The sequence below is a fragment of the Grampus griseus genome (assembly GCF_964374135.1).
Source record: "Grampus griseus genome assembly, chromosome: 10".
NCBI lineage: Eukaryota > Metazoa > Chordata > Mammalia > Artiodactyla > Delphinidae > Grampus > Grampus griseus.
In genome coordinates this window covers 36,650,539-37,193,775 of record NC_139004.1, presented here as the reverse complement: position 1 = coordinate 37,193,775, position 543,237 = coordinate 36,650,539, and the positions used below count along the sequence as shown (strand labels likewise).

The following is a 543,237-nucleotide window of genomic DNA, read 5'->3' as shown; positions in this document are numbered from 1 at the left end:
TATACAATGGAATATTACTCAGCCATAAAAAGGAAATAGTGCCATTTGAAGCAACATGGATGGACCTAGAGATTATCATACCAAGTGAAGTAAGTCAGACAGAGAAAGACAAATATCATATGATATCACTTATACATGGAATCTTAAAAAATGATACAAATGAACTTATTTACAAAACAGAAATAGACTCACAGATATAGAAAACAAATTTATGGTTACCAAAGAGGAAAGAGAAGGAATAAATTAGGAGCTTGGGATTAACAGATACACACTACTATATATAAAATATATAAACAGCAAGGATCTACTGTGTAGCACAGGGAACTATATTCAATATCTTGTAATAACCTATAATGGAAAAGAATCTGAAAAAGAATATATATGTATTTCTTTTATATATATATATATGTAAAACTTTGCTATACACCTGAAACTAACACATTGTTAATCAGCTATACTTCGATAAAAAAAATTTTTTTAATTCAGTGTTTATAACTGAACCAAATGAGGCAGAATAATTACTCTGTCTTCTTTGCCACTTTTTGTTTTCTCTGGAGTTAAAAATTACTTCAATTTTTTCCCTTGCACAGTTTTATTTTAAAGTATCTATCACTGGCTTATCTGCAAGCTCTCTGCCAAACTGGAAATCTCGTATCAGATTATGGTCAAACAGCTCCATTTTTTTCTCTAGGGTCATCCTTCCTAGAGCCCTCTGTATTAATCAGGCTTCTCCAGAGAAACAGAAGCAATAGGGTAAAGAGAGAAAGAGACTGTTTTAAGGATTGTGGGGGCTGGCAAATTCTAAATCTGTAGGGCAGGCTGGAAACTCAGGCAAGAGGTGATGTTGTAATCTTAAGTCTGAAATCCACAGGGTAGCCCAGTAGGCTGGAAACTCAGGCAGGATTTCTATGTCATCATCTTGATGCAAAATTCCTTCTTCCTTTGGAAACCTCAGCCTTTGCCCATAAGGCTTTCAACTGACTGAATGAGACCCACCCACATTATGGAGGGTAATCTGCTTAACTTAACAGTCAAGTAATTATAAATGTTAATAATATTTAAAATATACATTCACGGCAACATCTAGACTAGTGTTTGACCAAACTGGGCATCATAACCTAGACAAATTGACACATAAAATTAACCATCACACCCTCCATTATGGTAAGTAATCTGTCTCCCATCTTGTTCATTTTTTTCTCTTTGGTGTTTCCTTCCCACTTAATTTCATGGCCTTCTCTTTTTAAATTTCAACCATAGCAACAGTTAATATTTCCCAGGTAAATTAAGACAACCCATCAAAGAACTGGTGCTAAGGTAGAAGGAGTGGGCGGGAGAGTCAGTGGGTACCTCCTCCACCCCCATCCAGCTGCCTTCTCATCTCCATGTCTTTCTCACTGACCCAGGAGAGCACGAGGGGACAGCATATACTATGGGGTAACTGCCAATAATGAAGGCTGGTCAGGAGAAAAGGAATTTATTTGCAGCTGCAATTCTTCAGGGAAGCATTAGTATAATCAGCTGGCCCTGCAATAGCCACCTGACTGGTCATTTTTAATGCTTAGGCCACAAACCTGAAAACTCAAAGAAAGTGCTAAATGTAAAAGCAGCTTTTCATATTGTTGCTTGATTTCAGACTTACAGACATGCCAACACATAGTACAATGATAGTTTTGATCATATGATTTTGCCTGCTTAGAGTCTTTCTTTAAACTAAATGCTTAATGATGAGGCCAAAATAATTGAGAAGTCTTAAGAAATACAGATTTTAAATTAATTTTTTCCAAGTGACTCTGTGTGTGTGTGTGTGTGTGTGTGTGTCATGATGAGTCAATGTTTCTTTGGGAATTGAGGGTGGAAAATCTCAAAAACAAATGCAGGATGTGAAGTGGGGCAGGTCCAGCACCCAAATAATGCATAAACTTTTCCTACCTGCCTGTTTGGGAGTGAAAACATTAGGAGGGAGGGAATTAAACCAACCTTTTGCAGCAAGGAGAGAAAGAGAACTATAATTTCTGAACAAGAAGAGTGACAGAAACAAATTTCCCAAAGCAAAAATAAATCTGACCTCACTGTGCTTAGACGGGAAATTTCCTGTAAAACAAGGGAGTTTCTGAGGCTCCCACTGTTGAAAGGTTTTTTTTCAATTGGTGGGGTGGAGAGCTGCATGAATCACAAGACTCTCAGCCTCCCTTAGGAATGCGTTCAATCTTCCCATGTTTGCAGAAGCCCCAGAACTGTCCTAATTGCCAAATGATAGCTGATCTCATGTATTCCCTAAAAACAGAGGTATGCGAATCCCACTTGTTCTAAGTAAAGGTAATAGGACACACTAAAGTGTTCCATGTGCATAAGTTTGGAAAACGCTAGGTTAAGTAAAATTAAGTGTTTCTTTTTTCACTTTTTTTTTTTTTTTTTTGGCTGCGCCACACGACTTGCAGGATCTCAGTTCCCCAACCAGGGAGTGAACCCAGCCACGGCAGTGAAAAAGGCCAAGACCTAACACGTGGACCGCCAGGGAATTCCCTATTTGAGTTTCTTTACTGCAGGATTTCTTAGGTCCATAAATACCATTGTGATTCTCCATTGGGAACGTTTATTGTACAGGATACCCCAAATTCATCTGAGATGTTTCATGGAGCACTAATTAACACTTCCCTAAACTAGTGCTCTGAGGAACACAGATCTAGTCATCATCATCAGCGTGTGTGTGTGTGTGTGTGTGTGTGTGTGTGTGTGTGTGTGTGTGTGTGTGTGTGTGTGTGTGTGTGTGTGTGTGGTCGTAGGAGACAAGGGCCAAGATCACTTGATGGTTCTTGTTGTAACTTCAGGTCAAAGGAGCAAAAGGTGACCCAACAGTCCATAGCCATTTCCTGGCCTTGAAAAATGATCTCATAAATTCCCCTTTAGTTCTAAACTGCTAACAACTGTTTCAGACTCCAGTCATATCAGAGAACCTAGAGATCACTTCGTCTAATCCTTCCATTTTACAGATGTGAAAATCGGCCTAAGGAGAGGAATTAAGTTGCCCGGAGTCACAGGTGAATTAAATTGCAAAGTTCGGTTAGAACCAGCTTACCTGTCTTCCTGTCCATTGATCTTTGTCCTGCTCTGTGGTGCCTCTTCATATGACTGAATCCACAAACTAGCAAGGGGCTGTTACTGCATGATTTTGACAAATCTGTCTATAATCAAAAACAAGATCTAAGGCCAGCTAATGGCCCATGTTATCTCAAACAAATCTCAGTATGACAAAATAACTCCGACTGTCATGGGCATTTGAAGCAGCAGGATTTGACCTGTGGTTTCAACACCAGATTCTTAATTTATTTCTGAGCCCATAGCCTCATAATGTCTTCCTTGAAAACTGAATTGTAAGTCATGTAGATGTCAATGGTCCATCTCTCTTTTAAATAGGTTTTATTGTTCAAAAAAACAGTTCAAGGATTGTAAAAGGTTCAAAGTGAAAAATCTCATTCCTACCCGTCTCCCACCCTCCCATTTCTCACCTTCCCTCTCCATATAGTTAGCCATTGGTATTAGTGTTTTGTGTATCCTTTCTTCGTATCTTCATGCAGATATGGATAGAGAGACTATTTTTTCTCCCTTATTTACACAAAGTGGCATTATCTCTTCGTTAGGCACAACTCTTCCCCTTTAGCCTTAGTCTCCTCATTTAGAAAAAAGAGGATTGGGGCTTCCCTGGTGGCACAGTGGTCAAGAATCCGCCTGCCAATGCAGGGGACATGGGTCGGAACCCTGGTCCGGGAAGATCCTACATGCCTCGGCGCACTAAGCCCGTGTGCCACAACTACTGAGCCTGTGCTCTAGAGCCTGTGAGCCACAAGTACTGAGCCCATGTGCCACAATTACTGAAGCCCATGCACCTAGAGCCCGTGATCTACAACAAGAAAAGCCACCACAATGAGAAGCCCACACACTTGACAATGTTTGGCCTTTTGGAAAGTCACACTTGCATGGCTGGTTTTGTTGGTGACCTCAAATTTAGAGCACTCGGGGTGTGGCTTGCAGACTCTGGTATTTCATGCTTTAAGAAAATCCAATACACAAATGTCAACATTTCCAAAGCAAATTAGGGAATGACTTTGTATTACAAACGAACCTGGCATAATGATTCACCAAAGGCATCTTTTATGTATTTACATATATTTATTAAATAAATAATACTTGGTACAACATTCAGAAGAGTGTGCAATGCAAACTCTCTGCCTTGATCCCAGGACACTGAGCTCTCCTCCCCATGGGCGACCTTTGCCACCAGTGTCTTGTTTTCTTCCGTATTCTTTGTATATGCAGACATATCCGTATAGGTCCTTTTCTGAGAAGAGCACTCCAAATGCACGGCTTTGCACCTTGTACTTTTCACTGAAAAAGATATCTCGGAAATCAGGACAAGTAGAACTGCCTCATTCTTTTTTTAAGGGTTGTATAATTTTCAGTGATGGATATACCAAAATAAATTAATCTAAAAGGGGTCGCTAGGGAATTCCCTGGCGGTCCAGTGGTTAGGACTTGGCACTTTCATTGCCAGGGCCCGGGTTCAATCCCTGGTGGAGGGACTAAGATCCTGTAATAATAATATAATAATAATAATGATGATGATGATGAAAGGGGTCATTCTTTTTTAACAGTGAACTCCATTCGTCCATTCATAACCTGATTTAATCCCTAAAGTCCTGTTTTCAGTTGCACTCTGTTATAGGCACGAGATTCTCTCAGGGTGCTTCCATTTCTGTGCAAACAGAGCAGGCATCAGTGCCTACGGACGAACTTGTGCCAAACAGAAGCTCACAGTTTTCACCTCCTAAATCTTTTTTTTTTTCCAACAAAAGGTCTCACATATTTTTTTCTGAGCCAACCTACTAGTGCAGAAACATAGAAACAAAGAGAAAAATCATTTTCCCAATAAAACACATCCAGCTATCCAGATAGTGATGTTTTCAGAGTGATATGGTAAGAAGCAAGTGACTTGATACAGAAAAAATATGCGTGCCATCTCATGTGCGATTCCTTATAGAGCCAGCTTGATTCTTCTCCAACGTCTCCTCTTGGAGTTGTATCTGATTTTATTACCAGTTTTCATCCGAATCCACTGGGGAATGGGACGATTCTGCTTTTGTTTCTTAGCAAGGAATTGCTTGATCCTGAAAGTCTTGTGAGAAGACATGGTGAAGAGCAGAGTCCTCACCTCCTAAATCTTAAAGTTGAATTTCAGACTGCTTCAAGATCCTCAAAGCTTAATCTCTCTTTTTTTTTTTTTTTTTTTGGCCATGCCACGTGGCTTGCAGGATCTTAGTTTCCTGACCAGGAATTGAACCCAGGCCCCACTGCAGTGGAAGCGCAGAGTCCTAACCACTGAACTGCCAGGGAACTCCCCTCAAAGCTTAATCTTCCTAATTTTTAGAATAAGTTTTTCCCTCTCCTAATTTTTACAATAAGCTCCTTTCTCTCTCTCTCCACCTGCTCCTCATTACTGAAGCTGAACAAACTAATGTAGCATTTTTATTTAAGCACCGAGCTTTTGACACCTGCCTCATTCTCTGAGGCTCTGGTGACCACTAGCAGCTTTTAGCCCGGGCAGTCCCCAGCTCTGCCCTCATAACAAGAAAACTTCTCTACAGTCATACTCACTCAGTTAATATATGACTGATTGGTTGGTTGAATGACAGAATCAGGCACTATATACTCAATAAATAGTAGTATTATGATTATATCCTCTATCTGTTTTTTTTTTTTTTGTGCCCCAACTCAAAGAAAGAAGACATGACATCCATGAATATTTTATAATCCTAATCCTAGTTGACCTCTTATTTCACTTCAAATACTCACTTCTCTTAGTTCTGTGACATGACATTCTCCTGCTTTTCTTCCTACCTTCTGAGTTTCCTTTGCTGATTCTTCTTCCTCTACTGGGCCTTTCCCCCAAGTTGGGCTCTTTGTCCTCTTATTTCTCGCTGAGGCATGTCAATGACTCCTGGGACTCCAGAGACAAACACTGTGTTCTGATGAACCCCAGATGGATGTTATCAGCCCATATCCCTCTCTGAGCTCCAGACCCATGAATCCAACTGCCTCCCTGTCATCTCTTCCTGAACTGACTGAGATGAAGCCTCTGCCACCTAGAGGAATGAGAGCTCAAAACAGAAATAAAGGTACTGGGATGTAAGGTTTTGCTGGCACGTCGGGAATCTGTACCGACTCTACTAGCTGTTTCAGATCTCTTCTATGTTTTTCAATTCTTTGATTTTACTAACCCTTCCCATCCACTGACCCACCCCAATTAGCAGATCCTATCTCCTCCCGCTTCACAGAGGCCATTAGACAGCTCCCTCACCTCTGCCACCAAATCTACGATTTCTCCAGCCTTTTCTCCTCCTATTTAGGCCAGTTTCCTACCTGAGCTTTGGCTCGTGTCACTTCCTAGTTCCCCAGGGGTCTTTTGCTAATGAGAGTCCCCCCTCTCCATCCTCTCTTCTTTACCTGCTCTCTACTTGCTGCTTCCTATCAATGTTTACACATGTTCAAAGGTTCCCCAACCTTTTAAAAGCCTCTTCCTTTGACTCCCTATCCAGCTCCTACTACTGCCCTTTACCATTCCCTTCACAGCCAAATTTCATGAAAATTTGTCTGTTTATTTCTACCATCTTTATTTCTACACCCCCCACATCTCAGCCTCCTGCAATTTTTTTTTCTCCCCACAACCTGCTGAAACTATTCTTGACAAAGTCTACACAATGTCTTCCGTATTCTTTAATCCAACGGTCCTCATGTTGCTTTGACTTTTCTGCAGCATCTGCTGCTATTGAGCAGTCCCTTCTCCTTTCCTTGCTCTTTGCCTCACGACACTGTTTCATAAGTGGTTCTGGGTAGCTCACTGGGTAATTGCCAGCCCAGGGACTGTATTTTCTTTCTACCTTCACAAACACCTAGTTACCTCTATCTCACCCTTCGGGTCTCAGCTCAGGGTGCCCTTCCCTCTCTGCACAGACCAGTCCACACGGCTTCCTGTGCTTTGCCTGACTAGCCATTATCACAGATTACAATTAGATGTGTAGGGTCACTCTACACCCCTAGATTTTCCTTTGAGTCATATCTAATTTCCAGGGACTCTGGTGGTGACAGGACATGGGGGAGAGTGGCTTTCTGCTCCTGAATATCACCTGTTATGCTGGCCAAGCTGAAATGTACCGAGAGGTCACAGTCCTCATGAATGCTAGTTTAAAGGGATCTGAATGCTTCCCTTCATCCTCCTCACATATTTAAATTTTTTTCCCTATGTTTTTCCAGACTTTGTCCAAAGTGATCATTAGGAATGATTAAAGCAGCAGTCTCTGAGGGTGGCCTGATAGTGGTCACACAGCCTCTTTGTATGAAATTTTCCCTAGCAACCATCGAAGACACAAAAACAGTTATCAGGGCACTCCTATCATCCTGGTTCCTAACTCCACCCCAGAAGGCCTGGTCCAGTTACGGGGGCACAGCACCGGGCCTTGTGTGGAATGTACAAGCTCCCCAGCCACACTCTTCCTCAAGTCTGGGAACATTGATCTCATCTAGAGGTCCAGTAGACTCTTGCAGACCTTCAGTGTTGTCTCTGTACATGAGTCCTTTCTGCTTCCCAAAGCCAGAAAAAGACTCCTCTTTCAGATGGGTCCACCCTTCCCTGAGTTGAGACAACAAAAATTTAGTTCACCGAATGGGGGTGAAGGCCATGGAGAAAAGAAAATCCTGTGGACAAAAGCCACCAGTTAATATTCCAAAGTACCCTCCTGACATAGTACTGTGGATCACAATAGAGGGAAATAGGGGTTTGGAGGCAATAGATGAATCCAGAAGTACCTGATGCCCTTAGTAGATAAATAGATATGGCAGAAGGAAAGAAATCGTTTTGCCAGTGAGTAGAAAAAGAAGGGCTGTTTCATCTTCAGCTTTACACAGAGGAATTTCTGGGGAAAAATGGGAAGAGTCTGTGATTGCTGAATTACAAAGGGTATGAGTCATTTGTAAATATTAAGAAAAATAAAACATGTGCTTATGCCTAAATGTAGCTAGCAAGAAACTTAATAATCACCCACGTATCTCCCCTTAATTATCGAATTAATCTAATTACTTCCTACCATCTTTTGACCCTTCTCTTCCCACACATTCCCACTTATTATTTTTTACCTAAATGACACAACAGTCACCCGAAACAAAAAACCCACAGATAACCAAGAGAAGCCACACGTTTGAGAAAGACTCCTGTTATATTTTCATGTCACTCTATATTAACATACCTCCTTTTTTTAGAATCTCAAACTCTGAGAGGAGAATATAAGATGTAACTGGAAGGCAAAGTGACCTCATGCGTTTCTGCAAATACTGTTGGTTCTCCAAGGGGCAGGAAGCCAACTCCAGAGGCCTCTTGCTTTTTGATAATCCCTCAGGACACAGCAGAAAAACAAGCATAAAATGTCTGAATACAGGTGACTAAAACTTGACTCTACCAGGATGGAGTTTGTCCAGCTGCCTCCTCTCTCAACGCCAAAATGCACCTTGAATGCCCCTTTTTGGTTTATTGAGAAAGATCTTAAACAGTTCAATATTTTTTCTTCTTATTGACATCCACACAGTGGAAATCTGGCCTTTGGGGGCCCCTGCAGCTGACTTTCTCCCATGATACGCTCTCTATATCTGCCTTTGTTTTTGAATACTCTGCTTTCTTATTCTCACTTATACTTCTCTTTGGAGAGAGGGCTTTGGAGAAACCAAAATAATTGGACTCCAGGGAGAGCTGAGTTACAGAGCTGAGGTGTAAATGCACTGACAAAATACTTTTTCTCCATATCGTGTTTTTATTTCAAAACCTTGCTTAAAAACTGTTTTCTAATTGAAGTATTCTATTTTTTAATTATTATTATTGCATTAACAATTACTTATTGAGTACCTAATTAGTGAACATTGTACTAGGCTCTTCAGCTAGGTCCTTTCAGCTGATCGTCTGGCATCCATGAGAAATAGGAACTGCTACACCTATTTCAGAGATTAGAAAACCGAGTGTCAGAAAGAAAGGGCTAGGGACTTTCCTGGTGGCGCAGTGATTAAGAATCTGCCTGTCAGTTCAGGGGACACAGGTTCGAGCCCTGGTCCGGGAAGATCCCACATGCTGCAGAGCAACTAAGCCCACGCGCCACAACTACTGAACCTGTGCTCTAGAGCCTGCGAGCCACAACTACTGAAGCCCGCGCACCTAGAGCCCATGCTCCGCTACACGAGAAGCCACCACACCACAATGAAGAGTAGCCCCCGTTTACCGCAACTAGAGAAAGTCCGCGCACAGCAATGAAGACCCAATGCAGCCAAAAAATAAATAAATTTTTTAAAATTTTGTAAAAAAGAAAAGAAATAAAGGGCTAATAAAGGGCAGACAGAGGCAAATAAGCAGAAAGCTAAGGAAGCTTAAGCCACAGGGCCCTCTCTTACATGGGTCCCTTTCAAGGCGCGGCACTTAATTCTGAATACATGAGCTCTATTCTTCTCCTTAGGAAGAGATTTCAAAATTGCATAAAGCTTCAGTTCCCACAAAGACTGGATCTGTCCCTGGTGTGGAGCCAGTATGTGAACTCAGAATTATCTGACTTGGAAGTCTACGCTCTTCACAGAGAACTATTGTTGATTATGAAATATGAGTCAGAAAATATAACTTCTGCTCCCTAAATCTGCCGTAACCTTGAACACTCCAATAATCTTAATAGAGCACTCTGTTCAAATACCACTTGAATCACTCCTTTGGAGAATCAGAAACATCTATCAGCAGATACTCACTTACCACCATGTGGCAGGTGGGATAAGAGAGGCCTTGTAAGAGAGTAGTTCAAAGGACTGTCTTTGAAGCTGGCTCCCTGGGTTAGAATCCTGGTTCTCCCACTTTATCCCTACCTGTGTGTGCTTAGGCAAGTTATTTAACCTCTCTGTGCCAGAATTTCCTCTTCTGAAAAATGGGTACAATAACAGTTTCTACCTCATAGGAGTTTGTGTGTGTGTCTGTACATATATTAAACAAGTTAAAAGGGTTTTTCAAACTGCAGGTCAAGACTCATCAGTTGGTCATGAAATCAACTTAATGGGTTAACTGCATTTTTTTAAGAAAATGAAATAGAATCAGAATACAATCTAACAGAAGATATCAGAATGCATTGCACACAGTCAGGGTAGGTAATGATTTTTTGAAATCTTTGGCTTCCATCGTGTATGTATGAGTGTGCTGCATTGCTTTGTAAAATGTATTTCTTATGGTGAGTCACCACCCAAAAGGTTTGAAAACCTGAGTGAATACAAGCAAAGCAATTAGAAGTATACGAGGCGGGCTTCCCTGGTGATGCAGTGGTTGAGAATCCGCCTGCCAATGCAGGGGACACTGGTTCAAGCCCTGGTCCGGGAAGATCCCACATGCTGCGGAGCAGCTAAGCCCATGCGCCACAACTGCTGAGCCTGTGCTCTAGAGCCCGTGAGCCACAGCCACTGAGCCCGTGTGCTGCAACTACTGAAGCCCACATACCTAGAGCCTGTGCTCCGCAACAAGAGAAGCCACCACAACGAGAAGCCCACAGCACAACGAAGAGTAGCCCCTGCTCGCTGCAATTAGAGAAAGCCCGCACACAGCAACGAAGACCCAACACAGCCAAAAAAATAAATTAATTAAAAACAAAAAAAGAAGTATACAAGGCTTCAAGGCCTGGGAATAATTCTCTATGCCTCTCAGTTCTGTCATCTGGATCTGAAGCGCCATCCTCTGAGCCATCCTTCCTTTTTCCTGAAAGGTGCACATGTTTACAGCTAAGTAGTTTTATAAGCCTGCTTCCTGTCTGGAGAATTTTGGGGGTACAACTTCTTTCATTTTATCTTCTTTTTGTCCCTTTCAGTTCAAGCTGTCAATGTTTCTGCTAGTATAAAATTCTCAAGAGTCTTGTGGGCCTCCTGTGCATGTCATGGGAATTCACTCCAGTAGACAAGAGGCTCTTCCTCTTACCTTTCCTGGATAATTTCATCTCTATTTTTTTCTTTTGTTGAGATGGCTGATGGGATGGCTGAAAGGCTCTCTTCAAAGAGCCTTTTTGGTCTACTACAAAGCTGCTGTGAACATTCATGTATAAGTCTTTGTATGGACGTATGCTTTCACTTCTCTTAGGTAACTATCCTGGAGTGAAATGGCTGAGTCATATGGTGGGTATATGTTTAATTTTTTTTTAAATTAATTATTTTTTGGCTGCGTTGGGTCTTCCTTGCTGTGTGCGGGCTTTCTCTAGGTGAGGCAAGCAGGGGCCACTCTTCCTTGTGGTGTGTGGGCCTCTCATCGTGGTGGCTTCTCTTGTTGCGGAGCATGGGCTATAGAGAGCACGGGCTTCAGTAGTTGCGGTGTGTGGGCTCAGTAGTTGTGGTTTGCAGGCTCGGTAGTTGTGGTGCACGGGCTTAGTTGCTCTGCAGCATGTGGGATCTTCCCCAACCAGGGCTCGAACCCCTGTCCCCTGCATTGGCAGGCCAATTCTTAACCACTGCGCCACCAGGGAAGTCCCTGTTTAACTTTTAAAGAAATCTCTAAACTGTTTTCCAAAGAGGTTGTACATTTTACGTTCCCACCAGCATTCCAATTACTTCATATCCTCACCAACATTTAGTATGGACAGGCTTTTTAATTTTAACCATTCTAATGGGGGGATTACCTAATGATTTTAACAGCAGTTCACAATATTTGCTTGAACCAAATTCATTAGAGCTTGCAAAATGCTGATTTATTATTTCTGCATTGATTAGCTGGCATTCTTTAGTAAAACAGAACTTTCTCTCATAAACTGAGATTATGTAGTTACCCTAAATATAGTGCCCATTAGAAAGGAGGTTAAATGTTTAATTCCTTCACTTTAATTGCCAGTTTTCAAAACAAAGAGTTATTTTAATCCTTACATACCTTTTTTTTTTATATACCTTTTTGATTCAAGTAGGTCATTCTTGTTTTCCTATTTTGCAATATGAAAGATATGACTATGAGACTCAAAAGAGCTTAAGGAAATTGCTTAAGGTCTCAATCTCAGCCAACAATCAAAAATCCTGATAAGAGTTTGCTTCTAAAATAAAAGTCTTGGTTGCCAAGGTACTTTGAAGACTTGTCACAGTATGCCTGTACTGGGCGCCTGCTTCCTAGTAACGTGCTCAGATTTACTGAGAAACATCTCATCTCCCCGCCATTAACTCCTTCCCTGACAGCAGGGTCATTACCCTGAGTGTCTCACAGGCTGTTGTGCTGCCCTTCCCAGCACCTGCTGGGGTGAGGCGGAAGCTGAACACTGTGGCGCAACAGGCCTGGAATACTTTCCTTTGCCAGGAAAGACCCTTCACTGACTTCTGTCTGAGCAGGCTGCTTTTCTTTCAGAAATTAGAATTAATTAGGGCTGACCTCCTGGGCTCTTTTCCGAGCAAGGATGGGGCAGAAAGTAGCAAGTGGCAGAAAAGCCAGGAACCTGAAAGTGGGTTTAGATGGTGGAGTCAGTGAGGGACACAGAAGTTAAGGGGTAGATGGAGTGATTGACGTTCAGCTGGAAGGCTCTGGAACAGAGGTAGCAGTTGCTAAAATGTTCAAATACATCTGTGTTCTTCCATAAATAGCTGCTGCTCTGTGAACTCCCCACCCATACCCCAGTGCCTGTCTTCTTCCCACCTTGGCACCCAGTCTCTTCTCTCATAACCCTCCCATGACTGTTTTGATTAGCTAGGGTCCAGGCTGAACTATCGTTAAATATTTTGAATAACTGCCCTGGGTGTGGACACAAAATGGATTGGAATTCTCACTGGTGTGACCTGGCACCTATACTCTAACTTGAACATGTACATGGTGTTGTCGACCACTGTTGAGACAGCCTAGATGCTGCCTACCCTTGGGGTCATGCACTTGTGGGTACTGGGTTGTGAGGTCACATGTATTTCTTACTCTTGGGATCAAAAGTTTGAAAAACCCAAACTAGGGCATACCAGGCAAAGGAGGCTGAATGCAGAGGTACACAGCTTGTTTCTGGAAAGGAAAGACAAGATGACTAGGCAGTAGGCCAGGCCGGAATGAAGGCTGTGCGACTCACGGTCAATCAAGAGTGGCCGGGAAGCAGTGAGAGTCAGATGTGGGGCACAGGATGGGAAGATAGTGAATTGGAGGTCTGAAGTACATTAGGGATAAAAGAAGGAAGCATGTGTATTGGATGTATGGTTCAGGCATGAAGGAATAATCACCCCACCAAAGATAAAGCAAAGAACTTAAGTCCTGAAAGTAGAGGAGGTTCCTCATGGACAGACACATACAGGGAGCCAGGAAGAGACCAGGAAGGAATTCTAAGGGCTCCCTGCATTAGTAGGCAGTGGAGAAAGAAGCACTCTGAAGGGCACTGAGAAGGAGGAGCCAGAGAGCTGGGAACTTGCAAAACTGGGAGGAGACAGAAATGCAAGAGTAAGGGCTTAACAGGCTGAAATATAATAGGTCAAGTAAAATAAAGGCCTCCAGATCCCTGGGGTGCCTCAGAAGTAGAATGGGCCTATGGTTAGTATCCTGACTGCAGGGGCAAGCCTTGCTTGGTAATTCTGAACTCTAGGACCTTGGGCAAGTGACTTAAATTCTTGTGACTCAGTTTTTTAATCTATAAAATGGAGATAATAATAGGAATTCCCTGGAAGTCCAGTGGTTAGGACTCGATGCTTTCACTGCCTTGGGCCGGATTCAATCCCTGGTCAGGGAACTGAGATCCCTCAAGCCATGCGGTGCGGCCAAGAAAAAAAAAAGAAAACATAAAACAGATAAAATAAGAACATCTACCTCAGAGAGTTTCAAAAATTAGATGAGAGAGAGAGAGAGAGAGACTCTCTGAACCGGGTTTAAAATGTTATTCATGCAACATATAAGCATATGCTAAATTATGATAACTATGGCACCAGCTACCTAAAATTTTTTATACTTTCTGGGCTTGAGTTTCCTTGCATTGGTGTATAAACTCTAGAAACACAAGAAAGAGGAAAGAAAGAAAGACAGCCATGAAGGAGCTGAATAAAGACAAATCTCTTTCTAATCACAGAATTAAGCACATATTAAATGGGGAATTCCCTGGCGGTCCAGTGGTTAGGACTCGGCGCTTCCATTGCTGTGGCCCAAGTTCAATCCCTGGTCAGGGAACTAAGATCCCACAAGCTGTGCAGTGTGGCAAAAAAAAAAAAAAAAAAGCACACATTAGAAATTGTGACATTGGTACCTCCACTCTGCCCTCTTCAGTTGCTTTTTGTGGTTGTTTTTGAGACTAAACTTGCTTCCCTGTATTTGTGACTTTCAGAGCACAAGCCAGGGTCACTAAAATAAAGATTTCTCACCCACTAGCTGCACAAGCAATACTTTTATTCTGGCCTGGATCCTTTTCCCGACTTCTTTGTGGGCCCGAGAACCAAATAAGGTAATACACTGAGGAAGGCATGGAAGTTCAGGCGCCACCGAGGGGGGAAGAGGGTGGAGCTGAAATCAGAAAAGGAGGCTCAGGAACTGAGCTGACTCAGGAGGCCGGTCGCAGCGAGGAAGGACCACTGTTCACGTGACACTTTGTTCCTTAGGGTTCCCGGAGGAACGTGGGGAGCTGAAAAAACACACACACACCCAGAGACATCAAAGGCAGTCTTTCCAAATGGCTAAAATTTCTGAGCATTACTGTTTTCCACTCAAGTTATCACCAGGCTTCAGAGCCAGACTTGGGGTTTGAATCCCATCTCCATCCCTTACAAGCTGTGTGACCTCGGGCAACTTACTAAACCTCTCTGTATCCAGTTTCCACTTACTTTAAATGCTATAATAGGGCTTCCCTGGTGGCGCAGTGGTTAAGCATCCACCTGCCAATGCAGGGGACACAGGTTCGATCCCTGGTCTGGGAAGATCCCACATGCCACGGAGCAACTAAGCCCGTGCGCCACAACTACTGAGCCTGTGCTCTAGAGCCCATGAGCCATAATTACCGAGGCAGCGTGCAGCAACTACCGAAGCCTGCATGCATAGAGCCCATGCTCAGCTACAGGAGAAGCCACCGCAATGGTAAAGCCCACCTGCCGCAACAAAGAGTAGCCCCCGCTCGCTGCAACCAGAGAAAGCCCACGTGCAGCAATGAAGACCCAATGTAGGCAAAAATAAATAAATAAAATTTTAAAATTTCTAATAAATAAATGGTACAATAGGGAAGTTCCCTGGCGGTCCAGTGGTTAAGACTCAACGCTTCCACTGCAGGGCGTGCGGGTTTGATCCCTGGTCAGGGCACAACCCTTATGCCACACGGTGCGGCCAAAAAAAAAAAATCTAAATGCTACAATTACATTTTATAAATCCGGTAAATTCCAGAGAAAACTACAGAGTGAAAATTATTGCGTGTGCTGTCGGGGGAGCTACTGCTGCATGTGGAGAAAGGTATTTGGTGGGGGAGCGGGCAGTGCCAGGGGAATAGAATTACTCACATGCTCTCAGCTAACTCACAAACTTCAGTTGTCATGTGACATATCCCCAGACTAGGAGAAATTAGATAATCAACTGATGAGTATTGGAAAGTAATTATGGACCAATTTAAAATGAAAGTTTTAAACCCAAGTTATTTTGGCTCTTCAGTAAAAAGAACTTTCATTAATTTTCATTAAATGTAATTATAAAATATTAGACCATACAGAGAAACAAATAGCCAAAAAAAGAGAAATCTTCATCTTACCACCTAGAGGTAAATGCTATTATTCTGGTATATAAGCTTTCCTACTATTTCTCTGAGTCTATATGTGTGTGTGTGTGTGTGTGTGTGTGTGTGTGTATGTGTGTGTGTGCGCGCACGCACGTGTGTGTGTGTGTATGTATATAGGGCATATGCACACACGTATAATACTTACATATTTGAAAAATAAATCATACCTGCATTGTTCTGTAACCTGCGTGGGTTTCTGTGGGGGTTATTTGGTGGTGGTTGTGCGGGGAGAGTGTTAAGAATAGTTGTGAATCCTCTTAAAGTCCACTATGTGGCCACCAGCCTTCTCAGTTTCCTTACACACATAATTCCTCTTTGCTGATTCAGTGTTTCCCAATCTTTTTGATTCTGTAACACACTTTAAGAGGACTAAACTTTCCCAGGACACAGCATGGTGAATGAAAGGAAGTATAACCTGAATAGAGCCATAAACTATAACCTGAAATGAACAGGTTATAGTTCATAAATGAACACATTATAACCTCATTTGCTGGCCCTGCCCCTTAAAGTTTAAAACAAAAACAAACAATGAAAGCTCATGAAGCAAGCTACAGAATTTTATCTGGAGAATAAAGCTTTATCTGGGTGTATTTGTAATTTAAATTCTGAAATATGTGGCAAGCAATCAGCAGCAATCTAGACATCCTAGGGAATGTACATCAACTATACTTCAATAAAAATAATAAAAATAAAATAAAGTAAGGGACTTCCCTGGTGGCACAGTGGTTAAGACTCCGCGCTCCCAATGCAGGGGGACCGGGTTCGATCCCTGGTCAGGGAACTAGAGCCACATGCATGCCACAACTAAGAGTTCGCATGCCACAATTAAGGAGCTGGTGAGCCGCAACTAAGGAGCCTGCAAGCTGCAACTAAGGAGTCCCCATGCTGCAACTAAGACCCAATGCAACCAAATAATAAATAAATATTTTTTTAAAAATGAAAAACAAAATAAAATAAAGTAAAAGACATGCTAGGGAAGGCTGAAAAGAGACCAGGAGCAGGGGGTGCAATTCTGGGGTTCCCTACCTTCCAACCTCCCTTTGCTCTAAGATCAATGCTGGAAAGATTATGGCAGAGCCTCTGGGCAAGTGTGGGGAGGGCTGGGAATGAGAGCTTTACACTCATTTTTGATGAACATTTATCATCTTTTATGTGTCAGGCTGGCTTCAGGCTTGTGACAGGAAGGGATCTTGTGGCTGAGAAGAGGTTTAGGAAGAAGCTGGGAGCCAGCCTGTCTCTTCCAAGTTACATGAATATAAATGTTCTGTAAATGTTCTATAAAATGCTACACTATTTTGATATCATCAACAGCATAATTATTCTTTTTCTTTCTCGTCTTGCTCTCCTCTTGTGGATTCTCTCCTTTTCTTTTCCTTTTCTTTTTTTGACCTTTTTTAAAGTTTTTTTGATGTGGACCACTTTTTAAAAACTAAATTTATTTATTATTTATTTTTGGCTGCATTGGGTCTTGCTGCGTGCAGGCTTTCTCTAGTCGAGGCGAGCGGGGACTACTCTTCATTGTGGTGCACCATCTTCTCATTGCAGTGGCTTCTTTTGTTGCGGAGCATGGGCTCTAGGCATGTGGGCTTCAGTAGTTGCAGCACGTAGGATCAGTAGTTGGGGCTTGCGTGCTCTAGGGCGCAGGATCAGTAGTTGTGGCGCACAGGGCCTAGTTGCTCCGTGGCATGTGGAATCCTCCGGGACCAGGGCTCGAACCCGTGTCTCCTGCATTGGCAGGCAGACTCTCAACCACTGCACCACCAGGGAAACCCCACCTGCACTTTTGAACACAGAGCTACAAATGTAGGAGTTCCCACAATCCCCGTAGGTTTGATATTCACCAGAATGACTCACAGAACTCAAGAAACCACTATACCTGCTGTTCCATTTTTATCATAAAGGATACAGATCAGGAACAGCCAAATAGACAGATGCACTGGGCAAGGTATGGGAGGGTCCCCGACACAGTACTTCTGTGCCTTCTCCTCGTAGAATCAGGGTGCATCACCCCTCCAGCATATCAATGTTTTCACCAACCAGGAAGCTCCACTGAGCTTCAGTCCATGGTGTTTAATGCGAGTGTCATTGCATAGGCTAGATTGATTAAATCAATGGCTCCATGATTGAATTCAATCTCCAGCTCCTCTCCTCTCTCCAGAGATTGGGCTGGCTCAAAGCCCCAACCCTCTAATCATGTGGTTGCTCAGGAAATTCCAAGGGTTTTAGAAGCTCAGTGCCAGGAACCTGGGACAAAGACCAGACAAATTATTTTTCACACAACAGTTGCCTTTTCACTTTCTTAAAGAGCACTCTCTTAATGCTCTTTATTGCACAAACATTTTTAATTTTGATAAAGTTCAACTTTATTTTTTCTTTTGTTGCTTGTGCTTTTGGTGCCATATCTAGGAATCCATTGTCAAATCCAAGGTCATGAAGATTTGCGCCTATGTTTCACTGTAAGAGTTTTATGGTTTTAGATCTAATACTTCGGTGGTTGATGCATTTGCAGTTAATTTTTGTATATGGTATGAGGTAGGGGTTCAACTTCACTTTGTTTTTCATGTGGATATCAGTTGTCACAACACCATTTGTTTTGAAGAGACTATTCTTTCCCCATTGAAAAGTCTTGGCCTGTGGCCCTTGTCAAAAATCAATTGATTATAGATGTATGAGTTTATTTCTGGACTCTCAATTCTATTCCAATCGTCTATATGTCTATCGTTATGCTAGTACCACAATGTATTGATTACTATAACTTTGTAGTAAGTTTTGAAATTGGGAAGTGTGAGTCCTCCAAATTTTTTCTTATTTCTCAATATTAATTTTGGCTTTTCCACTTCTGCATAAAGTCTCTTGGAATTTTGGTAGGGATTGCACTGAATCTGTAGATTGCTTTGTGTACTACTGCATATCTTAACGATATTAAGTCTTCTAATCCATGAATAGGGGATATCTTTCTTGTTACAATTTTAAGTCTGCTATGATACACCTTTGAAGTATTTCAGAGAATTAACTGTACTGAATGTACAAATGTTGCTTGATACATTTAAAGGAATGAAATCAGTCAAGTGTGTAAATAAAGTTAATTGTTTAGGGAAATTCTGCTTAACTTCTGATTCTATTAAAGATTTATCTAAGGACAGTGGGAATTATTATTTTTAGAAATTTATTTTTAATTTATTTATTACTTTTGGCTGTGTTGGGTCTTCGTTGCTGTGCTGCGGGCTTTCTCTAGTTGCGGCAAGTGGGGGGCTACTCTTCGTTGTGGTTCCCAGGCATCTTATTGCGGTGGCTTCTCTTGCAGAGCACGGGTTCTAGGCACGCGGGCTTCAGTAGTTGTGGCGCACGGGCTTAGTTGCTTGCTCCACGGCTTGTGGGATCTTCCCGGACCCAGGCTCGAACCCATGTCCCCTGCATTGGCAGGCGGATTCTTAACCACTGCGCCACCAGGGAAGCCCGGAATTATTGATCTTATTTAAAAATTAGGTTCTTAGAAAATAAAATAACAATGATTGGAAATTTACCTTAACCTTACAGAAAGAATTGGATTTCAGAATTTGAAACTTTGATAAATTTAATATTAATCAAAACACTAGAATCAATCATTATTCCTTTCCAGGCACAAGAACACTACTCAGAAAATAAAAAGTCCAGGGAGGGAATTCCCTGGTGGTCCAGTGATTAGGACTCCGTGCTTCCAGTGCAGGGTGCACTGGTTTGATCCCTGGCTGGAGAACTAAGATCCCGCAAACTGCTCAGCACAGCTAAAAAAGAAAAGAAAAGAAAAGAAAAGAAAGGAAAAGAAAAGAAAAGAAATCACACATAAGAACATCTCTTACTCATAAGTATACCTCCTAAAGATTCCTAACCACCGTTAGATATTCCCCCAATATCCCACCTCTCAGAAGTGATGAATGTTAACTTTTGGAGGGGGGGAAAATCTCCTGAGTGCACATACTTCTAACATACCATTATAGCAGCTCTCTGAGCCTTCCAGAGAGAAATATAATAAGTATCCAATTAATGTTTATTGACTGAATGAAAGTGATTGATTCAGCTTTGCTTCACTGAAAGCACTTAGTAGGCACTTTGTAAACACTTGTTGATATACGAATAAATAGACGTATAAAATGGACATTTTACATATTAATGAAATTTCAAAATTATTCCTCACTTTGTGCTTCAACCACACTGGCGTATTTTTTTTTTAATTCCTCTAACTTACTACAGGAACTTTACATATTCTGTACCCTCTTCCAGGAACATTCTCTCACTGCTCTCACAAACTTTGCCAGATATCTCCGGCTTCTGCTAAATCATCACTTCCTCCAGGAAGCCTTCTTTGGTTTACCTAATCAGGCCAATCTTTCCTATGACATGTTCTTAAGACACCATTTCCCTTTTCAGACCATTTTCTACATAAATAATTTCACAACCACTTGTGAGATTCTTTTTTCTAATTCCCCTCTATGTTGGAACTTAGCCCCATGATGGTAGCCTGAGACTCTGTTTTGGCTTACTACTTTTTCCTCCAAATCCATCTCAGTGTTTGGACAACAGAAGGCACCTAACAAATACTTCTTGACTGAATGAATGATTGTTAAATATGTGATATGATCTAAAAAACTGTTTCAGGGAATAATATAAAAATACCTAAAAGGTGGCACCTCAAAGGATCAAGGCAATTAGGGTTAAAAAAAAAAACTTTAAGGGCTTCCCTGGTGGCACAGAGGTTAAGAATCCACTTGCCAATGCAGGGGACACAGGTTCCAGCCCTGGTCTGGGAAGATCCCACATGCTGCAGAGCAACTAAGCCCGTAAGCCACAACTACTGAGCCTGTGCTCTAGAGCCCGCAAGCCACAACTGCTGAAGCCTATGCGCCTAGAGCCTGTGCTCCACAACAAGAGAAGCCATTGCAATGAGAAGCCCGCGCACTGCAACGAAGAGTAGTCCCTGCTCGCTGCAACTAGAGAAAGCCCGCATGCAGCAACGAAGACCCAACACAGCCAAAAATAAAATAAATTTTAAAAAATAAATAAATTAAAAACAAAAACAAAAACTTTAAACTATGTGATTTGCAGAAACACTATTTTCACATAGTTGTCCCGGATATTGAATTAAAACGAGTTTTTAAATGATTATTTGTTGGAATTGTGTGAGGTTATTTTCCATTTGTCCCTGTAGATCAACACTGTCCAACAGATATGTGAGCCACACATGTAATTTTAAGTGCTCTAGTAGCCACAGTCAAAAAGTATAAAGAGGGCTTCCCTGGTGGTGCAGTGGTTGAGAGTCCGCATGCCGATCGATGCAGAGGACACAGGTTCGTGCCCCGGTCCGGGAAGATCCCACATGCTGCGGAGTGGCTAGGCCCGTGAGCCATGGCCGCTGAGCCTGCGCGTCCGGAGCCTGTGCTCCGCAATGGGAGAGGACACAACAGTGAGAGGCCCGCCTACCGCAAAAAAAAAAAAAAAATTCATCTGTTTCTTTATATATCTTTTTTTTTTTTCAGCTGCACCGCTTGGCTTGTGGGATTTTATTTCCCCAACCAGGGATTGAACCCAGGCCCTTGGCAGTGACAGCGCAGAGTCCTAACAGATGAATTTAACTGTAATAATATAGTTTATTTAACCCAGTACATAAAAAATAATTTCGACATGTAATCAATATAAACATTACATTCTTTTTTAATACCAAATGTTTGAAATCCAGCATGTATTTTACATTTACAATACATCTCAATTTGGACTCAAATAACCACATGAGCCTAGTGGTGGTTGTATTGGACAATACAACCCTAGATCAATTCCCAGTCTTTGCCTTCCTCTGTGCCCTGGGAGGCTGACTTGGGCTTGCATCACCCAGCTCTCTTGCCCTCAGTTTTCCAGATAGCTTTGGGCAATAGAAGGCACCATCAAAAGATGGGACTATAGGAAGAGAAAGTAGTCCAGTTATTTCATCTCTGGTCACCCCCAACCCCTGCCCGAACTGGGCTGCCACGTTTCCTCTACCTAAGGCCATTATGGCCTCTCTTCATAGCTACAGCATTTGTCTGGTTCTGGTAACCCTGCTCCCTTCCATGACCCATTCAGCCTAAGAGCTGCCTCTGGGAGTTCCTCCCTCCTCTGTGGGTTTCCTTAACCCTGTCCATAATTCTATAAATAATTACCTCTTCAGTTAACCGTTTGTTGAGTATGTCATCTGCTTCCTACGAGGACACTGACTGAACCAAGTAGTTAAAAAACTATAGGTCTACACTTTTATTAGATTTTCCTTCATGGATACTGGAAGTCAATCACAATACTGAATGTTTTAATTCTTATACATAGATGTCAATGCCTGGCCATCAGTAATTCTTTTTTCTTAAAAAAAAAAAGCACTCAGGACTTCCCTGGCAGTCCAGTGGTTAAGACACTACGCTTCCAATGCAGGGGGCCCGGGTTTGATCCCCGGTTAGGGAACTAAGATCCCACATGCTACATGCTATACAGTGTGTCCAAAAAAAAAAAAAAGAAAAAAGAAAAAAATACAAATCTCGGGGCTTCCCTGGTGGGGCAGTGGTTGAGAGTCCGCCTGCCGAAGCAGGGGACACGGGTTCATGCCCCGGTCCGAGAAGATCCCACATGCCGCAGAGCGGCTAGGCCCGTGAGCCATGGCTGCTAAGCCTGCGCGTCTGGAGCCTGTGCTCCGCGACGGGAGAGGCCACAACAGTGAAAGGCCCACGTATTGCAAAAAAAAAAAAAACAAATCTGGGAATTCCTTGGCAGTCCAGTGGTTAGGACTTTGCACTTTCACTGCTGAGGTCAGGGGTTCCATCCCTGATCACGTGAACTAGGATCCCGCAAGCTGCACGGCAAAGCCAAAAATTAAAAAAGCACTTAACCTACTGTATAGCACAGGGAACTATACTCAATATTATGTTTTTTTTTAATTTTTTATTTATTTATTTATTCATTTACTTATTTTCGGCTGCATTGGGTCTTCCTTGCTGCGCGGGCTGTCTCTAGTTGTGGCGAGCAGGGGCTACTCTTAACTGCGGTGCGTGGGCTTCTCATTGCGGTGGCTTCTCTTGTTGCAGAGCACGGGCTCTAGGCGTGTGGGCTTCAGTAGTTGAGGCATGTGGGCTCAGTAGTTATGGCACACGGGCTTAGCTGCTCCATGGCATGTGGGATCTTCCTGGACCAGGGCTGGAACCTGTGTCTCCTGCATGGGCAGGCAGATTCTTAACCACTGCACCACCAGGGAAGTCCTAGATTTTTTTGTTTTTGGCCATACCGCACACCATGTGGGATCTTAGTTTCCCAACCAGGGATGGAACCCACACCCCCTGCAGTGGAAGGGAGGAGTTTTTTTTTTTTTTTTTAATTTATTTATTGTTTTGGCTGCATTGGGTCTTCGTTGTTGTGCATGAGCTTTCTCTAGTTGCAGTGAGGGGGGGCTATTCTTCATTGCAGTGCGCGGGCTTCTCATTGTGGTGGCTTCTCTTGTTGCAGAGCATGAGCTCTAGGTGCATGGGCTTCAGTAGTTGCGGCATGCAGGCTCAGTAGTTGTGGCTCACGGGCTTAGTTGCTCCGCGGTATGTGGCATCTTCCTGCACCAGGGATCGAACCCATGTCCCCTGCATTGGCAGGTGGATTCTCAACCACTGCGCCAGCAGGGAAGCCCTGGAAGGGAGGAGTCTTAACCACTGGATTGCCAGGGAAGTCCTAGAATTTTTAATTTTATTTTTTGGCCGCGCCACACAGCTTGCCGGAGATCCCTGACCAGGGATTGAACCCAGGCCATGGCTGTGAAAGTGCCAAGTCCTAACCACTGGACCACCAGGGAATTCCTTATATTCAATATTTTTAAATAAACTATAAAGAAAAAGAATCTGGGGGGACTTCCCTGGTGGTCCAGTAGTTAAGTATCCACCTTCCAATGAAGGGGACTTGGGTTTGACCCCTGGTCAGGGAAATAAGATCCCATATGCTGCAGGGCAACTAAGCCCGCGTGACACAGCTACTGAGCTCGCGTGCCTCAACTAGAGAGCCCACGTGCAGCAAACTACAGAGCCCACGCTCTCTGGAGCCCCTGCACCACAATTATAGAGCCCACTTGCCCTGGAGCCCGCGTGCCAGAACTAGAGAGAGAAAACCCGCAAGCCACAACTAAGACCAACGCAGACAAGGAAAAAAAAGAATCTGGAAAAGAATATATGTATACCTACATACATATATATATATATATATATATATATAACCGAATCACTGTACGGTACACCTGAAAGTAACACCACACTGTAAATCAACTATACTTCAATTTTTTTTTTAATTAAGAAGAAGCACTTAGGGGCTTCCCCAGTGGCACAGTGGTTAAGAATCCGCCTGCCATTGCAGGGGACACAGGTTCGATCCCTGGTCCAAGAAGATCCCACATGCCGTGGAGCAACTAAGCCCGTGCACCACAACTACTGAGCCTGCGCTCTAGAGCCCGCGAGCCACAACTACTGAGCCCATGCACCACAACTACTGAAGCCTGGATGCCTAGAGCCCATACTCCGTAACAAGAGAAGCCACTGCAATGAGAAGCCCACGCACCACAATGAAGAGTAGCCCCCGCTCACCACAACTAGGAAAGCCCGCACACAGCAACAAAGACCCAACGCAGCCAAAAATAACTAAATAAAATAAATAAATTTTTTAAAAAAAGAAAAAAAGAAAAAGCACTTAACAAATTGGTAACAGGTGAATTTTAGAAATGGACAGTAACTTAGAGCCATGGTTCTTGACTTGAGGTAGTGAGATGTCAGAGTAATTTCTGTATTTGGAATCCTTCTGTTCATAAGTGACAGGAAAAAAAACCAACTCAAAGTGGCTTAGGCAAATCAGAGGAAGAGGTAGGGGACATGTATGTTCAAACAACTGGGAATCTCAAAAGTGGAATTGGGTCAGGGCTTCTTAAACAAGAGTTTTAGAGCTCGTTATTCCCCATCTGTCAGCTCTCCCTCTCTTTAGGTTGGGTCCACTGCAGGCTGCTTCCTCCCTACTAGAAGGAGGATGGCTGGCAGGTTCAGGACCCCACTAGTCGGAGGAAAGGAACACACCTCTCTCTGCCTGGCCTAGCAGCAGTGCTGGCAAGATAGCTACTGGTTCATGGAATTAATACTGTACATCAATAATTACTGCTGCTCTTATAAATTTATATGGACATTTTTGGCAGTGTACAACTTACAGAGTCTTAAATTGGCAGGGTTTCTGTAAAAAAGATAATAGATTATGGCTATAATGCAGCTAATACAGAACCTGATGATAAAAAGTTAGCCCCAGGAAGTTATCCTTAGAGTTCAAATTTGCAATCACTTTAACCAGAAGCCCTAGCACAATTTTATGGCTTGTAAAAAATATGGAAAATAAAAATTGTTAAAATCTTACATTCTACACTTAGATTGTGGCTATTTAAAATTCTAAAATTACTGAAATTTCTAAAGTTACAAGTCCCATTAGCTGACAGGTCTGATTGGATTAGTCATCCATTCCTGAACTAATGGGGGTGGGGCGGGCCACTAAGAACCAGGATGATTTAACTAGGGATGCTCATGTCTCTATCCCTAAAAAAGTGGGGTGTAGGACCCAACCACACCTAAATCAATAACGTGGTCTACTGTGAGAATGGTAGTTCCTCAGAGAAAATCAAAGGATGTTTGTTTACTACCACATATGATCCCCATTCTTTGTCTAAGAAATTCTGCTATGTCCCGTTGAAGCTTCCTATGGTTCTAGGGTCTAGACAAGAGTGGTTGATGGTCGAATAAATTTAAAGGAACATTAAAATATTCCATAATTTAAATGGATAGTTACTTGGCTGCAGTTACTAGAAGATAGAAAGTGTGTGTGGATGGCCAGAGGAGGTTCAAAACGTATTTGAGAATACAGTTGGAGGGATTAAGAGTGCTCCATTGAGGACTGCCCTGGTGGCACAGTGGTTAAGAAACCGCCTGCCAATGCAGGGTTCGATCCCTGGTCTGGGAAGATCCCACATGCCACAGAGCAACTAAGCCTGTGCACCACGACTACTGAGCCTGCGCCCTAGAGCCCAAGAGCCACAACTACTGAGCCCGTGTGCCACAACTACTGAGCCCACACACTGCAACTACTGAAGCCCACGCACCTGGAGCCCGTGCTCTGCAACAAGAGAAGCCACCACAATGCGAAGCCCGCGCACAGCAACAAAGAGTAGCCCCTGCTCGCTGCAACTAGAGAAAGCCCGCGTACAGCAACAAAGATGCGACACAGCCAAAAATAAAATATAATGAGTTAAAAAAAAAGAGTGCTCCATTGAAAGATGCATGCTAGACTAGCATTATATGCACAAACAACAACAAAAACAGGAAAAATGGTGGAAAAGAATGGGATACTTTGGGATACTAAAGAATGAGATGTGAAAAGAACACAGAATTTTTTTGAGCAAATATTGTGCCAGCTTATTTACATAATTTCTTTTAATTAATTAAATAATTAAACACATAAGTTTTGATCACCTGCTGTGTGTCAGGCTTGTTTCCAGGCCCTGGGGATGCAGGTGTGACCGCAACAGACCAAAGTTGAAGTTCCTGTGAGGGTAGACAGCACATAACAACCCTGCATTGATGTAATTATCCCGTTTTACAAAGAAGAAAGTAATCTTGAGAGAGGGTAAGGGACTCTTCTCCAGACACTTTAGCAGTAAGTAACAGCAGTACTGTGGTCCAAATCTAGGACTGTCTGACTTCAAAAAGGCTTCGCTTTGATAGAAGGAAATAAAAAGAGGAGAAAAACTTACAGAGCAGGAGGGGAGCAAATCAAAGCAAATATAAGTGAGCCAGAAGAGAAAAACAATTACAGAAGGAAAGAAAAGTAAGAAGAGAAACAGAAAGGTTTTGCTAGAATCCCTCACCTGGGAAACACCCCAGGGTAAGGCCAGCTCAGAGCCTGGCTCAACAACTGCAGTTCCCATTCCCCCTCTTTCCTTGGGAGTATGAAATCCCCATTTTACAGGTGTGAAAACTAAGGCTCAGAGGCATTAAATCTTTGTATTTTTCCCCCACTATGGATAAATCGTTTACAGGCACAATAAGAGAATATCTGGGAGAAACAAAGCAAGTAAATAATTGGTATATCTTTCAGCTAATGGTGGAAAAATACAAGTTATCGTTTCTCTTGAGAGCAGATTTAAATAAGTTTTACCAATAAGTCAGACTTCACAGAAAGAGGGTAGGGAACACCAGCAAAACTGAACTCACTGTTCCGGCGAAGGAGATTTTGGTGATTTTTCTGACACCATCGCGGTATTTCTCTCCCGACAGTTAAATCTTGTGGCTCGGTTTTTTTTAGGTGAAGTGGGAAACAGAGGAAGGTGTGAGTGACCCATGGACCCCACCCCTGCCCCGGTGCGGGGTTGGGGGGCTGAATTTAAATTCAATCTTCTTCAGGAACTTCCTTGTACTTCTACCTGCTAAAGGTGACAGTTTCCGCATGGCCTGACCGGTCTCATTTGCGTTTGCGTTTCTATTAAACATTTCAGGAGTCCAGGATGATGCCCCATCGTCTCCGCCAAATCCTGCAGTTTGGGTGAGGGGTGGGAAACCAGCCAGAGTTCGGCGGACTTTCCAGGTTTGGGCTTTTCCCTAAGTGTGGGACCCCGGTGGGCACAATCTGGTGACAGCTCGCTCACAAACAGCTCCTTGACCTTGGGAGCAATTTCGAAGCACGTTTGTAAACGTGACGATCTTAGTTCCAGCCTCACCGCTCACGAGGATGAAGTAATCAGTGAATTCATCTAATACTTTAAACTTATTAGGAGCAAAACGCTCTATCAGTGTTTGGGAGTGACGGCGGAGGTGTTATTAAACTCCAGCCTATTTGGATGTGAGGGACAGGGGACTGAGAATAACTCAGAGGTCAGCAGCTGGGGAATTACACCCGAGGGAAGCTCCGGGCCTGAGACAACCTGAGCCCGACGCTGCTACCCTCCACAGACAAGGCGGTACAACCAGAGCGCGCTCCCAGCAACGCTGTTCTCGCTGAGTTTGTAGCCATTACGTCACAGCCTCCTCCGCCCCTCATTGGGCGAGCCCGTCCAGTCATGTGACTACAGCATGGCCTATAAATAAGGGCGAGGAGACGGCGGTGGTCCGCCATTTCGTGGACGACGGGTGTGGGAGAGCATCTGTCGGTGCCAGGCGCGAGGGGACCAGGAAGACCCAGCTGGGGGTGTGTGGATTTGAGCCTACGCGTTTCTAACCCGAGGTCTCGGTAAGTGACCAGCGACTAAAGGAATGAGGTGGGAAATGGGCCTTAACGGGACCGAAGTGGGGCCAGGCCCAATGGCGGCGCCAGATTGAGACAAAGAGACGCTGCCGCCATTTTGTGACGTTCAGCACGGGGCGGTGGCGGGGGCCCCCGGCCCCTCGGAGGATATATCCAGGTCTCAAAGTGGAGGTGTTTTTAACTCTTCACTGGGGGCGTGAACCGGAAAGTGAGATTGCCCGAGAGTTGAGGCGAAGGAGGACTCGGTAGTCCGTCGTACTCCGGGCCACGGCTTTTCAATTTATGGCGCCTTTTTTTTTTTTAGGCCCCGCGTTTTCTTAGGTAGCTGCTCATGATTTTTTTCCTCAAGTCAGTAATCAAGATTGGGCCTTTCGATCCATCCCTAGTAAATGATTTCTGTACTCATCTTCATTTTTATGTTCTTTTAACTTGTTATAGTCTGAACCCAATCACTTTTATTTTTTTAAACCGCTCTTCCTTGAGCTGTTTTGTTGTTGTAGCTCTTTGCATTAATACGTAGGCCTGTAACTGGTCACGGTAAAGTTTTTGGAAAAAGGAAAAGAACCCATTTCCCGGCAATGGTTTGGTCTCATAACTCTCCTGGGTGCAGGGTGGGGTCACACAAATAGGATGTGTCTGGACTGGCTTGTTTAATTGGATAAGCCCAGAGAGAGAAGAAAGTGGCTCTTGAGCTGAGTTCTTGGACTGGCTGCTCTTTTATGCAGTTGATACTGGCCTATAAGTTGATTAGATTCATTGCTGAGACGACTTCGTAAGTACTTAAGATTTATCAAAGACCCCTAAGTGCCTAAATTCTTGTATAACAACTTTTTTCCCCTGAGGTGAATTAACGTAAGATTCATTTTAAAGTGCACAATTCAGAGGTTATTAAGTACATTCGCAATGTTATGCAGCTACCATCTCTCTAGTTCTAACCCGTTTTATACCCCCTAAGGTGACCCGTACACATAAGCAGCCACTTCCCTTTTGCCCTGTCCCCTTTTCCTCCACCAGCCCCTGGTAGCTACTGATCTACTTCTGGATTTACTCATTTTGGATATTACACATGTACAGAATCGTAATATGTGCACTTGTGTGTCTGGTATCTGTAACTTAGCATGCTTTCAAGTTTCATCCACGTTTGTAGCATTTATGGGTACTTCATTCCTGAATAGTACTCCATTGTATGGATAATATATTTTGCTTATCCACTTACCTGTTGCTGGACATTTGGGTTAACACTTTTTGGGTGTTGAGAATAGAATGAGGTACATCTTTTAATAACAAGTTTGTCTTGCTGCTTGAGGAATGAAGCTGGTTAACTTCTGGCCTGTGAAGGCACATTAGTATCACGTTTCTAGTGGTTTGTCTTCAGCGAGTTGTATTTGCTTTTGAGTAGGCTGTCCTACTTTTCTAGGTGTTTTCTGTTTAGTTTTTTAAGATTAATTTGAAATAGGTAAAGTCCTTAACTCAGTTTCCACTTTGTGGTAAATGCTCCTCCAGTGTGTTGTTTCCCCTCACTCTTCAAGGAGGCTTTTTTTTTTCTTAGGCAATCTGTGCTGGCTTCCATGCAGTTATCGGTAACTGTTTAAAGGGTAGTGCTTTTAGTGTTGGGGGGTTTTAGTATTTTTGAATTCTTTCTTAAGGATCTGTTTTTCACTGTGTGGATTATGATATTTTGGGGGGTTTTTTTGTTTTTTTACAGAAATGCATCGTGATTCCTGTCCGTTGGACTGTAAAGTTTATGTAGGTAATCTTGGAAACAATGGTAACAAGACTGAATTGGAACGAGCTTTTGGCTATTATGGACCACTCCGAAGTGTGTGGGTTGCTAGAAACCCTCCTGGCTTCGCTTTTGTTGAATTTGAAGATCCTCGAGATGCAGCCGATGCTGTCCGAGAGCTAGATGGGAGGTAATTTATTGATTAATTTATACTGATGATAAATAATGTTGATCGTGTTTTAATATTTAAAATCTCTAGGATACGTGGCTTGTAGATGGCTTCTTGGCTATCTGAAATTGATGTTACTGGAGATTTACATAAACCTTTTCTGACAATCAAAGGAGTGAACAGTTTTAGTGTAGATACCTAGGAAAAGTTTCTTTTTATTAAGTTGGCCATTGAAGAAAATAATTTTAACGGTCAGTTCTTGGTGGGTGGATAGCTGCATATGGTTGAAACATTTTAATCTAAATGCACCACAAAGCATCAACTGTGTTGTCACCTTTGAATTGTTTCTAAAATAATTGTGGAATCAGACATTTCTCTTATGGCCACAAACTGATTGTAGGTGGATGATGGTTACGTGGGTTTATTGTACTATTATCTTTTACATGTTGGAAATAATTTTGTTTAGGAACTGTGGCTCATACAGCTATTTCCCTTTGCATTTACAATGGTCTATTAGCTGGCTGATAAGCAACACCTGAGTCTTAACAGTGAACAGGTGTTGCCCTTCTGCTTCCTGGCATTTGAAAACCGTTGGATTTCATGAAAACAAGGAAAATAATCCTTAAGATCCAAAAATTAAAGGGTCTGAGAGTTGGCTGTAAAGCTGTAAAAAAGGTCATTATTCTAAGCAGGTTACAGAAACATTTTTCCAGGGCCCCACCTCTTGCCAGTCACTGTCCACATATGGTGAATTATCTAAACATAATGGTTGTGGACCAGTGAAAAGGTGGGAAATAACTGCCCTTTTTTTTTTCCTCCTGTTCTCAGTAGTCTTATGTGTCAAGTATTGTGTGTGATGATTGAGGGGAGAGGGAGATGTAAAATGGCGAGAATGCTTCTGTCTTAACTTACTGCTACTTACCTGGCGGGGGGCGGGGGGGTTGGGGAGGAGAGGAGACCAACGGATACACAGTAAGATTGGTAAACAGTTGTTGCAGCCTCAAAGGAAGAAGTCGAAACAGAATGTACAGATGAACTAGTTCTGGGAGGATGAATCCAGGCGTTTTCACACTTAAATTGCACCTGTTAACATTGAGTCCAGTGATCAGACTAACGGCAATAAAATGTAAGGAAGTTGGTTTCCTTTACAAGAAAAAATAAGGGAACTAAAACTTGCTTTGGTATTAAGGATTGTATTTTTTGCAAAGAAGTTAGTTATAGGAGTGGGGGTTTTTTTCCCTTGCTTTAATCTCCTAGAAGGACAGTTGGGCTGCTTTAAATTTAACGTTTCTTCTCCTCCTAGAACACTATGTGGCTGCCGAGTAAGAGTGGAACTGTCGAATGGTGAAAAGAGAAGTCGAAATCGTGGCCCACCTCCTTCTTGGGGTCGTCGCCCTCGAGATGATTATCGGAGGAGGAGTCCTCCACCTCGCCGCAGGTACTTAGAGAGAGCGTGTTTAGAGGTATTGGTGTAATGGAGTAGCTAATAGGAGCAGGTATTTCTCTTAAAGTTTGTTGGTGGGTTTTAAATTTTGAGGAATCAGGTTTTTATGAAACATTTGCTGGGTGTAGTTTGGGATATGTGAGTTGTGCTGAGTGTTGGCTTGTCTTTAGGTCATTGTTCATGTTGGTAGTCAGTAACTTCTATCTTGGATCTATCTTCTAGTTCATCTTCTAGTTGCATCTTTCCAAGTCTTCCCTTATACTTCAATTTAGGCCTTTTTCCATTTCTTGACTCCATAATGACAAACATTACATTCAACTCTAGCTCTTCACAAAAATGTGTTTTCTATTAGCACGATTGTAATATTTATCAAGCAGGCAGCTGTTTTAATGTTACAACTGGTAAAGTAGAAATCATTCTGAAACTAACTTAAGTCACTGACCAATAAAGGGGGCTAAAGTAATCCCAGTCATCTGTTCTTCAAACCCAAATAGGAGAGAATGCAGTTTTTTTTATAATTGAAAATGGCATCATTCTTGGACCAGGCAGTATTGTCTGGATGCTAACTCCACATCTCCTCAAACCTCCAAATAGTTTCTGTAGGACTGAATTTACCTCTTACAGGTGAGTGAAGTCCTAGGAGATAGGAGTTCAAAATCTTGCCCCTTTTGCTGTTTTGAAAAACAAAACACACTGTTGCCCATCATAATAAAGAGTATTTGTTAGCTAATAGATGGTTGTACTGATGGCTTGTTTTTCATTTTTTTTTTGTGCTTTTTGGTCCATCTATTAATAAAAATGAACCCCGTTACAGAGTCACCATCATGTCTCTTCTCACCACCCTCTGAGTCTGCATTAGCCAGTCAACTAGCCCTTTCAGCGTCATGTGACCAGCGCGCCCCATTCAGCTTGGCTGGTGTCGTTTCACATGACCCAGGCATGGCCAGTCGTCAGGTTGCACCGCCCTTTGGTTCCCGAGCATGCTGTTTTCTCTCAGCCTTCTCTCCAACCTTAACCAAATCGGCAGCAGCCACCTCGACCGCCCACACATTCCTGGCCAATCAGCTCAGCTGTTTATTTACCAAATGTCTTCACAACAACTACAGCAGCAGCCTTCGGCTAACAAAAAAGCAGGAAAAATCCACAACACCCCCTTCGCCAACCAACTAAATCCAACGCAACATCTGGCAAAACCTTTTCAGCAAATTCTTCCTGGCCGTCAGTCCGGCAGCCTCACCTCACCATTTCTAGCTTGTTGAAACCCAAAAACTAGTAAGTTTTTCCTGCTTATACAGTTTACTGCTGGTTAAAATAAGGAGTAAGCGGCTTAAAGTAATTCTTTTTTTCTGGATCAAAGGCTGGCTGTGCATAATTGAATGGTAACGTACATATATATATTGCTTGAATAAAACTTTTAAGGGTGATAGGGAACTCATAATGTAACTAGACCTTCAAGTGAAACTTATTTGCATGTGTGAGATGCCAAACTAAAAATTTTAATAACTCTAACAGATTTAGCTTTCCTTTCTAGCAAAAATTTGTTGAATCCTATCACCTTTAAATGGTTTTACTAACAGTTTTCAAAATTTTTAAATTATGGGGGTGAAGTGGGCCAAGCTAAGGTAATTTTGATAAGCCTAAACACACTCTTAAATGTGATGATCACAAATGCAGTTCTAATGTAGCACTTAATGGCATCAGTATTTACACCTAGCGCGTTTTCACAAAATTACACTATCCACCTGGTACCTAAGTCTTGTCATGGACTTGCAGGTTTGCATGGGTTCCAAATACTGGTTTATGGTACTGTTTTTGGAACTACTTGTGGGACTACATTTTGGTGTGGTGTTTGGGTAGTGAAGTTAGTTTGACATGAAGTTTTGCATTGGACAGATCTGCTGTGAAGCATTCTTTGTTAAAGTGAATCCATGGTTGGAATACCTGCTTTTCACTTGAGCTTTTGGTTCCTTAATCCTTCTGTGCCTTTTTTTTCTTTTCTTTTTTTAAAAAAAAATTTTTTTTTATTTTTTGGACGATGGGTGCCAGTTCTTCGGCACATTCACTGGGCCCAACAGTGAGATTGAAAAGTTGGGAAATGCCTCACGCCATAAATGCTAATTGACAATTGGCCTAATTTCCCTGTTTTCTGCTTTTAGATCTCCAAGACGGAGAAGCTTCTCCCGCAGCCGGAGCAGGTGAATAACCTTTTTTGGGGGCCACATTCTCAGAAGTGGGAGTGTCTGTGCTATTCCTAAGCTGTTTCCCAAATGACTTGGTTAATGGTGATAGACCTTGACTTCAGTAATGAATCAACTGGCATAGCTTTTAGCTTTCAGAAACTTCTCTTATAAGTATTTGTTGTGTATAATCCTGAATGGCACTGTTTTTCTTTTCCCTCTGACTTCAGGTCCCTTTCTAGAGATAGGAGAAGAGAGAGATCACTGTCCCGGGAGAGAAATCACAAGCCGTCCCGATCTTTCTCTAGGTCTCGTAGGTAAGATCTTTAATGACCTGAGCCATTTAAGACCTTGCATACATAACGTATTAAAAGTAGAAATAGGTCTTCTTTTAAGCCACTTGGATAAAAATTTTACAACTTTTTCCCATAAAAATCTTTTGATGTTTTGTCAGCGTGTAACGGAGTTACAGGTGTAACTTCTGTTTTTCTGTTTATCAGCCGATCTAGGTCAAATGAAAGGAAATAGAAGACCAGTTTGCAAGAGGAGTGGTGTACAGGAAATAACTTCATTTGACAGGAGTATGTACAGAAAATTCAAGTTTTGTTTGAGACTTCATAAGCTTGGTGCATTTTTAAAATGTTTTAGCTGTTCACATTTGTTTGTCTCTTGGAACAGTGACACATAAAGATGTAATTCTCTATGGTTTGAAATGGATCATATGAGGCATGTAATATCAAGAATTGTTACTTTACAATGTTCCCTTAAGCAAAATTGAATTTGCTTTGAATTTTTAGTCTTGCACAGACTGATAATAAACCTCTAACTCCTGCCCAGCTAAAGTGTGATGTTTAATATTACGGAAACAAAACTGGCAAAAATTGAAAAGACTCTGTAGCTGGGATATGGTATGCAGCTGTAGTTAAGCGGTCTTTAAAAGCTGCTGTGAACACAAGCCAGCAGGTAAAAATTAAAGCTGCACCTTTAAACTAGATTAGAGGTTTAAAAATTCCACTAGTCTTCACACCGGACAAGAGGTTGTCCAGTGGGTTTAGAATCTAAGAAGTTTCAAGAAAGTTAGTTTACCTTCTGTGATTGCTGTATATGGATACCTAGCTCTTTGTAATATTATTTGGAAATTTGAGACTATTCAAGATACCTATGTCCTGCCAGTTTAAGGGTACATTGTAGAGCTGAACTTTGAGTTACTGTGCAAGATTTTTTTTTTCATGCTGTCATTTGTAATATGTTTTGTGAGAATCCTTGGGATTAAAGTTTTGGTTACAAATTGTTGTTTAACCTGAAAGCCTGTTTTTCCTTGCAAAACTAAAATCTGAGCTTGGTACCAATCAAGTCCAGGTATAACATTCCTATTGGAAGCCATACTTACATTTTCTTGTAAAGTGCTTTTGAAAATAAAATATTAACATAATTGTGTAATAGTTGAACCCACTATTACCATATTTCTTGTCCCATAGAAGGCAGTTGGTTACACAAATCTTATTCTGTAAGAAACACAATTTGAGGCTTTTGAAGTGAAGGAAATTTTTGGTTGTCCACCTAAGCGATGATACATTTTTAGGAGTAGAAACCAGTTCAAAGTCCTTGATATTCAGTGACCAACATTTTAAAATATATCCACCTGATACATTATAATCCAAAGTTGCTGGTTTAAAAAAAAAAAATTAGCATGAATACGTTCCACAAAGCTTTTAAAAATTGCTTCCATTTTATATAATTTGAGGTGTTGCATGGGGATTCTAAATTGATCCATCATGATGTGAAATTCACTATATGGTTCAAATGTAACAGTGCAGAATTGAATATGGAGGCATGCATAACCTTCCTCTTAGAAATCTAGAGGAGTTGTAATTTCAAATTTTTGTGCAATTAGATTAAATCATAATGCAACAGTCTTTTGGCTTAGTTTCCTTAAATGTGCTGTTTAAAGATAGTTTTGGATTATGCTGTACTGACATTAATATGAAAGATAAGTCATTATATTAATCTATAAGGATGTTTTATAAGATGCAGATCCTAAACAAATTATTTCCAGTGGTCCTTCTTCACCCTTCATGCACATATCAAGGGAGGGAGAGTCCTGGGTGTCAGAGGGGGAGAATTGGTGTCAGTGGAGTTAAGTATGAGCCTCGTTACAGAAGATACTTTTAAGACTGGCTATTGATTTACTGGGAGCTCAGGCTTTGGGCCTTTGTCTTCTGGCATTTCATAGCTTAAAACCTTTGTTGGGGTCAAGCAAGGCAAGATAGCTAAGAATTCATGGAAGTAATTCGGTACATCAATATTACACTGCTCTTATAAATCTACATGGGCATTTTTGGCAGTATACAACTTGCAGAGTCTTAAATTGGAAGGGTTTCTGTAAAAAGGATAGTGGATTGTAGCTATAAAGTGGCTAATACAGACCTGATATTAAAATTAACCTCTAGGATTTATCCTTAGGGTCCAAATTTGCAATCACTTTAACCAGAAACCCTAGCACAATTTTATGGCTTGTTTAAAAATATGGAAGATAGAAATCGTTAAAACCTTACATTCTGGCTATTAAAACGTTCTCTACTGTAATTTCTGAAATTAACAAGTCCCGTTGGCCAGTTTTGTCTTGCATTCTCAGTTGAATATGATACTGAAAGTAGTCACAGAAAGTTTGACTTGTGGTGTAATGATTACAGGTGTTCACTAGAGGTCACTATTAATACTTGGTGATAATTTAAGGAACATATCTAAGGATTATAGTTGGTTTTTATGCTTTCAAGAATAGTTAATATTCTGTGGTTCTCAGTTCATTGTGGGTTATTTCTGACCTCCATGTCTTAAGCAGAAAGGTAAAGACAAAGATAAATTAGCCAGAGAAATTTTATTTTTATGAGATGTAGATACCTTTTATCTACTGTTTCTATGGCTTTTTACAGTTCCTTAAAAGATCATGTGATCAGTAGATGGCATCACCACCTTTTAAGACTCACCCATGTCTGGATGGAAAGTCCTGGTTGCTTTTATTGTAGAGTTATAGTTTATATTCTTACAGTGCTTCTTTATCAGGAATGGACTTTTCCAGGCCTACTGACTCATTTTTCCATCCCTGGTTATATAGGAACCACTGGTTTAGTACTTTGTATTAGTGTGCTTTTATTTTCAGAATCCCCAACATGATTTAGTTGTCAGACCTGGTTGGTGGTAATGTCTTCCAGTTGTATATTTTTGTACTAGACCTGTTGCCTTCTGGTTTTCCTTTTTTTTTTTTTTTTGAGAATATGGAAGATTTTTATAATTAAAGTAGCTGAAGAAAAACTGGGTTGGAGTATATTTTTATCAAAACATTCTGATAGTGTTGAATTCAATTTTATATGTCCACACAAGTTCTCTTCATCTTACTTTATTAAATTCGTTGGATACTTCAAACAAATTCAGCTGTATACAGCACACTTTAGAGAAGATAGAAAATTTGAAAGAGATATTGAAAATTTGTCTTGATAAACCTGGTATAACTGCTTAATTTTGTTGTACAAATTTTTACTTATTGGAATTGCAGAAATTCATAATATGGTATTCTCATCATTTTGTATCCCAGTTCTTCCTCTAACTACCTGGATGGAAGATGTGACAACAGCCAAAATGTTTCCCAGACTAATACATGAAATACATGTGTAGAACATTACTTCTCATCCTTAGTTTTTCCTTGGTTCTTCTCTGACATACATAAAACATTGTATTATATGATTATTTTACTAAAGTCTTAGAATCTGGCCACTTAGTGCCTTAGCTGTTAGTACATGTATGTACTTGGTCTTGAAGTGAAAATCTCTGGAAACATTGATACTTAGCTTCCTTGATAGTCTCATTTGGAGAGATCCTGAGATGGAGAATATTTCCTTTATTTCCAGAGCAAAATTACACCTTCCAGAAAAGTAGTCTGTAGGTGACTTTTCCCCTCTTTTTGAAGTCCTATTCACTTGTGAATTGGCATTTTTTCTTCAGTACATAACTCATTCAGATTTCATTTGGGGGCAACTTAGCATTCTTTAGAGGTCATTTTTTTTTTTTTGTGGTACGCAGGCCTCTCACTGTTGTGGCCTCTCCCGTTGCGGAGCACAGGCTCCGGACGCGCAGGCTCAGCGGCCATGGCTCACGGGCCCAGCCGCTCCGCGGCATGTGGGATCTTCCCGTACTGGGGCACGAACCCGTGTCCCCTGCATCGGCAGGCGGACTCTCAACCACTGCGCCACCAGGGAAGCCCTAGAGGTCATTTTTTTGTTAAGTCCCAAAACCTCAAATCAGAGCCAAGAGGGAAAGTTGCTGAAAAACTGCTTAATGAATGCTGCCTTGGAGGGAGGTGGAGGTGGCTGTTTGTATTGAACATTTGGAAAGAGGAATGGAAATGCTCAGTATATCATCATCAGTATATCAAGTTTTGAGAGCTGAAAGTTATTTTTGAGAGAATAACTCCCGCAGGAAACAATTTCTAAATCCTTTTAAACTTAGGCAGCTAGTACTTTTAACCCAATCCAGCTGGCTCTCTGCCACCAGAATTTTTTATAATGAGAATTTATTTTTAGTTTAGATAAAATCCATGTTAAGCTTCAATAAGAGTGCTTTGCAAATAAATACAAATTGGAATGTTGATTTGTTATTTAATCCTTTTCGTGTCACACCTTCCCCACATGGTAGTCTATGACACAGGCATTTAATGGGGAATGGGGTACAGTGATAGGGCATAATACCAGCTCAGTATCTCAAAACCGGTAATATTTGACTTGTGTTCAATATTAGGATGTTGAGACCTTGAACTAAATGTAAGTTCACCCCTGTTTTAGATTAGGATAAGTTAAGAGGTGTTGGTTGTAGGGCTTTTAAATACCCTAAGAGAAAGGCTCTTGGATCTTGAGGTGGCAAATAATCTTGAGAGTGCTTTGTAAAGCCCCTTACCTAGAAGTGGAAAACGAGTGAATTGAGTCAGATGGTAAGGGCTGTGTACTAAAGGCAGAGCTCGCAGTTAAAGGCTATGTGAAGAATGAAGTGAAGAAGTGAGTGTGAGTACCTTAATCATAAAGTAGAAGAGGGCAGGAGTACGTAACTGCTTGGCGGTAAAAGTGAAAGGATTCTAAAACCATGAATTTACACCAATTCCAGTTTAATGATTTTTTGACTTTCCTTCAGCCCTATTGCCATTACAAGCAGTGTGGGATAATTTGTCCAGCTTTAGTACTGGCAGGAAGGCCAAGAAGTTGGGATTGTTACTGCCCTAATGAAAAGGCTGGCTCATGTGTCCCAGCTGTCTGGGGTTTAATGGGGACAGGAAATTCACTGAACTGGCAATCCTGGTTGGTTTTCAGTTGGCAATGTATAGCAGTCCGTTTGAAATGAAAGTGGCTTCCAGAAGTGAGGTTGGAAGTAGAAGTTGCCCACTTTGTAAACAGAGTAGGTGAACACTGATAGTTCGGAGAGGGCTAAGAAAGTAACTTCCTTTTCAGGTGCTGGAAGCTCGGGTGAAAACTGGTGGAGTAGTCAGGAAGTTTAAAAACAATTTTTTTTGCCCCATCTCTGCCCCACCATGCCTACTCACTCTGGCCAGCTATATCCTCCAGGAAAGGAAGTTTTGTTTTTGAGTGCAGCTCTGCCAAACACTATCCTTTTTCTTACGTAATGCTTAATCACTTGGGAGGTGAGTATCCCTGTTAAACAGAGGGCAGAAAAGCTCCTCATACATAATTCCTCATCCTACCAAGCAAGTACGAACACTCTTGGACTTATTGACGATTCGAGGTGATTTTTTTTGACTACGGTGGTGAAAAAGCAATAGGCTTAAACTATGAATTTTGATCTCCTTGGCTAGTGATGTTTGGCAGTATACTTTTTTTTTTTTTTTGGCGGTACGGACGCGCAGGCACAGCGGCCGAGGCTCAAGGGCCCAGCCGCTCCGTGGCATGTGGGATCCTCCCTGACCGGGGCACGAACCCGCGTCCCCTGCATCGGCAGGCGGACTCAGCCACTGCGCCACCAGGGAAGCCCCGGCAGTATACTCTTGGTGCAGGGGCAGCAAGCCAAGCAGTGGCTCCCAGTCAGCTATGTGATCACGAGAATAAACGACAAATACACTTAAAAAGCATTCTGGACTCATACACCCAATTTTGTTTTTCGCTTTCTGTATTCAGTGAGTTACATGAGAGATTCAGTACTTTATGTTAGATGATTTTGCCCAACTGTAGGCTAATGTAAGTGTTCTGAACACGTTTAAGGTAGGCTAGATTAAACTGTGATGTTGGTAGGTTAGATGTGTTAATTAAATGGGGTTTTGACTTGTATTTTCAATTTATGACTGGTTTATCAAGATGTAACCCCATCATAAGTTGAGGAAGATCTGTAGTGTATTCAGCACTGAGACCATACTTGGCTCCACAGCCCTTGTTTTCTGCTCACTGCATTTTTATTTTACAACCCAATCATAAGATGCCACTTAGTGACTGTCATGTTTATGGTAAAAGTAAATTGTACAGACACTGGAGAAGACTTACCTCCTTTCTAGAGGTAACTTGTTAAATTTGTTTTCTAGAAAGTTAGGCATACTGTAATGAGCAAGTATTTATACAGCTAAAATGCTAATCTTAGCTTTATCCTTATTACACATTTGAAGCATGCACATCTGAGGTTTATGTACATGTCATCTGGGCAAGTACCACAACTGTTAGGCAGTCAAGGTATTTCTTGCCAAAGGCCTACCTGGCTTAATTTAATGACTAATGCTTAATTTAATGACTAAAATGTCACTGTCAAGGATGACAAAGCTGTGCTAATGTGGATGGGTTGACATTGATTCCGTCTGTCCATGTTCACTATTAACCTTGTGTCATGGGCATGCTTCAAAGCTATGACTAGTTGCTATGGCAACTCCGGTCTCCTGGTCTTGACATCACCCTTATAGGAATGTGGGAACATTGGTGAGTATTGCATTTTATATGAGGACCGGTAAACATCAAACTTACATTTGGGGCCTTTTAATTTTTTCAACTTTATAGAGAAAAGTGCACACTTTTTTTTCTTTTTTTTTTTTTTTTTAATGGAGTCTTAGAACACCCCAGAATTCCATGGCCAGACAAGGCTGTTGCAGAGATGAACACACCTTCTCTGGTTTCAAAAGTGGGTGGTTGAAGTTAATGCAGCATTTCTTAGTTGCTGGAGGAAGAAAATACTGGTTAAGCAGGTACATTCAAGTGATCAATTAGATTTTGACAGTGGACCTGGTGATTAAAGCTATTGAATTGCCTTCAGCAGCTGCAGCCTATTGACCTGGAAGAACACTCCATTCCTTTCCTCAAATGATTTGGATTCTCATAGAGGTGAATGGAAAGAAGGGTTTTTTTAAGTGCATCATCCAAGATTGGTTCCTGAACCAGGGCCAACTTTTTGGACTTGACAGCAGGTGACAAGAAGAAAATAATTTAAAAGGGTGTATCAGTAATAAGGTGAATGTACTCATCCTAGTATAGAGAAGGCTGGACAAGTTGTCCAAGGTCACAGCCCAGGAGTGATTGAGCTGTAATGGTGTAACCCAAGTTGCAAGACCACTTAACTGGAAGTGGCCTTAGAGTCCATAGTCCCAGTTCTATGTTTAGAGATGAGAAGGTGGATTTGCCCAAGGTCACGCAGGGGCACCATGGCAGAGCTGGAACAAGGATTGCCCCAACAGCTAATGAAGTGCTAGTTCAGGGAGGAGTATAATGTTAAGGCCTTCAGGCTTTGAAGCCAGTAGCCAGGGTTTGAATCCTGGCTTCCTCACTTATAGCTCAATGACCAGCTGCATAATTTTTGACACTTCCATTTTTCTCATCCATAAAATGGGTAATAATAGAAAATAATTACCTCCTGAAAATATCTTGAGAACACAGTGATGTGATGCATATATGGCACTCAACACAGAGTGACACTGCTCAGTAAGCATTAGCTGTTATGTGGCAGGCTAACACTGGTATGCAGTAAGCACTCAAGGAATGGCTTTTAAGCAAAACTGACCCATTTTGGTGCTGGGCAAGCAAGAGCGCCCCCAGTGCATTCTTGCATTCCCCAGTGCATACGAAGAGTGTTTCCACTGACCCTGGTCCTTACCCACTTTTGAGTCCACTGTCCAGTTTGAGTTGAAGGGGCATGGATTTGAGGGGTCCAAGGTCAAGAGGGACATTTGTGGTAAAAGGGGTCTGGGCAGATTTCAAGAAAGGGGTTTCTGAAGTCACAGGGATAGGCAGGTGGGAAGGATAAGATGAAGGATTAAAACCGCTAGATGGCTCTTTAAAAATGGGTTTTCACATTAGCCCAGCCTGTATTCAAATTTCCATCTTCTGGCTGTGTGTCTGGGACAAGTCACATCTTAATTTCTTATTTGTAAAGTTGGGGATAACAAAAACACCTCAGAGGGCATTAAACTGGTCACTCTTTGTTTATGTCTGGTATTTTCCACTCTTTGCTGGAATCACATGGGGGAACTTTTGAAAACTTACACCTGGGCCCAGCCTCCAGAGGTTATGATTTAGTTTGTCTGGGCTGGGAGCTTGGTATCTGAATGCTTTAAAAGTTCCCCAGGTGATTCTAAGGAGCAGTCAGGATTAAGACCTGTTTCTGATCCCACAGTAGTCCTGTGGGTCTGTCTCCTCCCTATGCCAGTTCTCCCAGGCCTCCCCGTATATGGAGCAAGGCACATCCCTGTTCTTTCCCTGCTGGGAAAGGCAGCTCTGGTTCTGTTCTGTATAGAGGCTGTGAAGCCGGATTGAAAACTCCTAGCATTCCCTGGGTGCTTGCCTTGGTGTCACCTAGCCGCTGGATGAGATTGCTTTCACCAGAAAATGCTTTGTTCCTTATTTATCAAGCTGGTTGCTGGTGCTGGGGTTATCCCTTGAGCAAGGTGTGGGAGAGAAAATGTAGACCAGAAAGGGAGCTGAAATTGAATTACCGTGCGCTGAGCACACGTACGGTGCTTTTTCTCATCAACTCTGTGATGTTGGGGTTCTCTCTCATTTACTCAAGAAGCTCAGACAGGGAGAGTGGTCTCAACCATATCAGACTGGGGCCCCCTTTCTGTAAAAAAAAAATTTTGAAATGATCCTTCACTAATCTGAAGTGAAACCCATTTTCTACACTATTTAAAAACAAACAAGATGAAGCCTTTAATATAAAAAAGGAAAGCAGTTTATAAAATATTATGTATTTCTGTATGTTAGGCATGACTGCTAGAAGACATAAGAAGTCAGATGCTTGAACCCACTTGAAGCTATTCCATACTTGCCCTATAAGAAAATTAAGAGTGAAGGCACATATAGACATCAGAATAAAAACTACAGTCAGGGGGGCTTCCCTGGTGGCGCAGTGGTTGAGAGTCCGCCTGCCGATGCAGGGGACACGGGTTCGTGCCCCGGTCCGGGAGGATCCTGCATGCCGCGGAGCGGCTGGGCCCATGAGCCATGGACGCTGAGCCTGCGCTGGGCCCATAAGCCATGGACACTGAGCCTGCGCGTCCGGAGCCTGTGCTCCGCAGTGGGAGAGGCCACAACAGTGAGAGACCTGCGTACCGCAAAAAAAAAACAAACCACAGTCAGGAAGTAATGATAGATCAGACTTATTTGAATGATAGGAGAGAGGGAGAAATAAGCTTAACTGAAGTAGGGATAACATGCCAAGACAAATAGACTGCTGAATTGGAGAAATGAGAAAGTACAGTATTCTCACAAATGAGCTGGGCCTTAAAACTATAATGTCAAAAAATAAACTCACAACAGGACTTTCCTGGTGGTCCAGTGGTTAAGACTCCACACTTCTTTTCCGGTCAGCAGCCTGAGGTGACCTCTAAAAATGGTTCGCTATTCACTTGACCCAGAAAACCCCACAAAATCATGCAAGTCGAGAGGTTCAAATCTTCGTGTTCACTTTAAGAACACTCGTGAAACAGCCCAGGCCATTGAGGGTATGCATATCCGAAAAGCCACCAAGTATCTGAAGGATGTTACCTTAAAGAAGCAATGTGTGCCATTCCGTTGTTACAATGGTGGAGCTGGTAGGTGTGCCCAGGCCAAACAGTGGGGCTGGACGCAGGGTTGGTGGCCCAAAAAGAGTGCTTAATTTTTACTGCACATGCTCAAAAATGCAGAGAGTAATGCTGAACTGTAGAGCTTAGATGTAGATTCTCTGGTCATTGAGCATATCCAGGTGAACAAAGCCCCCAAGATGCGGCGCAGGACTTACAGAGCTCATGGTCGGATCAACCCATACATGAGCTCTCCCTGCCACATTGAGATGATCCTTACTGAAAAATAACAGATTGTTCCTAAATCAGAAGAGGAGGTTGCCCCGAAGAAAAAGATATCCCAGAAGAAATTGAAGAAACAAAAACTTATGGCCTGGGAATAAATGCTGCAAAAAATAAATGCAAATAAAAGTAAAAAAAAAAAAAAAAAAGACTCCACACTTCCACTGAAGGGTGCACGGTTGGATCCCTGGTCGGGGGAACTAAGATCCCTCATGCTGCAAGGCCAAAAAACCAAAACAAACAAAAAAACCAAACCTCACAACATGGGGCAGGGGGAGGGGAGTAAATTAAAAAGTACCTATCCCATGGGGTTGTTATGAAGGTTTAAGTGAATTAATACATGAAATGTGCTTAAAACAGTTCCTGGCACTTAACACAGTTTAAGTATTAAATAGTATATATCCTTTGATAGAAGGGGAATGACAATTAGAAAAAAATTTAGTGCAAATGCACAGGGTAAAGTACTCAATTACTTCTAGACAGTGGCTTTATTCCATTTAATCATTCTTTCTTTAATGGCTTTATGCAGGTGCTTTTAATATTTTCTACCTGTAGTTGGTTCAGACCCGTGGGCATGGGTAATTCTTTGTGTACCAGACATCGAGTACCTCTGTCCCCTTCCCCTAAAGTCAGTTAGCTCCCTGGCCAGTGTGACCACCATAAAAAAAAAAAAATCAGTTCCCCAGGCACCCACTAGGAGGCAGTACTGCCCTGTTGAGAATACTAAGCCAAATTCTTTGCCTGAGGTCACATACCTGTTTAGTAGAATTGCATCTCCACTGACTCCAAAGTCTTTTTTTCCACTATGATAGTAACAATAAAGATAGTAATAAAGACAATAGTGATAATAATTAGCATTCCTTGAACTCATGCCAGCATTTTACTAAATGTTTTACATATATATACCACCAGCTCACTTAAAACTCACCATTTGAGGGCAGTTTCTCATTTTGCAGATGAAGAAACCAAGGCTTAGGTCCAAGACCCATGTTAAGTGTTCTGCGTAGAAGAGGTTGCACTTGAGCTAAGTGTTGAAGAATGGGATTGGCATAGAAAGCTGGTTATATAAAGAAAAAAACCACATGCATAAAAGCAAAGGCATGAAACTTCAAGATTTTACATGGACTGACAACTTTAAGACCCCATGAATTTATTCAGGGTTTAGAATTGGAGATTGGTAGAAAGTCAGAGCTAGAGGGGAACTTAGAGTTCATCAGGGATTGGTGATTTTCAAACTTGAAAACTAGCCAAATCTTTTTGGAATGAAATCTTATATATAATAACTATAAAATATATAAAACAATTTAAATGATATTGTTATAAAAAGTATAAGTTCTAGTAGATAATATTCACTTATAAAGATAGGAAAAATAATGTTGTTTTGATGAATGCGGTATTAGATTGACCTCAGAACCCAGTTTTTCCTGTTTTGGTTGTACAGAGAAGTGAATATAATAGGTAACATTTTAAAACACCTCATTTTGCAATCCCATAAGTGACAGGATAGGAAGGTCTACCCCAAAACCACCTAGAAACACAGATTCACTTCAGTATATTAATAGCCATATGGTTGAACGGGTTTAATGTTTAAAAAAATACTTTGAAAAATCATTAGATACACATGTATATATTTTAAACAAACAAATGTCTGTGAGACTCCTGTAGCACCATGTGAGAATTCCTTATGCTGCCCTCGTCTTTACTCTGCAGACAAAGAGCCTGAGGTGAAGGGACAGGGGAGTGAGTTGCTCAGACTCATGGGGCCCAGCTAGGGCCATCTCTGGGCACTCAGCCTCCTGAGTCCCAGCCCAGTGCTCCTTCTGAGAGACCAGTCGACATCTGGTGTGGCAGCATGCCACAGCCTGGCTGTACAACCCCTCACCTGAGAGGGCCCTTGGCTGCTTGCCCATCTCCCTGGCAGATAAAGCCTCAGACAGAGGGCAAACAGTACCTGGCTCCAGGAGTCAGTGCAGGTCTGATTCATGCAGTGGTTTGTGCCTGTGCCAGCCGTGAAGGCTGTCTCCTGATCCTCTGCTCATTTTCATCACTTCCCTCACTGTGGCCAGACTGGGACTCTTGAGCAACAGGCAGACACCTGTGAGCTTGGGAATGGTGTTGGCTCTTTTAAGGAGGGTTTTCCAGGCCACAATGGGACTTGTCTGTCCCATCCCCCTGGGCAGCTCAGAGCATTGCCCCATCAACGTCAGTTTCAGTATCAGGGTGGGGCGGCATGATGGGGTGGGGTGCTGTGTTACCAGGGCGCAGACACATTGGCAGCAGATGGTGCCTCTGGAGCATGGGAGAACAGGTGGGCTACCTACCACCAGGATTTCAAAAATACCATTTATCAGCATTTGCCTTTTGAAAGATGCAATTTGCTTACAAATGGCAAGACATTTAAAAATTTAATTTGCTCTTTTTTTCAGAGAAGCATATTAAGTCATTATTAGGAGATTTTTTCTTTTTTTTTGTGGTACGCGGGCCTCTCACTGTTGTGGCCTCTCCCATTGCGGACCACAGGCTCCGCTCGCGCAGGCTCAGCGGCCATGGCTCACGGGCTCAGCCGCTCTGCGGCATGTGGGATCTTCCCAGACCGGGGCACGAACCCACGTCCCCTGCATCGGCAGGTGGACTCTCAACCACTGCGTCACCAGGGAAGCCCTAGGAGGTATTTTTAATCACAGTATATTAGCATTTTTGTTTACAGAATGCATTCTGTTGCTACTGAAGAGAATACCATGAGCAAGCAATGTTTTTATACAGAAACAAATGTTTTAAAAGGAGGTTCAGACACTGAAACCTTTGGCTAGACACAGGCTGTTATTTAATAATAAATTAACCTGACCTTGACTCAGAACAGGTGCCCCAGAAGCAGGTTCGTAGAGTATCGCTCTGCTGGGAAAGGCTCTTCTTCGAGGCTCTATGGTCACGTTGCAGGAGAGGGAGAAGGTTCTGCTTTCTTCCAGAGTTGAAGGGATGACCTTGATCAAATCGTTGTGCATTTGTATACCCGCTCCTGGCACGTCACCGTGGCCTCTCGTGACAGTGAAGCCTTTGACTTCTCTGGGAACTCAGTACCCACAGCTAAGAAGTGGGAGCTACACTGCTTCCCTTCCAGGCTTGTTGGGACAAAACCTGAGGTAACGCGTGTAAAGCTTCAACAACTCTGCCTGGCACAAAGGAAGTCCCAAAAGTTGCCAAGCTCAGCGTTTTTCACATGAGCTCTACTCCATCCCCTTTAATTACTCATTTTTAATTCAAAGGTAATCCATGATGTGGTAGAAAAAAGAGAGAATACATAAACAAAAAAGGAAGAAAGGGACCCAATAGTTTCTGGTTTTCCTAAGTTTTTTTCTATCCTGTTTTCTTTATTCTGTGTGCTCGGAATGGGAAGTGTCCTCATTTGTGTTTAGGGAGTGTTAGAGAGGTGATATCATGGCCCCACTTTGCAAATGAGGAAACTGAACCCAGAAAGAAGAAGTGCCTTTCCCAAGGTCACGAAGACAGTAGGAAGGTTAAGTCAGGTTTGAAACCCACAGCCTGTGAGTCCGAGCCCAGCACTCGTTTCAGGACCAGGAGGGGCCTCAGAGGTGCCGTGCACTGAGGTGTCCACAGGTGAGTCTCAGACACCTGCTCCTGAACCCCCATGTGTGCAGGGAACCTGTGCCCATGATATCGTATTTCCCTCATGATGACTTGAGGTACTCAAAACCATTCCCCACTGAAGATAAATTCCTATTTTGCAGCCTGCCCAGTCCTGGGAGTGGGCAGGCTGTGAGTAAACAACTCACCTAAGTAGGTTTTTTATTATTATTATTAATTTATTTACTTATTTTGGCTGCGTTGGGTCTTTGTTGCTGCGCATGGGCTTTCACTGGTTGTGGTGAGCGGGGGCTACTCTTCGTTGTGGTGCTCCAGCTTCTTGTTGCGGTGGCTTCTCTTGTTGTGGAGCATGGGCTCTAGGCACACGGGCCTCAGTAGTTGCAGCATGTGGGCTCAGTAGTTGTGGCTCGTGGGCTCTAGAGTGCAGGCTCAGTAGTTGTGGCGCACGGGATTAGTTGCTCCGCGGCATGTGGGATCTTCCCGGACCAGGGCTTGAACCCGTGTCCCCTGTGTTGGCAGTCTTAACCACTGCGCCACCAGGGAAGCCCTAAGTAGGGTTTTTAGGTGCCTCAGTTTTGCTTTCCCAGGGATACTGGGTTGGCACTGTCCTTAGTCTTGCAAGCACGTAAGTACTGTCCTTCTGGGCTTTTCCCTCACTTTATTTTTAAGATTTATTTTTGGGACTTCCTGGTCCGGGAAGATCCCACATGCCGCGGAACAACTAAGCCCGTGTGCCACAACTACTGAGCCTGCACTCTAGAGCCCACGAGCCACAACTACTGAAGCCCGTGTGCCTAGAGCCCGTGCTCTGCAACAAGAGAAGCCACCGCAATGAGAAGCCTGTGCACCACAACGAAGAGTAACCCCTGCTCGATGCAACCTAAGAAAGCCCGCGTGCAGCAATGGAGACCCGATGCAGCGAAAAATAAATATATATATATTTTAAATTTTTTATTTATTTTTGGCTGCATCAGGTCTTAGTTGCGGCATGAGGAATCTTCGTTGCAGCCTGCAAGCTTCTCTCCAGTTGTGGCCCACAGGCTTCTCTCTAGTCGTGGTGTGTGGGTTTTCTCTTAGTTGTGGTGTGCAGGTTCCAGGGCACGTGGGCTCTGTAGTTGTGGCGCTCGGGTTCCAGAGCACGTGGGCTCTGTAATTTGCAGCCCGTAGGCTCCCTAGTTGAGGTGTGCAAGCTCAGTAGTTGTGGCGTGCAGGCATAGTTGCCTGTGGCACATGGGATCTTAGTTCCCTGAAAATGGCCCACAGTGTCCTTCCAGCTGAATTCTGACTCAGCCTCATCCACTGCTTCAGGCAGAGGCACCCCTTGATCAGATACAAGTTTGCTACACTGGGACCAAATGGCCTGCAAGGTCTTTTCCAGCACTCACTAGGACTTGCCAAGACCAGAAAAAGAATAAGGTTTTCTATAAGGATGGCAGGTCCAGACAGTCTATTTCCTGGAGGGGAAAGGAAAAATGTTAAATGCATACAGCGGCTGACAATTCATCCAAGGCGGCATCAGACTTTTTAACAGCCTTTTTGTTCTACAGCGGTCAGGCAAGTGTTAATATTTGACTAAGATTTGAATAGTCTCTGAAAACTTAGTCTTCAAACAACTCTGTTAATAGTTACTATTCCCATTGCACAGATGTGGAAACTGAAGCTTAGAGAAGGTAAATAACTTACCTCAGAGTGAGGAAATGCCACAGCCAGGACTAGAACCCAAGGCCTGACTCCTTAGGCCCAAGCTCTTCCAGCACATCTCAGCTGTGTGTATGTGCTATTAGCAGGGCTGGCATTGGGATTCACATTGATTCAGAGTCTGCATGGATACCCACGAAACCCCTGGAGGAAGCAAGTTCTTTCTCAGAGAAGGCCAGTGGGTGTAAAGGAGAAGGATGCCAATGAGAAATGAACACTGCCAGGGCCAGAAGTTGTCTGTGCAATGGCCACTGGGTCACCTTTCGTCATTCAGAGCAGGATCAAGAAGGTTTTGCATAACATTTCCAGGTTGCACAATGGGGCTCGAAGTCCTATGGCTGTCTCTGGTGGGAAGAGCACAGCATTCAGAGTCTGGAGACCTGGATTTGGCTTCTGTTGGCTTCCAGCAATACTGTATTACAAGCCTGTGCACATTACTTGGCTCCTTGGGCCTTGGTCTTGTCATCTGTAAAACAGGAACATGGGGCTATTATAGGATTTAAATGGAAAAAAACCCAACAATCTTTAATGAAAGCTTCGTAGGTGCCCAGCACTGTTCACCGGCATTAACTTATTTAGTCTTCACAGCAACCCTCAGAGACTAGGTGTTATTACTGTCTTCAGGTTAAAAAGAGGCACAGTTAAGTAACTTGCCCAGTATTACACAGCAGCAAGTGGGGAAGCTGGAATTGGAAACTAGACAGTCCATTAGATGAATAAATGAATTCTAGGGCTGGTGAATCCTAGACAACACCTTTCTGAGTGTCAAAGACTATTCAAGGTAGATGGGCCCTTAGAAGGGCCTTAGTTTAAGGACTGTTTAGCAGATAAGGAATCCATGGGTCAGAGGGTGAAAAACCTGCAGGATGTCTTGGTAAGTCTGTGGCAGAACTGAGGTGAGGATCCAGGCCTCTGGGCAGCCTTGCCTAGTCGGGGCACCCATGGTCCACAATCCTGAGGTTATGTTCTAGGAAACACAACTCAGTGAAAAAGTGCAGTCACTTCCATAATCACTAATGCAGAGAGACTCAGTGAACACTTAAGGCACTTCCACTCTCGGACACATTGTATCCATTAACCCTTTCCCAAACACTTTAAATAACACTGTTAGGAAAATGGTAATGAAAGAATAAGGCACTAGGCAATGCTGTGTGATAACACATACCTACAAAACCCTGCACTTAGAATACATACAAATAAAAGGATATACTAGAATGGCTGCCTACGCAGCAGGGGATTGGGAGTGACCTACACAGTAAAGGGGAATACATAAAACAAGAGGGGACAAGCCAGGATTAGTGATGACTGTGAGCCATCATCTGGGGAGTAGGATTGACTCATCCCACTGCACTGGAGGGCCAAAAATAAAACTGAGTAAAATAAGACACGAGATGAAATCACTTTGCCTGAAACATATTGGCTCTGGGCTCAAGGAGGAAAAGCGGGCACACATCCTGGGCTGCCTCACCAAAGGCAGAGGCCTGGAAGTGTCCCTGAGTGGAGTGAGTCAGGTCAAGGGGAGAGCCAGTTACACGTATGTCTGTGAGCTCAAGCCTACCACACACTGGTCCAAGTGGCACACCCACCCATCTCCCATGCCAACGGACTGTGCCTGGGAAGATCAGGTGAAGGAAGAGGGCATCTTCATTTACTCAGCTTGCCCACTGTAGATGGGACAGTTGGATGCAGACCTCCCCTAACAGCCCACCTGGCGACTGGAACCTCCCAGGGAAGCGGGTATCCCCTGAGCATAGAGCCCACAGTTCTGGGCTCGGGTCACAAGGTGGCAGCATGGTGAAGAAAGCTGGTTCTCAACTCCATACAGAGGATATCCAGGTTTGCCTGTGAGCACAGGAAGAGGGGGGACCATGGTCCTTAAAGAGCGAGAGTGGCTCATTTATTAAACATGAAATGAGGCAGAAGCCTGTAACTCCAGTGGCTGGGAAAGGGCATTAAGGAGAGGCAGGCATGATTTTCTAGAAAGTAGTCCTCACCCATGAACCACCACAGTGGTGAGTGACTCTGTCTGTATGTGTGTCTATAGGTGAACGTGTATGATTGAGTATGTCTGGTGTGTGTGTGTGACTAGTGTAATGCTGAGTGTGTGACTGTACATTGAGTGTGAGTGTGTGACTATGAGTCTGGGGGTGGGGGAAGAGGGAAGCAGCAGGCTCAGGTGTTGCCAGAGAGGCTAGGAGGAAACTATAAAACTGGCGATGCCCTCTTTATCAGGAAGCACTTCTGGGTCAATAAGGGCAGAGCACAAAGTTCACACAGATAGTAGTGACTGGAAGGCAGGAAGCATGGCAATGGTATTGGAGAGGCAGTGGTGGTGCTCTCTTGGGATGGGAAGGGCACATACTAAACTTCGCTTAGTTCTAGACTCAGACAATGGACTCTGGGCCCAGGTTCCAACCAGCCTGGCCATTTTCAAATGGTGCAGGTGGAACAGTTAACCTTCCTGGGCTTCAGGTTCACCACCTGTAAAATGGCAGAAATAATTGGGCCTGCCTTCCTGGCTGTGTGTGAGGATTAAAAGAGAGCTGTGTATGTAATGTATGAGAAGAAGGCCTAATGTGTGATGAGTGTGTGCCTGCTGGTTGTGGAGAAAACATGAAATTATGCTATTCAAGGAGGCCCATGGACAGCCTGGTCCATAAATGCCACTAGTAAGGTCAATCTCCTGTTCTCCGCCCACCCTCGGCCTTCTGAAAAGGATCTTCCTGATGGTGCTGTGGTCCTTCAGGAAGTGGCAGTGCCCTGTCTCTGGGGAAGGGGGGAGTTTGCAGGGGACAAGCTTGCCTGGAAGAGGCTGTTAGGCCTACAACCTTCTAGATCCAACTCCAGCTGACACCGCACACTCCAGGCAGTTTAGAATATTGACTCACGCAAACTCGCGCTCAAGTTTTGCCCTTGTTTTTCCTTTTTATTAAGGACTGGGTGGAGAGCATTTGGTGTCACCAGGGATTACTTTGAAACTACCGCCTCACATTGGGAGCTGGCTTGAGTCAACTGGTCACCACGGAATTTCTTTTTTTAGTGCACAGACAGCCAAGTTACAGGCAGCTGTTGCCCCGTGCAGGGCGGAAAGTGGCCTACTGACGTAGAGCTGCCTGGCTCGTATTTCTTGGGCAAACAGATGCCGTGTCTCTCAACTCACCAATTAGGAAGCCCAGAAACTGGTTTAGAGACCACGTGTCTAGTTATGTCTAGTTATTCAGGTGGCTTCACTTGGGAAGCACTCTGAATGTCAAAGCCACAAGATAAAGGACATATATAGTAGCTGGGGGTCTCCACTTCTTAGGGGCCACCCCAGGAGGTGGTGAACATTAAGTGCCAAGTCAGCAAGGAAACTCTGTTTTGGAGCCAAAGCGTTAAAAAACACCAGCCACAAACCACTGAGGCTTTACTGAGTGCTTGTTTTGTGCAGGTTCTGAGTCCGGGGAAGGCCTCTGAGGGGAGGGGAAGCTGGAGCTGGAAATTCAAAGTAGTAGGAGGAATTACACTGGATGGGGTAAGGCCCTTCAAGAAGCAGGAATGGCATGAGCAAAGGCATTGAGGTACAAATGTATAAAGTGTGTTACAGGGAAGAGTTAGGTTAGAACAGAGAATTTACAACAATAAATTAACACACATTCATTAAGCGTCTACTATGTGCTAGACACTGTTCGAGTCACCCGGATGAAGTTGGTGACAAAACAAAAATCCCTCCTCTATGGACAGCGTAGTGAATAGCAACAATATAAATAATAATAGCTCACATTTATTGAGAGCTTACTACATACCTAGCACTGTCTTAAGTACTTTATTTACTCATTTAATCCTTAAAACATCCACATAACGTAGGTATGGTTATTATCTCTAGTCCACAGATGAGGAAGTGTTGGCACTGAGTGGTGGAGGCAGAATTCAAACTCAGAGCCCATGCTCTCACTGAGACATTCCACTACTCCACTAACCTCAGTGAGAAAGGGTGAGAGGTCAGGTTGCCAGGTAACATGGTCTGGTCTGGATGGTGTGAATGGTGGGCAGGGAGAGTAGGGATCTGGGGGCATTGTGTGCAGTCAACTGGAGAGGCATGTGGCTGTAAGGACTTGGGGGTTCAGGGGGCAGTGAATCCCTCTGGCCTCACTGAGTAGGGGGAAAGGAGTGAAGACAGAGAAGAATCAGTAGATAAGGTCTGGGACATTCCTTAGGTCATAGTTTGTCTGGAATTAATGAACTTGGTAGAAATTATTCTGTCCTCAGCAAAGAGGACTGACTACAAGTTTACTGTGGATTATTCTTTGTATTATCATTAACTGCAAATCATGAGGGGTGAGGGGGCCTTTCTGGTGGGTCAAGTCCTGAGCCCAAAACAAAGGGGCTCTAAGGGTCTCCCAGACTTGGCCAGAAGATGTGATGATGTACGCAATGTCCAGTCTTGGTCCTTCTCTCCAAACTCCATCAGCTAATCCTCAAACCCAGTGTTCAGGTTAAGTCGCAGACCCACTCCCATTCTCCCCCATCCCCTGTCCCCTCATCTCCACCCCTGCCCTGCAGGTCCCTTCACATTTCTTCATCAGAAATCCCAATGCCAGCCCCTCTTGGTGGCCAGCCTGCAGGTCTCTGTGCATGGCTGGAGCCCTGCTTTTGTGTGGGTGATACCACTGCTTTTGCCTCCCTGCCTGCCAACCACTGCCATGCCTGCTCCAGACTTGCAGAAGCACAAGCCAGATCCCTGTTTCAACCTTTTCCAGTTTTCAGCCATGTTTCCTGAATGGATATAAAATTTCACTCCGGTTTAGGTAAGAGCAGCCAACTTTATTTTGGCTGCCACCACTCAGCTGCTGCCAGTGCAGCCTCCTAGAGTCCCCCTCCCTGCACCTGCACGCACGCCCTCTTGGCTACACGGTTTTGCCAAGCCTTCTCCTTGCTGGGTTCTGTCTCAGGGAAAGTCCTGTCCCCTGGACTCCCAGAAGAGCCTGGATCCTCAGGCACAATGCCCCCACTGTGTGTCCCTAAGCCCTCCCCTCCCCCTCCCTCCCTCCCTCTGCTCTGACTCTTCATACACAACTCCAACTTCATGCATATATCCCCTCTGGGGCAGGGTGGGGTCCAGGGGTCAGGTACTCTTGTGAGTTGGCAACAATGTTAACAACAAATTTCAAGATTGCCCTTTAAGAATATCCTCAGCCAGGCATAGACCTTGACAGCTGGGGATTCCCGCCTGGGAATTTTTCCAGTATTCTGCCAGCTGTTTCTTCTCTTTCTGTGGTTTTATTATTTTTCTTTCTGTTCCAACTCCTCCTTTCGCTTTCAGTATGGTAGCTCAGGCCAAATGGCGGTAGAGGGTGGGGACCTGGCAATGGCTGAGGTAGGAGCTGCGGCCATGGTCAGCTGTGCCAAAGGAGGGGAAGGGTTGGGATGAAGGAGGAAACGGGAGTGGAACACAGGAAGTGAGACCAGCAGCAGGGTGGCCTCTTGTTTTTCTGGTGATCTTCATGTCATTCAGCTCTGGGCATAGGGCCTTGTCTCCTCCTGGCCCCTGTCAAAAATGCACATTTGCTACTTGGGACAGTGACACATTAACCCAGTAACACCAATTCACTTGTCAGATGTGCTAGCTGTTGCCTAACAGAGCAGAGACCAAGGAGAAGGGCACATGGAAGAGATAAGTTGTGAAGAAGAGTGTAGGAAGGGTTGGGTGCATGGAGCACATGTTTGGGGAGGTACCATGGCACCTCTGAGCAGGCAGGAGGTGCCAGACACCCCAGGGATTTGGGTAAAAGTGATGAACTCCTACCTAGGAGAACTTTTTTCACTACATAATTAGGCTCCAAGAGGGTGGGTAGGGTGAGTAGAGACCCTTGGTGAGATCATTTCCCTAATGTGATGTTAGTATCACAGCATTTGCTTGTGTTATGGGGCCTCCACAGTGGGTCCCCTGGAAAACTTCCTGATGGGACAGCCACAGGCCTCCAGCTTCAGATAAGGATTAAACTCAGCTGTGTGTAACAGAAAAGCAAAATAAGTGGCTTAAACCAGAGAGTGCTTTATTTTTCCCTCATGTACAAGAATTGTGGAAACAGTCCTGAGCATTTTAAAAGCAAGACTTAAAGGACTAGAGACATCCAGATATCCCTCACCTTCCTGACTCTACTTCAGAGATATTCCCAAGCAGACAGCTCATTCTGTTTAGAGCTTGATAAATGTGTCCTGCATGGGCTTCCTTCTCTCCCTGTCTCATGGCCCTATGTGCTTCCTGGGCTCACCTCCCAAATTCTTATCTGGGGGTCTACATCTGAGGGACCCCCAACCAAGGTACTAATATTAGTGAGCACTTACTGCATTTGAGGTATTGTCTCATTTTTTCCTCAACCCTGTCTGGTGGGTTGCCTCCATTAAGTCCCATTCTAGGAATGAAGCTATAACTTGCTCAAGGTCACCCACCATTAGAGCCAAGACTCAAAAAACTGTTAATTTTGTGATATCTCCTTGGAATGGATTCCTAGACCTGAATTCCCAAGTCAGATAATGCACATTTTCAGGCTTTTGATCTGTTCTGCCAAACGGCCCCTGAGTAAAGTCAAGCCTACTGCCCCGCCCTACCAGCAGTGTGGGGGATGACTTGCTTCTCATGTCCTCACTGTCAAGGGCTCCTAGCTCTTTTCAACTCAGCCCCTTGAGGCCATTCCTCCAAAATATGTATTTTTTTAAATGCAGAAAGCATTAATATTAACTAACCTGTTAGCCTTGTACTAGCAGACATACAATATGTACCTGCGAGTTGAACTGAAGAGATGGAACCAAGTGGACAAGCTCCTACCCTGAGCAGAACAGTTTTCCTGGGAGGGCAGCTTTTGCCCATCTCCCCTCCATGGAGCCAGGTGGGCGGAGGTGCCTAGGTGGGCAGATGGGAAAGGGAGAGAAAGGATCAAGAAGGAAGGGCACCTGATGGCCACTGTGTGGTAAGGCCTGGGGAGGGAATCTTTGCACAACTTTGCTCTCTTCCACCACATTCCTTTTCTTTGCAGAAATACTGCTGAGCTGGGGGGTGGCAGCAAACAGCCCCCTAACTCTTCCCCTTAGATGTTTGAATAAACTGAGGGTAGCAGGAAAGCATGTAGAGATTCACTGGAATTCCTCTCTCACCAGCATGTGAAGCTGCTGTTTCAGATGTCCTTGGTGAGCAGGGAACCCTACCAATGGCTCCAGGATGGGGCTGTGCCTGCCTGACCCCTTTCTAATAAAACTCTACTAGGCTTTATAGTATCCAAAACACTTTCACATCAAGGAACTCCTCTGATCCTTCTTCAACTTGTAAAGCGGGCTGAGCCAGAGTATCATTATCCCCATTTTACAGATGGGTAAAGTTGAGGCTCTAATTAAAATGATGGTTCAATGTCACATGCTATATTATAAATCAAGATTTCTGTAGCCTTGCTGGGAGTTCTCTGGAGGTTCAGTGGTTAGGACTTAGCACTTTCACTGCTGTGGGCCCAGGTTCAATCCCTGCTTGGGGAAGCAAGAACCTGCAAGCCACATGATGCAGTACCCCCCGCCCCCCCCAAAAAAAAGATTTCTGTAGCCTTGCCTACTAATTATCATAAGCACATACTCTGTGGGGCCCTTTGTCCAAGTTATGTCTTTTAGTCCTCACAAAACCCTCTTAGGTGGATAGTCAACTGCATCTGGCAGAGCTGATATTTGAACCTGGGCCTTCAGACTTCATAAGTAAGGGGTTCTCAAAATGTGGTCCCCAGACCAGGAGCATCAGCCAGGAACTTAGAAGAAATGCACATTCTTGGGTCCTGCCCCAGAACTACTGAATTGGAAAACTGGGATGAGGCTTGGCAGTCTATGGTTTAACATGCCCTCCAAGTAATTCTGATGCATGCTCAAATTTGAGAATTGCTGTCCTAATACATTCTTTTAACTCAGTGGATTTTAATCCTGACTGCACCATGGAATCACTTGAGCGCTTTAATAAATACCAATGCTGGGCCAGACCAGAATCTCTGACCAGCCCTGAGGTGGGGCTCAGGCATCAGTATTTTTAGAAACTCGTCATGTGTATTTCACTGCCTTTGACATGCACCAGGGAGGTAAGCCCTGGAATGCTCCACAGTTTACCAGAAGGTTCTAAAGTAGAAGAACAGGGCAGCCTATACCAGGGAATCCTGGAAGGACTGAAGGAAGACTTGGTGTCCAGGAATGAGAGACTCTGGGGGCTTAGCCTCTCCTTGAGATGCATCCATGCGGGCCCAGGAAGCCTGCAGCCCTGGTAGGGCCCAGAGCACCCTGTTTGTCTTGGCATTTTCCCAAGCAGGCAGTTCTGTGTGGAGCTGCAGCTCTTTTGTTTGTGTGGTTTAGCTGTTGGCCCAGTTTTTCCAGGGCTGATTAGATATCCCTGCAAGCAGCACATCCCTCTCTAGTCCACAGGATTGCTGAAAAGGGGCTGAAGCAGCTGTTTCCCATTAGAGTTCAGGCAAAGAAAGGGTGTGGGGTGCTGGCTCTTGCTTCTACCTGTATCACTTTGGGCCTCAGGTTCGAGTATCTGATAAGTAGCAGTCAGGGTCCAGCCAGGAGCCAGAAACCACACCAGTCACTTCAACAGAGAGAATCTAATATAAAGAATTATTAAGTACTTGAAGAATTGAAAAGACAAAGAGAGAATATCAAAGTATCAGTGGGTCACAACCACAGGAAGCAGTAGGGCTTCCCTAGGGCTGGAGAAACAAAGGGAAAAGGCTGCAGTCGTTAAAACTTAGAAGCTTGGAGGACGGCTGGCCTTGCAGCTGAAATCCAGAGCTTTGGAGAAGGGGTGCCAGCTGGTGGTGCTGGTGTCCCTGAGGGGAAACCATTAGGTTGGTTCTGTGAATACTGGGAAAAAATGCAAACTGGAATCAGCTGAAATGAACTGCGGCCATCTGGGGGGAAAAAGCATTGCTAGGTAGGGGAATGTTGGGGCAGCTGGATTTCCAATTGTCTAACTTCTCTCCACCCTTGGAGACCCTCCATACTCACCTCAGGCTCACTCCCTCCCATCTCTCAGTTTTCTTCTTTTTAGGACCAATCCCAAACGTTGCTGGTTCAATCAATAAGCCTTTACTGAACACCTGTTATGCCCCAGGCCCCAGGGTCTGGGTGGCAGATACAGTAACAGCACCCACATTCACTGGAGTACACTTACCTGCCTGACCCTGCTCTAAGCATCTCACACACATTAACTCGTGTACTATTACCCTCATTTTACAGATGGGGAAACCAAGGCACAGAGACATTTAGTAACTTGCCTGAGGTTATTTAGCTAGTAAGCGGCAGAGCCTGAATATGAACCCAATCAGTGTGGCTCCACAACACACATTCTTCACCAAGTCACCTCATTACCTCAAGTCCTAGAGAGACAGACATATAAACAGTTAATTGCAGCACAAGGTAGAGAATGTCATGTGGTGATGGCCTCACAGAGGTGGTAAACTCATTTCATCCGTCCATTCAATAAATCTTTAGACAGGGGTGCAATGGAGCAGGAACAGACATTCTACCTACTCTTGGGAAGCCTAAAATGGAGACACAGAGGTTAATCAAATTTTAACACCCGAAAAAGTTAGGTCCAATAAACAGGATCCCTTTGCTATGAAAACTGTAATCACAGAGATTTGTCATAAACGTAGAAAATGAGAGAAAGCTGACTCCTGGAGGAAGTAATGGTTGGGCTGGGGCAGATGAGTGGGAGTTAATCAAATGAAGAAAACAAAAGAGTTCCAGGCAGAGGGAACAGTATGTGCAAAGGCTCTGGGGTTGGTAGGAAGTGGTAAGCATGAGAACTGGAAGTCCTGCCCCTGATCTTTGGCCAGCTGACCTTGGCCAGCCCTCTCAGGCATGTAGCCCACCTGTTTGGAGCCCTATGGCTAACTCTTCCTGGATCATACTGCAGGCTGGCCATCCTCTGCTAGTGTAGATCCCAGCCTCCCTCAGCTCCAAGTGATAGGGCTGGCCTCAGGGGCCTCCTAAGGGAGGACTAAAAAAGCCCCAAAGCTGGAAGCTGGTATAGTGACTGATAGGAACAGTCTTGTCAGATAGGGAGTGGGGCAAGTCCCCAGTGAGTCTTTGGAGAACTAGTGGAGGAGTACACCATATAAATGACCTTTGTAAAAAGAAGGCTCAGAGCAGCTGGAGGCACAAAAGGGCGATGATCACCAGAGCCTCGACTGGGAGTCTTAGAGCACTCAACTCATACCAATTAACTCCTACTCCTTGACCCAGTGAGAAGGCAATGATTAAGCCTATTTTACAGGGCAGGGAAAGGCAAAGCTGTAAAGGAAAGTTGCTGTTTGGGGTGGCTTCTAGGCTTGACCCTTTTGGGAGGCAGCTGGGCCTTTAGAGAATGAGATTCTAAGGAACTATGTGGAGATTTTGTGACGATTCAGAGAGCCTCTGGGATAAGTGGGTAAGACCCTAGCTTCCTAATGGGTCAGGAAAGGAGGAGAGACAGACTAGAGGGAAGAAAGGGAACTTCCTCTTCCCAGGTTTCTCAGTGTCTCCTCTCTGCCTTGTTTACAGAAAACAAAGTGCCTTTGGCTGTCTCTGGATGGGTTCCCTTGAAGCAATTAGAGCAACCATAGTCAATGCTTCAAGGAGGGCACCCTCCGTCCCCATTCTGCCACTGACACAGCAAGGGTGAAGGACCAACCGGGGGCCCCATGCTGGAATCTGTTGGGATCTGCATGCCTGAGGTCCCCAGCTCTCCAACCCCACCCTAGGCAGCTCTGAAAGCTACCCAAAGCCTTCCAAGTTTCCAGGGGCCCAACCTTAATCAAGCACTGAGGGCTGTGTCATCCTCATCACTAGGAACATCTGATGAGGAGGAACACTGAATGGGCCTCTCTGATTCCCAATGGGAAAACAAGCCCCTCCCTTCCTGACCCTCCCGCCCCCCTCCCCACGCCTGCCTGAGGTATGCCTTTTATCAGAACCACCCAACAAGAGGCACTAAACAAAGTGTGAATTCTCTGAAGCTCCCTTCAGGGGCAAGGGTGAGGGTGTGTGCACAAATCCCTGTTGTATCCTGTTGGGTTGGGGGGCCCTGCAGGATGCCACCACCCATCTGCCATGTTGCCTAGGCCCTGGGACTACTGGAAGACAGGGGAACCATCTGATGGGATGACATGGGCCAAGACCCAAGGTCGTGGGTAGAGATTCAGTGGCTGATAGAGGGGCAGCCCCCACTGATTTATGGGGGTCCAAAGACTCTTTATCTTAATACCCCTTGCATGCCACCTTTCCTACCAGCCTGCTGCACTGCTTGGGTGGCAGAGGGGGGTTCTTTTTCCCTCCTCTACTTTGTTCCCACCAGCCTCACACCAGGTCTGGGGGGTGTACTGGAACCAGCTCATACAGGCTTGCAAGAGCCAATTGCTAAATATTCAGGAATTTTGTGAGCTGGTTGTTAAACAGAGCCATCATTAAAAATTAAACTATATGAATCAGTGTCTCTCAGCCTTTTGTTCATTACTGCCTCCTAAGGAAACTTTTTAGACATTTTCCCCCTAATCTCCTACCACCCTCCCTGTGAAATTTTAATATCACAGATATATTGTATGTCTGTTTATGCACTGGATGTATATTTGTGCTTTATATTTACACAAGAAGAGTAAGACTTTTTCATCCCCTGCCAAGAACCAATTTTCACCTCTGTTGTAAATGCATGATATAAACACATAATTAAATAAATTATATTAAAAACAAAAGTAATATATATTCAAAATTCATCCCTTCCTAGTAAGGTGTTATGGAAAAACCCGAATGAACTTTCTGGCCAACCCAATACTACAATTGACTCTTTTGAAATTATTGATGTATCTCTTTTTCCCCTGGAGAGCTGGTTGTTCAACATTTACCAGTCCAACACTGGGCAAATATTTTAGAAAAATAACAGACACTTTGAGATGTGGTCAAAGAAAGAGAGGCTTGTCTATAGCAAAAACCTCACTTGAAGATGTATGAGAGAACATGGAGAATTCTAGTGGATGCAGGGAGAAGAGGAAAGAGGAGTCTGGAGAGAGAAAAGACCCTCTGGTGCTGACTCCAAATTGGCTGAAGGGTGTTTCTCATGAAAAGTTTAAAAAGGGGGGGCTTCCCTGGTGGCACAGTGGTTGAGAGTCCGCCTGCCGATGCAGGGGACACGGGTTCGTGCCCCAGTCTGGCAAGATCCCACATGTCGCGGAGCGGCTGGGCCCGTGAGCGATGGCCCGCTGAGCCTACGCTCCGCAACGGGAGAGGCCACAACAGTGAGAGGCCCGCGTACCGCAAAAAAAAAAAAGGGGGTAAAAAGTGTGTATGTTGTGGGGAGCAGGTGTATGTATGTGTGTGTGTATATATAATCTACATCCTCATGCTCTAAGAGTGTTTGTGATTAGCAATTGCTTGCTTTTTCCTGAGGTGTAGTGTACACCTTTACACACCACCATTGGGGTCAAGAGGCATAAAACTGAGACGCCCCCATACCCACTGTCCCTTTCCTTCCCAGGGTCTCATGTCTAGAGTAAACATCTGAATCTCTATTCTGAACGGCATACTGGGCCCTACGCAGAGCACAGAGAAGCTGACAATGTTGTTTGGCCTTGAGTAGAGGGAGGAGACAAGACTTTCACACACAGATACACAATGTGGAAGCACTGAATCACTCTTTCCTTTCCCGGCCCCAGTTTCCTCACCAATGAAATGGGAAGGGTGGACTGAATTCTCAGGAGGACCTTCCAGTTCTCACTGTCCTTGTCTGTAAAGCTATCTTCTCTTCCATCCACCCGGACAAAGCTATGAGGTCCTGCCTAAGCACTGCCTCCTCCCTCTCCTCTGCCCTCACTCATCTCCCATCTGCCTGCAGGATGGCCTTTTAAAACTCAGCCCAGCTCCATCGTCTCCCATGAAATCCAAAAGTCTACAATATGTGAGAGGGTGGAACATGAACTCAAATGCTGTGCCATTACTTGTCAACTGGAGGACTACAAGCCATTACCAAACTCTCCCAACACCAGCTTCCTTGTGTTCAAAACAAGAATAAGGCCCACAGGGCCCAGCCTGGGGTAAAGATGCATGAGCTAGTGCTCTGCACATAGATTCTTGTTATGGACTCAACTGTTCCCTCCCAAATTCATATGTTGAAGCCCTATCCCCCAGTACCTTAGAATCCAATCTATCTGGTGTCCTCATAGGAAGAGATTAGGATACATAGACACCAGGGGTGTGTGTGTACAGAGAGAGGACCATGTGAAGAGGCAGCAAGAAGACAGCCATCTGCAAGCCAAGGACAGAGGTCTCAGGAGAAATCAAGCCTTCTGTCACCTTAATCTTAGAATTCCAGCCCCCAGAAGTGTGATGAAGTAAATTTGTTCAGGCCACCCTGTCTGTGGTATTTTGTTACAGCAGCCCTAATATAGTCCTTAAGAGGCACCGATTCTTTCTGCCTTTAATTTGTGTCAGCTTTGTCTTATGTGTGGGAAGTCTTGTTCCTCTGCTTATAAATGACTGAAGGGTGAGATCCAGGTGCGTGTACCTTTTCCTGTGTCCCCAAAGGGCACAGTTCAATGCCAGGCACAAAGTGTACACAGTCGGACCTCCTTCCTCACTGTCTGCTTCCCACCTGCGGACAAGGGTGGGGGGGACCCAGCTGCCATCCATAAAGGTGCTTTTCAAACTGCAGCTCATGGAGTCAATTTAGTGAGTCACATGAGCACTTTTCAAAAATAATGACACAGAATAGCAGAGAACAGAAAATGCTAGAGTGCACCTCAGGCAGAAAGGGGAAGCGTTATTTTATGAAACTTCCATTTGTTTTTACATATTTGTAAATAAACAAAAAATAATTACCAACTATTCTAAGTGCTGTGAATTATGTCTGGTTACTGCATTGTGGTATTAAATGCATTTCTTAATATGAGTTACAATCCCCCAAATCTGAAAAAACACGCCCGCTACCAGTATTGTTCAGTTTCTCTTTGAGTGAGTTCATCATTGAAAAGCCAATGAGCTGTTCAGGGGAGGCCTGGGGTGGTGTAGGGGCAAGGACCTGAATGGGAGGAGTCACTTTGTCTAGGCCAGTAGCCATGGAGCCCTGCCCTTGGGTACTTTCCTCTCTGTGTCCTAGAAAAAGTAACATAACTTCACTGGGCCTCAGTTTCCCCATCTGTAAAAGGGGACTTATAAAACCTCTCATAGGGATGCTGTGAGGATTACCAGGAGCCAAGGAACCTGAAGATACTCACTCACTGATGTAAGAGATAGTTTTTTTTTTTTATTTCATCATTTTGTTATTTCATCATTTCATTCAGCTCTGTCTACTCTAATAGGTAAATTGTTTCTTTCCTCTTCCACAGCAGGAGAAGGGAATGCACTTGCCCCTCACCCCTCAGGAATCCCTGGTTGGGGGTGGGCCAGGGTTGAAAGGGTATCCAGAAAGGTATTTCAGAGGCTAAATCCCAAAGTGAGACCCCCCTAAGGATTTTATGCAGAGAAAATCAAGTTCTGGTATATTCTCAAATCAGCTTCCCAAGAGCAGTCAATGTCCCAAGAGTCCAGGAGAAGGAGTAGCCTCTCACCCTTTATCCAGGAATGAGAGAGGATCTGGGCCTGTTACCACCCCTCTGCTCTGGCTGGGTTCCCAGGAATATTGCCTGCAAGCCCTGAGTCACTGCTAGAAGCCATCCTGGGCCCCTGGGAATGCAGGGTTGGGACAGCTTTTCCCAAGATGGTCCCCTGAACCTGGTGGTCCAGCACCCCCTCCCTTATCCAGATTGCTTCTCTCCATGACACATCTATCTTATCTGGGCCGAGGCTTTTCTGAAACCCATGTTGGCAAACCTGCTTCCAAGGAGGGAACTTAGACATGAGTGGAATATCTGGAATTCCTAGAGGGTTTATAACCCAGCAACTGGAACAGGTGTAGGTAGCTGACCCCTACCCCTACCCTGGCTCTTACCCTGCCTCCAGCTCCTGCATTTGTCTCCCCTCTCTGGCCCCAGAGCCACATCTAGGTCACCATCCTGACCTCCATCCCCTGGTTCAGAGCAGAGAGCACTGGATACAGAGTTGAAGCTCTGTTTCTAGACCTAGCGCTGCTTCTGAGTGGCCTCAGGTAGTCCACCTCACCTCTCTGGGTCTCAGCTCCCTCACCTGTAAAACAAATGGGCTGGTGGGGGATGGGCTGGTATTTAACTTTCTGTAAGAGTCAAATCTTTAACTGTTCTTTCTAAAATTCTAGGAAATGAACTAGAGGAGCTAAAACCATGCTTGTTTGCTCCCCAAAGAGAGAATCGGGCACTTGTGTTCCTGGGGATGTAGTCGGAGTTTCCAAGCCATCAGACCAGTTTCTGGGGTTTGGAATCTGGTTGATGGGGCAGGGGTGGGCAGCCTTTCTGCAGCCTGCACCAGCAGGGTGCAGAACCTGGACTGTCCAGGGTGTACCAAAGTCTGGGACAGGGTTGGGGGAGTGGCCTTTCCCCCACAACAGCTGCACTCTGCACCTAACTTCTCCTTGGCAGTCTTCACTAGCCATTCTCCCTTTTCTTCCTTTGTCTCAACTCAGAGACCCTCTGCCTTATTATTTTTAATGTGGTATTATCTTTTTTATTTTTTTTGCGGTACGTGGGCATCTCACTGTTGCGGCCTCTCCCATTGCGGAGCACAGGCTCCGGACGCGCAGGCTCAGCGGCCATGGCTCACGGGCCCAGCTGCTCCGTGGCATATGGGATCTTGCCGGACCGGGGCACGAATCCGTGTCCCCTGCATTGGCAGGCGGGCTCTCAACCACTGCGCCACCAGGGAAGCCCTAATGTGGTATTATCTTTAATTAAGTACAAAGACTTTTCCAATCATGTCACCTAGAGATCATTTTATCCACTGCTCTGTTGGCCGCCAGTCTCTTGTCTCTCTCCTCAGCAATGGTAAGGAGGATACCTTTTCCATGGGGAAGACAGATCCATGATTTGTTGCCTTTGCCAGTAATGAAAATGTTGGAGAGCCGGGTGGCAAAGCTGTTGCCATTATCATCTTTCACATGAACTACATCAAAAGAACGAGGAATGTCCCTTCTAGTTGGTGACCAATTCTTCCCACATTAGCACCTCCAGTCACCATGAACAGGTTACCAGCGTCAAAGTTGATGAAATCATTAATCTTGCCAGTCTCCAAATCAATTTGAATTGTGTCATTCACCTTGATGAGGGAATCAGGGTAGCAGATGGTGCGAACATCATGGGTCACCAGATAAGTGACTCCTTTTGTCCCCACAAAGATCTTTCTCATTTTGCACAACTTATACTTGGCCTCCTCAGGTATAATATGATGAACAGCAAAGCGACCCTTGGTGTCATAGATGAGACAAAAATTCTCTCCAGTCTTGTCAATGCTCATGACTTCTATAAAACCAGCAGGGTAGGTTATAATCAGTGTGCACCTGGCCATCAATCTTAATGAAACGCTGCATGCAGATCTTCTTTACTTCATCTCCTGTTAGGGCATACTTAAGTCTGTTCCTTAGGAAAATGATTAGGGGGAGATATTCCCTCAGCTTGTGGGGACCAATAGATGGACAAGGAGCAAACACACCAACCAGTCAGTTTATCCAGCATCCAATGCTTTGGAACTGCTACGCGCTTCAGGTGCTTCTTGGGACCATAAGCCATGACTGCACTAGGCATGAAAAGAGCCGCTTTGCCTTATTTTGAAGATACCCATTGTCCAGGGCTTATCAGAGGGACCCCCAAACTTCACCCACTCAAATCTGCCCCCAGATCATTCCTAAGTGTCACCCCCGACCTTGCCCAACTGTTCTTTATGAGTCAGGAAGCCAACAAACAGCCTCTCTGGGCTAGAGTTTCACTTTGGTGAAATTAATCCTCAAAAAAGAGGCCCTCAACTGCTGTTCTCCTCTGTGAAGCCTGCCCTGACCAATAGCCTCACTCCAGAACCTTTTCCCCTTTCCTCCACACCAGACATTCAATTATTTAATCATTTATCTACTCAATGTATACTGAATGCCAGCTACCTACCCTGTGCTCTGCTGGGTGCTGGGATAAGGAAAGCAAAAACAGACCCAGCTCCTCCTCCTCGGGAGTTTAGGGCCTGGTGGGCAGAGCCCTGGTGGGCTCTTCTTACATATCCCTTCCTCCTTGCTCCCCTCCCAGCCCCCACTAGCTCCCAAGACCAGCTTCCAAGGACAGCACTTTGTCTTATGCATATTTGTTTCTCAACACACAGCACATGTCTGTTATCCAGTAGGCCTTCAATATATTACAGATTACATATGAGTGGCCAAAAACGGAAATTGGTTTATGGCTGAGGCTGGTTCTAACTCTGTTATAGGGTTAACAAAAGATGGAGAAAGTAATTAAGGCTAGACACTGGGTTAAATCATATGCTGCTGCTGCTAGCCAACAGAATGCAATTTGGCCGTATCTATCAATTATAAATGCATTCACTTTTTGACCCAGCAATTCCACTTCTAGAAGTTTATTCCACAGATGGATGCTCACACATGAAAAATGATATACGTACAATGTTAGTCACTGTAGTATTGTTTGCAACAGATTGGAAATAACTTGAATATTCATCGATGGGGTCTAATATTTTTTTAAAAAATTAATTTATTTATTTATGGCTGCATTGGGTCTTCGTTGCTGCTTGTGGGCTTTCTCTAGTTGCGGTGTGCGGGCTTCTCATTGCAGTGGCTTCTCTTGTTGCGGAGCATAGGCTCTAGAGCACAGGCTCAGTAGCTGTGGCGCACGGGCTTAGCTGTTCTGAGGCATGTGGGATCTTCTCAGACCAGGGCTCAAACCCATGTCCCCTGCACAGGGGGATTCTTAACCACTGCGGCACCAGGGAAGTCCCCTAATTTTTTTTTTTTTTAAATTGAGGTATAGTTGATGTATAATATTATATAAGTTTCCAGTGTACAACACAGTGGCTCACAATTTTTAAAGGTTATATTCCACCTATAGTTATTATAAAATATTGGCTATATTCCCTGTGTTTTACTATATATCCTTGTACAATAGCTTATTTATATTATAGATAGTAGTTTGTACCCATACCCATACCCCTACCTTGCCTCTCCACCATGGGGCCTAGTTTAATACATTATGCTACACTACGTAAAGCAGAATCCTGTGTGGTGTTAAAAAAAAAAAAAAAAGGGAGGGAGACGCAAGAGGGAAGAGATATGGGGATATATGTATACGTGTGACTGATTCACTTTGTTATGGGGCAGAAACTAATACACCATTGTAGAGCAATTATACTCCAATGAAAATGTTAAAAAAAAAAAAAAAGAATGAGGAAGCTCTGTTTGAATATAAATAGGAAGTCTTCTGAGATATACTCTTGAGTTTAAAAAGGTGAGAATAGTTCATTATTCTTTGTGTAAAAAATGAAAAGATAGGGAAGAATATAATTAAGTATAATGTATTTGTTTAGATATGCATAGAAGGGTGCTTCAGGAGGAGGGTCCACAAGGAACAGGTAACAGTGGGTACTGCGGAAGGAAAAACTGGCAAATGAGAAACAGGTGGGAAAAAACCTTTCCATAGTATCCTTCGAATTTTTTGAATATTGTACTATGTAAATGTGTTACCTATTAAAAGTTACAATAGGGCTTCCCTGGTGGCGCAGTGGTTGACAGTCCGCCTGCTGATGCAGGGTATACGGGTTCGTGCCCCGGTCCAGGAAGATCCCACATGCCGCGGAGCGGCTAGGCCCGTGAGCCATGGCCACTGAGCCTGTACGTCCGGAGGCTGTGCTCCTCAACGGGAGAGGCCACAACAGTGAGAGGCCCGCGTACCGCAAAAAATAAATAAATAAAAATTAAAATTAAAATAAGGGACTTCCCTGGCGGTCCAGCTGTTAAGACTCCGCGCTTCCAATGCAGGGGGTGGGGGTTTGATCCCTGGAGCTAAGATCCCATATGCCAAGGGGTGCAGCCAAAAATAAAATAAATAAATAAAAAGTAAACATTAACAAATAAATAAATAAAATAAAAATAAAGTTAATGATAAAGACTATGAGGCAACATGGGGAAATACTAATAAGGTAGGTGGGAAAAAAGAAAAAAAAACTGTATTCAGTAGGATTACAGCTATGTAAAAAAATGCATGTTAAAATTTCCATCTGTGGAAGGAACATTCTAAGTAATTTTTATTTCCTTCTGTTTCTGAAATTTTTTTCTATAAATTTCTGTAATAAACATATATTGCTTTTATTAGAGAAAACTTGTAACAGAAAATACATATATACTAACAGAATGGAACATTCTGTATAACCGCAATTATGAAAAAAGGTATTGAAAAAGACTGGAAGAAAATACGCAAAATGTTCACAGGGTTGTCTCTGGGTGCGAGATATTAGGTAATGTTTAAAATATTACAATATTTTGTATTACATTTGTGGTGGATTGAAGGAAGGAAGGTAGAAAGGAAGGAAATCTAATGGAAGGTAATTCTTCAAAATAACAGTAAGATTATGCGTCATTTTTGTTGCGTTGTTCAGTTTTTCAAACCTTCCTTTATTTGGTTTTGTTATTTTTACAGGAATAACACCCTCACTGCTGCAGAGTGGGATTCCACTCCCCAAAATCCTGCTCATTTGTACTAAAGAGCTAGAGTTCCTAGTTGCTTGTTATTCATTCCAAGTAATAAGGCCCAAGGGGTTGCTCTGGATAGTGGGAGATTGCTACTGGTGACACAGTAGTTACTGGGGAGAAAAAGCAAAGCATCAGAGAACCCTTAGGCCCTTAAAATGTCTCAGTTGGCAAACATTTATGAAGCCCTGACTGCTAGGTTTGGTGCTGGGAGAGTATAGCTTTCTAGGTGAGTATGTTTCATGCACAGATGTAAGGAGAGTCCTTAAGGAGGTCTGAACAGAAGCCTGGCAAGATCAGGCCTTGTAGGCAGTGACCAACTTTGCCACTGGACAAAATTAGGCCTGTCCAAGGGTTGAACCCTCACTGGTCCTCACCTGCCTTGCCATAGTGAGCATGTGTCCACTCATAATCTTCTTGGAGGAAGGACACTGTTAGTGATTACAAGGCAAATTGCCCAAGAAAGGTTTTGGTCATTCAAACTCAGAGACCTGGTTTCTGATTCTGGTTCTGCTATTAACCAGCTATGGGACCTTGGACAAGTAATCCTACCTTTATGAGCCTCATCTCTTCATCTGTAAAATGGGGAGAATCATAATAATTATGAATAGTACCTGCCCTGACTACCTCCCACAGTTTCTGTGAGGATCAGGTGACAGACACAGTGTATATAAAAAGCACTTTAAAAGTATAAAGGATTTCAGCTGATGAATGGATAAAAAAAACGTAGTACATCGATACAATGGAATACTATTTAATCTTTAAAAGGAAAGAAGTACTGATACATGACAACATGGATAAACCTTGAAAACATTTTGCTAACTGAAAGAAGCCAGAGGCCACATATTGTACGATTCCACTTCCATGAAATATCCAGAATAGGCAAATCCATAAAGACAGAAAGCAGATTAATGGTTGCCAGTGGCTGGGGGGGAGGGATAAATGGAGAGTGACCAACGGGTACAGGGTTTCCTTTTGAGGTGAGGAAATGTTCAGGAACTAGATAGTGGCAATGGTTGCAAAACATTGTGAGTGTACTAAATGCCAATGAGGTGCATACTTTAAATGGTTAAAATGATAAATTTTATATGTATTTTACCACAATTTTTTAAAACTTAAAAACAGTATAAATGATGATTCAAATCTGAGTTTATTATGATTATTATTTCCACAATTAATAATCAAAAGCATTAGATGTTTAGAATTTCAGGGTTCTTCATCTATACTAGGGCAGTGTGAGAAGTGACTAGAAAAAGGAAAAAAGAAAAAGAAGGAAATCCCTTACAGAAAGTGGGCAGAGTCCCAGGGATATGAACCCTTGGCCCAGGAGAAGTGTGACCATTGGAGAAACCCAGAATGCCAAGGCCAGGGAAGCACGCTCTCAAAACCATCTGGGTGGGCTTATCCTTTAATTTGGTGGCTATGTGGTTCCTTTGGGAAGATTTAATCTCCAGCCTCTTGCCCCCAAACCGTTTCCCAGCCAGCCTAGAAGAGTGTTCTCTGGTTCTTGCCCTGAAGGCAAAGGGCAGCTTCCTGGACCCAAAGGGGCCCTAACCAGGCTTAGCTCCTGAATGACCCTAGACCCATAAGGTTTCAGAGCTGGAGAGACTCCTGGATGAAGAATTCTTGATAACAATGGTGTGACTTTTTTTTTTTTTTTTTAAACAGCCAGAAGGAAATCTTGGCAAGATTAGTAGACTTCCCCATGCTGTTGACACCACAGAAAGTGACCACATAAGGGCACTGATGATGCTGGGCATCCATGATATCCTGGAGCATGTCTACAAGGCACTGTGGCTGTAGAATCTGCACCAGGGACTCTTAGAGAGCTTGCTTTACAGTGGAAGTCACCGTGCTGAATGCCCCCATCACCTTACCTTCCAGCTTGTTGGCCACAGATTCAGAGTTGCACTGCAATGTCTGCTGCCATGTTCTTAGCGATGAGATGGTCATGCATCTTGTCCAGCAGAGATTCCATGTCTTCACGACTCAAGCTCTTCTAACCCTCAAGGCCCTTCAGCATCCCAAACATGCCACCCAGAGTCCCCTTGGTAGCACTAGGTTTGGTGGAGTTTTGAGCAGCCCCTTCGTCATCTGAGCTGCTGCAGTCTAGATCCTGAAGCTGCCTCCCAGACCCAGTCCCTCGAATCAAGCTGATGTCCTCGGGCGCGGCCTCTCAAGGGCTCCATTGGTGGTGAGAGTGCAATAGTCCAGGACTTCCCTGTTAGCAGTGCCACCCAGTGCCCACATCCGGGGCACTTTTTTGCCCTTCTCCTTGGGAGCATCTGACTTACTGGACTTTCCAGACTTCTCCATACCCCTCCCATGCTTCTGAATGAACTCTTCTCACTTCCTGCGGATCAGTTCCTCTTTGGAAAGTTCTATCCCATTCTCAGGCCCCACTGGGAGACCTGACTGTTCTGCAGGGACTGCTTTGCTGGTAGCCAAAGGGCCATCAGAACCTTCCTTCTTGGCCCCCTTTCTTTTTGTTTTTTGCTGTTGTTTTTTCCCAAGGCTTTTCAGCCTGTGTCTCTTTTTTCTTTTTGTGAATTTTATTTTATTTACTTTTTTATACAGCAGGTTCTTATTAGTTATCCATTTTATACATGTTAGTGTATATATGTCAATCCTAATCTCCTAATTCATCACAACAATGGTGTGACATTTTGATGACAGGACACTCAGATGTACAAAGAAGACATTATTTTTTTCTCCCATTTCCTGAGACTGATTTAATCTGTCTCATGAATCCACACCTCAGGGAGTGGGAACTGAGAAGGGAGGGGACAACTTGCCAATTAGGCATCTTGGTCTGCTTCCATTTCAACTGCATCTAACAGATAAATATTCAGTCACCTCATTAAAAGGACCATTTCTCCCTTCCCTCCCCCTATGTACCTTAGGGAAGGGTCAGTTCTCAGTCTCGCAACCTACTGCCCCCCCCATCCCTCTCCTTCTCCTTCTCACAATGCACCAGGGCTTGAGGGGCGGGCATACCCTCTCTGCCAGGATTTCCTAAACTTCCCGGACAAGAGTAGCTGGGCACTGGCTTAAAATGTTCCTTCAGAGGCTCCCATCCTGGACAGTCTCATCAAGTAATTTGGGGTGTGACCCAGGAATCTGAGTTTAGTTCTCTCCCGGGAAGTTAGAGAAATACTGCTCTGTGCCATATACTGAGTTCTCTGTAGCCTGGCTTACAGTAACCTCCTTAATGGTCAAGTCCTCCAAGCTCACTTAAGGGAGTGGGAGCTTAAAACATTTATAAAATCATTTCTTTCTCCCCATAGCCTGTCTTTCAAGATTATTGCCTTACAAGGAGGCCCCCATCACCACCAACAAAGGGAAACTTGTTAACTGAAGGACAGCAATGCCTTTGTTGTACAAATTTGTATCTGCTCCTCTTCTGATGTTCCAGAAACCTGTTGATTCTGGCCTGGGGAGCCCCAGGGGTCAATATGATTAACGGAGCTGTGCTTTCAAAAATATATTTTAAAATCCCCATTCACTAATAACAATATCTAACATTCATCAAAAACTTACTATGTACAAGGCGTTGTGTTGCATGCATTCACGTATTATCTTCTTCAGTCTTCAGAGCAACCTTACACTGTAACTGTACCCACTTTACAGATAAAGAAACTGAGGTGCATAGGGGTTAAACAACTTTCCCAGGGTCACACCACTAATATTGGAAAAGACAGGATTTGAACTGATGTTTGGGTAATTTTAAGGGTTCTTTTAATCACAAAGATACTCCTTCCCTACTTGAGTCTGAGGCCTCTTGGAAACTGTCTGGTCCAGCCTTCCTATTTTATAGGTGTGGAGATCCAGGATGTGAGAGGGAAAATGACTTGCCCAAGGACACAGAGCTAGTCAGCAGCAAGGCTGGGAATGGACCCCAGGCCTGGAACTCCTGATCCAGTGCTCCACCCCTCAGCCTCTGTGCCTCGGTGCTGGCATTCGACATGCAACACACGACATTTAGTAACCGCTGCTGTACAGACTGCTGAACTGCCTGAGGACAGTGAGAGTCTTCACGGGACCGAGATCTGCCTGATGGCTTCATAATTTCACTAGGTTCTTAAAATGAGAGGGGGCCCATCCAAGAGCTTCAATGCTGTTACACTGTAAATTTCTATTCACTGATTTCTAACATGCACATTTCTTGTTATGTCTCCAAACCATCTACAGTCTCTCTGTTCTGCAGATTTTTAGGAATCTGGTGATTTTTAGAAAAAGGTATAGCTGGTGGCCCCATCAGGGCAGACCTGGACCCATAAAGGCTTGTTTCGCCTTTGCAAGGTGCAAAGCCCTGAGGCAGGGAACTCCTTTGAGGCTGTGAGTAACTGGGGTGAGAAACCTTTTGACCTCTAGCCACAGGATCTTTGTCCCAGCACATTTCACAACTTGGAAAGGGAGCTCTGACTCCCAGTGGAGGAAGCAAGGGAGTTCATGTTTAGTGAGTGGCTGCAATGAGGCCTGTGTTAAGTATTTAATTCCCACCTTCACCCTGCAATATTATCCTCATTTTACAGAAGAAGAAATCAAAGTTCAGAGAGGGTAATTTGCCTGAGGTCTCACAGCTTTTAGATCAGTTGACCTAGAATTTGAACTCAGAGTCTGCTGGACTCTGGAGACTCTGTAGGACACCATGGAGCCATCAAGGGTGAAATGCCACCTGCAAGTGTTACCAAGGCCTGTAGGTCTCACCACCTGCTGCCAGACATGGTTCTTGTTCATTCTCCCTCATTCTTGATGCTTCCCTGGGCTGCCACTTCCTGATTATGTGCTACTCTTATCTGGTCATGCTTGTGCCCATCTCAGCTTTCATTTTCTGTCCAGGAGTTAACAGCCTTAATGAGAAGGTGTTCTAGAGGTCAATCACTACATGCACACCCACACTCTTTCTGGGGTACTCCTTACCTCAAAATTGCACCTGTCTGCCCTGGGATGGACACCTGACCAAGGTCAGTTCAGGTGTAATTAGCCCAGATGCTTGTGCTTTGTGGGGTCTTATTTAGCAAAGAGGAGCTGTTTTAATCAGATGTTTTTTCAAGAAATGGAAACTGGGTACTGAATCAGTAGTAGCACTTGAATTATAAAGATTGAGATTAGAAAGGGGACTAGGAAGTGGGAAAAGATGTGACGACCCACTTCTGAAATGATGAATAACTAAGACTATGTAGTGAGAAAAGAATATAGTATATGTGCAGAGAGTGGCAGAAAAGCTGCAAATACATAGATTATATATATTTGTATATATATATTATATATCTATATTTGTATATATAGTATATATTTGTATATATAATATATATTATGTAGACATATATTTAACACATCCAAAAATAGCTGCAGTTCCCATGAGGCCATGCTGTGTAGCAGTTCCTGTTCTTGGATTCCCATAATCCTGTGTCCTTTCATTAAACCCCCCTTTCCTGAGGTAAAATGAATGGGTTTCTTCCCTTCCTTGAAACCAAAGAAGTTTTGTCTAGAGCAGGAGGAAACTTGAAATAATTTATAAGGTTTGAACTTCCTTACAATTGAAAAAGGACACCTTTGGGTTAAGAGGTCTCAGAGGGCTCCAACCAACAAGTCACACAGAACAACTTTTAAGCAGTGAGTAAAAAGTAGTCACGTAGTTTTCCAGTTATCTATTGCTATGAATGATACCACCCAAACTTAGAGGCTTAAAACAACCATCACTCTTTTGCTCATTAAATCCATAACTTGGGCAGGCTCAACAGGGACAGCTTGGAAAGCTTGTTTCTGCTCCACCTGGCCTCAGCCAGGGTGGCTCAAAGGCTTGAGCCGGACTCACCTGAAGGCTCACTCACTTATGCACTCACTCATCCACAAGGTAGATTAGTGCTGGCTGCTGAATGGGGCCTCAGCTGGGGCTCTGTCAGACACCTACCCAGGGCCTCTCCATGTGGTTTCTCCCCTTCCTTGTGGCATAGTGATTAGGTTCCAAGAATAAGCATTCCCAGAGGTGGAAGCTGTATCATCTTTTATGACCTTGGAAGTCACATAACATCATGGACACACTCAGATTCAAGAGAAGAAAGCATACATGATGCCAACATGACACTGTATGGAGAACATGCTGGAAGGGGTATATTGTGGTGCCCATTTTCAGAAAATATAATCTGTCACATATAGCTAATGAGCTATAGACATTAGGAGGATGGAGAAAACCCCTGACCTATGTTCAGACAAATGCACATTAAATCACTAACAGATTAAGAGCTTCAGTAAAATTGCTGCTGCAGTGAGACAGAATTATAAAAAGCAGAGAGAAATATAAAGTACAGCATGTGGGAACATTTAACGCAGGTGCAAACAGCCTAGTAGACCTCAGTAACCCCTGGGAGTCTCACTATCTAAAAGCACACTAATGTTGAACCTGAACTATCTGTTAAGAAGGGAGGGATGGGGTGATACACTTTGGAACAACTTACATCAGAAATCATTAAAATAATGTTTTGGTTTTTTTTTTTTTTTAATGTTTTGGTTTTTAAATGGATAACTTCAAAACAGATTAACTTTCTTTTGTGATGACAGATAAATATCACTATAGTATCCTATAATTATTTTATGTTTTACTTTTCAATAAGAAAGAGCAACCTACCTTATAGTTCTCTTGGAGATATTCCATTATCTCCTAGCCTCTAATGCTGTGCCAGATAAGTCTGCTGTTACTCTTAGCTCCTTTGTAGGTCATCTGTTTTACTTCCCTGATTGCATTTAGGATGGGATAGTTTTTCTTTGTCTTTTGTGTACTGTATTTGCTCTTACACATATGTCTGCCTGTGGAATTAAAGAAAAATTCTGCTCAGAGTTCAATATTATTCTTCAATCTGATGATACATGTTGCATAATAAAGATTTTGGTCTTTTTCCTAGGTTCTGGGGAGGGAGCTTCTGAACCCTTCCTGATTTTCCTGAGTGATAGGGGTGTCTATGTTAACCATGGTGGTAGGGCCCTCAGACCACACCTGAGTTTATGTTAATGAGTGACTCAGGATTGGGGCTGGTCACAACAGAAAGACCAATAATGTGATTAGAGGGTTGGGGATTTGAGCCATGTGATATCAGCTCAACTTCCTCCTGGAAGAGAAGGTGGGCTGGAGATTGAGTTCAGTCAATCATGCATATATAATGAAATCCCAATAAAAACTCTGGACACTCGAAGCTTGGGTGAGCCTCCTGGTTGGTGAATGTATTGGTGTCCTGGGAAGATGATACATCCAGATTCCACAGAGAAGGGGCAGGGAAGGTCCATGTTTGGTATCCTCCCAGACCTCATCCTATATGTCTCTTTATTTGGCTGACTCTGAGTTGTATCCTTTATAATAAAACCATAATCATAAAGTATAGCACTTTCCTAAGTTCTATAAATAATCCTAGCAAATTATGGAACCTGAGGGGGTCATGGGAACCCTGAATTTGCAGCCGATTGGTCAGAAGTGAGCATGGCCTGGGGACCCTTGAGCTTGCAGCTGGTGTAGGTAGAGTAGGGCAGTCTTACTGGGGACTGTGCCCTTAACCTGTGGAGGCTGCACTAACTCTGGGTTACTGCCAGAACTGCACAGCAGTATTGCACACATCTTTCTTCACTCTGGAAAGATTTCAGTGTTAGACACATGTACTCAGCAAATACTACACTGGGTTACTGAAAAACCTGTAATGACTCCCCATTACCTGTTGTTCCAAGAGGAGCAAACTGGGGTTCCTCTTCCTGACATCAAAGACATGCCATTAACTATAGGAGAAATAATGTCATACCTTTGATATAGAAATAAAACAGTAAAAAATAGAGGCAGTGTGGTAGATGGCATTACTGTTCCTTTAGTGTACACTACTGGTGCTCGGTCCAAATTTTCTCAGATCTCTTTTCAGGTTCTGTTCCCTTTCCTGATTTCTGGGTGATTTTGTTTCCAAGAGCCATGCACCTGTGATTCTTTTTGAAGGGTTGGTCCAGGGCTGCTGGAACTGCTTCACCCACATTCAGAAAGCCAGAAGTATCCTTAGAACAGTCCTTAACTGATGACTGACAGCTGTGGAAATATGAAAGCCCAGCTCCCTTGCCTTGAGTTGGGATGAACTCTGAGGTATAATTTGTACCCAGAACCCCCTCTGGATAAGGCTCAGACCAGGACTTGGCCTGAAATTATACCCTTACTTAGCTTTGTCTCCTTTCCTGTCCTGCTCCTCCATTCCTTTTCCAGATTCTCCCAGAACACTTCCTTAATAGATCACTTAACCCACAACTCCTTGACTCAGGGTCTGCTTCTGGGAACATAACCTAAAACAGTTCCCTGTTATTCACTACCCAGCAGGTTGCCATGTGACTTGCAGTGCCTGGGGAGAGGCGGAATCTATTTCTCAGCCCTCCTTGAGTCAAGCTTGGCCACGTGATGTGCTTTGACCAATGGAATGTGATGAGAAGTATGTCACACATTACTTGAATCTTAAGAATCATCACATGGTACTAGAATTGTTTTTTTCTCTGGGGGAAAGGCCAAGATAGGAGCTGCTCCTTCAGCCTGGGTTCCAGAATAAGATGTGTGAAGCAGAACCATATTTGACGCATAGCTAACATGTAATGTGAGCAAGAATAAACCTTTGTTATTGTAAGACACTGAAATTTGTGGGTTATTACTGCAGTATAACCTAACGTATGTAATACAGGCAGTGTAGTTAAGAGCATGTGTCCTTGAGTTAAAGCCAAACTGAGGTCAAAGCCAAACTCTACCACTTACTATCTGTATAACCTTGGCCAACTTATTCAGCCTCTCCAAGCCTCAGTTCCTCCATTTGCAAAATGGAGATAGCAATGACATCTACCTCATAAGGTTGTTGTGGGGATTAAATGAGTTAACACATATAAAGTACTTCAAACAGTACTGATAAATGCTTGACTAATATTAACTAAAGTGAACTACAACTATGAACCATGATAACACATCCCCCAGTTTTCAGTGTTTTCTCCCACAACCACTGAGCTTGTTGGTTGCCTCCCCAGCATCCATTCCACTCTTCCCTCAGTCTCGATTTCTGTTTGGGGATCTATGTGGCTCTGAACTGATTTCACTGTGACTTCACTTGGCCTAAGATAAATCAAACAACTAATAGTGTCCTGGTAAACTGGATCCCAGGAGGGCAAGGAGGGAAGCCAATTTTCATGGTGTAAATTCTCCCTCCATGGCCAATTTCAAGCTACCAATGGTTTAACAACTGACTTGCAAAAATTCTGGAATATTTAAGTCACGTGGAGAGCCAGTACAAGCCGGCTCCAGCACACCATATGCCACCCCTCTAGCCATAATACATAAGCGCAAGCTCCTCCAATCAGTGAGAATCTCAGGACATCTGCAACTCTAATCAAACATAAACAATTCCCCTGAATTTTGCAAAATATAAAAGAGCTTTCCAAAGTGTATTAGGTTGAACATATGAAATCGCCAACACTAGTTTTGATCTACATAGAAGGCGATTTCATATGATTCAGCCTAAGGGATCAAATACAGAGGAAAATATGGCAGAAGAAAGAAAGAGGAAGGAATGAAGCAAGATGGAAGAAGGAAGGAGAGGAGGAGGAGTTAGATGCCACCAGAAGCAAATCTGAAGAACGACCATATGGAGCTTAAAAAGAGATGGTAATCCTTCACTCCACGACGGGTATCAAATATAATTTTGGACAACCAGCTTCTTCATTATTCGATTACACACCCTCTGGGAAGTATCATTACACCATACAAGCTTATCTAACATCTTCATTCTTTCAACCTTGTTTTCATAGCACTGAACCGTGATTCCCTCCCTTTCCATCAAGGGCGAGAAACTCAGAAAGGTCTGAGGAGAGATTTTTGGCAAGCACCTTTCGACAGGTTTTGGGGGAAACTCGGTCACGCTATTTGGGGAATTCCATTTCCCGTGGCCTTTTCCCTCGTCATAAATTACTGCAGCAAGCTGGGGAGTTAGGGGCCCCAGCCGGGCGGACTCCTACACCTCTCGGAACCTGAGGTAACTCACCTGTGTGTGGGGGATTAGAAGGCCCCTCAGGGGCTGGCCGTGAGGATTAAACGATAAAATACACTTGCGAGGCACGGCACTCGACAGGAGCCATTAAGTAGGACAATTTAAACACCGAGCGGCTCTTACAGAGCGCAGCAAGGGAGGAAAAAGACGCCGCCACCGCACACGCCTCTGCCTCAGCCGCTTCCCGGCGGCCTCCGCGGTGGGCGTGGCCCCGCTTCCCAGAAGGGCCCGCAGGCGGGTCACGGGACAAGAGATCCGGCGCCAGCGCATTGAGGCGGCGGCGCCCTAGGCCCTGCCCCATAGCGGAGGAGTCCACAGTGCCTGTGCTCTCCAGCCACCTCCTACAGCCCATCCCATAGGAGCAGCATCTACACGTGGACACCGCACAGCCGGCATGCATACACTAGCCCACACCTCCGCACACGACCACACCCTCTGCTTTGGGCCCACACAGGGCACACACCTCCCCAGCGGAGCAGAGCCCACGCGGCACGGTGCTGGGAGCGTATGCAGAACACAACGCAGTGCATCTGCACACAGACGGCACGTCTCAACCTCCACACGGAGTGCAGAACTCCCAACATACACCCAGCCTTCGCTCTGCTTACCAAAGACATGCGTGCATCCCATGACACACCAAAAACATAGGACACACAACACACAGCGTACCACTTCACATGCTCAGACTACAAACACCATGTATTTTGAGTTGTACACACCACCACATGGAGGTCGACTTCACACACACACACCACAACGCACTGGCCCCCTTCACCCACATGACATGCATACATTACACACTACACCAGACACAAAATATACACTTAAACCCCTGCTGTAAAGAACACGCATTCATCGCCCACATGCTTATATTACCCATACCACACTAAATATGGCATGCTGAAGAAGCCCTGCGCATCCTACAGACACATGCATATATCACATCATTACACACTCAGCAACATATTCCCAACACAAAAAACCCCAATGTATCAACAGACCCATGCTACACCCACTGTGCACAAACATGAATAATCACACGTACCCACACCTCAGCACGCTGGACATGTGTATATGCCACACCAGACAAAAATCACACCCACACCTGACCCACTGAACCCCCAGGGACACCTGTGGTGCCCAGCCATCTCTGTGTACTTGAGACTTGTCTGATTTTAACACTGAAAGTCCTAAGTCCCAGGAAACGCTTCCATTTGGGGGAATCCAGAATGGTAGTCACCCCACACACTGTTCAAATGAATCAGGCCAGGACCCTCAGTTAATACCAGTGATAAAAGCAAGCTGCTCTGGGGGCAAAGAGATAGGGGGCCGGAGTGGCCCAGAGCTAAGGAGACCCTCAGGAGTGGCTCCCATCCACATCCACCACCACCCTTTGTCTATAGAAAGAGTGCAGCTAGGGAGGAAATGCCCTAAAAAACAAAGTTACTATCAGCACCTTCCAAAAAAAGGAAAGAGGCAGAGTCCTAACCACACCTAACTTTGGGGTTTTACCCTTGGCAAAGCACTTTTACTGAACTTACCTCATTAGATCCTTACAAAAACCTGTGAGGTAGGTAGTGTAGGTGCTATTATGACAATGATGCTGGAAAGCACAGGCACCTGCTTGAGGTCACACAGTACAGGTCAGGCAGAGCAAGTTTGGAAGAAGTCCCATCTCCCTGTTCACCCCACCCAGGCTTCCCCCGTCCTCCCTCCCCCCATCCTGGCTGATGCACAGCGGCTAGAATCAAGAAGCCACCTGTCTTGAGCCACTGCCTTCAAAAGTCTTTCATTCCCTCCCATTAGGGCAAGGTGCCCTGGCTGCCCCACCCTCAGGGTGGATTAGGCCTCTGCCTCCCTGCTGGGGTTTAAAGTACGTCAAAAGAGATCCTTGCATCAAAATAGCTCTCATAGGCCCTGTCTGGTAGCTTGAAATCACACCAGGAGAGACCCCTTTTAGGTAAAGGCATTGTACCTTGATGGCCCTTGTTCAAAATGCATCTGTATCCCTGGGAGAGACTTCCACGCTACAGCCTCAGCACCTTAGCTGGCGTTGTCTCCTCTGTCACAAAGTGCATTGCAACAGACATTGCCTAATGCCGGCTTGCGGATGGAACTGGATTGTCTCTAGCAAGTCCTGTGGGAATGGGGCGCAGGATGACAAAAGTTTGATCGTGGCTGAGGGAGGGTGTGAGAAGGGTGCAGAGTGACCTGGAGAGGAGAAAACAGGACAACAGACGTACGGGATGTTGAAAAGGATGGGGACACACCCTTGGCAGGAGTGCAGGAGGAGACCCTGAGTCTAAGAAGGAAGGCAAAGGGAATGCCATGAGCTTTCTAGAGATGACAGGAAGTAGAAGAGGGCCGAGTGTATAGGGTGGGCATATATGGGGGTGGAGAGATTGGTGGGAGAGGGCTGTTTATGAGGAGGCCCCTGGGGAGGGGACTGTTTGTGGGGGACATTCTGGTTCATTGCTGGTGGCACCCTGAGCAGGTCACTTGAGCATTCACAAATTATTCCTCTGTGGAAGTTGCAGAAGAAAATGTAAAGATGTGGGAAAATGTTTGTGATGTATTAATAAGTGAGAAAAAAGGAGGTTACAAGACAGGACATACAGTGGGATCCCTATTTTGTAACACTGGCTGGAAAGACACCAAAATGTTAGCTCTAGTTATCTCTGCTGTAGGGAGAATGACTTGCATTTCTTCTTGGAGCCTTTCTGTATTTTCCAGATTTTCTACAATAAACTTGAAATGTGATTTTTGTGCGTTATCAGGAAGGGTTATTTTAGAGAAATGTTCATTGACTATTTATTGAGTTCTTATTAAATTCTGCAGTGCTGGCACCACACGTGATGCAGAGAAAATTAAGCCACGGCCATTGCTTTCAGATTACCCTTAAATCCAGTCATGGCACAGGGGTACAGTTCAGTGCACAAGAATGTGGCCACTGAAACCAGGCTGCCTGGGTTCAAGTCCCCCTTTTGCAGCCTCCTAGCTGTGTGACCTAGGCAAGTGGCTTGACCTTTCTGTGTTTTGGTTGCCTCATCTGTAAAATGGGGATAATAATAGCACCTGTAAGGATCAGTTGAGCTGATACATGTGACCACTTAGAGGAGCAGCTGGCACAGGGTAATCACGACCTAAGTGTTAGCTGTTATTGTTATTAGTGGTTAAAAGATTTACCTCTGGAGCCAGCTTGCCTGGGTTCAAATCCTTGTTCTGTCCCTGTCTGGCTTGGGCAAATGATTTAATCTCTATCTCTACTTCAGTTTCCTAATTTTTTTTTTTTTTTTTTTTTTGCAGTACACGGGCCTGTCACTGTTGTGGCTTCTCCCGTTGCGGAGCACAGGCTCTGGACGCGCAGGCTCAGCGGCCATGGCTCACGGGCCCAGCCGCTCCGCGGCATGTGGGATCTTCCCGGACCGGGGCACGAGCCCGTGTCCCCTACATCAGCAGGCGGACTCTCAACCACTGCGCCACCAGGGAAGCCCCCAGTTTCCTAATCTTTAAAATGGGGATGAAAGTAATGGTGTCTCATTCATAGAGCTGTTATGAAAACTCACCAAGTGACTATGGACAAAGTACTTAGAACAGTACCTGGCACATAGGAAGCGCTCAATAAGTGTGAGCCTCCTTAATACTAATTATTACTATTATTACCATTATTATTAATACTGGGGGAGGCAGGGATTAGAGCACCATCAACCAGAGCACCCTCTGTACAGCCAGTGGGGTGGGGGTGGGGCCCCAGCACGCATGAGACAGGCTGATCCGGGCCCTGCAAGATGGTTCCATCCACTCTCTCTTGCCTCTCCTGTGTTGTCCTCTAGCCCAGGTTATTCTGGTCCTTTAAGTTTTAAAACTGTAGGCCAGGTACCACTCCTTGCACATACACTACCACCTCCCTGATCCTTGTTTAGCTACACACAGCGTGGATTTATGGTGAGCTAATGAAGGCAGGCTTCCAGGACTTTCATTTGCGTGGGAAGTGCTCTGGCAATACTATATTTATAATTGTGTCTTCTTTTTCTTATAGAGGACTTCTATCATCACATAAACTTAAGCGCCACCTGGATCCTCCCTTGGTTTTAGGAAGGGGGTTCCTAACTCAGACTTCCAAGTCCCCATCTGCTGAAATCTAACCCCTTTCTTTAACTGGGCCTGGTCACAGAGACCTATCTGGGTAGGACTTTCACCTATGTGAGCCTGTTCTCCTTTGTTATTGGTGCATAGTATTTTGTGTCTCCTTTTGCAGGCATAGCCTCTACCCATCACCATTTGGACTGGTAAGATCATGAATGAATGAATGAAAAAACGAAAAAGTGAGTGAGTGAATGAATATACTCTGGTTCTGTTTTGTTCTCAAGGAAAACCAGCAGAAAAATGGCTTAGTTCTGGGGTGGAGCAAAGCCCTTGGCAGACAGGACAAACTGGAAGGCCTTTTTTTTTTTTTTTTTTTTTTTTTTGCGGTACGTGGGCCTCCCACTGCCGTGGCCTCCCCGTTGCGGAGCACAGGCTCCGGACGCGCAGGCTCAGTGGCCATGGCTCACCGGCCCAGCCGCTCCGCAGCATGTGGGATCTTCCCGGACCGGGACACGAACCCGCGTCCCCTGCATCGGCAGGCGGACTCTCAACCACTGCGCCACCAGGGAAGCCCAAGACATTTCTTCATACTCTTCATGATTGTTTTGTGTACCCCAGCTTTACCTCTGTGACTGTTAGCTCTGGGAAGGTGGGGACTTGCATGTCGCATCCCTGACAAACACTCACAGCTGAAGAGTTGGGATGTTAAACAGGTGTGAAGGTTTTGTGTCAACTTGGTGCCCAGTTGTTTGGTCAAACACCAGTCTAGATGTTGCTGTGAAGGTATTTTTTAGATGTGATTAACATTTACATCAATAGACACTGAGTAAAGCTGATTAACATAATTTGGTTCGATTACCATAATGTGATTGAGCCTCATCCAATCAGTTGAAGGCCTAAGAAAAGACTGAGGTCCATCTTCTCACTCCTACCACCACCAGGAAGAAGGATTCTGCCACTAGACTGCCTTCAGACTCAAGACTGCAACATCAGTTCCTGTTGAAATTGCCATTCAGCCAGTCTGCCTTACAGATTATGGACTTGCCAGCCTGCACAACCAAGTGAGCCAATTCCTTACAATAAATTTCTGTCCCTCTCTCTCTACATATATACATATGTATATTAGAGAGAGAGGAAGAGAGAGAGAGAGAGAGAGAGAGAGAGAGAGATGTGTTATATTTCTCTGGAGAACCCTAATACAGTAGGTCTGAATGTAAGTTGTTTTCTTCCTTGGTAAACCATGCTTAATGTGAATGACTTTGCATGATCTAAGTGGTTGGACAGGTGCAGGAGGTCTGGGAGACCTCATCAGGTCTTCTTGTCTCTCCCTCAACTTCTGAGCAGGCTTGGACTTAAACTTGCAGTCACAAATAAGCATTAGGAATGAAGATCTGACTCCTCCTCTGCTAACTCCCCCCACCCCCGATAGTGTGAATACCTTACACTCCAGACTTAGGGTGACCCATCATTCTGTTTGCCTGCAGTTGAGAGGTTACTTGGATGTGGAACTTAAAATGTTAACACTCAGGGCTTCCCTGGTGGCGCAGTGGTTGAGAGTCCGCCTGCTGATGCAGGCGACACAGGTTCGTGACCCGGTCCGGGAGGATCCCACATGCTGCGGAGTGGCTGGGCCCATGAGCCATGGCCGCTGAACCTACGCGTCTGGAGCCTGTGCTCCACAATGGGAGAGGCCACAGCAGTGAGAGGCCCGCGTACGGCAAAAAAAAAAAAAAAAAAGTTAAAACTCAGACCAAGGGTCATCCTATACAGAGCCTTGATGGAGGGAAGATGTTGCAAAATACATGGTACATGCACCTCATTACTTGTCTAAAATTTGAAAAGTTCTGCATTCTGAAACCCATTTGTCCCCACATGTTTTGGATGAAGGACTGTGGATCTGGCTGATCATAGACTATCTCTGGAAGGAGGCACAAGCAACCAGCCACCAGCCTCTGGGAAGGAAATGGAAGGCGGGAGGGCAGGGATAGGAGGGAGTTTTCACTGCATATCATTTTGTATCTTTTGACTGTGTTATCTCCTCCAAAAATAAATACAGGAAATTATGGGAAAACAAAACTCTCTCTACTTTTGACTAAACTACAAATAGAATTTTTTAAAATTTTGAAAAAATAAATTACCTTGCTGCTGTTATTGATGCTATCAAAGCAATATTTGTATTCCTGATTCTGCTGATTCCAGTGTATCCTGTTCTCAGAGCCGCTTGTCTGTTGAGCCCTGATTTGGGAGTCAAGAGACTTGTTTTTCATTTTCTGAGCTGAGTGCTGGGTAGGTCTTTCCTGGAGCAGCAGGTGGACCCTTGCTCTTGCTTCAGCAGCATGCTCCACAGCCCCAGGCCAGTTTTTCCCTGGTTGGTAGTTGTTATTATTATTTTGAAACACCAAGAACAATCATGCAAAGCAAGTAGAAACAGGCTGGGTCAGCTGAAAATGCCCACATGCTCCCGCCTTGGGTCTCCCGTGATATAATTAGCTGGTTTTATCCAGCGGTGAGTGGGAGGCTTGCACCGGGCAAGGCCAGAGGATGATGCAACCAAAGGCAAGCCCGGGCAAGGCCGAGCCTGAGCTGTGCTGGCCAAAGATGCTGATGTGTTACACTGGGGCGGGTGGGGTGGGGGGGTGGAGGTGGGGGGCGTTGGAATAGGAGGGGTGGTTCAGAGCTGCAGGGGTGCGGGTGACCCAACTGCCCAGAAGGTAAAGCTGGCCTGCGCACTAAGCCTGGAGCTCCCACCCCACCTGCCCCTTCTCCCTTCCCCCATTCCCATTTAGTGACAGAATCTATTCTTGGTTCTCTCATTCTCAACCAGAAGGAACGGTCTGCTGAGAACTTCTAGAGGTAAGAAAGGGGGCCCTGTGCATGGACAGACTAAATCAGGGTTCCCAAAGCCGTGAGGCTGGAGGGTGGGGAGGTTTCAGTTATTGGGGAGATTTTTCAAAATACCTGTATACTTGTGTAGCTGGTTGACTCTCACACAATTTTAATTCAGTAGGTCCAGATGGGGCCAGAAATTGGAATAGGTTTTTAATTGTGTTAATTATTATTTTAAATGGAGTTAACTATTAAAATATATTACAAGGAATAAGCCTACCTTGCACCCAGAGTTGTACATAGCACAACTCCAGGGGGCGCTGTCCACACAGACTCAGATGGTGCTAATGGTGCCCACGGAGGTAGGTGACACAGGGGACCTGCTTCCCTTCCCAGAGGCAACCACTGTCATTGTTTCTTGTGTCTTCTTCTAGAAAGAGTCTGTGTATTTGTAGGACCTGAACATTTTTCAAAAGGGGGTTCCCTTTCTCCCATTCCCTGTGTTGAGAATTCCTGAGCTGGAGGGAAAATGGTCTAAAGGATGGAGTTCAGGCATCTGCAAAGTGATAAGGGAGGACTGGGCCTTCCCTGAAGTCTCACCACAGCAGGCTCCCTCCCCCACACCAGGTTCAGGCTGGGTCCCACACAGCCCACCAAGAACCTGTCAGGGTCTCTATACCTGCATTTCAGACAATAAAAGGCTTTTTCTTAGTAATCCTCCTAGGCCCCCAGGAGGTTTTCAGATGGATTTGCTGAGTAGGGGATTTTCCTGCATTTCAGTCCAGTGACTTCTCAGCAGACTTTGATGTTGACTAGTCAAAACAAAACAAACCTATGTACCAGAAGGGGGAAATTGGGTCCTGCTGTGTGACTTTAGACAAGTCACACTGTCTCTTTGTGTCCTGGTTTCCTCCTCTGGGAACTGGGGAGCATCATGTCTACCTCGTTTTTTTTCCAACCTCTCAGCAAAGGTTGTAAGATCATGGATATGAAAGTACCCGTTTTATAGATGAAGATATTGAGGTCCAATGTCATGCAGCTCGGAGGTCATGCACTGTTCTTCTCGTGGCCAGGTCCGGAAACTCGGCAGGAAAAAAACTCTCTTGTGGGAAGAGGGGGAAGAGGAAAGGGTTCTCATCTGCCTCGCTCCTCTGCTGTGGCAGAGATGGCTAGCAGCTTATCACACATTTGTGCCCCCATCGGGGACTACACAGACCCTTGATCTAAGTGGGACCGCATGACAAGTTCTTACCAATGGAATGTGGGTGGGAAATGATGCGTGTTACTTCTGAACCAGGTGTGAAGAAATGCATATACCTTCTTGATGTTCTTTCTCTTTCCTCCAGCTGGAAGCAGAGATCCTGATGCCTTAGGGCATGGTGGAGCCACAGGATGGAAAGGGCCTGAGTCCCTGAATTATCACATGGAGATCAGCTACTTGCCAACCAGAACGCCTTAATTGTATTCATATGTGAGTGAGAAAGAAACTTCTATTGGGCTGTCACTGTAATTTGAGAGTTTATTTATTACAATGGCTAGTGTCATTCTAACACACACTCCCACTTTTCTTCCTAAGTCCAGCACTGAGCTGCTCGCATGTACCCAAAAGGAGACGTCGGTAATCATTCCTCACAGCAGGTGCAGGGTTGTTAAAAACCACTGAGGGTGGGGAGAGGGAGGCATAATCTCCCTTTAGCTCTGAACTTCGGGCCACCAGCATTTGGGGATTGGGTTTGCAGCTGTTGCATTCCACAGTGGCTCTGGTGGCATCTTGACTATGTGTGACACTCAGTGCCATCCTAGGGGAGCAAAGATAAGGACAAGCAGCTGATAGGAGGGGGAACAGAGAGGGTGGGGCCACAGCCAGAGCCCTGGCTCTGCCCTGACTCTCTCTGCCTGTGTCATCTCAGCCAAAGCCAGCACCTCTTGGGGCCTCCATTCCACCATCTGTAACATGAGTCTAAAACACCCATCCAGGATGGAGAGGAGTCAGATAATGGATCTGAAATCCTGAAATGACTTTCTAAGACTCCACACTGCTGTGCAATCAGAGGATCCAAACCCAAGACCCTCAGAACTTTGATGGGCCTTTTTCTTGGGAGGGGCTTAAAAATAATTTGTTAGGAAAGAAAGAAGTGAAAGAATGCATAATTCCTACTTTTGGGGAATCATTCAGAAGGCTGTTCTGAGCTAAAGATCCTGGGAGAGGGATGCCTTGGGCGCTTTGAAGGCTGGCTCAGAGGACTGAACTCAGTGTCTGTGGGCAGTTCCTCTTGTCACCAAATGTCTACCCACAGGTGTCCAGTATATCTGAAATTCCACCATTAGTGCTTCATTCCTTTGGATTCCTTTTTATTCTTCCACAAAAATGCAAGCAATGATAATCCCAAACATGTGTGCAGTGCTTTAGACTTTTCCCAGTAATCCTGAAAGACACAGACAGGTCCAAACGCCAAGTGCAGGTGCTTCACCAATCATTTTTCTTCTGACAGGAAGATTGTGGGGCAATTCTACTACTAGGTGTATGTCCAAGAGAAACTCTTGCATGTGTGACCCAAAGACATGGATAAGAATAATTAGGACTTCCCTGGCAGTCCAGTGGTTAAGACTTCCCCTTCCAATGCAGGGGGTGTGGGTTCGATCCCTGGTTGGGGAGCTGGGATCCCACATGCCTTGTGGCCAAAAACCCAAAACATAAAACAGAAGCAGTGTAGTAACAAATTCAATAAATACTTTTAAAAAAATGGTCCAAAAGCAGAAACTAACACACCATTGTAAAGCAATTATACTCCAATAAAGATGTTAAAAAAAAATGGTCCACATCAAAAAAATCTTTAAAAAAAATAATTATAGCAGCCCTATGCATAATAATAGAAAACTGGAAATAACCAAAGTGCCCATTTACAGGAGAAGGGAATCACTGGATGTTAAATAACAGTGAAAATGATTGAGCCCTGTTTTAATTATCTATTGCTGCATAACAGGCCATGTTAAAACATAGTGGTGGGACTTCCCTGGCGGTCCAGTGGTTAAGACTTCGCCTTCCAGTGCAGGGGGTGCGGTTCAATGCCTGGTCAGGAAGCTGGGATCCCACATGTCTTGCGGCCAAAAGACCAAAAAACGTAAAACAGAAGCAATATCGTAACAAAATTCAATAAAGACTTAAAAAAATCATAGTGGCAACCACAATCATTTATTTGCTCACAATTCTACAATTTAGGCAGGGGCTCATTGGGGATGGCTTGTCTCTACTCCATGTGGCTTCAACTGGGGAGGATTAACTGAGGGTGAAATATCAACTTTTAAAATGGTCCTCTCATGTGGTTGGCATGTTGATGCTGGCGGTCAGCTAGGAGATCACTTGGAGCTATTGTGCATGGGGGAGTAGCCTTGGTTATCTTGCATGTGGCCTCCACATGACTTCTCTCAGCATGGTGGTCTCAGAGTAATCAAAATTCTCACGTGGTGTCTCAAGTTCCTCAAGAATGCAAAAGCAGAAGTTGCTAGACCTTATTAAGGGTTAGACCTAGAACAGGCACAGAATTACCCATTCTATTGGCTAAAAGAGTCATAAGCCAGACAGATTCGAGGGGAGGCAACGTCAAGAGAGTGCAAATGCCCAGAGCTGTACTTCATTGGGTGCCACAGACTTGCACAAACCACAATCACCGATAGCCATGTGGATAAATCTTAGGCAGGTTATGCTGCAGGAACAAAGAAGCTTCGCATTTCACTGACTTCATATAACAAAAGATTATTTCTTTCTCGCATACAAGTTGGTGGGGTGCTTGGCTCCACACAGCCACTCGGGAAATTAGGCTGAGGGAGGATCTGCCATAGTGAGGTGGCACCATCTGGGACATGAGACCTCACTTTTGCCACAGCCAGGGAGGACAGAAAGGCTGGAGAATTTCACTTGACCTCAGTTCCAAGGAGGAAAATGTCACTTATGTTCACATTTCATTGGCTAGAACCAGTCACGTTACCCAGTCTAAACTACAAGGAGGGGCTGGGAAATGTAGGCGAGCACGTAGAAAAATGGAAGAGCATTACTGTCTTGGTCACATGTGATAAAACTACTGAAAACAAAAGAAAGTTCAACATAAAATAGTGTACACTGCAAGATAGTGTTTATTTTGGGGTAGGGGAGGAAGGGTCAGCATAGGAGAGGAAATCACAGGAAGGTATCAATGATTTGTAATGTTCTAATTCTTGGGTTGAGCAGTGAGTGTTAATTATATTATTTTTTAATGAATACATGAGTAAACAGATGAATGAATAAATAAAAGAGAGGGCTGAGAAGCAGAGGCACTGAAGCCTAACCTCAGAGTGCAGGCCAAAAATGGCTCTTCCATAAATATTCACTGAGATTAGGCTGAGGCTGCTAGGCCTTGAAGGTACAAAGATGAATAAAATATGGGCTCATCCTCTCTAGGTTCCCATCTCAGAGGATGCAGTAGGCACATGAACCAGGCAAGCCAGTAAAGCACAGTGGAGTGTATTGCTTACCAGGGGCTCTGGGAGCCAGAGGAAGCCCTGAGAAAGCCTTGCCCCAAGGGGTCATATAGGTCGGGTCATGAAGGATCAGTAGGAGTTCAATGGGTGGAGAAAGGAGTGGAGGTGGGGCATATTGGTCAGGAATACTCATTCCAAGAAGAAGGAACAATATGTGCAAAGGCACAGGGAGCCCTTCACTCCTCAGGTGGCCTGTGTTCACAACATTCCCTCACCACCTTCTAGTCCCTAAATGATATGATCAACACATTCACACTGTGCTGTGCCACCCAGAACCCTCTGCAGGATTCAGGCACTCATTTGCCGTGCTGATTTCTATGTGCCAGGCACTATGCTAAGCATTTTGCCTATATGATCTTATTTAATGAAGAACAGAACTTAATACTATAGAAATGAATTTCTAATGGTGAAATTTCAGGCTTAGACAAGGTGAAATTGCTAGCTCAGGGAAGCTGGAAGTATTTGGCACAAATTCTGTCACAAATTCTTCTACCTCACTGTATGGTCAATTCTGATCTTTGTACTGGCTGGGTAAAACCCCCAGAAGGTCGGGGGGTGGAGTTGGGGGAGCTCCCAATCTCATTCTTCCTTTAAAAAAAAGCAAGCGGGACTTCTGCTCAATAATATAATAATGTCTCTGTTCTGCCACTTCTCTGGGGGTCTCACTTCTTGGAAGCCTGTGTGGAAGTGAATTCCACTGAAAGCTGACAGCCCCTGTTAGGGACTCCGCAGGCCTTTTCTGAGAAAACAGTGACATTGTTCCCAGCACTTCCCCCTGCTTTCTGGGCAGCTCCTGTGGCCACCATTGAGCCTTCCTCACATCCTCCTTCTTCAGGCTAGGGCTTCTACCTTTCCTTTCCGTCATCACATCCCTCCTGGATGGGGGCTGACCTGGATCCTCCGGCCTCTCAGGCTGAGTCTCCCTACATCCTTAAGCTGCCTGCTTCCTTGGGAGCAGGCCCGGGCAGCAGGCTGTGGTCCTGACTAGCATTCAGGCCCTCAGGAACATGTCCTAACATGTTGAGCCCTGGCATAGAAGAAGCTGGTGGCTGTTTTGTCCTTGGGGCTTCCTGCTTTCAGAGAAGAGGGGGGTGGTAGGAGACAGGAGACCCCCAGAGACCCTAGGGAGACCATGGTCTGAGTTCCTCTGAACAGAATATGTGATTTGCAGCAGATCCCTTGGGACTGGCCTGGGACCGTGTGTGTGTGTGTGTGTGTGTGTGTGTGTGTGTGTGTGTGTGTGTGTGTGTGTGTGTGTGTGTGTGTGTGTGTGTTTTGGGAGTTAGATCTTGCATGTGGCTTCTAACAACCTGCTTCTTTGCTTCTTCAGGGCAGAAGTCCTCCTTTAAGAGCATACCTGGCTACACATTCAAGTGTATGGTTGGAAACTTTTTTTTTTAAGTGCTGAACAGTACTAGACACTCAGTAGGTGCTTAATAAATATTTGTTGAATTCTGTTGTGGTGGTGGTGGTGAGCTAGAAGTTATAAAAAAAAATTCACTTCCCAACAAAAACAACAAAAAGAATTATTTCATTGTGAAGCTCAGGACCACAAAACTTTAAATAATTCAATACAAGCCTTCATTAAATTTTTTTCCCAAAGTAAACAGACAGACAATGTCAAGTCTATCTGAAATGTCTGAAAGCCAAGGGGATTCAAGGCAGTTGGAGGATATGCCCGTCTTCTGCTGGACATTTGACAACCCAGCCTTTGGGTGGTGTGGGTACGGGTGTGTTGGAGGTGGGGAGGGTGGAACTGGGGAGGGTGGAACTGGGGGAGAAGGGGGCTGGTCCTGGGATCTTGGCCTTTTTGAGGTCCTTCTGAAGTCCTGGCCTGATTCCAAAATTAGGTAGGCAAGGGGGTCTGGTAATGTGCCCTCCTACCCCTACCCAGGCTCTTGTCCCAGCAGTAGAGGAGAAGGAGGTCTGTCTTTCCTGAGGTCAGCTGCATTAGAGGAAATAGACTGGGCATGTCTGGGCAGAGATTTCCAGACACTGAACAGCCCTAGATGTCAGTAGTTGTAGCTGTTCCAAGCCTGGATTCTATTTCTTAGTAGATTTCTGTTCAGATTAACACTCTGTTCTCTGCAATTTTTTAAAAGGAGAAACTGCAAATGTTTTAGGTGAAGGAGGAAGCAAAGGTGGGGTGCAAGTGGGGCTAGGGGTGTGGAACAGCGGGGCACCTCACTTGCTTTTGTATCTGTCAGAAGCACCAGTGGACGTTTCCAGAATTGTCTTTCATCAGTATACTGCCTCAGTATACTGCCTCGAAATGAGGGGTGCAGGGCATTTCCCTCATTCTAGAGCCACTGAAACAGAGAGGGCAACAAGCAGAGGGCTCTGGATGAGAGACAAAAGGCCTATGTTCCAGCCATCGCCATTTATTTGCTGTGTTATGAGTCAGGCCACTGAACTCTGAGCCTCGGTTTCCCAGCAGCGTATGTGGGCTGTGTGGGGACTACCCAGGAGCTAACTCACCCACCAAATCTTTCTCCCCTTCCTAGCCATCAAATCTGCTGCAATCACAGAGCTTTCTTCTGCTGAGGTGAGAGGGAGGTGGGTGTAGGGAGTGAGGACGAGGGGGTGGGAAAGTTAGTTCAGTGTCCCATTTCCCCTGGAGACCAGGTTGGCCCTTTCTTAGCAGCGTGCCCAGTCCTCTCTTCCCTGGAGCATTTGACAAATAACTTCTCATCCCTTTAGTTCTGTGGGCCTCGGTTTCCTTATCTGTGAAATAAAGGGAATTGAATCCTTTCTGGCCTCCAAGAATGCTTCATTGGGGTCTCTGGGTGCCTCAGGTAATGGGCAGAGGTGCTGTAGTGAGGAATCCATGGGAATAGAGGTGGTGTAGTGGGGCTTTTCTGGGAATTGCAAAGTGAGGTGTGTTTTTTTTAAATCATTTAAGGATTTTTATTTATTAATGACACTCCTCATGGTCTATTCAACTGCTTTGGGTAAACCCTTGCCCAGAGTCAGTTGGTGGTGGGCCAGAGAGGGGGCTCCTCGGTCCTGTACTTACAATGTCGTCCCCTCCGGAGGAGCGGCAACTCACTCCCCAACTGAAAAAAACAGATTTGGAGCGCAGTTCGTGGGGAAATGTGTCAAGTGTACAAACCCAGGCGCGGGTAGTGGGGAGAGGGAAGCGCCCTCCTGCAGCACGCGAGGTTGGCCGCAGAGGTTTCCAGAGCGCTGTTGCGAGCGCACGGGAGCCGCAGTTGTCCCCCCAGAGGCCGGTCCCCGGCGCGCTGTGGGCGGAGCGGCCGGTCCCGCCTCCAGCCCTTTTATAAGGGGAACGCAGGCGGCGCCAGCTTAGGTGTGAGCAGCTGCCCGAGTCAGTAGCTGGGCGACGAGGAGCTGGGCGCGGATTCACTGAGACACCGAGACCCTCAGAGGAGGTGAGAGAGCCAGGTCAGGCAAGAGGGAATCCCGGGCTGCGGCTCTGAGCTGAGCCGAGCGTGTCCGCGTGTGTGTCCGCGCACCTCCGTGGGTGTATGTCCGCAGCAGCGCGTGTGTACTGTGTTCACAGGTGAATGGCGTGCGTGGGTCCGTGCTTGGGGCTCGGTTTTGCGCACACTCGAGTCTATATGTGCGCGTGGGACAGGGGCCGGGATGTGTCGGAGATTCCGGGCGGGGAGAGGGAGCACTAATTTCAGAGATGCCCGCCACGCTCCCTCCGCTTGAAGCTCAGCTGGGGCGAGGGACGGCGTGGACCGGGCGGAGGGTGAGCTCGGGGCCCCAGGCTTGGTGCGCTTGCGGCGTGAGGATGAAGCCCTGTCCGCGGAGGGGTCCGGGAGGGGTGGGGAAAGCCGAGCCGAGCAGGTTCATCTGGGATCCGCTCCCGGGCGGCTCTCGGATCCAATCGGTGCCATCCCGGCCCAGAACCGAGGTCTGGGTCCCCAACGCTGCCGTGTCCGCCAATAGGCTGGGCGCTGAGGTCAGCGCGGGCTGTGTCTCCGGCCCTTGGGAACGTGTCGGGACACGTCCCTTAAGGGCTAGCGAGGAGGTGACTCACGGTGACAAGAAGACCCCAGGGAACGGGGCCGGGTGAGGTCAGATCCCCGCCAGGGCTGGGAGACGGCGGCTCCTCCAGAAGTCCCCTTCCCTGCCTCTCCACGGTCTCTGTCCCCCCATCAGCACAGTGACCTATTTGGCTGGCACAGAGTGTTCCCAGGGAAGCCGGGACACCAGGAGGTCCAGGACCGGGTGTCCGGTCCCCGCCCCGCGGCGCGCCCTCGAGGACCCGGAGCCGCGGCCCGGCGCTGAGTGGGCTTGCGCCAGCCAGTCAGTTAGGGAAGCACAGAAACCGGACCTACGTCTCTCCCACCGCTGCCGGGAGAACCCCGGCCCAGCCTGCCCTTGGGTCGGACGGACGGATTCAGGGGCGGGGGCCGAGCCCTGCTCTGCGGGGCGGCGGGGCACACAGCCCCCGCCAAGGGAGGAAGGGGGTGAGGGGTCGTGTCTTTGAGGGATGGGGCTTCGGGGTGCGACGCCGCTCCGGACCTCCGTCGCCTGCATTCGGGGGCTCCGGGCGCCCCCAACCTAGTCCAGAATTCCCTCTCCGAGGGCGACACGGTTGAGCAGGAGGGCGAGTCGCCCTTCGGGCGCCGCCGCCCAGCGCGGACCACGGTGCGTCCGCCTTGTCTGCCTTGTCAGGGGCCCCCGGGGGACACGCGCCCTCCCCGTGGGGACGAGAATCTTGGAACTGGTTTGGTACTTTAGGGCGCCCAGGCAGCTCCCTCCTTCCTTCCCTTCCTCCACGTTGCGTTTCGGGGAGGACTTAAGAGCGGTTTTGTTTTCGTTGCTCCCGTCTATTTTTATTTTCCAGGGATCTGACTCATCCCCTGCTTTGGGCGTGGAGATAAGGTGGAGGGACCAGATCTCGGCGCGCCTGTGCTTGCGGTGTGTGTGTGTGTGTGTGTGTGCGCGCGCGCGTGTGTGTCACAAGAGACGGCGCGAGAGCGCGCGGTTTCCCAACAGTGGCGGGGGTTTTGGAAGCCTAGCTGGCTCAGCGTGACGTGTTCGCGGCTCCCGCTCCCCCTCCCGCTCCCCTTCCTCACCCTGGGGTGACGTGCAGCCGGAGTGGAAGCGAAGTTTTGGCGGGCTGGGAGCTCTTTGCAGGAAACTGACTCATCACTACTCCCTGCCGCTGTCCCAGGCTCTGCCCACGCACCTCCCATCCCGCGCGTGATTTCCTGTAGACCAGCGCCCCCTTCTGGCCCCAGCGCTAATAGCAAACACGCCTTCCCGCGGAAGGAGGCTTCACCCGCCTTTGCTTCCCGCCGCTATTCCAGTGCTGATCTGAGGTCGCTTCCCCGCCTCTTAAAAAGAGTACCCTATTGGTTCAGCAGTGTTTACTGAGAGCTAACCATTTATTTGAGTATGAAAATATGGTTGAAGTCGAAGGCAGGAAGGCCAACAAAGGAAGCTATTCTCAGTTACTTGTTTGTAAAACAAGGGTTTTTGTTTGTTTTCTCAGGTGGGAGTTATAATAATGGGCATGAGAGAAGATTTTGGTGGGGAGCCTATGAGAGCCGTAAGGGAAGGGGTAGCAGAAGTAGAGAGGGTCCCTGCCTGGATTCTGGTCCCATCTTCAGCTCCTAGAAGCTAGGGAATATCCAGCTCCCTGATAAAGCCCTAGGTGGGCTTCTCCTCCATGTACCAATGAAGAACTGAGCTCCATAGTGTCTATTCAGGACATTCTGTGTGTCCCCTCTTGGCTGGTACCCCAAACATGCCCATCTGGAGAGCTGTCAAACATTTGAATTTAATTGGTCTGGGGAAGGAGGGGCCTGTCAGTCCACATTTTGAAAAAGCTCAAGTGGCTCTCTGGTTAAGAAACCTCAAAATTAGAGAGGGAGTAGGGTTCAACACCAGAGCACAGAACCCAGGGCATTCAGGCCTGGGTTCAAATCCTGGCTGTGCCACTTGTGAGCTGTGTGACCTTGGGAAAGTTACTTAACTTCTCTGCACCTTGGTTACCTCTTCGGTAAAAGAGCTAATGTACTCACTTTTTCAGAAAATTAATATTTGTAAACTTCTTAGAACAGGCCTTGGCACATAAAATATAAAAATAAATCTCAATCCTTCCCTGAAGAGAGTGAGCAAAGGTTATTTGTGGGCTTTGCCCACTGCACTATGTTACCCCTCTCTATGTGGCAGTGGCCCTTGATCCTTTTAACTGTGTAGTTTTGGGGCAAGTCTCATAACTCCTGCCCTTTTAACTTGATCTGAGGTCACCTAGTGCCTCCCCTCCCCTATCAGCTAAGACATTGCGTTGAGGGCTCCACTCACTGTGAGAGGTGGAGTGTGGAGGGGTAGGTGTGGTGTGGGTTCAGGGCTTCCTGTCCCAGGAGGTCACGCAGCAGAGCTTTCACCCTCAGAGCCTGAAAAGCAGGACTTGTCCCCAGAAAACCCAGTCCCTGTCAAGGTCGTGCAGGAGCTCATCCTGGAGTCAGGCCGGAGCAGGGCAGGTAGGTGCCAGCACTCCCTCACGGGCAAACTCATCCTTAGTTTTCCCTCTCCTGACGTGGGAGGAGAGGAACCAGGTAGACGGGTGCCTTTAATTTTCTTTGCCTGAAAAATGGGTTCTTTGGATGCAGGCAAAATGGGGCAGGGGCTTCCATGTTGTCTAGACTTCAGGTCACCTCATGTGCCTGGCAGGATGTGGCTCAGCCTGGGAGAAGTCATCTCCCTGCCCTGCCCTGCCTACTTGCTCCTCACCCCCAGGCTGCCTGCATGATGACATCCTTGGGAAAGGCCCTCAGCGCACAACACCTGTCAGCTGCTGTCTGAAGGAGGCAGTGGCCCAGGTGGAGTGATGGGGAGGAGCTCAGGCAGAACTAAAGGCAGAGAGAAATAATAATAATATTTTCCAAGCACTTCTATATACTAGGTACTGCTCTAAGCACATTATCTACATTAACTCAGTTAATCCTCACATCTGTCCTCTGAGACATTCACTATTGCTGTCTCCATTTTATAGATGAGGAAAATAGAGCCCAGAGAAGTGAAGCCACTTGTCCAGGTTCACCCAGCAGAGCCTGGATTCCAACCCAGGTGGCCTGGTTCCAGAGCCCTCACTTTTAACCACCAAGATACAGCCTCCCAACTCTGTTCCATCTGCCTTGCCTGGAGGGACCCACGGATCAACTGCTTGAGCATGCTTCTACAGCCCTGCTTTAGACTTGCATGCAGTCCCATTTTACAGATGAGGAAATTGAGGCCGAAAGACGTTAAGTGACTTTTTTAAAGTTGAGATAGTAAGTGGCGGAGCTAGGACTAGAACCCAGGTGTTTTTATTTTTATTTATTCATTTTTTTAGAAGATGTTGGGGGTAGGAGTTTATTAATTAATTTATTTATCTTTGCTGTGTTGGGTCTTCGTTTCTGTGCGAGGGCTTTCTCTAGTTGTGGCAAGCGAGGCCACTCTTCGCGGTGCGCGGGCCTCTCACTATCGCGGCCTCTCCCGTTGCGGAGCACAGGCTCCAGACGCGCAGGCTCAGTAGTTGTGGCTCACAGGCTTAGTTGCTCCGCAGCATGTGGGATCCTCTCAGACCAGGGCTCAAACCTGTGTCCCCTGCATTAGCAGGCAGATTCTCAACCACTGCGCCACCAGGGAAGCCCTAGAACCCAGGTGTTTTTTACCCCAAAGTCCAGGGTGGTTTTAAGTAGCTGAGCAGGATTACTCCACATGAGCATCTAGATGGAGGGTTTCAGGAGGCTCGAGGAGCTGTCCATTTACTTGGGAATTGACCTCCTGGCCAGGTCTGGGGTTAGGAAACTGCTGGACTCTGGCAATTCACACAGACTTGGGGCATTCACACCCATGAGGGACACCTCAGGGGGGAAAACAAATTCATTTTACCTGATTATACCTGGTGGTAAACAGGACCCTGATCCCTGCTATTGCAATAAACCTGCCTTTGTTGACATACATAAACTTGCCCTTCAGCTGCCTGCTTCCCCAGTGACCTTGGGGTGCCAGGCTGGCTGAGCTCTGCCCCAGCCCTGTGTGTGTTGCTGGGGTGTTGGGAGAGCCTGTGGGAGGGAAGTGGGGGGAAATTAGCTGGAAGGAACCAGAGTGATCGTCTCACCTCATGTTCTAGTAGGAAGACCTCGCCTGAGGTTACAGAGTGAAGCACGGCCAGGTAAGGGAGGGTCTGATTTCTCCAGTGACCAGGGTCTTACTTGTGTTCCAGCTGCAGGCACCATGTCAGAGCCATCCAGGGATGCCCATCAGATCCCACGTGGCAGCAAGGCGTGCCGCCGCCTCTTTGGCCCGGTGGACAGTGAGCAGCTGCGCCGGGACTGCGACGCCCTGATGGCCAGCTGCGTGCAGGAGGCCCGAGATCGATGGAACTTCGACTTTGTCACCGAGACCCCTCTGGAGGGTGACTTCGCCTGGGAGCGTGTGAGGGGCCTTGGCCTGCCCAAGCTCTACCTGCCTGCAGGGCCCCGGGGGACCCGGGACGACCTGGGAGGGGGCAAGTGGCCGAGCACCTCATCTGCCCTGCTGCAGGGGACATCTCAGGAGGACCATGTGGACCTGTCACTGTCCTGCACGCTCGTGCCTCGCTCCCCAGAGCGGCCTGAGGGGTCCCCGGGAGGGCCGGGCACCTCCCAGGGACGAAAACGGCGACAGACCAGCATGACAGGTGAGGACAAGTGCAGAGAAGGATACTGCAAGGGATCAAGACTCCCAGAATTCATGGTGCAAGGGCTGAACTATCTGGCCCAGCTTCCTCATACCTCAGAGTGGGAAACAGGCCCAGAGAGGGGAAGTAACTTGCCTGAGGTCACACAGCTAGCCTGCTGCCAAGAACAACCAGCTAACATTTATTTGGAACATTGATTATATGCCAAGCCCTTTGCTAAGTTTCTAGATTTCTTTCAGTCCTTATAGCAATCCTATACCATAAGACATTATTGCCATCCTTCTGTAGGCAAAGAAACAAGGCCCAGAGAGGTAGAATGATTTGCCTAAGGTCCCGCAATGAATTTGCAGTGGAGAGAAAGCTAATGAGAATTTCCCGGCTGTCCTATTCAAACTTAACTCCCCTTCCCCAACACACATACACACCTCCAGCCCCCCTTCCCTGCCTATTTTTCTCTTTTTGGCACTTTTTAAACTATCAACAGCTACTTCCTTATCTTGATATTGTCCATCTCCCCAACTAGGATATTATCTCCACAAGAAAGGAATCTGTAGCTCTGTTCATTGCTGAATCCTCAGCACCTAGGATGGTATCTGACACATAGCAGGTGCTTGAGGAAAACTGAATGAATGATACTGACATTTGAACGCTAAGTATGCCAGGCCTTCGACCAAAGTCTTTTTTTTTTTTAATTTTTTACTTTAAAATTTTATTATTATTACTGTTATTATTATTATTATTTTTTGGCTTCACCATGCACGGCTTGCAGGATCTTAGTTCACTGACCAAGGATTGGACCTGGGCCCTTGGCAGTGAAAGTGTGGAATCCTAACCACTGGACCGCCAGGGAATTCCCCATCAACCAAAGTCTTTTAGAGAGCATTTCATTTAATCCTCAGAGCACCATACCCGTGTTATCCTCATTTTATAGGTGAGGAAAATGAGGCTTGGAGAGATGCAGCCAAGAATCCCACAGCTAATTTGCAGCTGGGTCAGAACTAATACTGATAATGATAATAATAATAATAGCTAACTTTATACAGCCCAGGCATTGTGCAGAACATTTTTCATGGATTATCTAATGCAATCCCCAGAGCAGTGCTCTCCGATAGAACTCTGTAAAGATGCAAATGTCCAGTGCCGCTGGCCACACATGGCCGCCAAATACTTGACATCTGGCTAGTGTGACCGAGGAATTGAATTTTGCATTTTGTTTAACGTTAGTTAATTTAAATAACCACATAGGATTAGTGGCTACTGTATAGGGCAGCTTGCCTTACAGCCGGCCCATGGGCGTAGGTCCTATTATTAATCACATCTGTGAAGTACGGTGGGATGCTCTGGAAATGCTCCTCTGGGAGATGGGCCAGAAGTTGCCACAGTTCTTCCCTGGACTTGGCAGTGTGTCCCTCTGGCCCTGGGGAGGGGTCCCTGGCCCCTCTGCAGTTTGCCTTGGATGGGTGGTTCTGCTGGGCCCTCTTCCTCCTGGCCTGGCTGACTTCTGTTCTCTCTCCTCAGATTTCTATCACTCTAAACGCCGGCTGATCAGCTCCAAGAGGAAGCCCTAACCCAGCCGCTGGAAGCTAGGTCATCCTGGAAACAAGGGGGCCACTGTAGGCCTCTTCTACATCTTTTGCCTGATTCCTTCAGTTTGTGTGTCTTAATTATTATTTGTGTTTTAATTTAAACTCCTCCTCATGTATATACCCTGCTTGCCCCCACCCTCCTCAGACCCCCAGCCTCTGGCATTAGAATTATTTAAAAAAAAATTAGGTAGCAGAAAACTAGGCTTATTAGAGTGCTAGGTATTTTTATTATGTGAACTCTTATTTAAGCCCTCCTCATCCTTTGCTGTCCATTTCCTCTCTCCCTGAGGTACGGTGAGGCTGGCACGACCCTCACCCGCTGGGTGGTACTCTCTGGAGGTACCTGGCTCCCTCCCCTCACCGTCTGATGGGTATTACAAAATTCTACCCCTTTCCCGCATTCTCAGACCTGAATTCCTTATAATTTGAGAAGTGAACAGATAGCACTTTGAAGGGGACCCAACAGAGTGGGGAGCATCATCGAAACTTTGAGGTCCCCTCACTCCCCTCGAAGGTTGGGCAGGGTGACCTTGAAGTGGGCACAGCCTGGAACAGGCCTGGGGATTTGATACCCTCGTGGCCCTTGATAACCCCCTCGGTCCCGTGAAGGTGTGGGGAAGGTCGGGTCCCGTAGCAGACCACCCCACCTCCCCTCCACCCGTGGGGGAGCCGGCCTCAGTGTTTGGCTTCGCCTTCCCCTGCACTTTTCTAGGGGCCCCAGAGGCCCCTCTTTCCCAGCTGGGCTCTCAGTCCCTCTCTGCTCCTCTCCCTTCCTCCATGTCCTTTCCCTTTTGTACCTTCTCAGCCCTGGGTGGCAACTCCGGGGTGCCTGTCCCCCCAACTCAGTGGACTGGAAGGGGAAGGGGCACGCTAGAAGTAGGGTTCCTCAGTTCTACCTCAGGCAGCTCAAGCAGTGACCACCCCCTCCTCTTAGCTCTTGGGGTGGTGGTCCTGGATGGTCAGACAGGCCTCCTTGAATGGGGATCTCTCTGTGTGAGGGGTATGTGGGTGAGAAGCAGGAGGGAGATTGTGACACCAGCCCCTGGAACTCATCCAAGGACGTTTTCCATTTGCCCCACCCCTCCCCCATTTCATTGCACTTTGAATAGCAACTGAACAAGGAGTTAGGTGTTTTATGATGGCGGGAGTAGAGGCTATGGATAGGGCACACTAAGTGGGTGGATATGGGCCCGGGAGCTGTGAGTTGTTGTCTTTCCTGGCACTGAACCACTTGGTGGCTCTGACCCCAGACACCTTCCAGCTCCTGTAACATCCTGGCCTGGACTGTTTTCTCCTGGCTCCCATATGTCCTGGTTCTTCTGTCTCCACCTAGACTGTAAACCTCTCAAGGGCAGAGAATAAGTCCTGTACTGCCCTGTGTCCTTCAAAGCCCCTCCCACAGTGCTGGATATACAGTAGGTGCTCAATAAATATTTCTGGTGACTTCACTTGTAATATTACTGTTGTCGTCAATATACCTTGTTATTTATAAGAACAAGTAGGTGGAGGTTTTTTGGATTTTTTTTTTTTTTTTTTTTTTTTTTTTTTGCTGTACGCAGGCCTCTCACTGCTGTGGCCTCTCCCGTCACGGAGCACAGGCTCCGGATGCGCAGGCTCAGCGGCCATGGCTCACGGGCCCAGCCACTCTGCGGCATGTGGGATCTTCCCGGACCGGGGCACGAACCCGTGTCCCCTGCATCAGCAGGCGGACTCTCAACCACTGCGCCACCAGGGAAGCCCTGGATTGTTTTTATAATTTAAAAAATTAAGCACTTAAATTTTAAAAATGCAGAAAGCTTAGCAAATAGAAAGACCAAGACTACAGAACAAAAAGCAGACAACAATAACAAAACAAAATAATAAATCATCACACCTCTGTAGAGTGCCACTGTCAACATTTTGGTTTCTTGTGTGTGTGGTTTTTTTAGTAAAGAATATATTGTTACTCATCAGGGAAATGCAAATTAAAACCACAATAAGATACACACCTACCAGAATGACTAAGATGAAAAAGACTGACAATGCCAAACGTTGGCAAGGATTTGGAGCAACTGGAACTCTTATACCTTCTGATGGAACTATAAACTATTTTAACTACTTTGGAAAACTCTTTGGCAATATCTCCTGAAGATGCCTTCCCTCATGCCTGCCCCGTGACCAGGAATTCTATTCTTAGGTTTGTTCTCAAGAGAAATGAGTACACATTTCTGCCAAAAGACATGTTCATAGCAGCATTATTCATAACAGAGCCAAACCAGAAACAACCTAAATGTCCATAACATAAGAAAAGATACATAAGTTGTGGTATCTGTATATAGTGGAATACTATATGACATTAAAAAGAACAAAGTACTCTTACTGCATCTTCTGATTACCTATTCATAGTTAACAACCCTAAGACTTAGTAGCTTAAAACAATAATGATCTGTTCGCTCTGGATTGTGCAATTTGGTCAAGAACTACTTTTCAAATGCTGACTAATTCTCTGCTGTACAGGGCGTGGCTTTGCTCCAGAATCCTAGGGGTCTGAGATGAGGCTCTGCCTTTGGGGCTTTTGGAGAATTTACACTGTTTACTTATCGCCCATGGATATTTCTAGTATCGTGGGATATGCTGGGCCATACATCCCAAGCGCTTGCCCCATATCAAGGACCTATTGCAGAGCCTCTTTTGCTCTGGACTCCACTTAAACAAGTCATAGAGTATATGGGCTGGATCAGTATTTAGTATACTGCCTCCCAAATCCTTATTGGCCACCAGCGCTATGCCTCTTTTTAGTGGTAGGATGTCCACAGTATAATAACTTGTCCTTTACTATAGAGGGAGTGTCTCAGCATGCCCCAACTCATTTGACCATTTAAAACTTAACTAATGGGGCTTCCCTGGTGGCGCAGTTGTTAAGAAACTGTCTGCCAATGCAAGGGACACAGGTTCGAGCCCTGGCCCGGGAAGATCCCACATGCCGTGGAGCAACTAAGCCTGTGTGCCACAACTACTGAAGCCTGTGTGCCTAGAGTCTGCACTCCACAACAAGAGAAGCCACCGCAATGAGAAGGCTGTGCACCGCAACAGAGTAGCCCCCGCTCACCGCAACTAGAGAAAGCCCGTGCACAGCAACAAAGACCCAGCACAGCCAAAACAAACAAATTTATTTTAAAAAAAAACTAACATGATAGGTTTCTGAATATTTGTGTGGAATGTGGTCATGACCCACTTTTTTTTTTTTTTGGTTTTGTTGGGCTTTGTCTTCGTTGCTGCCCATGGGCTTTCTCTAGTTGTGGTGAGTGGGGTCTACTCTTTGTTGCGGTGCATGGGCTTCTCATCGTGGTGGCTTCTCTTGTTGCGGAGCACGGGCTCTAGGTGTGCAGACTTCAGTAGTTGTGGTGCGCAGGCTTCAGTAGTTGTGGCTCGTGGGCTCTAGAGCGCAGGCTTAGTAGTTGTGGCACATGGGCTTAGTTGCTCTGCGGCATGTGGGATCTTCCCGGACCAGGGCTCGAACCTGTGTCCCCTGCGTTAGCAGGCGGATTCTTAACCACTGTGCCACCAGGGAAGTCCTCATGACACACTTTTGATCTGCTTTTCTGATATGGATTGGAAAGAATGCATTGGCCGTATTATTAGCTTCTTACAGTCAGAGGCCGCGGAGACTATTCTAGTAAAGATACCATATCTGATATAATGGCTGCCATTAGGGCTGCCTCATGGATAATCATCAATCACCATGTTACATTTGATTTCTGTAAGAGCAAGATGGGGGGTAGATTGGGAAACACTCTGTGTCCTTTACGTTTTTGAAGGTAGGACTAACCTTTGTAATTCCACCAGGGCTGTGGTCTTGCTTCTGATTTACTATCTTGACCAGTGGGATAACTTAAGAGACTGCTACTCAGTCCTTTCCCTAATGGCTCTTATTCCACAGATTAGGGAACCAATGTGAGGGTTCTGTTAGCTGCTAAGTACATCCACACCAATTTGCATTCAGGGGCTAGGAAATAGCCACAGACTCATTGGACCCATCGGACTCCGAGAGGGAGCCACGCTGCATGGCTGTGGGATCTTAGTTCCCCAACCAGGAATTGAACCCGAGCCCTCGGCAGTGAGAGCACAGAGCTCTAACCACTGGACTGCCAGGGAATTCCCCAGGATGTTTCATCGTGAATCAAGAGAGAGGCCTCAATAAACATTCTCTCTAGCCATCTTGTATTCCTCATCTCCCTCAGCCCCAGTCCCATACCCCTGAGATCTCTTCCATGTGTTTCCCTGTTCCTACCAATACATACCAGCCACACCTGTAGCTTTTTGCTAAGTTGTTTCCTCCAGTAGCAGGGACTGTACTTTCCTGCTTGGGCAACGCTGAGACCTGACCCAATTATTGGTCTAAGAGAAGTGGCTGGCGAACCCCTACTCTGTGGACCAACTGACCATTTTGGTATAAAGTTTGACTTCAGTATAGACACACCCATTTGCTTGTTGCCTATGGCTGTTTTTGCACTTTAAGTAGTACAAAAGCAGAAATGAGTAGTTGCGACAGAGACCACTTGGCCCACAAACCTAAAATATTTACTCTCTTGTCCTTAAGGTGTTTTGCTGACTCTTGTCTAGAGGCAGAGAGGGGAGGTGGGGTGAATCTTCATGTGACGGGAGAGTGTTCTCCTCTAGAGAGGGAGGGGGCATTCTGCAGGCCTGGAGGGCTCAGGGGAAGCTGGGAGTATAAGGTTCATCCGTACAAACATCTCCATTCCAGGACCAGCTGTGGCTGTGCATCCGGTCTCTCTTGTAGCTCCACCACCTTTATACTAGATCCTGGCGCTGATTATCAGCACAGACTGCTCTTGGGCCACAGGAGATGAGGGCCATTTAGAATGCTCTGATGGGGGTCTCCTGTCCCACACAGCGTGCCCTGAGTTGAGTCTGTGATTCTCCTTCTTCAAGACTTCTAGGGCAGTCAACAGAAGTCAGCCAACCTTGCAATCCTCATAATTACCATGGCCCCATATCTTTCTGTACCTCTCCCCGGTCTGCCTCCCACAGCTGGGTCTCTGTCACCATGAGGCTGCAGCCTATGTGGGGTTGGGGGTTATCACCGCCCCACTCACTGCTGGCATCGGGCCTCCGTTGTCATCTCACTGGTGAGGGATCCATTTTCAGAAGCCCTCCTGCCATTTCTGCTACCAACTTAGACTTTTTTCCCTCAAAAGCAACCTGAGACAAGGACGTATGTGTAGGTGGTTTACTTGGGAGTAAAGTGGGAGAGCGGAAGCTGGAAGCACAAGTGGGAGAGCGGAGAGTGCGGGACAGGAAAGGAGAAAACCACTGGAGGTGCTGGTGAGCAAGTTCTGCTGTGTCCACCTGGGAGCTCTGAGGAGACCGTGTGGAATGCGCCCTAGGATTGTCCCTGGGGGTACTTGCCTGGGTATCTCTCAGGTACTTAAGCACTGACGCCAGCCATGGCTGACTGAGGGCAGCCTCCAGGAGCAAGTTCAGGTTGCTCCCTGGGTGGATCTAGTTCCTGTGATGCCAGAGAAAATGAGAAGGATGGAAGCGTTTGAGGTGAGAAGCTATATCCCTGTCAGAAACTATTAACCACAACTTCCAGTGAACACAGACATGGGCCTGGGGATGCAGGTGGGGCATCAGCAGTGGCTGCTATAACTACGCTTCAGCCAGCCTAGGGCCCAGGTGAGCAAGCTGGCAAAAATCACTGTAGCTTTACCCCCTCCCACCCAGCTTACAGAAACACGAGCACCCTGAGTGTTGGTCTTTGCCTCTTGTATTCACTGCTGTATCCCAACACCTAGAAAGTTCCCAGCATATCATAGGTGCTCAATAAATATTTTTTGAATGATTCACTGCAGCTTGAATTTCCATCTTGACCTGAGCATTTGTCTCCCAAACTCCACCCCAGCCCCAATCCTCAACCCTATCCGCCCCCCCGCCCCGATCCCAGCTCTCACTTCACTGCCCCTCATCACTCAACAGCCAGTCTGGCGTGTGAACAAGGCCACCTGAAAATTGCTAGGATGGAGAAGTTGGAGGTTCTCTCAGTCTCCTATTAACAAGCACAAAAGTAACAACAGCTGGGCTTCCCTGGTGGCGCAGTTGGTTGAGAGTCCGCCTGCCGATGTAGGGGACACGGGTTCGTGCCCCGGTCTGGGAAGATCCCACATGCCGCAGAGCGGCTGGGCCCGTGAGCCATGGCCGCTGAGCCTGCGCGTCTGGAGCCTGTTGCTCCGCAACAGGAGAGGCCACAACAGTGAGAGGCCCGTGTACCGCAAAATAAAAAAATAAATAAAAAAAACAAACAAACCATCAAAAACAAAACAAAACAAAACAAAAAAAACCCCACAAAGTAACAACAGCTGACATTGATTATCATCTGCCTAACACGGTTCCAAATGCTTTATATGGGTTTATATAGCACTGAATCCTTACAATACACAACCAAGGTGGGCACTATTATGGCCTCTGTTTTACAGATAAGAAATTGAGGCAACAAACCTTTATGTCACTTGCCTGAGGTCACACCCCTATGAAGTGGTGGGGCACCAGGATATTCACGCTGATGACCCAGGTCATATTGCCTGCTCAGTAACCCAGAAAGGGGAAGTGCCTCGCCCAGGGCCACTGCTGCCATGACAACTCTTCAGAGGAGGCTTTAGGGCACCTGTCTTCTTCTGTGTCCCTCCTCAGTCTTTGATGTAACTTAGGTTTTCTCAGTCTTAGGTAAAGCTGTATCCCAACAGTAAATGCTGGAGAGGGTGTGGAGAAAGGGAAGTCCTCTTGCTCTGTTGGTGGGAATGTAAATTGATACAGCCACTATGGAGAACAGTATGGAGGTTCCTTAAAAAACTAGAAATAGAACTACCATATGACCCAGCAATCCCACTACTGTGCATATACCCTGAGAAAACCATAATTCAAAAAGAAACATGTACCACAATGTTCATTGCAGTACTATTTACAATAGCCAGGTCATGGAAGCAACCTAAGTGTCCATCGACAGATGAATGGATAAAGAAGATGTGGTACATATACACAATGGAATAAAAAGCCATAAAAAGGAATGAAACTGGGTCATTTATAGAGACGTGGATGGACCTAGAGTCTGTCATACAGAGTGAAGTAAGTCAGAAAGAGAAAAACAAATATCGTATATTAAGGCATATATGTGGAATCTAGAAAAATGATACAGATGAACCTAACTGCAGGGCAAGAATGGAGACACAGACATAGAGAATGGACTTGTGGCCATGGTGGGGAGGGGGAAGGGGGTGAGATGAATTGGGAGATTGGGATTGACATATATACACTACCATGTGTGAAATAGATAGCTAGTGGGAACATGTTGTATAGCACAGGGAGCTCAGCTCGGTGCTCTGTGGTGACCTAGATGGGTGGGATGGGGGTGGGGAGGGAGGTCCAAGAGGGAGGAGATATATGTATACATATAGATGTTTCACTTCTTTGTATAGAAGAAACTAACACAACATTGTAAAGCAACTATGCCCCAATTAAAAAAACAACAACAGTATCTTTTGAAGGTTATTCCATATCAGTCTACCCGGATCTTTCTCATTTTCCATCATATGCACATATCAGAACTTATTTAACTAGTTTCCTGTTGGTGGAAATTTAGGTTGTTTCCAATCCTCTGCTACGACAGACAATGCTGTAATGAATATCCTTTTAAATCGTCATTTTGTACATCACCCGTAGGACAAATGACTAGAACTGAAATTGCTGAGTAAAAAGCTTTTTGCATTTTAAATGTTGATAGGTATTATCACATTACTTTTCATGAAAGGTGTACTGCTTTATGTTCTTACAAAAAATCTGTGAAAATGTTTTTCTACATCCTTTACAACATGGTACGTTATTTTTTTGTTTGTTTGTTTTGTTTTGTTTTACCAACTGGATAACTTAAAATGCTATCTCATTGTAGTTTTTTTTAAAATTTATTTTATTATGAGTGAAGGTAAACATTTTTTCATGTGTCTAAAAGCCATATTTTTTCCCATGCATTGTCTATTCATATATGATAACAATTTCTCTAATGCATTATTGGTTTTACATTGATCTGCAAGAGCTCATGATAAAAAAGGAAATTAGCTTACTTTCTGTGCTATTTTTTCTTAGTTTGTTTGCCTTTTTATTTGTCAATGGTAATTTTTTTTGTTCTTGCCATTCATTTGTTTTCTTTTTTTCTTTAAAAATTTCTATCTGGTGGATTGCCTCAGTCTTTTATTTTATGGCTTCTAATGCTTTTTGATATGGCTGGAAAGGCCTTAAATGCTCCAAGAGTATTTTTTAAATTATCCAATAATTTCTTTTGGCATTTGTTCAAACATACACAAAAGTAGAGAGAAGAATAGAAGGAGCCAGAGTTACCCTCATCAACTTCAACAGCAGTCAGAATAGGGCAGGGCCAGTCTCATTTCACCTACGTCCCACACATTCCCCCATCCCTTGACTATTTTGAAGCAAATTTCAAACAACATATAATTGTACGATTTTTTTTAATGCTGAAACTTTTGATCTGGAATTATTTTAGAGTTAGAGCTCCAACTTTGTTTTCTGCAGATACCTAACCCATTCTTCCCACAGTTTACTGAATAAACCATTGTTTCTCCATTGATTTGGGTTTTTTTAAGTTTATTTTTTAAACATATTTATTTATTTGTTTTTTGTTTCTTTGTTTATATTTATTTTGGCTGCACTGGGTCTCAGCGGCAGTGCGCGGGATCTTTGTTGTGGCATGCGGGATCTTTAGTTGTGGCACGCGAACTCTTAGTTGCGGCATGCATGCAGGATCTAGTTCCCCAATCAGGGATTGAACCCGGGCCCCCTGCATTGGGAGCACGGAGTTTCACCCACTGGACCACCAGGGAAGTCCCTCTCCACTGATTTGAAGTCCCTCTCCACTGATTTGAAATGCCACCATTATCATACAATAAATTCCCATATATAGTGAGTCTGTTCCTTTCTATTCTTATTTATTTATTTATGGCTGTGTTGGGTCTTCATTGCTGCTCGCGGGCTTTCCCTAGTTGCAGTGAGTGGGGGCTACTCTTTGTTGTGGTGCGCAGGCTTCGCATTGTGGTGGCTTCTCTTGTTGTGGAGCACAGGCTCTAGGCTCACGGGCTTCAGTAGTTGTGGCATGTGGGCTCAGTAGTTGTGGCTCATGGGCTCTAGAGCACAGACTCAGTAGTTGTGGTGCATGGGCTTAGTTGCTCCGTGGCATATGGGATCTTCCCGGACCAGGGCTTGAACCCGTGTCCCCTGAATTGGCAGGTGGATTTTTAACCACTGCGCCACCAGGGAAGTCCCCCTTTCTATTCTTTATTTTGTCCCATCAGTCCATCCATTTATATTTTTGCTCCAGTACCATGCAGTTCTGATGGATGTAGCTCTACAATATATTTTGGTGTTAGGTTAGACATTCCCTAAAAGATGCTTTGGGTGTGGGCCTCCCCTGGATTTTGAAGACGTGGTCTGGGAATGAGGATCTGAGGTAAGCCATGGTGTATACACTCAGTTTTAGCCATAACTGTGCCCTTCAACACTTTTGCTGGGATAAGGTGAGGCATCACTCTGGCAACCAGAGACTCGGGTCCAAGTTCTGTCTTTGCCACTGAGAACTGGATGACCTTACCCTGAAGAGCTTCTGTGGCTCCCCATCAGCTCCAGCTTTCTCCAGTTCTAAGATTGTAGGGCTAGGGCTCCTTGGGAGTACCAGGCAAGATGGTGAAAGTGAAACCAGTGGTCACTTTGACAGGAAGTCCCATAGATTAACACAGGAGATTGGCTCCTCGGGGAACGGAAAGAGTGATTAAGCAAGACTCAAGACTGTTAACAGTTCCAGAGCTCGTGGGCTCCTGGAGGCAGTTGTTGCCTCATTACCGGGTCCAGGAGGCACGGGGCTGCATGCACGATTGGGAACCTCTGAGAGGTGGGAGCTACCCTGGAGTTGCAATGCTTCTTTTCTTTGGTGGGGTGAGGATTGGGGAGGGAGCTGTGGTCCCCACCCAGCTCCTGGAACGAGGTGCAAAGGGCTAAGCCCTTTTCTCATGAATTTGGACCTCTCTGCATCTAGCAGAAGGCACTTGGGCAGGAGACTTGAATAGATTACCTACCCTTAAATGGCCATGTGACCCTGGGCAAGTCACCTGGCTTCTCAGATCCTCGGTTTCCCTATCAGGTTAGTGGGGGGAAGGGAGAGGATAAATATACTAGGAGGTCTCTGAGACCCACTGACATGGACAATTTGGGTTCTGTGACTATCATTATTACTTATAGTTATTGTAGTAGTTGGAGTGAAGAGCTTACCCAGTTCCTCAGCCCTTTGGAGAGAGAATGATGGACCTGGGAGAGGCCCTAAGGCAATCACAGATGCTGTGATTCTGTCCCTGTCCCCTACAGCATCCTTCTTACAAGACTCTCCCCTTCCTGAGGGAAAGCCTGTGGTGCCTGCTTGCTGAACCGAATCCTACAGTGGGGAGCTGATTTCTGGGATGCCTGGGAGCAGGATTCATTTGCCCTCAAGTCTGGCCTCAAACTTTATACGATTTCTTGGGCGAGGAAGTGGGGAGAGGTAGTAGTGCTGGGGGTGCGTGTATGTATGTGTGCTCCTGGCCAGGATGAGGTTTCCCACTGTTACAAGGATGAGGTAATGATGATCAATAAGGGGAATGTGGGGACTTCCCTGGCGGTCCAGTGATTAGGACTCTGCGCTTCTGCTGCTGGGAGTCTGGGTTCGATCCCTGGCTGGGAAACTAAGATCCCACAAGACACAGCACTTGGCCAAAAAAATAATAATAATAAGGGGAATATGGCAGAGGAGAGGCCTCTGAAGGAGGGCTGCCCCTGCGGGCTGACTCTGAGGGTGTTGTTCTGAGTGACTCTGAGAGGGCAGGGACCTTCGTAGACGCCAGCAGCCGTGAGGGGTGTCCTGTCTGACTGTGAGAGTTGACCGTGAGGGCGGTGTTTGTGTGTGTGTGTGTGTGTGTGTGTGTGTGTGTGCGCGCGCACATATATGTGCGCACACACATGTACACACGTGAGGACTGACTGAAGGACGTCCCCATTGTCTCTGAGTGGCCATACCTGGCCATGATGGGGGCATAGACTGTTTTTAGGCGCACGTTGCAAAGCCGTGAGGGGGCAGTCCACTGTCCCTGACTGATGGTGACAGGTATGTTGAGACAGAACTGGCGGTAGGTCACCTGCTGCCTTTCTGCCCTAAGCCTCCTGACAGGCAAGGAGGGGGCCACCAAGTACCCTCTAGGGAGAGAAGGATTGACAGACTCAGAGGGCTGATGCTGAGGCCTTTGGCGTAGTGGGGACTGGTGAGGTGTCCAGGAAGTGCTGCTTTCTTACAAAGTGCCAGGGGACTGATGGAAATAGGGTGCAGCTCGACTAGGAACTCCCGGACAGTGATGTCAAGAGCATCCCATGTCCTGCGATGTGGTCGCAGGGAATCTATTTCTGGATTCTAACTCCCTTCACTTGTGGGAGCCTGACAGACTCAGTGATGTGACACCCACATCACAGTAGACTCTTCCCCCAGCACTTCAGTTCTAGAAGCTTCCGCACTGGGAATCTTATCTTGCTGCCTCATGTGTGTGTTATCTCATGTGTGTGTTATCTCTGTCAACAGAAGTACACGTGGAACTTGAGTTCCCAAGTCTCATGACCCGAGCAAAGCCTGCCCATTCTGCCCTGTTCCAAAGCCCTGTCCCATCATGGCTGCTCTGTCAGGTGTCTGTGATCCACAGAGGGGCCTCCTGTCCGCCGAGGAGGTACCTCTCCAAGGAGTGGTCTTGGAGCAAGTCTGTCCCATGACAAACCAGGAGAGTGGATCTGGTGCCAGATTTGCTTCTGACATCACGGCTTGGGCAGGTCTCTGCCTTTCGGAGCCTACCTCCCTGAGTTTCCTCGTCTGCTGAGTGGGGATAAATCGTATCTGTACAGCACCCAACTTTTATGAGACGCAGATGGAATTTCATCCTCATCCATGTTGTCACCACAATTGTCACGGCTAACTTTACCCAGTGGTTGCTGTTTTCGGGGCATAGCTGTGAGCGCTTTACATGGATTATATATTCAACAGATATTTGCTAAGCGCCAGCTGTATGCAAGGCACTGTTCTAGGCATTTGGGATAGAGCAGTGAATGAAAGAGTAAATTCCTTCCTCCCATGAGGCTTCTGTTTCAGTAAGAGGAGACGCAAATTTTACCAAATAAATGAATAAAAATACTCTATTCTGGGAAGGGGAGAAGCGCTAAGAGAAAATAAGGCCAGGGAACTTCCCTGGTGGTCCAGTGGTTAAGAATTTGTGTTTCCACTGCAGGGGGCATGGGTTCAATCCTTGGTCGGGGAACTAAGATCCCCAATCAAAAATAAATAAGTAAATTAATTTAAAATAAAAAGAAAGTAAGTAAAGCCAGAAGGGAGGTGGGCTCTGCTGGGAATGGGAAGGGGTGTTTCCACTTCAATTGTCTCCTCTCATCTTCACAACAACCCTGTGTGGTAGATATTAGTCTCATGTTCCAGTGAGGAGACTAAGGCACAGGGATGTTATGTGACTTGCCCAAGGTCACACAGCCAGTGAGCGGCAGGGCTCAGGAGGCAGAGTCTGTCTGACTCTAAAGCAATGGGACTAGAAGTCACTGCCTCTCTTGGCCACTTTTTCCACATTTATGGGTCAAGAGGGTGGGTTGGACTCTCTTCTGGTACTGACACTCAGTGAGTGTTTCTTTGATTACAATACACAAGGCCCAAGGCCGAGCCCACTGGAGGGTCGTGGGATCATGGACGGAGGGAACTCCCCTCTTAGGGGGATGGTGAGTGAGGATGGATATTGACCTCTGGGTGTGGACAGATGCACCCCAAGGAGGGGTGTGTATCTCATCATTGTTTCCAGGGGCAACATTAAGGGTGATGGGGGAGTGGGAGATACTAGCAGAAGGACAGTTAGATTTGTGGAGGAAATTCTCTATTCTAACCCCTGGAATCTCATTCTTGGCTTCCCCCCCACCGGTGTTTTGTTTTTGTTTTTTTGGCCAAACCATGGCTTGCGGGATTTCAGTTCCCCGACAAGGGATTGAACCTGGGCCCCGGCAGTGAGAGCATGAAGTCCTAACTACTGGACCACCAGGGGATTCCTATCTCCCCTGCCTTTTATTAAGAAATCTTTCAAATCTACAAAGGAGTTGAGCAAATAGTTCAATGAATGCTATTGGACAGATGGCTAACAATTTGCCCCATTTACTCTCCCCCTCCCACCCACACTTACGTCCTGTTCATTTGCTTATGTATTTACTTAGAACCATTTGAAAGTGAAATGCAGACGTTATACACTTCAGCATGGATCCCGTAAAGACAAAGAGGTTCTTCCACATGATCACAACACTTGTACCACACCTAAGAAATTCCACATTGCTCAGTGAATATCATCTAATATGAAGTCCATATTCAAATTTCCCCATTTGCCCCCAACATGTCCCTTATTCCTACTGTGTTTTTTTTTTTTTTTTAATTAATTTATTTATTTATTTTTGGCTGCATTGGATCTTCGTTGCTGTGCACGGGCTTTCTCTAGTTGCGGCGAGTGGGGGCTACTCTTTCGTTCCGGTGTGCAGGCTTCTCATTGTGGTGGCTTCTCTTGTTGCAGAGCATGGGCTCTAGGCGTGCGGGCTTTAGTAGTTGTGGCATGTGGGCTCAGTAGTTGTGCCTCACGGGCTCTAGAGCACGGGCTCAGTAGTTGTGGCGCACGGGCTCAGTTGCTCCGCAGCATGTGGGATCTTCCCGGACCACGGCTCAAACCCATGTCCCCTGCATTGGCAGGTGGATTCCCAACCACTGCGCCATCTGGGAAGCCCCCTACTGTTTTGTTTTTTGAAGGGAAATCCAATTAACGATTGCATAATATATTCAGGTGCCATTTATCTTTATTCTCTTGAATATAGAACAGTCCCCCTGCTTTATTTTTTCTTTTACGACACTAATCTTTTTTTGAGTGTACTCAGTTATCTAGTAGAACAACCCGCATTCTGAAGGACAGTGTGTGTCAGCGGAGGAAACAGTGAGTAACTGAGGGTCCAACACTTGCCCAGAGCAAGGCTGGGTATCATGAGGCGATCCAGGGTTAAAACTGGTCTCTCCTGCCCTGGAACTCACTGCTAAATTATGTCACCTCCCCCAGGAAGGCCTCCCTGATAGGCACTGGCGAGTTGTTCCTTTCGCAGTGCTCTCACAGCACTTGGCATACAGGTCTACTGCCCCTTCCACACTGTGCTGTAATTAATTTTGTGTCTTCTTCTGCATGAGGTTATGTGAGTGCCTCTAGGGGAGACCAGGAGTTAGTCCACCCCTATAACTACAGGGCCAGGGGCTCCACTTGGGTATGTAGGTTGTGTCCTGTACAAGGGTGCCTGACCAAGGGGGTGAGTGGGGACTGGAATCCAGCCCACAGTCCACTTGCCAACCCATGGGCCCTGGCACTGGGCTGCATCTGCCCAGAGGAAGGGGCACTTTTCCTAATTTGCCTAATGGAGCCTCACACGTCACAGCAGGCTCGTTTTCCACTGTGCTGGCATTCGGTCGGTGCTCAGTGAACAGCTGTTGCTTAAATGCATGCTAGATCTTGGGAAGGGTTTGGGCAGAAGAGATGTTCTGGTAACTGTTCTTTGGGGGAAAAAACCCCTGACTTGTAGCATTTGCTGATTCCCATGGTGTAAATACTCCCACAGCGGGTGATTGCAGGCCGCTGATTGGGAAGAGAGGTACCCAGTTGGCTCTTGCAAAGCTCTAATGTGTGCCTCCAGCACACCACTGTGGTTTTACATCTATAATCTTAAAGCTGCATCTGAAGCAGACTTTGAAGGCCCCGAGAGAGAGACAGAAAGAGATATGGAGAGAAACAGGTAGAGAGAAAAAGCAGAAAGGGAAGAGAAAGAGGCAATAACTGATAAGGAGTCAGAGACTCTACTTCACTTTTAAAGTTTGGGGCCTCCCCAAGGGTGAGGAATTGCTTCATTGAGTTTCTATGCAACCTGTGTGAAGGAACTTGCCCAAGGGGAGGCTAGACCAGTGGCTCCAGACCCCTGCAATGAGCCCATTATCCCTGAGGCAGAGTCCATGATCCCTCCACTCAGCCTGTCTGTGACCTTTGACCCCAACAGGAAAAGTCCAGGGTGGGTGTAGTGCTCTTGCTTCATCAGTCCCTTCACACATGCTGTTCGCTGTTTCTAAATCTTACCCGCTTCCTTTAGAGCTTGGCTCAAGTCTCAGCACCTGCAGGAAGCTGCCTATGTGCACATCAAACCCTTCCCACCCTATACAGGTTTACGTGCCCCAGACTTATTCTCACCTCCCCCTCGCCACCCCCCACTAGGACCAGACTCTACTCCTTCCAGACTCCAGCCTCCTTCTCTCTTACCTTGAGGTCTCACCTGGACGAATCCTTATCCATCAAAATCCTTATCAATGGACTGACCTTGAGTGACAGATGAAAGTAGCCCAATTAATGAATTTGACAACCCTTACTTGAGCACCTACTATGTGCTAGGGAGCTGGGAGCAGTGTGGACCGAGGCACAGAATAATATTCCTATAGGGGGAGCCCAGAACATCATGGGGTCACAGATAAAGGGGCATGAACCCTGCTTGAAGCATGGAGGAGCTTCAAGGAGGAGGTTAGACTCTAAGGTGAAGGGGGAAGAGGTATCAGCTAGGCAAGGGGATGAGAGAATCAGGGAGGTTTGGAGCAAAGGGAGCAAGCGTGGGAGGGAATCTGGCATTCCAGGAATGGCGAGTGGTTCAGAAAGGATGACATGGACCATGATGGGATGCAGAGGTGAGGGGGTGAAGGATGCGCATGTCTTGAAAGGCCATAAAAGCCATGTGGGGGAGCTACGGATTCCCTGGTGCATATGTGGAAGGAGTAGAGAAACGTTGTTAAGGAGGAAAAAGAGGTTGGAGGCCAGGTGAGGCTGAGAGAGGGAGGAAGGGAGGATGGAGAGAGCCCCTGCTGGAAGCTGTGATGTGAGGAGATAAGCTGGTAGAGCAGCAAGTTGCTTCTTTCTGGTCTTTCAGACAGTGAGATCCTGGACCATCCTGTGTAACCACCCCCAAGTAAGGCAATAGAACCTATGATGGCCGGAGAAGACTTTTTTTTTTTTGGCTGCGTTGGGTCTTCGTTGCTGCCGTGGGCTTTCTCTAGTTGCCGCAAGCGGGGGCTACTCTTCGTTGCAGTGCGCGGGCTTCTCACTGCGCTGGCTTCTCTTGTTGCGGAGCACGGGCTCTAGACGCGCAGGCTTTAGTAGCTGCAGCATGTGGGCTCAGTAGTTACGGCATGCAGGACCTAGAGCGCGCAGGCTTCAGTAGTTGTGGTGTGTGGGCTCGGTAGTTGTGGTTCGTGGGCTCTAGACTGGAGGCTCAGTAGCTGTGGCACACTGGCTTAGTTGCTCCACGGCACCTGGGATCTTCCAGGACCAGGGATCAAACCTATGTCCCTTGCATTGGCAGGTGGATTCTTAACCACTACGCCACCAGGGAAGTCCCAGAGAAGACTTTTGACAGTTGAACAGAGAATTGAAGGAGATGAGGGCATGTGGATACCTCAAGGAAGAGCATTCCAGGCGAGAGAACAGAAAGGGCAAAGGCCCTGAGCGGGATGTGTGGGAGGCCGTCAGCTGGGGGTGGGTGATGAGTCAGAGAGGCCAGCGCAGGTCAGATCAGGCAGGGCTTCATCAGCCACCGTGGATTTTCTCCAGGGGTGATGGGGAGTCATGGGAGAGTTTCGAGCAGGGAGTGACTGTGTTCAGCAGCCCAGTGTCCCCTCACCTCTCTGTCCCCAGGCCAAAGCACCATGGAGAGTGGACAGAGAGTGCCCCGAAAGAGCCGGAAGCTAGGCTCCAGCCGCCGGCGGCAGATGCGAGAGCCAGCTGATGGCCAGGATGCCTCTGTGGCCCCCGAGCCAGAGTCCTGGTCCTCCCAGTCAGCTGCAGAACTGCAGGGCTTCTTCCAGGACTGTGGTGCCAAGGAGAGGGGCTTTGTCACTCGAGAGGATCTGGCGGTGAGTCCAAGGCCCCATCCCCCTGAATCCCTTTTCCACAGCCTTCTGAGACTCCCCATCCCAGGAAAGCAGAGCTTGCCTGCTGTTTTCGCTTTCTCTCATCTCAAATTTGCTCTTAGGAAAGGCTAGGAATTTGTTCATACTAATGTGTAAATGATTGATAAGGCCTTTTGTGTTACCCTCTTCCAGAAATATTTGCATATTAACAAAGGAAAGGTTTTAGGCCAAAGAAGTAACTTGAGAATGGTATAAATTATTTTTATTTTTTTTAATTTTTTTACATCTTTATTGGAGTATAATTGCTTTACAATGGTGTGTTAGTTTCTGCTTTATAACAAAGTGAATCAGTTATACATATACATATGTTCCCATATCTCTTCCCTCTTGCGTCTCCCTCCCTCCCACCCTCCCTATCCCACCCCTCCAGGTGGTCACAAAGCACCGAGCTGATCTCCCTGTGCTATGCGGCTGCTTCCCACTAGCTATCTACCTTACGTTTGGTAGTGTATATATGTCCATGCCCCTCTCTCGCTTTGTCACAGCTTACCCTTCCCCCTCCCCATATCCTCAAGTCCATTCTCTAGTAGGTCTGTGTCTTTATTCCTGTCTTACCCCTAGGTTCTTCATGACATTTTTTTTTTTTCTTAAATTGCAAATGGTATAATTTTAGGCCCACTGAGCAGGGAAGTTTATCTTGGGGAGCAGTCAGGGCCCTGGAAATCAAACAATGTCAATGACTGCAAACTTCAATGCAACAGAAGACCAGCCAAGGTTGTACATGCCAAGAAGTAATCTTAGGCTGTGAGCTAGACCAAGATTGGCTGGATTTTTTTTTTTTTTTTTTGGTTTCTCTTCATTTTCTACAAAGGGTCCTATGTGGGCTGCCGGAGTCTCACTGGACCTGTTGTCTCCTCCTGATACTGCTCTATGCTCAAGACTTTGTTCTTCCCCCATCAAAACTGACCCTTCTTATATTCCACCCTCAGGCCCACAAAAAAATAAAAATGGCTGATGTTAACATATAATTTTCAAAATGGTTAAAAAAAAAAAGACTTTTGAGTAAATATAAAATCAATACTTATCAAAGATCTATCTAATTCATTATTATTATCAATCAGTGAGGGAACCAGTAAGATGTTAGGACAGGTTCAAGGACCATTTGAGAAGCTGGAATATTTATAGGCAATTTGACAGAAGAGTGTTAGGATAAGTTTGCTGAGTTCAGTTTTAAAAATGGCTAATGTCCAACAGGCCATAAATCTTTGGGGTTATCTGTACTACTAGGCAAAAATTATTTTCACCTCTCCTGGACAAAATCTACAAGTTAACAAGTAACTTCGATAAGTCTGGGACTTTTAATGAAAGGTAAACAATGAGATGAACTAAGTGCATTCCTCTCGTCTAGACAACACTTGGGTAGTCTTTACCCCCATATGGTATTGAAAGGATGTGCTGTCTACCTTTTTGCCTTATTTCCAAGTTTCAGATAATTTCCTGTGATCATAAATAATCTCCAAAGTTTTTTATTTTTGACATAAAACAGTCTGATCCCAGTTGATTTGGCTCGATCATTTCCTTAGATGCAGTGAGGGAGCAAATAAAGCATGTGGACCTCCTGGACTGGGCTCTGCAAATCTAGAGTTTTGAAGTATTGAGCCATTTTAGCTTCTGTCCAGAAGTTTTCATATGGAATCTTAAGTTGGACTTTTAAAACCTCTGTTATTCGCTCTTCTACCTAGAGTGACCATCTGTCCCAGTTTGCCTGGGCTGGAGGGGTACCTGGGATGTGGGACTTTCAGTGTTGAAACTGGGAAAGTCTTGGGCAAACTGGAACAAGTTGGCCTCCCTACTAATATAGAAACCAAGCATAAAACTTTCTCTAGCATCTTTCACCTGCAGCACCTATAAATGTGAGGGACTTCCTCCCTTCTTGAGGTTCCCAATTTTTCTAAGGTCCCTCTCCTGCCCAGAAGTAACCTTCCTTATCACCTGTTCCCAGGCCAGCTTCCTGAGAGAGCTTTGCAGGCATTGCTTCGACAAGTGCACCTTACAGTGGACTTGTCACAATTGATTAAATGAGAATCATCTTTTAATACAACATCCAGTTACACAACTGATCTATTCAACTATATCCCAGTAAAAAGGAGGACAGATTCTTATTGAAACTGTGTAAATAACTATATTGCCAGAGAAAGGAAAGAGATTCAGGAAAAGTATTGAAGTATTGGTTTCTGAATCAGGAGGGGGTCAGTGAGATTCAGATACCATTTAAAATGTTAAATTTCAGTTTATGAAAGCATAATTTCCTAAACTGAAGGTTAGAGACAGCTCAAGAAGACAGAGAGAAGATTTCCTCAGACATCCATAAAAATAAAACAATAAAAAAATAATATCAACTATATTCCCAGCAAATAACCACAACTCGATTTCCTTTAACGATTCATTCAGTTCCATGTAATTAATTCTTCATCTACTGGATCTTGAGTGAGCTGGCTGCTTCTGGACTGAAAAGAGTCCTAGAAATTGTGATCCACTGGCTCGGTCTGAAGGTCGGCTAATGCCAGCTTGGAATCCTGTACCCAAGTAAAGCATCAATAGTTCGTAGAACCTGGTACAGTCCTTTTCCACAAGACTTTGAGTGTGTGCTTTGTGGAAGACACAAACTACCCTGCAGCTTGTAACCAAGCCTTCAGGCAAGGGTAGGAAAGCAGAAATGTGTTTAGTAATGAGACTGAAAGCCTGTAGTTATTACAGTAACTAATAATATCAGAATGGAAGAGAGTAAAATGCTCTATTGGGATATGGTATATAACTATTTCATAAGAGTTTGATTAGTGTTTCCCCTGAAGATAAGAACATATTTTGCATAGTAAAGACATTGAGAAATCTCTAGGGCCTTCCCCTAAAGCATGCAGTTTCTGAAATATTTATATTAAGAGTGTTTTACCTATGTAAACTTAGCCTAGGAAAGGCTGAATATCTTTTCTGATCTGACAGTTCTTCCCACGATGCTCTTATAATAGTGTTGAGGTACTTAATAAATAAAAAGAAAGGTATCCTGACATTTTAATTTTATTTTTTTCTAAACTTAGGATCTGATGTTGGGAAGGCAAAACCAAAAGAGCCATCACAGAAGATAGGGCACTAGATTAAGATAGAATCATGGGATCCTGGGCTTCCCTGGTGGCGCAGTGGTTGAGAGTCCGCCTGCCGATGCAGGGGACACGGGTTCATGCCCCGGTCCGGGGAGATCCCACATGCCGCGGAGCGGCTGGGCCCGTGAGCCATGGCTGCTGAGCCTGCGCGTCAGGAGAGGCCACAACAGTGAGAGGCCCGCAGAATCATGGGATTCTGGGAAATAGTACTTGGTTTCCTATTTAATCAAAGTGACAATAAAATAAAACATTTTGAAATAAACATAGAAGGCAACACTATTGCAAGGATATTTAGCTCTTTTATAGGCGAAGTGGCTCTGCTTTTTGTTTTAAAGAAAATTAGAACACAATAAAGCCAAAATAAAGCAGAGAAAATTATTCTGCTGAGACATGGAATCAGTTTTCCGGGCAACTTACACAGAAGATTAATAGTCACCCCTTTTTATCCCTTGCCTAGAGCTCTAAGACCAATTTATCATTTTAATAGAGATGGAGCCAAATTCTAGTTTTGCATTAATATAACATGTGGCAGTAAAACTTTCACAAGATTGATTGATTTTTTTTAAACAAATTTATTTATTTGGCCGTGTTGGGTCTTCGCTGCTGCGCACAGGCTTTCTCTAGTTGTGGCGAGCAGAGTCTACTCTTCGTTGCGGTACGCGGACTTCTCATTGCGGTGGCTTCTCTTGTGGAGCACGGGCTCTAGGCACCCGGGCTTCTGTAGTTGTGGCACACGGGCTCAGTTGTTGTGGCTCGTGGGCTCTAGAGCACAGGCTCAGTAGTTGTGGCGCATGGGCTTAGTTGCTCCGTGGCATGTGGGATCTTCCAGACCAGGGCTCGAACCCATGTCTCCTGCATTGGCAGGTGGATTCTTAACCACTGCACCACCAGGGAAGTCCTAAACCAATTTAATTTAATTTGTCAAAGATTCACCTTAATTATCTGAATCTGGCTCCTTAAAAGTTTTCTGAGTTAGCAATTTCTTGTAAGAGGGATTTTTTTTTAAGTCCAGCACATTTAAAGCATTAGAAGTTCAGTTTCTTTTTTTTTTTTTTTCTGTGACTTTGGGGGCCATTAGATTTATATAAACACTTATTTGTCTCTACAAACCAATCCACACAGAACCCCTGTGAGAGATGTAGTACTCTAAGTCATTAATACCCAGATACAGAAAAATATTCACACTCACAATGAGAGTTAAGGGCCGTTCTGAATTACAGACATGTAGACACACAGACAGGGCTTCTTTTCTCCAACCCTAGCCACAGGTCAAAAGTAAACACAGAAACAAAAACTCTCCAGTTCAGATTTCAAAGAGCTGTTCTCCTCCCCAGCGGGCTCAAAATTCTTAACCGATTTGAGGTCACACCTAGAAAAACAAACACACCACCACCAACAACAAAGGATTAGCAAACCAGATTTTCCGTTGTCTCTCAACCAACAGACACTAGGTCTCCTTCATGTATCCCATGGAGATCTCCAAATGGTCAGTCCATAAAACGGAATTCCCCATCATGGCTACCACCAAAACCAGAAGCAGAAAATCAGTAAAAACAAAAATGTAAAAACTAGAGAAACAGAGTCAGCAAACTTAAAGTTCTGTCACACTTGAGATTCCCTTCAAGAGCCAATGAAAAAAGTTCCTGGGTTCCCAGAGTCCATCTGGGGCTCTTTTTCCAGCAATGCAGTTTACTGAGTTCTGACAGCTGAGTCCACGGGGGCATCTCCATGAACCTCCAAAACTGTCAAAGTAGAATTTCCAAAAAGGTAAAATCATGACCCTTGGACAAAAATAAAATGAGTCTATACCAGAGGTTTTATTTAACTCATTTATTAATGAGAAATGTTATGAATGGTTGAAAGAGCATTTTAAAAGCTGGACAATTTAACAAAGAAATGTTAGAATCGGATTGCTGAGATAGATTTTTTTAAAGTTGGTTAATGTACAACAGGCCATAAATCTTTGGGGTTATCTGTTCTGTCAGACAAAAGTTATTTACATCTCTCCTGGACAAAATCTACAAGTTAACGTGTGACTTCATTTAGTCTGGGACCCCTAATCAGTACCATGTGTTGAATTAAGTACATTCACAGAATCTAGAAGATGCTTGGGTGGCCTTGGTCCCCCTGTAGAATACTGAAAGGATGTGCTGTCCACTTTTTGTACTTATTTTCAAGTTTTAGATAATTTTCTGTTCGGTATTCATTGCATTTTATTTATAGAAATGAAAACAGAGCCAAAAAATGTCCAAGAATAGGGGAAAAGTTAAGTACTTTTGGAACACCCATTCAAGAGTATGAAGGAGCAATTTCAATGAGAGTTACGGATATGAAGAAATTATGGATAAGAAAAAGGTTCAGCATTATATACATCATAATATGATTGCAGCTATGTAAAATATATGCATCTGGGAAAGGTGGGATGGAATTATTTTCATATGAGGAAAGGAGGACACCTTTATTTCTTGCTTCTTCCACCCTGTTGTCTGGAATAGAGATTTTTGAGTTCCGGAGGCTTCTTGCACCTTCATGTAGAGGGTGGAACTGAGGGACAGTTAAGCCTCGAGCTTGAAGTCTGAGGCCCTGCAGACATAGTGGAGCTGCCACAGCAGCCCTGGCCCGAATACTTCAGATTACTTATCTCAGCTTTTATTATTTAAGCCTCAGCTATTTGAGTTTTTCTGTTATCGTTTGTTAGTTTGTTTTTGCTGAATGCATCTGAGCCTAATCCTAACCCATATGTAATAAAAAATAATCTAGGATTCATTCTGTATTTAACATGAACAAGCAATTCTGAGTTTTTCTTTAAAAAATCAATTTATTCATTTATTTATTTTATTCTTGGCTGCATTGGGTCTTCTTGCTGTGTGTGGGCTTTCTCTAGTTGCAGTGAGCGGGGGCTACTCTTCATTGCGGTGCGTGGGCTTCTCATTGCGGTGGCTTCTCTTGTGGAGCACGGGCTCTAGGCGCATGGGCTTCAGTAGTTGTGGTACGCGGGCTCAGTAGTTGTGGCTCATGGGCTCTAGAGTGCAGGCTCAGTAGTTGTGGCTCACGGGCTTAGTTGTTCCGCGGCATGTGGGATCCTCCTGGACCAGGGCTCAAACCCGTGTCCCTTGCATTGGCAGGCGGATTCCCAACCACTGTACCACCAGGGAAGTCCTCCAAGTTCTAATTAAAATTTTAAACTAGATATTAATATTTTAATGCAGAACATAGTCTGTTATACTGCATCACTGAATAGTTTTAGATAATTTTTTTTTTTTGTGGTACGTGGGCCTCTTACTGTTGTGGCCTCTCCCGTTGCGGAGCACAGGCTCCGGACGCACAGGCTCAGCGGCCATGGCTTACGGGCCCAGCCGCTCCGCGGCATGTGGGATCTTCCCAGACAAGGGCACGAACCTGTGTCCCCTGCATCGGCGGGCAGACTCTCAACCACTGCGCCACCAGGGAAGCCCAGTTTTAGATAATTTTTGAAGACTGATAAACACATTCTGGGGAGATTTGGCTACTGTCCTTTGTTAGAGTCCTAAAGGGATGAGACTCAGAACAGGTAGGTTTTGATGTTGGATGGAGGAAGGGAAAAGATGTGGATGAAGTTCAAGGCACTGCTGAGAGGGCGGCCTTGGATAGGGTCCAAGAGCCTCAAGGGTCTGCCTTGAGGTCAGGTTGGCGGTGGGACTCCAAAACTGGGGAGAGGGGAGGTGGAGATGGCTACAGACAAACACCCTCTTCTTTTCTGAGGGTGGCCCAGAGCCCTCCCCAGTGGGAACAGTGCCCAACTTACCTCTTCCTTGCAGGTGGCCAAGTTCAGCTTCCTGGACAGCAAGGAGGAGCCAGGGATGATCTTTGACTGGGTGGATGTGGAGCGGAAGGGACGCCTCTCCCTTGAAGAATTCAGCTCTGGGCTCAGTATGTCTGTCCTGGGAGGGCCTCTGGGGAGTGTGCCCAGCATGAGGCGAGGCTGGGCAGACAGGAAAGACCCCAGGACTCCCTACCAATCACAGGACCTTCATAACATGCCCAAGGGCAGTTCTGGGCATGGATGATGATACAGATTTCTGTGGAGATGAGAACACTTAGCCTGAGTGGGAAGGCAGTTGGTTGGACGCAGAGCTGAGCCTGAAGACTCTAGCCCAGGAGACTTGACTTCCTTTCCACCAGAGAGAGCAGTTTATTAGCTGGCAGCTCCCCTGAGCATCCCCCTCCTCCAGAGAGGCCTCCAGGCTTGCTTTCTGATACCTCCCTTGTCATCTCCCCAGTAAATTTTTCCCTTGAACAAGAGGTTAAGCACCACCTGTTCTTGAGACCACAGGCCTTGTTTCTGCCTGAAGAAGGTCATATTCTAGCTTTGGTTAAAGGAAATCAAGGCCCCAGGGAGCAGCAGAGGGTGATGTTTAGTGGGTGGGGGCTTCCCTGGCCCTTCCTTAGCCCTCACTGGCCAAGGTTACTCCAACACCAGCTTCTCAAGACATGCCCAGAAAGACCTAATGACACCAAAGCCGGAGATGGACAATATTCCTGCTGAGCTTGATGGGGGAAGACCTTCTGGCCCAGGGAATGGAAGGAGTGGTGTCCTTGCAGAGACCCTGAAAAGCACTGTTCAGCTTTTAAAGTCTGCAAAGCCATCTGGAGTTCTCAGGTCTGCTGAGTGTCCAAGAGTTTGGGGGACAACAGGAAGGGAGGCCAGGAATCTGCATTTATAGGTTGGGGCCGCCCCAGGAGGTGGTTGCTCCAGTTCTGGTGATTGAGAAACCAGGAGTAGGGAAGGGAAATGAGGGTCTGGAATCGGGAGTGGGGCAGAGGGAACGTTTTGTCCATGTAGCCCCAAGAGGCCATCTTCACATCTGTGTCCATTGTGCCCACTATACTGGGGACTTCCCAAGGTCTATGGAACAAAATTCAACCCCCTTCCCAGGGCCTACAGGCCAGCACCATCCAGACCCTTCCAATCTCTTGGGCTCACTCAATACCACTCGCCTCCTCCAGCATGCCAATCTGGCTCTTACCTCAGGGCATTTGCATGTGCTGCTCTCTCAGCCTGGAATATGCTTCCCTAGAAATCCACATTGCTTGTTCCTTCTTGTTAGTCACATCTCAGTTCCAGTGTCACTTCCTCAGGACACTCCTGACCACCCCCTCTAAAGTAGACTCTATCTAGTCTCTCAGTGGAAATTACCCTGTTCATTCCTTTAGCTCACTTGGCACATCTACTTAAAAAAAAAAAAAGTGTCCTTTTCAGCATTCATGGACTGTCAGCTCCACCAGGGCAGGGATTTTGGCCAATTTTGTCCCTAGCACATAGTAGATGCTCAATAAATATCCCTTGACTGCGTGAAAAGACTGTGTTGGCCACCGTGGAGCTGCTGTGTGACTTCCAGCAAGTCTTTTGGCCTCTCTGGACCTCAGATGTTCATCTGTAAAAGGGACACAGTGTCTACCTTGAGTAGACTCCAAAGGTTGATGTGAGGAATGTATGACACTGGCCCTGTAAAATGTGACTGACACAGATATAATGATTTCCCCAACGACTGGAGCAAGGCAAGGTGGGAGGTCAAGGGACTGAGCCGAGCCCCACTCTGCTCCCTTCTGCACCCCTCTGTCTCACAGAGAGCATCTTTGGCTCTAGCCCGAGCACCCACAAGCTCCACAGAAGGAGGCCACAGTCCTTCAAGCGAGGATCTGTAGCCACCAGCTTCCCAGTGCAGGAGGAGGCCGACGCTGAGGAGAAGGAGGCGTTCTTTGCCTTCATGGAGCAACTGGAAGCCAGCCACTCACTTCCCGAGTAAGGCCAGCATGGTTGTGGGTGCAGGGAGAGCTACTGCTGGTCAGTGGGGGTGAGGACTCTCCAGGACACAAGGTCGAGTGGGAGCCACCAGGTAGAGCTGGGCAGAAATCCTGGTTTAGCCACTTGTTAGCTGTGCGACTGCGGGCAAGTAGCCTAACCTCCGACCTCTGTTTCCCCGGCCACAGAGTGAGCATAAGAGCTGCTGTGGGATTAAAGCCACGTGTGGAGAAAGCCTACCCACTAGGAGTCCATCCCACTCAACCTCTCCCTCCCTGTCCTGACCTACATGGTCACTCCTCAGAAGGATTAGCGAGTTGAAGGGTCAGCTCCCTAAGGGGACTCAATTCTTAAAAATACAAAGCTCCCCGAGGGTGCCAAAAAGAGGGTCCTCCAGGGGTATGATGGGGGATGCTTTTCAGGCATGGTGATGCTTTGAGTTGGGCAGGACTGGAGACAGGAGAGCTTGGAGACTGCCTCAGGCTCTGGGCTTTTGGCGTTCACTCATGCTTAGAGAAGGGGCTCCTGCCTAGAAATGCCCCTCTCACACCCCCCAGGTCCCACTGGGTCTGTTAGAACCAGCAAGGGAATCACCCTCGCCTGTCTGCCCAGGTTCTCCCAGGTTCTCCCGCCCCGCAGGGCTCTGTGAGGACAAGCTCTCAGAGGGTGGGGCAGCTGTTGTGCGGCAGGCAGGGTGGGATTGGGGTGCAGCCTGGCGGGACAGGTGTGGTGGGGAGTGATTTACCCACTTGGCAGCTTTGCCCTGGGCTCAGCCCTCAGGCATCTGTCTTCATGACTTAGTTAAATCCATGTGAAAGCAGCATTTACTGAGTGCCAACTGGGTGCCAGACCCCAAGCCGGTGCTTTCACTGGGTGTGTCTCATTCTCCAGTGGCCGTTTTACAAATAAGTTCAGAGAGGGCATGGGACTTGCTAAAGGTCACACAGCTAGAGTGGGAGAGGAGAGAAGACAGATGGAAGCCCTGGGCCATCGGACTCTCAAGTTCCCCCACCCCACAATTAATCACCAAACCATAGAGAGACAAAGTGTTGTGGGGATTCACGAAGGGAAAGGGCACAACTGGGAAAGGTTCCTGGGGGAGGTGGCATTTGAGCTTCACCTTGTAGGGTGTAAATAGATTTTCGTGGCCCAGGTGCCCAAGTCTCTTGGAGTGTTGCCATTAAAACCGAGGAGTGGGGCTCCCCCTGCCTCCTGGTCCCGCCCCGTGTCTAATCTCTGGCTATCCTCCCCTCCCAGGCAGGCGGAAATCTGGCAGCTATGGAAGAAGCTGCAGCAGGAGGAGCCCCAGCTGGCAGGCAACCTGGAGGGCTTTCTGGCCAAGATGAACAGTCGCCTGCAGGAAGCACGGACTGACAAGGAGGTTCTGGAACTGACCCTGAGGAAGTGAGTTGGGGCCGGGGTGCCTTGCCCGGTGTTGGCACACAGTGGGTGCTCTTTACATCTTAGTTGAATCTTAGTTGAATTCTCAGTTCCAAAGAATGGAGGCCAGGCGTCCACTGCAGGGCTTGGGAGCCAGACGGGCAGAGCTGACCTGGAAGAAGGGGTGACAGAGGGGACCTACTGGGGAGGACAGAGTTAGGCCTTCAGCCAAAGAGGGAATGGTCAGTGTGTCTTGGTGCAGGGCCACTACGGCACCTAACCCCAGGTCACCACTCACATAGATTACAATGCATGTGGTGATCCTGGGGTTGGTATGGGCACAGCCTTGCCAGGGGGTCTGAGTTATGGGGGTAGGAGGACAGCAACAGCGGGAAGTGGGGACAGAGGGATGGGGCTTTGGGGACTATGAGACAGGGCCACAGGAACCAACATCTTGATGATGGTTATGGGAGTCGGCATGACGGGATCAGATGATCAATATCAAGGGCATATATGTCAGGAGCTGTTACTGGGATGACTGTTCTCAGGGCGACGGGGGTCAGTGACCGCTGGCAGAGTGAGGTGGACAGTAGCATAGACTGCAAACCCAGGCCCAGACCACCTCTGCCAGCAGCAGGGTCCCAGGGTGCTGATGGGCTGCCTGGTCCCACCCCCCACCCCTTCCAGGCAGGACTCTGACCACCATCGCGAGGTCCAGCAGCTCTATGAGGAGATGGAGCAGCAAATCCGGCAGGAGAAGCAGCAGCTGCAGGCTGAGGTAGGCTCTCCGCGACAGCCAACCTCTCCCCCGGCCCTGAACTCCCCTGCTGGCCAAGCAGCGGGCCGGCCACTGGCCAGTGTGGGGCAGCAGGAGGCTGCTGGGAGGAGATCTTCTCACATCCCTGAGCTCGTATTCCTCAGAGAGGTGGGGTGGGGAGTGTTGAGCCTGGGCCCCCTGCTCACCTCTGCCAGGTCTCGCGTGTCTCCCGGAGCCACTCCTGCTCTCTGGGTTTCTGTCTCCTATTGCCTGAGCCAGGGCAGCTGTCCTAGACCCCTCCTTGTTGAGACATCCTGGACCCTGCACCCTAGGCCTGGGTGGAGGTGAAGTGTGGGGAGAGCCAGCCCAGCCCAGCTGGGTCTTAGATTCGGCAATACAGGGGCTGAGACCTTTCTGCTCCCCAGAGCGACGCCCGGGGCCTGGCCCTCAGCTCCCAGATGCAGGAGGTTCTGGAGGCCAAGGAACGCGCGGTGCAGCGCCTGACTGAGGGCCAGAAGGAGGTGAGTGACGGGTTTCCCCGGGAGCCCAATTTCTGATGATTCACAGACCCTGACACCCATCTCCTGAGGGTTCCCTGGGCTCATTGGGCTCCTGCATCAGAGCTGGCCCCTAGGAAAGCGATGTCTCTGGCCTTTTTCTGAGATGAGGCTGGGTACTGCAGTGGAAGTACTGGGACATGAGTCAGAAGGTCCAGGTTCAAATTCCTGCTGTTCCAATTAAAAACCATGCAAATCCGAGGAAATAATTTTGCTTGCCCTGGCCTTAGTTTCTCCATCTGTAAAATGGGAATAGCCACATCTACTGCATCTCCCCAGCTAGTTGTGTCAAATGAGGTAATAAATGGGAAAGCATTTTGAAACAGGAAAGCACTGGGCAAATACAAAGTCTCAGCATTGGAGAAGCTTGGTGATAGGGTGGTATTCAACTTCCATCTCCATTGTCAGCTGAGTGACCTTGGGCAGGTTTTTAACCTCTCTGACCCCTGGTTTCCTTATCAGAGAAATGGAGATCAGAACTTTTGCCTTAGAAGGCTGCTGTGATGATGAGAGATACTGTATTTGAGGGCCTAAGACGGTGCCTGGCTGGTAGTAGGTGCTTTACATATCACAGTTGTTACTGTCGCTGAACCTGACCTAGCTTCCTGGTCAGAATACCTGCTACCCCAACACCTCAGGTCTCATAACCTATAGTCACTTCCAGTTGGCATTGTGCTAAGCCTTTGGGTGTGAGACCCTGCCCCATTGTCTCCTCCCTCCTCAACTTTCAGACCACTGACCTTAGTAAAATCACCATCTGTTGTAACCAGGACAACCTGCATTCTTTCAGCACTGGACCAGGTTCCCAGTCTTCCCCACTGTTGCCTTGGCTGGTCCTGCTACCTGGTCTCACCCTCCTGACATGGGTTGATTTCCCAGGTGCCTCTGCAGTAGCTGCTCCTTGGAAACTGAGGCGGGCCCCTTCTGCCAAGGGAAGAGGTTAGACTTTCCACATGGGACCATTTTGTCCTGTCCCCTGTGGATGTGAAGCCTCTCCCCCCAAGGCTATTCATTCCTTCACCCAACAACTATTTATGGTGCAACCACTATGTGCCAGGCACTGTTCTAGGTTCTGAGGAACATAATAGACACAAATAACTCCTGTCCGTAGAGTTATTGTCTAGTCAGAGAGAGAGATGATAAACTAAATAAGCAAGTAAAATCTATAACATATTAGATAGTGAAAGTGCTAAGGAGAATAAAGTAAAGCAGGGCAGGGGGACAGAAGGGTTTTGATAGGGGAGTCAAGGAAGGCCTCATTAAGATGATGACTTGGAGGAAAGACCTGAAGGAGGTGAGGAGTGGACCATGTGGTATCTGGGGGAAGAGCAGTCCAGGCAGAGGGAATAGCAAGTGCAAAGGCCCTGAGGTGGGTATGATGTGCTGTGAATGTTCAAGGACCAGCAAAGAGACCTGTGGGCTGGAACAGACTGAGGGAGCAGGTGGGGGAGGAGGTGGTAGTGGGAGAGAAGGTCAGAGATGTAACAGAGGTGGGGTTGGGGGGGGAGACTGTGCAAGGCCTTGGAGGCTATCGTGAGGCCTTTACCTTCCATACGGCATGGTCAAGAAGCTCTCCATCTCCCAGTCTTGTGACCTGCTGTTGGATCAGGAGCTACCTGCAGACCAGATGCGCTCAGAGAGGAGCAGCCACTGCAGAACGCTGAGCGGAGGAGGGTGTGATCCCATGTATGCTTCAGGCCCTTGCGGTGCTGGCAGTGTGTGTTTCTTACACACTTCCCTCTCTCTTCCCCATCCCCCAAATTCCAATGTCTCTCCCGGGTGGGAGGTAATGGAGCTAATTAGGCCAGTGAGGGGGTAACAGCCGCCCCCCGCCCCAATCCTATGTTTTAAGCTGGGTGTCCAGGAGCCTGGAGTCTGTGCCCCACGGTGGCCTTGGGAGGCTGTTTGTTCCCCTGAAGGGCACCTGGGCTTCCCTCCTCCTCACCCTCCACCTCCTGCAGCTGGAGGCCCAGCTCTACTGCCTCAGCAGCACACACCAGGAGGCCAGCTCGGAGAACCAGCAGCTTCGGGAGGCCCAGCGTGACCTGGCTGGGAGGCTGGAAGAGGTGCGGGGGCAGCTGCAGGTGACCAGGGAGCACCTGAACGCCACCAAGGGCCGTGTGTCCTGGCAGATGGAGGAGGAACCGAGGCAAGTAGCTGCCACCCCTGGGCTGGGCTGGAGACCAGGGGCTTCCTGGAAGAGGGGAGGGCGGCTCTGAGTTCTCTGAGGCTCTGCTCAGTGCCCAGAGCACACAGACTCCCTCCTTAAACCTCACAACAGCCCTGCCAGGCTAGGATTATCATGCCCATTTCTCAGACGAGGAGACAGACGGGGGAAAGTCATGTGCCCAGACACACATGACATATGAATCACACAGCTGGGATTCACACACACACACACACACACACACACACACACACACACACACACACACAGAGATGCACACACACACAGGCTAGTGCAGTGCTGGATCCTTGGTGGATACAGCACCCACTCTACTCGTTACAGGTCAGAGGAGTGGGATGGGCCAGAAGAGTAGGGAAGGCTTCCTGGAGGAGGTGAGGCTCCATATAGGCCTGGAAGGATGAGCAGGATTGGAGGTGGGGAAGGGTAGGGAGTGTGTGCCAGGACAGAAGCACTGCCAAAGGGAAGACTGGGAGGAAGGACTAGCGGTGAGGTGCGCGCCTAGTGGTGATGGATGCCGACAGTGTAGGTGTGACCTCTACGCGCCCCTCCCCTGACCTTAGCTTCCCGCACCCTTTCTAGTGTCCCCAGAGCAGGTGAGGAGAAGGCCTCAGTCTCCTCTGAGGAGGCTCCCCTGCCTGGACTGACTGGGGACAGCGATGACTGGGACCAGCTCCTCAGCAGCTTCAGCAGCACCCGCCTCAGTGCCCTGCAGCTCCCCAGGAGCCCACCCCCAGCTCCGAGAGCCTCCTCAGGCCCCCGGACACCCCAAGCGGTCAGGCAGATCTCCATCCCGGAGCCGCGTGCTTCTCTCTTTGGTCAGGAGCCACCTTCAGATCCAGATGGGTCTCCAGGAAGCCCCCCTGGGGTGCCTTCCGGGACTGAGGAAGAGAAAGGAGTGAACCCAGAGGGGCAGGACATCAGCCCAGAGCAGACTGGAGAGCCCCCCAGCCTGGAACCTAAGGAGGAGTCAGGGCCTAGCCCTGGGGTCCACTTCCGCTGGGGGCTTCCAGGGGCTCCAGCTGGGGAGTCAGGGGGCCTGGTGGCAGCTGTGCTCAAAGTGTTCATTCCTTTGGAGGATGGGGCCCCTCCTCATGTGACCTCTCCCCCTCCCCAGGCCCCAGCTGGGCCCAGTGAACAGTTCCAGGCCTCGTACCCAGATGACGAGGGCTCCGGGCCTGGGCCTGTCCCAGCCAAGCCACCCAGGCAGAGAGAGGCCCTCCATCAGGACCCACATGCCGCTGGATCTGAGCCAGGGCTGGGGTCCTCAGGAGCTGGAGACCTCACAGCAGGGCTGGATGAGCCCTCCCAGGGCCTGGAGCCTGTGGGTCAGGTTCTCACTGAGAGATTGGAGCAGGGCAAGCTGAGCCCAGATGCACAGGGGGGCTGTCCTGGGGGACTACAGGAAGCTCACAGCCAGGTCCTTGGGCCTGAAGGGCTGCCTGCCCTACCCCACCAGAGTCCGGAAGAGGAGCCCAGGGCTGACGAAAGGAAAGCAGGGGACCAGGGAGGGCAGGATTTCAGGTCAGAGCTGTCCGTTGAGGCTCATGACCTGAAAACTGGGCACCCGGAACTCCCCCAGCACGATTCCCCACCTGCTCCTCTCCCACCTGACAGAGCACAGGCTCAGGCTGAGGCACAAGCCCCAGCTCCTGAAAAACCATCACCTTCAAGGGGCTCTCCCCACACAGGGGCTCAGCCTGGGGATGCAGCAGGGCCCCAGGAGCCCACACAAACCCTCCCCACCAGGGCTGAGCTGGAAGCCCAGCCCAGGCCCCAACCTACAACCGCTCACGCAGTAGAAGAACCAGGGCCCCTTCAATCCAGGGAGCCAAGGGCAGAGAACAGTCCTGAAGATCCAGGAATGGACTCCAGAGGCATTGGGCTGACCCCATCCCCAGGGGACTGCACGGCCAGTGAGCCTTTGGCCAATCCTGATTACGCCTTCCACATCATCTTCCTGGGAGACTCGAATGTGGGCAAAACATCCTTCCTGCACCTGCTGCACCAGAACACCTTCGCCACTGGGCTGACAGCTACTGTGGGTAAGGGCCACCTGGGGAGGGCGGCAGAGGAGGGAGGGGAGACCTGGGGGACCAGGCTGAAGAGCTGGAGCAGGCCCAGAGCAAGCCATCCCTGAGGAAGCTGTAGGTTCTGCCCTCACCACAGGCCCTGCATTAGACATTATTTTATATGGGCATAATCTGGCTATTTTACTAATCATCTCTAATTACAGGTAATTGGCTTTTTCTGCATTGATCTGATTAGCTAATAATTGCCACATCAACAAAGCACCCTGCAATTTAGCTGCCAGCACTGGCTGATGGTGAAAATAAGCAGGTCTCCCGCCACGTGGCCCCTGGGCAGGCCACCGCAGGGTCCCTGCTGCTTGAATTTGCTCAGGACCAACCCTAGGCCAGTCAGCCAGACTGTGGCAGGAAGTGGCCTTTGGCAAGTTGAATATTTTACGCAGAATGTATTTGTAGAGTGGGGTAAGTTAGGAACACAGGTCCCTGAGCTCAAAACCCGGCTCTGCCACTTACTAGTGGTATGAACTTGAGCAAATTATTTAACCCCTCTGAGCATAATGGGGGCAACAGTAGTGCTGACCTCATAGAGGGGCTGTGAGAATTAGTTCAGTTAATACATACCAAGTTCTCGGAATAATATCTGGCATGTATTAAGTGCTCAATATTAGTTATTTTTATGGTTATTATTATAAGTAAATTTTTGATAATGTCTAATTCAGTGGCTTTTGCAAATGAAATGTCCCATAGCACAAAGCCTCCTCTCTCTAAAAATATTGGGATATGTGGCCACTTGAACATTGCATAGAGCCACAGAAAAGAGCTGTGGGAACAGCCAGCTTAGGAGCAAAGTCGGAATGGTCCACGTCTTTGTGTCCCACCAGCGTGTGTGCTGATGGGGATCAGTGCTAGACCAGTGGATAAAGTTCTCAAACTTTATGTAAGAGATGCCCTCCAGGACAAGTTCTTGAAATTTTCTCTGCCAATTAAAAATGCAGACTTGTCAGGAAAAGGGGACCCATAGGAGGCCTGGTCTGATGTTGAACAGGGTCACAGGGTCTGCAAGGCCACCATCCTTAATCTCACCTAAGCTACGGGTTACTGACCACCTACAATGCACCAGGCATACACGCCTTATTCCTTACATCAGCCCTCCCTGTGATTGAGCCTCTCCCATTATTATGTGGTAAGAAGTTTCCACAAAATTCAGTAGAGAAAAATACAGATTGCATAACTGTAAAAAGACAAGGCAACTTTGCATGCACTGCTAGCCAGCTGGGAGGACCTGAGATCCAGGTGTGTGATCCAAATCTGTCCCACTGCTAGCTGTGGGTTGGTGCCCTTGGTGGCTGTCATCCATCTGGTTTAACTATCATTGGGGATGATTCCAGCTTCCTCAGCCATAAACATTTCCCCACTCAGCATCACCCTGCTCCATTCCCACCCCCCTTTCTCACCTGCCTCCATTTGAGAACAGGGCTGGTGGAGGACCAGAGCCAGAGCCAGAGCCCATCAAATTATAGCTGATTGTGCATTTTTTTGAGGCTTCTCTGTATCTGCCCCCATTTTACAGATGAGGAGGACAAAGAATTGAAGACCCAGTTAAATTTCTTGCCCTACCTGGGCCCCAAAGTTCATACCCAGGGCCACCTGCCTTCAAAGCACACGCCCCCACTCCAGAAGTTTTACCCTCTTATGGGTTCAGCCTTGCCCTCTCCCTGGGGTTGTTCATGTAAAACAGCAGATTCCTTGGGAAGCTGAAAACATTATATTTCTAACAGTTTTTGTGGTTAAGTTGTAACATGTTTCGGGGAGGGTGCGGGGATACATGGGTGGATTGAGGAGGGTGATGGGCAGGGAGGTGGAAAGTGGGAGTAAAGTTACTAAATGCAAGGGTTTAGTTAGGGTTAGGGTTGCTCAATAGATCACACAGTGGGTATTTAAGCAGAGGCTGGATATCATCACGGGGGGTGGGATTGGATAACCTCAGAAGCTCCTGCAGACCCTGGGCTTCCTTAGACCTGGAGGAAAGGGGGCAGTAAGGAGAAATGGAGGGACTTCCCTGGCAGTTAAGGGACGCTGCGCTTCCATTGCAGGGGACACGGGTTCGATCCCTAGTCGGGAACTAAGATCCTGCATCCCGTATGCAACGTGGTGCGGCCAAAAAAAAGAGAAGTGGATGCTACAGACAGACTTTTGCTTCAGCATTTTGCTGAGGTCAGGGCTCCCATCTGCCACTTCTCCCAGTTTCCTGTGGAGAGCATGGGTGTGGGGGATGGTCTGTGGCTTCAGTCACCACCAGGGACAGCAGCAGTTGCTTCTGGGGGCTGCATGAGAGACCTAGACCTTGAGGAAGGTCTTACCAGCTCAGGGATAATATGAGGAGATGCCCCTTTCCGGAGCTGGTCTGGGCCCTGCAGTGGGCTCAGCATGGACAAAGCAGCCCCTCTCTATCAGCCCCACCCGGCCTGGTGTCCCTGGGAAGTGGAGGTTGGCTGGAAGGTGCTCCCCAAAGATTCCAAACCTCCCTGGGACTTCACTGTTACTACCATATTTCCAGGCACAGGAGGTGTCTAGAACCATGACACAGGGAAGGGTGGGTCTGTGAAATTTGAGGAGCTGGGGCTCAGGGAGATGAGAATTCATAGTGATAATAAAAATTACCACCTCCTAAGCACCCCCTAGAAATTAGGCTGAACCTTGGACATAAGTCATTTAATCCTCCCAACCACCCAGTGATGTGGGTCTTTTTAAATTGCCACCTTGCAGATGAGGAAGGAAGGCTCAGAGAGGTGAAGTGACTTGCCTGAGGTCACACAGCCAGTATAGCAGCAGAAGGTGGACAACTCACGGCCCAACTGGTCATCCTTGAAGCCAACATTCCTTCCACCCTCCCAGGCTGCTGTCTGGGTAAAGGGGGAAGATACATGCAATAATTAGGAATGAAACAAGAAGTATTATAAAAAATAAATTAACAAAACTGATTTTCCTGAGTAGCCTGAGGAATAAACACTGCCGTGCAGTTGAGAAGACAGATTTTTTTTGTAGAGGTAAAAACAATGCAAGGTGCCTCACGCTGGCCAACTCTCAGGGCGGGAGTGCAGTGGGAGCTGCGTGGTCAGGGAAGGCTTCATAGAGGATGTGGGCCCTCAAGTATGGATGGGATTTGGAGAGCAAAAGGGAACCCCAGCAGCTGGAGGTTCCCATCCCACCCTGGCTGGTACTGGGGACAGGTATGTATTCAGGCAGGCCTCAGCTGCAAGTCTGGGATGGTAACTTGAAGTCAAGTAAGCTTGACTCTCCTCTGTGTGTCCTAGGAGTGGATTTTCGGGTCATAAACCTGCTGGTGGACAACAAGCGCTTTGTGCTGCAGCTCTGGGACACAGCTGGCCAGGAGAGGTAACGAGCACTGTCGACATTAGTGGCTGAGTCTGGGCTGCAGAGGAGTGGAGTGCAACCCCGACCCTGAGGAGTCCAATATGGGCTAAGAGGCAACCAAGTGCAAATGCAGCTTCTACCCCTGATGATTCAGGAGGTCAGGGATGGAGAGATGAGTCCAGATCCCATGCAGGAGACAGGACAGCAGACCCAGAGTTCCCCTCAGCATGGCAGGGCACCTGTGATGGCCATCCCAACAGAGGACAGCCACCCAATCGCTTGTCCTTCTGAAAACGCTGGCTTTTCACTTTCTGGTTAAGCCGTAGTGATCAAAACTGAAAAGGCACATCTTCTGTGACCCAGAAGTTCTACTTCTAGAAATTCATTCTATTGATAAACTCATACATGACTATAATATCAAAGGGACCAAGACTGTTCATAGCAACACTGTATATATTATGAAACATTGGAAACAAACTAAACACCATCAGTAATGGACCAGTTAAATATATTAGAGTCTCTCCACACAATAGAATATTATGAACACAAAAAAGATGGAGGACCCTCTTTATGTACCAATAGGGAAATATCTTCAAGACATTTTATTATGTGGATAAAACAAAGTACAGAATACTGAATATTAATAGGTACAGTGTTTTACACTGTATTTGTTTAAACAGTATGTATATGGGTATATGTGTGTGTGTGTACATATACATTTATGTATCAATATATATATATAATACCTCTGGGAAACTATTTAAGAAATGGGTAAAATAAACTTCTTGCTATCAAAAAAAAAAAAAATGGGGAACTCTGGCTGCCTCTGGGGGTGGCTGCAGGATGAGGGTGGGGTTGGCTGAGAGAGACTTTTCACGGGGTGCCCTTTGGTACCTTCTGAAATTTGAGCCACGAGGACTGTTACCTATTAACAATAAGCACACTGTAAGAAGGAAAATACATGCACGTTCTCTTTGGGAAGCAATTAGAAGCAGATGGAGTGGCTGAGGCCTAGAGAGGTCAGGGCTTGGGGTCAGGCCGCCTGGCATGGCCTGATGCGGACTCTCTGGGTAGGTACCACAGCATGACGCGGCAGCTGCTCCGCAAGGCTGATGGAGTGGTGCTCATGTATGACGTCACCTCCCAGGAGAGCTTTGCCCATGTGCGCTACTGGCTGGACTGTCTCCAGGTGAGTTGATGGCTGCTGGGGTTGGCCCCAGTGTGTGAAGTCAAGAGGGAAGCTGTATCCTTTCCACTCCCTCTTTTCTCCCAGGATTACAAATGACACAGCAAACATATGGGTGACATAATCTACTGAGGGTATGTGGCTGGATGGGCTGGGAACACAGTAGTACAAAGAAACTACAACCACATAGTACGGCCTCCAAAACAAACTCTTTCCTTTATCCTATGACCATTTTTTCCTATATACAGAAGCTCTGTGATGTCTTCTTAACACCTGGGGATAATGCAAGTCTAGTGCCACTCTAGGTAATCATTCCTCTGTTCACACATCTCTAGTTCTTTCCCCCACGTACTTACTTGCTGTATGTATACATGCTGAAATTCTGCAGTATGTGCTAGCACAGAAGAGGGGTATGAAGAAAGACATGTTGTCTTCTCTCTAGAAGTTTCTAGTCTAGTTGAAGAGATGCAAGAGAAGCAGGATAAGGTGATACATGAGGGGAGCTGGGTTCTGGGTTCTGGTAAGACCTGGGTTTGTATCCCAACTATCCCATCCCAACTCTGTGACCTTGGAGAAGTGACTTAAACTCTCTGAACTTCAATTTCCCAACTTTTCTCATAGAGCAGTTGTGAGGATTAACTGATATAACTGCTTTCAGCACAGCACCTGGTATACAGTAAACTCTCAGTAAACAGAAGCTATTATTATTATTATTATCCATGAAACAATTAGGAGATGAGCCAAGGCAGCCTGCATAGTCAAATGCTGGGCTGCTCAATACAGGCAGGAAAGAGGAGCATGGACAGGAGCAATCTAGGAAGGCTTCCTGGGGGAGGTGACTTTGAGGTTGGCCTTGGAAAGTGGGTGACATGTTTGCAGGCAGAGAGGTTCACTGCAGATGGAAGGGAAAGTGTCAGAGGTGGGAAGAGTGTGGAGTGGGTGTGATATGGAAAGGTGGGCATGTGTGGAGGGAAGTGGCACACAGTCAGCTTCCTGGAGAGTATGGCCAAATCTACCCAGGGCCTGGCACACAGCAGGCACTCAACATGTGTTGCTGAGGGAAGATGTTCTGTGCACAGGATGCAGTGTCTGACAGCGTGGTCATCCTTCTCTTGGGAAACAAGACAGACTGTGAGGAGGATCGGCAAGTGTCCACCGACGCTGGGCAGCAACTGGCCCAGGTGAGTACCTGGGCATCAGCCCCTCCCCCAGCCTGGGTTGGGCAGACCCCTCCCTGGAGGGTAATGAATAGGTCACCCTGGCTGATACCACAGAGAAGGATCCATTCCTGCCCTTGCTCCATCAAAGACCAACAGCCTCCCACACACCCGGGGCCTAAGACCCAAACACGAGAAGGTAACAGTGGGCATGACGTTGAACCTCGCTGTTGAATTAGCAAATCCCCATAGTGTCCCTACCTACCTAAAAATATCTTCAGAGTCAAAATCTTTTTAAGCTTCACTTAAAATTCCCAATCAAATCTTAATTTTATCTGTGGTCTCCAATTAACATAACATTCCTTCTAATTTATTCTATCTTAAGACCCAAATTCTTCCCTGGGAAGATTGCATCAAAAGCCCTGTCACCAGACAGCGGACAGTGGATACTATTTATTTATGAATAGAACTGAACTACATTCCAGAAAATCTGGAGAATAATAAAGGTGGAACAAAGACTCTCGCTCCCTGCCCTACCTCTGACACCACCCCTCTTGGCATTTCCATATCGTATTTCCTTCCTGTTTCTTCTCTCATTTCTCCTGATCATGAGGTCATCATTGTGACTCCTGGTTGGTGGGAAATTTTTCCTCTTAAAAGTAGTAGCTAAAAAAAAAAAAAAAAAAAAAAGTAGTAGCTCATCTCCTTGACACAGTAATTCCTCCTCTAGCAATTTATCCTAAGGAAAGAGTCAGAAATAATAATTCTTAAGAGAATGACATACTGGATACCCGTGTATTATGTATAATTGAACATTTGTATGAGGATATTCTTTACAGTGTTATTTATAAGAGCAAACCTTTGGTGGTTATTTGTGGAGCTTCATGTGAGAGGCTAGCATTTGCCATTAAGAATCCTGTTCTAAAAAATATTTAAGGGTGTGGAGGAAATGCTTACAATATAACGTGAAGTCAGAAAAGCAGCTGCATCTCTGGGTATAGGTTAGGTTGAATCAGTCAAATCTGATATTTGACTGTTTGGTGTCTATCAAAACAGCACTTTCATATGTTTAACCTAAAGTATAACGACGTTTAGCCCACCCCCTCACCCCCCAATAAAAGGGTTATATAAAACACAATGGAAATATATACTCAAACACTAACAGGAGTGTTTTATATTTTGTATTTCTACTTTTTTAAGCTATATTTTCAAATATTTCCCCCAATTAAATATTTTTAAAATTAAAAATACATAGAACTAATGACTTAAAAATGTCCCCAAGGACACTTCTCCAAGTTGGGACACAGACTTCCCACCATCACTTTGAATGCTGTGGAGTTTTCTAGGTGGCATCGTTGATACCTTGTCCAGCCAGGGTGGAGAGACAGTGGGCAGAGGGGCAAGGCTGGGGGCCATGGGCCACAAGGAGACGGAGATGGGCTGCCTCACCGGTTGGGGTTGCCTGGGGGTGTACTGGGTGGGACTCTGTCTGATGATCAGGTCTTTGGTGGTGGGCACTGCCACCTAGACTCTCAGTGGTCTCCCCCATGGCACCTGTACCCCTATCTGTCTGGCTGCAGGAACTGGGGGTCTCCTTTGGAGAGTGCAGTGCTGCCCTGGGTCACAACATCCTGGAGCCTGTGGTGAACCTGGCCCGGTGAGTGCCGCCCTGCTGCTTCCCACCCAGAATCTTCTGGACAGCCTTCAGCTGACTCATGTGGGAGGGGAAGGCCCATTCTGAGGAAGCACCTGTGAAAGCACAGGGCTCAGGAGTCTGGGGAAGGAGAGAGAACATTGCACGGAGTCTCCTCACTCCAATTCTACCAGTCCTGTTAGCTGCATCACCTCTGGGAAATCTCCCGTCCCCTCTCTGAGCCTTGGTGCAGTGGCCGAGGGGCCGGGTTTGATCCCTGGTTGGGGAACTAAAATCCCACAAGCCAAGCGGTGCGGCAAAAAAATAGTAATAATAATGCAGTGCATTTAGAGTAAAATCAAAATGCCTCTCAGTGGCCTGTATTGGCTCCAGTGCCATCTCCCTGCCTGCGCCCCCCCCCCATAAGCTTCAGCCGCTCAGAGGGACCCTCCCTGACCACACCCCCTCCCACCGCTATGATTACCTTCTCTGTGTCCTTCAAAGCCCTTCTTGAAAAAAAAACAAAAAAGCCCCTCTTGACAAACTGTAGCTACACATGCATTTGTCTGTTTTCTTTTTGCTGCCTGCCTTCCCTACCAGGCTGTAGCTCCAGGAGGGCAGGGTCATGTCTGTTTTGTTCAGCCCCTCCTCCTGGGGCCTGGCACATACTAGGTGTTCAATAAATGAATGAAGTGAGTGAGGGGGGAGGGGTATTAGACCAGATGATCTCTGGGCCCCTTCTCTGACAAAGCAGCTAGAGTGAGCTTGCTAAACTTCAATCCTGATCACGCCAGATCCCTCCGACAGGAAACTGCTCAGTGGCTTCCCTTTGCTTTAGGATAAAAGCCCAAGTTCCTGAATGTGGCTTCCTGGCCGGCAGAGCCCTGAATCCCTGCTGCCTCCAAGGCTTCTTTCTGGCCATTTAGTCCTTAGGCTCTGTGATTTAGGACAGAGCCAGGCACACAGTAAATATATTGTGAATAAATGAATGAACGAAGGGGCTTTGCTTCCCCAACCCCCAAGCTCTCGCTCGACGCTGAGCTTTTGCCCTCTGCCTAGAACACACCCTTCCCTCTTTTCTGCTAGTGAACCCTTGTCCACTGCTCAGTCTCAGCTCCATCTCTGCCTCCTTGTTCCCTAAATCCCTCCAGGACCTGGTGTGAAGTCCCTCTGTGTGCCTCCCCATTCCTGGGTCCTGATCGCCCCTTCCCCTCTCTGTCTCTCTCACTACTCAAGGCAAGGACATGATGGCTTCATTGTCATAATCAGAGTCCCTTGCGCCTGGCACACAGTAGGCTACAGAGAATGCCAGAAAAGAGACAGGAGGCCGAAGTCTCCGTGGCCCCATTTTTCTGGTGCCATGTGGAACGCAGGACAGGGGCACAGCAGCTGGGAGAGAGGAAGCTCGGGGGGGCAGCCCCGCAGCTGCACCCCTGGGCCCCTCCCTGCTGCCCCTGGGAGGTGAGAGAGAGGACTGATGCCCAGGCATCTTCACGCAGGTCACTCAAGATGCAAGAAGACCGCCTGAAGGGCTCACTGGTGGAGGTGGCCCCCGAGAGGCCACCCAAGAGAGCTGGCTGCTGCTCCTGAGCACCTGGCCTGGCCAGGGTAGGCGGGCCACCTCCCTGGGTTTCCTGTTCCTTGGGTCCTGTCCCACCTGCCTGGACACAGCAATGACAGAGACAGCCAGCTTGGAAGTTCAGGAAAATCCTCCTCGGGTCAGGATTTGGATCCCAGGGGAGTGGCTGCACTAATGCTGCCCTTTGTACTCCAAAGGACTTTTCTGAGTAATAAGACTGGTAGTGGGGGGAGGGGGGGAGGTTAAAACTCTTTAAAGAAAGAAGAGTCTAGAAAAGTGACTTAAGGAAAATACACCACAATATTGGCAAAACATCTCTGGGTGGTAAAATTACAAGGTAAATGTGTGAGGGTGTTTTCCTTCTTATATGTATTTGTATTTTCAGATCTTCTATAATGATTGGGTATTGCTTGTGTAGTCAGAAATAAGAGCAAATGTGGAAGCGTGGGAGAGAAACTTTTCAAAGAACTTGCTTTGGTGCTGATTACAAATTGATATGGCCTGTTAATCGCAAAGTACACTGTTTATTAAAGCAGCCCCACTGTTCCGTGCGTGGCAAAGCCGGTGAACCTTGTCACACTCACTGTATCTGTTTGCAAGCATGGGGTTCTTTCAAGCAGAAGCCGATTCCTGGGGAAGAGCGATGTTCTGATGGCCCCTGATATGCTCCATCCCCCCTGTCTCCCTGAGCCCCAACCCCACACTCTTTCCCCAAGATGTGCCTCTAAGGGGCCACATTTGGGGATCCCACTCCTGTCCCCATGCCATGGTGCCCCTGGTGCAGCCCTCTGCCTTGAGGTGTCAATCTCCGGATATACTTGAGGAGCAGCTGGGGTGTGGCTGGTGGAGCCTGGGGAGCCGCAGGGGAAACTGGATTCAGATTATTCAAGGGTCCCTCTTTGGAGCGTTTGTGAGAGTTCCCAGAATTGCACAACATTTGCCTCCTGAAAGGTGGCTGCACATTACAGCCCGGAGCTGGGAATTTCAGTGCCCTTAGGGAGAGTGCTTTGAGAGTCTCAGACAGCCTCTTGGTGTTGGACTATCTCCTGTCATCTGTGTTTGCTGTAAATGTCGATTGTGTCATCTTACCATTAACCAAAATAATGCTCACCAGGTACTGCGGTCCAGTGTGGGCAGGGTGCTGAGTTTGGTACTTTGTAATCATTCAGGTACTGGTGACTTCCTCAGCTGAATCAGAGGAAACCTCAGTTGCATAGACACAAGCAAATACAGTTCCGGAGGCAGAGGGTAAGAGAGAGAGAATGAAGGAGAAAGAGGAGGGAATGAGATAGAGGAAAGAGACCTCCAATCAATTTAATCAGAGTCTCCACTCTTGGCCCCTATCCCTCTGCTCACTTCTAAAAGACTGAGCTCTCTGTCACTAAAGGCTTACAAGCCAAAGCCAGGTAACACTTGGCAAAGAGGTGAGGTGGGGAAGATTCAGGTATCAGAAGCCACCAGAGGGTTAGATTAGATGCCCTTAATGGATCCCATTCAATCTCTAGACTAGTAAAGGCAGAATGATTCCTGTGATCCAGCCATTTCTCTTACTGGTCCCGCTCACTGATTCTTTCTTAGCTCCAATGTCTTCTCCCTTCCTGGATCCTGTCAGCCCACAAGCCTCCTTCTGTTCTGAGCAGGTTCTAGGCTGTAGTAGGCTCAGAGAAAGACAGAGACAGACAGAGAGACAGGGAGAGGTGAGCTGGAGTAAATGATGCCTGGCCCTGGCTGAGAGTCGGGGGGGGGCAGGTCCTACTGTTGCTAATGGCTCTGTCTCAGGGGTCTGGGGATCTGGCAGGCACCAGCATCTCTGTCCTATGGGCCAGTGAGTTAATGAGGCAGGTAGGCAGGGTGTGATTCCTGGGGGAGCCAGTAGAGTGGATAGAGCCCTTATTCTTTGGGGGATCCAGTATAGAAATGGCCTCTCTGCCTGCCCCTCCCATCTCAGCTCTGATCCCACCTCAGGCAGCTAGCTCAAGTTCCTTGGAGGTGGGGTGCTAGAAGGGACTGCACACCTGCCCAGAGGCCTCTCCTGGCTTTCTCTGGCTGGATCCAGCTTCTGTGCAGAGTACAGCTGCGGAGGGGGCGCTAGACTTTCCTGGTGTCAAAGGGCTCCAAGTCACTAAGCAGGGCCCGGGAACCTCAGAGCAGCACAAGGCAGGTGAGGAGAGCAGCAGGAGGGACTCAAGGTAGACTTCAGAGTGAACTTCCAGGCAAGTGCTGAGTTCTTAGGGCATGTCAGCCAAGGGGGCTCTGGTCATAACTTAGCTTGAGGCTGATTAAGAAATGGAGGGTGGGACTAGGTTGATGGGTCTCAGGGTGTGGAATAAGAAGGGGAGGGCAGGGGGATAAGATGGAGCCTGGGCAGGGGTGTCAGAGAAGAGAGCTTTTTGGAACTGAGGCTGGGCAGGATCAGAACAATAGCCATCATATGCCAAGCACCTACTATGTGCCAGGCACTGTTCTGAGCACTTAGCTTGTATTACCTCGTTTAATCCTCACATCACCCCTTTAAGATGGGGCCTGTTATTATCCCCATTTTACAGATAAGGAAAGTTAGGCATAGAAGATTGAGTAGATTGCCCACAGTTACATAGCTAAGCAAGTGGTTGAGCAAGGTTTTAACCCCAGGCTCCAGTGCCCCATAAGCTTAACCCTGAAGTTATAGAGCTTCTTATAGGAAGGCATGGATGCTTAGACAGAGCAGGGGCAAGGTCCTTCGAGCCTTCTCCTTTTCCTTATCCCTTTCCCTCCCCTCCTCTCCAATCATATTTCATATTATCAGCAGGCAAGCCTGGGCCATGTAGAAGAAATAAAAAAGCAATGACAAATGCCTAGAGAGTGGCTCAGGAACACTGTCCTTCCCCTGCAGCCCCTGGAACCAGAGTCTGAGATCTGCGGCTTTGGTGGCAGAATTTATAGAGACCCCCTCTGGTCTCTTCTCAGCTGTTTTCAGGCAAGTGGCTGTCGTTGGGCCCCGGAGACCAAGCAAGTCCTCCAGGCAGGGTTCTGCAGGAGGGACCTAGGGGACCCCCAGCCCTGGCTCTGAGCCAACTACCAGAGGGGTTTTCCAGCCTCCACCCCTGGTGTAGGAGAAAAGGGGATGACGACATCAGCCCCTGAGCCAACTCTGGGATGCCTTGACCCCATCTCCCAGCCTGAGTTCTCTCATTTGGGGGCTCCCCATGTCCTCAGCATGTGGGATGGAGTAGGGGTGAGGAGGAAGATCTGACAGCTGGGGTGCAGCACTTCCCCCCGCCCCCCACCAGGTAACCCGCATAGCATGACCGTAGAGGCAGTGGTTCCCTCTGATATGCTCCATCGCCCCGTCTCCCTGAGCCCCAACCCCACTCTCTTTCCAAACCAAGATGTGCCTCTAAGGCGCCACATTTGGGGATCCCACTCCTGTCCCCATGCCATGGTGCCCCTGGTGCAGCCCTCTGCCTTGAGGTGTCAATCTCCGGATACACTTGAGGAGCAGCTGGGGTGTGGCTGGTGGAGCCTGGGGAGCCGCAGGGGAAACTGGATTCAGATTATTCAGGTTCCCAAGCTGTTCTTTCAAAACTGTCAAAGCCCAAACCAATCAAATCGGGTCTTTGGGGGTGTGACCCATGTATTAGTATTTTTGAAACTCCTCAACTGATCCCAATGTGTAGACATGCTTGGGAACCACTGCTTGGGGCTTTATACCTTCTCAAAGCACTTGCACATTCATTTTCCCACTTGAACTTCAAATTAAAACTTGCTCATTTTTGTAAAGCAATTATACTCAATAAAGATATAAAAAAAAACTTGCTCATTTCACAGGCAGGGCAAGGTTTTGTTAAAAAAATATATATATATATACACACAATAAATAAATATATATACTAAATATATATGCTAAATATGTAAATAATGTTTATCAGATTCAATTTGTACTCCCTGCAGAAATTTTAGAAACACAGAAATTAAAAAGAAGAAAATGAAAATTACCTGAATCTCATCCTTTAGTGACAGTTACTGTTGACACCTGTTTTGTTTCCTTTATTTCCTCGTTTCCTTAAAGTTGAGGAAACTGAGGTAGAGAAACATGAGGTAACTTTCCCGAGATCATGGAGCTCCCAAGGAGCAGGGTCAGGATTTGAACCCAGGGAATTGATGGGTTGTTGTGAGGTCTAAAGGGGCTGGTGCATGCCAAGGGCACCCACTGTGTGCAGGGGTCTGTGAAAGGAGGGGGCTCAACAGGGAAAGAGGGAGGCAGCCCTCGGGCAGGTTTCTATCCTGTCCTTGTGTGTCCAGAGCAGGAGCATGGAGGCCAACACCACGTCCACCGCCGGGCTCACAGCTACACCTGAGCGACTGCTCCGACTCCTCTTTGCCGGGGTCTGTGGCCTCGTCCCCAGGTGGGGCTGCTGGCGGTGGGCCGGGGTCTGGGCGCCCCCCACCCACTCCTCACCTTGACCAACAGCCTCACGGCGAGCATCACGCTGTCTGACCTGCTCTTCCTGGCCGGCGTGGTGCCTGTGCTCCTGCTGAGCTTCCTGTGGCAGGACTGGTGGCTGGGACCCACCATCTGCACCATCAGCCAGGCTGCCAACACCACCACCATGTTCTGCACCTTCTATGGCATGGTGGCCATGGCTCTTCTGTGCCACGTGGCAGTGGCCTGGCCTGACGCGGCCCTCCCGTCTGGCCTGGGTGTCCGCCTGCTGCTCTGTGGGGCCACGTGGGTCCTGGGGCTCACTGCATCGCTACCCAACTGGCTGCTCCAGCGAGTGGTCGTGGAGGAGGAGGCCCAGGCCTGCCTCTTGCTCCTGAACCCTGCTCAGACCTCCTGCTACTTCACCCTGCTGGGAGCTCTGGCCTTCCTGCCTTGCATGATGGGGCTGGGCTCCTCTTTCAGCCACCTGGGCTGGCTCCTGTGGAGACATACCCGTAGCCCCGGGGGTAGAACATCTGGGAGCACCGGGAGAACACAGGGCTCATCCTTGTGGTGCCGGTGGTCTTCATGCAGATGTGGGGACCCTGCTCTGTGCTAGGCTATGTGGCAGCTGTGGGTGACCTGCCTGCCATGCTGGTGGCTTTTGTGGCATCCAGCCTCTCCACCATCCTGGCCTACTCCAACTGTGCTGTCAGCCCCATCCTCTGCTTCTACCTCTCTTGCCCCTTCCAGGCAAGGCTCAGGGACCTCTTCTGCAGGCCAATGGCAGCCAGGCATCCCAGGGATGTGGGAGGGGCTGGTGTGGCGATAGAGAGAATCCAGCCTGGACATAACAGGGCCCCAGGAAGCCTATGGGGTCTGGCGGGGGTCTGAGAGGTTAGGCTGATGGGAGAGCTGAGATTCAAGAGAGGTGGGGAGACCCCTATGACATAGATCCCATCCCCTCCATTTTACCAGTTGGGAGACTAAGATCCAGAGAGAGCAGGCGTAGCCCAGCAAAGGTGACACAGCAATTAAATGGCAACTAGGTCGCTGATCCCATTCCACCTTGGGGCTCAGACAGATAACTATAGGCTCCATTACTTTCTAGTAGTATGACTTGAACAAGTCCCTTGACCTCTCTATGCCTCAGTTTTCTCATCTGGAAAATAGGATCATGATAGTACCTTCTTGATGGTGTTGTTATGAAGGTAAACTTTCTTAATACATATAAAGTGCTTAGAAGAATGCTTGGTACTTAGTAAGTACATATGAGTGTTGGTCATTACTATTATTATAATCTTATTTTTATTAATTCAGGGGCATTTGAAGTGAGAGTGGTAAAGGGACTTCTAAAGGCAGAAAAGTGGGTAGAGGAATGATCTGGGGGCTGATCATTCCTGGGGTCCTCAGTCCTGGGGTAAGGCCTGGGGATTGAATGGGCTGCCTGGGTAGAGGCTCACAGCCCAGGGGGACCCTTCAGTTGCCTCTCCCTTCTCTGCCTGTCCTCCCCCAGCTCTGTCCCACACACACCTCTCAGCCCAATAAAGGAATATCATAAAGTAAAGTCAAAATGGAGCCGTGAGTCTGGGCCTGTGAATTTCCAAACGCCCTCCTTTCTTCTCTGTGGTTTCTCTTCCTGATGTGGCAGGGGCAGGGGCCCCTTTTGAGGCCCCTTCCTTCTCTCCAGAGGCAACTGGAGGTCTTCACCTCTCCTACCCCATCCCCTCTGAGAAGTTCCCCAACTCCATGACCTCCTCTGGCCTCCTGGGAAAAAGCCTCAGGCTTTTGTGTTGGCCTGGGAACCAGGGAGACTGTCTCTACTGAAATTCCCAAGACAACATGTTCTGCTTGGTGATAGTGTTACAGCCAAACACACACACACACACCCTGACCCCATGGTCAAAACGCTTAGAAAACACTGGGATGAACCAAGTCAAAATAGTCTCTTTGCCACAGGACTAATCAAAGCCTCTAATACCCTGAAGGCCATGGGGACTCTCTGAGAGGGGCTCAGAGTGGGCAGTTTCCCAAAACCCATGCCAGGGAACCAGTGTTCCGTGGAACACACCTTGGGAAAGAACCCAGCTACCGTGTTGAGCACAGTAAAGACACTCTCGGTGCACCAGTGGCAGCAGCTCTGAGCCTCGACTGCCCTGCCAGGCGGCCTTCTCCTCCCGATGCTTTCCCACGGGAGCCCAAGGTGAGGTAAAAACGGGCTGCTGGTTATGGGAACTTTCTTCTTCTCGAGCTATGACTCCAGCCGGTACCCACTCAAAGTGGATCGGAATGCAAGTCAGAGGGGCATCTAATTATAAGGACCGTGGTGAATCAGCTCTAATTTACCATAAAATCATCTAAGAAGCAAGCAAGTCCCAAACTTTGGTATAATTAACACCAATTTCTTGTGATGTGCTGGTCGGGAAAGGCTGCCTGGAGGGCTCATCTGAGAGCAAACTCACCCAGAGAAGGGAGAAATCCCCTTTCCCTGTGATCCTGGTCCCTCATGGTCACAGGGACTTATATGTGAAGAGGGACAAGGAGGAAAGTGGTGTTTACTGTGCATCTAGTGCAGCAGGCCCTGGGAATGTCACACGCTTCATGCGTGCACATCTACGTGTCACTCTGACCACACAACGATCCCGCAAGGGAGGAGTGACAGTCCCATCACACAGAGGAGCAGTAAGTCATCCTGGGCACATGACCTGTGTGGCATTTAGGCTGCCCCAAGAGCCCCGCTTTGGTGGCCACAGATCCTGGTCCCTCTCATTGGTTTGGTGTTGATACCCCAGGGTGGTAGGATCTCCTTGCTTATTGCTCCAGAGCAGGGGTTAGGCCCATGAGGGTGCAACTGTGTGTGAGACAGTGTCTCCAACCTGAGCAGGGCCTGGCACTAATGCTCAGTAAATACTTGTTGAGAGATGAGTGATCAGATGCAGTAAAGTCACCCACGGAATAATCTGATCATGTTACTCACCTCTCTCACCTCCTCAGTGGCTCCCTGATTCACTCAGAGTAATGCTGAAGGCCTTTCTGTGGCCTGCAAGGCCCTGCACATTCCAGATTCTTTACCCCCAACCCCATCTCCTGCATTCTCCCCTCCTTAATGCAGCTTCAACCACACTGGCCTCCTTAATGTTCTTCAAACACACCTCAGGGCCTTTGCACTTGCTGCTCCTTCTCCTTGGAGCCCTTGTGCCTCAGATATCAGCATGCCTCCCTCTCTCATTTTCTCGGGGCTCATCTAACTGTCATCTCCTCAGAAAGGCCCTCCTTCCCTGACCACCTCATCTAAAATATCATCCTGTCATTCTCTATCCTCTTATTCTCTTATTTTTCTTTGTGACTCTTATCACCACCAGAAATTACATTATTTACCTATTATGTGCTTACTGTGTTTCCCCTGTCCTATTTGTGTGTCTGTTGTAAGTTCCATGTGGAGACAGGGCCTATGTTTTGTTCATTGCTGCATCCTCAGTGCCTAGCATAGACCCTGGCACACAGTAGTTGCTCAGTACATTTTTTTGAACAAAAGGATGGAAGAAAGAGAGAGGAGAACCTGAACTCTGTCACACAGCAACATCTGTGCTATTTTTCACAGGAGAAAGGAAAACAAGGAACTTTAGTAAAAGAACCAAATTTACTTCAGTTTAAGGCAAATTCCACACAGAGACTGTCTTAGAGACAGGCACAGGACCAGACAGCATAGAAACACCACCATCATGCATGACAGGAAGGGAAGCAGCGTCTGGCAACAGACGGGGTAGGGCCTGGTCTCCACCCAGGAACGGGAGGTTCAGTGGGCTGAGGAGCCCCATGCGGCAGGAGGGACTGGCATGCATGACCATGTGGGTAAAGGCTGGGCAGCTGGGTGGGCCCAGGGATGAGATCATCTTTCTCACCTTTCCCACAGCAGGGGCAAGGGCTCAGGCTCAGACGCCAGAGCCCAAGGCTGAAGGACGAGGGTGGATTTAGGGTGATGGGATGGAACAGGGTGACCCTAAAACCAAGACGGCCTTAAGGGGTTGCACTGGTGAGGAGTGGGATGGGGGAAGCTGGGCGTGGGATGAATGTGGACTCTCAGGGTATCAGAGCTAAAGGTAAACCCAGGGTCATCTGGTCAACCCTCTTGCCTTACAGATGTGGAAACTGAGACCCAGAAAGTAGAAAGGACTTGTTCAGGTTCCCACAGCCGGCAATGGCTGGAGGCAGAACTTGAACCCAGGACTCCCATCCCCTATCCCCATAGGATAGAGGGGCAGTGTGGGAGTGCTGGAGCTGGGCTGCTTCTTGCCCAGGCCTCCAGGTGGGCAGCAGAAGATGGTGCCCCAAGGACCCTGGGCAGTCTCCGGGGAGAAAGGGGGATTCCTGGAGCCAGGAGCCAACTGTGGAGGTACCTACGGGCTCAGACCAGGGAGAGGCCTGTGGATCTGTGTTCTAGAACCAGAGTCATACTGGGCTTGAGAGGCACCAGAAACGACTCTGTGCCTGAAAAGTCTCCATTCCTTGCCCACCATGTGGCCTCCATCTACTATCACAGCATCCCCTTCATGGGTCTGTAGGACTCCCAATTCATGCAAGGGTCCCAACGAGGGGTCACATGTTTAGGCACTCCTGCAAACCCAGCAGCCTCACAGGGTTCACCGGAAATGGGACAGGATAGATACTGGGTGGGGGTCAGGGGCCAGGTATAGGAGTAGACACCACAGGAGGAGGGGAGGGAGAAGGGGGCCTGGAGGTGGGAGGCTTAGCCCAGGCTTCAGGGTGATATAGGAGCAGACGGGACTACCCAGGTAATAGCTCAGGTGGGCTGAGCGGGACCCCAGTCGTCCTGATTAACATCTTCCTGGCTGGTCCAGAACCAGGTGTCAATGAAAGGAGAGAAGAGCAGGGGCCCAGATCCCCACCTCCACCACCCGTACCCCCAAACTCTAGGGGCTTGGGCAGTATGGGAAGGAGTCTCCAGAAGCCCCACCCCCTGTGGGCCTCCCAGGCACACGTGTTCCAAAGGCTGGGCAGGATGGTCTGTAGCTGGGTCTGGGTACCCCGCCTCCCTTTCTACTGGCCTAAGCCCCAGCCATCTGAGCAGACAAGGCTCAGATGTGCGTGTGCAGGGGGGAAGCAGGGGGCGTGCGGGTGGGGGACTGCGGGGGCGAGCGCTCTGGGGCCGCGGGCAGGGTGCGAGGGCGGATGCCCTGCGCCTTCATGTAGGACACCAGCTGGTCAGGAATCTCAGCCAGCACATCGCGGGCCAGGCGCGCCATGCTCAGCACGTGGTTGCCCGTGCGGTCCACATAGTCCCTGAAGGGCACAAACTGTCCAGTAGGGGAGGCAGGGTCAGGCGAGGTCTCCCTCTGGACACCAGTCCCCCAAATCTCCAGGTCTGGGATCCTGTCCCACTTCTCCCCAGCCTCTGCCCACTTCACTCAAGCCCTCCCCGTCATGGTGAATTCTCTGAGGGACTGTATCATAGTCCCTGTTCTGTCATTCACTCAACAAATAACTTACTGCACACCTATTCATGCCAGGAAACAATACACCACTGAACAAGATCCCTTCATCTCTGCAGTCTTGGCACCAAGCAGAGGCATTTAGCAGGCACTCAGGAAATGCTGAAGGAATCCCCTGGCTTCTGGAAAATGGGCCCTGCGGGTCTCCTCCCACCTCTCCTGCAGGGTGCTCTCTGTCTCTGCTTCTGCTCTTCCCTTTCTGGGCCAACACCTACAGTCGGGCCCCTCTGGCTTTGTCCCAGGAGGTGTCTGCCCCCCTTCCCAGTGCCTCAGGCTCACTCCTGCCTCCAGGCCTTTGTATACACAGGTCCCACCTCCCAGACTGCCCTTGCTCCAGTTTCTAGCTCCCTGTCTTTGGTCTCCACACCTGGAATGGCCCCTCCCCCTTAATTTTTTTAATGGGGGAGGGGGTGGTATGGAGAATGTTGGGTTTTTTATTCTGAATCTCCTAAGCACTAGGGACTCCGTGTGCAAGAGATTCACAAGGGATGTGCTTACTGACGTGCATTCTGAGGCTTGACTGGACTGGGATTCCCTGAGGACAAAGACCTGTCTGCTCGTTACATTTGCCATCCTACATGGAGACGTTGGTATTGATTCAATCAACCAAGCAACATTCGTTCTTGGAAAGGGCTGCAGCAACACTAAAGACACCTCCCCTCGCTTCATGGGGTTTGCCATCTCACTTAGGAAGGCAGCCCAGCAGAAAATAACAGAAGGCACAAGTAATCAGGCCTCTGTGCTCTACAGGAGACCCTGGAGGCCTGGGGCTTAGGGAGGGCATGGCAGAGCATTCCAGTCAGGGCAACACAGTGTTAGGGGTGAGTCTCAGACGTGGTAGAGGTGGGTCCAGCCCTAAGACTGACTCCTGTTTCCTTCTGTGTGGCCAAGCCATTCTAGGGCTCCCAGTGCCTCCTTCCAGGGCCCCTTTCCAGAGAAGCCCCTAGAAGGGGGAGTTAGGTCAGCCTGCCTAGAGGGGCTCTTGCATTTTCTGTGGGGCAGGCAGGGTCTGGGCTTCACCTGGACAATGTCCCGCTCGGCCAGCTTTCCCCGGGAGGAGATCCGCACGTCATCACCATCCAGCTCCACCATGGCTGTGGGGGGGGAGGGGCAAAGGCATGGGGTGGGGGGACTAATTGGTGGGCACCTGGGCCTGGCAGGACAGAGACCGCCAGCCCAGACCCCCACGTTAGAGATGAGAAAACTGAGGCCAGGAGATAGGAGGAGCCCAATCACACGAGTCTCTGACTTCTAGCCCATGGTGCCACTCCCCCACCCTCCACAGGCTCCCAGGGTGGAGCAGGGAGGAGTGACTTGGGGCCTCCTCCCCACAGCCTTGGTGTGTGGGTGTGCGGTACACACCTTGACACACCCCTCCCTGTGCAAACAAACGCACACTCACACCCTGCCTGCTCATCCAGATAGCTGCACACACCCCAGTGTGAGCTCTCACTCTTTTGGGAGGGGACATTTCCAAGGGCCTGAAGCCTCTGGGGGGAACATCTAGGGGGGTGGGGACTCACCATCAAACTCTGCCTGGCCCACGCCGATGATGATGATAGACATGGGGAGTTTGGCAGCCTGGGAGACAACATGGGAGGTAGGCGGGGTGGTACCCAGCCGAGGCGCCAGTTACAAGAAACGGGAGATCACAGGTAAGGACAGGAAGGGGTGAGTCAAAAGAAGAAAGGCAGGAGGACAGGGAGGAAATGGAAGAGAGAAGGATGGAGACACACAGAGAAACACAGAAAAGGGGGAGGAGGAAGGAGAGAGGATAGCCAAGGATACAGGGACACCAGAGAGGAAGAGGGGGTGGAGAGGGCAGGAGGGAGAGGGAGAAATGGGTCATAGGTTTGCTTCTGCAAGACACTCCTGTCCCCTCTTCTGCCTCTGGACCTCCGTCATGTGGGACAGCTTTTACGTGGGCCCAGAGGGAGGGCCAGCTGTGGCTGGGGCCCCTATATAGGGAGACGACCCGGTAGGGAGAGCCATGTTCCTGGGCCTCCCGCTCCTTGGACCTCCCTCCTCTTCTACCTGGCCAAGCCAGGCTGGGGTTTGGGGCAGCAGCCCTAGAGATGGGTTAATGAGGGCACCATGGGAGTCTGGATGGAGTGGACCATCCAGTGTGATGTGAAGAGGTAGGTAGAGAGCTCGCCAGCCAGATCCTTTATCAGCCGGAACACCCTCTACCGCCAAAACCCTACTGCTGGCCCTCTAGGCTCTACAGTAAGAAGCCAGGAGTGGTTCCAAAGAGGGCAGGGAGAGGAGAAGTCATGCCCCAAGGGTTTCCCTAAAGGAGGAGGGGAGGTGCACCCCCAGGTTTCCCCATGCTCCATCCCCATCCCTGCTCACATTGACGATAGCCTCCTTGGTCTGTGCCATGTCTGAAATGACCCCATCCGTGATGATGAGCAGCACCGAGTACTGGGAGCCGTCCTGCACCTCGGCCGCATTCCTGGGGCAGGGTGGGGTCAGAGGTCTGTCTGGTGGGACGCTGGGCGTGTCATCCCCCCAACACAAGGACCCTTAACACTAGTGGGGACAGCTCTTCGGTGGGAGGGGGTCTCTTTAGGGTCAGGCCTCCCTGAAAAGCAAATCAGTGGGAAGGGACACTCCCTCCCGCCTTCCCAGGAGGACAGTGGTAGGAGGAAGCACCTTGCAAGCTGTGGGGATGGTCCAGTGACCGCCACACTCACCTGGCCACATGGGTGACCACGGGGGCGAAGTTGGTGGGGCCGTAGAGCTGCACCGTGCGCAGGCTGTGGTGGTAGGCCTCCAGGATGCCATCGATGCCACAGCATGAGGGGTTCTCCTGGTTGCCGTTCTGGGGGCACAGAGGGCAAGGAGGCTGAGCCCAGGAAGGAAGGAGGGATGGGAAGGAGGAAAGCTGGGTGGTCTGTGGGGGCAGAGCCAGGGTTGGGGAGGTCAGCAGGCCTGGGCTCTCCTAGACTCTTCTCTGGTGGGGCTTCGGAGGCTCGGGGCAGGGGAGGGAGCACTCAGGGCCCACCGTGAAGGGCAGCACATGCTCTAGGTGAGCAGGGTCCAGACCTGCTCCTTGCCCTACTCCCTGTACCTGCTCAGACAGCATCCCCCTGACCCCCAGAGCCCTGGATGCCTAGGGAACCTCGGGCAAACCCACTACCCCCTAAAATGACTGCAGAGTCTGAGCTGCTCTGGAAGGGCCAGCAGCTGCTCCATCCTCCTGTGTCCTGTGCCCAGCACAGTGCCTGGCACCCTACGGGCATGGGAGGGACATTTGCTGTGAGTGATCCAGCAACCGACTGAGTGTCCCCAGCTCATGGGAAGGAGGGAAAGGAGGTGGCCTGAGGAGCCATCTCTACAGGGCCCCCATTTCAGACCAACCCAGGGAACTCCTGGAACTACCCACAGTTGTCCATACCCAACCCACAACCTTTTAGCCTCATTTCTGGGGCCTTGCGGAATAGTTCAGCCACATCCCCACTCCACCTCCACCTGGGTCTTGTTAGGAAAAGGAGGGCAGAGCCCACTGTGGACGGCTTCAGACTTGGAGGGGACGTGCTCGTGACTGAGGTGGGGAGTGGGTTTCTGGAAGCTCTGACACAAGCTCCCCTACATCCAGCAGGCAGCCTACCTCTGCAAAGACTGCACCTCAAGTCCCTAGGCGGGCAGGATGGGAATGCCCCCCACCCCAGGCCCGTCACCACACCCCCAGCCTGGTCAGCCCTCAGCCCTTTCTCCCAGGACCTCCTACCAGCGGGAACTCATGGGATACCCTGCCGTCAGGGGGTAGTTTGGCCCCAAAGCCAAGGGCGGGGAACATCTTGTCGCTGTCGTAGTGCTGGATGATCTCCCCGACGGCGGTCAGTGCAAGTGCGTAGGCGTTCAGCTGGTAGGGACTCATATAGTGCAGAGACGTGGACTGCGAGGGGTTCCCTGCAAGACAGGCCATGGGGACATTTGCCGGCCTGGACACTCCAAGTCACCAGGCTCAGAATGCGGTGTCCAAGGGAACCCTTTTCTTTCTCTCTTACCACACATTCAATCCTTTAGCAAATCATGGCTGCTAAACCCTCAGAATACATCCAGAATCCCACCTATACTTCTCCCCTCCTCCATGATACCACCCTCTTGCTCATAGGACTACAGCAGCCCAATCTCCGTCTTTCCACCCTTGTGTCCATACTCAGCATACCAGCCAGAGTGAGTCTACGTCAAAACTCAGGCAGCTAATCACACCTCTTCTCTGCTCAAAATGCCCCAGTGCTCCCGTCTCACCAGGAATTAAATCTGAAGTCCTTACAAGGGCCCACAAAACCCCACTTGATCTGGCCTGCGGTTACCCCTCTCCTCATCTTCTACCATCCTGTCACTCACTCAGTTCTGGTCTCTCACCATTCCCACCTCAGGGCCTCGGCAAAGGCTGTTTCTTCTGCTCTGGGACGCTTTTCCACAGATGTGCACATGGCTTGCTCCCTCACCTCTTGAGGTCTGCTGTGGTCTTCCCCGAGCAGCCTATTGAAAGTTACAGCCTCCTCCATACTCCCTATCCCTCTTCCTGACTTGTTTTTCTCCACAGCCCTTGTCACCACTAATATTGTCCATATTTTAGTTACTCGTTTATTAACAAGAGGCAGTACAGCACAGACAGTCAAGTATTAATCCTTTCTGCCTCCTACCAGCTGTGTGATCCTGCATAAGTTTCTTAACCACTCAGCCTCAGTCTCCTCATCTGTAGAATGGGGGTAATAACAGTCCCCACCTCACAGAACTGTTGTGAGGATTAAACAGATGTTATTATAACTCTCCTCACTGTTATGAATACTACGGCCCCTCCCAGCTCTGACATCCCACCACTCTGTGATGGGAGGGCCCGCAGCCATGAGGGGGGGTGTTTCTGACACACCTGTGGAATACGAGACCTGGGCATCTTCTGATTGGCACAAAAATGAGCATTGAGCACTGCTAATGGGGGTCCAGAGTCCAAGGAAGGTTGTGATGTTTCTAACAGTGTAAAGTTTGGCATTGATTGCTCCCGGCCACTTGGTCACAGCCCGACACTGGAGAATGTCAGAGGAGGAAGGAAGCCCGAGCAAGGGTGAGGATCGGAGCTCCTGGGCATTCCTGCCTCCCTGAGGACCACAAGGCTCAGTCTTGCCTCTGGCTCTCCCCTCCAGCTTGTGGGGTGAACTGCACAGGGGCTGTGCAATCTGATCCTGTGAGGAAATACCTCTGCTCCAGGGCTCTCCATGGGCCCAGAGAAGCTGTCCTATTGCCCTAAGGAGAGTGGGTATCCTCAAGGGCAAGGCTGTGGCTCAGGGTATGTAGGCCCAGAGGCCAGATTTGTTAGTGACCATGATCCAATCTGGGGGTACCTTCGCCACCTTGGCTGCATCTTTGGTCCTCTAGGCCTAAGTTCCTCCTCTGCGGTGAGGATGAGGCCAGAGGGTATGGGAGATCTGCTCCCAGCTAGGGCCAACTACCACAGCCCTGAAAAGCCCTCCCCTTTCCAGGCCCCCAGCCCTCATTCAGCTCCTCTGCCCATGCCCCCACTCACCATTGGAGGCTGTGAAATCGATGGCCACCGTGAAGTTGATCTGGGTCCTAGAAGAGGAAGAACAGCAGGAGAGTAACCTGGACAAAGGCAGGCCTGTACTGGACAGGGAGCGAGAAACCTGGCTTCCACCCCAGCCCCACTGCTTGTCAGGTATGTAGCCTTGGTGAAGTCACTCATCTCCAGTTCTGGAAAACCGGGATAGTATCATCAGCTACACCCTCCCCCAAAGGGCTGCTGTCAGCATCAAAAGAGTTAGGCAGTGTGACAGCTCTCTGAAGATGATTATGTTCTGCTGGGCACATGGCTGTGATTTCTTATTTCCTCTCCAAACCCTGCCCCTGAGTCCACCTGAGGCCAGTGAAGTAGGGTTTCCCTGTGTTCCTGGTGCAAATTTGGAGTCAGATTCAGGGTTAAAACTTATTTGGCAAAAAAGAAAGACAAAAAGGCATTGTGCATCTCCTGAGGGAAGAACAAATGAAACTGTCTTGCCAAAAAACTGAACTGGAATCTAACTGAGCTTCCAGAACTATCTACTCGTTGTTTACAGGAAACGCAGGGGATAGAGGAATATGTTAAATGACACCATGGGGGATGCGGCCAGTAAAAGCCAGTCTGTGGGTCTGTGGGAAATTCTGTAGGAGCGCTACTGGAAGAGCACCCACGGACCAGCAGAATCAGGATCACCTGGGAATCTGTGAGGAGTCTCAGGCCCCCCGTGGACCTACTGAATCCAAATCCCTTGGTGCGGTGCAGGAATCTCTTTTAGCAAATCCTTCAGGTGCTTGGGGGAATCACAAGATGAAAAGATAATTAGGAATTCCCTGGCAGTCCAGTGATTAGGACTGGGCACTTTTACTGCCGTGGCAACTAATCCCGTGCGCCACAACTACTGAGCCTGTGCTCTAGAGCCCGTGAGCCACAACTACTGAAGCCCACACGCCTAGAGCCGTGCTCTGCAGCAAAGGGAAGCCACCACAATGAGAAGCCTGCGCACTGCAACAAAGAGTAGCCCCACTCGCCGCAACTAGAGAAAGGCCGCACGCAGCAGCGGAGACCCAATGCAGCCAAAAATAAATAAATAAATTTATTTTTTTTAAAAAAAAGATGAGGCAGGGCTCACCTCACCTGCATTTAGAAGATGGTCCCTATCAGAAAGCACAGCACTCTTTCCACTTCATCACAGCTGAGCTGCTGCTCAGGGACCCTTCAATCTCCAGGAAACGTGAAGGACATGGTTAGCAGGAGACCCCACCCAGGGTCTGCTGGCCAGAGACAGTCCTCCCCACACTCTTTCCCCCTCGTCCACTGCCTGGGGACAGAGCATTCAGTAGACTCCAAGCTCTGAGGGAGAAGGAGCCACAAGACGACAAGAGGTGGTTCTGGACTGCAGGACTACAGCTGAGGGACATTGTTGGCCTGGCTCTTCCAAATAAAGGGTGAGGGGAGAGTCAGGCTTTTTTTTTACTCCTTAAGTAAAAACCCTGCTCTGGGTTCTGAAACAGTTCAGAGAAGGAAGGGACTGGATAGCAGCTACTTTTGTGGAAAAGGTACTCCTTGCAGGCTGCTCAGCAACTAGCTCCATCTCGGACTCTGACGTGGGGGCAGAGGAACCCACAGCCTTCCTCCTGGTCCAGGGTGGCGGGGGAGGGAGGCCAGGCAGGAGAGAATCCCTAGACAGAGGCCTCCAGCAGCTGCCTGCCTGGACACACACATCGGCCTCTCACTCAGGTGAGTGTGAAGACAGCAGAGGACGAAAGCCAGGGCTTGCCTCTGTGAGCTCCTTCTCAATGAGACAGCACCCAGCCCTTCAACTCATCCATCTCTATCACACCTCACCTGGGAGCTGCGAGGTGGGCTCATTACTATGGAAGAAATGTGGCATGTGGTGACGGAAAGAACCCTGCTACCGACTAAGTGCTGGGGCCTCGGACACGTCATGTAAAATGGAGATGATCATCTTCACCCAGCCCACTGTGTTCTGTAAATTGGGGGCACTATGCAAATGAGAAGGATAAACAGGATGAGGATTGTTTGAAAATTACCATGGAATATAAGGGGTGGTTGCTTAATAGATGGAGAGCAGATAGAGCAGTTTTGATGGGGGAAGGGAGCCAGGGCAGGGCCTGGAGAAGGCATGGAGGAGGGGCAGGAAAGCCTGTGGGTGACTGCAGGAAGGTCATGTGCTCAGGGGGTAGGAGGAGAGCTCGAGACCTGGGCGCTGCAGGCTCAAGGCAGCAGGGAACCTTGTCATGAGAAAGTAAGTGTGGCTTCCCAGGGCCTGACTTTTCCCTCTGCCCCAGAGAACCAGGCGGCCAAGAGCCCGCTTGGCTGGGATAAGCCTTTGGCAACCGCCCTGCCTGTCTCCTTTCCAGACAGGTGTAATCACTCACCTGGCTGCACCTGTGGGCTCGGCTACCCACACCCGGCCCTGGCACCTGTCCTGGCAGGGAGCGTGCTGGGTAGGACCTCACCTTGGAGTCAGGCTCTCTTTCCATGAGCTGTTGGCTGGAGCCACCAGGCTTCTCTGCCTGCCTGGATGCCGACCTTTCTGGTTCTTTCTGCTCCTTAAACTTGTGTTTGACCATCCCTGGCTCATTTCCCAGTTCCTCCTGCCCTTTGTAGGTCTCTAATGACACTGGGAAGGTTAATCACTGCCCACCCCCCACCAGAGAGACCATCGGTATCAGAAGCTCAGAGCAGGAAGGAACCTTAGAATTCACTTAATTCCAACTCTCTGTGCAGAGGAGACTGATGCCCAGGGAGGGAGAGTGATGTGCCCAAAGTAACCCAGCAAATTCAAGGCAAAGAGGGGCCTAGGGCCTGGGCCTCCTGCCTCCTAGACCGGGGCTCTTTCCACCTCCCTAAGCCCATTTCTCTTTGTCATGGAGTCCCTACCACCTGCAGGTCCCATCTCGGTACAGGGACCTCACGGGACCCAGGCTGGCCTCCGCGGCTCAGTAGTGCCCTCTGCAGCCACTCAGGATCAGGGGCATGCAGGGCTCTGCGTGAGTTGTCTGAGGGTCTGCTCAGAGCCCACGATCGCGGTCTTCGGCCATGGCCTTGAAGAGGCCAGGTGGGGCCAGAGCTGCTCATGTCGATGTGCGGGGCCCCTTCCCTCTCCCTGAGGCCGAAGAAACCAGGCTGCATCTCTTCTCACCCTCCTTTGATGTAGTCAAGAAATGTGCACTCTGACTCCACAGCAAAAGAAAGCAGTGTGACCTTGAAAACAAAAAGACGCTTGGTCAGCGGGGAGCACTAGGCAGAGGGAGAGCATTGCTGACAGCTATGGAGCACCCAGCACGCGCCAGCATTTGCCTGCTTCATTGCAAACAGTGCCCACAACAACTCTGTGAGGTACTATTATTATCTCCATTCTACAAGCAAGGAAACTGAGGCTCAAAGAAGCGATGCGGTGTGTCCAAGGACACTACCAGGACATGGCCGAGTGAGATGGGAACCCAGGTCCGTCTGGAGCCAGACCCTGTGCTCTTGACCTTGATGCCAACTGCATCTTTGGAAGGGCCCTGTCTCTGTCACTGGAGTACAGGGGCTCAAGCCAAGGAATCGAGTTTCCCCTGAGTGGACACGGGTGTGGAGTGTGGAGGGAGGGGGGGGTCTTCCTGACATAGGACTAAGATCTGTCAATGCTGACAAGCTCCATGCTTCCATGTTCCGCTAACTGTTAATCCTGAAATGTGTCTCTTTGGTCTGCAATTGTTTTAAATCTTACTTGTCCCACCTCATCCCTCCAGCATCTTGATCTCTACCCTCTCAGACACAAGACCCTCTTGCTAAACAGCCTGTCCTTTCCCTGGAGGTAACTGAGCATCTGGGGCCCCCTCTCCCAAGCAGAGGTCTCTTGATCTATGCCCCTGGCAGTTCTCTGGCAACAGCTTTCCAAAGACAGGTAGTTACCTGGCAGCTCTTTATGAAAATGATTTAGGATGGTGGAAACAAGTGAAAAGGTTGGCAGCTAAAATCAATTCAATGAGGGAAGATTGGGGCAGGGAACCTTTTACCTGTGTCAGACAACTCCACTCTAGGATTTGGGGTGGCCCCTCCTGGTACAGATTCAGTCATCTTTATCAACTCAGTGGGAGGCCAGGTAGTGCCTCTGCTTGACAAAGGGGACCAGCCATTAGCCCGAATAATGGGAGGGTCTGTGAGTACTGAGCTGGGCCTTGGAGACCCCCACTCGCTGTGGTTACAGTGTTAGGCACCTGGATGGACAAAGCCTCCTTTCTCTAGGAATGGACTATGACAGTGGCCTCTACTCTGACTGTGGTCACTAGACTCCCTGGGAAGCTTTTAAAACATCTTGCAGCTGGAGTGAGGACCCCAAACCAATAATATGAGGATTTCTGGGATAGGGCTCCAGCCCTGGATTTTTTTTTTTTTTTTTTTTTTTAGCTCCTCACATGAGTCTAACCTGCAGCCAGAGTTGAACCCTGCTCCAGGCACTGGGACGAAGTAATTGCCTAACTTGCCTGGCCATATGGATTGACCCAGGGACTTGGTACTCAAAGTACAGTCCCCGAACAACAGTATCAGAATCACCTTGATGCTGAGTAGAAACGCAGATTCTTGGCATTTTAACAAGATCCCCAGGAGACTCTGCACATAGTAAGTAAGGTATGAGAAGCACAAAATACAGATTTCTGGGGTCCAGCCTGGCTTTCCTAAAATAGAACCCCAGGGAACTGGCCTGGGCATCTGTATTTTAACAAGCATCCTGGACCCTGAGTGATTTTTTTATGGTAAAGATTAGGAAATACTGGAGCAAGGGAAAGTCAGGAGACCTCAGCCCAGTCCTGCTCTGTCGCTAACTCACTGTGTGACCTGAGACAAATCACATCTCCTCTCTGGGCCTCAGTCTCTTTATCTCTAAAGTAAGAAAGCTGGATGAGATCAGTGGTTTTCAACCTTTTTTTTTTCAGCTGTACATCTAATATTTCTTAGCTGGGGAACGTGTTGCCTCTCCTAGGGGCATTTGGGAATGTGAGGGAGAGTTTTGGGGTCTCACAATGACTGGGGCTCTATTGCTAGCTATGGCCTGAGGCCAGGGGTGCTAAGCATCCCACCATGTATGGGGAAGTCCTGTGAGACAAAGAATTATTCTTCCCCAAATACTGATAGCATCCCCACTGAGAAACACTGCAGCTTCAGACAAAAGAACTATCACTCCAAGCCTGCGTGTGAAACAATTACAATCAGAGAAGCAGTGGTCAGCCCCCTCTGAAGGAGCAGAGTACTTTGCAGTTTACAGTCCTGCATCTCCCATGTGTCTGCCACAGCCACCCTGTGCATTAAGCAGGGGAGGGATGATGTATTAGCCCCATTTTACAGATGGAGAAAATAAGGTTCCTTGGAGGAACGCTGGAGTTCCCTGTCTGTGACCTCTTCTAGTCTGGAGTTGCAGTTGGCCTGACTCAAATGGCTACATCTGGCTGTATTAGGAGATGGGGCTGTGGCCCTCTAGAGTGGGAGGGACACGAAGGGTACAGACTTGGGTGCGTTTGCACTGCAAAGACATTGGTTTGTTCTATAAATGCACTGGTGGACTCCACCCCAGGGCCTTTGCACATGCTGATCCCTACAGCTAGAATTCTTTTTCCTCAATATCCTCAATACTTGCTCCTTCACCTTCTTTAAATCTCTGCTCAAATGTAACCTTCTCAGAGAAGCTTTCCTTGACTACTCTAAATAAAATAGTAGTTTCATCTCTTGCATTCCCTATCCATTTACCTCACCCTACTTCCTCCCACAGCAATCACAACCACCTGACACACACAGGTATTTGTGTGTATATTCGTGTTGTCTCCCCCCCACTAGACAATAAGCACCAGGAGGGCAGGGATTTGGGTCTTTCTTGTTCCCAGCTGTATCCCTCGTGTCTGGAAAGGCACCTGGCACATGGTAGCACACAGTAAATATTTGTTGAAGAAAGGCACGAATGTCCTGAAGATCAGCCCCCAGAAGCCACTGGGCCGGTATAATCCCAGCATGGTCATGGTTAAGCAGGGGTACAGCCCACAACAGCTGCAAGCTCTGAATTTAATTGTTGTGCTCACTGCCATGTCTACCACCTTCTAGCTCTGTGACCTTGGTTGAGTCACTTCCCTGCCTGCAGCCTTGGTTTCCGCTTTCATGATGAGGTGATGATAATGTCTGCCTCTTAAGGAAACAACCTGTGAAAAGCACCTAAATGGGGAATTTCCCAGAGGGCCCAATAAATGCGACTCTTTTTCCTCTTCCTTCCACAGGAAGTCCCCATGGTAGTTTCTCTCTGGGATTTCTCATTCTGTATCACAGGGCCTGATGTGTCTCTTACACATCTACCTCGTGTTGCTCCATCGGCCCCATCCCTCCCCACCCCTAACCCTCCAGGTCTCGTTCCCACACCCCGCAGGAGCACACACAGACACACATGACTCCTGCCACCAGACCTAGCTCGGGATGTCTACACCCATGGCAGAAAGGGGGTGGCTACTCACTGTGCCAGAATTCACATATTTCTTTTTCTTCATTTTCTTTTTCGGGTTTACCACCTGCAGAAAAAAACGGTGACCAGGTAAGAAGGAGCGTTTCCAAGCAGTCAGGGCTGGGCGTGGCCCTGAAGGCAGGAGAGAGGGAGGAGTCGTGGGTGACTAGGTAGACACAGAAGGAAGAACGAACTGGATTTCGGTCACAGGTGGGAAGTGCAGGTGGGAGGCTAGCAGGCTGTGCAGGTGGAAACTGAGAGCCTGGGGAGAGAAGCCCAGAACAACCTTGGAGCCACCACAGGCATGAAAGTCACCCAGATGACATGGTGCTCACTGACATTCACGGGACGACAGCTTGCTAGGCAGCCCGTCGAAATGAGGGCACACTGCAGCCCCAAGACTACACTGCGCCTCAGTTTCCCAACCTGTTCTATGAGGGTGTGGAACTTTTAGAATTTACCGGATCTCGAACTTTTACCCCAAAGTAGCCCTCCCAGTGGAGGAGAATGAACACGGACTCCTGGGGGCCTGGGCATCGCCGAAAAATCTGGCCACAAGCACATTTCTTTGAAGTCTGCTCTGTTATCTTTAAATCTGCCTGTATGCCACATTTCCACTCTCTAATTATAACTGTTTTAATATTAAAGCACTGTTTTGTTCTCAGATCTTCTGTGAAGTGGGCACTGAGAAAGCATCCTGTTTGTTCTGAGGTTTCATGCATAACCTGGCACACAGCCCCTCCCCCATCCCACCCCCACCCCACCCCACCAGCCTCTCCAGCCCTAACCGGCTGCACCCCCTAGGGGCCAGCCTAGCAACCTCCCAACTCCTGAGCTGGAGTTCTAAGCCTCCTCCTCTCCCTCTCCTCACATCCCCAGGGTCTCCAGGGCAGGTGTGGGGTCTGCCCTCCTGTGCAAGGGGCACTGAGGGGCTCCCAGGACCAGCAGCTGTGCTGGCTCTGGATACAGTGGTAAGACATTGCCCCCATTCCTGAGGACATCGTGGTCTTTGAGGGGGCAGGAAGTATGATAAACAGGTAATAGGTATGGGAGTGGGGTGGGGGGTAGAGCAGGAGCACCAAGGAGAGGCATCTACTTCAGACCCTGGGGTAGAGTGGGTGTGCAGGTGGGGGCTTCCTGAGGCAAGAACAGCAAAGGGAACCCCAAGGGAGGCACAAGCACAAATGAAGCCACGGAGACTGAGACAGCATGGAGGTTCAGAGAGCCTCAGATGGCATGATGGGGCTGAGAGTGGGGATGGGTAGAGGGGAGCGGACAGCGCTAGACCGTAGGGGCTCCTAGAGCTGTGATGTATACGGCTGCTTACACACGCCCTCCCCCGCCCCCCCAGTTGCACATAGACTGCGGGTCACTGGGGCATGGCACCCGTGTGAAGGAGCTTGGACTCCCCTTGTAGGTAAAGATCCCTTTAGGATCTCAGCTGGTGTGGAGTCTCCCCCCTCCCCTGTGCGAACCAGGCAGAGGCAGTGGGTGACATGCACAGTCGGGGGTTAAGCAGGGCAGCAATGTGGTCAATTACAATTTTGGAGGAATATTTGGTTACTGACTGGAGGACGGAAGGAGGTGGAAAGGCCATTATGGGGCTGTCACAAAGTCCCTACACAGGGGAGACGGTGACAGTGGGGGTAGACGGGAATGAAGGGGACAAATGTCAGGATATTTAGGTAGCAGGAGGAGTAGGATTCAGTCATGGACTGGGTGTGGGATGAGGGGCAGGAGGTGTCAAGGATGCCTCCCCAGGTGCCATGGCCGCTGTGATGACAACACAGGAGGAGGAGCTGGCTGGCCAGGGGGAGAGGAGGGCTGCAGGGACTTTAGCCAGTGCATTCAGTTTGGGAAGGCTGAGTCTAAGGAGTGGCCAGAAGACAGCTGGGCATATGCGTTGGACACCCAGGCTGATGCTGGGGCCTGAGATGAGGATCTTTCCTGGCAGAAGCCTGTTCTCTCTTCAGGCACTTCTGACTCTAGAAGGGCCTTCCTGAGCCCAAACCGGCCTCCCAGGGATGCCCTCCATGGTGCAAGGCCTGCCCCAGGGCTGCCAGAGTTAATTCCTTTTCTACCTGATGGCGTTTCAGATGTGTAAAGACAGCACTTCTTTTTGCCAGCGCTGCAGTTTCTCTCATTGATTGCAAGGGGGCAGGGACCAATGACTGAGAAAACAAGTCACTGAAGCCTGAGAGATCGTGGCCTCATCTGAGCCTGTCAAGCATCCTTAGAATCAAACTCCAGGAGACCTGACCCCTTCCCTTCACTTCCCTAAAAATGTCCTTAAAAGAGTCCAGGGCTTCCCTGGTGGCACAGTGGTTGAGAGTCTGCCTGCCGATGCAGGGGACACGGGTTCGTGCCCCGGTCCGGGAGGATCCCACATGCCTCGGAGCGGCTGGGCCCGTGAGCCATGGCCGCTGGGCCTGCGCGTCCAGAGCCTGTGCTCTGCAACGGGAGGGGCCGCGGCGGTTAGAGGCCCGCGTACCGCTAAAAAAAAAAAAAAAGAGTCCAAAGACGGAGCGTGCTTCTCTCTGCCTGGGTGAGGGGACAGAGACGGCTCCGTCCTTTGTCCTTACAAAAAGCAAAGCAATTAACTATGAGGATCATGGCTCTTTCAAAGAAATCCATCACGTTCCATTCTCACAAATAGCCTTGTTCAATTGAATTCAGTGTGAATGTATAATAAGCACCTACTGTGTGCCCAGGAGGGCCCAGGCCAATGTGACCAGGGCAACAGGAAGGGCTGTCACTTTGTCTGCCCTTGGGGAGCTTCAGTCTAGTTGGAACACAAGACCTGCCCACTCGGAACAGAGATACAGGTTGAGGGAGTAGATGCATACAGGGATTAGGGTTCAGAGATGGGAGTCAAAGCCAGCTCTAGCTGAGTGATGTAAGGATAGACCCAGTTTGTAGGATGGTTGTGAAATGTAAATCTCCTGGCACCCAAGCGCTCAACAGATGAAACTAGGAGATAGCACTGACGTAATGCTCACTAGTGGCCAGACATTGTTCTAGTAACTTATTTAATTCTCAGTGTGCATGGCACAGAGTGGGGCAAGAACTCAGCCAGGGTCGCAGGGCTAATACATGGTGGAGTCAGGATATGAACCCTGGGCTGTAAATTAGGGTTATAAGTATCTGCAGTTCAGTAGGTCTGGCATGAACTATGCTGTCCATGAAGTTCATAAGTGGGAGAAAATAGGCCACCAGAGGAGTAGGACCTGAGCTAGATGTGGAAGGTGGGAGGGTATCCTGAGAGGGAGCACACACACAGGCAAAGGCTCAGCAGTAGAAAGTGTCCTTGGAGGGCAGATGATATTATCTCCAGAGAGACCGGGTGTCTTGTCCAAGGTTCTCTGGTCTAGATGGAGGTATCCTGATTCCTGTTCCTCTCTTTCCTTCCAGAAAAGAGAAGATATTCTGCAGGCCCTGAGACTGCTCTGATTAAAGGCAGAAGGCTACTTGAACTCAGGACCTCAGGTCTTGGGCCTAGAACCTTCTGACACTGTTCCCCACCCTCTGCCCACCTGCACTTCTATTCCCCCTCCTTGTTGGAAGAGCTCTCTCAGGGGGGGCACTATAACTCAATGATTTGGAGTCAGATAAGCTTAGGTTGTTTGCCTCTTGAGTCTGCCACTTACTGGGCTTTGGTCAAGTCCCCTCACTTCTCTGCGATTCAGTCTCCTTAACTGTGAAATGGGACAATAACACCCACCTCACAGGAGAACAAGCAAAAACCCCAGCCACGGGCTTCCCTGGTGACGCAGTGGTTGAGAGTCCACCTGCCGATGCAGGGGACACGGGTTCGTGCCCCAGTCCGGGAAGATCCCACATGCCATGGAGCGGCTGGACCCGTGAGCCATGGCCGCTGAGCCTGCGCGTCCGGAGCCTGTGCTCCGCAACGGGAGAGGCCACAACAGTGAGAGGCCCGCGTACCGCAAAAAAACAAACAAACAAAAAAACCCAGCCATGGCTCACTGTTAGTCCTCAGCAACTGGGAGCTACATATAGTCAGAGCAAACCCCAGCCTTCAGGTGTCTGCCTCACCTCATAGATGTTGAATTGGCTCTGCCCGCGGGCCAGCTCCCGGTAACTTGTGGTGAACTCCCCAATGAAGTCATGGCTGCAAGGGAAAGTTGCTGCTGAACGGCGAGGCCCAGGCTGTGCGCTGCCTCTGCTCATCCCCCCGCCTCTCATGTCCCTTCCCCTGGCTCTCAGTTCTGCCCGGGGCCTCTGCTCCAGGGGTACACACCAGCAGAGAGGGTGGGCCCCTGGGAAGAGTCCAGTGTCACCCATGGAGCAAGAAACCCAACAGACACCCAGCAAAGAGCAGGGTCCTGGAGAATAGGACCCACTTCTAATACTTGGATTCTTATTTGAACGAACGAGCAATAGTATGTATTTTGGGGACAACTGGGGAAATTTGAACATGAAATGAATATTAGATGGTATTCAAGAATTATTGTTCAATGTGTCAGGTGCAATAATGACATTTGTAGTTATTTAGAAAAATGCCCTTATTTTTTAGACATTCTCAATGAGATATTTAGAGGTAAAAATGCCATGAACTGTAACTTAAACTACATCAAAACATAGATAAGGCAACTATGGCAACATGTAACACTTGTTAGATTCAGGTGATAGGCTTAAAGTGTTCATTAAACTCTTCTCTCTACTTTTCTGTGTACTTGACATTTTTCCAATAACATTTTTTGAAAAGACAATTAGCTTTAGGTCCGTCCAGGCAGCTTGAGGTGTTTTCTGCAGTGTTTACACCTTCTGCATCTCTGCCCCACAAGCATGTGTTGACAGTAAGTGCAGCAAAACCTTGTACAAAGCAGAACTCGCATATGCCCTGCGGTTGGCTGCCTTTCGCCACCACTCTCCCTGATAGAGGGCAGTGGTTAGCATGCTGGCCAGGAATGCCTGCTGGAGTGTGGTGCCCAGGAGGTACCCCTGGGGCCTTGCCCCACCTTGAGTCCACACTGTCTTTTGTCTACATATTTACAGCTCTCAGCATTCAGACTATGAGCTCCTTGATGGTGGGACCCAATGGCGTCTGGTAGCTGTCTCCAGCTTCCCTGGTAAAGGAAAGGTATGGGGAACTCCAGGGTAAGGTGATGAGGTGAATCGTGGGTGGAAGCCTGAAGCTGACTTGCCTGTGATGTGGTTAAAGCGAAGAGAGGAGGGGACAGAGTGAGCTGGCAGAGTAGTGTTGGCACTAGAGTTTCTCTACAGGAAGGTGTTGGGCAGGTGAGCTCCTTGGAAGGAGCTCCGGCCTAACTTAGAGCTGTACTTGCACAGCCCTTCACGGCATCCCCCATCCATGTCACAGACTTGATAGGCACCAGTGGAGATCAGAGGGCTTAAAGCCCCTCTATGACCCCCCTGGTAGCACCACAGGATGGAGGGCTCACAAAAGTCAGGAAGTATGACATACTTGGATTTGGTTGGATTTGGTTCAACAGACAAGCAGGAGCCGGTGAGGGTTCTACTAAAGTTGTGAGAGGCCTGTTCTGTTCCTCGTCTATGAATTCCCAGTGATACTGGCTCCTTGGGGGCACTTAGATACACAGAAGAGGAAGCCCCTGGCCTCCCCAAGGTTAGGCTCAGCCCTACTCAGGCTCTGCCTTACCGCTCCGGGGTCCATTCATATGCTCGCCTTTCCCATATCCCACTCCGTCAGCCCTGCTCCCCACAAACAACTCCTCTGAGGAGTCAAGGGCCTCCTGCTAGATTTCAGGGAGTCTCTGAGAGCCAAGCTCATCTTCTGCACTTCAGTCACCGCACGATGCTTAGCCTCACACAGAGAACGTGGTCATGAATGCTCAGGAGGTCACTAATATCTGCCTGTACCTTAGAACACGCACATTTCAGAAAATCCTACGTTCTTCCAAATGTGGGGAGATTTTAGACACTGGCTGGCCGCTAGGCAGCTGTTTGAGGAAAAGAGGCCTCTTACACCCCTTGCACCATGTCCTGCAGGACACAGGCCCTCTGGTGCCTCAGTGGAGCTGGGCACGGAAGAGCCACCGAGGCAGTGGTCCCTCCACAGGAAACCCAGGCCCCTCACCCCCCAAGCTGCCATGGGTGGGGACCTGGGCATAGCTCTCTCCATGAGAGGGCAAGATCCACCTTCCTCCCAGGGGCTGTCCCCCTCCTTGCTCACCTTCTGTCCTTCTGCCAGCTTACCTGCCATCTCGATCCCAGTCGTATACCTCCACCTTGATGGTCCTGTAAGGCAAAGGGCCCATGGTGGGATGGACTTGACCCAGCACCTGCGTAGCCTGAGAATGGGGCCACCTGCGTGGCCTTCTCACGCTCCTGGGCCAAAGGGGGATGGACGAACACCCACCTGGCTCTGAGGGCCCTCGGTGAAGAGGCAGCAGCCCAGGAGACAAAGGAACTATCTTGAAGCCTTTAAAGGTCTTAGGGACAGAGGCAGCTCCAAAGCTGCACTGGGACTTCCCTGAATTTCAGGGAAGATGTAGAAAGGCAGCCTCAGACTTCAGTTCACCCCACCTTCTCTTGGCCACCCCAGATGGGGCACAGATCCCAGCATGAAGCCATACTGCAGTTTATCAGGGGTGGGGCCGTTAGAGTGTGAGTGTGGTGCTCCGTAGATCCAAGGCCTAAGCAGGGTGGGCTCTCCTGGTGGGACCCTGGGGTTCAAGGAGTCTGAGTGGTGGGGAGCTACCCCGCATGTCAGGGATGGACCCAGGGGTCCTGACTCAGGATGGCCTGCTGAGCTTTTCCATGCCAGACTGGCTCCTGAGTGAGGGTGTAATTATCTTCACATTTTAGCCTGTCTGCTTTAATTAGTTTGTTTTGACTCCTGAGCTTGGGGCTGGGCTTTGGGAGCCCATTTTATTTTTAGCCTGTTTCTATGGCAACAGGCTAGCAGACCAGAGGCAGAGGAGGGAGGTGGAGGTTGCAGGTTAACCCTTGGTACCAGCAGTCCTCCAGGGATGCCCAGGGATGGGGCAGATGCCCGGGTCCCTCTGCAGGGTCAGGGTCTGGAGAGGTGGAAGAGGCATGGGGGAGCTGGGTCTCCAGCCTTCAGTTCTAAATGGGGCACACAGAGGCGGCTGCCCAGGCCCGTGTTCTATGAATATCTCATCATTTGGCCCATGGCCGCGGCCCATCTCCTCAAGTCTGCAGGGAGCCGGCCTTGGAGTTCCAGAACCCCCAGAAGGAGGCGCTGTCTCCCTTCAGATGAGCCTCCATGGGGCATGGGGGTGGGATGCGGATTCTCCCGCATCAGGGTAGAAACTGTTCAGGAAATGAAGGGATGCCCAGTACGTTGTGCAGCAACTGGATTTTTGTTACCAAAATGTAAAATGGGGCAGGCATAGAAGCCCACCATTTAGAGGAATCCTTTAAATTTTTGTGAAAAACAAAAAACTATGTCTCTCTGAGGAGAATTATTATGGAAAGAAAAATAAAATCTAGGCCTCTGAAGGTAGGCTGGTGATCTGGAAAGAGTAGAAAGTGTCTGGGGTGTGGACTTGGATGCTGGGCCCTTTGCACTGGGACCTGGAGATGTCGCTTAACCTCTCTGAGCCACAAAATCATTTTAAAGTAGGGATAATAACGGCCCTACAGAATAGCTGTGGAGACAAATTGGTAAAACTGCCTGGCATGCGTTGGATCTCTATAAACATGCCTCCTGGGCTTCCCTGGTGATGCAGTGGCTGGAAATCCGTCTGCCAGTGCAGGGGACACGGGTTCGATCCCTGGTCCGGGAAGATCCCACATGCTGCGGAGCAACTAAGCCCGTGCGCCACAACTGCTGAGCCTGCTCTCTAGAGCCCGCGAGCCACAACTATTGAAGCTCACGTGCCTCGAGCCCGTGCTTTGCAACAAGAGAAGCCACCGCAATGACAAGCCCGCGCACCGCAAGGGAGACACAACACAGCCCAAAAGAAATTAAAACAAAAAAAAGCCTCCTCTCCACTTTAGCATTTGGGCCACACCTGGGATAGTTTTGTTTGTTTGTTTTTTTACAATAAATTTATTTATTTTATTATATTTATTTATTGTTTCTGGCTGCATTGGGTCTTCATTGCTGTGCGCGTGCTTTTCTCTGGTTGTGGCGAGCGGGGGCTACTCTTCGTTGCGGTTCGTGGGCTTCTCATTGCAGTGGCTTCTCTTGTTGCGGAGCACGGGCTCTAGGCACGTGGGCTTCAGTAGTTGTGGCACGTGGGCTCAGTAGTTGTGGCACGTGGGCACACCACAACAACGGACCACCAACACCAGTCCCTCAGGTGACTAGATCAGTGACAGCCAACGTGCTCAGAGGCTATAGGAGGACCCCAGTCATAGCCACGGCCTTGGATACCCAAAAAAATCACTGGGGAGAATTTTTTTTTAATCTCACTGCCAGAAGGCGTGATTTAATTGGTTTGGATAGGGCTCAGGCACAGGTAGTTTTTAAAAGTCCCCTGGCTGATTCTAATGTGCTTCCAGAGCCACTAACCTCTCTAGATGAAATTAACTGGTTTTCAAACTTGGTTACACATCGGATCCCCCAGGGAGCTTTAGCAATCCTGATGCTGATGCCTCACCCCAGAGATTCAGAATCAATTGTTCTGGGGGTGCAGCCTGTGCAGGGGAATTGTTAAAAGCTCCTCAGGGGGGCTTCCCTGGTGGCGCAGTCGTTGAGAATCTGCCTGCCAATGCAGGGGACACGGGTTCGAGCCCTGATCTGGGAAGATCCCACATGCCGCAGAGTAACTGGGCCCGTGAGCCACAACTACTGAGCCTGCGCGTCTGGAGCCTGTGCTCCGCAACAAGAGAGGCTGCGACAGTGAGAGGCCCGCGCACCGCGATGAAGAGAGGCCCCCGCTCACCGCAACTAGAGAAAGCCCTCGCGCAGAAATGAAGACCCAACACAGCCTAAATAAATAAAAAAAAAAAAAAAAAAAGCTCCTCAGGGGATTTGAACTTGCAGCTGAGGTTGAGACCACTGAGTATGAGATTCCTGTGCCAACTCACCCCAGTAGCAATCACAGCCAAGGCTCCAGGGATGGCTGCAGGGAGTCAGATTAGCTCGGAGACCGAAATCTCCAGAACTGGGGAAGAAGGAGGTGCCCAGAGGCAGGGGAAGGCAGAAGCAAAAGCCAGACACAGCTGGTCAGTAGCAGCACCAGGCCTCTTGGCAGGGAGCCAGTGTCCTGTGGGTCTCTGAACGCATGGGGCAGGAGTGACAGAGCAGGGTGTGTGAGCCCCAGCAGGCCAGCAAGGATGGGGAACGCTGGCAAAGACTCCAGGCTTGCCCCCCAGCACACCAAGCAGCTCTGTCCATAGCCTCCTCTGAACCGAGCTGTAGGTCTGCTCCTAATGAGCCTCTCCCTCTCCCAGGCAGGGAAAACAGGAAAAGGTATGTTTCCCTGATGCTTACAAGTCCCGAGGGCCGACAGGCCTTGAGGGGTTCACCCTAAACTAACTGAGTCAGTCCATTACTTTGAGAAGCTGCTGGGAGGAAGAAGAGCATCGAGCCTCACAGGCCCAGGCAGTGAGGCTTGATGGCAGAGGTGCTGTGCAACCCCAGCTGTACTGCACTGACTGTGGCTCCTGTGTCTGAGTTCAGCTTGTGCATGTGTGAACCAGGGATAAGACACTCCTAACTGAAGCCATAGTATTGGGCCCAGCCCCTCCCGGTGCTCAGCGTGTGGTGGGGTTCAAAGGAGAAGCAACTGGTTCAATCCAGGGGGCCGAAGTTTGGGTGATGTGACAGCCCCCCAGCTCCTGGGAACCCTCTCCCTTCTCCAGGTGAAGACCCAGTACGCTTAACACCCTTTTAAAACCTACTTATTCACCATGAAGGTGTGAGTGAGTGATAGCAGCCCGACCCAGAGGAATTTGGTTTAACAGGGACAAATCCTCAAGTCGCAGAATATTCAAGGACAGAGCAGGGGGACTTCAGGGAAGGCAGGAGAAGTGCTTTCATCACCCTTCACCTCACTTCACCCCACTGGAGGGCTAGATTAATTCTGACCCTGAGTCCACTTCCTCTGACTCAGGTTCTGCTCAGCTGGGTCACTTGGGTTTGGTCTTGTGTGGACTGGAAACACAGCAAAGGCAGGGGGACCCCAAACCAGGGGAACCCCAAATTAGAGGGCCAGCCCAGAAGTGACTTCTGGAGAAGGGACATGCACCTTCTCCTTGCCCTGGCAAATGACATAATCTGTGGTGCTCCGTTTCCCCATCTGTGAAATGGGCATGTCATTAGTACCCATCTTCTAGGGTTATTGTGAAATTTAAACTCACAAAATAAGATACTGTATTTAAACCAATTAGGACACAATTTGGCCCGTGTCCTAAAGACTCAGTAAAGCTTAATGAGATTAACTCGTTTCCACCCCCATCATTCCAAGAAAATGGCCCTTTCTCAGCAGATCCCTGGTTCTCACCCCCTGGCCCTCTTTTTCACAATAGTAAGTTGATATTTCTGTTTGAACTCTCTTCTCTCAGCTCCCTGACTATGGCTGCCCTCCCCTTGGTCCCTTCTTATCTCTCTGACATCCCCCTACTCCTGACCTCTGCCAGCCCCCCTCCTGGGGACTCCCAGACCTCTGTTCTCCTCTCCCCTGGGAAGAACACCACTGTACCTGTCCCATAGCCACACAGTCTGGCTCCCTGTCACACTTCCCATTTCCACTAGTGGTACCATCGTCTCTCATCCTCCAAACTCCAAACCCTAATAATCTCTACGTCTCTTTCACTCCCATATCCAGGCAGCTGTCAAGGCCTTTTGAGTCTTCCTTATACCTCCTATCTCGAAGCAGACCTGCTCAAGCCCCTGAGCAAACTCTCCTAGAGCTGTCCTCCAAGTGTCCCACCCCACTCACCCCACGCCTTGACCATTCATCAGCAGAGCGCTGGAGTTTAAGAACACAGATCCTAGAGCCAGCCTGCTTGGGTCCAGATTCTGATGCTACTGGCAGTAAGACCCTGGGTGAGTTACTTAACCTCTCTGGGCCTCAGTTTCCTTACCTACGAGATGTGGATAGTATTTGTACCTTTTCCAGAAGAGGTACTAATTGTTGGGAGGATTAAATTAGTTCACATACATCAATTACCTCAGAAGTGCCACAGGAGCCTTTGCTGTTATTATTATGACCCATGTCTCCCACCTTGGCCTGGGAGCAACCTCAGAAGGAAACTTGGGTCTGAGAGCTCATTGTGTCCACAGCACCCAACACGGTGTCTGGTGCCCGGCTGGCCTGGAAGACAGGGCTGCTGGATTAAACCCAATGTGTACTGTGAGACTTCAAGAGGTGCCTCGTAAGTAGAGGAAAGCGGCCTTGTTTTCCTGAACAAGGCCCACCCTGTCCTGCCCTACGGGGGCCTCCCAAATGCCTGCACCTCCTGAGTGGCTGTTGTGTATGTGGGTGACCCTAGGGCTCAGCAGGGGGCAGGTCTACTCGCCTACCAGGCCAGTGTGACACACCTGACACCTCCATTAGCACCACTGTCAGTCACATCACAGTTAATCTGTCCCTGGCTTTGGAGGAGGGCCCAAGCTGCCCAGCCATCCTGGAGGGAAACCAGTCCAGGGCTCAGCCTGGGAGGGGGATGGGAGCCCACCTGGGCTTTCCGCAAAGCCTGCACCTTCCCCCCACACCCGCACCTCCTCCGATGGCTGACCGGAGAGCCCAGGCCTCTGAGCTGGGCTGACCTCCTTACAAGGCTGGATTCTGAGGCCCTAGGAGGCCTTCCCTGGGATGCAGGTTGTGGGGGGTCAGCTGGACAAACCCCGAAACCTCTAGGCAGTGCGGTCGGAAATCCCAATTCCTTCCACCCCTATGAGAATGGAGCTGCCATGTTCTCCCATCCCCCAACCTTGAATTTCCGCTCCCTTCCTCTCTATCCCAACCATTTTTCCTACATCCCTTGTCCCCAGGAACTGACGCTGCCCCCGCAACCTTCCACCCTGCCCTGAGCCTCCTTTAGACCCTGTTGCTTCAACCCCTCCCATTCCCCACCACTCCAGAAGCCCCAGGACCTGGCTAGACACGGAACGGGGGTTTGTTTGGCTGAAATGCCTATTTTTGTTTCCAGTCTCATTTTGCACAACTATTTAACTGTCTAAAATATATGTGTGCACATCTGAGCTCCCTGTAAACCCCCTGAAGACAGAAATGCGGCTACATTCCCTTGAATGCCACACAGCTGGAGGCGCAGTGCTGAGCACATCGTAGGTGCTCAATGACCACCTATGGAACAGACTGTGGCTTTTCTGTCCCAGCCGAGGCAGGAAAAGAAGCCACTTCATCTCCTGGATCAGCAGCCTAATAGGGAGAGAGACAGGGGTGCCTGGAGGCCATCCATCTGCTCATTCCTGTCCCCTCACCCCACCGCACATACCCTGTCAGTAGCCACTGTGAACAGAGTGCCAGGGAGCCCATGCCAATGCCACCAGCCAGGATGCCCTGAGGTATCTGTTCTGACACCCTAGGGCTCCTGTCAGAGTGGCCAGCAGAGGCCCAGCTTCCTCAGGGCTGCCTGGACAGCCCTGCCCGAGAAGCCCCTGCCAGCTCGCCCACCTGCTATAGCAACCACCAGGAAACCAGGCTGGGTTCTTGTGACTTAACACAGACCAATACCGTGTTACAGCTCCCATCCTACGTGTCCCCTCTCCCCCCTGCACTTGCCACAATTTGTAATTATATGTTTCTTTGTGCAATTATTGGATTAATGTCTGCCTCCCCCGCTAGCATATAAACTCCAAGAGGTTGGGTGAAGGGTGAAGACTGTGTGTTTTGTTTCCTCCTGACTTCCCAGCATCTAGTGCAGTGCCTGTCACATGGTAGGGCATCAATAAACGTTTGTGGATGAAATGCTGAATGGTATTTTATGTATACCAGAGCCTTACATGTAGGTTGTGAGCTTCAAAGCAGCCCTACAAGGTAGGTGGATGTTTAGGTACCCAGTTTACAGATAAGGAAACTGAGGCTCAGACAGGTCAAAGTTTGCCCAGGTTGAGAGTGCTTTTTTCGTCACAGGGTCAGGATTGGAAACTAGGTATCTGTATCTATACTCAACAATCTACACTCAAACAATGATGAGGTGTATTATGAGTAGGCTTTGTAGCGTCAAAAAATTCCATGAGCTGTTTGCACTGCATCCCTCACCTCCATTTATGGCAACTCATCTGGCAGCGCATATCCTGGGATCCTGACTCCCCAGAGTCTCTCAGCCAGGAGTTGGAGCTGCTGGGGACGAAGTCACCTCTACATGCATCTAGAGCCGCCATCTGGCCCCCACCTGCCCCTCACTGGGCACAGTGAAAAGACCAGCTACTGAGCTCCGGGCAGGGCGCCCAACACACACCAGGGCTTCTCTGAAATCCTTGGTACCTCCCATCCCCCCAACCTGGGAGGGCTTCCACCAATGGGAAAGTCAGACTGGGAGGAAAAAAGGCGGGGTGTGGTGAGGGAAGGGCAGGGAGCCAGAGGGATCCCCAGTTCCACCCTGTGCAGGGCCACCAGCACGCAGCTCCAGGAGGCTCTGCTCGCTTGTACTGATGGGATGGCCCTCATCAACGTGACCGTGCCCCCCGCACCTGTGCTTGGGGACAGGGGACATTTTCTCATCTCACCGATCATAGTCCCCGTTGCAGAGGGCTCTCACAGGAATGGAGAAAGTTTGCCAGACTGGGTTTAGGGTGTTCTTCATGACCTCAGTCTTGTGGCAGATGGTGAACCTGGCAAAGAAGAGAGGGAAGTCTGTCAGTCCTGACTCCAAGGGAGGCAGAATTCAGATCACCAGAGGGGCTGGCTTGTTAATCTCTGCAGTTGCCAGACAGTAGAAACAATGGCTTCGTGAGGTGATGAGCTGCCTGTCACTAGCAGCATCCAGGTAGAAGCTAGACAGCCATTCCTTTTTTTTTTATCTTTGTATAAACTTCAGTTTATTTTATTTTTTTAACATTTTTATTGGAGTATAATTGCTTTACAATGGTGTGTTAGTTTCTGTTGTATAACAAAGTGAATCAGCTATATATATACATATATCCCCATATCTCCTCCCTCTTGCATCTCCCTCCCACCCTCCCTATCCCACCCCTCTAGGTGGTCACAAAGCACTGAGCTGATCTCCCTGTGCTACACAGCTGCTTCCCACTAGCTATCTATTTTACATTTGGTAGTGTATATATGTCCATGCCACTCTCTCACTTCTTCCCAGCTTACCCTTCCCCCTCCCTGTGTCCTCAAGTCCATTCTCTACATCTGTGTCTTTATTCCTAGACAGCCATTTCTTGATAACACTACAAAAAGGATTCCTGCACCAGGTAAGAGTGTCAGGAGATGTGGCTCTGGCCCCTGTTCTCTGCGTGACCTTGAGCAAGACTGTCCCCCTCTCGGCCTCTATTTCCTCGCCTGTAAACCCAGGGAGTTGGCCACTATTAGACTTCCTTCATCTGAGATCCATGGAAGGATCTGGAGATGGGCTTTAGGGGTCTGTGAACCCTTGAAATCGTCAGTGGAACTGGGTGCCTGAGTTTCATGTGCTTGCTGTTCCCCTGTCTGAAGGACTCTCTCCCAAATTTCCATGTTAACGGCTCACCTCCTTACTTCCTTCAGGTTTCACTCAACTGTCATCTCTTTGACATGAGCACCTGCCCTGAGAACCATTATCTAAAATTTATACCCCCTGGTCCCCTGACTCTGAGATATCCTAGTCCCTTTCCATACTGCTTTTTCCATCCCATCTGTCACCATTTGACATTTGACATGGTCTGTCTTTCTCCTTATTTCTTTCATAGTCTGTCACTAAAATGTAAGCTCCATAAGGGCAAGGGTTTGTCTTCCTTGTTCACTGGTATATCTCTAGTGCCCAGAATAGCACCTGGCACTTAGTAAGGTGTTCATGTAATATTTTTTTCAGAATGAACTAATGAATAAATGTATTTCTCAGAGGAGAGTTTCCATAGCTCTCACTGGCATTTCAAGCCAGTGAAATTAAAGCCCCTGGCTTAGATGATCTCTAAGACCCTTTCAGCTCTTGTAGTCTGAATCCATGAGCTTACTTTGCAAACTGAAAGTGCAGAATTGGCTTAATCCCAGCTGGGCCCCGATCCAGCGCCCCTGCCCACTCCCCATGCCGTGCCTGACTGGCCCCGCCGTGGAAGCCTGCCCTGCCACGTGGAGGGGCAGCGAGAAGCCAGAGAGGAGCTCAGGGCAGGGGCTGTCCCCATGAGATTTCCCAGCATCCACCCTAGCTACCTCCTGGCTTGGAAAGGTCACCCAGGAAGGTGCCTGGGCACCGCCCATACCCACACAGCCTGTGCCATTTCTTCTCTGGCAATTTTCAAGTCAAAATGTCATTCCTGTCACCATGGCTCAGCGTTTCTCTTCTGTGCTCCTTCTCGCCCACCCACTGGAGTGTGAGGTACATGTGGGAGACCTCCCCACACACTCCAGAGCTGGTGATGGGGACAGGAATGGGGAAAGGAGGGGCCACAGCTGCCCATGGCTGGGGCAGTAGGTCGGGCAGGAAGAGGAGCCTGGACTGGGGGAGGAGGCAGGAGCAGCAACTGGTGGTGAAGGGAGGAAGGTTCGCACCCTGCAGGAGCCCTAACCTCCCACCTGCAACAGTCGCACAGACCTGCTGTGGACCCTCCCCGTCTCCCCACCTCTTTGGAACCACTGCCTTCTCTAGCTCCTCTCGCTTGCCAGCCAAACTGCCTGACCAAGTCTTCTAAGCTATTAGCCTCATTTCCTCCCTAGGTCTTTCTTCCTGAGCCCTGTATGGTCTGTTTTCTGCTTCAGACTCTTGCCTGAAACCACTTTCTTTAAACTCCCCCAAGCCCCCCGCCTTTTCCACCACTAAATCCACAGGCCCCTCGATCCCCTGATGTACTTGCCATGGGGGACAAGGCCCTAGTGTGGAAATGGTCCCTGCAGTCATCTCCCAGCTCAACTCAATTCATTTCAACACACACTCGGGACGTGGCCGTGGGGTGAGGGTGTGAACCAACGGGGTCAGACAGATGTGGGCTCCGGTCCCAGGACCACTACCTCCAGCTGTGCAGCCCTGGGCACGTGACTGAGCTTCCCAAAGAACCGTAACTAACGCTGCCAGATCCTGTTCTAATAACCCGAATTAACTCATTTAATCCTCACGGCTTCCCTGGGAGGGAGGTGTTATGATTCTCCCCATCACACACACCAAGAAACTGAAACGCAGAGGGTAGGGCCCCACTGTCCAGAATGGTAGCCACTAGCCTCACGTGGCTATTTACATTTAAATTAACTAAAATGAAATGAAAAATTCAGTTCCTCTGTCGCACTAGCCCCTTTCAAGGGCTCAGCAGCTATACGTGGCTGATGGCGACCATAAGGGACAGTGAGATACAGAACATCTCCACCATCACATAAAGTTCCATTCGGTTAGACACGTGCCTAAAATTACAGAGTTAATGATTGGCAGCGACTGGCCGAGCCCGGCTCTCCATCACCACATTCTTGCTCCCAGACCAGTGATTCTGATTGAAGAAGACAAGGTATATGCAGTGCCAGGAGCACGGGTGCTCCGTGGATGCTTCCTGCCCTTTTCCCTCCTGGCGTGGCAGGCCTGACATTTCACTCCCTGTGGTCCCTCTGGATCGGTTTCTCCAGCTGCCCTTGGTGTCCCCTCACCCCAGACAGAGCCAGCCCATGCTTCAAGTGAAACTCACCCCCAAATAAACCCCCATCGCCTGCCCCATCTGACCAGCTCCTTTGCCATTTTCAACAGTCTGGGTTCCCCGCAGCTCGTCTGCCAGGGAGGGGGCGGTGGGCGGTCCCCACCCAAGTTCCGCAGAGCCAGGTCTTGCCCTGCCCTTTTGCCCATGTCCTCCCCTCCCTGCCTCCTCCCCTGCATTTCCACAGCTCGCCTGGCGCAGCACCTCCCACCTGTTCACCGCGTCAGTCACGAGTCTCTCCCTCTCCCCCGCCCCCTCCCCACCCAACCTACACACCGCTCTGCTAGAATAATCATTGGCAAACACTCTGCAACATGTCCATCTCCTGTTCCACAACCCAAATCCCTCCCTCCTGCTGGCCAGTCAGCCCTCGCCGCTGAGACAAGCCCTGGGGCGGCCCCTGCCCTCCTTTCTGGAGGGGACTTGCATGGACATTTCCATGGGCACCCAGAACATTACTCAGACCTTTTCCTCCCTCCCTCAAATCAAGTCAAAGTCAACAAGAATTATTTAAAGAAATCCTGCTAAGAGTCCTACGGTGAGACAAAGGATCCTTTTGTTATGCAAATTATCGTACCTAATTTCCCTTGTTTTGTACGCTCGTTTAAAGATCAGTTTTCCCTTCGACTGAAACATACCTCCTCCCTGCTGCTGCCCTGCCCCTCAACACACACACACACACACACACACACACACACACGCACGCACGCACGCGCACACGCACACACACGCACACACCCAGAATTTCAGATTCTAGGGGACTTAGCGAGGCCTCCCTGCCCTCTGTTCAGGGCACACTTGCTTTGCACACACTGTTTCTCTAGTATGTTATTCTTCCCTGCTCCTCCCCCCACCCCCAAACCCCAAACCCCGTGGACCCATTTTTTTCCTCTCCTTCAAAACCTTCTTCCTAGTTCCCTTCTCCAGCAGCGTTTCTCTAATTAACCTCCCTGGCCCCATCGCTTCCTCATTCTGCAGAATCCCAGCTAAGCAGCTGCAGCCTTCCAGAGCTGTGGTGCTTAGAGACCATGGAGACCACCTAATCTAACCAGATCATTTTACTGATGAGAAAACAGGCCCAGAGAGGGGGCATACTTGTCTAGGGTCACAGAGCGGGTTGGAAAAGAGGACTTACGTCCCAAGACCCTCAACCTAGAATCTGTCCCTCTGTGTACATCACTGACCTCTTACATTGCCCAACGAGTTGTCTTTCCATCATATTGTGGGTGGCTTCCAGATTAGGGAGAGGAGAGAAGGAAATGGAGGCTTCAAAGATGGGAGGGATTTTGAATGAAGTCTGGGGCCAAGGGGGGAAGGGGGTCCAGATTTGCCATGCTGAGTAGGAAGTAGTGGGGGGAATATGTGTAGTGGGGTGTTAGGAAGGCTGTGCGTGAGCGAGGACAAGGCTTAGAGATGTAGACTGATGCATGTGGAAGAAGGAATAGACTATCAGAGGGGCCCCTCATTCCTGCCCTAGCCCTGTTTTTGCCCGCTCCCTCCATCTCTGACATGCCCAGCGCCAGCCATTTAGTAATGACCCTCAGAATGGCACTGTGGGCTTGCAGTCTGCCCCTTATCCCCCACCAGCCCCATCTGCGTGGCCAGGGTACTACCTTGGAGCCCCTGACTTCCACCCAGAGCCCCTGCCCTCTCTAGAGCAGGGGCCTCAGGGCAGCAGCAGGAGGAGATGGCCCAAGCCACCCCCGCCCGGCAAGTCACCACAGTCCATCCCTCCCCCCAAAGCCCATGCCCCCAGAAGTGGGGGTGAAGCGTTGCCGGAGAACTCACGTTCCATCCTCGTTGCTTCTGTAGAACACCAAGAAGGGGTCAGACTTCCCAAAGAAATCTTTCTTGTCCAGCTTGTTGGCACAGAACTGCATTGTGGCGACATCCTGGTGGGAAGGAGGGAGAAGAGGGGTGTGAGGCACAGAAGCCTGGAGGGGGGCCCCGTCCCTACGGGGACACAGCCCCAGGGCCTGGGGATTCTGGGCCCCAAGCCAGTTAGAAAGGACAGCAGCTCCTGCCCTGCACCACGTGCCAGGCCCTGAGCTAACACTTAGGAGGGTCTCATTTCATCTTCAAACAACCCCACCCGGCAGGTCTGGTGGAGCAGCCGGGCAGTGAGGCAGGTGGATTCTGGAGCCGGCTGCCCCAGTTTGAATCCTGGCTCTACCACTTTGTAGCTGTGTGACCAGGCAAGGGAGGTAACCTCTCAGAGCCTCAGTTTCCCCTCTGTAACATGGGGCTGACTGCAGTACACACTTCAAAGGGCTGTGGTGAGGGCTGAATGAGATCAAGTGTGCGAAGTCTGGAGCAGAGTGCAGGCACGTCACCCACTCGGTCAAGGTTCATGCACAAGGTATCATCGCTATTGTACTGAGTGGCTCAGAGAGAGGTGCAATGACTAACTCAAGCCACTCTGAGCTTGGTCACCTAACCCCAAGCCCTAACCCCAAGCCCTCGCTGGCCACATCGCCTCACTCCCTTACATGACTGTATGGTTCCTCGAGGACATTCAAGTTTACGTATCACTTTCACATGCACTGACTCACAAGAGGCTCATCTAACCCTGAGGTAGCTATAGCTGGACCATGACCCCCCCATTTTACAGCTGAGGAGCCTAAAGCTCAGAGCAGGGAGCAACCCCTACAAGTTTATCAAACAGAGCCCTGGGTTTCTGACTCCCCTGACTAGTTCACAGCTTTGGCTGACCCAGACCTAACACTCAACCCAAGAGCATAAGGAAGGTACCAGGCCTAGTGAGAATCGGTTGACCTCTCCTCTCACACGGCTCCTAGCCGCTCAGCTCGCTGCAGCCAGCAGGGCACTGGGCAGAGATGCCCCCGTGTCCTCCTCTTTGCCCATCCCCGTGTGGTCTCTTCAACCTGAAAGCTCTGCATCCCGACAAGTCAGCTGCCAACCGGCCAGAGCTCAAGGCTCTGTCAATAGTCCCTGGGGCCTGGCCTGGCCCTTGAGGGAAGCGAGGCAGGAAGCAAGCCACCCAGCTCTCTCACGCTGCCCGCTTCCTCTCAGTGGCGAAGAGGGTCTCTGGAGATCAGTGTCCTACAGCCCAGTGAGGACCAAAATGCTGGCAGGGATGAAGATGCAACCTCTCACAGCTTGAAGGACATGGTCAAAGGTTGGGGCAGTGGGTACAATATAATGGTTAAGAATATGGTCTCTGGAGCCAGGCTGCCTGCTTCCGTTCCATCCCCTCACTAGCTGTGTGATCTAGGGCAAATTACTCACCCTCTCTGTGCTCAGTTTCCTCATCTGTAAAATGGGGTACAGGCAAGGCCCACCTCATAGGCTTGTGAGAATGAAATGAGTTAATTGAGTACAGCGCTGAGAACAGTATATTGCACACACTAAGTACTGTGTGTGTACAAGTTATGATGATTTGGATATTTCTCCCCTCCCCCCGCCCACTGTGTGTGGTCTCTGTCCCTGCCCCACTCCCACCTCTACCACCTCATATGCCTTCCCTCAAGGACATCTGACAACAGCAAACAGAGCATCCCTCCATTCACTTGCTCATTCATTCATTCAACAAACATGTATTAGATACCATCTGTGTGGGCCTGTCACTGAACTCAGTGCTTTACAGCCTTATCATATTTAGCCCTCAGAATAATCCTTTGTTGCTTTTTACAAATGAGGACGCTGGGGGTTGGGGGAGCTAGGTAACCTGCCCAACATCACCAGCTGGCAACCGGTGGAACAGAAATTCAACATGTATGAACTCAACATGATTTCAAAGTCATGCCTCTTCCAGCACAGAGCACACTATAGTTCACAAGACCCGCTTCCCTGTATCTTTAGAGTCGCTGATTTCTTCTGACTCGGGTCAGGGCTGGATTCGGGTTGGCCTGGGCTGAGAGGGTCTCCTGAAGGGAGGCCCTGAGGGGCAGTGCTGGGGCACAGTGGCCAGCACACGGAGGCACCCAGGTAATGATGGCTTTTATCATGTCCCTCAGCATCGCCCACCTGAGAGGGACAAGGAGGCCGGATTGGGGGCTTCCAAGGCCTAGAAGCCCCAGGAATCTGAGAGCCTCCTGAGGAATCTAGGACTTCAGACCTGGAATAGAGAATGGCTGACTTACCGAGCACTTACTCGATGCCAGGTGCTGTGTTAAGCCTTCTCTTTACACATATTATTTTACTGAATCCTCATTATAACAGTATGAAGTAACTCCTCTAGTCTCCCAGTTTACAGATGAGGAAACTGAGGCTTTTAGAGGTCGTCCAAGATCACACAGTGGTGGTAACAAAGGCAGTTAGACTTCAGGGCTTTCCCTCACACCCTCCCAGAAAGATATCTAGCCTTCTAAGTCCATCCCCAGCAGTCACTATCTTTCCCCAGGAGAAAGTTCCAATCCCATCCCATGCTGGATGGAGGGAGCACTTTAAACGCCTCCCTGGGGAGTTCCATCCCAAGGCCTAGAAAGAGGAGGAAGCCTAGGACCTGGTAGGCTCCTCCTGGCACTGGCTATATAATTTGTGGGACCCAGTAAAAAGGGAAAATGTGAGGTCCTTTGTTCAAAGAGTATTAAGAGATTTCAAGACTGTAACAGCAGAACATTAAACCAAGAGCAGGTCCTGTGTGACTGAACAGATCACATGCCCATAAAGTGGGCCCTGGCTCCTCCCCATGGATGGAACCATCAGCGGCATCAGAAAACAGACCAGACTTTGCTGAGTAGGAGCCCCAGCAAGGAATGCAAAGCTCTGAGTTCTAGTTTGTCCCAGCAGTCCTTCAAGCCCTCTGAGCCTGTCTTCTCATCTATAAAGTGACGCACTGGACAGGATGATCACCACTGTCCTTTTCAACTGGGCGGTTTAGGTTTTGGCGCTGATGCCACAGGGAGCGTACTGGGAAAGGGGCGGCATCTAGGGAAGGCTGGTGCTCAGGGGACAGTCTGGGGATCCAGGATCCCTCCAGCATAGCTTGGTGGTTATCACAGTGACCTCTCCCACATCTGGAGGTCACCTGTGTGACACCTTCACCTGAATGGATACAGGCAAGCTGCACATGACACCTATACTGGTTGACTATGAAATACACACATATATTTGAAACAACCAAAACAGATGCCACAAAATCCAGAGGCAAAGCTCTTATTTTTCCTTCCTAGAAGGACCCCTGCGGGCCCTGCAAGGTCAGGGAGGGGAGCAGGAATATCAGAAAAATATTAATGCAGAACTTAATAGACCCTAACTTCCAGGACTATTTAGTGCTCCACTGGGAGGGCCATGGTCCCAGCACAGCACCTGACAGAGAGAACAGTACAAAGGAGCCACAGACACCTGGTTGGAACCCCAGCTCTGCCATCTCCTAGCTGAGCAGCCTGGGGCAAGCAATTTAACCTAAGTCTTGGTATTCTCCTCTGGAAAAATGGAGTAATAATGCCCCCTGTGAGACTGTTGGGAAGACCAAGGGAGATGATATATGTTAAGTACCAGTCCACAGTGCCCAGCATAGAACAGTTAAAAGAATAGAAGCCAACACTCGCCAAGTGCCATCTACTCCCGGGCTGACCCATATGGAATTGCCAATGTTCAACTCGTGTTTATCTACGATAACTACAATCGTTATTCCCATTTTAAAGCTGAGGAGACTGAGGCACAGAGAAGTTAATACCCTTTCCTGAAGCTACAAAGCTTAGTAAGAGGAGAAGCTTGGATTGAAACAAGACAGTCTGGCTCCGAAGATTAATAACTGAGATTCCAAATGATGACCCCGAGTCATCAAGATAAGTTTAGTTATGTTTTGTAGCCTCAGTTTGAGAAGTCAGGAAGTGTGAAATCCATTTTAGAAAAGTCTCCTCTATGCAAGCTAGCTAAAAAAAAAAAAGACTGACTCTGAAATTCATCTAACTGGAAACATCCACCAGTGAGCCACATCTCATTCCCCCACCCACCCCCATGGCAAATATGTGTGAGGCATTGCTGGGAGCTTATTTTGTTCTTCAACATGATCTGCCTTCCCTATCGCCACCCAGACCCAGAGACATTCGCCAAAAGCCCATTATGATAAACTGTATGGGGCCATTGTCAAATCCGTGGGCATAAGACAGAACTTCAGAGAGCTTTCTAGGCTATAACCAAGGCAAGGTTCCTCCCTAATGGGTGTGTGGCCCATGGGGAGCCTGTGAGACAAGGAGCATGGAGCTGCTTGGGGACTTGCTTTTGAAGGTGCTTCTGGGTTATGTCAATAGTCCTATTTACTATGCTTCAACTGTTCCCCTTAAATAAGGGTTAATGAATGAATCAACACTTGATATACATGTGACCCCAGGAAGAGGCTAGGGAAGCGGCAATAAAATGCACTGGGCCAGCAGGATCAGGGAGCAGCAAATTCTGGCTGAGGGTCAGAGGTCCTGCTGTTTGACATTCTCAGCCTGGCAGTGGGGCTCTCTGAACACATGATATGCCTGTCCCAAACCAGAAGCATCTCTGGAATCAACTGCAGAGATGATAAAACAGCTCCCGCAATATATAATTTTCTGCAATTTCTGCCTTTTCACCCTATCTTTTAAAAAAACATATTAAGTTCTTCTAAAACAGCAGGATTGCCTCAATTTGCATCTTTCCGCATGTTAATCAGGCTGCTTGGGAGACCACAGCAAACAGCCTTTCTCTCTGGGATGGTGGCCTGGCCCAACTCTAGCATGTTAGGCCTCCCTGACCCAGGAGGTCAGCAAGTGGGCTGAAGGCTGGGAGAGGGTAGCAACACGCCGGGGGTGGGGGGTGGAGAATGGAAGGCTGCTCTGGCTTGGGTCTTGCTGGCAGCCCCCAGGATCAGAGCAAGGATAAGGCAAGTGCAAAATTTAAGGGACTCCAAAAATCTCAATAATGAAAGATTTTAATGAGATTTTTTTTTAAAAGATTTTTTTGATGTGGACCATTTTTAAAGTCTTTATTGAATGTTACAATATTGCTTCTGTTTTATGTTTTGGTGTTTTGGCTGCGAGCCATGTGGGATCTTAGCTCCCCCACCAGGGATCAAACTCGCACCCCCTGCATTAGAAGGTGAAGTCTCAAACACTGGTCTGCCAGGGAAGTCCCTAATGCGATATTTTAAAAAATCAAAATCAATGCAAAAATCCATGATACATAAAATATCAAAAATCTGAATAAAGCCATTTTACAGATGAAGAAACTGAGGCACAGAGAGGTCAAGTAACCTGCCCAGGGTCACAGAGCTCGTAAGCAATGGCATTTGGTCTGGATCCAGAGCCCAAGTTCTAACCACTTTGCCCTACTGCTCACATGCTATACCCTAAGAAGCACTTTTAAATAGATGGTGGAACCATGGTGACATTTACTGTCTTCTCTTTAATATTTGCTGCATTTTCCAAATTTCCTGGAATTAGTACATTGCCTTTTTTAGTCTGAAAAAAGAAGACATTGATTAAAAAGAAAAAACCTATATGGGAAAAGGATCCGAAAAAAGAATGGATATATATATATGTATCACTGAATCACTTTGTTGTACACCTGAAACTAAAACAATATTGTAAATCAACTATACTCCAATATAAAATAAAAATTAAATTAAAAAATAAAGAATCATTAGCCACAACTCTGAAATTTAGCATTCCCGTAGGGAGAAACACAACTCAGAGCTGGGGGTGATTCCGTGACCAGTGACCTTCAGAAGGGCTTCTGCATTCATAGAGGGGCCCAGAGCCCCCGCCTGCCTGGGGTGTAGGCATTCAGGGATAGAAGCAAAGACTCCATAAGCTAGAGTTTATTCTAATGCAGATGGTGAGTATTAAAGTTGGTCTAGGAGGCTAGGCCTGTCGCTACACATTGACGGGAATAACCACCTTGAGGTCAAGCTGGTTTTTCTCTCCTGTCTTAATGACTGACTTCTCAAGCAATCCAATCAGTTGTGTAACTGTTGATTTGGTCATTCAGAGGCTGAATACTCCAGATTGACCGTTTTTCCTCCTGCTCATTGAGCCTGTGTGTCTGGCATACTAACCAAAATCCATCAACTAAAGTTCAAAGAAAAATGGAACAATTCAGCTATGAGGATGTTCACTGCAGTAATAATTATACTGTTTCCTTTAAGAGAATAGCTTTAATAAATTATGGCCCATCCATAAACAGAAATGTGATATACAGCTATTAAAAATGTCTTCCAAGAATATCTAGTGACATGGGAAAATAAATCTCGTTACCATATTCTACTAATTATAAGAAAAAACTATATATTTGTACGCCCAGAAAAAAAGCCTTGGAGGAAACGCATCAAAATGGCAACAGTGATTATCTCTTGTTGATGTTTCTATTCTTTGTATTTTCCAACTGTCTGTTAGAAACATGTTATTTTTCTAGCATCAGGAAAAGTGTTTTTGTTTTGTTTTCTTTCATTCTGTTTTTTTTTAACCAGAAAGATAATTTCTAAGACCAAAACATTACAAATTAACTTTTTTAAAAGGTGATGTCTGAATCCTGATCATTTATCATGAAGGACACTTACACCTGTGCTGGCCACACACACATTTTTCCCAAACATCAACCTGCATATTCTGACACTCGGAAAACCTTCACCACTACCCCCCACTTCACCTTACCTCTTTCTTCCTACCTTTCTCCCTCCGTCCCAGGACTCTTCCTGAGCCTCCCATATAGAGACACTGGGCTCTCTCTAAAGTTTGTCTTTAGAACAATGAGAGTTCTGACTTTAACAGGATTCAAAGCTAAGCTCCCCGGCCACAAGGTCCCACACAACCTGGCCTCCACACTCACCCACACCCTTGCCTCTCTGATGTCACTCATCACTCTTTTCCTGCCCCTGGGCCTTTGCAAGAGCTAACCTCTTTGCCTGGATCCATCTCCCCCCAGGTAGCTGCAAGGGCTCACTGCCTCACCTGTATGTATTTTGGAATAGTGTATAGTATATCCATGAATTTTCCTTCAAGATACTAAAGAGTGCTATAAAATATTTGTTATAAAAAAGAGGCAGGGGGGCTTCCCTGGTGGTACAGTGGTTAAGAATCCTCCTGCCAATGCAGGGGACACGGGTTCGTGCCCTGGTCCGGGAAGATCCCACGTGCCGCGGAGCGGCTAGGCCCGTGAGCCACAACTACTGAGCCTGCGCGTCTTGAGCCTGTGCTCCGCAACGGGAGAGGCCGTGACAGTGAGAGGCCCGCGCACCGCGATGAAGAGTGGCCGCCGCTCGCCGCAACTGGAGAAAGCCCTTGCACAGAAACGAAGACCCAATACAGCCAAAAATAAATAAATAAATAAATGTATTTTAAAAAAAAAAGAGGCAGGGTTGAGGACCACTGCTGTGCTGTGATTGCTGGTTGGCAATTTCTGTCTCTCTCTCTCATACTAAATTGGAAACTCTGGGAGGGCACGAACTGAGCCAAAGCATATCTGATGAAATGAAATGAATGAATACACGAGCAGGCTGGTGATACCTAAAAGGGGTGGGGGAGGGGCAGCTGCAGTGTGAAGCTTTGACTCCCTTGGCTTGTGAGAGGTGAGCCACACTTTTGCCAGTGTGTACAGGGACCTGACTGGGAGGCAGTGAGAATGTGCATCCGGCCAGGACCTCCTGGCTCCAGAGCAAGGCTGGTCTGGGTGGCTGGCAGCCCTAAGGGTAGCTAAGGGTCTGGGGAGGGGAAGGCAAGGAGCTATCTGCTCCCTGCACCCGCAACACCCCACTGCCTCTCTCCAGAAGCCCAGCCACTCACCATGCCTGCTAAAGGCTACTGGCCTGACAAAGACCACAAAGCCCACAGCTGTTCCATGTACCATGAAGACTCGGGACTTCCCTGGGTGAGGGAAAGACTCCCTGAACCAAGGCTTGGGCTAGAATCCTGCAGTCTTAGGCAGGTCACTTCAACCTCTCTGCATCTGTGCACTGGGTTACTCACACCTACCCAGCCCTGAGCCCCATGGTGACAATCAAATAGACTGTTAACATGAGAGTCTTGGTCAACTGTGAGGACTATGCAAATATTGCTCAGTATTACACGGAAAAATCATTGTTTTACTGATGAGCATAATGAACTCTTGGGTCATTCAGAGCCCCTTCAGGAGATTAACTCGTCGTTGTCAATATCAAGTATCACTGAATAATATTTTGGATCAAATTCGGATTGTTGGCACTTTCTTGGTATTTAAATTCCAGATGAGAAGGGCTTTTCTATAACCCATCAAAGCATGCTGGTGACCCGCTGGAGTCTACTCTAATCTTTTGCTGGTCCCTGCCCGCCCACACCATCCCCATGGATGAAGGGAGGGTTTGTCTGCTTTGGCAGAATATATCCATTTGAGCAGGAAGCCCTGCTCTGGTGAAAAACCATCTCTCAGACTCCACCCTCTTCCTTTGATCCTCCTACTGAATGCTGGAATGACAGAAGCAAAGCCGTTCAGATGTAATTATTTTAATTCAGCCAGATGCTGGGAATTAGTCTCTTTTCCTTGCAAGTATTCTAGGGAAAGACAGAACTCAGCCAAAGATGCCCCAAAAGAAAAGGAGCTGACAATATCAAGAGGAAGGGAGGGAGCCCCCCCCCAACCCCCACTTGCTCTGAAACAGCTTAAATCAAAGAAACTGCTGTCATCCCTGGATGAAGGCGGGGAAGGGAGGAGTGGGGAAGGAGGAGGAGGAGGCAGAGCCTAAGGGGTATTAAACCCAGACTGTTTACCAATCCCGGAAAAGTAGACCAATAACAGCACCAAGCATTGTCCAGAGCTTTAGAATTTCCAAAGCAATTTCACTTGCATTACTTTATTTAATTATAAACTAGGGAGGAAGTCACCAACTGAGTTATAAGCATGGGGGCAAACTGAATCTAGGCTTCAGGGAATTCAGATTCAACCTTTCCCAGACACCCACTAGGAGCCCAGCCCCTGCTAGGCACAGTCCCTTCACAATCTCCTTTAATCCTCACTGCCACCCTATCCGCCCCAGCATACATGTGGGGAAACTGAGGCTCAGGAAGCTTGAACAGAAGCTCTAGTCTACGCATCAGCTGCATTCTCTCCCTTGTTGGGACTCTAACAGCGTTGAGGTCGCCAGCATATATAGGCATAGGAGTTTTCATCATCACCTGCTTCCTATTCATTCAGTCACAGATTCACAAAAGAACCCCTGTGATCACCTACTGCACGCCACGCCCTCTCCTGGGTGTATACGAGGGGGAGGTTTAGTCCTGCGGTCAAGTTCCTCCAGACCCACTGAGGTAAACAGACAAGTAGAGAAACCAGATTGAGCAATTGTGTTTGAGATGATTTGGTCATTGTTATACTGCCCTGTCCTAACAATTCTGTGTCTTATTCTCCAACTGGAAGGCCCTGAAAGCAGAGTTTGGGGCACTACAGCCTAGTCATTAAAGACCCTGGCTCTAGGACCAGACTGCCTGGGCTCACATCTCTTCTACTCAGTGGCTGTGTGACCTTGGGCAGGTCCCTTAACCTCTCTGTAAAATGAGGACCATATACATCAGATATTATAATACATCATTCTACGGATTACATTACATATTATAATACATCAGATAAATAAACTGATACTATATACCACTTAGCACAGTGTGTGTCTCAGAATAATCGCTCAATTAATATTGGCTAACAATTTATACCTCCATACACACCAGTAGTTCTCAAAGTATGGACGAGGAACCCCCAAGGGAGTCCACGAGGCCAAAGCTATTTTCATAATAATGCTGATAAGACATGGAGTTTTCTAGAAGTTATCCAACAGTGATATCATAACAGATTGACTGCAGAAGCTGATATGAAAATCCAGCTCTTCTGTTAAGCCAGACGTTAAAGTGATTTTTTAAAATATAAAGCAAAGCACTCTTCTCAATAAATGAATTTTATTTTGGAAAATATAGTTATTTTTCAAAAAAGATGTTACTTCTGTTAACCTATAATGGGTTAAATTATTGTTATTTTTAAATGAATTAATACATAATTTAAATTTCTTTTTTTTTTTTTTTTTTGGCAGCACTGTGCTGCCGCATGTGGGATCTCAATTCCCCAACCAGGGATTGAACCTGCGCCCCTACAGTGGAAGCGCGGAGTCTTAACCACTGGACTGCCAGGGAAGTCCCTCAATTTTAGCTTCTAATATGGTAAATACTGATAGCTAATGGATACAATAGTTATACTGCCTTCCCAGGAAGGTCAGAAAATGCTGTTTCTCCTCATCCCTCCCAGGCCCTCTAATCTGAGCTGGATCCAGCCCCATAAGGAAGCTGAGTTCCCAGGTTACCCCAGAATTGGTCTTGTGCTCACACTGTCGCTGTCTCCTCCTTTTCTCCTTATGACCCTCTATGTTCTCACCTGTGGCTCCTAATTAACCTAAGGGGCATGCAAGCCTGGGTAGTTTAGGGGAATAAGCCTGGGTTTCAGAATCAGGCTGACCTGGATTAGAACCCTGGCTCTACCACTTATTGTCCTTGAACAGGTGATTAGCCTCTCTGAACCTCACTTTCCTCATCCATAAAATGGGAATAACAATGGTTACCCTACCTCTTAGGATTGTTGTCAGAAGTAGTGATAACATGTAAAATGCCCAGACATTGACAGACAGAAACTATCACCATTACTGCATTTTATCAGCATTATTAGCTATTGGGTCCCCTGAGTCCCTTCTTGGGTGCTCAGCTACCTGCCAGCTGTCCCCATCTCCTTCTTTTCCACAGTCCCACAGAAGAAGCAAAACAAAGGGATTTTTGCTAGGATTGCAGACTCTGGCTTCCCAACACACACACACACACACACACACACACACACACACACACACACACACACACACACACCCCACATGCTCTCTCTCCCTCAGCCCCATGCAGGGGTGTCACCCTACTCCAGAGCTAAAAGTGAAAAATGACAACTAAATGCCAAGCGCCCAGGCTCCAAGAAAAGGCCCCTCTGTTGCTAGTGTCAGTGCCAAGGCAGTCTTGGCTCAAGGACAAGTGAGCGGTGGCCATGATGGGGAGTGGACCAGGGCTCCCAGCCCAGCTCTGCTGCTGACTGTGGGCGAGTTTCCTCCTGTCTCTGGGCCTCAGCTCAGCTGTAAGAAGGGAAGACACGTTCTAGCTCCGATGTTGTGGACTTCTACGACAGCCAGGTCAGACTGAGGAGCCCTGTCTTCCCCCAGTCCCTCCAATGACACACAACGGTCACAGAGAGGCCAGCTTGCTCTCTGTCACTGCTTCAACCCCACCCCCACCAGGTCCTGTCCTGGAGTCCCTCTGCCACTCACCCTGCAGTTGCTGAGCTCCTCAGCGGACAGGATGATGGTGCCACATTTCTTCCCTGGGACACCACTGGGAGAGGAGAAGATGAAAGAATGGAAAGTCAGACAAAGACAGAGCCACAAGCCTGAACTCTCCCTGAATCAGCCCTCTTCATCCTCCTCCCGCCACCCCCAACCATCCAGCAGATCTGCCCCAAAGCCCCTAAGAAGACACAGTCTCCTGTGGCCTAGGGCACTGCTTCCTGGGCCAGGCCCCCAGGCCTGGAGCTGCCCCGCCCCCTGCTCCCCAAGAGCCCGCCAAGAAGGGTACTGTCTGCAGTGAAAGTCCTAGAATTGGAAAAGCATCCAGACTCACCCGGAGGCTTCCAGACCAGTGGTCCTCAAACTTTCCATCCAAAGACCACTTCTGTGGGCAAAAGACCTCGTGGGCTAGCCACCCCACCCTGCACCCAGCTGATCCCCAGAGTCCTGGAACATTCCAGCTCTGAGCCACTCTGATTCATCGTAGGTGAGAGAGCAGTAAAAGGGGGTAAAGCAGGAGGGCTGGTATACTCTTGGTGGCAGCTTGCCGGGCCCTCTCCCATGGCTCCCTCCCCTTAAACTTCTTGGCTGGGGTCTCTCTGGGGGAGAGAGATCCCGGCCAACCATGTGCCTCCTCTGTGAGGGAGGCAACCGGGACATGAAGTCAACCCACCCAGAGAATCCCCTCTAGGAGGGCAATTCCCAGGGTGGAGCTCTACCCAGGGGATCTGCACTACCTCTTCCTTTGATCAGGAGGGCCCCCTCCCCCAGGCACCATCCCATCCCATTCCAATTGTTTAGGACTAACCCAGGGGGGTCCCAGTGCAGCCAGGGGCCACTGGGAGGGAGAAGAAAATGGCACGTTGTCCAGTAGCTGTGTGACTTTGGGCTCACTACTACACCTCTCTGAATCTCAGTTTCATGGCCCATAAAATGGGTGTAATTGTAGCATCCATTTTACTAACTAATATTGCACACACACAGTGCCTGGCACAGAGAAGGCCCTCAAGAGCACCATTTCTCTCCCTGCCTGGTTTCCTTTACAATCGTGCAAAGCTGATAAAATCCAGCCCCACAATTGGGCCAGCCTCAGGGTCACCAGCATGTTGACTGTGGATCACATTTTGAGAACCACTGATGGAGCTCTCCCCAGTGCCAGCTCTTAAAGGGAGAGGTTCTCAAACAGGGGAGGCATGGGAGCCGGCCCTGAGGGCTGATGAGACAGCCTAAATCTCTCCAAATCAGGTGAGCAGAGCAGAGGCTGCATCTCGAGGTTCCCCTGCCATAGGCAGGTGGCGGTGCCTGACAGCTTGTCCCCCTAGACTTGGGCAGCTGAGTTGAGTAACCCAAAGCCCCTCCCTACCTCCCCCGCCTCCCAATCTGGCCCTCCTTGCTAGTAAAGATTGATTTGTTTGACCAGGGAGATAGAATCCTCACACCAGCCTCCTCTGTCCAATGGTTCTCCATCTGCTCCTCTCTTTGCCTCTTAGCCCCTCTTCTATTTCCAATCTTTCCTTCCACGCTCTCAAGCCCCAGTCTGCTCCCACCTGCTCGCTTGGCCTCTCTCTCTCTCTCTCCCTCCCTCCCTCCCTCCATCCTTCTGGTCTTTCTTGCTCTCCCTTTCTGTTTCTCTCTCTGACTCCTGCTCCCTCTCCAATTGCTGCTTCTCTACTCTTCTTATAAATTAGCATCCATATACTTCCTGGGCTGTGAGCATCCCTGGGTCCCCTGAAGGCCTCTTTCCCACATCCCGCTAGGCTGGTGGCCAATCCAGCTGCTGGGACCCCAACTTCTAGGAGCCCTCTGCAAAGGCTAGTGGAGCTTTGCTTACTCAGCCAAAGTGCTCGTCTCGAGAGGTACCTCCAGGCTGGTCCCCCAAGCAGATGCTCCCTACCCTGGCTCCCCCACCCCTGCCAGGTGAGGACCCTTTCTCCAACCAGGAGAGGAAAGGGAAAGAGTGGGAGGGTCTTGGTTGCCATATCTGCGTGAGGCCAGCCAAAAGCAGATGTTCAGGGTGGGGGCTGGAGGAACAAGGCCAGCCTGCCACAGCTGGTAAGCAAATGCGGAGAGTAAGGATTTAGCGGAACCTACTCTGTGAGCAGGTTGACATCCAGCAGTGGAAGCAACGGAGAAGAAGATGGGGAGGAGATGAAGAGAAGAGAGGGGAAGGGTTAGAGGAGGTGGGAGGTGGAAGAAAACTGGCCGGGAGAGAGGAAGGGAAGGAAGAGTGCCCAGCCCCTGCTGATTCCCAGAAACAGCCCCTACCTCTAAGCCCCACCCTGCTCCCTGAAGTCCTATGAGCCATTGGGGCTGGGGATGCTGGAGGTCTAGCCTGGACGGGGGGAGGGCCAGCTGCGGAGTGGCCCGAAGTGCCACTTTAGGAGGGACCCAGGACCCTCTCTGTGTCCCTGACCAGGGCTAAAGGCACAGTGGTAGGAGCAGGGACTGGGCCAGGACTCTGAGGCCCCCTCTGCAGAGCTGGCTGAATGTCTGAGGACTCCAGGGCTAGAGATGTCTGGTGGCCTACCCGTTGGATACAGCTGGCATGGGTTTGCCTGTCCTGGAATTCAGGCTGAATGCTCCTATTCTGTGGAGAGAGAGAGGGCAGGTCATGAGCTGAGTATCCCCAATCTGAGAGGCCAGAGCCCTTGGCATCTAGATTCTTGGAGACAGGTTTCTGTTCTGGGTCAAACATCAAACCAGGACCAAGAGCCACAGGCCAGAGGAAGGAGAGGTCTTCTTCCCAAACCTTGTTGTGAAGCCCTGGGCAGCTCCACCCCAGGGGTTCTCAAAGTGTGGTCCCCAGGCAAGCAGCATCACAGCCCCTAGAAACGTGTTAGAAATGTAAATTCTCAGGCCCTTGCCCAGACCTGGGGTTGGAGCCCAGTAGTCTGTACTAAACAAGCTCTCCAGGTGATGCTGATGCCTGCTACAGTTTGAGAAACTCTGCTCTACCTCTTTGAGCCTCAGTGTTCGGGCTGTGAAATGGGGAGATTGCTGAGATAATCACATGAGGCCATGGAGACAAAAGACTGTCTGGTTCAGAACAGATGCCCAATGAAAGGGAGCCGTTCATAGGTCTAGCCTGGGAGACAACTAGACTTAGACACATGAAAACTTCACGTGTCTTCAGTGGGGAGAGTAGATCCCCCTCCTTCACCAACACCCAGCATCTCGGCATTTTAGATCCCGCTTACCCTTTAAGGCTCCTCTCAGTAGCCATCCCCTATCCCAAGTCTTCCTTGATCCCTCTTGAAGGTGTGTCCCTCCACCAAAGGTGGGTCAGGGGACAGCACAGACCCAAATAACTCATGTGCATTTGATCCAGGCAGTGGGGAGCTGAGAGGGGCCGACACAAACTCACTCCCGGGACCCCAAACTCTATAAACTTCAGAGCCCCCAAACATAAGTTTACTCCCTGTTCTCAATAAATGATAGCTATTTATCACTATTTTCTGTGAACCCAGAGGAGGAGACGTTTGTGGGGATAGTGAGCCCTTTCTGGGGACCCTGAAGTTGCCACACAGTTACTGGGGGTCAGAGACAAGGGCCTGGGAGAGAGACCACCCCCACACAATAACACCTTCTGCAGTTATTGATCACGGTGAGGGGACAGCATCCAGGGTGAACTTGGCAGAAGCAAGTGCGGGGCTTTTCTGCCCACCCTGCCCTATGACCTGGACACTTGTCTTAGCGTGCAGGCTTCTCTTGCCTGGGCCCTACTCCTGGGGCTTCCTGATACAGGGACAAGAGAGGTCACCCCATCACCTGGCCAACCCGGCTGGTCCCTGAAGCCACCCTCAGGCTCCACTGTGACAAGCCTTGGGACTCCACATCCCAGAGCCTGCTCAGTGTAATAGTCTTCCCCTAAAAGCACTTAAAACCCTATGATGCAAGGGCAGGGTGGGATAGGGAGAGCCTCACCATGCCCAGCTCTGGCCTCAACAAGGTATGAACAATCTGAGGAATACTCTTTGTGAGTAGATCCCTGGGTTCAAATCCCAGCTCTTCTACTTCCTAGTTGTGTGGCCTTGGGCAAATCAATTTCCCTCTCTGGGCTTCAGTTTCTTCCCCTGTACAATGATGGGGTGGGGTGTGAGAGTGGGGTAGATAGTATCTCGGGCCATGCTAAGGAACATGGGGTTCTAATAACTGAGCCAGGCTCCCTCCAAGATAACTGGGTTAAAAGCCCTGCAAGGGCAAGGCCCATGAGGTCTCCTTATTTCCGATTGTCTGTTATGACTGGCTGACTGCTTTGCCCCTCCCCTGAGCCAGCCCTCAGCAGGGATAAACAGGAAGTTGGCCCATCACTGAGGAAGCAAACCATACAGGTCCCACTCCCCTGAACACTTACGTGAGGGACTTCTCCAGGCGGCTCCCAGGGGACCCCACAATCTCTCCAAGGGTGCAGAAGGCCTGGCCCAGAAAATCCTGCACATCCAGGGTACAGAAAAGACCACTGTCACCCACTCTGTTCACAGCCATCCCACCTCCTCCATCACCTCACCCCTGGAAGTATGAGGGCTCTGAAATGACAGGATGCAGCATCAGACACATTCTGTGTCACAGTGAAGCCCAAGGCCAACTCAGAGTTTGGCATTTAAGAGACTTTCAGAATTGCTGGGCAGGCACTGGCAGAACTCACGTGTTTGGATAAATCAGGACTCTTGGAGTCAACATCATATCTGCAGGGAACACAGAGAGATGGTGAAGGCAGCTGGGGCATCCTGCCCCAAATTGCCTGACTTCTTGAGCTGAGCCAGGACCCCTGCTCCCCCAAAACCAGGCACCAACACAGTGGATATTTCTGGGAGTAATAGCAGGGAGATGCAAATGGGAGCCTTCTAAGGTGCTAGTCTGTCTCTTGATCTGGGTGGGAAATGGATATCAAAATGTATCATTGGGGTAGCGCTATTAAGATTTGGGCACTTCACTATGTATGTTATACCTCATTAAAAATTGAAAGAATAAAATAAACTTGCTCTGCCACCCTGGCTGGTTCACAGATACCCGAGCCAGCCTGCTCTTCACTGACTGTTCTCCCATCTTCCCAGCTAAGGCTCAGCTGCCCTTGGACTTCAGTACCTTGCCTTTGACCTTCCCTGATTGTTCCCTTTTGCCCAGGCCTGCCCAACCTGCCCTCAGGCCTGAGCACTCAGGAAAGAGGGAGGCATGAATACCTGTACCTCAGCCCGCCACAGGCAGCTGATCCTGCAGCTGGGCACCTCTCTTCACCTGGGGCTGGCTCACCCACAGCCTCACCTGCAGCCCTTCCCTTCTGCATTCCGCCTCTACTCACACTGGCCATTACTGCAGCCAAACAGTCATTCTAGGTACAGACAACTCCTACTGAGGGGCAGTCGTCTTTGTGCCAGTCCCCTTCCCAGAGCACTTTCTCTCTCCAAAGTGTCACCAGGTGACTTCCCTACAATGGGCTGCATTGACTGCTCTGGGCCTCAAGTCCTTCTATTGCTGCCTCCAAAGTCATTTCCTTTCACTGCATTTTTTTCCTTTGCTCTCTCAGGTGCCAACCCCTCTTTTCTTCCCCACTCAGTCCACAATTCTCTAGGGCACAATCCTTTCTAATCACCTTAGATCCTGAAAATACAACAAAACACCACTCCTCCACCTGCTCATCAGACTAAAATCCCACCATCATCCTTAACCTCAGGAGAGGGGCACTCTGCATCTTTGTGATAAACACACAGATGCTTTGAGCCCCATCAGCCAAGTCACCTCTGCAGGAGGGGAAACTGGAGGGGACCCTCTCCCAGAACAAGCTTTGACAGAGGGAGAAGTCAATGGGGAGCTGGGGGGAAAAGGGCTCCCCAGAATTAGAGCTGGGTTGCCCCCAAGATCTTTCCTCACCACCCCCGGAATCAGGTAGCTTGCCCAGCACCCTCCCACACTGAGACAAATGGGGGGGTGCCTTTGTTCCCCCTCCCACCTCTTTCCACCTCCTGATGAAGGTGGGGCTGGATTCAGCTAATTGTCACTTTTATCCTAGGCCAACCCTGAGCTCCTCTACTATCACAGCTCCCCGCTACCTTCCCTCGTGAGGAAACTCCTGCCCCACTACAGGTCCTGTAGCCCCACCTCCCATCCATGGTTCCTTCCCCAGCTCCATCCTCAGCACGATCTTCTACTTACAGGTCAAAACGGAGGTTCTGCTTCTCCTCGAAGAAGTAATCCACGATGAATTTGCGCACAAAGTCGGGATTGAGTGTGTTGTCGATGACTTCAGTGCGTCCGAACTACAAGAGGAGATGGGGCGTGGATCTCACGGCCAGGCTGGTGGAACAGGGGAGCACTGGGCTCGGAGCCCCTCAGTCCTGAACCTGGTAATGATGGAAGCCATGCCTCTCCCAGCTCCTGCCCCCACCCCCCCCCCATCAAGGGGAGAGCTCCCACATCTAACAGTGGAAGCTGTCCACCTATGGCTCCAATCTCCATTGTCACTTTATTCTCCCTTTCTCTATATAGGCTCCACTCAAGTGAGATGGTTTTGATACCTGGATACCTGAGCAGGCCCTTCACTTGTTCACCTCACTGCCTTTGCCTAGGCTGTGTCCTCCACCTGGCCTCCCCTTCTCAGCCAATGGCACATCCTCCAATCCTTCAAGGTCTGCTGTTAATGCTACCTCCTCCAGGAAATCTTCCTGATTCCTCCAACCAGAGAATTACTTCTCTCTGAGCCACCACTGAACTTGTGCCACCTCTATGACCACCTTCCTTCTCTGACTGATTCCGCATTAGGTGTGTATTGATTTGATGCCCCAATTGTAAATGCAAGGCAGAGACAGGGACTGTGGGATCTTTTAAGGTCCCATCTCGTGGCATTCATGCCCTTGTGCAATCCCCTCCCCTTGAATATGGGCTGGAGCTAGTGACTCACTTCTAATGAAGACTGGACTAGAGCACAAGTCACTTCCAAGGTTATGTTATAAACGACTATGGCTTCCATCTTAGGCGCCCTCTCTCTCTTGCTTGCTCACTTTGATGAAACCACATGCCATGATGTGAGCTGCCCTATGGGGAGACCCATGTGGCAAAGAACCAAGGCTATCAGCCAACCCACCCCTGAGAATCTAAATCTTACCAAAAACCACTGAGTGAACTTAGAAGTGGATCCTGCCCCAGCTGAACCTTGAGAAGACTGAGGCCCTGGCCAACACCTTGACTACAGCCTTGTGAGAGACCCTGACGTAAAGGATTCCACAGAGCTACACCCAGATCCATGACCCTGTTGTTTAAGTGGCTAAGCTGTGGCCTCATTTGTTACTCGGCAGTGCATAACTAATTCAGAGACTTAACTTTCTTGGTAACCCCTGCAACATATACACTAGAGTTTGGCACACACTGGACACTCAATAATTATATCCCATTAAACTCCCTGAATGACTTAAAGCAAGTCACTCCCCATTTCTGGGCATGAGAATTACTTAAAGGGTTTGTTAAAACATAGATTGTAGGTTCTGATTCAGTGGGTTTAGGATGAGGGCTAAGAATCTGTACTTCTTTTTTTAAAATAAATTTATTTATTTTATTTATTTATTTTTGGCTGCGTAGGGTCTTCGTTGCTGCGCGCGGGTTTTCTCTAGTTGCAGTGAGCGGGGGCCACTCTTTGTTGTGGTGCGCAGGCCTCTCATCACGGAGGCCTCTCTTGCTGCGGAGCACAGGGTCTTCAGTAGCTGTGGCACGTGGGCTCAGCAGCTGCGGCGCACGGGCTCAGTTGCTCCGCGGAACGTGGGATCCTCCCAGACCAGGGCTCAAACCCATGTCCCCTGCACCGGCAGGCGGATTCTTAACCACTGTGCCACCAGGGAAGCCCAGAATCTGTACTTCTAAAAATGCAGGTGACACTGATGTTGCTGGTGCAGGGACCTCCCTTGGAGAACCACTGGGCTAGACTGTGGTCCACAGGGCTGGGAGCCCCCAGGAGCCTTCCCATGTCATGGAGGGGGGGCAGTGTAGGCACCGTTCCGGGCTACCAGTTCCATCAAAGCAGCTCTTTTACGTCTTCAATCCACTAGATATTTTTGGTGAGACTTTATTTTTAAAAAGGGACATGGGTCTAAAAGATAAAGTGCAAAAGCACTGTACACTCCATGGTGGTAGAGCATGATATTCCCCAAACTAAACAAGATAGGCAGACAAAATGAAAATATTTTAAATAGGTTGTCAATCATTCTTAACATGTTTCCAGTTGTCTGGGACATAGCTAGGTGTCCCCTTCTCCCCTGAAGTAAGTTAGAAACCTGCAAAGAGAACCTCCCACTCAGGGCAGTGTGGGGTCATCTGGGGAGCACTAGATTTGGCACCTTCCTGCCCTCAGGCCCACAGCGAATCAATCTCTCATTCCCAACAATTCCATCAGCTAAATCTCTCCCCTCTCCCTGCCTCCTCTGCCGTGCCCTTGGTGAGGACTCTTCATTTTCTCGCCTCAATCACTGCAATAGCCACCTCCTGGCAGGTACCCCAGGTAGGCCAATCGCTAATGCTTAAGGACTCAGCTCCCTGAAAGTCCAGCTCTCTAACTCCCACCCCTTCCCTTGCACTACCATAATCCTCCTCATATCCCTATGGCTGCACTCATCACAAGACCTAATAATGATCTACTCTTTCCATCCCACTAGACTGAGCTTCTCAAGCAATGGGTTGGCGGGGATCCAAGTTTTCCTTGTCTTTGCAGCTCAGGACCTGACACAGTGTTTAACAGAGTCACAGGCTCACAGTCCCACATGATTATAGCACCAGCAGCTGCAGTAAACACTTCACACCATATTACCTTATTTAATCCTTTTATGGCAGGCTTCCCTATTTTATGGATGAGAAAATGAAAGCACCAAAAAGCCAAGTAATTTGTCCAGGGTCACATGGCTAATAATTGCTGACTTCAAGGCACAACCCAGGCATTCTGGCTCACGTTCTCTAAGCCATGTTACCCTACATATAAGGTCCTGAGGGCAAGGACAGCAGAAGCCCACTGCTCCCAGTGACTGGTATACAGTAGGTACTCATTGTTGAATGAAGAAAGGTTGAATGAGGAAATCAATGAGAGGGTTTGAGTCCCAACTTCATCACAAGCTGATTGTGTGACTTGATCGGAGACTTTCAAAGCCTCAGTTTCCTCATCAGAAGATGGAGAATAATACTCGTTCTGCTTGCTTCTTAGAGTTATCCAACTCAATCCAATTATGAATGCAACAATTTTTAAGCACTTATAAAGTAGGCCAGGCAGTGTGGTGGGTGCTGGGTTACAAACATAAATAGAACACGAATCCTGTACTTAAGGACTTCTCTATCATAGGTGGGACAACTCAAACAAATAACTACAATACAGTGTGACAACACTGTTAACAGAACTATATACAAAGGTCTAAGGCAGGGTGCTCCACCCTAGCTGGGGAAGTGTGAAAGTTATTAAAATGTACAAAAAAGCAGATCACTGGGCATCCTGTTTCGCATACTAGTCCGGGTATCTGATTTCAGAGAGGTCTGCATCGTTCATTATCCCTGAGCTACTTTACAACTCCGTAAATTACAGAAAGCATAGAGTAATGCAGATGATTTTATCCATAGAAATGCAAATGGATTTTCCTCAGTGGAATGCAATTGATTATTTGATTATTACCCTGCGGATACAGACCAATTTTGCAGCTATTTGTAAATTCATTTCAGTATTCCTGATTTCATATATGTGTGTGTTGTTGGAATTATTTGAACCAGTTATAACATCTTTCTGGGTCCCTCGTTGATTAATAAGTTGAATAAATCTTTGCCGTGTGTTCATTTTATATTTCTACGGGAATCGTGATTTTGTCTTTAAAAAAACGTATCCTTTAACAGATTTTTAAAAATACCCATGCTTGGAATTCCCTGGAGGTCCAGTGGTTAGGACTCTGCGCTTTCACTGCCAAGGGTGAGGGTTCAATCCCTGGTAGGGGAATTAAAATCCCACGAGCCATGAGGAGCGGCAAAAAAGACAAACAAACAAAAAAACCCATCCATGCTCAAGCCCTACCACAGGCCAATTAAATCCGAATCTCAATGGGTGGGGCCTGAACAACTGTATTTTTTAAAAGTTTCCTACATGATTCTAAGATGCAGATGGAGTTGAGAACCACAGACTCTCAGTAGGAACATGGTAGGAGGAAGGAAGAAAACTAACATTTACTGAGCCCCTTACTGAATGCTTAGTAGATCAAGTGGATCATTGAATTATTGCATTCAATTCTCACAAAAACCCTGTGACCATTTACCCATTTTACAAGTGAGAAAACTGAAAATCAGAGAGGTTAAGCGACTTGCCCAAGCTCACACCAGCTAGGCACAGCTGGGATCTAAACCATCTAAACCTAAGAATGTCTAACTCCAAAGCTCATTTTATATTTTTATATATATATATATATATATATATATATATATATATACACATGTATATATATATATTTTTTTAATTTGAAGATCTAATTGGCTTTATTAAATGACTCACGAATCGGGCAGCATCTCCTCTAGGAAGCACAGAGATACTCCCCAAGGCTTATTATATTTTTACTTCATCTAACTGCCAAGAGTCCTCAAGCATTATGAAAGCCAAATAAAGATGAGGTTTACTTCACAAGCATTTATAGAAGCCTCCCTGTGTGCAAGGCCATGGTAAGGACATTGAGTTGAATAAGACTGGGTTCCTGCCCCACCCCACAAATTCCATAACGATCTTATAACCCTGGTTGCAAAACAGTTCCTGCATTTTCCTCTCCTGCCCTTTCTAATTCTTAATCCCGCGTGTCTTCAGATGCAAAGAAAATTTCTCCTAATAGCTTTCTAGAATGTAGACTATTCCAGGAAAACACCCAGGTTCGAGAGAATCCTCTTAAGAAAGGGACCTACCTCCTCCTCAATGCACTGCCTTCCTCTCTCAAACACAATAAAAAAATCCCTCCGGCAGGATTTTATATAAACCCCAGCCCAGAAGAGGCAAGTATTCCTTTGTGCATCCTTCCATCTCCCTCCACTCCCGGCAGAGACTCCAAGGAAAACACCCATTAGGGAAGATGACAGCGCTGCTTTTAAAATGGCACTTGAAGCGCAATAGGGGGGAATTCCCTAGAGATTGATCTCTGCTGGAGAAGAAAATGGAGTTCCCCTGGAAACAGGACACGGAGGGGGACTCCAAGGGCACCCAATATCTCCTAGAGCAGGAAAGGGGACAAGTGAGCCTGGCTGGGCGGTGATAAATTACCAGGACCAGGGGTAATTAACATATATGCACATCCTAAACTACTGCGAATGAAATCTTAAACCCAGGGACTTACTAAAGATGTTTTATAGCCTTCATTACTTGGGCTAATAACAAAGGGAAAAAAATGTGAAAACTTGGATTTTAAAAATCCAAGAAGCCACTGGGTCCGTGTCAGATCCAATTTATACCCCTATTAATGACGGTCAGATCACAGCTGAACTGATGTTTTTTTTAAAACAAAAAGAAAAAATTAATTTGGTTGTATTTCGTTCTACATAGAGAATTAGAGATTTCAAGCCAGAAGGGGCTTGGAGAGATGAGGTTTTAGCAAGCAGCGGGAAGCACGCAAAGGCACGAGATCTGACTCTGCTAAGGGGGGCTTGGGGAGGAGGGGAAGGTAGGTTAACCCCTCACCACTCTGTAATCCTGAGCCAAGCCAGCCCTGAACGCCCTTCCAGGTCCCTGGAAGGGCCTGTCCCTCCCTCCATTCCATTCTGAAGCCCTTTGTCCACACTTGGGCTCTAAGGATGGGAGGGGGCCTGACACTGCTCAAGTCTGGGGCACAGACCACCAAACACTGGTAGGCACAGGAATTCTCTGATGAACAAAGCTGCAGGGAAGCCCCAAATCTGCTTTGTTTTACCAAGTGATTCTGATGCAGAGAACCCTAGAGAATTGTTGGGTAGGTGGCAAGTGTGGACTGGGGAGGCTGTGGTATGAAATTGGGGAAGGGGCTGAGCAGTCGGGGAGGTGAGGGGACTTTGACCCCAGGGGCTGGGACAGCCTCCCAGAGAGGAGAAAGTACAAATGAGAAATAAGCCTGGAAATTAAGGTATTCACCCTCTGAAAAGCTTACTTCTTGTCCCTGGCAACAAAACTCAGTGGGAAAAGCTCCTGACATGTCACAAAAGATGCTCCCAAGGGTTCCTAAAACCCCTATGACTAAGTCCCAAGAATATCAATTAAGCAGCATTAATTACATATCATCAGTTTGAGCGAGACCCTCAGAGGGGAGGCAGACTTGAAACTTCTGTGAGGACTAAATTAAGTGGCTCCCAGGGGCTGTGCTACACATAGAAGTTGAGATTTATGGGGGCAGGTGGGCAGCTGTCCCACCAAACTGCCCTGGGACAAGGGCCAGTGCAAGGCTGGGATTGAGAACCCAGGTCAGGCAGTAAGGTCTTCCCTTCCCACATCCAACTACAAGGCCGGGAAGGGGCAAGCCTGTGTCAAGACATGGGCCTCCTGACCTGCAGGGGGCACTGAGCTGGCAGTTAGTCCTAGACTGATTTGGAGGCTTGTTCTCCATGCTGGAGAGTCTCCTGCTGCCGCCCCACCCTGCCCAGCTCCTTCTCCATTCCAGGAGATTGCTTCCCATCAAACTCCATCACCTGGTTCCCTTGCTCTGTGGGTTCCAGTTGGGTTTGGCCAGTGGGAGGCACTGGCAGATGGCAGATGGCAGATGGGAGACGGGAGATGAGAGAATGTGGGCTATTTCCTCTGTCTCTGGCCCAGTCTCAGCACCATGGTTCTGGGAGGGGCTGCTTCCCCCACACCCACCACCACGCTCACCTCTCACTCACACACAATAACATTGTCTCCTCCCACTGCCCCTTCAAGCCTGGGTGGAAACAGCTCCCTGTTGTTGCCAGGCCCTGGGTGCTGCACTGTCCCTGTGGGTGTCCTCAACCTCACCCATATCTTTGAAAGAAATCCATTAAATCTCTTCAGTGAAAACAACTGAGTAGAATTCTCTCTCCTGCTGGGACCCTGACTGATATATTTTCTCTCTCACAAACACATTCACACACTCATACCATTTCCAACTCACCCGAACACAAACCAAGAATGGTCCCCACCCCCACCCCATTCTTCTTAGACACAGTAACATTCATGTCACCAGTAAAGTGTGTGACTCCTGCCGATGCAGCCTAGGTACCCAAGGTCTGTGACAGCCCTCAGAGATGCAGGGTCCCAACCCAGCCATCCTACCTGTGGGCCTTGGTGGGGACTCTCAGGGTCCAGGGCTCTCCCCACAGCCTCTGCTTTGTAGAAAGTAGCCATCCCGGCCCCATCCACACAGATGTCAGAGAGCCCAGCAGGGAAGGGCAACCGCTAGATTAGAACCAGCTCTGAGTGGGCTGTGATACCCTGAAATTGAATGCAAATATCTGTACATGTCCTCATTTTCTGGGGAGAGAAGCCATGGTTTTCATCAATTTCTCAAAGGGAAGCAGAAAGCTTTAAGAACCACTAATTCTAGCTTTGGAAGGCAGATCTTGGGGGTTCGCACATAAGGCAGTAAAGTGAAATAGTTAATAGAGCAGTCTGAGGCCAGGCTTCCTGGTTTCAAATCCTGGCTCTGCTATTCACTGGCTGTGTGACCTTGGCCAAATCCCTTTGTTAGGGAACCGTTGACCGAAACTGTCCACCTTGGCCAGGCACCATGATAACCACTTGCATAAGTTTCTCACAACAGGAGGTCCTGATAAGGAACATGGTACTGCTGCTGAAAACTAACTGGGAGAATATGGGAGGGGCCAAAGAGAGAGGGGAGATGCCAGCCCATAATACGTCTTGTAAAACTAACTGGAAGAATTTGGGAGGGGCCAAAAGGAAGGAGGAGACGCCAGCCCATAATATGTCCTACTAACCTCCCAGAATCCTTTCGCTGGAATCCATCTTGGCTGAGAGATGCACGCACCACCAGGAAGGACCCTGAGTCAGACCAAGTCTGGGCCAAGCAAGATGACTGGCCAGAGACAACCCGGCAACTAACCCCATTACCATAAAACCTGAGACTGTGAGCCATGTGGCAGAGCAGTTCTACTGGGTTCCCTTACCCTGCTGCTCTCCACCCAGGCGCCCCGTCCCAATAAAGTCTTTTGCTTTGTCAGTGTGTGTGTCTCCTCAGACAATTAATTTCTGAGTGTTAGACAAGAGCCCACCCTTGGGCCCTGGAAGGGGTCCCCCTTCCTGCAACACCTTCACCTCTTTGCCTTAATTTCCTCTTCCATAAAATGGAAATGACCATTTATCCACACTTTATAGAGTTGTTGGAGGCTTAAATGATTTAGTGTATGTAATATACTTAGAAGAGAGCCTGGGACATAAAACATGCTCTGTAAATTTGTGATTCCACACTCTGGTTCTTTATAAATCCCAAACCCTGGCCCAGCCACCCAGGAGGTATATACCTCCCAAGTCTCTGAACTCAGCCCTGTCTCTGAGATGCTCCTGGCCCTAACTGCTAACATTTCCTACCCATCTTCCATGCCTGAGAAGGTTTCTATCCTCCATCTAAAGGGGTCCTCTGTGCTTAAGTCCCCTGGAGGTCCCAGTTCTGTGTGGTTTCTCTCCAAATAACTTCCACATACAGGGTAAGGCTGAGGGGAAAATTCAGGGCTGGCCCTTTGCTCTTGCAAACTAGCTGCTCCATTAAGATCAAGGTTCTGCCCTCCCTGTGGGCTCCCCTCAACACCTAGCAATGCCCAGGCCTCAGTTAGAAAAAAGGAAGTAGAATGTGTAAATTTTGCTTAGCCACCCAGGCCTAGAGAAGAAAATTCACTCTGGCCACTGCAGGAAAGGGAAGGCAGGAGGAGCCCTTGGGCAAGGAGGCTGCTAGTGAGAATGGGGGGAGTGGTGCCCTTGGCCCACTCATCCCCAGCTCAGACACTGGAGATGCAGAACAAAGGCAGCCTGGGAAGAGGCTCTCTCTGTTGCTTCCAGATTTCCAAAATCTGGTCCTCTTCTTCTTCCTCACAACCCACTTGCTGGGGGCAGTGACAGCAAGCAGCTCAGGGATGTCTCCCAACATGTCGGTCAACTCCCCACAGATGCCCATGGCTGGAGCCAGGGAGGTGCAGAGGGGTAGCCAGGCCAGTGGCCCAGGAGCCCCACTGGCCAGGGTTCTGTTACTTATTATCTATGTGAGACCACCTGGGTAACCCCTCGGAAGGTGCATTTCCCCATCGCTAAAACAGAACATCCTTCCTTCTCCAGGGGAAGGCTAGAGGGAAATGTGCATGAAAGGCTGCACAGAGCATCTGCTGCCCAGTTGGTCTTCAATACCGATGACAACTGTCACCAAGCCCTACCAGGTGCCAGGTGCTAAGTGTTTTCCATATATTAACTCATTTAATATTCATAATAACCTTATGAGGCAGTACTATTATCATCTTCATTTTACAGAAAAGTAAACTAAGATAAGGCTCAGAGAGACTGAGTGACTTGCCCAAGGTCACACAGCTAATGGGTGGAAGGAACAGGATTCAAACTCAGGCATTCTGGCTCCTAATCAATTAGGAGTTGATTGAGTCACTCAACAATAAGAGGTTAATACTGTGAATGAGGCTGGGAATATGTCCTATCAGTCTTTACCCCAGCCCAACCTCTGAACTTCTTCAGTGCTGACTGTCCCTTCCACCTGGTTAATTCTTCCTGTGGAATTGGGTGGTTCTACAGGTCAGGTGGCACAGGTGAGCGCCCCGATCTATTCCTCTGCTCAACCTCCACACCACCTCTAACCCCTACACACACACACACACACACACACCACAGTCCTGGTCCTTCCTATGATTTCTGTGAACATTCATTGACTAACAAATTGACTCAGAACTGAAGATTTTAGGGCCAGAAGGAACCAAATCCTCTCAACCAATGAGAAAAGAGAGGCAGGGAAGCGGGGATGGGGTGCTCTGACAGAGGTCACATAGCTGATTAGGAAACGGGCAGTGACAAGAGCCCAGGCCAGGCGGGGCTCTGGCTCTGAGCAGTGCCCTCTTGTCCCAGAAGCCTGTCTATGCCCCCCTTTCCCAGGTGTCTCCCTTCCATCAAATCCTCCTCCTCCTTCCGCTTTGTATCGTGACTTCTCATCTTCACAACACTTCCACACATTCATGATCTCATTTAACCCCCCACTGACCCCCATGGAGATGATTTTATTATCATCCCCATTTTACACATGAAGAAGCAGAGCTCCAGGAGGCCCGGGGGGAGGGCCAGGGCTCCCAGGAGTGACAGGATCACGGTGTTCACTGCAATCCTCTGCCTCAGTAGTGAGTGGGTGGCTCTGCAAGCCTGAACAATCTTAACGGCCCCTGATTTAAGCAGCTCTTGCCTTTTTACAAATTACAGCTGGATGAAGCCTCAGAGACCTTCCCCCCCAGCTGCGAAGCCCCCGGTGACTGTGCTGGCCAGGACAGAAGGAGGCCAGAGCTGACAGGCTGCTCTCTACCTCCAAGCTGCCCACCTTTCCCCAGCCAGAGCTCCCCTATAATTTTCATATATTACTGATGGCTCCTTAATGGCAGATTCTAACATCTTGCTGCAGACCCCAGCCCCTGGATCCTCATGAATCATGTTCACTGGGATTAAAATTAGAGGCCAGAAATCTATCTGACTCAAATACAAATAGGACGAGGAAATCTGCTTGGCTCTGGGAATAGGGGACTGGGTGGGTGTCCAGGGCTGGGGAGAATGGCCAGAGGTCTGGGCATCAGGCAGGAGGGCATGGGTTGTGCAGAGGGGCACAGAAGTCCCATGCCAGGTCCACCACCGTCTTGGGTCTGGAAATTTCTCTCAGGTTCTCTCACGGGAGGGGTCCAGGATCCTGTGGCCATCTCTTCCTTAGAGAGTAAGGAAAACGAGGCCCAGAGAAAGCATGGGGCTTACCTAAAGGCACACGGAGTGAACCATGACTTCTGTGGCCTGGTGGCCTCCCAGACCATTTCCTGTTTTGTCAAGGCCTCTAGGTGAGGAAGGGCAGAGGGGGAGATGGGGGGCCTGAGGCTCCAATGGCCTTCCCAGTGCTCAGGCCTGGACAGAGAAGGTTCCTGTTCTGGCCCCAGACACCAGCAGTGGCCTGTGAAATTTTATCAAGCTTTATAATAAAAGACTTCCTGCCAAAAAGCTTAGTTCCTAATTAGCCATTGTTTCCGATAATCTGTTAAATTGTCCCAGCTCCTGGGGGAGTGGCCCTTTTACCAATAAGCCTGGCTGCCAACCTGCCGGCAAAACACTCTCCACTGGCTTGTGCTTCTGGTCCTGCCTGTCACAATAGCACCTGTCCCCCAGCACACCCCAAAATGTCTATGGTTCCTATCAAATGGCATCATGACATCTGACATGATAGCATCAGTGGTTCCTTCCTTATACACCATCAGTGAAATGATAGCATCGGTGGTTTCTCACTTAAGGGCTTCTTACAGGAAGAGCCATTATTGAGCATTCTCTACGTGCCAGCCCCTTTACATGAGTTAACTCCTTTAATCCTCACAGCAGGCTTTTGAGCCTAAGCATTTGCCTAAGCGCCCCAGCTGGGAAGGTGGTGGCCTGGATTTGGACCCAGTTACCTTGACTTCAGAGCCCGCGCTCTCAACAGTTCAGCTGCAGCTATGAAGTGTGCCTGGACACTAACGCCAAGGAATAAATAGATTTATCAGCTACCAAGGGACCTGGCCTAGATCCTCGGGGTTTACTAGAAAGGCAGACTCCTTTCTTTAAAGGGAATCTTAGGCTCCTGTCTAATGTATCACACAGAACTAACAAACACCTCTGGCTGAATGGGGGAAGGGGTGGCAGGAGCCACACACAGATTCACAGTTGGACCCTGAGGCACCACATCAAACCCTGGAGCCAGAAAAGCCCATTTTGAAAGTCAGTGGCCTGGGCAGATGAAAGGAGCCTGGACTCAGACTCAAGACCACATCACACCCCGGCTCTGCCACTTGCTAGCAGTCACTGGACGAAGCAAGGACCCCTCCATCCAATTGCTTCCTCATCTGGGATGTGGTGAGGGCAAGGCAGATCACACGGTGCTGCTGAGGTGGAGACTGCATGGGCAGTAGGAATGTCAGTCATCCTCCTATTGAGGATCAGCAGGACGGGGGACAGAGCCGCCTCATAGCTTTGTCTGACTGTATTGCATAATAATACTATTTAAAGTATTGAGCACAACAAGGCACTGAGGTGATTCTGTCATTACGTCCCATCACAGCCCAGTGAGCAGGCATCAGGGTCCCAGGGTCCCATTTTGCTGATGAAAAAAACTAGGATTGAGAGAGGTTATGGGGAGTGGAAAAGACAGGATCTGAAGGGACATTGTAAGCAGGTTCTAAAGCCCTAACCTTAAAACTGGGAAAAGGTACCTGTGGACTCACCTGGTCCCTGAAGTAAGGCCTTGGTCCTAGACTGCCTGCTCCTGATGACAGGGAGTCAAGGCCCTGGAAATGCAGCTGTGTGACAAGAGCAAAAACCACTAAAGGCTGCCCAAGGGACCCAAGGCTCAAGAGGGACCTTTCTTTGCAGAGGCAGACTCCTCTCTGCAAAAAGGGGAGAGTCGGAAAGCCAACCCCATGCTGGCCTGGGAATCCACCTCCTAGCGAGGCTTGCCTCCTGCTTTGGGCTTTAGTAACAATAACAGTCCATTCATTACTTTAAATCTCTTGATAAAGGTCTACATTTTATGACGGGGGCCAGGTCCTGTTCTGGTCATCAGGGATCCCAACTGGGCTCACAGCCTAGTGGGTGGAAGGTCATTTCATTTCACACTTAAACTCTTGGCCATTGGATCAAGCGGATCCCCACTGCCCTTGCCCACCCCATCTCATCCCAGGAGCTCCACAAACACTGCAAATTGTCTTCCTGCGGCTGCCCTTTCCCCTACAATCTGCTCTGCACACAGGGGACAGAGTTATCTTTCTGAAACATAAACAGGCTACATCACTCCCCTGCTCAAAACCCTCAAATAGCTTCTCATCACACTTAGAGCAGTGTCTGAACTCCTACATGGCCTACAAAGCCCTGCAGGATCTGCCCGTGCAACCTCTGTGACCATACGGCCCACTGTCTTTATTATTCACACCACTCAAACTGTACCAGTCTTTCTTTTGGTCCTTTGACGAAAAGAGCTTGTTCCCACCTTGGGGCCTCTGCACTCGCTGTTCCCTCTGCCTGGAACCTCCCCACCACCAGATTAATGCATGGCACCACTTGGGGCTCAACTCGCATCACCAGCCCTTCAGCAGGGCCTCCCCTGATGCCCCTTTAACTAAGGCAGCTCCCTTTTCCCAGGTCACTGTCTCATCACACTGTCTTATCTTTTTCTCAGCACTGATCAACCAGTACCTGAAATTATCCAATTTCTTTGCTGACTACACTAAGCCTCTCCAGAGCATGGACTCTGCCTGTCTTGTTCTCCACTGTATGCCTGGATCAGTGTATGTCATATAGTAAGTGCTCAATAAATGCCAGTTCCCTGACTACTGATTCTGGAAACCGTGATAAAATCTAAGACCACATACTCCCAACAGGGCTCCCAGGGGGGCGCCGCCCTCCCCTCTGGAGCTGATCTCTAACCTCCCTCCAGCACACACTGGGCTGCAGTTGGACTAAGTCACAGCCAGCTAGCTCATGGACACGCAGGCCATTCCCACCCCCAGGTTTTGCTCATGTCGGGTCCCATTCCTGGAATGCCCTTTCCTCCTCCCACCATCCTTCAAGTCCAAAGTATGGTGTTGTCTCCCCCTGGAAGCCTCCCTAGCCCTCTTGATCTCTCCCTGCTGTGAAGTGCTGAGAATTCATGTCTAAACTACTTGGGAGGCTCTTGGACTAGTTGTGCTCTGAAACTTGGGGCCTCAGAGAGGATCTGTTCCAACACCCTCAACAAGATGAATAAATGAGGCTTTTAAATCCTTCTATAGGGCTTCCCTTGTGGTGCAGTGGTTAAGAATCCGTCTGCCAATGCAGGGGACACGGGTTCGAGCCCTGGTCCAGGAAGATCCCACATGTCGCGGAGCAACTAATCCCATGCGCCACAACTACTGAGCCTGTGTTCTAGAGCCCATGAGCCACAACTACCGAGCCCACGTGCTGCAGCTACTGAAGCCTGCGAGCCTAGAGCCCATGGTCCGCAACAAGAGAACCCACCGCTCGCCGCAACTAGAGAAAGCCTGCATGCAGCAACAAAGACCCAACACAGCCAAAAAATAAAAATAAATAAAATAAAATTTAAAAGATAAATAAATAAATCCTTCTATATATGTGTCTGTTCTCCCCAGCTCCCTGTAAGGTCTCTGAGGGCAGGGACCTCCCTGCTACAGCTTTGCACCCTGGAGGATACCACAGTGTCTTACCTAAGTTACTTCCCTTCTCTTGGCCTCCACACTGCTATTTATAGAATGGGCTACCTGAGATAAAGTATATAAACTGCCTGGTACATTGCCCGGCACCATCAGTGATCTATTAACAAGAGCTATCTTTTACCAAGTGCCTACCTGGCTCCTCCAACTTATCCTATGTTACCTCAAATCCTTAGATAATCCAGAAGGTAAGTATTGTTAGTTGTCCATATTACATGTGAGGAATCTGAGGCTCAGAGGGGATAAGTGTCTAGGCCACACAGCTCTAAGTACCAGGGTCCTGAAACAAACCCAGGTTTGTCTGACTCTTAAAAGTGCTCAGGATCCCACCCCTCCTCCGTGGTCTGGGCATAATCTGTACCTGCCTGCAAAGTTGTTATAAGGATTAGGGATGATGAGTATGAGATGCTGGACACATGGCAGGCACTCAGTAAAGGATGCCTGTTGTCACACAGATTTTCCATACATCTTGGTTGATTCTTTGAGTAGCTTAAATAATCAGAGTTCTCAGGGAGCAATCATGGCTGCTGGGACAGAGGTGTCTGGGGAGCTCAGAGACAGCTTAAGGTGGATCAGAGCTGGCTAAAGAAAAGGGCATGGTGGAGTATTTCCTCTGGAGGAATAGAGTGAGGGTGGGCAGTACACCAGACTGGGGGCTATGAGTGTTTGGATGCAGGGAGAGGGACAGAGCTAAGAAGAGCTTCTTCCCTAAGATAGCGGGTAACAGGCCCTGAGGTAGGGAGGGAAAAGCCTGGAGTCAAACAGCTTGGGTTTTGTTCTACTGTCTGTAACACATTATTTTAGATTATTTTTTAATGAGTTTCATCCATCTTATGAGTGGGAGTTACATTTGAAAGACCCTAATTAGGAGGCCTCACCTCTAATACGTTATCTCCTGGGTACTGGAGAGCCCTATTAACAGAGGGATGTTAGCAATGATTTTTCACAACCAACAGGAAGGGGTAGTGAGACACCTGGATGGTTAGGACTGCTGTACAAGCACTTAAGCACTTGCACAAGCAGGGAGTGAGAATCTGCAGAGACGTGACCTCACGCCTTGGGAGTGGGCCTGGGCTTCTGATACCCCTGGGTTCTCCCACAGATGGAGCCTGCTGTGGCCTGATCCTTACCAACCCTGGAACATCATCCCTTGGCCGACTTTCAGAAGCCTTTCAGGCAAGAGGCAGGCCCAGGGACCTCTCTGAGCTTGTAAGGACAGGTGTGTGACTAGCGGCCACTTACTAATATTAGATTAGAGTCTAACCTTAACTGTTAGACCATATGAAATTGCCAAAATTTTCAAATTGCAGATTCATACGGTTCAATCTAACTCACAGGTGCGTGAGGCAGAAATCAGCCTGAGACCTGCTTTCACGGTTGTGTAGGCCCTGGCGTCGAGGTTGAGCGGAAGCAGAGATGTGCCTGTATCCACTCCTGACTGTGGGAGGCTGCAGGTCTCTGCCCCAAAGACCTGGCAGCTGTGGTTAGGTGGCTTCATAACAGATTGAGTCCCAGCCCCACACTGATGAACTGCATGGCCTTATACAAGCCACTTCAGCTTTTCCCGTCTCAGTTCCTACCTGTGATCTGGGCCAATCACATCTCCTCACAGTTGGCTGCAGCATTAGGGATGCGCCAGCAGAGCACACAGCAAGGGCTGAATCCATGGTAGTTCCTGGCTTATGGCCATGCTTAGGGTAGTCCAAATGGGAGAGGCTCTAACACCAGGCTAAGAAGTTGATGTTTTGTCTTAGAGCCTTGAGAAATGGGTGAATTCCTGAGCTGTCATTTGGACAGCCACAGGAAAAAGCCCTCTTCTGTTCAGGAGGAGCTAAAAAGGAGACTTTGGGGATGAGCCTGGGGGTGACCTTTGGGGCCAGAGCCAGGGAGGATAGTCGGGGTCTGATAGGGGGCAGGAGGCAGACAGGCCACCACCAGAGAGGCAGAGTTTTGTGGGCAGACTGAGAGGAGATACCCAGGATAAACACCAGCAGGGGACAAAGGCGCCACAGAGTCTGGGAGTGGGTCTCCTGCACCATCCGCAGCCACCATCCTCGTGGCCAGTATGTCATGCTACAATGCTCTGGGCACGACACAGGGATGACATCCCTGTGTCCGGCCTTTCCTGAAAGAGCCCCTTCTGATGAGGGACTCCTCACACACATGGTTGGGATGCTTCCCTTCAAGTCCCTCTCCCCCTGGAAGCCCTCACTCCTTGGAGCGAATCAGGTCCTACAGCCCCAGGCTGAGGAGGGAACTCGGGTTTCCCAGGAAGCTTGAGTATTTGAGAATGTTGGCTGTTGCTCCTGGGTTCCTGGTGCGGGCAGGGTTGGTTTAGTTCCCAGGGTCTCCAAGTGTGGTCATTCCCCCTGTGAAGGGCGCCCAGGGGCCCGAGCTGGGCAATGGCACACTGCAGTTGATATTTCCAGGCATTTCACAAGCATTATCTTAGTTAGTCCTTCCAAGAAGCTCTCCTAACCCCATTTTACAGATGAGTAAGATGAGACTTGGAGAAGATAAATACCTCACCCAGGTCACGTGGTAAATCTCAGAGCTGGGATGGGCATCAAGTTCAGGGCGTCATCTGACAAGGTATTTGACTGTTATTCATGACGTCCTTAGGGACCAGACGCAGAAATACGAGATGGGTTATAACAAAGTTATGCAGATCCTAGGTGGCTGAACAGCACTCCCCAAAGGTCAACTAGGTAACTGAGATCAATCTGGGAAAAGGTTTCTAGTGGAGGACCACAGCACTCCATCCCGTTCAACCCCTATCACTCGCGTGGACAATGACTGCCCCTGACCCAGGACCAGGAGGCACAACCATAATTCAACATGATCTTCACAGACCATAACAACAGACTGAATCTGCCAAATGACATGTAACAGAGATAAATGTAAAATTTCACATTTAGATTCAAAAACTCAATTGCCAAATCTGAGCTGGAGGAATTCTGTTTGGATAGCAGCTTGTTTGAGGAGGATACAGGAGCCCCCAAACTCAATATGAAGTAAGTCGAAGGCACCTGACAAAAAGGCCAGTGGAATTCTAGGTAATGTCGATAGATATATAACCCTTGGAAACAAACACACAGAATGCATGATTGTCTAGTCCAAGCCCCTGTGAGGAGGGAGCCAGCCCACGATGCTCTGAGCTGGAGAAGGGAATGGTGCAGGACACACACTTTGGGAAGAACATTGACAAATGGATGTGTGTTCCAGGGAGTGTGCCCAGATTAGCAAAGGGACAAGAGACAGTTATATAAAGAGGAACTCTTGATAGAAATGGTCACATTCTAGGTCTGCCCCAAAGCGTACTAACAGGGCCATGTGAGCTGTCCTCAAACATTGAAAGAATATGTGGGGGACTTCCCTGGTGGCACAGTGATTAAGAATCTGCCTGCCAATGCAGGGGACACAGGTTTGAGCCCTGGTCTGGGAAGATCCCACATGCCGCAGAGCAACTAAGCCTGTGAGCCACAACTACTGAGCCTGCGCTCTAGAGCCCGCGAGCCACAACTACTGAGCCTGCATGCCACAACTACTGAAGCCCACGCACCTAGAGCCTGTGCTCCACAACAAGAGAAGCTGCTGCAATGAGAAGCCCGTGCACTGCAACGAAGAGTAGCCCCTGCTTGCTGCAATTAGAAAAAGCCCTCGCACAGCAACGAAGACCCAACACAGCCAAAAATAAATAAATTAAAGAAATAAATTTTTTTTAAAAAATAAAGAATATGTGAATGAGAAAATCAACTTACTTGCACATCTAAGGAGTGTGGAATTAGGAACGAGTGGAATTATGCCCTTTATGTATAACTCTATTATAGTTCTGACGTCATGTTCTAGAAACTACTTTCACATTAACCACTCTGTGCTTCAGTTTCCTGTTTTGTTAAATGAGGCCAATAATAATAATAACAGTAATAATGCTGCTGCTACCTCCTTCACAGGTTTGTTGTGAGGATCAAATGAGTTACTACAGTAAATGCTTTTTAGAACAGTGCCTGGTACATCACTGTTAGATATGTTTGCTATTAGCATTACTATTGCAGTTATTGTTGTTTTTGTTACCTCCCTGAATTGAAAGTGAGCTCTGGCTGTAGATAGTGTCTGGTCACCCTTTGTGTCCCCAGCATTCATCTCCCAGCACACAGTAAGTTGAGCCAAATTTATGTGGAGGCTCATGTCAAGATGCTCCGAGGAAGATCATCCCGAATATTCAGAGATGAACTGTCATTCCCAGCTGGTGTTAAGATGTTCAGCAGGCTGAGGTTGCTCAAAAATAGACTGAGCGCTCAGGCAGGGACATGTGGGCGTGGCGGCTGGGGCCACATGCTCTGCAGGTGGTGTGGGTTGATCAGCGGGACACCCTAAGATTCCATGATACCCATCTCCTCCTTTCTGAAGGGCCCTCAGCCTGGACAGCCACCTGGCAAGGGAGGGGCAGGGATCACCTCTACACTTTTCTTTTTTTTTCTTTTTTCTTTTTTTTGGCTGTGGGGCTTGTGGGATCTTATTTCCCCAACCGGGGATTGAACCCTCACCCTCGTCAATGAAATCATGGAGTCCTAACCACTGGACTGCCAAGGAATTCCCAATGTGAAATTCATTATTATTATTATTATTTGCTGCACCCCTACACTTTTCAAATGGGGAACCAAGCACAGCTCCCTCTTCCTAGTGACAGAGTTTCTGGGACTCCTCCTACCTGGCCATCCTGCCTCTCCTGGGACATGCAGAAGGGCTTAGTAAGCCTTGATGCAAATAGTGGTCGATTTCCTGGGCTAAAATTACATCTTGAGTCAATTTTCACAAAGTGCAGTGACAGATTTAGGTGATGGGAAGACGGAGCTTTCTCAGAAGGCATTACAATGACCCAAACGGTTAAAATCAGCTGAAACCAGGCAGCCAGGGGCTGCGAGAGCAGCTTTCATCCTTCTGTGGTCTTATGCAAACATGGGAGACCCTGCCTAGGGAAACTGCTGTGCTTGCACTTGACTCCCTCCGGCCATGGAATGAGTATCTCTTGGCCAAGATTCCACTAACAGAGAGACTTTTTGCAATGAACTAGCAGGTGGAGCCATGGGAATGGGTTCATGTTTACTAGGAAAAACAGGTTTCCATCCCAGGGACAGTTCCATAGAGATGGATCTGGATTATTCTTTAAACTCTCCCTTCCTGATACTTTCCTCTGCAGGTCACACAAAGAATCAGGCAAAGTAGGGCCTTGATATGTTTGAGGGTATCTTTCCTCCTACAGAAATAGCTTGAAGCCTGTGTCCCAGGGGTAGCCCATGCAACAGAGCTCTGCCACCGTCACCCCTGAAGGCTGGGCATGGCGCTGACGGTCTCTTGTAAATGGGGTCAGTCTCCTCTCTGACATTCTGACCCTATGACCCCAGCAGTCCTCAGCCTGAGAGTCAGGAGCTCCCTTCAGCTGCCTCTCCCTGTATCTTACCAGCCTCACACCCTGAACACCAGCCTCACTCATCTGCTCACCCTCTGTTTTGGATGGTCTCCGTTGGCCCTCTGGATCTACTTCCAGCCATTCCCCACCCTGCTCTATGCCCGGGATCCAGTGTGGACTGGATCAACAGCCGCCCCCCACTCTAAGTCTTCCAGTGGGGTTCCACCAATGGGAGGTGAAGGCAGGAGAGCAGAGGGTGGGGAGAGAGTGAGGTTGCCCAGGCTGACCATGTCCCTCCACTGAGGGCCCCTGCTCCTGTAGACAAGCTCCCTTGGGGTTCCAGGAACCACCCCCACCCCTCACCTCCTCAGGCCTGGAGTAGTCCCACTGTCCCCAGCCCCTGTGATTCACCAGCCCATGTTGGTTTCCCTGAACCCCACCCACTCCTTTATAATTAGCCCTGTATTATATCTCCCAACTCTGCAGGACCTGGACTGGCCTGCTTACTCCAGCCACCTCCATGCCTTTGCTTTCACCACCATCTTTTTTTTTACAAATTTACTTATCTATTTATTTATCTATCTATTTATTTATTTAGGCTGCGTTGGGTCTTTGTTGCTGTGTGCGGGCTTTCTCTAGTTGCAGCAAGCGGGGGCTACTCTTCGCTGCGGTGCGCAGGCTTCTCATTGCAGTGGCTTCTCTTGTTGCGGAGCACAGGTTCTAGGCACACGGGCTTCAGTAGTTGTGGCACGTGGGCTCAGTAGTTGTGGCTTGCGGGCTCTAGAGCACAAGCTCAGTAATTGTGGCACACGGGCTTAGTGGCTCCACGGCATGTGGGAATCTTCTCAGACCAGGGCTCAAACCCACGTCCCCTGAATTGGCAGGTGGATTCTTAACCACTGCGCCACCAGGGAAGCCCTCACCACCATCTTTGATGCTGGGCCCTTGTGTATGCCCCCCGGCTTCACTGAAACCCAGATCGACTCAGCTCCTCCAAGTGGACGCTGCCACTGCACTGGGGTCCAGCACCCTGATTCCAACACATGAGGCCAATCCTGCTCCTCTATAGGATGAGGAGGGTGAACCAGCTGAGCCCTGAAGTTCCTTCCAACCCACATTCTCCTCTGCTCCACATCATGCATCCCTTAGCCAGATGGCTGGTGTTGAGGTTCAAATTCCACTGAAAAATCCAAATGACATTCTGGCTGTAATTTTCTCTCCTCTGAACTCCCATTCTATTCTCATCAATACCTCTCATCACATCCTCTGTTAGCATCATTCATGCATGGGAATCTCCCCTTCTAGGCTGCAAACTCCCTAGTTCCAGCTTGCGCTTTTGGTGAAACACTTTTCTTTCGGCTTATCTCCCTCTTCCCCCCGCCCCATCTCAAGAATGCTTACTGTTGTAAATATTGACTGAAGTGGGGGAGAGACCAGTAAGGCCCGAACACTCTGGATGATGTTGTACGATGATATTTACCAGACAATGACTACACAGCAGGTATGTTATATCCATCATCTTGCTTTGCCCTCACCACAGGCCTACAAGGTAGGCGTTACCCCCGTATTACATATGTGGAAACACAGAGGTTAAAAGCAACTTGTTCCAGGGGACTTCCCCGGTGGTCCAGTGGTAAAGAATCCGTCTTCCAATGCAGAGGACGTGGGTTCGAGCCCTGGTCTGGGAAGGAAGATCCCACATGCCCTGGGGCAACAAAGCCCACACACCACAACTACTGAGTTCACGCACCTCAACGAGAGAGCCCACGTGCCGCAAACTACAGAGCCCACTTGCTCTGGAGCCCACACGCCACAGCAAAGAACCCACACACCGCAACAAGAGATCCTGCATGTCTCAATGAAGATCCCAAGTGCCACAACTAAGACCCTATGCAGCCAAAAAATAAAGAAATAAAGAAAAATAAATAAATAAACACTGTGATTAAAAAAAACAGGGACTCCCCTGGTGGCTCAGTGGTTAAGAATCCGCCTGCCAATGCAGGGGACACGGGTTCGAGCCCTGGTCCAGGAAGATCCCACATGATGTGGAGCAACTAAGCCCACGCACCACAACTACAGAGCCTGCATGCCACAACTACTGAAGCCCACGTGTCTAGAGCCCATGCTCCACAGCAAGAGAAGCCACGGCAATGAGAAGCCCACACACCGCAACAAAGAGCAGCCCCCGCTCACCGCAACTAGAGAAAGCCTGTGCGCAGCAGTGAAGACCCAACACAGTCAAAAATAAATAAATTAATTAATTAATGGGAAAAAAATAAATTAATTTAAAAAAAAAGTAACTTGTTCCAGAAAGGGCTGGAGCCAGAAGTGAAAGCACAGGTGTATCTGATTCCAAGGCCTATCACCCATTCCTCTGCTCCACCCTGCAGTGTGTGTGATAACAAGATGCAACATGGGGATTTCCCTGGCAGTCCAGTGGTTAAGACTCTGCACTTCCACTGCAGTGGGCATGGGTTCAATCTCTGGTTGGGGAACTCAGATCCCGCATGCCGCAAGGCATAACCAAAAAAAAAAAAAAAGATGCAACGTGGGCCCTGACCCAAATGAGACAAGTCTCATTACAGGATGTAATTAAGGGTTCATGGAGCAGCACCCTTCTGAAGAGCCCTTCCAGACTTTCCTGAATGAATCACCGAGACGTTAGGACATTACTGTTCTCTATGAAGCTCGGCCAAAAGGTCTCAAAAGTAATTAGTTCCTTTAAGCTAAACATTTCCCCAGCAATCTGGTTTACACTTTAATTGGCTTAGAGTATTGGAGAGGGAGAAAAAGTCAACTTTAGCCCAGCCCCTGCGGAAATATTTCCCACACATTTTATGGATAAAATTCATTCCCTTTGGCCGCTTGCTTCTGCCAAGCCTGAGGGAGGGCAGATCAGGGAGCAGGGCAGGTGATGCTCCAGTCAGTCCACCAACGAGGAAGGGGAGGTTCGTTTCTGAAGTCTGAGTTACTGAAGCTTTACTGGTCGTTCTCATTCTCATCAAGTCACCTGGGACCACCGCCCCTGTGGGCTCTTGGCTTTGGTCATCTCACGCACCACTCCTCTTCCTTCCCTTTCCGCAGGCCCTGGGGTCTGGACCTGTGTCCTTCTGCTCTTTGGAGCTGCCTCTGTTCCATTAGTCATTGGTACTTCCCTCTCTCAGTGGAGACACCAAGCTGAGTCTCTATCCAGAGCCCCTGGGCCTCCCTCCCAGGTCTGGGTAGAGAAGGGCATGGATAGGGCTGCCAAGGTCAAATTCCCTCTCGTCCCATCCTTGGGCCTCTTCTGATCACCAGGAGGAATGAGCACAGCTATGAAGGTCACGGGAAACTCCCTTCAGCTCTGAGTCCAGTAAATTCACCCCCACCTCCTCAACCCTGGAAGAAAACATTCTTCACCTCCCAGACTTTGACCTCATCCTTGCTTGGCCAGATCCTCTTCTCTAAGAGTAAGGAGGTCTGCTCCTTCTTTGTTCAGACAGGAGCCAGGGGCTGCAAGGACCCTCCCCCTTGACCAGTTCCCCCTTTTATTCTCTGCACCTGAAAACCAGCTGGCACAGTAGGTCTAAGGGAAGAAGGAAGCAGAGACGGGAATGAGACAACAGCTGCCACATCCTTGCCAGCCTCTGTCACCTGGCTCCTTTTCCTAATCCAGTCATTCCTTCAACAGCCATTTATTAACACCTACTGTGTGCTGGGCATCTTTCCAGGTGCTCAAAATGTAAGAGTTAATGACAGATGAAAATCCTTGCCCTCATGGAGCTGACACATGACAAACAAGATAAATAAGTAAACCAGAGTACCGTTTATGGCTTATGGTGAAAAGTGATAAGGAGGCAAAACTAAGCAGGAAAGGGTGGAGAGGCTGAAATGTTAGATGGGGTAGCCAAGGGAAGACCTTGATAGGGTGATGTCTGAGCCAAGATCTGAGGGAACTGTGGAGGGGCCACGTGAACATCTGGGGAAAGAGCATTCCAGGAAGAAGGAACAGCAAGTACAAAGGTCCTGAGGCAGGAAGAGGCAGGTGTGGCTGGAGTGGAGTGATGGAGGGGATGAGCAGGAGGGAATGGGTCAGTCAGGTAAAGGAAGTCAGATCCTGTAGGGCCTGTTGGGTCACCACAGAGACTTTAGTTTTGCAAGATGGGAGCTACCGGATGGTTCTGAACAGAGGAGGGACAGAATTTGACTTGGGTTTTAATAGGATTCCCCTGGCTTTTGGGTGGGGAATAGACTGAAGGTATCTAGCAGCCACCCGCTAAAAGTGTCTGTGATTCTTAAGAGCGAGCACTTCAAGTCTGCCCTCTCCTTAAACACCCTATCACAAGGGGCAAAAGGCCTCTGGTGGGGACAATGGAATTGAGACAAGGCTGGAAAAGCGGGCCATCCTGAGGTATGGCAGAGCTTGGAAGTCAGACTAAGCAGCTGAGACTTGAGTCAAAGAAGAGGGGAGTCACCAAACGTTTCTGAGCAGGAGAATCAGCTAACTAAAGCCACACTCACTCACATGAGTCAAAAACCACGGGAAGGCTGCTCTGGCTGAGACATGGTGCTAGAGGCTGTACCCATGTCTCTGGTCATGATCTTGGTGGGCCTGGACTCCCTGTCTCCCCCCTCAGACTGGGGCTCCCTGAGGACAGGAACTTTCTCTCCACCTTTAGTCTCTTCTTGCATCAGCAAGGACAACACTCTGCACGCCTTACTATCCTTCACGGGGGTTTAGATGCTCAAGTTGGAAACACATCAGGTGGGATGACTGCAGAGTTAGATGAACAGACAGACAGACAATCAGGAACAGGCTGATGTTTCCACGGTGGGAGAGGGGCTGTACCTACCTCCCGCCACTGCTTGTTCTCCATCCCTTGAGTATACATGACGCATACTGTGAGGAGAGGAGAGAAAAAAGGGTTAACAGCCCAGGCCAAGAGGAAGGTGCGGGCCCCAGATGCGGAGGGCCCTGGAGGGTCAGGCGCCTTAGGACACTACGGCCTGGGTAGCAGTGTTGGGTCTGGGTGGGGTCGGCTTGGAGGAGGGGGCCCAGAACATAGGTGTGTCTGGGAGGGGCACCCTTTGGGAGGAGGGCCGGGGTCACTCACATCTAGGCTAGAGCAAGTGTAAAGTGTGAGGCAGGTAGACAGGTGTGCATGACGGAGGACTGAGTGGCAGAGGTGTGGCAGGAGAGAGCATCTGAAACCCGCTTGTCCCTTTAGAGCCCAAGGTGGCCTCATGGGGCCTATTATTATCATCAGCCCCACTTCCCTGATGGGGAAACTGAGGATCAGAGGAGGCCAATGAGTTGTCTGAGGTCATATACTTGAGCAGCATTGCTTAGGGCTAGAACCCTGGGCTCCAAAATCAGTGCTCATCCCCCTAGGCCACAGATATTTGGGGATCTTAAATGCACTGGTTTCCCTGGGGCTGAGACCTTCTGAGCCCTCCCTGCCCACTTGGTTGCGTTGAGGCTTCACAAGTACGGGGGCTGGGAAGGGTCAGACCTCCAAGTTTTCTTTCTCCAGACAGTATCTGTGAAACATTAGATAGCCTTGATGTACTGGGAACGATGCCTAGTACATAGTGAGCACTCAGTACAGGCTCCTGTGTTGGCTACTGTAGTAGTCATAATACCGTTGTAGCAAAGGAAACTATAAACAAAACAAAAAGACAGCCTACATACAGACTGGGAGAAAAGATTTGCAAATGATGCGACCAACAGGGCTTAATTTCCAAATATACAAACAGCTCATACAGCTCAATAACAGAAAAAGCAAACAACTCAATCAAAAAATGGGCAGAAGACCTAAATAGACATTTCTCCAGAGAAGACATACAGATGGTCAATAGACACATGAAAAGAGGCTCAACATCGCTAATTATTAGAGAAATGCAAATCAAAACTACAATGAGGTATCACCTCACACCAGTCAGAATGGCCATCATCAAAAAGTCTACAAAGAAGAAATGCTGGAGAGGGTGTGGAGGAAAGGGAATACTTCTACACTGTTGGTGGGAATGTAAATTGGTGCAGCCAATATGGAAAACAATATGGAGGTGCCTTAAAAAACTAAAAATAGGGCTTCCCTGGTGGCTCAGTGGTTGGGGGTCTGCCTGCCGATGCAGGGGATGCGGGTTCGTGCCCCGGTCCGGGAGGGTCCCGCATGCCGCGGAGCGGTTGGGCTCGTGAGCCATGTCTGCTGGGCCTGCACGTCCAGAGCCTGTGCTCCGTGGCGGGAGAGGCCACGGCAGTGAGAAGCCCGCATACGGCAAAAAAAAAAACAAAAAACAAAACCCAAAAAACTAAAAATAGAGCTACCATACGATCCAGCAATCCCACTCCTGGGCATACATCTGGAGAAAACTCTAATTTGAAAAGATACATGCACCCCAATGTTCATAGCAGCACTAGTTACAATAGCCAAGGCATGGAAGCAACCTAAATGTCCATGGACAGATGAATGGATAAAGAAGATGTGGTACACATATATGGTGGAATATTAGCCACAAAAAGAATGAAATAATGCCATTTGCAGCAACATGGATGGACCTAGAGATTATCATACTAAGTGAAGTAAGTCAGACAGAGAAAGAGAACTATCATATGATATCATTTATGTGTAGAATCTAAAAAGTGATACAAATGAACTTATTTACAAAGCAGAAATAGACTCACAGATATAGAAAACAAACTTATGGTTACCAAAGGGGAAAGGTAGGGGGGAGGGATAAATTAGAAGTTTGGAATTAATACTATATATAAAATAGTTAAACAACAAGGTCCTACTGTATAGCACAGGGAAGTATATTCAATATCTTGGAATAAACTATCATGGAAAAGAAAAAAATAAAACAATGCCGTTGCTGTTGTTGTTACTGTTATTACTGTCAGTGCAGGACTTACATGGGTCAGACTTGGAGAACATGTCTTTGTCCAAAAGGTTCCTGAAAGAGGGGGAGAGAGCAGGAGTTAGCACAGCCCAAGGATCTCAGGGGATTCAGGCTGTTACTGAGATCCAGAGGCTGCCTCGGGCCTGGCTTCAGGCAAATGGGAAGCAGGAGGCTCCTTCAGCACAGTTTATTAGGGGTCATTGGAGCTGGCTGGGCCCCAGAGGTTCCTCAGCTCAGCTCCTAGGGTGTGTGGTGCTTCCTGCTTCTCACCCCCTGCCACCAACACACACTCCTGTGGACCCTGGTGCCCTGGATCCCACAGCCCCTTGCTCTTGGGCCAAAACACAATCTGCCCAATGTTGTAGAAATTGTTCTAGAAATTCTCCTTTTACCACTTCTCTGTCTCTGAAAAAATAAAGTGAAATCAAGCCACTAATGTACCATTCTCTCAGGGCTCTACTTACAGCCAGTTTATTCAATCATCTCACCTGTGCCAGTGGATTAATGAATGATACCTCCCAGGGGATGCAGACTCATTTGAACAGGGTCCTTTTGTGGTCAAGGCCAGAGCTAACACATGGTCCTAACAATTAGATGTGAACTCATGCAGCAAGATGACTGGGAATTCCCTGGTGGTCCAGTGGTTAGGGCTCCGCGCTCTTATTCCCAGAGTCCCAGGTTCAATCCCTGGTTGGGGAACTAAGATTTTGCAAGCCACACAGCGTGGCCAAAAAAACAAACAAACAAAAAATGATGGACACAATGTTTGGAGGCAGAGAGCTCTCACAACAGGAGCGGAGCCCCTCCTTCCCTGCCTCTGTGCAATCGTGGCTCCTACTCACTGAACCCCAGGCACTGCGCTAAGCGTTCTGCAAATATTAGCTCCCAATTCTCACTCTGTCCTGCAAGATCAGTACTGGGTAAGCATTATCCCATCTCACAGATGGGAGATCATAGGGAGATCAGGCAAGGGCATCTCCTGCACATCTGGTGTCCCTCACTCCACAGTGACCCACTGCTGTCAGGAAGCAACATGGCTCAAAGAAAACTTGGTCTCTGGCTGGGAAGTGACTTAACCTCTCTGAGTCTGTTTCCTCATCTGTACAATAGAGAGAAGAGTGCCAGCTCTGAAGGTTGCTGATGCTCGGCCCTACCCCTTCAGCCCTCCTAGTTCCTGTACACACCCACAGTTTCCTCCTACTTCTCTTCCAAGGGCTTTCTCGGGGAGGCAGGGCTGCAAATACCAGGAAGTTTACACTCCCCACGGCAGCCAGTGACGGGCAGGAGTTGGAGGATAAATGCCCTGTCCCCCCCGGGACAGCTCTGAGCTGTGCTTCACACAGCCTCCCAGAGGTGCCCACCGGGAGACCCACTCATTGAAGACCCTTGTTGACTCGAGCAAGGGCTTTATTTGCTGAAGGGGCTTCCTGTGAGCCCTCCCACCTGTTGGAGCTACTGACTCCTTCATACACTGTCCTAAGGTCAAGCTCTGCCCTTGCCAACCATCTTACCCATGTCCCACTTGCCTCCCAGATGTCCCCGGGGGTCTTCTCGTCCCCTCCTCCACTCCCCTACTCCCCCACGGGGCCCGATGTCCCTTGCACCCTTTCCCCAGAGAGGAGAAACACTAGGCTATGTGGCTTCCTGCCAGCCAACTCCAAATATCAGAGCTGGATGGGCCCCTCAGGATCATCTGTTCCACCTTCTCCTTGAGGAGGGGGAAACTGAGGTCCAGGGAGGGGCAGGGAGTAGCCATGCTGCACAAGCAGTGGCAAAGCCAGAAAGGTCTAGAAGGAGACCTCACCCTAAGTCACCATCACTGAAGCCATCAGCAGTGACAGCCTGTCTGGACAACTTGACCCACAGTCAACCCCACCACCCATGCTCCCCACTCTGAGGTGGGAGCCAAAGACCAACCAACAGACAGATAGATGCAACAGCAGCCTGGTGCCAGGATACGGCATCCTCTGCTACCCGGGGAGGTCCCAGATGGTGCTCATCAATCATACCAGCTCTGGTCCCCGACCAGATTCCCATCCTCTGCTCCAGTCTCTTCATTCAGGGTCCTCTCCCCAGAGGCAGCTACCCTGCTAGCCCTCTATGACCCAAAGGCACAGGACCCTTCTGCTGGCCTCCATCACCCCTCTCTCAGACCTGCTCCCAGCGGCTGTCCCTTTGGAAACCTTCTGATAAACCTCCCAGCCCACTGCCGTGAGCATCAGATGAAATGATACACAGGCAGCTCTGAAAAGTAGGCAGCAGGAGCTACAGGTAAGATACCAATTTGATATATGCTCATCCACACCGAGATGGGCTGACCTGGACCTGGGCTGACCCTCCCCTCCTGTAGTGTGCTAGGATTCGGGGCAGGAGTGTCTGTCTTGATTTAAACAAAGGACAAAATGCCTAAATTCCAAAGATGCCTCTACAGTGGTGGAACTTGAGATGCGGTGAGGAGCTGGAAAGTAATACAGAGGGTTGGGGGATGGAGGAAGAGGGGGCGGGGTGAGGGGGACTCCTACTAAAGCAAGTGCTGAAGTTTATCTTTGAATTCTGTAATGAAATTCTATAATTACATAAAATTCTAGAATGTTCAATCTGGAAGGAACCTCAGAGGTCACCTTTTCTAATTCCTTTATAAATCAGGAGTGTGAGACTCGGAGAGAAGGCAATTGACTTCTCCAAGGTCTGTGCCTCCTCCAAGTTTAGTTCTGGAACTCAGGTTCAGTCATGTCTAAGCTAGTGAGAAAGAGAGTGAGACCGTGTGTGTGTGTGTGTGTGTGTGTGTGTGTAAGAGAGAGAGAGAGAGAGAGAGAAAGAGAAAGAGAGAGGGAGAGATTGACAGAAAGAGAGAGAGATACAGATATGGGGTCTTATCTTGAAAGAGAAGCAGATGGGACCTGCCTGGGCGAGAGGCACACAGCTGGACTAAGAAATAGAACCCAGCCACCTAGCTTCGGTGGCTCCCTGCCCAGTGACCCTCCGGACTCTCACTGAGCCACGTGGCATGGGTCATCCTGGCTATGGCACCTGAAGATAATGCAAACCCTCTTCCCCCTACTCTGCTGAGATCATCCTTACCATCCTTCCAGAACCATTCCTGTTCATTCTCCTCAATTCTGCCTTCCTTGGACAGACACTGACCAACAACCATTTCCTCTGAGCTCTCTCTGGCCTGTACTGTGCCATCCTTTGACTTATAGGACCCGTTACCATACTCAGCACACCCTGGACTGCAAAATCAGGGGTGCCTCTGTCTCTCACACGGGGCAGGGTCCCCAACTCTGCTCCAGGCCAGCCTAGCACCTGACTCAGAGCAGGGTCCTGGCAAATTGGATGGATGAAGGAAAACCAAAAGGAATGGCCAATGGGTGAGCAAGCCCCTTGTCTCCCAACATGGTCATGCTCAGGGCCGGCCCCTATACTTCCTCTTAGCTGTAGAGCCTAATGGTTAAGTATATGGACTGCAGTCAGATAAGCTGGGTTCACATCCCACCTCTGGACAAGTTACTTGCCTTCCTGTGCCTCAGTTTCCCCACCTGTAAAGTGGAGTTAGAACACAGTTCCTCCCTTAGGACTGCTGTGGAGCACTTGGACAGAGTGAGGCGCATCACACAGGTGAGTCTTCCTCATCGGCCGGGTGCTGAGCGGAGCGGTCATTCTCCTGGTGGGTGCTCAGGCTCACGTGGTGACAATGGAGAGACGGGACAGGTGACACAAGCCACTTCTCCTTACAGGTCCCAGGAAGCCCATCCCATCACATACACTCCCAGTGCCCTGTTGGGTTGATCCACTGAGGACTCCAAGGCTCAGAGATGGTGAGTGACTTGCCCACAGGCACAGAGCCAGTAAGAAGCCAAGGGGTAAAAAACCAGGTCTTCCAACGCAAAGCAGGGCTCAAACCGCAAGGACACAGAGAGACCAGACCATAAGTGCTTTTCTCCACTATCTTTCTTTGGAGAGCTCAAAGAGACTTTTTTCCAACAGGCAAATGTATTTTTCCCCCAAAAAAAGCATAAAATTCTTCAGATGTCCTAGTGACAGCCTAAAGCTTGGCTTCTTTTGTTCCTTAAATCAAGATCAGGGAGCAGAGCAAAATGCTCTTTTCCTCACTGCTCTCCCCCCCAAAATCATTTCAAAAACGGTTGCAGGAAGAACGACCATGCACTGGGCGTTGAGAAGACCCCAGCAAAGACAGAAAGCACTGGAAAGGCTGAAGTGAGAACTCCTGCCTGGTGCTAAAGGACAGGGCCTGAGGGTGACACCTTCGCAATGAGAAGCTTACAAGAGTCAGAATACAAGCTGGGGCTCTCCAGTCAGAAACAGGAAGAGATGCAGCCCTCCGCTCAGGGAATCTTGTCAGAGGAAAAACAGCAATGCCATCAGGGAGCTGCAGCCTGAGGGGAGACCCAGCCTTGTCCTCAGGTAGCCCCGGTCTGAGGTGAGAGGCGGCCCCGCCCCCGGGGAGCCCCGGTCTGAGGGGAGAACAGCCCTGTCCTCAGCGAGCCCTAGTCTGAGGGGAGACACAGCCCTGTCCTCAGGGCGCCCCCGGTCTGAGGGGAAACACGGCCCCGCCCTCAGGGGGCCCCAGTCTGAGGGGAGTCACAGCCCCGTCCTCGGGAAGCCCCGGTCTGAGGGGAGACACAGCCCCGCCCCCGGGGAGCCCCGGTCTGAGGGGAGAACAGCCCTGTCCTCAGCGAGCCCTAGTTTGAGGGGAGACACAGCCCCGTCCTCAGGTAGCCCTGGTCTGAGGGGAGACACAGCCCCGCCCCCGGGGAGCCCCGGTCTGAGGGGAGAACAGCCCTGTCCTCAGGGAGCCCTAGTCTGAGGGGAGACACAGCCCTGTCCTCGGGAAGCCCCGGTCTGAGGGGAGACACAGCCCCGCCCCCGGGGAGCCCCGGTCTGAGGGGAGACACAGCCCCGCCCCCGGGGAGCCCCGGTCTGAGGGGAGAACAGCCCTGTCCTCAGCGAGCCCTAGTCTGAGGGGAGACACAGCCCCGTCCTCAGGTAGCCCCGGTCTGACGGGAGACGCAGCCCCGCCCCCGGGGGCCCCAGTCTGAGGGGAGACACAGCCCCGCCCCCGGGGAGCCCCGGTCTGAGGGGAGAACAGCCCTGTCTTCAGCGAGCCCTAGTCTGAGGGGAGACACAGCCCTGTCCTCAGGGAGCCCCGGTCTGAGGGGAGACACAGCCCCGTCCTCGGGAAGCCCCGGTCTGAGGGGAGACACAGCCTCGCCCCCGGGGAGCCCCGGTCTGAGGGGAGACGCAGCCCTGCCCCCGGGAGCCCCAGTCTGAGGGGAGACACAGCCCCGCCCCCGGGGAGCCCCGGTCTGAGGGGAGACACAGCCCCGTCCTCGGGTAGCCCCGGTCTGAGGGGAGACACAGCCTCGCCCCCGGGGAGCCCCGGTCTGAGGGGAGACGCAGCCCTGCCCCCGGGAGCCCCGGTCTGAGGGGAGACACAGCCCCGCCCCCGGGGAGCCCCGGTTTGAGGGGAGACACAGCCCCGTCCTCGGGAAGCCCCGGTCTGAGGGGAGACACAGCCCCGTCCTCGGGTAGCCCCGGTCTGAGAGGAGACGCAGTCCTGCCTCAGGGAGTCCCACTTTGAGGGGAGACACAGCCTGACCCTTATGGAGCCCCAGTCTGTGAAAACACAATCCTACCCTCAGGGAGCCTCAGTCTGAGAGGGAGAAAACAGCCTTGCCTTTAGGAGGCCTACTCTGAGGGGGAATACAGCCCTCCCTTCAGGGAGCAAAAGTCTGAGGGGAGACACAGCCCTGCCCTCAGGGCGTCCCAGTCTGAGAAGAGACACAGCCGTGCCTCAGGAAGTCCGAGCGGGGAGACACAGTCCCTCCTGTGCTAAATTACTCAGTGAACTGATTATCACACATTCAGGTCGTCTCTAAACGAAGCCCATACACGCTCCGTGGATTTACTAGCAAATGACTCTGGCTATAGAATAAAAGGAAACACACCAAGAACACTCATCTCAGCTTTTCCTGGACTGGCGGTCCCTAGAGGTCCATGGATCCCCCTGAAACTATAAGCAAAATGTGGCATATTGGTCCATATGGATGCATTCTTTTTTTTGCAGAATTTTCATCATATTCCCAAAGAGCTTCCTGAGGTTCAAAGGCTAAGGAAATATGGGGGTTTTTCGTTTGTTTGTTTTGGGTTTTTTTTTTAATTAATTTATTTATTTTTGGCTGCGTCGGGTCTTAGTTGCGGTGCACGGGCTTCTCTGTAGTTGTGGTGCACAGACTCAGAGCGTGAGGGCTCTTCGTTGTGATGCGTGGGCTCTCTAGTTATGGTGTGCGGGCTCAGTAGTTGTGGCGCAAAGGATTAGTTGCCCCGGGGCATGTGGGATCTTAGTTCTCCGACCAGGGATGGAACCCGCGTCCCCTGAATTAGAAGGTGGATTCTTAACCGCTGGACCACCAGGGAAGTCCCCAAAAATATGGTTTAACTTCTTTGCAACAAGCCTCCCTAAGCATCCCTCCAACCTCTGACAAAAAGTTGGTGGTGATGAGCACATTGCTTGGATCTTCAATGCTGGGTCCAAAACCCAGCTCTACCCCTTAGCTGTATGACCTCACTTAGCCTCTCTATGCATCAGTATCCCCATCTGTAAGGTGGGAGTAATAACAGTCCCTCTCTCCTACAGGTTTTCTGAGAATTAATGGAGTTCATATATGCAAAACAGAACAGTGTCTGGCACATACTAACTTGCATTTAAGTGTCTGGCATACAATAAATGCTCACAAAAGCCCTGTGGAGAATAAGGTGGCTTCTAGGGAATCCCCATGTTCTCCCCTCCCTGCTCCCTACTGCTGGGCTTGATCAGGACCTCGAGCACCTTCATGTCCTCGCCCATCAGGGTCCACCTCTCTGTTGTATAGCCTTCATTGAGGAGAGCAGACTGGGGACAGGTAAACCACTATCAGGGAGAAACAGGAATCCTGAAGAGGCTGGAGAGACCCCGAAGCTTGAGGGGCCCTCCAGATGCACCCTATTTCTCCATGGAGCACTTTAACACCAAACATCTGGTTAACCCCAAGCAGGCAAAGAGGGTGGGAGGGGGCCACATTAACCGTGGATATAATCGGCACCAAATCCTTTGTTGTGTACTTAACCTATGACACCCTGTTCACCCTACGTATCAATGCTGGGAGGTAGACATTGCCTCATTGTACAGGCAAGACAGCTGGGGCTGAGGTGTGCCAGGGTCACCCAGCTTGCCAGGAGCACCAAAACTGAACTCTGAAGTCGGAGACCATTCAGAGGTGCCTGCATTACTAAAATCCAGGGTCTCCCAAATCCCCACCAGCAGCGCCCCTCACATCCTCACTCTCCCATTTCCTACCCCCAGCTTCATCAGGGGTGCTCTCAAAGGAACAGCTGAAGAGGACTGGAGGGCTTCCCATCTCTCCCTGCCCTGCTCCCTGTCCTAACAGGCAGAAGTAATCCCAGGAAAGGAGAGGGACCTTGGCATCCAGCCCCTGGCACTCGCCCATCTCCCCTTTCAAATCCTGTTCCTCACTCCCGTGCACTGTCTCCCTGCCAGGCAACCTCAGCAAGGTCTAAAAGGCAATTTTCACGTGGCTTAAAGAGCTCTCCTTCCTGGAGCTATTTGCAGTTTTGTTATTATTAATTATTGTAATAACTGTCCCTCTTAAGCTACGTGACCGAGGAAAAACAGCCTGAGCTCTGGCCTCAGATCCATTCAAACTAGAATCTCCACACAGCCACATGGTAATTCTGTGACCTTGCACAAGCTACTTAACCTCAGTTTCCTCATCTGTGCACGCAGTCACATACCTGCCTTGTGCAGTTGTGAAGCCAATAGCTTACAACAGAAATGTAGGAAGTGTGCTTGATTTTTCTTTCCCTCACGCCCACCCCCCATCCCATTCATCAAGTCTTAAAATTTCTCCTACTGGGAGCACTAGGCTAGGCCAGCAGAGGTGAGTGACATTAGGAGACAGAGGCACCTTGTAATGTTTTGGAATCACACTAACTCTTTTTTTCTTGACCAGGAAACTAGCAGGAAAAGAGGTTGTCAGGGGTCCAGCCAAGCTGTGCTTGGAAAATCAGTCCCCAGTCACTTAACACTGGCTGTCCACTGACTGCAGGAAAATCTGAGGAGTCAGTCCTCAAAGACACCAAACTCGAGGCCCCTTGTAGCCCCAGGGATCTCAGATACTCTGTGGGTCACCTGGAAAGCCTCCTTGTGGCAGAGGCCATGGCTGTCCACCCAGCAAGCATTCCTCACTCCCTTCCTAATAGAATCCACGCTGGTTCAGTTATCTGATGCAGATGGCCTAAAGTCAGAGAAGGTAGGCTCCTGTCCTTTGTTGCTGTTGACTGATTGTGTATCCCCCCAAATTTATACATTGAAACACTAACCCCCAATGTGCTGGTATTGGAGATGAGGTCTGTGGGAGGTAACTAGGGTTATTTGAGGTCATGAGGGTGGGTCCTTCATGATGGGATTAGTGCCCTTATAAGAAGAGCTTGCTCTCTGCTCTCACCTTCTCTCTCTGCCATGCGAGCACAGTGAGAAGGTGGCCATCTGAGGCCAGGAAAGAGGGCTTACCAGAATGTGACACCCTGATCTTGGACCTCCATCCTTGAAAACTGTGAGAAATAAATTTTTCTTTCTCTTGTTTAAGTCACCCAGTCTATGGTATTTTGTTTTGCCAGCCAAACTGACTAATATACTGGCCTGGGGTGGACATGAGACCTGCCTTTGGCCACTGAAATAGAAGGGGAAGTCTGCTGAGAGATTTTGGGAGCGACTGTGCTTTCTAGATAAAAAGAAATTTTCAGAGAGAGGCCTTTGGTCCAATGTCTTGCTTCCTGTCTTTGGATGTGGTTGTGATACCTAGAAAAGAGGCAGTCATTTTGTAACAATGAGGCCCACCATTTGGATTATGGCAGAATAGAAAGATAGCTGCATCCTTGATGGCAAAGTGAGCTGACAAATCGGAACTGAGATAACCTACGTAGAGACTCACTGTGATCTGAGAAAAATAAATGTATTTTGGGCTTGACCTACCATCAGATTTTCTGTTACCTACAGCCAAAGCATTCCTAACTGAATCTGATTCCTCTGTGCCCAAAACTTGTTCCAGCCTTATTCCCCTCACCTCCTCCCCACCCTCTCTTCCCAATGGTAGGTCATCTCCAGCAATGGACTTAGGTCTGAGCAGGGAGACCTGTGGGCTGGAAGAGGACAGATGGTAAGCTACTACCCTATGGTCTAGATGCCAGGGAAGGCCAGCTGCAATCCCATGACTCTTTCTGGTCTCTGCTCCCTAGGGATTCCTCTGGTTCCGGGTTTGCCTGGCATCCCTGAGCAAGGAAGGCCTCTCATCCTTGCAGATAGAGTACCTACTTCTTGGCTACATCTACCATGGTTGGTACCCAGGCCCTACCATGATTCTCATCCTTGGAGACCCCAATCCTCAAACTCAAGAGGCTCTCAAGGTTTTGAAGTCTGAGGAAACTGGATTTGGATCCCCTTCTCCAAAACACACTAACTGTACAGCCTTGGGCCGGTTCCTTAACCTGAGCCCCGATTTCCTAATCAGCAAAAAGGGGAAAATACTACTAGTATCTTTCTAGTTCATAGGATTGTTGTAAGCTTAAAAAAGATGCAGTAATTGTGGTAGGCAGAAATCTAAGATGGTCCCTGCAATTCCCACCCCCGGTGTGCAAGCCTGCACAATCCCTTCCCCTTGAGTGTGAGTGGGACCTGGGAATATGATAGGATACTCACTTCTGTTACTTTATATCAAGTAGCAGACTCTGGAGAGATTATCCCGCTGGCTTTGAAGAGGGAAGCTGCCATGTTGTGAGAGGCCCACATGGCTGGACCTGAGGGCAGCCTGTAGGAGCTAAGAGCCCCAAACCAACAACCAAAAAGAACACAGGACTTTAACCTTACAGCTGCAAGGAATTAAACTCTGCCAGCAACCTAAATGAGCTTGGCTTAGACCCCAAGCCTCAGATGAGATCACAGCCCCTGCAGGCACCTTGATTTCAGCTTGGAGAGACCCAGAGCAGACAAGTCAGCTGTGCTGTGCCTGGGCTTCTGACCTACAGAAACTGTGAGGTAATAAATGGCTGTTGTTTCAAGCTCTAGGACTATGGTGATTTGTTATGCAGCAATTGAAAACTAATATAATAGTCTGAGTTTGTACCAAATTGCTATTTGAGTAGGTTAAAAACAGCTGACTACAGGCAATTGCATATGGTTCAGCCTAGTACAGATGTTAATGCCTGGCATGTAGTAAGCACTCAATAAATCCCACTGTTTTTATTCCTCTGGCTCCACTAAACAGTATCTTAATGTAGTCAGTGGCTGAATAGACCTCTTTTTCCTAGCAATGGCTCTAACAGCTGCCACACTGCCCCCAGGCTCCTCCTTCCCCCAAAGCCACCCTCCCCCTGCCTGTCAGAAGACAGTGTTCTGAGCCCATTCACACCCCTTCTGAGAGGCTGAGGGCACAGCTCTTGAGCTAGGCTGCCTCTCCAAAACGCCAACCTGAACAGACAGCAGAAAACAACATCTCTGGGGCAGAGGCAACAGCTGCCCACCAGCCCCACGTCAGCTGGAGGGGAGAGGGCAGCTGCTTGAGAGATCCCAGCAGGGCTAAGCCACCACCTGCCTCTGGACTGTCCCCTCCTTGCCTTCCCTGTGGGTCTCAGGAGCCCCGCCATGTAGAATCGTTCAGTGGTTCTGCCAGCAAGACCCCGTGGAAGTGCACAGGTTTCCTGTTACATAAAAAATGCAAATTGCTCTTTCTAACCAACACGCTGGTCTGGATCCCTGCATCAGACGAGGCACAGAGAAATAGTGGGGCCCTTGGGAACAGGACACTGGACAGGTGAGTTTTGACTGGGTCTGCAGGGAGGCTAATAAAGTCAGGAAAGGTCTGGAACAGACCAACAGAGAAAAGAGAAGCTCGTGGCTCACACTTTCTACGATGTCTGCTGGAATCTGGTTTCACAAACCATCTACCTTACTCCCAAAACAACCCCTCAGAATCTCTAAATGTACACAGTATGTCAAATATATGTCAATAAAGCTGGGGGTAGGGGGAAATAGAACTTTCTAGATGGATCAGATCTCCAGGACCCAAACAAACCAGCTATAGAGACAGATTTTTCTTTACTTTCAGGTGTCAAATAATAGGCAACATAAATTACTATTCATGGCTTAATCCATTTACTCCTTCTACTGTGATAAGGATTATTACACTTACTTTACAGGTGAGGAAACCACAGCCCAAGTTAAGTGCTTTACCCAAAATCACAGGGATTTGAACCCAGGTAGACAGACCCCATAGACTCATGTTCTTACAAGCCTTGAGCCAGACAACCAGAGGCTTTAAAATCTTTGGCCCGAGTTTACCAAAATCAGTGAAAACAATTGTTTGGGAGTAGACTATAGATTAGCCCAGGAGACACCCAACACAAAGAAGCAGGGGCCCAAACACATCCATCCCACAGTGTCACCTGCCTTCAGCAGAGGCTTGGATGGGCCTCTGCTGTGGTCCTGTGCTAGGGCTCAGATATGCCCCTGTGCCAGACAGCTTTGCTCAGCTAGAAGTGTCCTAGGATAGGCATGGTGGGGGTCAGGTCCTCCCCTAGGCAACAGCAGAGACCTCCTAGGGCTGGAGGGGATGGCAGGGACCTTCCTAAGGAGCAGAAGGGAAAGGAACTAGCTCCCAGGAATCCTAGTTTCCAGTTCCTTTGAAACACTGGCCCCCTCATCCCCAGCTGCCCATTCTGAAGCCCCCTGGAGCTCTCAGTCCACCAACCCCTCTGCCTGCCCTACTATTCCCTGCCCACCAGCAGGTGTCACCTAGATGCTCAGGGCAGGGGCACCCTGTAGCCTCCTCCCCCGGGCTCAGTCAATGCTGACCATGAGATGCAGGGGAGAAGGCCTTGGCTCTCATTAACTGGTGGCCATGGAGTATAGAATATGCTGGAGAGAGCCATTCTGTGCAGCTCTCCCTCCTCCCCATCCTCCTCCTCCTTGCCTCCTTTTCCTTTTCTCTCTCTCCCTCTCTCGATCTGTTCTAGAAACTGGATAGTTAGACCTGGTTGAGGCAAACAGATGGATCTACAATTTCAAGTTTATTCACATTGTTTTCTTGCCTCCCTTCCGTTCCAGGTGACTCCTCCCTCCTCACCCCTTCCTACCAAAACTCATTATTCCCCACTCTCTGGCTTTTGGGAGGGCAGGAGCAGAGCCTGGGTCATGCCCTTCTCAGGTTGATGTCCCATGAAGGGGAATGAACACCAGGGTTGATCCCAGAACCACATCCCCCAGGAACTCAACCGCATCCCTAGGTACTGCTTAGGCAAAAGGTTTGAGTCTTTGGACACCTCTGCTTCCAGAGAGCAAACAGGAGGGGCCAAGTGCTACTGCCTTACAATAATCACTGTAGTTATTTATTGAGCACCTACTGTGTGCGAAGCAAGTGCAAAGCAGCATGCTGGATGCTTCATGATCCTCTACTCCTGTAAATTAAGTCCTCCAACAGTATTCAGTGAGGACCTGCTACATGCCAGCCATGCTTCCAAGCATGAGGGGTACCTCTGTGAATAAGGTTTCTCCACGAATAACAGGTTCGTTGTTTGCACTTGACAAATGGGGGAAAGCGAGGTTAAAAGTTTGCCCCAAGTGGTAGAGCAGATTCCATTTTAAAGAATCTGATTCCAAAGCCACAATGCCCTGTGCCCTCTGCCTCCTCTGGGTTCGTGGGTCTGAGTCAGGGTGGGGATCGCTGCCCTCAAATGCTTACAAAGTTGCTTTGGGGGAAGAGGAATGAAGTCTGCACACCTGAGATGTCTTCAGAGGTTTTGTGCTCAATATGTGAGAGACCCGGTGGCCCAGGCTGAGTGCTCAGGACCCAGGGAACACAGAAGGCCGTGATTTGGGCTGCGTGTCTCTCAAGGGTGAGAAGGATGGCTGGAAGTGCGGAGCACGAGGCCGGGCTTTTCAGGATGGGGGGACACGAACTGGCAGAGATGAAGGCAGGGTGAGATATGGATGGAGATTGTGCTGTTCAGAGGCTCTGAGGTGAAAAGCCTCCCGAGACAGCTCCGACACAGGCATGACTGAAGGCTGGGAAGGAGCATCTGGCGCAGGGCTATGCACCAGCAGGGAAGGGAGGACAGGCTGGGGCAGCTGTGGATGGCTGAGGAGGTGAGGCCGGCGCTAATGGGCAGTCAGGAATCTCCCAGCAGAGTAATGGCAAGATGCAAATGGCCTTGGGAGATAATTCTGACAAAACCGTATGTGGGACCATAGGGGAGACATGTGGTGTTATCACAGGAGCCCCCAGAAGGGCCTGATGCAGGGGCCAGCTATGTTCAACTTCATCAGCCCTCACTCCCACTCACCCTAAACCGCAGCCCTCCGCCAATTCCTTCCCTCTTTCACATCCCAGCCCAGTTCCCCTGGCTCCATCTACACCTCCCCAATGCCACAACTTGGGAACACAGGGTTGGGGGTGCCATGAGGGTGGGTGAAAGGTCTGATCAAAGAGAGGCCTGGGCGATTTGGAACAAGTGCACACCCAGGACCCCGGAAATGCTGTTGGTCACTTGGGGCAGGGGAATGGAATTTCCAGCAGAAACTCAAGAGGTAGCCTCTGCGTAGGCCACAGTGCCCCCTCACAATCCCAGCAAGGCAGTGACCCTAGGCCAGCCACAGGGTGCCTGCACTAGGGATAAATTCCCCCTTCCCTACTTGTATCCCTTACTGCCTGTGGCAGCCTTCCTCTCACATAGGAGAACCTGGGGGAGACCCAGCTTAGATGAAGAAGTGACTCCCAAAGCCTGTGTGACACGACTGAGGATTTGGGGGTGGCAGCCCACAAAAACTCTCCTCCCCCTCCCCTGCTGGACTCTAAAATTCCACACTCATCGTTCTAGTCCTTTGGCTTAAGATTTTGTACGCCCAGTTATTGTTTTTTTAATGGTGCAACTTTAAGTCGTTATCAATTATCCACATCTCAGGACGAATGAGTCAATCTGATCCTTTCCTGAGAGTCAGTTTTGTTGTTGGAGGTGAAGAAAGGCTTTCAAATCCTGGGGTCTAGAATGGTGGGTGGGTAAGGGAGGACAGGGTGAGGGTGTTGGGGCAAAGGAGGGGGGAGAAAAGAGGGAAGGAGGGCACAAAAGGCAGAGGCTGGGCACGCCTGGGAGGGATGAGGCAGATCATTCTCTTCTGGATTTGGGGAGGGGATGATCAGAAATAGACTGCTGTGAAGACCCTGCTATGTCTTTTCACTACCTCCCTCTCCCCAAACGGGCGTCTGGACCCCCGTTCCTGTGTCTTCTCTCCTCGCAACAACAGCCCAGAGTGCAAACTTTCTGGGATACGACCCTAAGCCTGGCTTCCCATTCCGCGGTCGCCACCCGTGGCTGGGCAGGGGCTCTTGCAGGACAGGCAAAGGGGCGTCCTGGAGAAGAGGTCACTCTGTAAGGGGGCGCACGGAGGTAGATGGTCGGAGCCAAAGGGGCGCAGGGCCTCCGGGGCCAGGGGCGGGGCCGGGGGCCAGGACCAGCGGGCTCACCTGCAGGACACGGTGATCTCCACCTTGGTGGCCGGGATGCTGCCCGCCAAGGAGTCGAACTCGCTCAGCGACGCCATGTCCTCGGGCTGCTCCATAGCCCACCGCGCCCTCCACTCCAAATTAGTAAATCCCTGCGCGATTCACGCCTCCTCCGGAGCAACCGAAACCCTGGGCTCTCCCCCAACTCCGGAGCCGGGGCTGGGCGGCAAAGGGAGGAAAGAGGAAAGCGAAGAGGGGGCGTGGGAAGTGAGAGAGGGAAGCGGGGCGGAGGGAGCGGGGGCAGAGGATACAGGAGGGGGCGCGGGTAACGCGACGAGGAGGCTGGGGGCCCAGCGGAGAGGCGCAAAGAGCACAGAGAGCTGAGGCGCAGCCGGGAGAGGCGGAGGAGCGCGGGGAGAGGGCACCGGGAGGGACGCGCGGAGTCGTGGAGGGGGCACCGGGAGAGGGGCGGGGAGCTTGGGGCGGGGACAGAAAGGGTGCAGGAGAAGGAGAGGGGTGTGGGGGGCCGGATGGGGCGCGAGCTGCGGGGGTGGCCGAACTCAGGCAGCGCGGAGCGAGCCCGGAGCGCAGGGGCTGCGGCGCCTCTCGCTGGGTCTCCGCGGCGGGGGTGGGGACGCGGCTGCGAGCGCCACTTCCTCGGCTCGGGCTCTGACTCCGGGGCTCCCGGGCTGCGGGAAAATCAAATCTGCCCGAAGCCGCCACCTCCCGCCACCCGGGGCGGGCTGCGCGCCGGGTGCGCGAGCGCCGGAGGGGACGCCCGCAGGGGCCGGGGCGGGGCCGCGGGCGGGGTCTGCGCACTAGTGTGAATGTGTCCGTGCGAGCATGTGAATCTCTGTGCGTGTGGCGGGCGTGGAGACGCGGCTCCAGATGCTGTGAGCCTGGGGAGTGACAGCTAGAGATGGTCTCGGCCGTGCGCGTCTCCGTCTGCGCCCGCCCTCCACTCCCCACCTCCCTGAGGGGTCTCCATCTCCGGGGAGGGAAAGGGATGTGTGAACCAAGGGGCATCTGTATGAGAAGGGTCTATGCGGAGCGGGGGTGGGGAGGGACCTGTGCAAAAGAGACAGCAACCCCCAACCAGAGGTTTGGAGGGGGGGATCTTTGCTGAGGGTGCGCTCCAACGGAGGGCAGGTCTCAGTCCAGAAACAGATTACACATCTCCTGGGGAAGCATGTGGGGCCGACCCCGGTGTCTGGAGGAGCCGCCTCGGTTTCCCAGTGAGGGTCCTTAGGCCTAGGCAGAGTGGGTGCATGGGCGCTCCCCCATCCGCCTCTGGTTCTCGCCGGGCCTGGCCACGCGAAGTCAGCCACCTAAGCCACGCGACAGTGCCCTCCCCATCCCCGGCCCGTCGTGACCACACGGCTTAACCAGCCCCCAGGTCTAGAAGCTTCCTCCAGCCAGACAGAGGGCGGCCCGAGATCCTCGGGGGTTCTCTGCAACCTGCACCAAGTAGGCGCCTGCTGTGTGCTGGGCTCTGATCCCAGCCGTGGGAGCGAGGAGAGAGTTGAGGCACCTCTCAGGCGGGCCCCCTCCCAGCCAGGCCCGTTGCGGCCCCACCCTGCCCCAGTTTCGCCCTTCTGGGTTTGCTGCGCTGTGGCGTCTCTCCAGGGCTTCGCACAGAGGGTCGTCTCCAGGAAATCTCCAGCGACCCCTTCTCAGCCTCAGTCTCACCCTTGCGGAGCTGAAACCTCCTCCGCGCCCACCGCCGGGCGGGCGTTTGGACGCGACGCGCCCCTGTGCCCCGGGGAGGGGTCCTGGCGAGGCCTAGAGCCTGAGGCTGGCCCTGGAAAAGCCACGCCCCGCGGGCCTGGCTTTGGCAGCTGGGCCTTAACAGGCGCCTCGAGATTCTGTTTGAAGTCAATTCCCAGAACATCAGATACAGCCAGAGTCAAAGATAAATAAGAACACATTCATCGGCCCGGGTTAAGTGTTTTCCTTTTACCCATGGCTCAGGATTGGCTGCACTGTGTTCTGCAACCTGGGACCCGACAGCAAGAACAAAGGCGCTGGGATGCCCAGGGCAGCGGGGGCTTGCTGCGTCAGAAGGCTCCACTCTCCGGTTTGGGCTTAAGACCCTCTCTGCAGGATAAGTCGGGCCTCCTTTTCTGAAGGATGCAAAACTGGGCTTGGACTCTCTGTTCCCTCCCCCCACCCCATACCTGTCCTACACATGTTCCAGACATACTTGTGGAATATGTTATCCATTCATTCTACCAGTATTTACAGAATACCTGCCCTGTGCCTGGCCAGGTGCTAGGGCCCCTTGGAAAACTTCCTTGGTAACAGTGATAACCACCATTCCGTTTTCGAAGAGACTATCCTGGGCCAGACACCATGCTTAATTTTTAAGATATTATTTGCGTACTACAAAATTCCACCATTTTGTGTACAATTCAGTGGTTTTAAATATATTCACAAGGACTATGCGTGAGTATAAATTCTCAAAATAAGTACAGGCATGAGGTATTATTATCCCAGGGAAGCTAAGTAACTCGCCCATGATCACCCAGCTGGGAACTGGCAGAGTGAGAATTTGAACCCCAGCCATTGAGACCAAAGCCTGACTGAACAAACCTTGACTGCCTCCTAGGATGGGGCCAGATGATGGAGGGTCTTAAAAGTCATCCATGAAATTAGGCCCAGTTGAGGAGGACAACAGGTGGGACCCACTGTAGGTAATTAAGCAGGTGAGTGGTGAGACTGAAGTTCTACCACATAACCTTGTAATGTGACAGCATCTGGTCACATAACCTTGTAATGTGACAGCATCCCCTGATTCTCTTTCTAGAAAAATTCTGGAACTTGTCTGTTTCTCTCCGTTCCCCCTCAGTCATTGCATTTCCATGGCTGGCTCTTTGGGGAAAAAAAATTATACTGGGCACCGTCTCTGTGCTAGGTGCTGTGTTAGGCTCAGAGAATAAAGAGGTGAAAAGGACACAGTATCTGTCCCCAAAGAGTTCCAGGCCAGTGGGGACCCCAGGACATGCAGAAAATAAATGACAATGCAGCATGAGGAATGCTGTTGAGGTAGGTATAAAGGGCCCAGAGAGTAGAGAAGAGTGACCAACAGCTCTACCCCAGGAATGGGCACAAGGGAGGGTCAGGAGCAACTGCAAAAAGGAGGTGACACTGAGATAGACATTGATGATGTCTGTTTGGTTCCCTCAGAGCAGACCCCGAGAGAAAGATTTAAATGTGAGCAGGTTATTGGGGAGATTAAGGAAATGCTATGTGGGGAGTGTGGAGGTGAGGTAAGGAAGGCAGCCTATAAGGGTGGTTTATCAAACCAGTTATCACTGTGGGCAACTAAGGCTCATTCCCACTGAGAAGCTCTAGGAGACCATACAAAACACACCTCACACTTAGCCCACCAGAGGGGCGAGGGAGCAGGGGTATGTATACACCAACTTTCATCAGTCACTGCCTCAGTGGCTGAGGGCTGCTTCTGGAGGGCTTTAATTCCCTGACACTTCTGGCCTGACCAGCACAAAGTGGCAATGCAGGTTCCAGAAGCCAGAGAAAGCATCAGGCAAAGAAGTACAGGTGCTGACAGTTGGATGTGGGGCTGGAGTGCACTGAAGTGGTAAAGGTGAGGGTACAGACAGGACGGTGGCTGCTACGGATGATGAACTAACTTCTGCCTGGAAGACAAGGCTGAACAGGTGCTCCTGGCAGGGGACCAGCATGATTAAGGGCCAGAGAGCTGTGTTTGGGGACCCTAGTGTGGCTGGAGCACAGGATGAAAGTGGCAGAGATAGAATATGAGGGCAGAAGGTGAGGGGCCATGATGCAAGGCCATGGGCCTTGGCCTCCTCTGGGCACAGAGGCTTTTCAGAAGGGGACACTGAAGGAGAGGTGGTCTGAAAGACACCCCATAGTTACATAGCTAACCAGTGACCGCAGAACACAAAACTTGCTGATCAGGCCCAGAGCAAAATGCTCACAGTGCTCGTGCAAATGAATTGCTGATGGTTCAAAAGCAGTCTATGGGTGTTGACATTGGAGAGGTCATTTCTTCTTTGAGGGATATGATAGTGTCAAGTAACTGAGGTCACCTGTGATATTTAGGCAAGCCAGCCGGCAGGCCATCAGGCACTGCAGACGTGTTGTCTGGGCCTGGCAACCAGATTAGAGCCAACCACAGCTCTGCCCACCCCACCATGTAACCAATGCTTGTCCCTCTGATTACAAACTGTGAGCACAGAATGGGCCATGTCCAGAAGATTTGGAATAATCAGCATCAGCGTTTTGTCTTTGCCATCCAAGACTGCAAACATACTCTCATCTGACCTAATCCGCAGTGTTAATGACGGCAGAGCAATTTCGAGAGGCAACCCGCAGCATTGATAAGGAGAGGAAAAGCACCACAGGGCTTGGGAGGCAGAGCTCACAGATGAGGCAGCTGCTGTCTTCCACCCTCCCCCAGGCCTGTCGTGTAAATGCTGCCCTCAGATCTGCCCTGTTTGAGGCTGGGGATGGTAAGACAAAAGGAACACAGAGGAGCAGAAGATGGAGTGAGCATGGGACAGGGGAGTGGGGGCTAACCATACTGCACCTCAGAACAAGCTGGAAAAAGGCCTTCTTTACTTTGGGTAAATGCATCCCTGAGCCAGCCAGGGCACATGGCTTGTGGAGCAGACTATGGGCTTGATTTGAGCCTCCACTTACTCCCTTGGCTGGGTGCCCCTGTGAGGTGAACGCCCTGCACCACTGTACATGGGAGCCCTGGGGAGATGGAAAGACAGAGGGCGTGACAGGAACCTGAAACCACTGTGGCAGTAGAGAGGTAGGGGAGATGCAGTGTCTGATTCCATCCATTAATAGAAATGCTAGAAGGGGCTTGGTTGGAGACCATCTAGGTTAAACCCCTTCTTTCACTCAAAAGTTTAGAGAGGGGGAGTAAAGGACTCAAGGTCACCTGACTCTTCCCTCAATAAGAAACTCCACTAAGAACAGCAAGGTCAGGCACCCAAGTGCAGTGCGGACCTGCCTGAGAAGGTCTGAGGAGCAGCCATGTTCTGCTGGGGTGGAGGAAGAGGCACAAGCTGGCCACAGGGCTCTCCACACCTCCAGCCCCCATTCCTCCTGGAGATGCCCCACCATCCCAACTGGAACCCCACCCTGCCCCTCCTTTCTGCCTCTCCCCACATCACAGCATGGCTAGATCAGTCATCTGGGCAAAGGGAAGCCCCAGGGCCTTCCAGCTGCTGGTGCAGCAGCCTTTCCCGCCCCTAGGATCCCATCTGCGCCCCCCACTCCCACCCCTGGGCTTCCTCTCTCACTTCTCTTGTGCTCCTCCTTCCAGTCTCTCCTGTTTTTCCAAGTGAGGGAGGCCTCCCTGCCTTTTCAGTCTAGCTACTAGAATCTTCACACCAGACAGGGGATCCACTTGAAACCAGAGTCGGGTTACGTCACTCCTCTGCTTCAGACCCTGCCCTGGCTTCCATCTCTCTCTGTGGTAAAAGGACTTGATGGGCCATGGGCTCTGTGACCTCTCTGACTTCATCTCGTCCTTCTCTCCCCCTCACAGTCCTCACTCCAGCCACACTGGCCTCTTTATGGGCCCTGCAGGCCCCTGTCTCAGGGCCTTTGTACCTACTGTTCCTTCAGCCTAGAACACTTGTCCCGGGTCACCCAGGTCTCTGCCCAAATGCCCTCCCTGCAGGGGGCTTTCCTTGGCCACACTACCTAACACAGTACCTTGTTACTCTCAGCCCCCTGACCCTCCTTTATTTTTCCTCAGAGCAGTACCCTTGTCTGTTCCCCCATAAGAATACAAGTTTTATGCAAGCAAGAACTTTGCCTTGTTCATGGTTACACTCCCAGCTCCAAAGACAGTGCCTAGCACGTAATAGGTGCTCAGTTGATCGTATGACTACATGAAAAGTTCATCTCTCCCCTCTGAAACACTGACTCCTTCATGAGGACCCTTGGCTTCCACCTAGCAGTCCCAAACAGGGCCCAAGTCTTCCCTACCACATACATCTCACATCTAGCCTTCCATTTATTGAGCAAGCATTTATTGAGCATCTATTACGAATTCAGTTGTTGAATTGACAACTATCAGATTGAGAATCTCTGGGCTCCTTGACCAGTAGCACAGAGAAGGGAAGGGATTCTTTTTTTTTTTTTTTTGTGGTACGTGGGCCTCTCACTGTTGTGGCCTCTCCCGTTGCAGAGCACAGGCTCCGGACGCGCAGGCTCAGTGGCCATGGCTCACGGGCCCAGCCGCTCTGCGGCATGTGGGATCTTCCCGGACCAGGGCATGAACCCGTGTCCCCTGCATCGGCAGGCGGACTCTCAACCACTGCGCCACCAGGGAAGCCCGGGAAGGGATTCTTATCTATTTATTTTGTTTACTGAGAACCTACCATGTAATAAGCTTAGCAATAAGAATTTAACATCCATCACACACTGAATCCTCACAATAACTATGATGCTATTGTCTCGTTTGATAAAACTTTACTACCCTGTGCAGTGAGCTGGGCTAGTTCACTGCCAGGGATAGAGAGATGAGGGAGACCCAGTCTCCTCAGAAGCCCTGTCCAGTGGAATTGGAGCACTCGTTTTGAGTTATGCTGTAGGAATCTGTAGAATACGGGCCTTAACTTGCCCAAGCTCACACGGATAAGTGGCAGAGACAGGATGCAAACCCAGGACTGTGTGAGACCAAAGCCCCTGTCTTCGCCTGACACCAGCCTCTCTTGTTCCAATCTTCACTCAGGCCTTGTCTAGGTGACTCAGTGTCTGCAAGACAGCCCCTCGCATGTCCATGGGACCTAGTCCCAGCACCATGTGATCTGTGCTCAGAGCCTTGTCCCTTCCACTTTTCACCCTGTCCAGCATAGACATCACAGCGTGTCACTGTGCACCCTCCCCCCGCCACACACACATATTTAACCCAGTATTTAGCTCAGTATTGTTAGTTGCGGTATTGGAAACCTCAGTGCTGCAAAGGACTTGTAAGATAATGCAACTCACTTCGATTTTACAAATCTGAAGACTGAGTCCTAGAGAGGGAAAGAAATTGGCCCAAGGTTGTTTTGCTAATAAGCAGCAACTGGAGGTAAAAACTAACAGGAGTTCAGATTAGAATCAACTCCTAGACCTTTTTTCTCACCTCAGCTCCTTCAAGAAGGGATGGGTCCCCTTGACTTTATTTATAAATGCAAGTGTCCTATCTCTGGGCCTTTCGCAATAGGGCCAATGTGAACCTCCATCTCCCCACCCCCACCATCAGCCTTTTACACCCAACCAGGACCAGCCACATGGTTGCCCCCGGCCTTTCTTCCTGCCATTTCCTCTCCACCAGGCCCACATTCTACGCTTCTTTCAGGTAAAATCTCTTCCAGAAAGCTAGCCTGGATTCACCCAAGGTCACCGAGTTTCTCCTTCCATTGAACCTCCAAAACACTTCTCTTAGGTAGACACTTCTCTCTTCTCCTGCCTAGCAGGGGGCGTGCCCTGAAGGTCTTGGTCTTGGATCTTGGTCCTCCACAGCCTAGCCTTTCCCAGGCCTCAGCTTCCCTCTCTTCCTTTTTGCTGGATTTGATTACATTTGAATATATTACCCCCCAGTCGGCCAGTCTGCTCTTGGGCCTCCTGAACTCTCTCTCCACTTGATATCAGCCCATTTCCTCTTATTTTCGCATCTTGGGAACTGGAGAATGAATCCTCGCATTTGAATCTTCAGAAGCTTAAAAGCAGCCTATGTCCCTCCCTGCAGTCCCAGCCTCCCACCGACACACTTGACGATTTCCTGATTGGCCTGGGTGAGGGATGAGAGAGCTGGACTTTCAACTGGAAAGGCTTGATCGAGTCTATTCCCCCAAATCCCTCCCATTTCTCCCCTACCACAGTGGCTTGAGTCCCAGCCTCCCATCAACACACTTGATGACTTCCTGATTGGCCTGGGTGAGGGATGAAACAGCTGGACTTTCAACTGGAAAGGCTTGATCGAGTCTATTCCCCCAAATCCCTCCCATTTCTCCCCTGCCACAGTTGAGGGTCTGCCTAGGCCTCAGGACTCTGTGCCCCTCCCCACCTCAGGCTGATGGGGTGGGGCAGGGGGCTATTTCCCACCCCACCCCCGCCCTCGGATTTTCCCTACACTGCTGCTCCTTAGCATGTCCCCTGGCTGTACCTGCACTGGGCAGTCTGAAAAGCCACCAAGGGTGAAACATTCTTTTTTTTTTTCCCCAAGCGCTAAATTCATTTTCATGCCAAGCTGCTTTTATCTGCCTGCCTGGCTGCTGAAGAAAACTGAAATGTGCACAAAATGCCACGAGCCTGGCTTTGTGTGGAAGCTGAAGTCCCAGTGGCCCTGCCCCTGGAGCCCGTCTGCTTGCATCTCCAGCTGCCTGATGTGATTTCCCTGAGTTTTATTAACTCTGGGCTCTGCACTGCGAGAGGAGCTCATCAGACACACTTCACATCTTGCCTCCTCCACCCCTGGCTAAGAAAAGTTGCTCTGATTACAGTAAGTATGTGTTCCCCAGTTCTCTGATAATTCTATCAGGAGCCAGGGTGAGGCTCAGGTGTCAGGGTTTGGGAGCTGCTGCTGACAGCCTCTCAGAGGCCGCCTGCCCGCCTGCCTGGGGGCAAGAGGCAGTGCTGGGTTGTCTCCATTCCAACCATTCATGTTATGACCTTGAACCCCTCATTCTATCTCTGCTTCTCAGGTTCCCCTAGCTTAAAAAATGGGGATGATGATACCCATACGCCCATCCCCTCCAAACTGATATAAGAGTCCAATTAGATGAGAATGTGCTGCAAGAAAATACCATCATAAAACTGCCCAGGTTTAGACCAGAGAAACCAAGTCTGGCCTTCTCATTCCATAGATGGAAAAACTATGGCTCAAGGAAGTTGCCAAGGTTACACAATGACCTGGCTCGAAAACCAGTTTCCATATTTTCTGAGCTGGAGGGAGGAGGGGGCAGAGAATGGTATGGAAACCATTCCTGTGGGAGTTTCGGGTATGACCGAGGGAGACAGCAGACCCCAAGCCTGAAGCTCAGCTCTGCCAAAACCCAGCCATCTGACGTGGAGCTTCATCCATGAAACGGATTCATCTATGAAACGGACATTATGATGTCTTGTTCACAGGCCTTCAGAGGGTTAAATGGAATAATACATGTAAAGCACCTGGCATGTGGTATGTTCCCCAAACATGAGTTTCTTCCCTTCTCGTTTTCTCTTAAAGTATCACAAATGCTTTCAAAAAGGGGAGGCACAAAGGGAACATTTTCTCTTAGAGCTCAATGTTTCCAAAGACAGTTGTGAACCTTGGACTCCCTTTCCTTGGGGGCTTTCCTTATACAGTGAATGTGAAATGGCCGTTTTCCCCGTCAGCATAACGAGGAAGTAGAAATATTGCTTTCTCCCTCCTTCCCCACCACCTCTGCTGTACAAGAGCTTCCTCACAGGTACTCAGGCCAGCAGCTTTTAATGGAGCTGTGGCCAGATCCTCACAAAGAGGAAAGTGAGTCTATGAGATTAGCTGAGTGGTGAGGCTAATACAGTTATGATCCAATAAACACACTGATTAGGGTCATTTGTGCTCCTTTCCTCCCTCCCTCCTTCTCCCCTCCTGCTGTGCCTTGGCAGGCTCTGCTTAGAAGGGTCTTGGAGATAACTAAGGCTGGAGCCTCCCAGCCAGCTTGGGCTGAGGATGCTCTAGGATGGAGAGACTGCAAGGCAGGAGTTTCGGGTCCTAATGCCTACCCTGCCACCAGATCATTCTCTTTTTCTGCACCTCATCTTCCTCCTCTGTACATCAAAGGTAGAGATAAAAGGGCTAAACTTGGGATCAGAAGTTCTCAAGTTCAAGTCCTAGACATGCCTTTTACTAGCTCTGCAACACTGGGCCTGTTATTCCATACATTCATTCACTTTGTACAAGGCTCAGTGCTACTTGTCTTTGGTCCGCAGTCTGCTCACCTGCAAATGGGCATAATAATGCCAACCACAGAAGATGGCTTTAGAGATTAAGAGAAAAATACATATAAGAAGCTTCCACAGACCATGGAACAGAGAAAGGGCAATAATTTCTTCTAAGGTTCTTTTTTTTAAAAATAAATTTATTCACTTATTTACTTTTGGCTGCATTGGGTCTTTGTTACTGCATGCGGGCTTTCTCTAGTTGCGGCGAGCAGGCTTCTCATTGTGGTGGCTTCTCTTGTTGCTGAGCACAGGCTCTAGGAGCACGGGATTCAGTAGTTGTGGCACGTGGGCTCAGCAGTTGTGGCACACGGGCTTAGTTGCTCCACGGCATGTGGGATCTTCCCAGACCAGGGCTCGAACCTGTGTCCCCTGCACTGGCAGGCGGATTCTTACCCACTGCGTCACCAGGGAAGTCCTCTAAGGTTCCTTCTGGTTGACTCTGAAAATATTTGCTATTGCTGGGCCTAAAAGAGGGGCTCCAAGATTACTTGCTGAATGAATGGCTTCAACTGTAAAGTGCAATATTAAGTGGCTAAGAGGGAGCTGGCTCTTTACAATGAGGCATGCTACAGAACCAGGCCCCGGGCACAGGGGCTCAAGCACCCTCACCATGCACGGAGGGCTTCTCCTCCATCTAGTCCAGTAGACAGGAAAGAGGGCTGGCGGGCCTGTGCCGACAGAGTCTTCCCAGGCCTTTTCAATGCCAGGCTGATGTCTCAATTCTGGCCCCACTCAGTCTGAGCAGCTGCTGGTTTTCCACACCCAAGGGGTGCCAGGCCTGGCTTAGAATCATGAAAAGGCATTGGTAGGCATCTGCCGTTTGAAGAAGCTGCAAGGCTAAACTGTATTCACACTGGCCTCTAGTGGCAAATTTCCAAAACAGCATTCTAAATGGAAATTCGGCAGCTGAAGGAATCTTCTCAGAATGACCTAGATTCAGAAATTTAGGGCTAATGGGGCCTTGCTCTGATCTTCGTTTGATGAATGAGAAAACCAAGTTTCAGAGGTAAAGTGATTCACCCAAGGTCACACAAAAGCCTCACATCTCACTGTCCACAAACCTGACCCAAAACTGGCCATCTGTGGTTTCAGACAGTTAGGGATCATGGATTACCTACTTGGAAGAACAAATAAGGACCCATTTTTCAAAATCAGACCAAGCCGGCCTTAGAGTGAGACCCTAACATGCTTTCTTCCCCTATACTTTGCTTCTTTTTTTTTTTGTTTTTCTCCCCTCTTTTATCTGTAAAAAAAAATGTTGCTGGAAGATCCCTATCCGATATTTACCTGAAAAATAGTAATCTACCCTACAGGCAACAGGGCTCTGAGGCCATGAAGTGCTTTGTAGGCAGTAAACTCTGCCACTTAAACAAATGTGCTCTTCAATGTTTCCTCCTCCACACGTTGCAAGAATGTAGTGCCAGAAGGGGCCACGGTGACAGCTCAGATTGGCTCGAGGATCTGAGGGTAGGAATCGTTTCCCTTGTGCAGGGAAAGCTATTTTGACATATTCTGGAGACACAGTCCAAAAATAAATCAAGCTGAGGACTTCCACAGGGCTTAGTGGAAAGGCTTTGCTACCATACCAGCTAAAGCCTGGGTTTGGAGACTTGGGGTAATGCTATTATTTCTGCAAATGGATCTCAAATCTTTTCCTGACAGAGAACAATTTTTAATTTGATTTATTCAGCAATAACCTCAAAGAATTGCATAAGGTGCTAAGAGAACTCCCAGAGGGGAATAAGACAAGGGTTTTTGCTCTCAGAGGTTAGCCCAGCGGGAGGGAGAGGTGTGCAAGGTCAGGCTGCTGAAACGTTGGTGTGAAAAGGCAGAAGTATGTGGTGGCTTCGAGGGCCGCCGGTAATAAGGACAGCTGTTTCCTAAATGCTGGTCCCTGTTCTAAGTACCTGCTCTAGCTCATTTAATCTTCACAATAGCCTTATGAGGTTAGGACCATTATCCTCATTTTATAGTTGAGGAAACTAAGGCACAGAGAGATTAAGAAACTATTAATAGTTCATCACACTGCTGCTAAGCGGTGAAGTTGGGCTCTGAACTCTGGCAGTCTGGTTCCAGAGCCCTTTATCCTCAATGTCATAATTGCTGATGACCTCTCCCCTGAATTTCTGTGATATCTACTGAACCATACCATCTCACCCCCTCTGGTACCCTCACAGGATCTTAGTGTCACACATGGCCTGATGTCCGCGGTGTACTAAATGGGAACGGAAGGTGGAAGAGCATTGTTTCTTAAAGCTCAATCTTAGCAGCCAAAGCCAAGAGCTTTGAACCCCTTCCGTTTTCTAAGACCACTACTGGTCTAGGAGGCAGAAGAAAAGGTTACTGTCCTGATTGCTCCATGCTCTAGGAACCACTCCCCACCCCAATTTCATGTTGACAAACATGACCTTTAGGCTCTCACCACTCAAAGTGTAGTATCTGGACCAGCAGTCACCATCTCCTGGGAGCTGGTTAGAAACCCAGAATCTCTAGTCGGATGCTGAATCCGGATCTGCTTTCTAGCAGGCTCCCCAGTGATTCTTGAGTGTGGCAAAGAGTGAGAAGCCCTGGGCTAAGACCCTTGGGGGCCACGCACTTTCCAGTCTGGGTACCAAACTTCTAACCCATCCCATGGGCAGTTGTTTGAAGGCTTCTTTCGTTGGCTTATCTACTCCCAACTTCAAGCCTTCTCTAAAAAGTCTGGAATCTCCTACCCTTCCCACCAAAGCTATATATCTCCTGTCCCTTGATTAGCTCTCACAGTCCCACAACCTATCTTCATTAATCTCCACCTAAGTTACAAACTCATCCTGCATTCTCTGTGTAACCTACCTTCACCTTGATCTATTTGAGCTGTGACTGAAATGAGCTATCTGTGCCCTAGCACACCCCACTTCCACAAGACTTGTCGTAACTGTACTTTTCCAGAGAGGGTGTAGACACTCGTATGACAAAGGGATCAACCAGGATTCCTTTTACACAAGCTCCCTTTACACAGAGTCAGGAATTTCTATATCTCTGGCTAACTGGCAGAATCACTGGAAACTGAAACAGTTCAAGTTTTACTCTTTGAGGTCACATCCTTTATGAAAACTGGCATATGTTGCATGTGTGATCACCTTGGCATACATTTGGTATATTATCCAGAAACAAGGAGCTGTGCCTGTGTAGCTCTTCCCAGTGTAATCACAACCTTCTTTACTTCTCAAAGTAGCGATAATACGTTTCCACCTCTCTCAATGACCTGGGTGAAAGCAGGGATTTTCAGGATTATAATTCTGGAAGGTCAGTGGTTGAGTGTCTTATTCCTTGCTCCTAGAGGTGGGTCCAATTATGTCCACCCAGTCCAGGCTGAAAGAAATGTATTTCTATTTTCCCAGAATAGTACTCTATACCCCAAAACCATCTCTGGGAGGTTACAAAGTCATTTATATAGTTTGTTGATGGGTTCTGCTTTTTTGTTTTTCAGAGAAGAGAGACAGAAAGATGGAGAAAGAGGCTGAACATGGGGAAGGCTTGGGGAACAGAACCTTGTTTGGCCATTCCATAAAGTAAATCACCATTTCCAAAATATGTAGAGTGATAAGGATGAACAGTTAAGCTATAATCCCCTTTTCAATCAACAAACTACCCATTTAAGAAAACAAACACAATGGGGCTTTCCCTGGTGGCGCAGTGGTTGAGAGTCTCCCTGCCGATGCAGGGGACACGGGTTCGTGCCCCGGTCCGGGAAGATCCCACATGTCGCGGAGCGGCTGGGCCCGTGAGCCATGGCCTCTGAGCCTGCGCGTCCGGAGCCTGTGCTCCGCAATGGGAGAGGCCACAACAGTGAGAGGCCCGTGTACCACAAAAAAAAAAAGAAAACAAACACCACAACACATTTTGCCTCTGGGCTTGTGATGACATGCAGGTGTATCTCTTCCAAGTTCAGGGAATGGTTCGGGTCTCTCAGCACATCCACTTGGTTAATCTACAGGGGATTCCCCCTCACTCAGAAATGCTAATCAACATCACTTACTTCTTTCTTTGGTGTTGCTTTTTTAAAGTCAAACCTACTATTGGATGGGAGAAGTCTATTAGAGATGCAAAAACCTAAAATGATATGAAAACTTGAATATCAGTCCTGCAATACTACTTGAAAGGGTTCAGAGGTCCAAATGGCTGTTAGAACCTCTTACAATATTTAAAATCAAACTACAGCAGTGATTTCAACCATCAATGGCATTTTATTTTGGAAGTTCTATGTATTCCATAGGTATTAACTTCCTTTCTCTCACCGCCCCTCCCTAAAAAAATCAGAAAGATTAAAAAATATATATATAAAATCTCTTATCTAGTTTCTCTAAAGTCTTAGGTTAAAAAACTTAAGTGGTGGGCTTCCCTGGTGGCGCAGTGGTTGAGCATCCGCCTGCCGATGCAAGGGACACGGGTTCGTGCCCCAGTCCAGGAAGATCCCACATGCCGCGGAGCAGCTATGCCCGTGAGCCACGGCCGCTGAGCCTGCGCGTCTGGAGCCTGTGCTCCGCAACGGGAGAGGCCACAACAGTGAGAGGCCCGCGTACCGCAAAAAAAAAAAAAAAAAACTTAAGTGGTGCTTCTCCTTTATGAGGATACTGCTTTTTAAGAAGAATTCATAGTCTTTCCGTATGCTCACTATAGATTTCTACTCCTTCCTGGGGAAAAAATGGTCAATGCTTCTGCTTCTTTTTAATAAATTAATTTCTCAATTATTACACATTATCATTCCCCACTTGACACATTCTTAGAAACTTGATTGTTGGATGCATTTTTCACTTGGCAAAAATTCAATGTGGCTTTGCGTGGGATGTCTAAGTGTCAGAAACAGCAGTGTTGATGTTCTGGTTTTGAGAGGGAAAATATATATAGGATGCATACAATCCCTGGAAGAACAAAGGCAAAGGACTGAAATAGGGGGTGCACACAGTTAAGAAGGCTGATAGACACTACTTGGTTCTGAATTCTACGGCTGTCAGCCACCAATGACTGCAGTGTAGCTCAGAATATAAATTTCTGCAAGAAGAGGCTGGTTAGGCACTGCGAAATGACAGAGTTGGCTTCATTTCGTTCCAAGTGTATAGAGCAGATACACACAAGAAGGAGCAGTATGGGTCATTTGCAGTGAGCAGTAACCTGTGAACAATCACGCATGGGCATTTCTGCAAATGCTCTGTCAACACAGGCACTGGGGAAGAGAAAAGAAGCATCCTATTAAAATACACTTCCATCTCTAACTCACCCAAGGCCCCAGGCCTCCTCAGCGCCTCAGATTTGCAAGACCAAAATGCAGTTTAGAGTTACGTGTCATTCTAGGTCATCTGGAAACTGGTTCACTGGGGCCATCTCAGAAGACCTGGGTGTGCCCAAGAGTGCAGCAAGTCTACCCAGAAGGGTATGCCTTAATGATCTTCACATCGTCCACAGGACGGTCCTGGGAGTTTGTTTCCACCATTCCTACTCGATTCACCATTCCTATACCCTGGCACACACGGCCAAAAATGGTGTGCTTGCCGTCAAGCCACTGGGTGGGAGCCAGGGTCACAAAGAACTGGCTGCCGTTGGTGTCTGGCCCGGCATTGGCCATTGCGAGAATTCCAGCCCCTGGCGGGAAAAAGGAAGAGAGGAAAGAGTATGAATAACCCCCATAGCTCCAGCCTGGATCTGCAACACCAGCCTAGGGATAAAAAGAAGCCAGACCAACCACCCGACCAGACAACCTTCCCCTCAGGGCAGGCTCTCTGCCCTTGCACAAGGGCTAACAACTGCACTACCCGATGGCCTCATCTTCCTTGTCTTCACCTACTCCCTAGCCTCTATCCATGATGATCCCTGCTAAACTCTGGACCATGTTCTCAATTCCCCTCAAAAATTCAAGAAGGTCAACTGCTTCTTTGAGGAAGCTGGTAACAGCAACATTCAACAAGTAGTTAGAATCAAGATCACTCAGATCGGCACTCTGAATCGCTCAGGACTCTTGAGGCCGCTTGCTCTAATCCACCAGAGCTCTTTGTGGCTCTGCAGCTGGGCAGCTACATGGCACCAGGCCACGGTGTCAGGCATTCACCTTGAATCACAGCCAAAAGAGTGAGCTTTTAAAATCCACTCCCTCTTCCTACCCAGTCCAGACAGGTCATATACCTACCTGTGAATTTCAAGTCTGGATGAAGTTCATCTTCAAACTGCTTGCCATAGATAGATGCACCACCTCGACCTGCCAGTTAGAAGACAGGAAACCAATCAGCCCACATTCCACCTCACACCAAGAACTACGGTCCAGGGTTAAATGACTTTTGGAGTACAGACGAGGAAAATCAGTGAGCACGCCTAGCACAGTGCTAAGTACACTGCAACTACACAGCCCAGCAGCAGAATCAAGCATTGGCACAGCACATTCAAATCACTGGTTTCATTTAGGTAAGACGTTTCTTTTCAAAATAACACTGAGTGCTTTTTTCCTGCTTATGAAAGTAATACATTTTCACTGTCAAAATGTAGAAAACATAGATCATTATCAAAGGAACATTAAAGTCCCCTGTAATCTAACCATCTACAAATAACCACCATTCATGGTTTGATGTGTTAAGAGGTTTCCTGATTTTTTACATTTTTATGGGTACTTTAGACAGGAGTGCTCCAAGTCCTAACCCTATGCCCATCACAGACACTGCTAATCAATCAGCACTCTTCCCTGCTGAGCTTAGACTGGCCTCTGAATCCTTACCAACCCAGAAATCCAGGCAGCCATTTTTAATGGATCAGATGCAGCATAAGAATTGAAACCTATTTGTCATCCTTAACCTAGATGAAGGAAAATAAAATTCATTTGAGTCAAAGATAACTAGCTTAAGGAGAAACAAGGACAGTGCTGGGTGGCAATGTGGCAGAAAAGAATAATCTTACAGTAGGGAGAATTCATTGGGAGGAGAAGCAGTATGCTGTAAGGAGAATATGAAGAAACATGGCATTGGGAATGATTTGCTAGCAACATCACAGGTTATTTATATATCCACAAGAGTCCATACCCTTGCTGTTCTGGGCACCCAGGTTTTGTTGTTAGAGAAAAATGATACGTTAAATAAGATTTTTCCATAGGAAAAAATGTCCTAATAGGAGATAGCTCTCTTAATTATTTAGTCAACCATATGTCTTGTTGAACTACTTTGGTTTCTCCAAGTTGACCAGTCAAGACAAAACAGCCTGAAACAAAGTGAACAGATTTATCAGCTTACTCTGCTTGCCTGGCAGACAGGAAACAGGCCAGAGGCAAGGAGCTCACTTCCTCTTACAGCCTGCTGTGAAAGTAGCATGTTAAAGCACCATGTCCACCCCCAGAGGCCCCTGGGCCCTGCTAAGGTGTTTCCATGGTAAAAAATCCTTTGCTGTGTCTTTTAGGATGCTCCACCACAGGGAGCCTGTCACAGCCCCCGGTTCAGGAAGAAAACGCTGTTCTCATGCAAAGAGGAATGGGGGTGAATGTTAACAGAGTTGGGGAAACCTCCCACCTGGCCCAGGCTACCCATGCTTCTGGAAAATTACTGAACTACCAAACTATGTAAAAATTCATTCCAAAAATTCCAACATGCCAGTATACCTCCAAACAGCAATTATATAACCAGTATGTTCCCTCTGACTACAGAGTCAAGGTTCCTGCTTGAGCTTGGGGTGGGGGGTTGGTTAGTAGAAGTGCTAGGGCTGAAGATGAGAGAGGAGAAAGAGGGCTATGGGGACAAACTAAGGTCAAGCCCTACCTCCAGGGCTTGAATGAGCATGACGAGGATGAAACTCAGCAGTGCACTGTCTGTCTGCAGGCTGAGCCTTGGAAGTGTGATCTCTGCAAGCCAAGGACTGCCAGAACCTCAGGGCCCCACTCTCAAGGAACTGAAACCGAACATATGAATGGCACCACAAACAGGATAGGCCAGTCAAGAGCCACAGATAAAGCCTGGGGGCTTAAGCAATCGGAAGGAGATGAGAGGAAAGGGCATGGAAGCCCCACTTCACTCACTAGGCATAGTTTGACCAACTGCAAGTAGTTTGGGCCTCGAAGGCACCATTTAATCATAATATGTTATCTTTTCATAACCTAATTCAACTCAGTAGGGTTTGCAGCAAATTGTCAGAAAGACAAATAATTCCAATCAAAACATTCCTTTGGGCATGCGGAATAGTGGAGAAATGGACAGGGAGTGATTAAAGAGTTCTCCGGTGCACAGCAGGCAACAGATGTCAATGATCACATATAAAGCCAAAACTTAGGAAGCTCTGTGGTAAAAACGTGCTGTGTGCCTCCTCTAGTACAGATACAAGGGAGACAGGCACAGGCCTGTTTTCCAAACTCTGTGCCCTCAAAGTCCTTCCACTCTTCTGCCCTCTCCTTTAAACATTTATTCAATGTATTTAATATTCCAGACATAAAAAGATACAAAGAATAATACGACAAACAACTGTGCAGCCTCCCCTCAAGAAATAAAGTGTGGCCAATCCAGTCGAAGACCCCAGGCACACACACCCTGTTTCCCTACCCCAACTCCACCACTCCCCCAAGAGCTAACAACTGCTGTGAAGGATCTCATCTTCCTCTCGGGTCACCACTACCCTTTCTGACCAGGAGTTTGTCATTTCCGTGCATTTTCTTTTCTACTACATATTGTATGTATCCCTAAACAAATGTACTGTTGTTTGCATGTTTTTAGGTTTATATAAATGGTATTATACTCTATATATTCTTCTTCAGTTAGCTTTTTTTGGGTCACCACTGTAGGTGATATTCATCCATTTTGTTCCATGCAGCTCTCTGTAGCATTCGTTCCACTAAATGATTACAACACCATCTTTTCTCACGGTGATGGATAGTTAGGATCTTTCCATTGTTTTTGGTATCATAAACCATGCTGCAATACCATTCTTATACTGTCTCCCAAACACAAGTGCAGGAGCTCTCAGGGACTATACCTCATGGGGGATATGCAGGCTCACAGTGTATCAGCATTTCACCATTACTAGATTTCCCCAACTATCTTGCCAGAAGTGGCCCCAATGTGCGCCCCACCCACAGTGCTCTCACTCTTACCCTTACTGCTCGAGGTCCTTTTGCCAGGCTTTTTCTAATGTTTGTCGGTCTGAAAGGTGTCAGATCTCTTGTGTGTTTTAAACTGCGTTTCCCTGAAGCTGTGCGTAATTTCCTGTTTACTGGCTATTTAGCTTCCCTCCTGTCAACAGCCACATTTCTACCGAGTGGTTTCACATTTTAAAATTTATATATTTTTATTAGCAGGATTATTCTAGATACTAATTCTTTGTCAGTTAATGCTTTTGCAAATACTTTTTTCCAGTTTACTTTTTTCACTTTTTTTTTCTGCTTTATAACAAAGTGAATCAGTTATACATATACATATGTTCCCGCATCTCTTCCCTCTTGCGTCTCCCTCCCTCCCACCCTCCCTATCCCACCCCTCCAGGCGGTCACAAAGCACCGAGCTGATCTCCCTGTGCTATGTGGCTGCTTCCCACTAGCTATCTACCTTACGTTTGGTAGTGTATATATGTCCATGCCTCTCTCTCGCTTTGTCACAGCTTACCCTTCCCTCTCCCCATATCCTCAAGTCCATTCTCTAGTAGGTCTGTGTCTTTATTCCTGTCTTACCCCTAGGTTCTTCATGACATTTTTTTTCCTTAAATTCCATATATATGTGTTAGCATACAGTATTTGTCTTTCTCTTTCTGACTTACTTCACTCTGTATGACAGACTCTAGGTCTATCCACCTCATTACAAATAGCTCAATTTCGTTTCTTTTTATGGCTGAGTAATATTCCATTGTATATATGTGCCACATCTTCTTTATCCATTCATCCGATGATGGACACTTAGGTTGTTTCCATCTCCGGGCTATTGTAAATAGAGCTGCAATGAACATTTTAGTACATGATTCTTTTTGAATTATGGTTTTCTCTGGGTATATGCCCAGTAGTGGGATTGCTGGGTCATATGGTAGTTCTATTTGTAGTTTTTTAAGGAACCTCCATACTGTTCTCCACTGTGGCTGTATCAATTTACATTCCCACCAACAGTGCAAGAGGATTCCCTTTTCTCCACACGCTCTTCAGCATTTATTGTTTCTAGATTTTTTGATGATGCCCATTCTGACTGGTGTGAGATGATATCTCATTGTAGTTTTGATTTGCATTTCTCTAATGATTAATGATGTTGAGCATTCTTTCATGTGTTTGTTGGCAGTCTGTATATCTTCTTTGGAGAAATGTCTATTTAGGTCTTCTGCCCATTTTTGGATTGGGTTGTTTGTTTTTTTGTTATTGAGCTGCATGAACTGCTTATAAATTTTGGAGATTAATCCTTTATCAGTTGCTTCATTTGCAAATATTATCTCCCATTCTGAGGGTTGTCTTTTGGTCTTGTTTATGGTTTCCTTTGCTGTGCCAAAGCTTTGAAGTTTCATTAGGTCCCATTTGTTTATTTTTGTTTTTATTTCCATTTCTCTAGGAGGTGGGTCAAAAAGGATCTTGCTGTGATTTATGTCATAGAGTGTTCTGCCTATGTTTTCCTCTAAGAGTTTGATAGTTTCTGGCCTTACATTTAGGTCTTTAATCCATTTTGAGCTTATTTTTGTGTATGGTGTTAGGGAGTGTTCTAATCTCATACTTTTACATGTACCTGTCCAGTTTTCCCAGCACCACTTATTGAAGAGGCTGTCCTTTCTCCACTGTACATTCCTGCCTCCTTTATCAAAGAAAAGGTGACCATATGTGCGTGGGTTTATCTCTGGGCTTTCTATCCTGTTCCATTGATCTATCTTTCTGTTTTGGTGCCAGTACCATACTGTCTTGATTACTGTAGCTTTGTAGTATAGTCTGAAGTCAGGGAGCCTGATTCCTCCAGCTCCGTTTTTCGTTCTCAAGGTTGCTTTGGCTATTCGGGGTCTTTGGTGTTTCCATATAAATTGTGCAATTTTTTGTTCTAGTTCTGTGAAAAATGCCAGTAGTGGTTTGATAGGGATTGCACTGAATCTGTAGATTGCTTTGGGTAGTAGAGTCATTTTCACAATGTTGATTCTTCCAATCCAAGAACATGGTATACCTCTCCATCTATTTGTATCATCTTTAATTTCTTTCATCAGTGTCTTATAATTTTCTGCATACAGGTCTTTTGTCTCCTTAGGTAGGTTTATTCCTAGATATTTTATTCTTTTTGTTGCAATGGTAAATGGGAATGTTTTCTTGATTTCACTTTCAGATTTTTCATTAGTGTATAGGAATGCCAGAGATTTCTGTGCATTAATTTTGTATCCTGCTACTTTACCAAATTCATTGATTAGCTCTAGTAGTTTTCTGGTAGCATCTTTAGGATTCTTTATGTATAGTATCATGTCATCTGCAAACAGTGACAGCTTTACTTCTTCTTTTCTGATTTGGATTCCTTTTATTTCCTTTTCTTCTGTGATTGCTGTGGCTAAAACTTCCAAAACTATGTTGAATAAGAGTGGTGAGAGTGGGCAAACTTATCTTGTTCCTGATCTTAGCGGAAATGCTTTCAGTTTTTCACCATTGAGGACGATGTTGGCTGTGTGTTTGTCATATATGGCCTTTATTATGTTGAGGAAAGTTCACCTCTATGCCTACTTTCTGCAGGGTTTTTATCATAAATATGTGTTAAATTTTGTTCAAAGCTTTCTCTGCATCTATTGAGATGATCATGTGGTTTTTCTCCTTCAATTTGTTAATATGGTTTATCACATTGATTGTTTTGCATATATTGAAGAATCCTTGCATTCCTGGAATAAACCCCACTTGATCATGGTGTATGATCCTTTTAAGGTGCTGTTGGATTCTGTTTGCTAGTATTTTGTTGAGGATTTTTGCATCTATGTTCATCAGTGATATTGGCCTGTAGTTTTCTCTCTTTGTGACATCTTTGTCTGGTTTTGGTATCAAGGTGATGGTGGCCTCGTAGAATGAGTTTGGGAGTGTTCCTCCCTCTGCTATATTTTGGAAGAGTTTGAGAAGGATAGGTGTTAGCTCTTCTCTGAATGTTTGGAGGAAGGTGATCTCCGCGTCTTACTCTTCCACCATCTTCCTACTTTTTTCACTCTTTTAATGGGATCTTCTCATGCAAAGAATTTTTTGCAGTTGAAATTCCTTAATCTTTTTCTTTATGATCTGTGCTTTCTGTTTCTTTAAAAAACAAAAACAAAAAACCTGTCTTATCCCCAAGACTGCTCTGATGTGCTTCCTCCTTCTCCTGCTCACTGACTGTAGAAACCTCTCAAGATGAACTAGAGTGGCATCTAAGACATGGAGAGTGGTCTCTTACACAAAGATTACCATACTTGGTGCTACCTGTGCCTACCACTCCCATGCCACAGCTGATGGAATCACGGATTAATATCCAGCCCTAAAGCAGCCACAGGTCAGCCAGTTAGCCATTAGGAGGCCCACGTGAAAGCTCTACCTGGGGCATTCGACACAAGAAGGCAACTAACCAAACCAATCAAAGCCTCTCTTCCAGCAAGAGAGCCTCTAACAGATACCGCAGATATCCTCTGAGCATTTCCAACCCCTTCTCCATGGCCTACCTCAACCTCAGAGACAAAAAAGGCAGGTACTGACCAGTCTCGTTTGCAGCTAGGGGTAGCCAGATGACCCAGTTCTGACTTACTGACATAAACAGAAGCCACTGAGTAGAGCTTCTAGGAAAGCTATAGCTTTCCTGATTAAAAAAGGACAACAAACTCCTGTCTTTCACCCATAGCTCTTTCCTCATCTTCCTTCTTTGAAAGCAGAGGTGATGTCAGGAGCAGCAGCAGCCACCTGGCAACCATAAGACAAGTTTGAGACCAAAGGCCAACACACTGAGAATGCTGCAGTGGAAGGACACAGCAAGCCTGGGTCCCTGACAACTCTGCTGGGCAGATGAACCAGTGCCTGCAACCGCTTACCTCCTGACATTTTGTTATGTGAGAAAAACAAAAGCTCTCTTTGTTTAAGCCTCTGTGGTTGAGTTTTCTGTTACTTGCAGCCAGAAGCATCCCAAATTGATACAATCACTTTGTTAGTAACAGCAGAAAGGGTGAACTGACTAGTGGAGCTACTATTGGATTACCAGGGCAAATGCCAGATACCAGATCTAACACAGCAAACAATACTACAGTTCTCCAAGAAGCTTTAGCTCTTAAGATAGAGTCCTCTCTTCCTCACTTGCCTTTGGGGTCAGAGAGATCTGGATTTCGGTTCCCACTCCACCACTTACTAGCTGTGTAACCTTAAGCAATATACTTACCCTCTCTAAGCCCCAGTTTCCTTGTCCAAAAAATAGGAACAGTAGTAGCACTTATGTCTCATAGGACTGTTAAAAGAATTAAATAAGACAATGCATGGAAACCATGTAGTATATAACATGAAGCAAACACAGTAGTATCAGTGATGATGAGCCTCCTTTAACTCAGATAATCTGAGCATTTTCTTTGAGAGACGACTGCAGGTTGTGACCAACAGTCCACCTTGGGAGGCAGTCTGCCCAAGTTTACGCCAGTTCCTCTGTCTTCAAACCTCCACCATTCCCCCTCTGCTCCTTGCTCTTTGTGGATAACTTTGCTTCTTATTTCACTGAGAAAAAGGAAGAGAGCTTTCACATGTTCTCATCACCAAATCCACTTTCCTTCCTACATCTCTACCCATTTACCTTGCTTCATCCATTATTAATACACTGTATAAATAAATTGTTCGAATGACTATCCCACCACCACATACTAATCAATCCCATTCACCTTTAAGGAACTTTACAGCTACAATTTTCCCTTCTCCTGTATCAGTTTTTCTTTCTGAGAGATCACTCCTATCAGCATAAAAACATGGTATTACTATTTTACATTTTGGAAAAACGACAACAACACTGTCTTCCAAGTATCTCCCCATTTCTCTTCATCAATTTCCAGAAAAAACCCATCCCACTTCTTCTCCAGCCTCTTGAACGCTCTCCATTCAGATGTTTGCCCTCACCACTTCCCTGAAACTGTTCTTGTCAAGGTCATCAGAACCACCACGTTGTCATTAAATCCACTGGTCAATCCTCAGGCCTCACCCTGCCTGATCCAACAGCAGCATCAGACAGTTGATGTCACCTTTCTTGAAATCCCACCTTACTGGCAGCTCTTCATTTTCCTCTACTGGCTCCTTCTCCACTTCCCTCTCTCCTTTCACAGACGTTAGACCTGCACTGTTATGTGAAGACTTCTCCTTCCAACACTTGCTCCCTCCCCCCTTTACCTTTCACAAGTGTTACCCCATTAAATCTCTTGGATTTCTCACTCTGTCTTGGCATGTGCTTCCCAGAGGACCAGAACCAACAGAACCCCTATCACCATAGTGCAAACTATAAGCTTTAGCTTTGACAACAATGAAAGTTTCTAATTCATCTCCCTGCTTCCGGCCTTGCCTCCTGCTTTCCACACCAGTCTATTCTGTATGTGGAAGTCAGGGGATCCTTTTAAAACAAGTCTCATCATGGCAGCCCTCTGCTCAAAATCCTCCAGTGACATTTCATCACACTTCAGACAAAGTCCAAAGTCTTCATCACAACTTACAAGACTTTTCATGATCTGGTTCTCTGATACCTCCTGCCACTCTCCCCTTCACTCACCTGCTCCAGCCACAGTGGCCTCTGTGCTGTTTCTTGCAGAGCACATTCTGGTTCTAAGACCTCTGACTGCCGTTCCCTCTGGATTGTCCTTGTCCCTGACATTCTCATGGTTCATTACTTTATTTTATCCAGAGCTCTGCTCAAATTCCTTCTTATCAGATAAGTCTTCCCTAATCACACTATCCACAGTAACACCTCCCTCACTATCCCAGTGGTTCTCAACCAGGGGTGACTCTGCCCCCTGGGGACACTGAACAATGCGTGGAGACATTTTTGGCTGTCACACCGAGGACTTGTACTGGCATCTAGGGAGTGGAGGTCAGGGATGCAGCTGAACATTCTACAATACACAGGACGGCCCCCACAACAAAGAATTATCCAGCTTAAAATGTCAGTACTGCCAAGGCTGAGAATCCCTGCTCTAACCCCTTTTCCATATCATTTGTCATGTACAACCTGACAGTGTACTACATACTTATTTGTTCACTGCCTCTCCCACCAGAATGAGAGTTCCATAAGGGCTTTCTTATTCATTATTTTATCCCCAGCTCTTAGAATAATGCCTGGAGTCCAACAGACATTTGTTAAATGAATTAACAACCAAAATAAATAATAAACACCCATACTTTTTTGAGCTCCTATTTTGTGTTGAACCTGTGCTAACAATTTTATAAACATCTGCTCGTTTACTACTCACAAGAACCCTCATGAGGTACATATAACCACACTCCCCATTTATATATAAGAAGGCTCAGCAAGGTCACATAAGTTGTCTAACATAACACTTAGTAAGTGTTCATGTGAAGCCAAGATTCGACCCCAAGCCCAGCGGGCTCCTCAACCCTCTGTTCACCCCCACACTACACTACCTTGCCGTATATCACGGCTGGATTAAATGACCTCACACATTTTTCTTATCAAGAGTCCCATACGGTCCCCGAATGATGCTAATTCAAATCTGAACTCCCGTCTGGGAGTCTCCACGAACTGGCCCAATCTTAACCCCCATGCTGTCTCCTACTACTCTGTGCACTCTGCCCCAAACTGCTCCTCCCTTACTCTCCCCTAAGCATGCAGTTCGGGGGTCTTAGAAATCACATTTTATGCATCTGTCCTGGGCGTGGAGAGGTGGCTGGGTCACGTCACAGAGCCAGTCCAGCATGAGACGTGACACCTGGGGTGGTGGGTTCTCCTTCACACCCTACAGGTGTGTCACTTGTGCCTCCATTCTGTATTCACTCTTCTTCCTAAATCTATCAATAAAATGCCCTTCCCTGTCCTGTCAAAAGTTAAAATTCTACACTTCCTTCAAGGCCCACCTCAAAATATTACTCCATCCCATTCTAACCCCATTCCACTGTACTTTTTCTCTCATTATGAATTATTCCAACAAATGTTCTATACATAATCCATAGCATACCACAATGCATTTGCATATTTATCATATTATTATTTTCTAGTTGTCTCTTATAATGAATACACTGTCTTCTTGGCAGGGCAGGGTTCTCTGCAACGAAGAGAAAAATGCCTTGGCTTCTAATGCTTAAATACTCCTCACAGGCCTTAGAATAGTACAGGATACCCCACAGATTCTTAGCAAATATTCATCAAATGAATAAAATTAACAAGAGCTTGCTGTTCAACACGTTAAATTTCAGGTGTTCCTGGAGCTACTAAGAGGTGAGATGAAATCAGAATGAGGGTGACACACAGCATAATCAGCACGTAATTAATCACTGTAATCACGGCAGCTGGTGAGCACTGTGAGGCTAAGTGCAGAGCTGGAAACGTGAAAGGAAGAGCTTGATAGGATGCCATGTCTTATAGGAAGAGGATAAAGAGAAGAAGTTAGTAGAAAACAGAGAAAAGACATTCAGAGGGCTAAGAGAAGATCCAGCATAGAGTTATTACAATAAAGGAAATTTAAAAGAAGAAAAATGGTTTAAAATGAAGCAGGAGGTCAAAGACATCTGAATTGAGAAAACATCCGGCAAAGGTGTATCAGAAAGACCCTGGAGGACTTCCCTGGTGGCACAGTGGTTAAGAATCCTCCTGCTAATGCAGGGGACACGGGTTCGATCCCTGGTCTGGGAAGATCCCACATGCCACGGAGCAACTAAGCCCGTGTGCCACAACTACTGAGCCCGTGCTCTAGAGCCCACAAGCCACAACTACTGAGCCAATGTGCCACAACTACTGAAGCCCTCGCGCCTAGAGCCCGTGCTCCACAACAAGAGAAGCCACCACAATGAGAAACCCACATACCACAATGAAGAGTAGCCCCTGCTCACCACAACTAGAAAAGCCTGCACGCAGCAACGAAGACACAATGCAGCCAAAAATTAATTAATTAATTAAAAAAAAAAAAGAAAGAAAGACATGGAAAGTATAGTTCCAGAGGAGCCGGACTGAGGGACAGAAAGGATACATCGGGGATAGAAAAGCTACATCGACCTGCTGAAGAGCCCAGAATGCCACATGCTGGTCATCTGAGATGTTAAGCAAAAATTACGTTACCTAGTCAGCCAGCAGTCCATACTAGTGACCCAGGAGGGCCTAACTCCTGTTTGCCTTCCACCATAAGCCTGCCAACAGGCTTAGCTCAACCACTCACTATACTTGAGGCTGGACACAATTATCTGGAAATCTTTTGAGTGATTCAATTTCATTAAAATTACCTCATGGAAATGTGACATTATGAAGGATTGCAAACTAATTACAGAAATACAGGGAAGCTCTGACAAGAGCACTCACATCTGAGTCACTTCCAATTCTTGTACACTAATCAAGAACTCTCAGTTCACTGGTGTTATGAACTAAAATTTTATCTCATAACAACAAGAAAGAGGAAGAAGACAGGAAAGAAGTACAACAAAGTGTTGACAGGACATTTTCAGATAAAGAAAGTGGACTGAAGCAGAATTAGACTCAGCCTTCCCCAATAACTGATGAAGCAGACACAAAAAATTCACTTTCTTTCAAAGCCAAAAATTCATCAGCAACAACCAAATAAGAAAAAGGAGACAAACTTATTCCAATGATTCTGAAAAGAGTCAGTCAGGGAAAGAAATAAGAGATCCTTCTGCCTGCACTTCTGAAAAGTAGTAATCAGGAAAGGAGGAGTGTCACCCAGAGAATTCTTACAAATACCCTCCAATTTTGAGAAGCCAACAAGGGGAGTGGGTGAACAACCCTGAAGCAGTTAAGAAGCCCTTGAAGACAGAAGCCCACACACCACAGGCGCTCAGGAGTGGCAGGTCAGGATAATAGCAACGACCACCTTAGTCAGGTGGAGGAACACAGGGCCATGACAGGGATCAGGACATGCTACTCCAAAATAAGGCACCCTGGCATAATGAGTATTTCAAGTTGAAGGAATGTGAGAAACAGCAGGTGCAGGAAGGACTTTCTGACATTCCTCTGAAGTGGGTCATAAGACTCTCAAATGAGAGGTCCCCTCCATATACTTGGAGGAAAGGAACATCCCTACTTTCATGAAAGAGGGACACCCAAGAGGAATCTGAATGAACAAGCCTTGCTAAGTCTCCCCTAGTTTACTACACTGAGCTTATACTCATACCCCTTTTGTCCGCTCACATTTTCCCACAACTTTCCACTCTATCAAACCTAGCCTAAAAACGCTCAAGGTAACCCCTTCTTCAGGTCTTCATTTTCCTATAAAGGAAATGTCATGCAGAACTTATATTAAATAAATTTGTATGCTTTTCTCTCGCTAATATGTCTTCTGTTATAGAAACCCAGCTGAAAACGAAAAAAAGGTATGAGGCCTCTTTTTCCTCTGCTACAGCTGTACTCAGGGGCTACCCAGGGCCTGGGGTGGGGGTAGAGGGACACCACCGGCATGGAGTCTGGGAAGATAGAACAGAAGTCAGCCCTCCCACAGGGGCTCACTGTGGGCTGAGCTGGTGTTCTCTCCCACACCCTCAGCAGGCTAGAATAAAATGGAAAGAAAGCAACCTAGCATTTGGGATGGGGAAGATGACTGGTCCCACAAAGGTAGGGAGAGTGACAAAGAGAATCCACTTACACTGTACCCAAGCAAATAAAGGATAAGGTCAATGCAGGTTCCGACGTTAAGCGTGGATTTGACAACAAGAAATGGCACGGAGACTATGCAAACATACACAACAAATGGAAGGAGAGAAAGAAGGGAGAAAATATGGGCTTCCCTGGTGGCGCAGTGGTTGAGAGTCCGCCTGCCGATGCAGGGGACACGGGTTCATGCGCCCTGGTCTGGGAAGATCCCACATGCTGCAGAGCGGCTGGGCCCGTGAGCCATGGCCGCTGAGCCTGCGCGTCCAGAGCCTGTGCTCCGCAACGGGAGAGGCCACAACAGTGAGAGGCCTGCGTACCGGAAAAAAAAAAAAAAAAAAGAAGGGAGAAAATATAATCCAAGAAGGGCTTCTCCATGGTTGTCTCAGCTACAGATGCTTCAACAAAAATAAGAATCCAAGAAAACAAGAGCTCTAAGACAAGATAACAAATCAACAGAATAAGGTGAAAAGATTGCAGAGCTGAGAAAACAGACTGAGAGCCAAATGACACCAAGACAGCTCTAATAAATAAATTAGAGCAGTAAAGAACAGAATAGACAGGCCTCAAAACTGAATAAGGCACAGAGTAAAGGTCTGAGATTATTTCAGTGGATGCAGGAAAAAAATAGAAAAACATCATCTAACTTACTCAGGAGAAATGTGACAGATATGGAAGGCAAAGGCAATGAAATAAAGAATAACTAGTTTCCTGAAACAGAAAATCCAGTAAGTGTAACAGAGAAAATATTCAGAAATACAAATAAAAAAATTTCCCTGAACTGAAGGAAGGAGTAAATCTGGCCTCAGTATTCTCCAAAGCCATGTTCAAAACCAGAAGGCAATGGAGCAGAATTGTCTAAAAAGATCTGAGAGAATTAGTCTGGCCCAAGAACAGTAAATAAGTCATGATCCTTTTTTTTTTTTTTTTTTTTTTTTTGCGGTACGCGGCCTCTCACTGTTGTGGCCTCTCCCGCCGCGGAGCACAGGCTCCGGACGCACAGGCTCAGCGGCCATGGCTCACGGGCCCAGCCGCTCCGCGGCATGTGGGATCTTCCCGGACCAGGGCACGAACCCGTGTCCCCTGCATCGGCAGGCGGACTCTCAACCACTGCGCCACCAGGGAAGCCCCATGATCTTTTTCAACTATAAGCGTAACTGGCAGAAATTCTCAAACATGATTGAGTTTGAAAATATAACACCTTCCAGCCCTTGCAATAAAAATCACTCAACAATAAATTCTGCCTTTTACCACTCGTGAATAGAAAAGCCTAGTGGTGAGCACTGAACCCTCTGAAATGTAGAACCCACACTGTAACTGAGGGACTCACAGGTGCAGAATGGAAAATGCTGTAAACTCTGATAAGGAAAAATAAAACTAACAACAAAAAAGTGGGAGCAAGGGAGGGAGGACAGGTGTGAGATAACAGAAAAAAAGATGTATCTATATATACAGAGCCTCTAAAACCTTTGTAAATTCCTAAGTGGTAAGAACACCAGGAGCATCTCTTGTTCTAATATTTGGTCTTTGACCCTATCCCTGACACAGGGCTCCTGAAACCCTTATAAATTCCTAAGTGATTAGAGCACTAGGACCATCTTTTGTTCTAATGAGGTGATTCTGGGTGGATCCTGGATGGGGGCTGGTCACCAGAAAGACGAAGTCATGATTAGAAGCTTGGAATTTTCAGTGCCTGCCCCACCCCCTTCTCCAGAGAGGGAAGGAGGGGAGAAAGGCTAGAAATGGAGCTAATAATTGATCATGCCTACATGAGGAAGCCTCCATAAAATCCCAATAGTACAGGGTTTATAGAGTTTCAAAGCAGACAAACACATCCACCCTGGGAGGGTGATGTACCCCAACTCCATGGGGACAGAATTTCCCATTCTCAGCACCTTCCCAGACCTCACCTGAAGCACCTCTGTTCATCTGTATCCCTTACAATATCCTTGAATAAACTGGGAAATGTAAGTAAGCACTTAGGTTTCCCTGAGTTCTCTGACCTGCTCTAGCAAATTAATCAAACACAGCTGGTGTCACAGGGAACTGCTTGTTGTGGGGAAAAAAATTCCATACATTTGGTGACCAGAAGTGTCAGTGAAGTGTTCTGTGCGACCATATAAAAGTAAAGGAAAAACCCAGGAGGGAAGAACTGAGTTCTTCCCAACATAGGAAGCAAGTAAAACTAAGTTTTCCCTAAACAATACGAATGGGTAGAAATTTAAGTACTAACTGTCTCATCTTTCACAGTAGGAAGTCAATTTTTCTGTTAAGTATATACAAAATTAAATACTTTTTGTTTTAAAAACAATAGCATGCATGACATAGCCTATTCTCTTGAAATTATTTCCATCTAGCTAGTTATCCATCCTTTTAACTAGGTATCTGAAATGAAAGATGTCTAGAATAATGGCCGCCAAAAGTTAATGTTCATCATTTCTGAGAGGTGGGACATTGGGGGAATAGCTAATGGTGGTTAGGAATCTTTAGGAGCTAAAATTATGAGTGATTTTTTTTTTCCTTTTCTTTTCTTTTTTGGCCACGCCACGTGGCTTGCGGGATCTTAGCTCCCCAACCAGAGAGTCCTAACCACTGGACCACAAGGAAATTCCCTCTTATGAGTGATTTTTCCATTCTTTTTTCTACTTTCCTCTGTATTCTATACTTTGAAATGCGTCCATATATATTGAAAAAATAGAATGCCTCTTCATCATAAAGGATAAAGGACAACTGAGAATGACAAGGAAGAAAAAGACTGAGAAAAAACTGCCACAGAGAGAACCAAGCTTATTTAAAGGCAAAAGAGCAGGAATAGGAATTAGCCAGAGAGAAAATGCAGACTGGGAAGCAAGGGCCCTTGAAAATTATAAATGTTGGCATCTACCAATTTCACTAATAAATCCCAACTCAACAATGGTAACTCCCAAATTCATACCTCCATCCCCAACCTTTCCATGAACTCCACACTCATATCCCATTAATCAACATTTCCACCAGAAGATCTGACAAGCATTTCAAACATAGTGTGTCCAGAACCAAAACCAAATTTTTGATGTTCCCCCTCCAAACATGCTCCTCTCTCCACCTTCACGTTTCACTAAACTCCAGTTAAAACCCTTGAAGTCATCCTTGACCATCTCTTTCTCACACGCCTGTCCTTCCCAGCTTCCAACCTCAGCACTGGCTCCATTTCTATCAAAACATAACCTGAATCCAGTCACTTCTCACCACCGTCTATACTATTAGGCTAGTCCAACCACATATATCTAGACTGGATGACTACAGCAGCTTTCTAACTGGTTCCCAGCTCTCACTCTTGCCCCACATCATCTATTCTCCAAACAGCAGTCAGAGTGACCTTTTTTTTTTTTTGGCTGTGCCACACAGCATGTGGGATCTTAGTTCCCTGACGACCAGCGATCGAACCCGTGCCCCCTGCAGTGGAAGCACAGACCCCTAACCACTGGACTGCCAGGGAATTCCCAGAGTGATCTTTTTAAAGAATAAGTCAGATCATGTCACTCCTTTGCTCAAAACCTTCTAATGGCTCCCATCTTATTCAGAATAAAACCCAAAGTCTCTACTATGCCCTACAAGGTCCTACATGATCTCCTATCTAGGCTCCTGACTCACAGCCTCTGGGTCTACTCTTCCCTCCATGGGAATGTTCTTCTCTCAGTCACAAGGTTCATTCCTTCACTTCCTTCAGATCTCTGTTCCAACCACATCTTTCAGACAGGACTTCCCTGACCTTTCTACTAAAATCCCATCCCCACATCCTTTTCCTGCTTTATTGAGAGCAGGAAGTTTTTTGTTTTTTTCCTCTAGGCACAGCCATATCCCAGAGCTCAGAAAAATATATGACACAAGGCAGGTGCTCAGTATTTGTTAAATGAATGAATCAATCTAAGAAACCACTATTCTCTTTTCCTCAAAACACTGAAAATGTCCTTCTTTCCTCCTGATTATCCAGACTACTCTATGCATTACTATAATTCAGGCAAACATTATTTGCTCTTAGTAAGCAATACACGGAAGTTATGAGAAACTCTATAAAGTCCGGGAGTCAAGATTGGTTTCTGGTCAATTCCACTTGTGTGTGTTTGGGGAAGGGGGTGTGCTAGCAAGGGCAGAAGTAGTCACCAGAATCAACTAACCCAGTCCCTGGTATGTGGAAGAGAGCCCTGGCTACCTTCTACTCAGTTATAACAGCATGAGGCTTCAGAAACTAACGTTGACTTAACTGTACCTGTCCCTGTTGGGTCACCTCCCTGGATCATGAAGTCTTTGATGATTCTGTGGAATTTGGTGCCATTGTAGTAACCTCGACGAGCCAATTCAGCAAAGTTCTTACAAGTCTTTGGAGCGTGCTTCCAGTACAGCTCCAGCACGATGATCCCCATGCTGCAGGGGGAGAGGACAGTAGAGCTCCAGTCAAGAACAAGGTCACAGCAGACAGAAACGTTATGGGACTGCTCCATGACTCTTCCTTTTCAAGCTTATAAATCATGAAATTACGATAAATATCAGATTTCATGCTCAGCAAAGGAAAACAACACAATGCAAATAACATAAACACAGATACCTCCTTTGAGTAAAACATGCAGGGGCTTCTGGTACTTCTTTTAAGCAAAATAACCATGGACAACTAAAAATTCTAACACCTTGTATACAAGAAATCACTGATCATTGGAAACCAATATAACCAACCCCTGAATTAGGGGAAAAAAATCTTACACTTAATTTGTAATTTTTTTTAAGTTGGACATTAAAAAATTGGGAATTCAAATTTATTTATACATATATAAGTTTCTGGGTGGGGGTGGAAAGTGGGTAAATGGGAGACAGGAAGGTTTTCAGTGAATATCTTTTTTAAGCTTTTGTAGTTTAGAGCTATGTAAATTACTACCTATTCATTAAAAAAATTAATGGGAAAAAAAAAAGGTACAGTTTGTGTGTATTTAGGAAGGGTACAACAAAGGCAAAATCTGATTACTTCAAAGCTTTATACCTGCCCAATGTGATAAGTGCTTTTCCCCTAGAAGTAGTGCTAAGGAAAAGGAAGAAGTAAGACTTAGGACAGGTGCCTTCCCCTCCATGTCATCACTCACCTAGACTTTAAGCTCCAAGAATGTGTGAACTGAGTCAACTCTGTATAGCATGAATACCCAGTGCCAAGCACAGTGTAAGCACTCTATTAATAAATGTACTATGTGCTAGAACATAGCTTTCTAAAAGCCTTTCTACTGGCAATTCATCCTTCACACTCCTAACATTCAACACGGATTAACAACTACTCTGTGCAAGATACAGTTCTAAGTGCTTTTCCTCTCACGGAGCAACATTCTGGTGGATATTTGTAAAATACAGGGAATAACTTTTTGGAATGGCAATCAGAAAATACCTATACAAGTTTGAAATGTGCATACCTTTTGACAGTAATTTCAACTTCTAAGTTTCTATTCTATGGAGAAACTTACAAAAATGCTTAAGAATACAATATGTGCAAGGATGTTTATGCCAGTATTTGTCCTAACAAAAAAAAATATGAGAAGCAATTTAAGTCTTCAAAGAGGGAATGACTAAATTATGAAATATCCATACTATCGAAGGCTGCATGTACTAGTGTGCGAAAGAAAAGCAAATTACAGAAAAAATATATATATATAATATGTTCATACAATCTTATTATTGTTTAAAAATAGAACATAAAAGAGATGCCTATGTGTACAGAGAAAAAGATCTGGATGGTCATCCAACAAACTATTAATGGTATTTTTACAGAGAGGAGTTGCTTTCACTTCTTATTCTATACACTTCTACAACTGCTTGGATTTAAATTTTGATTTATGTTGTAATTAAAAAAACTAACAGGTGAATTCAGAAATAACATACTTTCAACTTGAGGCCAGAAAAAGTAGAATTTTCTCATTAAGAAGGTGGGGAAAATGGCCAAGGGGCAAGAGCAGCATCTGAGAGAACTGTGCTCTGATGGTAAAGCAGCATGAGCAAGAATAGAAAGATGGAAAGACGATGGCTGGACCTTGGCTGCTGATGTGAGAACAGCAGATGTAGGGAGAGAGGTAGGCAAAGGCCAGGATGAAGGTCATACTACAGAATTTCAATTTTATACTGTTGTAGTAGTAAGAAGTTACTTAAGGTTATTTGTTCTACTTTGGAAAGATCACTTTTAACTTTTTCCAGGGAGGCAATGGAATGAATGGGGCTAAAGAACCTAGCACGTGAGGCAGACAGACCAGGCTCCAAATGAGGTTCCCCTACTTACTAGCTACATGGGTTTAATCAAGCCACTTACTCTGCAAATTTTGACATTTCTCCTGCTAAAACTGGAGAGAAGCTGGAATTGTACCTACATGATCTGAGTTGCTAAGAGGATTAAACTAAATGTGATGCTACACATCAGGGGCACGGCACTAGCTGTTTGTGCTCAATGTTATCACTCTTTGATAGGAGAGAATAAATGTGCTTCTTCCTGTGTTCTCCTAAAAATCTGTTTATACAACTGTGCTACTTACAGCCTTAATATTTACAAATCTGTCTCCTTCACTATACTGTAAGCTTCTAAAGGCAAGGCTGTGTTTTATCCACTTCTGACCCTCAGATCCTACGTCCCCGGCCTGTAGATTCAATACACGTTAGTTGAATGAAAGGATGAATGAACGGAGGGGTGAGAGGAAGGCAATCGGGCCTCTGTCGCTAAAGTCTCAGCGCGAGTCGGTGCGGAGCTCGGACGCGGGCAGCGGCGGTCCCCACTCAGCCCTCAGGCCGCCCCCACGACCGCGGCTCCACGAGGAGGTCGGCCTCCCGAAGGAGCGCGCCGGGAACCCAGCCCCGCGGCTAAGCCTGGGCTCCGCGTCGCCTCCGCCAGCCCAGGCCCAGAGGCCAGACCCTCACCTGGTCTCCAAGTATACGTTGGGCGGCTGCCAGGAATCTGGAGGGATCGCCGCCATAGCTAAGCTGGGGGAAACCTCCCGTAGCAATTGTTACTTCCGGCGATTCGCCTGGGACCCGATTCGCCGGGTACCCGCCGCCGCTGCACACACTTCCGGTTCCCGCCATTCACCTCGAGCGATGCCAAAATTTGGGTGCTTGAGACGAGGAAGGGGAGGGACCCCCACCTCCAAGGACGAGAATCTGGGGTGCAAGGCGAAAGCAAGCTGTCCGCAAGGACGGAGAAAAGTGCAAGTTCTATAAAAGGTGGACTCCTAGTGGAGAGAGGCCGCGCCACTCTCCGGACGCTCTGATTGGTTCTTTTAGGCGTGGAAGGCGTGACCAACCAGCAAATCTGCACTTCTATTGGCGTTAAATCCTAACCTTTCATTTGGAAGAATTCACTAAGTCCCACAGTCTAAGGAGAGGAAGAGTGGAAGGGAATAAAGATGAGAGACGCCAGTAACTAACGCTTGTAAGGCGCTGTATATTTACAGAGCACTTGAACATTATAATCTACTGCGCAAAACAATCATATAAAGTAGATGTTGTTATTCCCATTTTTCAGATGTGAAAACTGAGACTCAGCAATTAAATGACTTATTTGTCCATAGCCATACCGCAAATCAGAGCTTCTAGACTCCAAAAGCAGAGTCTGGAGAGAGGGGAGAGGGACGGACAGGGAAGAAAATGAGAGATAAGGAAAGGGAGAGACAGGAGAATGAAGATCAAATAGATTAGGGCTAGAGCAAGGCTTAGAGTGACTGTGGCTGGGATAGATGATGCCCCAAGGTTGTTAGAGTTTGCTCAGGATCAAAGAGAAGCAAAGTAGAGGCAATGAGACGAGGTTTGGAGGGAGGACAAAAAGGAAATGGGGTAAATAAACATATAGTAAATGCTTTGCACACCACTTAATGATGATGGCTAAATGAATGCTTACTTTGTGCCTGGCATCCAGCTAAGGACTATTGTGTACTTTCACATTGTTAAAAATCAAACACAAATGGAGCCCAGACTTGGAAATTCCCTGAGCAGACAAATCAGATTAGTCATACAAGTAAAACTTAATTTAGCTTATTCTGTAAAACAAGCAAAACTTAACTTGGGCCCCTTCTTGTTAATGCCTCTGAAAATCATAAACGAAACCTAAACTTCCCCAAAATTAATGTGAGGTAACCACTTTTAACCCATTCCCTATCACTAGGAAAACTCTTAATAGTATAACCAACCACTGTGAAGAATAAACAACCACTGCCTCCTCACTGTATAAGAGGCTTTATAAAAATATACCTTTGAGCCTCTTTCCATGTTCTGAGTGCCCCAGTTTGCAAACTGTTGTGTGTGTGTGTGTGTGTGTGTGTGATTGTGTGTGTGTGCAATAAACTTTTACTAACTACTATTCCAGTGATCCAGCGTTTTACTTCTGCTATTTCTGAAATTTTTTAAAAACTGAGGTACAGGGACTTCCCTGCTGGCGCAGTGGTTAAGAATCCGCCTGCCAATGCAGAGGACACAGGTTCGATCCCTCGTCTGTGAAGATCCCACATGCCACAGAGCAATTAAGCCCACATGCCACAACTACTGAAACCCCTGCGCCTAGAGCCCGTGCTCCACAACAAGAGAAGCCACAGCAATGAGAAGCCTGCGCACCGCAACGAAGAGTAGCCCCCTCTTGCCGCAACTAGAGAAAGCCCGTATGCAGCAATGAAGACACAACGCAGCCAAAGATTTAAAAAAAAATTTTTTTAAACTGAGGTACAGGGGTTTCCTGGTGGCGCAGTGGTTGAGAATCTGCCTGCCAACACAGGGGACACGGGTTCGAGCCCTGGTCTGGGAAGATCCCACATGCCGCAGAGCAACTAGGCCCGTGAGCCACAACTACTGAGCCTGCGCGTCTGGAGCCTGTGCTCCACAACAAGAGAGGCCGCGACAGTGAGAGGCCCGCCTGCCGCAACTAGAGAAAGCCCTCGCACAGAAACGAAGACCAAACACAGACATAAATAAATAAATAAATAAATAAATAAAAATTAAAAAAACAAAAACTGAGGTACAGTCGATTTACAATATTTTGTAAGTTTCAGGTGTATAACCTAGTGATTCACAATATTTAAAAGTTTTACTACACTTATAGTTATTATAAAATATTGTTCTATTCCCTGTGCTATGCAATATATCCTTGTAGCTTATTTCTGAACTTTTGACAACACTTAATCTTCAAACCCACAGGAGGTAGATATCACTACTCCCTTTTTACTTTGAGGAAACTGAGGCTTACAGAGATTAAATAATTTGCTCAAAGTACCACAGCTGTGAGCCTGTGCTCTTGACCGCAGTTCAATCCTAGTTTCCTTAATTGCCAAGCAGGAATAAGGGTATACAAGGTTGTAAAGGTCAAAGTAGACAGTGAGCTCCTTGAAAGTATAACTGTGCCTCCTTCATCTTTGTGCCCTCCTTGAAGAGGACTGAACATAGGATGCTCAGCTTTCATTGAATGACTAATGGACAGAAAATAGCTTTTTAGACTGATGAGTGTTGTGCTAATGTAAGGTATAATTAATTTTAGACTTCCTGCAGTTTTGTGTTATGACCCTTGAGCTGGATGGAAAAGTTTTCATCATTGGTCCTTTCTGTCTGTTATCTGAGTTTCCTTTCTTTGGACTTTATGTAGTTCCTTACTGTATATCTTGGGAGGCTTAGGGTACAATGAGGATGTATTGGGGTTTAACACAAGAATAAGACAGCATCTTGCTGGCTCATTCCAAATCCTTCCTCAAGAGGCTCAGTATTTGTTGGCCTTTTTGTCCCCAAGAGAACACTAGGTGTCAGTGACTTCAGGACAGAGTTGACAAAGAGGCGTGGATTCCTTTTCTAAATTCACTATTAAATTGTAGCTTGTATAATACTTCATTTATTCTGTATCTAAGCTTAATGTGTCTTCTGAATAAATGTCCCTTACTAAAAACAAAATTATAAACTTTTACAGAAACATCATTTTTTGAGCTGGAAACCTGAAGATCATCCTCTTTCTCTCTGCTCCCTATGAGTGACACATCAAGACGTGTCAGTTCTTTTTTCCAAAGATCCCCAAATTGTATCCCTTCCTTCCCATTCCCACCGCTGTTTCAGACCTTTAGCACCAGGATTATTTCAGAAGCCCCTTTGCTGGGTTCCCTGCCTTTTGGCTTCCCCCCACTAATACATCTTACACATAGCAGCCAAAGCCCTCCTCCCGAAATACTACAAGATATTGCCATGAAGTATTAAATGGCTTCCCTTTGTCCATTAAAGTCCCAAATCACTTGGCCTGGGCTTGAAGGCCCTTCATCATTGACCACTCGCTGACTTCTCCAGCCTGATTTCCTATTATTTTATTATCCAAGTCTTAAATGTGGCACCAGCATTCCCACTTCCAGACCTCTGCCCAAGCTAGTCCTTTTCCTTGCAATGCTTTCCCAAACTTCGCCCATGTCCTTGTTCCAACTCCTTCAGAAAACCTCTCTACTCTTTCTGTCTACAGCAGACTCTCTCCCCTTCTCTCTTCTTGGTCTTTAATTCAGTGCCGCCTTCCATCGTTGTCTAACTGCTTGTGTCAGATTTTCTTCTCACCGAGAAGATTGTTAACAGCCCATGTTAGGGACCATGTCCTAATTCAGTTCAGTTCAACATTCACACGGCCTGTTCCACACCAGAACCTGAACAGAGGGAGCTTCCAGTGTAATCTCGAGCAATTTAACCTTTCCATAAACTTCAGCTTGTTTGGTATGAGGGTAAATGGAGGTTGATGAAGCAGTTTCGCGAATGTAAAGTCCTTCGTAATGTCTGGCAAAGAGTAAACTCTCAATTAACATTAATGAGTGGGCAGTGTGTAAATCTGAGTGATTTGTTTGCCTGCCTTTCTTTTAGATCCCAAGGGTAAGGGCCTGCCCACTATTTACATTATCCCTCCCACTCCCACCCCTTAATACCTAACACGCTGCCTGGCACGTAGTAGGCTCAGCAAACGCTCATTGAATGAATCAGTTCAGCTATGAAGTCCGTGGTAGCCCACGAAGAGAAGAAACCCTGGCAAGAACTGAAGAGGACCGAGGAGCAAGAAACAACGCCAGGGGGAGCAGGAACCCGTTCTCTCCAGATCTCGCGAGAGTTCCCGAGCGCTCCGAGTCTTTGTGCTTTCGGCTTCTGGCGGAAGCGTGGGGCGGGTAGAAAGAGCGCTGCCTCGCCTTTGGCGTAGGAGTTGCTTCCGGGTTGCGCGCCCGGAAGCAGGAAGTTGTCGGCCTATACTCCACGCCCGGCAGTTTAGTGTCCCCGAGGCGGGAGGAGCCCGAGGGGGCGCGGGCCCCGCATGTGAGTGACTGGGGCCCGAGGCCGGGAGGGGGGAGGCAGCTTCGTGACAGCCTCGTCACCGCACCCGTCTATGACATCCTCGCGCAGCCCACCTTTCGGGGCCACTGCCACTCCTGCCCCTGCGCTGACCCCTTTTCTGAGCCTTTGGCGTTTTGCAGACTGACGGCATCCTCCTGCAACTCCCCCGGGGTCGATTCCCTTGTGACTTTTCCTCTTTTTTTCCTTGGCTCTGCCGGGGTGAGCAAAGCGAGTTCGACCCTAATTGAACTTGTTTCGCGGGCGTCATAAGCAGTGTCCAACACAGCGGTGCTAGCAAAGTCTAGATTTCACTGCCCTTTTGACAGATTTCTAATTTTTTTTTTTTTGGTAGGTTGAGAGTAGATTCCCCGACCCCCCTCCGAAACATCTTTTTCTAATAATTGTTAGGGAGAGAATGCTTTTTTAAAGTGTGATCTTGGTATATGATAAACATGGCATCTCGGATTTCAGAAAGGAATATGACTTGGTTTATTAACCCAAGTAAATGAGCTGTTTGTAATCTCCTTTTAGAACAAGGAAGTTTGCCTGCCTCGTGTTCCGCGTAGTATTTTAAGACCATTAACCCTTCAAGCCACACTTTTTCTGGTCTAAGAGCCTGCATAGCCTTGGTATTCACCAGTATACTTCTTTTAAAGTATTTGGTCGTCTCCTTATAATAGAGACTATTCCCAGATACTTATTATTCTGGCTTTTTCTGTTTGCTCATTTAGTTGTTCCCATGGTGAAATGTTCTTTGGGCATCTCTCCCTTAATAAGTTTGCTTATTTGAGTTTGAGTTATCACAGTTTCCCTCTAAGGAACAACATGCCTTAACCAAATTTAGCTTTGCTACATTGAAGTTTTACGCGCATGCTCAGCGGCCATGGCTCACGGGCCCAGCCGCTCCGCGGCACATGGGATCCTCCCGGACCGGGGCACAAACCCGCGTCCCCTGCATCGGCAGGCGAACTCTCAACCACTGCGCCACCGGGGAAGCCCTACATTGAAGTTTTGACTGAAGTTCACATCGCCCAGCTTGAATACTATAGGCCCTGTTTACCCTTTCTGCTTTGGACCAAAACAATTTTCAAGACCCAGTGTGAATCCCTATTCTTCCACAGCTGCTCTCAAACTCCACAAAAAATATCCAAGTGTAAAGTTCCTAACTTGCTCACCTAACCTCTCATTAGGCTGATGTATTTTTAAAAAATAAGAAGAAAAAGTAAAATAAATGAACCATTACTTACATCAAATTAGTTTGAGAACAGAATGATCACTTTAGGTCCTTTCTATAAATTTGTTCAACAGACACTGATAAGGTTCCATGTCTCTGAGGTGAATTTCCATGTCTGTTATTTGTGTTGTTATTTTCTCCACTTATCTCTGCTTTCAAGAAACAATTTAGTGTGAGAGGAAGACAAGGAAGTAGATGTAATACAAAATGATAGAGTTGTGTTTAAGGTTCATAGGGCAAAAATGAAGGTTGGGATAGCGTTCAGTCATTGGGCAAAGCACTGGGGGCTAGGTTTTGTAAGCAAAGGAAATTATGTGTACAAAAGCAAAAAGATGTGAAATAGTATGGCAATGAAAACTGTGAGGGAGGAATGGGAAATGAGACTGAACAGGTAGGCAGTAACCAGATCATAAAGGGCCATGCTAAGTAATTTGGACTTCATCTTATAATAATTATTAAGTATTTAATTTGGGTATTGAGACAGATGTTTTTGATACATCACCTTATAATCCCTTAACAACATGGTTGGAAAGACACAATTATCCTCATTTTATAAATGAAAACTCTGAGGCTTAAAGAGGGTAAACAGTGACTCATGGCCACACAGTAGATGGAGAATCCAGTATTTGCATTCAGCTTTTTCTAACTCTGGTGCCTGTGTTCTTAACCACCATGCTAAATTGTTCCCTAGCAGGGCATGGGAAGTCAAGGAGGATGCTTTAAATAGATGAGCAATGTGCACCAATTTGTGTTTTAGAAAAATAACTTGTAGAGGATGGATCAGAAAGGAGAAAGAGGATTGGAAATATAGAGATTAAATATATCTTTGTGATCGTGTGTGGGAGAGATGTTGAGGGCCTTGACTGCTGCTCACGTAGAGCTGAAGAGGAGGTGATGAATGTGAGACCTATACAGGATGTAGAATTGAGGATTTGGTGATTGGTTCATTAGTGGGGATGAAGAAGCAGGAGGAGAGGTTTTAAATTTGGAGAACTGGTGTTTCCATTAATTAAGAAAAGGAATATAATAGGAGAAATGGTTTGCAGGGGAAAAATAAGTCAGGAACACATTACATATAGGGGACTATAGGAAATTTGGGCCCGGATGTCTGGTAGGTAGTTAGATAAATGGGTCTTGAGTTTTGGAGAGAGTTCTAGACTGGAGAAGAGATTTGGAAATCACTAATAGCTGGTGGTTAAAGCCATGGAGGGAATGAGACGGTCAAGGACAACCATGATGAATACCAACATTCCGGGACATAGACTCAGAAGAGAACAAGAGAATTATGCCAGGGTTTGAGAGCCCTTGAGGGAGATAATGGGTAGCAGTGGCAGCTGCTGCAGAGAAGTCAAATAAGGTGTTAACTGAAGAAACGTCCTTTGGACTTGGCATGTGTAGAAAGCCTTTGGTGACCTTAGTGAGAGCAGTATCAGTGGCATGAGGGGGTCAGAAATGAATGGTGACCTGAGAAACAAGAAGGTGAAGTGATACTTTTTTTTTTTTTTTTAAGGGAGCTTGGCTCTGAAGGGAGGAAGAGTATGAGCTCTGGAAATCTGAAGAGGAAGGATTTTTTTTTTTTAATGGTAGAAACTAGAAGTGGTGAAGATAGGAATAAGTAGAAATATGTTTAAAGATGGGATTCCTGCTTCAAATATGTCAATGTCATAAAAGGCCAGAAAAAAAACACACACACACACACACCAGCATCTATTGTAGATTTAAGTAGACCAAAGAGACATGACAGCTCACTGTGATAATGTGATCATTGGTTCGATCCTAGACTTCTAAAAAGTTATATGGCTTGCCTTTCTTTCTTTCTTTCTTTTTTTTGGACCTTTGGGGGAAATTTGACTGTGGACTAGATATTAGGTGATGTTAGAGAATTATTCATTTTAATAGCTATGATTCTGGAGCAGAATCACCCCAGTTGAGATTCCACTGTTCCACAGCAATGTCTCCTAATTGTGGGGTGTGTCTGTAATCAGCAGGGAAGAGGTTTGAAATCTGCACCTGGGTCCCATTCCCAAGGTTCTGACAATTCAGTATATCCAAGGTGGTGCATGATACCTTGATTTTTGCAACTCTGCAAGTGATTCTGCCTGTGCCCTTGCAGGTATAAGCCACTGTTAAGAGTCAAGCTCGCTCATCGGAACTTCCCTCTGTGGCAAAGCTCATTTCTGCCAGAGTTGGACCTTCTTTCTGGAGGTAAAGGGATTGCCATGAAGCTTCAGCTGATTTCACTCAGTCTAAATGAATATACTTGATGCTTAGCCATGATTTTGTGTGTTTTTTTTTTAAGGGACAAGTTTTTTGTTTTTGTTTTTAATACAAACTGTTGTGTTGAGGGTTGACTTTCAGCAGATCGCAGCAAGGGAGCTGCTCTATAGTCTGACCTAAAGGGACAAGATTTTTTTGTCGTTTAATTAACGTCATAGCCACTAGATGCCAGTAGTACCCTCAAGTGTGACCATCACAAATATCCCCTCAGAGGCAGAGTTGCCCCCAGTTGAGAACCACTGATCTTACCAAAGGCGAAAGGAAGGCTTTTTATCAAGACCTCCATGTGCTCTTGAAAACTTCACTAAATTATTAGTAACTACCCTTCTGATAACTTGAGAAATGTGTCAGAATCTCGGAGAAGAAGGATGTACAGCTTGCAAAAATGTATGTATTCAGTATCATATTACCATTGTGTACTTGAAATAAAAAAAAACCCTATTTGCAACACAAACTGGGAGTTTAATGAGATTTTTATGCGTATCACAAGTGGGCAGAGGTTTACAAAGATTGTGAAACAGTCTTCAAAACCGATGATAGTTGGTTCTCCTTTTAGCCTCACCTGCTCTTCTTTCCCCTTGACGGTGCCCCTAAGTGCACACCAATGTGACGTTCTCTCCTCCCTGAGGATACCTACAGGTGCCCCCATCTCTCAAATCTTTAAAGTTTTTTACTGGAATTTTTTTTTTAGAATTCCCACTGCTTTCCTTTTCTGGTCCTCTACTGAGTTTTAATGGATTTTGACTGGGTATTGTTGGATAATTTATTGTAGCTTGCTTGCTTGCTTGCTTGGAATATCTTTGTTCATTTAAACAGGAAAATGCTGTGTCTCTGGAATCACTGGTCACAAAAGCAAGATGTGAAAAATATTGTAATAAGTTATTGCTTTATTCTTTTTTCAGGAATCATTGTAGTCGATCACTTTCCAGTTTTCAGCCACTCATTTGTGATAATCAAGGGACACGGTGTTGTGGTTTCGGAACTGCCTGCTCAGAATAGGAACATACTTGGTAAGGGAGGCAGCGTGCATAAAGATTAAAAGCACCAGCCCTGAAGTCAGGCACACTTGTGTTCACATCCTGGCGAGTTATGAAACCTTTCTGAGCCTTAGTTTCCACATCTGTGAAACGGGATTAATCACACTTACCTTATGGGATTGCTGTGACGATTTACTGAGATAATGTTTCTGCAGTGCTTAGCACAACACCTGGCATATCAGATGGCATAACAAGAAATGGTAATATAGGAATGCAATTGGACATAAGGCTTTAACTTCTAATGTATTGAATTTTTTCTGCTTCCTGAAATATTCATATACTCCTAGAATTTTAGAGCTAGAGGAAACTTGAAAAATTTTCTGGTTCAATCCTCTTATCTTTTGGATGAGGAAATAGACCGAGTGACTTAGCCAAAATCGTAGCAATGAGTGTAATAAATGCCACAACAGGGTAAGTTCAGATTCTATAAGTACACATTTTACAACATCTTTATTGAGATATAATTTCTATGCCATGAAATTCACCATGAAATTCATTATAAAATGTACAATTCAGTGGTTTTTGTATATTCACAAAGTTGTGCAACCATCACAATTTGTTTTGAACATTTTTGTCACTCCAGGAAGAAACCCTATATTAACAGTCACTCCCCATTCCTCCCCACCCCCTCCCCTAGGCAACCCCTAATTAATCTATTTTCTGTTTTTATAGATTTGCCTATCCTTGACTTTTCATATAAATGCAGTCATGTAATACGTAGTCTTTTGTGACTGTCTTCCTTCACTTAGCATAATGTTTTCAAGGTTCATCCATGTTGTAGCATGTATCAGTACTTTATTCCTTTTTATTGTCCAGTAATATTCCATGGTATGAATATTATTGATGTATGGATATTATTAATATCCATTTTGTGTATCCATTTATGGACATTTGGGTTGCTTCCATTTTTGAGCTATTATGAATAATGCTGCTTAAACGTTCACATACAAGTTTTTGTGTGGATATTTGTTTTAAATTATCGTGGGTACATACACGTGGAATTCCTGAGTCATATGGTAACTCTACATTTGAGTTTTTGAGGAACTGCCAAATTGTTTTCCAAAGCAGCTGCATCATTTTACATTCCCAGCCACAGTGTACAAGAGTTCCACTGCCAGCACTTGTTATTATCTGACTTTTTGATTATAGTCACCCCAGTGGGTGAGAAGTGGTATCTTATTGTGGTTTTGATTTGTACTTCCTTGATAGCTAATGATGTTAAACATCTTTTCATGAGTTTGTTGGCCATTTGTATATCTTCTATGGAGAAATATCTATTCAAATACTTTGCCCATTTTTAATTGCGTATTTGTCTTTTTATAATTGAGTTGTAAGAATTCTTTATGAACTCTGAATACCTGTCCCTTAACAGATATATGATTTGCAAATATTCCCCCCCATTCTGTAGGTTGTCGTTTTACTTTCTTGATGGTATCATCTGAAGCACAAAAATTGTTAATTGTGATGTAGTCCAATTTGTTTTTCTTTTGCTACTTGTGCTTTTGGTGTCATGTCTAAGAAGCCATTGCCTAATCCAGTGTTATAAAAATTTCCCCCTTTGTTTTCTTCTAAGAGTTTTATAGTTTAACTCTTAAGTTGAGGTCTTTTATCCGTTTTGAGTTAATTTTTGTCTGTGGTATAAGGAAGCATCCAACTTCATTCTTTTGCATGTGGATATGCAGTTGTCCCAGCACCATTTGTGGAAAATACACATTTTATTTTATTTGGCCACGCCACACAGCTTGTGGGATCTTAGTTCCCCGACCAGGGATTGAACCTGGGCCCTTAGCAGTGAAAGCGCTGAGTCCCAACCACTGGACCGCCACGGAATTCCCAAAACTACACATTTTAAAATAGTTTTCACCATCCTTTTACCTGAACCTTGAAATGAAGGCCTTTGTGGTCTTAAAAAAACAGTTTGAGCAACGGCAGAGAGTTTGGAGAAAGGTTGTGTCCCCTTTAATGTGGGGTTCCTCCCTCCCTCCCCCAATCCCCAAAGTCTAGATTACCTGCCTGTTAATCCACCATTAGAAGTCTGATGCTGATTTAGTTGGTCTTGGGTTGGGGCCCTGGTATGAGCATTCATTAAAAGCTCTCTAGGTGATTCTAATGTGCAGGCGCAGTTAAGAACCAGTGAAGTAAAAGGTTAATAGAAAGAGGACCAAAGGGAAGGAGTCATCAGAGGAGGCATTGTTAGAAGAGGAGCTATGCCGGGATGTGTGCTGGTTTGTGGCAGTGCAGACCTCTTCTGCTGGAGCTTCATGACTGTTGTCCTCTGTTCTACAGGGGGCAGCATCTCCTTACTGAGGAAATAGTTGTACCATGTCAGTGCTTTTTGATCTTAGCAACACCTTGGGGATGAAATATGTGAAATAAGGGGACCCTCTGCAATGTAAAAGCAAGAAAATAACAAAAACAACAAAACCCAAACAACAGAAGAGAGCACAGATCCCAAGCACTGCTTTTCCTCCTACAAATGAAGAAAAACATTGTTCTGTAGCACAAGCACTTTTTAAAAAGAACTTTTTTATTTCATTTTACAAATGATACAGAGAATTCTATTTTGCCTTTAATTTTTGTCTTTTATTCTGTGGCCACTGTGAAACATGATACAGAGAGAATTCTTTTTTGCCTTTGATTCTATGACCACTGTGAAACAATCTGGCTTTAAAATAACTATTAGAATGCAAATTGAATTTTGAAATGAGTTATAGATCTTAGGCCTTTAAGTATGTAAAATATAAACAGAATGCCCTTTATCGTCTGAGATTGTATTTGCAGAAAAGCATGAGAACTGCAACCTGCTAAGTCTGAAGCGCTACCATGCCATGGTTTTGTGTTGTCTGAAATTCTTGGTGTGTCAGGAACAAAGCATATCAATGTGTTCCTCTGTAAATCTTGCCTTCAGTGATAAGTTCCTCCCCTTGTGTTGCTAAAAGGTTCATCTGATGTGAAAGGAAAGAAATAATTGATCAACAACACTTTCCATATTCCATTTCTTTTTATTTTAGTAAATTACCAGCAGCAGATCTCCTGTGATTGGTTTCAGAAATCATTTTGGATGGCACTAGTGTTTCTGAGTCCCATTAGGGATTTATTGTGCTCTGGACAGGTATTCCTCAAAGTGTTTGGAAACCAGTGCTGGCCTGTGAACCATTTATTACTAGCCCACAATTAAAAAACACTTAAAAACTTGTATTGCATCTTGACATTGTCTCAGTGTATTCATTGTGTTTTACAGAAGAATTGTTCCTTCCCCACAGGTGGTCAAAAAGCTGGTCAAAAAGCACTGTTCTATAGGAAGTAACTTTGTGGAGGAAGTACTTTAAAGAAACCATCTTTCTTTTTGCATTCATTTTCTTTCTCTCTCAGGGATTTTGTATTAGAAGACATGGATCTTGCTGCTAATGAGCTCAGCATTTATGACAAACTTTCAGAGACTGTTGATTTGGTAAGACAGACGGGCCATCAGTGTGGCATGTCAGAGAAAGCAATTGAAAAATTTATCAGACAGCTTCTGGAAAAGAATGAACCTCAGAGGGGGCCACCCCAGTATCCCCTCCTTCTAGCTGTGTACAAGGTAAAAATGTGTTCTGACTTGGAAATAGCTTAGAGCACAAACTCTTCAACATTCTCCCCAAATATTACTGTTGACTGATTCCACCACTGAACCTTGGTTTTTCTATGAATAAATTGGCCTTTACTCTTTGTTACGATGTGTTATTAGCAAATTTGATTACTTTGTTAAATGTTCTAGATGAAAGATGTGTATTTATCATTAACTGTGTCGGTGTATATTTTTAAATGATGGACATAGCCCCTGGTCTGTATGATAAAAGCTTGGTGAGCCTTGCAGTCCTCACAGTTCTCAAGCTTTAAATGCTTTCAGAAGTGAATGTCAATGGCTTGTTTATGAAAATGGATTAGTTCTTAAAGCACACTGGAAATAGTAGAACATGCCTGTTTTTTTTCCTTGGCCTAAAAGTATTTTGTTTGCTGTAACAATTATTAATCCATTTCCTGTCTTTCCTTGTAGGTCGTCGTAACCCTGGGATTAATCTTGCTCACTGCCTACTTTGTGATTCAACCTTTCAGCCCATTACCACCTGAACCAGTGCTTTCTGGAGCTCATACCTGGCGCTCACTCATCCATCACATCCGGCTGATGTCTTTGCCCATTACCAAGAAGTATATGCCAGAAAATAAGGGAGTTCCTCTGCATGGGGGTGATGCAGACAGACCCTTTCCAGGTAGAATACTGCATTTGTTATTTATTAGATACGGCTTTCTTGGCAGTATATCATGAGAAAGGAAATAACATTTACTGACATCTAATGAGAGACACTTTCCCTATGTTGTCTCATTTAATTCAATCCTCCGGGAAACTCTATGGGATGGGTTTTATTACCCCATTTTGCAGATTGAGAAACTGAGGCTCAGAGGATTAAGAAGCTTGTCAGAGAAACACACCGGGTGGAGCCAAATTCAAGCCCCCTGATTATAAAACACACATGATGGGGATGAGTGTTTTCGCTCATAGGAGGGATTTGAGTGTATCTTACTCTACTGTTTTCTCTCCTGTGATCCCTATCCATAATAGATTTTAATAAATAGCTACTGCTTTATTGAAAGCATCTGAGTCCATATCCGCTAATAATCCTTAGCCTGTTGGCTAGGTTTTTGTCTAGGTATATCCCTCTCTTTCAATTGAGTCTTTTCTCTCTGTTTCACAGTTCACTATGTAGTGCTCCTGCGTATACAATTTTGCCAATAAGTTGAATTAAAGAAGCACTTAAATTTAGTAACAATGTATCAATGGTAGCATAGGAATTCCTGGTCCGATAGACCATTTGAGGAGTTCCCTTTTGAGAATAGTGTAATGTGGTAAGATTCGAAATTTACTTTTGAGAAAGAATAAGGGGGTATTATTTGGGGATTTTATTTTATTCATTTATTATTGTTTTATCTTAGTGTTTATCTTATTTGCCTGTATGAAGGAATATGTAAGTTAATATCACAAATGGATTATAGAACTTTTTGTTTTAACTGTGTTCTGAAACCTTTAGGCTTCAGCATAACTGTTGAGGAAGTATATTTTCTCTTCAGTGTTTTCAGAAAATATTTAGCAGTTGAAACTAAGCTTTATAATCATAATGCTACTCTTTAAGCCAAGATCTAATCAGTCATAAAAATCATCACTTGGTTTGGGTCTCCTTTGAAAGCTATTTTTGTGCACTTGAGGAAATCATGGAAAGATTTCGAGAATTATATCAAAATCAGAGGAAAGGAACATTGTAAAACAAAAACCCAGCCTCGTAAGTTTTTTTAAAAAATCAACTTATGTATTTAAACATTTAAATTCCAAATATATAACTTTCTTGTATTTACTGGGGAGGTTGTTTTTGAAACAACAAAGCTCAAAAAAATGAAGTTTCCAGCTCCTATCAGGAAGGTCCAGAGCATGTAGGGGAAAGAGCCAGAGAAACGTGTCAGTTAGGCCAGCCTGTGGTGCTGCCTCGGATGCATCTGCCGCCTTTCCTGTCTTCCCCTCACAGCCTCCCTAAAGTCGTTTTCTACTCTTTGGCACATGACATGAAGTCAACAATTTTTAGGACCAAGTTGATGGCACCTACTTTCTTTCTCCCCATCTTATAAAGCACATCTCCACAGACTGTTGAGTTAAGCAATAATAGTCAATGGACAGTGATTGCTCATTCTGTGTATCGGAGTTTAAAAAGTCAAGAAACATAGGTGTCTTGTCAACAAGCCAGGTTGTTTGGCCACTCCAAATGAATATTTTGCCTTGCAGATAGAAATAAAAATGAGTCCTTAGAGCTCACTTGTAAAGAGAGAGCATTGGAAGGGTGTGGTTTTAGGTCTTTAATGTTGTTGATTCTATTAAAGTGCTGCTTTTACTTGTAAATGGAGATACTGCACCCTATTTTCCTATGTGTGATAATTCTGGGAAGCTGTAGACATGTAAAACTAACAGCATTTTGCTTAGCACTTGGAAGGAAACTTAAGAATGCATAATTAAGTGGTGAATAGAAACATATTGGGGAGAACTAGGTATAAGAAGGGCAAACTGCTGGGCCTGAAAGAGGGCCAGAAAAGTAAAAAATATATAACTCATTCCTATTGTCATGGTACCCCAAAGCAGCTGCCTTTCAGTTAGGACTACTTAGCAATACCTTTAAAGTAAATGTCGAGGGAGAATGTAAAGTGAATGTAGCTCCCTTGGGAAAGCCCTTCAGCGTATTGTTTCCTTAAGGGTTGGCCTAATGCTCCCGGGGATCATCCGACACTCCTTGAAGGGAGCAGCAGTGACCTACCGGCTTCACCACCTCCAGTGCTGCTAGGTTTCTTCCTGACCACTGGTGGGTTTTCCGCTTGACTCTACCCAGGGAACAAAAGGCAACAGAAGTTGTTCTTTTTCTAAGTTTCAGCCTTGGGTAGGATACCCTGCCCCTAACTCCTCTTCATGGAGTGAATGAAGTGACTCTGCAGTGAGTCATGTAAACATCCCACTCTGCAGCAGAAAATAAGCTGACTTATTTAGTACTTACCAGATGCCAGGCCCTGTTCAAAGGGCTTTCCATATATTGGCTCATTTGATCTTTACAATATCCCTATGCAGTAGGTTCTGGTTTTATGTCTGTTTTACAGATGAAGACACTGAAGTAGAGTGCGATTAGCTCACTTGCCTGATCTAATAAGGCTAGTTAGTCATGGAACCATGATTTGAACCTAGGCCGCCCATCTTCAGAGTCTGAGCTCTTAACCTCTGATATGAGTAGTTTGTAGCTACATGGTATACCTGAAGAGTCTAGCTGTAAGTTTGATTTTGGAATTCAACACTCTTTCAGGTCACCAGATGCCTTCTCTCTCAGCTCCCTAGTCCCCGAAGAAATAAGGTTCTTTCTGGCTGGTACTGCACGTCCAAAAATAAATGGTCCTCCAAGCCATTGGCCCTTTAGAATTTTCCTGAACTAGTCTTTTCCTAGGCATTCAGCCCAGCTCATCCTCCCAGTCTGCACCCTTATAGGTAAGGTTTGACTTACTGTTTGACTAAGTCCTTTCTCTTATTAACCTGCAGTTTTCTCTTCACATTCACATTCTTAGTTCTTACCCACCCCCGCCCCTGGCCTCATATCTTTATATCTGCTTTGACCCTGCCAGCCACCCTCTTGGCTTTCACCCTTCTGTGGAATCATTGAGTCTTAGAGCTCAAAAGGAACTTTATAGAGTTGACCTGGTACATACCCCTGTTTTGTAAAGAGGAAATTGAAACCAGGAGAGGTGAAATAGCTTGCTTACCCAGCTAGATGTGACAGACTAGCACTTGAACCTTAGTTTCTTTAGTCTAGCACATTACAGTTACTGCCTGCTGCCTCTGCCCTCATTCAAGCCAGGTTCCAGAATGTTAGGCCCAACTATTTTGTTTACTTGGGGCATTTATAATTTGTAATTGTAACATCCATATATACTGAGGAGGCCTGGGACAGTTCTCACATACAATGAGAAGCTGCATCTCTGTATCTGTACTGCATAATTGGAACTTTATGTACCCATGAACTTTCAAGGGAAGGTTGAAGTAGATCTACCAATATCAAGGAGTTTGGGGAATAGCAGATCATTCACTGACTTAGAACTAAGGTAAGGACCTAATCAGAATTAGAGTCCAGGCCAATGCTCAGCGTGAAATGCTAGGACCTGTTTATTTACAAATAAAAGAGTAAAGTGATAACAGCTCTGTCGGGCACTTACAGTATACTTGGCACTATGCTGTGTACTGTGCCATGTATTCCTCAGTCTTCACATTAGTCACGAAAGGTAGTTAATATTTTTATGTCCATTTCAAAGATGAGGAAGCTGATGAGCAAGGGGGTTGACTAACTTGCCAAAAGTCTCACATTTAGAGACAAATTTTTATACAAGGAGAACTTATAAAAATAGATGGACTCTCTGGTTTGGAATGGTTCAAACGTGTTGCTTCCTGAAGGCAAAGCTGTTGGCGAGATGATTTCTTGGGTTCCTTCCATCCCTACGGTGTATGAAAGTGGCTCTGGGCCTATTACCACCCATGCAGGGGGCCTGGCCAAGGTCAAGACTTCACCCCTGCCTCATGCCCAGGATGCTAAAAGTGCTAAGCAAAACAAGCTGCTGGAGAGTAGCCTGATTAAATACTGAGCACGTACCAGTGAAAGTCACAGAGACTTTGTCGTGGACTTTTGCAGGTTTTCTTGGATACGTTTCTAATATGAGAAATCTAAGAAATCATGAGGTTATATTTATTTAATCCTTATTTTGAGGTTTCTCCAAGTTCAGATTACTTGTTTGATTTTTCTCCCCATGGACTTAATCCTATTGTTAAAGCTTCTGAAAAGTCAAGGTTTCATTCATTCATTCATTCATTCATTCAGTGAGTGTGTATTCAGACCCTACTGTACACCAGCAACTGTTCTCAACAGAGCAGTGAACAAAACAGTCCCCCTCCTCTTGCGGAGCTAGTCTTGGCTTTGTGCCTTTCTCCTTCTCTATCCTTTTTACCCAGAGGGAGGTTTTTTTGGTCCTGGAAAGAAATCTGTTTTTTATTTTTTTGCTTTTTGCTTTTCACCAGATTAATAGTCTGTGTAAAAGGACTCTCTCCACTTAGAATTCCAGAGTATGTTATGGTTGTCCACAGCGAGCCAGCCTGAGTGCGTTTTCTTTGTAAACAACTCTCAGGCACCAGGAAGCCTCCTGACAGTCTTGGCTCGCCATTGTTCTGCAGAGTGCCCAACTTGCAGAGAAGGCTGGGCGGTTACAGTTTCTGCCTTTCTTAACTTCAAGGCTGTGTTTTGTCTGCAAGACCATTTTTGACACCTCAGACAGCAAAATGATTCCATAATCACGGTGAGAAATTTGGAATACAGACCATGGTGTTCTATTGAACTCTTAGACGTGGAGTTTCACTTCTTTGTCACACCTTTTTTTAGTATGAAATAGCTAGTATAAGAAGGATATCTTGCATAAAGAAGCCTTGGAAATCAAAAGAAAGTTAGGAAGTCGCTATCCAGCTTCCACTCGCCTTTCTGTCTGGTGCTGGAGGAGTGGATAGAAGCAGAGGAGGGCTGCAGAGAAGTGAGATGCAGCATGTTAGGTAATTGAAGAAAAGTTGTGGCCTGGGTTGGCATGGGATGGTTTGCTGTGTGCTACTGGCTGTTTTCTAGCATGGGACTTTGATCACTCTGTGGTATGTTGGCTCCAGCCAGTTGTATAGTGCACACATCAGATAAAACCTTTTCAGAGAGATGGAGGCCAAGTTGAAGTCTGGGCACTTCTCCTTGTTTTTGGAAATTCTATGCGAAGGGAAGAAAGAGCCCCAACTGTACACTGCCCCCTACTCACTGCCTGGCCATTCCTCAGTCCCTCAGACCAAATATAAGCACATTCTTTATCCACCTTGAGGACAAAGCCTGCAGAGAAATCAAAAGTAGCTCTTCCTCTTGCAGTGTGCTCCCCTAATTCAGATGGATGGTATAAACTACCCCTTTCCAGTGATCCTTTTTCCTCATCACTCCCCTCTTCCTTGGCTGGCCGCCAGCCTAGCCACAGTGCCTCTTCTTCTGTCGGGTACCTCTCCAGGGGCCTGCCTTCCAAGATGACTGACCTCTACATTAAAAGGTAACAATCTCAGCTTGAGTTTTCATGGTTTCCAAAGACCTTTTTTTTTAAAAAAAATTTAGTTTATATTGAAGCATAGTTGTTAACAATGTTGTGTTAGTTTCAGGTGTACAGCAAAGTGATTCAGTTATACATATACATATATCTATTCCGCCCCTCTCCCCTGCCATGCCGCACGGCTTGCAGGATCTTAGTTCCCTGACCAGGGATTGAACCTGGGCCCTCGGCAGTTAAAATGTGGAGTCCTAACCACTGGACCACCAGGGAATTCCCTCCAAAGACATTTTTATTTGGAAAATAACATAAAACATTTACATACAGGGACTTCCCTGGCAGTCCAGTGGTTAAGACTCTGTGCTTCCAATGCAGGGGGTGAGGGTTCAATCCCTAGCAGGGAACTAGGATCCCACATGCCGTCCGGCGCAGCCAAAAAAAATGCTTACATACGAAAACAAAAAAAGAGGTATGAGATTTTTGATTTTTAAAAATATACTTTTAATGAAGTGAATTTTCTCACCTCTATCCCTCTAACTCTTCCACCCAAGCAACCACTGGTAATAATTTGATATACATCTTTCTGAATTTTTCCATGGCTGTACAGATAGCTATACTTAATATCTATAAATATAAAATAGTTTTTGAGTCACACATGCAAGAAAGGGCTTATGTCCATATTTTTGGCTAGACACATTGTATTAGTTTCCAAGGCTGTCGTAACAAAGTACCAAAGGCAAGTGGGTTAAAACAATAGAAATTAATTTTCTCACAGTTCTGGAGGCTAGAAGTCCAAAATCAAGGTGTTTTAGGGCTCTTCTCCTTCTCAACGGCTCTAGGGAAGAATCCTTCTTTGCCTCTTCCAGGTTCTGGTGGTTGCCATCAATCCTTGGCATTCCTTAGCTGTGGTAGCATAACTCCAGTCCCCATCTCTGCAGGGCCATGTTCCCACTGTGTGTCATTGTGCGTCCTCTCCTCTCCTAATAAGGACACCATTTAGATTGAATTTAGGACCAACCCTACTTCAGTACCACCTCATGTTTAATTACATCTGCAAGGACCCTATTTTCAAATATGGTCATCTTCTGAGGTTCCAGAAGGACTTCAATTTTAAGGGGGACGCTATTCAACCCAGTATACACATTTTTCAGGATTTTATATTATTCCATTCTGTGAGTATTCCATAATTGAACAGTTTCTAGATTTTTTACTATTATAAAAAAAAGACTTGGGACACTCATATACACACACTTTTATATACATATACTATTATTTCTGTAAGATAGATTCTCGGAAGTAGAATAGCTGGGTCAAAGGTCATTCACATTTTACATTTTAATAAATACTAACAAATTATCTACGTAAACTTACACCGATGTGTAACTTTTATTAACAGCATATGTAGATCATCAACACTGGATATTGCCGTTGTTTTGCCAGTCAAGAAACTGAAAAGTGGTATCTCACTTTAAGTCACCTTTTAGTGGAGTTGGATGTCTTTTCATGTGTTTCTTTTAGGCCATTTGTGTTTATTTTTCGTGAATTACTTGTTCATATTATCTACACAGAGAGAGCAAAGCAATGCCCTTTCCCTCTAGTCCTGCCCTCCTCATGTGTGGCACAAAGAGAGGCTCGAGCTCTCCAGTGACCCATGAGCACTCAGAGGTGAGGGTCCTCAGGTCCACAGTCTGCCTAGTGTCTGTCACATGAGGCTCTTAATATAGTCTCTGACTCTATTTGTGCCCTGAGGGGAGTATCCGCTGTAGATTTTAAGCCGTGACCATACTTCGGGATTCATTTGCATTACCCCGGCATGCCTTCTGGCACTTAAGTATTTCCCAGAGTTAATTTGTCAGGGGGCGGGTTGTTGCCTGTTGCCATTCTCACACATTTTCTCTTCTAGATGAACTTTAGAATGCCGTGGTCACAACCCCACCCCATCTGCACCTTCACCAGTAAGAGACTCTGATGGGATTCTATCCAAGTTGTATTAAGGTTCATATATGTATTTTTTGAGTAGACTTGACATCTTTATGATATTTAGTCTTCCCATCGAGGATCATGGTATGATATGTTTATTTAGGTCTTATTTTATATCCTTCAGTAAAATTTTCTAGTTTTACCTTTCTTGTTAAATTTATTGCCAGTTTTTATCAATGAGATCATTTTCCATTTCCATTTTTAAATGATTATGGTCAGCACTGTAAGAACACTATTGATGTTTACATGTCTACAGATCTCTATCTTGTGTTCTGCCACCTTGTTAAATTATCTGTTATTGTTTTCTTTTCCTTTCTTGACTTTCTTTGGGTTTTCTTCCTCCACCTGCGTTTCACATATCTCTACCTGTTAATCCCAAGAATATCTAAAGCTCAGAATAAAACTAAAATAAGTTACAGTTAAAATAATCTCTTGGGCTTCCCTGGTGGCGCAGTGGTTGAGAGTCCGCCTGCCGATGCAGGGGACGCGGGTTCGTGCCCCGGTCCGGGAGGATCATCCACATGCCGCGGAGCAGCTGGGCCCGTGAGCCATGGCCGCTGAGCCTGCGCGTCCGGAGCCTGTGCTCCGCAATGGGAGAGGCCACAACAGTGAGAGGCCCACGTACCGCAAAAAAAAAAAATAATAATAATCTCTTGATACCCTTAGGTTCAGAACTGCCTGCTACTAGCCCATGAAGCACCTTTGTATAAATTAGAAGAATTTCTCCTGACACTTTACTCTTATCTCCTGGGAAGATTGTCATAATTAATGGATTCATTTGGAATATGACACATTACTACAGAAAAATGTGATGATAAATATATGCAGCTCTCCAGTGTCTCCCTTAGATGAGGAGCTCTTGCGCCATCTCAGCCTGCACAGACATTCTCCATAGTGCTGCTTAGAGCCGTAGATTGTGTTATCACTGCCTCCGGAATCACCCCTTTCTTCCCAAGCCCACTACCTCAGCTAAGACTCTCGTTATAGGGACTTCTCTGGCAGTCAAGTGGTTAAGACCCCGTGCTTCCAGTGCAGGGGCGTGTGGGATCAATGCCTGGTTGGGGAGCTAAGATCCCACATGCTGCACATTGCGGCCAAAAAACAAATTTTTTTTTAAAAGAAAAAAGACTCTCGTATTTCACCTCTCATCACAGTACAACCCCTCCCGCCCCCAAAAAAGGACAAGAACAAAGTATAACCGGGTCTTCCTCTTCCCAGACTCTCTCTTCCAGGACACCCTAGTCACAATCCAGAATAACCTTCCTAGAAGGAAGTCCTAGAAGTCCTCATCACGGTCTTCCTCAGCAGCCTCTCTCCTCTTATCCCCGCCCCACCGCATCCCCTGTGCTCTTCCCACTGCACCCAGGTGCCTCGGTAATTCCTCTTGCCTCTCAGTCTCAGTCTGCTCATCTGTAAAATGAGAATAGCAGTGCCTCCTCAGTAATTATGTGGTAAAGAGTAAACGATATATTACCTGCAGAAATGACTCGTATTGGGCTTGGCGCTGAGCACGTTAAGTTTTCTTTCCGCTTCCTACCCCCTCCCTCACAAGTACTTTGGAAATGGAAATGCTGTATAATTGTAACATGTTGTTATGATTATTTATGCCTCACTGTATGTCCATTACCCAGAGTTCTTGTATTTTGGCAAGAATTCATCATATTTGACCTCTAATAAGGAACATTTGAAAATATTCCAGAAGGGAAAAAAAACACTTTAATTGCAGCCTGAGTATGCCACTGGAAAAAAAAAGCATACTGCAGCCTCAGTGTGCCACTGAAACAAGTTCCACGAAAGGGTTTTCTGCTGCCCCTGGAGCTCATGGTGAACACTGTGTGTGCCAAGGTGTGCGTAGTCCCCTGGATGAGAAGAGTGGGTGGCAACTGCCTCAGGGAAACACAGGTTCTGTCTGCAGGAGACGGAGGATGCTCAGGAGACGTGCTGAGAACAAACACAGCCCTCCCCCCATGAGGATTTCTTATACTGCACGACTGCTGCCTTCTGCTGACTACAGAAAATGTTTTGTGGTTAAGAGTCGGTTTCCACATGTGTTTATTGGTTTAAAGAACTGACTTGGTTTCGGCCACATTTGGTTGTCTGTCGTCTTTTGTTGTAGGCTCTCTCCTGATTGGGTTTCCATTGGGTTTTAATCAGAAACCATGTGGTGAAACATTTTGGATTCAAATTAGAGTTTATCAGAAACATCTATCTCAATTCTCTAGCATATTTTTTTTACATGAAATGTTCTCTGTTAACTATAGCAGATTCAAGAAAACTGAGATGTTGGGATTCTGGGCAGTCAACAATGGCCACTCAAAAGACCTGCTATGTTACATTAGCCTCCCAGCATGTATGCTTCAAATACTAAAATTAAAGTGCTATATGGTTACGTTGTATCTGGTCCCTTAGAATTAGTTGTGAATAAAGTCAATCACAAACTCAATTATATGTAATGATTTAATATAAAGCAATTTAACATTAAATATCTCAGTTCTTTTACTACTAATCAAATGAGTAAAAATATGAACATTTAAATGAACTAAAGGGAGATGGTGATTTGTTAGTTGAGGTATTTGAAAAGCCCCACTTGTTTGAAACACATGTGAACAGTTACAACTCTTTCTTGACCAATACAGTACTGTCTACTATACTTTAACTTTTATGTGTGACTCAGAACAGGAAGTTGTTGGTTAGAAAGCTACTACTTGTCTCTCTAAATCCCTTCTGTAAGCAATAAAGTAGCAGTGATATATGATAAAACTAGCATAGTAAAATGTTAATAGTAGAACCTAGGTAGTGGATATACTGATATCTACTGCAAAATTCTTTCAACTTTACTGTATTCTGGAAATCTTTCATAATAAAATATTGGGGGAAAATTCATCTTAAAAAAAAAAGGAAAGAAACATCTACCTCAGAGAACACAGGTGAAACCCAGAACGGAACAGAAAGCAAACAAGAAATAATGTAATAATAATATGAACAGAATAGTCTCAGAGGGAAGGAACACAGAGAAACTGAGAAGAGCTGCATAGAAACAGAGCCAACCCCTCACAGAAGGACCAGAGAAAGGTGTGGGGAGCCAGCAAGCTGTCACATCAGGGTCTGGGTGGGGCATTCTTCTAGTTCTGACCAACCTGCAGTCCTTGGGGCTAGAAACCATGATTAGTAGCCCCTACCCACCCTGAGCTCGGACAGAGTGCTTAACGGGCAGATGCAGTTCACTACTCCAAAGATGGGCTCCTGAAAAGTCCTGTCTCTCCTTTCCATCCCTACTGTCTGTGCCCTTTTCTCAGTTTTCCTTCCCAGAGCCGTCCTGGCCTCCACTTGTACTTGTGAACCCAGGGCCTAGGGTGTCAGAGAAGACATGCATGCAGAGGGGCTCATCACTGACGACGGGACCACCCTTCCTGCCTGCCCCTCCCCCATGTGCTGTAGCCGGGTCAGACCTATGGGTTGCAGGTTAGAAAACGGTGGAAGAACTGCATCTCCAACCCCATGTCTCCAAATATAGCTCCTCAAACTGTTCGACTTCAGTTGTTGATTTCACTTAGGAGATACTTGTATGTGTTAAAAAATATTTTCCACAAAGCCTAGAAGAGTATACAGAGAAAAGTACCTCTCCTTTCCACCTCTGGCCCCTAAGCCCTCTGTTCCCTTCTCTGGGGTTAATGTATTTGATATGTACCTTTTTTTTGATATGTACCTTTTCAGAGGTCACAGTGATAACACTGTTAGCTTTTAAAATTATTCTTATGTCTTTCTGCTTCCATTGCTGTGGCGACTAGATTTACCAGCTCTATCTGCTTTCTCCATATCTCATCCTCTCTCAGACTTTGACCCCTGGTGGACCAATGAGTGTGAGCAGAATGAGTCGGACCCCATCCCTGCCAACTGCACCGGCTGTGCCCAGAAATTACCCCTCAAGGTGATGCTCCTGGAAGACACCCCAAGGAAATTTGAGAGACTCCATCCTCTGGTGATCAAGGTGAGCAAGAAGGCAGATTCTCCCACTGATCGATTACCCATTTCATGGCTAGGAAACATCAAGCGCTGTGACATTCGTGATTAGTAATTCCGTGTTGTCTTGTTGCACTTTTGTTTTCTGCCTTGCCAAGACCGGACAACCCCTGTCATCTGAGGGGCTTCAGCGCTTTTTGTGCCAGTACCCTGAGGTTGCAGAAGGCTTCACCGAAGGGTTTTTCACCAAGTGGTGGCGCTGCTTTCCTGAACGGTGGTTCCCGTTTCCTTACCCATGGTGAGTGTGGAAAGGGCCGCTCAGCGTGCATGTGTGCAGAGAGGGGGCAGAGCAAATGTCAGAACCATACTATGGATAATTACTGCCAAGACGCTACTATGCCCAGCACTGTGCAAGCACTTTACAATATACTCTTCAAGTCAAATGATACTCAGGGGTGCACTGTTGCAAACTTGATGAGAGAAAGTGGGTGAGTCCAAAGAGGTGTGTCAAGAGGGGCACCACTGTGGTGGACACCGAGATTGCCTGATAGACTCATAATTTACTTCTAAGTATGTGTTTAGCATTTGTGTTCATGCTGAGTGGGTCCTGAGCATTGAGGACTGCAGAGAGAGCACAAAGAATAAAAGGGAAAGTTATTTCTTGGCAGCCAGGCTGTGTGCCTTGGTACTGAGTATCTGTTACTCATTGGTGATGCTCATAATAGCTCTGGGAAGTAGGAATTATCACTGTCATTTTTCAGATCAGAAAAGTGGGAATCAGGTTAAGTACCTTGCTTAAGGTCACCCAGCCAGAATTGAGACCCAGGTCTATCTCCTTGTTCCTTGCTGTGTCCTATAGAAGACATGGTCTGTTTCTTCAGGTGAAGTTGTTTTCTAGAAGAAAAGGAAGGCCAGTTTACTTCTAGAACCATTCCAAAGAGAATTAAAACTGCTTTTTCAGGCCTTTTGTTGGATGATTTCTGTGCTTCTGCCTTTCTTTAAATGCCGTTTATTTACATGATCAAATACTCGGTGTAACAAGCTGATACAGGCTTCCTCCCTCATGCTGCTCCACCTCAGAAGGTTCATGACTTTTGCTTCCTCCTCCTCCCTTCTTCTATCTTGCCCTGTCTGCTGTTACTTCAGTCTCTTTGCCAAGAGAGGATGAATGGAGTGTTTCTTTTCTCCCTCTATATGTTGTTTTAGCTGGATTTTATAAACACCCCACCCACACAGACAAATCATGGCAGTAGAGTTTGTGTGTGTGTGTACATTTTACTATTAATTGATTTGGCATGACTGTTCTTCATGGACTTAATACTTCAGATATTGTCCTGACATTTTTCCCTCTTCACCCACCGCCCACAGTTTTCCCACCCTTGCCGAGCTCTCTGTTAGTCACGGAGTTAGGCTGGCTTGCCCAGTTTAACTACATTTTTCTCTTTTACACATTTTACAGGAGAAGGCCTCTGAACAGATCACACCTTTTACGTGAGCTTTTTCCTGTGTTCACCTACCTGCCGTTTCCAAAAGAAGCCTCCTTGAAAAAGTGCTTCTTTCTTCAACCAGAACCTATTGTGGGGAGTAAGGTAGGAAATTTTGAGAGGACTTGGCTCTAGAATTTTTCTCATTTGGTACCTGGGCTGATGTCATAAAGCCTTCCCTGTGTGTCAACTTAGGGGCTGAATTGAGGGGTCAGCCACATAATCTAAAGTTCTCTCCTCCTCCTGCTTGCCAACAGACCTGACTTTTTACTGAAGACACACTTACAGAAAGTCTAGTTACCTTGCAGATGTATTTCCTGCCCTTAACACCTGGGGGCAAGTTACTTTTCTATATTAAAGGAAGTAAAATCCTAAAATTTGAAGGGTCCTGAGCATCCCGTTAGTCTGACTTCCCTACCTCCAAGTAGAAAGCAGGCAGACTATGAATGAATAGTATGTAAATGAATAGTCCAGCTTACTCATTTTATAGAGAAGGAAACTGAGCCCCAGAGAGAGTGTCATTTGCCCAAGGACACAGCAAGTTAATAAGAGGTCTCTCCTCACCCTCCACTCCCAGGTTGGCTTTCCCCAGAAACTTCAGATAGAGAACCGGGAAAGCAAAAAGCTTGGGAGCATGGAGAGGTTTGGGAACAAAAAGGCTGACAAGCCTGTGCCTGAGGCAGGCAGCCCAGTGTGTGTGGTAGTGGTTCTCATCTCAGTCCGTGGCCAAGTACCCAGAGCCCACATTTACCGTCTCTGGGGCCAGCGGACTGGGCATAGCTGTTCTGTGTTTGTGTCTGTTTACTTTTCTCTGAATTGCTCTTTTTTTGAGTCTCATTCCTGAAGAAGGTTTTTGAGCCTGGATTGGTTTGGAATAATTAAAAGGATGAATTTTCCTTTATTAAAAAATTAAATTTGCTGAACTGTGACCCTACCAACTCTGGGTTGTGTCTTTAACCTCCTGACACTATTGTTTGGCTCCAATTTGCTGAATCGTGTTAAAGGAATTTCAAAGCCTTTAAAAACAATCCTTCCATCTAGAAGTAAGAACTTCTGTCTGCCAGCTGTAGGGTGGAGGTGCTGGGCTGTTGCCTCAGATTTTAAAGAAGTTTATCCTGCTGTTTTCGGCTAGAACTCGGGGCCCTAGTATGATTTCATCTTCATAATTATGATATAATTCTGGGTGAGGGCCTTGATCTTTATCTTGGGTTTTCCCACTTGAACCTTAAGTTAATTTCACCAGTCTGCTTAACAGGGACACCAAGGAGCCCAGCCAAAGGGTTAAATACACAGTTACACAGACTGTCAGAGTCATCTTGTTGCAGTTCTCAAGGATGTTTTGGGAAGGGGAGTGGCCCAAATAGTCAAAAATCCTGAGAGTCTGATTTCTTAGAGCATCTGTTCCCCACCCTGGCCCAGGCTGTCCTTCCTCCACAGCCTTGTTACTCCTCCCTTGGTCCACATCCCTGTGCCCTGGACCCTGGTAAAGTCACATGTCTGTGGGCCCAGAATTCAAGAGGAAGCCTTGGGATAGAAGATAAGCAGTGGGGGCTGATTGTTGAGAGGCCCTGGGGGAAGGGGTGAGGGGCTCCAAGGCCCACTTTACCCACCCCACGGTGTTGCCTAGGGCTGGCCCACTCCATCCCGTTGTCAGTTCCTCCTCATCCTGAATGTGGAGGAACATGGTCCCACCCCCCTCAGGCCTATATGAAACAGAGATACATCCACTTATTTTTGTCTTCTGGGATTTTTTCAAGACTGCATATGTCAGGGCTTCTGCCAGTGTTACTACCAGTTAGTCACAGGCCAGCTCAAGACACTAGTCCTCCTTCTGTCACTATAGCAGCAGTTGAAATGGCTCTAGCGTTTCCATGGACACAGAGTCATGGCCAGGGCCTGTGGGAGCAACCAAGAGACCAGGGTTGGGAAGCAGGAGAAGATAGGGCCACATCCCAAGGCTCTAGAGGACCCAAGCGGTGAAGGAAAAACCAGGATGTGGCCCAGGGAGTCAGACTTCTTACCCCTGCTTTATAAGGGCATATAAAGAGCTTCCCTAGAGGGCAGGGGCTGGGAGGAGGGGGAAGAGGGGAGGGAACGGGAGACGCTAGGGTTTTCTCTCACCATCTAGACAGGAAGAGAAGCCTGAGCAAGACCAACCTCTCCCTTTATCTCTACTCCCTGCCCCTCCCCAACCCCAGGGTTCACAGCTCTACCTGGTGCACAGCAGGTTGCACCTAATGCCTGTTGGTAGCAGTATTATGCCCTCAGGAGTGCAGTAGTTACCTGTGTAGGTGTATATCCTGTTATCTCCTTAGCTTTCAAAATCAGAGGCTGATCTTACTGTCATTAGTTTTTAATCAGTAGCAACATGTATCTGCTCACTTGAGTCTTGCCAAAAAGTATAAACTTGAACTTGCTGCTGTCAGAAGCCTAACAGTAAGTGATAATGTTCCATGGACCGTTGTCCGAAGGATATGCAAACTATCTATCTGGGTCAAACCAGACCCTCAGAAGATTGCCTATTTAGATCACCACGTGTTGGCCTCTGCTAGACTTTTGTTAAAATACAATTAGATACTTTGCCTTTGACCTACTTTGAAACTGTGGCTAGAAATAGTTGTGAATTATGAAGCTCGTGCCGTTTCTGCTACAGGGCTGTCATTGAGGATGCTGCCCACAAAACTACACGATGTCTCTTTAGGAAAAACCATAGAAGAAATCTTACCCTGGTCTCAGTACCAGGAGATGCCATACTTAGGAGGAACTAGTTTGTTTTTGTCTTTTGGACGTAACTGTGAATTGTGTTCTTGGTACTGTTTTCCTCTTTGCTTAGGCTGCGAGGAAGCTCAGAGCCATATGTGTAAGAGTTTTTGTGTATTACTGTCCCGTGCTCAGGGGTTTTATTTTGTTTTCCTTTCCTTCCTTTTCTTCCCCCATGTCTTTTCCTCCAGATGCATAGGATGCATGACCTGTTTACCATTGGCAGCGGCGAGGCCATGTTGCAACTCATCCCTCCCTTCCAGTGCCGAAGGCATTGCCAGTCCATGGCGATGCCACTAGAGCCAGGGGATATTGGTAGGTGGAGCCTCCGGCGGGCAAGGTCACTGGAGGGTCTTTTTACTTTTTAACTCAAAAAACATTCTAAAAATTAAATATTGCCTTCACAAAGATTCATTAAGTAGAGTCAAAATAGCATTCTTTTATTAAAAAGGTCAATATTTATGCTTAGATGTAGTGAGAAAATGTAGCAGAGAGAAATGTCTTGTATGCACATTTAGAATGTATGTGTCCATTGGCTTTATTTATTTATTTTTTTTGGCCACACCACGTGGCTTGTGGGATTTTAGTTCCCCGACCAGGGATCGAACCCAGTTCCTCAGCAGTGAGAGCATGGAGTCCTAACCACTGGACTGCCAGGGAATTCCCTCCATTGGCTTTAGAGATTTCAATTTAGAACGAATTATTATGGGGAGTATTTAGAGTGATCCTTTATTTTACGGATAAGGAGATTGAGATCCAGAGAGGAGAGGTGACCACCTCAAGGCCCCACCATCAGTTAGGCAAAGCATCAGTGTTAAGTGACTCCTTTCACTGAGTCAGGCCAGAGGAGGTACAGTTCAGATTTGAGGAAAGCCTTTCTGTGCCTATTTTGCTAATAAAATGATGCAGGCAGGATGTAAGGGCAGCAGCCACCCAAGGAAATACTGCCTTCCGTGTGTGTCCCACAGCCAGGTCACAGCCTCACAGTCATCACTCACCCTTGGCTCCATGATTTCCCAATGTGACTTGTTCTGTACCTGATATTCTAAAAATCCGTTCCAAAGAAACAGCCTTGAATCAACTGCTGTCAGTAGCTGTCAGTTTGACAGTGGAATTTCCTTGGCAGAAGCACATAAATCAGCAAGCATCACCATCATCCTCCTTGTTTTTCTTGCCTCACAAAACCTAGGGGAGCCCTGGAGTTCCTGGCAGAGCCCAGACTGGTTTTCCAGTTGATTTCTTTTAATTTTATCTATTCGGAAGACCCCAATCCCTAGAAACCTCTTATCTCATTTGGAGGTCGGATGCAGACTGCGAACTGCCAAACTTTAACCCAACCAAGTTACATAACTTTTATTTCCATTTAAAAATGAAAAAATAAAAATAATGCACAAATTAAGCATTAACCAATAATGGAGCACAGCTGGTCTGGCACTTGAGAATTACTGCGGAAAAGAGGATTCTTATGTGGAAATTATTCCAAAACCGTCTTCCTTTAGTGGAGTGATGCTGCACAAGTCTGTATGGCATTCTGGGTTTGGAGTGTGTAGTTGTGCTTGAAAAAGTTTCTGTCTTATGTTCTACAAACGCCTGACAGTTCAGACAGCTACAGAAACACTTGAGTTATCCAAATTCCATGTTTTCGGCTCCCACAAGCATCCAGAATGCCAATTATAGAATTAGGGAAAAAGAAAAAAAGATGGGTGAGTGGCAGTGATTCAAGAAGCTTTGCGCCACAAAGGCTGCTGCGGCTGGTCCAGAACAGCTTAAAATCCAGAGCCTGATGCTTGTTGTGCTGTTACCGGCAGACTGCTGACCAGAGGGGAAGGAGCCCTGTGGTCGGCAGTGTCCATGAAGGCCAGCACATGACAGGAACGTTGAGAACTAATGGAGACGGACCAGAGCAAGGGGAAGCGGGCAAGTCAGGAGAAGAGTGGAGGTGGAGAGGGCGGAGGAGGACAGTGGACACTTGAAGCAGCGGCAGAAATAGAAGCAGTGGCCGCAGCTGCCACAGTGAAAAATGAGGGCAAGAAAGCAGACCCTGACAGTGGAGGAGACTAATTTAGTGGCTGTAGGACAGGTGGCAGCTCCTGCACCTAAGAGACCCTTAAGAATAGCACTGTGACAAGCAGGTTCTGTGTTTTTTGACAAAATAAGCATTATCCTGTGAAAGCGGAGGGGAAGGGGATCACCAGAAAACCTGTGACGGGCGGCGTTTTCAAGAATGACGTGGGTGTCAGTCGGGCATCAGAGGTTGATGCTGGTGAGCCCACACACCTGCCATGATGGTACAGTCACGGCTCGTAGTAACCTTTCTGGAGTCACCAAGTAGAGGGCACATCCGTTCAGCGCTGTCAGTTTAAAGATGGGTGGTATATATCATTCTCTAGAAATGTTTCCATCAGGAAGTTATTGAAGTGTTAAAATTGTGTAACTTTACCTTCCTAGCCTATTCCTGTCGCTCAAATAATATAGGTCAGTGTTTCCTAATCGATTCTTCGGATCACTCATGACCCTAGGGGGCAAACAGGAGCCCCTTGGAAAGACCCTTGGCAAATAGGGCTCTTGAGTCATTGACTTTGGGAAATGCCTGTCTTGTTGAAACATAGTATACATTAGTGTACAAAAGGCTCTGAGAAGCCTTGGAGAAATCCAGTGTTTTTCAAACTTACTTGACCAGGGAACCCTTTTTCCTTGGACTGTTTTATGGGATGCTACTGTCTGCAGAATACAATTTAGGAAATACTGGTTTGGGTTAATCTGGAAGTTCTGTAATGAGACCATATTATGTATAACCTCAGGAGAATTGGATAGGGGGTCCTGGCGCCCCTCAGAACCCATTCTGTCTTCTTGCTGAAAAAAATGAGACCTGAGAATTGATGTCCCATATCAGCCTTATCTAGAGCATCCTGCTTTTGTAAACCTGCTGAATGGTGATTCACAATTACCCAGGTGAGGGCTGGTGATGAAGCACTTTGGTTCATAGTGGCTCCTATTGGCTGTCAGGTTACAGAGAGGACTGATAATAACTGGGGATACTTATGCCAGGAAGAGCTAAAAGACCTCCAGAGCAAGCATTGCCTCTGAGTCTGTAGGTGAGTCTGAGGGCAGCTCTGGTGGACCTGCCTTGCTCGTGCCCACGGGTAGGCCTGACATTCACATGCTTTCCTTGTTCGTGTCTCCCTTCAAGGCTATGCTGGCGCCACCCACTGGAAGGTCTACATTATAGCCAGAGGGGTCCAGCCTTTGGTCATTTGTGATGGAACCACCCTCTCAGAACTGTAGGAAACAGAACTAAAGGAACAGGTTTGAGAGCTGAAGACCGGATCGAAAGGGGGAAAATAAAAACAAAAAACGATGAAACCACTTTCCAGGGGTTGGTTGCCTGCCCTGTGCATGCGTGTGTGAGCCAGTTGTGTGCTGGAAGCAAAGGCCAGAGCCCAGCCCTCCCAACTCTTCCAGCCCAGTTGCTTGGCCAGGACCTTGCCAACACCCATCTGTGAGAGACTGGCCTCTTCCAGGCCTTTTGGCACCAAAGCCTTGAGGCTGCCCTTCAGGCAGGGAGCACGGTTGATACCTTCCCTCACTTGCATGACATGATCCCCTCTGCTGGCTCCCTGGCCACGAGAGGGCAGTCACCAGGTCCTGACTTTAGAGCCATCCTCTACCAGGTGGGCCTGCCTGTCCTCTCTTCCTGGTCACACCACCCTGTACTTTTTTTGGAAAGCCATGGATGATTAAAGAAGTCATTGCAGTTTCCCAAGCAGAATGGAATCTAGAACCAGTGAAAAAGGATCAAATAACCTCAAACTGCACTCAAGAAGTGCACTTCTTTCCCAGTGTCCATGGCTCTTGGAGTATCAGCGATGCCAGGTCGGAGTCTGATTGTAATTGAAATGGTAATTCCTAAGGTAGTTCTTGTCTCCATTCTATCAGTTCTTATGCCTCTCCCCTCCCTCCCCTTCTCCCTTGCCTATCTGGATGGCTTCTCAGAAGTTGGGCTCCTGGTCTCCCTCCCTTGGATGGGCCAGCGCCCTCTACTGCTGAGGCAGCACTGCTCTTGTCAACTATGTTGCTTTTACCAAATGTCTTCGGAGGGGGAGAGGGTGCCTCCCCGGGTTTGATCTTTAGGGTCCAACTTTCTGTAGGAAAGATGTTTTACAGACGTGTCAAGCTGATGTTGTAATGTGGTTGGGGAAGGAACTCCAGACCCAGAGTCTTGGCCAGCTGGGCGTACGACTGTGTGACCCTCTGTCTTGAAATGATTTCTCTCTCTGTACTGGGAGCCAAGGTGAGGTGTTTTTATTTTTTGTGAAATTATAAAATCATGTTCTTTTTTTTTTTTTTTTTTTTTTGCGGTACACGGGCCTCTCACTGTTGTGGCCTCTCCCATTGCAGAGCACAGGCTCCGACGCGCAGGCCCAGCAGCCGTGGCTCACGGGCCCAGCCACTCCGCGGCATGTGGGATCTTCCCGGACCGGGGCACGAACCCGTGTCCCCTGCATCGGCAGGCGGACTCTCAACCACTGCGCCACCAGGGAAGCCCAAATCATGTTCTTTTGATTGGATGATTCACTGTGCTCATTGTTTTCCCCAAGTGCTTTTAGTGTGTCTTAAGTGTGTAAAGAAGGACACTCTTTTCTTGTTTCCTTTTTCCCTTTATTATTCCTTTATCGACTCTTAAAAATCTGGCTTCTGAAAATGCCATTGCCAAGTTGAAGAAAAAGCAAACCACACTGCAGCCCTGGTTCTGAACTGCAGAAATCAAACAGATACTGGAGGTGTCTGTGTCGAGTTACAGACCAGAGGCAGACAGTGGTGAGGGAAGAGGGTGGGTGTGACTCCTTATGGGGTCTTCATCCTTGCAGGCACCCCTGCACCTTGTCCCCAGGCCCTCTTTCTCTACACATCTCACGAGCAGCAGTGAGGATCGTCAGGTGCTTGAGTGGCCTGTGTGTGGGCTTGTAAAGGACATGGAGGGTTCGCAGAGTCCAGGGTGGAAAAGCTCAGAGCCTCCTCCATGGTCTTGAGTGAAACTAGGATGAATTGTACCTGAGGGAATTTTTCCTTAAAAGAATCAGGCCTTGTGTGAATTGATACAGGAAAAACAAAACTTTGTGTCCATATGAAAGTCACGCTGCTAAGCAGTTACAATTTAAGAGGTTTTAGATCAGAGAGATCATTTGGAGGCCAGCTTTGTGCAAGTTTTTTGAGCCTTTTCAGTGTCCTTACCCCTACTGCATAAGGGGAAGGTTTATACCTAGACAAGTTCTTCAGAGGCCTCTCAGCGTTTTCCTTAAATTAGGTCCTCTGGGTTAACAAAAGACAGGGTTCCTTAGGAGCAAAGTAACTGTTTTGTTGATGGAAATTTCTGTTTTTATGAATTACCCTGTGTTCCTTCCCCATTTTACTCCAGCCCTTTACACCTTAAATGTTCATAAAATACCTTCCTCAGCTCAAAACTGAAAAACCCTTGTATGTGTTGGTGTTCTGAGTCATCCTCTGGGAGGTCCCCTGAGCTGTCTACAGTTCAACAAAGAATGGTATGGCAGCAGATAAGTAGAGACTTTTTAAAATCATTTAAAAATCTGTCCAGTTCAGAATTGAATATAGATTTATGTTAGGGGAGAAGTTCTCCAAAGAGGTTTTCCACTTTTAATTACTGGATACTGAGAAGTAATTCACCTTTTTCTCAAGGTAATTCTGAAAAGCAGAATCTACCACTGACCAGTCAATGATCAATGGGTTGCCGGCCAATTCCTTTCTAGTTATCCAAGTCTTTGTGTGAGGGTGCCGCAGGATCTCCCCTGCTCACCTAGCTCTCAGCTCCTCCATTGAAGCAGCAAAAGTCCCTCCACGTTTCCCGGTGTGGGAAAAGGGTCATAAAGATGAGGAAACAGGGTCAGGGGGCTGGTGGGACTACATAACTCCCCATCTCTACCACCACAGTAAGAGCAAAACCGCAGAGCTTGCTTTAAACAGAGGGACTTGCTCTCGTGAATTTGAGTTGTTTAGTAAGAGGTCACATGCGGTGACCTCCGCGCATGGGTTAGGTTCCCTTTCTTGTCAGTTCCCAGAGCAGAGGCTCGTGTCCCCAGATTTCAACTCTCAGGGGAGAAAGGCTGCTTTGGCACCAGTTTGAAGTATTATATTCAGGTGTCCTGAGGTCCCCAGGAGTCAGGTGTTGAACAGACTCTACACCTGTTCTGGCTTATGAAGAGAGGTAGAACTTATCCTCTCGCCACTCTCAATTTTTCAAGGAAAGGAGAGAGTGAAATAACTGGTTTATGAAAACAGAATCTGCCTCTTCGGCAAAATACAAAACGTCTATGAAGTGGACAAATTTGGGGTCATTTTCTGAGAGAAAGAAATAGTAACATTTGTCCAGTCCATTCCAGCTTGAGTGTCTCGAGGGGCTTCCCTGGTGGCACAGTGGTTTAGAATCCGCCTGCCAATGCAGGGGACATGGGTTCAAGCCCTGGTCTGGGAAGATTCCACATGCCGCAGAGCAGCTAAGCCCATGCACCACAACTACTGAGCCCGTGCGCCACAACTACTGAGCCTGCGCGCCTAGAGCCCGTGCTCCGCAACAAGGAGAAGCCACCGCAATGAGAAGCCCATGCACCACAGAGAAAAGTAGCCCCTGCTCGCTACAACTAGAGACAGCCCGCGTGCAGCAACAAAGACCCAACACAGCCAAAAAAAAAAAAAATTAATTAATTAATTAAAAAAAAAAGTGTCTCGATATACATGATCTCTGATCTTTTGTCAGTCCTGTAAAGCAGGTATTAGATCCTCATTTTACAAGTAAAGAAACAGGACAGTCCTGGGGCTGAGGACTGTCCTGTAGATGGCTGGTTCCACCAATAATGGTTCCACATTATTTTCCTGCTACAGCAAGTATGGTGCCCAGGAATGAAGCTGTGGGTTTAATTGACTCAGGTGTGCCCAGCCAGGTAGGAGAACCTAGGGGCAGGGTCAGCAAGCCGGGAACTCTTCAGGGTTTGTTTTCAAAACTGTTTTAGCCAGAAATGGAGAGAATCTAACAGATGACTTTTGTAAAAAGCCTTTCACTTTTTCCCTCCCCATCTGAAAGCTCTTTTAAGAGTGAATGTGGCTGGAACACAACCATGTCCAGCCATCTTCCCATCACCACAAGTTTCCAGATGTGTGACCAGAAGAAGGACTCTGCCCAATTCCGGTTGTGGGTCCCCTTGGAGTTTACATCACTTGTTTTTGAGTTCTCGGTTTTCTATTCCCTTCTTCCAAAACCCAGCATACACCTCAGCGTAGGAACAATTATTTTAAAACAAAATAGTTCCTCAGCTGCAGGTGATGGCCTCAATCATTTTAGTACAGTCTAGATGATATTTTGCTCATTAACCAGTGCCTTCCATTGTGAAAATTCAAAACCTCAAAGCAGATGTTTGCTTCTCATCTAATCCTTGTCCAGCAGAAGGCCAGGTCGTAGGGGAAAGTGAAGTCTGGTTGCAAGGAGAAAGACGCTCTTGTCTACCTTTTGAGAATCAATTATTAAACAGGAATCTCTTAGGCTTTTGAGTTCTCCTATCGATGGAAGAAAAACTCTCCTGAGTTACAAGTTCCACACTCATTAACTTTCATTTTTAAACTTTTTCACCCACTAAAATTGGTTGAAGGACGGGAGTGCCAGAGATGTGCTTTAAAATAGCATTTTGGTTTGAGAGCCTCTCCACGTTTGGACCTGCGTATATTGGGTCCAGAGCAGACGCATATCTGAGCCAGGAGGCTATGAAGGTCAGGCGCTTATGGAGAGAGCCCTGTCACAAATGAAAAATGGGAGGCTCTGGGAACGTGCTGTGTCGCCATCAGCCTCCCCATATCTCCAGCAGCTTCTTCTGCAAAAGCATCTCAGAGAAGATGGACGGGCGGTCTCCCTTGTGCACCACATCCGAGTCCACCCACCGGGCGCAACGTGGCTTTAAGTGCTGGCCTTGGTGAGAAACCTTCCAGCCAGCTCGTCTATGGTCCAGGTCCTCTAGTGTCTGGTTTCCCTGTCCTGCGTAATTTAAGCATTAGAGCTATAAATCTGTTATTTCTCCCTCTCTGGAGACTGTGAAATGTCCAGCCCTCTTCAGAATAGTAGAGAGAAGAAATGTTAACTGCAAGTGGAGGCCTGGAACTGTCCAGACATGGTGGGGCTGCCCACAGGCCATTCCTCCTGTCTTCGTGCAGCTGAAATCTGTCAGTCAGCCCACATCAATCCAAGAGTGAGCCACAGCTGCAAGCACCCGTGCTGAGGAGGGAAACCAATTTAGAGTTTCAGACAGAAATTGGAGTGTTGGGACATCTGCTTTGTGCCAGGCATAATTGTCCTCATTATTCCTAACAACAGCTCTGTGGGGTAGGTGAGGTCAGCAGTGTCCCACCCTTCAAACTTCAGCCCCTCAGAGCACTTCCAGCCTGTCAAGGAACAAACTCGCACTTAACCTATGAAAATTGGTGACGGAAACTGACAGACCTGTGGCATTCCCAGAGAAGCCCCAGCCTCATAGGCGACTTTCCCTCCAAACTTCTCTCCATAGTTTCACCCTCAGAAAAGTGCTGGCTGTGGTCTCTTCCTCCCCCTCCCTCCTGGGGAAAGGTCAGTAACAGACGCCTAGGCTGGGGGAGAACACTGGAGAGGCAAAGGGAAGCAGGAACTCAGTGCTCAGCCTCTTCCCCGCCGCCATCAGGGACGGGAGCCAGGACGGCTGCAGCTCGTCTTCAGGGAACCAGGGTGGTGGGCCTGGGTGGTCCCAGTGAGCAGAGGAAGGGGGACACCTGTCCCGCCACGAGTGCTCCAAATGGTCTAAGCTCTTACTCTGTGTTCAGTGTGGAATGTTGACCATAACTTAATGTCCTGCAAACTTGTAAAGAATGTATGTAAATTAAAGTTTTATGTAACAAAAATTTTTACTTTTTGCAATTAAAAGTGTGTACATTGGTTGATAAGAACTTTCCTGTACTTGATGTCATTCTTTGGTTTCCAGTTTTCTCTTCGCCCATAACTCGGAGACTTGTAGCCACATCCTACTCGTGAGGCAGGCCTCAAGGCTCTTCTGTGGGCCTCCGGGTTACCTGTCCACATGGGCCTTGGTCCTTCTAACACCTACACCCGGCTTTGTACTCGCCTGCGTTCACAGATTCTTCTGTTATCCCTGTTCTAACCCTTTGCCCACAATGACTTCTGATCTCCTGTTCCATGAGTTCTCAAATCTCAGTCCTCCTGTTAATACTCTCCCCTGTTCTTGCACTCTGCCCCAAATTCAAATGAGACCCTCAACGCCATTTTCCTTCTCCCAGACGGCTGCACACGGCCCAGGTGCCCTCACAGTGTCACTTCATCCGTGGATGTCCTTGGTCCTTGCAGGAGGACAGCCAGGCCCCCTTGCTGGCTCACCTCCGCTGCCACAAGATTAGGGCCACTCAGCACTCAACTCAATCGAGATTTGATTTAAGTCATTTTTGTGTGTTCATTTTTTTATAATTTCTTTTTAATATATGCATAGTTTTATATAAATGCATAAATATGGCCATTTCTTATATAGTGTTTAGTGTCCTGTTTTCTTTTATTACTTGCTGCACCCTTCTCCCTCCCTTCCCATGTCAGGTAAATGTAATATATACACAGCCATACCCTGCCATGTATCTTTCCACACTTTCTTCCTTGTTCTCTAATCACAATCAGAAATCATAAGATTTTTGTCATTGCTTTGCCAATATTGGGATCATATTACAGGCACTTGATGTTTCTTGCTTTTCTTACTCAATACCCCACAGAGTTCTCTTCAAGTCAGCTGGCATAGCTCTCTAATCCATTCTTTTTAACGGCTAATATTCCATGGTATGAATTCAACCGTTGTCTTGTTGGTAAGTCACATCCTGTTAAATGATTATCCGGATTATAAGTCAAGAAGTCTGCAGTTAATTTTTAAAATACTTGTTTTTAAAAAATGTATATCCCTTCTCATTTGCTCCAAGTCTCATGTAGGTTCTTCAAAAATTATCCCATTCCACAGTGCTATTCATTTACCTGCTTGAAAACTGCACTTCAACATAAATAATTAATAGGTAGGTAGATAAATAAATAAATAAAAGTAAGGCTTGATTCCATGGAAAAAGGTGGCAGAGTTGCCTGTTTTCAGTCCTTTTCTTTCTCAATCCCTCTGTAGCCCTTGACACTGACCTGTGGAAAACACCTCCCTCCCTCGGCTTCTGTGAAACTCACTACTCCCCTCCTGAACCTCCTCTTTCCAATTGTCTCCGCTGTAGGATCTTCTGCCTGTCTCTGAAACACTGGTCTCCCCTACCAGTCTGCCCTTGGGTTCTCCTCTTTTCTTTCTCCCCGGGAGAGATCTCAACTCTGTGCTTTACCTTCCACCCATGGGCAACCTCCGTGCCCAGCCCACTTCTCACTTGAGCTCTAGTCCTGTAAATCCAAGTGTCAGGAGCTCATCTCCATCAGCTGTCTCCCAAAGCACCTCTGCTTCTCGTCAGGACCAAGCTCTGGAGCGTTTGCCTCCTTGTCACATGTCCAACCCCCTGGCTACTGCCTCAGTTTAGAACCTTGCTGTTTCACTCCTAGGCTTTGCCAGTAATTGCCTAATATGTTTCTCTTTTTTTTTAGGCGGTGAATTCATGACTTTATTTTTTTTCCAGTTTTTTTTTAATTGGAGTATAATTGCTTTACCATGTTGTGTTAGTTTCTGCTGTACAATGAAGTGAATCAGCTGTATATATACCTATATCCCCTCCCTCTTGGACCTCCCTCCCACCCCCCCGACCCCCCACCTCATTTGTTTCTCACGCACATCCCACCATCCCAATTCACCGTCCACTTAGCTGCCGCAGTGATCTTTCTAAAGCACGTGTTACTTCACTTCCGTGCTCAGCACTCCTCAATGGCTCTCCCTTACCCACAAGACAAGAAGTCCTGGCTGGCCCCTCCAGCCTCATTCCACTTCTTGGCTTTGCCTCCCCTCCTCATCTCCTGTGTCCCACCTCTACTAGACCATCCATAATTCCTAGAAGCATCCAGGCTATGTGTGTGTTTGTGTGTGTGTGTGTGTGTGTGTGTGTGTGTGTGTGTGTGTGTGTGTGTGTGTGTGTGTTAAGAGCAGTTTTAGGTTCATAGCAAAACTGAACAAAAAGTTCAGAGAGTTCCTGTATACCCCCGGTCCCACACAGGCACAGCTTCCCCACCACTGACTTCCTGCACCACAGTGGTACATCTGTCACAATCAGTGAACCTACACTGACACATCATCACCCAGAATCCATAGTCCATTTGCATTAGAGGTCACACTTGGTGTTCTACATTCTGTGGGTTTGGACAAATGTATACTGACATGTATCCATCATTATAGTATCATACACAATATAATATATAGAATAGTTTCACTGCCCTAAAAAATACTCTGTGCTCTGCCACTTCAACCCTCCCTCCCTGTTAACCCCTGGCCACCACTGATCTTTTTACTGTCTCCATAGTTCTGCCTTTTCCAGAGTGTCATATAGTTGACATCAATCACACAATATGTAGCCTTTTCAGACTGGTTTCTTTCACTTAGAAATATGCATTTGAGTTTTCTCCATGTCTTTTCATAGCTTGAAAGCTCATTTCTTTTTAGCGCTGAATGATATTCCATTGAATGTACCACAGTTTATCCATTCACCTACTTGGTTGCTTCCAAGTTTTGGCAATTATGAGTAAAGCTTCTGTGAACATCCATGTGCAGGTTTTTGTAGGGACATAAGTTTTCAAGTCCCTTGGGTAATACCCAAAAAGCACAATTGCTGGATCGTATGATAAGAGTAATGTTTAGTTTTGTAAGAAACTGCCAAGCTCTTATAAAGTGTCTGTACCATTTTGCATTTCCACTGATAATGAATGAGAGTTCCTGTGCTCTTCATCCTCATCAGCATTAGGTGTTGTCAGCATTCTGGATTTTGGCCAGTTTAATAGTTGTATAGTGATACCTCATTGTTTTAATTTGCAGTTCCCTATAACATATGATGTTGAACATCTTTTCATATGCTTACTTGCCATCTGTGTATCTTCTTCAGTGAGGTGTCTGTTCAGACCTTGACCCCTTTTGTAATCAGGTAGTTCATTTTTTTATTGTTGAGTTTTAAGACTATGTATATTTTGGATAATAGTCCTTGATCAAACGTATGTTTTCGTAAATATTTTCTCCCAGTTGGTGGCTTCTCATTCTCTTGACATTATCTTTCATAGTGCAGAAATTCAAAATTTTAATGAAGTCCAGCCTATCAATTGTTTCTTTCATGGATCATGCCTCTAGTGTTGTATCTAAAAAGTCATCCCCATACCCAAGGTCACCTAGGTTTTCACCTATGTTATCTTCTAGGAGTTTTATAGTTTTGCATTTTACATTTAGGTCCATAACCCATTTTGAGTTAATTTTTATGAAGGGTATAAGGTCTGGGTCTAGATTCTTTTTTTTTTTTTTTTGCGTTACACGGGCCTCTCACCGCTGTGGCCTCTCCCATCGCGGAGCACAGGCTCCGGACATGCAGGCTCAGCGGCCATGGCTCACGGGCCCAGCCACTCCGCGGCATGCGGGATCTTCCTGGACCGGGGCACGAACCCACATCCCCTGCACCGGCAGGCGGACTCTTAACCACTGCGCCACGAGGGAAGCCCTAGATTCATTTTTTGGCGTGTGGGTGTCCAGTTCTTTCAGCACCATTTGTTGAAAATACTGTCTTTGCTTCATTGTATTGCCTTTGCTCATTCGTCAAAGATCAATTTGCCATATTTATGTGGATCTATTTCTGGGCTCCCTACTCTGCTCTATTGGTACTTTGTCTCTTCTTTTTCCAATACCACATTGTTTTGATTACTGTAGCTTTATAGTAAGTCTTGAGGTCCAGTATTGTCAGTTGTCTGACTTTATTGTTCTCCAATATTGAGTTGGCTCTTCTGGGTCCTTTGCCTTTCGTAAACTTCAGAATCAGTTTGTCGAAATTCACAAAATAACTTGCTGGAATTTTGATTGAGATTGCGTTGACTCTGCAGATCTAGTTGCATCCAGGTTGTTTTAAATTAGAAGTTATAATTCCTATCCCATGATAATATTTTTATACTCCAATATGTCCTTTTGCTCAGTTTGAATTCCATTGTATTAGGGCACATTCCTTCAACATGACACATGTACTTTAGGCTTTCTTAATAAATCAAACTGACAAGCCTCTAGGTACCATGTTGAAGATAGATATTTCACCAATCTTATTTTTTCATAATAATGACTTTTATTATTTCTATAAAAATGATTCATCTTATAAAGAATTGAAGACAGTTTGATCTTATGAAAACCTCCACCCAGCGATAACTACTGACTTTAGGTGAACAGCATTCTAGGTATCTCGAGGGTATTTCTAGTTAGAAGGCTAGATAGAAATGCTTTTATTAAAATGGGCCCAGTCATGCCATTTAAAGAATAAAAACACTACATCAATTTTATGTGAATGTAACAGAAGAAAAAGAAAGTGAAGTAGACATTTCTTTCCCACAAAAAAAAAAAAATTAATTCCTAAAAGATCTCTGTGAAGTTAAGATGATGAGAAACATTGAGAAACTACAGCTGTTCTTAATAAGGTTTCCTTTTTAGATGTCATGGTTCAAGGCTCTGAAGATAAGGGAATAGCCTGCTCTTTTACCAACCTCATCTCTTCCTCTACTTCCCAATTTGTGTGAATTATAACTACATTGACATTATCAGGGTCTATTGCCTTTCCTTCTGCTCTGAAACCATAATTCTCAGAGTTATTTAGCCTTCACTTTATATGTAAAATGATTTGTGACTCATCACCAGTACTTTTACCATCACTTCTTCATTCCTGAGTTGTTTTTAAACTCTCAGTTGGCTGAATCATCACTAAGTTTTTCAAGGATGGCTCATCAACGCTGTGTCTTCTGTATTTGAGAATGTTTCTGTGGTCTTTGTGCTTGAATATGACTTGGCTGAGTAAAGTATTCTTGCATCACATTTCCTTTTGCTCAGAACTTCGGAGGCATTTCTCCATTGTCATTTGGCAGCATTGACTGTTGGTAGGGACAAGACAGGCCAGCCTAAGATTCCCCTTTAAAATGAAGGTGCCTTTCTTTTTTTCTTTCTTATTCTTCCTCCCCTCTTTTTCTTTCTTATTCTTCCTCCCCTCCCCCCCTGCTCCTCATTCTTCTTCCTCTCCTTCTTCTCCTTTCCTCCTCCTTCTTTTTTCTTCCCCCCCCCCCAAATAAATGTATTTATTTATTTATTTGGCTGCGTTGGGTCTTCGTTGCTGTGCGAGGGCTTTCTCTAGTGGCAGCGTGCGGGGGCTACTCTTTGTTGTGGTACGCGGGCTTCTCATTGCGGTGGCTTCTCTTGTTGAGGAGCACGGGCTCTAGGCACGCAGGCTTCAGTAGTCGTGGCATGCAGGCTCAGTAGTTGTGGCTCGCGGGGTGTAGAGCGCAGGCACAGTAGTTGTGGCGCACGGGCTTAGTTGCTCCGCGGCATGTGGGATCTTCCCGGACCAGGGCTCGAACCCGTGTCCCCTGCATTGGCAAGCGGATTCTTAACCACTGCGCCACCAGGGAAGTCCTCCTCCTTCTTCTTCATCTATGTGCCTGAAGAATTCTTTCTTTCTTGTTTATCAGTTTTTCCTGGAAAAAGGTGTGCGCTTTCTTTTTTTTTTTTTTTTTTTGGCCACACTGCGTGTGGCTTGGGGGATCTTAGTTCCCCGACCAGGGATTGAACCCGGGCCCTTGCAGTGAAAGTGCCAAGTCCTAACCACTGGACTGCCAGGGAATTCCCAAAGTGTGCTCTTTTGAGTTGCAATTCCATTCTTCATTCTGGGGAAGGTGGTTTGTATTTTCTTTAAAATGACTACTTTTTCTTTTCCATTTGTTAGGTTCTCTGTTTCAGATTCTATATTTATTCCTTTGTTTCATTGTCTTGATCTTTTATGACTAGTGTCTTCTCTTTTTTCATACTTACCTTTTTTTCTCAAAAGGAAGAAAAAAAGCCATCTTACGAAGTTCTCTCAATGGTCTGTGGTTCCAAAGAATGGAGCCATTTTCTCTCTGTGTTCATCATGGGCGGAGGGAAGTGTAGGGGCTTAGCTCAGCCCGAGAAGCGCACGATTTACCCACAGCTTGTGGGCTGGCTGGAGGCTGGCCTGACCTTGGGGCCCCACTCTTGGCAAAGATAGTGAAGATTCCCTGTTTGACTTTCACGCCTGATTGACTTTCACGCCTTCTAGGTTAAATCTCTTTAGAAAAATCTCAGAGTTACCCAAACAGAATAAAAATGTCCTTTCTTATTTTTGGGGAAAGATTTGCACCGACATCTAAAATAACCCCATTTAAGCTTTTGAAATGGTGTATAGTAGAACTTCGGTGTCTATCCAGAGATCAGTACCTACGCTGTCATCACAGGGTAAAAAAAAATATTCAGTATGTAAATAAAACGGGGGAAAAAAAAAAGATGAACTGCTTTCTCAGTTGCCTGCAAAGCAGAGGCAGAGTTCTTTAGCAGGCCTGCTTGCACAAATGCAAATGTTGAGATGACTTTCCGTAATGTATAAAAGCAAACTCGGCCAGGCACTGATCATGAAATGAACTCACAAATGACTGTACACAGCTGGTGTAAATCAGTGCCACCCGGCAAAACAGAGGAGCCCGATCAGGGCTTGGTTGTTGCTTTTCTTGAATTCTTTCTTAATATATCTGTTTTTTTTAAAAAAATGATTCTGTCAACTGGGATTATTACACTGCATAATGATATTTTTTATGTCCAAACATATGAATAAAATTACTTTCTCACCATGTATATTATGGTTATACATGCTTTCTGAAAGTGAATTAACACAGAAATAAATCTGTGATGTCAAGAATGTACATTAACCTGTTCGGGCCTTATAAATATGTAAAAATAGCATCTAGCTTTTTGCCTCTCTGTGGAGGTATACTATCTTATGCTGAATCTAGAACTGGACATTTTGTGTATTAGCATATACAATTACATTTACTTGATACAGTTGAACAATAATTTTTTTTTCTTTTTTTTTGCGGTACACGCGCCTCTCACTGTTGTGGCCTCTCCCATTGCGGAGCACAGGCTCCGGACGCACAGGCTCAGTGGCCATGGCTCACGGGCCTAGCCGCTCCGTGGCATGTGGGATCTTCCCGGACTGGGGCACGAACCCGTGTCCCCTGCATCGGCAGGCGGACTCTTAACCACTGTGCCACCAGGGAAGCCCTAACAATAATTTTTAAAATACCATGTGTTGGGTGTTGTACCTGGTGGTCTAGGGAATACAATAAAAGGCTTTAATGTAGTCTTATTATGAATACCATAAAAAAACTTACCTTTTTTCTCATTTACCATGATTATCTTAAGTCTTCCCTCCATATCAGTTTATTTTTCAGCCATATCTACTCAGTTTCTTGTTACTTCTGATATGTTAGTTTTATAAAAGTGCCATCAGTTTGTTACCTTTTTATCTCGTTCTGTCATTTCACCTTTGCTTACTTCTTGAATTCATGTTGTTGTTAATTTTTTTTAATTTTATTTTATTATTTTTGATTGCGTTGGGTCTTCATTGCTGTGCACGGGCTTTCTCTAGTTGTGGCGAGCTGTGGCTACTCTTCATTGTGGTGAGCAGCGGCTACTCTTCATTGTGGTGCGAGGGCTTCTCATTGCGGTGGCTTCTCTTGTTGTGGAGCACAGGCTGTAGGCACGTGGGCTTCAGTAGTTGCAGCACATGGGCTAAGTAGTTGCGACACGTGGGCCCTAGAGTGCAAGGGCTTCAGTAGTTGCGGCTTGTGGGCTCAGTAGTTGTGGCTCGCGGGCTCTAGAGTGCAGGCTCAGTAGTTGTGGCGCACGGGCTTAGTTGCTCCTTGGCATGTGGGATCTTCCCAGCCCAGGGATTGAACCCATGTCTCCTGCATTGGCAGGCGGATTCTCAACCACTGCGCCACCAGGGAAGTCCCGTTAAATTTTTCTGTAGTTCAAAATGCTGTAGGAAAATTTTTTTCTGTTCCTTGGGTTACATTTTTTTCTAGACTTGGTTTTCATCAATCACATACATGTTCCTTTCTTTCATATATTTCTGTAGCTACCCTGCCATTTCTTTTCAATATCTCATGCTTAACATGGCAGCTCTGGCCAAACCTTTTGTTTGTTTGTGTATAATCTGGGTACATTCTCAATTCTAACAGCATCTGTACCCACCACTAAGATTTTACAAATGCTAACGTTTTACCATATTAACGAAGTATTGACTTATGCAACCCATTTAGCACTTGCCACAAAAGCCCCATCTTTGCACTTTCTTACCTGAGGATCCTCCTCACCAGGTAGACAGCTGAGACTCTCTCTCCCTGTCTTCCTGACCTCGAGTCGACTTTCTCTGTCTTCACTCTGTCCTGATCAGGAACTCATATTTTCTCAACTTCCTACCATATTCCATCTTCTTGTTTAAAAAAAAAAAAAATCCTTATTTTCCATCCCCACAAAGTGAAAGTACTGAAAACTTAAGTTAATGAAAACCTTGTAAATCTAAGAAACTACAGCATTAGTGTAAAAGCCAACTCAATAGTCCCTTCCTTTTCATCCACTCAGGCACATACCCACACACAGGGCCTCCTTGCCCCTCAGGAGCCTCCCCCTGAGGTGGAAGGGCCAGGGACTCAGGAGCCAAAGGCCTCAGTAGGAATCCCACTTCTGGCTTGCTGGGACACTGACCTTCGGGAGTTCCACTGACCTCTCTGGTTTTGGTTTCCTCATCCCTAAATCAATGCAGCTAATCCTGTCTTCGGAACATCCGTATAAAGCTACCTGAGACCAGGTATGTGAAGGGCCCAGCTCTGTCCCTGCACAGATCAGGGACTCGGTGTGTTCTCCCACTTTCCTCTCATCCTCAGCCTGTGTCCTCTCTCACAGTTAGCTTCTGCCCTCCACTGTGGACAGCCCTCCTCCAGCCTCAAGAGCCATCCTTGAAATCACAGAGCTAGACCAGACCCCAAAGGTTCTCTAATCACCCCCTCCCTTTTTATGAATAGGTAAAGCTGAGGCCCGTAGTTGGTGGCTGAATCAAGAGTGGAAGAACCCACCCAGTGCTCCCAACCACCAATCCTCTTAGGTTGATGGAAATACTGTCTTTCTGCTCCCCAGTACCCTGCATAGTCCTCTCCTTGGCTCCCCTTAGCCCAGTTCCATCCTGAACCCTCGGTAAAAATCACCTGAAGATATCACCTCCCAGCCTCCCACCAAGCTCAGCCTTCATCCTCTTTGCTGGCTCCCAGCATTTAATGCTTTCTTTCACCCTGTCTGGCCCGGGTTTGTGGAACAAGGACAAAGCTCGTTCTTTTCAGCTGAATTCATCGCCAGCTCCTTCGAGAGGCTGGGTCCTTCAATGTTCTGTCAGAGGCCCCATGCTGCTCTCCTGCCCTCTGGTTCCCTAAGGCGGATCATGTGGACAGAGGCAGCCACATTCTCCTTCCACCCACACAGATCCCTTCCTGGCTGAGGACAAAACTCTACACAGATGTGCAGCCAACAGCATACTTACGAGGCTTCGGAGAGAACTGTCTTGGCCCAGAAGATACTTCTTGGCCCTCAGGCTCCCCAACTCCTGCCCGACCCCCAGTGCCTGCAGGTCTGTCCTCTGCCAGTCTCCAGGCATCTTGAGTCGAGCTGTGCAGAGCACCAAGGGCTGGCTGTACGTGTTATGTTTTAGTCTAGATATCCTTGGGGTTACAGAAAAGAACGTGGTCCCAGCCCCTTGAGGTTTAAAAATCTTGTTGTGGAGACATGGGGATCAAGTGTAAAGTGCACTTTAAGAACTAAATACTGGGAAGTAAGATGCTCTCTGAGAATTAAACCGTATCAATACAAGATGAATTAGATGCAAAGCCACCTGAAGGAACGGTTTCCAGACTTGACCGAAATCAGAATGGAGATATAACACAGAGAAACATTAATGTAAAGATTGTGCCCATCAGAAAATGGAGAGAGTGGCCACAGGTAGAAGCAAAGAAAAGGGAGAGCCTTGGAGGCAGAGGCTGGTGGTGCCCATCTGACTGGGGAGACAATACCTCCCAGGTGGTTGGCATAACTGGCCTTACCCACACCTCCCTGGATTCCAAAGCTTCATCCATGCTAAGCTGCCAGGGGAGTGCAGAAAGCTGGGAGCAGGGGGTGGGGGGCAGGGGTGGACTGGAGTTGCTGGTGAAAGCCAGGCTGTGAGCTCCATGAGGACACTGCTCTTCACGAGCGTTTCCTGAATGAATGCTGCAGGATGAAAACTACCCCAGAGAACGTGAGGCCTGAGCTGGACCCTCAAATATGTTAAAGGACTTAGGTATGTGGACGAGGGGCAGGAAAATAGATATTCCAGAATGGGTGCTTTGCATGGAAAATGAAGGCACAGAGGTAGGGAGAGCATGATGTGTGCAGAGGACCAGAAGGAGGCTGGCAAACACAGCGAGTCCTAGGGTAGGGCCAGGTTGTGAGATCAGATGCCATGCAGTGGGAGCCATTGAGTTCCTCAGAAGGAATGACACAGGATGAAAGTGGTGTTTGAGTATCATCAGCCTGGCTGGGCTGCTGACAGGTGCCAGGAGAGGAATGGGAATGGGGGGGGGCAGAGACCGGGGGCCAGGCAGTTAGCTAGGAGGCTGTGGAATAACCCACATCAGGGTCATGGGACTGTTTGCCACAGCAGGCACTAGAAATAAAGTTGGGAAAGACCAGCAGGGATATGTACAAAAAGCATTGCTGCAGCATCGTTTGTATTATTGAAAACAAAACAAAACAAAAAGGAAACAACCCAAATGTCCATCAGTAGGAAAACAGGTAGATGGCTGTGTATTCATATAGTAGAATACTGTACAGCAGGGAAAATGATCAGGGAGCTCTACATGCCTCGATGTCAAGAAATCTTAGGAAGGAAAGAGGGAAGAGGGAAAGAAGGGAAAAACAAGTTTTAGAAGGATCTAACCCATGCTGTCCAATGCAGTAGCCACAAGCTACATGTGGCTATCTAAGCTTAAATTAATTAAAATAAAAATGCAGTTCCTTAGCCCCACTAGCCACATTTCAAGTGCTTGATAACCACATGCAATTAGTGGCTACCATACTGGATGGTGCAGATAACATTTCCACCATCATAGAGAGTTCCTCTGGACAGCGCTGACCTTTTAAAACATACAAAACAATATTTCATATTGTGCCTGGATAAGGAATGTATAGTAAAAGTACAATGGAGATCATGCAAATGTCGAACAAATTCAGACAGTGGTATGCCTGGGAAGGTGAGTGTTAGGATCAGAGAAGGGACACTAGGGGCTTCCATGTTTTATCTCCGAAGCCAGGTGGTGGCTAGATGAGTGCTCATTATATTATCATCTATACTTTCCTATGCCTTAAGCATTTCATAATAAATACATTTTTAAAGAAGAGGGACTGGGACTTCCCTGGTGGCACAGTGGTTAAGAATCCGCCTGCCAATGCAGGGGACATGGGTTCGATCCCTGGTCCTGGAAGAACCCACATGCCACGGACCAACTAAGCCCGTGCGCCACAACTACTGATCCTGTGCTCTAGAGCCCGCATGCTGCAACTACTGAAGCTCGCGTGCCTAAGAGCCCGTGCTCCGAAATAAAAGAAGCCACCGCAGTGAGAAGCCCACACCGCAACGAAGAGTAGCCACTGTTTGCCACAACTAGAGAACGCCTGAGTGCAGCAACGAAGACCCAATGCAGCCAAAAAAAAAGAAAAAAGAAGAAGATTGGAATGGACCTGAAGGACAATGTGATGAAGACTGCGTACAGGCCGGGCAGGAGACGAAAATGGCTTGAATTTTTTGCCTGGAAAATGGCAGGAGGAAGGGGGTGGTGCTGCCTGTGGGGATATCTGACCTTCCTCATTCTGGTATCCACACCGTCCCACGTGTACCATTCAGCCACTCCCTTGTTGCCATCACCATCCTCCATCCTCATAGATACTCTTCTCTGGTCCTCGTCGCCCTGGTTACCTGGCCTCCAGACAGCTGTGACGGGGGCAGGCACAAACACCTGTAGAGGCTGGCCTCCTGCTGGTCACACACACACCTCCAGTTGGCCCTCCTGCTGGCCCAGACTTAGCTCCCACAATTCTGACCACAGGCTCCTTCACCCCAGCTCCAAAACCAAGCCGGCCCACACTCCTACAGAGGGCCATTCATGTCCCATTAGTGTCCCAGCAAGGCCTGGGACAGCTGTGCTCTGTCAGGAATTTGCACCAGGAAGCCAGTGGCCCAGGGGAGGTCTGGGCCAGGCGCCCAGCCCTGCTGAGGCCAAGAGTCTCCGGGATGCAGGCTTTGGGCCTTAGCTGAGCTTGGTATTTCAGGGGAGAGAGGGAGACTCCGACCCCAGTGGGCTGGGCGCCGGGACCTGGTCATGATTCGGGGCTGGCTGGGTCAGCTAGGCTCTCCTCTTTGGAGCCATTTGTTGTGGCCCCCACTGTGGTGGGGATGCTCTCTCCTCAGAGCCCCTAGTCCCTATTCCCAAAGCAAGAAACCCTAGACCAGGGAATTAGTTAGCAGATCCCATTCTGCCCCTGTTGAGGCACCTGGGGACCTCCTGCCTCTTTCCACTGATTCAAAACAGCTACCATTTATCAAGTGCTACGTATTTGACATTAATTTTATTGAATCATCCCTGCAAGTCTCTGAGGAAGGTGGTATTATCCCATTTTACATATGAACAAAGTGAGGGTTGAGGGGGTAAATGATTTGCCCAGCTAATGTATGACAGTCATGCTTAGAATGTGGATGTGTCTGACCTGTTTTCACCTCTGAACTCTCTTGACCCCCTTTTCCTCTCCCTTCCTCTGACACTCACCCTGCCTCCCTGCCCTTCAGTCTGTCTCTCCCTCCCCAGCCGTTCTCTGAACCTCTGTGTGACTCCCTCCTCTGCTCCTTTCTCTTTGCCCCATTTCCCATCTCCCCTACTCCCTCTCCTTCCCTGACCCAGAAACACAAAGATAATTCACTATACAGTGAATTGTGTACCATCAAGTGGCTGGGACTGCAAAAGCCAGGCTTCCAGGGTTTGGATTCAGTGCCGGTGACCTTTCGTTTCCATGAGAACACGGAATGTGGCATCCAGCAATCTGACCTGAGCCTGACGTGTAAATTCTAATAAAAGAGCAAGCTGAGCTACAATGGTGAGAATAGGAACTAAGAAAATAATATCCACAATATAAGAAAAAGCCTTGTGCCCAAAGGCAAATGACTTACCTGATGTCTAACTTTGAGAACGGGGTAAGTTACACCACAGCTACTCTGTGGAATATTTTGCGAACATTGCAAAGTGGTAGTTGGAAAGATATGAGCAAGTTGGAGAAATTATAACTACCTAGAAAAAAAAAAATCACAACCCAACATTGTACATGTGCTATTCCTTCATTAAGGGAAGAAAAAGGAAACATACTAGGACTGTGCTTCTCAAATTGTCAGTGGTAAAGGATGAGTTTGTGTTTTTAAAATTTCCAGTCCATTACAAACCAACAGTTTTGTAAAATACCATAAAAATAAACGACGAACATGTATGCGTCAAAGGATGAGCATCTAAAATTGTACTTTTTTTTTTTTTTTTTGCAGTACGCGGGCCTCTCACTGTTGTGGTCTCTCCTGTTGCGGAGCACAGGCTCCGGACGCGCAGGCTCAGCAGCCATGGCTCACGGGCCTAGCCGCTCCGCAGCATGTGGGATCTTCCTGGATCGGGGCACGAACCCGGGTCCCCTGCATCGGCAGGCGGACTCCCAACCACTGCGCCACCAGGGAAGCCCTAAAATTATACTTTTTTTAAAACTTGCAAAACTAAACAGTCAAAAAACACACAAAACAATCCAATTCGAAATGAACAAAAGACATGAACAGACACTTCACCAAAGAGGATGGCAAATAAGCACATGAAAAGATGTTCACTATCATTATCCACTAGGATATGCAGAGTAAAACCACAATGAGATCTCACTGCACACCGATTAAAATGACCACATCCGTTTCCTAGGGCTGCATAACAAACTACCACAAACTGGGCAGCTTAAAACAACAACATAAAACATTAAAAAATTATTATTATTATTAGAAAAGCAAAATGAAAACTAGATATACAAGATGTAAGCTGGGGACTTCCCTGGTGGCACAGTGGTTAAGAATCCGCCTGCCAGTGCAGGAGACACGGGTTCGAGCCCTGGTCCGGGAAGATCCCACATGCCGCGGAGCAACTAAGCCCGTGCGCCACAACTACTGAGCCCACGCTCTAGGGCCCGCAAGCCACAACTCCTGAGCCTGCGTGCCGCAACTACTGAGGTCTGCGCGCCTAGAGCCCCTGCTCTGCAACAAAAGAAGCCATCGCAACGAGAAGCCCGCGCACCGCGAGAAAGAGCAGCCCCCGCTCACCGCAACTAGAGAAAGACTGCACGCAGCAATGAAGACCCAACACAGCCAATAATTAATTAATTAATTAATTTTTTAAAAAAGATGCAAGCCTCAATTTTTGAATAAGATGTTCAGCAGACATAAAACAACTATGTCAAATTGCCGTAAGAGTTCCTCAATGCCCACTCTTGTTTTCTGCACCTGTTGTGCTGACAAGCAGTAGTGAACATCTGGCAGAATGGCACTGGGCTGTTGACCACACTTTGAGTAGCACCTGCTCAAAGACGAGAAGCAAATACTAGAGGTGGAATTTTTTTTTCCCCTCTTTGGCTTAATTTTTTGTTGTGGAATTATATTGCTATTCAAAATGAAACAATTTAAGGAATTCTCTGGCAGTCCAGTGGTTAGGATTCCCCTTTCACTGTGGGGGCCCAGGTTCAATCCCTGGTCGCGGAACTAAGATCCTGCAAGCCGCCCGGTGCAGCCAAAAAAAAAGAAACGATTTAAGGCATGTATAGATAGTAACACAAAATAAATTTCCCCTGAGTTCTGGTTAAAGAGAAAAACACAGTTGATGTAAACCACAGCCAATCCTGCATATGCTTAAATCTGTCACCACCCCTCCCTCTCCTCCTCCCCTAACTTCGCCTCCTGTCCTCCATTCCTCTCTCTCCCCAGTCTGCTTGCCCTCAACCTCCCTCTCTCCCCAGTGGCAGGTCCCAGGCTCTGGTGCACCCCTCCCCAGCCCCCAACATTGAGGAAATCACTTCACCTCACTGAGCATCAGTTTCCTTGTGTGTGGTGATTATGAGACCCACCTCAGAGCTGTCATATGAGGAGTAAATGAGGTCACCCACACAGCAAGGACTCTGAGCACTGTGTGGGCATGTGCATGTACAGAGTAGGGCCCTCTGGCTGCGTGCAGCGGTCCGCAAACACTCGGGCCAGCTCTGGTCGGCCTCCCAGTCTTGTTCCATCTCACCCTCCCCTCTCAGGCAAACCAGGCTCCTTCTCCACCTCCTCAGTCTGCATCCTCTGCCCTCCAAGGGTGCCTGTCCTCCCCGTCCAGCTGTGAGATCCGCCAGGCCAAGGGGGTTCCTCCCCAGAGGAAAAGCCAGGCCAGGCTGCTGTATTTTTTTCTCTACTACAACTTGAGGCCCTGTAATTTCTCCCACCTGTAATAATAATAATAATAATAATGAATACTGGCTAACTCAATGAGCACTTAGTATGTGCCAGGCATTATCCCAAGCCCTATCAGTATACTAACTCATTTAACGCTCATGACCATCCTATGAGGTAGGTTCTGTTCTAAGCCCAATTTACGGAAACTGAGGCCAGCAAGCAGGGAAATAGCTTGCCCAAGGCCACCTAGATGATAAGCCCCATGCACTTAACCGCAATGCTCTACACGTTTCCTGGCAGTTTCCCTGCTTCGTGATGGTGGGCACCAGTTCTGTCTTATTCACCCAGCTCAGTGCCTGGCACAATGGAGAAGCTCTGTAAATCTTTGTTGAATGAACAGATGAATGAATGGGTGAATAAATGCTGCTCATTGGGCTATCTTAATCAGTTTTATGTGTATAGTTCACTGAAAGTGCAGGCTTCAAGGATCCCAGCTAAACTCCAGAGTACTGGTTCCCACTTCCTACCTCATCAAGGGCAAGGACCAAGGCCAAGACCTTGGTCCCTGCCCTTGCATGGTCATTACAGTGCAAGTGCTTGGCCACTGGGCCTATTTCCCTTCCAATACACCCACCACAGAGCTCCTGCTATATCAACTCACTCACCACTCTGCTTTTCTGCTCTCTCTTGATGTCAAAAACAGACACATTCTATTTTCTACATATTCAGAGCAGGAAGGGTCCCAGCATCCCACTTCCAAATGAGCACCTCAAGCACATGCAAGCCACAACTGTATCCATAGTGAAAAGCCTATTCCAAGGCTGGGTGGTTGTCTACTGTTACTGAGAGCCTACTATGTGCCAGTTACTGTACTGGGTGCTTTTTATACATTTGATCTCATTTAATCCTCCTTCCAGTTCCGTTAGGTAGGTACTATTACTGTCACGGGTTCAGTTGAGAAAACTGCCAAAAACACAGCTAGAAAAGGAAAGAACCAGGATTCAGACTTAGGTTGGCCCAACCTTTGCCAAATACATCTTGTCTTCCTCCATTCTGCCACACGCCGCCTTTTGCTTCCTCACCTTGCCCAGTCCTCTGGGGGTAGGATCCATGTGACTCCCTTCTTGTTACCTGTCCTCAGCACCCAGTGGGTGTGACCTGGGGTGCAAGCAGTCGTTGCAGAGGTTACTGTGATTTTGCCCCTGGAGACCTGTCCACAACTCAGGAGGGACTGCGGAACTCACACAGCTCTTGGCCTGAGCCCCTGTTACCAAGCGAAAGGAGGCTTTAGCCAAGGACTCTGAGGGGAGATAAATGCTGGGAGTGGACGCAACTCTGGTCGGGACCCAAGCACCCAGCCCTCCCCGAGACATTGTTTGAACTGGGCCAGGCCACCAGACACAGCCCCTCCCGCCCGCCCCAGCCAGGGTGGTGCTTGTGTGGGAAGGACTTTAACTCCAGCTGCCAGACCCCTGAACGGGAGAGGCAGAGAGGACTGGCCAACATGCACAACTTCCGCAGCCTCCTGGCCCGTCTGCTGCTGCCGCTGCTACTGCTGGGGGCTGCCATGGGCCCTGCCGGAGCCCTCAGTGATGATGAAAAACACGTGATGGTGGAGCTGCACAATCTCTACCGATCCCAGGTGTCCCCACCGGCCGCCAACATGCTGCAAATGGTAAGTGTGGCCAGGGCCCCCACCAACCCCTTTCACGGCGTGAGTGGAAGCTATCTCGGGGATTCATCTTTCCGGCAGGAACAGAGTCCCTGACATTGTAGAATTCACAGGCCCCCATAAGCAGCCTCATTATACAGATGAGGAAACTGAGGCTCAGAGAGACTTGCTGGTCCCTCAGGGGCTTGTATGTCCCATAGCTGGTAGACCCAGGCCTGAAAGCCCTGCTCCCTGATCCAATGACCCCTTCCCAGCACTTCCTAAAATGCATGTGCCCCTGGGAGGGGGAACACAGGAAGTTCCTAACACCTTGGTGAAACGATCTTTCAGATACCTTCCAAGGAGATGAGAAGAAAAAATAGGGCAGCAGGATGAATCCCAGCACCCAGGGTAGGAGGGATGTACTAAGGAGGTGGGGTGAGAACAGGAACCAGAAGTAGACAGGGCTCTGAATCACACAGATCAAAATCTGTCTCGACCACTCACAAGGCCTGTGATTTGGGGTGAGTCCCTTAACCTAGTAAGGACCCTCAGTTTCCCATCTGTAAAATGATGTCATAATTAGAGCTACATAAATATCAACATGGACAGAATCTCACAGATATAATATTGAATGGGGGAAAATGAAATCTAAAAGAAGTACACATACATATATTTTTAGTATAGTAAGGTATATTTACATGAAAGAGATAAAGCGAGAAATTCACCCCCTTCCTGCCCTCCCTGAGGGCTACACTGGCCCTTATTCTCCAGTCACCCTTAGGTGAGGGGCAGTGTCCAGGGACCCCCTAGCTGTTGCCTGAGAGCAAGGTTGCACCAGGCGTCCAAGACCAGAGTTCTAACAGCTCTGTCCAATCAGCTGAAGTGACTCTGGGTGGACCCTTTACCTTCAAAGGCGTCTGTTTCCTGATCACATGGTACGGGCAGTCCCTGCCCTGAGGGTCAGACAGGATGACCTATGAAAAAGATCTAGGAAGGGCTCCACGGATGCACACAGCACCACCCTTCACAGCCCTGTCGGCCTTGGCAACCAGAAATTGCAGACAACAAACTAGGAGCTCCCGATTCTGTTACCAGCTCTGCCAACAGTTCCCCAGTTGAGGCCTGGAACACATTGTTGGGCCTCAGTTTCCCCATCTGTAGGTCCCTGATGCCCTAGAGTCTTGCTGGCTGAGGCTGGGGGCTACACAGGCTGCAAGCTGCTTTGTAGACAGAGATGGACCTCAGGAGTGGGGCAACATTCTAGGAAGCAGTTCAGATATTGATGGGATATGCTGCTGCCTGGTAGGAAGTGATCTGAGGAGGGGGAGATAAGGCTGGACTGGGACACTAGGATAAATTTGGGACAAGGCATAGGCTCAGCTTCAGCAGTGGTAAATACAGAGACTCTGGAGTCAGATGGCCTGGGTTCAAATCTTGACTTTGCTATTTATTAGCTATGTGACCTCAGCCAAGTTACTTAACCTCTCTGTGCCCCAACTGTAAATCAGGGATGATAACACTGTAATAACTCCCTTGTAGAGTGGTTGAAAGGATGAAATGAGTGACTATATGTAAAGCATTTAGAACAGGGCCTGGCACACAGTAAGTGCGCAAAAAGTGTTTGATAACAAAAGAGGGAATGGATCCAGGGTGAAGCAGGTGGGGGTTATCACAGATTCTTCTCTCTCCCTCAGCCTCCAAGTCTAATCATCACCACTTTTACCTCCCAGAAGGTTCAATTTTTCTTGAATCCTATCTCCCCCCCACCCCTCCGCCACCTCTTTGACACAACCCTGGTTCAGTCTTTCATTTCTTTTCCCACGGAATTCTAGAACAGCCTCTACCTGCTTTCTCAGCCTCTGGCTTCTACTACCAGGATGAATGATCCAACACACTGGCCTGACCCTTTTCAAAACCCTTCCATGGCTCGCATTGGCTCCCTGCTGCCTCCAGATAAAGCCCCAGCTCCTGAGAAGCCCCACTCTATGTGTCTGGCCTTGTCTACCTCTCCAGCCTCCTCTCCTTCACACTTTCTCCTTGAGTAACCCGAGCAGCTTATCTTTCCCCCACCAAAACGTTTCCCGTCTCCATGCCTTTATTCATGTTTGCCCTCTGTTCAGGATGCCTTTCCCCTCTCCACCTGGCCAATGCCTCATCTTTTAACACTTAGCTTAATGTCTCCTTCTCCATCCTCAGGTTGCACTAAATGGCCCTCTTTTGGTGCCCCTATACTACCCATCGCATATCTGTCAGTTACCACATGGTGGCCCAGTTAACAGTTTATGACACTGGGAACTTGGGCTTCTTAGTCCTTGCTGTCACCCCAGGGCTGGCATAGTGCTCAGGACTGTTGAATGAATGAGTGAGTGGATGAATGAATGGACTTGCTTTCAGATGGTGACCAAGTGGCCAGTGAGGGTGGGTACCTTGACTCTTGAACCTCCACAGGGGTCTCTGGACAACTGAGAAGCCTTAAGACTCACAGGAATGACTCTCTAATGGTGGGACTCCAGGCATCCAGTCAGGATGGAAATTACAGCCGAGCTCTGTAGGAGAGACTGCTTTAAGCAGGGCTGTGTCTCAGTCATCAACAGCTGAGAAATGTCTGTTGAGCACCTGCTCTGGGCCAGCACTGGGCCAGACATGCTGAAGGAGCTTACAGTCTAGTCTGGAGCCCCGAAGGTCATCCCAGACACCCTGAGCCTGGTCCCCAGCACCCTGCCCCTTTCCCGCTCCCTATCCTCCACTACTACCAGTTTGAGAGAGCCTCAGGGACCAGTGACTTGGGACAAAAATGCCCACAGAGGGAAAGGGATTCACCTGAGTTTACAGCATTTTACTATCCCAGCCCAATGCTCCCATCCGTACCCCAGGCAGCTGCTCCTGAGAACCCTGGGAGGGGGGGTGGGTGTGGCCACACAGCCCCCTCCCCTCAGGGTCACCCAAGCTCTTGGTACTTTATGGGCTGTCTGGCTCCCACAGCTGGCAGACCCCCAGAGGGTGGAGCAAGAGTTGCTGCCAGGCCATCCATTTCCAGGAGAGGCCAAGGACAGTTTAATGGGATCCAGGCCTCCTTCCTCAATCTCTTGGTCAGATGCCTTGTTAATCTGTCTTCCCACCCACACTGGGCCCATCCTTCCAGCCTGGGACACAGAACCTCAGAGGCCCTCTAACCTGAAATGCCCCCTCCCACCATCTCACCTGAGGTCCTCCCTGGAGAACACTGCCTTTGGGACCTGACAGCTCTTTAGGCCACCAAGGCTCTGAAAACAGGCCTCTCAGCGAGGGTCACACACACACACTTAATTTTCTTGGGGAAAGGGGTTGTCCAGTTGACAAGAGAGCAACTGGGAGGGAAGCCCAGAGCTGGTAAAGCTGGGCTATCCCAAGGGGAGAGTGGGAGGTTAAAGGGGGTGCTGGCCCCTCAAGTAAGATTTCTGGTGGGTGGGTAGAGGGAGTGGAATGGCTGAATAAACAACCCAGCCCCGGAACATCTCACTGGACATCGTGTGTGCTTCAGAACAGTTCAGGCAGCCCTGGCAGGGGCATCACCACCCACCTTGCAAATAGAATGATATTAGTATTAATTAATAATCCCATTATCAAAAACATCATCTCATTTTTTCTTCCCAAAGTCCTATGAGAGTTCAGAAAGTTAGGCAATCTGTCTAAAACCACACAGCTGGTGAATGGTCCCAAGTTTGCCTAACTCCATGGCCTGGGATGGTACCCTCCCACCTCCCCACAGAAGCGCCCCATCAGCACAGCTGTGTTCCAGATCATGTCCACGAGTCACCCTGCAAGGAGGGGAGGGTCTTCGGCCTCCAGAGGCCCCCCAGAACACCCTCCACCTTCTTTTCTGATCCTCACCCAATTTGGACATCCTTACCTCCCTCTCCCACCCTCCTTTCCCGCTTCCACTGAGCCCGAGGCATCCTCACCTCCCCCTCGCAACCTGACCCGCAGAGGTGGGACGAGGAGCTGGCCGCCTTCGCCAAGGCCTATGCGCAGCAGTGCGTGTGGGGCCACAACAAGGAGCGCGGGCGTCGCGGCGAGAACCTGTTCGCCATCACGGACGAGGGCCTGGACGTGCCGCTGGCCATGGAGGAGTGGCACCACGAGCGCGAGCACTACAACCTCAGCGCCGCCACCTGCGCCACAGGCCAGATGTGCGGCCACTACACGCAGGTGCGAAGCTGGACGGGCGGGCGGGGCCACAGGGCAATGGGCGGGGCCGGGAAGGGCCGGGCGGGGCCACCTCTCCAGTCAGAGCCCGGGAGTCCGTAAGCCCCGTTTGCATCCTTCATAAAAGTCATCTCTCCACAGGAATTCATGTGTTGTCCAGGCCCCCAACGAAGTCTGCTTCTCAGACTGTCTAAACCATTTTCAGTTGTCTCTTTAAAAACCACAATCTTCTGAAAACCTAGGCGGCCCCTCTCGGCCTCCTGGTCCTGAAGAGACCTGAATTAGGTGTCCCAGAGCCTTTTTCCTGGAAGGTAGTTACTGTGCCAGGCGATCCTGATCGAGCTCTAAGCAGTCTTGTCCTCTGGCCGAGGTTACACACGGCTGTTTGCCCCAGCAGTGAAGGGCTTCCCCCTGCCTTCGGTCTTCTCTCTCTCACTGTCCCTCTTGTCATTTCTCAGAGTGTCTAAGTTGCTGCTTCCAATCTGCCAGGGACTGATAAAGCAAATACACAATTTTTCTTCTGCCTTGAAAAACTACATGCGAAATAAGAGAGTAAGCTGTCACCAAGTGAACGTTTCAGAGAGCCTTCCGAGAGCATTTCCTGCCTCTTGCTATGTCAGGGTTTTACTGCATTTTGAAAGTTTGAGTTTGCAGACAAGGGGCATAGGGGTGTGTGTAGGGGAATTAACATTAGTGTTATTGAATTCTTTTTTTTTCTTCCCAATGCTTATTTGTTGTTCAAACAATAACATGACAAATTTTAAAAAAAGAAAAAGGAAATGAACCAACCATCTTCCCACCCATATCCACCAATTCCATTTTCCAGTGTTTCTTTGGGTGGTATTTTTAGTGCTGATCTTTAGAGAAGGAAATCCTAACATCACCCACCCAGATCGGGAAGTTGTGAGGCCCCAGCCCTCCCTGCCCCCTTCTCTCTCTTCCCTGCCACCTCTCACACTCCCCGTACATACATCCTCCTGCAGGAATTGCTGTCAGTGCCCAGCAGGAGTCGAGCTGCCCCATCTCCACCCCTGTGTTCTCTAAGGCTGAGTGCTTGTGCATTCTGGGGTCATTTCTGCCTGGGAGATGCTCGACAGTGGTCCCTCGGGAACTCTCAGCTGATTCAAGCAGCAAGACCCCAATCCTGGGGAGTTGTGCAGAATTAACAGCAAGAGCCAGATCTCACAACAAAAAACGGGCCTCAGTTTGAGTGACTCCTGGGCAGACTGGGCCTAGAAATAGCAAAGGGAGGCTATATTGGCTTGTCTCAGCCAATGGCAGGGCACAAAGTTTGTTTTGACTTTTTAAAGTTTATACTTAAGACAGAACGCCTTCTACCAGTTAGGAGACCCGCACTTAGAAATGGCAGGGCAGGTCCCTGCTTACTTGTGATTTGGGGGGAAGTTTTACTTCCAAAATGGCTCCTCCTGTTCCCTTCCTTGGCCTTTGCTTGTTGCTGATGTTTAAGATTCTCCCATTTGAGATTCATTCCTTTGTTATATCCCTTGTTTAAAATGCAAGGGCCTCTAGGGCTTCCCTGGTGGCGCAGTCGTTGAGAGTCCGCCTGCCGATGCAGGGGACACGGGTTCGTGCCCTGGTCTGGGAAGATCCCACATGCCGCGGAGCGGCTGGGCCTGTGAGCCATGGCCGCTGAGCCTGTGCATCCGGAGCCTGTGCTCCGCAATGGGAGAGGCCACAACAGTGAGAGGCCCATGTACCGCAAAAAAAAAAAAGATTAAAAAAAAAAAAATGCAAGGGCCTCTAGAAGGAGCCCACAGGAAGAATTCATGAGGGTCTATCAAAGGGGAAGGTTTTCAGAGGGAGAGTCCTAGTGAAATACTGTGTGTGGTTGGTAGAGGAGAGTAGGCTGCTTGGGACAAATTTCCCCCCAAGCCCCCTGTTCAGAGTTTTGTCCTGAAGCTGTGTGTCCTCAGAGACTTGGATCTTACATATAGGGTTCCTCCTCTCCTCACTCATAGAAGGCTGATGTAGAGAGACACTAGCTAGGAGCCATCTTGTGCAGGCTAAACTGTTGGGTTTTCCCTCCTTCAGGTGGTCTGGGCCAAGACAGAGAGGATTGGCTGTGGTGCCCACTTCTGTGAGAAGCTCCAGGGCGTTGAGGAGACCGATATCCACTTGCTGGTTTGCAACTATGAGCCCCCGTGAGTGGGGAGGGAGCCCTGGGGGAAGGGGGTGGGCAGAGCCAAGGGGAGGGCTGAGCTGGACACAGTCTAAGGAGGAGGAAGGGGGCCAATCTGGGGTCCATACCCTATACCCTTGGAGGAGCTGCGAGGGCACCCATGGGAGTCTGCTCTTACTGGCCCGGCAAGTTAGTGTAGGGCAAGTAAGACCCAGGGAGCGCTTCCAGACTAGGTGTGTGTATGAGGGATAGGGACAGGGGTTGGCAGGGACACCCCTCCCCCCAGCATCCTCCTCACCTCCTGCAGGGGGAACGTGAAGGGGCAGAGGCCCTACCAGGAGGGAACTCCATGCTCCCAATGTCCCTTGGGCTACCACTGTGAAAACTCCCTGTGTGGTGAGTCCGGGGTGGGGTGGGGTGGGGTGGGGTGGGGTGGGGGGAGGCAGGTGAGGCAGGGGACGCCTACTGGATGGTCTGGTGTCTTCCAAGACTCCAGAGTGGTGCGTGGGCCAGGGGAGGAACCCTCAGCGGCCCCACCCCATCCGGGTTCCCAAGCCCGCTTTACCTGCTTTGCCCTCCTTGCGCACCACTTTGGCGCCCTGGCATTCCAAGTGAACAGCTTTCTACCCTCCAAGCAGAGGGTAGAGGAGAGTTGGGGGCCCCTGAGCACAGGGGGTGTGGGGGTGGAGGTGGGGGGCGTGGCCAGATGGGTGGTCAGAGGGACTCCAAAGGCCAGGCCTGCAATGCGATGGGTGTTTTAGGAACAGGAATCCAGCGGGAGAAACCCCCTGAAAAAGTGGAAATGCGTGTGTAGAGAGGGGAAGACTTGGACAAGGAGGTGGATGGAGGGGCAACTGTCAGTCACAAGAAATAACATGTATTATCAATGAGGGACATATTCGCTGGAGAGGGTGTGTGCATGTGTGTTTGTGTGTCTTTGTAGGACATTTGATCACCTCACCTTGATTGCGGTGGGGTGAGGGATGCGGGGTCCTGCTTGCAGCACTAATGCCAGGCCTTGTCTCTCTTATCAGAACTCATCAGAGGCCCGGAAGAGGCTCAGGATTTGCCTTACCTAGTAACTGAGGCCCCATCTTCCCTGGCAACAGAAGCCTCAGGCTCTAGGAAAGAGGGTATCACTTCTTCCTTAGCAACGGAAACTCCATCCTTCTTGGTAACAGAGGTCTCAGGCTCCCTGGCAACAAACGCTCTACCTGCTGTAGAAACCAAGGCCCCATCTTCCTTAGTAACAGAAGACTCCCCTTCCATGGCAACAGAGGCTCCACCTTCCTTAGCAACTGAGGTCCCTTCCTTTTTGGCAACTCACAGCCTACTCTACTTGGATGAGAGACCGGCTACCCTCCCCAAATCAACCCATGATCCTACCCCCAAATCAGCAGATAAAGAGGCCAGCAGTACAAGAATGCCCTCCAGGAGCCCAGAGAGTTCTCTGCAGCCCAAGATGTCCTTGACGGGGACATGGGAGCCGCTACCCCACTCCCAGGAGGAGGGCGAGGCTGAGGCCGAGTCGCCTCATTCCAGTGAGACCTTGGCCTCAGTTTTTCCAGCGCAGGACAAGCCAGGTGAGCTGCAGGCCACACTGGAGCACAAGGGACACACCTCCTCCAAGTCCCTGTCCAACTCCCCCAGTGCCTCTGCCACCGCTAATGCCATGGGTGGGCGTACCCTGGCCCTGCAGTCCTCCTTGCCAGGTAAGGCCTGTAGCGCCCATCCTACCTTCCCTCCTGGCTCCAGAATGTCAGCACCCTGCCTCTAGTATAGATGATATAGGCACGGCGGGGCATGCACCTCCGAGTAGGAGCTTCCTCCCTGGCTGCTGGGCCCCACGTGCATGCCTTGGTAGGGTGGGTGGGAGGTCAGGCAGAGCTGTCTCCAGGCTGAGGCAAAGCCTCTCCCTTCCTGCAGGTGCAGAGGGCCCTGAAAAGCATGGCATCAAGTCAGGGTTGAACTCGAGCCCTGGGCACGGCTGGGGCCTCCTCCTGGGACTGCTGCTACTGCCTCCCCTGGTGCTGGCTGGAATCTTCTGAAGGGGTCATCACTCAAAGGCAAGGCCTCATGGGGGGGACCCTAGCCTCATGCCCACTCTGGATTGTCTTTCTCCAATAAGAGACCACAGCTTCCTGGAAGGTCCTCTCTGTGGCCCAGCAGCCCCCTTCACCCCAGCCAGACTCCAGGCCAGAGGCCTTGTGCCCTCAGGAGGCCTCGACAGGGACAATCCTTGGCACTGCCCCAGGATGCCTCTGCCTTTGGGGAGGTCCACCCCTCAGCCAGCTGCAGATTGTTCTGAGCAGTGTTCCTGTGGCCTATGCCCACTCTCCAGCTGTCCTGTGGCCACAGTCCTGCTCTTCCAGGGACAGAAGATCGCAGGGCTTCCCAGGAACCCCTCAGCCCCTTCCAGTCCCCTGGCCTCTTCCTTGAGCCATTGGAGTCTAAGGCTGTTCCCAGGAGTGCTTCCTGCCTTCCCAGGGTGAAGAGGTCAGCTGTCCTCCTGCCACCTCCCCCACCCTGTCCCCAGCCCGCCAAACAAGACGTTTCTTGGCTGAAGTCCCTCTGGAAGGGAAAGGCTGCAGGGCATGTGCCTCATCCACAGACATCTTTGGGGGCATGGGGCCTGGCCACTGCGAGCTCAGGTTGCTGCCCACTGACTGCATGTGTCTGGACCCCTTCTGTTCCTCCCATCTCAGTCTGGGGGGGGCGGTGAGTGAGGACTCTGGGGAGGTCCCTGCCTGCCTGGCCTTAGGTTGTCTGCCTGGGCAAGGTAAAGGTTCTCCCTGAGTATCCGGTCCCCTAACTTTCCTGTTTAGCAGGCAGCGGGTGTCGTGAGGGGCAGATGAAGGACAACCCCCATCTGAGAGGAGTTCTATGGGTGGGGCAGGAAGGGACCAGGGAAGGGAGGCAGCCCCTGACTCCTGAATAAAAGCCTGTGTAAGAGGACCAGTCGCCGTGCTTGTGAGCAACAAAGGGGGCAAGGGAGGGCTCTTGGGCGGGGGGCCCTGAGAGGCTCACCTCCTCCCCTACTGACTCATGGCAACTGTTCCTTCTTCACACGCCCTCTCCCCCAAACACTCCATTTAGTTCTTTGAGGCACTTTTCCTTTCCTTCCTAACCCCCGACCCCATATCTTCAGGTAGCCTGCGGAAAGGGGCTAGGGCTAAGGGTTGGCGAAGGGTGCTGGGCTGACTCTCCCAGCTCTGGGAGTCACTAGTGGAGCCTAGCTGGGATCGTGACCCAGGATCAAGGAGTGGCATACGACCTCTTCACAGGGGTCCTGCTGCCCACACCCACCCAGGACACAAGGTCTGAAATGTACCTCAGCATGCTTTTTCCAACCCTTGGTGCTTAGAGGAGTCCTGAGAAAGGGCTCTGGAGTCCCAGACACCCTCCAGGGAAGCACAGGATTGTCCCGAAGTGCTGTGGGGCAGGAAAGCACAAGTGTGTGAGTAGGGATAGCAATGGTAGGTCATGAGGGCAGCCTGGGACCCAGCTGGGGCTGGTGGGGAGGGGCAGCTAAACAGGAAGCATACAAATCAGTCCAGGGCTGAAGGCTGTGTGTGTGTGTATGAGATGATAGAATGTATCTCCATTAAGGTATAACTCATATAACTTAAGATTCACTCATTTAAAGTGTACCACTCAGTGGTTTTTAGTATATTCACAGGGTTGTGCAACCATCACCACAATTTGGGAACATTTTTATCACCCCAAAGAGAAACCCCACACCCCTCAGCAGTCACTTCCCATTTTCCCTCCACGCCCCCCAGCCCTTGCCCTAAGCAATCACTAATCTATTGTCTCTATGGGTTTGTCTATTCTGACTTTTTTTTTTTTTGCGGTACGCGGGCCTCTCACTGTTGTGGCCTCTCCCGTTGCGGAGCACAGGCTCCGGATGCGCAGGCTCAGTGGCCATGGCTCACGGGCCTAGCTGCTCCGCGGCATGTGGGATCTTCCCGGACCGGGGCACGAACCCGTGTCCCCTGCATCGGCAGGCGGACTCTCAACCACTGCGCCACCAGGGAAGCCCTATTCTGACATTTTATATAAATAGAATCATACAATATGTGGCCTTTTGTGTCTGGCTTCTTTCACTTAGCATATTTTCAGGTTCATCCATGTTGTAACATGAGATAGTACTTTATTCCTTTTTACTACCAAGTAATATTCCTTTGTATGGAATATATTTTATTTATCCATTCATCAATTGTTGGGCACTTGGCTTGTTTCCACATTTTGACTATTATAAATAATGCTGCTACAAACATTCATGTAAAAGTTTTTGTATGGCAATATGTCTTCATTTCTCTTGGGTACATACTAGGAGTGGTATCATTTGGCTACTCTGATCATATAGTAACTCTATGTTTAACTTTTTCAGGAACTGCCAGACTACTTTCCAAAGTGGCTGCACTATTTTACATTCCCACCAGCAATGTACAAGGGTTTCAATTTCTCCACACTACCAACACTTGTTACTGTCTTTTTCGATTATAGTCATTCTAGTGAGTGTGAAGTAGTATCTTGCTGTGGTTTTGACGTTCATTTCCCTGATGGCTAATGATGTTGAGCATCTCTCCACGTGCTTAGTGGCCATCTGTATATCTTCTTTGGAGAAATATCTACTCAAGTCTTTTGCCCATTTTTTAATTGGGGTATTTGTCTTTTTATTATTGAGTTGTAGGAATTCTTTACATATTCTAGATACAAGTCCCTTATCAGATATATGATTTGCAAACATTTTCTCTCATTCTGTGGGTTGTCTTTTCAATTTTTCTTGATATCCTTCAAACCCAAAAGCTGTTAATTTTGAGGACTTCCGACTTATTTTTTTCTTTTGCTGCTTGTGCTTTTGGTGTTACATCTAAGAAACCATTGCCTAATCCAAGGTCATGAAGATTTATACCTGTGTTTTAAAATTTTTACGTTAATTGTGTGAATTAAAGTGTGAATGTTTCTTTCTGGACTCCCAATCATATTCCATTGATTTATGTATCTATCTTTATGCTAATGCCACACCATCTTGATTACTGTAGCATTGTAGTTAAGTTTTGAAATTGGGAAGTGCAAGTCCTCCAACTTTGTTTTTTTTCAAGACTGTGAATTTCCAGTCTTTTTTCAAGACCCTTGAATTTCCATATAAATTTTAGGATCAGCTTGTCAAATTTCTGCAAAGAAGTCAGCTGAGATTTTGATAGGGATTATGTAATCCACCATTTTAGCAATGTTAAGGCTTCCGATCCACGAACATGGGATGTCTTTCCACTTATTTAGGTCTTCTTTACTTTCTTTCAACAATGTGTTATAATTTTCAAAATATAAGTTTTGTAATTCTTTTATTAAATTTGTATTTTATTAATTTTTATGCTATTATAAATGAAATTGTTTCACTAATTTCATTTTCACTTTGCAAGTGTATAGAAATACAATTGATTTTTGTACATCAATTTTATATCCTGCAACCTTGGTGAATTCATTTATTAGTTATAACAGTATTTTTAGTGGATTCTTTAGGATTTTCAATACAAGATCATGTCATCTGCAGACACAGTTTTGCTTCTGCCTTTCTAACACAGATAATATTTCATTTTCTTTCCCAGTTGCCTGGGCTAGACCCTCCAGTACAATGTTGACCAACGGCAAGAGCAGAGCCTTGTCTTGTTCCTGATCTCAGGGGGAAAAACATTAGGTGTTTCACCATTTTTACGAGTTTTTCATACATGCCATTTACTAGGGTGAGGAAGCTCCCTTCTGTTTTTAGGTTTTTGAATGTTTTCATCATGAAGCGATGTTGAATTTTGTTAAACACTTTTCCTGCGTCCATTGAGATAATTGTGTGGTTTTGTTCCTTCTATGGACAGAATGTATTACATTAATTGATTTTCAGATGCTGACCCTGCTTGCCTTCCTGAGGGGGGAAGGGCGTCCCTCCCTTTGTGGGCCTGTCTTTGCAAGCTAGTCCCAAGTTCTATGAGGTGGTCAGGTGAGGTAGCCTCTGGGCAGAGCCAGACTGTGGAGGCCCAAACCCATCTTTCTCAGTTTTGGGGTGGGATGTACCAGCCTCCTACAAAGCAAGAACACCTGTTTCCAGCACTCAGGTTCCAGCCCAACCTGTCATATGAGAAAACCTACTAAGACCAGCAGCAGGAATCTCTTTGGAAATTTTCTGGGGTAAATAACAGAAGCCAAGACATGGTATCCCATAGTAGTCAGGGAGAGGAGGAGAATGGGAGGGCATGTTCAAAAGGAGGGCAGGGGGCTGGCACTCTGAGGCCTCGAGGACCAGAGTAGGGCAGGTCTGCTCCCGCACTCTGCTGCGTGACTCCCAGGCATCTGGGCACTGGCGCGGCAACAAGGGCTACAGTAGGGCCCTGCAAAGACCACCACTGCCACCTCAGGCTTCATCACAGGGGGGTCCCAAAAGGCCTGTCAGAGGACATTCCAGCTTTGTCCATTGCAATTAGGTTTTCCAGGAGGGGAGGGAGGTAACTGGGTCCCCACAGGGACATTCCCACTCCTGTCACCCCTCCTTTTGCTAACAGCTCAGCTCCCCGCACCTACCCCCCAAACCCTCCACCCCCCACACCCCTCCCCCACCAATTCAACCCAATCTCCTTTCTCAGATAAGGACCCTGTCACTCTAGTTTCCAGGACTGAGAGGAAACATGCCAGGTGCTAGGGGGGGTTGGGGGAGGGGAGCAGGTGAGGCTTCAGCCCTCAAAGAATGAAAGGTTCAGGAGACAAAGGGAGCACTTACCACACACAACACACGCACCTTAATACTGAACTGAAAATGGTTAGGAATAAAAACCTGTACTTAGCTCAACTAAAAACCGAGACACAGCATCAAAGGTGATTTTCTTGCTGTTTCTGGGTGGAAGATAACCTGGGAAATGTAGTCAAGACCCTGAAATTCAGAAATTCAGAAATCCCAGGGTATTACCTGAGAACGGCACCGCCTCCCCTCAAAGTGACTCGAAAGGCCCACCCAGGCTGGCTCTTTACCTTGGTGGCTTCTCCAGACACCTAGGAGGAGGTGGCTGTCAGAGGGAGGGGCTCTTCAGGACCAGCTCAGCTCAGACTCCTGAATCTGGGGGACCACAGGAAGGAATTGCTGCAAAAACAGGACTTGAGGGTGGAGCAATGGGAAGAAAAGTTACCCCAGGGCAGTGGTCAGTGCCATGGGAAACCACACTGGGCTAGAGAAAGGTCATGTGCCGTGCGGCAGACACACCGCTAAAGGGCCTTCCTCCTCTACAGAACTGGTGCCAGCGAGGCCTGGCCTGCTCACCTTGCCGTGTGCTTTCCCTCCCTGCCACTTCAGCTGTCTGAAGCGAGTGTGAGATCTTAGTAACCCCCACCAATGTACATTTACAGGATACCTGCACAGGCATGCTCCTGTGTTCCTGGGGAACAAGGATACATAAGGTAAACTGGGGCAGCTGTTACTAGGCCAATGGGGAAAACCAGTTCTGCAAAAGCATCCCGGGGCCTTCCCTGGGCATGACCCAGCCCATACCTGTGAGGAAGTATGACCAAAGTCCCAAAGTCCAGCTCTCTGAAGCCATCTCCCCTACAGCAAGGGCAGAGAAACATTTGGGGAACCAAGCTGGCCCTCAACTGGTATTAAAACCCCATCAGCTGGAAGCCCACGGTCTCTAGGAGCCAGCAGGTTCCATTTGTAAGTTCTGCCTGTTTATAGGCAAAAGCAAATGTTGGGCAGAAGCAAATGAAGGGAGCTTTGCCTTTTCCAGAGAAGGCCAAGCTCAGTGCTTCAGCTGGGCCTGTGTCCACTCCTTCTGCTGTAACCACGGGACTGCTACACCAACCGACTTGGTAAAACCCCACAATGTCATCTGCAAACAGTCTAAGAGGACAGCTGGAGGTTTGGGTGGAACGTTTTCTGAAGCTGGGAGGACCTTTAGAGCTCCTGTCTCCCTGGGAAGAGGTCTAGGCACTAGCTGTTGCTCTGTGAACTGGAATCTCGGCTTGTCTAATTCAGAAAACCACCCAATGACCCGAGCCTTCGCCCTGCCCCCCCCAACACCCCCCCGGCCTGCCTTCTGGCTGATCTACACCAAGCCCGGGCACTTCTCATGCCCAGGCCAGGCTGCCCCTAGTCCTGTCACTTTACACACAACCCTTCTCACACAACCACAAAGGACTGAGAAAGACCCTGCAGACAGTTAAGCTCATAAAAATAAGAGACTCCCCACAAAGCTCCAAACCACCACCAATGAATTTATTTGAGGGAGAAAGGGTCAAATCTTATTAGCAACTTTAAACTGGATAGGAAAAGACACTGATCTGCCTAACATCTGGGTGTTCACAAGTGCACAGGTAACCATATCCTGCACGTAAGGCATCACCATTAAACCAATGAACATTTGACAAGAAGGACACGTTCTGAGCAGTCACATGATTTCCCTTTCAGAAGGTGCTGCCTCATCAGAAAAGTAGTGTTGAGAAAAACGAAGACAGTCTCCTAGCAAAGGCCTGGACATGACAGCGGCCTCATGAAAGGGGATCACATCTTATTTACAAAGCAAGAAAGTGACACTCCCAGCTGAGCTGCAGGATGAGAGCTGGGGCTGACTCGAGGGGTGTGAATGGGGGTTGGGACCTGACTTCATGAGCCTTTGCCCATCCAACGTGGGCCTCCACAAGCCATTCTTTGGCCCCCTGCACAAGACAGACTCAGGAAATCTGCAAAGTAAGGGGATTCTGCCCCAATTTCCCAGCCCCACCCCACCTCCCCCAGGTCTAACAGTGACCAATCCACTGGACGCAGCCTCACCCCCACCCAACCCCTACTTCTGGACAGACACATGGCATATATGGAAACCGAAGCCCAGCTGTGCTGGAGCACATCTAGGTGCTGCTGGGTTGGCTGTCTTACAGGTGCCCCGAGATGATCAGGCCTCACCCACGGTGGCCAGGCTGAGAGAGCGTGTTTTTTTTTAGGTGATTCAGGTTACTCCAGGGCAAAGCACGATCCTGATGACACTCGGCGGAAAAGCAGGCTGGAGCCTCGAAAGAGCTGGCCCTGGATTGGAAGGAGCAGTAGGGTCAGTGAAAGGGAGGCCATGCTTCTCATCCCACCCCAGAGCCAGGCCAGCGAAAGACAAAGAAGGGTCCAGTAGCTCAGAGACCCCAGAGTCGGAGATAGAGGGCCTAGGTTTGCATTCCTGAGGGCAAGGTCAGAATCTGCTCTGTGCTGAAGCACAAGGGAGCAGTTTACTTCATGCCACAGGGTGCCCAATATATATATTTTTTAATTTATTTATTTTTGGCTGTGTTGTGTCTTCGTTGCTGTGCATGGCCTTTTCTCTGGTTGCGGCGAGTGGGGGCTACTCTTCGTTGCGGTGCGTGGGCTTGTCACTGCGGTGGCTCCTCTTGTTGCGGAGCACAGGCTCTAGGCGCATGGGCTTCAGTAGTTGTGGCGCACGGGCTCAGTAGTTGTGGCGCACGGGCTTAGTTGCTCCGCGGCATGTGGGATCTTCCTGGACCAGGGCTCAAACCCGTGTCCCCTGCATTGGCAGGCGGATTCTCAACCACTGCGCCACCAGGGAAGTCCTGGGTGTCCAGTATTCACCGGGCTACTGAGTAGGAAACCCCCAGAGGAGACTCACTGCCCTCTGGCTTCAGAGCCCAAGTGGACCGGGGCTCCTCCAATATTAGAGGATGTGATGCATGTAGGACCAACTGGATTCGCTGGAAGGCCTGCGTCTGTCTCTGGCTTCCCTGCTTTCCTCCTATCCGTCCTTTTCTCAACCTTGAGGCCAGTCAGTGTGCTAGCTCCTCCTGCCCAGGCCACTGCCCCATTTTACTCTGAAGCCAACCAAGGTCAGGAAAAGTCAGGGATCTGTCCTGGGCCAGCCACCTGGATCCTTGACCCAGAGCTCCAGCCAGCAGGAGGGTGCTTGGGCACAGAACACAAAGACTTCAAGACTGGCAGACTCAGGAAATCTGCAAAGTAAGGGGATTCTGCCCCAATTCCCCAGCCCCACCCCACCTTCCCCAAGTCTAACAGTGACCAATCCACTGGACGCAGCCTCACCTCTCAGAAGATGCTGCCTAGGCACTAGCTGTTGCTCTGTGAACTGGAGTCTCGGCTTGTCTAATTCGGAAAACCACCCAATGACCCGAGCCTTCGCCCTGCCCCGCCCCAACACCCCCCTGGCTTGCCGCCTGGCTGATCTACACCAAGCCCGGGCACTTCTCATGCCCAGGCCAGGCTGCCCCCAGTCCTGTCACTTTACACACAACCCTTCTCACACAACCACAAAGGACTGAGAAAGACTCTGCAGACAGTTAAGCTCATAAAAATAAGAGACTCCCCACAAAGCCTGCCAAGCTCACCACATGGCCCAGCTCCACCCTCAGGCTCTCCTGGGCACCTGGGGCATCCTGCGCGGGTGGAGGGAGGGGCCGGCCTCCAACACGCCAGGTGTGTTTTCATCCCAGGTTACTTGAGGTATAAGAAGTTCTTGGGCTTCACCACCTGCCCTGTGGGCTCCCTCATACTTGTTCTAAGTGTCTTGGAGAGTTGAGGAAAAGAAGACCTTGTCTGATGTGTAATTCTTAAGTAAATTCAGATCTGACCACCTCAAACCCCTTCTACAGGTTACAGAAAAAAACAGAATGAACTTTTTGGCCAATCCAATAAAATAAAGTGAAAATTTAATTTAAATGCCTCAAACCAAAAGTCTACATCCTCTTTATCCTCCTTACAACATCGGATTCCGTGACAACCCCTTAACTTTCCATGTAATGAAGAGTCCACAAAACCTTTCCATCTGACTGATGTGGAAAAGTGAGAAAAGCCTCCCTGGAGAGCAGGCTTACCTGCACACTCAGGTACTTCCAGCAGTGGATCCAGGATTTGAACACTGGGGAATAAGGGGGTAGCCCGGCCTGCAGCCTGCGGGGAAGGAGAGCATGTTAGATCCAGAGAACAGTGGGAGACAGATCAGCTAAGGAAAAGGAGCCCTCGTGAAGAAATGGCTTGGGGCTGCCACCACCCCCATACCAAACCACAGGTTCCTCCCAAAGGGGTGTGATGAATCCCAGAGGAAGCCAGGGGCCTGGTGGGCCAAGCCCACACATAGAGCAGGTGGGAGGGGGCAGGGCACTGGACGGGCTCAGCCAGGTCCCCCCAGCAGCCTTGGCAGGGTGCCTGCGGAGGGGCACACACCTACCCGCAGTTATTCACGGCCATGAGATCGCCGACCAGCAGGAAGGGGTAGGTCAGCATGCTCACTGCAATCTGCAGGGAGACCTGAGGGTCAGGGAGCCCACCTACCACCAGCCCCCGACCCGGGCTCCAGGAGCAGGCACACCCTAGACGGAGGCCTGCCTCCAGCCATCTCCAGAGCTGGCCTCCGAAGCCCCGCCCAGGCCCCCAGCTCAGTGGGAAGAGCAGCTGGCCAGACTTACCCCCATGACAAATTTAGTGTAGCTCCGGATGGCCAGGGCCTGGCTGAACTGCAAAGACAAAAAGGGAGACTGGTTTGCCCCAGGTACCTCGGGATGCAGACTTCAAACATGCAGGCCCCCGCCCCGCCCGCGCTGCCTGGTCTGCAGCCCCTTCACCTCGCCCTCCGCACTGGCCTCACACCCCCTCTGCACTCAGCTCCTCACATGCCCGTGGCACACGCTGCGCTCCCTTTCAGGGCCTGCCAGCAGCTTCAGGGGCCTGGCAGTCAAAGCCAAGAGAAGATCTGGGAGGCAGAAGTGGGATATCCAGACTGGAGGGCCTTCTGTGACCCAGCCAGGGATGGTGAGTGGAAGAGACGAGGTAGGTGGGATCATGGGCTGTGGCCTACGTAACGTCCTCCGAGCTGTAAGCTGCGAGGGCTGGGCCTTTGTTTGCCTTGATCAGTGCCTGCCCAGGGCTCAGCGCACAGTAAGTGCTTACTGAATGGAAAGTCAGGCACCCATCTGAACTGCACACAGAATCCTGGGTCCTGTAGCATAAGGTGAAGGGCAACCCTGGGCTTACTGCCACCCTACCTCACCAAACTCTCGCCCCCTTCAGGCCCCAACTCCTGAATTCAACTTTGCCCATGAAACAGCACCGAACTACAAAGGGTGACTACCTATCCCTCAGCTTCCTGTGACATGGCCATCCCACCCGATGGATGCCCTGCAACCCTGGGCGGAGATTTGCTCAGCCCTCTGCCTGAGTGGCAGCCTCATCTTAGCCTTACACAGAAAAGCACGTGAAAAATACTCTCAGTGAAGTGTCGACTGCTGTTCTCAGTGAGGTAAGTGCAGTAGCCCCTGGTCAAACACCTGCCCACCTGGACTGGAGGAACCAAGCAGCTGTGGGACACCCCTCCCCCTCAAGGCACCCCAGCTGTCCCAGGCTTGTTCTGTATGTGAAGGCAGCAGCTGACCCACCCATAAGGCCCTCGAGAAAGGGGCATTGTGCTACTGTAATTGCAGGTGGGAGCTGCTCTCTATGGAGCAACTGTTATCTGCTCACATTAAAAGCCCAGTAAGACTCACCTACCCAATTCAAATGGCCAGTTTCCCTCTGCCCCAGCTGCGAGCTCTCAGAGGCATCCCTCACCACAGACTCTTTCCCAGACCGCCCCCACCCCAGAACTGCCATTCTGGGGCCCAGACACAGACACACGAAGACTATGAACCCCACCCACCCCAACAAAGTGATTCCGGCAGACAGGTCCCCAATCCCTCACCCAGCCTCCGATGGTGGGTGATTCCCGCTGTTAGAATGTCTGGCTCCCAGGAACCCCGGCCTATCACTGCTCCCCAACTCTTATCTTGGGTCAGGCCGAACCAGCTGACCTATGAGATCCCCAGAAACCTTTCCTCAACAAGTGCCTTTTAGAAGGACCAAGACCTCCCCGTGCCTGACGCAATCTGCCGAGGTCTGTGCATACCAGGCTGTGTAGACCACTGCTAACAAGAGTGGGGTGCACCTGCATGGGACACTTCCTAGCTGACTGAAGCACCCTCAGCCTGGCCCAGGGAAAGACCTAGTCCCAGCCCTGTCAATTCGCAGGCAAGGGCCCCAGGAGAGCCCTTCAATCTCTGGGTCTCATCTGTCTGTAAAACAGGATGTTATACCTGCTCTGTTCCTTTCACAACTGAGGTGCTGTCAGGATCAAATGTCATAATGTTCACTAAAGGGCTTGAAAAAGCCTAAAACACTGAGCGGAAGTTCAAGGGTTATTATTAGCTGGTCTACATCCTGATTTACCAGGGATCCCTAGTTTGGTTTGGGTCACTGCCTCAAACTAGCCGTGGATAAGCTAGGGTCTGTTTGACCTAAAGCTGCCCAGGGATGGGCATTCCAAAAACCCCTCTATGTCTTGTTAGCGATCTCCTCTCTCGAGGCCGTTCTCCTCGAAGGCAAAGCTGACCCAGGGACAACCAGAGTCTCCTCAGACCCCTCCCCAGAGGCCCTCTCCAGCCCTAGGGGCCCAGTACTCAGAATCCCAGAGTCCTCAAGTCTGCCCCAGACCCTGGGCATCAGCAGTACATGGAAAGATGGACAAGTCCTTGTTCCAACCAACCTGGGAACCTGGATTCTGGTCGTTCCCCAGCCCCCCTGGGGTGTCACTCACGCTGTCATCCACCAGGTAGGCATTGATGAAGTGGGCCAGCAGGTTACAGCCCCACAAGAAAACCACATCTCCCAGGAGGTGAGGGATTAAGCCGCTAAAAAACAAGGTGAGCAAAGGTGAGCAGGGGAGGGAAGAGAACATTTCCTGGGGGCTCCACACCCAGGAAGCAGACAAGGATGTTCCAAGCTCAAAACTTCAGCATATCCACCAGCACCACCTCGGGAAGGAAGCCCGCAGGGGCCACATGGGCCAGCAGCTATCCACAGCAGGAAAGCAGTGTTCCTTTCTCCACAGGGAGTGGGGGGTGGTATGTGTGTTATATGCTACATCTGACAGCACAAGTTAATGGTCTCACAAGCGGTGTTCAAACCACAGAAACTGGGCCTTAAGATGTGAATGGTGCAAAATCCGGGATTTTCCAATGCAGATTATGAAGGAGTACCTACACGTTAGCCGTCTTCTCCTGGCCTTTTTACCCAATCCACTCTCACAAAACACTTTGCTCAGTGCACCTGTATTCAACCCTGGAATGTTCCACTAAAAACATTCCACACAAGCTTTTACAAGGAGGGCTGACTTTTAAAGTGATGGCCTTTAGAATGCGCATCTCTACACACTAATGTGAAGTTTCCCTAAAACACAGTGCTGAGGGCAAAAAGCCAGATTGAGACCAGTGGGTCCTGTGTGATACTTGTGGGTTTGGGGTTTTTTTTTCTTTTTATTTATTTATTTTTGGCTGCACTGGGTCTTTGTTGCTTTGTGCGAGCTTTTCTCTAGTTGCGGCGAGCGGGAGGCTACTCTTCGTTGCAGTGTGTGGGCTTCTCGTCGTGGTGGCTTCTCTTGCTGTGGAGCACGGGCTCTAGGCATGTGGGCTTCAGTAGTTGTGGTGCACAGGCGTAGTTGCTCCGCGGCATGTGGGATCTTCCTGGACCAGGGCTCGAACCCATGTCCCCTGCATTGGCAGGCGGATTCCTAACCACCGCACCACCAGGGAAGCCCTTGTGGGGGTTTTTTTTTTTTTTGAATGTGTTTATTTGCTTGTTTAGATATAGAAGGACATGGAAAGATCTCCAGGAAAACAGCTATCTCTTGGAGAGAGGACACAGAATTATGATATTTGAACTTTCAAAAATCTTATTTCAAAATATTTGAAAGTTCAAAATACCTGTAACACATCTATGATATGAGAGATATAAATAAAGTGAACCTTCATGAATGCAATTTCCAATCCTGTTGCTTCCACCTGTGCTCAGACTGACTTTTCACAGGTACACTCAGTGCTTTCTGAGTACGTACATCACCTGTTCTACAAACACGTGAAGAAAAAAAAAGAACCCAATGGGTAAGGTATCTGTTGTGTGGGAATCCTACTCACACACCAGAGAAGAATGTATACAATGTGTGAAAAACACCAGAGGTGGTGATATGTAGTGTTTTAGGGTCTGAAGCACCAGTCACACAAGCAAATATTTATTCACACACATATATATGCACACCCATACATATGTGTACATATACATAGACATGAATATACATATGAATATGTGCGTATATAAATCAAGGTTTATCGACCTTGACACTATGGACCTTCAGGTCTGGATGATTCTTTGTCATGGGGGCTGACCTCGGCACTGCAGGAGGTTTAGCAGCATCCCTGGTCTCCACCCACTAGATCCCAGCTGTGACCATCAAAAGATGTCTCCAGACATTACAGATGTCCCCTGGAGCAAAATCACCTCCTAGTGAGAACCACATACACACACACACACACACACACACACACGCCTACACACAGAACACCTGGCCGATAATGAAACCACAAGATGAGTTAACAGAGAGCCCCATGTCTAGTGTACTGTGTATTTAACAGCATGTGTCTCTGCCTAGACCTTAAAAAAGCAAAACAAAAAATATTTGTCAGGCCTGGACTTTGGGTTCTGTTTGTAGTTTACAGTCTTTTCGGTGTGAGCTTTCTTTACAGGTGGAGTAAGATGGGTGTGAGACACCAAGGAGGGCAGGGGGTCCGGGGCCCTCAGGAGATTGTGTGCCCTGAAGACATCTGCTCTGCAGAAACACAGGCCCAGCACAGCCAGGTCTTGACTTTTTAAGAGAAGCCAGAAATAGGGATTGTTTTGTGAAACATCCTAAATGTTGAACATGAAGAACTAATTTCTCAGAAGTGCTATGTCAAACAGGATCCATCAGCTGGAGTCAGCCTGTGAGCTGCCAGGGCTTGACCTTCAGCCCGTGGCACAGATTTTCAGTGACTTTTCAGCAGTGAAACCAAGGATGATGGAAGACCTGAAGACCAGCCTCGTGCCCACCCCCAGCCCTGGAGCACATGGACGGGGACAGTGGGGTCGGGGGTGCGGTTTTGGCCACGCCCACCCCCAGCGTGCTGGACAAACAGTACCATTTCTGTGTAAGCCGCAATGTGGACAGAGCTGGGCAGCTTTGTTCCCGATGATCCGTAGCGCGCATAGGCCATGGAGCTCTACGGGCCAAGGAGCAGCTGCTCAGGCAGGGACAGAGCCCTGTGGTTAGTCTGAGGCCAACAGCTGTGGCCTGAGGGCTGAGAATGCGCCTGTTAGTAGAGCCATGCTCCGTGGCCAGTTACGGGGTGTATAAACTCACGTACACAAAGAATCCCAGCAGCCCCTCTTCTTTGAAAATCTTCCCAATGGAGCTCAACACGCCGCTGTGGAGAACACAGGGATACAACGTCACCCGGGCACCTTGGAGAAGCCCATGCCCTGGTGTGGAGCAGAGCCTGTCACCCTTGCTCAGAGCCATCCAGTCCTGGCCGGGATGGGGAGGGGGCATTCTCTGTCACCAGGCAGAACCCAAGTGTAGATGATTACAGCTCTGTTGGGGAGTGAGAGGGCGTCTACGCAGTTTATGGAGACTGGGGAAACCCAACCACCCACAGGGGCAGAACCCCAGTTCTCTACTGCTTTTTTCTATGGATCTGGAATGTAGGAATGAACCTTCTAGCCTGGGCTGCTGCAGAGGCGACGGGACCTTCTCCTGCCTGGCTCTAGTGCTTACTTCTGGCTGAACAACCTTCTGGCAAAGAAGCCTGCATGTCCCACAGAGAGAGGAGGAGAGGTGGCGAGTGGAGAGAAGCACCTTCCCAGAGGGCAGAGAAGGAATACAGGGCCCTGCAGCAGGAGGCCCTGTGATCAGACTGTACAGACGCAGCTTGGGAAAAGGCATCTGGCCCTCCCCAGCAGGGAACTCGGGGATGCGCACCCTGCCCACTGCAGCCTGTTAGAGATCACAGGACAGGCTGGGATGTCTTAGGTGTGACATGCAAAGGAGGCTCAAGTGCAACCTCTGTGACCTGTGACAATGCCAAGTGACCTGTTCTGCATAGAGGCTCTGCGAAGCCAAGAGGGCCAGGGTAGCCTAGGAGAAAGACGGTGGGAGCCAGAGCCCTGCCAGGCCCCGCTACCCTTCCTCTCAGGACAGTGGCTCAGCCCACTGGGTTCTAAGCCCACTGGGGGAATGGGCCAATTTCCCATTAGTGAACTCAAAATGAGGCACCATGGCAGCCAAGCTTCCTGGGGCAGTGGCCCCAAGGACAGCAGCAGAAAACAACTGAACCCAGGAAATAAGAATCTGAGCGAGGAAGGATAACAGATGCATGTACTCCTGCCACGAGCCTCCAGGACCCACCTCCTGTCCTGCACTGAGCCTCAGAGGGGCAGGGAGGGCACAAGTGCCACAGGGAAGGACTGTGTCAACACACCTATGCCCCTACAGATCCAGCTCAGTGTCAGGCATGGCAGGTGCTAGGTAAATATTTGGTAAACAATGGAAGCGCCAAGCCCCAAGGCCATGGGGTAGACAGCCGCTTAGGAGAGGATGAAACAAACTCTAAGCTGGCTTCTGTGACAGCTGGAAAAAGGGCTAGGGCATAACCTAGGGGGTCTAGGAGGGAACCCCGCCAGGACTCCTAATCCAACTGGACTCCTGTCCCACTCACCCCTCTGCAGGGCATCTAGGCTCATCCAGGGCTGCCCCAGACAAGAGAGGGAGAAAATACCCCTGGACCCAGACTATGGAAGCCACTACCCCATTCCTCTGAAGCTGGCACACAAGAAATAGGGCAGAAAAGGGGCAGCAGCTGACCACAGTATGGCCTGTCCTGGCAGACTCTGAATAGTGACAGGGCCACTCCTGCCAACCCCAAGAATTACCCACCTGTACTTGGCCTCCCGTCCCACAAACTGGACCATGCAGCGCATTGAGATGACTGAGGAAAGAGAAAACACAAACAGGTGACATGGCGGCCAAAGCCCAAGACTCCCCAGCTATGGGTGGGGTGCCCGGCACAGTGGCCACTGCACAACACGGCCCGTGTCAGAGCGCGGGAGGGGAGGAGGGCCCCTGGGATTCCCCATCACACCCCATGACCACGGCATCCCATTTCTTCTGGCTGGGAAGAGCCCCAGCTCCCTTTGGACTGAACTCCCGGCCAATTCCAGTGATACTACTTCCCAGTAATTCTACCGCTGCCCGTCTACAGCCCATGAGGGGTCACCCCACGGCTGAGATGCAGTCTCCAATGGGGCGGCTCACCATGCAGGGGGTGGGCCAGCATGCGGGACACGCACTGCATCATCATCTCATAGGAGGTCTGCAAGAGAGCAGAGGGCGGGGACTTGGTCTGGCCTGTCTCTGGAAGTGGTGCTCACTGGGAGCTATAAGCACTTACATGGGAAAAACTGGGATCCTGCAGCACCCACGTGGGGTCGGTCTACCTCAGATGGCCCCCCTTGTCACCCACACAAAACTCCCTCTGCCCAGGACTGCTGCCAGGTCCCAGGCCAGGTCCCGTGGCGGCTGAGAGGCTTTCTGTGATTCCCTGCAGTGGCCCTGCTGGGGCTCCTTCCACATCCCACTCCATTGTGCACACAGCAGGCCCCAACTGTGACTCTTCAGTGACCTGCCCAACTGGGCGGTGAGGGATAATCAGGCTCTCCTCTCCAATTCCAGGTACCCACCTCCTTCACCACTTTCTTCAGAGAAGTCTTCACGTCATCTTTGTTGGCAACCTGCTCAAGCTCATCTGGAGGGAAAACCTGAGATGCAAAGAACAAAGGTGGCTCAAAAGCAAAATACAGGTGTGCCTCTTCGATGTAGCTTTGAAGGGACGGAGAGGGCAGGAAACAGCTCCTACTATTTTCTTGGCCATGTCCATTAGCTGGGCCCACCTTGGGTAACCCCCTGGGGCTGGAGCTGGGGGGAGAAAGTCCCTGCCTAGTGTCACATTTGTAAGAAAGCAGGCAGATGGTGAGGCAGGGGCCTTTCCAATTGAGGAGACTCGGCGTTGGACCACCAGGGCTTGGAGTCTGGCTTTGGTGCTGGGGTGGAGCCCTGACCAGTCTGGGAACAGAGAAGCAGGACCGGTGCACATGGCTGCCTCCAGGGGTGGCAGGGGGCTCAGGGGAACCTCGGGCAACCGGTCCTGGCTTCACCCCGGGCTCACCTTCTTCATGCTGCCCCGGGTCACGGTGGAGAGGGCGTTGGACATCAGCCGGGGGCTCAGGCCTCGGAACAGCCCTATCTTCCCATCCACTTGCACAATGTACTTGGCTACAAGAAAGCAGAGGTGGCAGCGTCACGTTCAGCCCAGACGCACCCACTCCTGGGTCACATTCACACCCAGACCAGACGCAGCTTATCCTTCTTCAGTACCTGCTGACTTCAGTCACGGAAGGGAAGCACCGTCCAGGACCCCGGAAGCAATCGGGCCCCACCCCCAAACACCTTTTCTAGCCCATTTCTTTTTGTAAAACCTTCAAAACATATTTTTCTGGCAAAGAAGTTCATACGTTTTTCTTTTTGTAGTTTGGAAAATCTACTTGGCAAACTTAGCTACAGTTTCTCAACTCAGCAACTTAAGTGCTGCAACCTAGGAACCAATTCTGTTGCTTATAAAAAATGTTTTTCTCTGGGAAAAGAAAAAATGGAAAAAGGCAACCACAAGCAATGATGAAGTTTGCAACCTAAGGCAGGGAAAAAGGAAAAGGAAGGGCTCCCCGGGGAAAGGCTCTAGAGCGTCCTTTGAGCATGCCACGGAGAGGGCCATCCCCACCTTGTCACTGTGCGGCATCCAGGATCCCACCTGGCGCCTACTGGCATCTATTAATTACAGGGGGGAAAGCCAGTGGAGAAGTAACTAAAACAGAGGCACCAATGAACTATTCTATAGAAAAAAACTTAAGAGGTCAGGGAAGCTGGACCCTGACCCTGTTTGAGTCAGTGTTTTTTTGTTTGGGTCTTTAAAAGGATACTTTCTTAATGTGTTGCTGTTTTATTCAATATCAACTTTTAAATGATGTTCAAAAAGGAAAGGTATTTTTATAAACCTGCATACCTGGAAGCTGGCAGAACATTCCCTCAGACCATGTGCTCCCCTCGAGCCAAGACTTTAGCTCTCCAGCACCGCACAGTGGCGGGAACCAGCAAGGGAGGGTGCCGTTCTCTCCTCTGCCACATGTCTGCCAACAGCAATTCCATGTGGCAGCTGTATGGGCTTCCCTTGGTCCCGAGAGCACCTGGTACCTGCTTGTTTGGCTTCCTGAGATTGGGGTGGTGCTGGAAAGACAGGAGTAGGAGGAGAGAGGACACTGGGCGACGTGGCCAGGACGCCCTGCTTCACGGAGTGAACAGGCAGAAAGAAGGTTTATTTTGGGGGAGGGGAGCGCCAGTCAGCAGAAGGGAGAGCTGGCGGGATAAAGCCTGAGTGTGGTCTCCAGCAGGACACTTAACCTCTTTCCATCCAATTTCCTAGCCAGAAAAAACGGGAGTAAGGACCCCTATTTCTCCCCATCTCAGAGCGGAATTACGAACAAGTGAGAACAGACAAAGGTATGCAGAAACGTCTACAGAGGCCTTTGTGGGCCCAAAGGGCCCCCTGGCTGGCAAGGGGCTCCATCATTCCATGGTTTCTCTGTGGTCCCTGAAAACTCCCCAGGAAGTTCCTTCTGGGAGAACACCAAAGAATGTCATGGCAGCTGTGGCGCTGTTCATAGCTGAGGGGGAGTAGTAGACCCCGTCCAGACAGTCGCTAGACAGCCAGACAGCTGAGCCCCTCCCCAACACCAGGAGTCTGCTTACACCATCTGCGCTGAAACAACATTTATATAAATGGCGGGGGGAGCACCTCAGAACTCTGCTCATCTTTGCAAGAGGCAGTAAGGTGATTGTCAAGACCCCTCTGCCCTGAGTCCTTTCGGGAATGACTGTGTGACATGAACAGAGATGATCTGGGTCCCAACCTCTCTATGGCTAGAGCCTGCATAGTGGTGTATGGAGGAATCACACGCAGGGGTCGGCAGCCTGCCATCCGCAAATCCAGCGTCGCTCTGCATACCGGCTTCGTTGCACTACAGTGGGGGGTGCCTCCCTGATTCTGTGACGTCCTCCTTCCCCACGCTGACAACTTTTAAGTGAAACAAATACGAACAGATTTCCCCGCAAAATGACATGTTCCACCTGGCTCTATACTGTACTCAACAATGAGGTGGCAAAACTAGAAGGGAAACATGGCATCAGATTCTGCCAGCAGGGGGTGGAGTGAAGAAAAGGGGACAGGAGGCGAGGCCCCAAGTTATTTGGCAGAAAGAAAGATTTTCAGAGAAGATGCTAGACTGACTAAACAGATAAGATGAGCAGAGGTGGAGGGAGCATGAGAGGGTCAGCCTGGCTGTGAACACAGAGAGCAAAGGCACATTTAAAGAAGTCTGGGGAGTTCCCTGGTGGCTAGTGGTTAGGATTCCAGGCTTTCACTGACGTGACCCGGGTTCAATCCCTGGTCGGGGAACTGAGATCCTGCAAGCCATGTGGTGTGACCAAAAAAATAAAAAATAAAAAAAATAAACAAGTCTGGGAAGGGTGGGGACTGGGAGAGGGACAGGGATGGTGGATCTGAAACGGCCTTGGCCAGCTGGGGGTCAGGGAATGAGCAGCACAGGCAGCTGGTGGGCTTTGCTGGCATCAGGGAAGCTCCACCGTGGTGGGCTTCCTGATGGAGAGACCCTCTGGCAGGCAAGGCTGCAGGAGGCGGAGGGGGCGGGTGCTTGTATGGAGGGCCTGGGCATGAAGAAGCTGATAAGGAGTATGGGGCCAGAGCAGTTAGCAGCCTTCCTGAGCTCGAGCAGCTCAAGAGGGCACACCAGGGGTGAAGCCAAGACCCACCATGTACTGTTCTACACCCAGGGGATGGAGATGCCTGAGTGAGTAGGCACCACTGCCTGAGGAATGCAGGGGAACAGGACAAAGGAAAAGAACCCAGGAGGCCCCAATGGGCCTCCTGCTGGAGGAGCAGGAAAGCAAAAGAACTGCTAAAAGGGCAGCCAGACTGCTCAGAAGGCAAAAAAAAAAAAACAAAAAAAACGGAAATCCGCCCCCTACCCCTGCTTCCAGGCACAGCCTGGACCTGTCTCCCTATCCTGCTGCCTGGGCTGACAGCTGGCAGCTCACACAGAGGAGCTGGACCAAAGCTGTGTTGGTCACCTGCTCCCATCCTGACAACCTGCTGCCTCTGACCCCTCTTCCATGCCAGCTCTGACTCTGGGTGCCCCATGCTGCCCGGTGTGCTCCCCAGGGCCACCTGGGCCTGTTCCCTGTTTTGACGTTTCTTTTTTGTCTCTCTCTTTTTTGTCTCTCTCGGTGTGGGCTTTCCTGCCTGGGAAGCACACTCACCGTAGGTGAAGAAGCTCGGCAGGTAGAGGACCTTCCTCCCCAGCACATTGGTCCCAATGGTGGGGGGCATCGGCTCATGACCTACCTTCAGAATCAACAAATACAAAGGGAAAGTCAGATTCTATTGTTGATTCAGTCTCACTACTTCTCACCTTTCCCAGGCCTCTAACTCTTCTCCCACAGAGTCTAATGCTATTTCTGTTGATGTTTTCCCCATCAAAACATACCCAAAATTTCATCAGTGTCTATTACTATCGTGTAATCTCCCAATGCACAGAAATGTCCAGTCCCAGATACCTTACCATAATCCAAGTCACCCCATCCCTCAACATTCTTACCTTCCAATTCCAGATATTTCCAGTGCAGAACCCCTCCCCCATGTTTATGTACTTCAAACCCCATGCTCATCTCAGAAAAAACTCTCAGTTAATTCTCATCGCCAGGTTAAAACATCAGTCCAGTCTCAATCTCAAATGTGGCAACACCAAAACACATCACACCCAAATCTCAGCCCCAAACTTCAGATAGCTCATTCACCCCACACTCAAATTTCTTACTGTACCCACTGCAGATGTCGACAAATCTGTCCCTCTCACTCCCAGCCACCGCGAATCCCAGCTGCTCCTCAAACAATTCCTCAACTGTGATCTAATCTTGATCACCCCATATCCCTGTGACACAATGACCCCCTCATTTCTGCAGGGTTATCATAGTTCTTGCTGTATAGATGCTGGTTATAATTAAGGTATGTGTTAAACTCATGGGTGGGTGAAGGACCAAGCCACCCAAGGCTCTGTGAGGAGGAGAGGTTTCTCCTGAGGGATGAGGCCACTTGTTATGCTGCCGATTAATGAGAAGATTCTCTGCTGCCAGGCAAGGGGCAAGGTGTCTAGGAGACCAGCGCCTTAGTGGGGTGTGAGAAGGCCCTTCCCTGGCAGGGGACCAGGGCCGTAGCCCTGTCCCTCAGAGCAGGCCAGACAAATCCATGGACCAGAGGAGCTCCTCTTAGATGTGGAAGAGGGTAGAAACAGCAGGGTTGGGAAGCTCTGCCTTAAATAGAACTAGGTATGCTTCCAGCGTTTTCTGGGCTCAATTTCCTTTCTTCCTCACCTTAGTCAAGTGTTTTGAAGTTCAGGCTGTCCCTTATGGATGGGATTCTGAGCTACATGACAGATTACTGATCATAAATTAAGAAACTCCCTCCACGATGGAGAACTTCTTAAAAGAAAAACATCTAGCCCAGGGAAGTTGAAGGAAAGGGATGGCCAGGTGAACCAAGCAGTTAGCCCTCCCCTTCCAGACCTTTCCCCTTCTGGGTTAAAAGCTCGAAGGTTCTGAGGTTAGTTTTGCTTTGATTTTGTTCTCTCACACAGGCAGCATTCCATTTACACCCTCAACTCCAAGTCTGAGCCAATGTTCTTTTGCTGCCTTATCCATTCCAGTCACAACAACTGGGGAGGCCCATCGATTCCAATTTCACCCGTAAACCTGCTTGTTCCCTTCATCCTGTATCCCCATGGCTCCCAAATCTGTTGAGTCTATTTTCTTAACTTCCACCTGTGTTATCAAAGGCACGCTGACCCTATCTCACTCCTATTCCCTTCACTCTCAAGTTCTAATTATTTGTTCCCAAGTCTACTCACCCAATTTCATCCCCAAATCTGTTAACCCAGTCCTAACCACAGCCAAAGCTGTGGTTCTATACCATATACTGGCAGAGCCAGTCCCTCAAATCTCTAACACCCATGAGTCCTGATCTCAGGCACTGCATTCTTACTCACTTAATCGGGACAGCCCCCAGATCTGCCAATCCAATCCTGCCATGTACCCCCAAACTGAGATCTTCCTTTTTGCAAGATGTTATCTCTGATTCCCAAGCTATACACATTAACATTTCACCCTCAAGGACCTCCCTGGTGGCACAGTGGTTAAGAATCCGCCTGCCAATGCAGGGGACACGGGTTCAATCCCTGGTCCAGGAAGATCCCACATGCTGTGGAGCAACCAAGCCCATGCGCCACAACTACTGAGCCCGCGCTCCGCAGCAAGAGAAGCCACCGCAGTGAGAAGCCCGTGCACCGCAACGAAGAATAGCCCCCGCTCACCACAACTAGAGAAAGCCCGCGTGCAGCGATGAAGACCCAAGACAGCCAAAAAAAAAATTAATTAATTAAAAAAAAAAGACTTCACCCTCAAATATGTTACACTCAGCACCAGCTGCGTTCACATCGGGTAGACCACCTGTCACCCCAACTGGGCTCACCCATCAGTATCCACCCCCCATACAGTTCTTCTCACCCTCTGGACTTCCTCATTCCCCAATTCCCTATCCTCCTTCATTCTCCATTCTCTCTCATTCCTCAACTGCCTTTCCAAGTGACCCTTATTTCAATTTTCTTCTCCTGTAAACCAAACCTACCAAGGTCCAAATGATGGAGCCACTTCCAGGTTCCTTCACATGGAGCACCCCCCCCATTCCTTGTACTCCAACATCCTCCATTCCACAGACACTCCTATCAGCCACCCTGAAGTCCCAGCCCTCACCCAATCTCACTCCATCATCCTTGCTTCTCATCTCAAGTACCACCAGTTCCAAAGCCTCAATTTCTCTCCCAAAGCTGGCATCTCTATTGCTGCAAATACAACCTGAATTTTTATAAGTAAAGGAGCCCTCACTCCCAAATCACAACCAAACGCCAGTCTCGACCTTCCCCCATCAGCCATTTCCAAATCTCAGTCACGATTAGATTCTAGTCAGGCACCGTAATGTCCCTGAAGGAATCTCGTTCTTTGTCACGTTCCTTGTCACACTCCAAAATCCACTGCCCCCATTCCTCAGATTTCAATTACTCCTATTCTCAAGTCCCTCTCATTCCAACTGTATCTCCCATTCTCAGTCCATTATCAGGACAGTAAATCTGATACCCATTTGCCTCAACTCAAATCAAATCTCGTTTTGGTTAGGTTTCCATCTCAAACACCCCCCACCCCCCGCAACTTAACTGAAAATTCTAGGCTAAATCTTCAGATATTCGTCCAAGCCCAAACCATCCACATCTACATTGTGCTCATCTCAGTCATGCCCACCTAATTCTGCCAAATGCACTCCCTCCACCTCAGCTCGGGCACCCCCTTCCAGTTCCATCTCTCCCTTTCTCAAGCAGCCCAATTCATCTGTAAGGCACTGCTGGTCCCACCAAATATGCCAAGTGCCCCTGCATGCCTCGATTCCAGAGACTTCCTACCATGGCCTCATTTTCTGCCAGCCCCTACACATCCTGCTACCCTGTGTTCCAACTGGTCCTTCTGCCCAATTCCACTACGCCCATACCCCTCAGCCCATCCCCCCATACAGCTCCCACCCCCAACCGTGAATTCAATGTTCTCCTCCAAATGCGTCATCCCTTTCCCCCTAAAAGCCTCCTGGCTCCCCATTCCAAAGAAATCACCACTACCCCTCCCCCACTGCGTCGCCCTATCTGTTCCCCTCCCCCAAAGCACGTCATCCTGTCCCCTCCTCCCATCAAATCTGTCGTCGCCATCAAATCCAGAGCCCCCATCTCCTGTAAACCGACTCGCCTCCGCCTCTCCCACCAAATTCCGTCACCGTTAAATCCAGTGCCCCGGTCCCCTCCTCCCCGGAGTCTGATGCCCCTTTTTCTTTCCTAAAATTTTGGCCATGACTCCCAGTCCTTTGTTCCCCCACCCCAAACCGCTTTAAATCCATCTCTATCAAATCCAGAGCTCTTGCTCCCCTTCACCCTAAATATGTGCTCATCTTCTGAATATTCTGCCTTGGCCCCCAATCTTCCTACCCACCCAATCGCCCAAACTTCCCACCCCTCCCCCAATTCTGTTGTTTTTTCTTTCACCCCAAAATGCTGCCACTTCCCTCCTAGTCCAAGTCCATCGCCTCCATTCTTTCGTCTCCCAAAGCTACCTCTCCGTTCCATCGCCCCCTCCCCTGCACCCCCAAATCCCTTGTTCCTTCCACCCTCTCCCAAATCTGTCGCTGACCCCTTTGCCCCCTTCTCCCGCATCCCCAAACCCATGCCCCCTGCATCCCCAAATCCCTCACCGTTTTCTTCCTCTCCCGCTCCTTCTGCGCACCAACCCGCCGTCCCCGCCCCTCTCCTCAAATCCGTCGCCATCGACTCCCCCACCCCCATCTTCCTCTAGATCCTGGCCTGTCACCTTCTTATCAGCCCCCACCTCCCTATGGCGCCCCGGTCCCACACCTGGATGAGCAGCTTCACGTAGAGCAACGGGTGACTGAGCGCCGTCACTCCGGCGCCCAGCGCCACGAAAAGAGCCTCGGTGGTCGGGGCGTTGTCCCCGGAGCCCAGGCCCCCGGATGCGCCGTCCATCCTGCGCGCCGAGGGTTGCGCCGCAGGCCGAGGGTGGCGTGGATGTGCGCGGTGTGCAGGCGGCGGATCGCGAGCCCGGGCCTCGACCCCCGCCGCCGCTCCGCCGCGAGCTCCAGCTCCTGCTCCGGCTCCCGCCATCCCCGCGGCAGCGCCGCGAGCCCAGGGCGCCACTTCCGGGTCGGAAGCCCCCATGGCAAGGGGCGGCGAGGTCACTCCCCCGTCACGTGACGGGACGGGCGCCTGCCCCTCGCGGCGTCAGGGGGCGGGGCCGGGCCGCACCACTCGCGGCCGCGGGGGAGTGCAGGAGTGTAGGCGAGGCGGTCGGTAAGCGATGGATGCGGTCCCCGGGCGGAGTCGGGTCCTGGCTCAGCGCTGGGGTGTGAGCCGGGGGTCAGTGGTCGCGGGCGACCGGGCCGTGGGTTCGGAGGCTGTGAAGGCGGCCGCAGGCCCGGGCGCTCCCCCGGGATCCCCGGAGAGCGGCAGGGGCGGGGCTCGTAGGTTCTGGAAGCCAGATGCCCCCAATATGGTCTGAGGCGCTTCCAATCCCCCACCCAGGCTTCGGGAGTTTTCTCCGCAGTTCTGGGCCCGCCTTTTTGCGGCCCTGTTCCCGGGCCCCGCTGCCTGCGAGGCTTCCCATTGCAGGCCGAGTCCCTTCGCGCTCGCCAGCCTTGTCTCACCCCTTTGCCCTCCCCACCACACCAAATCCATTTGCACCTCGAAGGTTGTGGTCCTCCTCCTTTGCAGTTGACCATTCGCCAACCTGCCTTAGAGCTCATGGTTAGAAAATGTGTTTTGCCCTATTTACTTCACTGGGTCTGAAGGTTTTATTTAGTCCTTCAGTGTGAGCACACGCAAGCGTTCTGCTAGGCGCCGATAGTCTAGTCGTTAGGTAATAAAAACGAGTAATAACAGGCTCTTAAATCGCACTTATTTGTGCCACCTTTTGAAGTGCTTTGCAGCAAGATAACTAAAGTATGTTCCTCTCAGCAGCCCTGTGAGCAAGGTGTTTATTCCAGCACGTGCCCTGTTCATGTTTGTCACTGTGCCCATCCCCTGCAAGGACACCTAAAGCCTGCTAGTTGTGGAGGTGCTCAATAAAAGTTTCTGTTTCAACGGAAAGAAAGCAAGTATCCCAAGAGTCGGCAGGGACACAGCAATGGGTGACCTGATCCCTTTGTCTGTATTTATCCTGTGTTCGTTGTGAGAAAGTTCTTTAGAACAGACATCTGCCTTCTGACCCCTTAATCCGGGTTTGAAGTCTGCCCTTCCTGCCTCCCTTCCTGCCTCGCCCCCTGTAAAGCCACCTCCCGGCTGGCTACTCCTGACAACAAATACTCTGTACACTTTCCACATCTCAATCCTGTCAGTCCGCCTTCCTCACTTGCTCTCTCCCTCACGCTGGCCTCTCTAACCCAGGTTTGTTCTGGTCTGAGTCACTGGAAAGCCTCCTAGCCCTTTCATGTTACAGTGTTTGCCTCTTCAAACACAGCTTTCATCAAACCTACCTCCCACCCCCAGGAGCACTTTAATTGACTTCCTTTTGCCTGGATTCTGATTTAGCTTCCTTAACAGGGACCTTAAAGTCAGCTTCATCCACAGCCTCATCTAACGTTACAGCGCCTTACTAACTCCACCCGGAAGAGTGGGGTTACCTTCCTTCTGAAACTTCCTCACACAAACCTTCTCCTCCTCTGGGCTTTTCCTCCCCGTGTTTCTGCGGCTCTCTGTTTTTCCTTCTGAACCCCATAGTGTGTCCACCATTAGGCTTTTTACTCTGCCTTACCTAGTTATCTTACTTTTTGTGTGTAAAGCAGCTACATTGTGTTGCATTGTTTTGTATCTTTGCACCAACTATGGTGATATACATATAGTAAATGTTCAGTGAATTGTTTTTAAGTAATTGAACAGTTTAGCCCAAGAAATTAAACTAAAAATAGGTCAATTAAAGCTGTTAGATCTCTAGGGAATGAAGTGGAAGCAAATGCAAAACTGCCCTGTAGCTATGTTTCCACAACTCAGGGCTCATAGGGACAAAAAGCGGAAGAAAAAAAAAATCCTCACGATAAAAATATTACAAACCACTCAAAAACACATTCCATTACAAGAGTAAGTGCGCAAAACAGGAGGATTAATACTCGTGGGAACTTGATGTAATAAGCAATCTGAAAGAAACTTTAAGGGGAAAACGGTAGTTTTCAAATGAAGGCAAAGATAAAGAATAGAAAGTGCTGAAAAAAATAGAAAAGGACATTGTGAAAAAAGAAGACGTATATTTGGAAAGGAATCAAATAGCTCATCTAGAAATGAAAAGTATACTCACTGAAATGATTGAAAGAAAATCTTGCTCAGTATTCCCTCTACTGAGCAACCTGGCAGTATGTACTCAGAGCTATGAAGCAGTTAGCTCTGGGCTGGTTAGTGCCTCCCTGTGACTGCCTCCTCACAGGGCTTACCGTGCAGCACTGTGGCTGCCTGCTTTCCTGTCAGTCTCCTCATTAGACTGTAAGTTCTTGGAGTCCAGGGACTATCCTATTCATGGTTGGCACAGTGCCTGGCACGTGGTAGCCCACTAAATATTTGCTAGAAAATGAATGAGCAAATATACTTTTAACAGTTGTACAAAGTTATTTATGGTAGCACCACTTAAAGAATGAAAACTTGGACTTCCCTGGTGGCACAGTGGTTAAGAATCTGCCTGCCAATGCAGGGGACACGTGTTTGATCCCTGGTCCGGGAAGAACCCACATGCTGCGGAGCAACTGTGCCTGTGCGCCACAACTACTAAGCCTGCGCTCTAGAGCCTGTGAGCCGCAACTACTGAGCCCACTTGCTGCAACTACTGAAGCCCACGCACCTAGAGCCCGTGCTCCGTAACAGGAGAAGCCACTGCAAGGAGAAGACTGCACACCGCAACGAAGAGTAGCCCCCGGTCACCACAACTAGAGAAAGCCTGCACGCAGCAATGAAGATCCAATGCAGCCAAAAATAAATTTAAAAAAAAACAATGAAAACTTTAGGGGGCTTCCCTGGTGGCGCAGCAGTTAAGAATCCGCCTGCCAATTCAGGGGACATGGGTTTGAGCCCCGGTCCGGGAAGATCCCAAATGCCATGGAGCAACTAAGCCCACGCGCCACAGCTACTGAGCCTGTGCTCTAGAGCCCACGAGCCACAACTACTGAGCCCATGTACCACAGTTACTGAAGCCCGTGTGCCTAGAGTCCATGCTCTGCAACAAGAGAAGCCACCGCAATGAGAAGCCCGTGCACTGCAACAAAGAGTAGCCCCCACTCGCCACAACTAGATAAACCCCGCGCAACAAAGACCCAACGCAGCCAAAAAAATAAAGAAAGAAAATTAAAAAAAAAGAATGGGAACTTTAGGAAGACCCATATGCCCCAAAGTAGGATCAAACAAACAGTAGAGAATTAACAAGAAATATTACTCTTGGGAATTCCCTGGCGGTCCAGTGGTTAGGACTTGGTGCTTTCACTGTCGTGGCCCAGGTTCAGTCCCTGGTTGGGGAACTAAGATCCTGCAAGCCTCGCGGTGCAGCCAGGAAAAAAGAAAAAAAAAAGAAATAAAGAATACTGTTGAGAATTGCCAGGTATATAGATCACCAGTCCCCGGGATCCTGTGGGGAACTACTGTTACAATGAAAAGAGAGAATACAAAATAGTAAGTACCCATTGTTGCAACTAAGGTGACATCACACAAACCAGGTCAGGAAGGAACTTGAGGTGATGCCAAGGCCAGCATGAGAGTTCAGGCCTCACCTGGGGAAGCGCAGGTGTCAGAATTTATCCTGGTATAAAGAAGATGGGTTTGTCTGGATGCAGTCTCCCTGTTGACTAGTTCTGAGCAAGAACATTCTGGCTGCTGCCTCTGTTCACCTGCTTGCCTGGGGTAGGGGTGGGGAGCACTGGCCTTCCGTCTGTACTGAATTCCTGGGGTCCCATACTCACCTTAACTCAGGAATCACCTCTTGTCCTAATTAGGCTAAAAGAAGGTACATTATAACTGTCATCATCTCAGGAATTCTGGCATATCGTGCAGGTCACCAGATGTATTGGCATGCGAGATCACTAAGCCTTCTGGGAGAAACATGGAAGACAGCTAAGGGACCAATAGGTCCCAAGGCCTTGGGATGAAGCCTACAAGAGTGAAGACGGGGAAATGGGGCCTCTACACTCTGGGGAGACATGGTGTGTCACGGTGAGCACAGTACTCACTCCAGCGTCAGAAAGGATGAAATGCCTGCTTGGTGTTCTGCTCTATCGTCCTCCTCTTGGTGGAGAAAGGTGAGTCCATTTAAATCTCTTGTGCCCAATGTCTGTTTATCCTGAGAGGTGGGAAGAAGTTTTCTTCTCCTGCAGTGAAAATCAAACATTAATGGGCCATTGCCCCAAGTCTGGGTGAGTTTGGGGATTAAGACGATATCAAGACTTTTCATTCAGTGGAAGAATATTTAGCACTGAAAAGACATGAGCTATTGATATGGGCAATGACATGGGTGAGTCTCAAAAACATTATTCTAAGTGAAATAGTCCAGGCAAAAAAGAGCAAATGTTGTATGATTCCATTTATATGAAGTTGTAAAACAGGCAAAATTAATCTGTGGGGATAAAAATCAGAACAGTGGTTACCTATGGAAGAATGACTGGAAAGAGGCATGAGGAACTTTCTGGGAGGAATAAAAGCATTCTTCATCTTGACTAGGGTGGTAGTTATGTGAGTAGGTATACTAGTAAAAGCTCACCAAACTGTACTCTTAAAATCTGGGCATTTTCTTGTAAGACCGTTATTCCTTAATTAAGGAAGAAATATTTCAGGACTAAGATTCTTGTTTCCTTTTAGTGGGTATCTAAGGGTTTTAAAGGGTCAAAATGTCTATTGCACACATTCATGTGAATTCTTACATAACTAGAAAAACAAAACTATTCCCTTCTCCACTGCTTCCCTATCAGCCTGTGGCAGAGGCTGTATCCTTATGTGCAGTGGTGTGCTGGTAAGTGTTTAATAACTGGCTTTCTAGGAAAAGAAAAGCCCTGATTCGTAGCACTTGCTGATTCACGTAATGTAAATATTCTCACCATGGCTGATTTCATGCTGCTAGTGAGATGTCACTGAGCACAGACTTGGGAAGAAATGGGTACAGTTGACTTTCGCAAGCCAGTAGGAGCCAGCTCCAGCACACCCCTGCGGCAAGCCTTTATTGCAAAGCTTCCGGGGAGTCTTGGCGGAGCTGAGGGAGCAGCTGTTAAGCGGTGTGAGGCTCTGAGGTGAGCAGCCATTTCCTATTAGCTTGAACGTGAAGGATGGCAGGAAGGAAGGGACACTGCTCTCAAGTGGTCGTGTAAATACAACCCCGTTGTAAGAGGGGTCAGCCTTGCAAGATATGGCAGTTCAGCAGCTGTATAACTGGGGTTAGCAATCTGCTGGCAGCATTTGGATTTTCAAGTGAAAATATGGGTTATTTCGTTTAAAATTCCTGAATTCTCTTGGGGAGAACAAAGAGCAAAATCCTGTACCAGGGAGACGCAAGAGGGAAGAGATATGGGAACATATGTATATGTATAACTGATTCACTTTCTTATAAAGCAGAAACTAACACACCATTGTAAAGCAATTATACCCCAATAAAGATGTTAAAAAAAAAAAAAATCCAGTACCAGAGGGCCTGCACTCCCTCCTGACAAGAACAGGTTGTAACAGGATAAAAGCTGCCCCCGTGAGAAGGGCATGGATTCTCCACCCATCTCTGCATCTCAGCAACACACCTGCTGCAACCAGGGGTTTGCCTACATGGCTCTAGTTGGAATTTGAGTTTCTAAATCCTGGTTTAGATTGTGTAGTCTCTAAGAATTAGTTTGGTTTCTGGTAGAACAGTGTGTGTGTGTGTGTGTGTGTGTGTGTGTGTGTGTGTGTAGACTGTTACCTGCTGGGTGAGCTGAAGAATATCCATGCACAGCTACAATCCTCCCAGTTGGAGGAACCAGACTTGGCATCTTAGGGTACTCACGTTCACTCTGGGTGCTCTTGAGACACCAACGGACAACAGAACCTGGCCAGGGCATTGCCTGGACCCCTGATTCCCAGTTCTCGCTGAACATTAGAATCACTAAAGGAGTTTAAAAAAAAAAAAAAAAAAAAAACTCAGCCTAGACAGTTGACTAAGAATCTCTGGGGATAGAGTTTGGAAACCAAAATGTTTTAGGGAAGTTCTACAGATGATCCCAATATGTTTTTTGGATTTTTTGTTTTTGTTTTTGTTTTTTTTAATGAAGGCACCAGTTAAAGGTGCTTTTTCCTTGGACCAAAGGAAGAGTCAGATGTAGCATCCAGCTTAAGTTCTCTTTCCTCCTCAGGTTGTAGTTTCCAGTCCTTCCTATAAGAAAGGGGCAGGACAGTGAGAGAGGTGTGGCTTGCTCACCCCCACCGCTTCTAGGGACCAGGTAGAAGTTGCATCTCGTTCAGAAGACTAGGGCCAGGGTTCCAGCAGGGACTAGAGGCAGAATGAACTTTGGCTCGCAGTGAAGCTGGGTGCCCTGTGGGAGTTCAGAAGGGACAGAAAGTAAAAATGCCCCTTGAGTCCTTCAACCAATATTTATTGAGCACCTACTATGTGCCAAGCATTGTTGCAGTTACTGGAGATATAGCAGTAAGCAAAATAGACAAAAATGCCTGCTTCATGGAGCTGGCATTCTAATGGGGGAGACAATAAACATAATAAAGAAATCAGTATATGAGAAAGAGATAAGTGAGAAAAATAAAGCAGAGGAGGGGGACTGGAAATATGTAGTGGTATTACAATTTGGGGAGTATATGGGGGTGAGGAAAGCCCTTGGTGAGAAGCTAACACTTAAGCAAAGATTTAAAGGAGGCGAGAGGGTGAGCCAGGCGGGTATATGGCAGAAGAGAGTTCTAGATCGAAGGAATGGCACATGCAAAGACCCTGAGGTGAGAGTTTGTCTGGTAGGTTGGAGGGCAGAGAGGAGGTCAAGTCCCTAGAGCAGAGTGAGGAGGGATAGTGGTGGAATTGAGGTCAGGGAGTTGGGCCTTGTAGGCCATTGTCTGTGGACTTGGCTATGACACCCAATGACACATAAATTGGAGAGATCCCTAATGTAGACCAGACAAAGGTGGCCCTTGAAAAGTGTGGGGAAACTGAGGCTAGAGTCACGGACATTCAGTCATCTTTCTTTCTGATTTGCCCTATGGGGGACTGGGACTGTGATGGGGGGGTCACTGAACCCTGAGATGGGTGGAAAACTGCAGAGTGTATGTATGTGTCACCCTGAGGGGCTGGGGCTTGGGGGAGGAGGCGGGACAGGGCTGGGGCTTGTTGGAACCTGGTCAAGGTGGAGGGCAGACGATGGAGGAAAGAGAACCCTACACTCTTCCACGACGCCTTCCTACATGCTCAGAGTGTCCTACTCCCTATTCAGGAAAGATTTGTGGAGGGCCTGCTATGTGGCAGGCACTGTGCTAACTTCTGGGACACAGAGACACATAAGCCAAGGTCCTGTCCCCTCAGGGTCTTGTAAAGTCTACAGCCTCTGGCACGATTTTAAGAGTGTCATTTGTCACATTCCCTCACGTTCCTAGCACTGGGGCCGTTTGCTGAAAGGAAAGAATGAAGAGAGAATCCTGGTGGGAAGAAAGAAGGAATCATGCAGCTCTTTGATGGGAGCAATGGATTTTAGTGGTTCGTTATGTAACAGTTCTCCCAGAAGTATGCAAAAGAGGAGCTCTGCGACAGAGAAGATGCGCTGATGGTGGATCTCCGGCGAGTGGAGAATAACTCCTGCTGGCGTGTGGGGAGATGGGCAGCAGTAGCTCAGGCGGGGAAGTGCTCATGGGAGAAAGGTCACCGGTGGGCAGGGCAGCTGGCTGTGCGGAAACAATCTGTTCTTTCTCCACTCGAAACCTGTCGATTCTCTCCAAGCTGCTCATGTTTCTCCAGCAGGCCTCAAGAAAGGCCCACAGCTGTTTGAAGATAAAAGGAGCCTGACCTAGGGTGTGAGGCCCCACCTGCTGGCCGTGTGCTCTGAGAAGCCGCCGCCTAGCACCATTCCTGGGCTTGGGCCTTCCCTTGCTGGCTCCCATCTGGCGCCTCCCTGCCCGGTCCCCGTTCCGGGGGTGTGGACGTAGCTCGGCCTCCTGCGTGTTCCCTGTTAGGCCAGCCCTGCTGCTGCTTCACCCACCTGGCTGGCTTCTCATTCCGGCTTTCCCAGGACACCACCCTAGGTCCCACCTGAGGCCAGCTTCTGGTGACCTTGAGGCCGTCTTGAATAGCAGGACGGGGCCAGGGCCTGCCACAAGGGTGGCCCAATCCCTGAGAGTACCAAGTCTGAAACTAGATCATTCACACGCCGAAGAAGAAGAAAGAGTTGTTTATGTTCCTCACTGACGTCCTCCTGGCCACCCACGTCAGGACTGATACGTTTGCTGTCTTGTCTTTCAGGCCTCTGCACCCCTAGAACGGACCTTCCCCTGGCTCACGTGGAGGGAGGTTGATTTTGCCACCCTGTGTTCCTCAAGGCGCTGATGGGCTCTGAATAATCACACCCCACGGACTGACAGTACAAATTAGGAACACCCAGAGCACAAAGGGGCAGGGGGCACACAGAAGGGGAAATACGGGAAGCTTCCTGGGAAGGTGAACAGCAGGAAGCAGGGCTGCCTGAGCCTGGCACCCAGGCCTGCTGATGGGCAGCCGGCAGCACCAAGCTCTCCCAGAAGATAGGAAGATAAATGCCAGAGGGACTGAACGGGAAAATGCTGGCTGTTTGGAGGAGGGGACAGAGGAGACTAGTCTATGAGGGAGGCAAGCTTTTTTCATCTCTCCTCCTCCAAGCCAGGGACTGCTGAGGAAAGCCCACCCCTCCACTGGCACTGGTGGTGTGGCCTCTGCTCATCGCATGACTACCCAGACAGCCCACACCCCCAACCCCGTCAGGGCCTCCCCAAGCCTCGAGCCTCCTAGGGGCTAGAAGACTGAGGGGGAGGGGGAGGCTGCGAGGGGAGGAGCGGCAAGGGCTGCACCAGACACTGGAGCAGGTTTCAGCCAGCTGCCGGCATCTCCCCTGGATCCGCGTCATCCCTCACTCACAGGCCTGTCTGTCACAGGCCATTAAGTTCTTGGCAGGTGCTATGTTAGGCTGAGGCTGCAGGCCAGGCTGGGGGCAAGGGGGTCTCAGGGAACAAGCCAGCCTGTCCTCTCTGGGCCTTGGCTCACTGGGGATACCTGCTCCTCTGGGGAGTCCTCACTCTCCCCTGAAAAAGCCACACCCTCACACACCCCTGGAGATCACACATATGTCTCTCTCTCTCTCTCTCTCTCTCTCTCTCTCTCACACACACACACACACACACACACACACACACACACACACACACACACACACACACACACACACACACACACACACAACATCCAGGTCCCAAATGGTGACATTTCGTCCCTGGCAGCCCCTAAATGCCCTCTGCTGCCCCAGGGCTGCCAGTGAGAGGCCCTTTGGGTGCCCCTAGTCTGCACACAGAGCCCCATTTGCATCCCAGGGCAGAGCTTTCTTGCCAGCCAGCCAGCTTGTCTGCCATGTGACTGCCCAGCCCTACAGTTCCTGCTTGGGCATCCCTCCCTCTTTCCCTCTGTCTGGGCTGCAGGAACTGAGCTCGTCCATCCTCCTTAAGGCTTGAAAGCAGAACTAAGAGAAGAGAAAGCACGAGGCTTATCTATGCCAAGGACCCCAAAAGCCCTGAAATGGATGCCACCACTCAGAGAGAGATGTGTTCACGACCATTGAATCAGGGCCTACTCTGCATAAATAAAATTCAGTTCATGTGAAAGCACCTCAGCTCAGCAGACAAAGCCTGCCAGGGACAGGCTCCTGGGGCCCCCTCAGCCCATGTCCTGCCATTCCCCAGTCCCTAGACACTCCAATGTGCTGGACTCCCTGCCCTTATTCCTAGTCTCTCCCTGGTCTCTCAAGCCCATACCACTTCCTTCTGCTTTGAATGCCTTTTCCCACCTTCTCAACCTGGAGAGTTTACTCATCCTTCATCCTTCAGGCTGCCTCTGCTAGGAAGCCTTCCTTGATAGCACCCTCTGCTCTCTGCAGACTTCAGTGCCCCTTCTTTGGGTGTTCACAGCTTCCCTGTTCAAAGCATTTCCCACATTGTATTTCAGTTGTTAACAGGCCCATCTTCCTCCTTAGACTATTAGCTAAGGGGCAGGGGACAGTGTTTAATCCATAACCTCTACCATAGGGCTGACACATAGTAGATGCTCAAGAAATACTTGCCAACTGAATGCATGACTTAATGAATGGGGCAGAAGAGATCCAAGTAAACAGAGAAGAACACCAGGTCTCTGAGGAGGGAAAGGAATGCCAACGGTAGATATCAAGGAAGGCTTCCTGGAGGAAGTAAATAAGCTGTTGACAGGGTGGAGACATTCCAGGCAAAAGGAACTGATTAGTCGGGGTGGGGGGGTGCAGGGAGCCATAGAAAAGGTCTTCTGTCAGGAATAACATTCACTGAGCACCTTCTCTGTACCAGGCCTTACTCTAAACCCTTACACATGGTATTATTTAATCTTCACAACAACCATAGGAGATTGGCACTGTAATTATCCCCATTTCACAGATGAAGAAAGTGAAGTTCAGTTACTGGCCCAAGGAGTTTAGGTCAGATTTGATGAGAGAAGCAGAACAACCAGAAGTGATACAGAATATGGGATTTGACCTTATGCAATGGGGCAGCTACTTAAAGAATTGATGCTTCTGAGTCTAAAATCCTCATGGCAGGCAGTGAGGAAGGGAAGATGGATGTGAAATTGGGGAGAACAAGAAGGAACTGAACCATTGAGGAAGGGCTGGGACTCTGGAGGATGAACAGGCAGCCACGCCGAGACAACTTCGGTGACACAAGTGACCTGCAGAAGAAGTTGGCACCCTTTGTCCTGTAGCTAAACACATACCCGGCCTAGGACTAGACAAGCTGAAGGAGGTCGGCAGAGAACCCACAGATCTGCATCAACACGCGTGAACTGCAACACCGCAGGAGCCCTGCACCAACCACAGGAGCAAGCACGGCTGCTGCGTCTGCCCCTGCCACCATGGTCAGCTTGCAGGAAAGGGAATTCTGGAACTGTGGTTCAGCTTAGCTCAGCTGACACAGCCCAGAGCTACCACTCAAGGTCCCAACCCAGACCTACATGTGTATAAGGAAGAAATGGCTGGGAAGTTGATCAGAGCCAAACCAGGGGGTCTTGGCAGCACTCCAAGGAATTTGGGATTCCTTCTGTGGGATAACAGTGCTGATTTTCGAGACTGTGTGTTGAGTTGGAAGCAAAGGTGGGACATGCCCCTGGTGATGTCCTGAAGGTGTTGGGCATATTCAGGTTGGGGTGGGAGACAGGAAGAGATGCCTGTGGAACCCTGAGATAGATTCTGAATTGAGTGGAAGAGGCTGTGTGTAAATGAGGGAACCAGAAGCTGAGCCTTGGGTGGTGCCTACAGGCGAGAAGCAAGTCAGGCAGAAAGGCTGACAGAACTGTGAGGGCCGAGGTCAGGGAGGTGGGAGGACCAGGGAAGCAGAGCCCTGGAAGACATTTTTTTGGGTGTGGGCATCTTGGCCCTCCTTCTTGGGCAGATGTAGCTCTGATGGTGCCTGTGCCATGTTTGGAGTTGGGCATTTAGTGTGGCCTCCTGCTGGTGCCCCTACCCACTCTCCCCCACCTCTGTGAGGGGCAGGTCCAGATGCTGCTCTGGAAGCCCAAGGTGCTGGCAGCTGAGGGGTGAGATAAGCCTCTGGGCCCAGGGTGTGATGTTTGTCCATCCTGCATGCCTTCTGAGGCCCCACTGGGTGCAGGACACTGGGCTTGGCTGGGGACCAGCCAGGAAGCATGGGCACCTGGGCCCTGCAAGCCGGAAGCTAGCGTACAGTCTGGTGGGAGGCAGAGGAGGAAACTGGGCCCTGCAGTGGAGGAGAGAGGAGCACGAAGGAGGGAGGTCTCCCCAGACTTGGGAAGAATACAGGAAGAAGTGGCATTTAAAGACGAATCCGATCAAGCCCCTAGATCTAATCACATTGACAGGAAATCCAGGGGCCAGCTCTGCAGTCAGCAGACTGTGGGACCTGTAGGGCCAGGAACCCAGTGTCCTCATAGCCATATTGTGTGGGAAAACAGAAAGAACAAGTTGAACCTGTGGATGAAAAGTGAGTTAATAGACAGAGCAGCCCATTGTAACATGTGGACCTTATTTGGATCCTGATTTTTTTAAAAAATGGTGATCGGTTAGTTTGCTCAGGCTGCCATAACAAAATACCATAGACTGGGAAGCTTAAAAACAACAGAAATTTATTTCTCACAGTTCTGGAGGCTTGAAGTCCCTGATCAAGGTGTGGCAGGGTTCTGTTTCTGGTGAGGACTCTCTTCCTAGCTTGTAGACGGCCACTTAGTCTCAGGTGCCCTTTCCTTGGAGTGTGCAGGGGTGTGTGTTGGGGGGTGGTGTGGAGAGAGAGATCTCTTGCCCGTCTTAGAAGGCCACCAACCCTATCAGATTAGGGCCTCACTCTTATGACCTCATTTAGCCTTAATTACCTCCTAAAGGACCTCTTTCCAAATTCAGCCACAATGGAGATTAGGGCTTCAATATGTGAATTCGGAGGGACACAGTTCAGTTCATAGCAGATGACATTTATGAAGCATTGGCACTTTGCTGACTGGGTATTTGATTATATTGAGGAATTACTGCTAAATATCTCTTGGGGTATGATAATGGTAAAGTGTTTCACATATATACACATACATGTATATATAATATATATGTATGCATGTATAGAATAATATTAGCATTATATGTACTGTGATATGTACACAGTACATTATATGTACATTATGTGTACATTTTTGCACACAGGAGTATATATATTTCCTTATTATTTATTTCTTTATTTATTTCATTTATTTATTTTTGGCTGCATTGGGTCTCCTTTCCATCCCGGCCTCCAGTTTACACTCAGGAGGGCAATCCTTTTTCCTAGCTCCTATCATATCTTTTTGGAGATATTCTACAGACAACACACAAATGTATGTGCAAAACTACCTTCCTTTTTTTTTCTGTAAAATATAAATGGTAGCGTATAATGTTGTTCTGCATCTTATTTCTCTTTTTTCTACTTTATCTTTAAAATCATGTCAGATTAGTGCATAAAATTTCATACTGTGGGGCTTCCCTGGTGGCGCAGTGGTTGAGAGTTCGCCTGCCGATGCAGGGGACACGCGTTCGTGCCCTGGTCCGGGAAGATCCCACATGCCACGGAGCGGCTGAGCCCGTGAGCCGTGGCCGCTGAGCCTGCGCGTCCGGAGCCTGTGCTCCGCAACGGGAGAGGCCACAACAGTGAGAGGCCCGCGTACCGCCAAAAAAAAAAAAAAAAATTCATACTGTGTAATGGCTCTACTGTATAAACGTACCGTAAATTCATGTAACGTTTAAGTTGCTGCCAATTTATGTGCTATCATAACCAAGGCTACACTGAATACTTTGTAGACCTAACATTTTTGCACACAGGAAGAAATATATTTGTATAGGCAACAGGAAGAAATGAGAACGCTGGATCAAAGTGCATGTGCATTTAAAATTTTTTTAAATTAATTAATTAATTTTATTTTTGGCTGCGTTGGGTCTTTGTTGCCGTGTGCGGGCTTTCTTTAGTCGCGGTAAGCGGGAGCTACTCTTCGTTGTGGTGTGCCGGCTTCTCATTGCGGCGGCTTCTCTTGTTGCAGAGCACGGGCTCTAGGCACGCGGGCTTCAGAAGTTGTGGCTCGTGGGCTCTAGAGCGCAGGCTCAGTAGTTGTGGCACACGGACTTAGTTGCTCCGCGGCATGTGGGATCTTCCCGGACCAGGGCTTGAACCCATGTCCCCTGCATTGGCAGGCGGATTCTTAACCACTGTGCCACGAGGGAAGCCTCCTTATTTTTTAGATATGCACCAAAATATTTGTGGGTGAAATCATCTGATTTGCTTCAGAATGGTCTGGGAAGGGGAAGTGAATGTGACTATAGATGGAGCCGGGCTGACCATGAGCTGATGGTTGTTTGTTGGGTCTGGGTCATGAGTTCATGGGGGTGCATCGTATTATTCTACTTTTGCATATGTTCTAAATTCTCCATAACAAAAAGTATAAACAAAAAGTGAGGAGGATGATTGTGATTTAGGGTTGGGGGGAGAAGCCAGGCATCTGCTAGAAGAAATTGCTCAGGCAGAGCTCTGAGGGAGTGAGGCTTTTGGGTGTGTGAGGCCCCAGTATTTCACAGGCACTGGAGCGTGAAGCTGTGCCAGGTGCTTCGGGTACCAAGATGACTGAGGCTCAGTCCCTACCCTCCAGGACAAAGACCAGTCTCAATGGAGGGCCCCGGCTCAGGGCAAGCGAGACCAGAACCCAGTGGGAGAGCCCTGAAGGGCCTGTGAAGCTTGAATAAGGGGAACAGAAGCAGTTATCATTGTTCTGGAAGTGCTGGGAGACCAAGTGGTAAAAGGAGGCATCAGGCAGAGACCACCCAGTGTGCTAGGAACAGGGAAGCCTGAGGATGGAGCATCAAGAATGTGATCATCCAGGCTCCCAACCAAATCTTTGCTGGAATTGTAGGAAACTGACCTTCGCTTTAGAAATCTGACTTCTTTTTGCGTTCTTACTAGGTGACTTTGGGCAAGTTACTTAAACCCTCTGATCCTCAGTTTTTTCTTCTGTAAAATGGGGATCGTAATAGGGCCCACCCCATAAGGTTGCTGTGGTATTAAATGAGAAAATATTTCTAAACTACTGAAAAGAGTTTGTGTTAGTTATTATTATCATCAGAGTTTCAGGGAGGAAGTTACCTTCCCTTGGGGCAAGAAGGTGGAGACATCAGTTATTAAAATGAGAGAACCCCAGTGGGGAGGTGGGAACACCATATTACTCTTCTCTGCCAGCCCCTAATAGGTTTGTGATTTATTTTTAATTTAAAAAGCTGTTTTCTTACAGTGGTGAGCAGGGTCAGATGCAGAAAAGAAGTTGTAGAGAAAGGACCAAATAAAATCCACTGGACCTTGTGAGAAGGTGTGGTTGGCCAGAGTGGTGAGTGTCTCAGGCCAAGAGCCCAGTTCCAGAAACTCCCTCTAGGCCCCCGTTGCCCTCTTGGGGTGGCTTCTGGAACAGGGGGTCTACAGGAGTGAAAGGTCAGGCCCCGTGGGGGTGGGGTGGGGCCCAAGCAGGCTCCTCCCTCTGTAGGGAGCACCCGCCTTTCCCCTTCAAGGCTGTGGCTCTGGGACCACTTCCTCTTTCCTCACTCTGAAGCAGGGAGCAGGCCTGCTGAGGCCTCAGGAAGAACGGGACTCCAGGATGCCTTAGCACACCTGTGACCTCAGGTGGGGGTGGCTGAGTGTGCTGGTTGGAGACCTCTCTCCCTGCTTCAGGGGTAGCTGAGGACCACCTTGGAGGCCTGCAGGATGGAGGGGGCGAGTAAGGAGAAGCTGTCATCTGTGTCCAGTCTGGTGACTGCGTTTGAAAATAGCAGGTACGGGGTAGTGGAGGTGGGAAGGGTCACCTTGGCCAACTGGCAGTCTCCCTCGAGCTCCTCTGCCCACCCCTGGGCCCTTGGGCAGCCCAGACCCTCCCAGTCTCCAGGCTAAGGAGCAGGGCTGGGGCCACCTTGGACCCTCACAGTGAGCAGTTCTGTCTCTGGGCCCTGTCCTGCACACGTCCTATTGTCTGGGCAGTGCCCACGTCCCTCGGCCATGGGTTCCTTAGAGCATGGGAGAGTGTTGTTGGGGCACCAGGCCTGCGCAGGGGTGAGAGCATGTGTGTTAATGTGTTGGGGAGAGTCCAGACGTGTGTGTAATTATGAGTGAGCGTGGGTGGACCAGATGCCGTGTTTGGGCTGCAGAACTCCACCCGTTGTCTCTCCAGCAGAAATAATAGCTAATACTTATCAAGTGCTTACTCCCTATGAGTAGGATAACCATACAATTTATCATTCAGACCAGGACACAATGGAAACTGAATGCCATTAAATTTTTTTGGTGGGAGGGAGGGGACAATAGGAAAGGTTGAGACTGTCACAGGCAAACTGGGATATGTGGTCAGCCTACCTATAGGGTACTGTTCTAAGTGCGTTTGCTACTTATTTCATTTAATCATCTAACAGCCTATTAGGGGTAGGTTCCATCTCTATACCCATCTTACAGATGAGAAAGGGGAGGCACAGAGAGGTGGGGAGGCTTTAAGTGCTTTAAGTTCATGGGCAAGGAGCAATGCAGGGGCTTCCATCTGAAGGGAAAAGCCTGACCTGGATGTGTAGAGGTCACTGTGTGTCTGTATGTGACATTAATCCATTCTGCAGGCATTTCTTAAGCCCAGGACTGTGTTAGGGATTGTGACTGTTGTAAGTAGGGTTCTCTGGAAATAGACTCCGGGGTAGAGATTTGCTTCAGGAAATTTGCTGGGGAGGCTTTGGGGAACAATACCTGTGTGGGTGAGGGAGGCAGCTTTGGGCACAGGGAGAGGTTGAACTGCCGAGCACTTGCCACAGAGGCTGCAGCCCGTCCCAGAGAGCTCTGGAGCTGGAGGCCTTTCAGGCTGTTCCAGATGAGGCAAAGGGCTAGGTCTTTGTACCCTCACATGGACTAGTCATTGGATGTGGACCTTAGATGAGGTAGCTCTCTTCCAGAGAGGGCAATTCCCAGGGAGGGACCCAGTCAATAACCTGTCAGCCACCATACCACCAGAAGCTAGGGGAAGAGTGCCTCAGTGCTGAGGGGGTGTGGGTGGCACAGCACAGCATCGCACAGGAACTGTATCAGATGCAGGAGCCTAAAGAATGATCCCTGCCCGGAGGACTTCTGTCTTTGGTGCTAAGCTCATGGAATGACCATGATGCCAGGTCATGGGCAATAGATATCCTGGGAGGGGCCTTGACGCTCAGAGCAGGCAAAGCCTCCTGTGGGCTTCATGGTGGAGGCAGCATAGACGTGGACCTAGAAGGGCAGTTCAGCTTCCTGAGCGGGTGACCTGACCCTGCTTCTCCCAGAGGGCTTTGCCGGGCACGTTCTGTTCAGCACCGAGGACAGCTCTAGGCAGCACCTTCCTGGACCACCACCTCACTCAACACGCCAGGTGTGCCCAGTGGAGACCCTCAGCATGTGTGCTCTGCCTAGGCAGCACTTCTAGCAGGAGGAGGCAGCCCTCAGAACATTTGGGGTCAGAGGAGGTCTTGTCGGGAGGATGAGAGTCACCTCTTACTGTGTGAGGGGACCCATGCCAGCTGCCTTGGCCTGAGCTTTCTTGTGAGGTACTTCCTTTCAGTGCCTTAACTGATCTGAAACTGAGGGGTGAAGAGGAAACAGAAGCTGGCCTGGGCACTTGGGGAGAAATGCAGAAGCTGAAACCAAATGTAGAACAGAAAGCCTGAGACTCAGCTAATTCCGTGAGCTGCAGACCAGACCAGTGCACTGAGGAACCGTGGTGTACTGGAGTGCCAGAGAGGAGCCATGGGGGACTGGGTCCCAATCCTCTCTCTGCCACCAACCAGGGTGTGACATGGGGCAGGTCACGTTGACTCTCTGCACCCGTTTCTCCTTGACTCACATGCGGAGGGGCAGTTTAAGGCTCAGGCTCGGGAGCCAGCCTGCCTGATCTGAATCCCACCTCTGCCCCCCTCTTGCTGCAAGATCCTCTCTTTTCCTAGCTGCAGAATAGGGGTAATGAGAAACTTCCTCACAGAGTTTTGAAGATTTTGTACCTGTCTGGTCCTCCATTCCCCAGCCTGCCTTTCTTATAAGGGTGCCACCCTGTGCTGTCACCACAAGCCCTTCCACACCAAAGGGAATGGGTCCCAGCCCAAGTCGTTGGATATATTCCTTGATGGTGGCCTCTGTTATCTAAAGAACTTAACTGGCCTACAAATCCAATAGGTAGGATAACAAAGCCACACTACAAAAGCTCATCCCTGGAGGGAGAGGGAAACTGATCCCAGGCTGGCTTTTCCCACCACTAGAGGTGTGCAGGGCGTAGCTCACACTGAAAAGCCCCAGCCTTATCAGCTCTGCCCTCCCTTTAGAGTGTTCCATGGCTCCCACCTTCCCTCGATATATCAGTTACTAGGATTTTAGGGGATTTCCTGCTTACAGAGACTTAAAACCAGGGGTGAGGTCCACAGGCGAGGTGATCTGGGAGGGCACTTAAAACCCTCTATGTGCAAAAAGAAGGGTTCCTAGCTGCATTTTAAACAAGGAAGTGTGTTGTTCCCCGGAAAACAAGACACAGTCTACACTGACTCATTTTGAAGACTGGAGTTCCCTCCAAGAGAGGTGTTGGGGAGGGAAGTAGAAGTCTCAGTGAGTTCTTCCTGTGCACCAGGTACTCAGAGGCCAGTGAACATCTGTGATTTGCATTAATTGCCCCCAAATCCCCACCAGAGAGGTGCTATTCTTCTCCCTACTCTACAGGCTGGAAACCCTCAGGTCTGCTGTCTTCTCCTCAGGACCCCGGGAGCAGCACCTGGAGTCCACGGCCTGGAGGCTGGGCATCACCACCCTGGGTGCAGGCCTCCTTCACCCACAGGGCCATGGGATAAGCCCACCGTGGAGGAGGCCGTGGACTCCGGGCCCAGGACGATCAGCAGGAGGTATCTGAGCTCCCTGAAGAACAAGCTGTCCAGCAGGGACTGGAGGAAATTTTGCCACGCTAGGACCTGCCCTGGCCCCGGGACACAGGTGCCTGAGGGGCAGAAGTGGGGAGCTGGGTGGGGGCCCCTCCACTGACCTCCTTCCCACACATTCTCTCCCAGCCAGAGCCAGCACTTCCCCAGGTGGGGTCTTGTGTGACCAGAGATCAGCTGAAAGCTAGATTCACACCCACCCCACCCTTAACGGCCTTTGATTAAGTGTCTGCTATGCGCCCCGCTGCTGGCATTATTTCTCATACCCCTCACTATAGGAGTCTTTTAGGCATGGAAATTGAAACTCAGACAGCTTAAGGAACTTGTCCAAGGCCACACAACTTGGAACCTAGTACCTTTCCCAGGGGCGGCCTCCATTTACCCACTGAAGGAGGCAACAGTGCCAACTAGAAATAGAGGTCAGCGCTAATTCCTGCCCTCAGACTCATCCTGGGCAGGTCACCTCCCTTCTCTGGGTTTCAGTTTTCTTGTCTGTGGAATTTAAGAGCTCAGCTGCACGAGGCTGTGCACCCTGGAGCCGGACTACCAGGGTACACGTCCCAGCTCTTCTGCTTACTATGTGACCTGGGGCAAATCTCTTTAACCCCTTTGTGCTCGTTTCCTCATTTATGAAATGGGGATGGTGATCATAGTAGTACATACTATGTATACTGGTTATCAGTTGCTGCATAACAAACTATGCCAAAAGGTGGAGACCAAAATGTGGAGTTTATTATTTCTGACAGTTTTGTGGGTTGATTGGAATGCTATTGGATGGTTTTTCTGTTGGTCTCACTTGGAGTTTGTCTTAGCTCAGGATGCCATAGCAAAATACCACAGACTAGGTGACTTAAACAGCAGAAGTGCATTTTCGCACAGCTCTGCAGACTGGACATCCAAGATCAAGGTGCTGGCAGGGTTGGTTTCTGGTGAGGCTCCCTTCCTGGCTTGTAGATGGCCATCTTCTCACTATGTCCTCACACGACCTTTCCTCTGTTCACATGCTCTCTTGGTGTCCCTCCCTCTTCTTATAAGGACACCAGTCTTAGTGGATTAGGCTCTACCCTTCTATCTCAATTAACTTAATTACTAAAGGCCCTATTTCCAAAATATAGTCACATTGGAGGTTAGGGCTTCAATGTATTGATCTGGGGACACAATTCAGTCCATAACACAGTCTCTCAAGTGGCTGCAGTCAGATGTTGGCTGGGGTGGGAATGCCCAAGATAGCTCATCTCCCAAGCCTGGTGCCTGGGCAGGGACAGCTGGAAAACTGTCCTGAGCTGGGATGCTGGCACGGCTGGACCCCTGGCTCCCTCTCATTGTAGTCCCAGGGCCTCTCCTCTCCATGTGGCCTCTCCATCAGGGCAGCTACACCTCCAGATGTGGTAGTTCGTGGCTCCCAACAGAGCACAAGTGGAAGCTTCCAGGCCTCTTAAGGCTTAGGCCCAGAACTGGCGCAGCCTCACTCTGCCCCATCCTCTCAGTTAAATCGATCCCAGCGCCAGCCCAGATGAGCTGCAGGAGGGCATGAATCCTGGGAGGTATGTTTCACTGGGGCATCTTTGGATACTGCTCCCATCAGAGCAGACCAAAGCTCTCCTTCTCCTTCTCCTCCCAACTCCCCTGCAGGAGCCTGAGGAGAAGAGGATCGTCCAGGAGCTGCTGGAGACAGAGCAGGCCTATGTGGCACGCCTCCACCTGCTAGACCAGGCCAGTGGCCAGGACGCCCGCTCCTGAGCCCCAGCACCTGGGTGTCCTCACCTCACCCCTGCTCTCCCTTCTGACCCACCTCACAAGAGCTGAAAGTTAGGACCTCGGGGTTTGATTCTAGGAAGCCTTAGTCTTTTTAACTCCATTGGCTGGAGTTCAGGCAGAAATCGGGATTTAGCTCGTTAGCCCCACTCCTGGTTCCACCGTTAGTGCCTGGGCTGGTCTCACAGGAGTGGAGAACACACCAGCCAGTCCTTCCAGGCCCCACACAGCATCCTCATCTGTCATTCCAACTCCCAACATCCTCACCACTGTTAGCCCTTCACACTTTCTTAAGGAGCCCTAAGGCGAGAGGGTTAAATCACTGAACATCAGCAGTGGGATCTTGAGCCTGGCGAAGTCCCAGACTTGACAGACACGAGATAGGCCCATTTCTGACATTCATCAGCTGCCAGCCTTTGGCCAAGTCCCTGTGTCTCTAGGCCTTGGTTTGCGCATCTGTGAAGTGGCCGGAATACAATCTTCCCTGCTTCTCTCTCTTCCCAGGGTTTTTGTGAGATTGATGGGAGATTAAGGAGGTGAAAGCATTCAGCAAGCTGGGGAGGGACCCCAAAGCCCCTGGGACTGTGCTTGTCTCCCCCTGGGCTGTGTTGGGGGTGGAGGTCCTTCTCTGCCACAGGCCCAGTGACCCAGCTGCGGCTGTAGGTGTTCTTCCAGGAGCTGCTGAAGGAGGCCCGCAGCAGCAAGGCCTTCCCCGAGGATGTGGTCAGGCTCATCTTCTCCAACACCGCCTCCATCTACCAGTTCCATGCACAGTTCTTCCTCCCAGAGCTGCAGCAGCGGCTGGACAACTGGTGAGGTCCAGCAGGAGCCCCTGAGGCCCCCTGACCACAGCCCTGGTCAGGTCCGGTTGCAGCCCCCAGGGAACTGGGTCTGGCCTATTATGCCCCTGCCCTTGCTGTGTGACCATGACTCTTCTCCTCTGGGCTTGCTCTGTCTGCACAGTGAGGGGCTTGGACGAGGCGTGTGTGTGTGTGTGTGTGTGTGTGTGTGTGTGTGTGTGTGTGTGTGTGTCCTGGAGAAGGGGATGGATCAGGTCCTCACTAGGCTGAGTGACTTAGGAGGCAGTGGAAATAACCAGCACTAACTGAGTGTTTCCTACTTGCCCTGCCTTGGGCTTTACACCTATTAACTCGCTTAATCTTCACATCAGCCTGCTGTGTGATGATGGCATCGTGGTTATGCAGGAACCCCTCTCTGTTTTCAGAGATGACTACTAAAGTATTTAGTGCTGAAATTAGTATCTTGCCAAAGAAATGCCATGATGTCTGGGATGTCCTTTAAAATTCTTTGTTAAAAAAGAATCTTAGTAATTGTTAAGTGCAGGGACAGATATATAGGGGTTCGTTATTATATTCTTTTTATTTTATGATTGCTTAAAATTTTTTGCAATAATTTTTTTTGAAAAAAACAACCCTGTGAGGTTGCCTACCATCATGCCCAGTTTTTTCAGATGGGAAAATTAAGGTATAGAGAGGCTAGGTGACTGGTCCAAGAACACACAGCTAGAGTAAGTGGTGCGGTTGGAAATCAGACTCAGGCGGGCCAGCTCCAGATGGTCAGTCCTTACCGCTCTGCTGTAACAGTTCCTGGGTCGAATGACCTTTTCTTACCTCTCTGAGCCTGGATTTCCTCTTCTCTAAGATGGGCCATTGACTGTCCCTCCTCCCGCACGCAGGGTTGTGAGAATTAAATGAGATGAGACATGCACGGAATCTTGGGCAGTGCTTGGCATGTGGCCCTTGTTATTGTTACATGAACAAGCATCAGGTGGTTATTGAACGCCTGTTGTGGGCCTGCCACTGTACTGGGCCTTTGGGGGAATCCAATCAGTGGGAGAGAGCAGCATCTGCCCTCAGGGGGCTCACAGTCTAAGGGGGAGTGAACCACACACATGTGTGAGGATGACACGCCCCCCTATACCTGCACCCAGAAGTGCCGCAGAAAGGCTGTGTTGGGGGGTGAGGGGAGCCTTACCTAACCTGACCCTGTCTGGAGTTAAGAGAAGAGGTCCCCAGACTGAGGGCAGTACCTGGTGCCCCTCCTGCAGGACGACCACCCCCCGCATTGGCGATGTGATCCAGAAACTGGCCCCCTTCCTGAAGATGTACAGTGAGTATGTCAAGAACTTTGAGCGAGCCGCTGAGCTGCTGGCCACCTGGAGTGACAAGTCTCCACCCTTCCAGGAAGTTATCACCCGCATTCAGGTGAGGTTGGGGTGGGGGCGGGGCAGAGCCTGCACTGCCACCCCAGTGTGCAGTGGCTCAGGTTCCCCAGTGATTTGGACCACCTCCCTGGCTCAGTTGCTGCGCACTCCCCCGACCCTCAGGGGCAGCCTGACCTACCCCTTCCCCCCTCACCCCCACGCTCTCCCTCCCCCCTCCCTCCCCAAGAGCAGCGAGGCCTCGGGCAGCCTGACCCTGCAGCACCACATGCTGGAACCTGTGCAGAGAATCCCACGCTACGAGCTGCTGCTCAAGGAGTATGTCCAGAAGCTGCCAGCCCAGGCCCCAGACCTGGCTGATGCCCAGAGTGAGGACACCCCCAGGGAATCCAGGGGGTTGGGGAGGTTCGAGCCACTTCCATAATTTATGGAGCACCTGCTAAAATGGTTATGATGACCATCAGCCATCAACATTGACCGCTGATACTTTGTAGACATTGTCTGTAGTATCAGCCACTTTTTTATAGACATTAAGGCCCAGAGAGGTTAAGTGACTTGCTCAAGATCACACAGCCAAAAAGGAACAGAGCTGGGATTTGAAACCATGCCTTCACCCTCTGGATCTGGGGGGGCATTGAAAGTCACAGAAGCCAATGGCCTAAGCCCTGTCTTTTGGTGGCTTCTAGTCTCTCCACTCTGGGTGGGAAATGGCCCCCATCATCCAAATACCTCATGTGCCAGGCTACAGGGGAAGGCTGCTCCTGGGGGTGCTCATGGCAGGCCCTGAGGCCACTTGATTAAGCCTCAAGGACCTCCTGCCTCAGCCACAAGCCCCGTATTTTCAGGGGGTAACTCTGGCCCTGCCCCCATTTCAGAAGCCCTTGACATGATCTTCTCAGCTGCTCAGCACTCCAACGCAGCCATCACTGAGATGGTGAGCATCCCAGCCCTCGGAATAGAAGCAGCAGGCATCCCCAGGGGCCCTGTCACCTCCTCCCTGCAGCTCTCAGCCTCCCCCATCCCACCCAGGTCTCTGTATCTCCTCATCCCCTGATCCTTCCTCACGACACCTGGCCCACCTCCCCCTCACACCCTGTCCCTGTCCACACAAGGCAAACCTTCCAGAAGCAGGCAGGCCCTGCCTGGCCTCGGCTGAAGGTACACCTCCTGTCCCCAGGAGCGGCTGCAGGAACTGTGGGAAGTGTACCAGCGCCTGGGCCTGGAGGACGACCTAGTAGACCCCTCCAACACCCTGCTGCGCGAGGGCCCTGTCCTCAAGATCTCCTTCCGCCGCGTCGGCCCCATGGAGCGCTACCTTTTCTTGGTAGGGGGATGCTGGGGGGCCTGCCCCACACTGGGGAGGGAAGTCCACGGGCCCTCTGCCCCAGGTTCTGCCTGCCTGGCATCTACCCAGCTGGCACTGCAGGACGAACAGGGACGAGCCTGCTTCTCTATCCTTCTCTACTTTGGCACCCAGGTGACTTGGGACAAGTCACGTGCTACCTCCAGGCCTCAGGAATTTCTAACTGAGGGGGTTCCCAGACTTGCCCTGGGAAGCAACAGAGTCAGAATTTGAACCCAGTCTGTTTGGCTCCAAAGCCTGTGGTATCAATCTATGCTCTAGAGAGTGTACAGCAGGAGGGAATTAGGTTGGCTGCTAGGAAGAACTGCCCTGGTTTGCACTGAAGAAGCCAGGGTGTCTCCTGGAAACTGGTCCCACCTGAAGGTTTTGGGGAGGGAGCTACAATCTCTCATAAGCCCCTGCCACCCTTGGCCCCTGTGAGAAAGGCCTCGTAGGTTTCTGAGGTCTGATGTGGTCCCTTGATGCCCACAGGTAGGGCAGTCCTTCAGTGACCTACCTGTTGGATTGGGGCTAGACAACCACTTCCTTATCACACCTGTGAGGTCCTGTGAGCTGGCCCAGCAGGTGGCGAGAGGGGAGGGAGACCCAGTAGGGCTCAGCCCACGCCCAGGGAAGCCTGCCTGATTGTCCTTCCTGCCCTTGCCACTGTGCACACACTCATGCTTGTGTCTCTTGCAGTTCAACAACATGCTGCTCTACTGTGTGCCCAGGGTCATCCAGGTGGGCGCCCAATTCCAGGTCAGGACCCGTATCGACGTGGCCAGCATGAAGGTAAGAGGCACCCCAACCACCTTCGGGCTTTACCCCAAGGGTGGGACCGAGTATGCGGAGTAGCAAGAGGGGCCAACCTGGGTCTCAGGTCCGGGGCAGCATGAAGGTGGAAAAGCTTTGGGGTTAGATCTCTCCCACCTGGCCTCCCAGCCTTCCTGTCCAGGGCCCTTCCCAGCTCCCAGTTTTGCTCTGCTTTCCCTACCATCTACCCCAGTATTTTGAAAACTTTAATACATGCATGAATCCCCTGGGAGTCTTGTTAAAATGTGGGTTCTGATTCAGGAGGTCTGGAGAGGGGCCGGAGATTCTGCATTTCTAGCCAGCTCCTGGGTGATGCCAGTACTGCAGCTCCCCAGGCCATACTTTGAGTAGGAAGGGTCTCCACTTTCAGCTCAGCTGCTGACGTGGGTGTGTCCCCATCCAGAGATGGCCACAAATGGGCGGAGACAGCACAGCAGTCCATAGTAGTGCCCATCGACTGGGCGGTCACTGTGGGTTGGGTTGGGCCCTAAATCATCCCACTGGATCCTCTTAACAGCCCTGTGATGTAGGGGCTGTTATTATCCCCTGCATTTTTTTGGTTTTTAAAAATCTTTAAAAAATAATAACTTTATTACCTAAAAATATAGATAATACACATTCCCAAATCAAACGATATCAAAAATATATGCAATATATATTGCATATATATACACCCCATCCCCTAGTTCCCCTTCCTGGAGGCAGCCTTTGCTTCTTGTGAGGCCTTCCAGAGGTAGTCTTTGCATACACAAACTAATAATATATTCATTATGGCTTCCTTACTTTTGTTTCACATAAACAGTGAGACTATTTTTCACATACACTATTCTGCACTTGACTTTTTTAACTAACTACTAATTCTAGAGGTGCTTGGAAGTCAGTTCATTAGGAGCTTCCTCATCCTTTTGCATAGCTGCATAGCATCCCAGCATGTGGATGTACCGTAATTTGTTCAGCCAATCCTCTACTGACAGACATTTAGATTGTTCTCAGTTGTCAGTATCTGCAAATGAGACTGCAGTGAATAACTGTGTACAGTATGCCTGTGTGTAAGTATATCTGTAGTTAATCCCACTTTTAAAAGGAAATAAAGTGGTACGTCCAGACAATGGAATATTATTCCGTGATAAAAAGAGATGAGCTATTAAGCCATGAAGAAACATGGAGGAAACTTAAATGCATATCACTAAGTGAAAGACGCCTATCTGAAAAGGCTACATATATACCTACATACCATGTATAATACTATGTGATTCCAATGATATGACATTCTGGAAAAGGCAAAACTATGGAGACAGCAAGAGGATCAGTGGTTACCAGTAGTTGGGGGAAGAGAGGGATGAACGTGGAGGATTTTAAGGGCAGTAAAACTATTTTGTATGGTACTATAATGGTAGATAACAGTCATTACACATTTATCCAAACCCACAGAATTTACAACATCAAGAGTGAACCCTGATGTAAACTATGAACCTTGGGTAATAATGATGTGTCAGTGTAGATTCATTGATTCTAATAAATGTACCATTCTGGTGGGGGAATGGTATTAATGGAGGAGGCTGTGCATATGTGGGCTCAGGGAGTATATGGGAAATCTCTGTACCTTCCTCTTAATTATGCTATGAACCTAAAACTGATCTTAAAAAAAAAAGTCTTTTTTAAAAATAAAAAAAACCGAAGGTCCAGAAAGATTAAGTAACTTGCTTGGGGGTCACTCAGCAAATCCTGGTTTGCATGATCAAACTCAGGTATAACAGAGTCCAGAGCCTCTGTACCTAACCAGCATACTATACAATCTCCTACTAAGGCTTCAACCTGGAAAGATAAAGCATAGGGCGGAATTGAAGGCATAGTGGAGGAAATGGGAGGGGAAACTTCTTGACAGCCCCTCTGATCGCTCCTGAGTCCTGGTGGCTGGGGCTGGAAGAAGCAGAGGTCAGATCTGGCCTATCTTGGTACCCTTCCATGTCTCCCTTCCCTATCCCTATTGACTCCCCCTCCCCTCACCCATCTCCCAGGATCTGCAGCAGGAGAGAGCTGCAGGCAGAACTCGAACCAGGATACTTCCGCCTCTGGAGAACCCCTGAGCCTCTCAGAGCCCCCAGCAGAAGGGCCTTGCCCCTGCTGCTGACTGGGCTTGCCTGGCGTTTGGGGCTGAATCAAGGGCTTGGGGGTGGGGTGTAGCCTGCGGGTGATGAGGGCTGATGGAGGGACTTGGGCACCTTCTGGGGCTTCACAGCCCATCCCCCATATCTTAGCTGACTGAGTTCCTCTAGGAATGCAGCCCCCCCACCCTGCGTCATCCAGCTTTCCTAACTGAAGTGGCCAGAATGTCCCAGAGGCTAGGGTGCGTGCAAGCTTGTACGTCTGGGAGTCTTGGTGAGTGAGACTGAGAAAGGCAGGTTATGGGGAGTTAAAGACAGAGAAATGGAGACAGGCAGCCCTGTCTTAGGACTGGCAGAGACCCAGGCATAGAAAAAGAGAGGCAGAGATTGACAGATAGAAAAGCCAAGAAATATGGAGACCACAACAGACTATCGTAAAGAGAAAATACATAGAAATGGGCCTGACAGTGTCAGATGCTCAGGGTATGTGCCGACGGCTCCCAGGCCCAGTGTGTGCTGGGTTCCTGGCGTCTCCAGTCCCAGTGAACACAGTCCCTACCGGGCGTGTCTGGTGCTCTGGTGGCCGCACAGCGCACACTCCTGGATGACACGGGCCTGGCAGGAGCAGAGCTGTCCACCTACCCGCATTTGTGCAGGAATCATTTCCTGAGTCTAAGGTTTGGAGGTGGGTCTGACCTTTGACCACCATGATGGCTCCCACTGGCCGTGACCCCCTGGCCTCCTCCTTCCTGAGTGTCAAGGAGGCCTAGTTCTCAGCAGCTGATTTGCCCCCCAGGGTCTGACTTGGTCCTATCGTTGTGCCATCCTGTACAGGGCCAGCCTGGGAAGAAGGAAGGGGTAAGGGTACATATGTACTCAGTGTCTCCATGGACAACTGTGCAGGTTGTGCACTGTGCAAGCACACCTCAACTAAGATGAGCACACCTCATCCACAGACAACAGCATAGATTGCATATTTACAGTTCTCACTGTCCGGCAGATGGCAGTCAAGTGTCTGGTTCAACAAACCAGATACTTGACTGAATGTTACGCCAGTTTGCCAACAGATGTCAGTAAAGTGTTTTGAGGAAGGGGTGTCTTTCTCTAATTAGCACAAAGGCACTGTGTGGGCTGGCAGGAGCCTGAACCGGCCAAGTCTGGTGGTTGAGCCTGGGTATTGCGGAGCTCGGGGAATTGTCCTCTAGAAACCTTCATCCTGCCCCTCTGCAGAGGTGGTCCCTCAGGTCAGGGACTCTTCCCACTTCCCCTTTTTCTATCAAAAGCATCATGTTTCTTCCTGGCCGTGGACTCCAGACCTTAGATTTCTCCCTTCTTTTCTCGCTCCCCTCTCCTTCACCCAATCAGGCATGGAGTCTTGCCAGATTCCAGATACTGTTCCCCAGGTAGAAACCTTTTCTCTCTCCAGGCAGGCATGGACCACTCAGGGTATCCCTCCCTAACTGGCCTCTGGGCTGCTGGTTTGTCCTATTTTCCCAGCCCTTCGACCCTTATAAATAGCTGCTGGAGTGGCTTTCCCAAACACCTGTCTCCACAGGAGCTTCTCCATTTATAAACCCTTAGAGCCTCCCCATTGTCAAGGGTATCAAGTGCAAATCACATCAGGCCCCTTCTAGAGGGAACGGACTGGTTCTGTGGGCCCAAGAGGTAGACTAGGCCTAACATGAGGAAGGATGTTCCCAGAGTCATGCTCTCTGAGGTGTGGTGGGCCGCCTGAAAGTGTGCCAAGGCCTGGTCACCTCGTGGCAGGGAGCCCGCAGAGGGGCCCACATGTCAGGTGGATTCAGTGACAACAAAGTTCCTCCATGCTAGGCCCTTGGGCTCTAGGTCTGTATCTTAGCTTCCCTTTGTGACGCTGTCTCCACATTGCCTGGGAGAAGTCTGTGCTTACTGGGCTCTGGGAGTGGGGTGGAAATAGATGTGCTTCTGCTTTACCCTTGGGGACCAAAAACCGTAATTTGAATCTTCATTATGCTCTTTAGATGCTGTGTTTCCTCAGGCAGGTCTCTTGCCCTCTCTGATCTTCATTTTCTCATCTCCCAAATGAGGGTGATAATATCTACCTGTCCAGACTGCTGTGAAGATTTTCTTTAACTTTTTATTCTGGACACTTTTAAGCTGAGAAAATGGTACAATGAACCCCCATATACTCATCACCTGGCTAAAACTGGTTTACTCAGCAATCCCCTTCTTAATCCCCTTTTCCAATGGATTATATAAGAGCAAATCTCAGACACATAATCATTTCACCTATAAATACTTCAGTATGTCTCTTTAAGAAATAAGAACTTTTTTTTGCCCTAAAAGTTGCCAACAGTACCATTATTACATCTAACAAATTAATGATAATTAGTTAATAACATTAAGATCCCTTGGTTTTCCTTGACTGTCTCATAATTGTCTTCTCACAGCTGATCTGTTTGAATCATTTGTAATATGCTTCTTACATCCCCTTTTATCCATTATACCTCCCTCTCCTAGTTTTTCTCTCATTTATTAGTTGAAGAAATCAGATCATTTCTCTGGTAGAGTTTCTCACAGTCTGGATTTTGCTGACCGCACCCCTGTGGTGTCATTCAGCATGTCCCTCGGTCCCACATAATTCTTGTAAACTGGTAGGTAACCATAGATTCAGCTGTGCCAGGGGACTGTAGCTGTTGACAGGTACTGCCTTCAGGGGCACATGATGGCCATTAAGCATTAGAATTGATTAGTGGGTTCAGCAGTTGTGCTGATTAAATGAGAACATGTGTGGGGTGCTCAGTGGCTGTTGCATAGTAAGTGCTCTGTGACGGGTGGCTTTCATAATGGACTCGGGACCTGTGGAGTTCTGGGACAAGGATGGTAAAAGACAGGAAGTGGGGCGGGGGTCTGTTGGATCTGTGAATTGGGTGATCAATTCCTTCATTCACTCTATGGGGTAAAAGGGTCTTGTTCTAGGCCGTACATCTGATCTTGAAAAAGGTGTGTCCCCAAACCCAATTTGTGACCCAGTTTCCATTTTGGGTGACTCCTTTGTCAGGAGCCGTCACCCCTACCTCACACTGGGCCAACTTATCTACTAAGGTTCCAGGAGCCCTAAGTCCCATTTGCTGTACAGGGTGAGGCCAGATTGCAGGCGCATTTGCCTGGCTTGATGGGATTAGGGAGCAGTTGAACAAGCTCCCTATCCTTGTCTCTAATTTGAATTGTCCTTGGGGCACAGTTCACCTACCTCCCTGCCACAGTACCTGGGGGGCGGGTGGGCGAGTCTGAGCAGTCTCTCCCTCCCATTCCGAGCAGGTGCGGGAGCTGACTGACGCTGAGTTCCCCCACTCCTTCCTGGTGTCCGGGAAGCAGCGCACCCTGGAGCTGCGGGCCCGGTAGGCAGGCAGGCTGAGGGCCGGGTGAGATGGGAAAACTGGGAGGGGCTGCTCTCCTCAACACCTGTGTTCACTTTCCAAGCAGGTCCCAGGAGGAAATGATCTCCTGGTTGCAGGTATCAGAATGCTCCAGGGCCCCTAGGATTCTGACCTCCCTACCCAGGCTGCGGGGGAGAGAGGGATGCTCTGTGTGTGTGTGTGTGTGTGTGTGTGTGTGTGTGTGTGTGTGTGTGTGTGCGCACACCCGCCTGCTTGCTCCCTGTTCTTCCTCAAAGTTGCTCTGTAGTAGTTGGAGTCAGACCTGGGTTCAAATCTTGCTGCCTCTCACTACCTAGCTGGGTGGCCTGGGGCGAGTCACTTAATGTCTCTGAGCCTCAGTTTTCACATCTGTAATCTGGGGCTAATATTTTCTCCTCCCTTAAATCAGGCAATGTACACTTAGAATCTAACCCCTAGCACCCAGTAGGCTTTTAGCAATGTTTGTGGAATGTGTAGATGGATTCACAGATGAGCAAGCCCTTCCTGCCGCCCCCCAACCACCTCCCTGTGCTCTGCCCCTTGCCCCAGGCCTGCCAAGCGGCCATTGACCAAATCGAGAAGCGGAATGAAACCTTCAAAGCTGCGGTCCAGAGCCCTGAGGGAGACACCCAGGAGCAGGAGGTAAATGAAGGCTCTGTATCCCTCCTGGAGCTGCCAGCCTTACACAGGAATGATTCCCTCTCTTTTTTCTACCTAGGCCAGCTTGGAGGGCTGGAGAGTGTCACCAACCATGAATGATTTGAAGGGATCAGGGGAAGCTTACACACGCCAACATCACCCTACTCAGAAACTCAATGCCAAAGATTCCCCCATTAGCAAAAAATTCCTTTGGGAGGCTTTATGTGCAACTACCGCTAGGAAGGATTTTACATCTATATGGATAACTCGGGCTGTGGGGGTGGTGTGTGTGCAGGTTTGGGTTTTTCTTTTTTCTTTTTTTTTTTGCTATCTTTCAAGAGTTCTTTATTTATCTCTATTAATTCATGCTCCAAGGGCAGGGACTGGTCCTCAGTTTGAAAGAATCAGAATTGACTATGTCAGCAAACAAAAGCAAATCAGTCTCTGAATCTTTTATAATGTGCAGTGAGTATGTCTGCCCTATGCTCTAGAGAGACAACATCTATTTTCAAGGCTGATAGCTATAGGAAGATGCTTGAAAAGACAGTCCAGAAAAAAGGAAACACAAGAGACCCTAGGAGAACTGTCTCCCAACATTTATCTTTTTTTTTTTTTGGAATTTAATTTTATTCATTTTTTATACAGCAGGTTCTTATTAATCTATTTTATACATATTAGTGTATACACGTCAATCCCAATCTCCTAATTCATCCCACCACCACTCCCCCACCCCCGCCACTTTCCCCCCTTGGTGTCCATACGTTTGTTCTCTACATCTGTGTCTCAATTTCTGCCCTGCAAACCAGTTCATCTGTACCATTTTTCTAGGTTCCACATATATGCGTTAATATACGATATTTGTTTTTCTCCTTCTGATTTACTTCACTCTGTATGACAGTCTCTAGATCCATCCACGTCTCTACAAATGACCCAATTTCGTTCCTTTTTATGGCTGAGCACTAGTCCATCGTATATATGTACCACATCTTCTTTATCCATTCGTCTGTCAGTGGGCATTTAGGTTGCTTCCATGACCTGGCTATATTGTAAATAGTGCTGCAGTGAACATTGGGGTGCATGTGTCTTTTTGAATTATGGTTTTCTCTGGGTATATGCCCAGTAGTGGGATTGCTGGGTCATAAGATAGTTCTATTTTTAGTTTTCTAAGGAGCCTTCATACTGTTCTCCATAGTGGCTGTATCAATTTACATTCCCACCAACAGTGCAAGAGGGTTCCCTTTTCTCCACACCTCTCCAACATTTGCTGTTTGCAGATTTTCTGATGATACCCACTCTAACTGATGTGAGGTGATACCTCATTGTAGTCTTGATTTGCATTTTTCTAACAATTAGTGATGTTGAGCAGCTTTTCATGTGCTTCTTGGCCATCTGTATGTCTTCTTTGGAGAAATGTCTATTTAGGTCTTCTGCCCATTTTTTGATTGGGTTGTTTGTTTTTTTAATATTGAATGGCATGAGCTGTTTATATATTTTGGAGATTAATCCTTTGTCCATTGATTCATTTGCAAATATTTTCTCCCATTCTGAGGGTTGTCTTTTCGTCTTGTTTGTAGTTTCCTTTGCTTTGCAAAAGCTTTTAAGTTTCATTAGGTCCCATTTGTTTATTTTTGTTTTTATTTCCATTGCTCTACGAGGTGGATCAAAGAAGATCTTGCTGTGATTTGTGTCAAACAGTGTTCTTCCTATGTTTTCCTCTAAGAGTTTTATAGTGTCCAATCTTACATTTAGGTCTCTAATCCATTTTGAGTCTATTTTTGTGTATGGTGTTAGGGAGTGTTCTAATTTCATTCTTTTACATGTAGCTGTCCAGTTTTCCCAGCACCACTTATTGAACAGACTGTCTTTTCTCCATTGTATATCCTTGCCTCCTTTGTCATAGATTAGTTGACCATAGGTGTGTGGGTTTATCTCTGGGCTTTCTATCCTGTTCCATTTATCTGTATTTCTGTTTTTGTGCCAGTACCATATTGCCTTGATTACTGTAGCTTTGTAGTATAGTCTGAAGTCAGGGAGTCTGATTCCTCCAGCTCCGTTTTTTTCCCTCAAAAGTGCTTTGGCTATTCGGGGTCTTCTATGTCTCCATACAAATTTTAAGATTTTTTTGTTCTAGTTCTGTAAAAAATGCCACTGGTAATTTGATAGGAATTGCATTGAATCTGTAGATTGCTTTGGGTAGTATAGTCACTTTCACAATATTGATTCTTGCAATCCAAGAACATGGTATATCTCTCCATCTGTTTGTGTCATCTTTGATTTCTTTCATCAGTGTCTTATAGTTTTCTGAGTACAGGTCTTTTACCTCCTTAAGTAGGTTTATTCCTAGGTATTTTATTACTTTTGTTGCAATGGTGAATGGGATTGTTTCCTTAATTTCTCTTTCTGATCTTTCGTTGTTAGTATATAGGAATGCAAGAGATTTCTGTGCATTAACTTTGTATCCTGCAACTTTACTAGATTCATTGATTAGCTCTAGTAGTTTTCTGGTGGCATCTTTAGGATTCTCTATGTATAGTATCATGTCATCTGCAAACAGTGACAGATTTACTTCTTTTCCAATTTGTATTCCTTTTTCTTTTTTTTTTTGTACGTGGGCCTCTCACTGTTGTGGCCTCTCCCGTTGCGGAGCACAGGCTCTGGACACGCAGGCTCAGTGGCCATGGCTCACGGGCCCAGCCGCTCCGCGGCATGTGGGATCTTCCCGGACCGGGGCCCGAACCCATGTCGCCTGCATCGGCAGGCAGACTCTCAACCACTGCGCCACCAGAGAAGCCCTTGTATTCCTTTTATTTCTTTTTCTTCTCTGATTGCCATGGCTAGGACTTCCAAAACTATGTTGAATAATAGTGGCGAGAGTAGACATCCTTGTCTTGTTCCTGATCTCAGAGGAAATGCTTTCAGTTTTTCACCATTGAGAATGATGTTTGCTCTGGGTTTGTCATATATGGCCTTTATTATGTTGAGGTAGTTTCCCTGTGTGCCCACTTTCTGGAGAAGTTTTATCATAAATGGGTGTTGAATTTTGTCAAAAGCTTTTTCTGCATCTATTGAGATGATCATATGGATGGTTTTTCTTCTTCAGTGGTGTATCACATTGACTGATTTGCATATATTGAAGAATCCTTGCATCCCTGGGATAAATCCCACTTGATCATGGTGTATGATCCTTTTAATGTGTTGTTGCATTCTGTTTGCTAGTATTTTGTTGAGGAGTTTTGCATCTATATTCATCAGTGATATTGGTCTGTAATTTTCTTTTTTTGTAGTATCTTTGTCTGGTTTTGGTATCAGCATGATGGTGGCCTCATAGAATGAGTTTGGGAGTGTTCCTTCCTCTGCAATATTTTGGAAGAGTTTGAGAAGGATGGGTGTTAGCTCTTCTGTAAATGTTTGATAGAATTCACCTGTGAAGCCATCTGGTCCTGGACTTTTGTTTGTTGGAAGACTTTTAATCACAGTTTCAATTTCATTACTTGTGATTGGTCTGTTCATATTTTCTATTTCTTCCTGGTTTGGTCTTGGAAGGTTATACCTTTCTAAGAATTTGTCCATTTCTTCCAGGTTGTCCATTTTATTGGCATAGAGTTGCCTGTAGTAGTCTCTTATGATGCTTTTGTATTTCTGTGCTGTCCGTTGTAACTTCCCCTTTTTCATTTCTAATTTTATTGATTTGAGTCCTCTCCCTCTTTTTCTTGATGAGTCTGGCTAAAGGCTTATCAATTTTGTTCATCTTCTCAAAGAACCAGCTTTTAGTTTTATTGATCTTTGCTATTATTTTCTTTGTTTCTATTTCATTTATTTCTGCTCTGATCATTATGATTTCTTTCCTTCTACTAATTTTGGGTTTTGTTTGTTCTTTCTCTAGTTCCTTTAGGTGTAAGGTTAGATTGTTTATTTGAGATGTTTCTTGTTTCTTGAGGTAGGCTTGTATTGCTATAAACTTCCCTCTTAGAACTGCTTTTGCTGCATCGCATAGGTTTTGGATTGTCATGTTTTCGTTGTAATATGTCTCTAGGTATTTTTTTATTTCCTCTTTGATTTCTTCAGTGATCTCTTGGTTATTTAATAATGTATTGTTTAGCCTCCATGTGTTTGTGTTTTTTCCCTGTAACTGTTTTCTAATCTCATAGTGTTGTGGACAGAAAAGATGCTTGATATGATTTCAATTTTCTTAAATTTACCGAGGCTTGATTTGTGACCCAAGATGTGATCTATCCTGGAGAATGTTCCGTGTGTACTTGAGAAGAAAGTGTAATCTGCTGTTTTTGAATGGAATGTCCTATAAATATCAATTAAATCTATCTGGTCTATTGTGTCATTTAAAGCTTGTGTTTCCTTATTAATTTTCTGTTTGGATGATCTGTCCACTGGTGTAAGTGAGGTGTTAAAGTCCCCCACTATTATTGTGTTACTGTTGATTTCCTCTTTTATAGCTGTTAGCAGTTGCCTTATGTATTGAGGTGCTCCTATGTTGGGTGCATATATATTTATAATTGCTTTAGCTTCTTCTTGAATTGATCCCTTGATCATTATGTAGTATCCTTCCTTGTCTCTTGTAACATTCTTTATTTTATTTTATTTTATTTATTTATTTATTTTGCGGTACGCAGGCCTCTCACTGCTGTGGCTTCTCCCATTGCGGAGCACAGGCTCCGGACACGCAGGCTCAGCGGCCATGGCTCACGGGCCCAGCCGCTCCGCGGCACATGGGATCTTCCCGCACCAGGGCACGAACCCGTGTCCCCTGCATCGACAGACGGACTCTCAACCACTGTGCCACCAGGGAAGCCCAACATTCTTTATTTTAAAGTCTATTTTATCTGATATGAGTATTGCTACTCCAGTTTTCTTTTGATTTCCATTTGCATGTAGTATCTTTTTCCATCCCCTCACTTTCAGTCTGTACGTGTCCCTAGGTCTGAAGTGGGTCTCTTGTAGACAAGATATATATGGGTATTGTTTTTGTATCCATTCAGCAAGCCTGTGTCTTTTGGTTGGAGCATTTAATCCATTCATGTTTAAGGTAATTATCGATATGTATGTTCCTATTACCATTTTCTTAATTGTTTTGGGTTTGTTTTTGTAGGCCCTTTTCTTCTCTTGTGTTTCCCACTTAGAGACGTTCCTTTAGCATTTGTTGTAGAACTGGTTTGGTGATGCTGAATTCTCTTAGCTTTTGCTTGTCTGTAAAGCTTTTGATTTCTGCATTCAATCTGAATGAGATCCTTGCCAGGTAGAGTAATCTTGGTTCTTCCCTTTCATCACTTTAAATATATCATGCCACTCCCTTCTGGCTTGCAGAGTTTCTGCTGAGAAATCAGCTATTAACATTATGGGAGTTCCTTGTATGTTGTCATTTTTCCCTTGTTGCTTTCAGTAATTTTTCTTTGTCTTTAATTTTTGTTAGTTTGATTACTATGTATCTTGGCGTGTTTCTGCTTGTGTTTTTCCTGCCTGGGACTCTCTGTGCTTCCTGGACTTGGGTGGCTGTTTCCTTTCCCATGTTAGGGAAGTTTTTGACTATAATCTCTTCAAATATTTTCTCAGGAACTTTCTCTCTCTCTTCTCCTTCTGGGACCCCTATAATGCAAATGTTGTTGAGTTTAATGTTGTCCCAGTGGTCTCTTAGGCTGTCTTCATTTCTTTCCATTCTTTTCTCTTTATTTTGTTCTGCAGCAGTGAATTCCACCATTCTGTCTTCCAGGTCACTCATCCGTTCTTCTGCCTCAGTTATTCTGCTATTGATTCCTTCTAGTGTATTTTTCTTTTCAGTTATTGTATTGTTCATCTCTGTTTGTTTGTTCTTTAATTCTTCTAGGTGTTTGTTAATTCTTCTAGGTCTTTTTTTTTTTTTTTTTTCTTCTATGTCTTTGTTAACCATTTCTTGCACCTTCTCGATCTTTGCCTCCATTCTTTTTCTGAGGTCCTGGATCATCTTCACTATCATTATTCTGAATTCTTTTTCTGGAAGGTTGCCTATCTGCACTTCATTTAGTTGTTTTTCTTGGGTTTTATCTTGTTCCTTCATCTGGTACATAGCGCTCTGCCTTTTCATTTTGTCTATCTTTCTGTGAATGTGGTTTTCATTCCACAGGCTGCAGGATTGTAGTTCTTCTTGCTTCTGCTATCTGCCCTCTGGTGGATGAAGCTATCTAAGAGGCTTGTGCAAGCTTCCTGATGGGAGGGACTGGTGGTGGGTAGAGCTAGGTATTGCTCTGGTGGGCAGAGCTCAGTAAAACTTTAATTCACTTGTCTACTGATGGGTGGGGCTGGGTTCCCTCCCTGTTGGTTGTTTGGCCTGAGGCGACCCAACACTGGAGCCTACCCAGCTCTTTGGTGGGGCTAATGGCAGACCCTGGGAGGGCTCATGCCAAGGAGCTCTTCCCAGAACTTCTGCTGCCAGTGTCCTTGTCCTCACAGTGAGCTATAGCCACCCCCCACCTCTGCAGGAGACCCTCCAACACTAGCAGGTAGGTCTGGTTCAGTCTCCTATGGGGTCACTGCTCCTTCCCCTTGGTCCCGATGCACACACTACTTTGTGTGTGCCCTCCAAGAGTGGAGTCTCTGTTTCCCCCAGTCCTGTCGAAGTCCTGCAATCAAATCCCGCTAGCCTTCAAAGTCTGATTCTCTAGGAATTCCTCCTCCTGTGGCCGGACCCCCAGGTTGGGAAGCCTGACATGGGGCTCAGAACCTTCACTGCAGTGGGTGGGCTTCTGTGGTATAAGTGTTCTCCAGTTTGTGAGTCACCCCCCAGCAGTTATGGGATTTGATTTTACTGTGATGTGCCCCTCCTGCTGTCTCATTGCGGCTTCTCCTTTGTCTTTGGATGTGGGGTATCTTTTCTGGCGAGTTCTGTTGTCTTCCTGTGGATGATTGTTCAGCAGTTAGTCGTGATTCCGTTGTTCTCGCAAGAGGGAGTGAGCGCATGCCCAGGTTTGGGTTTTGAAAGTGCCTGAAAAATGTGAGACCAAGGGAAGGTGGAAGGCAGGTGGGGTGGTAGTTATGGAGAGCGTCTGTGACTTGATTTCAGATCTGAGCTCTGAACTCTGGCCTGCTGGGTGTCTTTGCTGAGTCCCTTGACCTCTCTGGGGCTCAGCTACCTCACCTGTAAAATAGGGCTCATAGTAACTGACCTCCCCTTTACGTGGTCTGTATTCGTCCAGTCCGCTTCACATGGAAGCCACTGGGAAACATGGCACACATAATCTCTGCCACAAGCAGGTGGGTACAGGGGGTCCTGAAGTACCCACCCTGCCACCCCACAGCTGCAGTCCGAGGAGCTGGGCCTCCGGGCGCCGCAGTGGGTCCGTGACAAGATGGTGACCATGTGTATGCGCTGCCAGGAGCCCTTCAACGCCCTGATGCGCCGCCGCCACCACTGCCGGGCCTGCGGCTATGTGAGTACCCACCTCGGCCTCTGCCTTCCCAGCTCAGGCCCTGCCCTCCCATCCCTGCCAACCCTGCCCGCTTCAACCAGTACAGCCAGAAGTGCTGGGCGCTAACTGTGCCAGGCGTGTGAGTTACCTGTTTTGGGGGCCTCATGGTGCCCACGTGTGAAGCAGGTCGGCTGTTTGCCCCATTCTGCAGGTAGGACGCAAGGCTCAGACAGGTTAAGCGACCTGTTCAAGACACTCCCCAAAGCTGACCCTATTCATTCGTCTGCTTCCTCACCACCATTTCCCAAGACCCCCAGGGCCCAGCACCAGGAAATGGTCTCCAGTTCCTGGGTGGGGGCACCCAAATCCTTCAGCCCCTGTCGGGCCTTTTATCCACCACCTCATCAGCCCCACACCTGTTACTCACCCACCCCTCACCGTCCTCTTTTCTTGACCGACCTCAGCTAACTGTCCCCTCCTCTTCTTGGCAAACCCTCAGCACTCCAGCACCTGCTCGGTTCTGCTGCTAACTCTGCCCGCCAGGTTCAAGCCTCAGCTTCCTCACCTGTACAATGGGGATTAGTAACACCTACCTCCAGGGTGGTAGTAAGGACTCAACAAAAGAAGGTTAACCCCTTCCCTCTCCTTGTCCCCCTTTCCTTCCCCCTCCTTAATCACTTGGGCAGCCTCACTCAGAGGAACAGCCACCAGCTGATTGAGGAAGGAACCACTCCTCCCTCTTGTCAGCTCAGGCCCAGTTATCAGAGGCAGATCTTGCTTTGCTTTTTAAGCACTTGCTGTACTTGAGCTGTTCTCTGTTGACATTACAACCCTCTCCATTTACTCTGCAAACAGAGAAGCCCTTTAATGACCTCCGTCTTTAATGACCTCGGGGGACAGGAGGAGACCAGCTGGGCAGGTTGGGGCCAGTCAGCGAGGCGTCCCCAAATGTGTTAAACTGCAATCAGGACACAAAGTAAATTTCTAGGACTGGGACACACCTATGTTCGTGTAAGTGAGTTTCATATCAGAGCCAAATAGAAAGGATCTGGGGATTAGCTTCCATTTTCGGTGAGTCACATCAGTAAACAAGAGTTGAGTCTACTCACGCTTGTAACTTTGTAAGTAGTTTCTAAAAAATTATTTTAAATAGTTAAGAAATACAAAGAGGCACAAAGAACAATATAACAACACTCATGTACCTGCCTTCCAGGTACAAAAAAGAAATAAAATATTCTGAGAACTAAATGAAATGTATGATCCTTGATTGAATCCTGGATGGGAAAAACAGAACCAGAAACAGAAGTCATTACTGGGACCACTGGGGGAAATTTGATTATGAAGCATATATAGGTAACAATATTGTATCGATGTTAAATTTCCTGTGTGTGATCATGACATCGTAGATAGGGAGGAGAATGCCCTTGTTCTTAGGAGACACCAGCTACATATTTGAGGGTGATGTGACATGATGACTGTAATTTAAACTCAAATGGTTCAGAAAAAATATATATATGTATGTGTGTGTGTGTGTGTGTGTGTGTGTGTGTGTAGAGAGAGAGAAAGAGAAAGAGAGAGAGAAAGGGAGAGAGGGATAAATCAAAAGTGGCAAAAATGTTCACAATTCGTGAATTTGGTGGTGGGGGTATCACTGTATTATTTCAACTTGTCTTCAGGTTTGAAATTTTTCAAAATAAAAAGTTGGTAGAGGAGAGGAGAAAATAAATACTTGCTAATTGTATTTAAAAATTTTAAATCTCAATAAAAAACAAAATAAAATATTCTCAAGGTAGCTGAAGCCCTGTGTGTGGGGCTGTGTGAGGCACCCGATTCTGGGGTTTCTCCTGCCCGTGTGAACGTTTGTACTCTGTGAGTCATCCTTTGGTGGTTGGGTGCCCAGTTTCTGCCTCCCCGCCTGCCAGACAGGAATCCTGGTGATGGTGGGGCAAGCCCAGGCCTTCCCCTGTGGCTCCCTCCCAGGCCACATGCTGTGCTGGGCACACAGACCGGCTACCTGATGAATAACCCTTCGTCCAAGTCTCTATCTCTTGCCCCCATTTCCAATCCCACATCCTGGACTCACTGTGACACTCCAGTCTTCCTGGAAGTCACATCCTGCAGTGCCTGTGTTTCTCCCCAGGTTTTCTCATGCCTCTTTCACCCGATCTCCCCAGCCTGATGTGTGATGGCCTTCTTGGGGACGTCTCCGTGGTGGGCTGGGGGCCGGGCGCCACTCCACAGACTCCACATGGCGGGTCTTCTTGGCAGAAACAGCCAGCCCATCATTTTTGTATCAGAACACGTTTGACTCTAGGATTGGGTGGACTGCAAAATCTGCATGACTCTTAATGCTAAACTGTAGAACCGTAAAGACACCTTCTGTTTGAGGAGGGCCAGTTGCTGCCAGAGAGCTCTGTGGCCTTCATCAAGTCACTGTCCCCTCATTGCAGGTGAGAGTAAAAGTCCCAGGGCTGGTCACCTGGTGGGGTTGCTGGGAGTCATGTGAGATGACAGAGGGGAGAGAGAGCGCTCAGAGAAGTGATCAGATGCAAGGGGTGTGCACAGGTCAAGCCCCCGGGATCAGTAGCTGCCCTCACAACGGGGAACGTGAAGGGAGAGAGGTTGAGCTCCTGCAGTGGGGGCCAGGCCTCAAGCCCCCAGCTGCGGGCCCTCTCCCCCTGCACTGCAGCCTCCAGGTGGCTGGGCCTCTGCCAGCGCAGGGGATGCCCAGCTCTGCCTCCATCCCTCTCCTGAAGCTTTCTTTTTCTTCCTCTGGTCTCGTGTTGCTCTCACGTCCCCACCTCCTGAGCCAAGGCACGAACGGGGACCTCCGTGCCTCACCTCAGCCCCCAAGCCCCTCCTGCCTGTCCTCCCCCAGGTGGTGTGTGCCAGGTGCTCCGACTACCGGGCTGAGCTCAAATATGATGACAACAGGCCCAGCCGAGTCTGTTTAGACTGCTACACGTTCCTCACCGGAAATGTGCTCCCTGAGGACAAGGAGGACAAGAGGCGTGGCATCCTGGAGGTGAGGGCCGGTTTCCTCTACTAGGCAAATGTGTGCACGGCCTCACCAAGTGCTGGCACTGTCCTCGGTGCTGAGGAACAAGCCTGCCGTGGTCACACTCCCCGTCCTTCTCTCTCTGCCCACAGACAGCACCCCCGACGGAACACCCCCCCACCCCGGCCCGGCCCTGGCCAAATAAAACAGAGCTGCGCCTGTCACCAAATAGAAGCAACTTTTGGCTCCAGGCTGTGGCCCAGGCTCTCCACCTTTCCTCTGCATCCTCATCCGATAATCGCACGGCCCCTCTGGACCACTCCTGTTCATATCCCCATGCCCTGCCCTAGCAGTCCCAGGAGGTGAAAAGAGCTGGTGCGGCTGATTCCATTTTACAGATGGGGATACTGAGGCTGCAGGTCAGAGTCCCACTGCAGGGAAGAGGCAGCCTGGAGACTCCATTGTAATTGGAAGGGACTTCAGGGACCAGCTGGTTGGAGACCAGGCCCAGAGAAGTGACCAAGGTCACACAGCGAGTTAGGAACCAGCTCTCTGATCTCTACCACAGATGTTCTCTGCTGTCCTTGGGGCTGAGCCACTCCCCACCCCCAGCCCCAGGCACTCTCACTGCTGGTCAGCACCTCTGGGGCACTGGCACCCAGCCTAGACACTGGTTACCCCCGCCCCTCTGCCACTCCCTCATTAAAGCCAGGTTGACATCCCACTGTCCTTGGGAGGTGGGAGAAGACCCCAGCCTATTCCAGCTGAACTCAGCTCCCAGGTTCAAGTTGGTTCCTTTCCACTGACATCTGCCCACTTTGCAATCCTCCCTCATTCTTCTAGGCCCCGGCCCTGCCCATGCCCTCCCCAATCACTAGACCATACCACACAGCTTTTGCTCCTGGAGAGAGGGGATGGTCTGCCCCTTTTCAGGCTCCAGTTCTGTTCCCTGGGGCAGCTCTCAGGGAATAAGCCCTCCGAGCACCTGCGCAGAGGTCAGGCTGGCTGAGGTTTGACTGCAGCTCTGCCACTGGCCAGCTCTGTGACTGCAAGTGCCTGATGGGACCTCTCTGAGCCTCAGGGACAAATAATACCTCCTTGCACCGTTGCCGAAAGGTTTAGAAAGAGTGATTTCTAATGACCGACATCTGTCAGGTAGTGGGTGCTCTGTTCCCTGACAGCCCCTCTCTCTGGTTTCAGAAAGGAGCTGCAGCGGGGTCCGAGCAGAGCCTAATGTGCAGCTTCCTACAGCTCTTCGGGGACAAGTGGGGCAAAAGCGGGTCCCGGGGCTGTTGCGTGATCCCGCGGGATGACCCCCTCGTGCTCTATGTCTACGCTGCCCCCCAGGTAATGCCACGCCCCGCCCCTCCTCACAGTATGTGTGTGTGTCAGGGGTGGCGGTGGGGGTGAGTACTGTTGGCCCCATAAGTCAGATGAGGCTCAATGAGGACCTGGTTCCCTCAAGTCACAGGGTTAGTGGCTTTCAGAGCTGGGCCCAGACTCCAGGTCATGACTGCTTTGCCCTCAGGGGGTGACCAGTCCTCTTCCTCAATGCCCTCCTGCCACCCCACCCCACTTCATGGGTTTTTGGGGGGCAAGAGGCAGGTGTGTGCCTGGTACCTTCCAAACAGCCGTCTGAGGCAGTGGCGCTGAATGGGAGGACAGCAGCCCACAGTTCTGCCCTCCCCTCCCAGGACATGAGGGCCCACACCTCCATCCCCCTGCTGGGCTACCAGGTGACCGCTGGGCCCCAGGCGGACCCCCGGGTCTTCCAGCTGCAACAGTCAGGCCAGCTCTACACCTTCAAGGCCGAAACCGAGGAGCTGAAGGATCGCTGGGTGAAGGCCATGGAGCGGGCGGCCAGCGGCTTGAGCCCCGGGGGGCCCAACGACAGGGACCTGTCTGACTAAGCTACAGCGGGGCCCTCTCCCCCTCAGAGCCCTGCTCCTGCCACACACGGGCTGACACTTCAGCTGACCCACCACCCCAAGCTGAGCTTTCAAAGAATTGATTTCCAGTCGTCTGTGTTCAGAGCGTGTGTCCTGATTTGAGATTCAGAACACATGGGTTCATTCCTTTGGGGAGGGGATGACGAAGCATCCCAGTTTGCCCAGGGCCGAGGGGATTCCTGGAACATGGGACTTCCAGTGCTAAAACTAAGAAAGTCCCAGGTAACCCAGGACTGTTGGTCACCAATGTGGTTCACAGGCTGGCTGCACGTATGTATCACCTGGGAAGCTTTAAAAGATACCAACAAATAAATATAAACTAAAAATTCAAACACTACAAGGCCTGGATCCATCACCAAAGATTTCTGATTTGACTGGTCTGGGATGGGGAGGCATGGGTATGTTTCAGGAGTACCCATAGGAGTCTGATGCGCAGCCTAGGTCATCCGGATGAAGAACAAAGCAAGCAAACTACCAAGTGCTAGGCATGAGATTAATAATAATAACAAATACCAGACATCTACTGAGGCAGGCACTGTTCTAAGTGTTCTACATGGATTATCTTGTTTTACCTTCAGGACTTATAATCCCCATTTTCCAGATGAGGACACTGAGTCTTAGAGAGGTTTAGTCATTGGCTCAAGGTCACACAGCTGGTGGATGCCAGAGCCAGGTTTTAACGTAGTGCACTAAGGTGAAGGCTCTGTCCATCGGGTAGCAGAGCAATTGGCTGAGCAGAAAAGGAGAGGAAAGGGGGAAGGAAATGGGGAAAGACAGGAGAGGAAAGGTAGGAGCAGGAGGAGAGGGCAGGAGCATTTCTGGCTGGTGGGTGAGGCTGCTTTTTCATAAGAGACCACCAGGGGGTGGCAATGACCAGCAGGCCACATCCAGGAACCCCAGCCGGGGCCCTGACACCCGAAGCCACTTCCATCAGGCCCAGCTGCTGCTGGGCTGCTCTGCCCCTGATGAAGGTGAGACAGACCAGTCATAGATCTTTGTCCCCTTCTAGGCCCAGCAGTTTGCCTACCCCCACCCCCCAACCTGAGGCCACCTCCCTTCCGTAGGGTTTTTTTTTTTTTTTGCAGTACGCGGGCCTCTCACTGTTGTGGCCTCTCCCATTGCGGAGCACAGGCTCCGGACGCGCAGGCTCAGCGGCCATGGCTCACGGGCCCAGCCGCTTCGCAGCATGTGGGATCTTCCCGGACCGGGGCACGAACCCGCGTCCCCTGCATCGGCAGGCGGACTCTCAACCACTGCGCCACCAGGGAAGCCCCGTAGGGTATTTTTTAAAGCCCAAGAAAACCTAATTGGCATGATCTCTCTGGGGACCAGGCTGACCTGGCCATAAGTTCATTCCTTAATTCAACAAATATTTGTTGAGCATCTTCTTTGAGCCAAATGCAGTACCTATACTGGGGGTACAGCAGTGAAGGAGACAGACAACATTTCTGCCTTCATGGAGTTTATATTCTTATTCAACAAAATAAATACATAAAAGGTAGAACATATCAGATGTGATGAGTGCTCAAATAGAGTGACAAACCATCCAGACTTTCCTAGTTTTAAAAGTAAAAGTCTTAAGTCTCAAGAAACCCCTCAGTTCCAGGCAAACCAGGATGGTTCATCACTCTAGTGGAAGAAAAAAAAGCAAGAAAGGGAGCAGAGGGGGAATAGGATGTGTGTGTGAAAAACACACATGTTTGAAAAACAACATCAAGGAAAGAAGAAAGGGAGGGAAACACACAGATGTCTGGGAGAAGAGCATTCCAGGTGGAGGGAACAGCAAGTGCAAAGGTCCTGAGGTGGGAGCCTGCTTGGTACATGCAAAGAACAGTGAGGAGGTCAGTGTGGCTGAAGTGGAGTGGGCAGGAAGGAGATCAGAGGAGAAGACATCAAATCATCACTAAACCTTAGGTGGGGAGTCAGTAGAGGCAGGGCTGAATGAGATGGGGAGTCTTGGGGGGAATCTGATTTGTTTTAACAGACTCCCTCCTGCCGCTTGTTGAAATGGACTGAAAGGAATGAAGGTAGAAGCAGTTGAGAGGCTGCCACTACCATCAAGTGAGAGAGAAGGAGGCTTATATCAGGGTTGGAACAGTGAAGGTGGTGAGAAGGGCTAGGATTCTGGGTATATTTTGAAGGTAGAGTGGAGGAGACTCCCCTATACAATGAATGTGGTGGGAGAGAAAGAGGGAGCCAAAGGTGACTCTAAGGCCTCTGACCTGAGAACAAGGTGGTGGGGTGCAGCTGCCACTAACTGAGATGAGGAGACCATGGAAGGGGCAGTTTGGGGGATAGCGACACACCAGGAGCTCTCACATGGACGAGTTACAGCTGAGGTGCCCACTCACGGCCTCGGCCAGTAGTCAGGTATCTGAGCTCAGGCACCAGGTCTAGGCTGGGGCTGTAAACATGAGAGCTGTCATCCAGAGACGGGGTTTAAAGCGTGTGTGTGAAACGGAAGGAAGGGGTCCAACATTTGAACTGTGCACATGCCCAAATTCTAGGCATTAGCACCCTGACATTCTAGCTGCACACACCCCAACATTCTAACCCTTCGACCTGCAGTTACAATTCTGAGAATTTACCCCAAGGAGACAAATCAGTGTGACAAGACTCACGCACATTATTTACACTAGTCTCCCAAACTGGAAACTGTAAATATCCATCCAAAGGAGACTCAGCAAATAAACTCACGCCCACGGAGAGGGAACCTGTGGCAAACTGCTGCGTACACACAGTGGAGAACCGTGCCGCTGTTCAATGAGAAGGCTTCAATCTTAATGAACTCACCTAGGAAGACGCCTGTGAGGTGTTAAGTGGGCGATAACTACAGAAGGAGCTAACATTTTAAAACACTCACTCTGTGTCAAGCACTGGATTAAGGCCTTGGTGGAGATGATTGCACTTAATTCATAATAGCATTAGAAGTAGACACTATACCAAATCCTCATTTTACAGATGAGGAAACCAAAGCAACGATGGTTGAGTAAAACTTGCTTGTGGTCACATAACATGGGGTAGAAGAGGTAGCATTCCAGCCCACTGGGCTGTGGATGAAGATACTTCACATCTGCACCAACTAAAGGGGTCCACGACGCATTTTACAAGTGGCTGTTTTGCTTTCTTCTTTACATGCTTGTGGTATTTGAATGTTTTTTCAATATGAGGTATTATTCTATAATCACAAGAACAAAAGTGCCTTTCCTGTGTTAAGGGAACAATAAAAGAAGGACCAGGGGCTTCCCTGGTGACTCAGTGGTTGAGAGTCCGCCTGCCGATGCAGGGGACACGGGTTTGTGCCCCAGTCCGGGAGGATCCCACATGCCGTGGGGCGGCTGGGCCCGTGAGGCATGGCCGCTGAGCCTGCGCATCCAGAGCCTGTGCTCCGCAACGAGAGGCCGCAACAGTGAGAGGCCCGCGTACCGCAAAAAAAAAAAAAAAAAAAAAAAAAAAAGGACCAAAGGAAAACTCACCCACCCTGCCCTCCTTCCCGGGATCCTGAGCTGCCACCATGTGGGATCACTAGGCATCAGTGCCAGAGCCGAGAGGCCGGGTACCCCAGCGGCCGCTGGGAAACGCAACCTGAACGCACTGGCCGGAATGGAGTGCTTATTCCATGAATGAGTGTGACGATGTGGCAACGTGCAGTGACCAGAGGGTAGAGCAGAGCCTGGACCTGGCAGAACTCAGGGTCCCACCAGAAAGCCATGGACACCAAGAGGGTGCCAGCCTCAAGGCTTCTCTCCTGGGAGTTCAAAGAGGCCCGTGTGGCCTGGGGGAGTCTCTGCCCTTCCCTGGCTGCATCTCACCCTGGCTTTGCTCACACAGTGACCCTGTTTGTCCCAGGCTCATGGTCTACATCAGGAAGGGAAGACTCTAAGGGGTTCAAATTTTCACTCCTGAAGCTCCTTACATCTAAAAGGCTGGAGGCTCCCCTAGCAGTCTGGCGGCTCTGGTGCCCACGTGCCCTGACCCTGGAAGGGGAGCTGGGGGTGGGGGGAGGGAAGGCTGGCAGATGCCAGGGTGGGGGCATCTCTGGAGGGCCTCGTGGACCCTGAGTCAGCGGAAGACCTTGCCCCTCCCTGCCTTCCCTCCTGGTCCTGGGGCTCCAGGAATGGCATTCACTCATTCATTCACTCATTTCTTCCTACATTCATTATTGCTAGAATTATTGAGTATTTACTATGCAGTCAGCACTGGGCACACGTCATCTCATTCATTCAGTAACAGCCTTTTGGCATCGGTTCGACTGTCCACATTTTACATACAGATGAGGAAGGTAAAACCAGTCAAGGCTAAATAACTTGTCCATGGTCAACCAGGCTGTAGGTAATGAACCCAGACTCAAACCCTGGCTCGTCTTATTCCAAAGTCCGCCCGTAGCCAGCACTGGGGGGCAGTATCCCCAGTGGTTAGTGGGTCCAGGCCTCCACACAGCTCTGCCACTTACTGGCTATATTGTCTTGGGTGAGACTTCATTACTCTGGGCTGGGGTTTCCTCACCTGGCAAAGGGGGCTAACCATGGTCCTACCTTCCTGGGGACTGCGGGGGAGGGGGTCCAGCACTCAGAGCAGTGGTGGCCACATGTGATTATTACAGGCGTTCACCGTTTCACTCTGTGCTGTCTGCCTCTATGCACTGCAATGCACATATTTATGGAGTATCTGGGAATACAAAGTGGAGTAAATCATAGGCCCTGCTCTTAGGGAGCTCAGTGTCTCGGTCATTTAAATCACCTGGGAAGCTTTTGAAAGACTCCCAATGCTCAGGCTGCACCCCAAGGCCATTAAATCAGAACCCCTCATTTGGCTGGGCTGTAACATCAGCATTTTAAAGCTCACCAGTGGTTCTGATGAACAGTCCCTTCAGAAAGGGCAGGACCAGTTCTTGAGCTTGGGAACCCTGGCTCAGGTCCCCAGGGGTTCCCTAGCAATGGTTAGTCTGAGTGGGGAAGGGGGAAGTGGCCTTACTATGGCACTAAATGAGTTAGGATTTATTGACGTATAATTTACATACAGTAGAATCCACCATTTATAAAACAGTTCTATGAGTTTTGGCCAAAGGTATAGTCACGCAACCACTACTACAATCAAGACATAGAACAGCTCTATCACCTCAAGAAGTTTCCCCGTGCTGCCCCTTTGTAGTCATCCTCTCCCCTCACCCTCTGGTCCCTGGCACTCACTGCTCTGTTCTCTGACCTATCGTTTTGTCTCTTCCAGAATGTCATGTATTTGGAATCATACAGTACGGAGACTTTTGGATCTGGCTCCTTTTACTCAGCCTCGTGTATTTGAGACTCGTCCACGTTGTTCGTGGACCAGCACTTTGTTCCTTTCCATTGCTGAGTAGTATCCCTTAAGTGGGTATACCGTGGTTTGCTTACCCTTTACCAGCTGAAGGACCTTTGGGTTATTTGTGGTTTGGGACAATTATGAATAGTGCTGCTATGAACTATAAACATTCATGTTCAGGTTTTTTTTGTGGTCATACATTTTCATTTCTCTAAGGTAAATACCTAAAATTGGATCACTGGGTCATATGGTAAGTGTATGATTACCTCTCTCAGAAACCGCCAAGCTGTCTTCCAGGGTGACTGTACCATTTTGTATTCCCATCATCAGCGATCAGAGTTTCCCATTGTGCACATCTTTGCCAGCATTTGGCACAGGCAGGGTTTTTGTTTGTTTGTTAAAACATTTATTTATTTAATTGGCTGCCCCAGGTCTTAGTTGCGGCATGCGGGATCTTTAGTTGAGTCATGTGCACTCTTAGTTGTGGCGTGTAGGATCTAGTTCCCTGTCCAGGGATCAAACCCGGGCCCCCTGCATTGGGAGCATGGAGTCTCAGCCACTGGACCAACAGGGAAGTCCCTGTTTGTTTTAAATTTTAGCCATTCTGGTGGGTGTGTAGTGCTTACAACTTTTTAAGCTTATGAATGTATCAAAAAGATCATGTTGTACATCTTTAATCTATACAATTTTTATTTGTCAATTATACCTCAATAAAGCTGGCGGGAGTTTATGGATGTAATGAAATAAGGGCCTGTAATAGTAAATATTTTGCAAACATAATCATTTAAGGCCCTGTTATGTGCCAGACAGTATCCTAATCCTTCCAAAATCCTAGGGGCAGCTGGTATCATGGGGAGGGCACCCATGACAGTCTAAAAGGCTCAAATCCCAACTCTGTGGTGGGCTTGCTGTGGGACGTTGGGCACATCACTCAGTGTCTCTGAGCCTCCATTTATTTATTGTAAATAGATTGAGCAATGCCCCCTTGCATGCTTGGTGTGAAAACCAAAGGAGATAATGCAGGGAAAGCTCCTGGCCCACAGGAGGGGCTCAACAGCTGGGAGTTGTTATTATCTACACTCTTTATGTAGCAACATTCCTGGGATAATTTGTTCCAGCAGCAAGTCTAGTTGCTTCTGCCTTCAGGATATATTCCAGATGGAGCCTCCTCGCACCCCACACCTCTCACACAGCCACCTCTCTGGTCCAGGCCACCATGTCCTCTCTCAGGTGACTGATTGCAAGAGCTGCTCTCCGGCTCCTGCACTCATACACCCACCCCCTGGTGGTCGTACTCCAAACAGCAGACACAGGAGTTCTTTTCCATCTGAAACTCCCATCCAGGGTCCTGGTCCCAACCCTCCCGAGGCATCACAGTAAGAAGTCCATCTGATGCCTCCCTCCTACAATCCACCAGGCTTTCTGTGATCTGGCCCCTGGCTGCCTCTCAGAGCTCGTTTATTCATCTCTGTATCCCAGAACTTAGCACATAGTAAGTGCTCGAAAAACACCTTCTGGCCTGGATTCACACTAGCGCTGTCAGGCCACCAACATGGCAGGCAGTATTTCTCTTCCATTGAGGTGACTGGAAGTCAGAGAGGTGCGAATGACGTGTGCAAGGTCATACGGCACTTCTGTGGACTCTCAGGGACCAGGACAAGGGTCTCCTAACAATGGCTGTGGCCTCACACCTTTGCCTTTTCCTTCCGGCTGCCTGTCTCTGCCCCATGACTGGACCCCAGGGCCCTGCTTCTTCCTGAAATTGGCCATGGTGGGAGTGTTCCTGCCATGGAAATTAGCAAATCAGCCCCCCTCTTATCCCTCATCCCCCAACAGAGGTCTGATTGTTACTTCTTGCCGGTACGACACTGTCCACGAAGTCTGGCATCCTGAAGTAACTGAGTGAAGCCACCTTGCTCACCTGTCCACGTCTTGAGCTTGCAACCCTCAAGGTGACCCAGGTGCCTTTTCCATCTCTTCTCTCCTCTGCCTGGCCTCAGGCTCTATTCTGGGCCAGTTGCTAGCTGGCCTTCGGCCTATACACAGTGAGCTTCTGCAAGTCAAAGGCCAAGGTGGAGGTGAGGGCACCTTCCTACTGGTGCTTCTGGCCTGACCCTGGCCTCTACCTGGTCACATCCTTCTTGTTCCAACTCCCTGAGCCACTGATATGCTGGAGCCATTTCTGCCTCTGATTTCTTCTCCTTACCCTCTTCTCTCCATGATTCTCTCATTTCTCATCTTTGGCATTTTAACTGTGTCTCTCTTTACCTCTGCGAATAAAAACAAGAGATAAATTTTTTTTTTCTGGCAGCGCACCACAGCATGTGGGATCTTAGTTCCCTGACCGGGGATCAAACCCATGGCCCCTGCATTGGAAGCGCAGAGTCTTAACCACTGGAGTGCCAGGGAAGTCCCAAGAGCTAACATTTTTTTTTTTTTTTTTGTGGTACACGGGCCTCTCACTGTTGTGGCCTCTCCCGCCGCGGAGCACAGGCTCCGGACGCACAGGCTCAGCGGCCATGGCTCACGGGCCCAGCCGCTCCGCGGCACGTGGGATCCTCCCAGACCGGGGCACGAACCTGCGCCCCCCGCATCGGCAGGCGGACTCTCAACCACTGCGCCACCAGGGAAGCCCTCAAGAGCTAACTTTTAATGAACACTTACTGTGTGCTTTCAGTGTATCGGTGCATTTAATCTACAAACCAGCTCCATTGTACAGATGCGAATAGGGAGGCAGAGAGAGATTCAGAAACTCACCACAAATGACACTTCTGGTAAGTGGGGAAGCCAGAACTGACCCCGGATGCTCTGTGACCTTTCTGGGAAGCGGCAATAATCACATCGGACTTAGAATTTTAAAACATGGGTTTGAGTTCTGACTCTGTTACCTCCATGTGACTTCGCTGTCTGTGCCTCAGCTTCCTTCCTCATTCATAAAATGGGATGAACAACACGTGCCCTGTCCATTCATGGGATTGTTTTGGGGTCAAATGAACTAATGGGTGTAAAAGGGCTTTGAAAATGTTAAAATGCTGAGCATATGAGTGGATTAATGTATATGGTTCTGTTTTCCAATTTTTATTTTCTCTCTTGCCTTTCAGAAGGGTTCTTTGTCTGCCTTGGTTATGCCAGTGTGTGCAGGGCCCAGACACAGAGGCTCTCCATAAATAACTTTTTTCCTCTGTTCTCTGCTGGGCTCCCCTTTCTCAGGCCTTTCAGGGAGACTCATCACCTTTCCCCTCTCTCACTATCATCAAGCCCAGACTCAGAGGGCAGGAGGGTTCACCCCAGCAGGGTTCCAATGCTCAGATCAAGACCAGCACTGGATGAAGTCCACAACCACTTCTTAGACATTATCATGGAAGCCAACTGGAAATTATGCTTCGCTTTATAGAAACTGGCTTAAGTAAACTTTAAGTAAACTTTTCAGAAACACATCTACTTTTGTGGAGCAAGGCAAGGTCTGACTTTATTTTTTGGCAGCCCGCCTAGTCTGACTTTATTTTTCTTCTTGAAAAATTATTTTTGGGACTTCCCTGGCGGTCCAGTGGTTAAGACTCCATGTTTCTACTGTAGGGGGCACAGGTTTGATCCCTGGTCGGGGAACTAAGATCACACATGCCATACAGCGCCCCCCCTCCCCCCAAAAAACAACAAAAACCAACAAAATAAAAAATTATTTTAATATATTTAATTTTTTCATTGAAAGCCACCACTTTCTTGGAAGTATAACTTATAATAAAGTGCATAGATTTTAAGTATATGGAATGATAACTTTTCACATGTATTCACCCACTTAACCATCACTCAGACCAAGGCCCAGAACATTTCCAGCACCCTGGAGAACTCCCTTATGCCCCTCCCAGGTGATACCTGTTCCCACAATTTTGATTTATTTTGGTACAAAAATTCAAAAGGAGCAAAGGATAAACTGACAAATCTTCCTCCCACCCTGCTGTCAGACACCGATTTTTTTCTCCTAAGAGTCAATATTACTGGTTTCTTTTTTTTTTTCTTTTTTGGCCTAGCGGCATGTGGAATCTTAGTTCCCCAACCAGGGATTGAACACGTACCCCCTGCAGTGGAAGCGTGGAGCCTTAACCACTGGACTGCCAGGGAAGTCTCAATATTACTGGTTTCTTATAGATATTTCCAAAGAAAGGAGATACATAGACATACACACATATTATACCATATTATGTTTTGTTATGTTGTATAGATTCTCCCATTTTCACCCTAAAGGTACTTGACTGTGCAATTGTTGTACACCTTGTTTTTTGTTGTTGTTGTTTTTTACTTAATAATACATCTTAAAATACTAGAATTATTTTAATAATTAGCAAATTAATATCTTTACCAAAAGACTTCTCCTTACAAAAAATTTGGTTTATAAAAAAATCTAAAATTTTATTACTAAATAATTCTGTGCTCTGCCTTACGGTCTTCTGAGGGTGCTTACGCAGCAAGCTACTACATCAAAAAATACGATTCAGGGCTTCCCTGGTGGCGCAGTGGTTGGGAGTCCGCCTGCCGAGGCGGGGGGCGCGGGTTCGTGCCCCGGTCCGGGAAGGTCCCACATGCCGCAGAGCGGCTGGGCCCATGAGTCATGGCCGCTGAGCCTGTGCGTCGGGAGCCTGTGCTGCGCAACGGGAGAGGCCACAGCAGTGAGAGGCCCGCGTGCCGCAAAAAAAAAAAAAAAAAAAATACGATTCAATTAGGAAAATGTGATTCATGTTAACTTTTCGGCCCACCCAATAAACCGTTGTATGAGATTCTATCTTATTGGTATTATCTTTTCCTTTTATAGCTCTTATCAAATAACAGTGTCATTGGTTTATATTCTCAGTAACTCATGAGTTCTAAAGGACATGTATGACAGACCAAGAAAAAAGCGGGGGGGACTAAAATTTGGAGCATAAATTGTAGAATTTCTCAAAGGTCTGAATTACTGGAGCTTATTAGGTTGGGGTGAATAAAAGGGGAAAGACATATATCGTACTTTCAGATGTATTAGGAAGTTTTCCTGAGAAATTGGTCAAGAAGAATCCACTGGTGTTGTATGAACTTTCCCAGGGGGAGGGCAGATCAGGCCCTGCCAGAGGGCAGCTGAGGGGGTGGGGCTGTGAGTTCCAGGAAGCAGAGTAGGGGCCACCCAAGAGCGGGAAGACTGGCAGGTAATCTGAATCAAAGTCCTCACATGCATCAGCAAGGCCAAAGGGCATAAACAGGGCCCCAAACCGGAGGCAGAGCCAATGGGCAGAGCTTCTGAGCTGGACGAGCTGAGAAGGGAGTTAGGAACAAGCTAGGAGGCGCCAGGTTGTTGTCAAGAGTGAGGCTAAAGTTCATAGGTCTCTGGGTGCATGTGTGCGGCATGCTGACCCAGTGTAGGAACTTTGTGCACCATCCCTATGGAGTATTGTTACAATAATGGCCCTGGAGAGAATTACCCCCACCCCTGTGTTCATGCCTCTTTGCAACATGATTTTGCTGCTTCTACTACCACAAGGTGGAATTATTTCACCTCCTCTTTTTTTTTTGGCTTGCAGGATCTTAGTTCCCCAACCAGGGATTGAACCCATGCCCCCTGCAGTGGAAGCTCGAGTCTTAACCACTGGCCCACCAGGGAATTCCCAATTTCACCTCCTCTTGAATCTGGGTTGACCTGGTGACTTGCTTCGACCCATAAGATGTGGCAGAAGTGATGTTCCGGCAGCTCTGTGGAGAGCTCCATGTGGAAAGGACTGGGGCACTCAGCCTACAGACAGCACCAACTCACCAGCTATGTGAGTGAGTAACCTTAGAAATGATCCTCCAGCCTCAGTTGAGTCTTCAGATGACTGTGGCCTCAGCCAACATCTGACTGTAGCCTCATGACAGACCCAAGTGAGAACTGCCCAGCTGGGTCCTTCTCAAATTTCTTTTTTTTTTTTCTTTTTCTTTTTTGGTTGTGTTGGGTCTTTGTTGCTGTGCACGGGCTTTCTCTAGTTGTGGCCAGCAGGGGCTACTCTTCGCTGCGATGCGTGGGCTTCTCATTGCGGTGGCTTCTCTTGTTGCAGAGCACAGGCTCTAGGTGCACGGGCTCAGTAGTTGTGGCTTGCGGGCTCTAGAGCACAGGCTCAGCAGTGGTGCACGGGCTTAGTTGCTCCGCGGCATGTGGGATCTTCCAGGACCAGGGCTCGAACCCGTGTCCCCTGCATTGGCAGATTCTTAATCACTGCACCAAGAGGGAAGTTCCCTTCTCAAATTTCTGACCAACAGAAACCATAAGAGAAAATAAATTATGGTGGGTTTTGTCATTATATTTTGGGGTAATTTGTTATATAGTCATATATAATTAGTAAACAACCTCTATGTCCATCAACAGAGAACTATTTAAGTATATTACAGTACCTACATATAGTGAAGTACCATGCAGCTGCTTAAAGAAAAATGAGGAAGTTCTTTATGTACTGACATGAACAGCCCTCCAAGATGATTTAAATGATAAATGCAAAGTGTAAAAATAGTATATAGAGGGGAATTCCCTGGCGGTGCAGTGGATAGGACTCGCGCTTCCACTGCAGGGGGCACAGGTTCGATCCCTGGTCAGGGAACTAAGATCCCGCAAGCTGCGTGATGTGGTCTAAAAATAAATTAAAAATAAAAAAATTTGGGCTTCTCTGGTGGCGCAGTGGTTAAGAATCTGCCTGCCAATGCAAGGGACACGGGTTCGAGCTCTGGCCTGGGAAGATCCCGCATGCCATGGAGCAACTAAGCTCGTGCGCCACAACTACTGAGCCTGAGCTCTAGAGTCCACAAGCCACAACTACTGAAGCCTGTGCGCCTAGAGCCCCTGCTCCGCAACAAGAGAAGCCACGACAATGAGAAGCCCACGCACCTCAACGAAGAGTAGCCCCCGCTCATTTCAACTAGAGAAAGCCCGCACACAGCAATGAAGACCCAACACAGCCAAAAATAAATAAATAAATAAATTTATTTTTAAAAAGAAAATAGTATATAGAGGATACTATCATTTGTGAAAAAAATTATGTATATACATATATGTATATATAGAGAGATATATATGTACATATGCATATATTTCATATGTGTGTATATATACATACACACATACTATGTACATGTATATATTATATATGTACATACAATATCTCTGGGAAGAAAATAAGACATTGGTAACAGCAGTTGCCTCTGGGGAGGGGAACTAGCTGACTTCACAACAGAGGTGGGGAGATGCCTTTTAAATTTTGAACCTCGTGAATATACTATCTATTCAAAAATAAAGTTTAAAATTTTTAAATAGTGCTTTCTCTTTAGCTCAGAAATTTCACCTCTAGTAATTTACCCTTAGTAAATAATCATGGCAAATATGTAACTATGAAGATGCTGTCACAGCTCCATTTAATATCATAAAAATGGTAAAACAACCCAATTATTCAACAGTAGGAAATTTGTTGAGTAGCTTATGGTGCGTATCTGCCACCATCGAAAGTGGCATCATAGAAAACAATTCAATGCCCAGTGACATGATCATGATATAGTAATGGATAAGAAGTTATGAAATGGTAAGTTTAATCTTGTCTTTAAACTAAATTCAACTATATAAATGTAGATGAAGATGGAGATTAAGACACATAGATAGATACAGATAGATATAGAAACCCAAATGTTAATGGTGATTATCTCTGGGAGGTCTAATTACTGATTATCGTTAATTTTTTCCTCTTTTTCATCTGTGTTTTCAACGATAAACATGTACTACTTTTGTAAAAACACAAATGCTGAAAGTTCGTCTCTTTTTTTAGAGACTCATAAATGATCCTATAAATAGCAGCTCCCAGTAGATAAGTTGAAACTTTGTTTTTAAAGACCACATTTTTTCAAGCACAAAGATTACCAGACCTTTATCACTGGGTAGAGAGAGCTGCCCACCCTATTCTACGTCCCAGCATTTTGGTCACAATATTGACCCCTCCCAGCCCACTGGCCAGTGGGGGCCACGTACAGAGGTTGCATCCCCAAACTACCCCTGATGAAAACTGGTAGGCAGGGGAGGTTCCAGAATGTCTAGAGAAAGGTGGTCATCTCTGAGGAGTGGTCTTGAGACCAGTCTTCAACCTGCATTTCCAAAACCAGCATGCTGTTTTCATCTCCAATTTTAGGTTAAAAATCACCAAGTGTTATTGGCTGAATTGTGTCCTCTCCTAATTTTATATGTTGAAGTTCTAATCCCCCAGTACCTCAGAATATGACTGTATTTGGAGATAGGGTCTTTAAAGAGGTAATTAAGGTAAAATGAGGTCGACAGGTGAGCCCTAATCTGATATGACTGGTGTCCTTATAAAAAGAGGAGATTAGGGGGCTTCCCTGGTGGCACAGTGGTTGAGCGTCCGCCTGCCGATGCAGGGGACACGGGGTCGTGCCCCGGTCCGGGAAGATCCCACATGCCGCGGAGCGGCTGGACCCGTGAGCCATGGCCGCTGAGCCTGTGCGTCCGGAGGCTGTGCCCCACGACAGGAGAGGCCACAACAGTGAGAGGCCCAAGTACAGCAAAAAAAAAAAAAAAAAAAAAGAGGAGATTAGGACCTAGGCACAGGGGAAGGCCACATGAAGACAAAGAGGAGAAGAGGGGCCTCAGAAGAAATTAACTCTGCCAACACCCCTGAGCAAACTAATTCACCAAGTTTCCTAAAGATACACTTTTATGCAAGATTGAGAAAATGTGCATTGTCCACAGCAAAGACTGTTACCTTCTGGTGGTGACTCTGAGGTATGGAGCTGATGGTGACCATGGGGGCCCTGGCACCCCCAGTGCTTTAGGTGCCACCACTGCAGCCTACATGTGAACATCCCTGGCCTTTATAGCAGGCGAAGGTTGGGAAGTAATCCCAGCACCCATCAGCCTGAGAAGCACCCAGGGCTTGCCTTGTGATGTGGCTCTAGTTCCCTGTCAAGACTGCAGCCCTACGTGGAGACTGGCCCTGAGGCCCCTGCCGGGTCTCACCAGTCCCCCTCAAGGGACCACCTGGGATCCTCTTAGAGGGGCCTTCCCTGACTCCCAGACCCGCCCTTCCCTCATCTCTATCTCCAGAGAGTCACCTCCACACCGCCATCAGACCGCGGAATATGGTTGGTGGTCTGGAGGAATTCACTGTCTGCACATCTACGGGACCGCTCTTTGTGGGGCTTCAAAGCCCTGGGCATCTTACTCTCAGAGGCCACATCCCTCAAATGTACTCAAATGGACCCACATGCCACAGCACATATAAGTTACATAAACTATGGGAGCTGAGTTACAATCGTCCAGTTAACATTTTGAAGCCATTTAGCCATTTCATCCTTACAATATACTTTTCTAATTTTGGAGCTAGCAATGATCCCAGCTGTGGCTCAGGTGTTTCCATGGGTGTTTGAAAAGCTGGATGGCCTGACCCCAGAGGAGCCCTCCAAGTAACCAGGGTCCAGTCGCAATGCCCCAGTCCCCTTTGGGTGCTGTAGGGTAGGAGGGGTGGCACTTTTTCAAGCAGAGCTGTCTCTTCCTTCTCTCCTCCTTGGCTACCTCCCACCTTCTCTTACTTCTAGCAGATTTTCAATGAGCCCAGAAAAGCCAAGGGCTAGGAGGTCCTTAGCCATCATAGAGTCCAAACCTCCTACCCATGACAGAGATGAGAAAACTGAGACCCAGGAGCAGGAAGGTCTTCTTCAGGAACACCATGCGTTTTTTCAGAATTTGCACTCGGAACTCTGCCCTGGGTTGAGAATGAGATTTTGAGATTGCTCAGGAGGAACCCTTGAAGCGCTGTTTCCATCTTTCTCTGACCAAACTCCTAGGTTTGTTTTCATCCCAGGTGAGTGGTCTTCTCCCAGTTTCGCTTGCCTCTTACTCTTGACAGCTCCCCGCCGAAACTTGGGGAAGGCTGGAGCTTTGCCCCAGGTGCTGAGTGTCTTGGGTTGCCAAGTACAAAACAGGATGCCCAGTTAAATTTGAATTTCAGATAAACAACACTGTTTTTTGGGTTTTTTTTTTTTTTAGTATCAGGGCATCCCAAATGTTGCTGTTGATCTGAAATTCAGATTTAACTGGGTGTCCTGTATTTTTATTTACTAAACTGCCCACCCTCCACCCTGCAGCTGTGAGTTTTCTTGCCACCTCAGCAGCATGAGTCACACAGCTGTGGACCTCTAGGCAAATGTTTTTGAACGGAACAGCATCATGGTTTGGGGGGGAATCCCCCCATTGTCCCATAACGCATGTGGACATAATGCAGAAACCCTAAAACAGTGCCCGTGGGAGGAAAACAGAAGAGTCAACAGGAGTGTGTAAGGCACTGGGGAGAACCCCAGCCGTGGCAGTGCTGCAAGCAGGCTTTAACTAGATCGCTTGCTCTTCACCTCTCAGAGCTTACTTTGAGACTCTTGGTGATACTGGAGATCACACCTTCCCAGCCAGCTACTTTGAAGGCCTGATAGTCGTTCTTCCCCGCCTTTCTGAGAAGAGGTCTACTGGGAAGAATGGGCTTGTGGGCTGTGTGAGTTGGACAGGTTGCTTGACTTCAGGGATAATGATTGTGTCCTCGTCATGCGATCGCCGGGGGGATTGGGTTATAGGAGGAAATTAATGTAAAATGCTGGCACACGGTAAGTGCCTAACCTCAATGACGGCTATTGTTATAATCACATCAGGACTTTTGCTTTACTGCCAAGCCAGGTCTTCTTAAAAAGGTGGGCTCTTGGTTCTTGGGGTTCCCACACTGTGTCCTCAAGAAGCTTTGGGTCTCCAAAATGGGCACATTTCCTGGCCCAGAGTCAGCGAGAAGCTGATATCACCTGTTGGCTCTTGGTTTAGGTTAGATGTTCAGTTGCCCAGCAGAGCCCGGAGGAAGCAGGACTCAGAAGAAGTTGGCTTTGAGGGTTGAGGAAATAAGTTTCCACCCGGGATGTCCCTGAGGGAGGGCAGGCAGCATTTTGTGCACGTGCCCTGTTGGTGGGGGCTGGGAGGGAGTGCAGGGGGTGTGTCCCTGGAGGAGGAAGAGAAGAGGGGGCATGGGAAAGGACCTGCAAAACACAGGTCTTGCTTCCTCCTCTGCAATGTCCACCCCGGGGCCCCAACAAATGAGCTTCGTGTGGAACTGAGGTGGGAAAGCCCCCGACGTGGAACCTCTCTCCTTTTAACACCTGGCTCTGCACAGGGCCCTGGGGTTGGGACACTCCGGCTTCTTAGAAAGAAACTGAAAGCCCTTAGGAGAAACTCCACCACTTCCCCTTCCTTAAGAGGAACTTGGAGTTGCTCTGACAGGAAAGTCTTGGTGGGGCTTCTCGGAAGCTGCCACCGCTGCTCTACTGAGGAAAACCGCAGGCCGCGGGCCAGGCCAGGGGCCAGGCTGGTGGAGAGCTGGCCATTGACAAAGTCACGGCCAAGTTGAATTGGGAAGCTGCCAAGGTTTTCTCTTCAGCTCCACCTGCCACCTCCTCTTTGGGGGGTCCTCATGCTGCTCCCCTGTCTCTCAGCCACCCAGGGTCCCCTCCCTGCCGTCCTGCAGGGCTCTAACCCAGACTGTGCTCGTGTCAGTGCTCCAGCCTCCCCTACTGTATTCACCACCCATCATGACTCATCCATCCCGCAGACAGGCACCGACCCTCTAGTAGGGGGAACTGGGGGACCTAGTGGGCACAGGGAGCTACGTTTTGGAATAGGTCACACCCTCTGAGCTGTCTCGGATGGCCTGGTGAGTTGAAAAAAGGGCATATACTGGGCACACAGGGATGCCTGCCTTAACGGTGGCTGCTGTTTGCTTCGTTCATTTCTAGACTGGACACAAGCTTCCCTCTGGGGGCTGGGGGGTGCCTCTCCCCTTCCCAGACTCATCCAAGGGCAGCTGCTGCAGCAGGAGGAGACAGTACACAGGGACAAATCACATGCAAGGCCCAGCCACAAAAGGGGCTAAGAGACCCTCAGGGCCTAAGTGTTAGTCCAAATGTGTCAGTAGGTTTGGCACCAGAATCTGGCCATGCCATTCCCCTGCTGAAAACTTTCCATGGCTCCCCACTGCCTGTGGGGACAGAGTCCAGACTCTGTGGCCCGTGTGTAAGGCCCTTTGCTGGAGCTCCCAACTCTCCTCTCCAGCTCCTCCCCTGGGCTTTGCTCTGTTTAGCCTCTGTTTTCTTCCCCCACCCAGCCATCTCCTGCTCACGTGCTCAGACCTAGCAGGGCATGGATTTCCTGGGGAAGTTGTCCCTGCCCCTAACTCCAGTCTAGATGGGTTAGGGGCTGCCTCTGTGACCTCACCGGGCACATTCCTCCCAAGACTTTTATCCACATCGCCTAGTGATTGCCCAGTCTCTTGATCATCAACCAGCCAGAGCTGTGGGCTTGGCATATCTCAACAAACATTTGGTGAGGGAAGAAATGAATAAATGAGTGGATTTAATGCTATCTGCCAGGCCGTGTGGCTGAGAGCCCCACGTGCCCACAGGTCCAGACATCCATGTGTGGATGTGTCCATCCAAGTGCAATGGGAGGAGACACGTGCTTGCTTGTCACCGTGTCCCTGAGTGTGTGTGGGTCCCTGTGTTTATCAGCCAGCATCGCTGATGATGTGCTGCGGGCCAGCAGGTGGCACTGCGCCCCTCTACTGAGGTGTTTGTCCATCCTGACTGCCCCTGGCTGTCCTCACTGGAGGGGCCTCAGCAGGCACACAGAGCCTGCCTCCCTCAGCGCACAGGAGGCTGGGCTGACTGGGTCTCATGCGGAATCACTTTGGTCTTCCGACTGAGCAGCCAGGGCTCTGATGCCGCAGTGTGCAAACTCCCGTTCAACCCATGTCCGTGGCACTGTGTATGCCCAGAGCCAAGCCCCACAAGGGAGCCTGAAGTCCAGGCAGCCGCAGAGCACAAAGGTTAAAATAAAAGTATGGGCTCAGAGTCCCAGCTCTGCCTCTGACTGGCTGTGTGACCTTGGCCAAGTCCCTCAACCTCTCTGAGCTTGTTTTTTTTGTTAAGTGGAAATCATGGCAATATGTAAAATCAAATAATCGATGTAAAGCAAGGACCACAGTGGGGCTGTATCATAAGGCAGTGGCTCTCAAACTGTAGCCTTAAAGGGCTTGTTAAAACACAGATTGCTGGGCTCTACCACCAGAGTTTCAGATTCAGTGGGTCTGGGGTGGGACCTGTGAATTTGCACGTCTAACGAGTTCCTGGGTGGTGCTGACGCTGCTAGTCTGAGGACCACATTTTGAGAACCCCTGGATACAGGATACTCATAGTCAGTCGAGACACAAGGTTATAAACACAGCACAAAAGCAGCAGGTTTCTGGTGAGATATAATGGAAGCAGAGGAGATGGAGGGGCAAACTCCAAGGGCTATAGGGGCCCAAGGAAAAGGGACGTAACCCTGTGGCCTGAGCAGTAGGAAGGGGAGGAAGAGTGGCCTCTGGACCTGGCTCTGCTCTCTCCCGCCACTATTCTCAGCTCAGCCTCTGGGCAGTTATGCTGGAGGAAGTGAGCCCAGGGGCCGGCTGTCCGGCTGGCGGGGCACCAGGCCTGCCTTTCTCCACGTGGCTGCTGCCTTTCCCTGAAAGGGATAGGTCAGTTGGTTTTCTGCTCCTGGCTTGGCCTCTGCTGTGCTTCCTCAGCTTCTGGGAACTCACATTTCCTTTCTCTTTCTATTTTGAATAGTGCTTTTTAATCAAATTATCATGAAGGCAAAGCATGTCCATTTTAGAACATCAGTACAAAGCAGAAAAGTGTAAAGAAGAAAATGAAAATAGCGATCGAAGTTCCACTCAGTGGTAATCACTGTCTATTTCCTTCCTTGTATATGTGTCTCATGCACAATATTGTATCCACTTGACATTGTAGCATAAATGTTATCCTTTGACATTAAAACCCTTAGGAAACATGAATTTAAGGGCAGCACGAGAGCCTAAGTGAAGCTCTTGATGCATTCACCGCTGCCCGTGTTTCAGGTGACTTCTCCAGGGGAACCTCCTAGAAAGGGACTCACTGGGTCCAAGGGCATAACAAGTTGGTTTTTTGGGGGTTTTTTTATGCGGTACACGGGCCTCTCACTGTTGTGGCCTCTCCCGTTGTGGAGCACAGGCTCCGGACGCACAGGCTCAGCGGCCATGGCTCACGGGCCCAGCCGCTCCGCGGCATATGGGATCCTCCCGGACCGGGGCACGAACCCGGGTCCCCTGCATCAGCAGGCGGACTCCCAACCCCTGTGCCACCAGGGAAGCCCCATGACAAGTTTTAAGACTCTTGATACATATGGACAAAATGCTTTCCAGAAACATTGTGCAGGTTGATGTTCCCATCCAGGGTAGGAGGGGAGTGGCAGCTGCTGGGCCCAGTTCACAGCGTTTGAAATGAAATGAGGAGGCCATGCAGCCGCAAGGTGGGAGGGAAGAAGGGCCCAGCACTGTCCAGACTCAACATCCTCCCGGGCAGTGCCATGCCCCATGCCATGCTCCAGGCGAAGGATGCGCCATCTTTGGGTGGACCTGGCCTGGGCAGAGCTGCCCTCCTGCTCCTGGAGCCAGGGTCGCTCTTGACCTTGTCACTTTCTTGCCTACCTCCTGTCCAGTCTGCAAATGCTGTTGGGACTAGTTTCAGAACATCCCGAGGTGACCACTTCTTCCCACTCCACCATCACCAACCTAGCCCATCTCTACCTGGATGGTCTCAGCAGCCCCCCATTATCTCCCTGTCCTCTTCCATGCCTTGCCCCATTAGAGTCTGTCTCCACAGCATCCAGAAAGATCCTTTTGAAACCTAAGTCTAACCAGGTCACTCTTCAGCTCAAAACCTTCCAATGGCTCCCACCTCACTCAGGGTTAAAAGCAAAGACCTCAGTATGACCTACAAGCCTTTAGGATCTGTACCTCCCCCACTCCCATTACCTCCCTGACCTCACTTCCTACCACTCCCCCACTTACCTACTCAGCTCCCTGATGCTCCTCAAAACACCCAAGCACACTCCTGCCTCAAGGCCTTTGCACTGCTGTTTCCTCTGCCTGGCACACTTCCTCGGCTATCCACAGGCGTCCTCCACTCAAATGTCTTCTCAGAAACAACCACAAGCTAATATAACTTATTCTGGAAAGGCCCTCCCTGACCACTGTGTTCTTTCCTTTACCCTGTGTGATGCTCCTTCAGGGCACTGCCCACTTACTTGATTGTCTGTTTTCCTACTGGAAGAAAACCTCCACGAGGGCTGTCTTCTTTGCCTATTTTGTTCACTGCTGTATCCCCAGCACCTGATGCACAGTAGGTGTTCAGTGAACCTGTTGAATGGAAAACTGAATGAAAGATTTCAGCATCTGGGTATATGTGTGGTTTCTCCTCTAGACCCTACCTTGCCACCTCTAAGTCACCAGCTTACGGCCAGCGCCCAGTACATGCCAAGCACCCGTGTAGTGTTTGCCGTAAAAACAAACACGTGAGGGGAAGAAGGAACTTGAGGCAGGGCATGGGAGACTGCTGCATGGAGATTGGGAAACTGGGATTCCAGATGAGCCCCTGCCACTCACTATCACGGAAGCCTTGGGCAAGTCCCCTCACCTCTTTGAACCTTGGTTTTATCATCCATAAAATGGGTATGATGATACCTGTGCTGGCAGCATCACAAGGCTGTGGTGAGGATTAAACGGCAAAGGTAGGTCAGCAAAGCACAAGGACAGCCCTGTCCAAGCTGCAGCTCCTCTATGAGGCTCTGCCCGACACCCGCCTCACCCCACCGACCACTCCTGCTCTGAGTACCCAAGGAGCCCTGCTGGTGTTTTCACATGCGGTGTATTTACAAGACTGTGCACCCTTGAGATGGGGCCAGGCCTCACCATCTCTGCATCCATCACCAGGCACTGTGCCTGGCAGCTGGGCAGTGCCCCTTGGACATCTGATAACTGGCCAACAAATACATTCACTGAAAGCGATAGACGTGTTACTGTGATACAAATAAATAAGGATGGGGATTTCAGACCCAGACAGAGGGCTGCAGTGAGGCAACCCAGCTGGGGGCTTTTTGGGTTCTGGGTAGCTGGGACTCCAAGTGCCCCGACTGAGAGGAAAGGAGAGAGGTACTGATGGACCAGTCTCGTTGACTCTGGGACAGGGTCTGGCCAGCTTCCTCCCCAGACATCTGCCACATTGGCCACATCTTCTGGGCTGTGGGGCGGAGGCCTGGCTGCCCACCTGCATTCCTCACTCTGTGTACCCATGATCTCATGCTGGCCCTGCGGCCGCCCACGGGACAGGAGGCTTTGCCCCACTCTGCAGATGAGGAAATGGAGGCTCACAGAAATCAATGCCCCGACTTGGGTGGTCATCTTGCCTGGGCTTGGGCAGGCACCCTGGTGGATCCAAGGCTCCAATGGGCAGGTGGAATGTGGTCAGGGAGACCCCTTCACACTGTTCAGTCGGGCTTTAGAAACCCCCATTGATCCTATACTCCCACTTAATAAACTCTGGTCAACTGGTCGACTGACTCTCCCTAGGGCTTCCCAGAGGGGTCCTGGGGTTTTCCAGGCCCAGCTGCCTTCCCTCTGCAGACTCGGTGACCCAGACAGGGCTAGCTGACAAACAGGTCCTGCCCAGGAGGGTTGTGGGATGCAGTGAGCGAAACTCCTTTTAGGAAGGAAATCATCTCAAAGCCAAGGTTGAGAAACAAGTGTCTCGCCAAGGCCTGGGGGTGGGGGAGCCCAGGTGAGCCGACTCAGTCCTCAGGAATGGGTGGGGTCTCGAGGGGGAGGTGGGCACTTCCTCCTGCCCCCGCCCAGGGTCCTGCTCAATCCTTACTGAGGAGTTTCCTGGCGACAGGCAGTTACCTGTCGGCCGCTCTTGTGGCAAGCAGCTTGGCGTGGCCCTCACCATCTCATTAGCGGTGATTCACCCAGGACTCACCTGGCTGTCAGGGACCTGTCCCACTGCCCGCCGGAACCAGTTTGGCTGGCACCCTTGGAGAGGCAGAGACCCTGTTCCTCCTGCTTTCCAGCTTCCGTGGCATCCAGGGCAGAGCCTGCGTGGCACACAGTCAGAACTCAGAATTCATTCATTCAACCAACAAATATTTATTGCACACCTACTGTACGCCAGGCAGTGTGGCTAGGTGCTAAGGATACAGAGTGAACCAGGCAGACCCAAATACCTGCCCTCCTGGAACTCACTTTTCACGGGGAAAGACAGACAGTAAACAAATAAGTATGTGAATCATACGAGCTCTTGAAGATGGTGAGTGCTGTGGGGAAAAAGCAGGGAAGGGCGTGAGATAGGGGTTGCAGTTTTAAGTAGAGTATTAGGGTGTACCTCTCTGAGAGGTGATATTTGAGGAAAATCTAATGAAGATGAAGGTGTAAAATAAGGGAGGGAAAAGGTGTACTAGAAACAGCAGGTGCAAAGGACCTGGGGTAAGAATGCAGGGTGGGGGCCATATTTAAGGACCGTCAAGGAGACCAGTGTAGCTGAAGCAGAGCAGGCGAAGAGGAGAGCAGTGGTCCAAGGCTGGGGGCGGGTTGTCCAGACTGTGCAGGGTCTTATAAGCCTTTGTAAGAACTTTGGCTTTTACTCAGCTGAATTCTGTCAAAATTCTCCAAAATCCCCCACACTGAACCCAAGACAAGTTTCCCAGGCTTCTGCCTGGCTCAGGAGCCAGAGAACGAAGTCAAGGGTCAGGGATGGTTTCACAGAGGAGGGTCTGGAAGGATGAGTTTGATGAGCAGAGGGGTTGCTACCTGTGGAGGATGGGTGCAGAGGAAGATGCCAGTTTGAGAAACAAGTACCTACTGCAGAGGGATGTTGTGGGGAGAGGAAGAGAAGGGAGCAGAGGCTGAAAAGGAAAGAGCCCAGCCACCCCAAGCCTGTCCTTCTAGACTCAGCGGGGACACACCCACACTCTGCTCCAGCCTCTCTCTCAACTCTGGGCCTTTGCACATGCTGTTCCCTCTGCCTGGGAATCCTTGCTGTTCTTTGCCTGGTGAACTCCATTCAATCTCCACAAAGGGGTCCCTGAGTCCCCAGAGCAGGTGCTTCTCCCACCAGCTCAGCACTCTACCGCACCCCACCTTTGAAGCATTTTCACACTGGGTCATATCTGCTCCCTGAGGGTTCTCGCTTCTCCGTGGGATGGTGGCTGTGGACCACATGGGGGTTTGCTCACCTTTCCATTCTCTGGGCCTGACGCAAAGTAGGTGCTGAAACAGCTGAATGAATGAGGAGTCGCTTGCTAGGATTTGGATCCCTCAGAGGTTTCAGAACAGTAACAAGACCAGATTCACATTTTAAGAAGATGACTCTGGGTCAGTATGCATGGAGATGGGGGGGGGGGGAATTGGAGGAGGGTGACAGCTAAGAGGCTACTGCAATAATCCCAGCAGGGGCAAGAGAGTGTCAAGGAAGAACAGAACCAGGGTGCCAGCTGCTGGGAGTGAGAGGAGCAGCAAGATCTGGGAGCAGTTTTTAGAAGGGACATCCACACTGGCCCTGGGGACGATGAGGAAGAGGGAGCAGAGGGTGGGGTCCAACTTTCCCTCTTGTGTTTTGCATCCTTCCCTCTGTCCTCCCCATGGATAGACAGAAACCACTTCTCAGACATAATACAGCACAGTGGTTACAAGCCCAGGCTTTGAAACCTGACTCTAGGTTCGAGTTCCATTTCCACCACATATTCGCTGTGTGACTTCAGGCAGCTTTACTCAGCCTCTCTGTTCTTCAGTTTACCCATCTGTAAGGCAAGGATGACAACTGAGAATCGGTTACTGGATTTCATTGATTCTAACATTGCTGTTTTAACATTTCTGAAATCTGAGTGAGTCTTAAAATCAATGGCATGTCATGGGTTAATTGGCAGCATTCTTTAGTGATACATCGTATGTGGAATATCTGAAGACTGATGGAGTCTCAGATTTGACAAAACACAAAGATATATGGAGAGACCAGTACCTGGCATGCCATAAGGGCTGAATAAATGTTAGCCATTATTACTGTCATTATTTGCTTTCTGGAGTGCTGTTTGTCATACAAGGTAACAGATGCCCCATCAGAATAAAGAGACGAGTATAATCTGGAGCTAAAAGAGAAAAGGAGCTAATTCATAAATAGCTATAAAGGTGAAAGAAATCTTAGTAATCCCCCCCCCCCAAAAAAAAACACCCATAGCGTAATGCTTCCTGTGAAAGAGCCCATAGAATTCTGCCGAAGTTCCAGAGAAAACTTCAGACATTCCTCCTTTACAATGGAGACCAGAACTCCTGGCTCCCTGACCGGCAGGGGGAACCAGGGCATGTCCCCAGATGACTTCGATGGTGTTCCCTGTGTCCTTTCGAATTTCCCTGAGTCACCATTACTCACTGCCCACAATCAGGGCTCAGCTACCTTCCAACCAGGAGACCGATGCCCTGGGATCAAGGGGCATCCTCAAACAAAAGTGTGATTATGGAGTGTTCAGCACGGGTTGTAAACTGTCTCCAGCTCAGGAGAGCAGGGTGACCCTCGCCGCTGTCTTATTTTTGGCCTCTCGGGTTGTGTTCCTGCCTACTGACTTGGCAAATCCTGGGCGACTCGCCTTGTTTTCTCTCCTTACTTAAATACATGTCTGGAAAAAGCCTCCACCCCCAGACCCTGCTGTGTGTGGAAATGGTGACAGGCCTGGAGGAGGAGGAACTAGTCGGCTGGTTCTCGGAGCCTTCCCCTGGATGAGGGGGAGAAGAGCTGGCCCAGGCAGGCGCTCTTAGGCCCAACTGCTCAGGTCAGCGCCGCTCCCAGGGGCCGGTCCTGAGTCCCTTCAGGCTCAGCCAGGGCCCCCACCCACCCCAGCTCTTATTCTCTCCTGCTCTGTCTGTGTTGACAAGAGACCATCTCGGCTCCCTTTGCTGTGTCAGCCTCACAGAAAAGTCTCTGGTGACAGGGACCGGTTTGCGCCTGGGATTGGAGGGCAGTGAGGCTGAAAACTCAGGAATCCAACCACGCACAGGCAGCATGCACATGCTGGATGGCAAGGGGGTGGATGGAGGGAGCTCTGTAGCCGGCAGCCGGGGCCAGCTCTCAGCAAGGACGGAGGCAGAACAGGTGTGCCCTGGACACTCTCCCGGGGAGAATGAGGGACTGAGCAGTCAGCACTGGGTCTCTTGGGAGACCCACCCTTTGAACAGGACAACTGCCCTCTCTCCTGGCCCCCAGACATCAGGCCAGCATTCTTCCAGTGCCCCAGTCTGATGGCATCTTCATTCCAGAACATGCAATCTCCTGCAGATCTTTGCAATCACGAGTTCCACTGAGTCTCTTCTCTGGGCTGCGGTAAACACCAGGACGGTTTCAAAGCCTCGGGACACCCCATCCCACCCCTCCCATTTGCACGGGGAAGATGGAAGTGACAAAGGCGTGTTATGAACCCTTGAAGGAAAGCACTGCGTGATACCTGGGGAGACAGGTATTATCATTCCCATTTATCATCCCCATTTTAAAGACGAGCAGGCTGAGGCGCTGGGAGGTTAACAGCCTTGTCTGGGGTCCTACAGTTAACAAGTAGCAGGTTTGGGCTTTTCACCAAGGTCAGTCACCAAGAGCCTTCACACTTGACCTCTGTTATCACACTGCATGCTTAGCAGGTGCTTGACAAAGCCCCGGGCACACCGGGTGGGGGGGGGGGGAGCAGTGCTTAATAAACAGTAGCTAGGACTTCCCTGGAGGTCCAGTGGTTAAGACTCTGTGCTCCCAATGCAGGGGGCACGGGTTCGATCCCTGATCGGAAAACTAAGATCCCGCATGCCTCATGGTGCAGCCAAAAAAACAGAAAACAAACAAACAAAAAACTGTAGCTACTGTGATAAACAATACTGATACTGATCTCATAATAACTCACAGAGGTTGCATTTTTGTTCGCATTTTAAAGATGCAGGGCTTCCCTGGTGGCGCAGTGGCTGAGAGTCCGCCTGCCGATGCAGGGGACGTGGGTTCGTGCCCCGGTCCGGGAAGGTCCCACATGCCGTGGAGCGGCTGGGCCCGTGAGTCATGGCCGCTGAGCCTGCGCGTCCGGAGCCTGTGCTCCGCAACGGGAGAGGCCACAACGGTGAGAGGCCCACGTACCACAAAAAAAAAAAAAAAAAAAAGATGCAGCTGAGGCTCAGAGAGGCTTCATAACTTGCCCAAGACCACACAGTTAGTAAGTGGTGGAGCCGGGTCAGATTTGAACCCCAGTCTCTTCTGACTTCACAAGCCATGGTCTAACCACTGCACTCACTGTCTCTTTGGGGAAGCACCACTGGCCCTGCTCAGCTGCACCCCTCATAGATTGAGATTCTCTCTCTGCAGGGCCCCATATCTGGAATTTTCTCTTGCTCATCTCTCTCTCCTGGGCAGCACATGAGTTTTTGAAGCAGCTTCCCAAATGCAGGGACCTCTACCAGCTGTGCTGCACCCCATGCAAGCCACCTCTTTACTTGGTCTCCGTAGTGCCTCGAGGCCCCACCCCCAGAGTCCTTCAACAGAGCCCCAAAGCCCTAGCTTTGAACTTCTCAACAAGAATTTCTTCACCAAAGGTAATCTCAGGAGACATGTCAGGAGCAAGATAACAGTGGGGAGAGGTCACTGAGAACGATGAGAAGGGCTGCATGGGGTGGGGGGTGGGGGGGAATATGCCCCCCCCCGCCGCCCCCACCCCCCCGCAGCAGGTCCCTTGTTTCCTTTGTGGGATCTTTGGAGCCAAAGCAAATATAGTAACAGACTTGGCCAACCTTAGCAGCTCGTGTGTGCGCCTCCCCATTTGCAGGCCACAGTGGACAGCTCTCAGCAGGTTGAAAGCCCTGGCATCCCTGTCCAACTTGGCTTGATTCTCCACGGATCACTGACAAAACACACTCCTTTGACCAAATGCTGGATCAATCCTGCAATCGGACTCATTTGCAGCATTTCTGGAGTGGTGAGAAGAAATGATAATAGTTCTGCAAAAAGAGATCCTGTTTACTTCACACATTAAGATGGCTACTTAAAAAAACAAAAAAAGAAGATAACAGGTGTTGACAAGGATGTGGAGAAATTGGAAGCAGTGTGCACCATCAGTGGGATTTTGAAATGATGCATCTGCTATGCAAAACAGTATGGAGCTTCCTCAAAAAATAAAATAGAACTAGCCATGTGATCCAGCAGTCCTACTTCTGGATGTAGACACATCCAAAAGAATTGAATGCAGGGTCTCAAAGAGATATCTGCGCACCTTTGTTCATTGCAGTGTTATCCACAATTCCACAAAGAGGTGGAAGCAATCCAATGTCCACTGAGGAAAAATGGATAAACAAAATGTGGTATATTCATACCATGGAATATTACTCAACTTTAAAAAAGAAGGAACTCCTGTCACACGCTACAACATGGATGACCCTTGAGTACATTTTGCAAAGTAAAAATAAGCCAGACACGAAAGGACAAAAAGTGCATAATTCTACTTATGGGAGGTATTTAAAGTGGTCAAGTTCATAGAAACAGAAAGTAGAATGGTGGTTACCAGGCACAAGGGGGAGAAGAAAATGGGGAATTTTTGTTTAATGGGTATAGTTTCAATTTTGCAAGATTAAAATGTTCTAGAGATTGCACAACATGTGGATATACTTATCACTACTGAACTATATGATTTAAAATGATTAAGATGGTAAATTTTATGTGTTTTGTTACCATAATTAAAATAACATTTTAGGCTAGGGATTGGAGACCTTGCTGTCGCTGTTAGTGACCCTGTGGCGTATCTCTGTGGGACCGGGAACTTAAAGATAGCCAGGATGGCAGAAAATGGTGATAATGAAAAAATGGCTGCTCTGGGGGCCAAAATCTGTCATCAAATCGAGTATTATTTTGGTGACTTCAATTTGTCACGTGACAAATTTTTAAAGGAATAGATCGAACTGGATGAAGTCTGGGTATCTTTGGAGATAATGATAAAATTTAATAGGTTAAACCGTCTAACAACAGACTTTAATGTAATAGTAGAAGCATTGAGCAAATCAAAGGCGGAACTTATGGAAAAAAGTGAAGATAAAACTAAAATTAGAAGATCTCCAAGCAAACCCCTCCCTGAAGTGACTGATGAGTATAAAAATGATGTAAAAAACAGGTCTGTTTATTTTAAAGGCTTCCCAATTGATGCAACCCTTGATGACGTAAAATAATGGTTGGAAGATAAAGGTCAGGTACTAAATATTCAGATGAGAAGAACATTGCACAAAGCATTTAAGGGATCAATATTTGCTGTATTTGATACCATTGAATCTGCTAAGAAGTTTGTCGAGACCCCTGGCCAGAAGTACGAAGACACAGACCTGCTAATACTTTTCAAGGAAGATTACTTTGCAAAAAAAAATGAAGAAAGAAAGCAAAATAAAATCGAAGCTAAATTACGAGCTAAACAAGAGCAAGAAGAAAAACAAAAGTTAGCAGAAAATGCTGAAATGAAATCTCTAGAAGAAAAGATTGGCTGCTTACTGCAATTCTTGGGGGACTTAGATGATCAGACGTGTAGAGAAGATTTGCATATCCTTTTCTCAAATCATGGTGAAATAAAATGGATAGACTTTGTCAGAGGAGCCAAAGAGGGAATAATTCTGTTTAAAGGAAAAGCTAAGGAAGCACGGGATAAAGCAAAAGACGCAAATAATGGTAACCTACAATTAAGGAACAAAGGGGTCACCTGAGAAGTACTAGAAGGAGATGTGGAAAAAGAAGCATTGAAAAAAAAAATAGAAGATCAACAAGAATCCCTAAACAAATGGAAGTCAAAAGGTCTCAGATTTAAAGGAAAAGGAAAGGGAAATAAAGCTGCCCAGATTGCGTCTGCTAAAGGAAAAGCAGTTTCAGGGCAAGAAAACTAAATTTGACAGTGATGATGAACACGATGAAAATGGTGCATCTAGACCAGTAAAAAGAGCAAGAGAAGAAACAAAGAAGAACCTGCATCGAAACAACAGAAAATGGTGCCGGAGACCAGTAATTTAGTAAACATTTTTTATTCATTTTAATTAGATTTTAAGCTGCTTTTGTCTTTGGAGGCTTTTAAAAAGAAAAACGAATTAGGTCCACTTCAATGTCCACCTGTAAGAAAGGAAAATCTTTTTGTTGTTTAACTTGTCTTTTTTTGTTATTGTTATCAAAATCAGTATTTTTTATGTATAATTCAGCTTGTGTTCTTAGTTATAAAAATTTAAATTAAAAAAAATAAAAAAATAACATTTTAAAAGGGAGGGAGGAATTCCCCGGCAGTCCAGGGGTTAGGACTTATCGCTTTGGGGCTGGATTCATTCCCTGGTCGGGGAACTGAGATCCTGCAAGCCACGTGGTGCAGTCAAATAAATAAATGAATAAAAGGGAGGGGGAACCTGTTGATTTCCTCACTTTGGAGGGATTTATAATACTGACCAAGCTAGGCACTTTATACATGTTATCTTCTTTCATTCCCACCATGACTTACTGTGGTAGACGTTGCTATTCCTTGTTTACAGCCTGGGAAACTGAGCCCCAGTGACAGAAACTGACTCACCCACAGTTTCATGGAACTCAGTGAAGGGAAGAGCCCCAATTTGTACTCAGATTTGTCTTCCTCCAAATTAGGAGTCTTGTCCCTGCCCTCATCCCCCTGCTGGCTGAGTGTCTCCTGATTCAAGCTCCCTATCACTGACGCAAAGAAAACAAACTTTTAATATGAGTGCTCCATTTCCCCAAATGGAGCCCAAGGTCCTGGGTGAGGCCCAATACATCTTCTATTCCTCGACTTGCCAGGGGAATTAAGCCGAGTACTGGGCACACGTAGTTACTGGGTAAAAAACACTTGAGAAGCAGTTGACATTGTTAAACTTCTCCAAGCTGATATTGTTAAAGTTCTCAAAAACTCCAGGAAGCGTTTTTGTACTAGGGGCAGGGTGCATGCGCAGTCCTTGGGGCGTGCGCGCATGCGATCCATTAGCGCAAGACCGTTATCACGTGACCGTTATCGCGGCAGTTAGAGGTCCGGCTTCGCTGACTGTCAGCCTCAAGGTGGTCCTCGAGGCGGAGAGCGCGGTGAGAGGTGAATGGCGGCGTTCTACGCGGGGCCTTCGAGGCCCCTGGCTGATGGGTGAGCTGCGAGGCCGGGGACAGGCTGGGGGATGTGTTCTCCAGAGCTCCAGGGCCCTCGCCACAGCCGCCCACTGGCCGGGGCCCAGGCCTTGAGGCAGCAGTGAACCTTTCCCCCATTCCCCGCTCGAGGCTGTTTGGAACAGTTCCGGAGAGCTGTGGTCCACATTCAGTGTCACTTGGGGGTAAGTCGCTCCAGCTTGCACAGGCTGGGAATGCTCTCCACCCCATTTGCGCTGCTTCCCTTGCGGGAAGTGAGCCACTTTGGGCCCATTCGCTTTTGAGAGCTGGGCCACTCTGGTTTTTTTGTTTTGTTTTCAATATTCAGGTATTTATTTGGTTGCATCGGGTCTTAGCTGCGGCCCGCGGGCTCTTCGTTGTGTGGGCTTCTCTCTAGTTGTGGTGCGCAGGCTCCAGGGCGTGTGGGCTTAGTTGCTCTGCTGCATGTGAGATCTTAGTTCCTGGACCAGGGATCGAACCCGCGTCCCCTGCATTGGAAGGCGGACTCTTGGACCACGAGGGAAGTCCCTTGGTCAACTCTGTTTGGAGGCCTCTGTCTGGGAGTGGAAGTGGAATTTTTTTTTTTTTTAATTGAAGTAAAGTTGATTTACAATGTTGTGTCAATCTCTGTGGTACAGAAAAGTGACTGAGTTACACACATATAGACATTCTTTTTCAATATTCTGTTCCATCCATTATGGTTTGTCACAAGGTATTGAATATAGTTCCCTGTGCTATACATTAGGACCTTGTTGTTTATCCGTTATTTTTTTTTTGTAATTTTTTATTTTATTTATTTAATTATTTATTTATTTTTGGCTGCGTTGGGTCTTCATTGCTGTGCACGGGCTTTCTCTAGTTGGACCAAGGATAAAATGCGTGTCCCCTGCATTGGCAGGCAGATTCTTAGGCACTGTGCCACCAGGGAAGTCCCTATCCATTCTAAATGTAATAGTTTGCATCTACCAACCCCAAACTCCCAGTCCATCCCTCTCCTTCCCTCCTCCCCCTTGGCAACCACAAGTCTGTTCTCCATGTCTATGAGTCAGTTTCTGTTATGTAGATTCATTTGTGCCATATTTTAAATTCCACGTATAAATGATATCATACAGTATTTGTCTTTCTCTTTCTGACTTATGGAAGTGGAATTTAGACTACAACTCCTCTGATTTTCTGTCTGTGTGATGGTAATTTATCTGTTATGTTTTTGTGTGTATCATTTTGGGGTGAGCCACTCTGGTTTGCTTTTTTTTGTGGGGCTTTTGTTTGTGGGACCGTGTTCGTTATGTTGTATGTGTGTGAATCAGTACTTGCACTGGTTAGTTGAGACGTCTTTGGTGAATAATGGAGCTGAGTGTGATGACACCAGGTATCCTTCCCTATTGTGTTGGGATTCGCCTGTGGTGAAGCGTTGTTTGGGATTTTCCCTTTGCAGTGATTGGGAAGCTCCCTTTTTGGTGCTAGGGAACTGTGATCCTGCAAGACCGTTTGGCATTGCATTTGTTTGGTTGATATTTGATAATGCCTGCTGTGATAATCAGAGCTCTTTCCATTTTATAGGCCCCCTAGAGTGTATTTTGCAAAACTGGGAGATTTTTAGTATGCTCCTAGAAAGAGAGAGAAAGTAGTTCGTTTGTTTGTTTTAACACTGCGTGGCCACTATATTCTTTAGACTTAAGAGGAAAATTGGTTATGATGAAACTCCTATGAAATTCCAAAACTGGTTCTTTTTGCATATGCAGTTAGAGAAAGCTGGCTTGATGGAATACTTTTTTCAGAATCCTGACCCTGAGAAAATAAAAATATTTTTAGGAGAAATCTTGAAGTTAACTAAGTAAATTTAACTTATTTCAACTGTTATTTTTGGTTTTGCATTTGCCAGGTGAATTGCCATGACACACACAGTCATGATTCCCTGTCTTTCCATTTGCATGTTGTTTGTTGTTAAAAAGAGGGATCCTTGTTTGAAAAAGTTAAGGATATTGTTGGGCTTCACTCTTTTGTTTCTGTCCTGCAGGAATTAGATTTTGTTCTTTGTGTGTATGTTTGCATTTGTCTTGTGCGTTAAGTGTGCCGGCTATGGGAAACTCAAATTTGTTTCCCAAATGCAGCCCCTTGAGGTGCATTCTCCAGAATTGGACCACTTTCAGTTATAATATTGCTGAATTAACTTGTAAATGAGCTATATTTCATAGACTTAAAAGTAAGCACTTACAAATTAAATACTTCCTAATATTTAGAAAATTGTCCAAGGGTGGGGTGAAGGGAGATTGAGATTCACAGATTATATCTATGTATAAAATAGGTAACTAATGAGAACGTACTGTATAGCACAGGGAACTCTACTCAATGCTCTGTGGTGACCTAAATGGGAAGGAAATCCAAGAAAGAGGGGATATATGTATACATGTAGCTGATTTACTTTGCTGTACAGCAGAAACTAACACAACATTGTAAAGCAACTACACGCCAATAAAAATTAATTTTAAAAGAAAGAAAGAAAATTGGCCAAAATGAATTTCAGGTCCTCATGATTTTGGAAATATGCAGTACTGAATTGATATCCGGTACTGAAGCGAGCTTAAGCTTATTGGTTTGTTAAGTGTAATATTTCTGTGTATCTAGGTATACTAGAGATCAAATAAGACCTTATATCTGTTGCAAATTTGTCAGCAAGGAAAATAACTTTGATATGACAAAACTTTAAGTCTATCTAAAATAGCCTTTCCAAATAAATAAATTAATTAATTAAATTAAATAAAATAACCTTTCCAGATTTTGGTAACTTGAAACTGATCTAAGTTAAATGGCAAGAATTTATTGACTATCTGGGTCATTTCAAATAGAATAAGAGAATTCCCTGGCAGTCCAGTGGTTAGGACTCCGAGCTTCCACTGCAGGGAGCACGGGGTCAATCCTTGGTCGGGGAAATAAGATCCCGCATGGTGCGCAGTGCGGCCAAAAAAAAACACCCAAAAAACAAAAATCAAATAGGATAAAATATTGGAACATTGGTTGCTGGGCAAATCTAAGTTTACCTGCCTTTGCATTCTGAGGAGAGGAAAACTAAAGCATAAGTTTCCAATCAGAAAATGCTGGTATGAGATTGCCAACAAACACATGAAAGAATGCTCAACATCACTAATCATTAGAGAAATGCAGATCAAAACTACAGTGAGGTATCACCTCACACCAGTCAGAATGGCCATCATCAAAAAATCTACAAACGGGCTTCCCTGGTCGCGCAGTGGTTGAGAGTCCGCCTGCCGATGCAGGGGACATGGGTTCGTGCCCCGGTCCGGGAGGATCCCACATGCCGCAGAGCGGCTGGGCCCGTGATCCATGGCCGCTGAGCCTGCGCGTCCGGAGCCTGTGCTGCACAACGGGAGAGGCCACAACAGTGAGAGGCCCGCGTACTGCAAAAAAAAAAAAAAAAATCTACAAACAATAAATGCTGGAGAGGGTGTGGAGAAAGGGGAGTCCTCTTGCTCTGTTGGTGGGAATGTAAATTGATACAGCCACTATGGAGAACAGTATGGAGGTTCCTTAAAAAACTAAAAATAGAGCTACCATATGACCCAGCAATCCCACTACTGTGCATATACCCTGAGAAAACCATAATTCAAAAAGAGTCATGTACCACAATGCTCATTGCAGCTCTATTTGCGATAGCCAGGACATGGAAGCAACCTGGGTGTCCATCGACAAATGAATGGATAGGAAAATATGGTGCATATATACAATGGAATATTGCTCAGCCATAAAAAGAAACGAAATCGAGTTATTTGTAGTGAGGTAGATGGACCTAGAGTCTGTCATACAGAGTGAAGTAAGTCAGAAAGAGAAGAACAAATACCGTATGCTAACACATATATATAGAATCTAAAAAAAAAAAAAAGGTTATGAAGAACCTAGGGGCAGGACAGGAATAAAGACACAGACGTAGAGAATGGACTTGAGGACACGGAGAGGGGGAAGGGTAAGCTGGGACAAAGTGAGACAGTGGCATGGACTTATATATACTACCAAATGTAAAATAGATAGCTAGTGGGAAGCAGCCGCATAGCACAGGGAGATCAGCTCGGTGCTTTGTGTCCACCTAGAGGGGTGGGATGAGGTGGGGGGAGATGCAAGAGGGAGGAGATGTGGGGATATATGTATATGTATAGCTGATTCACTTTGTTATAAAGCAGAACACCATGGTAAAGCAAGTATACTCCAATAAAGATGTTAAAAAAAATGCTGGTATGACAAACAGTTATTATATGTTTTGAGCAAAAAAGGAGTTTTATGCATGGTCAGGCTAAGATTAGATTAAACTTAGTTAGGTAAATGGAATTTGTTATTAAAAGTAGGGTAGTGCAAGACTAGATTTGGTTCCTCTCTGCTAAGAGAACAAGTTTACTTAGAATGCTGATTTTGATAACAGATTATATGAACTTCCTTGCCTTTAAGTGATCTGTATTGGCTTTTGAGATCTCTTCTCACTTTGGATAAGAAATAAGTAATGTCTTATAGTGACCTATGATCTTATTTAATGAAATGTTTTGAAACTTTTTGAAAAACGTCCCAAATATCAAATTTTAATTAAAGTTCTTTTGACCTCCAGCTAACTTCGGGATGCTTAAGAGGGCCCCTGAGGCATCTCAGAGAGGAATATTTAACTAGTATTATTTGGTATATTGAATTACATGGGAAGCATTGTCAAATGAGTGATAAATCTTCTCAGATTATACGGTATGGATAAATGTTACTACTATAGATATTCTAGAAATTATATAAAGTTTCTGAAATATAGATATGTCCTGGAATAATCTATCAGCCATAATTCTGGTTATATCAGAACAACTTGATTAAGCTTTTTTGTCAACACATTGTGATCAGATCTTTAACCTTGCCTTTTTAAGTCTTTAATAGACAGTTAATCTGATACTTTGCAAAAGTGCTTCATCTTCAAGAAGATTCATAGGAAGGGCTTTCTGACAAGTACAGGTCTCTAATAAATCTCAGATTATACTGCTGAACTGGGTAAGAAATTTAAAATCCTAATGGAAAACGTGATGGCTTCATAAAAAGTTAACAAAAGGATTGGGTACCATGTAAACTGGTGAATATGGTTACAATGTTTATGGGTTTTGTCTGGAGTATTACTGATTTTGATCTGTGTTCTCCAGATACAGGGAAGCCCTTCCCCTCACGTTACTCCTGACTTAACAACAATTTGGTAAATTTTACCTCTTTGAGTAAAATTGAAATATTTTTCTTTTCTCTCTGGCTGGTCCCTCCAGAAACTGGAGATTCTTGGGTTCTGGGCAGCCTTATCAGGTGAAAGGGAAAGACTATCTCCTAGCATGTACAGGAATCTTGATATTTTGGGGACTGAGAATTCCACTAAGGCAAAATCTGATGGCAGGCTTTTAGCATTTCCTGGCCTTGAGAGGCCTTTTGGGAATTCATTCTAAGACTCCTGAGGAGTTCCACCAAAGCCAGTTCGGAGGAGCCTAGTAGTCAATTGACTGGATTTATTTTACAAACAAATTAGTCTTGATTTGGCATGTTTGTGAAAAACACTGCTTGCTTTGAGTCTGTTGCTGAAAGCACATGTACAATGCTTGTGTGACAACTGGGTATAAGTGACAAAATTATGGCCTATAAAGTGTTTCTGCATTAACATACTTCAGAGCCTGTTCACAATATCTGATCACTTTTCCCCAATGTGAATATCTAGGCAAATATAAAGAAGGCCTAGCACTGAGGGGCACGATCTAGACCCAGGGCAAGCAGCTAAATAACTCCAGCATCAAGGGACATGTTTTGGTTCGTTGAAGGATTTGCAATTGAAAAGGGAGATGACAAGGGATTCCCTGGTGGTCCAGTGGTTAGGACTTGGTGCTTTCACTGCAGGAAAGGTTCAGTCCCTGGTTGGGAAACTAAGATCCCACAAGCCGTGTGGTGCCACCAAAGAAAAAATAAATAAATAAAAAAGGAGATGATGCACATATTTTGAGGTATGGGGAAGTTCTGGCTGATACATGATTTAACTTAAACTTTACTGACCAGAGCAGTCTGTTTTGTGGTCTTTTGAACATGCATTGTACATCAGTCTTGGGCATTCAGGAGGGGGATACCTTTGAAAGTCAAAAATGGAATAGCTGTGCTTCAGATATTCAAGGTAAAACTAGGTGGCCATTGTGGATGTGATTTCAGACACATTCCTGTATTGTTGAGGACTTGAATTTTCTGAGCTGTGTCGGGATTCCCCCAGCCATTCTCAAAGCAGTGTCTGCTGGCAGATGGCAGCTTCAACCTTATAACCTCAAGGTCTCCTCTGGTAACTATTAGCAGAAAAAGGAGACATGTAGTGGCCAATAACTCCAGCTACATATATGTTAATACCACATTAGAGGTTAAAACCTACTTAAATAAAACTATTATACAAGACTTGGATCCAGGACTTGGAACTCAGGACTATTTCCAACTTGGTATCCATTCTCCAAATAAAGGTAGGACTACAGCCCATTTTAGCAGGAATTAGCCAGAGTGGTCATTGCCCCATTCCTTGAAAGACTTGGGGAAGGATAAAACAGGGTTGGAGGCTGAAACTGAGTCCCCCTAAAACTGAGTTCCTCTGCTGAGTTTATGATTAACCTCTCTATCCAAACCATTATACTCATGTGTTCTCCGCAAGATTGAGGAATATCAAAGAAAAGGGGGGAATTGAAATAGACGCAGGGTGGGCGTGCAGCTGTTAACATTGGACCGTTAGTGCAAGACCCATAGTTCTCGACCATCAGCAAGGTGGTTAGAAGTCCCACTCCATCAACAGCCAACCTCACAGTGGTCCTTGCAGCAGGGAGTGTGGTGAGGTAACATCTTCATGGAAAGTACCATTTAAGTACTTTCGGCTCACAAAGCATTTTCACATACGTTAACCTGTTTGCTCCTGATGGTATCCTTGGATAAAAGAGATCATCATCATCTGCATTTTACAGATGAGGGAAGCACAGCCCAGAGGGACATGTTCAAGGTCCCCCAGCTGGGATTACAATCACTGGAGGCATGACTGGACAGGTGTCTCAGGACCCCGAAGTCTGTGATGCTTTCACAGGTGGCCTCATAAATTATGGCCAGGCTCTCTCTCTCACTCAGCCTTCTCTGTTGATCTTGTGCTATGCTCACCTGCTGACCAAGAGGGTGAGCCTTGATCTCCAAGGCCAAATAAATTCTGGACAGTCCGCATGAAGGCTGGAGACGCTTTTCTTGAGATTGCAGTTTTAGCATCGAATACCCAGCCAACTACCATGTGCCAGTGAGTGAAATGCTGGGGCATTCCCAGGCCCAGGAAAGGGTTGGTCAAAAGGGGTCAGGCTGGAGTCCAGCTAAGCAGGGAGGCCTGGCAACTGGCACAGGGCAGGGAGGCACAGATGGGGTCAAGCTTGGGGACATAGCTAAGGCCGTGGTGTCAATATGAGCCAACCTGGTCTGCTGCCCAGGGGTTGGAGCTTTGCCCAGAGGGGCCAGAGGGGGCAGAGGAGAGGACCGAGGTTTCTTGCTCTCTGCCCTATCTCCCGCACCCCCATCCCACCACCCCCTGCCAAGTGCAGACAGCTGCAAGCCCGAGGATGCTGGCCCTAGAGTGAGGGTGGTCGTGGCCTGCAGGTGGGGGCAGCAGGATGGCCACCCAGTGGCCAACCACATCTGTTTGGTCCTTTCATTATGACATTTTTTCCTCTAATTACAAAAGTATCTTGTGTTCACAATAAAAAAAATTGAGGGCTACCAAAAAACCCACAAAAGCACAAGATAAAAAGCACCCATAATGCTCTCTCTTTTTTAACTGTATAAAGGACAAAAGGTAAAAAGTAAACACCCTCATCTCCCCACTCCTCACTCTCCCCTCCCCCACACACCCAGGGGTCATCACCGATGGCAGTTTGATAATGTTTGTTACGGCTCCTCTCTTCTTCTCTCTTCCTGTTGGAGGGAAGAGGGCAGTGATTTCCCAAGAAGTGAAACAAAAACTCAGTCACTGTTTTGACTGACAATGTAAACATTTGGTTTTAATTCCTTTTAACTAAGTTGGTGACAAAGTGCTCTGTTTGAGAAGTGTCCTGGCTCCATCTACTTTGGACACTTGTACCTCCCCCACCTCTGGCTGCCCTTATCACCTCCCTGTGAGGAAGACCAGGGAAGGAGGCCTCTGGGGGTTGATTTCAAGGCAATTAGGAGGCTTTCTGCTTCCAAACACTTCTCTTTTTTTCAAGACACACTTTATTTATTTATTTATTTTTGACTGCGTTGGGTCTTCGTTGCTGCACACAGGCTTCCTCTAGTTGTGGCGAGTGGAGGCTACTCTTCGTTGCAACACGCAGGCTTCTCATTGCGGTGGCTTCTCTTGTTGCGGAACATGGGCTCTAGGCCCACAGGCTTCAGTAGTTGCAGCATGCGGTCTCACTAGTTGCGGCACGCAGGCCCTAGAGTGCACGGGCTTCGGTAGTTGTGGCACACAGGCTCAGTAGTTGTGGCACACGGGCTTAGTTGCTCTGCAGCATGTGGGATCTTCCTGGACCAGGGATCGTGTCCCCTGCATTGGCAGGCGGATTCTTAACCACTGTGCCACCAGGGAAGTCCAAACACTTCTCTATTATGTCACTGATGCCTGAAATTCCACTGTTGAGATGTCATACCTTTAACAGAAAACTTCATTTTCCCTGAAAATACAACTCCCTCAAGGGAACTGTGAATCCTTTAAGAGTATGGAATACAAAATGAGTTTTAAATTTCTTTCCTGAGGACAAGGTTTGTTTTTTTTATTTTTAAAGATATTAATGTTCCTTTTTTTTTCTCCTCATTATAAAAGTAACACATTTGTTGTGAAAAATGTAGAAAAAGAGAAAAGCATAAATGAGAAAATAAAACCAAATTTGCTCACAGAATATTGCCCAGAGATAACAAAACTAACGTTTTTATGTAAAAATCTTCTGGTCTTTTAAATTTTATTTTATTTTTGGCTGCACCACACGGCTTGTGGGATCTTAGTTCCCCAACCCAAGGATTGAACCTGTTCCCTCTGCAGTGGAAGCATAGAGCCCCAACCACTGGACCGCCAGGGAATTCCCTTCTGGTCTTTTTTCTATGTGAATTATATATGTGTAGATAAACGTACACAAACGCATTCGCATACACACGTATAAATAATGCCAAATTGGCACTTTCTTTTATTATTATACCATGTCACTAAATATTCTTTGATATCATAACTCTTAACACATACATGTACACTGTCATATAAATATACCCAAATAGGGAACTAGTCCCCCCACTGCTGGACAATAAGCTGGTGCTAATTTTTCTCCACGATATCCAATGCTGCAATGAACATTCTTGTGTAGAAATGCTGCAAGCAAGTTTTAATCACGGGATTAGGGAGCACACACTTACATGCCAGTGTCTGGGGGCAGGAGGCCATTGAAAAGAGTGTTGTCTACCAAAAACCTGTGGAACGTGGAGACTGAGGGCACCACAGCCTTCACAGACTCATGGCGTGGCCTGCGGCTAGCCCACCCTGAGTGGCCCGTGAGACATGGCAGGAAGGTGCTGCTTGCTGGCCAGATTAGCAGCCTTAGTGCTGTCCTCCCTCTATAAAAATAGCTCACATTCTACAATGGACAGTCCGCGCTACTCTCTCTTAGGGCAGGCCGCACCCACAGGCACAATCTGGCACTGCTGGGGCATAGGAGCCCACACCCTGGCCACAACTGCCCGGGCCAAGGTTCAGCCTGACACAAAGGCAGCCATTTATAGGCTAGATGTGCAGGAGGGGCAGCCCAGCATTAAAACTCTGCCCAGTGGGGACCTTCTCTATTGGACAGTGGCTCACCAAGCCAGCTGTCTCTCACCAGGATGCTTGAAAACCAGAGGACCATTAAGTGGTCAGAAAGTGAGGGTTGGGGACTTCCCTGGTGACACAGTGGACAAGACTCTGAGTTCCCAATGCAGGGGGCCCAGGTTCAATCCCTGGTCAGGGAACTAGATCCCATATTCATGCCGCAACTAAGAGTTTGCATGCCACAACTAAGGAGTCTGCCTGCCACAACTAAGACCCAGTGCAACCAAATTAATTAATTAATTAATTTAAAAAATATATATAGATACAACCACAGGTGCCACTACAACCACTTTCTAATTGTTCTTTTTACAGTCACTGAAGTAATTTATTAAAAAAAAAAATGAGGTTTATATGGGGAGAAGGTAGTGGGCAGGAGTCAGGATGTAGAAACCAGGAGGCAGCAGAAGACATTAGGTGAAGAGAGTCCATAATTGGGTTTGTTGCAAGCATCCAGTGACTCCAGAATGAGGACCCAGTTGTTCCAGAGGGCTGCTCTTTGTCTGGTGAGATCCCTCCTGGGCTTCCTAAACAGCCTTACAATAAAGGCTTAGCCCTGGAAGTAACCAGAGTTGGTCTGTGTCCCCTGCAGCCTGTAGGAGTCTTACCCCACACATGTGGACAGTACTCTACAGCTTATGTGATGCATTCCTAGGACTTCTCTCGTCATAACAACTGTGGGAGGGAGAGTAGTTTATCCCCATTTTACAGGTGAGGAAACTGATGTTCAGAGAGGATCTGAGTCTGCTGGCAGGTCAGGGAGCAGAAACTCAGAGCCACGTTTGCTGACCCCACATCCAAGCTGGTCTCACCACACCAAGTGGCCTCCTGTCCCATCCCCACAGATGTTATCACTACGCTGCAGTACTGCTGTCACTAGACCTCTCTGAAGGTGAACTAGCCTTAGTTGATTTTGTGTGTTTCAACTTGTCTACTCAACTTGCGTAATGCCTGAGGACTGGGTTTGCAGGTTTTCTTGTTCATAGTGCTCAGTACTTGTGAGGATGCAGTTGGGGTTCAATAAGTTCTGATGGTTCCAAATGCAGTTTTTCAAAATGCAGAGGCCCACATCCCACCTCGGAGTACAAAACAGGACTCTAGGCGGTTCTGAAAATTTCCCTAGGAGTCTGATCACATTCCAGGTTGAAAATCAGATATAGAGAATGCTTAATCAGCCCCTTCAACTCTCAGAAAAAACAGCCATGACCCAGGAAATAAACAAAAATATGTAAATGAGCAACCAAACTGAATCTCATAAATTTTATGCACAAAAGATGAAACATGCTTGTCTTAAAACAAACTGCTCGGACTTCCCTCGTGGCACAATGGTTAAGAATCCGCCTGCCAGTGGAGGGGACACAGGTTCGAGCCCTGGTCCGGGAAGATCCCACATGCGGCGGAGCAACTAAGCCCATGTGCCACAACTACTGAGCCTGCGCTCCAGAGCCCGCAAGCCACAACTAATGAGCCCGCGCACCACAACAAGGAGTAGCCCCCAGTTCACCACAACTAGAGAAAGCCCACGCACAGCAACAAAGACCCAACGCAGCCAAAAATAAATAAATAAATAATAAAAAAATAAATTAAAAATACAACAAAACAACAAACTGCTCTAGCCTCACTCTGCACCTCCATACCCTTACTTTACACATTATTCTAATGAGGTTGGTCACTTGGTTTCTCAGCCCACGGTTTATTGGAAGCATGCATAGAAATAGCTATGAGAAACTGAAAGCTGTTACAAACATTGGTAATCGTAACAGTGGTCTTGAGTTATCAAGAAAAGGTCAAGGGCTTCCCTGGTGGCGCAGTGGTTGAGAGTCCGCCTGCCGATGCAGGGGACACAGGTTCGTGCTCCGGTCTGGGAAGATCCCACATGCCGCGGAGCGGCTGGGCCCGTGAGCCATGGCCACTGAGCCTGTGCGTCCGGAGCCTGTGCTCCGCAACGGGAGAGGCCACAACAGTGAGAGGCCCGCATACCGCAAAAAAAAAAAAAAGAAAAAAAAAAAAAAGAAAAGGTCAAATACAGCAGGAAGATGTACAATCCATTTTAGAAAGATCTTCTAAAGAAAATTGGTTTAGGTGTTTAAAGGGCAGGGTTTCAGTTACCCTGAAAACTGACCATGTGCTAAAAAGGAGCCCAGGCCTCCTCTCTGGCATTGCCAGTCCTGCCTGCAATGATTGTCTCATCACACTGCACTGACAGTGTCCAGCTCTCCAACTTGTGTGTTGTGTAGTAGCTAACTGCGTGAACTCTGGAGACAGGCTCACCAGGTTCAAATCCTGGCTCTGCCACTTCTGAGCTGTGTGACCTTAGGCAAGTTACCTAATCTCTCTGTGCTTGTTTCCTCATCTATCAAATGAGGATAATAATAGCACCCACATCCGGATCAGGTACATAGAGAGCTCTTACACATGAGAGTGATAACAGCAGGGATTGAATCTTATTCAACTCTGTCCCCACCTCTCCCTTAGCCCCTTACTCCTCAAAGTGGGATCCACCAGCAACTGAGAGCTGGTTAAGAATGCAGAATAATACATCCAAACCTATTAAATCAGATTCAGCATCTTAAGATTTTGTGTGCACATCAGAATGTAGAAGCCCTCAATGAATACTGTCAGATGAATGAAATTAGGCATTATTGTATATGGAAGTCCCAGGAGCATCAGAAAGACAGAAACAGGGAGCAGGGGGGCTAGCTCCTGAGGAAACTAAGGAAGTGGGTGCAAAGGAGAAAGTGTGGGCAGCTGGAAACTCAGAGGGACTTGGTTCAGCCACTTTCCCAGCTGTATGACCTTGGGCCTCAGTACCCTCATGTGTGAGATGGAGGAATGCCCACCTTACAGGGCTGTAACCAGGATGAGAGATAAATACATAACGTGCCTGCAAGGGGCGGGCCCTCAGGCTGTCATTACTGCAGGCTCACAACCCCTCACCCGAAGCCCTGGGGTCAGACGCCTGTGGGTTTTCAGGGCTTTCAGATTTCAGAAAGCTCACATGATGCGGTGCTGACACTACAGAACACCCAGCAGGGTCTGGGCAGCACCCTTCATTAAACACAGCAAAGCTTTCGCAGTGAAATGTATGAACAGTAAGAGACATATTAAAGACTTTAAATAGTCTCACATCACGGCAGACCAGATTTGTGGCCAAATCAGTTTATATCAAACCTATTTTTTTAAAAAGTCTGATCTTTAGAGCTTTTGGCTTTCAGAATTGTAGACAAGGGAGTGTGAGCCTGAATGACAGAGGAGGAGGGGCAGCCCTGGGGGGAGAGCCGACCAGGCTTGGAGGGGTGTGCTGGGGAAGGGCTGATAGCTTGCCTGCAGGGGTGAGTCCACAGGCAGAAGGAGAGGGCAGAAAGCAAGACTTGGAGGCCTTGTAGACAGGAGGGACCCTGACACATGGACTGTAGGAAGTTGCCACGGTTAGGGCCTGAGCAGGAGTGTGACCTAATCAAAGACAGAACGACAGGTTGGTCAGTCTTGCAAACAAACAGGAACAGGGCATCCTGGACCCACTCGAATTTCCCAGCACAGAATCAAGAGTAGGCTCACCCCTACTCCCCACCCACCCCGCTCCCCCAACTACCCAAAGACACGCAGAGGAAAGGTTTTCATATTCTATCACACTGTCAGGGCAGCCCACGGGGTCTTATCGATTACATAGGCACGAGTAAAATGATCACAACATGAACAAAAAATAAACATAATACGAGTTCCACCGTGTGCCGCTTGCCATGAACCTGTTGTCTCCAGCTCTTACAGCACCGCTCTGAGGTATTAATTATTTTTCCTTTTACAGAGGAGGACACTGAGGCCCAGGTGGCCTAAGAAAGTCCAGGGTCACACTGGTTCATCTAATGCCAGTGCCTGAGTGCCTTCCAATAAACCACATGCTCAGGGGATGACTGAGGCCAAGGCAAGAAAGGGACAAGCTGGGGGGCTGAGATTGGGAGAGAGAGCAAGTCCTGCAGCCTCGGAGAATTTTGATTCAGACTTGGGTTCTGCCCTCCACCTTTCTGAATCCTTACTTATGTCTTGGATGTATCTCTTACAAACCCCAGAGTTAGGATTTGTCCTCTATCCACTCTGACAACCTTTATCTTTTAACAGGAACATTTCATCCATTTATATTTAATGTAATTGTGAATATATTTAGGATTAAATCTACTCTCTGCTTTCTATTGGTTCTATCTGTCCTGTATTCTTTTTTCTCTCCTCTTTTGGATTTAATCTTTTTTTTTTTCCATTGAATGCTTCCCTCTATTAATTTGGAGGTTATTCCTCTTTCTCTGTTTGGCCCTGCTCTCAATATTTCAAGGGTTATGTGATATATGTATGTTTTGTACCACTAGTCCAATAGCTTGAAATGATCTTACACAAACAAGAGCTTTGGAGTTCGACAGGCCTGGCTTGGAACCCTGGCTTTAGAACTTTTTAGCTGTGTGCTCCTTTCCAGCTGCTTTCCTCTAAGTCTCAGTTTGTAAAAGACGGGTTGATGGAACTCATCACCCAGCTTATTGGGTTACTTTAGTGAGCTGAGGGGTGCCGAGTGCCCTGCCCAGGGCTTGGCACAGAGAAAGGGCTCAATGTTTCTCTCTCCTCTCTGGTCTTTGCCTCTCTGCATCCTGGAAGAATTGGCCCCAGATGGAGGCTGCTCAAGAGCCTGGTTGCATAGCAGGGCTTTACCGTAGAAAACCTTCCCAGAAGGAATCCCTTTGGAATAAGATGTTCCCAGGGTGCAGCCAGTCTGCAGCATCATCAGTGGACAGCACAGCCATAGTCTGGGAAGTGGGAGGCTGTTGGGAAATTCTGCTAAAATGGGGGAGGGAGGGGGGTGGCATTGATCAGTGTCCCAGAGGGGCTAATCAGGGAAGGGAGGAGGGCTCCCCAACAGTGTGTGTGTCTCTAATCTGGGCGAAGAAGGGGGGCTGACCGGTAAGCAGCAGCTTCTCCTCCTGGGAGGCAGGTGTGTCCTCTTGTAGAGGAGAGCAGTGACTCACCAGACTACCACGGCTTGTTATAAATATCTTGAGACACTTAACTCCCTCGGCCCTGATTCTATATTAGCACAAGTGGTGCTCCATAATTCCATAATTAATTAGGTTTCCTAAGCACCTTAAGACTGGGAGAGGGTGTCCCAACCTGTGGACACAAATATTACAAACTACATGGTCGGTCCCCACCCCCACTGTGAATCAAAAAATAAGTCCTCTTTCTCTCTCTTATCTATTTACTTATTTACAAATTAGCATTGGGTGAATTTTGAGAAGTAAGGGTAGGCCAAATGTGCCCTGCCTCAGCAGTGGAGGTGCCGAGCCCTAACCACTGGACCACCAGGGAATTCCCTTACCTGTTCTTTTTTAATGTAGCTAGTAGGAAGTTTAAAGTTACATTTGTTTTGGGAAAACTGCTGAAATCTGAATAAAGTTGATAGTGTTGTGCCATTGTTAATTTCTTATTTGGGGGCAAATATACCATAGTTATGCAAGATGTTAACCTTAGGGGAAGCTGGGTGAAGAGTTTACTGGAACTCTCTGTACAATCTTTGCAACTCTCCTATAAATCTAAAATGTTTCTGGACTTCGCTGGTGGCACAGTGGTTAAGAATCTGCCTGCCAATGCAGGGGACACGGGTTTGAGCCCTGGTCTGGGAAGATCCCACATGCCGCGGAGCAGCTAAACCTGTGCGCCACAACTACTGAGCCTGCGCTCTAGAGCCCCCGAGCCACAACTACTGAGCCTGCATGCTGCAACTACTGAAGCCTGCGCGCCTGGAGCCTGTGCTCCGCAACAAGAGAAGCCACCGCAATGAGAAGCCTGCGCACCACAAGGAAGAGTAGCCCCCGCGAGCCACAGCTAGAGAAAGCCCGTGTACAGCAATGAAGACCCAATGGAGCCAAAAATAAATATAAATAAATTTATTTTTAAAAAAAATCTAAAATGTTTCCAAAATGAAAAGTGTAAAAATAGCCCCTCCTATTACATGTGTGATCACACTATATTTCTATTGGAGAAACATATAATAGAATTATATTCCTAGCACAGAGCTTAAAACAGTTCTCTAAGAGGTATTATCGTCATCTCATGGGTGAAAACAAACGGTGCTCAGAGGGGCTAATCAGCAGGATTTGGGACGATGTGTGTTGGGTTCGAAGCCCTTGAACTTTCTGCTGTACTCCTTGGCTTCTCCTCCAACAACTGGCGCCCACTGGAGCCTTGTGAGAATTCCTCCGAGGGTACTAGTGTGGGCATGTGGGCCCACGGATAAGCCACTTGCTGTGGTGGGCAGGGGCTGGTGGGTGGGAAGAGGTGGGGAGATTAAGAGCAGAAGTAGGGGAGTGTGGGGGTTCCTGGGATGAGAGGACTGTCCAGGTGAGAGCCAGGCAAGGTCTTGAAACCCTAGGACAAAGGGGCGGAGCGACGGCTGCGCTGCTAGGCTTTCCGTTTTACTGACGGGCTGTTTTCTTTGATCTCTGCCTTGCTTTGGAAAGGATGTCAGGAGCATCTGCTGCTGTCTCAAGGAAAACTGGCAAGGCTGCTAATGACTTGGATGAACAGGCCCCAAAGGGGACAAATCATGGCACACGGGGGTAGAGCCGGGTACCTGGGCGTGTCCTGGTGTAAGGAAAATGCAGTGGGGATGCTGTTTCCATCTTGTCTCTTTGCACCTCCCTCCTTTCTCATCTCAAACGGAAGTATGCTTGTTCTGATGTAGAAGACCCCGCCTCCTGACCTGCAGGCCCAAGGCTCAGCCACCGCGAGCCTAGGCAATCCCCTTTCCTGTCCTTTCTGCCTTGCAAGGGGGCCTGAAGCTGCCCTCTGCTCCACATCCTGGCAGGCCCCCCCAGACCCAGCCTCAGGCCTCTCGAGGGAAAGAGCACCATGCCTAGAGTCCAGAGCTCCTGCTTCTCCTTCGGGCCTGCCCCCCTCAGTCTGGGAGGCCACAGGGGGCCCTGGCTCTCCTACCAGCGAGGGTGCTACTCTGCTGCGCTCCGGAGCGGACAGGGCCAGCCCAGCCGGCAGTGCACTGTCTGCGGCCAGCCGCCCGCCACCTTCCCACGTCCAGCTGTGCGCCGGGCGCCCCTGTCCTGACGTGCCCCTTCCCCTCCGCTGCCCTGCCGCGCACTCCGCCGCGCGGCGGCCAGATGTGCCGGCTTTGGTGCTGTCGGGCCCTAACGAGGTCCAGATGTGCAGCCTGGCCTGGGCCGGTGGCGGCGGCTACCAAAGGAGAGGGAGGCCCTGGGAGGGAGGAGCCCGGCTGCAGCTGGACGCCCGGTGCTGGAGGAGGAATGCACTAGGAAGGATTCCTGCAGGAATGCGAGCTGGGGTGACTCTGCCTAAATAAGGGCCTGGCCTCTCTGCGAGCCGAGCCAGAGACCCAGCTCCTCCAGGTGCAGCAGCGCCTGCATGCGCCTTCAGCCATCCCTCCGTCGTCTTAACAATTTTTTCTTTTTTACAGTTATAAAAACTATACATAGCAATGAAAGGCAGTTTAGAAAACCCAAATAAGCTAACAGATGAAAACAAAGAAAAGAAAATAAAAATCACCTATAATCTCACCACCCAGCCACTGCTAAAGTTCTGGGATGCATCTTGCTAGAATTTTTCCAAATACAGGTATACGCATAGGTTGGTTTGTGAGTTTGAATCGTCCCACAGAGACTCTCAGAACCTGCATTTTTTAAAAAATTAATTTATTTTTTTGTCTGCGTTGGATCTTCGTTGCTACATGCGGGCTTTCTCTAGTTGCGACAAGCAAGGGATACTCTTCATTGCGGTGCACGGGCTTCTCATTGCGGTGGCTTCTCTTGTGGAGCACAGGCTCTAGGCGCGCGGGCTCAGTAGTTGTGGCTCGTGGGATTGGTAGTTGTGGCTCGCAGGCTCTAGAGTGCAGGCTCAGTAGTTGTGGCGCACGGGCTTAGTTGTTCCGTGGCATGTGGGATCATCCCGGACCAGGGCTTGAACCCGTGTCCCCTGCATTAGCAGACGGATTCTTAACCACTGTGCCACCAGGGAAGTCCAGAACCTGCATTTTCCACTCAGCTCTTCCCCTATGAGTCTACTATAACCAGTGTTTCCCAAAATGATCCCACAGAGCACCAGGGCCATTTTGCTTGCTGTTCATAGGGGTCTCTTTCCCCAGCTGTTTGGGACTGAGCACTGTGAGCACTGGCTCACGCCAACTTAAATGGGCTTCTGTCCTAGAGAACATCTCAGAGTCTTCAATTTACTAGTGTGTGTTCTGAATCATCAGGAGGAGACTGGCATTTCCTAAACATATTTCACTATGAAATCCCTTGAGGGATCCTCTTGGGGCTTGGGTCTGTGGAGCATCGGGTACGAAATGCTGTTCTGTGACATTCTTCGTCATGGCTGCATAGAAACCAACTGCATGTGGACACCATCATTTATTCCAGTATCCATCACTGGGTGGACATTATGGTTGCTGTCAACTTATTGCTATTACAAATAACTCTGCGATGACCATCCTCGTACTTCCCCCTTTGTTGTATAGAAACGTTCCCAGAAGTAGGACTGTTGTCCGTGTGAAAGACCACTTTTAACTCTCAGGTTCGGGGGACCTGGTGACTCTTGCCCCAACTCCTCATCCAGACCTTATACGGCGGAAAAGGGGTTTACCCCACTCCCACAACAGCGGGCACCTGAGGATGCAGGTGGGGTCTGCAAGTCTTTAGCTTAACCATTTCTCCAGCACTCCTAGGCATTGAGCCTTGGGGACTGTAGTGAAAAATAACTTTTCTTGGGCTATTATCAGCAGCACTGTAACAAACATCTGTTAACAACTATTTTCCAAAGAACTGTTGCAACCAGAGAGTAAAACCACACCTGGGGTGCAGAGAACCCTTTACTATGAAGGGTCACCTATGAAGCCATACAGCCCCATAGCACCCCTGGGTGCCTACCAGGTAGAATGACACTGTATAACCCCTAACGTGCTGCTACTTAAGGTGCCGAGGGATGGCTGCCTGTGAGATTGGGAACACAATAGGCACATCGTAAGCATAGTCCAGACCTGTGTAAGCCTTGCCACTGACGTCTTCCTCCATATTATTTCCTTTGATCCTCACAACACCCTGTGAAATAGAGAGTAGTGGACTTACTAAGTCATTCTACAAATGAGGAAACTGAGACTCGGGGCAGGGCACTGGCCCAAGGTTGCACAGCTAAGTGGTGGAGAGGAGCTAAACCCCAGCAATACCACTCCACGCCTCTGAGCAACGCATCACCTTAGTAGTTGCATGCCGTTGTCAGCAAAGGAAGCCTTCCTTCCTTTACACTGGGCTTTATCAACATGGGGCCAAGGACCTGGGCGTTCTGATGGGAGGGTGGGGGAAAACGCCCAGAATTTCTAGAGCCTAAGGACTGCGCTACAAGGCCACTCCTGGGGGCAGGTGTGTGTGTGTGTTTCCTTTGATGGTGGGGAGGGAGGGGGGAACCGCTCAGAGAGGTGCAGTATGGCTCCCACAGGCCCCCAAGCAGGGAGAAGGTCTTACTCATCTTTGCATCCTCAGTGCTGGACACAAAGTGAGTGTTGCACACAGGTTCCTAAATTCAAGACAGCCCCCAGCCCTGGGGAGAAACTCTCCTGGGCTTAGCCCCACACAATACACACGGGGGTCAGGGGGTCCTGTGTGTATTGTCTTCTTGGTTCCCCTCACACTTAGCCTAATTCCAACCTTAACTTCTCCTCCTTCCCCCTCCTTCTCCGCGCCTTAACCTCTCTGTGTGTTTGCCCCCTCTCGCCCCCTCCCCTGATACTCACTGAGTTTGTCATCAGAGACTCAGTCCCTTAGACACCCAGGTCCACACCTGAGGAGCTCTAACTAAGCACTGCTTTGATCCTCAAGGGCACCTTCTAACTGAGCTCTTAGCCTTATTTGTGTAGACTTCTTTTGAAAATCTAAGCAAAGACAGGGATCCCAGAAAAATGCCCAATGCACATACACCTTCAGTGTCAGGAGCTCATGCATGGACCCTCGGACAGCCCTAGCCAAGAAAGCCTGTTCCTGGTGAACCCAGCTTGGCGCACACTTCCATGGGCTGGGCGGGGGGTGGGGGGGCTGCTTTCTGTAACCTTCTATCAGCCCTGGGACCAGATGCTACCCAGTATGCTTGCCTCCCACAGAGCCGATGGCTTGTCGGCAACTAACGGGTCCACTATCCCTTTTTCTGTTTCAAAAACCCCAAACTTCTGAAAACTTTTTGTCATTAGGCATTTGACTGCAAAGCCTGACCTGATGTGAGCTATTTGGCTGCAAAACCAACCTCAACTAAGTGGGGCTATTTACAGCCTTTATTTACACCACTTAGTGTGTGAATATTCATAGACTTTGCTCAGAAATGTTTATATGTTTACCAGGTGCTGTCCCGGACCCTGCTGGGGGTATTTTATAATATATACAGTGTAAGTGAACTCATCATGTCACCTTTTTCTAAACTAGGAAAAATCCTGGGTTCTGAAACCTCTCTGGCCCCAATGGTCTTAGGCAAAGGATTGTGGACCTGTATTTATAAAATTTTCCTAAAGAAGTTCATGGACTTATGAGTGAAAGGAGCCAGACACAGAGCACATGTACTGTATGATCCCATTTATATGAAGTTCAAGAACAGGCTAAACTAGCTGACAGCCGTAGAAATCAGAATAGCAGTTACCTCTGGGGAGGGGAATTGACCAAGAGGGAGCATGAGGGAACCTTCTAGGGCACTGGAAATGTTCTGAATCCTGATCTGGGTGGAGGTTACACGGGTACATACATACATAGAAATTCACCAAGCTGGGACTTCCCTGGTGGTCCAGTGGTTAAGACTCCGCACTTCCACTGCAGGGAGCGTGGCTTCGATCCCTGGTCGGGGAGCTAAGATCCTGCTGCGCAGCGTGGCCAAAAAAAAAAAAAAGAAAGAAAGAAATTCACCAAGCTATACATTAAAGATTAGTGCAGTTTGCTGTAAGCCTGTTAAACCTCAAAATAAAAGTAAAAATAAAATGTACGGAATATATTCTCTCAAATTAAGCCATAAGAAGCTGCTTGCCTTGGCACCCCATCCCACCCTGTGATGTCTTTGAACTTTCCAACAAAGCTTAAATTAAAATCATCTTAATATATGTTTGGCTTGTCTTAATCCCAAGAAATGAGTTTAACACAAAAGTCAAATTGAGTGAACATTTTTTTTAAACTCTGATTTGCCCTCAAAAAAAATCCATCCCCGGGCTTCCCTGGTGATGCAGTGGTTAAGAATCCGTCTGCCAATGCAGGGGACGTGGGTTCGAGCCTGGTCCGGGAAGATCCCACGTGCCGCGGAGCAGCTGAGCCCGTGTGCCACAACTACTGAGCCTGCGCTCTAGAGCCCGCGAGCCACAACTACTGAGCCTGCGTGCTACAACTGAAGCCCACACGCCTAGAGCCCATGCTCCACAACAAGAGAAGCCCGCACAATGAGAAGCCCTCGCACTGCAACGAAGAGTAGCCCCCGCTCGCCGCAACTAGAGAAAGCCTGCTCGCAGCAACGAAGACCCAATGCAGCCAAAAATAAATTAAAAAAAAAAAAATCCATCCCCTTAAAGGCTATCTTCGCTTTGAAAGTACTGCAGGAAAGCACTCGGGGCCTGGCTCCCTTCAGCAAAAGCCTTCCACTCACATCAACCTCTGAGAAGGATGCTGCCCCTGGGACTGCTGCTCAAAACACACCAGCCTGGGCGGTGAGCACAGATCCAGGCGTCCCTACCCATGGGGCTGCGAGTCAGAACTTGCACACAGCCAACAGTATCCTTTAATTGCATCTGATTAGCTGGAACTTGGAACTTGTATTTGTGAACAGAAGGGCATAGGGGACTCCTTGATTAAACAAGTCAGATAACCATATATTGCTAAGAGGAACAGAGATCTTCTTTCCCATATCTCTCTCACTGCTCAGCATCTGACTGCTCACGGCCTTGTCCTTTGACACTCACTCCCCCAGCATCCCCACCTCCGCCTTCCCTCCCACTTCCTATCTGGGCTCCGGGAGCTCAGCCCACTGGGGCTGCTGCTTCTCTGCCACTCTACTCTGTGACCCAGTTCAGCCCACATGCCAACCTTCCCATCTTCAGCCAGAGGGCACTGAACTCATGGCCTCGGGCTGTCCTCAGCTGCTTCAAATCCTTTTAGGAACCAGTCAGGGTATAAACAAACAAACCAACCTACTTGGGCTTTTTCCTCATCTTTCTAGAGCACACTGTCCGATAGAAGAGTCCATGCTGATGGAAGTATTCTCTGCTGTGTTGTCCAATGTGGTAGCCACTAGCTGCATGTGGCTATTGAATGCCTCATGTGTGGTAAGTTTGACTTAGGAACTAAGTTTTTAACTTTTTTAAAGTTTAAATTTAAATACTCTATGTGGCTGGTAGCTACCATATTGGTCAGTGCATCTCTAGAGAGAGGGAGGGTTGGGGGCCTAACATTCCTTTAACCTCGCCCAGTGGCCTGGAATCTGGCCTGGAATCTCTGCCTGCTCTTTGAAGATACCCAGCCCTTGTCTCCCCAGCTCCCAGATCTGTCTTCTTCCAGAATCACTGGGAGCATTTGTTGAACCCCTACACTGTGCTGGATGTTTCACAAATGTAAACCAGATATACTGGGTCACCTCAAGTCCTAGGACAACATTCAAAAAAAGCTCAGAATTCTAAGACAGCTTGAAAAGTAACACAATAGGTCTTTTCTGAAAACCTCCTGAGGAAGCACCAGGGGGAATGTATGTCAACAAAACACAGGGACTTCTTATCTCCCCAAGTCCCACTCCTTTGCCCAGCAGCTCTGCCTGTCTCCTCCACAGCCCCAAACAAGGAATGGTTCTGCGGGTCTCTTCTTCCTCCCTCCACCTTCGTTCTTACTTATTTAAAGAAATTTGACCCACTCTGGGCTTTGCCCTGTCTCACTCCTCTGAAACAGCATCCCAACAGGCCAGGCTTCTTCCTTGGCAGGAGAAGACAAAAGTGGCAAACACTTCGCATGGACTTTTTTTGTGTGTGTGTGTGGCATGCAGGATCTTAGTTCCCTGACCAGGGATCAAACCCGTGCCCCCTGCAGTGGAAGCACAGAGTCCTAACCACTGGACTGCCAGGGAATTCCATGGACATTTTTTCTTTTATCCCTGATACACAAGGTTACATTGTCCCCAGTTTACAGAGTTTACAGATGTGGAAAGTGAGGCACAGAACAGTTAAGGGCACACTGACCCTGAATGGAGGAATTGCAATACCAACCCAGAGTTGTGAGAGTCCTAGATGATGAGGAGGTCTTTCTGCTCAAGACTTACACATCCAGAGGGCTGCACCATCTGTCCCTCCTCTGACCATAAACCCACCACTAGTGGCTGACTAGCAAACCCATCTGCATTAACTTAATATGCTAGCTGTAGAGTCCCTAGGTTATCCCACCCCCAGGAAATTGCTCATTTTAACCAGGAGACACAGGCTTGACTCCAAGGAGTGACTCAGGATCTCAAGTCTCAGTTTCTCAGCTGGACTTCGGGGCTGGCTAGGGCATGCTGACCTCCTCTCCAGGCTCGTCCTAGTTCTGACAAGGCCAACCTGCACTCCAGCTCATCATGACTCCGCTGTCCATCCAGCCCACGGGCCAGTCCTTCCCCACTGCTGAACAGCCTGCTGCTCCACTTTTTTAAAAAATTGTGGTAAAATATACATAATATAAAATTTACCATTTTAACCACTTCCAGGTGTACAGTTCTGCGGCATTAAGTACATTCACATTGTTGTGCGACTGTTACCACCATCCATCTCCAGAACTCTCTCATCTTCTCAACTGAAACTGTACCCATTAAACAATTAACTCCTTATTCCTCTCTTCCCAGCCCCTAAAAACCAACCATTTTACTTTCTATCTCCATGAATTTGACTGCTCTATTATTCCATATAAGTAGAATCATACCATATCTGTCCTTTTGTGTCTGGCTTAGCATGTCTTCAAGGTTCATCCATGTTGCAGCATGTGTCAGAACTTCATTCTTTTCATGACTGAATAATATTCCAGTATATATATATGTGTGTGTGTATATATATATATATATAATATTTTCCTTATCCATTCATCTGTCAATAGATACTTGGGTTGCTCCCACCTTTTGGCTACTGTGAATAATATTGCTATGAACTTGTATGTACACACATCTGTTTGATTCCCTACTTTGAATTCTTTTAGGTATATGTGCAGAAGTGGGATTATTAGACCTTATGATAATTCTACCTCTAATCTTTGAGGAGCTGCCATTCTATTTTCCACAGCTACTGCTCTACTTTTACTCTCATGCCATACTCCTCTGACATCTTCTACATTAGCCAGCATATTATCCATCATGTTTAAAAATGTAGGGCTACACTCATCACTTCCAACCCAAAGAGTGCAGATCAGTCTGGAGAAACTCATTGGTGGTATGTCATGAAGCTGGTTTTGATCTGACCCATTTCAAGGTTCATGTTAGAAATTCCAGTAAAGGTGTGTAAGTCTGACTGACATACAGATGTTAAAAGATGAGAAGTCTGACATACATAGAACGAAGTTTGTTCTTTTAAAAAAATATTTATTTAGGCTGCGCCAGGTCTTTGTTGTGGCCTGTGGGATCTTTTTTTTAGTTGCGGCATGCAGACTCCTAGTTGCAGCATGCATGCGGGATCTAGTTCCCCGACCAGGGATCGAACCCAGGCCCCCTGCATTGGGAGTGCAGAGTCTTACCCACTGGACCACCAGGGAAGTCCCTAGAATGAAGATTTTAAAATATTGTGACAGGCAGCGTGATGGAGCTGAAACCTCACACCTCATTTGAGACTCAAACCCAGCTGAAACTGCACACGTGGTCTCAGGGCTTAATGAAGCTCAGGTTCTTTATGTCTCAGTGCAGAAAGAGGTCCAGTGGTTAAGACTCCACGCTTCCAATGCAGGGGGCGCGGGTCCAGTTCCCAATCAGGGAATTAGGATCCCACATGCCATGAGGTGTGGGCAAAAAAAAAAAAAAAAATTCAGTGCAGAAGGAATTCAGTAGATTTGTTTAGAGAGATACACATTACATAGGCAGAACGCAGTCTGTCTCGAAAGGCGAGAGTGGCCCTAGGAGATACACAGTCCACAGACAGAGTGTGGGCCATCTCAGAAGGTGAGAGGCCCCAAAATATGGGATGGTTAGTTTTTATGGGCTGGGTAATTTCATAGGCTAATGAGTGGGAGGATTATTCCAAATATTTCGGGGAAGGGGCAGGGATTTCCAGGAATTGCACCACTGCCCACTTTGGAGCCTTTCAGTTTTTTGGGTTTTTTTTGCGGTACGCGGGCCTCTCACTGTTGCGGCCTCTCCTGCTGCGGAGCACAGGCTCCGGACGCGCAGGATCAGCGGCCATGGCTCACGGGCTCAGCTGCTCCGCGGCACGTGGGATCTTCCCGGACCGGGGCATGAACCCCCGTCCCCTGCATCGGCAGGCGGAATCTCAACCACTGCGCCACCAGGGAAGCCCTTTGGGGCCTTTTATAATTGGCTTTGGAACTGTCATGGCACCTGTGGGTGTGTCATTTAGCTAATGTATTACAATGAGCGTATAATGAGGCTCAAGGAAGTCAAATCTTCCACCATCTTGGACCTAGTTGGTTCTAACCAGTTTTTGTCCTATCCTCAATGGCCATGTCATTCTTTTAAAAGTTGTACCCTGCCCCCTTCCCTCCTATCTCAAAGCTATAAAACTAGCTTCTCTTCACTGAGTACCTTGATGGACCAAGCACTAAATTCATTTCCTTTAGATATCATTTGATTGTCACACCTCTATGAGATCACTTCACTTTACAGATAAGGACACTGAGTCTCAGAGAAGCTCAGTAACTTATCCAGCCTGAGCTTCTAGCTGAAGGAATCTGACCCCAAATTTCATACTTTCCACCATGCCACGCCATCACTTGCTCTGTTATAAAAAATGAAATGAACACCAAAGGGGTAAATGACATAATTCACATTAAAATCGGAGGAGAGCTGGCTTGTCAGCATTGATGACATCAACATCTTGTAAGTTTTGCTGAACTTAAAGGACAGTGATATCGCTCCGAAAATAGCTCACATAAACTTAGGCTTCATCAGTAGGATATAGTGACAAAATCAAAGGGGCTAGCCTTCCTACTGTGCACCACACCAGTCAATGTCAACGAGAGGATGTGGCCAATTCCAGACATTAGGCTTTTTTTTTTTTTTTTAGCCACACCAAGAGGCTTGTGGGATCTTAGTTTCCCGACCAGGGATTGAACCCCGGGCCATGGCAATGAAAGCTTGGAGTCCCAACCACTGGACCACCAGGGAATTCCCTAGGCTTTTTTTTTTTTTTTTTACTAATTTATTTATTTATAAAATTTATTTTTGGCTGCGTTGAGTCTTTGTTGCTGCACGCAGGCTTTCTCTAGTTGTGGTGAGCGGGGCTACTCTTCGTTGAGGTGTGCAGGCTTCTCTCATTGTGGTGGCTTCTCTTGTTGCAGACCATGGGCTCTAGGCGTGCGGGCTTCAGTAACTGTAGCACGTGGGCTCAGTAGTTGTGGCTCACGGGCTCTAGAGCGCAGGCTCAGTAGTTGTGGCGCACAGGCTTAGTTGCTCTGCAGCATGTGGGATCTTCCCGGACCAGGGATCGAACCCGTGTCCCCTGCATTGGCAGGTGGATTCTTAACCATTGTACCACCAGGGAAGTCCCCCCACATTACTTTTTTAAAGGGTCATAAGCTAAAAACCGTATGGAAGAAATCGCTGGTAGGGGAAGTGTGTGGAACCAGGACCCACAGAGAACTGGGAGGTATTTGGTTTGGAGAAAGATCTTAAATATATCTCGGAGAGGAATTCAATTTCTGTGTTGTATTAGAAAATGCACTAGAGCCAGAGGGAAAAGCCAGTGAGAAACAGACTTTGCTTCTGGTACAGTCTCTCAAAGGCAGAATGGGCTTTCGAGGCAGTGAGATCACTGTTATTAGAGGTGTCCAAGGAGCAGAACATGGAGGATTTCCCTATCAGGGATGGTCAGTTCAATTTCACTCACATCACTTACTCTGTACTGTGATGGAACACCAGGCGAGAGGATACAAAAGCAAATGTTATCATGCCTTTCCCTTAATAATAACATGTGATTAGGGTTCCCAGAGGAGGTGACATTGACCTGGGTCTCAGAAGTGCAGTAGGATTCTCTGAAAGAATTTCTAAGCTAGGACTAAATGACCTTCCAGGTTCTAAGATTCTAAGATTAAGCTACATTAAAAAAAAAAACAACGCTCAAAGTCCATCAGTGGAGCCTGGCAATATAAATTAAAGTCCATCCTTTTTTTGTTGTTGTTGTTAAATTTTATTTATTTATTTTTGGCTGCATTGGGTCTTCATTGCTGCGCACAGGCTTTCTCTAGTTGTGGTGAGTGGGGGCTACTCTTTGTTGCGGTGCACGGGCTTCTCATTGTGTTGGCTTCTTGTTGAGGAGCATGGGCTCTAGGTGCGTGGGCTTCAGTAGTTGTGGCACGCAGGCTCAGTAGTTGTGGCTCGTGGGCTCTAGAGCGCAGGCTCAGTAGTTATGGTGCCCGGGCTTAGTTGCTCCGAGGCATGTGGGATCTTCCGGGGCCAGCGCTTGAACCCGTGTCCCCTGCACTGGCAGGCAGATTCTCAACCACTGCACCACCAGGGAAGTCCAAGGTCCATCCTTAGAGTAGAAAAATATTCAGCTGAAATATAATCTAGGATGTTCTTAAACATTGATATAGAAGGATCTCCAAGATATATTAAGTATGGGAATTCCCTGGTGGTCTAGTTGTTAGGATTTAGTTCTTTCACTGCCGTGGCTTGGATTCAATCCCTGGTCAGGGATCTGAGATCGCGCAAGCTGCGTGGCGTGGCCAAAATAAAAAAAAGTTTTTAATTTAAAAATATATATTAAATTAAAAGAAAAAGCAAGGTCTAGGCACTGTGTATGGTGGTCCACTGTTTGAACTTTTAAAAAAAGGATCTGGTTATTAAGAACACACACAAGTGCACAAACGCGCTCATGCGCTTTTATCGCCTGTTATGTCATATCTCTAGCCTCGTAACAGAGGTTGCATTTGAGGGGAAGTGGCTGGGACATAGGTGTGGGAAAGAAACTGTGTCTGACATACCCTTCTGTACCTTAGAATTTTAACTGTGTAAGTGAACTGCCTATTAAAAATGAAGTTAACATAAAACCAGAATCATTAAAGGCACCTACCTATTTCAGCATAATTTCCAAGAATGCCTTCCTTAGCCTTTTCTTCTGTGTCCACCTGCCTCCATTGAACAGGTCTATGGGGTGTCTTCACCTCAGAGGAGGCCTCCCGAGGGAGCTTCTACTTCCTTCTTTCCTTCCTACCTCCTCAAGGCACGCAGCATCTAGACCAATGCTTCCCAAACATGTACATGCATACTGGCCAACTTGGTATCTTGTAAAAATTGAGATTCTGATTCAGTAGCCTAGGGTGAGTCCTGAGATGCTGCATTTCCAACCAGCTCCCGAATGAGGCCAGTGCTGCTAGTCACAGACCCCATGTTGAGTAGGGAGGGTCTGGACCTGTTTCCACGATGCGGCTAATGGGTTAAGCATCTACAGGTCTTGAGAAACTGCCCTGCTCCAGAGAAGAGGAGGGGATGCTATGGTGGAGATTCTGACAGAGAGCAAGACACGTCCAACCCGGTCCTGGTCTGAGCCTCTCAGCACTGCCAATGTTGCAGGAAGGGGGACCCCTTTCAGGGCCCGAGAGTGAGCTCTTGTCTAACACTCGGAAATGAATTGTCCAAGGAAACAAACGTACTGACAAAACAAAAGACTTTATTGGGACTGGGCGCCCGGGCGGAGAACAGCAGGGTAAAGGAACCCAGGAGGACTGCTCTGCCACGTAGCTCACAGTCTCAGGTTTTATGGATATAGGGTTAGTTTCCGGGTTGTCTCTGGCCAATCATCTTGCTTGGTGATGCACGCATCCCTCAGCCAAGATGGATTCCAGTTAGAAGGACTCTGGGAGTCTGGTTGTCCCCTCCCTCTTTCGGCCCCTCCCGAATTCTCCAGGTTAGTTTTGGTGGCAGTACCATGTTTCTTATCAGGATCTCCTGTGGTGAGACAGCTCAGGCAAGTGGGCCTGGTTAAGGCGTGCAGTTGTGGTCAAGAGTTCCCTAACACCAGCAGAGCGGGGCCACTGACCAGTGTCCCTGGTTTCCATTCCCACCTCCCACAGCTTTGGCTGGAGCACAGACTGACTACCCCAGCTGCCTCCACTGAATGGAGACCCAGACAGCGGGTGGGACAAAGTGGTACCCCAGAGGGAGCTGGAAGGCAGACAGGCTGGATTACAGCACTGTGCACTGTACGAGGCCAGCTGGCCTAGACTCCACCAGCCAGAGAAACGCTTCTCTTATTTCTGATGGGCTTATGGTGGCTACGGGCCACCCCCTCTCTCACGCTCTCCCTGAAAATTCAGAAGCCAAACCAAACCTCCTACAGAAAATGAAACCAGACAGCGTTTGGCACCATCTTCCTCCCTGGGTGAAAAGCAGATGTCTTGGATCCAGGTGTGGTGGGACCACCTGCTCTGGCAGAATGCTGACGGCCACCCAGTGGAGGTCTCCTCACTCACCCGGGATGGGAACTGACCTGTGAACCTGGAAGTCAAGCTGCTAAATGCCCTTACCGCACCCCTTGCCCCAGGGGACAGAGTAGTTTTCCAGGCCACACACGTGGGTTTCCCTGATGAAGCATTTTCTGTCCTGACAAAACCCTGCTCTTGGCCAGTGTCAGAAAGAAACAAGTGTGGTGTGAGTTCTGGAAGGAGATCAACGGGCACATCCCCTCAAGGCTGACACCGGCCCTGGCTGGAGCAGCTGCCCCCCTGGCCAACACCACCAGTGACCACTGGAGGAGTGCCAGGAAAGGCGCCCTCCCCCACAGTATCCCCGCTCACCTGTGACCATGCCTGAAACTGCACCAGGCACCTTCATTCTTCGGGGATGAGAAATTGCATCTCTTTTTTTTTTTTTTTGCGGTACGCAGGCCTCTCACTGTTGTGGCCTCTCCCGTTGCGGAGCACAGGCTCCGGACGCACAGGCTCAGCGGCCATGGCTCATGGGCCCAGCCGCTCCACGGCATGTGGGATCTTCCTGGACCAGGGCACGAACCCATGTCCCCTGCATCGGCAGGCAGACTCTCAACCACTGGGCCACCAGGGAAGCCCTGAGAAATTGCATCTCTTAAAATGCTCCCACCCACAGGAGAGGCAATACATTAAGCTGTTATCAGTCATCTACACTTTAATGTGAATTAGTTGAAGAGCCCTGGAATGTTACACCTGGAATGGGCCTAGTCCAACCCTTCTTTTTACAAGTGAGGAAAATGGAAGCCCAGAGCAGAGGCAACTGGCTCAAGGTCAGACAACAAGGTGGTGGCCAAGTGGCAGGAAGAGGCATAAGGGATGGATTGTAAACAGGTGACTGGGGCGATGCAGAAAACCCCAATACAGTCAAGGGGAGCAGGGGGCATCCTCAAGCTTGCAGTTTATAGACTAACTCAGAGTTGTACCGTTTTTCCCTCAAGAACAGGTGGGAGGCACAGCTAGAAGCAGCTCCCCACCCCGCCCCACCCTTGAGCATAAAATGTCTTTTAAGTCTCCTGGTTTTATTGTTTGTTTGGTTGGTTTTATTTTTAAATTTATTTATTTATTTTATTTTTGGCTGCGTTGGGTCTTCGTTGCTGCGCGCAGGCTTTCTCTAGTTGCGGTGAGCAGGGGCTACTCTTCTTTGCGGTGCACAGGCTTCTCATTGTGGTGGCTTGTCTTGCTGCGGAGCACGGGCTCTAGGCACGTGGGCTTCAGTAGTTGCGACACGCGGGCTCAAGTTGTGGCACGCGGGCTCAGTAGTTGTGGCTTGTGGGCTTAGTTGCTCTGAGGCATGTGGGATCTTCCTGGATCAGGGCTCGAGCCCATGTCCCCTGCATTGGCAGGCAGATTCTTAACCACTGCCTCACCAGGGAAGCCCGAAGTCTCCTGTTTTAAAGTTCATTCAAATGCTACATTCTACTCCAAAATATATTCTGGTTTGTTTTCACATAAAAACAATAGTGAGATTTATTTAGTGAGACACCATTTTCCACTTACCAGATAGGCTGTGATCAAAGTTTGTGTTTCTGGGGAGGGGACTCAGGTGGTTGGGACAGAGGTAAAGAGGCTTTGCACTGTATGCCCCTCCCTGCCTTTTTTTTGGCCTTGCCCCATGGCTTGCGGGATCTTAGTTCTCCGACCAGGGATCAAACCCATGCCTTCGGCAGTGAACGCACCAAGTCCTAACCACTGGACTGCCAGGGAATTCCCCTGTATGCTCCTTTGTACCTCTTTGAATTTTGTGCCATCTGCAATATTATCTAGCCAAAAATTAATAAAATTTACACGTAAAAATGTGGGTGGGGGCTTCCCTGGTGGCACAGTGGTTAAGAATCAACCTGCCAATGCAGGGGACACGGGTTCGAGCCCTGGTCTGGGAGGATCCCATGTGCCGTGGAGCAAGTAAACCTGTGCACCACAACTACTGAGCCTGCGCTCTAGAGCCTGCAAGCCACAACTACTGAGCCCGCAAACCACAACTACTGAGCCTGCATGCTGCAACTACTGAAGCCCATGCGCCTAGAGCCTGAGCTCCACAACAAGAGAAGCCACCGCAATGAGAAGGCCACACACCAAAACGAAGAGTAGCCCCCGCTCGCCGCCACTAGAGAAAGCCCGCGCACAGTAACGAAGACCCAACACAGCCAAAAATAAATAAATAAATAAAATAAATTTATTAAAAAATTGTGGGTGGGTTGGGGGTACGAGGAAGCAGGCTCACTTGTTCTGACGGGACAGAACACAAACAAAAACATCTGCATGTTGGACAGTTGTGATATTTGCCCAAATGTTAAATACACACACTTTTTACCCGACGATGTCTGGTCTAGGGGTCTAGCCCACACCTGGGGGAAATGACGCTCAGCCATATTCACGGCTCCGTTATGTGTGCTGACCCTGAGAGCCTGGCCTGAGCACCTGACCATCTTCGAAGGCCTTTTCGACTCTGAACAAAATCCAGGAGCTAAGTTTCTTACTTTCCTGTCTCATGATCTTCTCACACCACCTCAGGATATAATTAGTAAGACAGTAACACCAGCTGATGCCTACCGAGGGCTTGATTTGTGCCTGGCTCTACCTAGACTAAACTCCTTCAGCTCTCACGACCACCTCACGAGCTAGCTACTATTCTCATCAGCCCTGTGTGATAGACAAGGACACTAGGGCAGGTTAGTGCTAATCTTGCCCAAACTTAGCACACGTCAGAGAGAGGATTCAAACCAGGGTCCATGCTCTGAACCTCTGCACTATACCGCCTGTCTGTACAACAGCACATGCATAGGGATCAGCTACCGTGTGTGTTAAGCAACTTCTGGGTGTTAATCCACCGTGTTAGTCACTTCACAGTGCTTTTACGAGGTCATCTCCACAGTCCTGCATTGAGTGCAGGAGGTGGGGGGGCGGGTTGTCACTGAGGGAACCGAAGATAAAAAACAGAAGACACTGTCCCTGCTCTTAAGAAGCTGACAGTATGTGTGAGATGACAACAACAGTCCTTACATTTGTGCAGCACATCAGCTTTCAGAGCCCCTTCATTATCTCATTTAATCTTCTTGACACTCCTGCCAAATAATTTCCATGATCTCTGCTTAGGATGAGGAAACTGAAGCTCTCCGAGTCACACGGGGCTGCCCCCAAGATCATCCAGCCACCCAAGGGAGGGGCTGGAACCTGACCTCAGGTCTCATGACTCCCACTCTGCTAAAGGGGAAATGACACGCTGCCCTGACAACCCAGCTCAGTGGTTTCCAACCTGCTCCAACACGAGGACTCCTTTTTCCCTTCAGAAATTGTTGCAATCCTGCAAATGAGGGGACTTGTTATTTTGGGCTTTAGTCAACTGGGGAAATTCATAGTGGAAAAACAACCAAAGCTTCAGCACAGTTCAAAAGGATCAGCACAGTTATATCCCAGACGTCACTTATACAGTCGGCAGACGATATTTGGAGTACAAATAGGGACTTCTTGCAATAACTGCAGCTCATGGGCAGATAACAACCTGCTGAGACCATACTGCCAGAGCAGTTCAGAGAAGGACACATTTCCAAAGTCCATCTTCTCTTCTCTCCTTACAGGAGAAAAGAGCACCTAAATTCTATTGGATTGGCGGAAAGTAGAAGGGAGGAATCGTTGGGAGCAAAGGAACTTGGTCACAGGAGGCAAGTCTGTGGGAAGCCCAAAGGGTGTGTGGATGGGTATGTATTTCTGTTGGAGGGAAAGGTTGATTCTAGATGCTGAGGGCCATTTGAGCAGTTGGGATTAAGAAGTAGATCAGAAGTAGAGAGAGTGGTCTAGAGGGGAACTAATGCAAGTCAAAACGCCTTATCTGATGCCTTTGGCATCAGATGTGCTTTGTAATTCAGGGTTTGGTTTTTTTTTTTTGTTTTTTAATTTTAGAAAAGCAACGCAGTGCCTATACAATACATTTTGTACTTTTTTTTTTTTTGCCACGCTACAAGACACACGGGATCTTAGTTCCCCAACCAGAGATCAAACCCGCACCCCCTGCAGTGGAAGCATGGAGTCTTAACCACCGGACCGCCAGGGAAGTCCCCTGTACTGTATATTTTGTAATGCCTCTAGCAGGATGTGGGCAGCATACTATATTCAGGTATGTTGATATTTCTGCAATGAAGTGTATGGATCATGGATCGTCATACCAGGTGCGACTAAAGAAAGACTTAAATGACTTTGCATTCGTTCAGAACAGGTTTTTCTGCCAAATGTGTTTTCTTTTCAGAGCTTTTAGGTTTTGGAGCTGTAGATTAGGGACTGGAACTTGAATAGATGCCATTTTTGGCCAGCTTGCTACATGCCAGGCAGTAGTTCTAAACTGATCTACATGCGTTATCTCATTTAACCTTATGTCAACACTGAAGTTATTATCCTCAATTAACAGTTAAGAATAGTGAGGTTCAGAGATGTTGAGTGACTTGCCCAAGGTCACTCAGCCAGTCTGCAGCAGGGCTGGGACTGGATCCCAAGTCCCTGTGACTCCAAAGCCAGGGGTCCCCCCGACCCCCTTCCAGGGAGGAGAAGCCCATTCTGCCAATCTCACCATTTTGTTTAGGTCACCACTCTTCAGCACTGCAATTACGCATCAAGGGACAAAGGGAACAACTGAAGTCCAAGGCTGTGGTAGTGATTTCTCACCTGTCATTGAGTGGTCACCCCCGCATCACACCGTTCTCCTATGCGCGTATGTCCCAGCTGAGCAGAAGAGGCATGAGCCACTCCGTGCCCTGGCCTGTGTAGAAGGCCTCCATGCTTGGCAATCACTTACTCACCTTTCCAGAATCCACTCAGGGCAGTACGACACAACAGTTACATTTACTGATGTTAGAAAGGCCTGGGTGCATGTCCCAGCCCTACAGCTTACCAGCATGCAAACTTCTATGACGTTAAACCTCTCAGAGTTTTAGTTTCCTCACCTGTAAAATGGGGGTAATAATAGCACTTGCCTTGTTGCTGTTGCAAGGATTAAGTGAATGAGCATATGTCAAGTACTGAGGATGGAGCTGTCCTAGAATGAGCACTTGATATTATTCCTATGGAAAAGCCCTTTCTGCCCCCAAGCAGCCACTCTCTTCTCTACTTTGTACACTTGCCTGCCCGAGCTCTTCTACCACTTTTTTCCCGTTTATTTGCCAATATATGTTTCTTGCTATTAAACTGTGAGACCTTAAGAAGAGGTTTTATGCCTTATTTATTTCCAGCACTCAGCACAGTGCCTGGCACATTATAGTTATTCATTATGTGCCGAATGAATGAACAAAGGAAGGAAGGAAGGAAGGAAGGAAGGAAAAGGGCTCTGTCCGCAAAAGCTTATAATTTTGCTATGGTGAAGTCATCAGAGTGAAAAGAAACCATATGATCCTCATCGTCTATAGACATATCATAAAATCCTACATCCTGCAAACCCATGGGGGATGGGGATTGCAAAAATCACATAAATTGCAATCTCAGCCTCCAGGGAGCTGAGTCTACGCTGGGTGATGGGACATGCCCAGGTGAAAAAGAGCTGCAGAGCAAGGTTGTGGTACTTGCCAGCCAAAGGACATATAGTGCCACTGGAATTTCAAAGCTGGGAGAGGGCAGAACAACATGGGATGAGTCACAAATGTGCGTGTCATCCTCGCTCATGGTAAAATAGTATCGTTGGGTAACAATAGGAACGATGTCACAAGGCAGGATGAGCCAAGTGCATGCCTCGGAGTGGTGGGCACAGCCTTGGGTATAGGTTCAGAGGAAGGAGAGAAAGAGAAGACAGGCTTTTTGCTGGTGGCCAGGGCAGGTTGTCTGAGACAGCGGGATCTGAGTCTGGAGTCATGGCCTCTCCAGAGCTGATACTGGCTTGGAACCCCCAGTGTTCAGAGTTGGCTTCTCCCTTCCCTGTGCTGATCTGCCTCTGGACTGTGATTCTAGATCTGGGTTTCTGATAGCTTTTTTATTATTGTACAAGTAACATTCTTTCATTAAAAAAAAAAAAGCATAAGAAGAAAAAAGAAAGAAAAAGAAGAAAATAAGAGAACCAGAGAGAAAAAATAGCCTATAATCCCATCTCCCAAAAAAATCACTCAATATTTTGGTGCCTACCCACGCATCCACCCACCCTTCACCCACACTCCTACCCACCTACTCATCCATCCGTCCATCCATCTGTATCAGAGTTCTTAGCTGCAAACAACAGAATCCACTTTAACAGAAAAAGAACTTATTTAAAAATATTAAGAGGCTCACAGAATCCAGAAGGGATGATCGTTACAAAGGTCCAGTATTCAGGGACGACACCCAAACCATCCAGAGGTATTGATACTTTTCCAGCAAAGCCACCATGGCAGCTATCAATCAGCACAAATTCTACAACTTGCCTCACCTCATCTCCTTCAACAGTAGTGAAAACTGGATCCCCAAACATCTCCTCTGTTGCTCTAAAGGCCAGGTACCTCGCCAGCCCCCTTTTCTGGGATGCCCGCTTTCTCAGTTGCCTCTCTTCCAAATCAGTCTCATGTTGTTGCATCTGATTGGTGGAACCTAGGTCACACACCTATATCTTAGCTGCAAAGAAGTCTAAGAAAGCACATTTCTGCCCTTTATGTTGAGAAGTGGGATTTATGATGTGGGGAAAACCCACAAACATAGGAAAGAGGATCAAAAGATACTAGTGACCGTAAGACATGCAAATGTCTCAGACACTGCATTTTTTTTCTCCTTACAAATATAGAATGATACCAATTTAATCATTCTCTGAATCTCTGGTGCCTGGCACACAGTAGGCACTCAATACATGAGGAAGGAAAGGGAGAAAAAAGAAGGAGGGAGAGATTACACAATTACATGCTGCCTTCCTAAGCCAGGCTGAATGAAGACTTGATGTTTAGTCCATAAGACTCCCAAGGCCTCTTGTGGATTATGAAGGGAGGGGACTTCCTCCCACCCCCATCAGAGACATGTGCTCACATAACACCTCTCTCCATGGCTTGCAAGCATCTGGACCATGTGGAATGCTGTGTCCTAAGCAGTCACTCACTTTCTGTACAGCCCACTTGTTGGCTTACTGTTACTCAGGCTGTCACTGGATCTACTCCCCTCTGTAATCTCAGAGTTTTGTGAGGGTTTAGTATTGTCTGAAAGCAATCTAAAACAGTTACTGCAAAGGCAACCTTAGAGGCCTCTCAGGGTGATAAAGATCACTGGCACTTAAATTCAAAGAGATCTGTTGAAATCTGTCTTGTTCTTCACCGTCAAGGTGTGGCATCACAGAATTACATGGGTTCTGCGTTTTAGAAGCTTATACTGTAGTTTAATATATAAGAGGCAAGAAACACTTAAATGACAAGGAGGTAGGTCTCTTGGTGCCAAATGAGGTAGGAAAAAGTCACTGCTCCCAGGGTTCAGAACAGCCCGGTCAGCATAGGCTGGGCCGGATGAGGGAAGCCCACTGAGAAAGGGTGTGTCGAGGAAAAAAGTAGCTAAGGTACCAGCTTGGGAGCAGCAGCAAACCTGCATTCTCGCTGACTTCTCCAAAGCAGGTCAGATCCCGTATCTTGAATTCCTAAAGCATCATGTACCCCTCCTTATCATGGCTGAATTTCATTTTGGCAATTATCTGATCCATATCTACCTCCTCCACTCCACAAAGAGCTTGCCATTGTGCCCTAGGAAGGCTCTGGGTGGGCAGAGGCTGGTGAGGACCAGGTCAGGGCATGGCTACAGGGAGGCTGAGGCTGAGACCCGTCATCACAAAGACAGTCTGCAGCCTCCCCCCCAACCCCACCCCCTTCCTCCAGGGAGGAGCAGCTGATGTGTTTCTGGAGGGTTCCAATCCAATTAGCGCCCTCCCCTGCTCCAAGGAGAGGCCCAAGCCACAGCTCCCTTCCCTGAGGCAGAGATTCGGTGGGGAGGGGGTGCTGAGGAGATCTGAACACCCTGACCCAGCTCCTCCTGGCAGCGAGGCCGTCTCGCCGCTAGAGAGGCTGCTAGGACAGCGCCCGTTTCTAGGCGACTGTTCTGGGGAATGGTCTGTTTTGGCAACCAGAGGGCCCCTGGGTAAGGGGGCGGTGCCCGCACGCCGCCGCCTCATTTGCATGGCAACCTCCTCCCCTCCCAGAGCTGCGCTGCTCTGCGGCGGCCCGGCGGCCTGGCGGCTCCAGCTCCTGCCCTCCAGCAGCGCCAACCCCCGCCCCAGGCCCGCCTGCGCTGCCACTGCCTTATTGTCCCAGTGCTACCTCCCCGGGATGTGGAGGCTGCCCGCCGGGCTAGGGCATTTCCGGAAAAGGCGGGTGCCCTAGGGAAGTGGGGAAAGGATGCTTAAGGACAAAACACGGGAATGGGGGAGGGGGGAATGAAATATAATCTTTTTCAAACGAGTCAAAGTCACATGGCTGGGTAGCATCAAAATGTATTCTGGATAACACGGTTGGCTCACAAAATGTTTATTTAGGTGAACTCTCAGCTCAGCCCTAGGAGGTACTGAGAAAATGTCTTTTTGCAAGTTGATGTGTGAATTTGGAAACGGGTAGATCTGGGGAAAAAAATATCTTACCTAGAAAAACCAGGCAGTTATATTCTCAGGAAAATATTTTCAAATAGTTGCAGGAGGGACTTGGTGACATAGGATGAATTTGTTAGAAGAAACCGAAAGAGGAAATAGATTGATAACTCTTGGAGACTCCCTCTGTCCCGCACACGCCCACCCCACCACACCTGCCAGCGTGAGTCCATGATGCCAGCTGAGATACCAGGCTCTGAACCGGCATTAACTGCCCAAGGACACATGCCCTGGGCTGGAACCCGAGAAGGGGGTTGGGCAGGGGTAGGTCACCCCAGCTGAGCGATCACATTCCCTGGCAGCTGTCCAAGGGGCAGCTCCGGCTGCACCTGTTTGTGGGGCGATTTGCTTTTATCAGTATTGACACAGCAGCAGGGCCAGGGAATAGCACAGTAATAAATAAATGAGAGCAAGAGGGAAAAAAAGAAAAAAAGGCCGGAGCCACCCAGGCGAGGCAAAAATGCTGAGGTCTTTCTTTGCGTGTTGTATGTCAGCACGTTCAATCCAGTTTCCCCACCCCTGAAATCTCTGAGGATCATGGTGTAGGCTTGGCAGGGGAGCTCTGGGTCTTAAAGAGATAGAATTGCAGAGTCGGAAGCACTTTAAGATCCTTTTGTGCCAGGCATCCCAAACCAATAGATCTCAAGGTTACTTGGTATCCTCACCTGCCTCTTATGGTTTGTCAGGGATCTCAGCAGGAAGGCAGTTCCTTCCTCCCTCTGCCAAGTTTCAGCATCAGGGAAACAGAATGATTAAAGTGTAGGTTTTGGAGTTAGTCAAACCTAGGATCAAATCTTGGCTCTATCTAGCTGCGTGGTTTGGGATGTGTTAACTAATCACTCTGAGCCTCTGATCCTCCCCAGAAATAGAAAAAATAAATAAATAAAATAGTACTATCTATTGTTGCAAGGATGCAACAGATGATATAAGCAAAGACCTAGAATAATTGCTCTGTAAACGTTCACTTGGTCACTATTATTACCTGTCAAAATCATCTCGGGTTTCTTTCAAGGCTTTGGAGAAAATGCACCCTCCCCCCGCCCCCTGCCAAAAAAGACCTGGGGGAATTGATCTGTTCCAGAAATGGGAGAGGGGGAGCAAACAAGAGCCTGACATGCTCTTTGTCCCCCAAACAGGGTCAAACGTGGCCTCTGGTTTCTCAGCCTTGTTCCCAGGCTTCAGGGGCTGCAGGCCGACTCACCTTCGCTCTAGTACAGTACAGTAAGTGGGATGCAAAGAAACCTGGTCATCAGAAGCCACCTGACCAAGCCCAGAGATAAACTGCATTAGCAGAAATTACTAGCGATGAGTACCATGTTTCAGAGAGGGAGGGAGGTTCTCCACGGGGAGACATAGTGTAGCGGCTAAGAAAGTAGGTTCAACTGTCAGACCACTGGACTCTCACCCCAGCCCTGACGTCTGCTAGTCGTGTGCCCATGACAGGTTATTTAACCTCCGAAAGCCTTGTTTTCCTTATCTGTAAAATGGTCATAATAATAGCCCATAAGCTTGTGAGGACTAATGTATGGAAAGCATGTAGTGAGTGCCTGACATGGAGAAAGTGCTTAATCATGTTAGCACTTGTGGTCCTTGCTGTTCGATGAAAGAGGCCAGGGATTGTGTCATATTCATCCCTGTATTTCCAGATCCTCAAACAAAACTTGACATTTGGTAGGGTAGAGTAATGTTTGATGAATGAATGACTAACAAGGTCCTTGCCCTCAAGAAATTGAATCTTCCCAGGAAATAGAAGACATAAACTGCCTATGCCACTCACAGTAGGAGACAGCAGAGGGTTAAAAGCCATTCTGCCAGTCCCCAAACCCCAGAGGCAGACAGTCCCTTTGATCCCTCAGTTTCATCTATCCAGGATGCTTTCAACAGAGGAAAACAGGAAGTATCCCTGATAGCCCAGCTTGCTCTGTTTTTTTTTGTTGTTGTTGGTTTTTTTTAAATGATGGGGGGTGGGAGGAGGATGGTCCTTTGGGTCACATTTTGCCAGGAAATCAGCCTCCTTCCTTTCAAATGCTGGGGCTTCCCAAGGGGCAGATAAAGGGCAGATAAATAGCGTTGTGCTCAATGCAGAGAGATAGATGTGATCCAGAGATGGTAAGGCTGACAGGTTGGGTTGCTTAGTGGACCACGTTACAGTTACCAGACTCAGGTGTTTCTGGAGCATGTGGCCCTTTGCATAGTCACTGACTCACTCACTGTTGACTAAGTGCCTTGGGCTGGACCCTGAAATTATGGCTGAGTATCAAGTGTCCAGGGTACAAACAGACCAAAAGGACAAAGGACAGTGAGCTCAGAGAAGATGGACTGAACACAAAAAAGTGAGAATGTCTTAAAGGAGAGAAACAGCAGCTGGTATGAGAAAGCAGTTATAGGAATGAAAAATGGAAGAGAACAAAAGAAAAAAACCCAGAGAAGAATAAGTACGTAGGAAAAAGAAAAGAGAGCTTCTAAGAATTTGTAGCCAGGGTGGTAAAGTCCTCGTAACAGGAAAACTGGATACAGAGTGCGCGCAGAAGAAACCCGTGACCTCCAGGGACACAAAGCTGACAGGAGTGGACAGAAGCAGAAAGCAGAATAACAGTTTAAGACAGCAGGTCTGGTTCTGACCTAGCCAGCCCCGAAAAGAGAGCGTTTGCTGTGTGCTAAACGCACGTTTATGTGATGTTTGCCCAGCATGGACATGAGAGAACTTTCTAGGTATAGCTTACGTGGGCAGATCTATTTGTCAATGTCACACAGTTAAGATTTCTGCATTTCCATGTTTGTAAGTTTCACCTGAAAAAAAGAACTCTTCAAAAGTAACCATCAAATGGGCAAGAGTGGAAGGTAGAGAGGCAACAAGAAAGACAGAACACTGATGATTGTGGAAGCTTGGCAGAGGATCCCTGGGGGTTCACAATAAGGTTTTGATGATGTTGAATTTGTTTTAAAACTTTCCGAATAAAAAAGTTTTTTTTTAAATTTTTTTTATATATAAAAAAAGTTTAAAAAAAATTGCTCACTAATGGAACCTAATGAAACTTAAAAGCTTTTGCAGAGCAAAGGAAACTACAAACAAGACGAAAAGACAACCCTCAGAATGCGAGAAAATATTTGCAAATGAATCAACGGACAAAGGATTCATCTCCAAAATATATAAACAGCTCATGCAGCTCAATATTAAAAAAACAAACAACCCAATCCAAAAATGGGCAGAAGACCTAAATAGACATTTCTCCAAAGAAGACATACAGATGGCCAAGAAGCACATGAAAAGCTGCTCAACATCACTAATTATTAGAGAAATGCAAATCAAAACTACAATGAGGTATCACCTCACACCAGTCAGAATGGGCATCATCAGAAAATCTACAAACAACAAATGCTGGATACGGTGTAGAGAGAAGGGAACCCTCTTGCACTGTTGGTGGGAATGTAAATTGATACAGCCACGGTGGAGGTTCCTTACAAAACTAAAAATAGAATTACCATATGATCCAGCAATCCCACTACTGGGCATACACCCATAATTCAAAAAGACACATGTACCCCAACGTTTATTGCAGACTATTTACAATAGCCAGGTCATGGAAGCCACCTAAATGCCCATCGACAGATGAATGGATAAGGAAGATGGGGTCCATATATACAATGGAATATTACTCAGCCATAAAAAGGAACGAAATTGGGTCATTTGTAGAGACGTGGACGGATCTAGAGACTGTCATACAGAGTGAAGTAAGTCAGAAAGAGAAAAACAAATACCGTATATTAACGCATATATGTGGAACCTAGAAAAATGGTACAGATGAACCTGTTTGCAGGGCAGAAATAGAGACACAGATGTAGAGAACAAACATATGGACACCAAGGGGGGAAAGTGGTGGTGAGGGTGGTGGTGGTGGGATGAATTGGGAGATTGGGATTGACATATATACATTAATACGCATAAAATAGATAACTAATTAAGAATCTGCTGTATAAAAAAAAAATACAATTCAAAAAAAAAAATTGCTCACTGCCGTCCTCAAGCAAGTCCCTTTCAGGTTCTTAGAAAGGCAGCTGAGACATTATCTAAACCCAGTGTTCCTGTTATAGATGAGGAAATGGAGCCGCACCTTGACTCATGCAGGGTGTTCTCAGAAACCCCATGGCAGAGCTGACCCTGGAATCTCAGGCGGAAGCAGCGCCCTTTGACCTTTTCAACTCTCACCCATTTGTGGGGAGTCAGCTGGAATTTGCTCTTTAGCCTGGGTTGCCCTTCCAACCCCCAGGCCCAGGTGTTGAAGTTCAGAGAGGATGAGTGGCTTGGGGGTGGGGAGTTCCAGGCTGCAAACCACTTTCCCCTCCACTGTTTTCCTTCTGAAAGGTAATCCTGAGCTCACAGAGATTCAGTTAGGTTCCCTCCTGCCACTTCCAAAAGCAGAAAAGGAAACCCACACAATTAAAGATTTCCAGTAACCCAGAGTGATAACTACAGTGGGGAAGTCCCAGCTCTGGAGCTAACAGAGGCGTTGCCTCAGGGCAGCCGATTCGCCTCTCTTACCTTGGTTCCCCCTTATCTGTAAGAAGCGAGTGAAGATTTCGGGTTCTATAATCTTACGGGGTTGTCAGGAGGATCTTAAGAGGTGCTGGTAGGGAAAAGCACTTTGAAAAGTTAAAAAGAGCTGAACAAATGGGAGGAAACATTATCAGAGAGAGAGAGAGAGAGAGAGAGAGAGGGAAGGAAAGCAGGAAGCCTTCTGCAGGATTCTGAAATATGGTCTTTAGATTGTGCCTTAGAGAAAAAGACTTTTGGGGATGGGGCTATAACACTCCTCGATGCTTGCACTAGGCCAGGCGGTGTGTTTTGCTCTCGCTGTACCATCTCATTTCCCCCTTCGAAACACCATATGGGGACTCCGGTATTATTATTCTGCTCATCTGACACATGGGGAAGGAGGCACAGAGACCCTTGAACAACTTGCCCAAGGTCATACAGCTGCTGAGGGCAGAGCTGGTGCTCAAAGAGGTCATCCTGTCCTGGGAGGGAAGGCCACCCCTCCCGCCAAGGCAGGGGGAGGAGCTGAGGAGGCTCCCTGTCACCAGGGTGTCCGAGTCACCATCAGAAGACCTGGACTCGAGTCCCAGCTCAGCTGCTTATTAACCGTGTGACCTGGGCTGAGTCCTGTCGCCTCTTGGAGCCTCAGTCTCTTCGGCTGCACCACGGTGATAAAAAAAAAACCTGCCCCACCTCCCTCACGGGGAGCCCGTGAGGATTCCATGAAATCACCGATACTGCAGGTGCTTTGAAACAGCTGCAAAGGGGGACAGAAATGAAGAGCTCCTGATCGTTTCTGTGGAGAGGCAGTCCCGGGTTATTACGTGGTGACCTCCAGCTCCTCGTCCCCTCGGCTTGCCCTCCACACCCGCGTGATGGAAGTCCGAACCGGGGCCTGTGGGTGTCCTCAGATATTGCTTTGGTGGGAAGGGGGAAGAGAAGCATCAGACTGTGCCAGCTTAAGGATTCCCTGAACAAACACATTCGAGCATTGGCTTAAGGTTCTATCCTAGGCCCCAATTTCAGCAGGGCCCCTTTCTCCTGTTGGTTGTTAAACAAACAGGCTTTCAGCTACTTGGGCAGGATTTAACTAGCGATCAGCCCTAGAGATAAGTGGATCACATTCAGCAAGCTTACATGGGAGTAATTTGTACCCAAGAGTAGTTCATAATTTATATTTTTGAGTCCACAGTCAGGGAGCTATCTTTCAGTGACTAAAGACACAGTCTCCCCATACTGTATACCCCTTCTGCCCAGGACTGAGATAACTGGGAAACAGGAGACTGACCAGACTCAAATCACAGCCAAAAGTGTGAAGAGTTTATTCTTATAAGACTGTAAACATTTGAAGATAGGACTTCTTTCAATGCATCCGCTCTGTATATCCCCCCTCCCCCCTTACCCCACATACCTGTAGCACTTAGCACAAAAGTGCAGAGAATGTTGGTGAAATGAATGGAATTAGGGGAAAGAGAGTGCAGTGGTTTTACAGGTTTCCCGGAAGTCAAGGCAAAGGCTGGTGTGGCTCTTCCAGGGGACCAGCATGTTTGTGCCTCTTTATCGTGCTTCCCCCTCCTGTAACCTCACTGCCCCCTCCTCAGGCTGCACTTAACTCTAAGTTGAGAGGGACCATATTTCCAAACCCCAAATTAGGAAACAAGGCTGGACAGAATATTTGAAACTAGTCATCTCTATTCCAGAAGGACGTATGTCCTTCTGTTTGCACTGGGATTGGTAATATCCGCCTGCATTTTGGCAGATTTTTCTCAACCCAGTTTGCCAGTTTACAGCTTTCCTTGCAATGATTGCATTGACTCCAAAATACATCTAGAGAAATCCCATGAACTCATCAATAGACCTTCAGATTAATTCACCCTGTGGCTTGTTGGTCCTATTCTGAAGCTTGCCATTTCTCCATTTCCCTAACTAATGTCCTTCCTGGAGTCCACTGGACTAATGTCCACCCCCCAGAGCACAGGTGGGGTGAGTGACTGAGTATGGCCAGGATTCTATCCAAGGGGAGAACCCTACGGTGCTAGGTGGGGCAGAGGAGCCTTGGCCTCTAATCAATGGTGTGTCTGGGCTCTACTCTCTAGGTCTCCTCTGTACAAGGGGATGGTGGAAGGCACAGACCCAAAGTCTTAATGACCTCTTGCAATTCAAGCATTCGGTGAGTCATGGGTGTGAGCATTTGCCCACAGCCCCCGCTTTCCCTCCTGCAGTTTGGGGATAAGCTGTCGTTTGCTCCTATCTAAGGCAAACACCTGCACTGGCCACTGATCCCATCCCCTCCTCCCTCGAGCAATGCTCCCTCCTCTCTCCTGCATCATCTGTTTTTCCCTCTTTGCTGAATCATTTGCCATCAGTATATAAATATATATAAATATGCTATAATTTCTCCCATCGAAAAAGGAAGTCTCTCTTGACTTTACTTCCCTTCCAGCTTCTGTCTCAAACCCGTTTTGATCACAACTCCACCCAAACTGTACCTTGTTAAAGTCACCAGGTCCCTCCATTGTGGTTAAACCCAGTGGTCATCACTCCGTCTTCATCTTACTTGACCACTTAGCAAGAATCAGCTGATCTTTCGTTCTTCCTTGAAACACTTTTTTCCCTTGGCTTCCATGACACTACATTCTCTTGATTATTCCTCAGGGTCCCCTTTGCTAGGACCTCTTACCTCCTTCACCTCGAAATGTTGGAGGGTCCTAGGGCTCAGTCCCTAAATCTGTTCCTGATCTTCATTAATCCATTGGTGATCTCATTCAGTCTCATGGTGCTAAATGCCACTTGTCTTAGCCCAGATTGTCCTAGAAGCAGAACCTTAATAAAAGGTTTGTGTGCAGGTAGTTTATATGGGAATTAAATTCCAGAGAGCAGAAATGAGGGACAGGGTAAGAGAAACAGAGAAGAAAGGGAAACCAATTCAAGGTTGCATTACTGAGCTGAGCAGCACTGTGGGAGACTAATGTTTGACTCCATAGAACCATATAAGGAGATTCAGAACTGTCTATCAAGGATGAAGAGGGCTCTTCATTTATCCACCAGCTCCCGTGCACCATTGGTTAAGGGTGGCCCCAGGAGCATCACCTTTCCCATAATTCTGCGTTGTACATGTGGCAGTGCTTAGTGAGTTCCCACACTGTTCTACAGCTACCCTTGGGCAGGAAGCAAGAGGTACACAAAGCAGGCAGGGGTGAGGCACTGTCAGTTCCTACACATTGCAAATCTGGCCAACATCAGCTGCTTGACATCAGCTGGAGAAAGAGGTGAGGCCGAGAGGATTTACAGGCATGCCTGGGACTTCCCCGGTGGCCCAGTGGTTGAGAATCTGCCTTCCAATGCAGGGGACATGGGTTCGAGCCCTGATAGGGGAACTAAGATCCCACATGCTGCAACAAGGCCCGCAGTCTGCAACTAGAGAGAAGCCTGCGCACCGCAGTGAAGAGCCCGTGTGCTGCAACTAAGACCTGACGCAGCCAAAAATAAATAATATATATATTTTTAAAAAACCTCACTTTAAAAAATAATAATAGGGCTTCCCTGGTGGCGCAGTGTTTGAGAGTCCGCCTGCCGATGCAGGGGACGCGGATTCATGTCCCAGTCCGGGAAGATCCCACATGCCGCGGAGCGGCTGGGCCCGTGAGCCATGGCTGCTGAGCCTGCGCGTCCGGAGCCTGTGCTCCGCAACGGGAGAGGCCACAACAGTGAGAGGCCCGCGTACCGCAAAAAAAAAATTTTTAAATAATAAAAAATAATAATAAAGGCATGCCTAAGTGGTGTCTGATACATCATCTATCCCTGATGACTCTCTCACATTCATATCTCCAGCCTGGGCCTCCCCCTTAAGCTCCAGACTCACGTAGCCACTCCTTACTCCATATTTCCTTATTTCCTCTTGGCGGTCTCCTCAAAACCCGCTTCTCTCATAGTCTTCCCCTCATCGCTAATGGCCACTCCATCCTTCAGGTGTTCCTTCCTCCCAAGACAAAGACCTTAGAGACATCCTTGAATCGGCAACACATATAATCCTTCAGTAAATTATGCTGGTTTTACCTTCAAAATATATCCAAAATGTGACAATTCTAACCACAACTCCCTGTCGAAGCCACATCCAATGCCCTCATCTGGATTCCTGCAATTAGCTCCTCATTGGTCTCCTGCTCACTCACTTATCCTATCACAGTCTATTCTCCACCAGCAGCTAGTGAGGCTTTTAAAATGTTAAGTCAGATAATGTCACTCCTTGGCATTTCCTTTCCCCCTTCCCTGCTTTTTATTTCTCCACCTTACGTATCACCATCTGACATAATATACACTTCACGTTATTTACATTGTCTGCTGTCTCCTTCTACTAGACTGAAAGCAAGAATTTTTGTCTGTTTTATCCCCGGTGCCTAGAGGCATGCCTGGTGCATGGGGGGAGTACAGTGAATATTTCTTGACTGAAGAGCATCAAGATCGAGCCCCGGCACTTTTCAGATGAGGAAACTGTAGCCCAGAGTTATGGCTGTACTAATTAATTACACCGTGAGGCCTTCTTTTTTTGTGTGGTACACGGGCCTCTCACTGTTGTGGCCTCTCCCGTTGCGGAGCACAGGCTCCGGACGCGCAGGCTCAGCGGACATGGCTCACGGGCCCAGCCGCTCCGCAGCATGGGGGATCTTCCTGGACCGGGGCACGAACCCGCGTCCCCTGCATCGGCAGGCGGACTCTTAACCACTGCGCCACCAAGGAAGCCCTGTGAGGCCTTCTTGATGCCTCTGGTGGTGTTCTGAATGACTCTCTCCATTCTCAGCAACATTAATTGTTAGTTGTTACTATGAATGTTGGCCGTCTATCAAGTCGGAATAGTAGTTTGTAGTCAGGCTCAGCTGCACCTCTGTGAAATCACTAGAGTACAGTTCCAAGGCAATGGAAGATTAGGTAATTTATGATCACATGGTATAAAGGAAGCAAGCAACAACTGCGGGAATTCAAGGTGAGGGAAGGTCTCTGGGCTATACTGAGGGAAGTGCAACCCTGAGATCCCTGAAGGAGACAGCATTTCAGGTGTGGGAGCAGCAAGAGTGAGGAGACAGAATTACTAACCCCTTATATACACCATGTTCAGTTCCTCATCTCAGTAGAGTAGATGGCAAGAGTAGGATGACTTTGGGTTTGATCTGGGTGGTAGGGTGAGTTCCATTCAGCCATGCTCTAGCTGTGCGACTTGGGCAAGTTACTTAGCCTCTCTGAACCTTGGTTTTCTCATCTACACTTGGCACTGTGACGTTAGTAAAGGATCTTGACCGGGAACACACAGAAAACTGAGTGCCTGTGAGGCAAGAGAACCCTACGGCCAGAAGACCAACGGGAAGGAACAGCCTGCCATCCCCCAGCCCCTCCTCAGGTCCCCGTACATCTCCCCATCACTGCGCTTTCCTTGCACTGTTGCAGTGACCTGTTTCAGGTCTCCCATCTCCCGGAAGGTCTTTGAGGGCAGGGACCAGGATGTAGTCATTCCTACCCTCAGAACTTGACACAAGGCCTGGCACATAGTAGGGCTCCATCAGTGTTTGTTCTAGTCTGAATAACCTAGAGTGATGCTGTGGCACTAATTCAAGTGTATGGTGAGGAAAGCCCAGGCGGGGATAGCGGCAGTGAGGATGGGCAGAGTCAAATCATAGGCAACCTGGAGGGAGAAGCAGCAACTGTTGGAATTCTTTTTAGGTAAAAGTCAAGAAGACAATGACCTAGGCTAAGAAGGAAAATACAGGTCTGAGTCCCAAGTCTGCTCCCAGCTCCAGGTCCTTGGGTAATTTTTAATCATTTTGTGGCAAACGTGGTATGCATTTCAGGGATGGGGGCAGATAGTATACCAGGTAACAGTTGTGAATGCCTGCTGAGCATTTAAAAGCTTTGAATCCAGACTCCGATACAGAAAACCAACTGATGGTTGCCAGAGGGGAGGTGGACAGAGGGATGAGTTAAATAGGTGAGAGAGATTAAGAGGTACAAACTTCCAGTTATAAAATAAATAAGTCACAGGAATGTAATGTACAGCATGGGAAATATAGTCAATAGTACTGTAATAACTTTGAACGGTGGCAGATGGTAACTAGACTTATCATGATCATTTTGTAATGTATAAAAATATTGAATCACTATGTTGTACACCTGAAACTAATGTAAGTCAATTTTACTTCAATTAAAAAATAAAATTAAAGCTTTGGGGAATTCCCTGGAAGTCCAATGATTAGGACTTAGTGCTTTCACTGACTGGGCCAGGGATTGGTCAGGGAACTAAGATCCCGCAAGCCGAGAGGTGCAGCCAAAAAAAAGCTTTGGGCCTAAGCTTTACCACTGAGTAACTGGGTGAACCTGGATATGTCATTTGACCTCTCTGAGGCTGTTTTATCTAGAAAATGGAGATTAAAAAAGGGATAATAATGCCTGCTCTACCTTCCAGGGTGGTTGAAAGGATCAAACGGATTGTGGATATTCAAATGATTTGGAAACTGTCAGGTATTTTTAAAATGTAAAGCAGTGTTAGTAATATACTTCAGATTAATTCCCCAATCCTATTCTATTCAACTCTTCATTAAAAATTATGAGGCTAAAAATTAAAAAAAAAAAAATTATGAGGCAAGGCTTCCCTGGTGGTGCAGTGGTTAAGAATCCGCCTGACAATGCAGGGGACACAGGTTCGATCCCTGGTCCAGGAAGATACCACATGTCATGGAGCAGCTAAGCCCGTGGGCCACAACTACTGAAGCCCACGTGCCTAGAGCCTGTGCTCCGTAACAAAAGAAGCCACTGCAATGAGAAGCCCGTGCACCGCAACGAAGACGCAACACAGTCAAAAATAAATAAAATAAATAAATTTATTTTAAAAATTAAAAGATAAAAGAAACCACGGTTTCTCGTCTGGGGAGTATTTCACTGAGGTTTTGATACTGAAGAAACGGGAAGCAAATTAAGTAAGGGAATGGTTAAGTGAATTCTGGTATATGTATATATATACTCAACACAATGCTATGCAGCTATAGTCTGCATAGATTATGTGTAGGAATCTGGAAGATACTAATGATATATATTCTCTGACAGTCAGCCCCAGCAGCAAACATGACACACCCAATATTGGGAAATTTGAAGAGAGTTGAATAAAGGGGTATTTACAAAGTTGTGGGCAGCACTGGAAAAGCAGAGGGGAGCTGTTTTTACTTCCAGGCTAGACGTGAAGGGGTAAGTGGGGCCCAATGGAACATAAAGAGGGTCCCCAGACAAGAGCTCTGCCTTTGATGGAGGGACACAGCTAGTCTGCAGGGATCTGGAAGGGAGAGAGGCAGGGAGCAAACATCCCTCAAACCCAACCAGAAGCCAAAGGAGGGCAAAGGAGCACACAGCAGCCTCCTGGGGCACAGAGCAAGGTGAAGGCAGTTGGTGAGAAAATCTGCAGGGGCAAACAGAAGTTATCCAGCACCACGAATTTACTGGGGGAAAAAAAACATGATGCAAAATTATAGGGGTACTACAGAGATGTATGTGTGTGTGTATATATATGTATATATTAGAAATAAGATCACAGGGAAATCCACCCAAAAGGCAATCATTCTTGTATCAAGGTTTTGGGCCAGGGATTTTGGTAGACAGAGAGTAGTTGACTTTCAGTTATTGATAATGTGGCTACGTTGCTTTTCTTAACAAAACACAGTCAATGAAGCAAGCTGAGAAAGCGTATGGGGGAGGAGGTGGAACAGCGTAGGCTCCCCTTACTCCAAAGTCAGGTATCCTTCCAATTGCCTCATTTTACAAAAGGGAGAAGTGACTTGTTCAAACTCACAAAGCAAGTGAGTGGGCAAGCTGGGAGGAAATCTGGATCCCCGCCTCCGCACACAGGTTTCCAACCTGCCCTCACCTCTCTATCCAACCCCACACCACCCTGCCCCCCCTTCCCTTCTCTTCTGCAAATCCTAGAGCCTCCGCGATTTGAAGCGGCTAAGCAGCCTCGCACCCTTAATCTCACTGTCTGAATGATAAATCCTGCAGGACAGCTCATTCCATTCAAGCCCTTCACACTCTCCTTTGAGGAGCTGGGTGGTCTCTTCCGCTGAAGCGGGGGCTGCCTGCCCTTCCTTCCACTTAGCGTTCCCCAGGAGTCGAGGACTTCCCGGGAGCCAGGCGTTCGCCTACAAAACAATATCCAGATACGACACAGCCCTCCCAACCCCCTTTCAGGGCCAGACCATAAAATAAAGCCGCGTGGGCCTTGCACCCCTGGACAGGATCCTTTGTCTGGGTTGGAAACAGCCTGAAAAGATGAAAGGGGCTTCCACTCTGACCTCTTCACCCCTTGTTATCTTGCGCCAACTCCCTTTAGACTCTCTGAAGCCGACAGCAGCATTTTCCCATGGTCACCGGGGTTAACAACGTCTCAGCCGACAGCGGAGAGTGGCATGTGAGGAATGTACCTGCCTAAGGGGCGATTATTTTCATCAAGGACAGGCTGAAATGGATAATGAGGTCAAAAACAAACGCCATTTCTTTCTCAAAGGACTCTCTAAAGAGAGGCTATTAGATATAGTTCATTAGTTGGGGGGTTGGGGAGGGAGGTAGAGAACTACTTTTTAGGACTGCCGCTCCAAGAGAGATGGAGGCATTTTGCCAAGTTTAGATTCCTCTCCAAGTCGGCAGGGGCTAAGTTTAGATACAGTCTGAATTTCAGGTACAGGCTACAAGTGGACTCAAAAAAAGATTTGCAAGAGAATGTATTATAGTGATACAAGTGGGGTCCACAGTAAACTAAAAAAACAAAAAACCCCTAGGGATTTCCCAGGTGATGCAGAGGTCGAGAATCCGCCTGCCAATGCAAGGGACACAGGTTCGAGCCCTGGTCCGGGAAGATCCCACAAGCTGCGGAGCAACTAGGCCCGTGTGCCACACCTACTGAGCCTGTGCTCTAAAGCCCGTGAGCCACAACTACTGAAGCCCGTGTGCCTAGAGCCCGTGCTCCTCAACAAAGAGTAGCCCAGCCCCCACTGGCCACAACTAGAGAAAAGCCGGTGCGCAGCAACAAAGACCCAATACAACCATAAATAAATAAATAAATAAAAACCCTAATACCTAAAAATCAAATATGGAAAACTGATGAACCAGAATTTATTTCTAGAAATGTTTCTCATGTGTTAGCGTCTTTATAAAATGTCCCCTTTCCGTTAGCATCACCGTCACCATAATTCAGGTACTAACTCCCCACTCCTCATCCCCAGATTTTATCATTGCTTTGCAATGGAATCTCCACTGCTAAACCCTTTCCCTCCCAATTCTTCCTGCATCCAATACAGGTTCATCTTCTTAAACAGAATGTATCCAAGCTCTACTCAAAACCTTTCACTGCTCATTGCGGTGGGGTGTGGAGAGGTGTGTGCTAGCACAGAGCCTGGTTAGGGTAGGCACCCTCTCCCTCCCCTTTTCCTTTATATCACCACAAAATGAAATCCAAACTCTCTAGATGGCATTAAAGCTCTCCAAAATCTGAACCTAATTAACATTCAATCTGTAACACCCCCCTCATTGCGCCTCCCCCCAACACATATTTAAAAGACCACTTTCCAATAATAACCCCAACTTTGCTAACATGGTCTCAAAACAAATGCCTTGAGCAGTAGCAGGAGCACAATAGACTCTTCTGGGTATGTTTTGGTTCTTCTTTGGGTTTCAATTTCTCATGGAAAAAAAGCAAACGAAATTTCAGGCTTGTTTCAGTTTATGCAGAAATGACTTGCTGGAACACTATGGGGACAGAGAGAAGGTCAAGGCCAAATGGGTGACCTCCCAATGTAACCGAGCAGGACCCTATGGGGCCTTCCCAGGGACAGGCCTTCCCTCATATCTTCTGCTTTAGCTCCTCTCTGAAGTACCTAGATAAGAGTATTTGATGCACATTTCCTGAGTTGTTTTACAGATGTGAAAACCCCCCACCAAATGGAACATGTTAACTACTTGATGACCATGAGCACATAGCCCCAGGCCTCCTGGAGCCTAAGGACTGATAATGTTAACCCCTGTGACACCACCCAGTTACCTCACCATCAGCCAATCAGAGAACTGTGCACGAGCTGATCACACACCCTGTGACACCCCTCCCTCTCACCTGGGTTTTGAAGATGCTTTGCCAAAAGCATTTTTTCAGGGAGCTCCGGGGCTTTTTAGGGCATGGGCCACCTGTCTCTTTGCATGGCCCTGTGATAAACCTTTCTCTGCTCCAAACGCTGACGTCTTGGTTTGTTTGGCCTCACTGTGCTCTGGGCACACAAACTTGCGCTAACACCAAGAGTGCCCCCCTTGGACAGGAGGGGGTCTGGACGTGCACATACGGACATACACTTGAGAAAAAAGCGCACTACTGCAAAAAAAAAATTTACAAAAAAAAAAAAAAGGGAAAAGAACAAGCTGGGAATGGAGTGCCGTGATTAAGAACACAGATGCTTCCTAACCTGGGCTAGTATCCTAACTTCTCTCTAAACCTCAGTTTCCTCACCAGGAAAATTGTGTTAATTTAATAACACCTATCTCTTAGGGTTCTTGTATTTAAAAAGGAGATGTGAGGAAAGCACTTAGCAGACTGCCTGGCACATAGTTCTATACATGTTAGCTTTGATGATGGTGATGAGATAGGCTGACACCTGCAAAAGCTGTTCTTTGCATAAACAGATGACCTTGCTCTCTGTGGAACATGCTCCAAGCCCCCTGATCTCGCTGTGCTCACTCATGCCTTTGTACCTTTGCTCCAGCTCCTCTCTGGGTCTGGAATGTACTCTCCTCTCCTCATATCTCAAGACTCCTTAGAGGACACCTTCCCGGTGTGGCCTCCCCACCTCAGGCCCGACCCCACCCCCCAGCCCAGCAGAACTAATTCCTCCCTCCATTAAGGGACCACAGCTCTATGATGACATTTCTCACATTGTATAATAATGCTTGTGTATATGTTGGCCTCCAGTTAGAATGTTAACTTCTTGATTATCAGCTTTGGAATTCTCAGGGTCCAATGCGATCTAACCCACCCATACGGGTGCTCAGTAAGTGTTTATGGAAGGAATGAACAAAGAATGTACAAAGGAATGGCTTGTCCCTGAGGGTACCTGCATGGCTTCACACCCAATCCCACCCACCTAGCCTCTCAGCCCTCAGACTCTTGCCAACACCTGTTTGAGAAGAATCACCACTCCTGGAGGATCCCTGGAGCCTAACAGGGTATTATTGCATTTTCAGCTGCTGCCTCCACCCCACCTTGTGTGACCTACTGGCCAGCTGGAGATGCCACAAGGAACATGACTCAGCGAGGCCAGAAGATAGTTTAGTACCCAAACTACAGAATTCAGTTATAGACTAGTGCCCAAGCCGCCACTCTAGGAAATGTCTGCAAATCAATCCATATTAACATAGGTTATCAGTAAGAACGACTTGGTGGGCTTACAGGCTCTTTAGCTCCATTTTGTTCTATTTTGAGGAACAAAATGATAACTGATTACTTGGAATTTTTTGTCCAGTAGTCATGAAAGACACAAAGAATCCTGGTTCTTCTGCCTACGCGGAGTCCCAATCCCAAGTATTCATTGTGAGATAAGGGGTCAAATTCAAGGGTACATACAGTCTGTGGTCTTGAAATAGGACAAAGATATTGGGTCCTCACAGGAATAAAGCCAATTGACCTTAGTCTTGTTAGCACCCGTTACATCCAAGTCAATTTATGGGCCACAGCCAGAGCTTCAGGGCTGCTGAAGGGGGTAGTGCAGGGGGACAACGCGCAAGAGGTAATGTAAGAAATGAAGCTTGGTCTCCGGTCAGGTTGAGTCACTGTAGGAATTCACCACTTACTAGCTATTGGAATATGCAAGTATGTAAATCTCTGAGCCTTGGTTTCATCATCAACATAATGAGATAACCTAAATCAGAGGATGGAAGAAGGAGGATTAAATGTGATAACATAAAATAGGGAGTCCTCTGTGCAGTGAGTGATTCCTCAATAAAAAGTAGTGGAAAGCTACAGATACATAAGCTGGAATAACAGTGGTCCAGTAAATAAGCAGAAATTAGGGAATATGTGTGTCTGTGAGTTGGGAAGGGAGAGGGAAAGGGAGGATGGCTGCTCTAGGATGAATGTTGGTCTCCAAAGGCAAGGGCAAGGGGAGGGACTGAAGTGAGAGGTGGCTGTTGGAGGTGTTGCAATCATCTATCCCAAAGTCCAGGAGTTATCTGTGCATTTGACCACCCACACCTTCCTAGCCATGATCCTGCCTTGTTCAGGGCCCTGCTCCACTAGATCCACTAGGAGCCCACAGGGAGCCGGGGAGAGTCACCCAATTACGGTTTTATTTTAAGATCTGGAGGGAAATCTTGAACGTCGTTAAATCCCACAGTGTCGGGCTTCCCTGGTGGCGCAGTGGTTGAGGGTCTGCCTGCCGATGCAGGGGACACGGGTTCGTGCCCCGGTCCGGGAAGATCCCACATGCGGTGGAGCGGGTGGGCCCGTAAGCCATGGCCTGCGCGTCCGGAGCCTGTGCTCCACAACGGGAGAGGCCACAACAGTGAGAGGCCCGCGTACCGCAAAAAAAAAAAAAAACTCACAGTGTCACAGTGTCGTTTTATCAGTGAGGGAACTGAGGCCCAGAGAGAAAGACTAACTTGCCCAAGGACACTGTTCTAGTCCTACCTCTGCCACTAATGTGCTGTGAAGCCTTGGGCAAGTCACTTTCTCTCTCTGAGCCTGCAGTTTCCTCCTCTGTAAAATGGGGGCTTGCAGTATTTCAATTTCTAAGTTCCCTTCAACTCCAATCTTCGCTATATTAAAATAATGGTTCCCTCTATCACTCTAAGTTTAGACATTAGATTACTCCCCTCCCCCTCAACACGCACACCCTGTCTCACACACAAGAGTCAAGAAAAAACATGTTTGGATAGCACTTGAGCTCACTTAATTTTAACCCAGTGCTAGTTTTCAGTAGGGGTAAGAACAAGAAGAGATTGGTCACACAGAAGAAACTGCCAGAGGAGGCCAGTGGCTCCCGGACGCCTGCCTGGGGTGGCCAGCCCCTGTAATCTCATCCCTGCAGGGCTCCTAAGAGCTGGCAGCATGACGGGATAAATAAGGCCAGCGATCGCACCTTACATGGCCATCCCCAAGGCCGCCCGGAATCCCTGGGATTACGCAGACTTCTGGAAGATTTGGAGCAAGTGCACATCACCTGCTGCCCCCCACAAGTGTGCCTGGGCTTCTGCAGCCTCCGTCTTGTGACTGAAGAATTTTTAAATGGAAGCTCTGAGCTCACAAAGAAGAAAATGTCTCCCTGATGTCACACAGTTGCTGCCAATTCATCAGCGCAAGCTAAAGGTCAGAGAGGGGGAAGCCACTGCTCCAGGGTCCCGCGGCTGCTCCCTCAGATGGGGCTTCCCTTCCAGCAGGCTTCCCGCCAGGTCACCCGGGCCAGCCCCAGGGAAGCCAAGCCCAGGGCTGTTTGCATTTCCAGGGCACGCACAGAGGCAGTTCTAACTCCACTAGCTGCTTCTCTACTTCCCTTCTCAGACATTAACCACTTCATCCTCCCGCCCCTCTCCTGCCACCGCTCTTTTCTGTAGACGGTGCACCTTGGAACCTTGATACAATGCTGTCCTGAGGGTACTTCCCTTGGATCACTTCAGGGGTAAAACCAAACTGCATGGAGGTTCTTTTGGTATTTTAATAACTAAATGCAGTGGTCAAAGAGCAAAGACTAGGAGTCCCACGGCCTACAGTGACACCTTGGTTCCACTGCTTCCTAGCAGTGTGATATTTGTAAGTTATTTAACCTGTCTGAGCCAGCTTCCTGACCTGGAAGATGAGGATCGTAAGAATACTTAACCTCATGGTATAGTTTGAGGATTCAGTGCGAAGCACTGGTACACAGCCTGGCGTGTAGTGAGTTCTCAATAAATGTCAGCTTGGAACCAACACTCACAGCTCTAACTGGACACGTCACTTAATCTCCAAGTCTTAGTTTCCTCATTTGTCCAACGGAGACAGGCTGGTCTGTGACTGACAGGGTCGCTGTGAGGATTCAGTGAGAACGAATAGAAAACAATTAACACAGCACCTAGCATGGAACAAATAAATGGTGACCGCTTGGGACTGTTATCTCCATCAATCAAACTGTGATCTGTAGGGAAGGCTCAAAGTATGCATTATAAAACACTTTCTAGGAGCCTGACACAGTCCTCATCTCCCAACAGTTCATACTCCAGTGTTAAAAGACGAGACATATGAAAACCACGTATGTGATCAAACATGGACAAAAGCCAATGTTTTAAAAATGAGTTTGAGTTTTTCCCTCTTTGGAGGACCGTTTTCAATTCCAGCCAAAGTTTCTAGGAGAAGAGAGAGATGAAAAGGAAAAGTTACATCGATAAGAGAGATAGGATTAACTGGGGGACGGCAAGGAGACAGTCGATGGAAAATGAAATGACGCAGTAGGAGGAGGCTGAAATAACTGAGTAATAAGATAGCAGTGGATTTCTCTAGAGTTGGGAGGGACGACAGGCTAGCTCTCTACTTCAAATGTAAGGGACAGACCTGCAAAGACAATGGCAACCACAGCCACGACCTGCTCAGCCTGGCTCACTGTGCCCAGCCATGCTGCCTGTGGGTCTCCCTCTGGGGCCCCCTCAGCGCCCCCGAAACAGACTCCTGCATCAGTGATTGACTGAAGGCTGTCCCCTAGATCCAGTCGGCTGTCAATCCTGCCTCTCCCTCCTCCCTGTCATCCCCCATCCTCGCCTCGCCTGGCACAGGGAAGTCCTCGATGAACTGTGATAAAGGTAAATGTGAGCCTTTCTTCTAGGCTCCTCTCACAGTGGCCCAAACAGGTGCACTCGGGCAGTAAACACCTCACTCCCTGCCTTTATCCCTCCTTAGCCTCTTCACACCAGTTTTTCCTCTTTCCCTTATGACAAAGATGTTCAAGGCTCTCGGTTTTATCTCCATGGGACATTAATATTTTAATGACAGTATCTAGAGATTAGACACAAATATATTCTATAAACATTTCTTGAGCCTATAGTCAATAACCAGGCACTGGGAGTTCCCTGGTGGCCCAGTGGTTAGGGCTCTGCACTTCCACTGCAAGTGTTCGATCCCTGGTCAGGGAACAGAGATCCCGCGTGTTGTGTGGCGAGGCCAAAAAAAAATTACCAGGAAATATTCTCGGCTCTTCCACTTTCTCACAGCTACCCTTCTACTGCGGGTTGAGACATCAGCTTCCCAGATGATTCTGATGAGAAACCTGGGAGAATCACAGTGCATGACTCTCCCCGCCCTCCTGCCCTTCAAATCCAGGCAATAACCAAGTGTTGTGAGATCCTGTGTCTCCCATATCCACTGGGCACGTCACCTCAGCCCTTCCTTGTCTGTCACCCTGTCTATTCACGGATGCCCCTGCCTTTAGCCTTAACGTCTTCTGTCCTGCACAGCTGCTTCGTCTTCCTCAGAAGCCCCCTTCATCACATTAACCCCCCAACTCCAATCCTTCAATGGTTCCCCCCAAATTTCATTCGAGGTCCTCATAACCCTGCCCTAACTCTCTGGAGTGGATATATTCGTAGAGCCCTGCCTTACCCATGACGGGGGTTTTAGGGAGGGAAGCAGGAGGGGGATGTCAGGGTACCAGTCTGACCAGAGGGGCTGTGTACACAGGAGGGCCGGTGCAATGTGACTGGGGTGAAAAATCTGAATCGTAGTCAGTGAGGGCAGCCAAATTCCTATCTGGGAAATCAGGGCAGTCTGAAGGGTGAGGCCAAGCTGTAAACAGAATGAGTAATGAGGTCAGAAGCTGGTGGGGACCAGAATCATGTCTAGATGCAGTTCAAGGAAACGGAAATGGTACAGGACTGAGGCTGTGAAGTGAATTATAAGAAGGTATTGGAGACCTGCTCCACTGTTCTACACGGGGATGGTATGGGAGGAGCAGCCCTCCAACTCTCCCTTCCCTCTGGCTTTGCTGTTTGGTTTTTCATGTGTGTGTGATGCCCTGTCTTCTCTGCTGCCCACAGTTTCACACCCTTCACATGCCCCCAGCACTGCTGAGTGACTTGTCCTAGGTTGCAAGGTGGTGGATGTAGAAAAAGAGCTACATCTTCCGCCTAGTAGGGGACGTGCTCCGGGGGTGAGCTTACACTCATGCTCATAGTTTGGCAGATTGCTTCACATCTCTGTGTCTCAGAGTCCTCATCTGTAAACTAAGGGTAATAATAACACTACTTCATAATAGTGTTATGTAATAATAACACTACTATGAGGCTTAGCCGAGCAAATATTTGTAAAACGCTTACAACAGTGCTTGGCACATAATAAATGCTGTATAAGTGTTAGTTAAATAAAAATAAGGTGCCCAGATGGTAAATAAGGCCAGTATTCAAAGTCAGTTCTAATTTTAACATTCGAGCGCTTAGATCCTCCACCACCTAAGGTCAACAGCAGGTTATGATGGACTAAGCTGACTACAGGACTTTCGAAAATTAATTTTCATTTCACCTGAAAATAGAAGAACATGCTCTTGGCTTATTTTACTTGGGCACACAGGAAATATCACTTGAGTGACTACCCTTACCTGTTCTTAGGAAACCACTAAGAAATTCAGAAGGACCAGTTCAAATAATAGTGCCTATCCCAAATTTAATAGACCTTGCGGAAAAAAAAAGATAGACTTAGAAAATGACTGTGGACATCAAAAAGGAACAGCATGAATTAGGGAAGCTCAGTGTGGCGAGGTTAAGGCTGCAGCTCCTGTTGGAAATGTAGCTGAGAGCAGATAATGCAAAGAGGAGGAAATAGTATTATATTTCTTTTTATTAAAACAGTTGGGGGGAGGGTGTTTGGAAAGGAGAGGGAAAATGTGACTGTATGGTTTGTAAAATGATTTAAAGAAAAAAAACGGAAGGGACGTCCCTGGTGGCGCAGTGGTTAAGAATCTGCCTGCCAACGCAGGGGACACGATCCCTGCTCCAGGAGGATCCCACATAATGCAGAGCAACTAAGCCCGTGCACCACAACTACAGAGCCTGCGTGCCGCAACCACTGAAGCACGCACACCTAGAGCCCGTGCTCCTCAACAAGAGGAGCCACCGCAACGAGAAGCCCGGGCACGCAACGAAGAGTAGCCCCCGCTCGCCGCAACTAGAGAAAGCCCGCGTGCAGCAACGAAGACCCAACGCAGCCAAAAATAAATAAATAAGTTTATTTATTTATTTTTTAAAATGCAGTGTAGTTATAGTTGAGTAGTGCAGTTATAGTTGAGTAGCATTCAAAGAAGAGAGTGCAAAAGTCTGCTCCAGCTCTCTATCAACCAGAAATCATTATTAACTGAACCTCTGCGGTGACTACAGTATGGCACTAATAGATGTTTGAAAATGATGACCCTGATAGACTGAAAAACCCTAAACAGTTTTCTGAAACAAGAGAAAAAAGATTAAATGAAGCGTGGTATGGTTTGTGACGAGTGTACTTTATCGTATTCTAATTTTTCCAAAACAAGCAATATTTTTGTCATCTGAAGTATGTGGTGATTTATGCGCCATCTAGTAACTTTCTACACATCATGCTGTTAGAATGACACATCGCCTGAGGATGGTGGGTATCAGGGTTTAATATGTATTCCTTTCCCTAAACATACTTTCCTTCCCTGTTCCCACCCCCTACCCTTTATGCCTTGTTTCTGCCACAACAGGATTTTGGTTTAGGTCCAGACTTGACCCGATGGTCTTCTACTATTTTTATTCTTCCCTAAAAAAGAGGGTGTCCCTGGCCTTAGGAACCACTTACCCTCACTCGAATAAGTTTCACACTCTGGATGGATGTTCTGAGGTGGGTGCTCTCTTTCTCATAACAGACAACAAGAAAGGACAGTGCCTGGGTGTTAACTGTTAAAAATAGACACATGTCTTGGGAGGTAGGGTCCTCAGACAGCTGAGTGGTGTGGAGCACGTGACTTAATTTGAACAGAAACAGATCCTGCCAGGACCGCCCCGGGAACTCCCTGAGACACAGAGCAGAACTCAGAGGGTGCCTGCAGGTCCCCAGATCCCTTACCCACTTGGGAGGTTCTCCGGCCTTTTCTAATTACCGTCCCATTCCTTTCTCTCCCCTTCTGAGCCCGCAGCTCAGGGCTCTGCATACCACAGGGGTCAGACACAAATAAAAAATCCGTACATGGACTCCATTCTCGGGTCACAGAATTTGGTTAACAACTCAAACTGAAGATGGCCCTGGCTCCCACCTCCCTTCCCCACCACAAAATCTTTGCTTGTAAACACCAGTCACTTAGTAACACCCTCAATCAGTCGCCTTTGGGCTATTATTCATCACAGGCTAACCTTAAACCAACTTCTCTTCACAGGCCTCCCCCCAGAAAAGAGGAAATTCCATAGCTCTGATGTGATGTGAAACATGATCTGCACGCCCAGCACTCTTTCTTTCTCACTCTCCCAAGCCAGTTCCCAAACTGGGTTTCCCTGGTCCCTCTGGAAGCAGCCTTCTCCATCCCCCTCTCCCCCCTGCCCCCTCTTCCCTCTCCATTTTACACACTGTAACCTGATAGGCTGGAAATTCAGCTTCTTTCATCTTCCATTTCCCACATCCTGAAAGTCTGTGGAGAAGGAGCCCACCCAGATAAAGGAATTCCAAGTATGTGCATCCCCCTCCCCCTTTAACTCCATTCACAAAGCAGATTACTAATGGCCTGAGGCTCCAGGGAGGCCCTACTCCCCTCCCCACCCCCGGCCTCCAAAGAGTTTACTCAGTCCACATCCTTACTCCTCATGGGCCCAAAAGCCTAAGTCCACAGGCCTAGAACCAAAAATTAACTTTTCCCTGGACTCTGATCCTAAGGAAAGCTTTCAGACTTCACTCTGATTGGGACTGCAAGCGCTAGGAGATTCTGTCTACCATTATTCCGTGCCCTCTTAGGCATTTCTAGATAAGAGGGCTCAGGGAAAATGTATCATTGGATCAGGGGAAAAAGATATAAATGTTAACATGTGATGTTTCAAGGATACATTGTTCATGTCTTTGGGAAAGATCACAGAGTGTTCTAACCCAGAGACATTCCTTTCGACAGAAACTGTTTCAAGGCCAGAGGAAAGGATGCTTTATTTGGGGAATTCCCTGGCAGTCCAGTGGTTAGGACTCCACGCCGCTCTCACTGCCAAGGGCCTGGGTTCGATCCCGATCCCTGGTCGGAGAAATAGGATCCCGCATGCCTCGCGGTGCGGCCAGAAAAGAAAAAAAAAGATGCTTTATTTGAGGGGATAGGCAAAGAATGGGTGGGTGGGTAGGTGGGTGTATCTGTCTGTGGAGGGAGGTTCTGGTAACATTTTTGTCAATAAATTTCTTGAGTTGCAATATCCTATTATAGTTTCTCACTACCTTGAAATTACCAATTACAAACCATGCCCCCACCCCCGACTCAGTTCTTTAGTTGTTGTGTCCAAAGTTCTGTCACTGACAGGGAAAGGAAGGCAGGGACAGCTTCTTTGACCTCAACCTCAAAGGTTAGGAAGTACCCCCCATACCCCACCCCCGCCGAGCATCCCCTTTCATTAAGGGTGATAAACTCTCTTATCCATCCTTTAGGGAGGGTGCAAAAGCTGTTTTGAATCTGTACCAGCTCTGGGATAATCAGTTCCCTGAATTTACTAATCACTTGTGTGAAACAGGATTTCCTATATCAAGGAGTGCTCCCCAGTCCTGATAGTAGGGAGTATATTAAATAGCTTATTAATCCCTATCTTTGCAATTCACAGGATAGTTATCTAACTTACTCAATGCACTAGCATTGGACCAAAACTATGGTAATGGCTGGGCCCATGTGAGTGCATTGGGTCATGCATTCAACAGGTCTAATGCTTGCTTGCCCAGGAAGTCTGCTGGAATTCCCAGAAGAATTCATTCGAGCAGCTAGACCTGGAAGATGCAGTGAGGATGATAAGAAATAACAAACTGTGGCAGAACAGCCACATGGCAGCTCCTCAGATCATCCCTATGGTGCTGAGGAGAAATCTGTACTGTAGCTCAGCTCCAGGACTGGCCCATGTTTGCAATCCCGATATCCAACCGGTAACAGGCTCCTACACGGGCTCAGCCTCCCAAGACAACAGCAGCACAAAGTGATGCACTCGACACCTGAGCCTCAGTTTCCTTGTCTATAAAATACTAATCCTTGCTAATCAAAGTGTGGTCCTGAGACTGGCAGCACAGTCTAACCTGGGAGCTAGCTAGAAATGCAGGATTTCAGGCCCCATCCTGAAACCGGCTGCATTTGAACAGGATCCCCAGGTGATCCCGGTGCACATTACAATTTGAGATGCTCTGGCCTAGACTCAGGATCTCTAAGGTCCTCTTTCTAGCCTGAAATTGTCTGATCTCATTAAGTGGTTTCCAGGGAAGTTTTTCTTCCCTGATAAATGGTTTTCCCCCTTTCTTACGCCTCCACTCTTGGCACTTACTGCCTCCCCTGCCAAGGAAATCAAGTTTCAGTAGGCATCAGATTTGCTTGACGTGCTTGTTTAAAATGCAGATTCCTGAACCCATCAAAAAATGCACTGAGTACGACTGCAGTGGGGCCAGAGGCTGTGCATTCCAGCCAGCTTCCCCGCAGTAGTTCTACAGCTTATGGTCCCCAGATATTTAAATATTTAAAATTTTTCTTATGGCAAATTTAAAACATATAAATAGACAAAATGGTAATAAGGACAGTCGTGTTTCAATACCCAACTTCAACAAAGATCTTTGTTTCACTTAGATTATATTTGAAAAAGTTTGGCGTCTAGACTTTCCCAGTCTTCTCCATTCCCTTCACCTAGCTACTTCCAGTCTTTTAAGTCTCAGTTTGTTTTCCTTAAGGGCAAGTGTTGTGCCAGATTGTCTGTGAATCTTCAGGACCTAACACTGTGCCTGGTACATGCAGACACTCAGTAAATGGATGCAGTAATATATTAAAAAGAACTTTAAAGTAAAACATAAGCTGGACGGTTTAAACTGGAGATAAACGGGATTATCTGATCTCTCATTTTTTCAGTTCTTCGCCTGTGATTCCTTTTTCATTTAGAGAAATGACGGCATCAAAATGCATCCTACCAAGTGAAAGAATCAGGAAAAAGTTTCCAGAAGTCCTGGTTCATATCACTTTCCTTCTGGTCTCAATACTTTAAAAAACATTTTGTGTCTGTGTGTGTGTGCATGGTAAGAGAGAAGGTAGGTAAATACCTCTAGGGAACCAGGATATTGTCTCACGGCCTTTGTTTTACTCTTTAACCTAGTAATAAATCTCTTAAAGCTCCTGTGGTATTCAGAATATCCTGGACACGGCAAGGTCTTCCCACAGTTGTGAAAGGAATTCAAGTTTACTAAGTGGATGGAGCGCTGAATCCCAAAGGCACAGTCCTTCTTTTCACCTATTTGCTAATTGTAAAGGCTAAAGCTGAGAACTTGAAGGGGTGTGCTAAAGACAGGGAGGAAGAGTAAGGGAAGGTAGGACCAAACTGAGACAAGAACTCCGCAGTTCCAAAACTCAGCACAACAATCAGGGGATGAAGCGGTAATTAGGCCTGATTATCATGCAAGGCAGCCCCGGTTAAACTGGAATGTAGCCGGAGAGACGAAAGACTGGATGGAGAGTTTGCTATGCTGGAGACAGGCTTTGATGTCTGCAGGGAAGGTTGTGTTTCATTCAGCCATCCAACCAACCAAAAAAATGTTGCAGGAGCAACATGAAACCTTCTAAAATGCAGCATACGGCAAGCTGAAGAGGAGAGGGAGTGGCTGGGTGAGAGTTCTCCTTGTGTAGTTTGTGTGTGTGTGTGTACATACATGCCACTTTTCTCAGATTTACCGCTTCAGCCTCTTGGATTTGTCAGAAGACAGGAAAAGAGAGAAGCAGCACACGCTCCGACTATTACCTCACCATCCTTGGCTAAGCAGATTCTTATGACAAGGGAGAATGTATCCAAGCTGAGGATAGCCTTTTTACCTGCTGTGGGGAGAAAGCAAAGGAAATAGAGGTAAATTACTCTATGGGTCCCTGAGAGGCCCAGAACTACGATAACAGATGCAGATGGAGTCATCTGAGGCTGCCAGCTACCACAGCTTTTATACCACTGATGTAGGAAGAAAAAGAAAATGAGCTAAGAAAGTAGGTTAATCTCCCAGAGAAACACAAAAGAGGTAGCAAGTTGCATTTTTACACCTTTCACTCTTTAATTGCTTCAAACCCAGAGCTGTGAAACACAAGGAATTCCTTTTGTGTCCTTACCTTACCTCTCGCAACCTCTTAGGGGTATCCCCTGTTCTAATACATTGTTTTTGTATCCAAGCTAATTGCTCAGCTAGGTGCCCTGCCCAAACCAACCAACAACTTTCATTTTACACAAGGGACTTTCGGTACAGCTTGGTATTGGGAGCCGATCAACTTCTTACTAAATCACTGGCAGGCAAACAGTAGGTTTGTAGTCAGATGTCATCATGTCATCGTTTTACTTATTCACAGGGTGCTCACCATAGGAAGTAGGATGTGCAATCTTGATTTTGTATTAAGACCGTCCATGAAAATGCGAACATCTTACCTGGGATATGAAATGCAATCTCTATTTCATAGAGATTACCAAAATAAGACCCAGTACCATCCAGACACATGGTTCAGTATTTCTTTTCAAAAGGGATAAAGTAAGTTGTTGATCAAGTTATGTTGAAGGAATTAAAAGAGCATTTTATTATATATCCAACACATCACTTCTTGAGTTTATCTCAAGCTTTTCCTCTACATCTGTAATGGATCATCCACAGACTCGGCTATTTTTGCTGTGATTTCTTCTGTTTCTCTAGTTGACTCTTAAGACCTGTATGAAATGATAATGAAATGTATTTACCATAAAGGAAAGAGCCCATGGAATAACTACAGATGCAAACCTTCTCTTGCGTCTATCCCTACTGATATTGCTACTATACTTCAGAAATGGTATGAGTAAAGAATGATGCCTTGATATAATAGGCCGTTCCTTTTTTTCCCCCCAAACAGTTTCACTTGATTTAGGAGAAACTCTACTTAATCCCGTCTATAAAATTTCCTGAAATTACTCTTGCAGTGTACGGTATGAATTTAGGATAAATAAATTGCACAAGATTGAAAATACCCTTTCAGCTATCGTATTTTGTATAATATTTGAAAATGAATTGTGGAGTTTAGTTTTTACCCAGCATAAAAAAAATAAAACGAGGAGAGAGGGAGAGAAAAAAAGAGTCTTAGCAGCTGTGTATTTTTTAAAATAATAAGAAAATTGCATTCCCCAGAATTTCCAGTAAAACCCGTAAGATTGAGGCAGTTCATCCCTAAAGTATGTGTGGGATGCTGGGAGCTCCCTGGCTTTTCCAGGCAACCCCACCCCCCAAAACTCCCCACAAAAAAACAAAAGCAGATGGGCTGCATCTGAACGAATCAAACTCCCCAGGGGCCACAGCTCTCTGCTCTAAATGCTAATAGAGTGAGTAATCAGAAACCTACATTTGGTAAATTATTTATCTTATCTCTGGAACTCAGCAAAGCATCGAAGGCAGCAACTTCTGTAGAAAGATGTTGTTGGTCAAGAACTCCAGCTGGAATTTGTACTTTTACTAGAAAAGGGAAAAGTTCAGAGACCAGAGTGGCTCATGAAGCAATAATTTTTTTTTAAAATGACCGCGGGCAAAGCCAAGGAAAACTGACTTCACAGTTCTGTGGTACAGGTCTGGTTCGTGTTTTGTCTAATGGGTCTTACGTTCCATCTGTATTAGGGTAATGGCAAAGGAAACCAATAGATAATAAAATCCCTGAAGAGTTGGGAATAGGTTCCCGCACTCCCCATCTCCACTGTTCCTTGGCAAAGGGCAGCCAGCCAGAGTAACCGGAAGCAGCCTTTCTGAAACCCTAGCTTTCCGCATCAGAATCACTCGGAGGGCTTGTTAAAACTCAGATTGCTGGGCCTCACCCCCAGAATTTCTGATTGTGTAGGATTGAGGGGGTGGGGCCCGATAATGTGCATTTCTGCATTTTGAACAAGATCCCAGATGCTGCTTGTTGCTGGTTCAGGGACCACACTGTAAGAAACATTGGCCTGGAGGGTGGGGTCTTTTTACAATTTGGTTTGGTTTCTGTAGAATTTAAGCATCCTCCCTTGGGATGAGGTATGGAGATTGAGAGGTTTAAGTGCTATGACTGGGATTTTGAAAATGGAATTAGGACTTCCCTGGTGGCACAGCGATTAAGAATCTGCCTGCCAATGCAAAGGACACGGGTTCAAGCCCTGATCCAGGAAGATCCCACATGCCGCGGAGCAACTAAGCCACAACTACTGAGGCTGTGCTCTAGAGCCCGGGAGCCACAACTACTGAGCCCGCGGGCCACAACTACTGAAGCCCGCGCACCTGGAGCCTGTGCTCTGCAACAAGAGAAGCCACCGCACTGAGAAGCCTGAGCGCCGCAACTAGAGAAAGCCTGCATGCACCAATGCAGCCAAAAGTAAATAAATAAATGTATTTTTTTAAGTGGAATTAGCCCTAGAAATGAATCTCAGCACTTTCACCTATTTTACAAAACATCTTAACTTGATAAATCAGTTCCATCCAAGGTTAACTTTACGCTTAGAGCGCATGCACTTGCTTTGCGTCCCCCACAGTCCCATGTACTTCTGAGTTCAATAGAATTAAGCAAATAAAAAAGTAAAGGTTTCTGGGAATTCCCTGGCAGTCCAGTGGTTAGGACTCCACGTTTGCGCTTTCACTGCCAAAGGTTCAATCCCTGGTCGGGAAGGAACTAAGATTCCGCAAGTCGCGGGTGGCAAGGCCAAAAAAAAAAAGTTAAGGTTTCATTTGAATAAATATGTTTGTATAACTCACATTCATATTTATAAACACATTAAAAAGTTTGTTTCACCTCTATACAACCTCATTAGTTCATCCACATTGTGAATTCAATTCTAACAGAATCGTGAATTATGAGAAACCCAAATGACTCCTTTCCCTTTTTTTAAATTAATTAATTATTTTTTTATTTGTTTATTTTTGGCTGCGTTGGGTCTTCATTGCAGCACACGGGCTTCTCATTGCGGTGGCTTGTTGCGGAGCATGGGCTCTAGGTGCGTGGGCTTCAGTAGCTGTGGCACACAGGGTCTAGCCGCTACGCAGCATGTGGGATCTTCCCGGACCAGGGCTCGAACCTGTGTTCCCTGCATTGGCAGGTGGACTCCTAATCACTGCGCCACCAGGGAAGCCCCAACTCCTTTCCCTTTGCTTCTTTCCTTCAAAGGAGAAATATATTTGGAGCACACATTGTATATATGGATAGCACACACACACAAACACACAAATATAAGACAGGGTATTGAATCTAAGGGGAGATGAGACCGAAAAATACAAACGACCTGAGTTAAAGGAATTCCCCACCAAATGTGGTGGTCAGGCAATGCTTTTACAGAAGGTGGCACTTGAGCTGGATCCATTCAAAATCCTTCCATGGCTTCCTATCACCCTTCTGACAAAATTTATATCCCACAGAATGGCATACACAGCTCTTTATGATCACCGATTGTTACCTGTCCAGTGGGATTTCTCTCCATTCCTTTTTCACCCCAGGGGCCATACTCAGCAACAAGGTAAAATCTGTGATAATGTGAATTTCAGATGCAACTGCAATTGCCGATCAATCCTCTACCAAGAGCACCCTTCCCTTTTCTCATAGAGGGGCAGGCTGCACATCTCTTTCAAGGCGTGTGTTGTGTGGTGGCGGCTGGGAAGTGACTGCCTCATGATCTGTTGAACTTTACTTCACTGAGCAGTCAGTTGTGTACATAACGAGTTTCACTGTCCTTACTGTGTGTGCTTTTTGTGGCAGCACAGATCAAACTGAAAAACAACCAATTTTCTTTAACCTCACAATAATGCAAACTTTCCCTCGATTTTACACTTACAACATTTTTGGACCCTGCTTACTACGATATGATGTGTTTTTCCTGTCCATGCAAATGCGTGCCTCTGAGTGTTGACACATGCTGTTCCTTCTTGCTGAAATTTGAATTTCCGCATCCTGTCCTTTGACTGGTTGATTCCTCTCTTCCTATTTATGTTTCGAGACACTCATCAGTTGCTACCTCCTCTCTAAAGCTTTCCTTGACCGTGAAGGTCAGATTTAGAAGGTATCATGACTTTCTTTGCATACGTTGTCCTGACTGTAATCACTATAGGACAAGTGTTGAACCGTGTGAGGTGCTCATTAAACGCTTGTGAAGAAAGGGGCCAGCAATGTATAAGCAGAGAGAGATGGGAAAATACAAGTCTCACTCCAGGGACAGCAAGTTCTATCCTGCCCTGATCCTTCCCTCTCACTTAAATGGAAAGAAAGACATGCAGTTATGAGCAGAAGACCTCAGAATAGCTAAGCCTTAGTTTCCTCATCTGTAAAACTGGGATAATGTCAGTACCTGCCTCATGGAGTGGTCCCAGGGAAAGTGTTATATAAGGCACTTAGCCCTGTTCTTGGCACATAGAAAGGGCTCCATAAATGTTAGCTATTATTTGCTCTATTAGATTAATTCCATGCTTTTATGGAGGAGTCACATGGCTGACCAAGGTAATGTTTCACAGGCACCTGAGTAAGTAACTGGCATCAAACTTATTACCCAAATTTAGACCTAAGATCTCTGAGAGATAAAGGTGGCACTTTGGAGCTTTTCTGTGTTACTGATGAGTCTAACAGCTGAACAGCTGAGCAGTTCTGAGTGAGATCTCCTGGGTCTGAGTCTACCTCAAAGATGGGGGTGGGGGGAGTGCATGATCTGTCTCCGTATCAAAAGGGCTTCTTGGAGAGAAGTAGCTTTGTCTTGAGTTCTCCAACAGTGCACAGATTTAGATCAAAAGAAGGGAAGTTACAGAGAAACAGAATTTAATTTTAACATTTAAAAGCTTCCAAACAAGTACAGTTGTATTGAACAGGCTGACTCTTGAGGCAGCAAACTGCTTTTTAGTAGCAGTAATCAGGGTCTAGATAATCAAGAATGATGTTCTAGGAACCTCAGCTTTAAGATGCTTTTTTTTTTTTTTTTTTTTTTTTTTTGCGGTACGCGGGTCTCTCACTGTTGTGGCCTCTCCTGCTGCGGAGCACAGGCTCCGGACGCACAGGCTCAGCGGCCATGGCTCACGGGCCCAGCCGCTCTGCAGCTTGTGGGATCTTCCCGGACCGGGGCACGAATCCGTGTCCCCTGCATCGGCAGGCAGACTCTCAACCACTGCGCCACCAGAGAAGCCCAGCTTTAAGATTCTTGATTTTGAAATATGAAAGGCTGTTAAGCTTCTACTGCAGCCATGAACTTGGGCATTCAAAGACTTGGCTTCAGATCCCAGATTTGCCATTTGATTGTGGGATAGCCACTTAACCTATCTTTGCCTCAGTTTCTTTATCTGAAATGGGGATAGCAACCCAATTTTCCTCAACATCAGAGGGTTAAATCTTTCAAAATATATAAATACTTTCGCACAGTTAATATAGTTAACACCTGATAAAAGGCAGCTCTTTTTGTTATCAGGTTCAATGTTTTCTCACGTGTGTGCTCATGTAAATTCTTATCGATGTCTAGGATCTTTTCACCTGTGAAGCTTAACGCTATGTTACCGTCCCTTCTCAGTGTTTCCATGTCGGAGCTCACTCATTTTGGTTAATCTAGGCACCAGTCTCTCAGCCATCCCCAGAGATTAGGTAGAGAAGAGTCTACCTCTAAACCCAGGGAATGTGTACCTTCTGGATAGTTTCCAGAGTAAATGCCCTTTTCCTTTAAGTGACATAAATAGTCCAGTCACTGTTTCCAAGCGCTGTTAAGAAGAGGAACAGACGTGTTTCCTCTAGTGTCCCCTGAGTGCTGATAACTGGATGCCAAGGAGTTGGCCAGATCATGTGGGATAGGCAGCTGTCTACATGGTGTAATTTGAGGGAGTTGAGGAAATCCCCCTGCTTAAAATATCTTCCCCGAATGGCCGGGACACATGCCTGAAATGTATTACTTATTCTTCAGCGTAAGGTGCTGCTGAAATGCAATTGTTATCCAGGAGTGAACTCACATTCAGCCATTATCATTCATTAGCACCTCAGTTTAAATCAATTTATCAGATTAGTTGGTTGAGTAGAGTCCCAAAGATAAGCAGGCACAAGACAAATACGGTTTAAAGAGGGAAACTGATCCCAAAGGGCCAGAAGTATGGGGCACTGGGCCACTCAGGTGAAGATGGTCAGAACAGTTTGGGGGAAGCAGGGATTTTGAATATTACTACAATATTACTACAATATTACTAATATTACCACAATTGTAGACATTTTAAAATAATAACACTTTTCTCCCCTTTGGAGTTATCTTCTTTCTTTTTCTTTTCTTTTTCTTTTTTCTTTTTGGCTGCGTAGGGTCTTTGTTGCTGTGTGCAGGCTTTCTCTCGTCGTGGCCAGCGGGGGCTACACTTTGTTGTGGTGCGTGGGCTTCTCATTTCAGTGGCTTCTTTTGTTGCAGAGCATGGGCTCTAGGCGTGCCAGTAGTTGTGGCTTGTGGGCTCAGTAGTTGTGGTGCACGGGTTTAGTTGCTCCACGGCATGTGGAATCTTCCCAGACCAGGGATCAAACCCGTGTCCCCTGCATTGGCAGGCGGATTCTTAACCACTGCACCACCAGGGAAGTCCTGGGGTTATTTTCTTAGGTTATTTCCCCAAAGTGGAATTCCCAGGTTAAAATTAAAGTTTTGATTCTATGACACCAAAATGCTGTAGAGCCACCAGTTCAGTGTAAATATACTTGGGTCGAAATATCTTTGTAAAATTTGTACAGCTGTCCTTGCAGAAAGCCGTTCTTTCATTTAACTGAAAGTTGTCGAGCTTATAGTAAGTGCCAGGTATCATGTTAAGCTCTGGGGACACAAGACAAAATCAGCAATTCCTACCTTCTTCCAGTCTAATTACTCATCAGTTTGAGACAATTCAACTATTCTTGGGTGTTACATCTTTCTACTGCGTCCCTGACATTCTCATTCTTTTATTCTCCTTGACTCTTCATTTCTCCTGAAAAATACTTAATCTGTCATTTCATAGAGGCTTTTAAAAAGTCACCATAGTACTATGTTTGTTGAACTGATTCAAACATTACAGTAAAATTTTGCTGTAATTCCATCTCCCGGAGAAGACCAGTATGAATAATTCGGTTAGTTATCATTTTTAAGTCACCATGTACTAAGTGCCTACGATATACTTGCCAATTATTGAGTTATGTCTAGGAGGGAGCTATTATTAGCCCCAAATTATAGACAAGGAAACTGAGTCTTTAGAGGTTAAGATTACACAACTTCCAAGTGGCTGAGTCAGGATTCAAACCCAACCACCTCTGTCTGACTCCAAAATCTGTGTTCATATTGAGCATAAAAGAGTAATTTCTTAAACAAACACTTTAATGGTTAACGTCTAAAGATGGTTATAGAGTCATCTAAAAATAAGATTGTCTTGTCATAGGCTTGGATGGGAGTTCTTGGATTTCAAAGCCAGTGTTTTTGTAGAAGTTTTTACAAAGTGTATTCACTTTGCTAGGGTGGTCATAACAAAATATCACAGTCTGGTGGACTAAGCAACGGAAATCAATTTTTTTTTTTTTTTTTGGCCGAGGCTTGTGGTTTGCGGCATCTTAGTTTCCCGACCAGAGATTGAACCCAGGCCCCTGGCAGCGGAAGCGCTGAGTCCTAAACACTGGACCGCCAGGGAATTCCTGGAAGTCAATTTTTCTCACAATTCTGGAGACTAGAAGTCTGAGATCAAGGTGTTGACAGGGTTGGTTTCTTCTGAAGCCTCTCTTCTTGGCTTATAGATAACTGTCTTATTTGTCTTCACATGGTCTTCCCTCCTCCGTGCATCCCTTCTGTGTCCTCATCTTCCCTTAAGTACACCAGTCATATTGGATTACAGCCCACACATTTGACCTGATTTTACCTTCATTACCTCTTTAAAGGTCCTATCTCCAAATACACATTCTGAGGTACAGAGGGGGGTGATTAAGACTTGAACATACAAATTTTGGGACTGGGGAGACACTAATCAGCCCATAACATAAAGTGAATCTAAAGGTGTTCAGTACACAAAGTAAATTGGATAACAGGATACTTTGCCTTACCGTGTTCACTCCTAGAGTTGTTTCAGAAATATTTATTTATTTTCCAGAAATATTTATGAACATCCGCTATGTTCAAGGCTTGGTACTAAGCTAGGAACATAAAAACTATGGAAGACATGGTTCCTGCCTTCAAGGAGCTCGCAATCTCTCTGGAGAGCCATTTAGAGAGACCAAAGGTTCTCAAGCTCAAAAGCACATCAGTGTCATCTGGAGGGCTTGTTAAACCATAAATCACTGAGCCCAACCCCCAGAGTTTCTGATTCAGTGGATCTGGAGTGGGCCTAAGAATTTGCATTTCTAACAAGTTTCCAGGTGGTGCTGGTCTGAAGACCACACACTTTCAGAACTACTGGGCTAGACGTACCAAGATCACATGTGATATGTATCACTGAGGTGGCACAGGTGCTTGGAGAGCACACAGGAGGGGCCATTTTCTGTTTTCATGCTAAAGCAGCTGAGGAGACAACTGGGAAAGTCCCTCTGCACCTGAAAATTCCCCAGAAAAAATTTTAGCATTTAATTGTAAACATATTATGGTAAGAAGCGATGCATTGCTTATACCATTAATTTGCTACTTGGCAAATATTACCTTTCATTACTAATTACATCTATATAAGAAAACAGAAAGAGCCTGGGGTGGTAATCAAGTCTGGATTCTATCCTTGCTCTAAAAAGGCTATGGGAACTTTGGCAAGTCACTTCCTACCTCTGAGATTTGGTTTTGGTCATCTATAAAACTAAAAAGATTAGATGAGAAGATCTTTATGTTTCCTTCCAGCTCAATCTTCATGATTCTATATATCTTGCCTTATCAGGACAGAAAGACTCATAAGCAGGAACTAGAACTGTGGCACAGTACCTTGGACATAGTAGCTGTTCAGCAAATGTTTATTGATTAACTGACTGAATTAGTCAATACCACTGCAAAACACAAAAGATTCTTGTCTCACAGCCATAGATTATAGCTTCCCCTCACCCTAAGGCTAACACTTAATCCCACATGCTTAGCTGCCAGAAGATCTCATTTTCAGCAGCCATTCCTCTTTGTCACCACTCACTCACACCGTTAACTTTTAACATTGTTCCAGTCCCCATTCATTTCTCTTGGGCACAATATTGAAGGAAATTATCCATTGACTCTATTGTCTTTCCATTCATTACCTTGCTTCCTGATTTTATTTAACCTGGCTCGTGGCCCTCTGTGCTCTGAGTGTGACCTTTAACACACAAAGAGCTACCCCATACATTGTCTGTTTTAATCAGCATATATCCATGTACTAGGGCTTGTGCCTCTCTCCCCTGTGGACCTTGGGCAAGTTTTTTTACCTTCCTGGGTATAATAATAATCAAGAGGATTAAAGAAAAAATATATGTACATGTGCCATATGAATATCATATATATTAATATGTATGTGCAGTATATATGGCACATAAAGCGATTAATTAGACTAGTGCTTAGCACACAGTAAATGCTCAATTAATATTAGATATTATCCCTATAAATTAGACTGTACCTAATTCTCTAAGCTTTTGGCTTAGGAACCTGACAATCTTAATTTATTAAAGCGCTTTTCTGAGAAAGGCAAAAATTTGCTCTGAACTCTTTATTTTTGAAAGCGCAACAACCACTTGTCTTTTCATTATGATATATATATAATAAGAATAGCAGGGGCAAAGACTGAGTCAGGGAAATTCACAGAATCTTAAATGTGTTCTCTTCTGGGTTTAATTCAATTCAGTTTTTTAAAAAATTGTCTGGGACTTCCCTGGTGGCACAGTGGTTAAGAATCCGCCTGCCAATGCAGGGGACACATGTTCAATCCCTGGTCCAGGAAGATCCCACATTCTGCAGAGCAACTAAGCCCGCAAGCCACAACAACTGAGTCCGTGTGCCACAACTACTGAGCCCACGTGCCACAACTACTGAGCCCATGAGCCACAACTACTGAACCCACGAGCCACAACTACTGAAGCCTGCACGCCTAGAGCCTGTGCTACACAACAAGAGAAGCCACCGCAATGAGAAGCCCGTGCACCGCAACGAAAAGTAGCCCCCACTCACCACAACTAGAGAAAGCCCCATATGTAGCAACAAAGACCCAACACAGTAAAAAATAAATAAATAAATAAACAAATTATGTGGTTTTAAAAAGTTTACAATATAGTCTCTACGCTTGAAGAGCTTATGGTCTCATTGGAGAAACATGGATCCTTTCATGGTGGACACTCAGTTAATGCTTGCTGCTCTTAAAGATGATGCTATGAAGACAGTGAACAGATAACAGAAGAATATGATTGTGTCAGATTACTAGTACAATAATTGCTGTGAGTTTAAAAGCTATTGGCTGACGCATAGCACGGGGAGATCAGCTTGGTGCTTTGTGACCGCCTGGAGGGGTGGGATAGGGAGGGTGGGAGGGAGGGAGAAAAAAATAAATAAATAAAAAATAAAAGCTATTGGCTGAAATGATCAGAGAAAGCTGCAAGAAGTCCAAATGGCCTTGTGTTGGTCTGTAAAGATAGACTGAACTCAGGGATATATATGTAATTTGGGCTAAAGTATGGAATCTGTGTTGTCTTTACAGCCCTGCACAAGATGACTGGCTCTTTGCCAACATACCTCCCATTCATAAGAGTGACTTCAGAGGTAATTCTGATGACTGCCAATGATAAGTTTGTTTCTCATCTAGTGAGTGGGTGTCTCTCTAATAATGCAACATTACTGAACACAGAAACAAGCTTAATCTATCCAGGGAAAAGTAGCACTATTTCTATAAAGAGGATAGAACAGTTCATTAGTTCTCCAGAGTGAGCAAGATCATACTTAGGTATTCAAAGAAAGGTTGACAAAATTATACATTGAGGGCTTCCCTGGTGGTGCAGTGGTTGAGCATCTGCCTGCCGATGCAGGGGACACGGGTTCGTGCCCCGGTCCGGGAAGATCCCACATGCCGTGGAGTGGCTGGGCCCCTGGGCCATGGCTGCTGAGCCTGCGCGTCCGGAGCGGGAGAGGCCACAACAGTGAGAGGCCCGCATACCGCAAAAAAATAAATAAATAAATAAAATTATACATGGAAGGCCATAAAAAATGGTTCCATATCTGTAGTACAGTTGTTCTAGTTCTAGCTGTGGTGAGCTGTCCATGTTTGTTTTAGCAGCACCCAACCTAAAAAAAGAGCTGAAACAGAATTGGAAAAGAGGAAGTATATGTTGAAAATGTAAGTTTCTCTAAATTATTGAGTGGATTTCATCCAATCATGTTAATGAATGTCTTCTTTGTCATTTGAATCTTGAGCACCCTGTGTGTTAACTACAGTGTAAGCTACTATTCCCAAACCGTAAGTTTCAAGAGATGATTTGAATAGAGAATCTTCCTAGTTTCTTCTTCAATAAAGACTGAAATAAAATCTATCATCTTTTTCATCTCTTTCACATTTTGCCTCATGACATCAGGAGGTCCTACTGATTTTTCTCTCTGGCTTTCTGCTTTCAATTTATTTAAAGAAACTATTATTCATTCATTTTCCATGCATTGGGGAATACAAAGAACATCACACAAAGCATCTTTTGCAAAACTCCTGAGGTTGCTCCCCGCATTCTGTCTGTCCTTACCACCTATTCATATCTTACTCATCCTTTAAGATCCACAGTAAGTTCTACATCCTCCATGGAGCCTTCCCTGACTTCTTCAGCCTCCTCTGAATGCTGCTCTTGTGGATGATACCCTCAGTTAGAACTTAATCATAGCTTACCTTGTTAAATCCCTTAAACTCATCTTGTGTTCCTTGGGAAAGCAGACTGGCATGGTGGGGAGGAGATGTCTGCGCCACTCAGCTATGTTACTTTGGGCAAATTACTTCTCTCTGTTTCTGTTTACTTATCTGTAAACCAGTGAAGATAGTAAAACTGCCCATGTCACAGGATTCATATGAGGATCCATGTAAAGTGCTTAGAAAAATGGCCAGTACATCTCTGATGCTTAATTTTGGCTGCTATCACAGTGTCACTTTTGCTGCTTTCACTTGACCCACTGTCGACACTTAGCCTTAACATTCAATGAAAGGATGGTTTCTGCCCTCAGTACGTTTATGATCTAGTTATAGAGACTAAACAAATACAGGAAAGTAAAGCTGTATACTATTAAAAGACAAATGAGATATACAATAAACAAATGTTTTCATTACCATCTTTTTAGTGTCTAGCAAGATATTCCATGAAATCTTTTTGAGCAAATTTTTTTTTTTCCTTTTCTTTAGGTGCGCTTTGTGACTTTTCCAAGTCTTGCATCAACAATTTTATTCTACTTTTTAGAAGATGGCAGACAGTCCCCTCATCAGCTTTCAAACATATGAATTCTCTCTTTCTGTCTCTTTCTCTGTCTCTGTCTCTGTCATGCACATATACAGCCCCTATTCTTTATCAGTTAAGCATGCAGGGTTTTTGTGCATGTGCCTGTCTTTTTGATCTACGGCATACATTTTCCTCGTCTTCTAATAAGGTATTTTATAGCAGTCTCCAGGCTTCCTGTAGCCTTTATACGTTCTAAGCTACTCCATTTTTTTTTAAATCTATCCAGTAATACTCAGGAACTATAAAATCTTTGGGTACAGTGCTTTTGATAAATATTGATTATTTTTACTGAAATTGTCAGTACTAAATGTGTAAAAATCCAAAAATAAATCTAGGTTATTTTTATTCTTTAAAAAAAAAAAGGGACTTCCCTGGTGGTGCAGTGGCTAAGAATCTGCCTGCCAATGCAGGGGACTGGGTTTGATCCCTGGTCCAGGAAGATCCCACATGCCATGGAGCAACTAAGCCCACGAGCCACAACTACTGAGCCCAGGCGCCGCAACTACTGAAGCCCACATGCCTAGAGCCCGTGCTCCGCAACAAGAGAAGCCACCGCAATCCTGTGCACCACAACGAAGAGTAGCCCCCTCTCGCCGCAACTAGAGAGAAAGCTCACGTGCAGCAACGAAGACCCAACGCAGCCAAAAAACACCAAATGAATTGGTAATGAATTTAAATATACTTTACTGAATAATAAAAACCCTTTCTCCAACCTTGCTGAGAAAATTGGAAGCTGACTAAAGGAGATTTATAAACTTGAAGCAAATGTCACATCTTATCAAGGACAAGAACCAGTTCAAACTTGACTACATAGATTTCCTGACTATTCTGAAGCTGGGACATTCTGGATTTCTTAGCTGTCCACCACTACCACAATTATTACAACTTAAAAAGGAAGCTTTAGTCTTTTCATTTTTATTTATTTATTTATCTTAAAATTTATTTTATTGAAGTGTAGTTGATTTACAGTGTTGTGTTAATTTCTGCTGTACAGCAAAGTAATTCAGTTATACATATATATATACATTCTTTTTCATATTCTTTTCCATTATGGTTTACCACAGGATATTGAATATAGTTCCCTGTGCTATACAGTAGGACCTTGTTGTTTATCCATTCTATACATAATAGTTTGCATATGTTAATCCCAAACTCCCATTCCATCCCTCCCCCACCCCCCTCCCCCTTAGCAACCACAAGTCTGTTCTCTAGTCTGTGAGTCTGTTTCTGTTTCGTAGATAAGTTCATTTGTGTCATATTTTAGATTCCACATGTAAGTGATATCATATGGTATTTGTCTTTCTCTTTCTGACTTACTTCACTTAGTATGATAATCTCTAGGTCCATCCATGTTGCTGCAAATGGCATTATTTCATTCTCTTTTATGGCTCAGTCATATATATATATATATATATATATATGGCACATCTTTATCCATTCATCTGTCGATGGCCATATTTAGGTTATTTCCATGTCTTCGCTATTGTAAATAGTGCTGCTATGAATATAGGGGTGCATGTATCTTTTTGAATTATAGTTTTGTACCTATATATGCCCAGGAGTGGGATTGCTGGATCATATGGCAACTCTATTTTTAGCTTTTTGAGGAACATCCATACTGTTCTCCATAGTGGCTGCACCAATTTACATTCCCACCAACAGTGTAGGAGGGTTCCCTTTTCTCCACACCCTCTCTAGCATTTTTTATTTGCAGACTTTTTAATGATGGCCATTCTGACCAGTGTGAGGTGGTACCTCATTGCAATTTTGACTTGCATTTCTCTAATAATTAGAGATGATGAGCATCATTTCATGTGCCTATTGGCCATCGAGGCTTCAGTCTTTTTTTTGTTTGTTTTTGGCCATGCGGCTTGCAGGATCTTAGTTCCCTGATGAGCAATCGAACCTGGGTCCCTGGCAGTGGAAGCGCAGTGTTCTAACCACTAGACCACCAGGGAATTCCCAGAGGCTTCAGTCTTTTTAAATTTAGACTGTTTCATGTCAGTTTGTAGCGGATTTTCACATATATTCCACACATACGAAATACATGTGAAATTGAAATTTTTCTAAATAATTCTATAAATGTTGAGGTAATTGGACATATTTTAAGATACAAAAAGAAGTGTACTGCAGTTGACCTTCTCCAAATTTTCCTCTTTCTATTTATTTCATCAAACAAGTAGAGAGTAAAATAAAAAATAATGGTAAATTTTTCAAAATTAAACATAAAATTTTAAAATGCAGTAATTCTTATTTTAGGAGAGAAATGAGATGCAGACCCAAATTATTTCTATCCAATTAATTGCAAATAGCTTATAGAGTAAGAGCCATACAGACCTAGTTATATAAGTGCATCAACTAGACTCAGAGGTACTTTAAAAGACAGCGAACAGGCATCCCCCTTTCAAACCTCTTCTAAACTGTAATTACAGAAACTGCTGAAGTCATTCCTTTGACAATGACTTGATTAAATCCATATCAGGTAGAATATGGAAACCACCTAAGGATTAATTTGGCTATTGTTCAAATTAACATGAACAAATTCTCCCCTTTCCAGAGAACTGTTAGCATAATTATGGCCTTTATATTTCCAAAAGCACTTGTCATTTAATTATTAGTGTGATTTTTCTGATTCTTTGTTAGAATCTTTGAGACAGCACCAGTTGTGCTTGTTTTTATTATTACAACTATAGTTTAATGAATCAAAACATCAAGTTCCCTACCTTCAAAGAGTAACTTTTAACTCAAAACATACTTGAATGTTTAATAATTATCTTTAAAAGCAGTTTTAAGTAAATAAAAGCTCTTTGCCAAGCAAGGTCCATGTTTTGTAACTTCCAGCTGTGAAGAACCCACCATATTAAATGTTAATCACTTCAGCTAAAACTAATTAAGTATTTAGCCCTACAAAGATCTAGAGAAAGTGAAAAGGATTGAACTTGATTTAATGTAGACAACTTTTTTTTTTTTTTTTTTTTTGGCTGCGTTGGGTCTTCGTTGCTGCATGCGGGCTTTCTCTAGTTGCAGTGAGCAGGGGCTACTCTTCGTTGCGGTACGTGGGCTTCTCATTGATTGGGGTGGCTTCTCTTGTTGCGGAGCACGGGCTCAGGCGCGTGGATTTCAGTAGCTGCACCACGCGAGCTCAGAAGTTGTGGATCGAGGGCTCTAGAGCACAGGCTCAATAGTTGTGGTGCATGAGCTTAGTTGCTCCGCAGCATGTGGGAACTTCCAGAGCTAGGGATCGAACGCGCGTGTCCCCTGCATTGGCAGGTGGATTCTTAACCACTGTGCCACCAGGGAAGTCCCTATAGAACTATTTTGAATCACATTCTCTCCCAAGATGATTAAAATCAAACTAGCTAGCATTTTATCTTTGAAACCTCCAAGGTGCAAGACCATTCCAAAATTCTTCCTTTTCATCATGATTGTCATAATCACAATCAGCATCATTGCCGTCATAGCTAATATTTATTAGTTTACTCTGTTAGTCTACATGCTTTATGTGCAGAATTTTTTTTTAATATAAATTTATTTATTTATTTTTGGCTGCGTTGGGTGTTCGTTGCTGTGCGCGCAGGCTTTCTCTACTTGCGGCGAGCGGCGGCTGCTCTTCGTTGCAGTGTGCGGGCTTCTCATTGAGGTGGCTTCTCTTGTTGTGGAGCATGGGCTCTAGGCGTGGGGTTCAGTAGTTGTGGCACACGGGCTTAGTTGCTCCGCGAAATGTGGGATCTTCCTGGACCAGGGCTTGAACTCGTGTCCCCTGCACTGGCAGGCGGATTCTCAACCACTGCGCCACCAGGGAAGCCCTATGTGCAGAATTTTATTTGCACCTTACAACAGCCCTATGATGTAGGCGCTATTATTATCTCCATTCAAAGTCTAAAGCTTAGAAAGGTTAAGTAACTTGACGAATGTCACATAACTAGTAGGTGCCAGATCCCAGGTCTGAAAGCAGGCTAACTCAGGTTAAATGTTGTTCTTAACCTTTATTTTATTTTGCCTAAGCCCACTTAATTCACTTAAATTTGGTATAAATTGACTTTAATCATGACCTTTTCATTGAGACCCATTTTGATCTTCCCCTTCATTAACAAATGTTGGATAAAGTATTCATTCAAGGAATGGGAAGACAAGATATAAATAACTGAAAAGTTAATAGTTTTTTTTAAAAACCAAAAAAAAGAAACACATGATTGTCAGATAAGTGGAATAGACAGTGAAAGAATGCTTGGTGTTTCTTTAGCAATCTGGGGTGGAACTACAATTGTGTCCTGAAGTCTGGAAAGACTAAATAAAAGTGAAGAGGAGACGATATTCTCAGAACAGGTTGACTGCCTCTACAAAGGCAGAAAGTGTGGAAAGTGCTAGGTGAGTGGGAACAAGTGAGAACAGTCCAGTAGGGCTTATGAAAGGAAAGGAGTGGTAGACGGGACAGAGGTGGGGGTCACGTACATTGATACTTGATGTCTTACTCAGTGCTAAGGACAGTTTTAGACCCCAATAAGAGGAAAACTTTGAATACTCAGGAGTTGAATTTGGGTCATTTCATCTCTTCCTCTCTTAGCTGTCGTATGACCCTGTATCATCCTATTTATGTTTCATTTTCCTATCTGTAAAAGAAGGAATAATTTTTGTTCCCTTGGGTTTTCTCCTAGTCATCAAAAATGAATGAATTAGGCCACAGTACACAAACAAAAAGAAAATATGTAATATTTCATGAGATAAATTAAGTTGTGAAATATCTGGGCATTTTTATATAACAAGTGCTGTAGAAAACTTTTAATGAAACATTTAAATTCATTAATGACTGCAGCTATTCAGATCCTTGGATCTCCTCATTTTTCCTTTAAGTGGCAGGAACTTGAAAAAAATTAAAATAGGATGTAGTTAGCTTTCAATTACTTAGGCCCTGACAATTCAATTTATGGATTACATAGAATTTTAATTTACTCATTTCACACGTCGTTATCAACTCTACAAGAAGTTTAAAAGGACAAAGGATGAAAGTCGAATTGGTCAGTTTCCATGTTATTTCCAAGCGGGGTAGGGGGGCGGATTTCCTTTGAGTCAAGACTCGGGGGCAGCCAATAATTGCTAGTATTGCCTGACTGGTAATAACAGGCTGATGAAAAGGTGAATACAACGTGAAAACTCTGATTAAATCAAGCGCGCCCTCCCACCCTCGCTTTAGATGAGGAATTTTCTTCTCTCTCCCGCCCTCACAGAAGGGGCTGAGACAGCATCTGGCATCACAATACTAACATTTGCTTCGTGATTTCCTCTTTACAGGGCACTCTGACACACATCACTTCTTAGGCATCAGGATTCACTGGAACCTTTCAGCATTTTAAAAATAAAAATCTGCTAGGGAATCTGGGGGCTGATCTTTTCACCGGCTGTGACAACCGCGATCTGGACCCCTCCCCCGAGTGAGCGGAGCTCTCCCCGTTTTATTCCAGGCCTGTGACACCTCCACTCCCTCCGTGAAGCCGCCGTGACTCATATCTTGCAGATCTTTCGCCCCCTACGCGCTCCCAACACACAACCCCCGGGAGATCCAACCCGAGCCCACAGCGCGTGGTCAACCCGCCCAAGCCGACTTGGAGGTCTTGCGTCTGAGTCACACATAAAGACCACCCTCGTCGGCATCCCCACACACACACAGTCCCTCACACCCCGGCGCGCCGGCCGCCAGGCCTGAGACACCAACGCCCGTCGTCTCTGCGCAACTTGTTATGCTCCAGCTCGAGCCCTTGACCCAAAAACCCCGAGAAATGGAGAGCTACAGAGCCGGCCTCGGGCGGCCTTTGATGGCTTTGTTATTGTTTGGGTTTGAATCGATACGCCCCTCCCCATCCTTCCTCCCTAGCGGCTCGACACCCAGCTCCCGCCTACCCGCACGCCCCGCGCCCCTCCCCCTCCATTTTGGCGCCTTTTCCTTCCCGCCACGTCGTGGCGGCGTAGAGACCATTCTGACCGCAAGAGCTGGGCGGGGGCGTGGGCGTCGCGCGCCGTGTTATGCAGATCAATCGGCTTCTGGTTGGCTGGAGATGCGGCGGCGGGGGCGGGGCCGGGGCGCGGCGACTGAGCGCGAGGGGCGGGGGTGGAGGGGAGTCGCCCTGTCCCGCCGCTTCCCCACCCCCTCTCCTCCCTCCTCCGGTCCAGCAGCCCAGCTCCCCGCCTAGGCCTCCCGGAGAGGCCCCGCCCCATCCCCGCCCGCCCGCGCGCCCCCCACCCGCCGGCGCGCTCCGCCCCTTTACTCCTGGCGGCAGGGCGAGCCGGGTGTCTGCTGCAGCGGCCGCGGTGGCGGAGGAGGCCCGAGAGGACTTGGCGGCAGCGGCGGTGGCGGCGGCGGCGGGACCGGCAGCAGCAGCAGCAGCAGCAGCTACAAGCTCCCTGTGCCGCGGCGCTGCGGCACAAGCCCCACGAGCCGCCCACCCCTCCGCCCTCAGTGCTGCCTGACCCCGCCGGCGTGTCCGTCAGCCGCCAGCCCCCGGCAGCGCCCCCAGTCGTCCTCCGACTCGCCCTCGGCCTTCCGCGTCAGCCGCAGCCGCAACGCCACCCGCAGCCTCAGCCCCAGCCGTAGGCACAGCCACCGGCACAACCCCAGCTCCTGCTGCAGCTCCTCCAGACACCGTCCCTACGCCGACATCCTGGAGGTTGGGATGCTCTTGTCCAAAATCAACTCTCTTGCCCACCTGCGCGCCGCGCCCTGCAACGACCTGCACGCCACCAAGCTGGCGCCCGGTGAGCGCCCCCCCCCCCAACCCGAGGATGGAGTGGCGGCTGGACCTCCAGGGTAGGAGCTGGGGGCTCGCGGGCCGGCACTGAGTCCCCTGTGACTCCCTCTTTCCTAGGCAAGGAGAAGGAGCCCCTGGAGTCACAGTACCAGGTGGGCCCGCTCCTGGGCAGCGGCGGCTTCGGCTCGGTCTACTCAGGCATCCGTGTCGCCGACAACTTGCCGGTGAGTGGGCGGCCCGCCGCCCGGACGGGGGGCGCACGGGTGTGTTTGGCCCGGGCGAGGGAACCTAACGCTCTCTGGGGGGCTTTCCAGGTGGCCATCAAGCACGTGGAGAAGGACCGCATTTCAGACTGGGGAGAGCTGGTGAGTACCCTGGAGGGGGCGACCCCCAGGATGGGTGGGGTGAGGGGCACCCTCCGACTCCCGCCCTAACGCAGCCCCCTCACCCCTCTGCAGCCTAATGGCACCCGAGTGCCCATGGAAGTGGTTCTGCTGAAGAAGGTGAGCTCGGGCTTCTCCGGCGTCATTAGGCTCCTGGACTGGTTCGAGAGGCCCGACAGTTTCGTCCTGATCCTGGAGAGGCCCGAGCCGGTGCAAGACCTCTTCGACTTTATCACGGAAAGGGGGGCCCTGCAGGAGGAGCTGGCCCGCAGCTTCTTCTGGCAGGTGCTGGAGGCCGTGCGGCACTGCCACAACTGCGGGGTGCTTCACCGCGACATCAAGGACGAGAACATCCTTATCGACCTCAGTCGCGGCGAGCTCAAGCTCATCGACTTCGGGTCGGGGGCGCTGCTCAAGGACACCGTCTACACGGACTTCGATGGTGAGCCAGGCCTGGGGGCGGAGTTGCCCGGGAGGGAACTGCCCAGGTGACTCGGCCTGGCCTGGAGGCCTGGGTAGGCTTTCCTCTCCGGCCCTTTGTAAAGGTCATCGGGCCGCCTGGCTCTATGCTAGCAGGGGTGGGGCGAAGGAGAGCTTCCCAGCGTAGGAAAGCCGGGGATTTCAAGCCAGCTGAACCTGTAATGTTTCTGGCATGATTTTATTTTTTAAGTGGAATTCAGTGGGTTCCAAGCTTTCCCGATGAATAAGAGGTTGCGGGCAACCGGCCGTAGCCCAGATTTCTGAAGTCTGACCCAGTTTCCCCGCCAGTAAAAGGATGGGAGGGGGGAAGGGGGAGGAGAGAGCGGGAGAGATGAAAATTGACGCCGGTTTTGTCATTTTTGTTTTGTTTTTATAAGGGAGTTAGTTTTCGGTAAGGTAGTTTTTAGAGCTGCAGGTTTTCTTCTCCCCTTTGATTTAGGGACGAATAAGGAATAGAAACAGTAGTTTCGCTAAATAATTCATTGTTGTTGTTGGGTTTTTTTTTTTTTTTGGTGTTGTGGGGTGAGGGAGTCGGGAATGAATGTTGTGAAATAAGATCTCTTGCTGGTTTGAAAATTAGTTGGGTGTCTCCGCAGAGAGGATGAAAACCTATCCTAGGGAGGGGCTTGGAGAGGGTTCTTTCAGAAAAGAAGGGAGAGCTTGAGATCAAAGCACGGGAGGGTGGGTCATCATCTGAGCGGCTTAACCTAACAAACGACAGCCTTTCAAAACTTGTGACTGGGGCTTGTGGTTTGTGTTTATTTGCCCTTGGAGGACGCTGGGTTGGGCTGCATTTTTTTGTATTTAACAGTTAATGGCTGGCCGGGTCCTCCCATGTTTTTTCCTTCCAGTCTTTGCTGCCCCCTGGTGAGCACCAGCGGGATGGCCCCACTTTTTTTTTTTTTTTTTTTACAACTCAAAGTTTGTAAACAGGAATCACGTGGTCTGAAGCCAGCCCTGCCTCTCTACCTTTCCAGTGTGGGGAGGAAGGGGTGTGGGTGTCTACCCATACATCCAGAGGGTGGGGAGGAAGGCCTTTCAAAGGGCACCCTGACTTAGGATACTGTACAAGTGTCCTTGCCTGGGTCATATCTGAAATGAGACTCTCACCCAGCTCCTGGGCAAGGACATTTAATGCAGTTTAAGGATAGTCTGTGGGATACCTCCCTTGATTTTGCAGATGTTCATCCCCTCCTCCCATTGAGGGTGGTCCTACCACATACAGGCCTCAGGCTTTGGGTCTGCGGCCAGCCCTGTTTGTTTCTTGGAGCTGTTCATGGTCTGAGCTGGTAGAGAAGTGGGTAATGCTTTGGGTTGGAGAGCTGCCATAAGCTTCTCATCCACTCCTTTTAGTCCTGGCGGGGGGAATGGAGTTCACCCAGCTGCTGAGAGAAGTAGGGTGGTGCTTTTTTTTTTTTTTAAGAGTTACTCAGCATACCTCTCAGTTGCTTTGTGTTTTATCTTTGCTAAAAGTATGTTTTCCTTCCTATTCCCCTGGCTTGCAGGGACCCGAGTGTATAGTCCTCCAGAGTGGATCCGCTACCATCGCTACCATGGCAGGTCGGCAGCCGTCTGGTCTCTGGGGATCCTGCTGTACGATATGGTCTGTGGAGATATTCCCTTTGAGCACGATGAGGAGATCATCAGGGGCCAAGTTTTCTTCAGGCAGAGGGTCTCTTCAGGTAACTTCTGCGAAGCCCTTTATTGAGGAGAGGCAGGAATCACGAGGCTGTCAGTCCTCAGGGATGGTCTTTGAGTTTGGAGAGCTTCAGTCTCCAGGAGATACCATGGCCCTCGCCTTAGAATTCTAGGCAGATGATTCACACTTGAGAGCTGGTCTGCAGGAATCAAATGGTTTGCATTTGAGGGTGCCTTGGTGGGGGGTCAGAGGAAGAGCGTGTGTGAGAATATTAAGAAAAGACCATTTAGTTTCACTGAAAGGTTTTTTTTTTAAGTACCAAAGGATCCTGATCCCTCAACTCCTGGCTGTTTTGCCAGGGAGTGAAAAATTGAGGGCTCTTTGAGCCTTCTCCCTTAAGGCAGGTAGGCTCTCTTAAATACTGTGGTTCCAGTGACCTCATCGTGGGTGGTGTTCATATTTGTAAGTCGGTAGGTGAATTGAATCACCTCATCGTACTTAGTGATGTCTCATCAAAATCTTTTGTCATCGTCTTTCCTATTTCTGTTGAGTGGGCGTCGTGGGAAAGGCCCTAGCTATTGAAGTTTGAAAACTACAGGTTTAAGAGAGGAGCTGTTTTTTAGCTGAAAGCATACTGGAGCATCTAGGTGTTAGTTAATACCTTCTCATTGAAGAATAGGCATTCTAGAAAGGGCAGGCTCTCTGTTGGATCCCTGACTTGTGGGCCCCTGGGAAGCAAAGTGGGAAGACCTTTGAACTGCAAAAACAAGTTGAGTCATTCATAACCTCTATCTTGCTTTCTCTAGAGTGTCAACATCTCATTAGATGGTGCTTGGCCCTGAGACCATCAGATCGGCCATCCTTTGAAGAAATCCAGAACCATCCATGGATGCAAGATGTCCTCCTGCCCCAGGAAACTGCTGAGATCCATCTCCACAGCCTGTTGCCAGGGCCCAGCAAATAGCTTCTCGGGCAGGTTCTCCCCTCTCTGTCAGATGCTCAAGGGAGGGGAAGTGTCTGTTTCCAGCTTCCCAAGTACCAGTGACACTTCTCTCCGAGCAGGACAGTGCTTGATACAGGAACAACATTTACAACTCATTCCAGACCCCAGGCCCTGGAGGCTGCCTCCCAAAGGGAGGAAGAGACTCCACTCCAGCCGTCCTAGGCTTCAACTCCTCCCATAGAAGCTCTCCTTCTCATCGGTGTCCAGCATTGCTGGACTTTGCAAAATCCCAGGGGTGGCGGGTGGGGTGGGAGTGGATCAGAATCCAGCCATGGAACTGTTCCCTTCATCAAGAGTTCTGCTGAATGCCGTGATGGGTCGGGTAGGGGGAAATCGGGTTGGGGTGGGATAGGACTAGCACCATTTTAAGTCCCTGTCACCTCTTCCGACTCTTCTGAGTGCCTTCTGTGGGGACTCCGGCTGTGCTGGGAGAAATACTTGAACTTGCCTCTTTTACCTGCTGCTTCTCCAAAAATCTGCCTGGGTTTGGTTCCCTCTCTTTCTCCCCCACCCCTTCCCCCCATCCTTCATATGAAAGGTGCCATGGAAGAGGCTACAGGGCCAAATGCTGAGCCACCTGCCCTTTTTCCACCTCCTTTAGTAAAACTCCCAAGTGAACTGGTCTTCCTTTTTGGTTTTTACTTAACTGTTTCTAAGCCAAGACCTCACACACACACACACACACAAAAATGCACAAACAATGCAAATCAACAGAAAAACTGTAAATGTGTGTACAGTTGGCATGGTAGTGTACAAAAGGGTTGTAGTTGATCTAATTCTTTTTTAATTTTGCCTTTAAATTATTTTACCTGTTTTTTTTTTTGTTTTGTTTTGGGTTTTTTTTTTCTTGGAAAGACGCGCATTCTAACCTGGAGGTCAATGTTATTTATTTATTTATTTATTTGGTTCCCTTCCTGCTCCAAGCTTCCACAGCTGCCGCCATAGTTTTCTTTTCTCCTTTCCTCCTCTGACTTGGGGACCTTTTGGGGAAGGCTGCAACGCTTGCTCTGTTTGTTCATAGGGTGACGGGACTCAGGCGGGACAGCTGCTGCAGCTCCCTGACTGCTGCGGGCCCCCTCGCCTGCTTACCCGAGTGGGCATGGGGTCTGTGGGTGATGGGGGAGGGGCATTGCTGACTTGTGTATATAGCATAGATTTATGAAAAGCAGTTCTGGATGGTGTGCCTTCCGGATCCTCTCTGGGGCTGTGTTTTGAGCAGCATGTAGCCTGCTGGTTTTATCTGAGTGAAATACTGTACAGGGGAATAAAAGAGATCTTATTTTTTTTTTTTATACTTGGCGTTTTTTGAATAAAATACCTTTTGTCTTAATTTGTGGCTTAAGTGTTGTCCATGCAGAGGCATGCTAATGCGCGTTAATTGAACGCTTGGTAAATGCCAAAATCTATCCTGGGAGGAAAAAGGGAATTTTCAGCCTGAATCTGGTTTCCTTCAGTAGGACGTCTGGGATAGTCACCTTTCTGAAATGAATGTATGGCCAAAGGGTAGATGAACCAATCTTGTGTGGACAAGATTTGGCTGGAGGGGCCCAATGCAATCCCAACCTCTATTCCCAATGCAAATTCTAGTAGAGCTGGGCTAATACGGCATACGTGGCTATTTCCCAGTGCTAGTCAGATTCATGAAATGGCCACTGGTGACTAATAGCTGTGGAACAATAGAGCATTTCCATCATTGCAGAAAGTTCCACTGGACAAGGCTGACCTAGAAGATACCAAAATTTTGTTAAACTACCAGTTGAGGATTTTTTCAATTGTCTCTCCCACTAGTAAAACATTTTGAGCACGTACCCTTAATAAGTGTTTACTGGGAAACTATATACCTGTGTAAATTTCCCTTCATCTTTAGTGTGGAGTTTAGTCATTGATAACAGACGTGTGGAAATGCATTCGTTGTTTTGACTTATGCAGTTTTCCTCTCCAATGTGCCCGACAAAAAGCTTATACTGGGAGTAGGTGAAATGTTAGCCCGGCCATTTTCTTACTGCTTGTGCTGGGATAATTAGCATTTTTAGTCCGTGGTTTCTTTGCAGGGATCTGTTTAAGCCTCTTGTTCATTTTGTGAGAGTTCAGTTTAAACTAGATGGTAGAACCCATGAATCCACTTAGTGCACGTGGCCTGACTACGTCCTGAAAGAACAGTGGAGTGAGTACCACTGTCAATGCATGTCAAGTATTCGTAAATATTCGTTTCTGGTTTCTTTAGAAGCATCAATAGCAGCCTACAACATTCTTCCTTCCTCATCATCTTGCTCCCTCCCCTCAGTGCATGCACACACCCTTTGGACACTGGCCCAGATGCTGTCTTGTCAGGTTGTTTGAGGGTCCAGGCCACAATACCGCTCACTCATTGTCACTCCTCACTCCTTAAGCTTGGACTAGATCCCAAACCCTAGCTCGGCTCCCATGTGGCGGTAGGAGAGGAAGGAAGAATTTCTCGGTTCTGGGGGGCTGATTTTCTCAGTTCCCCTTTTCTCTATCCTCCTTGCTCTTCCCAATCTCTTGGAGTATGAGGATTGCATGCCTCATCCTTTACAGTAAAGTTGACAGTTGGCTTAAAAGTTGCTCTAAATGTGTTGAAATCTATCAAAACCCCACTCTTCTTTCCCTTGAAGTGAGTTTCTGGCAGTTTCCCCATCCTCTGTTGAGACTGCTAGGGATGATAGAAGATGGTGTCTCTTTGAAGAAGAGTGCAAGATAGTAAGTGCCAAGATACTGGGTGCCAGATATTAGGGGTTGTATAGGAGGGGTGAAAGGTCACAGTCTCTTCTATTGGGCAGTTTAAAATCTAGTGTGGAAAGGGGGTCAGATAACAAACATGACTGTGTGGCCACAGGAATATAGAGGGGAGCAATGGTTAAGAGCGTGACTTGGGAATCAGCCTTGGATTTTACCACCATTACTTAACTGGATCCCTTGGGCCTTATAACACCCTCTGAGACGAATCTCTAAATAGAGATATTCATTGAGTGGATTATTAAGAAAATCCAGTTAAATAATGGCTGTACATACATGCAAACAAATATTACCTCCTGCTTAGGGATGCTTCTATATGTAGTAAAAGTACTAAGAAAGAAGTACACGGCAATAAATTCCCAGAGTCAGGATGGTGACTGTTTCCTCTGGGGAAGAGGAAGGGAGGTTGTGATTTAGGGAGGGGTATCTGCATAGGGGCCTTCAACTGTTTGGGCAATGCTTTATTTCATAAACCAGATGGTGAGGACTAAGGTTTTTGCATTATACTTTTTTTTTATTTTGGTCCACGCCTCGCTGCATGTGGGATCTTAGTTCCCCCACCAGGGATCGAACTCGTGCCCCCTGCAGTGGAAGCGTGGAGTCTTAACCACTGGACAGCCAGGGGAGTGTCTGCATTATACTTTATAGCTTTTGGTTTGTCTTAAATATTTCATGATAAAATTTTAAAAGTAATGAATAAATGTGTGCTTATCACAAAGGAGGCAGCAGATGGAGTTATGACTGCCCTTGGCTGAGGTGATCTGGGAAGGCTTCAAAGAGGAGGCAGCATTTCAACTGGACTTTGAAGAGGGAACGTCAGTTTGTTCACCTGTGAAGTGAGGCACAGAACATACAGGTAAAGCAAAGAAATCCAGAGGGGCTAATGTTTTTCCCCCCATTAGACCAGGGAGGGGCAAACCACAATCTGCTGACCGAGTCTGGCACACTACCTGGTTTTGCACGGCCTGTAAGCTAAGACTTGGTTTAACATTTTAAATGGTTGAAAACAGACTGAGTGAGGAATAATATTTCATAAGAGGTAAAGATTATGTGAAATTTAATTGTCAGCATTAATAAATAAAGCGCATCTGTTTACGAATTGTTTATGACTGCTTTCGTACTGCAATGGCAGAGTTGAGTAGTTGTGACAAAGACCTTATGGCCAGCAAAGCCAAAAATATTTACTATCTGGCCCTTTACAGAAAAAAGTTTGCAAATTCCTGCACTAGAGCATGGTCTCATTGATTCATCTGCATCTTTTATAACACTTGGCGATAATAGCTAACACTCATTCAGTACCTACCATGTGCCCAGCACTGTTCTGCATGCTTTGCATGTCTTAGTCTTACAACAACTCTCCATGAGGGAGATGCTATTATTTATCCCCATTTTGCAGGTGGGGAAAACTGAGGTGCAGAGCAGTAAGTACTGTGTCAAAAGTCACATACCTAAGAAGTGGCCAGGTTAGAATTTGGACCCAGGTGGTCCATGCTCACTACCACTCTGCTATACTGCTATTTAATAAATGTTTGTGTAGATTAGTCATCTCAAGTTTCCTTCAGGGCCCAGAATCTGGGTGGACGTCAGGGCAGTTCTTCCCCAGACTCCAGAGAGTCAGGTAAACAGTTCTGTTCCATGGAAATATTCATTACTGGCTCTTGTGAGCTACCCTTCACTTGGGCCTCGGTGGGGAGGAAGAGTTGGAGGCGGTAAAGGGAGGAGAGAGGGGATGGGGCGGGGTGGTTAGGGGGTGGGGCAGGCACACATTTCTTGTAAATGTTACTCAGCTCCTTCAACTGCTCTGCTGGTTCTTGGAAACCCTTACCACAAAGGACCCATCGAGAACAGTGTTAAAGCAGATATGGCCTCATCCCCAGTTCATTTCCTGCCCAGCCTTGCACTAGTAACTCCGATTGCCAAGAGCAAGGTTGCAGTGACCCCTCAGCATCGCTGTGGGAGGAAGTGCAAAAATAAGCAGAACTAGGGTCAAGCTGAGAGGACAGTCTTTATTTTTATTTACTGTAACAAGACATCTGATGTACAGAACTGGGTTAATCATAATCCTTGGTTCATGATATAGTCTCATCCTTGGTTCGAGCCTGGCCTGCTGTTATATTATACTGGGTGGTGAATCCCATTCAAGAAGCAGACATCAGCAATAACATCCGTCTACCCATATGATCCTTTCTTAGTCCATTCCTTGCCTCTCCCAGACATAACCTGCTGTCCTGAATGTTGTGCTTAGCATTCTTTTACATTTCTTAAAAAAAGTTTTTATTTCATAGCCATGTGTTCCTAAATTATGTAGTGTTTCGTTTCCGTCGTTCTTGAACTTTATAAAAAGATTATCAGGCAGGTATGTAGTGATCTGCAACTTGCTCTTTTTACTCAACATTATGTTATAAAGATTCATGCATGTTTTAGCACGTGTTTCATTTTCACTCTAGAATATTCCATCGTATGGACAGGCATTTGGGTTGTGGTCGTTGGAGGCCAGTCTTTAGGGTCCCCCTGAGTAAGTTACTTAGGAGGTCAGCACATACAGCCAGGCATAGCCCTTGCCCCATACCCCAGGGTAAGAGCCAGGGACTGTGGAGCCATTCCAGATTTATCCACGCAGCATCTACGGTACACCGGGCACCACGCTGTAAACGCTGAGAACTCCTTTTTCATGCGTGAGTGGGCAGAATCAGGCTTTTCTCGGGGTTTAACGTGATGCCAGCAAATAGACAAATGTCACAGCAAAGCAAAGATCCGACGTTGCCTGGGGTCCAGTGGGATCTATGGATCTGGCAGTTACAGCTGTGACTGTTGTGAATGGTGCAGGGATGATGATATGGTGAGGTGTGTGTATGTGTGCAACTATGTGTATCTTTGGTGTGCGTGGTGAAGCATGGTGGTGTATACGTATTTGCGTGTGTGTGTGTTCATGTGAATGTAGAGTATAGCACGTGCAGGTGTGGGTGTTGTATATGTGTAAGTATGTGTTGTGCCTCGGTACATACACACTCATTCTTTATTTTAATTAAAATTTTTTTATTTTCTTATTTTTTTATTTTTGGCTGTGCTGGGTCTTCCCTGCTGCACGCGGGCTTTCTCTAGTTACAGCGAGTGGGGCCTATTCTTCATTGCAGTGCATGGGCTTCTCACTGCTGTGGCTTCTCTTGTTGCGGAGCACAGGCTCTAGGCACGCAGGCTTCAGTAGATGCGGCGCGTGGGCTTCAGTAGTTGTGGCTCACGGGCTCTAGAGCGCAGGCTCAGTAGTTGTGGCTCACGGGCTTAGTTGCTCCACGGCATGTGGGATCTTCCCGGACCAGGGCTCGAACCCGTGTCCCCTGCATTGGCAGGCGGATTCTTATCCACTGCGCCACCAGGGAAGTCCCCACACTCATTCTTGGAGGTACTACCTGCTTCCCCACCTGGACTAAAGAGTCACATTTCTTCACCCCATGGCCTGCTGCCTCTTTTCCTACCTTTGCCCTGGTTCTCTCCTCTGCCCCACTCCCTTCTCTCACCTCTCTTCACCTCTTACCTTCTTCTCGATCTTCAACTCAGATCCCTCTTCCCAGAACCACCCACCCAATTCTCTTTCTTCCTCTTCCCAGCTCCTCCTCCAGATGGCCAATCCCAATATACCTTTGAGATCTCATCCTTATTTAACCTTGCAATCTTCATAAAACTGTTGGCCGCCCACTGGTTTCATAACTCCTGATTTGCCTTTCACTCCTCTGTCGATTAGGCCCCATTTCCTCTCCCTCTCCTTGCCCTTTAAACTTGGGTGTTCTTTCCCTTCCTCACCCCCAAGCCCTCTGTGTTGGCCAGGATCCTGGCAGGAAACAGATGGCACACTCAGATTGGGTAATGCAGGGAAGAGTGTGAAAAAGAACTATTTACAAAGGTGTGGGGCAGGTGCTGGGAAACCACATGGGGCAGTGCTGTACCCTGGGGCTAGCAGCAGTGGGAGCACTTCCTCGCTCAGGCCTGAGGGCTGGAGGAGGAACCCTGCCTGATGTGAGCTGTAACCTTCATTCGAGAGAAGCGGTCACCCTGTGCTAACCCTGCATGGAGGGAGTGAGACAGAAATACCCGTGCTTCTCTCTTCCCATCCTCTGATCTCCTACCAGGGCCTCCCATGGACTGAACCCAGCTGAAAGCCAGAAGGCAGGGAGTCTGGTGTGAGGCAGTCCACATAGGTCAGCCTTTCCAGGCACAGAGCAAGCTGGAGAAGGGTGGGGAATAGCTCTGGAGGCCAAGGGAAAACGCCCAGCATGGTCGCCGCTGTATTGTGCTTCCTCCCCTGGCTTCACGGACCGTCTTCTTCATGGTGATTGCCACAACTCCTGCATAGACCTCTCTCCTGATTTCAGGCCTGGGGATCAATAGCCTCCTAGATACCACTGCCCAGGGGCTCCCAGGAACCCAGGAACTGAATATCACTTGAGTGCCTGCAGGAAAATGATGGAGACCTTCCCAACCCCTGAATTCCACCCTGCCACTGCTCACCTCTCAGCTCCGCTCATGAAGTTCCTTGGGGACACAAATGCCCACATATTTTGTAAGTGAAAAGAATTTTTTTTGCTTATAAAAATGATACAAGCTTTTTAGTAAAAATAATGGTATGAAGTGAATTAAAGCTATATGATGTAATTCTACCACTCCAGAGAGAAATACATCCATATTTATATTTAAATATGTATATATTTATATGTACACACATATTATCTATATATAATTTTATAGAACAGAGCTCATATTTTTGGTAACCTGTTATTCCCCCACTTAACAATGTACTATCGAAGTGCTTCCATTTCAAGAACTATGGACAAACATAACCATTTTGATACGGCTACAGTATGGGTGTACATTATTAATTTTGGTAGTTTGTAATTTTCTGCCATTATATGTGAAATATTCTGTTACCTGATATGGCTTTGGGCAAAGATGAATTGTTGCCTATGTCAACATCTATTACTCTTTTCTTTCCTTGGTCATAGAACCTCTGATTTTTTAGCTAGTCATATGGCCTTTCTTAAGAATAAAGACTAACTCCCTCAGATTCCCTTGCAGCTAGCTGTGGACACATGACAAAGTTCTGCCCAGTGAAAAAGAAGCAAAAGAGTTTTGGGAGCAGATTCCAAGGAAATTCCTTAAGAGACATCTGGTATGCACCCTTCCCCCTTGGATGGAAGGAGGAGCTATTATGGGAAGAGGGTCATGTGGTTGTGGGGAGGGGATACATGCAGAGTAAGCAAAAGTAAAGAGCTCCCTCATGCCACTCCATTCATCCAAGCCCTCATCACTATCATTTTATTTTATGACAAGCTTTTACTATTTCACCAGAAAAATATTTTCCCCTTAAGTGAGTGATTTTTTGTAAATGTATGGTGTCTTTAAGTATATTTCATTGTATCTTGGAGACCAGTGTCTGCCCTCTCACGCCCCTCATGACACATCTCTCCAATTTTATAATACAAGTCAGTTAAAAAGTGAAATTTGTTATCAAGCCGAGTCTCATTTACTTATACCGATTCATGGGGGAAATTATACGGTAATATGAATAATCTAAAATAAAAGATAAAATGTATATTTGGCCCTGGAATGTATGCCTTAATCTAACACATTTTCATTGATGGAGAGAGGAAGGGAATGAACATTCTTTTTGAAACCAACTTTATCCAGGGATCATTTACATATACTAACTCGCACCTATTTTAAGTGCACTGTTCCATGTGTTTTGACAAACGTACACGCCCATATAAACACTACCACAATCAACATAGAATATTTCCACCCCCACAAAAGTTCCCTTGGCCTTTTTCCTTGATTACCCAACCCACCCCCACCAGCCCTAGGCAACCACTGATCTAGTTTCTGTCACTATAGATTAGTTTTGCCTGTTCTAGAATTTCATTTAAATGGTGTCATACAGCATGTCATTTTTGAGCATGACCATTTATTGGGTGCCTAGCATGTGACAGACACTTTACAAGTGCGTAATCATTTCCCTTTTAGAGATAAGAAAACCAAGACTTGGAAGTTAAATAATTTACCAAGGTCACATGGCTAGTATAGTCAGATGCTCAAGTCCCTTATAGAAAACAGCATGGTATTTGCATGTAACCTACACATATCCTCCCATATACTTTAAATCATCTCTAGATTACTTTTAACACTTAATATGATGCAAATGCTATGTAAATAGTTGTAAATACAATGTAAATGCTATATAAATAGTTACCAGTGCAGCAAATTCAAGTTTTGCTTTTTGGAATTTTATGGAATTTATTTTCTTCCCGAATATTTTCTATCTGCATTTGGTTGAATCCTCGGATGTGAAACCCGTGGATACGGAGGGCTGACTGTAAATGGCAGAGTAGAATCCTAAGTTTATCTGACTCCAAATTTATGGTCCCACCTTACACACCACACTGCTGCTGCCCTTGGTTTTACAGAGACCCGAAAAGATGAATATATTAGGGGCAGATGTAAGGTCAAAGTTTACAATCTTATGAAAAGGTGAGAGTAAGGCACACAGAACAACTGGAGAACAGACAAGAAGATACATAATAAAATGTCAAAATATATTGTGGTTACACAATAAAATACACACCAAAAATATGTTGTCTACGTTGTACAGATACAAATAGCCACATAAGGAGAGAATGAAGAGAAGAGAATGTTGGCTGAAGATGTCATGGCAGGTTCTTAGTGGGGCAAGATTATCTGCCACCCTAGGCATATACTTCAGACAAAATCATGGAGCTGAGCCAGGAGAATCTGACTCAGCAGGGCCAGATCTCAGGTCTTCTTCCTTCCTGTCTGGTCAAATCCATGTTGGAATCTGAAGTTTAGGAAATTATAATTTAATAAGGCAAACACAAGAGTCCCCAAATCCCAGAACAGTAGCGTTAGAAGGGCAGCTGGGATGCTTCAAGGAGTTTAAGGACAAGTCAAAAGAAGAACAACAATTCTCCAGCTTCCATAGGGTCATGTTTCAAAAGTTTGTTTATCACTTGTTTGAAATTCAACACATCTTTTCAGAGAAACCACATTACAAATGGAGGTTGGTCTCTCAGATCTGCCCTCAAATGCTGAGTTAACACATGAGGTGGCCGAAATACTATACAACCACTATGAAAACAATACTGTGGCAATCCTAGAACTCAGAAAAAGCAGTGGATTGTGGACTCATAGACAGCTTGACCTGTTGTCTAGACCTCCCTCCTACCCAGTACAGCGATCAGCTCCACCATACCCCTGTCTGTAGGCATTCATTCTACCTTAGCTGAGTCCATCCTCCTTGCAAGAGAGAAAATTCTTCCTTGTTTCAAGCTGAAGTTTGTCTTATGCTACCTTTCCTTCCTTGGTCCTAGTTCCACTCTCTAACTCTACATGAAACTGATCACTTTCCCATTTAACAAGTCTTCAAAAGGTTTATGGGTATTCGTTTTACTATTTTTTTCAACCTTTCTTTCAGTTTGAAGTCTTTCTTAATAAGAAGTTGCAGGAAATTTTTGAAAAAATAAATTCAAGTGTTTGTCACCTCAGTAAATATTTTCTCTCTCAAATTGGCAAGGACTGAATATAGTAATCAAGAAAGATTACTGGCCTACTTGAAAAAAAAAATGTGACTACAAAGTACCCAGCTAATTAGACATCTGTCAGGGGTAAGAAAATAACAGAAGAGCCAGCCAACTTCAGCACTTGGATGACGGGCAGAAGCCTAAAACAAAAACCTTTTTTCTAGGATGCTGTCAGGAATATTTGAGATTATGTCAAAGAAAGTATAGGGTGGCGGGACTTCCCTGGTGGCGCAGTGGCTAAGAATCCGCCTGCCAATGCAGGGGACATGGGTTCGATCCCTGGTCTGGGAAGATCCCACATGCCACGGAGCAACTAAGCCCGTGTGCCACAACTACTGAGCCTGCACTCTAGAGCCCGCGAGCCACAATACTGAGCCCATGTGCCACAACTACTGAAGCCCGCGTGCCTAGAGCCCATGCTCCACAACAAGAGCAGCCACGACAATGAGAAGACTGCGCACTGCAATGAAGAGTAGCCCCGCTCGCCGCAACTAGAGAAAGCCCGCACGCAGCAACGACAAACCAACACAGCCAAAAAATAAATTAATTAATTAAAAAAAAAGAGAAAGTATAGGGTGGGCCAGGTACATAGAAGGTGCTACTAAATACTGTCAGTTTTTGTCATTCACAGTAGCTGTGTTCTATAAAGTTGCTGCAAACACTGAATTAGTGAATAGTGAATCACTACTCTTAGGGGAAATACAGGGTTAGGTTCCTGTGAGCCTTTGGGCACAAACATTTCAGGTGTGCTTTGTGTTATTTAATATATATTATTGATCCATTCACATTAAACTCATGGCCAACAGTCCTATAATTCATGCCTGAGGGAAGCTTATCTAGCACATGGGGGCAGTTTTAAACAGCAGAGTCACCAACAATAAGCACAAAAATGCCAAAAGCATGGCACTAAATTTACCACAAAAGGACACTTGTTTACAGTATGATAGCTGAAACATGAAGGCAGTATCACCTTACCCCACCTTAGCTGGCAGTGTTGGGCAAGTCATGCATGGTGGGTGACAAATGTTTTGACAATTTGCATACATCTAAAATTACCATGAAAGCACTGTGAATATTGATCTGTGGATCACAAATAAGTTTTAGCGAGAAGGCAAATTGACAAATACAGAATCCACAGATAATAAAGATTAATTTTATCATGATATGGATGGTTGAAGTCCTTGGTGATTAAGGAGTTTTTGTTTTCATTTGTTTATGTATTTATTTTTGCATTTAACCTTTCTTTCATATACTTTATTTCTTTGGAGAATCATGAGGTCAGCAAGGTAGATGGTCTTATCCTCATTTTATAGATGTTGAGTGGCAGAGACAAGACAAGAACTAAGTCTTTAACCTTCTGTCTGTCCACTCCAAGTGGGTTTTAGTTTCAGTTACCACAAAATGTAATTATTCAAGCCTACTCAACTGCCACTCAGTTTTGACATCTTCAAATTTCTAGTCATCTAGATACTCAGTTAAGGAAGGCTTTTTTAAAAATAATTAATTAATTAATTTTATTTATTTATTTTTGGCTGCATTGGATCTTCGTTGCTGTGTGTGGGCTTTTCTCTAGTTGCAGTGAGCGGGGGCTACTCTTTGTTGCAGTGCACGGTCTTCTCATTGCAGTGGCTTCTCTTGTTGCAGAGCACGGGCTCTAGGCATGTGGGCTTTAGTAGTTGTGGCTTGGGGGCTCAGTGGTTGTGGTTCGCGGGCTCTAGAGCACAGGCTCAGTAGTTGTGGCGCATGGGCTTAGTTGCTTCGCAGCATGTGGGATCTTCCCAGACCAGGGATCAAACCCATGTCCCCTACATTGGCAGGAAGATACTTAACCACTGCACCACCAGGGAAGCCCTAAAGAAGTCTTTTTTTATGCAATGAGTTATTTATATCAGTATGGAGTCATGGTTATTTATTTTATTCTATGGGTTAGAAAATCCAAAACTATGGTTACTTATTGTCTTGCACAAACTATTCCAGCTTTGGCCATTGGAAGAGCTTTCAGGTTGGTTCCTGTGTCCTTTCGAAGAGCTCCCAACTTTCTCTGAGCACTCTCCTACTTCCTGTCACAACAAGATGCCCTATGCTCGTCTTGTGTTTTGCCTCCCTAGCCCAGAATCAACCACTTCTCTAAGGAACCTTGGTTCCTTTTATGGAAGAATGGTATTTAAAAACCAAATCTGGGTTCTAGATGTGCTCAGTTGCTCCTGGGGTGTCACTGCTTCTATGCCATCTCAGGGCCCAGAGTTAGGAAATGTATGTACAGATACTGATCCGTGCCTAAACGCAGATCTATTTATGTATCTATTTATGATACCAGTTAAGGAACTTTTTATGAAGGTCCTTCCTATGTCTTTGCAACTTAGTATGCACTAGGTTTACAATAAATATTTGCTGAATTGAATCGAATTAATTAGAAATCTAGGGGAACAATATGACACAGAACAGCGTTTGAGGATTGAAAGAGAGAGCAAGATAAATCTTTGTCACCTGGCGACACAGAAAGGGCCCAGTCCTGAATCAGAGGTCAGGGGTCAAGGACCAGCTCTTGCTGCTTAGGACCCTGAGTCAGTTACCTAACCTGTATGGACCTCAGTTTCCCATCCATAAGAAGAAGGACTAACTGGCCGAAGTGATCCATAAGATTCCTTTCAGCTTGGGAACACAAATCTGATCAAATTGCTCACTTGCTTCAAATATATTTTAAGGGCAGGCAGTTTCTCTATTTTTTTAAACCACAATCCTTATATAATTTATATGTGGCCTGATGTGTGTGTGTGTGAACATATATCCATATATGAACACATATGTACATACACACATACACATACATCTGTGTATTAGGGATTGGTTTGAGATACTGTAACAGAAACCTAAGTGTCCCTTAACTAAGATAGAAATTATCTTTTACATAACTTGACTTCTCTTTTATAGTCTGCTTTTCAAGGCTTTAACACTCAAACCACAGCTTTCAGCTCTGGGCCCAAAGTGACTGTTCTAGTTCCTACCATCAAGTCTGTATCCCAGCCAGTGGAAAAGGGAAAGACACAAAGGACTGCATACCATTCCTTCAGGAGCAGGACCCAGAAGTGGCACACACCATGGCTGCTCACACTGCACTGGCCAGCACTTAGGCACATGGCCACATCTGACGGCAAAAGAGGCTGGACAATGTAGACTCCTGCTGGGTGGCCACGTGCCAACACTTGGGGATCTGAATATTAAAATGAAGAAGAGCATGGATTGATGGAAAACTTGTAGTATCTGCCATAATATATAAAACTCAAACACCATCTTCACAAAATGGTGCTTACTTTTTTTTTTTTTGGCCCCGCTGCGCGGCTTGCAAGATCTTAGTTCCCTGACCAGGGATTGAACCAGGGCCCTCGGCAGTGAGAGCGCAGAGACATAACCCCTGGGTTGCCAGGAAATTCCTGGTACTTGCTCTTAATACAGAGAGTATCATTTTTCTCTATTTTATTCTGGTCTACATTTAATTTCCTTTTTATTTTTAAAAATACTGGTCTTGTCCTACTAAATTCACTTCACCGTACTTGAATGAATTACAACCCTCATTTTGAAAAACACATCCCCAGAGCAAAGTGCAAACTCCTGGGCACAGTATGGTGGCCTCTTCAAGACATGACTGCCGATCACTCCGCAGCCTCCTTTCTGGCTGCTGCCCACCAGGCCTGTGGCAATCCAGCTGAGCTCCCACCTCCTCGGACACACCACTGTGTCCCCCGCCTCCTTGTCTTGGGATGCCTTCTGCCCACCCTTGCTTCCCTCACCCCCCCCTCCAAACTATCAGCATGGCAAATCATCTTTATTGTTCAAAGCCTAACTTGTGTGAAGTCCTTTTTTTTTGGCAGCCCTGCGAGTCATGCTGGATCTTAGTTCCCTGACCAGGGATCAAACCTGTGCCCTCTGAAGTGGAAGTACAGAGTCTTCACCAGGGAAGTCCCAAGAAGTCTTTTCTTATCCATTAGTCACCTGCATAGTTGAGCCACCCCTCTGTGATATCTCTGAACTCCTTACTATCCCGTATTGTAATTAATGTTCTTTTTTGGGGAGGGGATTTTATTATGACATTAGGGAAATTACACTTTAACAAGGGACATAGGTATTCGCTTATAAGAAGTTAATTGTGGGCCTCTAGTTTTCTCACCCTGCCCGTGGAAAGCCACATTGGTGTGGGATTTCAGGTGTGCTAATGGACAGCTGCGTTACTTATCTGCACTAGGACTCGTAGGAGGAGGTAGGAGTAACTAGCTCTAATAGCTTTCTTTTTCTTTTTCTTTTTTTGATTGAAATATAGTTGACATACAATATTATGATAGTTTCAGGTGTACTACATAATGATTTGACGTTTGCATACATTATGAAATGATCACCACAATTAGTCTAGTTATCATCTGCCCCTAAAGTTATTACAATATTATTGACCACATTCCCTATGTTGTATATTATATCCCCATGACTTAGTAATTATATAACTGGAGATTTATACCTCTTAATCTCCACCTATTTCACCCACATCTCTACCTCTCTACTTTCTGACAACCACCCGTTTGTTCTCTGCATCTAGGGGTTTGTTTTGTTTTTTTAGAATCCACATATAAGTGAGATCAAGTATCAATAGTGTTTGTTTTACTCTGACTTATTTCACTTAGTATGATACCCTCTAGATTCATCCATGTTGTTGCAAATGACAATAATTCTCTTTTTATGGCTAAGTAATATTCCATTTGAGATATATACATATATATATATATATATATATATATATATATATATTACACCCTACTCACATGACTGACCTTCCTATATACTTGCCCCTACCCCAGCTAGTGATTGTTCTAACCTTTAGATCAGAACATCTCCACCATGATAGCTTGTCAAAGGGTCGGTGAGGGGCGTGCTCCTCTGAGAGTTTCCCTGGTAACTGATGAGCCAACATGATGTCAATTTCCCCTACACCTGGTAACCTCCCCCTCTCCAGGGGAGCAAAGACTGCCGCCATGTCCTGCCCCCTCACCGTCTGCTGCACATGGCGGGGAGTTGCTCCAGGACCTTGCTTCAGATGTGTAAGCTCCCCCATCCACTAAACCAGCGGTCCCCAACCTTTTTGGCACCAGGGACCGGTTTCGTGGAAGACAATTTTTCCACGTTCTGGGTGGGTGTGGGGAGGGTTCAGGCGGTAATGCCAGCCACGGGGAGCGATGCGGAGCCGCAGATGAAGCTGCGCTCCCTCGCCTGACGCTCACGTCCTGCTGTGCAGCCCGGTTCCTAACAGGCCGCAGACCGTACTGGTCCGCAGCCCAGGGGCTAGGGACCCCTGCATTAAACCATTGATGGCTCTGTCGCTGACTCTGGGCTCTTTCTTCAGTCTTGAATCTGGGCAAGTACAGGCTTTGCGGATCTGTGGGGTGCAGCCCAGCAATTGGTGGAGCAGCCAGGAGACCAAGGAAACTCCTGTGAGCACGAGATGTTGGGACATAAGGATGGGGAATGGAAATTTGCGGGGGCTGTCCACTAACATGTGGGGCTGAAAGTTGCAGGAGTGATCCCCAAAGTTGCAGGGGAACTTCTGGGGTGGCTGTCCTTGATGAATGGGGGCCCCCAAGAGAGCACAAAGAACTCATAGACACCCCTAAGGCTGTTGTGGAGACATTGGCTGCCATTACAGTGGGGAAAAAGAAGTTAGACAATAAGGCAGTGGCCGCAGCTGTGGGCTGGCCATTGCTTTTTGTGTTAAGAAAGGCCACAGGTGCTGAGCTAACAGCTGAGGCGAAGGTTGACTTGAGTGCTGATTCATGTTCCTCTGAAAGTGAGGCATGTGAATGTGAGTGAATATGTATTATTGTCTATGACTGTTATTTGTTTAAACTGAATTGGCTATTTAGAAACTGAAAAAAAAAAATCCCTGAAAATGGCCAAAATGGGACTCTTTTGCTGTTCTAAAACTGGTTTTTGCATATGCCATTAGAGAAAGTTAGCTTTCTAGAAGGAATGGATATTTCTCTTCCTGTGCCTTTGAGATGTAAATGACCTACCTGGGCTCTCAGGAACTTTAATCTAATCATTTGTGATCTCTAAGAGTGAAGAAAAAAAAAAAAAGGCCTTTTTAAACTCTAACAGGAAAACTGAAATCTCTGGGTCATTTCAAATAGGATAAAATATTGGAACGTTAATTGCTGTTGGGTCTTTGCCTTCTTACAAGAGGAAAACTAAAGCATAAGTTTTCCAGTCAGGAAATGCTGATATGACAGAGTTCACAATTATTTGCTTCTTGGTTTTTGCTAGAGATTAAGGTTTTTAAAGGTTAAGATTATAATCAGTCATAATTCTAGTTATTGTAACCAAGTTTTTTCATTGATTACATGGTATTCAGCTGTTGAACTGTGCCTTTTTAAGTCTTTTGTCATTTATAGACAGTTATTGTACTATGATGCTATTGCAAAGTGCTTCATCTTTTTTTAATTTAATTTTTTTCTTTGAAGTATAGTTGATTTACAATGTTGTGTTAATTTCTACTGTTCAGCGAAGTGATTCAGTTATACATATATATACCTTTTTTTTTTTGGCCATGCTGCGGCATGTGGGATCTTAGCTCCCCAGCCAGGGATTGAACCTGTGC

General features: G+C 47.7%; 11 protein-coding genes and 3 pseudogenes across 25 annotated transcripts; 9 read left to right on the top strand and 5 right to left on the bottom strand.

Annotated features, from left to right (window-relative positions):
* Positions 1-5,032: 5,032 nt before the first annotated feature.
* Positions 5,033-5,188, bottom strand: LOC309828838 (large ribosomal subunit protein eL39-like; the record flags this gene model as incomplete). Its single annotated transcript, XM_082664416.1, has 1 exon — positions 5,033-5,188. The coding sequence occupies one exon, from the start codon at positions 5,186-5,188 to the stop codon at positions 5,033-5,035; it is 156 nt and encodes a 51-aa protein (XP_082520542.1).
* Positions 5,189-27,942: 22,754 nt separating this feature from the next.
* On the top strand, positions 27,943-34,881 carry SRSF3 (serine and arginine rich splicing factor 3). The gene is made up of 6 exons (XM_082662635.1): positions 27,943-28,061; positions 29,782-29,989; positions 31,272-31,406; positions 33,569-33,607; positions 33,820-33,906; positions 34,090-34,881. The coding sequence occupies exons 2-6, from the start codon at positions 29,784-29,786 to the stop codon at positions 34,115-34,117; spliced, it is 495 nt and encodes a 164-aa protein (XP_082518761.1). The 5' UTR covers positions 27,943-28,061; positions 29,782-29,783; the 3' UTR covers positions 34,118-34,881.
* Positions 34,882-43,423: 8,542 nt separating this feature from the next.
* On the top strand, positions 43,424-43,999 carry LOC309828493 (large ribosomal subunit protein uL22-like; annotated as a pseudogene). Its single transcript has one exon. The product of its transcript is annotated as a large ribosomal subunit protein uL22-like (transcript).
* A 21,059-nt stretch (positions 44,000-65,058) lies between these two features.
* On the bottom strand, positions 65,059-65,866 carry LOC309828232 (small ribosomal subunit protein eS4-like; annotated as a pseudogene). Its single transcript has one exon. The product of its transcript is annotated as a small ribosomal subunit protein eS4-like (transcript).
* Positions 65,867-93,599: 27,733 nt separating this feature from the next.
* On the top strand, positions 93,600-102,014 carry CDKN1A (cyclin dependent kinase inhibitor 1A). 2 transcript variants are annotated; one of them, XM_082664668.1, is made up of 3 exons: positions 93,600-93,676; positions 98,479-98,934; positions 100,453-102,014. In XM_082664668.1, exons 2-3 carry the CDS (start codon positions 98,490-98,492, stop codon positions 100,500-100,502), a joined length of 495 nt encoding a protein of 164 aa, XP_082520794.1. In that variant the 5' UTR covers positions 93,600-93,676; positions 98,479-98,489; the 3' UTR covers positions 100,503-102,014. The 2 variants fall into 2 exon arrangements, with proteins under 2 accessions (XP_082520794.1, XP_082520795.1); XM_082664669.1 differs by having other exon boundaries at positions 93,606-93,689.
* A 15,365-nt stretch (positions 102,015-117,379) lies between these two features.
* Positions 117,380-142,576, top strand: RAB44 (RAB44, member RAS oncogene family). The gene is made up of 13 exons (XM_082664077.1): positions 117,380-117,597; positions 124,550-124,661; positions 126,360-126,534; positions 127,792-127,938; positions 128,602-128,692; positions 129,097-129,192; positions 131,190-131,377; positions 131,996-133,458; positions 136,758-136,839; positions 137,893-138,007; positions 139,084-139,185; positions 140,742-140,818; positions 142,294-142,576. The coding sequence occupies exons 1-13, from the start codon at positions 117,391-117,393 to the stop codon at positions 142,382-142,384; spliced, it is 2,946 nt and encodes a 981-aa protein (XP_082520203.1). The 5' UTR covers positions 117,380-117,390; the 3' UTR covers positions 142,385-142,576.
* A 9,295-nt stretch (positions 142,577-151,871) lies between these two features.
* Positions 151,872-241,619, bottom strand: CPNE5 (copine 5; the record flags this gene model as incomplete). Of its 4 annotated transcripts, none has more annotated exons than XM_082663581.1 (22): positions 151,872-152,090; positions 153,306-153,379; positions 153,809-153,866; positions 154,638-154,740; positions 154,982-155,109; positions 156,019-156,200; positions 157,822-157,868; positions 160,979-161,040; positions 164,316-164,369; positions 168,356-168,431; positions 170,501-170,542; positions 177,915-178,019; positions 182,790-182,893; positions 194,245-194,308; positions 194,594-194,644; positions 196,787-196,846; positions 198,614-198,690; positions 198,905-198,944; positions 200,410-200,513; positions 224,830-224,933; positions 226,947-226,987; positions 241,525-241,619. In XM_082663581.1, the coding sequence occupies 22 exons, from the start codon at positions 241,617-241,619 to the stop codon at positions 151,872-151,874; spliced, it is 1,890 nt and encodes a 629-aa protein (XP_082519707.1). The 4 variants fall into 4 exon arrangements, with proteins under 4 accessions (XP_082519707.1, XP_082519708.1, XP_082519709.1 ...); XM_082663582.1 differs by having other exon boundaries at positions 224,887-224,933; XM_082663583.1 differs by lacking the exon at positions 194,594-194,644 and having other exon boundaries at positions 224,887-224,933.
* A 14,050-nt stretch (positions 241,620-255,669) lies between these two features.
* PPIL1 (peptidylprolyl isomerase like 1) lies at positions 255,670-277,212 on the bottom strand. Of its 2 annotated transcripts, none has more exons than XM_082664707.1 (4): positions 277,104-277,212; positions 274,438-274,592; positions 257,627-257,695; positions 255,670-257,085 (listed from the first exon to the last, which is right to left on the bottom strand). In XM_082664707.1, exons 1-4 carry the CDS (start codon positions 277,157-277,159, stop codon positions 256,865-256,867), a joined length of 501 nt encoding a protein of 166 aa, XP_082520833.1. In that variant the 5' UTR covers positions 277,160-277,212; the 3' UTR covers positions 255,670-256,864. The 2 variants fall into 2 exon arrangements, with proteins under 2 accessions (XP_082520833.1, XP_082520832.1); XM_082664706.1 differs by having other exon boundaries at positions 274,438-274,686; positions 277,104-277,182.
* A 4,189-nt stretch (positions 277,213-281,401) lies between these two features.
* LOC309827995 (bombesin receptor-activated protein C6orf89 homolog) lies at positions 281,402-314,860 on the top strand. Of its 4 annotated transcripts, XM_082662996.1 has the most exons (10): positions 281,402-281,483; positions 284,849-284,940; positions 285,915-286,022; positions 289,422-289,629; positions 290,086-290,299; positions 301,523-301,677; positions 301,808-301,947; positions 303,109-303,238; positions 306,085-306,208; positions 309,084-314,860. In XM_082662996.1, the coding sequence occupies exons 4-10, from the start codon at positions 289,441-289,443 to the stop codon at positions 309,176-309,178; spliced, it is 1,047 nt and encodes a 348-aa protein (XP_082519122.1). In that variant the 5' UTR covers positions 281,402-281,483; positions 284,849-284,940; positions 285,915-286,022; positions 289,422-289,440; the 3' UTR covers positions 309,179-314,860. The 4 variants fall into 4 exon arrangements, with proteins under 4 accessions (XP_082519122.1, XP_082519123.1, XP_082519120.1 ...); XM_082662997.1 differs by lacking the exon at positions 285,915-286,022; XM_082662994.1 differs by lacking the exons at positions 284,849-284,940; positions 285,915-286,022 and having other exon boundaries at positions 281,420-281,483.
* A 17,096-nt stretch (positions 314,861-331,956) lies between these two features.
* Positions 331,957-343,429, top strand: PI16 (peptidase inhibitor 16). Of its 3 annotated transcripts, XM_082662595.1 has the most exons (7): positions 331,957-332,147; positions 336,093-336,314; positions 338,364-338,473; positions 338,759-338,847; positions 339,486-340,163; positions 340,378-340,517; positions 342,845-343,429. In XM_082662595.1, the coding sequence occupies exons 1-6, from the start codon at positions 331,977-331,979 to the stop codon at positions 340,497-340,499; spliced, it is 1,392 nt and encodes a 463-aa protein (XP_082518721.1). In that variant the 5' UTR covers positions 331,957-331,976; the 3' UTR covers positions 340,500-340,517; positions 342,845-343,429. The 3 variants fall into 3 exon arrangements, with proteins under 3 accessions (XP_082518721.1, XP_082518722.1, XP_082518720.1); XM_082662596.1 differs by having other exon boundaries at positions 339,486-340,034; positions 340,378-343,429; XM_082662594.1 differs by having other exon boundaries at positions 340,378-343,429.
* Positions 343,430-346,684: 3,255 nt separating this feature from the next.
* MTCH1 (mitochondrial carrier 1) lies at positions 346,685-365,348 on the bottom strand. Of its 2 annotated transcripts, none has more exons than XM_082664666.1 (12): positions 365,015-365,348; positions 360,777-360,861; positions 357,556-357,662; positions 357,071-357,148; positions 356,646-356,703; positions 356,268-356,319; positions 354,700-354,759; positions 352,011-352,155; positions 349,903-349,950; positions 349,665-349,732; positions 349,312-349,387; positions 346,685-347,509 (listed from the first exon to the last, which is right to left on the bottom strand). In XM_082664666.1, exons 1-12 carry the CDS (start codon positions 365,333-365,335, stop codon positions 347,438-347,440), a joined length of 1,170 nt encoding a protein of 389 aa, XP_082520792.1. In that variant the 5' UTR covers positions 365,336-365,348; the 3' UTR covers positions 346,685-347,437. The 2 variants fall into 2 exon arrangements, with proteins under 2 accessions (XP_082520792.1, XP_082520793.1); XM_082664667.1 differs by having other exon boundaries at positions 352,062-352,155.
* Positions 365,349-380,487: 15,139 nt separating this feature from the next.
* Positions 380,488-408,718, top strand: FGD2 (FYVE, RhoGEF and PH domain containing 2). Its single transcript, XM_082662746.1, has 16 exons — positions 380,488-380,706; positions 383,671-383,902; positions 385,480-385,560; positions 386,266-386,414; positions 387,671-387,827; positions 388,014-388,152; positions 388,660-388,718; positions 388,962-389,108; positions 389,826-389,918; positions 395,345-395,424; positions 395,510-395,540; positions 395,992-396,084; positions 403,365-403,496; positions 406,354-406,500; positions 407,674-407,820; positions 408,168-408,718. The coding sequence occupies exons 1-16, from the start codon at positions 380,639-380,641 to the stop codon at positions 408,381-408,383; spliced, it is 1,971 nt and encodes a 656-aa protein (XP_082518872.1). The 5' UTR covers positions 380,488-380,638; the 3' UTR covers positions 408,384-408,718.
* A 27,689-nt stretch (positions 408,719-436,407) lies between these two features.
* Positions 436,408-522,604, top strand: LOC309828231 (lupus La protein homolog; annotated as a pseudogene). Its single transcript has 3 exons — positions 436,408-437,684; positions 438,694-438,807; positions 522,471-522,604. The product of its transcript is annotated as a lupus La protein homolog (transcript).
* A 59-nt stretch (positions 522,605-522,663) lies between these two features.
* PIM1 (Pim-1 proto-oncogene, serine/threonine kinase) lies at positions 522,664-527,593 on the top strand. Its single transcript, XM_082664333.1, has 6 exons — positions 522,664-522,765; positions 522,876-522,982; positions 523,073-523,123; positions 523,217-523,583; positions 525,127-525,303; positions 526,067-527,593. Exons 1-6 carry the CDS (start codon positions 522,684-522,686, stop codon positions 526,222-526,224), a joined length of 942 nt encoding a protein of 313 aa, XP_082520459.1. The 5' UTR covers positions 522,664-522,683; the 3' UTR covers positions 526,225-527,593.
* Positions 527,594-543,237: the final 15,644 nt, after the last annotated feature.

What these genes read in the sequence shown, in the direction of transcription:
- PIM1 (XM_082664333.1), top strand. Translation starts at nt 522,684, where the DNA reads ATGCTCTTGTCCAAAATCAACTCTCTTGCCCACCTGCGCGCCGCGCCC. An exon ending in GTGTCGCCGACAACTTGCCG is followed by an intron (nt 522,983 to 523,072) that starts GTGAGTGGGCGG and finishes GGGGCTTTCCAG; the next exon opens with GTGGCCATCAAGCACGTGGA. An exon ending in TTTCAGACTGGGGAGAGCTG is followed by an intron (nt 523,124 to 523,216) that starts GTGAGTACCCTG and finishes ACCCCTCTGCAG; the next exon opens with CCTAATGGCACCCGAGTGCC.
- SRSF3 (XM_082662635.1), top strand. Translation starts at nt 29,784, where the DNA reads ATGCATCGTGATTCCTGTCCGTTGGACTGTAAAGTTTATGTAGGTAAT. An exon ending in GTCCGAGAGCTAGATGGGAG is followed by an intron (nt 29,990 to 31,271) that starts GTAATTTATTGA and finishes TTCTCCTCCTAG; the next exon opens with AACACTATGTGGCTGCCGAG. An exon ending in AGTCCTCCACCTCGCCGCAG is followed by an intron (nt 31,407 to 33,568) that starts GTACTTAGAGAG and finishes TTCTGCTTTTAG; the next exon opens with ATCTCCAAGACGGAGAAGCT.
- CDKN1A (XM_082664668.1), top strand. Translation starts at nt 98,490, where the DNA reads ATGTCAGAGCCATCCAGGGATGCCCATCAGATCCCACGTGGCAGCAAG. An exon ending in GCGACAGACCAGCATGACAG is followed by an intron (nt 98,935 to 100,452) that starts GTGAGGACAAGT and finishes CTCTCTCCTCAG; the next exon opens with ATTTCTATCACTCTAAACGC.
- MTCH1 (XM_082664666.1), bottom strand. Translation starts at nt 365,335, where the DNA reads ATGGGGGCTTCCGACCCGGAAGTGGCGCCCTGGGCTCGCGGCGCTGCC. An exon ending in GCCGAGCTTCTTCACCTACG is followed by an intron (nt 357,663 to 360,776) that starts GTGAGTGTGCTT and finishes GCTTTCTTGTAG; the next exon opens with CCAAGTACATTGTGCAAGTG. An exon ending in ACCAGAATCCAGGTTCCCAG is followed by an intron (nt 349,951 to 352,010) that starts GTTGGTTGGAAC and finishes TTGTCTTTGCAG; the next exon opens with TTCAGCCAGGCCCTGGCCAT.
- PPIL1 (XM_082664706.1), bottom strand. Translation starts at nt 274,669, where the DNA reads ATGGAGCAGTCCCATAACGTTTCTGTCTGCTGTGACCTTGTTCTTGAC. An exon ending in AGGTGACCCAACAGGGACAG is followed by an intron (nt 257,696 to 274,437) that starts GTACAGTTAAGT and finishes TCTAACTGGCAG; the next exon opens with GTCGAGGTGGTGCATCTATC. An exon ending in TCCAGACTTGAAATTCACAG is followed by an intron (nt 257,086 to 257,626) that starts GTAGGTATATGA and finishes TTTTCCCGCCAG; the next exon opens with GGGCTGGAATTCTCGCAATG.
- PI16 (XM_082662595.1), top strand. Translation starts at nt 331,977, where the DNA reads ATGCACAACTTCCGCAGCCTCCTGGCCCGTCTGCTGCTGCCGCTGCTA. An exon ending in CCGCCAACATGCTGCAAATG is followed by an intron (nt 332,148 to 336,092) that starts GTAAGTGTGGCC and finishes CCTGACCCGCAG; the next exon opens with AGGTGGGACGAGGAGCTGGC. An exon ending in GTTTGCAACTATGAGCCCCC is followed by an intron (nt 338,474 to 338,758) that starts GTGAGTGGGGAG and finishes CACCTCCTGCAG; the next exon opens with GGGGAACGTGAAGGGGCAGA.
- RAB44 (XM_082664077.1), top strand. Translation starts at nt 117,391, where the DNA reads ATGGAGAGTGGACAGAGAGTGCCCCGAAAGAGCCGGAAGCTAGGCTCC. An exon ending in GCCAGCCACTCACTTCCCGA is followed by an intron (nt 126,535 to 127,791) that starts GTAAGGCCAGCA and finishes CTCCCCTCCCAG; the next exon opens with GCAGGCGGAAATCTGGCAGC. An exon ending in TGACTGAGGGCCAGAAGGAG is followed by an intron (nt 129,193 to 131,189) that starts GTGAGTGACGGG and finishes CACCTCCTGCAG; the next exon opens with CTGGAGGCCCAGCTCTACTG.
- LOC309827995 (XM_082662994.1), top strand. An exon ending in TCCATCCTCTGGTGATCAAG is followed by an intron (nt 301,678 to 301,807) that starts GTGAGCAAGAAG and finishes TGCCTTGCCAAG; the next exon opens with ACCGGACAACCCCTGTCATC. An exon ending in ACTAGAGCCAGGGGATATTG is followed by an intron (nt 306,209 to 309,083) that starts GTAGGTGGAGCC and finishes TCTCCCTTCAAG; the next exon opens with GCTATGCTGGCGCCACCCAC.
- FGD2 (XM_082662746.1), top strand. Translation starts at nt 380,639, where the DNA reads ATGGAGGGGGCGAGTAAGGAGAAGCTGTCATCTGTGTCCAGTCTGGTG. An exon ending in AAGTTATCACCCGCATTCAG is followed by an intron (nt 387,828 to 388,013) that starts GTGAGGTTGGGG and finishes TCCCTCCCCAAG; the next exon opens with AGCAGCGAGGCCTCGGGCAG. An exon ending in ACTGCCGGGCCTGCGGCTAT is followed by an intron (nt 403,497 to 406,353) that starts GTGAGTACCCAC and finishes GTCCTCCCCCAG; the next exon opens with GTGGTGTGTGCCAGGTGCTC.